At 39.8% G+C, this 498,234-nt stretch overlaps 4 protein-coding genes across 9 annotated transcripts; 2 read left to right on the forward strand and 2 right to left on the reverse strand.

Annotated features, from left to right (window-relative positions):
• Nucleotides 1–14,149: 14,149 nt before the first annotated feature.
• On the forward strand, nucleotides 14,150–217,957 carry LHPP (phospholysine phosphohistidine inorganic pyrophosphate phosphatase). 4 transcript variants are annotated; one of them, XR_016280072.1, is made up of 8 exons: nucleotides 14,150–14,364; nucleotides 39,860–40,047; nucleotides 45,258–45,411; nucleotides 48,318–48,381; nucleotides 50,425–50,517; nucleotides 61,845–61,936; nucleotides 202,204–202,350; nucleotides 205,730–205,773. XR_016280072.1 is itself a non-coding variant. In XM_089510105.1 (7 exons), the coding sequence occupies exons 1-7, from the start codon at nucleotides 14,192–14,194 to the stop codon at nucleotides 217,814–217,816; spliced, it is 834 nt and encodes a 277-aa protein (XP_089366231.1). In that variant the 5' UTR covers nucleotides 14,150–14,191; the 3' UTR covers nucleotides 217,817–217,957. The 4 variants fall into 4 exon arrangements, 3 of the variants coding, with proteins under 3 accessions (XP_089366231.1, XP_089366230.1, XP_089366232.1); XM_089510105.1 differs by lacking the exons at nucleotides 202,204–202,350; nucleotides 205,730–205,773 and adding an exon at nucleotides 217,747–217,957; XM_089510104.1 differs by lacking the exon at nucleotides 202,204–202,350 and having other exon boundaries at nucleotides 205,730–208,206.
• A 2,947-nt stretch (nucleotides 217,958–220,904) lies between these two features.
• Nucleotides 220,905–381,823, reverse strand: FAM53B (family with sequence similarity 53 member B). 2 transcript variants are annotated; one of them, XM_089510108.1, is made up of 6 exons: nucleotides 381,282–381,823; nucleotides 371,316–371,404; nucleotides 330,009–330,215; nucleotides 325,597–325,651; nucleotides 301,167–301,945; nucleotides 220,905–227,527 (listed from the first exon to the last, which is right to left on the reverse strand). In XM_089510108.1, exons 3-6 carry the CDS (start codon nucleotides 330,093–330,095, stop codon nucleotides 227,171–227,173), a joined length of 1,278 nt encoding a protein of 425 aa, XP_089366234.1. In that variant the 5' UTR covers nucleotides 330,096–330,215; nucleotides 371,316–371,404; nucleotides 381,282–381,823; the 3' UTR covers nucleotides 220,905–227,170. The 2 variants fall into 2 exon arrangements, with proteins under 2 accessions (XP_089366234.1, XP_089366235.1); XM_089510109.1 differs by lacking the exon at nucleotides 381,282–381,823 and having other exon boundaries at nucleotides 371,236–371,320.
• Nucleotides 381,824–385,193: 3,370 nt separating this feature from the next.
• EEF1AKMT2 (EEF1A lysine methyltransferase 2) lies at nucleotides 385,194–401,852 on the reverse strand. 2 transcript variants are annotated; one of them, XM_089510111.1, is made up of 7 exons: nucleotides 401,770–401,852; nucleotides 397,339–397,404; nucleotides 396,666–396,780; nucleotides 394,981–395,088; nucleotides 394,406–394,622; nucleotides 392,558–392,656; nucleotides 385,194–387,308 (listed from the first exon to the last, which is right to left on the reverse strand). In XM_089510111.1, the coding sequence occupies exons 1-6, from the start codon at nucleotides 401,832–401,834 to the stop codon at nucleotides 392,559–392,561; spliced, it is 669 nt and encodes a 222-aa protein (XP_089366237.1). In that variant the 5' UTR covers nucleotides 401,835–401,852; the 3' UTR covers nucleotides 385,194–387,308; nucleotide 392,558. The 2 variants fall into 2 exon arrangements, with proteins under 2 accessions (XP_089366237.1, XP_089366236.1); XM_089510110.1 differs by lacking the exon at nucleotides 385,194–387,308 and having other exon boundaries at nucleotides 392,192–392,656.
• A 1,691-nt stretch (nucleotides 401,853–403,543) lies between these two features.
• Nucleotides 403,544–442,793, forward strand: ABRAXAS2 (abraxas 2, BRISC complex subunit). Its single transcript, XM_089510112.1, has 9 exons — nucleotides 403,544–403,842; nucleotides 424,681–424,771; nucleotides 425,486–425,522; nucleotides 426,707–426,773; nucleotides 429,577–429,767; nucleotides 430,628–430,747; nucleotides 432,550–432,634; nucleotides 434,545–434,659; nucleotides 440,366–442,793. Exons 1-9 carry the CDS (start codon nucleotides 403,771–403,773, stop codon nucleotides 440,833–440,835), a joined length of 1,248 nt encoding a protein of 415 aa, XP_089366238.1. The 5' UTR covers nucleotides 403,544–403,770; the 3' UTR covers nucleotides 440,836–442,793.
• The last annotated feature ends 55,441 nt before the right edge of the window (nucleotides 442,794–498,234 follow it).

The following is a 498,234-nucleotide window of genomic DNA, read 5'->3' on the forward strand; positions in this document are numbered from 1 at the left end:
ACTCATATAAATGTAAAGTTATCCTTCCAAATAAATAATAACACTCATATACTGTATATACTTGACTATAAACTGACCTCATGTACAAGTCGAGGACAGATTTTTGGGGCCAAAATTATGGCTTTTGATATGACCCGTGGATAAGTCAAGGGTAAAATTTAGGGGCATATAGCAAAGGATCTAAAGGATGAAACCAAGGAAAACAATGCCAAACAACTTACAAAATTCCAGCAGGTATAACTGTGCTTATCCTAAAGGCTGGATGAATAAGAGAGCAGAGGGGGGATCAGTGCTTCCAGGACAGATTATGCTCTTGCTTTTCACCAGAGCATGGTTCCTTTTTACATAAGAGTTAAATTACAGTACTTACATTGAACTGTGGATAAGTAGACTCTGCTTTTGGGGGTCAATTTTTAGGCTAAAATTTCTAAACTTATACATTAGTATATATAGTAAATATAAAGTTACACTTCCTGGTCCTGCTCAAAATGGAGGAAGTTTTGAAACTCTTCCTGGACAGAAGGTATTATTATTGTTGTTGTTGTTGTTGTTTAACAACAGTTTTTTACGTATTACATAAAAAAGTAAATCCCCATATCAATACTTTAACAACTACCACATATTTCACCTCTATTGACATTAACAGACACACATTACAATATCTAAAACAAGTACAATAAACATAAAGATACTTCCTTATTCCACCTTTCTGGGTTGCTGTTACATTTTTTCTCGATTTGTCCACTTACGTGTTTGTTTTCTCCTTAAATTTTCCCTTTCTAACTATTAGAGGTTGTGTCTATATATTGTCTATGCTACTTGTCTTTATTTTCTTTCCACTTGTCCAGACTGAATTTGTCTAAGGAGTCTAATTACTCCCTTACTTAGGTTTTTTTATTTCCAAAGAAAGCTAACACCTTCCCAATTATCTTCAAAGTATTTGGTTGTTTTGTTACCAAGGTCAGTTGTTAATTTATCTCCAGAAAGTACAGTAATAAGACATTGAGGGGACAAAAAGAGGACACATTTATTGAAATACGGGGGACATTTATTGAGTTCCTCAGATCTGGCTCAGGAAGTGTAGACAATTTTGGAAAAAGATTGTTGGCCACAGCTTGAATTCTGAGGAACGGGCAATTAATGGCATATTTAGACTTTTAAACAATAAAGAAAACACATCATTGTTACTGGTAATTAAAAACATGGATTGTTTTATCAGGTTTAGTGTATTACATTGATCATGCTGTTTATGTGCTTATGGATGTCTGTACTTATTATGTTATAAAGTGTGTGTGTGTGCATGCGTAAAAGTAAGTGGGAGGTGAGTGCCAGGTCAGGCCTAGCACTACTAAGCTTAGTATAGGGACCTCCTCAGGTGGAAGGAGATCAGCAAAGTGGTATTATTCAAATATTATTGTATTTTTACAACCGCTATGGTGAGGTTGCTTGTGAGATTCTCCCCTCAGGTGCCAAAATAGTTTCTTTGGCCTTAGATGATATGACTCAAGGTCTTTAAACAGAGGATGGGTGGCCATCTATCAGGGATGCTTTGATTGTGATTTCCTGCATGGCAGGGGGTTGGACTGGATGGCCCTTGTGGTCTCTTCCAACTCTATGATTCTGTGATTTCTTTCTCTTCCTTGGGCAGCACCATCTTTGGCCAGCCCTGGATAGCTGCTCTTTGTTATTGTTCTCAGAGCAACAATCTCTGGGTTCTGATCCTTTGAAGAATATCCAAGAAGCATAATATATATTTGTTGTTCTTGTTTTCCTTCAAGTTGTTTCCAACTTATGGCGACCCTATCATAGGGTTTTCTTGGCAAGATTTGTTCAGAGGAGGTTTGCCATTGCCTTCTGTTGATGCTGAGAGATTGTGACCCAGGCTCACCCAGTGGGTTTTTCATGGCCAAGTGGGGAATCAAACCCTGGTCTCTAGAATCATAGTCCAAGATTCAAACCACTATGCCACACTGGCGCGCGCACACACACACACACACACATTTATATATGAGGAAAGCAGAAGAGTGCTTTGGCCATATCATGAGAAGACATGACTCACTAGAAAAGACAATAATGCTTGATAAGGGAGAAGGCAGCAGGAAAAGAGGAAGACTGCATTCCAGATTGAGTGAATCATGGAAGCCACAGCCCTGACTCCCAGGGTGACTTGCTGGTCTCTCAGTCAGCTAAGGAGGGGGCAGGGAAGGAGGACAGTGTCCAGAGTCCCACTGAGCATGTGCAAGGGGGCCGATTCGAATCGTTGACCCCTCAAAGTATGCTCTGGTGTGGTAATACAATGTGCACTCACTCCCCTTTGCTTGAATCCGCATCACATGACTTGCCTGGAATTGAACTGACTTCTCTTCTCCCTTACTTCGGAAGTACAACAGCAAGGCAGCCAGGTGTGGTAAAACATCACGTTTTAACCTCAGTCCACATTGCTAGAGAGGAGTGACTCTGGATCTGGTGTGGAAAAACATCACGCTTTGCATTGCTAGAACAGGAGTGACTGCGGATCTGACCTGCCAACCCCCCCCCCCCCCCCCATGTGTGTTAAGGTCCATGGAGTCCCCATATGTTGAAGTCCACTTGATGGCACTTAAAAACAACAAGCATGTATGAGCTCAGATTGTAAGTATTAGGGTGCAATTGCCTAGCTTCCCCCCCCACACACACACACACACAAAATTTTATTAGGGAGTCCAGAGGCTACAATGTTCCATTCTCTCCCCTCTCCCCATGTTTCCCCACTACATCCTTTGTCTTTTAAAAAAATTATTGTTCCTGGAAGGGTTTTTGAAGTATACATGCTTGATATGATAAAATACTACCTCTTTGCAATTTCACAATTCATGATACAAGATATATAATATTTAATAACATGTAAGATTTCACATTTTTAAAAATCCAGTGAGTTTATCTATTGCACATTTATAGCAATATATATATGTGCTATATACTTCACTGCTCCATTCCATGGAATCCTGGGCTTTATAATTTGAAGAGGTACTTAGACTTCTCTGCTAGAGAGAGTGCTGGATTTCTCTAGCAGAGATTTTCAAATATCTTGCCACTCTACAACTGCCAGCATTCATAGGATGGTTCCAATGTGGGATTTGTTTGTAAGAGTCTCTGAATGTGTAATGAAGCATGCATGCGCATATATATATATATATATATATATATATATATATATATAATACATTGGGTGTTTCCAGTTCCCTCTGCTTTTGTTCTGTAGAACAGAGCCATGGCAATTAGGAGTTGTCTGTCTGGAAACACCCTTAGAAATATCTACCCAAGTGTTATAATTTGGGTGGTAAAATAGCTGCTTTTCTGCCTTGTAAATTATTCTACTGTGTTTGGAAACATCTAGAAATAATAAAGTACTGAAAATTAGTCAGCACATAGAAGAGGCGCAGATTGCATAATTTTCACAGGCTTCTGTCACTGCAAAAGTTGAAGATCATGGAGTGACCTGAAAACATTACATGGAGATTGTTTCCTTCGCAAGTGTTTCTCTTGGCTATTAAAGAATTCAGGACTTGCAGATTAATGTGTACGGTACTTCCATGCTTGAGAGAACATGACACAATACAAAAATTCAGTCTTTTTTCCCCTGTAGTGGTTTGAATGGAAGAATCACTACTTAACACTGCTGCGAGCCATGGTAAATATATGCAGGTAAATGTGCTCCATCTAACTTCTTCCAAAGCTGAATCCAGACTTGGACTGTGCTCCTGAGTTCGTTCTGAGGTGCCCAAATTTCCATGTAACATTTCCATGTGAAAATACCCCACAGGAACACTTCTGAAAACTCAGTGTTGAGTAAGAGTTGTAATACTGCAACCCATTCTAAATGTAAAGATAAGAGCTTGTATTTTGTTAGTAGTGGGGAATTGGTGGTTGTCCAGATATGGTTGTGCTCCAGCTCCCACCAGCCCAAGACAACATGAACAAACTTGTAATCCAGTGACATTTAGAGGGCGGCAGATTCTCTATTTCTATAACATGGAATTCTATACCAAGATGGGCAGATACTGGAGGGCAGTAATCTCCCACTCCTTATTCCCCATGTATTTACTTTATCCTTCTCAAAATGGTCCTTTAGACCTCTGGGTGTGTGGGGACAATTTCACCATTTTTTTGTCCCCCATCCCCAGGTTTGCAGTCCTGGAGTGGACTCCCCCCCCCCCCAAAAAAAAAAAAAAAAAAAAAGATAGGGAGTGACAAGAATTGCCCTGCAGACCTTCTGAAGAGCATGCAGGGCAGTTTGGGATTTTCCAAATACTGGGTAGTTGGAGGTGGCACAATTGGGAGATACATTTTCTGAGTCTTGGGTCTGCATGAAGTTCACATTTTCTCCACTCCTGATCTATATAAACAGAAACATACTTCCCAAGGGCATCCTCCATATCTGGGTAAACTGGCCCAGGATTAAATTGTACAATATGAGTTCTAAGCATACAAGTCAATAGCTCTTATTATAACTTGTTACAGTTCATACTCCTTGGTTTAGTGCTACAAATCCTTGGTTTCATCTGGCAAATGTTAGGAGCTAATACACTCCTACATATGCCTACAGAAAGATAATTCCTATTGAGTTCAGTGGGATTTACTCCTGGAGAAATGTGTATGGGACTGCAAGCTAAAAGGTTTATCCTAGTACATCCTACCTCAACACTGTCAATAAGTACAACAACAAATATAAATACAACACAGTCAATAATCCCCTCTAAACTGGAATGAAATGGAAACATTGTAGCATATTTTTCCTTATCTGTATTATCAAGGAAAGACACAATCTATGATTTGCTTTATTCATTTTTGAAAGATAGGTTGCCTTTGTGGTTGCAAACAAGAAAATGAAAAAGAAATAATTTTGTTGTGAAGCAATCAGTTCTGCTTTAGGAGACATAGCTCTATTTCTTCTATATACAATCTGGAGGTTTTGCTACTTATGTGGTACACATATAATAGATAGAAACAATTGTTGTGTTGTTGTTTTTAATCTATATCTTTAGGTTTCAGTCAGAAGTCTCCCTAAAAGTAGGAAATATGAATAAATATAAAACACTTTTAGAATTCATTAAAATTTTATACTTTCAAAGATTCAGAAATATTGACATTTACACACAATATTTTCTTCCCATTTATATAACCTGAAATTATTGTAGTACTTTCACAATTACTTTACAATGTAGGGATGGAGTGCTGTTGGAGCACTATATGAGTAGAAGCAATATTTTCAGGGTTTGTGTGGTGGTGATGAAGGAAGCCTACCCTAGACATGGCCCAAATACAAGCTCCATTCATGTCATCATGATGAGAAAGACCATGGAGTAGACCATGGAAAACATCTGTTAGGCCCTGCTTTTCAAACATGTTAAATGGGAGCATGTTTTATTTATTATTTTAAAGTGTTATAAACTGAGATTTTTACAGTACAGTACTGCCCTGATATAGTCTCTCAATTTTATTTCTATTCTTGAGTATGCTGACTCCCACTAGAATAAACCATTACTGCCTACTCTCTGGACTTATGATTCCTAATGTGGACAGAATCTCCATTTTTAACAAATAATTGTTGAAAGCTAGAGCAAACCCACCCTTTTGTAATTATGTTATCATCCTGACTGCATGCATTTGGGGGCTGGTTAAAGTTTAGTAAGTTGTTGTGTTATACTTGATCCTGAGTCTGCACCAGATGGCATGGAAGCTGAGTACCAGAGACATTTTATTTTTCTGATGTTGGGGGTGAGGATGTAGTGGCAGGGGCAGAATCCCCCTGGGTTTCCTTAACAACAGGCCTGCCTCCTTGTCTAAAAACCAATTTGCAACAGAAAAGAGAACCCATTTCAAAATTGCCATAAAGACTCCCCAGCAGTAAAACAAATTATTGTAAGTGCCCCTTCTAGTTTGAGACAGTAGGTGGGCTGAGACATTCAAATCTTGAAAGAAAGCAAGGAATTTCAAAGCATTCCATTGCTCTGGAGGTGCTGTTTAGGATTGGAAGGACAAACCTCTGTCACCCACCCATCATAATGCAGTTTATCACGTACAATAAGTAGCATATGTCCAGCCATATTTTAAAAGTAAAATTAAAAGGTGTCCATGCCATCCAGAAATAGCACTAGGAAGCTAATGACCCCCCCCCCAATCTTCCCTTCTTGATTTTGCTAAGGAACAATGGAGTAGCTATTAACATTCTTAGCTGTTACAGGATAGACAAGGAGAGAAAGATCCTCCAATTGCAGTTCTAGACCATCTATTCCTTTGATGGTGTTATAGAAAAACTTTAGAAAAGAACATACGTATTGCTGTAGTGTTTCACATTCCAAACCTCTTCTCCTCTTTGTTTTCATAGCATGTACTCAAGCAACCTCCAAGTTATCTTTTGAAATGCTTAGCACTGCAAACCACTTTTACTTAGGAACCTCACCTTCATCATTACTATGGCATTTACATCTTTACTAAGACAGTTTACATATTCAGAGCATATAACCTGTCTCATATGAAAAGAGGCCAAAGACATAGTGCTCTAAGAAGCATCATCAAGCTGTTAAGTTCAATGAACTAGGCTGCTAGAACAAGGACAGGAAATGTGTGACCCTCAGATGTTGTTGAACTACAGCTCCCATCATCTTTCACCATTGGCTGTGTTGGTTAAGACTGACAGGAGTGAAAATCTAACAATATCCAACAGCATGGGGCTGTATGTTCCTTTTTAATCCTCAGCAAGTTAAAAGAGCACAGTTGATAGTAACCAGAAATGATGTTTCAGGTGATTGTAAGTCATTTCAAGTGACTTTTTGATACATTCCCCTCCAATTTTAAAGTGGGAAGCAAAAACGGGGACTCTGCTCCCCCCCCCCCAAAAAAAAAAAAACATGTCCAGTGGAGGCTACTTTCAATGGGAAAAAAATTCTGCAGGTGAATTTCAGTTAATTATTATTTTATTTTATTTTTTGAAGCTCAGTGTCTGCATGTTTCCAGGGGCTTGACTGCACAGGATACTCAAAAGGGCTTCTCTGCCCACAGGACATACATATCCCATCCCTAAACATGTGAAATTCTCTAGAGATGGAAGTAATGTCAAAATATGAGAGAAAATGCACTATCCAGACCTGGCATGTCAGTCTGAAATGAAGGGAAAGAACTGAAGAAAAGAAGCATGGGGAAGAAAATACAGTAGACACACTTAAATGAAGACACAGTTCTGTTTCTCAGCTGGGGTGGACAGCAGACAAAGTACTGTAATGTGATTCACTGGTAAAAGATTTTGGACAGTGACATAAATATGGTCTGTGTGGGAAGAATCTTTACAAATCATTATTTATCTGGCAGTAGGTGATTCCCCAGGGTAGATTCTGCTGCCATTACTCATGTTGAGGAACACCTTACATGGCAATTGATTCATGTGAAATGAATTATTACTACAGATGTATTTAGATATGTTTTTATTGTTTCTAAATGTAAGGAAATACAGGTTGCAATCTTATCTGGGGGATAAGAGCCATTTAATTCAATATGACTTCCATGGCATTCATAAGACTACACTGGGGGGGGGGGGGGGAACCACAACTATTGGAGTATTCATTGGAAGTAAGTAACTAAATCTGACTGGGGGCCTGCAGGGTGAACATTTCAGAAAATGTCTCTGAATTAGTATAATTATTAATCAGAAAAACTAAATAGCAGATATGTTTAAAATATTCTATGAAGTCAGACATTAGTTTTACAATGTATTATAACTTCAGGCATTGAGAGGCAATAGATCACCCTGGATCTGATTTTTAAAAACTGTCTTTATTGCATAGTGTTTCCATACAATCCTTACTAGTTATTTTGTGGATATGTACTATGAAAGTCAGTTCAAAAACCAAGCTTATTCCAGGTTGTTTGGATACTTCTTTCTTTCCAAATAGCCTCCATCTTAATATGCTTGGGCTAATTTTGAAAGGAAGTAAAGAAGGAATAGAAGCTTGTCAGCTGATATATTGTCCATAGCTGAACAAGTTCATGTGAATTTATTGTAATCATTGTTCTAGCTGACTGGGTTATAAGACATGAAACAAATGGAGTTCCTTAAAGTATCAATTTTAGGGCTAAAGGGCTCCTTTAAATAATGTCAAGTCACCCAGAGTAGGAGGGAGAGAGGGAAAGAGAGAAGGAGAAGAATTTACTTGGGTTTGTTTTGTTTCCCAACCCAGGCAGACATTAAAATTCCATCGGAGTGCTGTCTTTAAATTGCTTTGATGCTAGGTGGGTTTCAGCCCTGACCTGTCCTGATGGCAAGTGATGGCTGTTACAAGCAGAGAATCAATATTCATAGCGGGTGTCCTGGACTGATAACACTATCCAAGACAATGTTCCCTATCAGTGTGGACAGCTGAGATATTGTACCATTAGTGGTGTTGTTTTAAATAACCTGATCCATTTCTTGGTCTATATAATGAATTTTACAGTTTAGATATTATCTCTAAGAAGAAGTGACTCGCAGCACTGAGGCAAATCAATGATTCCAAGACTCCCTGGCTTTACTTGAAATAAAGTAGACTATAATTCCAGTCCTGTTTCTTATATATTCTTGAATTGTGGCATGCCCAGTGATTGGGCTCACAATAGAAAGCACCCGAAACTTTATCAAGAAAGTACAAAAACACATTACCACCTAAGTTTAAACGTGTTCGATAAAATCTCTCACATTGCTGTAAAAACGTATGGATCAGACCACAAGCTAATGAGGTTTTGAGTTGGTAGCCTGGCCCTGTATACAGCAAGGATATCCATCCCACTCTGGTCTGTTAAGACCAGAGCTAGCCTTATCAGTAGTAACTGGTGGTTTCCATATCAGGGGTAAGGTGAAGCCACCTGTATCCTCTTCCACACTTTAAAGGAGCTGAATATTAGGGTTGGTGTGCTTTCAAGTCATTTCAAGCTTGCTACCCTGAGGCAAACCTATCACATGGTTTTCCTAACAAGATTTATTAAGAGTTTGCCATTGCCTTTTTCTAAGGCTGAGGAGAAGTGTGACTTACTCAAAATTGCCCAGTGGGTTTCCATGGCTGAACAGGATTCATACTCTGGTCTTCGAGAGTGCTACTCCAGTGTTTAAACCACTATACTAGTGTTTCTCCCTGACCAAACAGTGAGGCAGGACCCCCACAGAGGTGTGGAAATTGCTCAATGGGGACATGGGACTTGAAGTCCTTGATCCCTCCTCCTCTTCCCAAACCTTGTAATGTATAAAAATTTACACATGCAATGAGTTAAATATTGAATTTACTTAAATAATACTGTTCTAACTGGAATGATATTATTTTCTTATACAGTGTTAAAATATGAATATACATGAATGTGCAAAAGAAAATATGCACACTAAAAAAACAAAATATTTTTATTCATATATGACGTTGAGGGGGAGGCACGATGTCTGTATGTAGATGTAAAGGGGGGTCCCAAGGATAAAAAGAGTGAGAACCACTGGTGTAGACCTAAGCCTGGACCTGGAATCACCACCACAATGACATGGAAGTTACCAGTTGCCAGAATGAGGCCACTTCAAGTACCAGAAATTAGAGGCCTGAAAGCAACAGCAAGATGACAGCAAAAAGACTGTGCAGGTGCCCTGAGGCATGCCCTGTTGCCTGCTAAATCCCATAAGCATAAAATAGCAACCATCTTGCCCCTTGTCTCAGGCAGGAAAAAGGCTTAGGCTGATTTTGGGAAGAATCCCCTATGACTATCATGGTGACAACCAAGGCTAAGTCTTTGGCCATGCATCACATGCTTATCATTCATATAACTACAGATGTGGCCAACACCCTCTGTTCCAGTGGAGAGTTGAATCTTCTCTTCATTTTATCTCAGACTTTAATGAAGCTATTCATGGTGTTCATTGCTAGCCTTCAAAAAGTTTCAGCACCTTGGATAACTCTTTTGAAGTTAAAACTAAAAACTGGAATGGGTTCACCAGCCCACCAACTCGAAGCAACCAGGTGCTAGTGCACACCCACATCTGTGGGCCATCCCTTGCCCTAAAAGGCCTACCTAGGAGTCAGACAGACCTTCTGATTATCTGTGTTCTGTTTGGGAGGAAAGAGGGATAGACAGCTATGCTCCCAGCCAGTGTCAGCTGGTGAGTTCCATGCCAAGTTGTGAGGAATCCTTTGGATTTTAATTTGCACTTTACAAGAGCCACTGAAGGTATTCAACCTATCTTGAGGGTGGATCATCACTTTTGATAGTTCCATTAATGGTTAGATTAAACCCCAGAATGGATTCACCATCCCACAGCCATGGGATTTATCAATCACCTCCCAGACAGGGAGCATAGCCAGCTATTGTTACTATATGTTTAAAGGAGAGCTAGATGAACAAATGGCCCAACTCTAGGACTCTACACAAGACAGATTCTTATACTGCATCAATGAAGCTTGATTACATTGGTTAACAGCCAGTGTTAATCTGCTTCCATCAAAAGTCCTCAAAACTATTCATCCAATGTTCTGAAAGTCCAGAGAAGGTGAACAAGAGTTGTTCATAAACCTGAGAATTCCAATTCAAAGGTTTATTGTGAACCCTAAGCATCCTGCAAACTGACTCAAGTGTGGTCAGTCCATGCAAAGCATCCCCAGAAGTGAAGCCAGAAGAACCTCCAAATAATGCTACCTTCCAGTACCTTCCTCTGATAGCCAGAGTGGATTAGCTCATCTGCCATTCAAGGGTGAACAGGTGTGTCTGAACAGGCAAGAAGGCGATGCTAAAATTTCACTGGGGAAAGAGATGGAGCCAAACATAATGAGGAGCTCTTAATCAAACTGAAAAGTCCTTTGAAAAACTACAGTTCTTAGCCAGTCTTTAAAAAACCCCAGAATACGTCAAAGTTTGCGGTAGCCGTTGTAGTATTGGAAACAATTTGAAGGCACATATGTTTCATTTCTGGATGCACGCAGTGAGGTGATAGCAGCTGCCAATTGGTATAGTTTGTTTAGATGGCTATTATATGTTCAAGTTGCACTGGCTGTTGTTGTTGTTGTTGTTGTTGTTGTGTGGGTTCAAATAGTTTCTGACTTCTGGTGACCCTAAGGCAAACCTATCATGGGGCTTTCTTGGCAAGATTTATTCAGAAGAGGGTAAGAGGAAGTGATTTGCCCAGTGTGAAGTCAAAGATTTTCACGGCCTGAATCCATAGTTTTTTGTGGGATTTTCAGGCATGTGGCCATGTTCTGGAAGAGTTTATTCCTGACGTTTCACCAGCATCTGTGGCTGACATCTTCAGAGAATGCTGGCATGGAAATGAGTGAGGTATCTGTGACCCTTGGTTGACAGGAAGTGATTTACATGTTAATCTCTGTGTTGGTCTGTTGTTGAATGGGAAACTGTGAAGAAACACAATCTCCAGACAATCTACAAACCAACCAAGAAAATCCAGCAGATGCTGTCCTCAGCAAAGCACAGGAGAGACCCTCTCATGGCCACAGGAATTTACCGCATACCGTGCAGCTGCAGATAAGTCTACATAGGGACCACCAAATGCAATGTTCAAACATAATCAAGGAGACACTGCAGACTGAGTCAGCTGGAAAAATCAGCCATAGCAGAACACATTATAAACCATCCTGGGTATAAAATACTGTTTGATAACACTGAAATTCTGGACCATGCCAGCAACTATCAGTTCAGAATGCACAAGGAAGCCATTGAAATCTACAAATACCTGGAAAACTTCAACAAGAAAGAAGAAACCCTTAAAGTAAACAAAGTTTGGCTACCAGTCCTGAAAAACACCAAAATCAAGACCTAGAAAATGCAAATGAAAACCACCCAGGGTCAGAGCAGGGATGTAGCCAAGGGGGGGGGGGGGGGTTCTTGGGGTCTGGACCACCCCTTCCATTAGAAAAATGATTGGTGTGTGCTGCTGCACCACCGCACCCAAGCCCCATTATAATGGTTGGACCCCCCCCTTCCTAAAATCCTAGCTACATCCCTGGTCAGAGGGATTTTCCAATGGATCATTAATTAAATAGACACCCTGAGGCCTTGCCCTTCAACAACACAACAATACACAGATTAACATGTAAATCGCTTCCTCTTAACCAACAGTATATATACTCCACTCTCTTCCATGCCAGCATTCTCTGAAGATGCCAGCCACAGCTGCTGGCGAAACGTCAGGAATAAACTCTTCCAGAACATGGTCTCATAGCCCCCAAAACCCACAAAAAACTATGACTTGCCCAAGTGGGTCTCATGGCTGAGAGGGGAATTGAACTTTGGTCTCCGGAATCCCAGGCTAGTTCTCTGAAGACACATAACACACACACAAAGTAGGAAAAACCACTTCTGCGGATTCCTTGCCCAAGGAAAGCCTACAAAATCCATGCACATATAGAGAACTCATCCCATGACCACACCACTGGTCACTTCTCTCCAGGATGAACAGGAGGCATTATTGAACACCCTTTGGGTTCGTCTGGTCAACCAATTACTGTATATACTCATGTATAAGTCTAGAAATTTAGGTCAGAAAATTGACCTAAAAAACCTAAGTCGATTTATCCATGAGTCAATGTTAAATACTGTATCTTAAGTCTTACTTAAAAGAAGGAACCATCCCATGGTGAAAAGCAAGAGTATAATCTGTCCTGGAAGCACAGACCCCCTGTATCCTCTCATCCTTCTAGCCTTAAGCGTGAGCACAAACAGTTATGTCTGCTGGGATTTGGTAAGATTTTTGACTTTGTTTTGCTGTGCTTTGTCCTTTAGATCTTTTACTATATGCCCCTAAGTTTTACCCTTGACTTATCCATGGGTAATAGCAAAATCCATAATTTTGGCCCCAAAACTTGCCCTCAACTTATACATGAGGTCGACTTATTGTCAAGTATATACGGTCCAGGTCTCAGAGGGAGAGAAGAACCACTGGACTTGATCCCCTTCCCCACCGCCATTCCCTTTTGTGTTGTGTCTTTTTAGATTGTAAACTAGAGGGCAGGGAACCGTCTGAATAACTATCTGTAATCCGCTCTGAGAGCCTTTAGGGCTGAAGAACGGGGTATAAATACCACAGATAAATAAATAACAGTTCTTAGTTTTGTTAAGCGCTCAGGTTTTTGTTTTAGTTCTTTTTCTTTTTTTGTAATAAAACCCATTATTTTGGACCAAAACCGTGTGGTCGTTGCCTGTGACTCCAGCTGAGGCTGCACCTTACGGAGACGAAGGGGACAGCGGCATAGAAAACTTAAATAAATTAAAATAAAATGAAGACTGAAATGTAGGACAGGACCTGGAAAAAGGAGGACGTCTCTGGTCACAAGACACACAGCTCCCCATTCAACACCACTATTATTCAACACCACTCATTGTATTCTTATAATTGTTTGTGCAATGTTTAATATAATTTTAATAGTGCTATGTTAATTTATGTAACGTAAGTGATAGGGATATCATTCAGATTTATTGTATTGCCTTGTGAATTTTTATGTATTTCATTTTGTACTTATTGTAGCCCGCCTTGATTCCTTTGGGAAAAGGTGGGATATAAATAAATCATATTATTATTATTATTATTATTATTATTATTATTATTCTCTGCTGTGAGCAGACAGGTCCTCATTTTCCAGGACCTGCCCTCCATTTCAATCTTCCATCCAGCTCCAGAATCCCACAACCGTCCTCCCTTCCCTTCTCATTTTGACTCATGTCTTTTTTAGATTGTAAACCTGAGGTACTGTCTGAACAACTATCTATAAGCCGCTCTGAGAGCCTTTAGGGCTGAAGTAAAGAGATAAAAACAATAAACAAACAAACAAACAAACAAATGACTTTAAAAAGCATGGTTATTTATTTATTTATTTACAGGAGTGTTTTGAGCTTTTATTGGGGAATGTGGTGCATTCATTTTGCATTGCCTTGTCCTCCTTTGTGGTTATTATTTTAGTGTTTTTAATATTGTTGTAAGCCGCCTTGATCTCATTGGAGAGGCGGGGTATAAATATTATTATTATTATTATTATTATTATTATTATTATTATTATTATTATTATTATTATTATTATTATTATTATTATTTAGGACGCAGAGTTCACTAGGGCCAGAGTCTCCTCAGGAAGACTGGAGTTTTTGGTCCCCTGTGAAAGGAGGACTACATTTCCCAGAGGCCATTGCGCGCAGGGAAGCTCTGAGCATGTGTCTCCATAGCCCTGCTCAGCTCTTGCTTCCATTCAGGGCTATGGCTGAGTGGGCAAAGGCCCTGGCGGGCATTAAAGGGCTGCTATTAGACATCAGTGGGGTCCTTTATGACAGTGGAGGCGAAGGAGGCGGAGTCCCCATCCCTGGATCTATAGAGGCTGTCAAAAAGTAAGTGGGGAGGTGCTTTTAGCCCACCTTTTTAGCTCATCACTCCCCCCTCCCCCCCAAGCCCCTGCCATCCTTCTGGGCACCTTGCTTATTCTGCCAGAGATGTTGCAGGAGTGTTTGGTTTTTCCCCTCCAGCAAGCAGGGAGTTTGCATCTACACTGAACAATTAATGCAGTTTGATACCGCTTTAACTGTGCTATATAGCATTCTGAGATTTTGTGGATCTGTGGGCTGCTTAGCCTTCTCTCTCTGGTGCCACCACAAAAACTGCAAATCTCTGGGGCCCCCAGCACTCAGTTTTAAAGTGGTGTCAAACTGCATTGTTCCTACAGTGGAGATCAGTGGTCTTTTAAGAGATTTTTGGACTTTAGCTCCCAGACGCCTCAGCCATGTTGGCCAACAGTCTGGGATTCTGGGAGCTGAAGTCCCAAATCCCTTAAAGGGCACAGTTTGGGGACCACTGGTATAGCTATATCCTATGGCTGCCTCTGCTCTGCAGAAACCATCCAGCCTGACACTACTTTGCCACAGCCCAGTTCTATGGCATTCTGCGATTTTGTAGATTTGTGGGCTGCTTAGCCTTCTCTCTTTCTCTGGTGCCACAAGAAACTACAGACCCCAGGATTCCCTAGCATTCAGCCATGGCAGTTTAAAGTGGTGTCAAACTGCATTGTTTCTACAGTGTAGATTCACCCTATCGGCAGAAATCACCCACTCTGAGACCGCTTTGCAGACAGCAACCCTGTCATGGGGTTTTCTTGGCAGGTTTTTTTCTGAGGGGGTTTGCCATTGCCATCCTCTGTGGCTGAGAGAGTGTGACCTGCCCACGGTCACCCACTGGGCTTACATGGCTGAGCCAGGATTCGAACCCTGACCTCCACAGTCATAGTCCAACACTCAAATCACTACACCACGCTCACAGTTTGATTTCTAAAAATAACTAAATAAGTTGCGAGAGTTTAAAAGATGTGATCTCTGATCTCATCCTTGAGTTAGTTGCTTATGGTGATGGTAGTAAGTGGTACTCAGCACTCACTAGTGTGTAACTGACATACATCGCAGTGACACATTTAGTGTTGCTGCTGATGCTGATCAGATATAAGTATATTTAAAAATAACTTATGAAACCCTATCAGAGGTTTTTCTTGGCAAGATTTATTCAGAGGAAGTTTGTCATTGCCTTTCACGTGGCATGGCAGTTTGAGTGCTGGACTACAACTTTGGAGACCAGGGTTCGAGTCTCAGCTCGGCCATGAAACCCATTGGGTAACCTTGAGCAAGTCACACTCTTAGGTTTGCCATAAATAGGTGCCTTAAGGTCGCCATATGTTGGAAACAACTTGAAGGCACACAGCAAGAACAACAACAACAACAAGACTGAGAAGTATACCTTGCTCATGGTCACATTCTAGCTTTCTGTGGCTAAATGATTATTAAAACCCTGGTCGCCTGGAGCCTATTCAGACTACAGAATTATAGCACTATGATTTCACTTTAATTGCCATGAAATTCTTGGATTTGTGGTTTGGTGAGGCAGTAGAGGTCTCCCGTCTGAGAAGTGTAAATGCGCCTCCCTAAACTGCCAATCCCAGGATTTCATAGCACAGAACCATGACAAGTGGAATACTTTTGCTGTAGTCTGACTTCCATAGTCTGAAAGGGTAGCAAATTCAACCCTCAAATCAGTACATCACTCTGGCTTTCTCTTATGAAATCAGTGGTGTGATACCTAAACTGTTTTAAAGGCATCACAACAAGGCACATTGCTTTTCTTCCATTATTACTGAGATGAGCAATCTCAATATAGAATATATTCATGCTGCATGTTTTTACACTGTCATTTATAGGACCACTTTGGAGACCAGGTTTCAAATCGTGGCTTGGCCACCCCTCTGGGCAACCTTGGGCAAGTCACACTCTCTCAGCTTCAGGGAAAGGGAATGGCAGGCCTCCTCTGAATAAATCCTGCCAAAAAATCCCATGATAAGTTTGCCTCAGGGTCATCATAAGTCAGAAAACCTAAAGGCACACAACAACAATAAACACGATGGCTAAGAACATAAGAGAAGGCATGCTGGATCCTGTGACTCTAAGTGCCTGCATGTGGAAGTAAATGTGATTAATTTCACCAGAATTTACATTTGATTTAAGATGCTGAGGCAAAGGGGCTAAATGTGTCGGGGGGGGTTGTCCCTGAAAACTTTCTAATGTGGAAACTGTTGGGTTCAACCATACCGTTATAGTACCGGGGTGTGTAAAATGCCCTGCAACTCATACCTCTTCCAACATCATAAAAGATGGAGTGTCGATATCTACTGTAAAAGGAAAATGGAGAATATTATCACATCAAGAGAATTTGCTGTGAGGTAGGATCATCCATGTATCAAACCCATGGAAGGAAAAACATCACATGTCTCAAGCAAATAAACTGCATGAAAAAAATGCTGTGAGGTTATTCGTGTAACAAGTAGACCATTTTATGTAAAGAGCGGGTAAGACAGAACAGAAAAAGAAACCCAAGGTTTGCTGACTCTGGAGCATCACTTTTTGATGCCAAATTTGGTAACTGGTCATAGCCCAAGGACTCTATTCTTGTAGGCAATTCCTGTAAATCTCTTCCTAGGCCTCTAAGCATTTTTGCGGTGAGAAGTTCTCCTGAGGAAGCCCCACTGAAAGTAATGAGAGCTTCATAGGATTACCAAACACTCTTGCCTAGTTCTCATTCCTTGCAACAGTTTTGGTGGATTGCACTCTCTGTGGACAAGGCTATTGGCTCCAATGCAGCGAGTATCGGTTCACATTACAGAATTATAATGGTGTTATTACACTTTAAGTGCCATGGTTCCATCCTATGCAATCCCGGAGTTTGTTGTTTGGTGAGGCACCAGAGTGGTCCACCTGAGAATCCTAAATGCCCATCCCTAAACTCCCGGTCCCAGGATTCCATAGGGCAGAACCATGACAGTTAAAGTGGTATCATAAGCAGTGTTGCCAACAAGCTTCGAAGATATTCCATGGAATGTTTTACCAAAATCGAAAATCCCCGGAATTCCCCAATGTTTATTATTATTATTTAGTTAAAATCCCCAGAAAGAAATTAATTAAATTCCCTGGATTCTGGGGAATTCCCAGGAAATTGGCAGCACTGATCATAAGACTATAATTCTGTAGTGTGAATGGGCCCTTTTGGCAGTTAACCCACACTGGGTGCCGAAGGAGCCATCCAAGATGCTGAACACTGGATAGCTTTTTGGAGATACGGTTCAGTACTTTGGAAAACTCCTTTAAAGTTCAAACTAAAACACAGAGCAGATTTACTGCCCTGATGACACTGGAGTCCCTGTCCTCCTCTGACTCTAAATAGGGCATTTCCTAATGTCTGAAATGAAAGAGAAAGGAGTTAAGATTACTGGGAATGTTAGAATCAGTGTTGCCAACAAGCATCGAAGATATTCCCCAGAATATTTTACCAAAATCCAAAATCCCCAGAATTCCTCAATATTTATTATTATTATTATTCAATCAAAATCTCCAGAAGGAAATTAATTAAATCCCCCAGATTCCGGGGAATTTTCCAGAATTTGGCAACACTGAGAATAAAACTCTGACTCAACTAGACCCCAACTGATATATCAGAATAGAAACATATTAGATGTTCTTCATATATTGTGTGTTATAAATCACATTTTCTGCTTCTAGAAATCTTCTAGGTTCTGGTTCTTGAAATGAACCCTTCTAAAAGTTAAAATAACTCTTCTAATCTATAAATTTCTTAGTAATTTATTTTTATATTCACAGCCCTTACACCCATAGCCACCTTTGACCCTAGAATATAATTTGGCGGAGAGCCTAAATATCCTAAAGGCATAAGGTCCTGTTTGATCTTGGAAGCTAAACAGGGTCAGATCTGATTAGTACTTGGATGGGAGACCACCAATAAATACCTGGTTGTGTATGCATATTTCAGAGGATGGAACTGGCAAAACCACCTCTGAGTATTCATTGCCTAAGAAAACTACAAAGCTCATGGAGTTGCTATAAATCAACAAGCTTTCATTTAGCTGAACTATTTATACTATTTTGCCATATTGTGATGTTTATTTTTTTAATATTCTTTATTTATTATAAAACATAAAATCGTAACATATATAGCACAATACAAAACATACCATCTAACAAGACATATTCCTTACATTTAAAACTCTACCTCTTACAATAAAAAACTACACATTTAAAACAGATCTTCCTTACCTTCCAAGTTATACTGATGTATATTATAATATAGGTTATTCTCCCTATAAATTATCAAAATGAGAAACGTTTTTCTACATAATTTTAAACAAACCAAAAATATCATCATATTTGTAATTTGGTGTTTTCCATTCCTGTACATCTATACATTTTGTAACTTTTTATTAGTCCAGATCAAATTTCCAGTTTTGTCCCCATTTGTTTTCTAAGTAGCAAATCAAAGGATTCAAATCCTTTTAAATTTTTTCCATAGATTTCTTTTGCAATATTTGTGTTAATTTATCTATTTCCATAAAGTCAATCAATTTGAACAACCAATCTTTTAAATCTGATGTTTTTTCCTTCTGCTTAGATGCATACAACAATCTAGCAGCTGTTGACATGTAAAACATTAATCTTCCATGTTTTCTCTCTATTTCCTCTTCCTGATTAATGCTGAACAAATATTTTTTAGGATCTTTGCTTAGTTTTATCTTTAGGATTTCTTCTATTGTTTCATGAATTCTACTCCAATAATTCTTTGCATATCTACATTCCCACCATAAATGATAAAATGTGCCCGTTTATTTTTCACATTTCCAACATGAATTTTTCAAATTTTTAGTCATCTTAGCTAATTTATACGGTGTTACGTACCATCTGTACTGCATTTTGACTGCCATATTTTTTATTCTTATTTATTATAAATCACAATAATCTCATACTTTCAACATTAAACAACATACAACATAAAACCTAAAGCATATAACATTGAACATAAAAACAGCTATACACATCACAAGTATTACAAACAATACAAAACATTTGTACTGCGTTTTATAAAAAAATTCTCTTACATTGTAACTTAAAGTGTATTTTACTCTTTTTGTCCATGATTTTCCCAATGTTTCAAATTTATATTTTTTCCAATATTTTGGGCCCATTTTACCATTTGGGGTTTGACCAAATCTTCTTCCATATCCAACTTCAGTGATGCTTTATAGTATTTACTTATTTTATGATTATCCTCTGATTTAACAATTTTCTCAAAATTTGAATTTACTTCTCCAATTTCATTTAATTTTTGGCCCATAATGATTCTTTCTCTAATTTGTCGATAAGTAAACCAGGTATAGTTATATCCCATTGTCAACAGCTGCTCTTGTGGTTTCAGTTTTATTTCATCTTGATTTTTCCCCCAGTAAGTCCTCATTTATCTTGGCATAATTTCATGCTGTCAAAAAAGGCTTCATTAATAGAGGCCCATTTTGGAGGTTTTTTTGGACCATCTTGGTTTTACTTTTAACCAAAATCGCAGAAGAGCATGACAAATAAAATAATTATTAAAATCTCTATTGATTTTAAGTTTCTCATAAAATAGATAACCGTACCACCCGTATCTTATTCCAGAACCTTCCAATTGTAACATTCTTTCCTTTTCTAATTTAATAAAAAAAATATTATGTTTATTAGCAAGTTGTCTAGACAAAACTGCAGCAGATAAACTATAACGGTGCTATTGTAGATTTTTGTGTGTTATATGCATTTATTTGAGAGTAAGCCTTGTTGTGCATTAGAATTTACTTTTGAGTAGATATGCATAGAATTGCACTGTTAAATAGAAAACAGATCTCAAATATAGCTTTGTACTTTGGGTCACTGGCAAAACAGATAGTACACAGATGTTTTGCTAACCATTTTAGTTTGCTCCAGACACCGTTGAGACAATTACAGTTTGCCTTTTTCATTCATGTGCCTGATTTTTTTCTTTTAAAAAGTCTTATAGCTTTCTCTGCACTCTTTAATAACATTAGAGAAATACCATAAATTGTCAAAACTACTGTTACTTAAAGAGGATCATTGAATCTTAATTTGTCTTTATTGGGCTTCTGAGATTCCTCCCCTCTCCCAATAAGTCTGCAAAATATTGCTCTATTGTTCACAACTGTATTTACTGTAGTTTATTTACTATAATCTATGCAAACAATGTAAGCTACGATTGAATTTAGGGTGATGTCAGGCCACCCTGGTTGAAATGGCAGCAACACTGGAGCCTTCAGGCTAAAAGTGACATGCTGTAGTCCTGTTTGAAATGCTGGAAACCTCAGAGTCCCAGTTGTTCATTAGCAATCAGATTGTTTCAACAGTTAATTTGACTTCTCCGCTCATTTGACCCAAGGGAGAGAAGGAGAACATATTGAATCTTCAAAGTGTGCCTTGACATGCTCACTAATGATGGTCCTCAGGATGTTTAGTCCAAACAGTCAAAATACATTTGGACTAGGTCTATAGCAGCAGTAGAGGGGGTGAAATCTGCTGAAAGGACTCTGAGCCCAAAATAACAATTGCATCATCTGTAGCTGGGAGCTTGCTTTGGGTTCGAGAGGATGCCTCATCTTTTCACTTCATTGCACCCAGAGTTTAGTTGTACTCCTGTTCACTAAATCTAAAGATTGGTCCTGAATGCATACTGCAAAGGACTCTCTTCGAGTGCATCTACGCTGTAGAAATAATGTAGTTTGACACCACTTTAAATGCTGAAGCTCCATCCTATGAAATCCTGGAATTTGTAGTTTTTACAAGGTCTTTAGCCTTCTCTGCCAAAGCATGCTAGTTCCTCACAAAATTACAAACCCCAGGAGTCTGTGGGATGGAGTCATGGCAGTTAAAGTGTGTCGAGTTGCGTTATTTCTACAGTGTAGGTGCATTGTTAGAGAGAAAATGGTTAAAGTTGCATGCTTTTGAAATGGGAAAATGAAAAGAAATGCATCAAAATGTTTGTTGTTGTTTTAAATAGAAGGGTGGGTTAATGACACTAATAAACGTCCATGCTGAAATATTCATTCTTATTTTCTGCAAGAGCCTAGGCCTTCAAATTAGTGAGCAGTGGCATCACTAGGGCTGGCATCACCTGGGGTGATAAGACATAGTTTTTCTCCCCTTTGCCAGCAACCATCTTCCATCCTATACAGAATCCTTAGTAATGTTTTTGTACTAATGTTACTCATAAATCTTAAATTTGGTAAAATGTGATTTTAAAAGAAAATTTTAAAGGAATATAACATTTTTTTAAATTACTGGTAAAAATACATTTTAATTTTAATTTATTTTAAAAATCTGGGGCCTCTCCTTTCTCCTCCCACTGAGCCTCACCCCACTCATACCAACCCTTCCATTGAGCTCCAGTGTTTTAAAGGGACACAGGCGAACACCACAGGCCATTTCTGCCCAAAGGCAGATGTTGGGAGGCTGTGGTGTTACCGGCTCTTAGGTGCAAGCCACATCCCCTGCACTCCCTAGTGATGCCCCTGTCAATGTGGGAAACAAGCCTGACATTAGGATTGTTTATGGAGTTGATATCATTGCTTCTCCCCCTCTTTAGGCAATCAGCATTTAAGGTGCAGTGCAGGGCATGGATTTTACCGTTCTCATTTTTTATTGTGTCTTATTATTTGTATGTTTCACATATGCATATTTTCAGGAATTGGATTTTTCTTGTTGTGCTGCTGACATGCTTTGGATAAACATGATTCCGCTGGATCACGGATGGCATACATGACAATTACTCCTTTGCAGCTCCCCACATACCATTAACATTGTGTTCACAGCAGCAGTGGTTTCTTCTAGCTATTTTAGCATTAGTATTTTATCTGTGTCCATCTAGAGAGCCTTCTGGGTGGGGGTGGGGGGGGGAGGAGCCTTCTCAGTTGTACTACCAATTGTTAATTTGTAATTGACCTATTCCTGAATGATAGTTTGTTGTGCTGCCTTACTCCCAACATAAAAAATTTGCATTTTTTTTATCAAGAAAAACAAGATTGTCGCATAAAAAGTACCTGGTCCCTCCTTAATTCTATGAGACTGTAGTCTTTAGACACATTTAGGATTGTGCCCTAAGGAACCTAAATATATTTGGCATGCAAACTTGTACAAGACCTTAGGATTTTACTTTACTGGAAGAAAAATAAAACCAAACATTGAAAAAATAGAGTAAAGAAGACATTCTTCCTTACTCTTGATTGTACTCAATTTATTATCTTTATTGTAGAAGAGTTCTTTATCTGTGAAACTGAATTTCTGTAGTTGTGTTTTTTTTACAGTCTAACAAGTGTTAGGATATGATCGTTGTTAAAATGACCCAATCCTGCGTGTAAGCTTGAACAATCGCATGAAATTACTGGACTATATTTGATATTAATGTTGGGGTTATGTATAGCTTAGAAATACTTTCATAGCTAATACTTTCATAGCAGTCCATCAACTTATTTGGCTAAGTGCATAGTAGATCACCAAGAAACTCCACCATTTCTGAGTAAGTGAACTCATATCCAGAAAAGCTCATACTGGAATATAAATCATAGTCTTAAAGGTGGTTTAGTTTAGTCTTAAAGTTCAATTTTTTTCTTAAAGTTTCTTGTTTACCATCCCATTTCTTCCCCCCTTTTATGTTGTAACACACTAATGCAACTGTTTCTTTGAGTATTGCAAAACAAAAAAAGTAAAGCTGGTGATAGTGGCATTATACTTAGTTGCATTTTACTGAGAGTAGTAAGAGTGAAATAGGATTTCCCTATGAAGAGGATTTTGCTGTCTGTTCTATTATTTCATTAAAACATCTATACATTTGTGCAAGACTTTTTGTATTTTTTTAAAATAACTTAGGATGAAGTGTTATGTATACTTTGCCCTTGCTAGCAATTGCTTGTATAGCTCAGTTTAATGCTGGGATAGGCAAGAATAGTAGCAAGCATCTTGGTTAAAAACCTGTATCAAATTGGCCAGAGCATCTCCTCTATTCTGTGCCATTATTGCCCTGATTGGTCTATACAGCATCAACATGAGGCAAGCTATTTGCTTTTCGTGTTGCAACCAGCAAGGAGCTGACCAGTTACAATACAGGAGGTGGTTACAGAGCAATAAAACAAGTCCTCCTGCCTGAGACCTGTTCTTTGCATTTACAGCTGTATGCTGATAGCATACCTATTAGCATATACATCTGAAAAGCCCACATCAGTTGGACATTTACAACATCCTGTTGTTTGGCCACTATAGGGCATCTGTCAGCACAACTTTCAGCTGGGGACTTTTTAAAAGAGGAACGGAAATCTAGGGTATCATGATGCTTCAGAGCAGCTGGACAGTTGTGTTAGAATAAGCTACCTGCAGAGTCTTACAAGGACAGAGCCGCAAGGGAAGCTAGCTCAACTGGAATTGTAAAACAATTCAAGATGGGGGTGGTGTGAATTGGCTGGTGAGGGGCATGACACTGGGATTTGGTATAGATAATTGTGCAATTTGATCTACAAAAACCTTTCTGGAGGGGAATGTGGCATCTGCTAGGTTCCACGTGTGCCTGGTGATGTTGACACTTTCAAAAATCAGGCTGTAGTAAGTAAATTTATAAGTAGCAAGATTAAGTATCCATGCTTTCCCTTTTTTTGTATGCCATATGCTGGCATACCCTTTATGACTATTTCTCCTTAAAATTAATGCTTTTATTTTTGTATATAAAACACATACATGTATTCTCAAAGAGAACAAGAATTTAAGAGGAAGCCACACAAAGCATATTAGCCACAGTAGGTCCTCAGTTCCATCTTATTTCCCACCCCTTCACCACATCTGTCCAAAGTCAGGAAGATTTTTGGAAAAAAACAATTGCTCAAGCAACAAACATGCACACAACAAAATAAAAGCTAGCAAAAGAAGACTGGGGTTAGGAGAACCTAAATAGGGTATTGTAATTAACTTTATTTATATCCAGTTTCCCCCTCAAAAGTGGAATAAAAGGGGGCCTTAGAGATATTTCAATACCTGAAGATGTGGAGTAGTAGCCTTCAATTTTCTCTCTGAAATGTGAAAAAAGTTATCCCACTTAGTATTGTTCTTGCATATGGATTACAACCTTACTAACATATAGAAATCACAGTGAGAATGAACATAAAAGTAATAATGCTAACAGTTGCTTTAAGCAATTAAAGCTTGTAATGAGACAAAGGCACCTAGTTATGCTTACTTCTGCTTTGTAGTACATGGACCACAGTATGGAATTTCCACCAACTTATTACAGGTTGAATCTTCCATTATTTAAAATATTGTACAAAATGACCTTCAGGCTATGTGTATAAGATGTATATAAAACTTAAATGCATTCTGTGGTTAGACTTGGCTCTCATCTCCAAGATACCTCTTTAGGTACCTATATGTAAAGATAGATATTCTAAAATCCCAAACGCTTCTGGTCCCAAGCATTTCGGATAAGGAGGGCTCAACCTGTAGTACCATTTTGCCTCCTCGGGTTTATACATGTCAGCTTTAAGATCAGTTTTTGTCATTTTTTCATATACATTTTTATTTTCCAACTGAAATATGCAAACAACTGCAAATAAATAAGCAATAAGATATAGGTTGAAATCGTACATGTGCATAGAGGTCCATGGCACAGTTCCACATCAATCTGTCAGACCCTGGGAGGGGTCCTGTTGCCCTTGTTTACCAGTGAGGAGGGGATATAAGGGGAGGCAATTGAGACTATAAAGAACCAGCTGGTCTCAGGTTACTTGGAGAGGAAAGGAATGCAGTCTCAAATGGAGTAAGCCTGTCTTTTCCTTCATCTGTGAGCTCAGAGTAGCCAGATCTTCATGTGTGAATTGTCTCCTGCTCCTTCTTTATGGAAAGAAAGAGCAATAGGACCCCCCTGTTGCAGGCTGAAGGAGACTTTTAGATGGGCACAAAGGCAAGAGAATAGTCCTCTACACCCTATCCAAACAGGCATTTCCACATGCATAAGCTGCATGTTGTTGTTGTACCTTCAAGTAATTTCCAACTTATGACAACCCTAAGACCACCCTACTATGGGATTTTCTGTGGCTAAGAGTGTGTGGCTTGCCAAAGTCACCCAGTGGGGTTTCATAGTCAAGAGCGTAACTGAACTCTGATCTCAAGAATCATAGTCCAACACTTAAACCATTACACCACGCTGGCTCTCTATAAGGTGCACTTACATGTGTGTAAGTCATTAATGGGATACCAGCCTAAGTGTGCCACACCATGTTACAAAAATGTCTGTCCATGTGCAAGTCTACAACTTTGGAGCTTTTTTTTTTACAGTGAAATGTTAAAACAAAATAATGCCTTTTAAAACACCCAAAACGTTTCAGTGGTATCCTATCATTCTTGGTTCAGACTTTTTTTGGTGGTGAGTTTACTTGATATTGTAAGCAAAATTTGTTGTTTAATATTTTCCTGTACTTAATCCTGTTCCAAAAACTAATAAAAAGATTTCACTTTTTCTAGTAAAGAAGTAATGTGTTAAATTTACCTTCTCATGACCATCTGTAATGACTTATGATGCTAAAATCATCCTCTATATTCTTCTACAACTGGAGCATATTCTTGTCCCCCCCCCCCTTTCTTTCCTTCCTTTTGCAGTTGTCGTCTGTGTTGGAATCAATAATTTACCCACCAGCTCTCTCTGTTCAGATTTTATGTTCTATTTCAAAAATCATAATGGTGCTGTTTAGAGGCTCGTGTTGCTACTCTATACCAATCATTTCTTTCTTAGCTTGGCATCTCTCCAATATTTTCTTACATTTGGAAATTGCCACCAGTCATGCAAGAAAATGTGCTACATCCTTATTGCATCTCTATCATAGTTTTTATGCAGTTCATTACCTGTGAGCCATGGAAAGATATTGGTGAAGCGTTTATGAGGAATTGTGCTTGTATTGGTAAACTAGTAAAAAATATGGAACGTGTATTCTGTATGCAATTCAGCATGGACCCAAGTCCTTTGAGAGAATTCATACATTACACGATTGGAACAACAGGAATGGGAAGTGCTTGACTGTATTGTCTTCCATTTGATGGAGATGTAACTTCAGATATGGGGCTTCTGTTCTGCTTATTTAAGATCCTTACTACTGAATTTAACTTGCTCTCAAGATATGAAGAATGATGGATCTAAGCAAAAGAAATGCAGGGGAGGTGAGGGGCCAACTTCTCCTTGGCCTGCCTTATATTCAAATTCTGTGGGGAAAGGATGCAAGAACTGAGCTAGTGTTAGTTGGACTTCGAAATTTTCCTCACTTTTGCTCTTATCCTGAGATTTGTGCACACTGTTCACATTAAAGGTTCAAACGTTTGGCAGGTCTTTTTTACTTATAGTTTTCTACAATATTCAACTTCTAAATCTAACAGGCCCTCTGTCTTTCTCATCAATTAATCAATTAAATAAACTAATTAATGGGGTTTTATTAGATTCTTGATTTGCAATAGCATGTATAAAAACCAAAGAGATTGTATCCAGTTTTGTCGTTTGCCTTTCTGGAAAGCACATTTGTTTATAAAAGTTGGGATACTTGATTTTTGATGGCTCCCCCCTTCCCTTATGGGTTGTATCCTGTTCTTTTCTGGAAGATCCTGCAAGCTTTTCTAGGGTGCATGGGGATTAAATACGGAAAACTGTCAGTGTATGTGTGCATGCGTATACAGAACTCCCAGTCCAGAAATACATGTGGCATTCAGGGCCCAAAGTTTTCTCACCCCTGCAATAAGGTAAGGGTAGCATCCTCACTGCAGAAATAAACCCAGTTTGACACCACTTTAATTACCATGATTCAGTGCTAGTGAATCCTGGGATTTGTAGTTTGTTGTATCATAGCGCTCTGAGAGAGAAAGTTAAATGTCTTACAAAATTCCAATTCCTAGAATTCCATAGCATTGGGACATGGCAGTCAACTGAATTATTTCTGCAGTGTGGATGCAGCCAAATTCATTGTATGATATAAGTTGTGTTTCTAAACATCAAGGAATCTCATAAGGTCATCTGTCTCCATATGTGAAATGAAAAACTGGCCATGCGTAAGTGTTCATGGAAGCAAGCAAACAGATTCAGAGACTGGAGAGTGGGTAGGGGCTAGCCCAACCCTTAATGGTTGCCTTTACATTCTTATATCAGAAAACATATCCAGGAGTAACCATGTTGGTGATATAGCAAAGTACAATAACATCCAAAGCCCACAGAATGGATTTCATTTTTTAACACCTTTGCCTGATGAAAAAGCCAGTGGAGCTTCCAAACTTATGTCATGTATTTTGTGCATTTGGGTTGGTCCAATGAAGGTATTGCTGTTTTGTGAATCTTACATCAGGTTGGTCTTGGACTTAACTTGGTGGGATTTTATCTTCTTTTCACCCTCACAGCTGCATTTCTGTCTTCCATGAAAACTTCTCTGTGGCTGAGAAATAACAATTATGAGAATTAAAAACAGCTGCCTGAGCCTCTAAAACAAGATATAAGTATAGTCCTAGGTCAGGAACTTTGCAAGGTGATTTGGTTCATATTGGCTAACTGATCATTTGGAATGTTGTTCTCAGATGCTGCATCAGTCATCCTGGTAGTGAGCATTAATACTAACAGGCAATATGCTGGGTTCATATAATCTTATATCATTAATGTGAAGAATCATTTGACTTCGTTAGGAATTGGTTGGCAAACCACCACAGAGCCCTGTAAAAGCTGCTTCCAAGGGGTGACTAGCTTTGACATTAGCAGATCTACACATTTAAGACTCTGTTTGCTGTAATGAATGAATTAATGAATGAAACTTTATTTTTATACCGCCGTTCCTGCGATCACAGTGGTTTACAACATATGATAAAATACAAAATACATCGCATAAAATGCCCCATATTAAAAACAATACAAACATTATCCAACATAAAGTGTGGAATGCATGGTTTTAAGGATCACGGGAGCACAGAGGTTATCATCCTGGAGACTGTCCTTCAGTATCATTTTACTTTTAACCAAGGACGAGGGCTGGTTGTGGAAGCAGCCTGGCAAGAATGCAAGTACTTCCAGAATACATAAAGCAGCGGTGGGCAACTTCCCCCCTTCCAAATGCTGCTGTGCTGCCAAAATGTATTGGGACACTACATACGTATTGAGAGTTTGTTCTTGTTGTGTGTCTTCAAGTAATTTCTGACTTATGGCAGCCTTAAAGTGAACCAGCGTGGTGTAGTGGTTTGAGTGTTGAACTACAACTCTGGAGACCAAGGTCTGATTTCCAGCTTGCCTATAAAATCCACTGGGTGACCTTGGGCAAGTCACATACTCTCAGCCTCAGGCAGTGGCAAACCTCCTCTGAACAAATTGTGCCAAGAAGACCCCATGACAGGTTGGCCTTAGGGTCACCATAAGTCAGAAGTAACTTGAAGGAACACAACAACAACAAGGTGAACCTATCACGCGTTTTTCTAGGCAAGATTTGTTCAGCGTTGGTTTGCCTTTGGCTTCCGTGCTGCAAATAGTCTTAAGCTGTAGATTGCTCTGTTACTTGGAATAAACAAATGAAGCTGTCATAGTCCATGTTGCATTTGTGCTCAGTTGGTAACTGACACAATTCACATACAAGGATGGAGTTGCAGAGGCCTTGGAGGTCATTTGTTCCAAGCCACTGCTGCATGCAAGATGGCCACAGGCAAGGCATTCCTCTTTACCCCAACAGAAGTACTGTACAGTACACTTAGTGTAAAGACTTTTTTGCCTAATCCATGTAGCATATGCTAGGATTTCTGTGTGAAAACTGACAGTAGCTCATAATTCCTCTTCCTCCCCCCCCCCCAGTCTAATTGCAAAACAATGTACCTTGGAAGGTAAACCCTATGGTGTCTAATATTCTAGTCCCAAAAGAAATGAACATGGCATACTGTCTCTAGCGAGTTTCCAGGATTGTAGTATTTGGAATTTCTTTGTAGCTTTGAAAATGGAAGACAGCTGGATGAGCTATCCACTTTACTTCCTGTTACAAAGCATTAGCTAAGCAATTATTAAAATGAGGCAAAGAATTGCTTCCTTTCTGTTAGTCTCAAGTTAATTGTTTACCAACAGATGCTCTTTAAATACAAAGTATAATAATGATTTCACAGTGGAAGTGTTGTATTGGATTTGATTGGCTTTTATAGATGATAATTAGTGACTTCAAAGGCAAACAGTTAACTATCCATCAGTATTAAACAAAGGCTAGTGTAATATGATTACCAGGTTATATTGCCCATAAAAATGTTGTGATTAAGGCAGCTCAGTATAGTAGTAATGGAAAATAAATTTATTTCCTGGGCTGTTCCTGCTAATTAAATAATAGTTGAACTACCAAGGTTCATAGGTGTCTTTGGGCTAAACACAGGCAAGGAAGGAATGGCTTTACAGCTGTATACCTATAAAGATAAGCTTTTTCATGCAATTTCAATTTACAATTAAATCCCCTTTCAGAAAGATCAGAGAGCTAGTTGGTGAACTTTTAAGCACTGGGTTGCAGTTAATAGATAATAAACCCTGAGGCTACTGTTTTATGCTTTGGGTGAGAACAATAGAAGTGAGGACCCAGTATTGTTAGACGGAAAGTTTTGCAAGTTAGTCAAAGCTGAATACATTTTCAGATTGCTGCTGGTTGCACGGCTGTTAAGACATGCTGCTTGTAGAATTCCTTTCTAACTTTTGTTGCCTGACTTTTCCTTTCTGTCTCTGTAATGTTGGACTGCCTCCTATGGTATTCGTTAATAGTACAGGTTGGGTCTCCCATATCTGAAGTGTTTGGGTCCAGAGTTGTTTTGGATTTTGGATTTTTTTAAAATATATTTTTGCATATATGCACATAATGAGTTATTTTGGAGACAGAACCCATGTCTAAATATAAAAGGCATTTATGTTTCATATACATCTTTTATGTGTAGCCTGAAGGTAATTTTATATAATATTTTTACTAACTTTGTGCATGAAACAAAGTCTGTGTACACTGAACCATCAGAAAGCAAAGGTCTCACTATCTCAGCCACCCATGAAAAAAGTTTTGGTTTTTGGAATATTTCCGATTTCAGAATTCTAGATAAGAGAGTCTTATTCTGTACCATTTGTACTGGATACAATTCCCAGAGGCCCCCAGCCTGCATGGCTAGTGGCAGTTTCCTCCCTGTTCTAGTGATTGCAGTGTGTAAGCCAGAGATGTGACACGGACTTTTGTCATTTTTTTTCTGTGGAAATTTTCCCACACACATATATTTTTATCCATAGTTTTTTGTTTTGTTTGTTTGTTTGTTTGTTTTGGCCTGTTGTACTGTGATCATTCATGTTAGATGGGCCAAATATACAATGTGAACTTTATTCTTCTAAGGAGGCAAGCATTGATGCAGCTTAGTACTGAGAAGAATAGCCTACCAAATGAATGAACTGGAAAGCTTGTTTCTGTTTTGCACAGTCTCTTGCTTCTCAGTCAGTCACAAGGCCAAGGAATCAAGACAAAATGTGGTAAGTTGCCTGTGCCCACAGACTCAGCTCCATTCTCTAGTGGAACAGAATGATCAACTAGTTGCACTGGATCAGATTATTCTCATCTGGAAATGGGACTAATAAATAGTGCAGAGAATGAGTAAGTAAAGCTGAAGTTATACTGTTGCACTCTAGAAAAAGAATGATCTGGAAGCTGTCTTCACTACAGAAATAATTCAGTTTAACACCACTAACTGCCAGGTGGGCTGCCATGATCCTGCTGCCGCCATACAGCAACCAGACGATGCCACTTCCTGCTTCCAGCATCGCAAAAAAGAAGCCGCTCTAGGCGGCTCATTTTTTGCAGCGTGTCAGTGCTGAAGCACAGACACGGGGCAAAGATCAGCAGCACGGAGCCATCCATCTGTACTGCCCCTGAGATAGCCTTGGGATGGTCCAGCAATCCTCATTCTGTAACTTCTGCCTTTGCTCATCTACTGCTGTCCATTTTGTATGCTTGGTGGACATTTTTTTCAGGCCCCTTAACATACTGCCTTACTCTGGGATGACATAATTTTATCATGTCACAGGGGGTGCATCTATACTGTAGAAATAATGTAGTTTGACAATACTTTAATTGCCATGGTTCCATCCTACAGAATCCTGGGATGTGTAGTTTTGTGAGACACCAGCACTCTTTTTCAGAGACAGCTACAGACCTTTTAAAAATACAGACTCCAGAATTCCTTAGGTTGGAGCTACAGCCCTTAAGGTGGTGTCAAACTGCATTATATCTACAGTGTAGATGCACCCAAGGTGTAGCTGTGATACCACATGGACTGTCATCATGTCTCCATGCTGCAGGATCCTGAGATTTTTAGTTTGGTGAGGTGCTTAGAACTGCAGGAGAGCTTTAGCCCATTTCCCTGAGCTTTAGCACCAGAGTCCACTAAGCAGAGATTCTAAGTACCTTGCAAAACTATAAACTTCAGGATTTTGTAAGATGGATCCTTGGCACTTAAAAAGGTTACCAAACTATTCTAACTGTATTGATATACCCAGTGCTGAAACATCTCCATGTTATCTCTTCAATGTTCTTTTCTTGTTCTTGAAACTGCATGTGACTTTTATTAACTGGAAACCTTTAGTTGTTCAGTGGTACAGGCCATGCTCATTAAAAATTACCCTCTTAGTTGCCCCAGTTTTCTGTCCTATGTAGTAAAATTGACTTCTTGTACTTGTACTACACACATGCTCAACCCAGCTCATCATCTTTGCTCCAAATTTCTGTGTTGGCCTATCTGCTGTTTGCCTTGACCCTTTTCCCTTTCTGCTGCTTTTGGCTTTTCCTTGCTATTAAAAATGGGTAAATAAGAGAGAGGTTAAAGAAGTTGAAGAAAGTTGAGGAGGGCATTGCCACTGAACATAAACAAAGATAACTTAATAGGCTTTGATAAAAGAGCCAAAATAATAATAAAGAGAAAGAAATAGAAGATTAAAGATTAAAGGTAAAGTAAAGGATGGTGGAATGAGGATGCTGAAGTACTATTCAAGAGATATTAAAGACCAATCTAAACAAATTTCTACTGTTACAACTCAGCATCTATTTGCTTGTCTTAATGTAGAAACAAGAGTGTTCAGAATCTAAAGAAACTTTCAAATACCCTGGCCCTATACAGACAGCCAAAATAAAGCTGCTTCGAGTCACTTTGGAGGTATGGTGTTTCAATGATGCATGCATCCTAAGAGTCTGGAAGCTGCACCAAAGCTGCACTCCAGTCCTTAGGACTGGAACATGGCTTTGGTGTGGCTTCTGGACTCTTAGGATGCATGTATCATTTAAACAGCATACCTCCAAAGTGACTCAAAGCAGCTTTATTTTGGCTGTCTGTAACAGGCCCCTGTTTCAGGTATTTCAGTACCCTCCTTTATTTATTTGTATATTTATTTGTTTACAGGGTGCCGCCATTATCACGCCGCAGGTACGTGCTAGGGTTGTGGGGAATCTGTAAAGGCAACCCTAGCACGTATCAAGGCCAGTGCAAAGTGCTGGTCTGGAAAGCGCCTCTGTTACTTTTTTATTGTAATATGTAAGATGTACTTGATATTCCTAAAACTTTGATTTGGGAGTCGTTTCCCCATTTTTTGTATGGTTTCTTGTGAAAAGGAACCAATAAACTGTCTCTGAATATTCCTTGCCTAAGGAAACCTTATGAAATTCATGGGGTTGCATAAGTCCACAGGTGACTTGGAGGTACATACAAACACACACAATTTTGAAAAAGCACTTGAACAGTAGTAGCACAGCACTGATACTTTGCTTTCAAAGCAATGTGTGACAAGCAACAATGAATGTGTTACTTGGTGGGGAAGATAAGTAACAGCAAATATTTCCTGTAAAGTAAAATAACATTCCAAGTTCTAGCAGTTTGTACTTGACAGGTGCTTCTGGTTTAACATTCTGCCCGTTTGCCATGTCAGTCACATTTCTGCCAGCCTGCTATTTATATGAAGTTTGAGGAATGCTGAGCCACACACAGCATTTGCAAAGCATACTGAACCCTTAGCTCCTGTAATGTCTGATCTGGAAGAGTTATTTCTTCAAAGTTCAGACTCTTAAATCCTCATTCACTGCCTGTGAAAAGTGGAGTGCAGCAGAATTTAGGGGTTATTCAGACAGTCAAAATAATCCAGGTAGAATCTGAGTTGAATCTTAGTTGTTCACAAGCATTTTGAATGCATCCAATTAAGTTTGGGGGCGGCTACCAAAAACCCTACTTAACCAGGTATAATAAATGTTGTTCTCCCCCCTTTTTTTCTAAAAGATTTGCATTCTTGACTGTGTAAATAACCAACACAAACAGACCCAGGATAAACCGGGATAAAACTCTGCATGCCTTTAATGTGCTTTGAGTACATTCACATCATTGACTCCATCTTTTATTTGAGTGTTGACATCAGGACTGGGGAATAGGAGTAAGGAATAAGGAGTAAAGGAGTAAGAGGTTTTTACAGGAGTAGGAGTAAGAGTAACATTAAGAAAAAACATCTTACTCCAGAGTAGGACAAGGTCCCCAAAATCACCACTACTCCCCAGCCCTGGTTGACACATGTGAGCAATAGAACTTCCAGAGATGTGGTTCTGTAGCATGAACAACAAACTAGGAGTGTGTGAATGAGATTATTTGCATAGTTGCACTAAAAGCAATGTTGTGTGAATGACCCCTTAGAAAGCCCTGGCCTAAAGACATAATGCTGAAGTCACCTGGCTCAGGCTCAACCACGGCATAGCAGTGGCAACTGTGTCTTCAACTTCTGTCTCCTCTTATATACTTTGATTTTCTTCCTGACTTCCTGATTCATGACAAACCAGTGCTTACTGTGATATTTGAATTAGGAAACTGTAATTTTTTCAAAGCACAACTTGTCTCTAAACTAGGATTAGAAGTGGTAGTTTGAATGGACTTTCCAATTTTAGGTTTAAAAAAAATCAGTCATAGTTTGCTATGAACCAATGAGGGAGAGAATTGGAAACCCTCAAGGGAAGGGGGGGGGGGGGGGAGGCAGTAGCTGCAAATCTAGGGTATAGTCTTGTCCACATCTGAAAAGGGATAACACCCCAAATCCCATAAACTGATGCTGTTATCTCCAAATAGGATAATCAAACCTAATCCAAGGCAAACAAATCCATCACTTCTCAGCCAAACCTTAGTTATTTGACCTCATTATGTGTTTCCCAAAGATGCCTGGATCTTAAATCATGCATTTTCGTTGCATTTCAGGCTGCTAGTGTGTTTGTTGCAATGTCTTAAATGGAAGATAATAGGGCTTAGAAAATGTTCTGAAGGTGCCAGACGTAACTCTGCATGTTAGACTTTGTTCATCTTGGTGAATAAGTGAGACCCCTTGTATCTCACTCTGAACTTCTTAGGGGAATGATAAATAAAACAATAAAAAGTTATTTTTTTTAATCAGGGAAAAATGAATTAATGAAGGAGAACATCTACAGATGTGAATTGATAATGGTTTGTATATCTGCTTGTATATTTGTGTATAAATCACAAATTTCACAGTTTCCCATGTTCTCTGTAAGTCATAATGTAGTACTTGTGTCATTCCTGTGCTTCCTCTTGTTGTGAATTGAAGATATAGGAGATATATGAAAATATTTTTAATTTCAGCAAGGAGCTGTCTCTTGTGCTGTACCAGTTCTTTGAACTGACCTTTACCTCATTCTGACAGAACAGGACAAGAGTCTGAGTGACAATGTCCCACAATGCAATTACTGTGCGTCAGATGAGCTGGTCCCTTACAAATCACCTCGAACTTTACACATCTGCTGGCTGTCAGCATCTGCCAGGTTCATTCACCCGAAAATAATGAAAAAAACCTCTCATTATTGTGCCATAACAGGTAAAGTGTTAGGACAATTATTGGACATCCTGAGTGACCTTGTATAGTCTTAGCCAACTGCCCTTGCCAACGTATTTTTGGGGTCAGCCTATGGGTATGTAAAATGTAACCCCTCCTTCTCCTCTCCCTATTTTTAGATGACACAAAGGTTGTGACATGAGTTGGACATGGGGAGGCAGGAGGCGAAATCAAGGGATCATGTCAAAGCACCATTACTTTCTAAATTGTTGCTGCTGTTCCTTCTGGGGAAAAACAGAATGAAGAAAAGATTCAAACACATGAACTGAGGAGAGTCCACCTGCAAATCTAAAAGCTTCAGTATCTGAAGTTGTATTGCAGCGAAGCATGCCTTAGTGCATTTCCTTGGCTCCCATTTGTTTTCATAGACATATACATGTTTAGGTCTGTTCTTCGTCCTGTTGCTTTTTGCAGATTCGCTGGTATATTTACTTGTGGGTATGTACTGTAGCCTTTTCTTTGAAGTGAAATGCTACAGCATGAGTGCATAACTTTATTGGCTGCCAGGGCCTCATTGGTGTTGGCAAGATCCATATATAAACTTTACAATGTTTGTCTGGATTTATGGATAAGTGATCCAGCTTGCTATTTCATTTTCCACTGGACAGTATAGGAGCTTGGAGGAGCAAACAGATAATGGCTTACTCTAACTGAATGCTGAGTTGTTATTCAGTCTTATTTTTCCAGAAGGCCAATTTTGAAAGGATTATTCTCCCTAAATAGATTTTCTACCTGAACTGGAGCAGGTAGATTTATCCAGTCCTGTGGAAATAGCATGCTAGAATTAATTTGGTAATATAATACATGGGGACAAGGGCACATTTAAGTGTGAAATTACCAATGGGAACATAGGAGGCTTGCTCTAACTCTCAGGATTATTCTTGAATCATTGGGGCTTAATCCTGAAGTCTGATTTACTGCCATGGTTTGGTCCTGAAGCTGGTGGTAAGGTAATAAAGAAAAATGTGTTATTGAAGTAGATTCCTGAAGCCACCCAGTGACTGTAATTAGAAATACAGGAATGCAATGCCCTGTTCCTTTCCATTTTGGTTCTCTGTATATTTCTGTGCTTGTGCTTGCTGAGAGTGATTTTGTTCCTTCAAAGTGAGAGAGAAGGAAAAGCTGGTGATCTTCGGAATGTGTTGATGGCAAAGCTGATGCTCCATGTGTGCTCAATGTCTTTGTTCTAACCATTTCCCCATATCTTAATTCCAAATTATTTTCTGGAAAAATTCTTAGGTTGCATTTGGACGACAGCTTTTTCAGCCATGGAGAGTACCAATCAAACAGGAAATGAACAGCAGAGCACCTCAGGGAATATGTACTCACTAGATTATGAGTTTGGCTCAGTGTTGCCATTTTGTCTGTCAGCTATGTCTTCCTTACCCAGAGATGGGCTAATCCCCATCATATAGGGTTATCATACTGGTATAACACATTCTAGCTAAACCTTCTACCTGGAATTGCTGATTATACCTTTAATCTGAATTAAAGTATTGCTGTATTTAAGGTCAGGTGTACCATTAGAAAAAGGGAAGCATCTTGTTGGTCAGGAAAACACACACACACAAATTAGTTGCTTATTTTTATTGTATTTTTACTTCCAGGGAGAGTCACTTCTGAATGGGTGTCAAAAGAACTTGGCTAGCCTTTGTGGGCAGGGCACTATTTGCTGTTCTATCTCAGATATAAAAAGTTTTTTTGGTTGGCCCTGGCTGCCTCTAAAACAGCCCATGAAGGGGCCTTCATATGTACATACAACTTGATTTGTTTGGTCCAGATTACTATGCACTGACCTTTTAAGTAAGCAAAATAGTGAAAGGTCTGGAACCCATGGCCTGTGAGGAGTGCCTTAGGGAGCTGCGTATGTTTAGTCTGGGGAAGAGAAGGTTAAGAGGTGACATGACAGCCATGTTTAAATATTTGAAGAGATGTCTTGTTGAGGATGGAGCAAGCTTGGTTTCCACTGTTCCGCGACTAGCATGTAGAGCAATGGATTCAAAGTGCAAGAAAAAAGATTCTACCTAAACATTAGGAATGACTCTCTGATGATAAGAGCTGTTCAAGAGTGGAAATGCTGCCTTGGAGTCTGGTGGAGTATTCTTCTTTGGAGGTTTTTAAACAGGTTGGATGGTCAGGAATGCTTTTTTGTATATTCCTGCAAGGCAGGGGGTTGGACTGGATGGCATTTGTGGTCTCTTCCAACTCTGTGATTCTGTGCTTCTATGAATAGCATCCAAATAAATGATCAAATGACTGTTCAATTCAGTAATGCCCTACAATCGTTATTCCCAAGGTATGGCCATTTATGTTTTAAGTAAGATTTTTATACCATATAAGTATTTGTAGAGTCCTTGCTAAATATAGAATGCATTATTTCTATACACTAAACTATATTTGGAATAACAGATGTGAAGTGTTGTCATTTAACTGTCACACCAATTGTTCATTGTTCTGAGAAGGTCACATCATAATTCATTAACAATAATTATTCCCTGGGTACATTCTGCACTTCTTTACTCAATTGCTTCATTAGCTCCTGAATGATTCTCACATTCATTGCTCCAATCAATGAAGATATATTTATAATATACAAGTGGATGCTATTAGTTACAATTTATTAACTGCTTAATTTAAAATAAAAAAGCTCTCTTTATGAAGGGCAATTAACCACTAAGTGTAATTGATAATTCACATACCTGTGATTAGGAAAGACAAATAATAGAAAAAGAATGAATTTGCAGACAACATCTTTGGATATTTTAAATGGTCATAAGCTGTTTCCCCCCATTTTAGAGCACTGCCTTTGATGGATATATTTAGTCTGGCTTGATCTGATATTTCTGTATGCCATACTATAAAAACAAAGCAAACTTTTTTCCCCCCAAACCAGAGTTCTTAGGGTTTTTTAATCTCTGAAATGAGATGGGCAGTACAGAAATGTAACACTGTAAATGACATACAATAAACAAAGATATGCCAAATCTGACATACAACATGGCCCTATTACTCCAAATTAAGCCTCACTGCACTGAGCTGAACATATTTTCAGATAAATATGTGTGACATTGCATCTTCAGTTTCTGTATTGTGACTTGAATTCGCATGTTCTTTTTGAACTTTCACTGGACTTTACTGCTAAAAATTGCAGTTGTATGGTAATAGATCAGGATTAGAAAACCTATGTATCCCCAGCTGTTGTTGGACTTCAGCTTCCACCAGTCCTAGCCAGCAAATTCAGTGGCAAAGCACAATGGGAGTTGGATTCAGCAACATCTGGAAAACCACAGGCTCTTATTTTCTGTCATAGATGGAACTAGAAAGTTACATGTTTCGGATTAGTATAACACATGGCTGGTTGGTTGCAGTGTGCTAGCATCCCACAACACTAAGAATGTTGCTTTATGCCCAGAACTCCCAAGGACACAGTAAATAATGTATATTTAAAAAGAGTGTAAAAGACTGAAAAGTCTCTGAGTCTTCAAGATAGAGAGGGCAAAGTGGGAACATGGGCACGGTACAGGCCGCCCAAAAAGGGTGGCCTGCTGGTGGCCTAATTCCCTCTGAAGGGAACCTGCAGCCGCCAAACTGTGTGGCTTCCCTCCGGAGGAAAAAGAACTCGGAAAAAACGGGTTCTTTTAGTGCCACAGGGCAGATGTAACAAGTGTGCCAATGGTGCACTCATTATGTATGCAATGCACGGCAATGTGCAGACGCCATGCGTTGCTTACATCACAATAGTGGCACCCGTATGGACGGGACACTGACATTATAGCGCTGCCACACCATGTTAGGGTTAGCGACCGTGCGGTTGCTGCGTGGTCCCTAACCCTAAAATAGGCACCAGCATGGCACATTTGGACCGTCTGTTTTGGCCCATGATTTGCATTCAGTGATGTCAGATCTCTGAATATGAATTCTAATTGTTCAGTCTTCAGCTTAGTTTGCAATATATTGTACCAATTCAAATTTTATTGAAAACTAATGATGTTTGAGTAATTGAAAAACATTTAATGCTATTAATAAAAGATACAGAATTTTAAAAAGTTTTGTATTATACCTTGTGATTTGGTATGATATTAAACTTAATAATCATAGTGCATGGATTTGAATGGTGAATTGATTCATTGAATTGTAATATGCTTGTGGCAGTCAGCCTGCATGTATATATATTTCCATGCTGGTTAGCTACTCATTATTCTGCTTCTGTCAGCAGAAGAAAGAAATTCCCTTTCTCTTCTACACTCCCATGGACACTCAAAAACCTATCCTGGAGGGTTGGGAAATCCATCCAGATCAAGTCTGGGTAAAGGAGAGGAGAGGAAAGTCCTACTGCATTTGTAGATATCCTTTAGTGGAATGCTGGATTTAGGTCAGATTTTAAAATTTTATAATAACTAATACATTTTCACAATTGGAATCTTTGCATCTGATGTCTAACAGCGCCCTCTGACCTAGCTCTTCTTTTACATGTGTTAGCAGCCATATGCTTTGACAGAATGGTTCCTTTAAATCATGATTTCTAAAGCTGACTAATTTTAAGGTCTCCTCATTTTGCTCTGACAGGATCAAGGCATCTGGTCTGAAGCTGCGATTCTGCACCAATGAAACTCAAGCTACTCGAGAAAAGTTTGTAGAAAAGTTGCGGCGTTTGGGCTTTGACATTGTAGTGAATGAAGTCACTGCTCCAGCACCAGCAGCCTGCCGAATTCTGAAAGAACGTCGCCTGAGGCCACACCTCCTTGTCCATGATGGTCTGTTAGTTTTTAATGCTACATATACATTTATTATCAAATATGGGATAAAGGGGTAATCTGAACATACTGCATTCTATCATCTTAATGGAGAATGAAGGCATTTCAAAAACCACTGAATATAACAGAAAACAGAAATGTGGGCCAGTTTTATGCCATCCTCCATAAGGACAATGTGGTCAACATGTTTTCAGATCACAGTAGTGCTGTTTTTCCATTCTCATTGCCTTCTCCAGATGGGTGGGACTATGATGCTCATGAGCTCTAGCCAACAGGCAGCAACCTATCTGTACAGCATTAGGTTAGTGAAGTCTGATTTAGGGTATTGAGAAGAAAACAAACTTAATCCAAAAATGTGCTTCTGCAAGAGCTTTCTGCCATTTTTTATGGATAGGTGAGGACTACGGTTCTCAGGTCTCAGAGTCTGGACCCTCCTTTCTTCTCCTTAGTCTAAGGAAGATAAATCTCAGGATGAGCATGTTGTCTTGAAAATACATGGACATCATGAAGAGTTGGTGTTTATTGCACTGCCCTTTTTTCTGAGCCAGGCATGGCTGAAACTTTTTATTGCACTCCTCGGTGCCCAGGCAGGAAGCATCCCATACCCAATCCACAACAGGTACAGAAGCCTCCTGCCTGGGCATGGAGGAATGGGATAAAACCTGTGTTTAAAAGATTTCAGCCCACACATGGCTGGGGAAAAGAGCAACGCGATAAACACCATTGTCCCCAGGTCTCATGGCCATGAAATCTATGGGATAATCCTGACCCAGCAACCTTCGTGGGAACAGGTATAGCAGACTGTCAGATTTCATACTTGTCTTTCATAAGTGTTGGCAAGATTAGCAGTGGTAGCCGCTTTTCTTTCACATATAGAGATCCTTTGTATGAATGGTTTCTTAAACAAGGTATAGCAGTGAAGATGGACCATCAAGGTAAACATTTAAATGAGTCCAATTAGTCCTGAAATAAGAATGCATCCCTTTTGCTTTATGAAATATCACAATAATGTACACTAATATCAAACTTCATCCCCAAATGAATTCACTTGGCAAGATGAGTGTTTTTGGTTGGGATAGAGAACCTATGGCCTTCTGGGTGTTTTAAACGACAATGTCCACAGGCTCTTAACACTGGCCATGCTGAGCAAGCTTATCGGTAGGCTGGGTGCGCAGATACATTGTCTATTCCAATGCCAGAGATTTCTGAGATGCCTGCTATTTCCTTCTGTGTTGTAATTTTTCTGGTTTTTCACTGTAACATTTTAATTCCTCCCAAAATCATTGCATAGAGCAGTGTAACAGTTGTTGCCTTATGGAGAACCTTCTTCCTCCTCAATTTCCCTGCCTGTATTTGAAGCTCAATATAGCCTTATCTTTATACCTGCAGTATGATTTTCTTTTCTTTTTCTTCACACTAGCCCATTGCCTGTCCTGCATTTCAGGTCCTAGACATGTCTGTCTCTTATCTCCTTTGCCCATGATATTTCAAGAACTAGCTTTCCCAAGTCTAAGAGTTTGTTGTGACCTGTCCTCTCTGTGTTGAATTCTTTTGCAAATCCAGTCCAGCCAAGCCTCTTTCTTAGCTATGTGTCCACCCACAGTAAGGGATAGCTGATCACTTTGCTAACATGAAAATCCCTAAAGATTGAGGTCTGAGGGCCTCAGCTGGACTGCTAACAGTCAGGTGCATCTGGTCCATCAAGCTGCAAATGAAAGACTCAATTGATTTAGTTCGAGAGATTTAAACAAAAACACATGGTTGTATTTGGTGCTCATTACATTAATCCTTCACATCACGTAAATTGGTTAGGTTTAACCAGGGTGTGTGTACAATGTTGTTTAAAATAAATCCATCCTTTCAAGTTTAACAATAACAACTCTGATTTCTGAATAGATAGAAATGTTCAAGCCTTTATGGATATGTGTCCCTCAGAGAAACAGAGATTTAATTAGGGTGATGGTAAGAAGATATGTAGGAATATACCCTACAGAATCTGCACATTAAAATAGAAACTTGAAGGAAGAAACATTATCAAATTCAGGCAAAAGAAAATGAGTGGGAAGTCAAATAAAAGAGGCAGTGGCTCAAAATGATGCTAAAAATGTGGTATGAAGGGGAGAAATAAGTTGTGAATATGAATGGCCCAGTTCAGAAAACCACTCAAGTCTGTGAATTGGCATAGTGATAGAGCTCATATTAGTTTCATTATATGTCAGATTTGGTGTGAAGATCCTGGCAGACCCTGGCTTGGTTTCCTGGTCTGCTAACCATTATTAAGCCAGTGTTTCCTATTGTTGACATAATGTGGAGCACAGGCTTTGTGGAAACTGAGATATTTGTGCTGAAGCTGGTGCATGACGGAAGGAATGAGTGGAAAGTCAAGAAGCTAAATACAAACCAAGGTGCTTTGTGTAACACAGAGAGAAGAGGGGTGAGAGGAGAGTGCTGATTCCTGATGCCCACATCCAGCTTTTATAACCCAAGGTTTACAAAACCTTCAGTGATTATTCAAAATGTGTCACCTTTTTATTTACCATGAAGTCAATTCCAATGTATAATGATCCTATAAATGAGAAGTCTTCAAGATCCCTGGTCGTCAAATGTTCTGCCTTGCTCAACCAAGGTCTTTCAAACTCCGGGCTATGACTTCCTTGACCGAATCACTCCACCTGTAGTGTAGTCTTCCTCTTTTCTTAAAATGTGGCACTAGCTTCTTGATATTGCCAAAGTGTAAGAGGAGAATGAAATTAATATTAATACAGTTCATTATTCTGCTCCAAATATGCTCTTGGATAGTAGCTTTAACTTTTATATGTTGCTGTTGTGTGCCTTCTGACTTATGATGATCCTAAGGCACACCTAATATGGGGTTTTCTGGGGATGGGAAAGTGTTACTCGCCCAAGGTCACTCATTGGGTTTCCATAGCTGAGCATGGATTCGAATCCTGATCTCCTAATCCGACACTAAAACCATTAGACCACACTTGCTCTCAACTTCTGTATATCTAAAAAGAGGGCCATGAACATCAAATAGAAGTTTAAATTGTACACCCATCTCATCTATGAGCTCTACAGAGGTTTGCCCTGCCTCTAGCCACAAAGTTACATGAGGCAGACTCCAGTTGGAACTCCAGTTATGAACCTTAAAAATCTAGTGTATACAATTTCAAAAGGGATAATGTTTGTCGTAAGCACATAGCAGAACCTCATACAGAATCTGAATTATAAATTTACCTGTGAACACCTGCACAGTTGATGAGATATATTGCCCAACTTTGAATATATTTTTTAAAGAAAAGCAGTACCTTTGCACATGCTTATTTTGGTGATTGATTCCAAGCACAAGTTTCTCACAATAACTGATCTGGTGTATTTTATGTATTCATGACACCTGAATCCATGGGCATACTGTGTTCTCTAATAAAATGTTTTCTACTTTCAGCATTATTGTTGATCCTCTTCCATCCTGTGTCCTTTTTTCCAAGTACCCACAAGGCCACATTTTCAGATATGTCAATTTATCTTGAAAATCCAAAGCATCACTTTTGGGAAAACAGTGATATATACTTTTGCTCTTAAGTTGTGTCCCTGGACATAACTAAAGTGCTGAACTGCACATTTGTGGTGTCAAGTTGATTTCAAATGTCTGCTTGCCACGTTGCAGGTACATTTGCTTGGTTTCCCAACAATCAAGTGTCTACATTTTGAGATGCCCTGTAGCTTATGACCTGACCTGAAATCGTGGCACACTAGCAAAGAAACACTCGGTGGGGGAAGGTTGCATTGCATGGGCATAAAACATCATTTTACTACAGCTTGAGAATTTTATCATCACACTTAGATTGTCTGAAAAGAGAGCCTTGTGCAAAGTCCCCAAAATGATATGCTGCAACTTGCTGTTGGGATATGAGGTATTGGTTGTCTTGGATTTTTAATTGTCCTTTCTTGTGTTCTTCCATTATATTTTGTGATTTAAAAAAGAGTCAGATCTACAACAATTATTCCTGTGTAAACTGTACACAATGCCAGTTAGCAATACCGATCTTTAGGATATTCACTTGCATGATATCTCTCTTTCTGTTTTCTGCTTCCTTTTCTTGTAGCAGTCATAATTCTGTGCCCACTAAGCACATGGTCCCCCCCCCCAACTTTAATATTTTATTTTTAAGAAACATTTTTCCTTCATCAAAAGTTTGTGTCCCTTACCCCAAGCCGGCTGATAACTAATGTCAATAAGATGCTGCTACTTTGGCTACATAAGATTAACTGGTTGAGAATGGAATTCTCTGTGGATATATGAAATAGAATAATTTGGCCTTTTTTTCTTTTTTCTCTCAAGGCTTTCCCCAAAATACAAGAGAATTTGAATAGCAGTTGGAATGTATAACTCTATGAAGGATAGGATTAATGCAGTCCAATCAGTTTGCATCCATTTATCAAAATGAAGGATCAAATGTATGATTGCTTGAAAGCTTGTAATACAGTTATACGTACTGTAGTTAATGCGGTTGATACCTTCTAGGGCATTACTTCTTTAACAAAAAAATTGGTACCAAGGGCAAAAATAGCATGAAAAGAATACGTATAGGTTCCTACATCACAAAAAAGAAGAGCAGTTACACGTCTTTCTGCAAACACTTTGTTCAGAACTAACAATATGCATGTGTGAAATGAAACAACCAGTTTAGGTAAACCTTGCATAAGTAAACAAAAACATCTTGAACCTTGTGGAGACTATTTGAAGGCTTCTGAATGCCAAAATATATCAAGGGATGACTTTTTTTTAACAACCTCCTTTCTTACGATTTTCATTTTAGTGGCCAAATCTATGGGTTTGTTTGTTTTTAACATATTGGGGGCTAGCTGGTTTATCTGCTGTCCCCTTCCTCTGTATTTTGCTGTTCATGCATACTCAGTAACAGATTTTGGAGGAAGCTACTCTTTAACTGGCATGTTGTAGGGATTCAGATAGAGTAGAATCCCATTGTTTCCCAACACAAGTGTTATTTATTGCATTGTTGTAGACATCTTCTGCAATCCCATGTGAAAATCTGTGTTTCTGCAGCACCCCCTCACCATCATCCTAATCCTGATACTGCTAAGAAAAAACTCAGCTAGATAGAAGATGTGGAAACAAATATGTATAAAAAACCTTTCTAAAAGAAACTTTTTTAATTCAAATGTGCCTATATTTGGGATTTTTTTAGATGTTGTCTCTGAATTTGATGGCATTGATAAGGCAAACCCAAACTGTGTGGTGATCGGTGATGCAGCTGACAACTTTTCTTACAAAAATCTTAATGATGCCTTCAGAGTTCTCATTGGTCTGGAGAATCCAGTTCTGCTGTCTCTAGGAAAAGGGTAAGTTGAACCATTATACAGTTCTCCAAATACTGGAAATACAACCTACATGCCGCTGTAGGTTGACCAGCTTTGCTTGCTTCTCAACTTCCTTTCACTTCTTTTGCTAAATTTTGGTTGTTTCAGTTTTCTGACCTGTGTGTTCTTAAATTCACCCAAATGTTTTCAAGTAACAAATAAGATGCTATTATGTAACATGTTTGCTTTGGGGATAATGTAACTGTATAAGCATGTCTACATTACTGTAGACTCCTTGACAATAGCCTTCTTGTAACAATATATCAGTCCAGTATCCTGGAGTCCAGGAAAACAGTGTAAATGTTCACTTGTTTAGAAGTACAACATTGCACATTATGTGGGAAAGTACAGCTCTGAACTTTAAAATTTTAATTTTTAGATTCTAAATCCTATTGCTAGTCTCAGCTAGAGTAAACTCATTGATTCAGTTACTTCAGGGTAGGTCAGCACTTACATTAATTTCAGTAGTTCAAAGTATCAGATCTAATTGGGGTTAGCTATTGGATTTTGGCCAAGGGCTACAATTTCCAGAATCTTCCAACCTTTATTTTGGGGTGGGATTCCATTTAGCTCAGCATTAAACTATATATATAGCAGAAGATCATCGTTTGCATTCCTAGCACCACCAGTTAAAAGGAGGCAGGGCCTAAATGCCCTGAAGGCACCAGATCCCATGCGATCTTGGAAGCTAAGCAGGGTCAGCTCGGGTTAGTACTTGGATGGGAGACTGCCAATGGATACCATGTACTGTATTTCAGAGGATGGAACTAGTAAAACCATCTCTAAGTATTCTTTCCTTAAGAAAACCCTATGATATTCATAGGGTCACCATAGTCAAGAGGCACATACATGCACAAAGCTGGTGATTTCTAGCTGAGATTCTGGAGTTGTTTCAGTTCATAACAGGCAGTACTGGATGAGATGGGAAAGAGAGGCTTAATGGAGGAACTACAGTTTACTGCTGGCTTTCTGTGCGTAATATCTGATAACTGTGGGTCTATGAAAGCTGATCTGAGTGAAATAAATTTTGCAAAAATACACAAGCTTTGTAATGGATGTTCAACATGATTTTATTGGCACTTATAGGAGAGTCCAAAGGAAAACAATCTGTAATTGTCTTGTGAGAAAAAAGCCAAATGAATTTTTCTTGATTGAAAACAGTGCATGTGTGGTACTAGGTAATAAAGGAAGTGGTAGCATGCTTTTTTTTTCATGTGCTATCAGCAGCATTATATGAAGCATACAAGTGTTCGCCGTGCTCACTTCTTCAACTTCACTTCAAATAAGTGAACCTCTTTCTACTAAAATTTTAGAGTCCTCTCTAGAAACCTGGAGCCTTGGAGTTACTGGAGCAGAATGTTCTCCTTTTGAAAATGGAGTGATTTACATTTAGCATCTGTTTTAGGCAGAGAATGGGAATTGGCTTTGTAATTTCTTCTGTCATGCCACTGTCAGAAAATTAAGCTGTTTACGCTAGACTATAGAAGGTTAATAGCTGTTCTAGCAAAGGTCAAGTGGTCATTTTAAAGAGAGGCTGTGCTGAATAATCGAAAATGGTAGAAGGATAAAGCATAAAATCTTATCTGACTGCTTATCTTACACAGTTTTTTTCTCTACCTGTCTGTCTATAGAGGCTAAAAGAATGCAGTTGCATTAGACTGGGTTTCTCACAATTTCTTTAAAAATGGGAAACCTATTAAATAATATTCTGAACATTCACTGAAGAAAAAGCCATTATTACTTTTTATTGCTAAGCATGGTTACTTGAAAGTAAATCCCATCTTAGCATTTCCAAAGAAAATGGTTAGAATTGTTTTATCAAGCCTAGACAGGACACTCCAGACCACTTAATCTTGCATTCCTGGTTTGATTCAGTCAATGAAATGCTAATAGTAAGGGCCGCTTCACATATAAGGACATACATGTTAAAGATGTGTATATGCAGGAAGGTGCTCTGAACGATTGCCATCTCACTAGTGAATTCACCCATTTTTGATAAAACAAAATATTCCCATCCATAGAGATTTATTGGACATGACAGTGGAGATTAAAGTCTGTACCTCACATCTTGTTTTATTTTTTAAAAAAGCTCAGTTGGGTGCCACAATTCAGAATTCCGGCAGTCTTTACTCACTTACCTACCTATTTGCCCATATGGAAAGCACGTGGACAAAATATATATTTATGATAATCAGACAAATAGTTGCATTATTTTTATCAGAAAATTCACACCCTTCCCCTAGCTGTTGGCCAGTACTTTAGAATAAGTATAGCATTAGCTAGGATTGCAGACTTAAATCTGGGACGGGGGATGTGGTTTTGATAGACTAACAAAAAAAGGCACGGAACACTTGTTTACAGATTGATTTCTATTTATTTCTTTTATAAACAGAAACAGAGATAATCTTCAGCCACCCAGTTCTCATGTGGGTCTTTGGAATGACAGCTTAAATTGAAGGCTACAGATACAAGTCTGATCATATATGTGTGTATTTCATGATTTGCTAAGTCATGCTCTCAGGATGTAAATTTTATTTTGTTCTATTGTGTTTTGTAAAGTTATATTGAATAAAAGTTCATTTTAAAGAAAGATGTCTCTTGCAGATCTCTTCACAACGAACCCACCACTGCCTTTGCCTCATCTTCTCTGCATCTGGTATGGTCATTTTGAAAACCACAGGATGTCAGTACAATGAACCTCTGAGGACTGTGTGTGTGTTCCTTGACTGTTGAAGTTTGCCTGTGACATTTTGTTACATCTAGTTTAATTTTCATTCTGTGATCTGCCTACAGTGCCAATTCTGATGCTTATAAAAGACAAATTGCTATCTTGTATCAGGGAGAAACAAGTTCAATTTCTGCTTACCTTTGAACTTTTTTATTTTCAGACGCTATTATAAAGAAACTGATGGTCTGAAACTCGATGTTGGAGTGTACATGAAGGCATTAGAGGTATAACTCAAAAGTATACAAGGCTTAAGTGCTGTACCATACAACCATGTGTTTAGATACAAATACTTTATATTAGAAAAAGGATTGGCAGTTCTTGAAGCCTGCCTGAGGCCCCAAGTTCCAGACTCCCCCAATACTAATGCAGTAGTTATGACCCCCATCCTAACATACCCACCAAGCAACAATAACAACAACAATCCCTCGAAGTCTGTTGAAATCAAAAACAGAAATAATGTAATTACAGTCCACCCTCATTATACGCAGATTTGGTATACACTGATTTGAGCATACACGGACTGAAAGGAAGGAACTTTTTTTTACCTTCACTTGATGTCAGCGAGGCTGAGAAGCACTCTCCCAGCAGGGGAGAGGCTTTGGGGAAGAGCTCTAGCACCAGGGAAACATTCTCTTTTCCTCCTCCGCAATATGGCTCGGGAGAGGAAGTTGGCGCTGCTCCCAGGAAACAGGAAGAAGGGAGGCTTGGGGCTTGGAGCTTGCCTCTCCTTGAGTCCCTCGGCTTACTGAAATCCCCCACCTCCCTTCCCCATAAGAATCAATCCAAAAACGGAATTTAAAGGAAGCAGAGGAGAGCCCTATGGGTCTGCATCTTGGGGAGGGGCAGGGGTTGCTTGGCTATGGGGATGCCCTGCAATCTCTCTCTCCCCATCCTTCTCCCTTCCCCATAGGAATCAATCCAAAAACGGAGTTTAAAGGAAGCAGAGGAGAGCCCTATGGGTCTGCATCGGGGGGGGGGGGGAGGCAGGGGCTGCTTTGCTATGGGGATGCCCTGCAATCTCTCTCTCTCCATCCTCCTCCCTTCCCCATAGGAATCAATCCAAAAACAGTGTTTAAAGAAAGCAGAGGAGAGCCCTATGGGTCTGCATGTGGGAGGGCAAGGGTTGCTTGGCTATGGGGATGCCCTGCAATCTCTCTCTCTCCATCTTCCTCCCTTCCCCATAGGAATCAATCCAAAAATGTATGGTCATGTGTCAGAGATGCTTTGATTTAGATTTCCTGCATGGCAGGGGGGTTGGACTGGATGGCTCTTGTGGCCTCTTCTGATTCTATGGGAAAGGGATTCCCTTGACTTAGAAGCTATGGTTCTATTAATGTGGGCTAAAATACCACTTGCTTTCTTAGCTGTAGCATCATGAGCCAAAGCTGGCTCATGTTCAACTTATGATCAACACTCATCCCAAGGTCCTTCTTGCATGTAATACTGCTGAGCCAAGTATCCCCTATCTTATACCTTTGCATTTGGTTTTTGTGCCCTAAATGTAGAATTTTGCATTTGTCTCTATTAAATTTCATTTCAACCCAATTTTCTAATTTATCAAGGTGCTAGCAACCCTTCCCAGTTTTGTCTCATCCCAGTTTTGTCACATCCAGAAATTTGATAAAGATTCCCTCCATCCCATCATCTAAATCAGTGAGAAAAATATTGAAGAGCATCATCCCCAGGGCAGAACACTGCAGCACACTTCTTGAGACCTACTTCCAGTTTGAAGCACAGCCACTGATGATGATTCTTTACGCATGGTTTTCCATTCAATTATGGATCCATTTTGTGGATTTATCATGCGCATATCAAATGCTTTGCTGAAATCCAGATAAATGACATCCATAGCATTCCTACTATCTACTAAACTAATGATCTGTTTAAAAAATACAAGATTAGTTTGTTAGGATTGGTTCTTGACAAAGCCATGATGGCTCTTGCTGATTACTGGGTTGTCATCAAAATACTTGCAGACAGACTCATGTAAGATCCATTTTTAATATTTTAGTGTTCATATGTGATGTTAGTGATGTTAGTCCAAAGAATAAGATACAAATGTGGGTCTTGCTATTTTACTGGCAGACATAGGATATTCGTAGAAGGATGTTGCCCCTTAAATACAGAAATATAAGTGTGGCAGAGCAGACCATCATGGGTGTCCCATGAAACAAGGACATTTTCATATTTATGACTAAGTTTTCATTGTGCAAATTATTCAAAAAATTAAGCTGTGTGACTTAATATTCATTTGTCCTGTCTCCTAGTACGCCTGTGATATCCAATCAGAAGTGGTAGGAAAGCCAGCCAAAATGTTCTTCCAGTCAGCCTTGACAGAAATGGGCATTGAACCTCACCAGGTAAGATTTCTTTATAAACATTTTAGGAATCAGTCACCTGATTCTTCAGTGTTGAAGAGACAAATACAGTTGACCCTTCCCATCCATAGAGGTTAAATTCTAGGAGCTTCATGCATAGGGGGAAAAATAAGCCCCATATTATTCAGTGCATCCATGGACACTCACCTCCACTAAATAATATGGGGTGAGGCAAATGGTGGATGCTCCCAGCCACTTTAGCTAGCCCAACAATGTGGCAGGCCCACTCTACCTGCACACAATCTCCTGTTCCAGACAATGTACCATCACAGTTGCAAGACTGCTGCTTCCCTTCTGTGGAAAGAACAATGGAATGAATTTGCACAAGCAGCTAACCCACACAGTCAGGGCCTTTTAAAAGTTGGCCCTGGATTATTGCTAGCATGGATTCATAATGCACTGGGATTCATAATGAACTGGGACTCAGAGCGGTTAAAATTTTCCTTCCCTGCACAATTTTCTAGAATTGGAGCTACTTCAGTTAAACATTTGAAAATACAGATAAAGGAGTTTATCACATGGGATGAATCCCGTGCAGAAACTAAATTTAAACTGCAAACCCACATTTGCGGGTTGTTTTTCAGATGATGTTCGGGGTTAAACTGAATAGAAAGTTGAAAAAAACTCACATTTACAAGTTATTTTTCAGATGACGTTTGTACGAAAGAGAAAAAATGTGAAAATAACCTGAACGCAAAGTCATCAAAACTAGCTCCTTTTTACTTTCGTTAAATTCCAAAAGTACAAAGGAGCTTTCCGTTCTGATTATTTTTGCATTATTTCTCTTTCATGCCAATGCATCTGACAAACAACACCTGGATTTTAAAATCCTTGTCTCTATCCATAGGATTTTACCAATTTGCCCTCCGTGTGCCTTTAAGTAATTTCTGAATTATGACAACTCTTAGACAAACTAGTTTGCCTAAGAGTTGCCATCATTCAGAAATTATTTAAAGGCACACAACAACAGTAACAGTCCAAAGAAAAGGGGCAGGTAAAGTTACCAAAAGGATGCTAACAGAACAAATACAGGAGTTCTGGTGTGAACATTTTTCAGAGTATCATGTTCTGTGATACTAGAAATTTGGGGAGAGAAGGAAAATTTCATTGGGAGGCCAGAATTCTTATTTGGGCTGGGCAGTGCTCCACCTCCAGTTTTGCCACTGCAGGCCTGTTCCTAAACTTGTAAAACTGTAACACATCAGAAATTGCGGAGGGGGCTTATTTCAATAAAATGAATTTTGAAGTCTACCTTCAGGCTGCATCTACACTGAAGAATTAATGCAGTTTGACACCACTTTAACTGCCATGGCTCAATGCTGTGGAATTCTGAGATTTGTAATTTCATGAGATATTTAGCCTTCTCTGTCAGAGAGCTCTGGAGCCAAAACAAATTACAGATCCCAGGATTTCCTAGGATTGTGCCATGACAGTTAAAGTGATGTTAAACTGCATCAATTCTGCAGTGTAGCAGCAGCCCCAGTTACAATGGTGGCTTCAAAGACCAAACCCTGTGTTTTCCACAGGTTTTCATGATTTGTTTATCTTATTTTGATATGACTGGGGGGAAATTGACAAGATCTCTATCTTCCTGAAAATCTATGTATTCTTTGTGCTTATTTGATTGCAAATCTATTTCTCTCCAACAATGGATCATAGCTAGATAGATATTAAAAAATAATAGGGGAAATTCCTCCAATAAAACAAATTTTAAAAAGATGACTTTTTAAAGTATTTCTTGGTAGAAACAATTGCTTTTTTCATATATAAATGTAATCACATCATCTCTGATTTTTTAAGCTAGTATTCCCCAAAATACTGCTTAGTCTTATATAAAGTTCGTCTCGTCAGTTATTTGTAGACAGATTTCTTGATTTTTTTTCCTCCTGGTTATCTTGTAGTTAAGATATATGTTTCACTTTGTGTAATCTGCCTTCACAAATCAATCCCTGAGCATTCTGAGCTGTTTTTGCCACTCTTTTCCAAACTCGTTCCAATCTGTTGTTATCTTTCTGGTAACGAGATAGTCAGAACTGAGCACAGCCATCCATTAATCCATTAATCTCAGTTTGAAGGGCCTGGTGAGCCCCCAAACAACAACAGCCCTCAAATATCCTAAAGACAGAAAATATATTTGATAAGCAGTGAGAAGATTTTGAGGAAAACACTTAGTAGGCACAGGCCCAATTGCTTCAGAGGCAATGAGTATAGGAACTACATAAGAAACAGAAACCCAGCATTTAGGTTAATTTTTTTAGAATACTGTACAAAGAGTGAGAAACCTTTTCTGCTACTATGTTGTTGTTGCTGCTGCTGTTGTTGTTTCTGACTTATGGTGACCCTAAGGCATACCTTTGGTGTTTTCTTGGCAAGATTTGTTGAGGGGAGTTTTGCCATTGCCTTCCCCTGAGGCTGAAAGACAGTGACTTGCCCAAAGTCACCCAGTGGGTTTCATGGCCAAGCTGGGAATCAAACCCTGCCCTCCAGAGTCATAGTCCAAACCATTATGACATGTCAAATTACTACTATAGTGATGAGATTTTCACTGTTTTACCAAGATTCTTTCTTGCAGGCCCCAGAACCGTTCCGTAATGTAGTGCCAGGCAAAGTTTTGTTTCATTGTCTTTCACTCAGTGTTAAGTTTTAAAAATTAAACACTGATTCTTGGTAAAAAAGATATTAATTCAATGATATTTATAATTGGGAAGGCAGATATTTAGGTTGTTGCATTAATCATAAGTTTTAGTTCATTAAGTCATTTGTTAGTGTTAAGAAGAAGCCATGGGATTTTCAGAGAATGTCATGTTTAGGTGTCGCTGGTGTCCCTTAGAAGGCATTTTATTGCTGATTCCTTCAAAAGTAAACCTTTTGCAGTTTTTTTTAAAGTGCCTTCTGCACTGGTCTGCACATCCCCATAATCTATGGCTAGGGATGGTAGTGCAAAACAATTAGAAACAGCTGGGTTTTAGAAGGATATCCTAAAGCATAGAATCTAACAATCTCTTCCATTAAATTTGCAATGACCTTTTCTTCCCTGCCCCTCTTAGTTCTACCAATTAACATGTATGCTGTTCATTCATTCTTCAGATGAAGTGGATTGTTTGTTTGGATTGAAAAATGTTAATTAGGAATGATGTCTTCATTCTAGAGGACACTGATCTAGGGCAGTTTGAAGTGACTACAGAGATCAGTCTATGAATTAAGGGTGGAAAATATCCTGGTTGCTTCTGAGCATATGTGGACTTTATTTTTATCTTTTTTGTAACTACTGAATAAGTGCTTCTTCTCCTTCCCCCTTATCTAGAATTAGATCAATATGAGACAATACATTTTATATGCAAGGTCCAGGGGTCCCAAGTTCAACCCTTGCACCATGAAAAGTGTAAGTGTTACTAGTGAAGCCTTTTTGTCAGAAGGGGAAAAACTAATACATAACTAGATATTTCCAAGGTATGGTAGCATGTGCTGTTAACTAACATATTAACTTGCTAAGCCTTGTAGGCCAAAGGAAGTAACTACTCAAAACATAACTCTTTAACTAGTTATTTCCAAACTCTGTGTTAGTTTTCAGATGCTTTGCATTGAAATCTTTGGTGAAGCCTGCAACAAAATGTTCTCCTGTTAAGAGTTTGAACAGGCCATTCACTTCTTGAAGACATGGCTTAAATCAGTGGCAGACAAGCCCCAGAGATCAGTGGAGCAAAGGCAGCTGAATAAATCTTGCCAAGAAACTCCTGCCTTAGGGTCATCATAAGTTGAAAACTAAGGCACACAACAACAACAATAGCAACAACAACCATTTTGAAATTTATTTTAGGATTGTTTTCAGACTGGTTTTTTAAAAAGTATTTCAGTGTGTGTGTGGTTTTTAAAAATTATTTGTGTTATTTTAATTGCTTTTATTTGTCCATCAGCTCAGGAGTCCTTGCGGCTGGGAGGCAATATAGAAATATATCAAATAAATAATTTTTAAAATTAAAACCCTGTGTGAAATGTTCACTAAAATTCCCCAAATGGGAAAAAATGGGTTATGGGATTAACTGTTTTCCCCACTGGCTATATAACAAGATGTCAAAACATATTTTCTCAGGTCCAAAACACACTACAGAAATAATCCAGTTTGAGGCCACTTTAACTGCCCTGGTTCAAGGCTAGGTAATTCTGGGAACGGTAGTTTTGTGGGACACTTTTCTGTCAGAGAGCTCTGGGGCACAATGAACTATAATTCCTAGGGTTCCCCAGCACTGAACCAGGGCAGTTAAAGTGGTCTCAAACTGCACTGTGTTTTGGACCTCAATCAGGACAAAAAAGTTTGAGAATATTCTTTATATGCCTAACTTGTCACCTATGTTATTCAAGGCTGATGTATAAATTTTGTATAGGTTTTTTTCCCCGTATAAGAGATATGTCTGTCACACAGAGCCCCATGCGATGGCTTAAAGATACAGCCTTAATTGTTCCTGTTTTGAGAAAATACCTGGCAGTTCTTTCTAGTATGTAGGGTTGCCCGTCTGTGTGTGTATGTATGAGATTTGTTGCATATGTTAGTTTGTACTTGGGTAATAACATAAGCTAGCATCATGACTTTCCTCTCATAAAATGTTCAGGTCCATTTATGTATTGCACTTAAATATAAAATTAACTGCATCATTAAATCACTGTAAATCCCCATCTGTGTTTGATAAAGCCCATTAGAGTCTTTTGCTGTCTTCATGCTGCCACTGCAACCTCTGAAATTGTCTGGCTGCAGAATAGCTTCAGAGTGGCCAAAGTTTGAATTTTTTGGAGCTGCTTTAATCAATAAAGTTATCACCAGTCATTTCCCTTGATAACTGCTCTGTAAAGAGAACCTGACTTTGCTTTCTGCAGCTGAGATGTTTTCAGCCTGTTCTTGGAATAGAAGGTACTCCCTAAAGTCCAATTTTCATTCTAACCTTTCCTCAATAGCCTAGGAAAAAACCAGATTGCTAGTATTACTTTAATAGATAAGAAATTTAAACCTCTTAGAGGTAACTAGCCCCTTCTTATGATTCAGTAATATGACAAAGAATAACACATCTTTAAAGGTTACCGAAATAGCCTAATTCATATGTTTTAAGGTTGTTGTAACAGTGGGTGATTTTTACTGCATTACGATAAAACCTAAATAATGTTAAGGTTCCAGTAGTTTAATGCCATCATTTTAAAAAAGGGTCTGTCTGTAGCAAATTGTCCTGTTCTAATGGGAGTTACAGTGGGTCACACAAGAGTGCATAAACTACAATTGTTGCAAATTCCTGATTCTGACAGTGCCAAATATAGGTATGAAATGGTGCATAGGAATATATTTCTCGTGCCAGTGGTTACATGAGGCAACTTTCCCACCTTCTCCCAATGTCATTGTGCTACACTATAAAAGCAAAAATGTAATTTGTTTGGTCAGAGCCAAACAAATTTGTCACAATGCATCTTGGATATTCTTGAAAACAAAAGCAGTCCACAAATGTGCATCCTGTTGAACTCAGTGAGCATGGAGAATGGACTTTCTTTTCTCTGTTGTTGTTGTGTGCATTTAAGTTGTTTCTGACTTATGGGAACCTTAAGGTGGATTTATCATGAGGTTTTTGTGGCAAGATTTGATCAAGAGGAGGTTTGCCATTGCCTTCCTCTGAGGATGAAAGCATGTGACTTCCCAAGCCCACCTGGTGGGTTTCCAGGGCTGAGGAGGAATTCAAACCCTGATCTCCCAGAGTTCTAGTCTAACCACTCAAATGGCTAAATTGCACCGGCTCTCTTCCTTTTCCTTATTGAACACAAAACAACAAGCTCAGCTCCACTATTAGGCAGTATTCGAAGGTAGCAGATGTGGAGTAGTGTGTTTCCCATAGTTTGCTCTACACCTAACTTAGCCCCAAAAGCTAGCTTACTGTTCACAAGTGTGATAGAGAATGCTCTCCTACTGTTGGTATTACAGATTCAATTGTTTGTCTAGGAGGTTTCTTCACATGAGTGGGATGGCAAACATTCTTTGCCTCAGGCAGCAAAACATCTTGGGTTGGCCCCAGCAAGTCGCTAACAAGTGCGCGTTACAGACCGCTGGATTGTGTCGGTCTGCTACTGCCACCGCTTGCACCGTCCGGGAGCCGCAGCCTTTAAACGGCGCGGCTCCCGGACGCTGCCGAAGAGCGTGGAAATCGCGCTCCTTCCAGGCCCCGGAAGAGGCACCGCAAAGCACAAGGGGCGCATTTGCGGCGTCATTTCCAGGGCGATACGTGCGGACGCAATGCGTCCAGCACGTAAAGATGGCGGTGCCCGTGTGTATAGGGCGCCGCCATCTTTACGCCCCTGTCACGTGCTGGGGTGAGGCCGGTATGGATGCTAGGTCCTCGGCCAACCCCTAGCACGTGATGGGGGCGTATTAAAGGCCCGTCTATAACGCGCTATGGAAGTGAATAAACAACTCCCTGGCCTTGGTCCTCAACCTCTTATTCACCATGTTGGCTAGTTTCTGGGTTTACTTCTCAGGAGGACATCTACACTGTAGAAATATTGCAGTTTGTCACCAGTTTGCCATGGCTCCATCCTACAGAATCCTGGGATTTGTAGGGTGGTTTTTTTTTTTTTTTTTTTTTTTTTTTTTTTTTTTTTTGAGACACCAGCACTCTTTGGCAGAGAAGACTAAAGACCTTGTAAAACTGTAAATCCCAGGATTCCATTGGATGGCATTACTGCTCTTAAAGTAGAATCAAACTGCATTATTTCTACAGGGTTGATGCACCTTCAGTTGTTCCCTATTGAAGAAAACAATTAAAGCAACCTGTTAAACTCTGGGAGTCTTTGTGGGTATTAAAAGTCATGCTTTAAAAAGAGAAGATACCAGAAACACTCCATAATGAATGGAAACAGAAAGGAATAGTTGAAAAGATTTTTGGATTCTGTCATGGATTTCATGGATAGGACATAGGAAACTGCCTTATACTGCGTCAGATCCTTGGTCCATCAAACTCAGAGCTGGCTATATGGATGAGTGGTCTTTCACAGCTTTCCCCTGTAGGTACCAGGCATTGAGACTAATACTATTTGTGTGGTAAGAACTTAGGGGTTGTGCAGACTGCCCCTGAAGGAGTGGCCTGCAGCCACCTCTATTTTCCCCAGATTGGGGCCATGGAAGCTACACACCTTATCCCTGATCTGGCCTTTCTTTTTGTGCCCTGGAAAGGGTGCAATAGCCTCAGTGCTGCAGCTTTAAGGTGCTACTTTGGTGACTGCCAGATGTACTCAATGGATAGGTGTATAGATTGCTTTTCAGAACCTCTCATGTTATCCCTTTTACAAGCCATTGGCTATGCACCATTTGGGTGTCAAGAAGTAACTAATCTGTCCTCCTGCTATTGACTTATGATGATGCTATCCTATCTTTTTTTTAAAAAAAATGCATTACATTTGCCTCTAAAGCTTTCTTGGAGGAGCTCAGAGCAGCTTTTTACTGCACATTTGTGTGAGACACCAGCCCCCCCCCCCCCAAAAAAAAAAATCCTCTCTGAAAGTTCACTCATAAACAAGATGAAATGGGGTAGGAGGGACTTTAGAGGAAAGGAGGTTTGCTCTAAATTGGACTTGCACATTTCAGGGAATTCATGGAAATTTCCCACCATTCCCTCTTGCTTGGAGTCCCCTTTCAACAGACACTTTGGGGGTTGCAAAGGGGAAGCAGGGTGGAAGAGGGGAATGGAAAATTCTTTTCATAAACTTATTTAACAAATCTTAGAATCCAATTCTCTCCATATAGACAGGTCTGGTGATCAAAAGGATTGGGGATGTAGCCTGCTGTTGAAGCAAAGCAGACCTAATCTTGTACACTGTCTGGATGGGAGACTGGCTGGGAACCATACCTAAAGTGGTCTGATAGAACAGCAGGATATAAATGAAGCATAAACAGCCACACCTAGACTCCCCGTTTAGAGTTGGAAATTTGTAGATCTTTACTCAAGTGTTTTGCCGTTTTTGTGAGTGTACTCTTTTGAATTTTGTTATGTACATAATGAATGGTGTAATGAATTCATTCATTCAGAACTTTTGGTCCTGTCTCAGACCCATCCTGGTCCATCTTTGTTGGATCTGCTACTTATATCCTGACCTCTTGGTCCTAATTCTCAGGTTAGGAGAGGTAATTGTTCAGAGAACTGTTCCCCCCCCCCCCCCTTCACTCCCAGCTGGATATACGAGGTCCGTCTGTTGCCTAAAAACAAGGTTATGTATGTGGCAATGTTATCACTCCTACGTTCCTGAAGGAACATACCTAATTTTGGCTGCAATCCTACATGCAGGCAAACCTGGGAACAAGCCCCATTGAATTCATTGTATAGGAGTCCTTTTTTGTGACACACTGCTTATTTCTTTATCCTTGTGGTTTTCTTAAAAATGACTGACATTTCTCGCAGTGTGCAGCCCATTCTAAATCTTTCCACAGAAATGTAGTTAATGTAATGTTATTTCCTTTCACTAATTGCACAAGACAACTGTGCTCAGAGAGTAAAACATGAGGACAAACTGGAGATCTTTTAATTCTGGTCTTCAGCAGGTGTGTGACCTTTTAGTTTTATCTTTTTCCTCCCTTCCCTTCCTCCGTTCTCCTTCCCCCCTTCTCACTATATTGCAGTCAGAGAGGAAGTTAAACCTAGGTTTGACAGGTAGAGTTTTTTATTTCCCTTGACAGTGCACCTCTTGACCTCTATCTTCTTGCCAATGATTTTTTAAATCCTAAATGATTTGGGAATAATTGCTCCTCCTTTAGTGATTATTGCCCTTCACCGATAGTAAATCTGTGAAATCCCAGAGGGTTTGAGTACATTTTTGTATGCGTATGCCACAAGCTGGCCTGGATAGGCACTGCTGCTCATGTGCAGCTTCACTTCCAATGAGGATGGTCTCCTTGCATTAAAACTTCTGTACAGACAAAATGAAATACTTTGTTAGTAATCAAGCACCCCAGTTAATTGCAACATTAGGGATTTGATTCTTAAGCTTCCCATTTTTCAGATGATTCCAGTGGAATTCTTATAAACCGTAGGAAAACTGTGTTTCCTTAGATGTTGGATTGGAAATAAAAAGCCATAGAGGCAGAAGTTGGAAATTTACTTTTTAAAAAACAATTTCTCCCATTACATCTTTTAATGTGTTGAGCATTGATTTGTTGTCATAACTCATTCCATTGTGAAACATTACTTGATCTTGGAAAAAAGCAACTTTGGCCTGATACAGAGTGTCCTAAAAGGACACTCTGCCAGCGCTTCTTTTTCCGCCGGCAGGAAGCCACAGCAGATAAACCGCACGGTTTCCCGCTGACATTAAAAGAATCCACAAAAAGCAGGTTATTTTCCTGGTGCACTTGTGACACCCAAGTGCGCCAATGGCATCCCTGACAGATGGCCATCCAGCCTCTGCTTAAAGACCTCCAAAGAAGGAGACTCCACCACACTCCGAGGGAGTGTGTTCCACTGTCGAACAGCCCTTACTGTCAGGAAGTTCCTCCTAATGTTGAGGTGGAATCTCTTTTTCTGCAGCTTGCATCCATTGCTCTGGGTCTGGAGCAGCAGAAAACAAGCTTGCTCCCTCCTCAATATGATATCCCTTCAAATATTTAAACAGGGCTATCATATCACCTTTTAACCTTCTTTTCTCCAGGCTAAACATCTCCAGCTCCCCAAGTCATTCCTCATAGGACATGGGTTCCAGACCCTTCACCATTTTAGTCGCCCTCCTTTGGACACGCTCCAGTTTCTCAATGTCCTTTTTGAATTGTGGTGCCCAAAACTGGACACAGTATTCCAGGTGGGGCCTGACCAAAGCAGAATAGAGTGGCACTATTACTTCTTTTGATCTAGACACTATACTTTTATTGATGCAGCCTAAAATTGCATTGGCCTTTTTAGCTGCCGCATCACACTGTTGACTCATGTTCAGTTTGTGGTCTACTTGGACTCCCAGATCCCTTTCACACATAGTCTCGTTCAGCCAGGTGTCCCCATCATTCTAGTTCTAGGTAATATCCATAAGGCAATGCATGACAGAATTGAGTAGAAGTAGGATCTAGTGAGAGTGGGACTAGAAACCTTATCCATGTAACATGCTGGGAATATTCGGCTCATTACAGAGGCAACAGGAGTTGTGTGTGATAACCAGGTGGACTTGCCTCCTTTGTTTATCACAGATTGCTCCATTCAAGAAGTGGGGTGAAACTTTTCAGTTTTGTTTTTAACATGATCTGGGGATAAAGTTTGCTAAACATGAATTACTTGCTTTCAATACTAAATTTGTTTGGAGAAAAACTTTAGCAGACCTTTTTCACTGGCGTTGCAAAGTCTAGAGCGTCAACAGAAACACATTGTCAAGTCAATACATTTTCTATTATCCCAAATCCCATTGCTCCAATTTTTCCACAGTCCCACTATATGCTGATAATTGATTCTTGCTGTATGATGAACAATAGTTCTCTATTAGGTGATGATGGAAAGTATGTGATTCTGAAAAAGTAGATTGACCTGGAAAGAAAAGGGAATACAAAATACAGTGCAATAAGCAGAACTGGCCCACAGCATTTTTCTGACTGAAGCAAAAAAAGATGTTTCCCCTCCATTTTCATGTACACAACCTAACTAGATTCGTACTTGACCCTTTCTTCAACACTCATGATGGAACAACACTGCTACTGGAACTGAGGACCGCAGTCTCACTTGTGGGGTACAGGCACACTATGTGCCATGCAGCTGTATCCTGCAACACCTTAATGCTGCCTCCTGAGTCCGTCACTTCACATTGCTTCATAGCAGTGGATAACAATGAACCAGTTAGATTTTGAAATATATAATGGAAACTTTTTGAAATATCAACATACCTATTGAATTGTGTCAAAAAATAAGGTCAACTCTTATTGTTGTAATTAAAAAAAAGTTGTCTCTTATATAGGATGAGGATTCCAAGATTAGCTCTGATTCTTATATCTTGAAAATTGATATATGAAACATATTATTTGTTTTGTTTTATCTTTGTGTTTGTTTAAATAAATCACTTTTTAAAAAAGCTGTCTCAGGTGACTTTCCTATTGCCTGCGTGTCTAATGCCTGCCTATAGAGTCCTTGTATGTGGCAGTTGAATTATATTCAGAGTACGGTGACTTTTAATCAATATGATGACAATATTATCTTGTTTAATTTGTATGATGATGGTATTAAACATCAAAACAGGCAGTTTATTATGTCAAAGAAGATGAAATAGGACAGGAATCAAATACACTTGACATCACTTCTGTCTGTATTTCATTGCTGTGACAGGCCGTCATGATTGGAGATGATATTGTAAACGATGTGGGAGGTGCCCAGCAGTGCGGCATGAAAGCTCTCCAAGTACGGACTGGAAAATACAGGTCAGTTAAATATGCCTTGTGTCCCATACAGATATTGAGGGCAAAAAGAGAACTTAAGACAGATTGTGATACTCTATCTGTTTTTCTCCATTCCCTTTTCCTCCATGACTCTACAGAATGGTTATACAGGTAATATATGGGTTTGTAATGTGAGGAAAGAAATTTTACTATTTGGTAAAATGCAGTTTTGGAATGCATTTTGTGTATACTTTATTGCCTGCTTTATATCAGTTGAAAACCTGCTGCACATGATAAGACACAGAGTTACAGTGTCACAATTGAATTAAAATATAATAGTAAAACATAACTTAATTAAAAGCAGTTTTAAACAACAATGGTAAAGACATACACCACCTATCTATTAACAATGCAATTACTCACTTGCCAAAACCATTGACAGTTGATTTTTGTTCTAATTAGTTAGTAGTCTGTTCCTTATTGAGCTGTCAATTATGGGAAAATAGCTTGAATCAACAGATTTTGCTGCTAGTGGAAGAACAATGGGGAGCCCAGGACTCATTTTGGAATCAAGATCAACTTCTTGCAGTGCCCTTCTCTGTCCCATCGTCCTCACAGATACATCTGGTGGGGACACAGGAGAGGGCCTTGTTGGTTGTTCCCAGGCTCTGGAATTCCCTTCCTTATGAGGTGAGATTGGCACCCTCCTTGCTATCCTTCTATAGGCAGGCCTTTGAGGAGGCAGGCCTTTGAGGACTGATTGCTCAGGGGAAAAGGTCTTTCATAATGTGTTGTATTGGTTGTTTGTGGTTTTCTCTTTAATGACCATTTTCAGCTGCTTCTAATTATACTTATTAATACTTGTATTTGTTAATTATACTTTAAACATTTTTATCATGTGATTTTTTCTTTAGCTCTATCTGTTCTCATCTTTGTTACTTGCCCAGAGTCCCACACTGGGAAAAAGGCAGGCTAAAAATGAATATGATGATGGTGGTAGTGTTAGTGATCATAATAATCCAGAATGCAGGTGATTTTCCTCCAACTCTCCTTCTCCTTCTCCTCTTTCGCCACTTCTTCCTTTTTCTTCTTCTAGGAGCCCATGCTGTTCACGACCAGAACTGTTTGTATGGCTGCAAGAGAGAGCCTATATTTGCCCTCTGACCTTTAGGAAGCTTACCTAATATATAGCATCTTTATGTGCTCTAAGGGCTGGGTGTGCATTCAGAGCCTTTCCAAGCCTTTCATAAACTTCTGTGGATGTGTCACAGAGGTTATTAAGGTGAACAAGCACAAATGAGATCCAATAAACCCTTCATATTTCCTTCAGCATTTTATGGACCAGAAAACTGTTTTATAAACCTTTTAATAACTACATAATGATTAATTTATTTATTACCCTTATAATCCGTTCATCCCCCCCAAAGCCAATTCTGGCTAAAATTTCTTCAACATTCTTTCATTCTTATTTAAAACCTTATAATATATCTTATATATTGCGTTTCTGTTGTTGTTGTGTCCCTTCAAGTGGTTTCTGACTTATGGTGACCCTAAGGTGAAACTATCATTGGATTTTCTTGGCAAGATTTGTTCAGAGGGCATTTGCCTTTGCATTCCCCTGAGGCTGAGAGAGTGTGAGTTGCCTAAGACCACCCAGTGGGTTTCCATGGCTGAGCAGGAATTCTGTTGCTAATCTCTAGATTTGTAGTGTAACACTCAAATCACTGATGTATTATAAGAACAACCATAGTGGATAATTCAGGATAAAGCCTGTACACTACAAAGAAACAGAATTATTTTCACATACTAACCCCAGTGGCACAGTTTTGTTCTTCTGCAATTCACCAGCTTTATCTTTTGTTTGACCGTTTTTCTCCAGGATGGTCTCTGAACCATTCTATGAGAGATACGTGAATATAACAGTTTTTACTTTAGTAAATGTTCATTGTTGGTTGTAGATCTGTATGGATGTTTGCAGTTTGCAACCCCTCTAAAAACATAGCACATTATCAGATATATGTTGATTTGCCTGTGTCTAAGCCATATGCAAATGTAACATCTAAGGGGAAGATCTGTGATAAGTATGCATCAAGGTGGCTGTGATTTTGTCCTGCACAGCACATTAGGAGCCTGTGGAGTGGAGTGGTTGGATTAGGACCTGGACAGATACATGTTCTGATCCACCATTGAGGAATGAAGCCTACTGACTGGCCTTAGGCCAGTCCCTCTTAGCCAGACCTACTTCAAAGCTTGTTGTGAGGATAAAGGGAGGAAGAAGAAAGCCATGTACATTACCATGACTTCTATAGCAGAAAAACAGGATATAAATGAAACCACCACCACCATGGCTACTACTAGTACTTCTACTAGATTCTAGAACTAGATTCTACTTAATTGGAGCCTTAGCTGGTTTGCCTCTTTCCCAAAAGAGTATCCAAAGCAATTGGAAATATGTGGCTATTATAAGAAATTTCTTACCATTTAATTGTCTAGGTTACTGATCTCTGATATTATTAAAGGATGCATAAAAGGGACTTGGGTACAAGGGGCCCTGTGGGAAGTTCTGCAATGAGCGGGGGGGGGGGGGCTTATCTTTACCAGTTGATTGAAGCCATATTCTAAAACTCAAGGGGATTTCTCACGAAAAGGTTTATTTGGGACTAACAAAAAGAAACCTCACAGTACAGGTATGTGTGCAGGATGGGTATGAGAGAAGAAGCACACGTAACAAACATTGTTAATTCCTAATCATGTGTAAAAGGAGGTGTGGCACACATAAACAATGATTTTTCAGTTTATAGTACATAAAAATACAGCATAATTATTGAAGAACTTTCTATATAAAATACAGGATAATATTGATGCAGTGCAAAAAATGAAGAATACATTGAAAGCAAAACAGCTATATTTTCTGTTGGATTTTGGATCAATGTTGCATATAGAAAGTGCTTTTGAGAGAAAGAAATGCATTACATTTTAGTGCCCTTAGATGGTGCCATTAGTACATTTACTGCAACTTTGACTGTCATTCTTTCCTAGAAATTTGAACAGCACTGGCCAAATAGCAGGCAAGTGCCAGTGCTTCATCTGATGCTGTCTGCACAAAGATATTTTTCCAGGGTTTGGAAACTCTGCTTTTAAGACTACTATTCCCCTGAATTCTCCATAAGTTGTTGGATATGTAAATTGAGTGCTTCTGGGAATTGTAATCCAAACAATTAAATTTCCCTGGTTGTGGAGTTTTTCCACATATCTGTCTGATTAAAGGCTTCCAGCATTCTAAATGTTCAGGTAAGTTCCTTGCTTGGCATTGCTTGGATTGTCAGGACATTGTTCTTTTTCACTTGAATCAAAAGACTGGTGTGCAAGCAGGGTGAAACGTAGGAACAAGTGGACAAATCATTGTGCCCAGATGGAAGCATACCATTTTTCTTCCAGTTGGAACAATGGCATCTTTGAGTGATTTCTGGGGTGTCTTGAACCATAAAAGTTTGTGATCGTTTTATTAATCATATACACACACAGTATGGCAAGGTGCATTTACACTATAGAAATAGTGCACTTTGACACCACTTTACCAGCCATGACACCATTCTACAGAATGCTGGCATTTGTAGTTTTGTGAGGCCCCAGCACTCTTTCACAGAGGCCCCATTCTCACTGGCGGTTTTGCCCTGGAAGGAACTGGGGAGCTTCGGTTTCCCCCTCCCCGAATCCCTCCAGAAGCAAGTGCTCACTACTAATCAGGGGTATTTTGCCCCGAATGCCCTCTTGAGAAATTGGGGTTTAAAATGAAGGTGCCTGCTGTCAATCAACTTTCAGTTCCGCGATCGTCCTAGGTGATGTTCCCAGCACTCATTGGGGCATCAGCAGTGTGCTTCCCCCCTCCTTTTTGTTTAAAGGACCAGGCACCAAAATGTGCACATTTTGTCAAATTTAAAAACCTCCTGTGTATGGGCATTTGGGTCAGTGCAGGTTATGATCTGCCCTTGGCCCCATTTTCAACCCCAAAATGCAAGCTAATGCCATCTCTGCATCCTGTATCCCCTCTCCTTGCCACCCCAGAATGCCTAATAATAATAATAATAATAATAATAATAATAATAATAATAATAAATTCCTCACCTCGGAAATGCCAGAAAAGGAAGCAATGCCATGCATGCTTTTCCTAGGCTACCCCTTTGAGACAGTAGCAAAAGCATTCTGTGTATCAATTTGTCAATTTGCCAAATTGGAAAGAGAAACATATTGTAACATTCACATTATAGCATTTATTTGCATGCTTCAAAGCCTCTTGCAAAGGGCTCCTTTCAGGAGGAAGCCAGGAAATGAAAGGGAAAATGAACAAGCAGCTAGCCACATTCTATCTAAATATAGATCTACCTAATGCAAAAAACATGCGCATAGACGGAGAAAAATAATTTTAAAAAATGAAAATCAAAGGGAAAAGTTCCCTGCTGGAGAGCAGAGCCTTTGCTTGCTGTGGCCCTCTGACCTGCCCTGAGTTGACCCTTCCTCCTGCTCACGTTCTATCTATATACCTATTGCAAAAACATGCACATAGACAGAGAAAAATAATGTAAAAAAAATTAAAATCAAAGGGAAAAGGTCTCTGCTGAAGAGCAGAGCCTTGGCTTGCTCTGGCCCCCTGCCCTGCCCTGAATTGACCTCGTCAGTCACCCCATTCCCTCTTTCTGCCTCCTTTGCCTCCTGTCAGATTCCCCTTTTTGCATCCTTCCTCTGGCTCCTTCCTCCTCCTCCTTCTCCTCCTCCTTCTCCGATGAGGGGAGGCAATGCCCGCCCTCTGACCTTAATCCCTCCCTTGAACTTGACCCGATCATGATCGGGGGCAAGTTCATATTTCAGAGAACCCAGGTTTTTTAAAAAAAGACGGATTTTGCCCCAAATCTGGATGACCCAGGCTAAAGGGCATTTGCTTGTGCATGCCTCGAAATGGATTGTGACAGAATCGGGGCCAATATGAACTTCACATGTTAGAATTGATTCTTGATCCAGGGTAAAGTGTAGTCTGAATGGGTCCTGAGAAGGCCAAAGATCTTGTAAAACTACAAGCCCCAGGATTCCATAGGATGGAGATATAACACTAAAAGTGGTATCAAACTGCATTATTATAAAGTTATATAACTGCAGTGTAGATTCACCATTCTACACACACACACAGTGTGGATTATGACACTATGGGGCAGTAGAAAGAAAAGAGTGGTGTCATGTGGATGATATTGGTGCAGGCCCACACATTTGAGGCAAGCAGTAAAGTGGAAGAGGAAAGGGATTGTGTAGGATGTGTAAGGAACATGTAGCTTCCCCATTACTGTTGGACTAAAACTCCAGTTGTTCCTATTCATTAGCTGAGATGACTGATGTAAGTTTAAGTTTAACAACTTGTTGAGGCAAATAGGTTCTCCGTCCTTGATGTATAGAATGTACCTTGCTGGGGAAAGATTTGGGTTGCTTTCACACCACACAGTTATAACACTTTGATACCAGTTTAACTACCATGTAGTTAAACTTTGATACCAATTTAACTGTATCTTACAAAATCCTGGGATTTGTAGCCATGTAGTGGTTTGAGTGTTGGACTACAACTTTGGAGAACAGGGTTCAATTCCCTTCTCAAGCATAAAAATCCATTGGGTGACCTTGAGCAAGTCACACTCTCTCAGCCTCAGAGGATGACAGTGACACGCCTGCCCCAGAAGAAACCCTATGATAGATTTGTTTAGTGTCGCCATAAGTAAAAAATGACTTGGAGGCACACAACAACAAATAAGCAAAGAAGGCACTAGAGCTGTTTGGCAGAGAATTCTAAATGACTCACAACACGTCAAATCTCAGAATTCCAGAGGATGGAGCCATTGCAGTTGTCTCTGAATTGATGTTATGCCCTAGAAGCTGATGTTACACCCTAGAAGCTGGGGCCAAAGTAATCTGGCAGCAAAGGATGTATTGCCAATGAGACTGATGAGATGTTGGCCGTAGCCAGTCTACCATATTGGAATAGGGGCAGTTGTGGAGTAATATGTGAATAATTTTAAATGTGAAGCATGAAGGCAAGGAACTCCAAATATGAATTAAGTCCCAATGTTTTTCATAGTATTGAACACTGTAATATATGCAATTATGAAGGTTATGTGTTCAAACATATTCTGACCTTTTGATTCTCATATTGAATTCTTTGTACTCTAATGAAGTTAATGGATGCAGATTCACCACAAGATGCAGACAATACACCTCATTGCTATAATCCCATTGGTTACCATACTACTCCTCTGCCCTCTAGAAAGCATCCTGAGTTCCAGAAGCCGTAGCCAGCTTAGTCAAAAGTCAGGAATTCTTGGGAGCTGAAGTCCAAAACATCTGGAGGACTGAAGTTTGGGAACCACTATTTAATGGACTGGATTACCACGATTCATCAAATATCTCATCACATTATTGGGTACAGATAGAGATCCCTAAATCAATTTTGAAGGGATAATGAGACTCATTATTCAGTTTGGAATCTGAGATGTATTTAGGATATTGATATAGTCGCCCTTTTTAATACTTCGTTGGTTTAAGCAAATATGCTGTTTTAGTAACTATGGCAGGATACACACCGCCATATAGTACGTATTGTATACGTACTAGGGTTAGGAAGGGGCGGTGCTTCCGCACCCCCCTAACCCTAGTACGTATACAATACGTACAAGATGGCGGCGCCCCTTCCACATGGGCGCCGCCATCTTTACGTACTGGACGCATAGCGTCCAGACGTGTCGCAGCGCCTATGATGTCGCGAATGCGCCAGCGGCGCTTCACGACGTCATCAGTGCGCTGCAAGAAGAAGCTCCAAAATGGAGCTTCTTTTTTGCTCCGTGTGGGAGCCGCGCGGTTTGGCTGCTGCAGCTCCCGCATGGAGCAAATGGCGCCGGCGGGGAAGCGCTGCAAAGCGGCGGTTTGTATCTCGCCATTGTTCTTAATATATTGCACATCAGTATTATTCATTTTTCCAGATAGAAGGCACAGTTCTGAATGCTCTGTTTGGTTTGTTATTCTAGTTGATGTAATGAGTCAGTGTGGATATAGTGTAATGGATTGGCTCTTGGAAGACCCAGGTTATAATCTCTACAAAGCCACAAAACCCATTGGGTGAACTTGGCCCAATCAACCTCAGCTTTATTTATCTCATAAGGCTGGTACTGTGAATACAAAGTGGAGAAGAAAATATGCCATCTGGTACTCACTGTAGAAAAAGAGAAGGATATAACCACAAATAAAGAAATAAATATTTAACATTATTTTTCTTAGTTTGTTGATTTAGTTCACTTCATAAATTTTCTGTATACACCCCATAAAGCTTTCATGTTGTGGCATACAAAGGAGCTTGTGTCCATTTTTCCATTCTGTGAGGTGGCACTACTTTGCTCTGATGTAAAGGCCTGTACAGCAAATGTCTCACAATGCTCCTATTCTGCAGTTTGTAGTAGTATTCTGATACTTTGAGAAGGAAAAAATGTTACATCAAGAGTAGTAGTAGTTGTTGTTGTTGTTGTTGTTGTTGTTGTTGTGTGCCTTCAAGTCATTTATAACTTATCTAATCAAGAAATTAAAGGTAGAGGAGAGGTTTTTGGATGCATGTGCTGAGGAAGCATTGCTCCAGGTCAGCTCTGAAGATGTTTGCATACTTTGGTTCCATGTGGGTGCCTATGGAACTGCCACTGACTTGGAGGTACATATTATTTCCAGAAGAGAAGTAGTTGTGAGTAATTACAAAGTGGCAGAGTTTGATGGATATGTCTGCTGTAGTCTCATTCAGGATGATTTGATGACTTGTAGTCATCCTGGTGTAGGATGTTGGTATATAGGGATTCCATATCCATAAAAGCTGGGATGGTGTCCTCTGGGAGGTTGTAGATGGACTCTGTTTTCATCAGGATGGACTGTATTTTCAACTGATTCATATAAATTAGTTGTATCCTTCAAATAGCATGGAATTTTTATGACATGTGGTCTGAGAACTGAGTCCATATAGCCAGATATCCCAGTAGTCAGGGTTCTAAGGTTTCAAACAATAGATCTTCCTGGATTGCCTTGTTTGTATATTTTGGGTAGTAGATAGAAGATGCCCAGTTTGGGTTCCTGGGGTGTCTCTATTTGAATTCAGTTCTGTACATCAGTGGAGAATTCTCTGAGTATATCTGTTTAGCTCATTTCAGATATTCATCAGTGGGATCTGTAAAATGTGGTAGTTGTCTCTCATACTCCTATATGTAGTTTGACTTGTTAATAATGCCTATAGCTCCCCCTTTGTCAATCTGTTGTGTAATGATGTTAGGATTGTTTGTGAAACTGTGGATGGCATCTTGTCCCATATGGCTGAGACTGTGTAGTATATTGTGTCTCTTGCTGATTATCTCATTTTGAGCATGGCAAGCAACAAAATTCCCCTTTCCAGTCTTCTGGTGGGGGGGGGGGGAGGGTGTCCACGTAGACTTCTTCTTTTTGGAAGCATATTCTTGCATGTTGTTGCAGTGACCATTGTCATTTGGTATAGATTGAGGTGATACTTGTGAGCATATTGGCTGGTGTCAGTCTCCCTTAAATATTCCTTGAGTCATAGATAGTGGGGGAAAGCCTCCAGGTCACCACAGAACTGAATCATGCATGTAGGTTTTGAGGGGCATAAGGGTAGACCAACTCCTCTGCCTGGCTTAGTGTGAAGCCTTCATAATACTTGGTCAGATGACCACCATTTTGAGGGGTTTGACCCTTTTAGCAAGGAGGCTTCATATTAATCATGAATTATAAATTTTATGCCAGCAATTTTATGGAGGTTAAATTTGCTATTCCTTTTAAACCATTCCTTTTATTCTCTTCTCATAGTTGTAGATATAGAAGCATTAGAAAGTAATCCCTGAAAGACAAAATGAAATTTCAAGTAACTGGTTATCCACTTAGATGATGATAACAAAGTTCTTGTATAGAAATTATGGGGGAAAGGTTGCTATGGAAGGTCCAAGTAATTCTGCATGCAGAGAAAAATACACAGCAGGATCATGGCAGCTGGCCAAACAGAAATGCACTGTCATTATCTTTGATGAAGATTATAGTCCTTTTTTTTCTTCTTCTCATAGAATTTAAAGAGACTAGTGTGTGGGTGTGATAATGTAAAGACTTTAGGAGAGACTCCCAGTCAGCTGCCTACAGAGTTGCTTGGAGCCTCCTGCAGTACAGAAATGTCTTAGGTCTCAAAAGGAGTTCTTTATGGAGACTGAAATTTTATTACCAACCTTTTACTGTTTTTCTCCTCCATCCCTACATGGCCAAGAAAGAGTAAGACCTCTACTGGAGTCCTCTCACTTTAACATCATCATTTTTTTTCTCCTGTAAGTTTTGCAATATCTTTGCAAACCAGTGGGTTTCAAAAGCTAACATTTTTCAACTTTTGGTTGGTCTAGGAAAGGTATCACTATGATAAATACTTGGGGGTTTATTGTATTTTGCTGCATGGCGAACACGGTTATCCCTGGGTGTGTTCGTGTGTGTGTGTGTGGTGTGTGTGTGTGTGTGTATTCTGTAAAATGTGGTATCTGTCTCTCATACTCCTATGTGTAGTTTAACTTGTTCATAATGCCTACAGCACCCCCTTTGTCAGCCTGTTATTGGACTGTTATATATATTGGACTGAAGTGGCAAACATGCCACGTAACAATGAGCACACAAGCAAGAGCTGGACAAATGTCATGGGATTTATCTGGTACCATTTTTGGGGGCGTAAGGAAGCTGCAGTGTGTACATGCTTGCAAAGTGCTGGAACAATTTGTAGATGAGTTCAGGAAAGCAGCTTGAAACCCTGGGGTGGGAAGACCAAGGCATGCAGTGGAGACCTGTTCTGGTATGGTCATGTCACGGGTACAATATGTACGTACAAGCTGATAAGTCTAAGGCATTGCCTGCATGGGCCAAAAAGCCTGTTTTTCTCCCATTCTGGTGATGTCCCATTTAGATTATGTATGGTGCAAACCCCAGTTCTCGTGTGAACAGGACAGTCAACATCTGGCACATTCAGCACCAGAACTGGGAATATAATACATTTAACATGAATTTTAAAATCTTACCACTTACTCTGGAACTTCCAATCCTGAGGCCTCCATTCCCACGCTGAAGCAGTGGTCTGCATGAATGTGTGTCCCTACTGTCATCAGTCACTTGCTCTGAGATCACATGGCACACAGCCATGTGATCATCACTGGGCACTTTGTTCTGACCTCAGAGGTAAGCAATCTGTAGCAGCAGACATGCCAGGTGGTTCAGTAGGATAGCCATGCAGCAGCCACTCTGGCATGGGAACAGAGGCCCAGATAATGGGAGAAGGTCAGGACAGCTCTGGGCTGCCCCCAAACTATCCTCACCAGTGCAGACAAGGACAAAAAAGTTTCCTTTTCAGAAACTTGCCAACACACTCTTTATAACTGGAAGTGATCGAGGCACAGAGTTTTATTAATAATTTTCAGCATTTTCCAGTCTGTTTTATAAGAGCATGTGAGATGGTTATTGCTGCCTACATTCATATTTTATTGTTTTCTATGTATTTTATTACATTTCTTTGGCACAAGCAAAACAAAACTTTACAAATATCCAAAATAGCATACTTGAAAACAACAAACAATACAAATGCAGCATAGAAACATGCTTCTGATTGAGATGGCATAAAACAGTGAGCAGCTGAGATTAAACCCTGACAAAATGGTGAAAGCCCAAGGCAAGAATGCAAAGAGCTCATCATGAATAAAATGGTCTTCATGTGACACACAAAAAGAGCATAAAAACACCAAATGAGCCTCCATAAGAAAACCTTTCTGCTGCTGGGATGCCAGCATGACCCTCTTGTTAGTAGCCATCTATCTCCCTTCATTTATTTGGGACACATGGAATATGGCCTCTAAGAATTTTCAATTTGGGATCAGAATGATAAATAGCAGGCACCATGTCATTAAGGACAGCTGTGGGGAATCCATGTGTTGATGGGCGTTGCTGTTGTTGTTGTTGTTGTTGTTGTTGTGTGCCTTCAAGCTGTTCCCAACTTATGGCAGTGCTAAAGTGACTCTACCATGGGGGATTCATGGCAAGATTTGTTGACCCTTTAAAATTATGTTTGCTAATCTAATCTTTATGCATAGTTGAGGTAAGTTAATGGATTTAATGAACTCTCATCAAGACCCTGTTCTCCTCTTTAGTTCTGTACAGACTTAGTAGACAAATTTTAAGAGCTTCTTTAGTTTATTCATATTGCCTGTCAAGCCAATTTGTGCCCCCCCCCTTTTTTTTTTTTTTTTTTTTTGCACTGATGCATTATTCATGTAGCAATGTGAGTAACTGGAATGAATGCATGAAAAGAAAGACATTCCATGCAGGCCTTTTTTAAAAAAAATATTATAGACTGTGCTCTCTTGCACAATATAAGCTGCAAGAAGAACCTCCTTCCATTTGGAAGATACAGTACACACACAAGACTGAGCTGGTCCTCTAGTTTGCTTATAACATTCTGCCATTTCTTTCTCTCTGTTGCAAGTTTCAAAACAGGATGGGCTAGATTTTTGAAGGAAGAGAAACACAACCATTTTCTCTGTACTGTGCAATAGAGACCTTATGCTACAGTGTAGCTGAGGTAGTTAACCAAACATTACAGTGTTTTCTTCTACTCTCCGGCTTGTGGTGTGGCCAAACATTTGCTAGCTCATCACTTAGCCCTGTCAAATATCATTACAAACAGTTATACAGATGGCTATCTTCAAGATGTCAGTGGAGTTGCTTGAGCCACATTAGCATTGGAGACAGCTGCACAGTTGTGGTTTCACTAGTGATTTCCTTCCTTATGAGAGTGGTTCCTCCTTTTTCATTCAAATCTTGTCCTTCTAGCTTATGTGGTTTATGTGAACATTCTGTAGGAACTTTCTGTGGGTCTCATGCAGAGCAACACTAACAATTAGACTTACTGCTTCCATGGTGGAAGCAAATCAAAAACATTATACCCTAGAAATAAAATGTTTGAATAAGTATTGCCTGCCAACTCCATGTAAATTAGAAACTTTATACTAGTCGTCATTAACCAAGGCTGAAGAAACTGCATACCACACACTTTGAATGTTTCATGCTTTAGATACTTACAATGGTATAACATGGTCTGGAACTGCAGCTGGTCCAGTGCCCAGTTTTCTGCCCCCTGGGGCCATACGGACAAGCAAAAAAGACTGATCCCTCTCCAGGAGGGAGGAAGTAGCCAGGAATCAGCTCCTGGTTTGGGGGGCAAGGCAATGGGCATTTAAAATGCATATTAGTTTGGAAGGGGGAAGGAGCTTGCATCCTGTTTAAAGGCCGAGTTGCTGCTTTTGCCAGGTGCCAGAAAAAGTCAGTCGAGAGGCTGGTGGACTGCAAAAACTTCAAAGCTGCAGCACTGGTGCTGCACTTGACCCACCTGTGGTCCAAAATACCTGGGATGGTTTCTCTGTAGTTACTTACAGGTGATGAGCCTTTTTATTAACAATGGTATCAACTGATTGCATATGACTTAGGTCTAGGCTATCGGACAGACCATGTCTGCTAATATGATCTTGCATAGCCTCAAGTAACCACAGGAGAGGCCCTTCTCTCAGGCCCACCACCTTTACAGGTATACCTGGTGGGAACACAACAGAGGGCCTTCCTAGTAGGTGCACCAGCACTTTGGAACTCCCTCCCTAGGGAGGCAAGAATGGCCCCTTTCTCTCTATCCTACTGTCAGCAGGCAAAGTTTTTTTTTAATTCGGACAGCTTTTAGAACTCAAGGCTGTAAAGAAAGGGATGTAATGGGTGTATTTTATTAAACTGAATTTTGTAACTTCTACATTTTTTAGGATGTATGTTTTTAATAGCGCAGATAGTTTAATTTGGTTTGAATATAGACTGTAATTGTAATTTTTTAAATATGTAAGCTGTCCTCAGGGAAAAGGTGGGGTATGAATAAAATTTTCTTCTTCTTCCTTCTTTCTTCTTCATCACCACCACTACCATAAATAATCTGGAGTTGCCACTGCAAAAAAAAAAAAAAAAAAAAGCAAGAAGGTGTGTTTTATCTTTACAGAAACCGTTTTCCTTTTAAAACAATGTGCATGCTCCCCATATACCTTGTTTACAAGCATATTGAGGCTTTGAGGAGGTTTCTGGAAGTGCACATCTGTTTGTGAATGAGGCACATGGGGGACCCATGGCTCATTTGAAAGAGAAAATGTGCTTTAAAAATTGCCTTTTGTACTCATTTTTTTCATAGTGGGGAGAGGCTCTTTGGGGCACCACGGATATTGATAGGAAATAGCTTGCATACTGTCACCTCCATTTTTATACCAAGCCACTCCAGTCCAGATGTAGACAGCTTGCCTTCCCATTGTATTCTGCTCATCTGTCAATTGCAGTTGCTAATACTGTATTACAGAACCCTGTTTCTTCTTGCATACTCAGCATACTTTCAGATTGATCATTTAACTTAGAATTCAGTCTTAGACTATGATGCTATGAGTTCAAACTCCAAAATCTTCTTAAGTCTTAACCTTATGCTACGAAGCTAGTATAGGATTGGACATTAGAATAACTAGTTATTTATTTCCTTCTAACTGTATGAATCTGATGAGCTTTTTTGGTAAACCTGAACTGCTGTCCTTTTTGGAATCATCAGGTAGCTTCCAATATCCCAGAAATAAACACTAACGACAAGCATTGCATTAGTAACAATACATTATTTAAAGCTTGTAAACAACAAGTAACAAATCCAAGTTTTGGTTTCTGTTTTGCCTGGTTACAAAAGTAGTATAGTCATATTTTTGTGATGTCACTTTACAAGCTGGAAGGAGCAGACTATATATGCTAGGCTAAATAGGTTGATCTCATGGGCTTTTATTAAGTACGTTTTCATGAACTTCAGTGACAGTAATACAACCATGGTGAAAGTGGAACTGTAGTCTTTTTCAAGGATACTTCAGGATCTGTGATCTGAATTTCTCATGGCTTTGTCAACTATTGTTCCCAGACTAGTCATTCTTAGGGAGTCCAGATGTTGTTGAACTGTAACTCTCAACATTTTTCATGACAGGCTACTGGGAATTGCAGTCAATAACATTTGAAGGACCACATGATTCCAACCCATGGTGTATGCCAAGTATGACTAAGTCTGGTTCCAGCCATAGTTATTATAATTATAAATCCCAATGTCTGACATCCATAACAGGTTTTCTTTTCAACCCTGGCAGCTTTCCTGAATGTTAGCTTATTGAAATTCAGTTGTCAATTCTTCTAACTGTGTGCCTTTTATTGCACACAGCAGTTACTGTCATTCAGGTCCAAAACTGTTGTGACCTATAAAAGTGTAAAATGAGAAACAGAAAAAACATATATGTCAAGTTTCTGTTACAATGCCATTCTCTGACTTGGATTAGAGTACCCATACCATCCAGACCATTTCCATTACATCACTTTTTACAAAACAATCAATGCACAGTTTCCTACTCTGTAATTCTGTTTCAGGATTTTATATAATTTTTAGTAGTCAGAAGCACACTTATTTTGTATTTGGAAATCTCCTATAGCTTTTGTGGGGATTGTGGTTGAGTGAGTGTCATGGGCATATATTGGGTATGATTTGTGATGTCATTTATTGTGGCCACATGTCATCCCCATTAGTTAACTGGTGTGGCATTTTATTAATATGCAGTTGCCCCCTCTTATAGTACAGTGGACCCTTGTTATATGTTGGGGTTTGGTTCCAGGACCTGCCATGGATAAAATCCATGGATGCTGAAGTCTTATTAAATATAATGACATAGCAAAATGGTATCCCTTATAAAAATGGAAAATCAAGGTTTGATATTTGAAGTTTATACTTTTTTAAACATTTTCACACCGTATATGCTTAATCTGTGTATAAAAAAATCCTTGCATAAGAAAGGCTGACTGTATGCAGTCCGTTTATAGCTATGCATTCATCTTAAGCATGGATAGGCTATCCTTTATGTTTAAATTTGAGTTTTTATGTATTTAACCTTAACACTCTAACTTTTGTTAAGTGCAGTATACACAGGCTACCCTGCTGTTGTGACTGTTGTGCAACAGATAAGATTAGGGTTTGGTTAGGGCTAAAAAAATATTAGTGACTTCGCAGAAGGTCCTTCCAATTTCAAAATGTTAAAACTGAGCAAAATGGCATACTTTCACCAGATTTGACTAAAGGGTTAGGGATCTCCAATCCAACCCACATAAATTTTGGTTTCTCTTCCCCATAGCCCTAGCATGTCCAAAGGGAGGCAGGATACAGCAAGAGATTTCTACAGCCAGTAACCTCCATGTCCAGAAAGCTAGTTTCAGTCCTCCTTCACCTTACCCATACAGACAAGTTAAGGGCAAGTGTGACACTGCCCGCCAGCACACTGAGAGCTAGCAGAGCCAAAAGTATTCACTGAGTAGATCCAGATTTCCTTTCCCTCTGCCTTGGGAGGTCAGTAACACCTACTGGAGACTATCTGAGGATCTGGTGATGTCAGGAGACAAGGTCAAGACTTCTGATGTTATCTGACCCATCGGACATTGACGGTGCTAACAGGAATCTGTCCCATGACTCTTGGGCTAGAGAATGCTTTTAAATATATAGATATAACTGGTTCAAACAAACAAAAAACCCAAGGTCACCATGATTATGTGAAGGTAAAAATGCATGATAATTAATAAATTTGTTATTAAAAATGGTGCAGCAATGATCAAGAGACCACAAGAATGGGAAACTAAGGGATACTCAATGTTTGTAGTCCTGCTATGACTTTTTTATTAAAAATAAACAAAAAAATGAATAGTTATTAGTCTAAAGTAATAACTCACCAGCTCAAAAGGTATATAGTGTTTCCTGCAGGATTATTGTTCTCTTCCCTAATTTCCAACAATTGTAAATACATCAATTAAAAATGGCTAGAAAACAGATGGCACTATATTATCCTAGACAATTCACTTCTGAAAAACTTCCATAAACATATTCAGTGGTGTATTCAGGCTCCCATCTGTCTAGACATTGTAAAACATTACATACTTTATTATACATGGTATGTAATGGCAAAAAGTTGGGTCAAGCTATATTTCTCCCCTTTGTGCCTGAACAATAAAAACCCACACTATTCTACTGCTATGGTATTCAAATTTTCATGCTGAGGAGATTGTGATACTACTACTTTTTAAATATGACAGAAGAGGGAGTCACTAATGTGTGTCCATAGTAAAAACATATAATGAACAATTTGGAAACAAATGGGCCTAGTCCACAATAAGCCCACATACTAGAATCAAATCTTCATTGTTTTGTACTCATTGATAAGATCTGTAATTCTAATATGTGCATTATAAATTTTTGACAATTTTCAAAAGAGTAATTAGCTCTTACATTAATTATACCAAGAAAAAAATTGGAGGTGAGTTCTCCTGCTGGTAGAATTTATTGATTACATAATAAGAGTGAATCAAAGGAAAGAGATATTACTGTGAGATAATGAAGTTTCCAAGATTCTGCATGATTAGAAACACTCACACTCAGATCAAAATTGGCAGAAGAAGTTGGCAAATGGTTTGAGTTGAAAGGGTGAATGAGTGAAGTAACAAAAAAGGAATTTTGGAGATATGAACAATGAATGTAATTTTTGCTATTACAAAACAAACAAGCCTTTAAGCTCTTGTGATCCTATCTCCGGTTAGATGTTATGCTAGCTGTGATAATCAATGCAAAAACAACTTCTGTACATTGTCTCCAGTCTTGATCAACATACCCACAATGCTATCTTTCTTTTGGGTTTTCAACTGGTATAGGCTTGTCAAGATCTACTTACAGATCTCTGGGTGATTTGCAGTTCTTTAGCAGTGGTAGCAACAAATCTCTCCTCCCTGCCTCTAGGGACTGAAAGAAAAACAGTAGGAGGTAACCCTCACCCTCCCTTAAATTCTAAGTATGTCTGCTGCACTGAGCAATTATACAAATACTTGGCTCCAGCTGGTAGATCTCAAATGTCTAGGGTGGAAAAGAACAACAAAGAAGATCCCTGAAGCCTAGTGAACTCACTTGTAAAATAGTGACTGTGGACAGAAGAATCTACTGATGTACAAACCAAGCAGCATCATTGCCTCTGATGAAAACCTTATTATCCACTGGGGTTTGGTCCCAGGATTCCCTGTGAATAACAAAATCCGTGGATGCTCAAGTCCCATTAAATATAAAGGCAGAGCAAAATGGTGTCCCTTATATAAAATGGAAAACCAAGGTTTGCTATTTGGAATTTATACTTTTATTTGATTATTTTCAAGCCATGGATGCTTGAATCTGTGGATAAAAAACCTGTGGATAATGGGGGCCGGCTGTATGAACAATATATATGAGGGTGTTGGATGTTGTTTTTCAGCAATTTGTGATGTACCTGTTCTTTTGTTTCTTGACAGTCAGATGCCTACTCAAGTTGTGTTTCAGACTGTTCCTAGCAAGCTTGTCGTGTTACTTAAATGCGAATTCCAATATTAATAATTAGGGTACCCCTTTCTTTTTTTAAAAAAAATCCTATAACTTAATCAAGTAGGATCACATTATACCACCATCTTTCTCTCAATACCACCACCATCACAGGTATGTTTGGCAAGGACACAAGAAAGTGCTTTCACAGTGTTAGCTCTCAGATTGTGGAATTCCCTCCCATGGGAAGCTAGCTTGGGCCACTTTGTGCTCTTTATTAGCTGTGTGCATTCTATTTGTATTTGTATCATTATAATTTAATTGCCTTTTAAAATTTGTATTGTTTTCAATACGATTCAGTAATTTTTCAAATTACTATCCACAATTTTTGAACTATCCACAATTTTAACTGTGTTTTGTTTTAATTCAAATTTATGAGATGCCTTGGGAGAAAAGTGGGATATAAATAAAATCCAATAACACAACAAATATTCAGAATTATACAGATTTTGGTGTTCAATGTCTTCTATACAATCAGTACCCTTTTATTCATTTTTTTAACAAGAAATACACAAGAAAGTGTAGTCCTCTGAGCTACTTCTGGTTGTTTTTTTCTAGAAGTAGAGATGAGCCAGTGGAGGAAAGAAATTGAATGATTTACCCTTTATAGAGAAGGATAGGAACCAGCTTTTCAAGAAACAATCTTGCATGATTGTGTGTTACTTTTTTAGCTGGATACAGTTTATGTTGTCTAGTTCAGTGCTTCTCGGGCTATATGAAGTGGGGACCACCAATTATTGTTTTCCTATATGTCAAAGACCAGCTCTAAATTTGTGCCTGTTGAGTATAATTGTTTCTTTCCTTTGAACTTGCCAGGGACCAGCAGCCAAAGACTCAGGTACCAGCACCCATCCAGGGTCCACCACTTTGAGCATCACTGATCTAATTCATGCACATCTCAGCTAAGTGTCCAGTAATCATCATCCTTGTCCTCATCATTCATTTATTGTCATAAATCAAAATGGTAGTCTCCATTTTCACTGCATAAACAAGACCACATGTTTTCTAATGAGAGAGGACCCTTGACTTCTTTTTGTACATGGAAAATCATGACAATAATAGAGCAGATTGAACAAAATACTGCAATATATTAGATGTAGCACTTCAATCTGTTTCCCATAAAATTCTACTCTACAATAATTTTGTCTCTGTGGCAAGAAACACTTTTGGTGGTGGTACCTGTAGCCTCTTCTGGACAACTGTTTTCATATACTCTCATAACTGCCAGATTAGGCTTCTGTGTTGTGTTGCATGTGAGAAAACCTCTGAAGAGTGATCAAAAATGGCAGTTGAGAAGAGAATAGCTAGACTATTAACTGGGTCAACACCCTTCTTAAAATAGTTGTGCTGACTTCCACTCTCCCAATAAAATTCATAGTGCATTTTTAACACTTTAAAATACTTAAATGGCTTGGGACACAAATACCTCATTGAACACAGTCTCCTATATGAACTTATCCAGAGATTAATGCCTTCAGAGCCCTTCTCTGAGTTGTTCTGCCAGTGGAAGTGGTGACTGGAAAACAGCCCTTTAGGTGGTGACACCCTCATTTTGACACACTCTTCCCCCACAGAGATCTCCCTGGCTTTCAGTTTTCTTTTCAGTGATACAGAATAATTTCTTCCTTTGTTCAAACTGTTTACAATTTAGGGTTTTTGCCATTGTTCCATTTTAAAGAACACCTCTCCTTTTATGGTTTTATTGCTTTATTGTCCTTATTGATTTTAATGGCATTATTGCAAGCCACCTCAGGTTTTTTCCCTCTGTTGTGGTGGTGGTGATGGGGATCTAAAACTAAACAATTACAGTATTTCAGAAGCCCTTAAGATACATAGTTATAATTCTAAAAATGTTTAAGTGATGCACCTCTTTTAAATTCACAGAAAGTCTTCACCCTCCTTGGGACTCTATTTGCATGGCTATATATCTTCAGTTTGGCTAAGTTGACTAGGGGTTAGACAACTGTATTATTGCTCCCAGCATATAAGAAAACACCATAAATATTTAGTCTAGGCTCAGGCAGGCAGACAAGCTTACAATTTGCAGAAAGGTTTTTTTCCTCCTCTGTGAACCCCCCCCCCCTGCCCTTTTCCTCATGCCCTAAGATTTACCACCTAGAGACTAGTGTAAAAGGTGTATATAAAACAGTGAGACCAAATATTATTTTTAAATATTTCATCAACACATGGGGAGGGTTAATATGCCAGTCCTGACTTCTTCCTTCATGTTTTCCACTGCCCTTGAAATGTCTGTGATCTATTAAGACTCTCCACATGATTCGGCATCTGTGTTCTGAGTTGCACTGAGAGCATGGATAGCAGGGACTCTCCTCTTCAGACTGTTGCCCTTTATACCTAAAGGGCAATGGAACTGAGGATGTATCTGGTGCACTCTGTCTACTCAGATAATGAGTAAACATTGTTAAATACATTTGAGTGAGCTTATAAAGAATTATGTACCCAGGAATAATTTATTCCAAGTACCACAATTCATGCTTCTTCCATATGAAAATCCCATTCTGTTTACCCCAATCTCTCTTCTTTTAAGCAGCATCATTTAGTGTATATGTTGGTGGACAGAGCTGTTTTCTTGCTTCTTGGATCAGAAATTATTTCTGACCTTGTGCAGATCAACCTCCTGGCCATCCTGGTTTAGTCTTCTTTAGACTATTCTATCCAGTGGTCCCTTGATATCTGCTGGAGTTTGGTTTCAGGACCAGCTACAGATACCAAAATACGTGGATGTTAAAGTCCCATTATATACAGTGGTTTAATAAAATTGTGTCCCTTATATCAAATTGAAAAATCAACCTTTGCTTTTGGGAATTTATACATATTTGGAATATTTTCAAGCTGTGGATAGTAGAATCCATGGATAGAGGACCAACTGTACTAAATTACATTTGTAAAAAAAATATTCAAATCCCTTTGAATGCAGATATTAATTTAGCCACTGAGTTCTTTGTACCATCGTATGAATGTTTCACCCTTTTGGGAGGTTGACTGTTTCCAGCTGCTACATGATGCAAAGTATTTCTTCTTGTGTGTGACCCTGCAAAACTGTGCTAAGCATAATGCCTTAATTTGAAAACTCTTGCATGTCTTTCTGAATTCAAGCCTCCACTTAGCCTGTGAAATGCAGTTTATGGACAGTGGGATCTTCAGGGGTTTCTCATCATCACGTGAACTGCCTGAGCAGAGAGCTGAGTGAAACAGCTGCACTGAGGCTCTGTAACCTGTTACAAAGTGAACCTTTGTTCACACTATGAAAGACATTTTGCAGTTGAATAACATTAGCTTCTGCTAAACTATTGGCTGGAGGGGACTGAATTCAGACCTAAAAATAAGGGGAATGTTTAAAAGAGTCTGTCCAAGTCCAACGTGAAGAATTTGCACTTGTAACCAAGCTTGACATCTGCCTGAAGATTACATCATCTGGAAGGGAAGCTGGAAAAGCTTTCAAAACTATACTTTTCTAAAAAAAAAAAACCAGTAAGCTGTTGTGTCAGCTAATAATCATGAATGTATTTGTATTGGGCCATAACATTTAATTTAAAGGAAGTGTAGGAAGACAAGTGAAAGGAGCTTTGAAGGATAAAATAAATTGGGATTTTCTCTAAATACAGACCACATACTGCAAGCCTTTTAAAATTGTAAAGTACTGCAAATAGTCAATTAAAGAGTCACATGGTATGCAAGATTCTTGTGCTAAAGGAGGCTGATAAGCTTCCCCTTTCCTACTGGGAGTCAGCACGGCATCGTATTTAGTTTTGGACCAGTATTTGGGAAACAGGTTTAAATCCTCACTTGACTATCTATGTGATCACTATGTAATCAATATCTCTCAGTCTAACTTACCTAACAGAGTTGTTTAGATAATAAAATTGTAGAGGGGAGACATGATGCCTTCAGCTCATTTAAAAAAAGATGATAAAAATACAACAAAATAAGCACATGGCCATGAGGCCCCATTCAGACTCACCTTTTTGCGCTGGATGGAACTGGGCAGATTCGGTCCCCCCCCCCCCCCCGAATCCCTCTGGAAGCAATTGTCCACTACCTCAATCAGGGTATTTTAACCCTGAATGCCCTTGTAGCTCCTGCGGAGAAACCGGTTTAAAATGAAGGGGCCTTTGCTGTCAATGAAATTCAGTTCCGCTTTCGTCATAGGTGACGTTTCCTGCAGCCATTGGACAATCAGAAGTATGCTTCCCCCCCCCCCCTACTTTTTTTAAAAAAAACAGGCGGGAGTGTGCGCTTATTCTGTCAAATTTAAAAACCTCCAGATATGTGTGTGTTGTGTATATTTGGGTCACTATAGATTATGGCAACCCTGAAACGACCCCATCCTGGGGTTTTCTTCGCAAGATTGGTTCCGAGGAGATTTGCTATTGCCTTTCCCCTGAGGCTGAGAGAGTGTGGCTCCCCCAAAGTCATAGGTCTCTGCAGCCTTCCAGCCTCCTGCCTCCCCTTTGCTTCCAGCCTAATGCTACCTCTGAAGCCCTTGCCTCCCCCCATGCATCCTCTTCCCATCACAATAATAATAATAATAATAATAATAATAATAATTCCTCACCCCAGAATGCCATCTCTGCAACCTCTTGCTTTGCCACCCCAGAATGCCTCACATACACATACAATAATAATAATAATAATTCCTCACCCCAGAATGCCATCTGTGAATCCTTTGCTTTCCTCATTGCCACCCCAGAATATACATATGTAGCAAAAGCATTCTGTATCAATTTGCCAAATTGAAAGAGAAACATTTGTAACATTTGCATTGTAGCATTTGCATATAAAAAATAATTTTGAAAAAAAGCCTTTTGCAAAGTGTGTGCTGGGAGCAAGGAAATGAAAGGGAAAATACCACAAGCAGACACACATTCTATCTATATATGTATCTACCTGTAGCAAAAAGCATGTACATAGTCTGTCAAAAAAATAAAATAAATAGAGAAAGCTGCCTGCAAGAGCAGAGACTTGCTCCATTCCCTGCCCTCCCTCTGACCTGCCCTGAATTGACCCTTTCTCCGGCACCTTCCTCCTCCGCCTACTACTCCCCCGTTACCCCGATTCTGCCCTTGGCACCCCTGGCTCCATCCGATTTCCCTTGGCACCCATCCTCCGGCTCCTACCTTCTCCTCCTCCTTCCGATGCTGCCCTCCATGGCCCCCTTCTTTCCTCCGGCTTCATCCTCCTCCTCCTGCATTACCCCACTGAAGGGAGAAAATGTTCCACCCCCTGCTCTCCCTCTGACCTAAATCCCTCCCCTGAACTTGACCCGATCACGATCGGGGACAAGTTCATATTCGCCCGACCTGGGGTTTTTTTAAAAAAAATACAGCTTTTACTCCGCTTCCAAAAGACCCGCGCCAAGGGACATTTGCCCTGGAACAGGTGTCCAAAACTCATATTCACTTTTGGGAGATTCAGGGCAAATATGAACTTAATGTGCATAATTTGGTTCCTGATCCGGGGTAAAAGGTAGTCTGAATGGCCCTGTAGTCTGGAATATCAGTATGCAAAGGGATCTTGTAGCATATTTGAGACTAACTATGCAAAAGAAATTGTAGCATAAGCTTTCATAGACTTGCATCTGAGGAAGTAGACCAAGGCTGCTGTCACACTGCAGAAATAAAGCAGTTTGACACCACTCTAACTGCCACGGTTCCATGCTATGGGAGTCTGGGAATTGTAGTTTTGTTAGAAATTTAGCCTTCCCTGTCAGACCTCTGGCTCTACACAAAACTACAAATCCCAGAATTCCATAGCATTGAGCCATTGCCGTTAAAGTGTTGTCAAACTACTTTATTTTTTTCAGGAAGGCAGCAGCCTACATCTACAAAAGCTTATGCTATAACTTCTCTAAGAAAAGGTCATTGACTTGAGCTTTCCCAATTTTTAGTTATAAACAAGGTCCTCAGGTTCTGGGCCCTGAAAGGGTATAGAAGAGGTGGAAAATCTTGGCTTCTTTTAAACATTGTGTTCTCCCTCCTACTTCATTCTTGCAGGACACTGTAAAACACTTTCCCTATTCAAACTATGTGGTCATGAAGTTTGAATAGAAAATAAGCCAAAATGGGATACAGAAATCGGTTGCCACTCGTAATTAAAGAACAGATAGATGCACAGGCTCAGTTTGGTTCATTTCAGCATCTGTAATCCAACTGTTGTATTCATAAACTCATTGCAAGGCATGTAGACAGTAAGTTTGAATGTGTTTCATTCTGCATATAGATCCATTTGGTGGCAAATCCATGAGCATATTTACATGTAATGGTGTGATGTGCAGACTGTCCCCACCAAATTGTTAGTTCTATTCTGCCTAAATAAAGCTGGCAGCAGTGTGGAACAGCATAAGTAAAGGAAGTTGCCTTATAGGTAAAGGAAGTGACCAAATATAACTATACCATTGGCCAATATAGTTCAGGAATATTGACATTCTCCTAGGTTGGTGGTAAAACTCTTTCCCAACATGACCTGGAGATGTCAGGGATTAAACCTTGAACCTCCTCAGTGCAAACTGTGGCTTCCAATTCTGGGCTTCATCCCTTCTTAAAGAGTTGGAATGCATGGCAAGCTAGTACACTCCAATTGATTTCTTCGTATAGCAGTATCTCTGTCTACCCAATGTCTACTAACCTTCAGCAGACAGCTATATGACGATAAATATGAATTTTGCCAGCCAGCTTGATGTAGGACATTCCTGTAGCCACCAAAGGAAAAAAGAAAATATTTGCATTTTAGAGAAAACACCTTCAACTGCATGATTTCTGTAACAGGGCAGGTTTATCCTCCCACAGTCCCAGGTGTTGTTCACAAGAAAAGGTTTTCCTTGCCAGATGAAAGTAATCAGATAACTATGTGATGACTAAGTTAACCCACAGTGACATGTATAGAAATGCTAAATACGAAATATACTTTTTTTGTTTTAAGAAAGGCCTAGAGCAGCTTTCCCCAAACCTCCAGTTGTGTTCACCCACAACCTATCCACTGACTATGTTGGCTTGGGACAATTAAAGATGTAGCCAAATGTTTGTGGAGGGACCACTTTGGGGAAAGCTGCCTGATTTTTACAAGAGGTTGCAGAAGACTCTTCTTTCACATATTCTTGCATCCCTATTCAGTAAACCTGATGCTGTCTCACAATTTTCAATAATGTGAAATTATTGTGACGGAAATATTGGAGCTAGTTAACTGACTGGTAGCTAAGAAAAGGCTTTTATGAAATTGATTTGTTGTAGTTGTTAACTGCCCTCAAGTTGACCTCGACTCATGGTGACCCCATGTACAAGACATCTCCAAGACTCCCTGTCCTCCTCTGCTCTGGTTCTGCAGGCTCAGGCCCATGGCTTCTCTGATTGATTCCAGCCATATGATGTGTGGTCTCCCCCTCTTTCTACCGTCCTCTGCCTTTCCTAGCACCATTGCCTTTTCCAATGTTTCATGCCTTCTCATGATGTGGCCAATGTACGACCGCCTCAGTTTAGTAATCTTGGCTTCTGGAGGAATTTGGGTTTGATCTGTTCTAGAACCCATTTGTTTATCGTCTTGACTGTCCAAGAACCTTCTTCAGCACCACATCCCAAATGAATCATAGAGTCATAGAATCCTAGAGTTGGAAGATACCACAAGGGCCATCTAGTCCAACCCCCTGCCATGCAGGAACTCTCAATCAAAGCATCCCCGACAGATGGTTTAAAGACCTCCAAGGAGGGAGACTCCACTACACTCCAAGGAAGTATGTTCCACTGTTGAACAAGCCTTGTTCTGGATGCTGTTCTCTGGAGCAGCAGAAAACAAACTTGCTGCCTCCTCAATATGACATCCCTTCAAATATTTAAACAGGGCTATCATATCACCCCTTTTCCAGGCTAAACATCCCCAGCTCCCTAAGGCATTCCTCATAGGGCATGGCTTCCACCATTTTAGTCGCCCTCCTTTGGACGCGCTCCAGTTTCTCAACATCCTTTTGAATTGTGGTGCCCAGAACTGGACACAGTATTCCAGGTGGGGCCTGACCAAAGCAGAATACAGAGGCATTATTACTTACCTTGATCTAGACATTATACTTCTATTGATGCTGCCTAAATCGCATTGGCCTTTTTAGCTGCCACATTGCAAAAAAGTTTATTTATGAGTTTATTTTCATTCAGTCTGCTTTCTTCACTGTCCAAGTCTCACAACCATACATAGTGATGGAGAATACAATAGCTTGGACAATCCTCATGCCAATGTTCAAAGTTATATATCTTTACACTTGAGGGTCTTGTCCAGTTGTTTCATAGCTACCTTTCCCAGTCCTAGCCTTCTTCTAATTTCTTGATTACAGTCTCCATCCTGGTCAAGTGTTTAATCCAAGGTATCCGAACTCCTTGACTATTTCAGTTTTCTTGTTCTCTAGGGTGAATTCTTGAAGATCTTCTGTGGTCATTATTTTTGTTTTCTTCATGTTCAGGAATAGCCTTTTTCATTATGTGATTTCAAACGGCTTTCCGGTTCAATAGTATTTGAAAGTTTTAATTTGCTTAATCATGTTTTAATAGTAAAACGTTTACTACATTTCAGTGTAACTTTTTGGTGAAGAGGGGATGTTGAACCTATTTTCATTTCTTGTGGATTGATTTGAAGTCACAGTTCTGAGAAAAGGTGAGATAATAGTCATATATATATATATATATATATATATATATATATATATATATATGTGGCGACAATATATAAATGAAGCTTTTCACTATTGGAGATGTTTCTTATGGTTTGTTTGATCTGGACTTTCCCCACATTAGAGGGGGGGGGGGAACCATATAAATCTTGTCTTTACAGAAGAAAAAGGTTTCAGTTGTTATTGCCCACTAGCTTTTATTAGGGTATCATAGCATGAGTAATTGTATGGATGAAATTAATCTGTTTTTTAATCCAGCTGCACATGGCAGTTTAGGGATAGGTCAGTGGCAGTACTGCAGGCTTCTGGTTTTGTGGGGCATTAACAGAACTGAGAGAAATGAATAAAGGTTCCACCACAAATGAGGTAGGTTTTATTCCTGTGGACCCAGCTTGTTATTTCTCCTCTTTCTCTTTGCTTTGCTTCTTTTTAAAAAGTATGTTCCAATAGAAAGCCTATTTGCCTGCCTTCTCAATTCACATAATTTAGAAAGCTTGTCAATTACACCTTTTCATGGAACAAGGAATTACCTTTCCTGACCCATCTAACCCACCTCCTGGGATTCTTGGCATGACTAAATAGACCTTTGTTCATCAATCTCCCAGGCTTACATTTCATGGTGAAATTCTTGTTTTTTGTTTTAACAGAAACACTGCACTACACAATATGTTTATTATTTCCAAATTCATCCCCTGCTTTTCAACTCTGCCCCCAGTCATTTGGAATTCATCTTCTTTCTCTCACACCAAAACTAAAGATTTCAGTTCTTATAAAGAGATTACTTTTTCCTTTGCATTTCATTACTTTTTTTGGGAGGGGATGTTCAGACTCTAATTGCTATATTTAACTTTCTTGGTTTTTAGGGTGAGCCAACTTGCTATTTCACTGCCTTAGTGAGATCTTTCATATATAGCCAAGTGAGAGTTGGTGAGTTAGAGGCGATGAACTGATATAATCTTCTAATTTGCTTTTCCACCATGTTTTGGGACGCCACCACCTCAGGCCTATTTATGCCCAAGAAAGGCTTTTCTCAAGCAGGAAGTAAATCTCTGATCACTTCCTGACAATAAAAAGGTGTCCCCCCCCCCCTTCCATGCTATTTAGAGAGTGTTTGGAAGCACTTGGGGTCAAAACATTTTTTAAAATTATTTTTGTGGGAAAGAGACATGGCTTTTTAAGGCCCTAGGGGAAGGGGGGCTAATGTGCCGCCCTGGCCTTCCACAGTTTCTTCCAACTGTTTTAAGCAGTAATGCTATCATAATGTTTATTCTGAGTGCCAGTGAAGGAGCCCTGGTGGCGCAGTGGTTAAATGCCTGTACTGCAGCCACTCACTCACAAACCATAAGGTTGCGAGTTCAATAACAGCAAAGGGCTCAAGCTCGACTCAGGCTCGCGTCCCTCTGAGGTCACTAAAATGAGTACCCAGATTGTTGGGGGCAATTAGCTCACACTTTGTAACCGCTTAGGGAGTCCTTAATTGCACTGATAAGTGGTATAGAAATGTACTTGCTATTGCACTTGTCAGGCTGTATTGGTGGGATTTGGCAAATGCAAGTTCAAGGTTCCAGTGAATACTTAATGGCCCAGGTGACCTAGAGCCCATCGTTCTATCTCAGCCTGACTATCTCACGGGTTAATTGTAATAAACAGCAATAATAAATAAGACAGTGTTTGTCAAATCCGTATTGTGTAGTGAATATTGTGGGTTGTGTTGCTTTGGGATTATATTTACAGTGCCATGGGAACCATTTGGGAAGTGCTAAGATTGTTCCATGGCTCTTTTACCATGGGAAACATGCCATGAGAATCAGGTTTCAGAATATTTTGATTTCCATCTCAGCTATATTGTATGCGTCATGGTGAGACAAGCTGCTGAGAAAGAAGAAAACTTTATTAGTTGCTGTTATGAACTGTCAAACAGACTTGAGTGCATATTAAGTATTCAGCAGCAACAAAAATTAAAATAACTGCAGAGTTGTGCTACTGTTAATATTAATAAAGTGGCAAGAAAGTTACAGATCAAAGTAAAGTTGACACTCCTTATGCACGGATTATAAATCCATGGATTCCACCATCTGTCACTTGAAAATGTCCCCCCCCCCCAAAAAAAAACCCACCAAATTCATAAAACACAAACCTTGATTTTGCCACTTAAGGGACACCATTTTACTCCACCATTGTATATAATGAGACTTAAGCATCCATGCATTTTGGTATCCATGGGGTGTTCTGGAACCAAACCCCAAGTGATACCAAAGGCCCTTAAATGTAGTACACAACAGAAATATTGAACTACAGTCCCACCATTCCTAGCTAGTAAATGGACAGGGTAACTAGAGATAATATCAGAAGGACATATGGGGTGCATCTGCACTGTAGAAATAAGGCAATTTGACACCACTTTAAATATTGTAGCTCCATCCTTTGGAATACTGGGATCTGTAGTTTTACAAGGTCTTGAGCCTTCTCTGGTGCTGGTGCCTTATAAAACTACACATCCCAGAATTTTCTAGAATAGAGCCATGACAGTTAAAGTAGTGTCAAACTGCATTATTTCTACAGTATAGATGCACCCTAGTTTGAGGAAACATAGCAACATTTCTGCTTCCAGTCCTGTATTTCTTTCTGTGATTAAGTTTAGATATCATAGAATGAATATTCCACTTCCACTTCATTCCTTTCCCTTGGATTTATAGCTAATTTACTGTAAATCCTAGATTTGTTTGTATTACTTTGTCTATTGACCAGACAGGTGGGATTTAGCATTCAAAATCCTTCAAATTTATACTCATAAACTGAGGCTTTTCCAGGTATTTTTTTGTCAAGAGTCTGAGGGATCAAGTTAAATAAATGCATTTAATGAAATACATTTCTTACAATGAAGAAAATAAGGTAGTGTGAAACCAACTTGGCTAATGTCATCACCATATTTGAACAACTTTAATAGCAAGCATTTGTAAGTCTAAGCCATACACAAAGACTCAGAAGAAAAATAACCTTGTTAAATTTGCCTTCCCTTCTTACCCTATGAATATGTATGAAATGTATCAGTAGACCGCATCCCTTTATGCTTGAATATGTGCACCCTAATTAATAGCAAACCTACTTAGAATACTAAGCATGTTAAAGATATGGCAGAGGAAGAATCCTGTTTCAATCATGTCCTGGCTTTGGGCTCCCTAGAGGCATCGAATCATCCATTTTCAGAACATAATACTGGAACAGATAAGCTTTCAAACTGATCCAGTATGGCTCTTCTTCTGTTATTGATAATACTATCTTTAACACAAAATAATTATTCAAACACATAGCTGTTTTACTTTGGCTCAGCCTGAAACTAGCCACAGAAAAGGTTCACTTTCAGGTCACCACCATACAGCTACAGAACAGACATCTAAGCACCACACTAAATTCCAAACCCACTGACCACTACACATACCTTCATGCCTCCAGTTTCCACTTTGAACACACTACCAAATCCATAGTTTATAGCCAAGTCCTTCAATACAAGCACATATGCTCAGACCTACATGATAAGCATACCAAACTCATGGAATTACAACAAGTATTCTTCAAGCTACAGTACCTGCCACATGAAGAAAGAAAAGAAAAACTTGTATCCAGGACTAATCTATTCCAGAACAGACTACAGACTTCTCTCTGTTCTCACGGTTTTGGAAAATGTGTCCCTCGCTTATGCATGAGGGACGAACAGAGGGGGAAATAATGGGGCGTGTGCCTGAGATGCACATGTGCACACTCCCACAGCCGCGCACCCATATTCAAGCCAATGACGCTTGAATATATGCAAAACTCCAAGGTTGTTTTTTTTTTTGGGGGGGGGGGGTTCCCAGAATGGATACCCTGTGAAAACAGAGGACCCACTGTAATTACAGGAAATAACAGAATCCCAACAGTGGTCACATATAGCTGCCAAGTGAGACCACTCAGATGTATCATCAGTGAACTACAAACTATTCTGGACAATAATGCTGTCCTCTCATATAGACAACCTCTCAATCACAAACAGTTATCTATAGGAGAACATGCAACATAGGTGGGTAACAGGTAGAACACTTTGCCACAAACCTAGATGCTAATTCTGCCCTCACATCTATTCAGGAAATGTCATTACAGGAACTAATCACATCACTCACAATTTTTGAAGGTACTTTCACTTGCTTATCTTCTAAAGCGATATATGCCATCCTCTGTCAACAATACCCTTTAGCATTCTGCATTGGGCAAACAGGTCAGTGTCTGCACTGGAGGATAAAAGGACATTAATCAGACATTAGAAATGGGAATACCCAAAAACCAGTTGCAGAACACTTCAGTTTTCCAGAATAGCATCTCACACCTCAGAACAGCAGTCCTTGAACCATACAAAACAAACTTCAAAGGAAGATCGGAAAGACAAACAACAGAATTGGAATATAGCCACAAACTTCAATCTATCACCAGTGGGTTGAACAGAGACAATAGTTTCCTGGCACACTACACATGGTATAGTTAACAATCCCAGCCTCATGAACTATTTATCACATCTCCTTCCAAATTAATTAAAATGCCATGTTAGCTATGGCTGCTGTTCTCACTGTGAAGAATAAAGTATGAAAACTGTTCCCTGATGTATCCATGTGAACCTACAAATGTAGTGACAGAGAGTGAGATATTGGGGGAAGTTTGTAGGCTTATGTTTGTGCTTCTAGTTGAATTTGGAAAGATAGACTGAAAACTGATGCCCACTTCCTACCATGAAATATGGTGAATGATGAATGAGAAGGACCAGTCTGTGTGCTTGTACAAAGACTGAGATTGAGTCCCCAACTCAATAGATACTACCATGCTGGGTTACAAATGGGTCTTTATGTATCATCCTTCAGTCTTTAAAAGTTGTGAGCCTTTGAAACAAAATAGCACCCTACCTTCCTCTTTGCTGGCTACATGGGAAGCTTGGGTTTGCCACACAAGTGGATGCCATGAGCAGTTGGTATTTGATTCCAGTTTAAGCAGACAAACCTTGTCTGGCAGTGGTTTCCTGTATTTCTTTGTGAAGAGAAAGACAATTTTAGCAGGCTAAATAATTACTTGCATTTCTTCCAGTATGGGAATATCTGTCTCAACCATGAAAAAACAAACAAAACTCAGAAGCAACTAAGGAAACAGCCGCAGTGCCATTGCAATTTAAGTTAATAAAACAACTCCCCTAGTTATGGAAAATGACTAGGGTTTTGTTTGGAGGGGATTGCTTTGATTTCCATTGCTTTTTAATCCACTTGAATTTTCAAAAGCTATTGCTTGTGCATAGACCATACAAAGTCTGTATTTGCTCTGAGTCCTCCCTATCATTGTTTTCGTTACTGCAATTTGTTCTGCTGCTTGGTATGCAAGTCCAGAGGTTTTCAACAGTGTGTCATAGGGTGCCATAAATACTCAGCTGGAACAGTTTGGAAAGAAAGTACAGTCGGCCCTTCTTATACATGGATTTTTTATACACGGATTCAAGCATCCACAGTTTAAAAATGTTCCAAAAAAGTATAAATTTCAATATCAAACCTTGATTTTCCATTTTTTATAAGGGACACCATTTTGCTATGTCATTATATTTAATGGGACTTGAGCACACATGGATTTTGTTATACACGGGGGATCTTGGAACCAAACCCCAGCGTATAACAAGGGTCCACTGTACAGCTCTGGCTACCCTCAGTGCTTGTTCTGTCCACTTGTGTTCAATTAGTGTAGAACTTCAGTTTTCTTCCTTTTTTGTGATTGATTGATTTTTTGTTTGTTTGAAAAATTCAGTTATCTACACATTCTCTCACATACACACTCATTTCTTCCTTTGTGGCTTTCCTCCCACTGCACACACACGCACACAGAATCAGCATCTTAATACTGGGCAGCTAATTTCATACAATACCCACATAACCTGTATGTCAAAATATATACAGTCTCGACTGAGGCATAATTGATATATACACACACACACACACACACACACACACACACATATATACACACACACACACATACTGCAACTAGGAGTAACACTACTACATGTCATTCAGTGACACATAGAGAAGGACAAATAAGTGTTATTTTCAAGGAAAACTGCCCATGTGTTCAGTGGCTTGTTATGGTAGTATTCTAAAATGTCTCTGAATAAATTCTAAAATCACTTTGCGGTTGCTCTGCAAGTGGAATGTAAGCAAAATCCAGTTTTTGGAAATGCCAAACATTTTGTTTGTGCATGGCTAGCAAAGGACTTGCTTACCGTTGCAGATGATCCCCCCCCCCCCCGTCAGAACAGGCAGTATTGAGCCCAAATATGATCTCTTGGCCCTCTGCTTTTGTGTACTTGTGTACGAATATGGTGATTGTCAAGGGATTTGCTGATGCCAGAGCACAGCTTGTTATATAAAAGGACTATTGAGAGGAAGCAGTAGGATGCTGTGTATGAAATGATTTAAGATCTTACCCATTTTCAGCAACTCAGAGCACACGCTCATCCAGACAGATGCTTCCTGGATTAACGTGAACAACTGGACCTGATGGAAACTCAATTAAGCAGCTTTACTGTTCTGGGTTCTCCAGTTTACAATACCACATGCTGCTATTCCAGTTATAACATTATTCCCTGAATTTCCCCATTCTTAGTTATGGGTGCAGTTTATAGAAATATAGTTTAATACTGCCAGTGTCCTCAAACTGTTTTTACGTAAGGTTTATCAGCTGAGTTTGTATTGGCAGCATCCATAAAAAGTTTTAAAAGCATGTGTCCAAATCATATCTTTGTGCAGCTGTTTCATGACTGATAAGATTATATAACCTGGGTTTAGGTTTCTCATTTGCTATTATGTGTGAAATCTAAAGATATCCGGCAGAAGACAGAGTGTTCAGCTGGTGTCTAGCAAAGATACAGACAAAGATCTAGGCTGGAAGTGAGATGTTAAAGCCTACATAGATGAGTCTGTTTCAGGGATGTGTTGGGAGATCTACTGTTTTGACTACCAGTGTTCAAGATACATGAGTCTATGCTACTTCTGTCAGTTTACCCGGTTCACAGAAACTGGTGAGAAAAGCACAATATTTAAGTTAGTATCATGCTATGACCATACACAGACACCTTAAGAGGAAACAATGTGAGAGAGCTATATTCCTTTGGTGGGACATAGGAAGTTGCACATTGTGGCCTGTAAGCAAACACAACTCAGTGCATTGTTTTGATTTCATTTAAAAAATCTACATCCCACCATATTTACAAGAAGAACTCAAGACAGCTAGTGGATCAGAAAACCTGACATGATATCTAAAAGCATCTACAGCAGGGATGGGACTCACAAGTCCATTGAAATTTTGGACTGCAAGTTCCAGCAACCATAGCAGCCTAGCCAGTGGTGAGGAATGCTGGGACTTACAGTACATAGTGTTCTCCTTTCCTATAGGAACAACAACTTTAAAATCTTAATGTTGATATGATAGGTCTAAATACCCTAAAGGCACCAAATTCCATCTGATCTTGGAAGCTAAGCAGGGTCAGCCCCAGTTAGTACTTGGATGGGAGACCATCAATGAATGTCAGTTGCTGTAGGCTATATTTTAGAGGAAGGAACTGGCAATACCTCATCTGTGATTTGGCACAGACTATTTTTACTGTATTGATGGTTTTAATATGTTGTTTTAATAATTGTATGGATGTCTGCTGTGAACCGCCCTGATGTTTCGAAGGGTGGTCTACAAATAAAGTTTATTTATTATTTATTATTTATTACCACCTCCAAGTATTCCTTGCCAAAGAAAACCCTATGAAATTCATGTGGTTGCCATAAGTTAACAGATAATTTGAAAGCATATACACACACATACAAACCAACAATAATAATTTCTCGGATCAAAAGAAGGGGAAGATGAAAAATAAGTTAGTAAAATATTCAGCTATTTAAACACCTGTGTGCCCCCCCCCCCCAAGGATATACCTAAAACAATAGAAGAATGGGGCCTGGAAAATCTCTGTTGGCAGACTGTTACAGGGAGAAAAGGCTACTGCAGAGAAAGTCCTAAACCTGGAAGCAACCTGCTGCTTTCACAGCATTGAGAACTGGAAGCAGAACATTAGATGAAAACGACAACATGCCAGAAAGGGTACGTGTGTGTAAAAGAAAGTGATCCTTTAAATACATAGGTTCCAAACCTTTAAAAGTAAACATGGTTGTAAGAGTTGATCCAGATGGTTAAATGTTGGCTAGGCAACGGCATCTGAAAAAGGGATTTTTTTTTCAAAAGTAAAAAATACGTCACCATTGATTATAAATGTAATGTAGTTGCCTATAAAGTTATATGCAATGTAGTGCTTACAATATTTACCATATAATAACTTCTTCTGCTAGGCTCCAGTCAAAAATGTGAACATAATTCCTGAACACAATGTCCCACTTAAACTTAATTGGACAACTTCAGCATATTATGCTAGATAGCTCCAACTGAACAAATGAGAACACCGTGGTGGCAGACTGAGAAAGAAGTATGAAACAGGCCATAACTGAGGAGGTTGAGGTTTGGTTTTGTCATGCATCATCCTGTTACCAGGATTTGCAAGTCTAAGAATATGAGAGCAGACAATCCTTACTGGAATTGGTCCCAGTCATTCCATCTCAAAGGTTGAACTGGACGAAGTACAAATTATGCTGCAATATGAAGATCTCAATCAGAAGTCAGTCATTTATTCACATTCACAGTGGGTTGTCTGAGCACTTTCAGATTGGTTATTTTGTGGTATGTGATTAGTTTTATAAAAACAGATGAGAATCCTTTAGCCCATCAGAAATTATGAGTGGAGATACTGTCTTGATGTAAGATCTGTTTCAGGAAGCTATGTGTTGGCCTAGAGGAAAGAAAAGCATCCATAAATTAGGTATCAGAAATAGCAGGATGACGGAGATACTGGATATGAAAGGGGCAAAGGGGAGATGTAATGTACAGACAACATGGAAAGGAGAGAAAGCAGAAAAATCTAGAGCAGGAAGGGATAGATTTCAAAGAGTATCAGAAAGAATACTGAAAGAAAAGTAAAGAAGACATTCAGAAGAGTACCACTGTGAAGTATTATTTGGAATGTTGGATTTGGGAGGCCCTGGTTCCAGTTCCCTGTGAACCATGAAACTCAGTAAGCGAAATTGGGGCATTCTCCCTCAGCCTGACCTGCCTCACAGGATTGTTGTTCAAGATAAACTGAGGAAGAGGAGAGTTGTGACCCCAGTCTTGAGCTCACTGGAAGAAAATCAGGATATAAATGTAAACTAAATAATAACAAATTCCAGCTTCTAGCTGCCTAACAGAAATGAATGGGATGTTAGCTATATCTGGGACAAGGAGCTGACATGTGTAGTCTCAAAATTATGAGGGCATAAGTGATTCATTTAGCCCAGGGGTTCTCAACCCTAGGATTACAAGAGAGTTCACAAAGGCTCCATGAGAGTTCAAGACTGAGGAAAGATGTTTTTGGAGTTGTAGCAATAGTAATTTCTTCCCATGTTACAAGCTGAGCACTGATTTGGGCTATATATAAGACTCAGGCCTGTTACAGACTGCCAAAATAAAGCTGCTTCGGGTCTCTTTGGAGGTATGCTATTTAAATGATGCATGGGTCCTAAGAGTCCGGAGGTCGTGCCAAAGCCACACTCCATTCCTAAGCACTGGAGTGCAGCTTTGGTGCAGCTTCCAGATTCTTAGGATGCATGCATCATTTAAACAGCATACCTCCAAAGAGACCCGAAGCAGCTTTATTTTGGCAGTCTGTAACAGGCCACTGAATCTTAAATAGTGTGTTTGTAAAGCATGAAACCCACTGGGTGACCTTGGACAAGTTGCATGTTCTCAGCCTCAGGGGAAGGCAATGACAACGAGAGCATGTAACTCCTTTGAATAAATCTTGTCGAGAAAATCCTATGATAGGTTCACCTTAGGGTCACCATAAGTTAGAAATGACCTGAAAGCTCACAACCACGGCAAAACATAAAACATAAATCTTTGTGTATTGTGCAGACCTGAAAATTATTTCAAGAGTTCTTCTGGGGTAAAATGTTTGAGAAAGTCTGGTTTGCCCTGCTATTGGACCCATTATGACTGGGTACCACATATCAAAGGGCAGCTACAGGATGGTGACTTGAATTGAAGAAGAATATATGTGTTGTATTTGATGCTGCCTGGAATTGTATAATGTCGAGTCTTGAAAATCTTTTTTGGGAAATAAAGGGGCATCTGTCAGTAGATGAGGAGAGGATAGGTAGTATTATATTCCCTGCATAATGATGACAACTTGAAGATATTCTGTAGACGCTGTCTCTTTTCCCTTCCATTGCTGTTATAAGGCTATGAGAGTACATGAGTGAGTAAAAACACTTTAAGATAAGCTGATACTAATATGTGACAAAGGGGTATAGCCAGCAGTGTCTCTTTGCTAACCAGCCAAGAAATCTGATTTTTCTTCAGTACATATAAAATGAATCTATTAAAATGTAAGTGAGCAACTCTTTTTTTTCCTTTTGGTTGATTACGTTTTCCAGAATCATGTGATTCAAATAACCTGGCAATATTCCTGTTCTCTTCTTTCATGACTATAACAAACTATGAGACAGAACTGGTGTGTGTGTGTGTGTGTGTGTGTGTGTGTGTGTGAAGGGAGAGACATCAAAAGATGAGAACAAGCACCAGCATGATAAAATATTCATTGGCTATGTATCTTAGGGAAAGTTTCAATAAAGCCTAAGTAAAGGGAGGCAGATGATTAAAGTTTTCAGAAACCCACTACTGGATGCATTAAATTACTACCATTGAATCAAGTCTTTCCCAGAAACCATGCCAGTAGAAAGGGATTGTCTTAAATATTGCCTGTCAACAACTGAGTTATGTTGTGTATTTCAGGCAGTGCCACTTTGGTAGGCCTTACAGTGCAATCTTGTTAAAATGACATCTGTCCTCACATCCTTCTTCATATCACTCCATTTCCTTACCTTTGTTGCTTTCCTTCATGGGAGTCTGCAAACAATTCCTGTGCTGTACAGTGTACTGCATTTGCTTTGAGTACAGCAGATCCAAGCTCAAATTCCAATCTGTCCATGATGTCACCAGCTAGTTCTGAGAAAGTCCCTGGCTTTTAGCCATCCATTCCTTACCACTGAAGTTCTTATTCAAGGACATACTGATTCAGTTGTCTTGGGGAAAGTCACTCTGTTTTGGTGTTTGTTTCCTTCCTGTTAAATGGGAATAAAAGCTGTTTCCTTATTATTATTATTATTATTATTATTATTATAAAAAGTATCAACACAGTCTGTGTTATATACGTATGAATGGCATCTCATACTTAATTTCCTAACTGTCATTGTTAAGGTCATATTTTGCAGTAATGATCATGTGTAATTGCTGATCACATCCTAATAGTGTTACACAGCTCCTGCATTGCAACAACATGGCATGGCTATAGGCCCAAATGTCCATTAGGTGGCATATTTCGCCAAGAACTGGGACTTTCCGATGAAGTAGTCTGTATTTCATGAATTTGCTTTTCACAGTAGTGTTAGTGGAGCACAAAGTCATCAGTAAGGAAAAACAGAAGCATAGGTCTTGGTGTTCTAGCCTGATTGTATGCTCTTCTGTAGCCAGTATGCAAAGGGATCTTGCAGCACCTTTGAGATTGAGGTCCAAAACACACTGCAGAAATAATCTAGTTTGAGGCCGCTTTAACTGCCCTGACTCAATGCTAGGGAAATCTGGGAACTAGTCTTTTGAGACATTAAGTCTTCTCTGTCAGAGAGCTCTGGTGCCACAATAATCTACAATTCCCAGGATTCCCTAGCACTGAGCCAGGGCAGTTAAAGCAATCTCAAACTGGTTTATTTCTGCAGTGTGTTTTGGACCTATTTGAAAGATAGAAGTTGGTAGCATGAATTTTTATAGACTTGAGTGTCTTTCTCAGATGTGGTAGACTGAAGTCTACAAAAGCTCATGCAAATTCTGTCTTTCAGTTAGTCTGAAAGGTGTTGCAATATCCCTTTGCATATTGATTTTCCAGGCTAACACATCTTTGAATTCTTCTGTAGCCAGAAGAGCTAGAACCATACTCTCCTGTATCATGTTCTGCTTATATTAATTAACCATTAGAAGATGAAGGAGCGGCTTTTATTGACCAAAGGATATGATACGGAAGGAAACAGTACAACTTTGCCTCATATCCTCCTCTGTCCAATCTTGTTAGGTTGTCCCATACCCAGGCTTTGTGTGGCCTGGAAACAAGGCTTGCCCTGAAAAAGTAGAGACGGTGTCTGCTATTTTAGAAAGAAAAGATACCATAGTGCTTGGTATCTCTGTATTACTCCTGTCCTCTGCTGCTGTGTGACAATTGTCTCTTAGACAGCACTAATCTCTGCAGAAAACAGGGTGAGGTAGGGCATATCCATATAAGGGGACTTCTCTGCACAGTAGCATGGTTCATATTACTGAATTGCAGGTGTTTGAGGTCCACAGAACAACAAGCCACATAAACAGAGAGCATACCCTGGAGCCACCCCTCTGGAATACACATATACTCTGTGCCAGGCAAATTGATATAGAATAAATGGCTCGAGAATAAGAGGATAATTGAAAGCTGGTGCTTGGTGCTCTTGGATGGGTTCTGTCTCAAAGTTTGGGCACTAGTGTGCTTCTGGGCTACTTGGACCACTTTAGGCCTGCCTTCCACAGATGGGGGCCTGTTCATAAAGCATTTCAGTGCTTAAACTATGTCTGCTGTTGACCTACAGGTCAAGTGTAAAAAAGAAAAAAGTGTTTTAGAAAAAAAACAGCCCTAACAACCAGGGGCTGGCTGAGTGCTTTGGCATGGGGGAGGTGCTGGGGAGAAGAATGCCGAAATGACATCCTTTCCCTCCTCCAACAAGGCTGTTTTTCTTCACAGTTGGCTGCTGCTTTAAAGCAGCAGGCCTTCAACCTGCCTCCCAGTCATTGAACTGGGGCAAAATACAGAAGCCCAGACAAGTCTAACTTGTGTTTAAAAACAGCAACAGCACAGTCACAGCCACAACATACTGGGATGGATCCTGTCTGAGTCTTGCTTAGAGTTAAATCTTCATTTGCTTTAGCTTGGGTGAATAAATATTCCTCCCCTTTATTTATATATAAAGTCTTAGTCTTATTCTTATACCTACAAGCCAACTAGCAAAAACAGGGGAGAATATAGTATATGTTTATTAGATACTTTCGGACAGTGGTTCAAATCATCTTCCATTTACAAAATGGAAAAAAAGTCAGTTTCACTCCCACCATCACCCCTTAATTCAGTTCAAATGGGACTTGGTTTCCTGGCATGAATATTCTGCATGATTTCTAAGTGAGATGCAACAGTTCTCCTCAGTGTGAGAAAAGTATTATCATTCTTATTATTTGCACAGTGCTGTACATAGTAAGTATACAAAATAGAATAAAAACATGCCTAAGGTGCACAATCTAAATAGAACAACAATAATAACATTAAAACATATCTTAAAATATGACAAAACACATTTTTATGCAAATGATTCATTTATTTGTGCGCACTCCTCATGCCAGTGCCATGAGGCAAGGAAAAGGTAACAGCATTTCTGGAACTATTTATTTTTTTAAAATGATGTGTTGAGGGGCTATTAATAATGTAAACATTTCCCAAGATCTATAGGAGGCTAGCAGGAGCATGATGGGAAAAGGAACAGAATGGATCTCGAGATTTCTCCCCACACAGAAACATGTTTAGCTAGCAGGGGTTTTCTGTGTCCACACTGCAACTGTAGAGCAGGAAACTATTTCCTTTGCATGTGACATCAGAAAGGAGAATGGGGCATCCGCACTGCAGAAATAATGCAGTTTGGCACCACTTTAACTGGTATGGCTCAGTGTTATGGATCTCTGGGATTTGTAGTTTGTTGTGACACCAGAGCTCTCTGACAGTGAAGGATAAAGAAGACAGAGAGTCAAGCCAGCCATAGTGGACCATATAGAAAGTCTCAAGGCTGCAGGTTGCCAACACCTCCTTTCACATTTCAGTCTCATGTACATTTGTTGGTAATTTTGGTTTTAGTGATAGAAGGTAGCCATTAAAAAAAAAAAAGACAATTAAAATGCCCAAAGACACAATATCATTAAAACAAGTTGTTGTTGTTGTATGTCTTCAAGTCATTTCCAACCAATAGCAACACTAAGACTAGGCTATCATGGGGTTAACTGGGCAGAATTGCTTAGAGAGGATTTGCCCTTTCCTTCCTCTGAGGCTGAGAGAGAGTGACTTGTCCAAGGTCACCCTGTGGGTTTCTGTGGCAGGCATTTGAATCCTGGGCTCCTAGTGTCTACTCCAACACTCAAATCACAGCTGGCAAACATGCAAAACTCTCTTAACCTAACAAAACCAGTAAAATTAAATTGCAGAATGTTTTTTTCCCTTAGTCATAGTCAATTCATTTGTACCTCACATTTTTCATAACCCATTTTGCTGAAAGTGGTATAGAGGACCAAACACAATAGCCGTAATTACAATTACAATGCATCATAACATTTAATCAATTCCAATTTACATAAAACATTTCAAGATGTTTACAAATACATCTTGTGTAGAGAAAACAGATTATTTACAAATAGGAAGTCAGAGAGATCAATAACATACTTTGATTCCATACAATACTGTGACAGTTTTCTGTTCAGCAGAATGCAAACCAAACATCTCCTAATATATTTATCAATCCAGATAGAGTTTGGTGCAACATTAAAATGCCAGCATGAGTGGATGTGGTTTGCAATGACAGGCATAGCACCAGACTTATCATGAGGGCTTGTGCTCAGGTACACACATGTGCACTCTTAGGTAGTGTGAATGGCATGTAGGCTCAGCCATGTGGAAAGGCATGGGGATGGAGGAGCTTGCAAGAAACAACCTGCCCATCTGCATTTTTGACAGAAACTGAAAGCCCAAAGATGAGTTCTGTCAGATCAAACAAGACCAGACTCCCCACTTCATCTCTTGTGCATTCCTAACCACCCCCTTCCAGCTCTCTCTTTCCTGGGGATTCCAGATCTTGTCTAGGTGTTGTAAAGTCCATGAAGTATCATCAACCACAATCAAACCTTCTCATTTCTCCACTCTCCACTTTGGAAATCTTCTCCAGTTCCATCAAGGGGTAATCACACTTTTGGTTTCCATGGAATTTACGTGGATTGGGGTTGGTTTTAAGGGTATAAACATCAACCCAAAATGAATCCATTTGCTGCAGTTATCCCCACCTACCACTTGTATGGTGACTGTCACCCTCAGGCCTCAGTCTGAGTTTCTTTGTTCATTTCCATCTACCTTCCGAAACTTGAGTCTTGAGTCCTCCCATTTTCCTGCTTTCCGTGGACCATTTCTTCAGGATAGGTAAATACCAATCCTTTTTTCCAATCCTCAGTCTGCACTATCTCCATTCATGTTTCTCTATTCAGTTAGCTCTGTATGCTGAGTATTTAAATCATCTCTCTGTGTGTTATCTGTATATTTAAGTAACTTTCCATGGATTATCTCTGTATTTTCTTTAATAAAAGGTTGTGTAACCCTTCATGCCTGGAGTCTTCATATACTACCAATACAGCTGGGGCTAGGATCCTGCATACATTACCCCCCTCTCACAAAGTCAAGCCAAGTATTCCCCAAACTATTTAAAGATAGACTGCTGCTGTCAGTGGAGGCTCTACAAGCCCCACACATTTAGGGTAACATCTCTAATAGAACAGATCAAGGCAGGAAGTACTCAGGGAAGGAGGAAAAGAAAGTTGTGGCTGTATAAAAACAGTTATCCAAGTAGAGACTCATGAGAGTTTCTCTATTGCTAGAAGGGAAAAGAGGGGAAAGATCCATGTACCTGTGGAGCCATAACCAGTTGTTCTAGAGGATCAGTCTAATTTTGCATGTTCTGCTTCCCAGTTCTGCTCCGGAATGGGGCATGCTGGACCCCACATCCCAGCAGAACCGGACCCCCATATCTCAGACAGGGGAAGCAGGGTGTGTAAGGAGAGTAATCTGCCAATGTCTTCTCTCCCGATAAGATTGCTGTGATGGGAAAGAGGCTTTATAACATCATCCCCATCCTATCTATCTGTATACTGTAGCACAGATGGGAATGTATGTGTATATACTTGAGCACAAGCCTTTACTCATCCACCACTGCATGTGACTCTTGACCCCAGGGATGTTTCTCATCCTTGTCTTGAAGTTCCACAAATTAGCATTATTAATCCCACAATACCAAATACTCACCTAGTCTGGTGGGAATTTTTCATATCCTCCTTGACGCACAGCGGGTTGTGTCTGTGTGCTTTGGCATCACAAAGAAAGCATGATTTGAAACTATGTGTCTAATATTAAAAGTATGGTGTAGATAAGTTGCAGAGGGGGGAAGGTAGTACAATGGACACAAAAGAGCAGAATTAAAAAGAATTAATGAGGTCAATGCATTAACAGCCTGGATCAGAAAATAAGGTTACATAATGTCAAAAGTTGACAGAATGAAGAAGTTAGACCCAACAAAGGTTCACATGAAAAACTGCTGTTCATATTTGCTGTTAAGGAAATAAAATGGCAGGCTTGGGATCTGTAGATGCCCTCAAGGGGAGTGCTTGGGAGGCTCTCATCCTGCCAAGACAGATGTGTATGGAAATAATTTAAAAGACTTTGTAGATCCTGTTCTTGCCTGCCAGCTTCCTGCTGATTAAAAGGCAGTTTGGGGGAAATAAGTTACTGAAAAGTCAGTGTAGTTTTTGCTACATCACACGTTGGCTTTTCTGATTAGAACATCCAGAAACAGCCAACCAGCATGATACTGGCCTTGTTGACTGGGGGATTGGGGCATTCTAGTCAAAAATCTAACTTTTGTTGAGAAAAGAGAGTAAGAAAGAACAAATAAATGAATCTTTAAATTCATATCCCCCAAGACAAGATCAAGTCCGAAGTGACGTAGGGTGCATCTACACTGTAGAAATAACACAGTTTGGCACCACTTTAAGTGCTGTCACTCCATCCTATGGAATCCTGGGATTTTCAATTTTACAAGATCTTTAGCCTTACCTGCCATTGTGTCTAACAAAACTACAAATCACAGGATTCTGTAGGATGGAGCGATGGCAGTTAAAGTGATGTCAAACTGCATTATGCCTACAGTGTAGATGCATCCATAATTACAAATCTAGTTACCTTTGCCTTAGTGCAAATACAGTTGGCCCTCCGTATCCACAGATTCTGCATCCATGGATTCAACCATACATAGCTTGGGGAAAAAATCCCAAAAGCAAACCTTGATTTTTGCAATTTTATATAAGAGACGCCATTGTACTATGATGTATATAATGAGATGAGCATCCAGAGATTTTGGTATTCCTGGGAGGTCTTGGAACCAAACCCCAGCGAATGCCAAGGGTCCACTACAAAGTACTTGATCTGAAACTGACAGCAACTTAGAAATAGAAACATAGTCATAATAATGGAGAAAATTAGAAGTGAGACAAGCAGCATAGTCTAATCCGTTTTTGTTCACTCAGGCTTATGACTTAGTAGATGCATTTAGAATTATAGCTTTCGTGTTCAAATTCTGTTGAGCATTATGCCATAAGGCTCTCTTTAATTTGCCTGATGTAAACTGGAATATGAATGCTGCTAACAACAGTAGGGCCCAGCTATTCCTACAAAAGAAAATGTTGGCTTTTGTTCTAACATACAATGGAGGGAAAATGGCAGTTGAAAATTAATAAGTAACCATGAATTCATTCATTGAACGTCTGTTGGAAGGGAAAGGATTTTTTTCTGCCTTGTAGTGGAGCCATGTCATTGAAACTCTGTTTTCCTATTAGGTTTGCCAGGTCCCTTCATTGTAGATGTTTAAGTGGTTTCAAAAGAACCATTTGTTTATTATTGTTTTCTCTTAAAAGGATTCTATCATGTTTTATATATTTAATTAGGTTTTAGTTGCAATCTCTTTGATTTTATTGTTTGATTAGAATTCATGCTTTTGTTTATGTTGTTATTGGTTCTTAACTGGTTATTATAGAAAAAGGACATAGATTTGCACAAACTTTGAATATGCTATTTAATATGTGTATGAACATTTGGAAATTGTTGTTGTTGTTTTTGTTGTTGGGTGCCCTCAAGTCATTTCCAACTTATGGTGACAAACAAGGTTGGGGGTTTTCTGAGGGCTGATAGTATGTCTTGCCCATTGGGCTTTCATATCCAAGTGGGGATTCGAACCCTGGTTTCAAGTCATAGTCCAGCACACCACACCAGCTCTTTTGAAAATGATTATTTTAATATAAATAGATATTAAGTACATCTCACCATTATGAAGACGATTGTAACCAAGTGCTTGGCTACTCAGTCTGCTGTTCTAGTGCTTATTTGCTTATTTAGTTTATATCCCACCATTCTCCCAAGGTAGATTACAATATACAGTGGACCTTTCTGATTTGCAGGAGTTTGGTTCCAGGCCTCCCCATGAATGGCAAAAAAATTAAAATAAAATAAAAGTGGATGGTCATGCCCCATATTATCCTTTGGTGGTGTTGTGCACACAGATGCATCAGTGTGTCTGTGTGCATGTGCCACTGCTGAATAATATGGGGCATGGCAATCTATGTACAGTCAAATCTACAGATTACCAGCCTGCTGATATGAAGGGTCCACTGTACACTAAAATAAAATAAGAATGCAAAACTTCTTTTTAAAAAACGGAACAATCCAATTTAAAAAACTAGTTTTAAGCAGTTTAAAACACTTTCAAACTATAGCTTTAAAAAAAAATACAACCTGCTCCATTAAAAAATCCTTTTGACCCAATTAATAAAAGACAAAGACCTAATTTAATGAAAAGATCTTTGTCTTACTGAGAAAAAAAGAGAAGCAAAGGGGTCAACCAAGCCTCCCTTGGAAAGGAGTTCTATAGGAGCAGTCATGGAGAAGGCTCTCTCTCATGTCCTCACCAGATGAGCGTGTGAAGGTAGAGGGATCATGAGAAAATCATCCACCAAAGATTGAAAGATATGAGCAGGCTCGTATGGGGAGATATGGTCTTTTGGATATCTAAGTCATAGAGGGGTTTGTAGGTCATAACCATAACTTTGGAAATGTACCTATAGTTCTTAGCTGTGATGAGCAGGATGGTTCTTGCTCTCCCTTCTTTGTCTTAATTTGGGCTGAATTTGGCCCAATTTGGCGGCTTGAGATAGAAGACTCTCCTCTGATAGCTTTTAAGAAGGGGGCTCCTAACTGAACTAGGCTATATGGGCATTATATCCACAACAGCTGTAGCAGTGTTGAGAAAAGGAGGCTGGTGGTGTATTTGAGGAATGTATGAGCGAAAGTGGGTACAAATAGTGAAACTGAACCAACAATACAGTCCACTGGTAATGTTAGATTCAGTCCTGCTGGTCAAATTATATCTCATTGTTCCACTATGTATTTTCCAAAAATTTATTCAACATGAATCCTTTTGTTGGATGAAACCTGGTTTGATTTTAATTTATTTTGGGTGTTAGGAATGGATTAGCAGTATCTTCTGGTAAAGATCTCTGTTCCAATTTAGATGCAGTTTTTGAAATATTTATTTGCAGAGTAACACCACACACTCTTGCAGTGCCAGAGGATTCCTTCCCCCTACCCCCACCCCCTGAGTTTTCTGGGACAAAACCTTCTTGCCTTGCTTGTCACAAGCAGTCCTACTATAATAAATGTTCACAAGTAAGACAGGCCGGGTCTGGTTCTTCATGCATTTAAGAATGAATAAATAAATAATCTTTCTTGGCCTGTGCAATTCACCATTTATAGTAATGCAGCAAGCCCTTATAGTTTGATTTTCCTAGAGCGACTGCCATCTGGGAGATTAAAAAAATCTCTTAAATTGACTTGTGATTGCAAGCTTGGTTCCCCGAGCAGCAGCAATTCATATGCTAAAAGGAGCCCATTCTTTTCCTGAAGCTTTATGGACTTACATACACTTTAAGATGCCCTGTCGCATATTTCTATGGTAATCACATCACAGCACACAACAGTATTAGAGAGACGCATTTTCCCCCTATCACTTCTTGTACAAATGCCCAGAAGATATAGCTGTGTGCTTATGGGCTGCTCTGTGCAAGGACTGCATACACTAGTGTAGTTATAGAGGCCTCATTAGGACTACACTGGTGTAAGTTGGCTGAAACCCATTTTGTATATTGTGATTGTCAAGCCACTCTGCTGACATCCGTCTTATTATGCAACGTCTGAGAACAGATCTGCCCTGCTACTATGCTTATCATGAGATGCAGACTTTAAATCTTATAGTTATACTCAGAGATAAGTATTTATTTAAATTTTATATGCATATACATTTTATATGCAAGGATTTAAAATTTATAAAAAGGTTGCAGATAAATGTATGTATTTAAATTTTATATAAAATAAATGTATATAATGTAAAATCCATAACTTATATAAATGTTATATACCATCATTTGGAATACATATCTTAAAATAAACTGAGCAAAGGTAAGTTACTTTGTAACAAAGCTTGATCACAGGAGAAAAACCATCCCATCCAATGAATATTTAAAGGTTTCCCTTCCCCAGTAATAATCTTACAGTCTGTTCTGTTTTTCTGGGAAACATGGGGGCGGGATTGTAAAAGGGGAGTGTTACTACTTTAAAATGTTCTTCTTCACCATTAGGTTTTACTAGGATATAGGGTATATTTAACAAAGAAATTGAGCCAAGCAGAGCTATGTTTGTAGCTCCTTTAGCTTATCTATGGTTTCCGGGGGAAATGATGTGATCTTTATATCCAAAAATATAAATTAGGTAGGAGATTTGGTATGTGGGTTATTGAAGCTGTGGTACCTCTCATCTGATTGCATGAATCCTGTTAGTAATAGGATTAACTGTGCTGAACTGCCCAATGAAAATCTAGATTTCTATAAAATGTATAACTTAACATAATTTTTGCACTAAATCATATTGTGAGCATTCATATGGTAGTGCCCTTTTGGTAGCACATATGTCATATGCCTTTCTATTCTAGATGGCAGTCACCTGGCATTAATAAATTCTTTGATCTTCTGAAACTCTTCCTAGATAGTATGTTCGTGGAATCATAGAACTGGAAGGGGGAACAGAGCAATCTAGTCCAACCTCATGCTGTGCAAGAATACACAGCTCAAGCACTACTGAAAAATGTCTGTTTAAAAACTGTCTCATTTCAGTTTTCTGTGGATTTTCTGGACTATGTGGCCGTGTTCTGGAAGAATTTACTCCTGACATTTTGCATGCATGTGGCTGGCATCTTCAGAGCATGCTAGTATGGAAGTGTGTGTGGGGAGGTATGGAAGTGATTTACATTTCTGGAAGTGTGTGGGTATGGAAGTTTATTTAATTAGCAGTCCATTGTCTGTGGGGAAACCCCCTGACCCTGGGTGGTGTTCATTTACATGAACTGAATCTTGATTTTGGTGTTCTTCAGGACTGGTAGCCAAACTATAGCCTTGTGCAGACCGTCACTTTGGGCCAGCCTGACGCACACCCCGGCTCCACCCCCAGGGTGCCGTGATGCCACACGCCACACCACACAGCATACAGCGTCATGGCGCTCATCCAGCGCTGCATCCGCACAACACAGCGTTGAAGAAGTGTCGTATAGTTGCGCCGCTGTGGCTATCACACCCTTTCCCAGGCACAAAAAGGAGCCATGACGTGTTCTGGTACTGTTGATTTTTCTGGATGGCTTAGGTTGCATTGTCTCTCATGTTATTTTATTCGTGTTTGGATGCTGTATTTAGTGGTCCCTATGTAGACCTGCCCAAAACTACTCGGTAAGCTCCTGCAGCAGTAAGAGAGTCTCTCCTGTACTTCGGTGAGTGCAGCATTTGATGAATTTTCTTAGTCCGTTTGTAGATAATTTGGAGCTTGTGTTTCCTCATCAGTTTCCTTATTCTGTCCATGACTCCTTTGATGTATGGTAAAAATACCTTCCCTTTGGGTGGTTGTTTGTCTTCACTACTTTGTTTTTTTCTTGGTCTGGTAGCTCTTTGATGTCTGAGCTGGAATAACAATTAACCTGTACAGCCCAGTTTAGATGCTTCAGTTCATCTTCCAGGAAGTGAGGTTCACAGATCCTTTTTGCATGGTCTACCAGTGTTTTTATTGTTCTCCTTTTTTGGGGTTGTCCCGGGGGCTGGTGTAGATATCTGTCCGTATGTGTAGGTTTTCTGTATACTATGTGGTCCAATCGTTGGTTTGGTTTGCAGCTGTTTTGGAAGTACTTAGGTGGTATATTTATATTCTGCTGGAAAATTGAAATATCTTCCTTCCCTCCCTCCTTCCTTCCCTCTCCACCTCCCCAGATACACAAAGCTAGTTATCAGATTGGATTGTTGGTGGTGTCAGGTGGGGCTAATGGAGAGTGTGTTTTGTACCATAGACAACAGCTTATACATTCATTTTTTTAAAAAGAGAAAGCTACCGGAAGGTTAAAAGATATTTTTTTAACATTATAACTGTAGTAGTAAATAACTATTGGGGAAGGGCTTTGAAGTGTGATCTAAATCCAGTTGATAAGAGTTATTGAATAAGTTGGAACTTGGTAAGTTAACACTTATGAAAACTTCAATTTATTAAATTCATCTACTCTGTCTGGAGTTAGCAATTGGATTTAGGCCACTACTTGGAGAGTCTGTTTGAGGCTATATATTTTAAATATATATTTCAGTTCTTTATAATATTTTCTGCTGGCAGCATCTGGATTGTTGCTTGTTCTTTAACTGTCATGGAATTAATTCAACATGGAATTGGTTGTATGAAGCAGTCTTTTTCTAGCAATACTTCTACTGAAGCATTCAGTCTGCAGATGGTTAAATCTTTTCCTGTGGCTTCTGAAAAGCTTGGTGAAACTAGGGTGGGATACAGAGCACCCCTTTGGGGCAGACTGCACCCGCCCCTTTCCCTGATGGATCAGGGCCTCAGCTGCCACAGCGGCAGCCCTGGAGGCCCTAATCCGCCGCTTTTCCTGGCCTCGGGGAAGCGGCAAAATTCCACTTCCCCACAGCTTGGAAAGGGGTGTCCTTGGGGCTTCATGCCCCAAGGACACCCTGACAGCGGCGGGGAAAGGGAGAAAGGGGCCACTCGGCCCCTTTCTCTCTGTATCGCTGGCACAGCCGTTTAAAAGCCATGCCAGCAATACACGCGGTGGAAGAAGCTCCCACAAGCGCCCTGCAGTACATCACGTCCGCGCTGTGCTGTTTGGCTGCGGCGTGGCTGTGATGTCGTAATGGCAACGCCCATGTAGACAGGGCGCCGCCATTACAACGCCACGATTATGTGCTAGGGTTGTGGGGTGTCTGGAAAGGATGCCCTGAGGCAACCCTAGCACGTATCCAGGCCGGCGCTTTGCACCGGTCTGGATGCTGCCTAGGTCACTTCCTTTGAGCCCTGGGTAAAGAGTGTTAGTCCTAGTTTGAACCGCAGGCCGTGTATAGGCCCAGCTGTGTTCTGTTCTAGCTGTTTGTCTAATATCCATTAATCCTGACCTGCTATTGCAAGTTTCTTGCCCTTTGATCAGTACTTTATTCTTCTGATCAGGGCCTTTTTATCTAATACATATGTAGTGTAAAATCTTCCCACAGCTTGCTGGGTTGCACATGGTCTTTGTAGGTCAAAATAGTTCAAGATATCCGATGTATTGGTTCTTCTTCTGTACATAATGAGAAGTGATGGTTCATGCAGCAAATGCTTTTAGTGTTGTGAGAAAATGAATGTATATTATTTGTTTATTAGTGATCTTGGATATAAAAACACATTTTTCTCAATGAGCCACTGTCTATCTTGAGGAAACAAAGTTAATATTCAGACATACTGTCTTAAAATAACAAACCCTTCTAGATATTTCTTTAAGTGTGCAAGAAAAGCTTCTCACAGGAGACCTTAGACAGCCCATTAATATGGTTTAACAAAATGACCCTAAAGAGCCATTTGGTCTGCTTTTGACTGTTAATATAAGCTATACAGCTTTTTCTTTTTCTCTCTCTCTTTTGGTTTAATTGGACAGTGATTGTAATCCATACTTCAGTGACCATAATTGCACTTTTGAACCAAAAGCAATCAAAAGATCAATCAGACATTAGTTAATTAAGTCATTGTAATTAACATTTACCCAAAAAAGCCTTTTAATTGCCTCCATATCCTTTCAGCTGGCCTTAGCAATAGATAATGAGAGCACTGGAGCCACAGTACTTGATCTATTGGCTTCTGTTCACAACTTTTATCTGTGCAATGTTGTTTCTACATGTCACTATTTCAGGATCAGTCAAGTTCTCTCATTCTCATCCCCTCAGTTAAGAGAGATCTATGCAGTCTATGTGATTAAAGCATTGTAGCACACAGAAGCATAGCACACACATCCAATTTTATTTTATTTTGTGCAGTGTTGTTGATCTTGAAAATAAGTGTCAGAATGACAGCAGTTCTGTGCTAATTCAGTACTTAACACACTACAACTGACTTCACACACAGGCCTAAGGCTTCATTTTTGGTGGTATATGCATGGGATTCAGGTCTCCTCCCCACAAGAATGAGATTAGAAGGTATTATTTCCTTTTTCACCTAAGTGGGTTTATTACGTCTAAACCTAGACAAATTGGTTAGTTTTAACTACAATTAAGCAATATAAACTAAGATCATTAACCATGATTTGAAAGTGGATTTTTTTCCTCTGAATCACTGTTACCACTACCCCAAATTTGTCTGGTTTTGCAGAAAATTTGTATCTTGAGCTAAATGCAAACCTTTGAACTCTTCCACCAATCTACACTAGAGAAAGAGAAGGAGGAGAACATAAGCCTAAAACTTGATGCTGCTGATAGAAATGTTACTGGAATTATAGTATAAATGCCCATCTGTGAAGAAGGATGTGAAACTGTGGTTTGAAGTGGGGCTTGCATTACAAGTGGTTAAACCTATACACTAAATAAACATTGCTTGTGACAGTCTCCTTCCTGCTCCATCTCACAAAGTAGTGCCATCTTGCCCAGGTCTCAGTTGTGCTGTGTTTCATAAACTTCAGATAGCTGAAATATTCCCCCTTCTACTTCTTCTTTTTTTCCTGTTAGAAGCACTCTTCAATGTTCCAGCCACAAACATTCCTTTTACAGTGTGTACGTTTAAAAATCCTATCTGGGCAGATTTCCTGGCTGGAAGGAATTGTCTTAACTGTGCTGTGGGCATCATTCTGTTGTGAGCCAAGGCCCTTGAGTAAGCTGGTAGTCAGGACTAGAGGTAAAGCAAGACTAGGGAGTAAACTAGAAAACAGGCTTGGGGAGCAAACCAGAAGGCAGAGTCAAGGCACATAGACCTGAAAGACTTTGTTGCTTAAGCAGAGCTTAATTGGAATAAGAAGTCTCTTATACCCCTTTTTTGCCAGGATGATCCAAAAGATCACCTGGGTGGGTGGGGTCACTCCAGAGTCTGAGTGTATAAAATGGGCCAGAATAAAGAAGGGAATCTGTAGCCCTGCAGATGTTGGATTGCAACTCCTATCATTCATATATATCCAGCATAGCCAAATCACTGGTGGGAGATGTAATTTGATAACATCTGGAGAATCATGTATTCTCCATCACTGGCTGACTCAGGAGTAGGGGTTCTGTGAGTGGCCAGATATTGTTGAAGTGCAGGTCCTATCAGTCTGACCCAGCACAGCCACTGGTGGAAAATGCTGGAAGCTGCAGTTATTGCTACTGCTATTGTTGTTGTTGTTTGCCTTCAAGTCATTTCTGATTTATGATGACCCTAAGATGATGCTATCGTGACATTTTCTTGGTAAGATTTGTTCAGAGGGCATTTCCCTGACTGGCCTCAAGTAACCCAGTGGGTTTCCATGGTTCAGCAGGGATTTGAAAACTGGTCTCCAGACTCATAATCCAACACTCAACCCACTGCACCATGCTGGCTTATATTAATTTGCATTCCACCTTTTTCCTAACATGGGTCTCAAAGCATCTTACAAAACATTAAAATCAATACAACTTGAAATACAGTGGGCCATCAGTATCTGGTGGGGTTTGGTTCCAGGACCCCCTATTGATCCCAAAATCTGTGGATGCCTATTATGTATGATTGGGTAGTAAATTGATTTCCCTTATATAAAGTGGCAAAATTGAGTTTTGTTTTTATAGGTTTTTAAAATATATATATTTTCAAGCCATGGATGGCTGAATCTGTAGATGAAGAATCTGTAGATATGGAGGGGCAATAGTACGAGACTGCACACAATTAAAAGTCTCTTGCAGTCAATTCCTAAAACTTTGTTGAAGTAGAAAAGCTTTCACTTTTCAGAGACAGCAAAGAGGAAGAACAGCCTCCCCTGAAAAATATAGTTCAGACAGACTTGTGTGGTTCAGCAACATTGGGAGTGCTGCACAGCCCTGGTTCAGATAAGTGCAGCAACATGTAATTGTAACTCATCATATGGGCCTTTGATGGATCAGTGTATTTCGTATGACACACTTGCAACTCTAGCACAGAGTCTCATTGGGTGCAACAGTGAACTATGATACAAGATTACATGAATATAAATTGAGCTTATGTGTATTCCTTCTCAGGAATAAGCATGAAAAAGAGACCAGAAGCATCTGATTCTACTTTTAAAATAATTAAAGTTTCATCTTAGTTCAAGACATGGGAAAATTTTGCCTGCTTTAAAGAACTGTAAATTCATATTAGGGATGCAAATTCTCATTTGCTTCATCCACTCACATGAGAATGAGGAACCACAAAATTACTCCTTGCCCCACAAGAGGGAAAAATATTTGGTAGCACTCTCAGTAAGAGATTGGAAATGATTTCTCACACAAATGAAGCAAAACTATATAATTTTTTAGATTGTAAGCCTGAGGGCAGGGAACCGTGCAATTAAAAAGATTGTATGTACAGCGCTGTGTAAATTTACAGCACTTTATAAATAAAGGTTAATAATAATAATAGTAATAATAATAATAATAATAATAATAATAATAATTGCACACGATGAAATGGACTGCTGATTTGCTGGGTTTTTATTTAAGAATTAGAAACAGTGGGGGTTTGTACCTTTTTAACAATCCATCATTTGTTTTGTGATTTTTGTGCGTCTTCGGAAAGGGTGATGATGGTTTTGCACAGAAACAAATTGCAAATTACAGACACTCTGAGGAAGAAAGAAAATCTTATTCTCATGTGGGTGATAAGGCATCTTGTGATAACTTGAAAATTCTTTGTTAAAGTGTCTCATCAGTAAGAACAAGGATTTTTATTTTATTTTTGGAGTATTTTTACACCTCTTGTTCAAACAAGACAGGATCAAACTATCGTAGTGACAACTGAAACTCAAGGATTTGAAATATTAGGAGGGGTTTTCCTTTGTTTTGAGAGGTTGCTTGAGGCAACCAAACAGTTGACTATATATATATATATCACTGAATTGAGGGATTTCCTTATAGTATCCCACAAGAGAATGCAAATATTCATTCCCTCAGGCTAGAGTAATGGCCATGTCAGCAGAAGAGAACTAATCGTTACAGTGGTGAGGATAGCCAAGACTCTCAAGGTGGAAAACTACTGGTCAGCAGCAGAAGCAGTGGGATGTGGCACTGGTGCTTTAGCTGATTCTTGTTAAGGCTTCACAGAAGAAGGCACTAGTAAAGCACTCCTGAAGGCTTTTTGTCTTGAAAACAATACAAAAAGACAATCCAAAATAAGGCAAGAGATGCTGGAAGGTGAGACTCCCAGGGCAGAAGGCATTCAACTGGCAACTGGGGAAAAGCAAACAACAAATATAAATACAACTGACAGTTTAGGTACAACTGAAATTAAGTTGGATGAATATTCAGCTTCTCATGTGCTCATATGTGAAAGGAAAGTCCAAAACAGCACAATGGACATAACAGGAACATGGACTGTTAGAAGCCTGAATCAGGAAAAACTACAAATCATAAATCACTAGAAATGAATGCATAAACATAACAGTACTTTGTGTGACTGACTAAATTGGACAGGAATCTGGTATTTTCAATCAGATTACATAGTGTTTTAATCTGGAAATGATGGTGTAAGAAGAAATGGGGTGTCATCAATACAGAGATGAGATGTAGCACAAACAGGCAGGGGATATAATACAAATTCTGGCCAAATAATGGAACTGATAGACCTATCAATATAAACATATACCAAGTTTATGCTCTAACTACAGAGGCAGAAAAGAAAGAGATCAAAACAGGTTTCCAGGAAGAAACGGACAACATACCAAAAGAGGACACGCTGATAATCATTGGCGGCAGGAATGCAAAACAGGAAACAGAGTAGAATCAAACATTAGTTGGAGAATTTGGCTTAGGATCAATAAATTAAACAGGAGAGTGATGTGACAAATTCTGTGAGGCCAACAATTTATTCATTGCAAACATATCAGGCAACCAAACAGACCACATAAAGAAACAGAAACTCATAAAGTTTCTTTATGAATGTTAACTGAATCGTCTGTTTTCCCTTTCAAGATTTTGCTTGGCTAAATCTGGAGCTATTTGAATAGAAAGGCAGGAGCATAAATATGGATATCACTCTATGTAATCCTTTTTGTTTTGGCTAATATAAAAATTAAATAGATTGTACAGCAGAAGATAGAGAAACTCAATTCTCTCTGCAAACACAAAACCAAGAGCGAATTGTGTCACACATTATGAACTGCTAATATCAAATAAAGCTACACGATAACATTAAATCAATCACAGTGGCAAAGTACAATCTACAAAATAATCTCGAGGAATTTAAAGAACACATTTGCACTACTAAATGTTAAAACACACACACACACAAAAAGAAGAACTGTAGACCAGAACCAGAAGAATACAAAAAGATTGTCAGTAGCCAAAAACAAAGAAAAGCTTCATTGGAAAATCAATGAAATTCTTCAGTTGGTTAAGGACAGAAATTAAAAGTGACAGAAATAGGATAAGAATCCTGAATGCAATTGTTCAGTGACTTGTACATAAACATAAAGAGATTAATAATCATAGAAACAGAAGAAGAGAACAAGAGATGTATAAATTCTGCAGTGTAGATGCAGCCTTGGTCATCCATCAAAATGGAGAGTCTAGTCAATAAATCAGAAGACTAGTCTGCATCTACACTGAAAATTAATGCAGTTTTTCATCACTTTAACTGCCATGGCACAATGCTATGGAGTTCTAGGATTTGTAGTTTTATGATATATTTAGCCTTCTTGTCAGATTGCTCTGGTGCCACAACAAGCTACAAATCCCATGATTCCACAGGATGGAACCATGACAGTTAAAGCCATGTCAAACTCTTAATTATGCAGTGTGACAGTAGTCCCAGACTTGGCAGGACAGTTTTGAATGAACTAGGTAAGATCTTCAAATGTAAAAACATATAATTGAATATCAAAGTCAACATCATCAATACCGTCGTATATCCAGTTTTTGTCTATGGATGATAAAATGGGTCAGTGAAGAAAGCTTACATGGAAAAGGTCAATTCATTTGAAATGTCATGCTGGAGGAGGGTTCTAGTAATATATATTGATAAAAAGAGTCATAAATAGGTTTTAGACCAAATTAAGCCTGAACTCTCACTAGAAATCTAAATGGCTAAACTGAAGCTATCGTAATTTGGACATAGCATGAGATAACATAATCTACTGAAAAAGACAAAGTGAAGCTGAAGGCGGTCGAAGAAGAGGAAGACTGCACTATGGTGGATTTACTCAATCAAAAAAGCCACTACTACCCTGAATCTGTAAAACCTGTTCAGGGCTTTTAACAACAGGAGTTGAAGTCCACTTGATGGCACATAAGACCAATTTCCTCAGTAAACACAGTTTACATGAGTGATTCCCAACTTTGAGTCTCCAATTTGTGTTGGACTACAAGTTTTAGGCTGCCATAGATCTTGTGATACAGGGTTCCATACTGTATAAATATTTTAATAAAAAATAAAACTCTCATAATTCACCATTCTGCTGTGAGATATAGGATGTATAGTCCAACAACCCCTGGGCACCCAAAGTTAGGTTGCTTCCAGTAGGAATAAACTAGTAGTACTTCCCTAGACTTGGACATAATGATGGGTACTTCCTGATTTGAAGTCGAAGGCTTTCACAGCTGGCATTGTGGGTTTTTCAGGCTATGTGGCCGTGTTCTGGAAGAGTTAATAATAATAATAATAATAATAATAATTTGTTTTATTTATATACCGCTATTCCAAAGATCATAGCGGTGAACAGCAAGTAAGCTAATTAGCAAGTAAGCTAATTTGCCCCCAACAGTCTGGGTACTCATTTTAGCAACCTCGGAAGGATGCAAGCCTGAGTCGAGCTTGGGCCCTTTTGCTGGTCTTGAACTCGCAACCTTGTGGTTTTGAGTGAATGGCTGCAGTACAGACATTTAACCACTGCGCCACCAGGGCTCCTTATTCCTGATGTTTCGCCAGCATCTGTGGCTGGCATCTCTGAAATGTCAGGAATAAACTCTTCCAGAACATGGCCAAATAGCCCAAACAACCCACAAAGAACTTTCTGATTTACTGTATTTTTAGCTTATTATAATGAGTCATAAAATCATAGAGTTCGAAGAGACCTCAAGGGTCATCCAGTCCAACCTCTTGGCATTCAAGAACACACAGTCAAAGCACCCCCAACAGATGGCCATCCAGCCTTTGTTTAAAACCTCCAGAGAAGGAGACTCTACTACACTCCAAGCTCTTACCATCAGGAAGTTCTTCCTAATGTTTAGGTGGGATATCTTTCCCTGTAGCTTGTATCCGTTTCTCCGTGTCCTAGTTTCTGGAGCAGCAGAAAACAAGTTTGCTTCATTCTCAACATGACATACTTTCAAATACTTAAACAGGGCTATCATATCACCTCTTAATCCTCTATTCTCCAAGCTAAACATACCCAGCTCCCTAAATTGCTCCTCATAGGGCATGGTTTCCAGACATTTCATCATTTTGGTCACCCTCCTCTGGGCATGCTCCTTTTAGGGGAAAAGATGACGTGTAAATTTTTCAACAAATCGGCTCTCATTGGTTTAAAAGTCAAAGCTTCTTATCTCCTCACATCTCTTATAGTAGAGGACTAGGGAATGCTTGAATTTGTGGCTTATTCTGTAATGCTTTTATGTCCAACCCATGTCACTGTTTGGAATTTCTGTATTATTGTCTTCCAATTTGCTCACCTGAAGAGAAGGATTGAAATTAGACAAGATAACATTTTCAACAACAAAAAAGGCTTTCCTAGTTGAATGCAACACTCCATGGTTAACACAGAGTCAAGCGTTATGTTATCTGTTTCAAGCAAGGAATTATTGAATATATAGGAAACGTAATGTGTGATGTGACTCCTGTACTATTAATTATTGGATTTTTTTCACAATCTTTTTGTTTTGAAAAAATGAAAATAGAAATGTATAAAGCATCAATCAAAGCTGTGTTTAATAATCAGATATGAATATAGAAAATTGCAATCAATTGCTTTTTTTTTTTTACTGCGAAAGTGCGTCCAGGATGGATATTTATTTTTAAGGTGTCTGGCTTAATTTCTATTTTGTAAAATAGTTTGCAGTAAATCATGACTGTGCTGTGTGATTTGACATTGTTAAAGTCTTCAAAGATCTGAAAGCCCACAGAACAACTTGAACCTCAATGGGGCAGCATTAATGGACTACTTTGTTTCTTTACTGTCATCTGTTTTCTTGCTAATATTAAAAACAGTTTCTTTATGGATGCTAGCTAAATCATCTGTTTTCCCTTTCAAGATTTTGCTTGGCTAAACCTGGGGCTATTTGAATAAAAAGGCAGGAGCATAAATTATATCAGCATGTTGACACATAAGGGCCTTGTTTTGATCACATCTAGACACAACATGATGGTTACAAGCCAACAATTCCTTTATGCTAAGGCTGTTTGGGATCCCATTTCTGCCAGCACAAGGGGGAATTAAAGCAGAACAGCCATTTGCAAGCAGAATAAGATGTTGAAACAACAGAGGAATAGTATACATAGAATTGTTGAATAATTTCACCAGCAAAACAGGTTAATTTAAACATTTGTTTATGGATTTTCGCTGTTCTCTACATTGTTCATACACTGTTCATTGCTGCAAGGAAAGTTCCCCATACCCTCTTCATGCCTTTACAGGAAGGACAACTGAAACCAAGTTGTTTGCCTTTGATTTTATGCCTGACGTTTCTTTAAAACTTCTTTTCAGTAGTTGCCTTTGGTTTTCCAAGTTGAAGCCTTTTAGTCACTTCGGAGGCACTATTAACTTTGACATAATCTGCACTGCAGAAATAATGTAGTTTCACCACACTACTTTAACTGCCATGGCTCAATGCTGTGGAATTCTAGGATTTGTAATTTTGTGAGATATTAAGCCTTCTCTGCCAGACAGCTCTGGTGCCACAACAAACTCCAAATCCCAGAACTCCACAGCATTGAGACACGGCCACTAAAGCGGTGGCAAACTGCATTATTTTTATAGAGCAGATTAGACCTTTCCCATATATGTAAATCATAATAATAGAAGATGGCATACTGCATTCAGATGGCAGGCCTGTTGCTTTCACTATGCATAGTGCAAAAGTTGGCAGTTGCTGGGTCAGTGACAGTGGCAGCCTCCTAAGCATTGCCCTGACTTTCGGGACAAATTTTTATATGCCATACTTGTGTGATGGAGGGTGCTGTTTATTCATCAGTGTTGAACAGGGTTGTTGTTGTTAATTTCATTTGTATGCCACTATTGTCCCAGGAGGGACCCAAACCAGCTCACAGATAAAACTACCAGGTCATTTCTGTATATGGAATGTGTGTTGCGGAGTGACACCATTTTTGCCTTAGGCAGCAAAATGTCTTGGAGCTGCCCTTAGAAACATAGAATCATAGAGTTGGATGATACCCTAATGAGCATCCAGTCCAACCCACTGCCATGCAGGAATGCACAATCAAAGCACCCCTGACAGATGGCCATTCAGCCTCTGTTTAAAAACCTCGAAAGAAGGAGATTCCACCACACTCCAATGAGAATCTACTTTGTATGTAAAGAAAAATCTTGATCATGATACTTGTGCATTTATGCTGTGTGTTGAGCCTGATACTTTTAGGCTTAAAATAACATTCCAAGGCATGTTTAAAGGCTTCCTTCCCCTTGAGCTGAATAAATGTTAATCTGTCGCTGTATAAGCAGTTTAACTTCACAAGCCCATTCATTAACCACTCTTTGGTAATTAATTCAAAGCTGAGTTTGCCTTTTATGAGCTTGGATTTTTATTGGAATTTGCAGAGGTTTGTTCTGAATGTTAAGAGAGCACAGATGTCTTAAGAAAACAAAAATAGATCAAACCTGAAAATGTTTTTGCCATGCACATTCTCAGGCTGCCTCTGCAGACTTGAGGTTGGCTGCCAAACGTGATTTCAGAAGAAGCCTGGAAGAAATGTCAAATTCTGTTCTGTCTTTTGTTCATTTCTTCCTTCAAGGCAGGTTCTGCTCTTTTTATGCTTGAAGTGAAAATCACAATTAAAAAGAGAGCACTGAGTCCATTTTTACAACTGGACGATTATCCAAATGGGATCTTCTGGTTGGAGCCAAAGTCTGAAGTCCTTTTCATAAATGAATGGATCCTTGAACCTCATATAGCAAGATATATATCATACATACCTTTTTGTACACATAATTGCACAGCTGTATACCTCAGCAGGGAGCAAAAGGTCACTTCTAAAGTCCTTTGGTGTTCTGCTGCCAAGGTATTTATAAGAAAAGTCCTTCCTTTGATGCTGCATTAATATATATAGCTTATTTCAAAGAAGGCAGAGTCCAAAATCGATTAGATAACAGCTCAAGCTGACCATGGCCACTTTTTGTCTGTGGGATTGAGAATGGTGAGATCTTGGTGTGTGTGTGTGAGGGAGTGAGAGACTGTGGGTTTGTCTACATGGACCAAATAAAACTGTCTCACCTCCATTATTGCGAGTTTCTAGACAACCTATGGGATGATTCGGGCCACATCTGGGCCTTTTCACCACCTCAGAGAAAAAAGTGGAGGTTTACTCCAGATTTGATAGAAAATCTGGATATTCGAATATCTGTGCATGGACTGTGCTCCAGAGCGACATTGGTGTGGGGCTGGGGGCAGGAAGGGTTTTTGGTGAGCAGGACTGGTTGAGTCCCACAAGCTTGGTGTGTATTGCCATGTTTTTCTACTGCAATGTATGTCCAGCCATGAGATCAGTGCAGGATACCTCCTGCCTCTTCCCCCATACCTGAGTGTCACATTCATTTGTGTTGTTTCTACTCTTTCCCCCTCCCCCATCATTCATATACTTACTCATGTACTCACTCAGAGATCTCACACTCTCTCTTCCCCCAGTCCCATCATTCACATATTGCAGATCTCCACACGAGTGAGTGAGCAAATGATTGTCGGAGGATCAGCAGGGTGGAGTGGGGAGCAAGAACAAAGATGACACAATGCTGATTGGGTGGGGGGAATAGGATCAGAGCAAGGAGGGTATAAGCAGTATAAAGAATGTGACACTTAAAGGAAGAAGAGGGAGAGAATATCCTGATTTAACCTGTCACCATTGAACTCACAGCTGGACATTTTCATTCAGAAAAGATTAAATACAAATTTAGTTTTTCTTTCTCCATCGTGTGTGTTCATGCATGTGTGTTTACATTTAAAATCCCCTCCCTTGCTCACTGGGATAGCAAAGGTGAAAGGGGATTAGATGAGGAGGACTCCAGTCAGAGTACATCCAATAGACTGACATGCAAACAATAAGGGCCATTGGCTGATAGATTGTTACATACCAGGAAGGGGGGAAGAAGCAAGTTTGTCAGGGGGAAATGTGTGGCTGGTTGTGCCAATGTCACATTGTGTTTGTGAGAGTGTGGCTTTCACTGGGTCGCTGTGGACCAGAAAAATGCAAGACGAAGCCTCCCCCCCCCTTTTTTTCCCGTCAGTGTAGATTCACCCAGGATGTCAATTTGCTCTGATTATCCAGTAAATAAATGTTGAGAGTTGTAAGACATAGTTGAATGAGCAGCACCAACAACAGCAGCAGAAAAAAGATAGTTCCATTGTTGAGAAATATTAGGAAAGGGATTAAAAATGAACAGCCAGTATCAAACTATCTCATATAGCTCTGTGGTGTTGCTGTCTTTCAAGTACTGGATGTCATATCAAGAAGGATATTATATAGCTGAAAAAGGTGTAGAGAGTGTCAGTCCGCATGTTCTGGGGACTGTCACACCTTCCACGAAGATATACTCAGTTTTTTAAAATCTTAGAAGCATGATGATTTAAGAGGGGATGTTCTCTAGGGTTTATATAATTAACACATGATGTAGAGGGAGTATATATTCTTCCATTTGCAAAATATTAGTAGACAGTCTCTCAATTAAATAAATTGGCACTAAATGTGGAACGTACAGAGGGAAGTCATGTTTCAGACAATTTACAGTAAGCTTACAGTTTCTTGCCACAGGGTGTTATAATGGCTTGTATTGGACATACAATGAACTTTCTGTAGACTTCCCAGAGGTTCTGGCTGGCCAGTGTTGCCAAAAGGATGCTGGACTAGATGAACATTCAGTCTGATCAGCAGAATTCTTATATATTGTTTTTAAATTGCTCAACTTGTCAGGCTTATGCAAAATCACTAATATACAACATTCCATTTCTCTTATTCCAGCATCCTACACTAAAGGTCTTACTACCATGTGGTGAATTCTAAACCTTCCTTCACCATCACTACCAGTGCTACTAGTTGCTTTTTAGAAACTATGCTGCTCTCTTTTTTAGCTTTTACAGGAACACTTTTTTGTTTGGTGAAGAATTGCCTTTAGATGCATGGTATTTACACAGCAGCCTCACTCCTGTAGTAATGACACTTCCTCAGAAACTGCCATCCTGAAAATAGGAGTATGACATAGAAAGACAAAACCCATGTTGAGAAGTCACTTTGCACACATCTGTGTTGATGTTAACTGTAGAGAAATGTTATATCTGCACCTGGCCAGGCATAATCCAGTTTAGCCCTGCACGCTGTTAATTGCATGGCATGGAGGCTATATCATATGTGAGCTGACCCCCAGTCTTCAGGGATCTACTGTGGCGCATTAATTCAAGTTGGTTACTTCAGGCTTATAGTACGTACAGTACTCTAAAACACTCCTGTTTTCTGTTTTCAATTTCTTTCAGTCTGATATAATATCAAAATCAAGATTGGAATGGGTTAGGAATTACAATCCTGGACTAAATATGAGCAGTCTGGTTTAGTTTATAGATAAAAGAAACATATTTATTAAGTGGCTGAATGCAGGTAGAAATTAATATGCTTCCATTTAAGTCTGATTAAACTGGCAGCTGTACAGTATTGATTCATGTGCTCCCAATTCAGTGTTCATCACTAATTCACCTATTAAGCAGCTCAAAGCTCAAGGTTCCCATTAACTCTTCATGTACCAAAGGATCAGCAAACCCTGGTGGAGTGAGACACCTCAATTAACAGACTTGTAATAGTTATAAGCCAGTGAAGTCAAAGTAGTTGGATATGCAGTGTATTGGTGTAGTTTATCAGTTCCTGAATTGGTGACATAAATTCAAGTACTCCGGGACAGGGATCATTTGTTTCCATTGTCCAGGAGAACAGGGAAAGCAACTTCATATATCAATCATCAAGCCTTCTAAAGAGGTTAATTACCTAAGTCTTTCATGGATAGTGCTAAAGTCACATTGATAATTTTATGTGCATTTCCAGAAAGAATGTAGTGTAATGGAAATCTGTTTCTGCTGAAGTGAATCTGCAGATCTAAGAAGGAATCCTGCTTCCAGCTGTGTAAGCAACCATTAAGTGTTTGATTTGAAGCAGATTAGGATGGTCTTAAAAATGGGATATTTTAAACAGAAATGTTAACTGTCAGGGGCTATAACATACTCAAAGAACTGCACACACTAAAACATTCCTTGTTCTCCTAAATGTTGAACAGATTGCCACATACAATTCATGCAAGGAATAAATAGGAACCGATTGGAAAAATGATGATTTAAAGTAATTTCCCTAGCTCTAGTGTTTTGTAATGTAAACAAGGCTAGAGAGTGGCCAGTTCTTTGTGGATCATGCAGAAGGTCCCAGATTCATCACTTTGCAACTCCTGTTAAAGGATATCTATTACCATATCCAAGATTGTGGAGATTCTGGCCAAGATCCTGTTCAGCACTTGTGTAGCATAAACTAATGCCAGCATAAGTATTATGGAATTATACTGAATTGCATTGTTGTGCAACCAGTAGGCAGCAATGCCTTATACTCACCTGTTGTGTAACAATGTAGTAACTCCTCAAGCAGCAAGAACTTTATCACACTAGATTTTTTTCCCTCACAACAATCGCATTAGTGAAGCAAACAGGAGCATACTGAAAATGTTTAGTACCATACTTCTCTTCAGTTGTGTGAGTGTTCTGCTTTGCCACTCTGTGGTCCTTTCCATACTGGCTCCATAACCCCAATTTCCGGGTCTTTCAGTGCATGTGTGCCTTTGCTGAGGTTGTTTTTAGTCCATTCCTTTCATTTGACATCTTATTTTCACTGTAATTATGCAATCATAGAAAAAAAAAATGAAAGGCAGGGAGAGGAAGAGAATCAGGTTCCCTCATGCCACGTGATTGCTGGCAGTTGCTCCTGCTATGGAACAGATCTATTGCACTAGGGGAACTAATGAAATAGGAGTGATATTACGAGCCTATTGACAGGTTTTGCCCATCAGTGAAAAGGTGCTCTACAGAAACAAAGGAAATGCAAGGCAGCAACAGAATAGACAGATCATGTGCTAAGTACTGGCCAAATACACTGATATCATGTTTTAGTTCCTATTTACTGCCTCATGTGAGTCTTAAGTGAAAAGGAGCAACCTGACAGCATCCTAGAAAGTGCAGCCAGTTAGCACAACTATTACATCATAACAAACACTGCTTGTGCAACCCTATTTAGGATACCCACATGAATCCTCCCATAAAGCACCACTGCTTGTTTAACAACATTTTTACCAATTTTAACTCACTATCAGGATTTTGACCTCACTACAGAACAGTATAATAGAATAAAAAGCAGCAGAGCTGCTGACTGGTGAACTCTAAAAATTGTAGTCCAAAAAAAGTAATTTTGCTAAGGTATGATTAAAAAGTACTGTAGGTCTCTAGTCTAGTTCAATAAAATTCAGCTTTGTATGTTTGTGTTTATATAGAGAACAGATAAAAGGGCACAGTAGGTCTTTTCTTATTGGGAAGTGATGAAAGTAAAGAACCATTCCTTAAGCCACTGGTAGGTGTCTGATGAACAGATATCTGCATCAGGAAAAATAATCCAGTTTTTCCTGATGCAGACTGGGTTTGTTTTTAGTTTCTCCTCTCTGATTTCCATTCTCCTTTTCTGAGTTTGAAACATCTAAAATGAAATGCTTAGTTACAATAATTGTTTAAATTGTTCAGTGTCAGGGATTTGAACCATTGTAGAATAATGAGGACCTTAGTCAAAGCCAAGAAATTATCATTCTGATTACTGAAAGTTCCATCCATATCTTCCTTCATTTTGCAAGTAATAATCCTTTGCACATTTATTTGGTAGCATATTCTATTGAATACAGGAGATGGTAAAATATTGTAGTGCATGCTCACAACTCTTTCTTCCACTTAACAAAACCTTTTAATGAAACTGCCTAACAAAGAATAAAAGTTATGGTTCTGAGGATTTTCTATAAAGTCCTCTCGGCCAATGGCCAGCCTGGTCTACAGCTCTGATTCCACTCTCTACACTTTTGATTTTGTTCCAAACTTTTCCTTACTCCACATTCTCATTTTTTTCTTGAGGGTACAGTTCTGGAGAAACAATTCAGGATGCTGGATTACTTTGTAGCAAGCTGATACTGCCCTGACTGTTGTGGAGTTTGTTGTTGTTGTTAACTGCCCTTGAGTCGCTTCGACTGATGGCGAATCTGTGAATATTGCATCTCCAAGGGGGCAGCCCTGTTCTTAACTGCATTGCTCAGGTCCTACATTCTCAGGGTTGTGGCCTCCTGAGTCTGTCCATCAGGCATGTGATCTTACTCTCTTTCTACTGCCCTCCATTTTTTCTAACATTATTGCCTTTTCTAACTAGTCATGTATTCTCATTATGTTATAGAAGTATAACAGCCTCAATTTAGTAATCTTGGCTTCTAGGGAGCTTTCGGGCTTGATCTGCTCTAAGACCCATTTTTGGCTGTCCATGATATCCTCACCTGTCTTCTCCAGCAAGGAGAAACAGGTTTCAGTAAGCTTTCTTCACTGTCCATCTCTCACTTCCATACATGATGATGGGAAATACGATAGTTTGGACAATTATAATTTTGGTATTCAGTTTAATATCTTGCATTATAATATCTTGTCTAGTTCTTTCATAGCTTCTCTTCCCAATCCTGGTCTTTTTCTAATTCTTTGACTGCTCTGATCAATGATTGATCTAAGGTATAGGAAATCTTTGCCTATTTCAATTTCTTCTCCATCTATATAAAATCTATAAATCTATATTAGGGCTCTCCAATCCTAAAGAACCAAAACAATGACCAAATGTCAAAAATAATATTAGCATTATTTTTATATGGAAGCAAAGAGCAACCTGATTTTGTGATGTCTGTTGAACTATCTTGTAGATGTCAATGGAGCTTAGATCATGCCAGGCAATCTTACTAAAGTGTAAAACCATTGGTGGTTTTCCATATGCCCCGGCTGTTTCACACCATTCTGCCCTTAATGGTATAAGGCAGATGGCAAATGTGAGCATCTTAATGTGCCAGTCCCACCTGTTTTATCACATTCTAACTCTAAAAGTAATAAGCTTCAGCAAAACAATTTCCAAGCAGCAGAATGGAAAGAGGCTGTACACCATTTCTGCTTTTCTAATTCAGGTGTTTTATCTTTCATACTGAACACATGTTCCACATTAGAGGTCATGTCTTTGCAATGCAAACATGGCTAGAGGATTTCCAAACAAAACATTTGAACTGAATTGGCTCAGTGTTAAATATTCATGCCTTGCCTCTTTATGAGAGCCATATCCCCCTCCCCCATATCTTCTCTGTTTCCCCCTCCTCAAAATTGATTACTTTAGTATCCAGAAATTGTACTACATTTCTTGAGCAATCTTGATAAAGAAGCTGTTATACAGAAATTCTGCTTCCAGTGAGTTCCTATATGCTATACCTATACAAGTACTTACCTTTGAAAGTTTATCTAGATAACACTATGTTTCTGGTCAGTGGCAGATTCACATTCATCAGTAGCATTCAGGTCTTTTTCCCCATCAGTTCATAATCTTTTTTTCAACTTCAGCAAACTTTTCATTATTCTTGAACATATCCCCACCACCACCAAAAAATATGCCCTTTTCTTATTTTACTCTAAAGTATGCAATTGAATGCATTTCATCCTAATACATATGCGTTGTTGTATACATTTGAACCTAAAATGTCAATGCATATAAAACATTTTATATGCCTTGGCCTTTGGGTCTGTCTTTGGAGCCAAGAACCATATATCACAAAATTCAGAGAAGTATGAAAGCCTAAGGAGAGCTAGGCTGTGAGTTGCATATTTGTTCAAGCTGGTTTGCTAAAAAATATGGAGCAAACAAGCACCCTGGTCTTGCCACATGCTTGTTATCGAGCCAGCTGGAGCTAAAAGGCCGACTTGCACTGAGAGGGGTAGGGGAGGTACATGGATAGCATTTTTCTGGCAGTAACTGACATGTTTCCCTCCTTACCATTTCCAGGCGTTAGCCAAAAGCAGTTAGTGGTAGAGAGGCTGAGCATGTGCTTGCTGTAAATGTGAATTATATTATAAGAGGCAGCTACAGAACTTAAGTAAAGGGGCTGAATGTGAGTATTAAGGGGCTCTGTTTTCTGTCTTGCTGTCCATTTGTTGTTGACTGGTACAGTTGAAAATTAATATTAATTAACAAAGTTTAGGGAGTGACCATTAGTCCTGTGGGCTGGATGATTTCAAGATCTGGAGTCCAAAATAGCAAATTTTCCAAGCTGTAGTGCAATATTATATTGTGTGTTTGCTCCTAGTCTGTCCCCCAAAGAAAAAGGTTAGCCCCTTGTCTGTTATGTTTTTGTTTAGAGAGATATTCTATTGGGTGTGCTGTTTTTAATATATATGTATTTTATGTAGGAGCCAGCACGATGTAGTGGTTTGAGTAATGAATTAGGACTCTGGAAACCAGGGTTTGAATCCCGCCCCCTGTTCAGCCATGAAAACCCACACTCTCTTAGCCTCAGAGAAAGGCAGAGACAAACCCCCTCTGAACAAATCTTGCTAAGAAAACTCCATGATAGGCTTGTCTTAGGGTTGCCATGAGTCAGAATGAAGGCCCACAACAACATTATTTAATGTATGTTTAATTTAGTTTACATTAATTTGAGCCCCATACAGACAGGCCAAAATAAAGCTGCTTCGGGTCACTTTGGAGGTATGCTATTTAAATGATGCATGTGTCCGAAGAATCCGGAAGCTACGCCAAAGCCACGCTGTAGTCCTAAGGCACATGCATAATTTAAACAGCATACCTCCAAAGTGACCCAAAGCAGCTTTATTTTGGCCTGTCTGTATGGGCCCTCCATTAATTTAATTTAAGTCGGTGTGACATGGTTTTAATTGGATTTAAAGCTTTTCAACATTCTGCACGCCATACTGTTTTAGCTGTTTTGTTCCCGTCTTCAAAAAGTAAAAAAAGGGGACCCAAACAATTACTGCCCAGTTAGCCTGACACTAATACCAGGAAGGATTTTAGAGCAGATAATTAAACAGAGAGTCTGTAAGCATTTGGAAGGAAAAGCCATAATGGCAAAAAGTCTGCAGGAGTTTCTCAAAAACAAGTCACTAATTTTATCTCTGTTTTTGATAAAATTACCAGCTTGGTAGATGAAGGGAATACTATGTGTGTAACATATCTTGATTTTGGTAAAGCCTTCAGCTAGGTCCCCCACAATATTCTTGCACACAAGCTAGTAAAATGGGGACTAGCCAATGCTACTGTTAGGTGATTTTGTAATTGGTTGAGCAATCAAACCCAAAAGGTGCTCAGCAATGGCTCTTCTTCATACTGACTAGCAGAGTGCCACAGGGTTCTGTCCTGAACCCAATGCTATTCAACACCTTTATCAATTACTTGGATGAAGGAATAGAGGACATGCTTATCAAATTTCAGATGATACCAAATTAACAGGAATAATTAATATTCTAGAGGACAGGAGCAGAATTAAAAATATCCTTAACAGATTACAAAACTGGGCCAAAACTAAGAAAATGAATGTCCACATGGATATAGGATGGGGAACACCTGGCTTAACAAGGCGACACATGAACGGGATCTAAGAGTCCTAGTAGACCACAAGTTGAACATGAGTCAACAGTGTGATGGGCCAGCTAAAAAAAAACAAACCAATGGGTTTCTAGGCTGCATCAACAGAAGTATAGTGTCTAGATCAATGGAAGTAATAGTGCCACTCTATTCCACTTTGGTTAGGCATCACCTATGAGAAGCAACCTAGGGAGCTGGGTATGTTTAGCCTGGAGAAGAGACAGCTAAGGGATGACATGATAGCCATGCTTAAGAATTTGACCCAGAACAATGGGTTCAAACTACAGGAAAAGAGATTCCACCTAAAAATTAGGAGGAGGAATTTCCTGATAGTAAGAGTTGTTTGGCAGTGGAACACACTCCCTTGGAGTCACCTTCTTTGGAGGTTTTCAAACTGGATGGTCATCTGTTGGGAATGCTTTGATTGTGTATGCCTGCATAGAGGAATTGGACTGTTTGACCCTCATAGTCTCTTTCAGCTCTATAATTCTAAGAAATGTGAATTTGGGTGATTTGTACCTGTCAAGGAGCTTGAAATGGTGCTTTTAAGTTTACAGTTAATTATCATTTTTGTGGTTGATCAATACATAAATTGATTTCACTCATTAATAATTCAATATCTTTGAAAATAAACCTTAAATACCTTGCTCTTTAAATATTAAGTATTTATTGGGTAGTAGTAGACAGACCTGTATGTTATGCATACCTCAGTCATTTTGCCCAGGAGGTTTCTCTTGAGCAGAGAGGTATTGAATCACCATGTATGCTTTTTATAAAAGGGCTGTAAACATGGCAAAATCAATGTGGGGAAATGTCCAAATTGGTTCGTTTTGTCCTGATTCACATTTGTTCACATTGATTTTGCCCTGCCTGGGATCTTTTCATACTGTGTTACCATAGCTATACGATTCCACTTTAACTGGCATGGCCACATCCTCTGGAATCTTGTTTGGTGAAGCATTAGAAGAGCTCTCTTTAAAAACCTTCTCTAGACTGCAAATCCGAGGATACCAATACATGGAACTATGGTATTTAAAGTGGAACTATAGTGTTGTAAATGTGTAGGATGAAAGGGCCATTGGTCTGTGTTTATCCATGGCCACATGCCCTTAGCTATTCTCACTGCTGAAAGTGCCCTCCTGGGGCATGTCTACACAGGATATTTACATCTGTTTCCCCACTCCCACCCTCACGTCATCCTGTCAACACAAAGCAGGGCCAAAGGCCTGATGCAAATGCAGACTTTCTTCATGTGGGAAGGCCAGTTCCGCAATGCCTGCATTAATCCATGCCTGCATTAATCCAGTTTTTAAAAAAACAAACCTCACCATTTGCTCCAGATCTTTCAGGAAAATCCACAGCACTCTGGAACGATGCCAAGCAGTTGTCTACATACACATCCTGGTCTCATGTGATCAATCCTGGGCACCTAGTTTTTGACCCCAGAGAGAGTGGCAGTGGTGGTGGGCGGCACAGATTATTCTGGCCAGTGTAGATCTGCCCCTAGTGTGTGTGTGTGTGTGCGCGCGAACGCACACACTTTTAAGCTGCCTGCCAACTTATGGTGAGTCCATGATGTAGGGTTTTCTTAGGCAATGAAGAGAGGTAGTTTGCACACCCTGAACAGAAAAGATTAATTATATTATCTGTGAATATTCTACTTTTCACTATAAGACAGTGCTTTGAAAAAATACCTCCAATAAGGGTTACTATACATTGGCCTTTCCTCACTCAAATATCTGTTGGAAGCATGAAAAAATATAGATTTTTCCCATAAGCAAAACAGCAGTGTTTTGGTATTGATTGGCTGGAGGAGAAGAGTAGAATTCTTTCTGTCTGTTGCTTTCCTCTGAAGCACAACTTCATTAATAGAACACTGTTCTATGATGTATTAAAATGAAGTACCGTAGCTTTCCCTAGAAATATGTGAATATGATCAAAGCTTGCATGTGTTATAACTTCTTGCTTCCTTCCTTTTTGTTTTGTATATAATAAAACTTTAGATACCTGGAAACCTAGTTGAAAGCTCTAGCCTAAAATGCCATAATCCCACAAACCCAAACAAAATTATTTACACAGATGTTCCTTTAGAGCACATAAAGCAGTCTCTTGTGAAGTATGCATTGTATAGTTTCCAAATATTCACTGTCATCACTGTTAGAGGATGTCTGTTCTCTGTCTATTACCTTTGAAGATAGAACTCTAGGATATTTGACAGAAATCCCATATATTGTATCCTCTCTCTTATCTATGTGACAGTTCCTAGAAGGAATGCTTTTTATGCTGCTGATTGCCTGCTTTATTTTCCTAACATATCAATGCACTGACTGAGGAGAATCAATTCGCTTTCTACATGTCTGGGAAAACCTCAAGTTTGCTCTTGGATCAATTTTCTATAGAATATCTCTAAAAATGTTACACTTAATTTCCTCACACAGAAAGTGTGATTTCAGGTACATAACAGATGACATAACCCTTTTGAGGATTATGAATAGTGGGAATGTGAATAGTGAATAGAGAGATATGTGTTGGGAATGCTACCTATTAAATAACTGTGGCTATCTGTTGCAGTACAAACTTAAAACTATTGCAATATATATTATAGGTACATAAATGGTTTCCTTTTTTCTAGTGTTTTTGAGTGTTTGGTCACTGAAGGACCTCAACTCAGAGGTATATTACGTGTTCTGCACGCAAAAGGTCCCAGATTCAGCTTGTAGTATCCTCTTCAGATGAAACCGAGAAAACCTGGAGGGCTGTTGGAGTAGTCAAGGGGTATGCAATTTGATGCCCTCAACCTATAGTCTAAAACATTTGGATTACATCAGTTTGCCCATTGCTGATGTCTATGAGCTGGATTGGTGTTGTTAACTGTCCTTGAGTCAGCCCTGACTCATGTCGACTCTGTGAATGAGACATCTCCAAGACCACCTGTCCTCCACTGCTCTGTTTCGTTCCTGTAACTTCAGACCCATAACCTCCTTGATTGAGGCTATCCATCTTGCATGAGGTCTTCCTCTCTTTCTAGTAACCTCCAACTTTCCAAGCATTATTGTCTTTTCTAGTGAGTTTTGCCATCTCATGATGTGGCCAAAGTATGACAGCTACAATGTAATCTTGGCTTCTAGGGAGATTTCTAGCTTAATCTGCTCAAGATCCCATTTGTTGGGCTTTTTGGCTGTCCACGGTATCTTCAGCACATTTCTAGATGGACCAATATATAAGACAGCTTCCTCTATTCCAGTCAATGCATTTTAAAAAGCTGTAGATTACCAACATCTTTCTGTATTTCAAAATTGTCAGGGAGTCTGTGGACAGAACACTTATGGCAGCAAAATATTTTCCCTTTTTAGGGTACTGCATCAGCATATCCAAAGCTTGCTTTGTTGGAGTGGAACGTTTTTATTTCCAGGGATGCCTCTGGAAGTTCAAGTGTGGAACATGAACACAAGAACAATCTCTGGTCACTTTCCCCATTAAAACCAATTAATCTCCCTTTGAATAAGAAAATTCCCATTCCATAATTCCAGTTGATTTAATGCTTTTTCCTTGAATAGGTAATTAAAAAAAAAACTTCAGTAACTTTCTATGGTCCTAATTACTATTGATTTTTTTCAAAAAAATCTTTCTTCAGACCCAGTATTAATAAGATATATAACTACAGAGGAGAAGCAAGAATCAAAGTTGCAGAATTAGAGGAAAATGTGGGTCAACAAGTGGGCAGGTTCGTCATTATTATTAGATCTAGCCAGCAAGAATGTAACAAAATTATAGCCAATCACAGACAAAGTGTTTTCCCAACAAGAAAGCACAGATGGCATCATTCTCCATAAAACTGGATCTCCTACTAGACTTTTTCTGGAATGCAAAAGTATCTATTTTCAAACCAGGGTTAAAAAGTCCCGGAGATAGTCTTCCCCCCTTCTACAAAAGAAATCCACTGCAGATTTCCCTCACCCTTCCCTTCAGCAGCATCTCTTCACTATCTAGTATGTCTGTCTGTTTGTTTGTTTCTAAGCAGCCTTTGGGTGACAAAATATAAAGAGCTTTCAAATTGCCCATTCAATTTCCAAAGCAAACCTTCTTTGTTTTTAAAATGTAATCAGCCTGTACAAAAGAATGAATTAGACCATAAACTCACTGCTACATTATTTATGTTCAGAGGGTGAGAGGTAGAAGCTGAGATCACATCTTCAGCTGTTTTGAATCTGAGGAGGAGGACAGTGCTACAGGAGGGGAACAAAGAGACAACACAGAGGAATGGCTTGGCATGTGGAGATAAAAAGGAAAACAACTGACCAGCACCAATGAGAAATCAGCCTTCCACTCTCTAGACTGAACTACTGTATGCCCAGAAAGGGAAAGAAGGAGAAAGAAGGAGGAGAGCAGAAAAATATTAACTTGTTTTGGTTTAGTGCCATCTTTAAGGTACTTGGGAGCAAAACTGTTAGGTTTCACTGTGGTTTTGAGGTGCTTTTTGCCTTCTGGGGACAAAAAAACCACCTATGTTTTTTCTTTTAAATGCAGCACCCTTCGCCATGGAGCATCCTTCCCCACTTCAGTTCTAAACCCAATAAAGACAGCATTAGCTATGGCTGTACTTATCATGGAGTCAAAGCTCTAATCAGTTTGTGCCTACATGTCATTTTGCAATGGGAAAGGTTTAGGTCTAAAAATAAAATTCAAAAGTGACTCCAAGCAAAAGGCATTGTGGACCAATCCTTTGCTCTAAGAGAATATTATTAACATCATATCGTCTCCCCCCATCAGTCAATGCACACTGCAAAGAATCACAAGAATAGAGAGAGTATAAAAATGTTCTTATAGACATACAAAGGTACTCAAATAAGGCTGGCCACATGCTGTAAGAAAACAAACAAATGCACCCCAAGGGTACTATCCATTTTTATTAGGGTTGGAATTGAGAGAGATTTCCCAGTGTGAGTTTGAGTGTGAGCAGACCAGTGTGGTATAGTGGTTTGAGTGTTGGACTATGACTCTTGGGACCAGGGTTCAATTCCCAGCTTGGCCATGAAAAGCATTGGATGATCTTGGGCAAGTCACATGCTCTCAGTCTCAGGAGGAGGCCATGGCAAACTTCTTCTGAAAAAATCTTGCCAAGAAAACCCCATGATAGGTTTGCCTTAGGGTCACCATGAGTCTGAAACAACTTGAAGGCAACAACAACAACCCCTCCATCCAGTCTCCATGTTTTCTAAAGAGCTGGAATTGATACACCCCACATTACATTGTCCCACAACATGTCCTTGGTTTCCCTCTAATGCATCAGAGACTGTAAGCCTATAACAGAGTTGGGCAATGCATAGATTATAGGTGCTGTACTGTAGCTTCCATTATCGTGCACCATTGACTATTGGCCTTATTAGGACTGATAGAAATTGTAGCCCTAGAACATCTGTAGGGCCACATATAACCTGTCCCCTAATGCTCTCCCCAGCAAAAATCTAGTCACGAAGGATGAGAGCATCATTCTTCTTGCAGATGTTTTGCATGCAACGAACTAAATTAAACTGAAGTTGTATTAATCCGATACCCTTAATGATGCTTAGTCCTTTTGTTTTCTTTTCTTTTGTTTTTTTAAAAAGCAAAAGTGTTGATGCTTCAGCTAGCTATGAAGCCAACAGTCTGTTTGGCTAGACTATATTGTTCCTACTTCCCTGAACATCCTCCACCCTTCCTTTCCTTTCTTTCTCTGCGCTTCAGATAGACTTGCTTTAAGCATAGTCCAAATTGGCTTCCTGTTTGGTTTAGCCTTTATCTGTGCTGCTAGCCAAGTCTGGAAAGTATTTTTGTGCCAGTGATTTTTATAGTCCTCCTCAGGCATAGGAGCAGAAATCAAAGCACAAAATGATAATTTTGGCAAGATGAGCAAATCTCTCTGAAACCTGTCCTTGTAGCAACTCCAGGCAAAAGATCTTTGGTGGCAGGATGATGTCAATAGTGGTGCTGTACTTTCTCCATCCCTCCTGTAGACATTTTCTTAAATCTCCTTACTAATAGAGGTTTTCCTTCATGCTTAAAGTCTAGCAGGTAAATGCTATGAAGTGAAAACTTGTTCTTGTTGTTGTAGTTGTTGTTGTGTGTCTTCAAGAAGTTTCTAATATATGGCAACTCTAAGGTGAACTTATCATGGGATTTTCTTGGCAGGTTTCTTCAGAGTGGTTTGCCATTGCCATCCCTTGATACTGAGAGAGTGTGATTTGCTCAAGGTGTCCTAGAGGATTTACATGGCCGAGCTGAGTTTCAAATCTTTGTCTACAAAGTCACAGTCCAACACTCAAACCACTACACCATGCTGGCTGGAGTGAAAACATAGTAACCCCCAAATAACAAACATGGACACATATGTTTATCAGGATTGTGAAATGTTAGAACCTGTGAAGTGAAAGATTAAGATATTGGGAGCTTTCATGGCCAGTTCTCCTATATTATATTTTTGACACATATGTAAGTTACTAATTATGTGTAAAGTACCTGACCAGGGTAAAGTGCATGAAATCCAGAATTCTGCATTTTATAGGTGTGTCTGGAGGAATGGTCTGATTTACATTTTGTTACTCCCGTGTTACAAGAAGTGACTTTAGCATATGCCAAAACCTAACAGGAAATTTGCCTGTGGGTTAAAAGTCTGCAGATGAGATCATCAGGTACTTCTGCAATCATACAGAGTTACACAAGCGGAAAGGGCCTCAAGCAGCAAACTTTAACTTTACAGTACCATCACTTTCACAAGTAAGATTATTTTGGCCTGAATACTTGTTGGGTACCCCCAAGAGCTTTCCAGTTATGCAACAGCTATGAATAGGTGTAACAAAGAGGCCATCTCCAAACCAATTTAGATGGATGAGATTACAAGGGAGAAGGGAATAGTACATGTTTCTGGGAGTGATATTACAGCAGTTGAAAAAATGCATCCCTTGCTTTGTACATTTTTTCACGCCCTTCTTCTTTAAGACGTTCTCTGGTGCTAGAAAAATTCCCCCAAAAGGATAATTAAAATTTATCCCAAATGGCATGTGATGCAAAAGATAGGGGATGTGTTAAATAATTTATTGCCACTTAAAGAAACTATAATAACTTGAGGACAACCTGTCTGTACTTAGGTCCTAAAGAATAAAAATTCAGGATAAGTGACAATAGTTTTCTGGTCAGTTTTAAATAGCCAGCACTTTATCATGACAGTTTCCATAGTTACCATCCCAGCCCCATGAGAGTCTGAAAATGGAGGCAGTTGTTTTGATCCAAATCAACATACTGTACCAGTTTTAGCAGTTTTCATCTTCATTTGGAGCAGGTCTTCTCTAAAGCTAATGGGTCTGAACTGCATATTCAACATGAAGCCATCTCAACGTATTTTACGCTGACGGGGTTTGTTCAGAGCAGAATTATATTGTTACTGAAGAAAATAAATGTTCCTTCCTGCTATGGTGTAGATTGCAGCTCAGGACTACAAAACCAATCAGTGCCACTTAGCGTGGCCAAGGATCATGGGAGTAACACTCCCAACTATCTGGACACCCAAAGATTTCCCACACTACTTGTAGAAAAGTCCTTGCCACTTGTTTTTCTTCTGTTAGCCTGAAAACAGGAAAACTCCCAATCATTCCCCCCTCCACGTTGTTTGGTGGCCCAAAAAAACAACAAATGAAGCAGAGCTCATAAATGCAGTTGCGTGGGAGGAGGGTTTAGGGTTATAAATTCTGGCCTCTTGGAAGGAAGCAGAAGGCAAAGCGGAGGGCTGTTGCTTTAAGAATATGATTTATTAGGTTGTTTTTATTTTCCTTTTAATAGAATCCTCAAGACAAGTTTTTTAAAGTTATAATATACAATTACAGGTTTAGAACATTCATATTTTGAGTTACATTTTGTCAACCAGGAGCTGACTTCCATGAAGATTCTGGGTACATCTGCACTGTAAAAATAATGCAGTTTCACATCACTTTTACTGCCTTGTCTCCATTCTACAGCACCCTAGGATTTGCCATTTTGTAAGACACCAGCATTTTTTGGCAGAAAAGGCTGAGGCCTTTGTAAAACTACAAATCTCAGGATTCCATGGCTTGTTACAGACTGCCAAAATAAAGCTGCTTCCGGTCTCTTTGGAGGTAAGCTGTTTAAATGATGCATGCATCCTAAGAATCTGGAAGCTGCACCAAAGCTGCACTCTAGTGCTTAGGAAGGGAGTGTGGCTTTGACGCGACCTCCGGACTCTTAGGACCCATGCATCATTTAAACAGCATACCTCCAAAGAGACCCGAAGCAGCTTTATTTTGGCAGTCTGTAACAGGCCCATAGGATGGACTTAAAGTAGTGTCAAATTGCGTTGCTTCTACAGTGTAGATGCATGCTCTGAGGCTGATGGCCTTCTTTGATCACTATGAAGTTACTGTGGTGCAGGTCCAGCCCCTGCCCCACAGTACCTATAATGTTTTAGAATGTAGGTTCATTTAGGAGTGGGCTCACTGTCCTGTGTTTTGTCCACACCACATTTCAATGTGCTCATGCAAAAATCTGCTCTGTCAAACGTTCAAACTATCCTGCGCTTTTAAAACAAAATGTGTCTTTGCATTTAATTGCATGTTTAAGTATGTTTTTTCCTCTCAGAATACACATTTGTAATGTTCTTTCAACCCACATTTTTCTAAATGTATTCCCCCCTCAAAATAAGATGTAAAATGCATTTTAATATTTCTTTTCAGGCTATGAAATGTATCAGAATATTTGGAATGTGTGAAAACTATGCATACCACGAACTGGTTCTCACATTTGTCCAGGAAGTGTGGATCAGATCACTTTGTATGGGAATCTATACTGTTTGAAAATCTTGAGCATCATTAGCTCTCCCTTTGGCAGCTTCCTCTTTCACTATTAAGCAGAAAAATATGCACTTTTGTGATTATTATCTAAGAGGCTTCTTCCTTCCCTTCCTTTCCCTTCAGTTTGTTTATGCATACACATCCAACCCCCGCTTTCAAATGTATGGGTCCAAAGCCAATGATGGAAGTTTTTCCCAGACGGTTTGAAAAATACATTTTGGTCCACCAAAATAAGAGATAAATTTACTCTCTTGCCTTATATAGGTAAGTGATGCTCCCTTGGGGAAACTGCTAATTTGTAGTAAAGTACAAAAATAGCTCTCAGTGTCCCTATTAAATCTCTTAGTGACCATAATACTATAAAAATATTATTTTGTGCTGAAATACCTCAGCAGGGAGAATTGCTACAGAAATGGAAACTGATACAAGAACTCTTTATACCGAAAAAATGTGTATATGTGGAATGTAGTTGATAATCTGTTAACAATATACTAGGGTTGGTGTCTTTTGTTGGAGAAATGGAGACAATTTTTTATGTTGTTACAGTCATAATTGCATCAAGGTGAAAATATATGTACAGGCATTTTCTTATACATTTTTACATAAATATCATGTTTTACTATGATATTTTCACTGTGATATGCATTTTAATGTGTACTTTTCACCAATGTAAATATTTTCTCACACATATTTTGATTAGAGAATTTGATCACAAAATGTAGAACAATGGAAATGCCAGAATGTAAATTCATAAATTATCGAGAAATACAAACTAGGTAAATTAACTAAACAAAATCTCCCCATCCCAAAGCATAAATGTACAGTGAGCTCTTGCAGGTTTAGAGTAAGAATAACAGACATGGGATTCCTCCCTTCACTGAGAATGATTGTTACAGCCTTTGGTAGGGTAAATGTAGAATATAATTCACTTGCAAGAGGATATAAAATAGTACACATACTGTCTATACTCCACGGTAAGTTAACCTCATGTATAAGTCAAGGGCAGGCTTTGGGGCCAGAATTATGGATTTTGCCATGACCCATGCATAAGTCAAGGGTAGAACCTGGAGGGTCCTTCAGTGTGTCTATGTGTACGTACAGTAAGAGGCACTCTAATTGATGCATTTTGCTTCAGTGTTTGTTTCAACTTTGGTTTCAGCCTTCACCCAAACAGCAATTAATCACTCAGAACTCTTTCTGCTTGGCTCTAGAGAAAAAGAAACTCTCTTCCCACTGTATGGGAAAATCTGCTATCACATTACCATACTGACCCATAAATAAGTTGACCTGGTATTTTGAGGTCAATATTTGGGCATAAATTTTTAGACTTATAGACGAATATATACAGTTCCTTCCCTTGTTTTCAGCACCATACAGGATCACCTGCTCCAGTTTCCAAATTTCACCTTGGCATACGTTAGTAGAAGATTGTGTTGTGTTCCTTTAATGCTGAGCAGGCAAATTTCAGTGTAGCTCACTAAGGTCTCATTCATTACTCATTACTTTTAAACCTGTGTGCGATTCGACTTCACTCTGTGTTGGTAAATCGATTCCAAAAGGTCCGTCATTCCCACCATGAAAATGGATCTTTTCATTATCCCCTTGTAATCGCTTCTTTTTTGGCACAACTGGTAATCTCTCGTTTAGATTTCTGTAATGTGCTCTACATGGGGCTACCTTTGTACCAAGTCCGGAAGCTTCATTTAGCTTAAAATGCAGCAGCTAGATTGGTCACCGGAGCATCAAGGTTTGACCATATAACAGAAATATTAAAATCTCTGCACTGGCTGCCGATTAGCTTCCGGGCGCAATACAAAGTGTTGGTTATTACCTTTAAAGCCCTAAATGGCTTGGGCCCAAGTTACTTGAAGGAATGCCTCTCCCTACACAATCTGCCCTGCACTCTCAGAATATCTGGGAAGAAATCACTAGACTACATATATACCAGGCTAGTTACAACATCACACAGAGCATTTTCTGCTATGGCCCCCAAGTTGTGGAACGATTTGCCGGAAGAGATCCGTCTTATTACCACCATGGATGCTTTCAAGAAAGCACTGAAGACAAATCTCTTCCAGCGAGCCTACCCACCAAACCTGCTGTAAAATATCTCACCTCTGTTAGTATTGTATGCTTTTTATGGAGAGTCGACCAACTGTATTGTATTGATAGTAAAGTATGTTTTTAAGCTATGTATTTGATGTTTTTATTGTTGAAATTTGCTGACTGTTGTAATCCCACCGCGATCCGCAGGGAGAGGTGGGAAATAGAAATAAATTATTATTATTATTATTATTATTATTATTATTATCTCCATTAGTTTGCACTGCTTCAAAATACATGTCAATCATATGAGCATCGTCAGTGATGTAAGCGGCAGCCCGACTTAGGAACTTATCTATCTATCTATCTATCTATCTATCCTAAATTGATAGAAGATCCAATTCATTGATTTTGCAGCTACTTGCAATCAGTGAGGCAAGTGGTTGAAAAACCAATGAATCGAATCTTCTATCAATTTCATTTTAAAAATATTGATAGAAGATTTGATTCATTGGTTTTGCAACGACTTGCCTCACTGATTGCAAGTAGTTGCACAACCAATGCATCAAATCTTCTATCAATTTTTGTCACCCTTTCCTTTCTTTTATATAGTTCTTCTATGTTCTGTTTCCATCATCCTTTTATTTCTTCTTGATCATGTAATGTGTTCCCCTGTTGGTTGTGTAGCACCCCCACTCTTGTTTTAAATTTCCCTTTGATTTCTTGGATCTTGTGGAAGAAGTCTCTTGTTCTTCCTTTTGTTTGTCATCTTCCATTTCTCTATGTTGTAGTCCTGTTTGTCCCTGTGCACAAGTTGCTAAACAGTTGCATTCAGGATTCTGATCCTAGGTCTGTCACCTATTACTTTTGCTTCTCATTCATCCTTAGCTGCTGGAAGAGTTTCATCAGGGTACTAAAATCTTTTTACTGTTCTAATGTAAAGGCTTGGTGCTTCCCCTCCCATCTAACAGAAGAAACATCAGAATTATCTTTATTTTAAATTGAACAACCACGTTTGTTTAAAAATGTTTCTGCTGCAGTTTACTCTAGAATAAAAAGAACTCAGCTTCTAGGTAGGATTAAAATCTCTCTCTCTCTTTGAACTGGATGTTCTCTGAGAAAGGAAATGTCATGTAGATGTTGTTGTTTTTTTAAATCCCAAGAATTTTAGCAACACAAGAGAAACATTTCCCCTCTCAGTCGTCCCACTACGATAACTTCATATACCAAGATGGTGTAAATCCATGTTAATAGATGCTTCAATCAGATAATTTTTATTTTAGAAAGAAACAAGAGGTCAAGAAATTAGCAAAATTTATTAGATGTTCACTTACTCTGTGTAAAGCATTCTGTCAACATTACAAGGATATCATATTTTCTGTTGTTAGAGCACATTAAGCTTGTCAAGGCAATATGGGTTGAATCTCCCTTATCCAAAATGCCAAATACTCCAAAACCCAAAAGTTTAGATTTCTTTATAGGTTCATATAGGTTCACCTTAGGGTTACCATAAGTTAGAAACACCCTGAAGGCATACGACAACAAAGAGGACAAAAATACACATAGGCGGGTTATAGACCGCCATTTCGGATGTCCTCAGGATGTCCCATTTTAAAAAAGGGGCGTCTCTTCTAGACACACCTTTCCCTATCACGGACTCAGTCCGTGACAAATGGCAGTGGCCGTTCCACACGGCCGCTGCCATATTTACATCTTGGACACATAGCGTCCAGATGGGTCGCGGCGGTTATGACGTCTCGGGTGCGCCATGGGCGCCTCGCGACGTCATAACGGCGCCGCAGTAAGAAGCTCCATTTTGGAGCTTCTTTTTTGCTCCGCGAGGGAGTCGTGCGGTTTGTATGCTGCGACTCCCTCGCGGAGCAAAGAGCAGCGCTGGCAGACCGCCACTTTGCGGCGGTTTGTAACGCCTCATACTCTCCAACTCTCCCTGTTGGGCAGGGACAGACCCAATTAATCCTCTCTCATCCCACTTTTCAACTGCTTTTAACATGTCCCAGTTTCTGCCTCCTCCTCCTCCCACTTTACCCCTTTGTTCTTCACTTATTTCAGTTGCTGAAAACTGAATTCAGAGTGCCAAAGTAGTTTGCACTCAATTAACTCACCAGAGGACAGAAGATAGGAGGGTGCAGAATGTTGCCCTTCCCAGTAGACTAAGAATCATAGAATCGTAGAGTTGGATGCGACTACAAGGGCCATCCAGTCCAACCCCCTGCAATGCAGGAACTGTCAATCAAAGCATCCCAGACAGATGGCCATCCATCCTCTGCTTAAAGACCTCTGAGGAAGGAGACTCCACTACACTCTGAGGGAGTGTGTTCCACTGTCGAACAGCCCTTACTGTCAGGAAGTTCCTCCTAATGTTGAGGTGGAATCTCTTTTCCTGTAGCTTGCATCCATTGCTCCGGGTCCTGTTCTCTGGAGCAGCAGAAAACAAGCTTGCTCCCTTCTCAATATGACATCCCTTCAAATATTTAAACAAATATTTAAACTTATTTAAAAGCAAACTGCTGCAGCCTCTCCTAGGTTGCCTGTTCTTCCTCGTGAGCAACTTTTTCATAGAATCATAGAGTTGGAAGAGACCACAAGGGCCATCCAGTCCAATCCCCTGCCATGCAGGAAATCACAATCAAAACATCCCCAACAGATAGCCATCCAGCCTCTGCTTAAAGACCTCCAAGGAAGGAGACTCTGCCACTCTCCAAGGAGTGACTACACTCCGATGTTGCTTGACCATCTATCTCCCAGTCTTCATATGTGAAATATTAGAAGGTATGCCTTGATACTTTCTAGAGACTTAGGCGGGTTATAGACCGCCCATTTGGGGCGGTCTGCACCCGCCCCTTTCCCCGGTGTATCGGGGCCTCAGCGTGCAGAGCGGCAGCCGCTGAGTCCCCGATCCGCCGCTTTTCAGGCTGCGAGGAAGCAGCAAAACGCTGCTTCCCCGCAGCCTGAAAAGGGGTGTCCCTGGGGCTTCAAGCCCCAAGGACACCCCGCGGCGGCAGGGAGAAGGAGAAAGGGGCCACTTGGCCCCTTTCTCCATTGCTTCGCTGGGCGCAGTTGTCTGAAGGCTGCGCCCAGCAAAGCAAAGCTCCGCCGCAAACCTGGAAGGAGCTCCTGGTCCGCGGAAAGGTCGCCCTAGGTGCCCTGGTGCGGACCGACGACGTCACATCCGCGCCGCCCCGTGTAGAGGCCATGTGGAAGGGGGGCCGCCATTTTGTACGGACTCAGTCCGTACTAGGGTTAGGGGGGTGCAGAAGCACTGCACCTTCCCAACCCTAGTACGGACTGAGTCCATACTTTAATGGCGGTTTGTAACCCGCCTTAGGCCCAGAACAGACAGGCCCTTTGGCACGTCCTGATGACGTGCTACAGTTGCCTCAGGGCACTGTTTCCAGACACCACGCAACCCTAGCACTGTGGCACACTCGTTATGCCACCACCACGGTGTAGAAAGAACCCACTTTTTGCATTTTATTTTTCTGCCGGCGGGAAGCCTAGCCGTTTGGCAGCTGAGGCTTCAATCTGGCGGAAAACCAAGCGCCGGCAGGCTGCCCTTTTGGGGTGGCCTGTACTCTGCCACTAATCCAAAACACACTGCAGAAATTATCCACTTTGAGACCACTTTAACTGCCCTGGCTCAATGCTACGGAATCCTTGGAGCTGGAGTATGAGACATTGAGCCTTCTCTGTCAGAGAGAGTTCTCAATAAATGCCACAATAAACTACAATTCCCAGGATTCCCTAGCACTGAGCCAGGGCAGTTAAAGCGGTCTCAAACTGGATTATTACTGCAGTTTGTTTTGGACCATAATTAGCAAGATTGATTTTTTCCCCAGAAAGTCAGTCATATTATGTCTGTTCCAGCATAAGTTCAGGGTGATTGCCTTATAATCCATGAAAAATTATGCTTTTTTTAAAAAAAAAATCTGTTAGTTTGAAAGGTGACACTAGACTTCATATACCCACTTTTTCCCATATTCTTTTTCAAAACTGATCACGAGTCTGGGAATTTTAGATGTGTTTAAAAAACTTTAATGATTAGTCTTCCATTAAAAGGTTTGTGTTTATGTTTCTTTGTCCTACAGTGCACCGTTTAACTCTGTCTTTGGTTTCTGCTTTCTTTTGCAATGTTTCATGCTTCTTTCTTTCTTTCTTTCTTTCTTTCTTTCTTTCTTTGTTGTAAGGACCATCCACCCCCTGTTGACCTCTGTATAAAGTGGCTGGGTCAACAAAAAGAACTGTACAGTAGTTGGCTGCTGACCCATCAGATTTTATTCCTTATATAGACGCAGATAATATTCCACCAAACTGCACAGTTTGCAAGCATATTTTTCTGTACCTGCGTTCAAGTGTTCTCTGTTCCTGAAATACTTTTCTTTCATTTTAGCTCTTTTGTTCATTCAACAATTGCATTCCTGAAAAACCATTTACAGGTTCTTGTTTTTCTAAGAAAATGCTAGGCAGCAAAATAATAGAAGTAACATGCTGAAACGTCTTCCTGCACCATTGAAAATCAGCCACCTCTGTATGACAACAAAACAATATTCATTTAACACAGTGTCCCATGGCCCACATAGTGGTTCAAGCGAGTTTGCCTCTGAGATATGTAATTTAATTGCTGTTCTTTTAAAAATATATATTATTTATTTTACTAATATTTTTACAAATATTGGGAGAAAACACTCCACACGTTTATATGTATACAAAAGCCAGTTCACAGGATTCTGTGACTGTGGAAACAGGAGGAGGTGTGATTCTCAGCAGTTCAGATAATTGAAGTCACAAAGTTGTGACAGTAGGGAGCAAGGCTAATTTGTATTTAGTGGTGCTTCCAAGTGGACTCCACTAGTATTTTTACAATTTCTTCTACACGTACTTTACCTCTCATAATAACTGATATTTAAGTACTTTTCTATATGAAAGCATGTGTATTGTGCTTCAAGTCATTTTGAATTTATGGCAACTCTATCACAGGATTTTCTTAGCCAGTTTCTTCAGAGGGGGTTTGCCATTGCCATCCTCTGAAACTGAGAGAATGTGACTTGCCAAGGTCATTCAGTGGGTTTTCATGGCCGAGACAGGATTTGAACCCTAGTCTCCAGTGCTCCAACCATTACACTGTGCCCAACATTTCACAGATGAAAACTGAGACATGTGTGCCCAAACAACATCAGAGTGCAGTTGAGACATGCAAAATTATTAACAAGGAAGAAGATGCAAGCTAGAAAAGACTGCAGCAGTTTGCTTTTGTCTGTACCTCCAGACTCTGCCCCCTACTCCTTCTCCTGATTGATAAACTCAGTTTGTAGCAGCTGGAATAAACTGGGGATTAATGGGACAATGGGAGGAAGAGAAAGAAACTGGGACATTTTAAAGCATTTTTAAAAGTGGGATAACAGAGGATTAATCAGGACTGTCCCTGCCAAAATGAGACAGTTGGAAGGTATGTAAACATACAATACTAACCTATTGGGAGGGGGGCAGTTATTTGGAAATTAGTGGCAAATAGTCCAAATAAATGTGGTTAGGTTTAGGTTTATGGTGAATTCCTGTTATAATAGCAACAACAATAAATGAGATTCCTTCCTTCTCTTAACTTCCTGTTTCTAAACATGGCATGCATATCTTCCTGCTTTGCAAATATAGGCACAGCTAGGGTTGTGGTTAGCTTGGGTGTGTGTGCCTTCAAGTCTCCTCTTAACTTATGGCAACCCCATGAATTTGATAAGGTTTTCATAGGCAATGGTAGTTTTGCCAGTTCCTTCCTCTGAAGTATAGCCTACAGGACCAGGTATTCATTGGTAGTCTCCCCTCCAAATACTAACCAGGGCTGATCCTGCTTAACTTCCAAGTTCAGACAGGATTTGGTGCCTTTAGGGTATTTAAACTATGTGAAAGACCATACCCATATAAACCTGCCAGAGCTCTAAGATCTACAGGGAAAGGCTTTCTCTCGGTCCCATCACCATCACAGGCTCATTTGGTGAGGACACAAAAGATAGCTTTCTTGGTGGCTGTTCCCACTTTCTGGAACTCTCTTCTACAGGAAGCTAAGCTAGCCTCTATGCTTTCCTTTCACCAGCAGGCAACAATCTTTTTATTTAAGCAGGTTTTTACTGTATAAGCCAGGAAGCTTTTTTAATAGCAATGTTTTAGCTTTCTTTGTATGTCTTTTAAATAATTTTATAATGTTTTATGTGATGATTTTAATTGTTTTAAAATATTTGTTCTGGTTTTATAGTGACTCTCTCTGGGTGCCACCTTGAGTCTCACTTTGGGAAAAGACAGCTTACACATATGATTAATTAATCAATTAGTTTAGGCATTGTTTTCTCCCTCTTGGCTAAATTGTAAGCACACTGCATACCTTGTGCTAGAAGCAATTGTGTGGAGAGAATACTGTACATTTGGCAAATGAAATCAGTTCAGATCAAGTGAAGCCCTGGGCTGGGCATGAATCTTTCTTACTCCTTCATGAAGCAACAGCATTCAGATTGTTTTTCGTTTAGCGATGGTTGTGCTTCAGAGTGATTCCAGCACAAAATATATTTTAAGTATACTTTCCTGGCATACTTTGCAGGAGGTGCTGTGCTAGCAAGAAAAGGAGGCAGTAAGTCAATTTCTGTAAAGGGGGAATACATGAGTATACCAAAAGGATGAAGCCGCCAACCTTGACAAAAACAGGTGCCTTCCTATTCTTGCTAAATGCTTTTTTAAAAATCCCAAAGCTGGGTACCATTGTGTTGTCTTTTTCTGAGAACCAGCTTAATATACATTAAGCTTTGCCATAGTAGCAGAGGAAGGGAGAGTACAAAGGTTACAGAAAACAGAACATTAATTTTCTTCACCAACTGTGTTAGAAGCAAAGTGTAGCTTATTTATAACCTTGGCATATTGTTCATAAATCAGGTCTTTTCTCCAGCAATGCCTTTAATGAGAACTATTAAATGTTTTCATGTTATATTCATCATTGCCATCTGATGTTTTTTTTAAAAAAAAAAAAAAACCAACACCCTACAATTCCTATTTAGGAGCTGTGCTTTTCAATTATGTCTTTTTATACAGCAGGTCAGAGAAGTAGAAACACTTAAATGTACTCAAAGGTTTGCAAGATTTTGGGTAACAGAAAGAGTGGCTTGTAAATCACACTTGCATTCTTTCTTCACATTGCCATAAAACTGGTCCTGGATTGGTCTAGCTTGGAAACTCTTGAGGCTAATTTAAAGTCATGTAATATAACCCCCCTGCAACAAATGTGAGTGTCAAAATGGAAAACAGCTGATCAGCAGGTAGCTGAATTTATTTTGGTAAAACCAGAGCAAGTTCAGCTACCTGCCTATCAACTCAGTGGTACATTTGTCTTTATTTTAAGTGCCGCAACCCGATCTCCTGAGTACCTAGTATATGCAGTCCTTTCAGAGACTTTGTAAAATAATATTCCCAGGAAGTATATAATTATTAAACAGCTTTTATCAAAGCCATATTCATGCAGGTTCGTCAGGAGGGGAAAGTCTTGACTCAGATACCTGCCTGACATTTTTGTGAAGATTTTAATACTGCTTTTCATTTTAAAAGTCCCAAAGTGGTTTACAGTGCAAAACAGCACACAGGATGTTAAACATGCCTTCCCTTTATCTAACAAGCTCTCAAAGTAATTTCAAGGACTTATCATAAATATTTGAAAACACTTTGAACATGTCCACTTTCACCCTCCTAATAGCAAGTATGTGCTCACAGATCAGTCATGTGTCACCTGTATCTAAACTGGCAGTTCTCATTTTGAACATATTTGCACATGTTCATTATGGTTGCTGAGTGTGCTTAGCATAATCCAAGATAGTGCCTGTCATCTGCCAAAGAGTGGGTGGATGGGAGTAGAAAATAATGCAGCAGTGATTGATTGAGAGCCAAGATGGGGCATTTTGCCAGTCCTGAAAGGTGTTTTTTAAATTTAACTTTATTTCAATTTAATCTTGCCTTTTTGCCAAGTGGGACCTAAGGTGGCACACAACATGCTAAAGGCAAGTGCATTGTAAATATATTAGGGCCAATTCTCTTAACCCAGGGACAGGAATCAGATGTTGTTTCACTGCAGCTTCCATTAGTTAGAAACAGCACAGTCAAAAGTGAGGAAAGCTGGGAATTGTAGTCCAATAGTATCTGGAGGGATGTATGATTTTCACTTTACTGCTTTCTTGCACTGATGCAAAATAAACAAAAAATTCCCAAAAAATATTCAGTTGCAAGTGATATTTTTTCCTGTTGCCAAGAGGATGCTTATGCTGTTCATTGGTCTGCATAAATGCCACCCATTAAGGAGCAGATATAAAAATTTGAGCTAATTCCAAATACACCCATAAATGTCCAGTCCAATATTTCCATTCCATCCCCTCTCTTGGCAGGGGGGGCCCTTTGGAGGTATGTTGATAACAGCAAGTTGAAGTGCCCAAGAAATGCCATGTTGTTTTTCCTCAAATGCCCCCAGATATATCATCGGCCACTACAAGGGTTTGCCATTTTTCATAGCAACTGCTGTACTGCATTGGGGGATGTGTAGGGTTGCCATTTCACGGTGGTGGGCGGGACTTTCCCGCCCCGTGGGGGGCGTGCCCGGTCCCGTCCCGCCCCCGACCCCGCCCCGGGGTGGCTGCCCAACTCTGAGCTCCCAGGGCTGCTGCCTGCCTTCTATAGAGTGGTGCCTGTGAAGCATGCCTGGAGCAGCAGCAGGAGGACTGAAACCAGCAGGGGCGGGGTCTGCTGCACTGCCCTGCCTCTATTGGCCAGCCCTCTGCTTCCTTATTTGGGCAACATCCATGCAGGGAGGAATTTACACTCAGGCAAGCTGCTTCCCCCTTTCTCTTTCCCCTCCTTCTCTTCTTCTTGTTACTCCGTTTTTTTCTTCTCCTCCTCTTCCCCTCCTCTTCCTCCTCTCCTTTTTCTTCCTTTCTTCCCCCTCCTCATCTTCTTTTTCTCTTTCTTCCTCTCTCTAAGCCCCCCTCCTCTTCTTCTCAGGGGTCCAGGGCTTCTCAAGGCTTTGCCCCCATTAGAAAAGAAAAAAGGCTTTGGATCTGTCCCATAAATCCCTCCTAAGTTGAGACTTACCTGGGAAAAAGAGGGGGTGAGGGGTTTGGGGGGGTTGGAGGGGGCAAGGAAAAGGAGGAAGGGGGGAATTCCTAAGAAGGCTTGGGAGTGGGAAATGTAGTTTGCAGTGGCACAAGGGACTACCTGTGATCTTGCAAATGCTATGTCTGCTTGGAAGTGGGAAATGTAGTTTGCAATGGCACAAGGGACTGCCTGTGGTCTTTAAATGCTATGCCTGCTTGGAAGTGGGAAATGTAGTTTGCAATGGCACAAGGGACTGCCTGTGATCTTGCAAATGCTATGCCTGCTTGGGAGTGGGAAATGTTCTTGTAGAATGGGGGGGGGGGTGTTTGGCCAGAAAGAGAAGTACATTTCAGCCTTCTGTCTAGGAATAATGCCAAAATGTCCTCCATTTTGAGCATGCCTAAGAAACATGCATTTATATTAACATTTTAAAAAAAATTATCAATTTTTTCATGTGTCCTCCATTTTTTAAAAAACGTGTCCTACATTTGAAAATGTGGCCCTACATTTGTCCCAGTTTGGAGGTCCTGCCTTATGGCAACCCTAGGGATGTGTGACAAACATCTGCTCCCCAAACATCTGCTTTTTGGCAGAAACAGGTTATGATGTTTGCCTGTGTCTCTTAAAATGCTGGATCTCAGCTGAAGAGATGGTGTCAATGAGGAAAGGCTCAGAGGAAGCAGAAAGGAGAGGCCTCATGGTTTTCTAAATACATTTTTAATTTAATTTTTTAAAGTAAATTAAATTTTATTTGATAATTTGAAATTTTCTTTTAAAAAATCACATCTTACCAAATTTGCACTTTAACCACATGAAACTGTGTACTTGTAAATGCATATTGCTAGAATTGAAAGATATAGCCGTGTTAGTCTGTAGAAAAGGGGAAGAGGAGGAAACAATAGCCTCCGTTTGCCTCTGCCACCCTGACAGTCAGTAAAAGCATCTGTAAAAGGAGAATGAGGTCTACGAAAGCTCATGCTGCCAACTTCTTTCTTTCAGTTAGGGCCTGTACAGACAAGCCAAAATAAAGCTACTTTGGCTCACTTTGGAGGTATGTTGTTTAAATGATGCATGCATCCTAAGAAGCCAGAAGCTGTGCCAAAGCTGTGGTCCATTCCTTAGGACTGGAGGGTGGCTTTGGCATGGCTTCTGGCCTCTTAGGACGCGTGCATCATTTAAATAGCATAACTCCAAAGTGACCCAAAGCAGCTTTATTTTGGCCTGTCTGTATGGGCCCATAGTCTCAAAGGTGCTTCAATATTGCTAGTTGTTTATGTCGCAATTATTGTCATTATATTAAGTGATACACAGGAATTACAATTTATGAATAACATTAACACAAAAAAGATGGGAAAATGCTAACCAGTTCAGTATCTGTTGATAACCGACACAGACGTTTTGATAGAAAAACCGATGCTGCAATTGAGAGGTTACTCAAAACTGAAATGGAGAATTTCAGTCAGTTCCTTCTGTTTAATTTTTATTGTAGTAGCTATTTTATTATGTTCTCTGGTACATATAAAGAACCTGCCAAAGGACCCTCTGAAACATATGTAATCATCTTGATTAAGACTGAACACCTCAAACTTAGCAAAATAACAGTATAATAGCATTCTGTTTCTGATTTCAGATGCATTTAGCATGTTTCTCTTCCAATTTTTCCACCCAGTTTGAGTTATGTTTTTGGTTTATAGCTGGACTAGATTGCCCCCACAGTCCCTTCCAACTATGACTCTGTGGTTCTGTATTTTATCCTTACCCTTATCTGCATAGTGGAGTAACATGTATGTGTATATAAAGTAATATGTATATATTGGCTGACTCTGCTTCAAAAATCATGCACAGTTATAGCATTGATGTACTTGAGAATAGTTCACTAACCGCAGGTTTTCATACAAAAACATTAACGCTGGATTAAAAATAGCAACAAAAAGACCAGAGCATTATTTCAAATAAAACATCACTTTGTACCATTAAATAGGCTTTCATTGGTATTAGTACTTCATCCAGCAAGTTCAAAGTCTCTGAAAAGTAGTGTTTATTCAGAGGAACAGAAATCCATACTTCCACCTCATCTTTGCAATGAACTGATCAATTAGTACAGGCAGCCCTATTTATTTATTTATTGGATTTATTGGATTTATAATCCGCCATTATCCCAAAATGGGATTCAAACTGGTTCTGTTAAACAGAGTGAAGCATCCTGGAGCAATGAATTGCTCTACTCCCTTTTTCTTGGGGGGCTTCTGACTCTTCTATTTGGTCTTCCCCCATTTCTCCATTCTTTTAAGAAGCTGTGTATGCCTTCTGCTTTTAAATAATGTGACTTACTTTACATGGTGGTTTGTGATTTACCACATCTACAACACAAGCTTAAATATGTGTACTTAGAAGTAAGTCCCATTGCACTCAATAAGTCTTAATGTCTAGCGAGAATGTTCAAGATTATGTCCATGTTTAGCCTTCTAAAAAAAGTAACCACCTTCTATTTACTAATAACAGAGACTTGGTGGGTGCTTTCTATCTTCACAATAGTACAATTAAAAAATAATCCCTCAGACTGCAGTTGGAAGGAAAAAATGGAGGACAGAAAAAGAGAAAGGGGAAGTAAAGGGGTGAAAATATTTACTTAAAATATTTATATTTAAATGTATGGAAAGGTCTGTAAATGCTGCATTTTTATGCTTTCCATTCAGGTTGATTTTATGTAATATATGTACTGTTGTAGGAAAAAACATCTACTCTTTGTATTTGAATAGGCACTGATCCCACTAATTCCCATACATGCATAAACATCACACAAACACACACACATACCAGTCACTCTGAACACACTCTGGGCTCCAGCCCCTGTAGTTACCAGATCTGCTGTGCCTCCCCCGTAACTGGTCAATTCCCAAGACAATGTAAGCAACCCAACCATACATTCAGACACATTGTTTGCAGGAAGTGCTTGGGCATACTGATGAGACTAAAGACACTGAAACATGCTGTAGTACAGCTGCAACCAAAGCTGCTGTCATCATGTTGTCAAGCTGCTCTGTTTCCATGCTGCTCTAATCTGCAGTTGCTTCCCACAGTCAACCCCAAAAGTTAGAACATGCATCTGGTACACCGGTTGCATGAGTTAAAAACAACTCTTCCTTCTCCTCTCCATGTTTTCCTCTCTCTTTCTTTCTCAGGCCCCTCCACATCAGGAGAATTATCTAATGCCTGTGCAGCTGACTTGCCCCCAGAGCTTCTACTGCCTACTCCCTGCTCAGTTTTGTTACTGCCACTTTGTTGGTTCTATCTCTAGCATATGTATCCTACATCCTTCCCAGCGACTGGCTTTAGCACTTGGGCAACACACATTCTACTCTCTCTTTCTCGCTTCTGGAACCAGTTGGAAGGAGGAGAGGGGTAGGGCATCTGCAATAATCTAGTGTATCATCATTTGACCAGAATAGTTCCTGCACATTTTGCTCCATGTCTTGGTTTCTATAAGGACTAGAGTCTTTGCTTTTAAAATAAATAAATTAATACATGCATACTTACATACATGTATGCGTACATATATAAATGCTTGTAATCTAGGACAGCTAATATTGCAAATTGTTAATTTCCATTGCTCTTCAACTGCAATACATACTCTATATCATCATACACATAACAGAAAGAAACATTCCTTTTTGTAAAAGATGGACTTCTTGGGATGTATCATTCCAGTGCCAGATACTATTTTGCATGCTTGTGAGTATATGGACACATACACTAATGCATAAACACTCCTGTCATGTCTTGGCCGGCCAGGGGTACCTCAACATCATAGATATTCAAAGGGCTGATCATTCCCTCTCAAAACTGATTGCTGAACCAAAATGCATTTGTTTTAACACAATCTGGTTCTGATTCTCAAACAGCCTAAGCAAATTACACATCCAAGACAGGGTTAAGGTCGCCCTTCCTGCTCCTGTTTTTAGCCATGTCCTCCTCAAACTTTGGAAAACATATAACTCCAGGGCTACAACTACTAGAATCCTCAAATCAAAATGGCTACTGGAAATTCTAGTAGTTGTAGTAATCCAAAATAACTTTCCCAAACTCTTCTGTTTCAAAGAGTGAGTGTGATTCCAGGCTGCATCAATAGGTGCATAGTGTCTCGATCGAGGGAAGTGATAGTTCCACCTTACTCTGCTTTGATCAGACTTCATCTGGAATACTGTGTCCAGGTCTGCGCACCATAATTCAAGAAGGATCTTGACAAGCTGGAGCATATCCAGAGGAGAGCGACCAAAATGGTAAAAGTTCTGGAAACCATGCCCTATGAGGGAGCTGGGTATCTTTAGCCTGAAGAAGAGAAGCTGAAGGTTGACATGATAGCCATGTTTAAATATTTGAAGAGATGTCTTACTGAAAATCTGTCAGGAGTGCTTTGACTGTGTATTCCTGCATGGCAAGGAGTTGGACTGGATGGCCTTTGTGACCTTTTCCAGCTCTATGATTCTATGATTCTCTTCTATTTGGACTTTCTCATTGGGATATTGTTGCTGCAACCAGTTCCCTCTCACACACTTGGCATCAACTTTAGCATTCAGATTTCAGTAGAACCACTCCCTAGCAGAATATACACAGAATACACTGTAATGCAGAGTACACACAATTATGTGTACTATCGAGATTGGAAACTGCCTGGTTCATGCTTTACACAAGCTACTTGGAATAGTCTATACATTCATGAGAACAGCCCATTCCCAAATGAAGAATATAATGGTTTGTACAGCAACATCAAATTTTAACAGGCCATAATCATTTAGTAATGGAATTGTTCTAGTAAGTCCACAGTTGCCTGGCTTTCTGCCTGGTTTCAAAATAAGAAAATAAAAAGTTACAGTCAGTTGCAGCATTTGATCCCTTTGTCAAATGCACACTGAGGCACTGAAACTCAGATAATTTATGTGAGACCAATGTATAAGACGGTGATGGTGTGTGTGCATGTGCGTGCAGAGGCCTTATTTGTGTAACTGTTAGTCAGAGAGACTGGATTCAGGATTTGTAGTGAACCAATGTCTTCTCTTTCTGCCAAAATTGTTTAATAACAGAATTGTTTATTCGTCCTGTATCTATAGAAAGCACTACAAACCTGCTGTTTCCAATTATTTACTTTTTACGATAGGGACTGTGCCATTATTTCATTCAGCTCCAGTGACTTCAAGTATTTCAATTCATTCTTAGGCCAAATTCTGTCCTCTGTTTGTGCTGGCTCTATTACTGCACCACCACATTGACCTCCCTGGGGTTGCTACACATTTACACCACTCATATCTGTGCTCAGGATATTGTGTTCCTCGGCTCTCTCAGGTTTGCAAGTCTCCTAGCATGTTCTAACTCTTCTTGACCTATGTGGCTGTTCTGAATCAGTTCATTATTCTCAGACTTTCAGTTCTGTTCTCTGCCAATGGTTACTTTACAATATCAGCAGTTTGTGGTTGTCTGGAAGCCAGCTCAAATTGTTTGATTTTATGTTCCAAGGCCAAGTGTTTTCAATGAAGATTTTATTTTAATCATGGAAAATAAGGGCAAGTAGTCAATGGAAGTTTCATCCTTGAAATAAATAAGAGAATCTGACCCTGCAGAAGCATTTAGCCCTTTGGAGAGAAGCAATTTGATTAGAGCTTTTAGAGAAAGACACTTTAATGAGCACTTAATCTCTTCCTTCACTGAGCATTTTATCTATAAGACTCCTGTTTCCTTTCCTCTCAAAATATTTTCTCTACAAGATTGAGTAGTTTGGCTGACAGTCCTGGTTATATTGAAAAATTCACACCACCGGTCTGAACACTATCCACCAGTCATGCATAAAAACAACATGGTGTTTGAGGGAACTGTTTTTGCTGTCTGCCACAAACAGCAGTGGGTTGCCAGTCACTGGCAGACAAGCTTATGTGGCTATACACAGAATTTATCATGGTGGATGGGTCACACGTTGTCAGTGATATATAATCTCATTTAAGGGTTCAGAGCAGAAGCTATGAAATAAATACAAAATGACATAAGGGTATCTTCATTTATGACTTTCCTACAAAGCAGGCATGGCTAACCTGTGGCATAGAATGCAGACGTTAGTGGCACGTGTGGACAGAAGGAATATATACCCTTGGGTCTTACTGTGACTGAGTCTGTACCCATTATGTAACAATAGCACTATATTCCATTTTAACTGCCATGGCTACATCCTGTGGAAAGCTGAGGCTAATAGTTTTGTGAGGTACCAGAGTTCTGTGGCTGAGGATTTTAAATAACCTTCCTTAAAGTACAAATCCCAGAATTCCATGGGACATTGGCATGGCAGTTAAAGTGGATTGTGTGTTGTATGTCTTCAAGTTGTTTCCAACTTATGGTGACCTTAAGGATGAGACTATGACGGAGTTTTATTGGAAAGTTTCTTCAGAAGGGAGATGCCATTGCCATCCTCTGAGGCTGAGAGAGTATGGCACTATACTGTATTTGTGTAGTGCAAATAGACCCACTGTCAATTTATTCTCCTTTCCTGTTCTGTCCAGCTTCCTTTTCCCAGTTCAGTATACAGGCTGAGTTTCCCATATCTGGAATTTCAAAATCTGAAATATTCCAAAAAGCACAACAGTTTTCATGAGTGGATGAGATAATGACACCTTTTTTTCTGAAGGGCCAGTGCACTAAAAATTTGTTTCATGCACATAATTATTTTATAATATAATATAATATAATATAATATAATATAATATAATATAATATAATATTGTATATCTATAAGGTGTATATGAAACATAAATAAATGTGGTGTTCAGACCTGAGTCCCATCTGCAAGTTATCTCATCATGTATGTATATGCAAATACAGGTATTCCAAAACTTTAAAAAATCCAAAATCCAAAACACTTCTGGTCCCAAGCATTTCAGATAATGGGGACTCATTGTACTCGAAATACAACTACCTTCAATTAACTTATATGAGCATGTGTATTATAGTGCAATGTAACAATGTGCTCTGTGTGTGTGTGTGAATGAAAGAGAGTGGATGTGATGTGTGTATGAGAAATAATATGTTAGAGAGAAGTGAATAGTGGGTGAGAGAAGGGGAGAAAGTATATATGTGTGGATGGTGCATGAGTAAGTGAATGATAGTTGAGAGAGAGAGAAAGAGGAGAGTGAACGGGGTGGGGGGGAAAGCACATTGGGGTCTCATGCCAACTGTGGAATAGCCCTGCCAACTATTGGCATATTATACCCGATGTTCTTGCCTGGAGTCAGTTCAGCCCTTGGGCTGAAAAAAATGTTCCCCACCCTCACTCTGAGGCAAAGTACAGTTGACATCTGCATTGCCCCTCTCATGTTTCAGGCTGGTGTTCAGCACTCTTCTTGCCAGAAGGTTTCCATGTTTGCTTTTGGTGAAAGAAGTTGTGTGAATACTTTCCAATTCAGAAAAAAGAAAAATATCAAATGAAGCAGCCATCAGCCATTACTACCTGATTTGGCAGTGAGTGACTTATTTCTCCTTCCATGTGCTTGTGTAAGGCTACATTCAGATGCTGGCTGGAAGCAGCTTGTGACAAAGCAATGATAGATGTTTTGTTATATTACAGTGACACAACTTGTGTAGTTATCAAGATAAAAGTGCCTGATAGGAGAGAGTTGACTGATAAGAGAATCAAGAAGAGGCTTAAGACTTGGGCAGGTAACATCCTGCACATTAGGCAAGAGGAAGCCATGAAACAGTAAGATGGGGCAAAGCTTTTCTGAGAAAACATGAAGGTGTTGATGGAAAAGCAGAAGCTGGTTTGCTTGTAGAACCATTTGCTGACAAAGGCTACTGTCAGTGTTACCAGCTGTTACTACACACAGCCAAGTATATTGGAGCAGAGGGGAGCCTGTAATTTTATTTTTGTGGCCTTAGTCACACCTAACTTTCATTTTCCTCTAAACCTGACATTAGTTTAGAATGCCCTTGAGGGTTACTTAGCTACTGAAGCTCAGAATCTGTCAGCATTTCTACCCTAACCTCTAATTTTCAGGTTAGTGATTTAACCGAACTATGTGTTCTGGACAGAAATGCAAATGACAGAGGGCCAGCTGCACATTTCACACATGATTTCTCTTTAACAATTAATGCTTTATACTACTTTTCTTCTTTTTATTACTGTTATTCTGATTATTATTTTTTAAAGGGTGCCTTCAGACCTTCTCAGGGGTGTTGAACTGACTGACCTGAAAAAGAGTGATTTTTTCCAAACAGAGTTTACAGATGGGGTCCAAACCTCAAGGCCAGTTAAAATAATTAGGAGTTATATGGGAAAAACTTTTGAAAAGAAGGGGGATAACAATAAAGTTAAGCCAAATTTCAGACAGGTTGAGTCTCTCTTATCTGAAATACTTTGGTCCAGAAGTGTTTTGGATTTTGGAATTTGGGGTTTTTGTTTTTTTAATATTGCATAAATAATGGAGATGGGACCCATGTCTAAACATGCAATTCATTTATATTTCATATATACCTTATAAGCATAATCTGAAAGCAATTTTATACACAATATTTTAAATAATTTTGTTGACAAAACATTTTGTGTACATTGAATCATCAGAAAGAAAAGTTGTTTCTATCTCAGCCTTTCATGTGGACTATTTTGGATTTTGTAATTCTGGATAAGAGAGACTCAGCCTTTACTTTAAAATGTCAGCCACTTAAACTGATAGCTGTATGATAATAGAGACAGAGACTCCACCACTGCTATATGACTAGGTACAGCCAAGATATTGGCTCATTAGTTCAAATCAACATCTGAAATTCACCCCTGCCATCCTTGGTCCTAATAGGCTACCCTTGAAGCGTAAGAGGTCACCATGCTCTGGCCCTATGTTCTTTAACTTCCTCCATTAATCTTAGGCCCATTCCACACAGGCACCCTAGTACGTGCTCAGCACGTACTAGGGTTAGGAAGGGGCGTCCTTTCTGGACGCCCCTAACCCTAGTATGCGCCAAGCGCGTACAAAATGGTAGCACCCATTCTACATGGGCGCCGCCATCTTAACGTAGCGGACACTTAGCGTCCGCACGTCACGCAGCAGAAATGATGCCGCAAGTGCACCATTGGCGCCTTGCGGCGTCATTACCGCACCGCAAAAAGAAGCCGCTTTTTGCGGCTTCTTTTTGCTGCTCGGAGGAGTCACGCGGTTTGGCCGCTGAGTCTCCTCCGTGCAGCAAATGAGGGTGCTTTTCAGACCGCCCTTTTGGGCGGTCTGTAAAGCGCCATATTTTCTTCAGGTCTCCATTTGTTTTCCAGGCCACTGCCTTTACAAGGATGGGCAACAGTTCCCTTACAAATGTATTTGGACTGTGGCTTCCATCAGTCCCAGCCAACATAGCCAGTGGTTCAGAAGTTGCAGTTGAACAACATCTGGAGGGCACAATTGCCCATCCTTGGTGTATAAGGTCCACTTTCTTTAGCCATCATATCTCTTGGCACACCTGCCATGCACTCTCTTTGTTATCTGAAAAAACAGCCCTTCTGTATATTGAGTGTTACGAGGTTTCTTCAGAACAATCTCTCTTATTAGCCCTTTTCTCTTATCAGCCATTTCCTTCAGCTTTTCTCCATCAGTTTTCCTTCCATCATGTTCTTTGTAGTCTGTTTTCTTCAGCCATCCTGCATCAGTTCCCCTTTCCTTTGACATTTCAGTTCCGAGAAAAATTGACCACTGTTTGGCCACAGAGCTACTCTTCTGCCTATGTATTATGTCAGATTTTAACAGAGAACTTTAATTGAAGTTATTGATTCACTTGGTTCTCTAGGGATTTCTACTAACTCATTAGATGTCCTGATTAATGTTGAAGTTTAAAAAATGCTTTGTTAACTTAGATTGTTAGAATTTGTTACGTTGGTGCCTCTTGCTCTGTCACATACAGTAAAACAGGAAGGCCTGCTGTCTCAAAAGTAGTAGTATTAGGACTGGGGGGAATGTATTATATGGCAAGGTTGTTACGTAAACTACAGTGGACCCTTGGAATCTGCTGGGCTTTGGTTCCAGGATCCTGCTCATTTAGTACAATGGTGTAGTAAAATGGTGTCCCTTATTTATTTATTTATTTATTTATTTATTTATTTATTTATTTAATGGTATTTATAACCCCCCTTCAGTCCTAAAGGCTATCAGAGCAGCTTACAATTATTATTTTTAATTAGACGGTTCTCTGCCCTCAGGCTTACAATCTAAAAAATTTAAAATGACAATATCAAGGTTTGCTTTTTGAAATTTATATAGGGGTCTTTTGGTTGTTGTTTTTGTTTCTTTGTTTCTTTGTTGTTTGTTGTTGTTATTGTTGTTGTTTTGCTTTGTTTCTTTTTTAATTCAAGCCATGGATGATTGAATCCGTGGATAAAAAATGCATGGATATGGAAGATCGGCTGTATGTTCCTGTTGGGAAGATAGCATTGGATGGAGAGGAAACTTTCTTGAGAACAGAAATAAACAGCAATCAAAGAATGAAAAGGCGGGGCGGGGAGTAAATCATGGAATGGAGATGGGGTTATTGACGTAGGAAGTGACTTGTTTGTGTAATGGGAGACTAAGGCCCTTTCAGGATGTCAAGCCTTTTAGGCATGAAAGACAAGTGTCACCCTTGCCTCTGGTGGGCCTATTTGAAAAAGAAGAGTTTGGGGGCTTACCTGGAGGGGATGCATGCTGTGATGCTCTTCGATAATTTCTTCTCCTCTGCTGATTATATTCTGGTCTGGTTTCTATTGTGTATTGTGGTGTAATATATAATCATGGTCTGATATTATTATAGGTGGGATGTAATAACTCCCTTTGTAAACTGAATTATGAATTATGTACAGTTGGTCCTTGGTATCCGCGAGGGATCCATTCTGCCACTGATACCAAAAAACGTGGGACCTTAAGTCCCATTATCCCCAATAGTGGTGGAAGATGCACACATCACCATTGGGGACAATGGGACCTGCTGTTCCCGGGTGCTTAAATCCATGGATGGTGAGCCCATGGATAACAAGGCCCTACTGTAGTTGAATAATTAAATGAAAAGTTTTCCTCAAATTTATTTCCCATTTTTTCCTCTCTTGGATTCTCTCCCCTTTCCCATTCTCTTTTTATCTTCAAGTCCTCCTACTCTTACTCCTACTCCTTTTTTACCCACTCTCTTTTAATTATACAATTAAAGTGAGTACAGAGAAGAATTGGCTTGTTGGACAGTAATAATTAAAACTGAAGATGCCACAAAGTGAATGTAGGATTCCTGGCACTTGAATGCAAAACCAGTGCTCTAATACTGATTTTGTAGACCACACTTCTTGTCTGTGAGTAGGGAGGCAGAAAGGATGGAGTGATTCATTTCTCAACACATTTCTAATTAAGAATTCTTCACCCTTCATTCACTGATCAATCCTTGTAGCTATCCACCCACAGCTGTATATGCAGTGTATCAGTAACCTCTAACTTAAATTAATAATTCATTAAATTTAACAAACAGGGCATTTGACACATGAGTGAAATGTACATCATGGCAGCAGGGAAAAGAAAAAAGATACATATGAGTGCAAAATGAATTGTACAGGTTGTAAGATTAGAACCCATACTTTGGGGAGGCGGCCTTTCTGAACCTGACAATTTCCAGGCATGTCACACCCTTACCATTCCCAAGCAACAATCTTATTATGTACTTTGTAGTCCATGGGGGGGGGGGGGTTGTTCCTAGGTTGGAGGAAGACAACTTTAAAATGGAAAAAGAGCCTTTTTAAAGCAGAAAGTAATAAATGTGCTTCCCTAAGGTCAACAGTGGCAACTTCTAAGCCATTCTTTGTAAATCCAATAGTCTACCCCTGCAAAAGCTTCTAAACCAACAAGTTAATTAACAATAACATATGAAATTAATTTTTCCCATTATTAGTTTTTATAGTAGTGAATGAATTTTCTAGTTTGTAATGATTAACATTGTAGATTTAATTTTCAGGCCTAACATTTCAAGCCTTGTTTTAATTCCAGCTAAATTATTAACCTTTCCTTTTCAAACAGAATCTGGATGGCAAACATGAGCATGTTTTCTTTCATTTATGAGCATTCCATTTCATCAGTATAGACCAGACAGACTCTACTGTCACAAATGTAAGATAAAAAATAATAATCTGAATATACCAAGTCTTCCATCACTACTACCAGGAATTCTTCTTTGTGCCCTACAGAGTACAGAGCCATGGATGTAGGGTGGGGACAGATGATTGCACAGTTGATGCTGTCCTCAGGAAATGTCTTCCAGATCAGCCAGTTTGGTCTGCTTAAAGGAAGGCCCTAAGGTGGTAGACATCATGGATCAAACCATGACTTGGGGATACAAGAGGAAGCGCTGCTGGTCCTGATTCATTCTGTTCTTGACTTCTCTACCTGGCCATTGTCTGCTGAGGGGCACAACGTGTATTACGTGGATTCTCTCAGGCTTTGTCACAGCTGTAAGTAATTGCCAGTTGACGGGGCTGAGGAAAATTTTTGTTTCCTTTAGACAACTGGCAACTTTTTGGTTAAGGGTTGCTTCCTTCATGGCAACATTAAGTCTTTTATTTATACTGTTAATTCATGCCATACGTTGATCATAACTTTATTTATATATAGGGGATGTTTGAGCATCAGGCCAGTTCAAATTTTAGAGAATGGGTAGAGTTACCCATCCCAAATGAGAGGATCCTCTACCAGTGGCATCACTAGGGTTGCTGTTACCCAGTGTGGTAATTCATGGTGTCCTCCTCATTGACTTCCTCCCATCCCATCCCATGCAGAATCCATAGTAATGTTTTTGTACTGTTACTTATGAATTGTAGTGCCCGTGTATCGCTGAATGTAATGGCAATAGTTGTGACATAAACAACTAATGAAATTAAAATTATACCTTTAGATTACAATATCATATGCACAGCCTAATTGTATTTACTTGTAAATGGTTTCATGTGTTTAAAGTGAAAAAATGGTAAGATGTGATGTTTTTAAAGATAATTTTAAAAGAATTAAAAATTTTAAATTTTAAAAAATTAATTTTCTCTTGTCAAATTTTGGTCTGTCAGAAGACAGCAGTTAGTTTAGTTATTAGTTACTTTTCTCAAGAGCAGTATTCAGACTGGTTTGCAAAACACACTGAAGGGAGAAAACAGGTAGCAAACCTAAATCAAATTAAGTTTGGGTTATGCTGTTTCCTGTTTATTTTCTAATGGTATTTGTGTTAGGCCAATAAGCTAGAACTGTGTTTGAAAACATACCAGTTAAAAGCATGGATAAACAAAATGCACGAAAGCAGAGAGGCTGCATAAATTTGGGGGGGGGGGGGGGGGGAGCCATGCCTTATCATCCTCACAGACTTTTATCAGGATGTCAGAATTATGTGAATAATAGTGACATCCTTTGCCAAAGTGCCCCATCAAAGATTTTTTAAAAATGAGAAATAGTCCTGGCATCAAAGGAAATGCCCGTTAGTGGATTAACAGCTGGTTAAGAGATTAAGCAACAGATGGTAAGCATAAATGGATGCTTCATACAGTGGAAGGAAGTAAATAGTGGGGTTCTCCAAGGATCTGCACTGGGAACTCTTCCTGCTTAAAAATTCAGTAATGACCTAGAAATGAGAGACAGTAGTGACATATGGGTATTACAATGGGAAGCACATTATTCAATATCGTTTTAAAGCAGGCACTAGAGAAATTCTGAAGAATCTTGGACAATAAAATTTCAAATTAATAAGGGAAAAGTGATTAACAGAAACCACAGATCCTCACTAAGTACCAATGAGAATTGTGGGGCATACATCTTCTAGGATATCATCTTACATCACAGGACAGTTTGAAACATGTTATAAACAATGAGTTTTACCTATATTTAATCCCTCTTTCTAACCCAAAAGTATAAGTGAGCTATATCATACTTGCCATTTAATGAATGATGACTTCACTCCTTTTGCACAATGACTGTACGTTTTAGTTGTTTTTATAGATTTGGGATGCACTCACACTCCTCAAGTGGGGGCAAGAATTAGGCTGCACCCTAAGAGGGGTGACACCACTGCTTTCCAAACATCTGTCATTTGGTTATAATGGGTTATGGGAAGCCTCAGGGGTTTTTTTTAAATTAAATTTTAAATATTATTTTTTAAAAATTTAAAAAATCACATCTTACCAAATTTTCATTTTAACTCCATGTGTATACATGTAAATATATTTAGGTTGTGCACATAGTATTGTAATTTAAAGGCATAATTTTTAATTTTGCTAGTTGTTTATGTCTCAACTATTGTGAATACATTCAATAATATATAGGAATTACAATTTTTGAGTAATGTTAGTACAAAAACATTACTAAGGATGGTGTGGTATGGGAGGATGTCAGTGATGGGGTGATACCATGAGTTACCACACCAGGTGGCACCAACCCTAGTGATGCCACTCCTAGGTATTTAATATACTTGCTATTGCTATTGTTTTCTTCTATGTGCAATAATATGGATAATCATTGAACCAGGAAAATGTGCTTTTAAATGCGTGTATTGTGTTGACTGCCCCCCACCAGCGATTTGTTTATCACTTATTATCTTAGCTATTTGATTAACTTTCCTTCTATGAATGTGGAGGAGGCACAGGAGAATGTGTCTGCAAAGAAGTATTCTTCTTTTGCTATATGGAGTATTATTTTCAGCATTATTATTGATGTGACGTGCAAAGGGGTAGGTTTTGGATTCTCTCAGAACTTGCTGCCCAAGCTTCAGTGACAGTGGCTTCTGTATTGGGAAGAGGCAAATTCATTCCAAGTTTTTAGTCTAAGGAGCTGTCTACAGTACTGAACCAGAGCCTGAAAAATGTGATCAACATCTTGGATGGGTCCTATAACATCTGGGGGAAAACCCAGAACAGATTCTCCACTTCACTCTCATGGGAGCCAGCAGCCCCTACAAGCATATTTACTCGTACCACAGGCAAGCAGACTGTAGCATTCAAATTTGAAAAGAAAACAAAAGCAACTCTTTTTGCTTGTTTTGAAAAATAAGAAAGTGACGCGATACTTTAAACTTTAACTGTAATGGCAGCTAACCACCATTTGTCTCATTTTTCCTTGGAACTATAAATTTAACCAATTGCTTTTTAAAATATCTTTCCAAGCTCTCTATCACTCTTTTGGAGCTGAATCATGAACAAGTTGCAGTACAACTGAGCTAGCCCAAGGCCAAAGCTAAGAAATGAATAAATGGCAGCTGTTACATACAAAACTACCTTCTTCCAAATGACTGCTTTTATACTCAATGGCAAGGACAGATCTTCACGCCTTGATAACAGCCTAAAGGCATAAATTACATGGCAAACCTGTCAGGGAATGGAAATACAAAATAATATTGCCAAAAATAAATAAATAAAAGGGGGATTTTAAACACATCTTAAATGATAGTATAAGATGATCAAAATTGTTGTAGTGCTCAAGTGACAAATGTCATACTGTACTTTCTTTACAAGCCCTCTGTAACCATGCCCTTGGTTTCACACTTTGATCAGGAGAGAATATTGGCAGTTTGGGACATTGAGCTGCTCAGATTTTCCCAAGATTTGCTCCCTGACTCTCATACTAAGAGGTAGCAGGACAGGGCAAGGCAAGGAAATAAGGTTCCATCAGCTCTGAGATTCTGTGGGTGCATCTACACTGTAGAAATAATTCAGTTTTACACCACTTTAAGTGTTCTAGCTCCATCCTATTGTACCTTAGGATTTGTAGTTTTGCATGGTCTTTAGTCTTCTCTTCCAAAGAGTGCTTGTACCTCACAACATTACAAATCCCAGGACTCTATAGGTTGGAGCCATGGCAGTTCAATGGTGCCAGATTGCATTATTTCTACAGTGTAGATGCACCCTAAGTCTTTCAACAAGCTTTGCTGTCATTGCTGGAAAGCATATGATTTTATATCCAAGAGAGGTCAGACAGCCAGATAAAAGGATGAGTTAAAGTGAAATCAGGGTGGTTTGCAAATGAGAGTCAGTGTAGTATAGTGGTTGGAGTGCTAGACAAGAAGAAGATCTGCATTCAAATCCCCCTTTGATCACGACACTCATCTTCAGCCAGTCACTAGCCTACAATCTAAACTACCTCATAGGGCTGCTGTGAAGATAAAAATTGAGAGGAGGGCCACATACATCACCTTGAGCTCCTTGCGAAAAATATGGGAAGAGGGCGGCTTATAGCTCCTTGGAGTTCCTAGATATGTATTGTTGTTGTTAACTGCTCTTGAGTTGACGACGACTCATGGCGACACTGCAGGTGAGATATCTCCAAGCCTTCCTGTCCTCTACTACTCTCTTCAGGTCCTACAAATTCATACTTGTGACTTCCCTCCCCCACTGAATCTATCCATCTAGCATAGGGTCTTCCTCTATTTCTACTGCCCTCCACCTTTCCCAGCGTTATGGTCTTTTCCAGTGAGTCATGCCTTTTCATGATGTTGCCAAAGTATGACAGTCTCAGTTTGATCATCTTGGCTTCCAGGGAAATTTCTGCCCTAATCTGTTCAAGGACCCATTTGTTGGTCTTTTTGGCTGTCCATGGTATCTTCAACACTCTTCTCCAGCACCACATCTCAAACAAATTGATTTTTTTTTTCTTGTCTGCTTTCTTCACTGTCCCACTCTCACATCCCTACATGGTGATGGGAAATATAATGGCTTGTACAATTCTAACGTTTGTGCTCAGGTGGATATCTTTACTCTTCAACACCTTATCTACTGTAATTATTTCATGACTGCCCTTCCCATTCCTAGTCTTCCTCTGATGTCTTTACTGCAGTCTCCAGTCTAATTGATGTTTGGTCTTAGGTATGGGATTTCTTTTATTATTTCAACTTCTTCATTGTCTAGGTAGAATGTATGTAGGTCCTCTGTGGCCATTATTTTTGTTTTATGTTCAGCATTAAGCCTGCCTTTGCACTTTCTTTGTTGACCTTCCTTACCAATTGTTCCAAATCCATATTTTCCACTACTAGTATGGTGTCATCTGTGTATATTAGATTGTTGATGTTTCTTCTTTCTATTTTTGCCTCCTTTTTTTTTAAGTCTAAGCCTGCTCTTTGTGTGATATTTTCTGTATACAAGTTGAATAAATAGGGTGATAGAATGCAGCCTTGCCTGACCCCTTTGTCAAATGGGAATCATTCTGTTCAGTTGCCTGTTTTCCTAGGCAGATTTCTCATCAGGACTGTCAAATGTAGTGGCACTTTGAGGGCGTTGCATGGCTTTTCATGATTTATGCAGTCAAAGGCTTTGCTGTAGTCTATGAAACACATGTTGTTTTTCTTTTGGAATTCCTTAGTGTGCTCCATCAGCCACCGTATGTTTGCAATGTGGTCTGTAGTCCCAGATATAACTGTAATGAATAAATAAACTACATAAAAGACAGTAGTAATGATGAGGGAGATGGTAATACACATGCCAAATAGACTTTGGTATGCAGAAAGGCTGAAGAATATTAGCAGAGCTTGAAAAAATGATTTTTGGTCTACAATACCAAGAATCACCCAGGCACCCTGGGTAGTGGCCAGCAAAGTAACCTTTTCTAGCTATGAATATTAGGGGGGCAAATCTACACTGGTTTAATGTGACTTCATGATCAGATCATGATCTAAAACATATGTGCTTTTAAAAACCCAAATTAATATTATCTTGCTACTGTAGTGATTACTTTGATTCTGTGGCACACCCTACTGCACTGAGTAAAAAGATGAGTTAAAGCTCCCTGCGCAGTCTGGACAGAAAAAAACCACATGTATGTTTCTTGAAAGGCAAACTAATAATGTAAGTAAATTATTCCTTGGTAAAGGAAAAAGCGTGTGTGTGTGTGTGTGTGTTTCAAATCATTTGAAAGAACTTGTCTCACATCCACATACAGTACTGTGGCCACAATAATTTGAGATTGGAAAGGGGGGGGGGGGTAAATCAGAAGTTTTTCATGGAATGAAGAAATGACCACTTATGAAGTGTTTAGAGTACACCTTTTGTACATAGTTTGATATATAACATATCAGTCAAGCATCATGTCCATACACATTTTGTTGTAGTAGATTGTTCCTGTTTTATCATGTTTTCATGCCATTATTATAGGTTTTAATGTTTTATGCTATAAGGCTAGTGTAGGACAGAGCCAGAATGGTGTAATGCAAATAATGTACAGCATAGGCCCTGAAAGAAATCTAATGTAAGTGTTGGGCTGGAACTCTGAGTGTTGGGCTGGAACTCTGGAGACCAGGGTTCAAATTCCTGCTCAGCCATGGAAACTCACTAGGTGACCTTGGGCAAGTCACTCTCAGTCTCAGAGAAGGATGAACAAATGGTGATAAGAAAACCCCATGATAGGGTCATTTTAGGGTCGCCATAAGTCAGAAATGCCTTGATGACACACAGCAGCAACGATGCATATGTATAAAATATTTTTAAAATGAGAAAACAAATTATTTTTAATCCTAATTCCCCATTTGCTCTTGTTCCCTGATTACTGTACAAATAACCAAACAAGAGTAACAAAGCTTTAGAGGGGTAATTGGATTTTTGCTTGTTCATTGTACTGTAGCCAGTTTATATCACACTGGACATCTACCATCTGTCAGCCCAACCCACTAGATCAGCTTTTAGTGGCTATTGTGCATGTCATTGCTCACTCAGCAGTAGCTAAAATAGTATCCTGTGCTAAGCAAGTGGGTCTAGTTCTGCCCTATTTAAACTTGTAAGATTGGCAGCATCACCTTCATTTGTGGCTCCTGATCTAATAAAGAATTCCTAGGATACCTATTAAGGCACCACTTTAAGTTTATCTTGCTCCTTCCTAGCCACTATATAGAAAAGGGGCATCTTTGTGCTGTAGAAGCACTCTTAACTCCAGTTAAGTCCTGTACTGTATTAAATCTCTGATTATATTATTATGGTTGCATAGACCTAAAACTAAACGTGCCATCTATGGTTTATTAACAGGTTTCTGGTGACTTGGGCACACTACCTCACAGCAACATGTTACAGAAAGCACATTTTTAACTCCCTTTGAGATCTGCTTTGACATGTCTCCCTATCCTCTGACTAGCTTGCTATTATCTCTCTCTCAATTCTCTGTTTGCTATGTCCTCCTAATGCCATTGGCTGTCCTGTTCCTGCATCACCATATTGACTCAGACAAGAAGAAGTGACACATCTAGTTCCTGTTCCATTTCTTTTGCTAATTATGCTATGAATTTAAAGACTCTGGAAAATGTACAGACATGCCTCAGTTTTTCTGTTTGTTTCACTAGCCTCCACTTTCTTATGGTTTTCATTTGGGTGGCCAAAACTGGAGATCTATGCTATTATTATTATTTTTATCATGCTGTGGGTAGCTGTTGAGGCAGAGTTATTTTCTTTCTCCTTTTTTCTCTGTTTTCCTGTTCATGGTAAGTGATTCAGGAGGCATCTGCTGTGTATTTTGCCTGCTGTAGGCACACATCATTACAGTATTCTCAACTAGAGTAGAATTTCATTCTTTTCCTGCTCAAGTTTTACTGTATTGTTTGCTGCAAACACACTGTTCCAGGCTGATACCAGGTTTCTCCCGCTCTCCTTCACCATCCTCCACTATATTGCCAAATATTGCTAAAAAACAGTAACCTTCTAGCTAGACAAGTGATGAAGGAGAAAAAAAGGCCAAGTAGGCATAAGAAGACTTTGTGAAAAGGAGCTTCCTTGTCAGAGGTTTTGTTAACTGAGGTATGCCAGTACATTTGTACAGACAGAACCTCATAATATATATGCCTGTTTAAATCTGCCTCCTGATGCCATGTACTTTTTTAAAAAAAATGTTGTGGCGACAACCATGAAATGGGATTGTAAAGTAGCTGGTTCTGAAATAAAATAATAAAAGCAAGGTGGGTGTGGAAGAAGCAAATACTAGACAACAATTGTTGTTGTTTATAAATAAGGACACTGCCTAACAGAATGACTTCCTTGTAGATAATAATCCTAAATCCTCTTCTCCCAGAAAGTTGCCTTCACTGAATTCTGGTTCACAGAGAAGGTTTCAAGACAAGAGGAGCCATTGTTAACACTGTAAATACTTATAAAATGTGTTCTTAGCTTCTGTTTAATTCCTAAACACATTTATGATACTGCTCTTCCCAGTGAGATGATGCATTTTATCCAGTGACTCACAGTTTCTGTTTGCTAGTTGACATCATTCATAGCATTTCTGAACTCTGTGACTTCTGTGACAGCTGTGACAAAGGTAGGCAATTTGTTGCAGGGTTATTTCACCTGAAATTTCCATCCATGAATAGAAAAGGCTGGAATGGGACCTTTTGGCACTTAGAGCAGGAAGGGTTTTCAGTGGCCTTGAATACCAATTTTCTCTCTTCCTCGGGAAAAACATTCTGTAGTTTCATACCCACCCAGCTTTTGAAATCAATTGTTCTTCAGGGACATCTATTGTCCTAGCATACTCCCTTGCCCCTCATGACATCTCCTGTTATCATCTACACCTGTTAATCTCTACTATACTGCCAATGTTCTGATAGACAGGAAAAATGGAATGGCATTCCCTTCCATTTTGTGGTGGTCTTCCATCCAAATACTAACACAGTTAATTTTTTCTTGTGTTCCTTCAAGTTGTTTCCAACTTATGGTGACCCTCTAAGATGACAATATCATGGGCTTTTCTTGGCAAGATTTGTACAGAGTGGGTTTGCCGCTGCCTTCCTCTGAAGCTGAGAGCGTGTGACTTGTCCAATAGGTTTCCATAGCAAAATGGGATTCCAACTCTTGTCTCCTGGAGTTCAGGACTTAAACCACTTCAGCACACTGACTCACAATGCTAATACGAATTATTAATCTGTTTTTCTTGTGCACATTCAAAGCTGTGGGGTTTTCTTGGTTAAAAGTATTTTGAAGAAGGTTTTCAGTGCCTTCCCCTAAGATATGCCTAAGATCTCCATTGGGTTTTCATGGCTGAGTGGGGATTTGAACCCTTGTCTCCCAGAGTCCTAGCCCAACACTCAGGCCACTATACCACTTTGACTTGCTCAAATACTAATACTAAATTCAAATACTATTGAAATACAGGCCAAAATCAGACGACTGGAAGTATATCAGAGGGTTCTGTGGTTGCCATCATGGGCAGCTCTTTTATATTTGATGCATGGATGAGATAGCACACAGATTGGGAGTTAGTGTTGTGTCTTTCCCGTGAAGAGATGAAAGTTTCATTCACCTCACGTGGAATTGGCAAAATACCTTGGTATATGCACAGCAAGGCAAACAGTCTGTGTTCTGCTATAAAATATGCTCTTCATGAACTTTAACCTCTTTGTTCAATTTGCAAATCTTGATATGGGAGCTCCTTCCATTTACTGCTTGTTTACTGTTGTAATTTCTCTGTTGTGAAAACAAAGTACTGGTCTTGGGATTTTTCCACTTTGTGTAGTGGTGAGTCTGCCTTTTCCTCTATGTGAACTGCATTGCTTCAGATCGTAGATGGCGTCCCCATGACTGAATATAGCTCTGTCCAGATTAAAAAATAAAATAAAATAAAAATTACCCTGCACACAGACAGCTAAATGTTAAGTTAAAGTCATTTAGCCTGACCTTCTTTGTGACATACAGATTTCTTTGGGGAGGTATTTTTTAAATATGTATTTATTTCTTTTCTGATGAGGCATATACAGTCATGTGAGCCCTCACCTGGAGGTCTGAAATGCTACATCCCAAGTTTACCACTTCAAAGAAATTGGCCTCTGGATGTGAGGAAAGTAGGACTGGAGCAGGATATGGGACCCATGTTGATCTTGTTTTCAGTGGTGTCTGCCAGACAATTAAGTGAAGTAAAAATGTTAATATCAATATGAAAGCCAGCATGGTGAAATCAGGAGGGAGTGGAAATATGGTTGACAAGAGCCAGGATCAAATGCTTCCTTAGCCAATACATTGTTTCCAAAAGACATAGTATACTGTTCACATTTTTTTAAAAAAAAAATGACTGCTTTGGGGTGGGGAAAAGACCAGTCTGATCCATAATATAATTCTCTCCCACATTGCAGCTGCTGTAAATTACTCCCTCCAGGCCACACTGACTGTGGGATTCTGGGACCACCTGTCCATGACCAGACTCAGGGGCAAGTGGGTAGACTTTAATTATATTTTATTTTCTAGGACTGCAATCAAGGGGATTGTACCAGAACTGTAAAATAATTTTAGAGCAAATGGCAACACAACAGTCTTGGTTTCTCTGTCTGAATGAGTTTTTAGAGATGTGTTTTGGAGGTTTTGCAAGGAGATGCCTCATTCTTTTGATTTGCATGCAGCTTCCAACAGTTATGTTATACCTTCAATACTGTATCTAGATCCTGTATCTCAGACCTGGACAATATCTATTAATCCAAATGACAGAACAATTTACCCTTCCAGCTGGAGAAATGTGTCCAGTTCTGTTTTGAATCAGTACTTTTACAATAAAAGTTTTCAGTCCACAATTAGTGTAAGAAACTCATAGAACAGTCTAGAGGTATGAAGATTTTAATCTGCTGAAAGCTGTAGGGAGTTGGAGAAATTTCAGATGCATTCATACATGCCTGCTTAGGGTTTTGGCTCAGATTTGAAACCCAGTTAATGACCACCAATAGGGCCAAACTATATTACATGCCTAGCTATGTGTTATGCTCTCTCCAGGATTTTTTTTTTAATTGAAGCCAACCACAGAAGTCTCCAGTCAAAGTTAGAAGACGAGAAGATGGGGAAAGAGGTGCTTAATCTTTTACCTACAGTCCATTTCTTGGTTCATAATTGTTCCACACATGTTACTTTCCCTCCCTCTCATGGGGGAAGATACACAGGCCATCAGTTGTTGATTTCTTGAAGTACAACAACAAGTGGACCATCTAATCTTTTCCAGATCAGTGCCTTCCACAGCTGCTTTTCAGTGAAAAACCATTGCATGCAACTATGTGTAACATGTAGAGTACTGTTGTAAATTCATAAGGTTTTCAATAAGCTGAGACATTATAGAAGTCCACAGACTTGGCTTCTGTTCTTCCTACTCCAAGCCGTATGGGTTCAAAGATTTTCATGGTGTGTGGGTTTTAAAGTCTGTATTTTTGGAAGCTGAAACAATATTTTGTTAGGTCTTACAGCACAGCTAGGCTAAGAGATCCTCCCCCCCCCCCCCCACACACACACCCTTTGCACAAAGCTTCTTGTAACTTTATTAGACTTGATGTATTTCTGCTTGCAAGTTACCCGTGATTATGATCTCCACAAAGCTTTTCAAGCTGATTGCATAAAAATAGGGCAGGCCAATCCAAGTTTGTAATTTGCAAAGTACCCGTGTAGTGAATTGCTTCAAAGTTGCTTGCAGTGGGAATGAAAGGTTCTTTGTTAAACGTCCTTGATAGCTGTTTAAAATTTGAAAGCGCGAAGAATATATGTATGGAATATAGTCATGCATCTACTTTATGACTGCTTTGGTCTGGCCAATGTCATCCTTAAATTGTTGTTGTTGTTATCTGCCCATGAGTCAACCATGACTCATGGCAACCTTGTGTATGAGGCACTTTCAGTCTCTACTTATGCTCTAATGCTCTGCTTAGGTCCTGCCAATTCAGGCCCATGACTTCCTTGATTGAGTCTAGCTATCTAGTGTGTGGTCTTTCTCTTTTTCTACTACCTTCTACCTTCCCTAGCATTATGGTCTTTTCAAATGAGTCATGCATTCTCATAATGTGGCCTTGGTTTTGTCATACTGGCTTCCAGGGAGAGTTCTGGCTTGATCTGTTCAAGGACCCATTTGTTTGTCTTTTTTACCATCCACAATATCCTCAGCACTGTTCTCCAGCACCACATCTCAGTTGATCTTACCTGCTTTATTCACTGTCCAAATCTCACATCCATACACAGAATCATAGAGTTGGAAGAGATCACAAGGGCCATCCAGTCCAACCCCATTCTACCATGCAGGAAATCACAATCAAAACATTCCCAACAAATAGTCATCCAGCCTCTGCTTAAAGACCTCCAACGAAGGAGATCCACTACACTTCAAGGAAGAGTTTTTCACTGTCGAACAGCCCTTACTGTCAGGAAGTTCCTCCTAATGTTGAGGTAGAATCTCTTTTCCTGGAGTTTGCATCCATTGTTCCGGATCCTTGTCTCTGGAGCAGCAGAAAACAGTCTGGCTCCCTCCTCAACATGACATCCCTTCAAACATGGTGATGGAGAATATAATAGCTTGAACAATTCTAACTTTATTGCTTCGCTGTATATCTTTAAACTTTAGGATCTTGTTGGTTCGTTCATGGCTGCCCTTCCCATTCCTAGCTGTCTTATTTTTTGACTACAGTCTCCATTCTGATCAATGTTTGATCCAAAGTATAGGAATTCTTTAACTATTTCATTTTCCTCATTGTCTAGGATACATCCCTCATGGTCATTATTTTTGTTTTCTTTATGTTCAGCAGTAAGCCTGACTTTGCACTTACTTCTTCAACTTTACTTAGTAATTGATGCAAGTATGATGTCTTCCACTATCTTAGATCTTCTTCCTCCTATTTTCACTCCTCTTTCTTCTGAGACTAAATCTGCTCTTCAAATGATTTTTATGCATACAAATTGAACAAGCAGAGAAATAAAATTCAGCCTTGTATGACACCTTTGCCACTTGGGAACCATTCTGTTTCTCCATATCCTGTTCTAACAGTATCCTGTTCTTGTCCTAAGTACAGATTTCTCATCAGGACTATTAAATGTAGTGGCACTCCCATGTCTTTAAGGGTGTTGCATAGCTTTTTGTGGTTTATTCAGTCAAATAATTTGCTATAGTCTATGAAGTACATGCTGATTTTCTTCTGGAATTGCTTGGTATGCTCCATTAACCATTGTATTTTTGCAATGTGGTCCCTAGTCTCTCTTCCTTTCCTGAACCCTGCTTGTACCACTGGGATTTCTCTCTTCATATATGACTGGAATCTATGCTGCAGAATTTTCAGCATGATTTTGCTTGCATGGGAAATTAAAGCTATGGTCCTATAATTGCTGCAGACTTTTGTGGTTTCTTTTTTGTGGATGGGGATGTATATTGATCATTTCCAGCCTGTAGGCAGCTGTTTTCTTTTCAATGTCTGTTGGCATATTTTAGTTAACACTAGATTTGATTCTGTATGGATTGTAGCAATTCCATTGGAATGCCATCTGTTCCTGTTGATTTTATTCTTCCCAATTTCTCTTATTGCAGCTTCCACCTCACTTTCCAGAATTTAGGGTTCATCTTTGTATGATACTTCATTCCATGTGTTATTTACACACACACACACACACACACACACACACCGTTCTTTTCTATAGCTCTTCTGTGTATTGCTTCCATTGTTTATTTATTTCTTCTTGATCTTGTAGTTTGATCATAGAGCATCCCTGCCCTTGGTTTGAACTTACTTTTGAGTTTCTTAAATTATTCCTATAAAATGGCAGCCCTCTTCATCAAAGTTCTTTTCAATTTTCACCCTTCTATCATTCCTGGAGCTACAATACACTTGTAATCTCTTTTTTTCTCATTATGAGAATTCTGCCCTTTCAGTCAGGCATGTGCTGTATGACACAGAAATGAATATGGTAACAGGGTGTTTCAGTTTAATCTGCAGTTAGGTTATAGAACTACAATAGCTTGCCCTTCCCTTCCTTCCTTTCTGTCATTTCTAGCTGTTTCCATGACATACAGCACCTTCCTCCAACCTAGTCCCCTGCAGCTGTGTTAGACTTCAACTTTTATCTCCTGCAGCCTGAATGACCTAGGTTGCAAAGGCGGCCGTGTAGTATTCGTATCTGGAGTAGTTTGATGCAGAAGGCAGCTAGAAAGGGTTCAATCTTAAAGTAGGTATGAGAAAATTCTAGCCTTCTAGCAGAGTCTGTTGTGAACTTTATTTTAAAAGGTAATACTACTTTTCAAAAGTAGCAATATACTAGTAGGGTAATATACTAGTGTGTGTGTGTGTGTGTGTTTGAGTGTGACCTCAAGTTGCCTGTCAAATTATAATAACCCCCATGAATTCTATAAGGTTTTCTAAGGCAAGGAATACTCAGAGGTGGTTTGGGCCGTTCCTTCCTCTGAAATACAGCCTACAGCATCTGGAACCTTCATTGGCAGACTCCCATCCAAATATTAACCAGGGCTGACCAGGCTTAGCTTCTAAGAACAAGCAGGATCTACAACCTTTAGAGATATCATGGCATTAATGTATTGCTTTTTTAAAGGTTATATATATATCTCCTAAGAGTACAAAATGGATAAAAATTCCTCCCAACTGAACTCCCCCAGTGTTTTAGAAGTCACCATTAAACATGAGTCATTATACAGAAAAAGTACATTAATTCCCGCCCTTGAATAGAAGTGCCATTCTCTGAGGCTGAGTGAGACTCGTATGTCCAAGGTCACCCAGTGGATATCCATGGCTGAGTGAGGATTCAACCTCTTGTTTCCCAAAGTCGCAGGCCACACTGCAGAAATAATCCAGATTGACACCATTTTAACTGCCATGCCTTGGTGCTATGGAATCCTAGGAACTGTTGGGGCATCCAAGCTCTTGACACAGAAGATTAAATATCTCACAAAATGACAGTTCCTAGAATTCCATTACATTGAGCCATGGCAGTTAAAGTACTGTCAAACTGCATTAATTCTGCAGCACAGATGCAGCCCTAGTGTGACACTCAAACAATTATAGGACTTGAATTACATCCAAAATGCAGCACTGTGGTTTAATGTCAATTTACTAATCAAGATCTTAAACTTGAAGGTTAGTTGACTCATATTCCTCTTAGTAAAGTGATGTCAAATTAGAGTTCGCCATTTTGGATGTAAATATCTAACGGCAGCTTAATTATATCACAGTGTTTATGCTGAGAAGAGGATCTGCTGTGCATATGCTGAGAAGATAATATCTCTGCCTAAAACTCAGCTCTCACATTGTCCACTTCTACAAGGTAGAAATGGAAAGAATATCCAAAAATATTCAAAAATTGGCCCAAAATGATTTCTAGAAACCATGACAAGGAGAATCTTAGACAGATGACAATATTTACAGTTCAGGACCTATTCTGTATATACACACACACACACACACACACACATTCTGCACAAAAAATAGCATTATTATTTTTGTGTGTGCATAAAGCAAGATTTGCAGGTTTCCTGCAAAGAAAATACTATTTTATGGACAAAAAAACAACATTTATATAGAGTAATAAGGTTTTATATACTAAAAAAAATTATGCTGTTTTCTGTGCAGGAAACCTGTTTTCTGCACATAGTGCACTTTTTGTGCATAATAAGACATGAACTGTCATCAAAAACGCTCCATTTTTTACTGCTTTCCCACAGCAATGAGAAAAAAGGGTAAAATTGTTGGTTCTTGCCTTAGGAAGATTTTCTTCACTAGTACAGGAGTTGGGAGCTTCTGGGCTTCCAGATGGGTTGCATGTCATATCCCATCTGCCCTTACCAATGAGCCAATGTTAAGAGAAGATGGGATGTGTAATCCACAGCATCTTCAGGGCAACAGTTTCCCCAATGTTGCTCTGTTTGATTTTGATGATGACTGGCAGCACATGAAACAGTTTCCCCCCAAGGGAGGCTGAGTTCAGGAACCAACTGGTGAAGGAACATCTTTCTTAGAAGGGATCAAAAAGATATAGTAGTAACAGGCAGAACAGAGGGCAAGTGCGGCTCCTAGTTATGTTTGTGCTGAGATTTGGAGAGGGTGCTAGGGAAACAGAACTCTCTGCCTTTGCCATCAATCACTACCCCACGTTCTTCCCATGGAATTGCTTCTACCATGGGTTTGGGTAATATGAAAGGAATTGCTGTGCTTACGTATTTTGCTATGAGGCTATGATTATTATTTTAATTACTCCAAACATGCTTGGAGTTTCTCATCTCTGTAATCTGGTTATATGTCACTCTGTATTTTGGTTTAGTTTGCTTTGCAACATGCTGTGCCCACAGTACAGATTGCAGTTCCAGCCTGTGTGTTACTAATCACCATGGCTAAAGCTGTGAACCAGATTAGTGAAAGGTGGGCACTTAATTGCCTTCCAGAAGCCTAAGATCCAGGGTTGGCTGACACGAGTCTTAGGACTGGCTGGGAAAATAAGATTGGTTTAGAGATTACATGTGACATGTTAATGATGCATTTATCTAGAAATAACATTAAGCTGTTTTGTAAGTGTTTTGGGGGGGGAAATATATTTGGAAATGTGCTGCTTAAACCCCATCACATCAGGGTCTTAGTACAGGCAGGTCAAAGCAGAGAATAAGATGAAATTTCCCAAAGGTTTTGCACATCCCTCAACTCTCATTTGGCTTTTGGTACCCCACCCTCAATTGCAGTTAAATCTCTATTAAAAATACAAATGTGCAAGCATTGTCTATTTCTTCTATAGATTTTAGTGCTGACCACACTGTCCATTTTTCAGTTAGCTCCTGCAAAAATCCTTATGATCAGCAGCACATCCCTGATTTTAATCCATTTCAGGATGAAGCCAAGCAGGGAACCAGAGAACCAATGGCTTAGCTAGTGATGGGCTGCAGTCTCTCCTCAGCTGTGGAGAGTTTAGACACAGCTGAGAGCATCTGTCCCACTCTGTTAAACACTTGAGTTCCTTAAACACAAATGCAAAGTATTAACACTCTATGAACAGATTTAGTTTCTTTATATAGGCACTTCCTGAACAAGAATATGCTCTTCCTTTCTCTGCCTACTTGTTCTCCCCTACCTCCACCATACCAATGCTAAGGGACATTTTTTAGGCTTATCATATTAAACTTGCACTGTCTGTTTTGGGTTTTTCTTCAGAAACTGTTTTTGGAAAAGTCACACAGAAGTTTTATGTTGCTCAGCCATTTCTTTTATTGCACAGCCTGGCAGAACAGGTGGACAGAGGTAACTATCTGTACAGCTAGGATTAGTCCATAAACAATAAGCTTATGCACAATAAAAAGACCAATGCAAGTATTTTTATAGTTATTTCAATGTGAATTTGCTAATATGGGTTTGACTCAGTGCTGCAAAACTTATCTCCTGTCACAGTCTGTCCAGTTGTTGAGAGGGCTTACTATTTCCTCTCCATTACAACCCTACCTATAAAGTTCTTCCATTTGCTTCATCCGATTAGTTGTTCTTATGTTGTTTGCTTAGCAGTTTCACTTCACAGAACAGTGGAGTTTTATCTTATGCCTAAATGCTTTAAAGGCATTGGATCCAGTCTGATCTTGGAAGCTAAGCAGGGTCAGCTGTGGTTAGTACTTGGGTGAAAGACCACCAAAAATATTAGGTGCTGTAGGCTATATTTCAGAGAAAGGAACCGGCAAAACCACTTCTGAGTATTGCTTGCCTAAGAAAACCCTATAAAATTCATGGAGTTACCATAAGTCAGCAGGCAATTTCAAGGCACAAACTCAAACTATAGATAATTTTGAAAGAAGTGGGTATTCTACGGGTTCTTCTTTGTTCTTCAGTTTTTCTCTTATCTTAAGAATGGCTATTGGTGTCTTCTGTCACTAAATATTATTCGTCTCAAATTGTAAACTCTTTTTGGGAAGGAAATTGGCCTTTTTTGGTTACCTTATTCTGTACAGTTGCCCCTAGATATCTGAAGACTTGTCATTTGTGGTTTCGATCATTCGCGGGTGGCAAGCCCATGCTGTCTCCAATGGCAGCGTATACATGCAGCTGCACAATTAGAGTTAATGTCCTCTCTCCCTCCCTCCCTCCTTCTTTCCTCCAGGCTTATCTTTGCCTTTGGGGCCGGGAGTGGGCCTTCCTTTAGTCCAGGGGGGATAGTTCAGACCCCTCATTTTGGGCTCAGCCAGGCAGCAAGGCCCCACCAACCCCTCCTTGGCCCTTTTGGGTCCAGTGACTCGATTTTCCAAGAGGCACCAGGCAAGAGTGAGGCAGTATCCAGGGGCTGCCAGGGCCTGTAATCCACGCTAGCTGCCATGGGGACTTGCCTTCCTGGAAGCACTTGGGGCCCAGCATGAGCATGGCCCACCCCCCTGTGCTGCAGCTGGTGGACATATTCCATGCCCAAGGCAAAGCTAAGCCTGGAGAAAGAAGGAGAGGCGGGAGTGAGGACTTGTCCCATTGTCTCCAGTGACACCATTGGGGACAATGAGACTTAAGTATTCACGGATTTTGGTATCCGTGAGACGGATCCCCCGCAAATACCAAGGAATGACTGTATTATACCAAGGACCATCAGGTAACACAACAGCCTTATTCAGGTTTATTCAGTAAGTGTAAATTAAATGCAAGAGGAGAGGAATGCGTTAGCTTTATTCCTTTTGCTGTTGCTTTGCTCCTGTGGAAACCAGTGACTCCAAAACAAAGAGCCTCCGCTATCCAGATTCTGATTTTCCAGGCTTATGGTAGAGAGAGCCTTTCTCCATATGAGAATTTCTCTGCTTCAGTCTTGTATGTTTTGTGGCAAAGTGACAATGCGGGACAGAGCAAGTATACTGTCTGCCTTCTGTTTTTAATTCTTATTTTGAACACCAGAATGAAGCTAATGGTTTCTAGAGATGATATCTGTTAAACAGGAATTGCACACAATACAGTACTGTTCGAAGCTAGACTGATTGTGTCAACTCATCCTGGAGAGCAGTAGTAGCCGTGTAAAGGAATAACACTCTTTGGGGCTAAACAGACAGGCAAAAAGAGGTGCTTTCAGGCTTTAGATGACACATGTCTTGAAGCCAGCAGGAAAGTGCCCTCTGGGTGCCTTATGCAGATAAAAGCTGTTTCAAAAAGAAGCATTTTTTTCCCGCTTCTTCCTTTGCTTGAAGCCATATCATGTGGTCATGACATGAGCACTCCAGCTGCCTTGGGAGCCGGTGGTGTGGTTGGTGGGGTTTCAATGTGGCTTCAGAAAAGGCAGCTTCAAGCCAATTTTTCCCGCCCATTTGTTTCGCCCCTTTATTTTACTTGTGCCCATCTACTAACCTTTCAGGACTAGACCATTCCTCCATCCCTCTGTATTACCTAACAACCTTTTCCAGAGAATCTCCCAGGCTATCAAGGCAGGTTTTGTGGATACAGTGGGAGACTGCAGGGAAGGACAGTATTTTTTTCTTTCCATTTCTCTTGAGGGAAACTGTTTCATCAGCAAAACAACCCTAATGGATCCTGGACAGAGAGTTTGTACAGTATCTCTGAATTGTGCTCCATTTTTCAGGCAAATATTCTGCCTTTGCTTATGACCCCAGCACTAAAGCTGATATGCATCAGCCTACCTTACAAGGAAAGTGATTGCAGGACAGCTTAGGTATTAATTTAGATGAATACTAGTTTCTCATGTTTATAGCAAACAGTGTCAGACAGTGAATTGTCCATGATTCAGTTCTTCATGTTTTCAATGTTTTCAATGTTTCAGAAGTATGAGTGTTCCCTTGAGCATTAGCCTATACATTAAAGTACAGTGGGCCCTTGATATCTTATGGGTTTTGGTTCCAGGACCCCCCATGAATAGCAAAACCCATGAATGCTCAAGTCCCATTATATTCAGTGGCATAGTAAAATGATGTCCCTTATATAAAATGGCAAAATCAAAATTTGTTTTTTGGATTATATATATATATCTATGGATAAAGAATATGTGTACTTCAACCTATTCAACTTTACTCCTTTCAACTGCTCCCATCATCCTTCACCATTGGCTAGGTGGCTGGGGCTGATGGAACTTATAGCCCAACATACCTGAAGGATATCTGGGGATAGGTGGTCTTTCTGGACTGCTTAGAATGAAATTATGGCGGGATACAAACCGCCATATAGTACGTATTCTATACGTACTAGGGTTAGGAAGGGGCGGTGCTTCCGCACCCTCCTAACCCTAGTACGTATAGAATACGTACAAGATGGCGGCGCCCTTTCCACATGGGCGCCGCCATCTTTACGTACTGGACGCATAGCGTCCAGACGTGTCGCGGCGCTAATGACGTCACGAATGCGCCCTTGGCGCTTCGCGACATCATCAGTGCGCCGCGGAAAGAAGCTCCGAAATGGAGCTTCTTTTTTGCTCCGCGCGGGAGCCGCGCGGTTTGGCTGCTGCAGCTCCCGCGCAGAGCAAATGGTGCCGGCGGGAGACCGTCGCAAAGCGGCGGTCTGTATCCCACCTATATTATATTTCTTTGGTTGTCTCTTAATAATCTATCTGAACTTAAAATTGGGACCTTCTGCTGTGGAATTTGAAACTTGCTTACTTAATCCATAATTTCCCTCAAGGCCATACCGCAGATAGTATTTCTATCCATAAACCACGAATAATATGTGACATTTTGTTGACCCTCACTAGGATAAGTATAGGACACACACACACATACACACTATCTATATCTCAGCAGCAGAAATGTCAATTCCCTTTCTAGACTTCAACCAGGCCAGTACTCTCACTTTACAACACAGGCATTCTGAGTATCCAACACATATGTCAAACTCAAACACATGCAAAGCTTCTCACAGCTGCTACTTCAAGTCTTTAAAATGGAGACGCAACCTATAAAGGCCTGCAAAAACATTGCCTGTTTTATGCCCAGATATTAATTTTGTTAAGATATTTTCACCCTGCCTGGTGTCAGTCAGATTCACTAGCAAAAAAAAATAATATGGAGCCCTGGTGGCGCAGTGGTTAAATGCCTGTACTGCAGCCATTCACTCAAAACCACAAGGTTGCGAGTTCAAGACCAGCAAAAGGGCCCAAGCTCGACTCAGGCTTGCATCCTTCCGAGGTCGCTAAAATGAGTACCCAGACTGTTGGGGGCAAATTAGCTTACTTGCTAATTAGCTTACTTGCTGTTCACCGCTATGATCTTTGGAATAGCGGTATATAAATAAAAGAAATTACAGTGGTACCCCGGGATATGAATGCGCCGCCTTACGAAATTTCCGGGTTATGAAAAAAATCCATTCAATTAAATAGTTCCGGGTTACGAAGGTTATTCCGGGTTACGAAGAAAATTTTTGGTGCTTTTCGGCGCGATTTCGCACGAAATCGCGGCTTTCGCTATTAGCGCCTATGGGCTTTTCGGCTAGCGAAAGTTTCCGGGTTACGAAAGCGGCGGCGGAACGAATTAATTTCGTAACCCGGGGTACCACTGTATTATTATTATTATTATTATTATTATTATTTAGAAAAATCAAAAACAGTGCAATGAACAGCAAAACACAACCAATGAACAAGTAGATACAAGAACAGTTTGAGAATCGGATAAGGACACTTTACACCTGAAAAGGTAATAGCATTTTAGGCAAATGTCTACATCTAAGGGAGGTTAGAATGAATCTAGGAGGACCAATCTGATCCCATGGAACAGGACCTTCCTCACACAAGATGCCAAGAAGGAGAAAGTTTTCTCCTGTCAACTATCAGTGTGCAAAGGGATCTTGTAGCTCCTTTGAAGCTAACCAAAAGAAAGAAGCTGGTAGCATGAGCTCTCGTAGACAATGATGCCTCTGATGGTAGTGGGACATGGAGTAGAGCTTTCCTGAAGACCTAACTGGATAAGCAGGTTCATTTGGAAGGAGACTAGGCCTTTTCATCTTGAGATGCAGCCTCTAAGTGGGCCTAAGGGAATTTCATCTGGACTGCAGAATTAATGCAGTTTAGCATTGCTTTAACTGCCATGGCTCAATGCTATGGAATTCTGGATTTGTAGTTTTGTGGAATATTTAGCTTTCTCTGTCAGCACACTCTGGTGCCCCAAGAAACTAAAAATCCCAGAATTCCATAGCATTGAGCCATAATCGTTCAAGCAGTATCAAACTGCATTAATTCTTCAGTGTGGCAGCAGTCTTGGTGGCTGCTCTAGATTGTAGGACTCCCTTCTTAGGGAGGAAAAACTAGCATCCTTCCTGTTGTTGCTTGTTTTTGTTTTTGTTTTATGGCAGGCAAAGATCCTTTCGTTCAGGTAACTGACTGGCTGCTGAGAAAGGTGTTTTGTTTTGTTTTTTAATGGAGTGATGCTGTCCTGTCACAAGTAAATTTTAAAATCACTTTTTAATGACATGCAATTTAACTATTTATTTTTTATTGTGTTTTTAATACAGTTTTTTGTGTTTTTATGTATTTGAAACTTGCTGTGAGGCACCTTTAGTCCTGATTCTGGGAGAAAGATGGGAGTACCCTTAATAAAATACAAAGAAACAAAAAATACTCTATTTGTTTAGAGTGTTTCTGTGTTGTCCTTCAGCAAAATCTCCAGTCCAGAATACAACAAAATAATAGAAACAATTAATATGCTTTAAAATTAAATAAAATGGTGACTAAACACAGATTATGCCATCTAGCAGAATGGATAAACAAACTAAATGCTGAGAGGTGAAAAGGCTAGGTTAATGAGAAAAGTTCTCCTGGGATTGAAATTATATCAGTGTTGGCATCCAGTGTCACAAGTCCAGGGAGATGATTCCTCACATGGGAATTGGACTTGAAATCAAGCCAGAAACCACAGCAAATGAAAATTGCAAAGGAGTTGTGCACTTCAAATAAATCTGGTTGTAGCATGAACTAGTTAGTCAAATCATCTCTGAGGGTTGAGTTGGAAAAGTGGGGAGCTACAAATCCCAAAACACCAAAATACAACTCCCAGGATGCTAAGGGATGCTATGATCTAGAGTCCAAAAAAGCAATCTTTTCAGTCCCTGTGGGAGAATGGTACATTTCAGCCACCTCCAATAATTTTTGACCAATTTGCATGCAAATTGGGTTGCTGGCATTTCTGTCATAAACTAAAGTTTAATGCTATGACTATGTTGCTGTTGTTCTTAATGGTGTTGCATTTTATTGTTATTTGTTGTCAAATTGGTTTCACCTCCTGGCTACCGTATGCCATATCATCTCATTATATTGTTGTGTTAGTGTTACTTTGGCTGAATCAAAAGAGCACTGAAACCTGTATGCCATAGCATTTGAACTGAAGTGTTACAAACTCAGTAAGGGAGATTTAGAGTGACACTGGGCTCCTATTAATTTGATGGGCAGATGGGTGCCTCGTTCTGTCTTTTGTGCCTTTGATTTCCTCCCCTTTTGACCTTACTCTGGATGAACTACTTTCCTGTCTAGTGGGCAATGACATCATATTTCCTCATCATGAGCACCAGTGAACCATCAATAGGGAAATTTTATTGCAGGTGATAAATGGGTGCTTAGAGACGCATATGCTAAGCCCAGCTCTTGGCGTGGGTATTCTGGGATTCCTCCCTGCAATTAGGAAGACTAAAAGGGGAGTGAGAGAGGTCAGACAGAGAATCAGCGGGAAGTAGGGTCAGGAAAAGATTTCACTGACCTATCATTCCTACTTATTAGCAAGAGATGGTTTCTCTCTGCCTATAAGGGGATGTAATTAACATGCCAAGGCTGTGTGGTTCCACCAGCCATAGAGAGAGAATTGGATTTCAGATTTGCATCTAATGTTTTTAGCCCCTCATTTCAGAAATGTCATAAAGTAATAAAAAGTTGGCCTGCAAAGGTTGGGAAATTGGCTTGCTATAAAAGCTAGACAACAGTCCTATTTGTGAGTCACTACACTGCACCAGCCCATTGGCAGAACATGGGTTGTGGTGAAGAAGTACTCTGAAGTATAGGCTATGTGCCAGTCTCATTTTTTTCCCCGGTGAACAGCTGAGAGTGTCACTATGAACGACTGTTAAATGTTATGTCAGTGGTTGTTCTGAAAAAATAGACCAAGTTGTACTTAGATGCAAACATTTTGTACACTGGGCCTTTGGTATCTGCTCAGGTTTGGTTCAAGGACTGCCTGTGCATTCTAAAATGCTCACATTTAGCATGTAGATGCTCACATCCCATTGTATACAATGGTATAGTACAATGGTATTCCTTATATACAATGGCAAAATCAAGATTCTCTGTTGGATGATTAAAAAAAATATTTTTTCAAACTGTGTATGGTTGAATCTGTGGATATGGAGGGCTGACAGTATTTGTGTTTTTTGCAGTGGAGACTAGCCATTTAGGGCAGATAGGGAAGTGCCTCCCGCAACCTGCCTGGTGGCCACAACAGGTGGCAGAGCCCTCCTCATCCCATACCCTGCAGAGAATCAGGTACAAGAGTGTGGAGGCCTACCGTGAGAGCCTTTAGGGCTGAAAGGCGGGGTATAAATACCATAAATAAATAAATAAATAAATAAATAAATAAATAAATAAATAAATAAAGTTATTGATATCCTACCTTTCTCCCAATAAGAGACCCAAGGTGACCTACAAGACTGTTCTTCAGTTTAGTGCCACTGCAAGGGAAGAGTAAGTGGCAAAACCAGATTTAAAGGGCCCCACTCACCACTGTTGACATTTACTTCTCTTACCCCAGCCACCTGAGTTTTTAGTGAGTCCATGTGTTTGCCATTGTAGCAATGGTATTGTAGCAGAACAAACAAGCTGTTTAGAAGTGAAACTATTTATTTATTTATTTATTTATTTCATATATATATATATGTGTGTGTGCTTCTATGTGGAAAAAGAGTTTGGTTTTTACACTCTCTAACTACTCCAAAATCATTTAGCCCTATGTTGTGTGCAGGTGGCATTGAATAGATTCCACTGAGTTGAACAATCACTTTACAATTTCAGAACAATGAACATGCAACCTGGGTGGAGAGGACAGTATTTGGGCAGGGTTGAGCACTGAGATGACATGTTGTAGAGCATGTCTTGTTGGGAAGGTATTTACATCCCTTGCAGTGAAACATTTGAGAATGCCCTTGTTGTTACATCCTCTCTGTTCATATTTTTATTCCACATGCCCATAATCTTTTTTTAAATCAATTTTATTAATATTAAAATAAACAAACAATATAATACCACTTCACTAAGATACAGCATATAACATATGTCATATATCATATCCTTACAACAAACAGTATCAGTAACATAACACCTACATATTACCTTATATTCAAATACTCAAATGTACACCTATCTCTAACTCTTCTTACATATTCCATACCATATCCACTCCTTCCTACATCTCTCATTCCCATCTTCTTCTCTCCCCTCTCCCTCTGCCTCTCCACATGGCCATAATCTGAATTGACCACAGTTGTTGCAAACCATAGGATGAACCAGGTTCTACAGTACCCTGGGACCCACAACTATACAGTTGTAGTGCACCATGATTCCAATTCAACTGCCATGACTCCATCAGATGCAACCATGGTAGTTAAAGTGGGATCATAGTGCTATAATTGTGTACTAGGAATGTTCCCTTGGGCATTTTGGGCAAGCTCTAAATGTTAAACTTTGAAAATTGGGTGAACTAATAAATACACCATCTGTTAACTGTTAATACTGAAAGTTTATTTAAGGTAGATGCTTATTTGTACTTATTCCTGAAAGCTTTAATGTACATATGTCTAACGTGTTATTCCTGGAGAAGATCCACCATGGTTATCCTGAATTGTTTCCAACTACAGTGAAATACCACATGGGGGGAGGTTAATCCAGAAACTCAGCTTACTTTGTTAGTAATAAAACTAAAACTATCCCAAACAGAGATATTAACCTCAGATTTTAACCAAACAGCAGGGTCCTCTTTCTCTGATTTTCTCAGCAAACTGGAAGAAAGGAGGAAACACATGTGAACATTTGCTGTTTGAGAGGGACAAAGGAGATGCCATTTTATTGAATACAGCTGTGTTTCACACAGAATAGCAATGCTCACTGCATACATATGTAAGATAGGCAAGTACTTTAACTTGGCACGAGAACTCTTTTATTTCCACCAACATCTACACATTCGTGCCCCAAGTCCACAGTCCCCTTGTACATTTCAAAATGAATGATTCTTCCTTTATGTATTTTTGACATTTCTTTCCTTTTTAAAAAATCTCAAAGTGGTTTAATAGCATGAAGAGGACTGAAAAACCAAAGTGAGCCAGCCGATAATGAGTTCAGAAAAAATGAAATCAAAGAATTACATAGAAATGGACCCCTGAGTGCAAGAAAAGCATCTCTTGTGGCTTATGATGAAGTGGCAGGTTTCAGGACTCATCCAAACATTGGGAAAAACATATTCAGTGGTATTGTATAGCTTTCCCTTTTCAACCTGGCTAGGCAGACTTTCTGAAATTTCTATCAGAAATCCACATTCAGACCACTGGCCTTAACAGTTGGCAAGAACTTCTCCTGACAGCATAGATGAGAAAACATCTTTTTTCTGCAATCTGGACACTACCAGGTCTATAAGCAATCTGTATAGCTAAAAATAAGGTTCTGTCTAGCTTTTTCACTTGGGCAGCGATGCATCAAATTTGGAGGTAATGTTTGAGATGATGTATCTTAAAATATAGGCTTTGTGACCTAGAATAGATAGTATGACATATGAGCATGTTAGTAGGAAAAAAACTTTGTTAACAATATCTAGCAAAAACTGTAACAAATAACACTGTTTCTGTTCACAGGATTTCCACTGGCCAAATTATATTTCTTTGGTTTCCAATGGCCAAAGTATATAAGTATTAAACATGTATGTGCTGCTGCTGCTGATGATGATGATGATGATTACAGCAGTGATCATAATGATGATGATGAAAATGACAAGATGACTGTTCAGAATCCCACTGTATTTAGCTGCCAATGCAATGGACCATCATGCAAGTGGTTTGACTTTTTTGCCACATGCAGTGAGTGATCTGGGACATTGCTGCACAAGGAAAATCCCCCTTTCCCAGGATCTTGTCACACTATACATATAGTGCTATGATTCCACTTCAAGTGCCATGGCTGCACCTTGGGGCTTGTGGGAGAGGGATTGAGAACTCACAGACACAGGGCTCTTATGCTTTTCCAGACTTCAAACCCTAGGATTCCATAGGGTGTTGCCACAACAGTTAAAATGGAATCATAGTGCCATAACTGCAGCATGAAAGGGCCCCAGTGGCATTTGTTCTGTGTACATTGACAAGCAGTGGTGATGTAGTGTTATTAAACCTATGCAGCTTTTAATTCTGCCAGCATTCGACTGGATCTTGACCATTGGCTTTTATTTGGTCTATAAAAGAAGTTAGACACACATGTGGACATTTAGAATCAAGCTGTAATTTCCTCCTGCACCCACTGCACACCCCTTCACATAAGGCAACTTATCTGGTTATCCAAGGCAAACACTCACTTTAGATATTGGTTTTCAGAGGTTTAAAAATAAAGAGCAGGTGTGCTGAGGTGGGGGGAGATCTTGGTCAGAGTTTGGAGAGGGGGTTGAATCCTTTTTCCCATGCTGTTTATCTCACCATGTTCCATTAAACTATTGTCAAGCTAGTAATTATATCTCTCCCCTACAGCCACCACCACCCCAACACACGTACACACAGCAGCAGCAGTTGGACGGGTGTTTAGGGCTTGCTGGAACTTTTCATACATGAAGAGAGTTAATACTTTTCTTCTACCCCTGATTGTATCAGTTAATCTCTTCCCTCCCAGTACATTGAGCACATAGCTGTGCATCTTGAAGGGAGGTGTTCCCCACTGGTATCAGTGTTTCCTCTCCCAGAGCATTGTACTCATGGGGAAGTTGGATAGTTAATTATGAAAGCTTACCTTTCTCATGTGTACTGTTTGTGTAGCCTCTCACCATCTGAGGGGGGGGGGGGATAAAGTAAGGGCTTTAACATACTGGTAAACTAAGCACATGCTTTGCACACAGAGGGTTTTGGGTTCTGTCCCTAACATTTCCAGCTAACGCTGAGAAAGATCATGGGAAGCTGTTGCCAGTCCATGAAGAAATGATTCCACTTTAAGTGTCATTAGCTGTTAGCTGTTGGTTATTAGCTGTTGATTATTAACAGATGCTGCTCTGGATGTAGCTAAACAGTACAATTCACTCAGACATTAGGATGACCGGTGGCAAAATTGGTTCCAAATAATGGTAGATGTACATAGAGAGAGCTTATTTATGCTAACCCAGACTTTGGAAGGTTTGTGGCCAGTATTACAATTGCCTTTTCCTGTATCTCATTTTACTCTGATCCACCCCTCGCAACTGTGTAACTTTGTATTTAAATCTGTGGCTTGAATTTTGTACTCCACCAATGCATTTGAGGAAATGGATTGTAGTCCACAAAAGCTCATGCTAAAATAGACTGCCTGCTCTGAAAGATGCCAAAAGACAATTTTTTTTCCTTTTCTCCCCTTCTTTTTCTAGCAAGAACTTTTGATTCAGAGCCTTAAAATTTGTAAGTTTTTTTGTCATCATTGTTAACTGCCCTTGAGTTGACCCCAACTCAGGGCATCCCTGTGGATGAGACATCTCAGAGACACCATGTCCTCCACTGCTCTGCTTAGGTCTTGAAAATTCAGGCTGTTAGCTGTTAACCACGGATCACTTATCATAAATAAGTACTGTACATAAATAAGGATAAAAGGTTTAGAGTATAAAAGAATGTTATACACAGAATGAGTCAAATGATAAGAATAATTCACCTCAATCATATAGATGTCTGAATAAAAATGGAGTGTTAGAATTTAAATATGTAGTGGATAAGTCTCACATTGTGGAAATTTAAGTGCACTTAAATCTACCACGAAATATTTTTCCAAATAACACTTTCAAGATATGGAATAAAAGGAGAGATAGGCTTATAATGACATCATCATCATCATTGATCCGAACTGCATGTCATCCCTTATTTTATCATCAAGATAAATTTAATTTATTTAAAATCCGGAAACAAAAATGACTATATAGGTATATAGATTACTAGACTTTTATACAAAAGCTAAACATATGTCCAGTAAACAAATCCAAGATTAATTAAACCAGCAATTAAACCTGCAATTAAACCAATATGGATTCAAATATTTCCGGTATTCCACTTTATCTCCAGAACAGAAATAAAAATAGAGGTGCAAATCCTTTAAGCAAATGTGAAATATTAATACAAAAGTCTCAAACAAACATTAAAGGTTTAGTGTAAAAAATCTATAGTCAGTTGACTGAATCAACATACCCAGACTGTGAGGACGTCAAGAAAGTATGGGATACTGATCTACATACAAATGCAGCAAATGTTAAATGGAAAACATTGTGGAAACATGAATAAAATCTGTATCTTCCCATAATCTCAAAATGATATGAATGATCCGACAGAAATTTTTAAAGCTTTTTTTCAACATGGTTTCCATTTATTAACTTCATCAATGACAGTGAGGAGTTTCCACCTTCTCTATGATCACATTTGAACCGATGAATTGATGTTTTAGTTGAGTGGTAAATGTATTGTTATGTTCTCATTCTGGGAACCTATGAATGGTTCCATATAAACCTTGAAGCTCTTACTTTTGGGGCAAGTAATATACAATGCCTGGTGAGTTTCCTATTTGTTCAGTTAAAAAATACAGTAGTTACATTATGCTGCTATGTCATATTGTTAATAACTTAAGAAAAATAAAATAAAAAGAAAGAAGCTCAATTCAGCCATTCTGTTTACACAGTTAACAATTTCATGGAGGGTCTTCAGCTCAAACACATACACCATAGGCTAGTCTACACAATTTTATGACATGAATTGCTGCATATTTTCACACATTGACCAACAATTGCACCAATTCCTGTGCAATTGACATTTATTCACCCAAAAATGTAGGGGGGGGGAGGGCACAAAAAGCCCCAATTCCTCCAAATTGCATGTGGCCAGATCACAGTCTGTTCAGTTTGAATGTGGAGTATTTTCCGGGTGTAGACAAGCCCATAATGTAGCCCTCCTTCCGTCCAGGTGTTGGTGGCATATCTATAAAGTTGTATCTGCTCTATGCCCGTAGTATCCCGCTAAACCTAAATGGAGCTGTGCTGTTATATCTGTTTTGTTTCATTGTGCTGCCACTGTGGACTGCCATATGGAGTTGGTACATAGTGGCTGGCCTTATGAATGCTTTGGTCTTGTTAGTTTGGCAATTTATGATCTCCTAAAAAATCTCTGGAAACTGGCAATTGAGGCAGGTTATAACTAGCTGCAGTTACTACTTTGTATTCACATGATTAGTCGCCATCTGCTTCCCCCTTGGCCCACTCAAATAGGAACATGTGGTGGTTACATCCTGTCAAAAAGGTTGTATGGATCAACCCTTCGACATTATCACAATGATATGCCTTCATAATTCTTTCTGCTTTCATAAATCCCCACTTTCTTGTTTTTCTTTTAGTAAATGTTTGTTTGTTTATTTTAAAATTATTATGCAAAGTAAAATTATAAGGCTCTCAGTTACAGATTATGATGTTCTAACATTCCAGCATTAAAGAATAAGGAAATAAAAAAAGATCAATGATTACTCATAAATTTCTGAATATCTGAATTATACATCCATTTGTAAATTGTGCTATTATATCTTTTTTTTTCAAATGTTGCAAACATGGTTAAATCTTCTACCCATTGGATCACAGGTGGGGATGTACAGTGTGTCCACGTCATACACGAGCATGTCTTACACAGCTTCCAGCATATGCTGGAAGCCGCGCCAGAAAAAATCCTGGTGCGCCCTGGAATAAGTAATGGCACAGCCTGCGCCGCGATGCAGGCACGAGTCCCATTACTTATAATGAGGCTTGAGCATATGTGTTTTTTCCCTTACATGGGGGATCCGGAAAGGGTCCCCCACATAAGGGAAGGGCTCACTGTATTCTCTTTACAGCACTTCAGTTTCAGTCTTTGAGTAGGCAAAAGGCCACGAATGATCCATTTCTACTTAACATGTGTTAAGTTCCAGGACATGGATAAATAGGTTATAAGAATATGTACATCCCTAAATATTAGAAAAACTTTCTAGCACCAAATTTATTTGTGTACTTGAGGCAACTTAGAGACATTCCCCATGTATATGGGTTAATGTTAATAGCTTCTATTTTTTGAAGGAGTCAAATTTACTTTCCAGAAAATAAAGCATCCTTATTTTATCAATGATGTTCATTGAATTTATGATTTAGCTGCTTTATTCTCTGAGGATAAAAAAGAAACATTTTTACTCTCCTTGGGGATTTATTTAATTGAACTGCTTTGAAAACAAATAATTGAATGCAAAAACTAAAATGCCTTCAAGTTATTTTCCGACTGATTGTAACCCTAAGAAAATTCTGTCTCAGGTTTTTGAGGCTGAAAGTGTGTGATTCCCTCAGGGTCACCCAGTGAGTTTCCATGGCCAAGTGGGAAACTGAACCCATATCTCCAGAGTCATAGTCCAACGTTCAAACCCCTACAGCACACTGGCTCAGAAAAATATAACAGATCTCTAGGATGGCTTAACATTGTGAGGGCATGAGACTACAGTGCTATATGTATTTACAGTTACCCCTCCGTTTTCACGAACTCGAGATCTGCGGTTTTGATTATTCACTGAGGGGCAACCCCCATTAAAGTTAATGGTGCATGCGCCCATGACACATGCACATGGCTGCATGCAGGAGCCCATGACCATTCAAAGTTACGGAGCTTGAATATACGCGAATTTCCAAATTCACAGGGGGGAGGGGGGTTCTGGAACAGATCCCCCGCAAATTTGGATGGAGGACTGTACATGTGTTTGAATGCCACTAAATACAGTGGGACGTATGTCTGCAGACCAAACTAGATGATACTTTAAAAATGTAGTTAGATGCTATGTCTGTTTTTTCCTTATTACTTTAGAATAAGCACAGAATCTCATAGGGGCTTAGCAAGTTTACCTAGAAGTAAGCCTCACAAAGTTCAGTGGGACTCCTTCCCAAGGAAATAAGCATCAAACTACAACCTTAATAATAAAGACACTAACATTAACTGGAGAATAGAAACCAGATAGTTTTCTGTTTACCTTGCTCTCACCCTATGAAGCCATGTGTATTTACTCTAAAGCACATGGGACAGGTTTGGAATAACTGAGGTTCTCATTTGCTGCAGGAATCTGGCCTTGCTCCCAAACAACAGGATAACTTTATTTTCATCTTTTAAAAAATCATGATACACTTCCATTTTATAGAGGAGAAACTTGTGCAAGAATCCTTCCCCAGTGATCGTTATCTCAACTTTATTAACTTTTTTTATGTTTGTCAGCAATTTGACAGAGCCAGATTCTTAATGATTTAGCCATGTTGTTAACTGTCATCTGTCAATTGGAAGCCACAACAAAGGAGTTGGAAGATAGTTATAAGTTGATATTCTCCTCTAGGCTTTCTGCCAACTCTTTCCCAGCATCCTCATTTTACAAGTACAGTGGCTTGCTGCCCAGCCCATGTTGTTTGAGCATTCTGGTAGGTTTGAGGATGCTTCCTTCTCAGGTATGCTGAAGAAGAAGAAATGGTGAACACTATGTGTTAACAGGTCAAAATATGCTCTCTGAGATCTCCCAAGCTTGGAAAAGTTACTTTGGGAGAGCTATAACTTCTCCCAAAGTAACTTTTCCAAGATCTGTAGGTCTCTAAAGCTTACTGACTTTGGCAAGCATTTCTACATATGGTTACTTGGACTGGAGGAAAAGTGGCAATGGGGGAAGGGAGAGCTCTAGATTGGTATTTTCTGACACTTAAGTTATTTATTTATTTATTTATTTTGAAGAAAACAATTGTTTTGTTTTCTGAATATTTCCACTGGAGGAAGGGGAACAGATAAGCCCATTTGTTAGCTATGTGGTCTACCTGTGGTAAAGCATGACATGTTAATGTATATTATAGGCAATTTAATGTGATAACATTTTGGAATTTATATTTTGTCTCCATGGGGGTTTATTTATTTATTTACTCATCTTTATTTCTGCGCATCACTAAAACTTTGGGATATATGTTTTGGATCCAGATTTGATCATCCTTAGAATATGCCCACCACCAAAACAGCTTTCCTCGATGGGACTTAGAACTTGTCTGCATGGCCCAAAAGGCTGCCCCCTCCCCCCCCCCCCATTCTGGCATCATGCTATTCGAACAACACATGGCCAAAACCCAAGTTCTGATTCAAGCAGTCCAGATGGCATCCAGCACACCCCACATCAGAACTGGGGCAAAATAACATTAAAATGCATTTTAAAAACATACCTTTTGTTCTGAATCTTCCAAGAAGATTTGGAGCTCCCCATTTCCATGGACTGGCAGCTATTTGCATGGACATCCCGCTACGCCATCAGGCCCATCCACAACTACCATGAGTCATTTGTTCTGAGGTCATCATGAGGCGCCCATTGCTGGGTGTCTCGTTCTGACCTCAGAAACAAGTGACCCACTGCAGCAATAGAGGACACCTATGCAGACAGCCACTACAATGTGGGGACAGAGTTCAAGGTAATTGGGGGGGGGGGGGGGGAGAACAGCGCAACTGCAGGTCCAGACAAGGCCCTGGTTATGATTAAGGCCCATTATTTTTCTAAGTCTAATCTAAGGCTGGGTGAATCCAACTCTATGAATGAATTTAGAAAATTGGACAGTGGTTTCTTTTTCTTCTTTTTTTAAAAAAGAGCCCTAGAATGATGAGAATTTTGGAATTGTTGGGACACCACACTAGTGTAAAAGTAGTCACAATGGGCCCATACAGACAGACCAAAATAAAGCTGCTTTGGGTCACTTTGGAGGTATGCTGTTTAAATGATGCATGCATCCTAAGAAGCCACAAGCTACACCAAAGCCATGCTTCAGTCCTTAGGTTTTGGCATGGTTTCCAGCCTCTTAGGATGCGTGCATCATTCAAAAAGCATACCTCCAAAGTGACCCAAAACAGCTTTATTTTGGCCTGTCTGTATGGGTCCAATGTTTTACTTTCTCAGAGGTCACCTATAGTGCATCCAGTCATTCTGGAACCTCCTCCCCTTACAAGCACAACTCAACACGTCTCTAACCAGCTTCAAAGCCAAGTTAAAGACCATATTGTTTAGGGAAGTGTTCCCAGGAAGTCTGTGATTGTGTCCTAGTTGTTCTGATGCTTGACTCAATATTGGATATTTGCTGTTTTAACTTGTTCTTATGATGTTTTTAATTTGTTGTTTTAACTTTTAGATTGTGCGCCATAGGCAGGCTTTTTATATATTCTTGATTTTACTTGGTTTTGTACAGCGCCGTGTAGATTTACGGCACTTTATAAATAAAACAAATAATAATAATAATAATTCTGCAAGCACTCATACCACTCCCTCTCACACTTTTGAGTTGGTGTATGGGGAGCTAGTGGACCATTGTGTAACAGGAAGACTCAAGGCTGCAATGTCTGTGACTGAGGCAGCAGTGCAGTTATGGGATCCAGCAACACTACCTTACATTTATAAAAGTGTGTAAGATTCTGGCTTATGTCATACTTAGAGTACACCTACTATAATCAATGAGACTTAATATCATTCATTATTAATTTAGATCTCATTGGGCTAAATTGTGAAATACTACATCCAACCTGAAAACTGTGTTTAGAAGGTGTTTCCAGACCCAATTCTGGGGAATTACTGCAAACCTGTAATTGGGGGATGGATTGCCTTCCAGTTCTGTCCAATTCCATCACCCATTCCAATATTAGGGGTCTACTATTCAATCCTGCCCATTATTTTCAGTAGGTCTGCCCTAAGACTGGATCCAGGCTATTGAATTTAGGGCTCAATGTATATAGTTAAACACAGAGTATAGAATATAGTTTAAAAGAGTGTTTGAACTGGCCATATAATTTAAATGTGATGGCATGGGCCTGGAACAGATGGGCCTTTGAGGCACCCTCATCACGTGCGAGGGTTGCCTGGTGGGCAAAGCGCCCACATGCCCGGCAGCCCTTGCACGTGACGAGGGCGTCGCAGCTGCCACGTAACAGTGATGTCACAGACGGGGCGGCGCAGCTGCGACGTCATCGTAACGTCTCTCATGCTTTGCGGTGGTGCAGCGATGCCGCAAAGAGGGGCCACTTCCGGCTGCTCCTTTTTTGCTCCGCAGGAGAGCCACACAATTTGGTTGCTGCAGTGCTCCTGCGGAGCAAAGAGAGGCGCCGGGGAGGCGCCTCTTTCTGGTGGTGTATACCCCGCTATTATTAACTAATTAAAAGTGTGCTAAATTATCTTAAAACATGCAGAACTGAATCACTTTCTATCCTGGGTGGCAAACACATGGATACTTAACTGCAGAGTTGTTTGTGAAAAGAGATTTGGCTAATACTCAAGAGGTAGGGACACACCTTTTTGCAATTTAAATTATGCTGCTTGAAGAAAAATGTAGAGCTTGTTAACTGAATTAGCTTACTGATCCTAATGGAGGAATTATGATGGGGCCTGTCTGAAAACATCTGTGATGGAAACAAGGGTGACCTTTACATCAACTAGCCAGCACAAAGAGCACAAATATTTCCATATCAGCTGAAAGTGAATGAGATGAATGGTCCTTAACTACTACTATGCAGTGATCATAAGGCAGATGAATGGAACTTCTTGTATTGCACAGTGTATGAAAAGAAATGTGTTTGAAAGGTCCTTAAAATGCCACAAAGCGATTTGGTTTAGATGCTGATAAGGTGAGGTGGACAAACTTTTGGTGCATTTTCTGACTCTCTAATGGACCAACACTTTATATATTTCCTTTGCAACCATTCTCAATGTTTCAGTCATATGAATGGAAAAATGTTATTGTGAAAAATCCCAAGGAAGTAATTCTTGGCATCATGACTCAGATGATGGACAGCACAGTGATGTTTTCTTCCAGTCTTATGTTTTAACTTGCTGCTGTTACCTCAAAAGGTGTGCTGGGCTTATCTGTAGTATAAACACCCTGCTTCTTTTAAAGGAATGTGGTTTTGAAATTTTACTGAAGAAGTATGACATATTTTCAAAATAAAGCAGTCAAGTCTCAGATTTTTATCTCCTGCTGTGAAGTAAAACAAATGCTTCAGTATGACAACAATCATTTTTTCCCCATTGAATTAAAAAATTAAATGCGATTGGCATGGGAACCATTTATTCTTGTCATTTGCTTGCAGAGTTCTGGCATCTCACTAAACCCTGATGTGTAAAAAGGAAAGAAAACACATTCCTTTGAACATTGGACTTTATTTTTTAGCTCTGCAAAGGAAATTGCAAAACAAACAGCAGATTACCAGATGGGCCTATGTATCAACAATAATAAAAAAAGAAAGAAAATTGAGCTCAAGGTTAAAGGATACTAGGATATGACTGCTACAATGTCCTAACTCTGAACTTGCTCCTTTAAATTGAGGGGGATCAGTGTCAGTCCCACCCCGTGTCTCACTTCAATGCACCCTGTTTGGAATTTTATATATGTGTGATGCACACACCATGAGTTTTTCCTTATTATATATTGAAAACGCATGTGACCGTCTAATCAGACAAGAACGCCCCCACAGCAGCTTAGGAAAATCGGACATAGAAGAATCTATACCCACGGGTTTACAACCTGAAAGGCACAACTGAAAAGGAAAAGAGATTAGGCGTGAAGAAGAAAGGAGCAAACCTAAATCCTAGATTCTTAGTTAGCATGTTCATCAAGCAGTAATTCAGCAGCTCATGGAGCTGGATCTAAGCACAATGGAAATGCTGCTGCTTTCTTTGCCTTTGGTGGCTTCAATTGATGCCCCATCCCTCCTAAAGAGAAGAAGGGTCTTAGCCGAAGCCGTATCCTTGCATGAAGGAGAATGCCAGCCTGATGCGTTCTCTCCCTCTGGTGGCTTCAGCAGACCCCTGGTGGCATAGTGGTTAAATGCCAGTACTGCAGCCACAACGTTGTGAGTTCAATCCTGAGGGCTCCAGGGTAGACTCAGCCTTCCATCCTTTTGCAGGTCAGTAAAATAAGTACCCAGCTTGTTGGGGGCAATTGGCAATTGGCTTACATGTTGTAAACAGCTTAGGGACTGCTTAGTTCTGTATGAAGTGGTATAGAAATGTAAATGCTATTGCTATTGCTATTGCTGGTCACTCAAGGAGCTGCACCCAGTGTCTTTGTATATATTATATATTGTGTGTGTGTGTGTGTGTGTGTGTTCTGTTTAGGAGACAGCATTGCATGCATATTTCTGTGCTCCATATGGATCAAATAAGAAAGACTGTGCAGTAGGAGTTTCACAGGGATGCTGTTATAGGACAAGACTGAATGTCAGATACAGTAAACGCTCAACATTTGCAGTGGTGCAGGACCCCTGTGAAAAAACACAAATAAAAAAAACACTTTTTAAAAAACCCGAGAGCACCTAAAATGCATTCTAGGTTCTCCAGCTCAATTCTGTGACCAACATCCAGCAGAAGTTGACCATAGAATTGTACTGGAAGACCAACAAATGCCCAAAGAAGTGTTTTCTCTAGGAATCTCTAGGGCTTCCAGTGTGACTTTTGGTCAGCTTCTGGTAGAATTGCACTGGAGGGCCAAGAGATTCGTAGAGAGAACATATTAAATCCACAAATAATCAAATTTGCAAAAGTCAAGGCTGCAAATATGGAGGGCCAACTGTCGTTTCAAAACAGTACCATGACTTTCGGGACAGCTTTGCATAGATCTCTAACATGGATGTTATTTAGCATGACCCTCTACTATCAATATAACCATAATTATACTCAGGATTTTTGGCATGTCTGTGTAGCCTTCCTGCCTCCTTGAAAATCAGTGTATAGAGGAAAAAGCAATAGGTGCATTCCATCTTTCACACCACTTCTAGATCCATTTCCAACTCTCTAGCCTAGGAATTCAGTAGCCAAAAAAAGATTACAGATGTTGTGGTTTGGTTTTGATTTTTCTACTACAGTAGTTGGCTCTGTATGTTCTGGGGTTTTGTGAGTGGCCTTAACTTCAAAGTAAACTGAAGCATTGTGCATTTGCTCAGTTTCCTGTTAATTACTTTTGCTTTTGTTAACTTTCTGTAACTAGAGATCTGGGTGACACATCCCTACAGTTCAGCCAGAGCACTCCTGGGCTGAAGGAAGGAGTGGTCTTTGCTGTTACTCCGGGTTTGGTTTGACATGTTTCCCTAGGTTGAGGGGCAGGCAGGTGAGCAAGGTGGGGCTCTGATGTCAGGTGGTGAATGCATTCCATTTTAGTATAAATTTTAAAGCTGATCTTATTTCAGAATTGGGGTTTCTCATATTCTAATCAGTTTTAGTATGAAGAGAAAACAAGGAAATGAAAAACATTGAAAAGAAACATCCAAGTCATCTGAAAATTAAAATCAACCATACAGTTGAATTAAAGAAGAACTCCTTAGATATCTCCTTTAAACCTCAGACTAAAAACTGGAGCAGATTCTCTGCCCCAATGACATTGGAACCCCCACCTCCTCTGGGGACAGGGTCGAGGAAGAAGGAGTTGAATCCTGCCTATCAAAAGCTCCAGCTATTTCACCCAAACTATACCCTTAATAATCCCTGTCTCCCGCACCCCCACTCCATGACAGAGATCAGTAGGGTGGGAGTTGCAGGTCCTAATGTGGTTGCAGGGAGGGGGAAATCCTAGGTCATCTTCCCCTAGTTTGGACCTCTGTCTCTGGCTTTGGAGATGAGCAGTCATCGATTTCCTCGGCCCCCTGCAACATCATCCCAGGCACCTTTGGGTTGCATCTTTAGAAAGAAAAAGGTGGCAGATCATGTGTGGCAACAGTAAGCAAGCTTGGCATCGGCACCTGGACTAGCACTGGTAGTCTTTCTCTCTTCTTATTTGTAGAAATGTTTTATAGGTGAGGAGAAGCTAGCCAAGCTTATACTTGGTTACAGATTTTTTTTACTACAATTTTTTTTTTGTTATTTTCACTGTAATAATATATTAGTCTTTTCTACTATAAAGTGGTGCTTTCTCTCAAATAAATGTGTTTTGTGTCAAGCACTGTAGTCATGCTCATGTCATAATTTAAATGAGTTTAAATTGCAAACCTGTTAATGGTCAGGGTAGCATTGCTTTGTGGGTTTTTTCTGTTAACGCCAGGGCTGGCAGAAATGGTATTTGTTTGCTTCACTGAATCAGGACTGAATAAGAAGTTATAAAGCAATGCATTGAGGGGGAGGGATAAGTTAACATGTGTGTTGTACATAACTGTCCCTATCTTCTTTCCTGACCCTCATAAGACCATTAAGCTCTGTGTCTAAAATTACCTTGCTGCACCACTGACAATCAGCATATTTATTTATTATCTGAAGAGTTCATCTGAGTGACCCAGTTATACAAGCAACCATATAAGGTGGGAACTCAGTATCATAGCGCAACTTCCCTGAGATAGGAATATGTGAAAATTAAAACCTGGGCTCTCAGGATAATTTTTGCTGCAGGAATGTTCTTGCTCCCTCCTCCCATATTGTACTCTTGTGTGAGTAGATCATGCACATAAGCAGTTAAATGCATAGATGTATATGACTGACTTTAACAAGGCAGGGAGAGAGATATGCTAGGAGGTTAATGTTTTTTAAACCCAATGATGAGAAGGTAGATCAGACTCATCTGAAACAACCTAATGTTCTTCTCCCTTAAACCCTGATGTTTGTAGAATCCTAGAAGCATAGAATCATAGATTTGGACAAGCTTGCTCCATCCTCAGTGTGACACCTCTTTTAATACTTAACCATCTCTTTTTCAGGCTAAACATACCCAGATCCCTAAGTCTTTCCTCATAAGGCATGATTTCTAGGCCCTTCACCATTTTGGTGGCCCTTCTTTGAACACACTCCAGTTTGTCAACATCCTTTTTGAATTGTGGTGCACAGAATTGGACACAGTATTCCAGGTGAGGCCTGCCCAAGGCAGAAGAGAGTAGCACTTGTAAAGCTTCACAAAAAGCTAAGAGGGCTTATTGGGACTTAGAATCATTGAGTTGGAAGAGACCACAAGGGCCATCCAGTCCAACCCCGTGCCATGCAGGAAATCCAAATCAAAGCATCCCCGACAGATGGCCATCTAGCGTCTACTTAAAGACCTCCAAGGAAGGAGACTCCACTACACTCCGAGGGAGTGTGTTCCACTGTCAAACAGCCCTTACTGTCAGGAAGTTCTTCCTAATGTTGAGGTGGAATCTCTTTTCCTGCAATTTGCATCCATTGTTCCGGGTCCTGTTCTCTGGAGCAGCAGAAAACAAGCTTGTTCCCTCTTCAATATGACATCCTTTGAAATATTTAAACAGGGCTATCATATCACCTCTTAACCTTCTCTTCTCCAGGCTAAACATCCCCAGCTCCCTAAGGCGTTCCTCATAGGGCATGATTTCCAGACCTTTCACCATTTTAGTCGCCCTCCTTGGGACACGCTCCAGTTTCTCAATATCCTTTTTAAATTGTGGTGCCCAGAACTGAACACAATATTCCAGGTGGGGCCTGACCAAAGCAGAATACGGTGGCACTATTACTTCCCTTGATCTAGACACTATACTTTTATTGATGCAGCCTAAAATTGCATTGGCCTTTTTAGCTGCCGTATCACACTGTACACTCATGTTTAACTTGTGGTCTACTTGGACTCCCAGATCCCTTTCACATGTAGTCTCATTCAGCCAGTTGTCCCCCATCCTATATCTGTGCTTTTTATTTTTCTGCCCTAAGTGCAGTACCTTACATTTCTCTGTGTTGAATTTCATTTTGTTAGCTTTGGCCCAGCTTTGTAGTTTATTCAGGTCATTTTGAATTTTGATCCTGCCCTCTGGGGTATTAGCTATTCCTCCTAATTTGGTGTCATCTGAAAATTTGATAAGTATGCTCCCAATTCTGTCATCCAGGTCATTGATAAAGATGTTGAATAACACTGGGCCCAGGACAGAGGCCTGTGGGACCCACTGGTCACTTCTCTTAGTGATAAGGTTCAGGAATTCTGTGTTTTGGCTGAAATTCCCAACCTTGGCCTGTATCATCACTATCACTTCTTCAGTAATAAAAACATTTTCCTTTTAATTCTATCAGTTCCTTTAGTCTAAGTGCTTCACAAGGGATACACCATACATTCTCATTGCCTCAGTTCATGATGCTATTTCTGCATGCCACAAGCACCCCCCAGGCCTCTGTTTATTGCCTAGGTCCACGCAAAGATGTGAATGCATCAAGTCACTTTCTGGCCTAAATTTCACTTTCTTTTACCAGTTTGTAGCCTTCTATATCTCGATCTTTAAAAATTTTGTGTCTGCATGCCAGTTGGTCTGTTTCTCCATCCATCCTGACATGTATCTTGTTCCAGCAAGTATCCACCTGTCTGGCTACCTGTCTGCCCATGGCAGGGATAGATAAGGTGCAACTCTTAAGCAGTTTTTGCAGTTTTGATCTTTCTAGGCTCCTTTACCCCTCTTTTTTGAAAAAAAAAAAAATGAATTGCCTATGCTGAAAGCTTTCAGGAATGGCACTTCACCTTTTCAATACATCACAGGGCCCCCCTTACAATGAATGTATACTTGTTTTTCCAAACCTAAAGCAACATTTTAACCACTTCTGGTTTGCTGTTTACTTTGTGCTTTTTTACACAATGGTAGTGTCTGTGGCCCCTGAAGGAACCCAAGAACAGAAAACTGGTCTTTCAGCCCTGCCAGAATCACCCACTCTGCATACAACCAAAGATGGATAGTGTTAAGAGGTTTTCTAAGTAATTTAATTCATATGAGAAAGTAAGTGAAGATAGAGTTTGCTTCATGTGACTGTATCATTGCTTGACAAACGTACTCATAAATCAATATCTTCTGGCAACTGATATTTTTATAATTGTCTATGTCTGTGGACAACTGATAAACCCTCAGGGGTTTTGCTAGGAATTTAATGCACACAGGACACTCCTACAGTTAAAGGATTTCAGAAATATGATCAGAAGAGAAGAAACCCTTGGTAGTGTTGCCTCAAGAACTAAAGCACAGACCTTGTTCTGACAAGTTATCTATTGAATCGTGCAAGTGGTAGCTGTAGCCAACATAACATCCCTTGGGAAATGAGTATTCACAGGCTGAGGAAATATTCTACAGTAAATATATTCTTGCTTTTTACACACTTGAAAAGAGGAAATGGAGAGTGGTTGAAGATGCATTACTGTGTTCTCATGCCCATCCCTGAAGTCTTTAAAGTGTTGAACCAAAGTCCTAGGATGCACATCCAGTTCTGATTCCCATCATGGATGAGCCCCAAACCGTTTGCCTACCTTCTGGAACATTTGATCAGAAACTTCTGATCAAAATACAGTCTGAACTTTACATCCAAAGGTAGAGATTGGAGGGGGAGCAGAACAAATGCAGAGAATGAACAAGGGACAAAAAGAGGAAGCTTTAGCCCTGGATCCACAATGCTGCAGTTAAACTGGCGTGACGTTCACAGGGCATACCTAGACAAAGTTTAGTCATATACATGAAAACAATCAATTTATAATGCTCCAATGAAGGGTGTATTTGGGCGCTTCACTATATAAAAGTTATATCCTATACTCTCATTTAGGGCTGTCCTTCCAAATGTTGTTGGGCTACATTTCCCATCATCTCTGAGCCCTGTGCTGGCTAGGGAGTTGCAGTTCTATAACATATAAATAGCCGCGTAGTTCCCCAGCCCTACTATAAGTGCAGGTTATCATCACTGAAAGGGCCCAGAAGATTTCCAAATCTTTTATTCAACTATGTTCAATTACATGGAATTTGTTGTTAAATTACACAGAGTTCTGTTTGGAAAAGTTACTTTCATGGATTATAACTCCTGGCTGGGGAATTGTGGGAGCTGTAGTCAAAAAAATGTAATATACCCAAGCTCTGCATAAATTGCCCAGACATTGACTTATAGTGAATGGAGTTAAGTAGTGGCTGGTGCACACAAGACATACAAGCAGTCCCAACAGTCACCAAGCAGGCATTTGCATGGTCCAGTGTGCCATTTAGCTGGAGAATCACAAGCATGATCACTTTTTCCACTTTTCAGGTGTTAGAAAGGGGGGGGGAGGATTAAATCAATGTGACAATGAGCACAAGGTTTGGCTGCTATTCATTTTTACCATTGTCCTACCCATACATTATCCTTATGCCTGACAAGCGATTGGCATTGTTTGGGTTGGCAGAAACCTGGGAATGTTGTAGGTTCCAAATAGTGAGATTATATTGATCATCATTCTTTATATGCACAATTCCTTACTCCACTTACTCTTTCCTTTTGTCTCCTCTGTAGGCCTTGTGATGAACAACACCCAGAAGTGACTGCAGATGGCTATGTGAACAACCTTGCAGAAGCTGTAGATGTAATTCTAAAGCAACTGCATAAATAAAGGCGCTGCTGATTGTAACAGAAAGCTGAAACATGCCTAATTGAACATGTGGACATTTCTGTACACCTTTAAAAATTTATCTTCTCTCAGCTTTGATGCAGTAGCCACTCACAGTATATATGTGCCTCAAAAGACTAGCTCTTCTAACAAGTAGCTCATACTGAGTAGCTAAAATACTAGTCATTGTCAAGCAAACAACAAGGGAAAAAATTGAAGACTGATGTGTTCTATGCCCTCCCTCCCCAAATCTTTTCAGTCTTAACTGTCTGGTTGGGTACATCTAACCATATTATTTCACTGGGACCTATTTCCTCCCCTGTTTTGTTTTTGGAACACAATTCAGAGGAAGTGGTCATTTTGTCTCTAGGCTAATCTCCTAAAGAAGTTAGTGCCAAATTTGTCTAGACCTTAATTGAAACATGGCAAGATTATATTTTTGACTAACTTCCATTCCTATGGCTTTGCTGACATTTGGAAAGTTCAGAGTTTCATGCACAGGTTCCCACTCAAAACTGGAGAAAAAGCATTGTCCTAAAAATGAAGAGAGATATGTTAGCAAGGCTGTTTTGCCAGCAACCTCATTACATCCAGCCCCACATGATTTTTTCCAGGATGTTCTGGATCATACAAATTTGCAGCAAAAACTGATTCTGCGCTATTCTAATGGTTGCACATTGTAGCAGCAACAAGAGCTCTCCTCCCCACTTCTGGAAGAGTTAAGAATGTGTCTTTTAAAAATCTGTTTTAATAAGCCAGTTGTAGAAACATAATGCAAAACATTTAACCATTTTTTAAAAGTTGCATGCAACCTTTCTGAAGTATAGTAGGAGGGACAACTCAGGTGTCTGAGCCAGCATTTGATTCACTGCTATGGACATCTGTTATTTCAGTTGCAAAACTAGGCTCAAAAACCCACTGTGGGCTTTCTTTTTATAACACATCTGTCTTCTTTAATCTTAAAAATGAGCACTTGTTCTCAGACAACTGAGTGGGTTGTTTCAAAGCTAGTCCATGTGATTATTCAGGCTGTTTTCAAAAAGTCTTAGACATGTAACTGCTATGAACCAGGGTAGATCTGTGCCCAACATTTCTGAGGAATGTTTCCCCCTGTATTTGCATTCTTGACAATGTTGATGTGTTGAGATTGCTTCATCTTCCACCACTACCCTGAGAAACACAGCTATTTTTATGTTTACTCTCATTGTCTTGGAAAGAGCTCAGGCTCCCATGACTACTCTGCTTCTGTCCTCATCACATTGCTTTTGTCCTCTAAGAATAGCTGTGCATGTTGAGAGCTATCTTGTGATGGCTGAATAGCGAGCTGAAAGAACTGGTGTCAGGTTTCTTGGGTTCAGAGCCAAATGATTATACCCTCTGTTGCTGCTGCAGCTTTAAAGTCATCTTGGATTAAGAAAGAGATAATAACATAATTTTGGCTTTCCTTAGCATTGAATCACAAGCGTACTGCACCTCCTCTTTTTTGCCATTTCAGCATGCTCTTGGATGGCATTTGAAATGAAAATCAACAGTTGACTGGAATAGCAACACTCCCTCCATCTTCATTTCTTATGATCTGTAGTGGACAGATTTGGGTGTCTATTTGATCCTCATTTCATATCAAATCCTCTTTTCTTATGTGTTAATAGACCAGAATTCTCTTAGTGATTTAACATTTGTATTTTGGGGAGATATTGAAGAAGGGGAGATACTGTACCTCACCCCACATCTAAGATGTGGAACAGCAGTCAAAGGGCTGAAGGGAACAGCTCTGCCTCTCAGACATCAGTTGGTTCTCCTTCTCCAGCTGCACAAGGACACTCAGGATGCAGTGGGATGAGACCCCACAGATGAATGATGGATGAGGGGACAGAGTTGTGCCTGTAAGACTCCAGGCTGATGTTGTGCAACCAGGAATGAGGTGTGGAAGAGGGAGCAGGCTCCCCACTTAAGCAACAGTGTGAGCATACTGTCAAAGACATCAGATCTTAGCCTGTTGAATCTGATCCTTTAGTCATTTGGAGGTCCATAAATCCTTCTGTGTAAGGATTTATTTTTTGACATGAACTGTTGGGTCATGTGAGTTCTTACATGCAGCCTGAAGTGATACAATGCAGAGAGTTATGACTTATAGTGATGTGTGCAAAATTAGGCCATTGTTCCCTGCCCCCATTTTCCTTCTGTTGTCAAAAATATACCAATGTACATTGTCTACATTCATACCTAAAACATTTCTATTTGCTGCATGCCTATTTCTTTGTTAACTTTTCCCACCCATTTTCTTTCTGTACCTAAACTGTATTTCCAAATGTTTTCAAGTTAACGGACTGGTTACAAAATGAGCAAGCCATAAATAAAGAACAGGCAGGATTCAGAAGTGGAAGTATTTCCAAATGCTTGAGTGAAGTTTTTAAGTTACTGCAATATTGGAAATTTGGGCAACAGAGGAAAAATCTGTTATCCAGAATTCTTATAGGGGGGCAGTGACCTTATTTTGCTCTCCTGCCATCACTGTTGCAGACATAGGTTTATGGCCTCAGTGGTGAATATAATACATCACCAGGGTTTGGGTTCTGGGCCTCTCAACAGATAGGAAAAAACATGGGAACTCAAGCTCATATTAGTTGATGAGTGGCAACATGCACAAACCCGCATCAGCACGCGCATGGGAGTGTGCTGCCATTGGTTAATATAGGGTAGAACAATGCACAGGAGCTACAGTCCATGGATTTCTAACCTGCCAGTATCATGGGCTCACTGTGTGACCATAGTTTTGATGTAATGATTTGTTAATGGCAAGGTAAGTCTTTATTGGGCCCTGGAGCAACTCATTTCCTTACAAGTGCTAAATTTGTTGTGATGAACACAACAATTAGCAATTATATATTTTTTAAAAATAACTAAAGAACAGGTGGTGGTGGTGGTGGTGGTGTGCCTTTAGGTTGTTCCTAATTTACCAGAGGACCTAATCCATGTTAAGACTCTGGGGGGAGGTAGGAGGGCTTTAACCAATGGGTGGAGCACCTTTTCTACTTTGTGGACTAAATTCCAGTTTGGGAAGCATCTGTATGTCCAGCAGTGGGTGGGTCTAAGTGTACAAGGTGGAATCAAAACAATGTGGGCAGGGCCAGGTAGACTCCTTAGCAATATGGATAATTTCAACCTATGTAAGTACACCACAGCCAAATTGTATATCTTCCATTTCAAGAGTGAACCTTAGTACAACAGCTCTCCTGACTGCAAAGCAGAGCTCAGTTCTGTGCTAGGTCATCTTCAGCCACTGATCTGCTGACTCAAGGTAACAGGAGAGGAAGCCTTCACACCAGAGGTGGAACATCCACTGACTGCATCCAGTCAGGTCCCCCATCCCATAATAATAATTTTAATTTGTTTTATTTATATACCGCTATTCCAAAGATCATAGTGGTGAACAGCAAGTAAGCTAATTTGCCCCCAACAGTCTGGGTACTCATTTTAGCGACCTCGGAAGGATGCAAGCCTGAGTCGAGCTTGGGCCCTTTTTCTGGTTTTGAACTCGCAACCTTGTGGTTTTGAGTGAATGGCTGCAGTACAGGCATTTAACCACTGTGCCACCAGGGCTCCCATGCTTTCTCTTTCACTGGATCTAGATCAGAGCCGCAACACCCACTGTTTGCTTTTGGAGGAATAGATGCAAATTCCTGATCCAGATTGGCACAGCATCAAGGACCATAAAATTAAAGCCTTCAGATTTCCCACCATAATCCCAATCTAAAAAGGGCCTCTGGCTTTTGCTATTTACTCTTTTAGAAAGCATTTATGTAGTTACTAACTGCATGGATTATAGTCATACACTGAGTTTTGCCCTAAAGTGAATTACAAAACAATACAGTAGTATGCAAAGTAAGTGCATAATATTGATGTTCTTTTGGATTGATACTTCAGGTGCCTTCAGAGGTGGTTTCAGGTTTCTCATAATAATCCCTAAATGTGTTTGTGTGTTTTCTATTGACAGTTGCCTGAAGTGGCAGTTGGTTTTATCACAACAAAACATAAATTCTGTTACAGATATAGTCATAATAGCATTGATCTGCAGTAACATGTCTGGCTTTACTTTTTGTAGCAGGTTAATTTAACAAATAAAGATATGTGGTTTATCATTCCCTCTAATGAGATCAGATTTCTGTTTTGCTTTCCTTGACTTATTCACAAAAGTTTGCATTGCATGCATAATACTGTGTATGTGTTTTCAATTAATGTGTCTTTTTAGCTCATTTGAGCCTGTCTGAACTAGGGATGTGAAAATCTCTCAATCTTGATTCAGTTCCATTTCTTTGAATCCCTCCTACTTTCTCATCTCATTCTACATTTACATCGTGGCAAAAACCTCTGGGTGTATGTGCCTTCAAGTTGCCTGTCAATTTATGGTGACCCCATGAATTTCACAGGGGTTTGCTAGTACCTCCCTCTGAAATACAGCCTACCCTGATACTTTTTTCCCCGAAATGGAGATATATACAAATTTTCTGTGTGCATTTTGCTTATGTACATATTTTGTATACACATAACATAATATATTCATTCCTCCATTGACAAAAAGAGGAGTGAAAGTCATACAACTCTCTAGAAGTTGTTGAATTATAAATCCCAGCATTCCTTAATATTGGCTATGTTGGCTATGAGAGTTGAAGGCCAAAAATATGTGAAGAACCACATGATTCCCACTAAAGCATGATACATGTGTATTTTTCAGTTATGTTCATTTTCACTCAATCACATATAGTTCTGTGCCGTCTCTTCTCCCCCCCCCCCCCCCCCCGAAATGTACCACAGGTTTCACAGGAGTGTATATTACCCCATGCAAGCCATGCTTTGTCTTGCATTGAGTCTCAGCAGGTACAAAATGGATACTTTCATCAAAAATCTCGATTCCAGCAAGATTTGTTTCCACCTCTTGTCTCAACCCCATAAGGTTCAGTCCTTGTCAGCGATCACACACTTAGCTCTGCAGTTTTCTTTCATTTGCCCTCTGCCATAAAAATACTGACTTGCCATACTGCCGTGCCACCCTCCTGGCTTGGCTTGTGTGACTTCTCTGCCCCTGTTCTTTATCCCCATCCCGCATCTCTAAACAAATGCTGTTTTGCAGAATAGTTTGTCTGTGCTGGCTACTACAGTCAGTCTCAATTATTGACCATCTCTGCAGGCTTGGTGCAGTTGTTTTAGAAAAAGCCTTCATTTTGTACTCTCTTTCAGCATACATTGAACATTAAGAGACTTACTGGCCAGTGGGAAAGGGGCTCTTCATAAAAGTTAAGCAGGGCATGCCAAGGCCCTGAACTATACCAAATTTAAGGAACCATTTAGTGAATGAATTTAATGAGAGCCAGCATGCTGTAGTGGTTTGAGTGTTGGACTAGGACTCTGGGAGACCATGGGGCAGTACAGATGGGCAACTGGAAACCACCCCTTCCTGCCCCAGGTCGGTGCCGAAGCAGCCACACACTGCAGCATCAGCCCGCTTCCTAAAAGAAGCTTCTCTGAACAGCTTCTTGGAAGGGGTGTAACAGGCATGCTTGTGCGCCATGGTGATGCCCTTTCTGGCCAGTGTCTTTTGGGCGATGCGCACCATGGACATCATCATGGCGTGCGTCATGGATGGGGTTTCCTGGTCTGTGTCCAGGCCAGCATAAAGTGCCTGTCTGTCAAGCCCCTTAGTCATGGAAACCCACTGGGTAACCTTGAGCAAATCACATTCATAAATGACTGCATAAATAAACATCTTTCAATAAATTTTGTCAAGAAAATTCTAGGATAGGGTTGCCATAATTCAGTCAATGTGAAGTCATATCACAACAAAAATGAATTTAGCACTAGATTATTGCTTTGTTGTTGTTGTTTTAATGGGCATGCTCTTCTAGACCAATAAGCTATATTTTCAAAGTTGTGAATGGATCATAGCCCAAACTGGGAGACCAATACACATGATCCACAAAACACTGATTAGCCAGAATCTTCTATGGTAATCATGAATGTGTAATCTGAAGTTATGTACTTCTGATTGTAATATACAGTGAACCATTGGTATCTGCTGAGGTTTGGTTCCAGGACCCTCTGTGAATATCAAAATCCATGGATGCTTAAGTCTCATTAAATACAATGGTATATAATATGTAAACTGGTGTCCCTTATATAAAATGGCAAAATCAAGGTTTACTTTTTGTAATTCATGTATTTTTTGAATATTTTCAAGCCATGGATGGTTGAATCCATGGAGGAAGAATCCTTTTATATGGAGGGCCAACTGTTTTCACAATCCTTATATTATGGTGCTTATACATAGTATCTCCTATACAGGGTTCCAGCTGGTATCTTCATATATATTTGCACCACACTGATACAAAATGATTCCAGAACAAGATGATCTTGGAAGCTGGTTTTAGTCACATGTAAATTCTGCATAAAGCAAATAGCTGTGATTAAAGTGAGCCCAGACTTCTCAGATTTGATGGCTACCTCTTCTATTCAGACTTGTTTGGATTATATTTGTATTGTAAAGCATTTCTTGGTTTGAGCAACATACTGTACCAGTTACAATTGAAGAGGATTGTAGCTAGGCTCATGGAAATAGTAAATAAAGCTTTTCAGAGCACAGGATTAAACAGATGCTAATGAAAAGAACACCATCTGATTATTCCACTTGTTATCTGGTCCATTTTTGGCTGTACCCTCTCTCAGTGTAAGAGGTCACTCAAACATCTGTGCATTTTCCTTATATTCCTTATGCTATTTGCACACAGACACTTTTGATGTTTCAAAGCTTCTTAAATGTATTTTCCATCTTCCTCTTTGCCAAGGATATTTTTATTCTGTTCCTTTTTTCAAAGCACTCCTTTTTTTATGGAATGAAGTTGAACCTGTGGCGGAGGGGAGGGTGATTGAGGATTTATTTTTGCACTAGACTTTTATGAGCATGGGTGTGTATGAGAGATTCTTTGCCTTTTAGCCTCGGCTCAGGGACGCAGCCAAGGGGGGGGGGGGTTCTTGAGGTCCGGACCCCCCCTTCCATTAGAAAAATGAATGGTGTGTGCGGCTGCGCCACTGCACTCTAGCCCCATTATAATGGTGGCACTTAGTCTGGACCCCCCCCCCCTTCCTAAAACCCTAGCTACGTCCCTGCTCAGCTAGAGACAGCTAAGAAGGAAGAAGAGAATGGTTAAATTTGACTGCTGCAGTTTCTGAATTCTGCAAGAAGGTGGATGGATTAAGAATAAGCTCAAGTAAGGGCTCATCCAGATAAACTGGAAACACCAGAACATCTCTGGGTTTGTTTCTGTCCTTTCAAAATAATAATAATAATAATAATAAATAATAATAATAGACTTTTTATTCTTACTTTTCAGATTACATCATTCAATCTACCCAAATGATTTACCTCAAACTCCCCCAGGCTTGCTGTTTACATCTTCAAGGGCCAAAATCTCAAATCAGGTCTAGATTGTCTTCATGATATTGAGACCAAATTTGTGGCTTCTTCCCCCAATCCACATTTAAATAATTTACTTTTTGTTGTGGTTTTTCAGCTCTGTTCACAGCAACAAGAGCAACTGTCTTTTTACTTGCAGTGCTTGCAAACCACCATGGCATCACTAGGGGGGTGCAAGGGGTTCAGATTGCTCCAGGTGACACCCTAAGAGGAGGTGACACTATAGCAATAGCCATAGCAAGTACATTTCTATACTGCTTATCAGTGCACTTAAGCACTCCCTAAGCGGTTTACAACATGTAAACTAATGCTCAAATGTCTGCATTTTGACAGAAACAGGTCTTGAAGAGATTGTGTGAGTGGGGTGAGGCTCAGTTGGAGGAGAAAGTAGTGGCCCCTGGTTTTTTGGATTTTTTAAAAGAAATTTCAAATTTCAAATACACACACACACACACTTCACATTTTACTGAATGTAAAAAGCACATGAAACTATACATATGTAAACACATTTAGGCTGAGTGCATGATATTGTAGTTTAAAAGTATAATTTTAATTGTGCTAGCTGTTTATGTCACAACTATTACTATTACTACGATATATGGGAATTATGATTTATAAGTAATATCAGTCCAAAAAACATTACACATCATTCTGTATAATGTATATGGAAGGAGGTCAATGGCAGGTGACACCATGAGTTACTGCACCGAGTGACACCAACCCTAGTGATGCCACTGACAATGCATGCAAGTTACTCTCAAGTTGGGCCAAGGTGCCCAACGTTGCTGGCATGGCTGGGTGCCTCGGTCTAACCTCAGCAGAGTGGCTGGAAAACAAATGGGGGCCACATGGTAAGGCAGCTGCCTGTTGTTGCCGGCAAGAGCAGAAAACCTGCAGCAAAAGAGAACAGGTAAGGGCAAATTTGGGGTGAGAATACTCTGGGGAATCCTGAAATAATCTGGCATGTGTAGACCCACACCAGGTCGGTTTAACCCAGCAATTCCTGAAATGAAATGCACCTCTCCATGGTGGTCTGAGTTATCCTGGAACCATCTTAAGATGGCTGCTGCCATGAAACGTGACTATTCCCTGGATAGCAAAGTCAAAAGAAAACACGCAAGGGCAAGACAGATACTAACAACAAATGAAAATATCCTAATACTTAACTAGTGTAATATTGTCAAAGCACTTTATCACTTTGTAAAGTCAAAGGCTTTCATGGCCGCCATCCATAGTTTTTTGCGGGTTTTTGGGCTATGTGGCCATGTTCTAGAAGAGTTTCTTCCCAACGTTTCTCCAGCATCTGTGGCTGGCATCTTCAGATAATGCTTGCCTGGAAAGGAGTTGGGAATATATATATTGTGTGACCTGGAAAGGCATGAGTGATTTGCATGTGTATTGATCTGTTTAACACGTTAACACTTTAATTGGAACTGCAGAATAATAATTAAACAGAGCTCAGTTGAATTTGGTGAAAGTCTTAGCTCTTGGTGATGTTCTGAAACACAGGCTATTTCAAAGATCATAAAAGCCTTTGATTTATAAATGTTTTGGAAAAGAGAATTATTGAGAGCTTCTATAGCCACAAAATATTAAGAACTTCTATTTCAATAAGTAATTATTCAATTGTAATTGGTTCATTGCTTTGGAAAAGATCTCTCATTCAGTATAATCCTTTTTCAGTCAACAATATTGTTTTATTTAATCCTTTAGCATGAATGTGGGATGTAGTAGAAATGGACATAGAGGAAAAAGAGATAAAACTAAATATTTGGCCCATGATTTCCATACTTTAATTATTTCTTAAGGAAGGGTAGGCCTATATCCATTATTTCACTCGCTAAGTATATCTTTACCATGATGTGGATGAGTCATTATAAACAAGATGAACTAATTGTTTACATTGATAAATAATTGATATGTGGGTTAGGAATTCATAGATCACTTACAGGGCCTCTTATTAAGACATTGTCATATCTGATATTAATAACTGTAGATATATTTTAAATAAATCTTTAAATCTTAGATCTTTTAAGAAGATTTAATAAGAAATCTTAAGAGTTTTGTTCCAGGCAAAAAAAACTTTATAACCTACTTTGCTACACTTTCAGTTCTTATGAACCCTGATACATTGATTAGAATAAAAAATTAGAAAACTGTGATAGTATATGAAATTTCACTGTAGTTATTTTATCCTAGCAAACAGGTATATTATTATTATTATTATTATTATTATTATTATTATTATTATTATTATTATTTAGCCCAGTCATATAGTAATTTGTAGTTCCTGTGAACCAATTGAGAAGGCTCCTTGGTTCCCTGGATGTGAAGGCACCTGCATACTTCGTTAGTAATTTGAGAAGATATTTGAGTCATGCTTCCTCTTTTACTGTAACATTGGACTTTGCTAAGTTTATCTTTAAGCCAGTGTACCACTGGAATGTCTCAAGAATAGATCCCAGTGCACAGCAGCTTTGGGGAGAAAGAATCTATTATAAATAGCATTAAGTCATCTGCATAATCGTTATGTTTATGCTTTGCGCCTGATGTTTTTACCTCATGAAGCTCCTCAGCATCCCAAAGTAATCCAGCTAGTGTTTCTAAGGCTACGTTGAGCAGAAGCAGTCATCATGGAAAACCCTGTCTTGGTCCCTGCTTAGCGTAAATGGATTTGAATCGACAACATTTACATAGACCTTAACACATGAGATTGTACTGTATATAGTTCATTTATAGTAGAGGTAAATCCATCACCCATTGTGTTATGTTCCTTGATCTTCAGACGACATCTGCCAATTTCCTGTTGGACATGAAGCCTATTTGGCCACTTTTGACTGGTTATAAATTTATTCAGCCTGCTAACTAATATGACTATCAGGGATTTTCATGCCCTGATTTAATTGATCAGTCAGGCTTTACTTGTATGCCATCTCTTTCTGGCCTGGGTATTTTTACTATTGTGGTTTGTTTGCAAATATGGAGACAGGTTTCCCAACAAAGGTATAATTAAAGTGTGTCTTAAGTTGGGAGATGAATTCATGGCCAAAGGTTTTATAACATTTGCCCATGAACCCACTGTACTTGGAGACTTTCCTGATTTTAGATTTTTGTTAAGACATTTTTTCTTATTTCCTCACCTTTATATTCTTCAGCCATAGCATTAATTTTAATGATTCAATTAATCTGTCAATATTTGTGTTGCTATCCAACTCCAAACATAGGGATTCACATAATATTTTTTAAATGTGTTGTTTATTTCTTCAAAGGAAAAGACCAGAGACCCAGAGAATTCTTAATTGCTTTAATTCCTATTTTATAAATTGTGATTTGGTTTCTGCATTTCAGAATGGTGTGAAAGAGAAGGATGGCTAATTATCCAACCAGAAGCAAGCGGTCTTTATTTTTACATACTTCATATTTATGTCATTATTGTTTGTTTTCTAGCTCTCTGTATTTCACTAAAATATGCTTGACTTCCAGAACATGTGCCAGATGGTAAGGCTTAATTTCTCAAAAATACGTGCACTTAGCAGGGGCTGAATTTTCTTTGGAAGCCTTTGACAGGGATTTTTCTATCATCTGGAGACCATAGTGGTGTCATCCAGGAAGAAAATTAACAATGCAATGCCCAGAAAATTAAAGATGCCAACCAGAATTCACCAACGCAGTTGTGAATGTGAATTTACATTCATAGCTATGTAGTATCTACCAATTCAGCTCACCCACCCCAATCCCTACTTACCAGGCATACCTACTCCTTCCCTTGAATGACCGCCAGTGTGACATCCAAAAGCAGGTTCCCTGTTGCAATTCCCTCTCATGCCAGAATTTCTTGCATGAAAGTTGGGTGGGATCATCAGTCAGCTGCTTCCTAATTGACAAGGGAAGAGACATCCATCAATTGCAGTGGCTGCTGCCTGGTTAATGGAGATAAGTAGGAAATTTCATGGTACTTATGTACTCCCTAAATTAAACTAAACTTAATTGGGTTGTGAATATGAACCAATATTAGTATCATGGTTCAGACATGGTCCTGCCACACTTAATTGCTGTGCTTTAGCATATGTGTGTTAATGCAGGATGATGGGGTATGTTATCCTACTGGTGATGCTAGGAAAAGATTGTACAGTTAACACTCCACAATTAAGGCTTTGACTTTTGTGGCTTTGACTATTTGCGGTTTGGATAAATATGGTCGCTCTATGCATCTCTAAGTCCTCCAACACAACTCTGCCAGAAGGTGACCATAGAGTTGTGCTTTAGAACCTGGAAGTTTCAATAGAAAACACTTATCTAGGCATTTGTAGGCCCTCCCAACATGATTCTATGATCAACTTCTGGCAGGTGTTGACCACATAGTTGCACTGGAGGACCTGGAGATTCCTATGAAGGTGTTCTCTTACATAAAAAGAATAGTTGGGTTTTTTTTTATTTGTGCTTTTTCCACATTCACAGGGGTCCTTCAGCCCTAACCCCAGCGAATATGGAGGGACCATTGTACATCAGTTGCAGCATGGAACAATGACCAGACGTGTGGACACGAAGTATAAGCTTCAAATTACTACAGCTGTTCTTAAGGAAACTTATAGCTTGGTGTGGGGGAAATGAAGGTGGAATAAGACCTGGAAATACAGTATGTTGTGAGTTAATGACAATAGCGTGAATCCTATGGCTGGTCCCAGCTTGAACAGATCAACTTGCGTGTTGAGTCACCAAACAAAAAACGATGCAGTAGGTCTGCTCTAGAGATGAAGAACCAGCAGGATTCAGCCTGAATTGCTGTGTTAGAAAATACCAGCCATGCCTTGGCCTCCATCTTATCTCTGCTCTAGGTGTTGGTAACAGCTTATTTTAAACTTGGGTTCTAACAACCCGAGACTCAAGAGGTTGTAATGTTTCCTGTGTACCTGAAAGCTGTGGCTGAATGTGCCCAATATATCTTATGAAGGAGGAATTGCTTTGGAAATCAATGGTGCTAAAACATTTTCTGTAAAGTAACACCTTTTGCTTCCCCAGTGCCCTTCAGATGCTGTAATAACTGAATATTAATGCCTTCACCACCTCCTAAATGAATATCGCATTGTGTGATGGGCTGCAATTTAGAGGGAAGGTTTACTAATACAGGGAGACCAAGTCTGGCTTGGGCATTTGTCAGAATAGCCAGGTTCCAAGTTTCTGAATGAAGAGGGTTTTTCAAGATATGAGTTATGAAGAAAAGTCCCCTGTCAGGAGTGTTTGAAGACATATTTGTAGCAGAAAGAATTAACTCATGGCACATAACCAGGTGGGAGCTGCTTAATAAAAAACCTGTGTTTGCTACAGTCACACCTTGTCATGAGGTTTCATCTCCTAATCCTTTGCAGATGGTACCCCTGGAGATCATCTATCTGAGCTGTCACCACCCACTGATTTTAACCCTTTAATCCAGTGATTCCCAAACTTTGGTTTTCCAGATGTTTGCCACATTAGGCACTTCTGATGCACACTGGGCAAGTCCTATTGAACTCCAGCACTTCCTAGCCATTCTTCAGATGCACAAAAGGAGTGCCCCATATGCACTGGTGCCCATTGCACATCAGGGCCATGGTGCATGTCACTCCACTGGCTACCTTTGTGCAACATATGGCCATACATTGTAATGCCATAGTGGCCTGTAGGTGAATACAGATGTTGCAAAACTTCTCAGTTCTGTCCCCTACAAACTTCAGTAGACTTATAGATTCAAGATCCATGCTGCTGTTAGTATAAATTAATTTGCAATTTTGAACATTAAAATGTGATGTAAACATGATTTTAAACAGGTAATAATTAATAAACACTTATCATATTTCATTTCTGAAGAACACGTTTGACCCTGCTGTTTTATCATTTCATCATCCAGTTGTGGAAATCGAATAGATTTCAACATTTGGTTGTTGTGACTCTTATGAGACAGTCGGCTCTGTTGTTCTCTTTCCTCCATGCCCCATGCTCTTAAAGCATTAAAGCAGATATTTGTGGCATTTGACTATTCTATTTCTTACAAATATATCCTCTGTTAGTCTGGCCAGTGCAGAGAACCCACACAGTGCACACAGGCAGACTCTCTAGGGTTCTGTTCTTTGAATCTGAAAGCCTTGTTTTCCTTCAGCTTCCCAGAAGTACTTCCAGATGAACTAGCCTTTGTATGTATGTGTCTTTAAACTCTCAATTTATGGATTTCATAGGGTTTTCTTAGGCAAGGAATATTCAGAGGTGGTTTTAGCAGTTCCTTCCTCTGAAATATAGCCTACAGGTCCTGCTACTCATTGGTGATCTCTCATCCAAGTACTAACCAGGTCTCACCCTGCTTGACTTCCACGTTAGACACGATCTGATGCCTTTAGGGTATTTAGGCTCTCTATAGTGTCATTTTTGCCTATTAAGGCAGTCTGCAAGCAAGGACTGTATGTGACGTGGGGGATGAGAAAGAGACTATAATGCTTAGCATATGAATTAGCACCACATGCAGGGCCAGATTCCAGTCTTTTCCAACCTGCTGCTCTCCACAAGGGCTGCCATCCTGCCATCCCAAGAAAGCTGCCCATGCAGGATGAGAATGATGGTGCTTGTAGTCCATGGGCATAGAATCCTAGAATCGTAGAGTTGGAAAAGACTGCCATCCAGTCCAAACCCCTGCCATGCAGGAGCTCTTAATCAAAGCATACCCAACAGATGGCCATCTAGCCTCTGTTTAAAGACCTCTAAGGAAGGAGACTCCCCTACACTCCAAGGGAGTTTGTTCCACTGTTGAACAGCCCTTACTGTCAGGAGGTTCCTTCTAATGTTGAGGTGGAATCTCTTTTCCTGGAGCTTGCATCCATTGCTCTGGGTCCTGTTCTCTGGAGCAGCAGAAAACAAGCTTGCTCCCTCCTCAATATGACATCCCTTCAAATATTTAAACAGGGCTATCATATCACCTCTTAACCTTCTCTTCTCCAGCCTAAACACCCCCAGCTCCCTAAGTCGTTCCTCATAGGGCATGGTTTCCAGACGCTTCAACATTTTAGTCACCCTCCTTTGGACACGCTCGTTTCTCAATGTCCATTTTGAATTGTGGTGCCCAGAACTGGATGCAGTATTCCAGGTGGGCCCTAACCAAGGCAGAATAGAGTGGCACTATTACTTCCCTTGATCTAGACACTATACTTTTAATGATGCAGCCTAAAATTGCATTGGCCTTTTTAGCTGCCGCATCACACTGACTCATGTTCAACTTGTGGTCTACTTGGACTCCTAGATCCCTTTCACATGTAGTTTCATTCAACCAGGTGTTCCCCATCCTATATCTGTGCATTTTATTTTTCTGCCCTAAGTGCAGTACCTTACATTTCTCTGTGTTGAATTTCATTTTGTTAGCTTTGACCCAGCCTTCTAATTTATTCTGGTCATTTTGAATTTTGATCCTATCCTTTAGTATCTATGTACTAAAGAGTAACTAAAAATGTCCATACATCTCAGTAGTTACAAAGAAAATTCCTGAATCCAGTCCTTTTGAAGAAGCAATGGAAGAAATTTAGCAACAGTGAAGGTGCATTGGCAATCATGAAAACACAGGCAAGCATTTTAAAAAAAGATTTTCACTTGGTAGCAAGTTATGGAATCAGAAAGCTTTATTTACACAGTCAAAGTAACAAGTAAATTCCTGAGACTGAGCTGCTCTATAGTGCAATAAAGTCATTTGAGAGAGTACAAATCAGCAGTCTTTTTCTTAAAAAAAAATCAGGTCAAGGAACAGTTTTCAGTAATAGCAAATTTTGAACAGATTTAACACCAACTACAGAGCTGACTTTGTCAATATGTTTGCATCTGTGCAATTACCAGGGACACAGAGAGAAACACACACACACACTTGTGCACATGCACACATCCACATCCACACACTAAATGTTACCAGAGTTCATGGTTTCCCAAAGGCTTTTTGGCCAATCAGTATCTTTTGATTCATTGGTTCTTTAACATCGAAAACATGAATGCTGGAAAACACAGCTATAAACCTAAAAATATCATCCTGTCCTATTTAATAAGGATCACCTCAAAATGCACTTGAAACACAATGTCATTGGCCAAAGATAGACTATCTTATGAAAAACTACAATCAAACCCAGAAATATATCCTTTCTGATGATATTATCTTAACTCTTCATGAGAACTGTTACAAAGAGCAATTATGACTACAGATGCTTGACAGAATTCCTGTAAGCAAGTTCACCAGTGCTAAGACAAAGAGGGAGTACCCTGCAGATGTCTTGCATTTGAACTTTTTCTTAGAAAGGCCAATTGATTGCTGACATTTAGTGCTGTTGTCATGAAATGTCCACAGTCCAGATTGATCCATGCTCCAAAAAAGCCATGGGTCTTGTCTCCTTGTTGTTTGGATTTTACTGCTTAGCAAATAAAAGTATTTGTCCACAGAGAATGTCAGCAACAGACTTTTTAACTTGGCAGGAATCTGAAAGGAGACCAAGTGATCTGCATCATAATGGATAAATCCAACAGGAATCCAGTGATCCCTATTAGAGGGATCCAGTCACTGTTCAGTTGATGTGGGCTCTCTGTAATCCAGCTGAGCTTCTTGCATTTTCTGAAGAGAGCAATATATCTTCTATGTCATAATCAAGAGGATGTCCCCTGAATACGGGACACACACACACACACACACACATTCATAAATCCACAACATTTTATTTCTATTTTTTTTAAAAAGTAAGGCTTTTAAAAAACTCAGTTCAGTACATAAATTCATAGAAAACCAAAAGCAGTACAATCTACTGAAATACTGCCTTGGCCTAACCTTAGGTGAATCGTAGTATTGTGTCTATGCAGATGTGTCCACTGTAAGGCCATTATTCAGTGAAGCATCTTTACTAAGGCAAAGAGGGTTTGCTGCTGTGTAAATGCTACTCTACTGCTAGAAGAGTTGGGTAGTGGTCCTTTTGGAGCACTTTCCTACTCTGTGAATTTAGCTTGATGTAGGTAGCAGCCCTTTTTGTTTTAAAGCCCTTTTGAATTCAAAGTCCAAGTCAGGGAAAATGCCATCTCTGTAGCACTAAAGGCAAACTGAGCTGCCATAAATCAAGTTCTATGCAAATCAGGCCTGAAAAGACTGATACGAGTTGTGTGAAAGGGTACCTCAGATTAGGAATAGTTACTTCAACTGTAAAGTACTGTATTGTGCTAAAGAAAAGGTCGATTTACTAGAGAGTAGACAACGTTTTGGAGAAATCTAAGCAATCCAAGCTGGGGAAAGTTTTGCCATGCAACAAATGAAAGGTAAACAGACTGTGTTGAATCCTACTAAACTAGCTGAGTTTAATTTCCATTGAACTGAAAACACAACCAGCTTACCCTGTTTATTTCAGTGTGACCTAAAATAAGCTAACATCCAGCATAACCATATACATGCCCCATCTGAATTCAGTAACTGCCATGCTAAGTATACATAAGATTTCAGTCTTAGTCTGAATCCAATCCACTATTTGTAACTATCTTAATAGTATAGTTTATGCACTTCCACATAATGATGGTACAGAGTTACACAGTGTTGCTGTTATTTTTAAGGAATAGTTGGGAAAAGGAAGGGAAAGTGCACTTTATTTCTGTATGAGGATTCAGAAGAGCCTGTAAAGGTATCAAATATATGTTCTTTCACTGTGTATGAAAGGTCAAATAAGATCTGCTACATAACCTGTGTGTAACCTTAAACTGGGGGTTGGAAATGATATACTGAACACAAATCTAGGAGCCAATTTTTGTCCTCCGAGTTCCTTGGGGAGACTTCATGGGTTGCTCTAAATTCTGAGCAAACATGCAACTCCATAAGTCCTCTTTTGTTTTTGGAGAAAAATGGCATTTTGTGATGTTAAAAAAATGCAGGGGGGGGGACTACCTCTTAAAAATGAACAGCTACTCCCAGAAGTTTTCCAAAAGAGACAATTCTCTCCATTTTTGAATTTTAAAAAATGTCACATAATCAACTTCTTACAGGAGGAAACTGTGCCTTGCACATTCCTGGGCATCCAGTCTATGTTCAGGCAATACCTGTAAATCTCATAGACTTTACTGTCCACATTTTGGTACTTTAAGGCTAGTTCACAGGATCCTGCAGTTTAAATTAATAGCCACTGTAATTTTTTTTGCCCATGATATCTGAGCGCTCAAACCAAGAAATTCAGATTGCCATTGTTAACGTGTAACTGGTCAATTTCATCATTGCCACCAGCTGGTAGACTCTGAGTAAAGGGGAAGGGAGAAACCAGAAGGTTCACAAGGGGTATGGAGGTGGGATACTTTCCAAGCCTTATTCCTGATGCTATCAGACTGAGTCTAAAAAGAACCAATTCAGGCACAATTGAACTGAAATTTAGCTCATTTGGGGGAGCCAGCCTCAAATCATGCTTAAGGAGGCTCCCGGCTACCAGCAGTTCATGTTAACCTGACATTCACAGAACAAACACCGAAAGAATACAAAGCTCTATGAAAATATCAAGGTTTACAGGTGTCTTCAGCAAATGTGTTGCTTTGTGGCACCAAAATGCAGAACTCAGGACATTCACAATTAAAGCAATTCCTCCCTAATGTATTATTATTATTTCATTATAATATTTTTGGCTTGTACATTATGTGAGTATGAGCTAAGGAGGAAATAGCAGAAATCAACATGTAAAAGAACAAACAAAAACTGTGCAGTTGAACTAGACATTTGTAAAGCTACAGCTTGGATGGAATCTACTGGGGTGTTAGATGCCACAAGCATATACACCACAGTAGAAAACAAAGTGCAGAAAAACAGGGTGTCGTTTTTAAAAAATCATCTCTATTCTTTTGTTTCCCAACCACCCACTTGTAAGTAAACAAACAAACTTCCATGTAGTAAGTGAACAGCTTATTTAACTGAGTTATGTGTGCTAAAGTGTATATGCTTATTGTTCACCACTATTAATGAGAGAAAGAGAGAGAGAAGGAAGGAAGGAAATGCTGGAGTGCAGATGCCTGAACTTTAGCATCTCAAACTGCATTTTGTATCGGCCTCATCACAGCAAGAAACATATCCCATGTGTTCCATATAACAACAAAACCAAGAAGAATCCTGAGTGGCACTATATATTTATTGCTTGTTTGTCTAACTCAGGGATGGGGAATGTATGGCCATTGGCTATGGTGGCTATGGCTGAGGGGAGGTGAAATCTCATGTAATCTTGAGGGCTGTATGTTGGTTCCCCACTCCAGCTTTAAAGCACTGAGTTGGCCTTCTGAGATGCATCCCTATATCTCCTGGTGCAGAAGAAAACCACATAGGAATATGAGAGATTCCATATGCCACCAATCTAATGAGAAATGTTGTCCAAGATCCTCCATGGGAGACATAGCTATGGAGATACAGCTACAGAAACATAGCTACCTTGTCTCTCAATGCTACCCTGAAAAATCATAATGTTGAAGCTTCACATGTCCCCCACAATACAGCTTTTTTGGAAGCACCAGAAAGCAGGGTGGTGAGATGTAACCAGCCCACTTCCAACTGTGGAACACACTGGGACAGACAGTTATAGAAATCCTTCTAGAGTCCTGTTGGCATCTTGTCCCAGTTGTTTTATCACACCATGTCCAATGACCAGAAAAGAAATGCAAATGCCATTACTCACTGCCCCACTCTCTAGCACCCTGGAAATGGCTACACTAAGATGGCTGTGAGACATCAAAGGTTGTGCAATGACTATGAACATGAACTGGAATAATTATGATGCCATAATTACAACACTGTAATTACTGAACAGGATGCCAGATGTTGTGTTATTTTACAGTTAAGAGTGGCCAGAGTCTTTCCTTGCATTATTTGTAATCATTTACATGTTAAGCTGCTTAAGATAAGTACAGCTTGCAAACTTGCTTAAAGTTACGATCCTGTAATTGTAAATGAAATGCCATAATGGCTCAGTTTATAAATAATATCAAGTCTCAGGCCTTAGAACTCTTTGCTCCCTTCCTCTGCTCCAATTTCATAAAGTCATTTCTGCAGAAAACACAGATTTTCTCTTCCATAAAAACCTGCAAACCAGCCCAATCGTAACGACAAAGTACAGCTTGATTATGGCTTGCAACTCTAGTCTGATCCATATTTTGACACTTGGAAATAAAAGTAAACCAGTTTGACTGCTAAAGAGGAAATGCAAAAGAGGATGGCCGGGGGGGGGGGGGGGGCTGAGTGGAATCTCCAGTAGTTGGGAGGCAAAACTCTAATCTCTGTTCCTTTCTCTTTTGTAGATACCTGCAAAAATAGATTTCATTCACTTACTGAATTTGCAGGTCTCTTTATGGAGAAATACAACTAATTGCTTTTTTTTGTTTTTAGGACATCATGTATTTCTATATTCTGCAAGTGGTGATTATGGAGTATAGGATCAATAATACATCTGAAGGAAGTTCAGCCTATAATTTAGATGTCACTATGTGTGCACATTACCACCGTCTTTCAATGAAGCTGAAAATACTTGAGAAAATAATGCAGTGTAATATATTATTGTTGTTTCTTTGTGGTCCTTGGAACTGTGAATGAGCAAAAACAAGGTGCTACTTCAGGGTTTTTTTCTGCTGACCATCCCTCTTAGATGCCAACTGTGATTGTGGAAACCAGGTATACAAAATGCAGTTAATCACTTTGGTGGGATGGGGATGAGGCAAAAGTATTTGATTTCTTTTTGTTACCAAGCACTGATCTCAAAATCTCCATATATACTCTGCCTCACACTATGTCACCCAAATGCCAGTTTTGCCTAAGTTATTTATGCAATTCATTTAAATTTCTGCATGCACAAATATTTTGGCTGATCCTCTTCACAAGACAATTGTGTCAATCCAGGTTTAGCTGCATGTAAATTACACAGGAGAACTACTGGCAGTGAAACAGGATTATGCATCCTTGTCTGCCACAAAAATATATATCCAGTCTATCCAAACTGGACCAGGTAAGCACTGAGGAAAATATGCATCCAAAAAGCACATTTACATCTGATTCAGCTTCAAGCATGGAATCCTGCATGTAGTCACAGGTCTTTGGCTGGATCAGGGAAAACATATTGTGCTTCTTTTCATGGCATTATTGATGATCACAGAAATAATAATGATTTTATAAATGGAGGTTGCAGACCAGAACAATCTACTCTGCATCTGAGAAGCTTGATTTTGGTAGCAAAGGACTAGAAGTATGATTTGTGAGAAATCAGATAGGCAATCTGAAAGTTATTCCAATGGAATATGAATTCAAAGAAAAACACTAAGCTCCACCTTTCTCCCCCTTTGATAAGGATTGCTGAGGTGCAGTTTAGACTCAAAATCAGCCAACAACAACAACATTAACAACAACAACAACAAAATATAGTCCACTCTTTCCAAAAGTGAGTGGATTAGGATTGCCATCAGACAGAGGATGGACCAGCTGCCTCTCTAGACGGCATGCTACCTACTTTGTGAATGAAGACCAGCAACAGATTTCCTGGTCTTTCCTTTCTTTTTCACTTAAGCCCTATTTCAAGCACATCTTTAAAAAAAAATTGGCATTATTCTAAAGTATGACCATTTCAAGTTTTTGATACATCCACAAAGCTTTTTTTTTAATGTGCTGATGTTAATTTGGAGGTTTTCTCTAAAGCTTCTTTACAAAACCTCATGGGCTACAGTAGTTCTAAAGAGATTCAAGGTTTAACAAGATACCTGATGAAATTTTGGCAAAGCTTCCTTGTTCCCTCCCACCTGCCAAGGAGAAGAAGGATGTGGAATCTCTCCTCCATCTGCATGAAACATCTGTGGGATTTTTACCACTCCTGAAAGCCTTGACGCAGACAGGCATATCCCTTTTGCATTTTCAGTTGTTTTCTATTTGCTCAATATCTAATTCACCATCCAGTTGAAAGACATTATCCCCTCCTGCCCCACTGTTCCTCCATGAGGGGTTTTCTTCTTCCTTCCTGCTACTTTCATCTTCTGTGGCACAAAACTCCGACTCCTCATAGGAGAACTCCTCCTCTTTGCGAGTTTTACATTCTTCTGCATGTGAATGTGGCTCTGGCACAGGGGTGCAGGCTGGTGTCCTGCCTGGCATGATGTCCAAAGTTGTTATCCATCCCTTCGTGCTGCTGAGGCCAGGTGAAAACTGATTTTGCTGAGAGCAGTCATCAGTTGTGGTGCTAAGGCAGCTAAGGCTGTTGAAAGTTTGACAATTCTGTAAAAGAGAAAACAAAAGACATCGCCAAGTCAGAAGCAAAGATATCAAGAGTTTGCCATTGATTACAGTGAAAAGAACACTACATTATATATTATGGTTATTAATTATGTTTTTATGCTGCTTTTGACCAAAGAGTTCTGGGGGGTTTGCCTTAAATTACCTTAAACTATTAGCTAAAAGTGATGAAATGTCACTTCCAGTTCACCAAAATCGTGTCCTGATAGGATACTGTGATCTTCTGGAGGTCCAGAAGAGCCCCAAATGGTAGGATATGCACACCACGATGTGAAACATGCCCACCACTATCCTAATCCCATACTTTAACCACTACCATACACTCACTGAAGCATTACACTTCCTTTTGTCATTTTCAAAGGAAGTATGACATTGTAATTAATGGAAATGATCTTTAAACTACGCCAGGAAAATAAAATTATCCTTGAAAGGAAACCTCTTAGAAACAAAATTAACAGTAAACCTGACTCAATCAAACCCTCTGGGTTGGCCTTTTATCTTTTCCCCAAATACACACTTATACAGGCTGGATATTTTCAGCAAGGTTCATGAGGAAAGCAGCAGGAAATTAAAAGGAGTTGTCTTCCTTTTCACTGTTTGCCTCTTAACATCCTTCATCAGAGACTGTGATAATTTTCTTCTGGCTATGTTATAGGGATATTTTTCTGAATCCAGCAATAGTAGATTGTCTTTATGTAAAGCATGGCTCACTATTTTTTACCATTCATTATTATGAAACTGTGGTTAGCAGTAGCCATACAAGAAACCTCTTTCTTGCCAGAACTACCCTGCCCCATCCCATGGGTGGAGAATTTGTAGCCTATCAGTTCCCACCAACCTCACTACTTGTCATGTGCAATAATCAGGCTATATGCAGAGATTGTACAAGCTTCAAATAGCATACAGCGCTTTATAAATTTACAACGCTTTATAAATAAAGGTTAATAATAATAATAATAACAACAACATACAATAAGCTGCTGTTGGTGGTGGTATTGGAGGGAAGGTATTCCTTAAGGGCAGTGTTAAAATACATATACATGAATGAAGGAATGGGATCTATCACTGAATGCTGAAACATTTCAAACCACATAGCATTCCTTCCTGCATCTCCAGTGATGAGAGGATGAGGACATCCCCCTCCACAAGAACCCTTCTCCCTAATACAATTTTTATTAATTTCCCATATTTTTAGCATTGTAGAGATTGGGCCGCTGAAATTCCTCATTTTGCCTCCCCTTCCCCCTGTAGTTACACCCTGGGTTATGTTGCCACCAGATCTAACTCTTGGTATAAGAAATGTGAATATCAATGACTATTAAAAGGAAAAAAGGAGGGAGAAAAAAGAATCCATCGGCACCTTTAAGACTAATTGAGGGACCCAGTGTGGTGTAGTGGTTTGAGCACTGGACTAGGATTCTATAGACCAGGGTTCAATTCCCAGCTCAGCCATGAAACTCACTGAGGCATGTTGGACAAGTCACATGCTCTCAGCCCAGGGGAAGACAATGGCAAACCTCCTCTGAACAACTCTTGCCAAGAAAACCCATGATAGGTTTGCATTTCTGAGACCAAATCTAGTCACATCCCACTCCACTCTGAGCAGATGATCTGAAGATAGATGGTCACAGAACTCTCTGAATTTAAACCCTTGTTTCTGCTTCAAGGGCAAAAATTTGGTTGATTTGGAATCAACCATAGTTTCATAAACAAAACAGTGTTCATAAATTCTTTTTGCCCTTCTTTCAAATTCCAAAAGCAAGTTTGCACAGACTAAAATGCTTTCTGGAGTTCTGGCACAAGTGGAGGGGGGGGGGGGAGCCATGGCAATTCACCTATCAAGTGGTCATTCAGAATGTTGTTGTTGCAGATGTACACTATAAGAGGGCAAGAAACATTGGCTAATCTTGATGCCACAGAGTTTGGCAGAATTTGCTGGTCTCTAGTTACCTGGTAACCAGTGAGAAGCTTTCAGTTTGCAAACAGTACTGCAAATGAAGTGGCTGAGTTCTCTGAATTCCACCTTTCACTCCTCCCTGCTTGGAGGCAACTGTGTCAATACCACTGTTCTCTGTGCTTAAAGGTGTATACCACATTACATTCAATAGGATCTTTTCAACCTTTCACAGTCGATGAACAAACACTCTGTTAGGCAGTATGCACTGTAGAACAGCTCCAAAGGTTTGCAAGGCAGCATCTTTCTTTGTCTTCTCTTAGGCTGAACAGAATTGCTTTTGTGCATGAACATGCACTTTTCTAAAACATACATCTTTCCCAAGCTAAACCAAACAATGGAGTAAACCAAACGCTCCTCCAAAGTACATTTGTTACATGCAAGCACTGTGGTTAGATATGATTAGAAGTAAAGAGAGAAAGAGTTCATTTCTGCTTCTTTAGATGAAATGGCACAGTGCCAGCTTACCCCCCAACTGGAATTATTATTTATTATTTTGAGATGTGACTGAATAATTTGAAGCTGTGAAAACAGACACTCCTGAGAAAGAATTCTGACTGAAAGGGTAGACACCAACATCAGGTGCAGTGACAAGAGGCTGCAATCTGTCCTTTCAAGAAAATACCAAATACTGACGGAAACTATGTAGAAAGTGGATGTAGTAGCTACCTAGCTTGGAACAAATTTAAATGTCTGCCTGTCTGCCTGTCTAATCTTTCACAAATTACAGTCTAACTCTAGAAAAGTTAGATTTATGTGATTGTTTCCTTTAAAGCTAGCAGCAATCGATGAAGGAGAATAAATCAAGGAAATCCAACTACCAAACTTTAAAACATCAGTCCCCTCCTGAGGATAGTAAGAGCTGTTCGGCAGTGGACCACAGTCCCTCAGAGTGTAGTGGAGTCTTCCTCCTTAGAGGTCTTTAAACAGAGGCTGGATGGCCATCTGTCAGGTATGCTTTGATTGAGAGTTCCTGCATGGCAGAATGGGGTTGGACTGGATGGCCTTTGTGGTCTCTTCCAACTCTACAATTCTATGATTCTATGTAGGCCAACATATAAGCTGGCACCTTTTTTTAAAGCCTTGTTTTTGGTGAGTAAAAAGAAATTCTACAAACTTAGTGAGATTTTGAACATTTTTACTTTGGCCGGATTGTGTATCTGTGTCTGTGTGTATGTAGCTTTCAAAAATCCTTGCAAATGTACAGATGCTAGAACATTTGTAATTTCCCTTAAAGCCCAAGTTTTAGCTTTACAAATCAAGAGCAGGTTTCTGTTTCATAGAATACATGAAAACACATTAAAAGAAAGAAAGAAATATAAAGAGGGGTTTTACCTGATCATGGTGTGGATCTTCTGCATGAAATGGACCTGAATTCTTTATCATGGTCCACTATAGTTGTCATCTAGTGATTTCATTTGGGTATGGCCACTCATGACTTTGGCTAGACCTCTATTAGCAGCATGTAGGGTTTCTGGGTACAGAATCTAGGGGGTTTACTGCTAAAAACTAGACAGCCTGATCTTAGGCAGCCATCTCTCTGCCCCTGCTGTTGATGCTCAAGTATCTTGGAGGATGAAAGATACTAAGGCCTGTTACAGACTGCCAAAATAAAGCTGCTTTGGGTCTCTTTGGAGGTATGCTGTTTAAATGATGCATGCATCCTAAGAATCCGGAAGCTGCACCAAAGCTGCACTCCAGTGCTTAGGAATGGAGTGTGGCTTTGGCGCGACCTCCAGACTCTTAGGACCCATGCATCATTTAAATAGCATGCTTCCAAAGAGAGCCGAAGCAGCTTTATTTTGGCAGTCTGTAACAGGCCTATGATAGCTTGAACCTTTTTGGAATGCTTCTAATAATTATTTCACTGGGCTTGTTCAAATTAATTGGCTTGAGGACTGCAGCTTTTATGCACAATTACTAAAATGTTTCCCTTTATATAACATCACAGAGAGAGGAAAAAAAATTGAGACAGCTGCAACTGAAGCAGGTGGGAGATCAAAGCTGACAACATTTTTAGTGCCAGGGTAGAGACCGGCATGGCACAGATGAAAGAAAGGGAGGGAATCAACTATGAAGACAAGTAGCTTGTGTTTAATGTGCTGTAATGCAAAAAGATTAAGACACATATAAAACTCTAGACCTTTTATCTTTGGATTATGAATGCTCTTCAGTAGATATGTATTTGCATTGGCACTGATCCATAGCAGTAGTCCTCCACTACAATGAACTGAATACCAGTTCTTCTATTTATGTACCAGATGCCACAAAAGAAATCAAGAAAGAGATGTTACACAATCTCATCAGATGGGCTTTTCTCCAATATCTAAAAGCAATGTCACACTGGCCATGTATTTAATGCCTACCTTTCAACATTCTGAGCCAGAACCAGCCTGCCTCTGAGAAGCAGTCTGTTTGTTTTGTTGGTTCACTACTGTGTAATGAATCAGTCCCGGGTTTAATATCATACAAGTGCACCTGTTCACATCACATTTCTAGTGTTGTAGGCATAGCTTTTTGTTTTGTCTAACTGTGTGGGTTCCCACTTCAACCATAATAATAATCCTCTAGGGACTAGAAAATGTGGCTTTCTTTTCTGTTTTGTTTGTTTCTGCAACTTGGATGTTTCCTCATCCCCATATGCCAGTGCTGATGCCATTGTTACGGAAAGCAGTAATGAAGTGTTCTTAATTACACCTGGTTTGCTACTGTGCACAGTTTAACACAAAATGAAAAAAGGGAATCAGAAGGAGGCATGTTGCAGAGTTTGACAGATTACAGGAATTATTTCTAGTGAAGCTTAGAAAAGTAGATGCTCTCACTGAAAGGGAAATGGTGGTCGTTACATCAAAGCTGACAAAACTTTTCTAGTGCTAGATCTTTGAGTGTAGCCACATTGCAGAATGAAAGTAGTTTTTCACCATGTTTCAGTTGCCATGACTCTATCCTACAGAATCCTGGGATTTGCAGTTGGGTGAGAGCTCTCTCATAGACCAAACTACAATTTCCTGGATTCTGTAAAATGGAGTTGTGGCAGTTAAAATGGTGTCCAGCTGCTTTACATCTGCAGTGTGGCTACACCCTTCTTCACCATTTTTACCATTTTCTGCATAGGTCAGAAGACAGTAGTTGGTGAGTAGCATTTTGGGGTGTTTTTTTTTTGGGGGGGGGGTGCATTATATAACTATATCAGGTAACAGGCATCCCTGGGAAGCCACTGACAGTGAGGGAAAGTAGTACAATACAAGACAAGTTACTGGTCTGATTTTATGCAAAATAATTTCATAGGGCCAACAAAATATGGCAGAGATAGGGCAGACTTCAGTATTCTTTATCATAACTGGTTGTTTAACTTGCCCAAGAGTTTGACAACACATTGTGCATTTTGCCACCCTTCCCTCACATTGTTACCACTGCTAGTGGGAGATGCAAAGAAAGTCATAACATGACAGCTTCATATTTTGTGGATCAGAGGAAAGCTACAAGTTCCAGCAGAAGAAGAAAGGATCATATGTGCTGGTCTTACTGTAACTGTGTTGTACCTGCCTACAACAGGCAGAGAAAACAGCAGCTACTTCCAAAATCCCCTATTGAGCAGATGTGGACAGAAAAACAGAGAAAAGGGGAAAGCAGATAAATCTGTCTCACTAGTTATCCTCAGCGTATTAGAAAAACATAGCTGTATAAGTGCAGCCACCAAAATGGTAATCATAAGAAAAGTGGAGACTGGTGAAAGAGAATCATCCTTGCATGTGTTTTGGAAGAAGCTTTCAAATGGTCTCTAAAAGATTCAAAATGGTTTTGTTTTCTTACACAAAGCTTACCTGACCTGGTTGGTGCATTTCACACATGCACATCATTAGTTTTAAATAAAAGGTTCTGCTAAAAATGTTGAAATCCTTTGGTTTGGTATGGTATTGATGAAGGGACCAATCCCCATTCTTTCCAAGTTATTCCTGCCTCTGGTACCAACATTTTTGTTAAACAAGTAATGTCCAGGGAAACACACAGACTTCATTAACTGAGATATAACTGTTATTTGTAACAACCAGCACAAATGATGGCTGCAGCAGGAAGAGGATGCCCACCTGTACAGTGATCATGAAGGAAGTAAGGCATTAAAGAATTAGACAGTTCATAGTTGGCAGATTTTTTTGTCTGTCTTCCCTCACCACCACGGTGACAATCCGAGGGGGGCAGGCATGCAAGAACTAGTGTAATTCCCCAACAGATTTCCAACTATAATGTGTAGGCTGGTCCTTATATTTGAAGGTATGAAGAGAACTTTGGAACAAAAGGAGGGAAATTAAATATTGAAACAACATCTATCACAATTAATCTCTATACATAAACCTGAATTCCTGGGGACTGTTTGCACTGTAAGGCATTCCTTTTATTCCAAAGTTTCTTTCCTCAGCTGACTACTTGTGAATAAGCACAAGCCTTGAGAAAAGTGTTTAGTTTTATCATCACAGGCAGGCCTAACATTCTGTAAACATGCCTGGGCTTGCCAATACTAGCCTTATCTTGGCACCTCCCTGATGTCCTTAGTTCCAAAAGGCTCAGAATGTTATTTTAACAGAACTTTTTGCTGTTTTTTTATTTGTGTACAGTAGCTTTGTTACGGTATCTACATTTTTAAAAGCATCTTGCAATCAAGAATTTGAGTGGCACTTATTTACCAAGAAAACTATCACACCGAAAGACTTGTAATTTTTGACCTGCAGCCAAATTCTCAGTTGCTTGGACACATTAGATGCATTGATGCCAAAGTAAACCACAACCAAAAGGCATGTTTCTATCAAGTTCTGGAGGAATTCATCACATCCTCCCAGCCTTCTTGGTAACACAGAACTTTAGTATAAAAAGAAAATATGGTGCTGTCTATAGTTCTGCTTCCCTTAGACTTTGCTGATACTTTTTTGCAGCATCCCACCCCATTACATAGTTGGCAATCTCACTGTATCTCACCTGATGTAGGTATTAGTGGAACAGACAAGCTGAATTGTGTGTCAGGGGGCATTTCCAAAAGTTCAGACACAAAATTAAGCTAATGAATATCAATTGTTGCACTCTACACTAAATCTTATTTTAATATCTCAAATATGACTAGTTTCTAATGAGCTGGTTTATTTATCATGCATCTACAGTATATGTGGAAGGCAATATAGCAGCAGCTTACATATCAGAGAAAGAACAACCAAAATTATCTCCTTTTTTAAAAAAAAAAGATGCTACAATCCTATGCATATTTCTCCAGAAATAAGCTTCCTTGTGATCTCGAAGCCTTATTTCTAAATAAGCGTATAGAGGATTACAATGTTTGCTGGAAATTTATCTTATGGTACGGGAGAGAGAATGAGACGGCATACTCACCAAAAATATGCTGTAGATTACATCTAACCTATTAGCTTAATGATCCAGGCCTGAAGACAGTATCTAGGGCTTTGTCAAAATTCAGAGAGAGAGAGAAATGGTGGCCTGGATCCCAATTCAAGAAAATCTGAATTCTGGGCCTGTCAGAGACTATAAAGCAAAAAATGCAGTGCTCTCTCGCTCTCTCTCTCTCTCTCTCTCTCTCACACACACACACACACACACACACACACACTTACTTGTCCTTATTTGTTATGAGCTGACAGTCAGAGGAGAGGGTAATAAGGAGCTATACAGAACTCCAAATATTGGGGATCTTGTTTCATCATTCCCTCTGGCTTTTGTCCACACTCAAAATTTTAAAAAAATTACCTTTTTTGGATATTGGCCATGCTATCCTGGGAATTCTGTGAATTTTAATCCAAAAAGGAGGGAGGGAAGAAAGCAGGGAGAGGGCAAAAACTGGTCTTCATTTAAACTTATGTTTCTTTTCTCAGGAAGCTTCATTCACTTCCTATTATCACATCCTGTGGGTCCTTCTGAAATCATATAGAACTGAGGCATTCATACAAGCCAAACTGTATTTCTCTATTCCACTCAATGTAAGAGAGACATAGAGAGTCCAGAAACTCTTTATTCCCTTCAAATGTGTCTCAAACAACATTTGAGAACTCTGTATGTTTATCTATAAATATTTAATTTAGGATATATAACATTTTAGGGCCTTCAATCAAAGTACAGCAACCTTGCTCTGACAGTACAAAACCCTCTCACTAGAAGGTGACTTCCAGGGATCCTTGGCTCTAACGCTATCTACCAAAACTGGAACCAGTTAGTAGTTAGGACAGAAGTCTTTCTTTCCCTTGCTACCTGTTCTTTTAAATGGATGTGCTAAGAATTTAGATTAGTGGGTTCTTCCACTTGGGATAGTGTGTGCTTTCTTAGGCCTCCACTCCATCTCACTCCAATGTACATGCCCAGCCAAGAAATGAAGGCTCAGTGTAGACACTATATTGTCTAGAACTCACAGCATTAAGACAAGGATTTTCCGGTTCCCACTGGCAAATACCAGCAACGTGGAATGTGAGTAAAGAAAGTCACAATGTGGATACCCCATCTCGTGCAATGAGGATTAATATAACATATACAGAAGATAGGTTTTGGTGGGTTTTTCGGGCTATGTGGCCATGTTCTAGCAGAGTTTCTTTCTGACGTTTCGCCAGCATCTGTGGCTGGCATCAGATGCTGGCGAAACATCAGAAAGAAACTCTGCTAGAACATGGCCACATAGCCCGAAAAACCCACAAAAAACTATGGATGCCGGCCATGAAAACCTTCAACTTTACATATACAGAAGAAGTGAGAAATTCACTATGGACACACTGCTTTTTGTGAAGAATATATTGTGAAGATTACGTTTATTATGTCTCATGGAAATAAGGAGACTGATTATCCATAGTAGTAATTTTTCCAGGACAGCCAGTGTGATGTAGTGATTTCAGCACTGGACTACACCCCTGGAGACCAGGGTTCAATTCCACACTCATCCATGGAAATCCACTGGATGAACTTGGGTGAGTCACGCTCTCTCGGCTCCAGAAAACACTGTGATAGGTTCACCTTGGGGTCACCATAAATAAAAAATGATTTGAAATCACACAACAACAACAACAAATTATTCCAAACATAAATTTACCTTTGAATTGCTTGTTTGTGAACTGTGAATTGACTTTGAGTAGCAGAGATACAAAGTAGCCCACCTAAATAAATAGTTCTGACATTGGTTCCCATCTTAAAATATTCATGTAGGAATGTCTACATTTGGCAAGTAGTGTTAACTATAATCTGGGATCTCAAAGTTCTCACTCAAAGCAATCAATAAAAACAATAAGTCCAAGATGGCTCCTTCACTCCTTCTTCCTCTGACTCTTTAGCCCGGAGCTTCTAAAACTTACTTTTTTAAACAGCAACTACTCAAATCCCTCTGACCATGCTGCCTCTGCCATAAAGGAATTCCCAGTTTTGCTGTGCAGATATAATTTTCAATGAAACCATCTACTGATTTAATGCACGACATAAACACTTCTCACATGCCCCCATGTGTTAGTTGAAACTATATTTTCATTAACTGTCTTCAAGCATCACATGATCTCAGCTATTGTGATAGAAGATATGGAATATGCTGCCCTAGATCAGGAAAGTTAAAACAGCCCTTGTCAACATATTGATGGGAGTCTGAAGAACAATATTCCTTTGTTACAATTCATGTATGTATATAATTATTATAGCTACTTTCCACTAAAGACAAATGTAAAACTGGTGTGCTTGTATGTTGATATGCCATTTTCAACTTTTAACTATTCTGATAAAATTATTGGACAGTCATGCATAACAAGCCATGTTTATCATAAGAAGGAATGAGTCTCTTCTCAGCCTTGTGTGTTCTCCCACTCTCCTCCAGCACAACAACAAAGCTAGTAGATGCTTCCACTTCCAATTTTACATTAACCATAGTGATATCCTCAACAGTTGGCCCTCTGTTTTTGTGGGAGTTCCATTCCGGACACACACACCCACGAAAACAGAGGCCCGTGCTTATTCAAGCTTCATAGGCCTGAATGGGGCGACCCCCATGCGCGCACCATTAGAAATAGCGGTGGTCACACCTCTGCGGATAGTTGAGGTCGCGGATCTGAGATCCACAAGTTAGGAGGGGTGACTGTATTATGTAATAGCCAGCACCATATCCCATTGTTTTAAACCGGGTTGTTTCAAGCAAACAAAAAATTCTGAGCTCCTTTGACCTATATCCATCTTGATGCACCCTATAAATCAATGGCTCGATAGTAACTCAAAATTTAGGCCTATCCTAATTCACTGATTCAATTGAGCTAATTTGATTGGGACTAGGCTCTTGTCAAAGAGGAGAATAATAATAATAATATAGTTTATTTATACCTCCCGCCTCTCCCACGGATCAAGGCGGGATTACAACCTTAAAAGACACTTAGTACAATTTACAATCAATACAACAATAAAATACTAACACTGAATTTACCAAGAATTCCTATTAGTTCTCTAAAAATTACAATTCGTCCATTAGCCAACAATCAGAGTCAAGGAAGAGCAGTCGTCATAACCTTTTTATATGGAATTCAGTGGATAAGCCCGCCGGAAGAGATCGTTTTGAGTGCCTCCTTAAAGGCCTCTAAGGTAGTAATGAGACGGATCTCTTCCGGTAGGTCATTCCATAATCTTGGGGCTGTGGCAGAGAATGCCTTATGTGAAGTTGTCATTAACCTAGTATTATAATATTCTAGTAAGAACTTCCCAGATGTTCTGAGAGTGCGGGGCGGATTATGTAGGGAGAAGCGCTCCCACAAGTAACTCGGGCCCAAGCCATGTAGAAGGGGTGCACAAAACCACAAAGCTAGTTGTAATCCATACATGTAGCCAGCATCTTGCTACTGAAACTTTATGGCATTTTATGAAACCAATGCATCAAAATGAAATACACTGGTGCATTGATTCTTTATGCTAAAGTCAATGGAGAAATCTAATAGTTCTAACTGCTGGTTGCCTAGGATTTCTAATTTGCACTGTGACTGTGAGCTTTGGAACCGAGCACCAAAAGATGCTGAAAGATGTGGCTGTCTTATTTCTCCCAACAGTAATTAGCCAGCTTTGCCAGTATATACTAGAGCAGTGAGGGAAAAGCCAAAGACCTCCAAGATCAACAGTTACGCTGGAGGAAAGGACGTAGATATTAGGCTGGCATTTCTTTTCCGTGGCTTCAACTTCCAAGTGATGAATGAAGTGTCAGGGAAATATATGACAGAAATGCTCAGGGAACAAAATACACAAAGAGTAGTTATAAAATACGTGAAGTACAAACAGAATACTATATGTCTGGCATAAAGACTGAATGGGGTTATAGACTAAGGAAAAAATATCCTGCCAATATTATCATGTCAGTGAGTTCTCACCTGGACATTTTTTCCTGGACAATAAAATTTCTAGTTCTTTATTCATTATGTAAACAAGTTACTCTTCTATATATTGAGCATGTATTAGAAGAAATGAGTTTATGTAACTTTTTTGTTTTTGCTGATATATATGACTTTTCATTTCTACTGGTTTGTTCCATACACAGAGATGCACAAAACAAACTACAGAATCATGTCAAGCAGCATTAGGTTCCAAAATGGTAACTGATATACTCTTGTGACCACATTATTTCTTTCCCTCAATTGTAAGCATGGGACACCAAATTTAAGCCCAAGCATTGGAGACACATGAGAACAGGCACTTGATTTTACGTGTAACCTGAGAAACCCTTAAGAGGTGAAAGCAATGTCTGCAACAGTTTAAATATAAAACACAGCACACATAAAAATACTCAATAAAAATAGACACACACACACACACACACAAAATTTTGTCAATTAAATTTTGTTATTTATGTTACAGATCTGAAACTAAGCATTTAGAATTACAGTTCACTTTCCTTTTGCTTTATGGAGTGGAGGAGTAGAAGATTTCATATAATAAATCTGCTTATCTAAAGAAACAAAATATTGATTGGCTATCAGTAAAAATACACAGTAGTTTCACATAGGGGGATGTTCTGAATAAGATCTGCAGAAGAACTGAAATGTAATAAAATCTTTTAAATTTTAAGAAGATGATTTTTTTTTTTGTCTGTGTCACCCTGGACTGAATCATCATATTCTGGGTGAGCTAACTGACTATTTGCAGCATTTATGTCACTGAAAATTACTGCAAGACTGAAATATGTGCGATACCTGAAATAATTATTTATCATACACATTGGCAATTGCATTTATCCTTCTTGACTTTATCGAAATATGTATTCTCAATTTGTTAACATATGTATCTTATAGTAATTTTAGGTTTTTAAAAAATAATTAGCTATATTACGGTATGTGATGTAAAATTTAAATCTTTGTTTTCTGGCACCAAGTGTAAAGCCATGCATTAGTGTCAAAACACTTTATGCAGCTTCTTATATTTGTGTATAGCACTACCAGTAGCTACTACCTATGATAGCTAAAAACACACTAAAGGCATGCATACATAGCTAGTGCAAACGAATCATATACAGTACATACTTAAGTAATCTCCAATATTCAGTTGGACGGTCATTAATAAATATGCATGCGATTGTAGTCAGAATGCTAAACAACTGGGGCAAATAATAGGGATAATCAAGACCTTCATTAATTTCTATAGGTTTGCCACTAGCCACTGCTGGAAACATACCTGTCAACAAGCAATTAAACATTATGAAGGCCGGCTTATGTGGATTAGGGCATGAATCAACAAGGTAGTTCTTGTGTCCTTATTCTATGCTGGCTAATCTTAAGCAAAGGAGGGTCAAATTGGAACTCAGTAATTTAACCTCTTTGTAAAGGAAGCTCAAATATTTCTATTCAGTTTCTTTGTGTAATTCCTTCTCCTTTAACTTTTGGGATTGGTTGTTCCACTGAACAATCACAAGCATTCTTAAGCAAACATTACATTGTTAATCAAAAGTTTGACTAGTAGTAGCCTTCTAGTAAAGAAAGTTGATGTGATTTCTCCAGATTTCATATTGGACAACTTTAATCGCTCCAATACCCACAGTGCACCAGCTAAGAAGACCATACTGGCTCAGTGGTCTCCATGCCTCAGTCCCTAACAACAATCTACCTAATAGTTTTTTTGGGAGGGTCTGTTCCATACCTTCCAATGGTCCCAATTTGGCAGGGACAGTCCCAATTAATCCTCTTTTGTCCCACTTTTTCAGCTCCTTTTTCAGTTTCTCTTTCTTCCTCCAACATTCTCCTTTTGTCCTTTTGCAAACTGAGTTCAAAGTGCAAAAGTAGTTTGTTCTCAATTAAGTCAGAGGGGGCAGAATCATGCCCTTCCCTGTAGATTCTGGTAAAAGCAAATTGTTGCCCACCTCTCCTAACATGTGTGTTGTTCCACATTAACAACTTTTGCCATCTTGACCACACTCTGATGTTGCTTGGAAACACATGCCCTGGTTTTTATCTGTGAAAAGCTGGAGGGTATTCAGTTCTGTACTGTGGGTTTCCTTGTGAGCAACACAAAATTCCAGACAAACATAGCTGGTCTCATTATTAATGCTCTATTAAGTAGGAGCATTGGTCCATATCGTACTTATTTTTATTTTTAAAAGTATTTTAAAAGGTATATAGCAAACCAGTGTCTGAAACTTATATTTTTTCCCATTAAAAATCCTCAGCAAATAACAATACATTAGACCATTGGTATCCACTGGGGTTTGGTTCTAGAACCCACAAGGATACCAAAATTTATAGATGCTCAAGTCCCATTATATACAATGGTATAGTATTGCAAAATGGTATTCATAGAATCAAAGAATCATAAAATCATAGAGTTGGAAGAGACCACAAGGGCCATCCAGTCCAACCCCCTGCCATGCAGGAAATACAAATCAAAGCATCCCCAAAAGATGGCCATCTAGCCTCTGCTTAAAGACCTCCAAGGAAGGAGACTCCACTACACTCTGGGGGAGTTTGTTCCACTGTCGAACAGCCCTTACTGTCAGGAAGTTCTTCCTAATTTTGAGGTGGAATCTCTTTCCTGTAGCTTGCATCCATTGTTCCGGGTCCTGTTCTCTGGAGCAGCAGAAAACAAGCTTGCTCCCTCCTCAATGTGACATCCTTTCAAATATTTAAACAGGGCTATCATATCACCTCTTAACCTTCTCTTCTCCAGGCTAAACATCCCCAGCTCCCTGAGTCATTCCTCATAGGGCAAGGTTTCCAGACTTTTCACCATTTTAGTCGCCCTCCTCTGGACACGCTCCAGTTTCTCAATGTCCTTTTTGAATTGTGGTGCCCAGAACTGGACACAATATTCCAGGTGGGGCCTGACCAGAGCAGAATACAGTGGCACTATTACTTCTCTTGATGTAGACACTATACTTTTATTGATGCAGCCTAGAATTGCATTGGCCTTTTTAGCTGCCACATCACACTGTTGACTCATGTTCAACTTATGGTCTACTTGGACTCCTAGATCTCTTTCACATGTACTTTCATTCAGCAATGTGTCTCCCATCCTCTATCTGTGCATTTCATTTTTCTGCCCTAAGTGCAGTACCTTACATTTCTCTGTGTTGAATTTCATTTTGTTAGCTTTGGCCCAGCTTTCTAGTCTATTCAGATCATTTTGAATGTTGGTCCTGTCCTCTGGAGTATTAACTATTCCTCCTAATTTGGTGTCATCTGCAAATTTGATAAGTGTGCTCCCAATTCTGTCATCCAGGTCATTGATAAAGATGTTGAATAACAGTGGGCCCAGGACAGAGCCCTGTGGGACCCCACTGGTCACTTCCCTCCAGGAGGAAAAAGAGCCATTGTTGAGCACCCTTTGGGTTCGGCCGGTCAACCAATTACAGATCCATTTAACAGTTCCTTTGTCTAGCCCACATTTTACAAGCTTGTTTGCAAGAATATCATGGGAAACCTTGTCAAAGGCCTTACTGAAATCAAGATATACTATATCCACAGCATTCCCTTCATTTACCAAGCTGGTAATTTTATCAAAGAAAGAGATCAGATTTGTCTGGCATGACTTGTTTCTCTGAAACCCATGTTGACTTTTTGTGATTATGGCATTGCTTTTTAGATGTTCACAGACTCTATGTTTAATGATCTGCTCTAGAATCTTTCCTGGTATTGATGTCAGACTGACTGGACGATAATTGTTGGGATCCTCTTTTTTCCCCTTTTTGAAGATGGGGACAACGTTTGCCCTCCTCCAGTCTGCTGGGACTTCTCCTGTTCTCCAGGAGTTCTCAAAGATTATTGCCAATGGCTCTGATATTACACTTGCCAGTTCTTTTAATACTCTTGGATGTAGTTCATCTTGTCCTGGAGACTTATATTCATTTAGATTAACAAGGTATTCCTCTACTACCTCTTTACTTATTCTGTGCTGAAATTCCCCTGTTCTGTCCTCTGCTCCATTATCTTCAGGTTGAGCACCCTTTGCCTTTTCTGAGAAGACTGAGGCAAAGAAGGTGTTGAGTAATTCTGCCTTTTCTCTGTCTTCTGTTAGCATTTTGCCATCTTCTCCATGCAGTGGCCCTATCGTTTCCTTCTATACAATGGCAAAATAAAGGCAAAATATTTTCAAGCCATGGATGGTTGAATCCATGGATGCAGAGGGCCGATTATATGTAACATCCTATGCTGACTCTCCACTGCCATGCAAATGAGTCCAGAACAACAGCAGCATCACATACAGAAATACAATTCGTCTCATGATGACTACCTATTATATATGACTGCAGGGATAGATGTTGTGATAATAGCACCCCTGCCATTTAATTTGATCTTAAGTCTGCTGTTTATTATATACAACAACCCTGCAAAGTGACAGAGTAGTCAAACTGTAATATTGGCTCAGTACTCAGTAAGGAAATGATTAATGCCATCAGCTAGGGAACAGTAGTACACAGGATCGTGTGCGACAGGTTTGCATAATGTGGTTGCAGTCAGAAAAGGTCAGGATGGTCTAGAACTTTCTAAGTCAAACTTTTGAAAGGACAGATAACACAAGGTGCATGAATGCAAACACGGGGGGTGATGAAAGAGATGAGGGATTCTGAGACTTTTATTTCTTTAATCTGGCTCTGGGGAAGCAGCAGTTAAAAGGTATTTATTAAAATATTTATATCCCAGCCTTTATCTAAAGATCTCACTGTGGCATAAAATAAAATCAATTTCATGAATCTAAAGTAATGTCAACAACAAAAAGGCTCCATTTCAAAAGGCTAGAAACAAAATTCAACAAGTTAGCAAATTAAAAGAAGACAGTCTAAAAACAGTGCAAACAGATTAAAATGATTTAAAACTATGCACATATATGGATTTGTATAAAACCAATTAGGCCCCAAAGGTTTCAGTAAGCAACGCCTTTCCTTAGTGCTGGAATGATGGTGGTGTTGGTGCCAACCAAAACACATCACAAAAGGTCCAGACTTCTGGCTTCCTTGCAATGGACAACATGAGATGAGAATGCCAACTTCAATGTGAGCAGAAGGGGGAACATGTTAAGACAGTTATGTCAGTGGTAATTTCTTTTCATTCTGAAGATGGCTAAGCGTTGATTTAAAAGCAATTTTGTGTCTGTCACTATTTAAACTGTACATGGAGAGTTGCTGCTCTGTGTATATTATGCCTTCTAGTCCTGTAACGTTCTTATCTTGAAAGCTTCCTGTCTGCACTGCTCCATATGGCAGCTGCATTTCGGTCGCTTTCAGCTGCTACAAAGAGTTGCAGCCAAAATTTTAACCAGGGTAGATTACAGGAACCACACAGGTCCCTTAACACAACAACTCCTCTGGCTACCATCTCTAGATGGCTGAAGTCTATGTAATATGGCAAACCTTGTCAGGGCCAGGGCTGCCCTGGCCCTGAGATCAGAGAGGCCCTTCTCTCAGTCCCAATACAGACACGGTTACTGGGGATGTGAGATAGGACCTTCTTGGTAGCTACTCCTAGATGCTGAAACTCCCTTCCAAGGCGGGCTAGAATGGCCCCCTTCCTTCTGTCCTTCCACTGGCAAGCAACCCCCTTTTTATTCTGACAGGCTTTTAAAATTGAAAAGTTTTAAAGTACAGGCTAATGGTGCTGTATTGTTTTAAATTAAACTGTTTTTAATTTTTTTAATATTTTAAAGTACATGTTTAAATTATTCTAATACTGCAAATACTTCAGTTTAATTCCATTTTAATGTTGACTTTTTGCATGTTTTTAGCATTTTTGTTCTTTTTTAAATTGTAAGCTGCCTTGAGTCCCAATTTTGGGAGAAAAGCGAGATACAAATATATGATGATGGTGATTATGATGCTCAATTAGAGGAACGGGAAAAGGTCCAGGACCCACAAGCTAATTTATTTCACTCTCCCGTCTCCCAAGCATTGTGGTGGGCAAATAGTGGCACCCTATCCAGAGACATGTGCACATGCATTAAACTGAATGTTGAATAAGAACAACAACAAATAAAAATGTATCATAAATTAAAGAGCATATAAAACCAATACATATTAAAATCCATCAATAAATCCTTTAAAAACAATAATTTAAAAATAATCTGGATAGGCCTGGCAGGAAAGACTGGTCTTTACTGCTGACTGAAACTCACAGTTTGAGTGGGCAAATGTCTTCTGGCAGGTCATTCCACAGTCTGGGGGCAGCTGAAGAAAATGTCTTTTATGTAAAAGTCAGTCTAGTTTTGGCTGACTGAAGTAGATGTCTCACAGAGGACCTGAACTGTTCAGAGTGGATTATATGGGAGAAGGCAGTCCTGTTTGTAACTGGAGCGAAATCATGCAGGACTTGAAAGATAATAACCAACTTTTTGTACATTGGTCAGAAACTAAATGGCAGCCAGTGGAGTGATTTTAAAATTGGTGCAGTATACTCAGAAAATTAATATTCCCTCTCTTACCCAAGATAGGAGAAAATCATCTGCATGTATATTCCTCAGTTAAATACATATTTAAAAATTGCAACTGTGCCTCAAACAATTAAGTTCTGCATCAAGAAAATCTAAGTCCCATGATTGGTATATGTTATGCAAAAATAGGTTAACAAGTTTGTATAATTTATCATGGAACTGAAAACATTTTCCCACTCACTAAGCATTTTATTCAGCTACTTCCTTGGCTTTTGCGATTTCCTTGAAGATGCAGCACATTTTCAAGCATAACTTTACAGTTTGAAGGGTAAGAAGCTGGGGGGGAAGGTCCCCCCCAAAGGAAAAGAAAAAATAATAATAAAGCAAACAGATGATCAGCACAAAGAATGCTAGATTTCCCACTTTTGGTGTGTTCCTACAGAATTACTACTTTCCCGCTCTCACACATAAACAGTCCTATGTACAAATTAAAGTTTTTGAAAGAGTGCACAGGACTTGCAATAAACTGTTGGACCTATCAAGTAACTGACTGCTATTCCCTCGGTGCAAATGGCAAACAAGGAAACAACTATATGTATGACATATGAGTGGGGCCTGGCCTAATGAACTGGCTAGGCCTTGTTTTATTTCAATAGCTGCCAATAAATAATTGCTGTCCTGCCTAAAGTTCACTAGTACATTACACAAAACCAGCTCTATTTGCAAAGCATGGAAAAAGAACAAGCCAGCAGTATGAGATAGAAGTAACCCCTGGAGGTACCATGTTTTCAGCTGTCGTTACTGAAACCACACAAACCAAAGTGTGTTAACTTCAAAGCAAGCTGGTACAAAACATGTACAGTAACTGTAGGGCCTTGCCACTTTATTATAATTCTCTTTAAACTGCAAGCCAGATGCTATCTGTGAAGATGGGGGAGGTTCTGTCAAAGAACAACCGAGAATTATTACTTAAAACTGCTTGCCATATAAAGTACCATTATGGTCTTCATGAGACGGGAAAAGGAGATAACAAGAATTTCAGACTTCTTCCCGGACTGTTTCATGTGACTGGAACTTTGTCTTCAATGAAGAATAAAAGCGAAAGGAGAATGTCACATATAATTAAGAAAACACACATACACACACACTGTGGAAACTGAGCTGCATCAAGCTAGCCTAGCCTGGTGACAGCAGATGCAATTTGCAAGTTACCAATGCACACGAGGTTTTGAGGTCTCAGGCTTCAGTCACAAAAAGCAGCAAAACCAGTTTCAAACTACACGTTTCCCAGCAGCTATGGGCAGGGCTGTGTGTGTTTGTGCTTGGAAACTGAAACCAAGCAGGGAATTCCTGTCACCGAATGCAAATTATTGAGTCTCTTGGTTGTATATATAGATGCAGTAAATATTTTAATCTCCAGATTCTTGTAACCTCGTTTTAAAAAAAAAAAAAAAAAATCAGTCTTTCCCAACGTGGTGCCCCAAGATTTCCCCTAAGGACTACAGCTTTCATTATGGTAGCTGTAATCCAACAAATAAATCTAAAAGGCTCCCAGGTTGGGAAAGGATGGTTTATGGGATTTTAGCATCCGGAGGCCAACAAGGTAGCTAACAGCTTCCATAATATGGTACCCATTTTTCCTACGGTCAAAAACATTCACTCAGTCCTTACCCAGGAGCAGGTCCTATTGAATTCAACTAACTTCTGCAGAGACATTATAGGATAAGACTTCCATTTTATACAAGCTTCTTTCATTTTCCGCTTTAAAGGATGATAAGCTATGTTATACATTATTTGTCTAGCATCACCATTTTCCTTCTATATGGTTTTTCACATCTTTGCCTGATGAAGAAGCCAGTGAAGCTACAAAATGTATTTAATGCTTTATACACACACACACACACACACACACACACACACACACTGATATAAACTGAACTGATTAGATCTGCACCTCCTAGTTGAGAGTATCAATTAATTACTCATTTCCCTACTTTGAAAAGAACAAAGTGCAGTACACAGTGTATCAGTTAAAAACAAGAACATGCCAAAATACATATTTGAGAAGAAAATGCCCTCAGAATAGCATACTTCCAGAGGAAAAGTGTATTGTTCTAAATGAGTAGTTTGACTGTTAAAATGTATTTGAATTAAAAAGGGCATGCTAACTTAATCACAAAAAATTCAACCACAGATTAATGTGGAATTGGGGCAGAGCAGCCTTCTGACTGAACAAGCACATGGGAAATGTAACATGGACCCAGAAATATGAGTCATTAATTCAGTACTAAAATCACCAGTTGTGTCCATTACTGCATGTACTTTTCTTCCCTGGAATTCGCAGAGAGCCCAGCTTGAATGGGTAGACCTGTATTTTATTACTTTGGTTTGATAATAATGAGTTTCTATACATTGTTCCTGTTCAAACTCTTCAGGATGGGGCAAATCTGAATTATACCTATACTGTACAAAACAAGAGGTTAATAGCATTCTGTTATTCCTTCTTCTCCTTATCCTTATGTTCTGGTTGGATTTTGTTTTGTTTTTATTCTGTTTCTGAGCCACTAAGAGTGAAAGTAGATATTACTGGGCTAGATGGATCTCCAGCCTTGTGTCTGATGCATCTCTTTCCAGCCTCAGATCTCTCTCCAACCTTACAAATAAAGTACAGGAACATACTATTACTACTTGTATTTCAAAATCTCCTGCCTCCCACCCACCCCCCAAAATATTTTTTTTCTTTAAAAAAACGTTTAGTTCCAAGCATTTTGGATAAGGGATCGTCAACTTGTATTATTTAAAAATGTTTCTCTGCTTATTTAAAATAGCAAGTACAAAGACTGATATCAGCTTGTGTAGGACCTTAAGTGACATGAGATGATGAAAGTTTTCAATATGGACAGAAGGTTCCACTATATACTATATTAAATCTGCTGCACACAGTTTAAGAGTCTTACTTTTTACTAATACTAATGATGCTGTATTTTACTAATACAGCACAGATAAGCCCAATTCATATCAAGACTCGTGCCAGCGCACAAAAGATTAAACAGGTGGTTTTTAATTTAACCCCTTGGATGAAAAGTGACCCTGGCTGGAGGGGAGAACTGTTCCAACCCCAAGCTCAGAGACCCTGAATTTTGAAATAAAACAATGGAGGTCTAACTCTCTCTTACCCATGGTGCAGACTGGTACTGCACTTCACAGTAAAAAAGAAAGGGATCTTTAACTACTCTATTAATATATATTTTTGTTTCATGCAGTTTTCCCAAGAGCAAACAATGTAAGTTTTTTTCTTGGAAAGCAGCAGTTTCTCAAAGTGCAGAGGCTTTGTTGTGCCAAGAACAACAAGAAAAGGCTCCCGCAAGGTTGCAGAAATTTTTCAGGTGTGATTTTCATCCAACCATTGTTCCCAATGGGTTGGGAATTCCAAATGTTGACCTCAAACTGTCAAATATCCATTCCGTGCCCATCTGTGTAGATTTTAATTGATTTCCTTCTGAGGGCTGCCTTGGATCCCACTTCAGGAGAAAGATATTAAATAAATAAATAAATAAATAAATATCCCTAAACATAATCCACCTTTCATGAAAGCAGATTTCATTAAACTGGCTGTAGTACTATTTTACCTCATTGGAGGTTTTTTTAAGACCCATGAAAGTACTACAAGAACTTGGGTGTTTGTTTATTTTTAATGGTCTGATGGTTCATTTTTTCAAACTTGAGAGCACATTTGGTTTAAATCAATCAGTAACTTACATTCTGTAAAAGCCCATAGACTTTTCTTGGGGTTTGCGCAGTATAATCAGTCCTCTTTATATTTAAGCAATTCCACAAATTTGGAAATTAGTGTCATCCTCATCCCACACTAGGAAAGTTAGTCTAATGTGCATAAAAACCAGTGCCAAGTTTACTGAGCATGGTCCAGAATAAGCAGATGCCACTTGGTCTTCAGTTCAGCACAGTGTGTGTAGCACATACCAAGGTTCAGCAGAACAAGGAAAGCACATTTGCAGTTACTTACAGAAGCAGGGAAAGGAGGGTATTTAAAAGGAGGGTAACTTGGGAAAGTTACTTTTTTGGGAGGATTACAACTCCTAAGAGATGCTGGTCCTAAAAAGTAACCTTTGTTACTGTTTCAGGATATCAGAAAGCATAGTAACGGAGGGCTGCACATTTGCATGCCATTTACTCCATTTACTCCACTCAGGTGTGTTTCCACTTTATGTTTCTGTCACAGAAATATTTTTGGAGCCAGGACCACAGAACATCAACCTAGCAACATGCTTCCACCAGTTCCCACATTATATTTCCCTTTATGATTCCACATCTGACGATGATCAAAACGGAGGTAGAAAAACAGGTTTGGGTTTCATGTGTGAATTGCCCCTTTTGTAATGTGTTTTGTGGGAAGGTGTGAAAATTACACTATGGAAAGATCTTTAAAACACAAAATGACCAAGCTGGCTCAATCAAAGTACCTCAGGAAATCAGAATACAGTAACTATAAAATAAAACAACTATAACATTTGACTGCACAGTGTTGTGCCTGGCAAGGTTTATACTGTCCCACCTGCTATTCTCAGAAAAATTCCCTCATATTTTAGTCTCGGGAGAACAGATTGCCCCATTTATTCTGGAGCTGTTTCCACTGCACAAAACAGTGACTGTAAAATGGTATATAGGGCCATGAGGAAAAGGAAAAGCCATCTGCAGAATAGATTATTCTAGAAATATTTGTTACTAGCTGGTCTTGTTTAAGCTAAGGTCAGGAGAAATCAAGGTCCCTTTTAGCAAATGAAGAACAAAATCATGATTTACACTGAAGCATAAGATTCTTATACTGAGGGTCATGTCACTAGTTCACCGAGCACAGTATTGTCTATATTGTGCTGAATTTAGATTTAAACACATGCTGGTTGGAGGTGGATTTCCCTGCCATCTTCTGCAAACAGCAATCCCTCCAGCTCCATGACAATGTAAGAGAGTGGGTCCTTGCAGGATGGGTGAGTAATGGTGTATCACCTACCTCTCCAAACGAGGTAGGCACCTTCTATGATTGAAGCTTATTGACCACGGAACACACATTCGAGACCCAACCCGCTAACCCATAGCAGCTTTCTTGAATTAAAAGCAAAGAGTCTTCCATAGACTCACTCGGTGATGCTGAAGATGAACCTGGCCTTATAAGCATGCAAAAGGCATTTTTAAATTTTAATTTTTTTCTCTGATAGAAACAATAACTCTGAAATAATTTATTGATAGTTTTTAAGCTCTATGCTTGCACAATGTTACAGCAACTACTACCATTTGTACAAACATATGAAAATGTTATCTCATGTGAATTTGCACAAAAAGCTAATTTACCAAGCTCCACCAAACTTATACTGTATAAATCCTGGTGTGCTGTAGCAAATATTTCACCATAGTAAAAACGGCCAGAATTTATTAAGTCAAGCAATATCAACTACTTTTGCAATTTTAGCTCCGTTTGCATTAATTGAAGTAATCTGAGGGGAAGGAGTAGGAAAGTAGGTGGAGGAGAGTGAAACGGGGACATTTTAAAAGTAACTGAAAAAGTAGGACAACAGAGGATTTATCAGGATATTCCTCCTAAATTAGGACAGTTGGAGAGAATGGAAAGGAGCCCTGGTGGCAGTGATTAAATGCCGGTACTGCAGCCACAAGGCTGTGAGTTTGATCCAAGGGCTCCAAAGTTGACTGCCATCCTTTCGTTAGTCAGTAAAATGGGTACCCAGCTTGTTGACTTACAGATTGTAAACTGCTTAGAGAGTGCTGGGTAGTTCACTGATAAGCAGTATAGAAATGTAAACGCTATTGCTATCCACAACATTCTGTGAACATTCTGTGAGTTTACATGGTGGATATTGGCCAGGACAGGGAAATCACTGATCCACCACTTCCACAAATTGAGGGGGAAAGGAAAGTGGGGAGGTTGCATATGTCCCTTTCTCAATGTTAACACTACCCTACTTTTCTCAGTGCTGCTGCTGACCCCTCTCTTTTATATATGTATCCAAAAGGTGCTTAGTGCCCACATGTGCGTGCATTCCCCCAGCACACACACACATTCCCACTTCATGAGAAACTTGTCCACCCTTTCTCCTCCTTCTCCCCTGATCACATTTCCAGCCCACCACCCACCACAAATCACCAGTAAAGCAGCATTTAGCTTTCGCTTTGCAAATCCTAGCAGAATAGTTGTGGGAAAAGAGGTCATTAATGGATTTTTTTTTCTGTCTGTAAAAAAGTACACTTTTTAAATGGTCTCCCATGCCACAACCATGGAAAACTGATGACATGTGAGAGGCACCAATCAAAGGTATTATTATTCTGGTGATATTGTTTGAATACTTGCTCAGGCCATGGATGCCCACTGGGAGACCTTGGGCAAGTCACACTTTCTCAGCCTAAGAGTAAAATAATGGAAATCCCTTCTGAACAAATCTTGCCAAGAAAACCTCTGATAGATTCACCTTAGAGTTGCCATAAGTCAGAAACGACCTGAAGGGACACAACAACAAATAGTGCTTCTTTGGCCTCATTCGGTAAGCCTCTAGGCCACAGCCCCATACTAAAACTTTCATTTCTTTGTATTGATATACATAAATTAGTTGCATACCTGAGGTCTATTTGCATGGGTAAAGAGGCTGCACTGAGCTAGGCTTAGTATAACAGCAAAGCTACAAAAAGCTATGTTGTTGGACTACTATGGTGGCTGAAGAATTATGGATGTTGTAGTCCAGAAAGTAAACTTTTCAAGCTCTAGGTGGCACTGATTGCTCCAGTGATTAAGTGCTTTTTAAAAATCATCTTTAATGAGCACTTTAGAAATAGTTCCAAACAAGATGTCTCTTGAAGTATTTCTTTTAATCATGGCTAAAATTTTACTGTGGAAAAAAATGTGTACAGAAGTAAATGTGCCCAAGAGTTTAAAGTAACATTTCCTCATGCCCAAAAGAATCATTGGAACAGCTGTGCAGAAATTGGCTGTAAATCTCAAATTGTCTTCTCATGTCTTGCCATGTGTCTTGCCTGGACACTGTCTCTATTTCGGACACTCCCTCTCCCTCGCTTTTTACATTATTCTCTTCAACAACCTCAGAGAGAAAAATAAGACAGAAAAACATGCTAAAGGGAAGTGGAGAATGGGGAGAAGATTACCATCTCTCTAGAGCATGTTTCTTTCACTGGAATCAGAGAAGCAGATGGATATCTCAAGCTTATGAGAACAGCCAAGGATTTCTTGAGAATTTCTTAGGCTGACACAAACAAATGCTTCTGCTGGCCACTTTACAGTATGTCAGTATGCCAGGAATCTGGCAGCATCTATCAAGGAAACGGCCACTCTCCCAGATACCAAGCCAACAAAGAAAACGTAATCTTAAAATAGAAGGCATTTGGCAGACAAAGTCCACTTTCTTTTCTACATTTCAGTTTGTCGGCCACTCTGTACTCTCTTTGGAATTGCAGCCACGGGTAGCCTGGAAAACCCAACTTGATGAGCCAAATCTAGATTTCACCATTCAAAAACCTTTGGGGATTGTAATATTGAATTTTTAAAATTAATTTTTAAATTAACCCAACCTAATTTACACTCAAAATAATATACAATCAAAGATAAAGAAATTGGGGGCGGGGGGGGGGGTAGAAGAGACATAAGAAGAAGAAAAAACAGAGAGAGAGAGAGAGAGAGAGAGAGAGAAAAGGGCAAGCAAAAGAGGGGAAAGGATTTCTAACACAAAGCAAGGCTCTGACCCTCCAATCCTGACTGTAATGAAAAGAAAAACAAAAAAAGAGGGGGAAATATTATTCTACAATTACAGACACAATTATTTAATCCTACTAATATTACTCATAACCATAGCCATGGATTATCATTAGATTTTTTATTGCTGAAAAAGTCCATAAATAGTTTCCAATCTTTCAGAAACTCTTCAATTGGCTTACCCAGATTAATTTGGTCATGTGTACTAACTCAGCAACCTTGGCAATCCATTCTTCCATCATCAGCACTTCAATCCATTTCCAAGTTTGAGCCTACAATAATCTTGCTGCTGTTGTCATATATTAAAGAAGTGATCCATATTTACTATCTAGTTCTTTATTCATAATGCCCAATGAAACCATTTCTGGTAACATTACAAAACCTAACTTTGATTTTATTTTTTATTTTTTTGGATTAACATATAAATCTTAGACCAGTAATATTTTACTTTCTTACAGGGCTACCATATATGAAATGGAGCCCTCCTTATCTTGACATCCCCAGCACTGAAACATTCTGGGACATTTTTGACAGATTACTTGGGATTAGATACCACTTATACTGTATATTGTTTTATACAGGTTTTGATTTAATGTACTATTTGTTATATGGCATTTTGAAAGTTTTGGTCACCACTGACATTAGTGACATTGTCATATGTTATGATTCCATTTCAATGTGTTTGGCATAACTTGACTGAAATATTGTCACACATGGCTCAGAGTTCAGAAAGTTTACTTTGGGATTACATCTCTAAGAATTTCTATAAGCCGAACCGTACTGGTTGGGGATTTCTGGGAACTGAAGCACAAAATCTAACTTTTCCAGTTCTAACATGGGTCCAAGGCAAGGTCATACAAAAAGGCAATATTGACCAAATAGAGGGAAGAAAATGGCAAAAAGGTGAGTTGATCCATGTTCTTCAAACTATAAGAAGCTCTTATGGTGTTTAAGATGTATTATATGACTTGATGGTCAAACAAGATTTATCTAGCTGGTCTGACTGGCTACCCTCAACTTCTTTTTAGCTTTTTTTCCAGATAAATGTTGTGGTTTTGCCAAATGCAACAGTATAGAGATTCTTTGAGAAATTCAGTGCTCACTGCCTAAGGAGCAGATAGCTGTGCACAGGACAGGAACAACTGGACCTCAAGACAAATTACTTTTCCATTGCTAATAAAGTTGAAAATGTATTACACGTCTTTTATTGCTGTTTGTCTCTTGTCCTCACATGGATAATAAGGGAAGTGGACTCTGCCTGCACTGAAACCCCTCAATATCATCTTCTGGCATCTCTGACAGAATATAGTCCTGTGACTCTAACAAAGGATTAATCTGCACTGCAGAAATAATGCACTTTGATACCACTTTAAGGGCCATAGTTCAATGCTATGGAATTCTGGGATGTGTAGTTTTGTGAGATATATAATTTGTTCTGTCAGAGAGCTCTGGTGGCACAACCAACTACAAATCCCAGAATTATATAGCATGGAGTCATGACAGTTAAAGCACTGTCAAACTGTATTAATTCTGCAGTGCAGATTCAGCCATAGTCACATTTTTTTCTCCTGTATGCTTTAAATAACTTTGCCAGATGAAGAAGGCAGTGAAGCTTTGAAATCTTGCATAATGTATTTTATACTTTGGGACTGGTCCCATAAAGGTATCACTGCTTGTGGATTTTGTTGTATTTCTTTTTAGCAAGAGATTGGTAAGGACAGCCTTTTTTAATTCCTGCCTCCCATCCCTCAGCTTCAAGATATATTGTGACAATGTAATAGAATGGCACCACAAACCTCCCACCCTCTCTAATTTTCCTCCCAACTCAACTAAGAGGAAAATATCACTAGATGGACAGTAACAGTGGAATAATATGTTTATATGAATTCTCTGAGACTATCCCTACTTCCTTCCATTGCCTGATCTTTAGCACTTCTACATTTAGGAAATCAATGCAGCCAAACCTGGGGGGGGGGGGGCTTCCTCCATATGCATATATCACTAAAAGACATCCAAGCACCTAATAGCCTAAACATTTAGTTTGGGAAAAGTACTGCTGAAGCCAATAATAATAATTAGTAGGAAAACCCTAAGCTGAATGTTCAGGTTGCCAGCTTTCAAAGTACTCAAAATCATTGACAACAAAATTCTAGCAATTAGACCTAGTTTTCTTAAGACTTTTGGAAAGTACTATTCCGTCTGTTCCAAACAGCAGTATTAGACTTAATGTATCTTGCCATATGAATCTTTCCAAAATCTAAGATCGTTGGGGGAGGACATTCTTGCAGTGTAAGGACCTCATGGATATATTTGTCTGAAACATGGGGGAGAGTCATCTTCAACCCCAAATTCTTCCTAGAAAATAGAAATATTGGAATGGCTCTATTCTTCCTACATTTAAAATATTTCTCTTTTACTTTCAGGCTGGTGAAATTGTTTCACTTCCAATAGACTTTTTGGAACTGACTACATGAGCTTGTTATCCACCGAGTTTTAAAAATAATTTTAATAGATATATTTTAAAGTTTGTTGTTGTGTGCCTTTAAGTCGTTTCCGACTAATGGCAACCCAAAGATGAACCTATCGTGGGATTCTCTTGATGAATTTTTTTCAAAAGGGTTTTTGCCTTTGCCTTTCTCTAAAGTCACCCAGTGGGTTTCCATGGCTATGAGAAGATACTAGAATCTGGTTTCTTGAGCCATAGTGCAGCAATCAAACCACTACACCACACTGATTCTCAATAATAATAATAATAATAATAATAATAATAATAATAATAATAATAATTTATTTAAATACCGCTTTTCCGATGATTCTCTATGTTTTAATGCTGTGGATAGTTTACATTTCAACAAAAACCCTTTGAATGTTTTTATCCCTGTGTTTTTATCTGTACCTGTTTCACTTTTTGTAAGCCACTTTTGAGTTCCAGTTTTCATTACAATGAACAACATTAATGAAGGCAATTAAAGAAACTTTAAAGATTCTGAAGTTCATATTCCTCTAAAATTGATACTGAAGAATTGTTTTAGCTCTGTTATATTATTAATGAAATCCTGGTCTATTTGACTAAGGAAAGCAAAGGAAGACAGGGTGCTAGCCATATTTCTTAATCAAATACCAAATGCAACAGAACCTGGCATGTCTCATTCACCCTCGAATCCTTCATCCACACCTAAATTGTTTTATTTATTTATTTATTTATTTATGCATGCCCCACCTTTTCCCCAATATTAGGACATAAAGCAGCTTACAAATTAAAACAGTACAATTAAAAGCATACAAAAATGCACATTAAAATAGCATTAAACTAGTACACTATTAAAACAACATTCATTACACTGATAATTAGAAGAGCTCTAAAGATCAGTCTCCAGGAAAACCTAGCGCAGATGTTAACTAAGTATTCACACTTGTCTACACGATTAAAATATTCCTCATTTGAATCAAATAAAGTGTGTTCTGGTTACATGTGATTTGGAGAAATTCTGGCTGAGGGGTGGTGGACTCCGCTGAAAAAGGATTCATGTTTTTTTTACCAGCTGGTCTCTTCACATGGATTTGCATGGCTGCACATTTTGAGCAGAGAGAAGGCAAATAGATGTTAATTTACACAGAAAAATGAGGAAAATGAAGACAATGATGCATTTGTGCAAATGTGTAAAAATCTGTAGTAATTTGCATAAAACACTTATGTGCAAACTACCTCCTAGATGCATATGTAAATGCATACTGCAGCATCCAGTGGAAAACATGAATTCTAGAAAGCTGAATTTGGTTGTGTAAAGTGGGGGCCTCTCTGAGATGGAGTCCAAGAATATTTAGCTCAACACAGATCCTTCTGAAACTAAATGAAGACCATGTGTTGAGATTTTAAAAGCTAGACACTCCATAAAATCACCTTGCCTCAAAGTTTGTTTTTGACAATCAGTTTAGTAAGCCCCAGTCTATCAAGGATTGTAACAAGTGACAAGCTCTTTTTTTAAAAAAAAGAAAGCTCATTCTTAAGCTGTCTCACTATCTAAATCATATTTAACAACTTCAGTTATATTTGCTTTCTGGACTAGAGTCAACAGCAGTTCAAATAAGGTTTCATACCTGGTAAAATGTCTTAGCAGTTACAATGACTAATGTCCTACAAAGAAGCTTCAATATGTGAGGCTATTTTTCTGTTTAGAGCCAGAGTAGTGTAGTGGTATGAGAGTTGGACTAGGACACTAGGGACTCATTCCTACTACGAAAATATCGCATCAGAGAGCAAATTATATGACCGTAGTTCCCATTTGAAACTGTTTCTGATCCTGGTGTGATCGACTGCAACAGCGACAATGAGAGGCAAATGAAAAAAACCTATATTATTCTAAGAGGAATTCTTTAGTGGTCTTTCTAAAAAAACACGATTCTGCAGTGGGTTCAACAAGTGGGAACAATGGATCAGAATCGCATTATTTGAGGAGTGGGAGGGACAAATGACAGAGGGGTGGGAGATGTCACACAGCCTCCAGTGCTGCCCTTTTACTTTTTTAAAAAAAAAAGAAATTAATCGATAAATTGATAGAGTGATTTTACAACTATTAAATTGTTAAATTGTGAAACTGCTCTATCAATTTCATGATCAATTAAAAAAAACACCAATGGTTTGCCTTGCCTTCAGTTCCTCCTCCTCCTGCAGGATGTGTTCACCGGAGGAGTCAGCTGCGGTGTCTGGATGGGAAAGGTCCTCATCTTCTTGAGAAGGAGGAGGAGGAAGGGTCGGTGACACTAGAGGAGGAGGGGGCCTCAACAAGCGTGGGAATGTTTTCCCTCTGCCTCCTCTGCCTCTTTTTGGGAGGTGAACTTGGGAGGGTCACACTCTCTTAGCCTCAGGGGAAGAGAAGGGCAAACCTCCTCTGAGGAAATTCCCCTACCAGTAGTCCCCAGGCCGGGCTGCCTGGGCTGCCGCTTGCGTCACTGATAACACAGAGATGATTGGCAGACAATATGAATCTGTGCAGCTCTAGTGGGGACAAAAATAAAAACCAGGATAAAAATAAAAACGATTACAAGGGGCTTATAAAAGATCCGTTTTCACAGTGGGGATTACGCCACAGGCAAATCGATTCCCCAAAGCAAAGCAGAATTGCTTCACTGATCGAATTATAAGGTGAGTGGGAATGGGCCCTAGGAGACCAGGGCTTGAATCTCCACTCGGCCATGGAAACCAGCTGGGTGACTTTGGGCAATTCACACTTTCTCACCTCAGAGGAAGGTAAAGGAAACCTCCTACCATAAAATTCTGACAAGAAAACTTCATAATAGGTTTGCCTTAGCTAGAGATGTAAAATTTATGACAATTTTGAAGCCATGGAAAAATTTCCCCTGAAAAAATGGAAATTTTTGGAAAAATTGAAAAAATGCAACTTTAGCACTTTTTACAGATTGAAAGTCACTCTGTTACTTTAGGAACATAAAATATCACTATATACAATTTGATTTGGCATAAAATTATCACAACTGGTATATTAAAATATACAGTGTATTCAAACAATTATTACAAACAGAATTTACTTTTTTTAATAAAATTATTTGTAGCAAATGGAGTAATAATCTCCTGAACTTTGGTTTTGCTAGTTTATGTGAAGTAGGCAAAACAACAACAACAATAATACACACAGAAGAAATCATCAACATTATTAACAAAAAAATGTATTTCCTCTCCACAGTATCAAACAGACATAAAACACCAATTCCCACAAAAATAATGGAGGGGAGGGGGGGAGAAATGTGTGGAAGGGAGGAGGAGAGACTAAGATTTAATGAATAGGTATGAAATTTAATCAGACTAATTTCCTGTACTATAGTTATCAGTATCAGTTTCATTCTTTGCTTCGGCTTCGTTATGTTTGTCATCATCACAATTATCATTGATTTCTGAAAACTGAAGGTTTGCCCAGATTGAAGTAAGTTTCTCTTTCACTTGTCAGTTTATCTCTTGATTTAGTGTGTTTCCAAGCATAGACCAGATTCTTTCACATGCTGCAGAAGATGCAGGAATCTGAAGGTGGTGAGAAGCAAGAGGAGTCAGAGGCTGCGTTGTGCAAAGACCTTGCCACCATGTTGCAGAAGGGATATATTTGGCAGAATCCCAGATTGCTTTCTTGGACCAAATCCCTGAAGATGCTCTATATTCTGTAATGTTTGTAAGTACCTTCCCAACTTCAAGTCCTAATTGTGATGCTTGTTTTGTAACCCAGTCAAATGCAGTAGCAGTGCTATCATCAATTACATTACCACCTTCGAATCTTGGATCTAACAGATTTGAAGCATGAATTGGATGGCAACAAAATTCTTCTTTCTTTTAAATAAAATTTTCACTTTATTTTTTCTACAGTTGTAAATGGAGATACACTGAGATTCTCAAAAACAGCTGTTTTTATCTTGGCCATTTGATAAGGAATTTCTGACAGAAGTGCACTTCTGATTCAGATGCAGTGATTGCTGCAGAAATTGGCTTTAGAATATCTTCAGGGAATTCTGCAAATGAACCCAGAAGACATCCTCATCAAGATCAGTGTTTCTTATACTCCTGGGTACTTTAAAATCTTCAACTATTATTTTTTCTATAAGATCTTCTTTATTTTTCAATAAACTTTCAAAGGAGATCACAACTCCACCCCACCGAATTTTAATACAGAGCTTCAGTGTCACTAATTTATTATTTACGTATTTTTTTCTATTTCCTTCTTCTTGAAAACTGTAGCTACAATAAGAGTAGCTTTTACATGTTTTATAACTTCATTTGCTTGTCTATAGGATCATTTGAAGGGTGTCCAGATTCATAATATAATTAAGAAGCCAATTTAGCCCATGAGATACACATCCTATTACAGTAATATGTGGATACTTATCCATACGATCTCCCATGCTGCTTTCATATTGCTGGCACTGTCAGTCAGCAAAGTGAATACTTTACCGCTCCCATTTTTTGTAGGACTTCACATATTTTACAGCTGATATACTCTGCAGTATGTCTGTTGTCTCCTGTTTCAATGCTCCTGTAAAAAACTGGTTGAGGTGTTGTTATCACAAAATTTATCCTTCCTTCTCCTCTCCTCTCACATTTGTCCATCTGTCTGTAAGTAGCGCAAGTCATGGTGCTTCATCGATTTTTTCTTGTACAGATTTCATTACACATTCATATTCTGACTCCAAAAGAAGCTTGCTCAAAGAATGTCAGCTAGGTAAATGTATGATGGTCTTAATAATTTCAACATTTCCTGCCAGTATGTATTTTCAGTTATTGAAAATGGTGTTCCAGAACAATATATTGCTCTTGCAAGAGGCTGATCAATTTTCTTCCTGATCTTCAGGTGTCATCTTGTCTACAAAATGCATCTTGCTCTTGCATTGGAGTTCATTTTGTAATCTAGGTTTGTCCTCACTCAGTGCTTCTCTTAACTCTGATATTGTACATAGTTTTTAGAAATGATTTGGAGAATATATGAACACCTTGCCTTAAAGATATTATTCATCATGCTAAAATAAAACATTCCATAATGGATAAAGAAAATCATTTTTTCCAATTTTTCCAATTTTTTTTTTTTGGGGGGGGACAAAAAAAATTGGGGGGAAAACTGATTTTTTCCTAATTTTTCCAGGCCTTCCCATCTCTAGCCTTAGTATCACCATGAATCAGAAATTACTTGAGGGCACACAACAACTTCTTTTTCCTCTTCAGACCAATAATAATAAACTGAAAATATATGCATGAGGCCAATGATAATAAACAGAGGATATATACATAAGATCAGGTCAGAATCTTTGTTCATATCAATGACTATTGAACTTTTCACTTTATTTCTGTGCTAAGTTCAAATCATCTAGACCAGGGTAGGCAACCTTTTTGACCTGGGGGCCGGGTTGCTGTCCCTCAGACAACTGGGAGGCCGAAGCCAAAAAATAAATAATTAAATAACTTTTTAATTTTAAAAAAAATTATATAAATAAATAAACGGGGACAAATGTAGGATAAAATTTTCAAATGGAGGACACTTTTTTTAAATGGAGGACACGCAAAAAATATTGCTGATTTTTTTTAAAAATGTTAATATAAATACATGTTTCTGAGGCTTCCATAGACAATTGCCCCCCTTGCCCCCCTTGCCCGTCCCCGTTTGCTCCCCCTTGCCTGCCTCCTCCTGATAGGCCAAAGGCCCCGGCGGCAATTGGCGGCAGGAACGGGCTAGGGCCGGTCCCAAGGCCTCGCCGGGCCAGATCCGGCCCACGGGCCGTAAGTTGCCTACCCCTGATCTAGACAAATACCTAACACCAGAATAAATGATGTCTTGTTCTACCTGGGAACCCAGTTCTCTGTTAAAATCTGGAGAATCTCACATGCAAAAAAGAAACAGCAGCCTCATGACTAAAAATGTTAGTTCCTGTTGTTTTTCCAGTCTGACAGAGATGCATGCCCTCATTGTAATTAACCAAATAAATATAGAAAATAGAGGTAACCTTTTGACATAGGAACTAACGAAGTCCAGAGAACCTGTGGAGTCTTAGATGTGGTACAATTTTTTGTTAAAAGATGAAAAGGAAATTAGGCTACCATGTGCTCTATTTGGGACATACCACTTTTCTTAAACTCTTTTAAAAATGGACTTTTCCAGGAAATATTTAAACACATTATAAGTAACCTATGTACAGTACGTCAGATGCAAGTTTAAATCTTGCGATTATGTATGGTAGTAGATAGCAACAGATACGTCTCTGGTCAACACAAGAAGATTTGCTGTCTGGGTGGAGAGAGCTAGGAAAACAATTTAGGAAGCTACCTTGAATGAGTTATTTTTCTTTTCTGGAGCTTGTGGTCATTGGTGCCAGCCAACTAGATGGTGGCATCAAAACAGAAAAGAGCAGCAAGAATCCTCTTCCCAGATGGGCTGCTGCACATTCTATTACTACATGCAAGCATCCTTAGATGCTTCAACAATTGAAGAAAGTCATGAGACAAGTCACTCTTTCAGATACAACTGGCATCTGTACTTATTTTGCAAAGAGACACTGCACATCTTTGTTATGTCTTCAATCTGTTCCACTCATGTGAGGAACAGCCATTGCAGAACACTTGACACATTGTTTTCTTTTTAAAGACAAATGCTGGGCAAGATACTTGCTTCACTAAGATGTCATGCACATAAACGTGGTGAAGTCATGAATGCAAATGGATGCAATACAGAGAGCTTTTGCTACTAGTTAAAGCAGAGCTGTGAAAATGGAGATATTGTCTTTTCCAAGGATGCTGACAAAGATTAAGAGTTTGTGGCAAAGTGAAAGTGACAGTGAAAATTACTCACAAATAAGTATACAAACAGTATGTTAGGAAGCAAAAATATTCTCCAAATCAATGTTACTGTATGATTAAGACATCTTACAATACAAAGTGTTGGTTATTACCTTTAAAGCCCTATATGGCTTGGGCCCGAGTTACTTGCCTCTCCCTACATAATCCGCCCTGCATTCTCAGAACAACAGGCAAATACCAACTGGAATATCCCAAAGTGAGACTGTCCGCAACTCACCAACGAGCATTCACATCTATTGCTCCTACACACTGGAATAAACTCCCTGAAGAGATTCGTCTCAGTCCTTTCCTTGATGTTTTCAAGAAAATGTTGAAAACTCATTTGTTCCGTTTAGCATACCCTCCTGATCCATCATAGAGAATGTATCCTCCTATCCCCTATCCTGTAATGTGAAATGTATTAGGATGTTTAAGTGTGATTTCGAGATTTTAACTGCTTTTATATGATGTTTTAACCTAATGTACTTCTGATTGTATTTTATATTGTAAATCCTGTGCTGTATAGTTGCTTTGAATTTGTAAACCGCTTTGATCCCAGGAAAAGCAGTATAGAAATAAAGATTTTTTATTATTATTATTATTATTATTATTATTATTATTATTATTATTATTATCTTAAATTTTAAATGTGAATTAAACCAATTAATATAGCACTATTCAGGCATTATGCCCTCAGTACATCTAACATCTATCCTTTTGGTCATGTACATCTATGTTTTTAACTGTATTGTGTCGTTTTTCATTTGTAAGCCACTTTCTATCCCAATTTTGGGGGAAAATGGGATATAAATATATAAAGACGAAGATAAGGACGAAGAAGTAATAGTTGTTATATTTTGAGTAATAAGGGTAGAACTGAAAAGGGAGAAATATATACCTATCCAGCACCAACATTAACGAAATAACTGAAATTAGAATATATAAAACATATTACTAAATATAAACAAAAATTGTTTTAAGGAAATTAATGAACCACAATTATACAATTTAATACAATCACTAGAAAAATACATAAGCCATACATTTCTATAACAAAGAACCAAAATCCTTAATGGAAGGGGAACATATGTGGTCTGAGAAGATGCAGAAGCTTTTCTTGAAACAGATTAAAGTAAAATCCTTGATAGGATTATTTTTATTTATTTATTTTGAGTAGTTAAGATTGCAGAGGAATCATGTTCACTTGAACTCTTTGACTGGGAGCCTGGATAAAATAAACATGAGACAAAGCTTCATGAAGACCTTCTCACTCAATACAGGGAAGTAATAGTTGCTGGGGGTTAGGCTGGCATACCTGGCCTCACCTCTCTTAAGTGTGTCAGCGTATCCCTATTTGATGCATAAATGCCTTAATAGGACAAGTATGTTCTTATCAGCTCCGCTCTTTTTTTCAAGCATGCATAATGAGTGGATAATGGGTTAACAGCCTGCTCATATTGTGATAATTTTATTATATGAGAGTTCTCATTCTACTAATACTTATTATGACAAGGAAATAAAAAGGAGTAACTTGAAATAAATGGCCATGTGATAACAGCTTCTACGAACTGCAGTTGTCATGATGTGTTTAACATGGTTATGTGAAGCCACCAAACTGTACTAAAATTCCAGAAATCTTTTCAAAACACTGAAATAAATATGACATTTTTTAACAAAACATGAAAATAAAGACATACATTAATGGTTAAATTATGCATGTGGTTTTCAACAAATTAAACATATGGTAAGCTATCCAGGGGAGAGTTTATAATATGTTTACACGGAAAAAGAACAAATCCAAAAAAACTCTAAAACAGTTGGCCAGTGAGACAACAGCAACTACAATGGTGAGAAGGATGATACCTATAAGAACAATATTGTATATCATCCATGTATATAGAGCTCTACAAATGTTGAGCAGAAAGATCCTTGCCCTAAGGTGCTTTGAATCTAGAAACTGAGACATGGGCAATAGAAGCTGGGGAGGAAAACAGAGGTGAGGATGAGTAATAACAGAATGTGTTATTATTTTTGTTATTTTTTCATTATGTGTGTGTTGTGTGTATTGTGTGCCTTCAAGTCATTTCTGACATATGAAGACTCTAAAGCAAACCTATCATGGGGTTGTCTAGCCAATATCTGTTCAGAGGAGGTTTGCCACTGCCTTCCCCTGAGGCTGAGAGAGTGTGAATTGCCTAAGGTCACCCAGTGGGTTGATATGACCGAGCTGGGAATCGAACCCTAGTCTCCAGGGTCATAGTCCAAACCAATATGCCATGTTGGCTCATTATTACATATACTTCATTATAATATACTTTATTATATTATATTATATTATATTATATTATAATCATAAAAATATAATATATTATCAGAACCAGCATGGTATAGTAGTTTGAGTCTGGGAACATGACTTTGGAGATCAGGGTTTGATTCCTTGTTCAGCCATGAAATCCACAGGGTGACCTTGGCAAGTCACACTCTCTTGGCCTTAGAGGAAGGCAATGGCAAAACTCCTCTGAAGAACATCTTGCCAAGAAAATCCCATGATAGGGTTTCCTTAGAGTCCCCATAAATCGCAAATGACTTGATGGCACACAAGAACAACAACAACATAATATTTTATAAATATAATATATAATATATAATTACCATATACTTTCATTAGGATAGGCTGCACAGTACAAGGTTTCCAAAAGGCTTTATGGGGCAAAAGAAAATACTGGATATGAAACAATTGAAAAGTTGTAGCTTTAAAACATTGGATATTGTGCGGAACAGCAAAAGTCAACAAGTGTTGAGAAGGAACTGTAGGTAGAAGGTTACAGCTTACAGCTGTAACAAGGGGCCATAGATGTTAATCAGGGGTGGGCAATTGCACAGGGCCCATTTTTCCTTCCTTTATCCACCCAGAACATACCAGTGAGTTTCAATGTGTCCAAAGATTTCAGGCCGACATTTTGTCATTTCAGGCTGACATTTTGGCTGATTTTTTCCTGATTTTTTGGCTGGTTTTCTTCTTTTTGGTGTTTTAAGGAGGTTTGGGGGGTTTTGCAGGATATGGGGAAGAAAAATGCTTCATTTTTAGGTAGTTGTGACCTGTTTTGAAGCCAAAATTTGCCCACCCCCAAATTAAAAAAATGTTTTTGGTGGGGCTGGAAAGATATTCTGGGGGGAGGGGGGGTCCCAGGTCCTAGGGGGCACATGTGGCCTCCTGGCCACACTTTGCTCTCCCCTGGTCAAAATGGATTTGATCATTATACAAGGAAGAAATCAGAAGGCTACTGTTAACACCAAGTGGTTCATTTGTGTTGAATGAGAAATACTCTTCGTCATTTGGAATACTTTCCACACAAGGGAAATCAATGTTCATAGCCAATTAGAATTCTTCTGTTACAAGTCAGCTAGCATAGTATTAGGTGTTTCAAACCCGAGGTAAAGGGCATCAGAACTTGTAATTGCTGTAATTGCAAACTTTTTGAGCCGGGGTCCGGGTTGCTGTCCCTCAGACAACTGGGGGGCCAAAGCCGGGGGGGAGCTTCCACCCTCCGGGGGCGGGGCTTTCTCTGCTCCCTTTCCCGACCTCCAGCTGTCTGAGAGACAGCTAGTAGGGGGGGATTGGGAGAGGGGGTGACAGGCACGCACCTGCTCCTCCTGCCCTTCCTTGGCTCCCAGCTGCCTCTCAGAGACAGATGGGAACCAGTAAGGGCCCGTGAGGGGCAGGAGCTACAGGCGCGTGACCCCTGCTCCTTTCCTCGGGGCTTTGCCAGGCCTGAGGTGTCCTCCGAAGGACACCTCAGGTTTGCCTAAGCCCCATGGGGAGGGGGAGGAGGAGGAGGAGGAGACCGGCGGCCCCTGCTCCTTTCCTCGGGGGTTTGCCAGGCCTGAAGTGTCCTCTGAAGGACACCTCAGGGCTGCCGAAGCCCCGCGGGGAGGAGGAGGCGTGTGCCCGCCCTCTTCTCCTTGGTCCCTTCCTTCGGCCAAATGGGCTCCAAGGGGCCCTTTTGGCTGAGGGGGAGGGTGGCCGAAGGGAAGGGCTTGGGCACCCGTACCAGGCCCTTCCCTTCGGCCCTTCCCTTCGGCTGAACGGGCTCCAAGGGGCCCTTTTGGCCAAAGGGGAGGGAAGAAGAAGGGAAGGGCTTGGGCACCCGTACCAGGCCCTTCCCTTCGGCTCTTCCCTTCGGCCGAAAGGGCTCCAAGGGGCCCTTTCGGCCGAAGGGGAGGGAGGCCGAAGGGAAGGGCAGCCACCTGAGCCCTGTTGGGGGGGAGCCCTGCTGGAGGAGGACCCCCGCCCCCTTCCTTCACTCCCCGCGGCTGTCTGGCAGCCGCGGGAAGGGAAGGAAGGATGAGGAGGACCCCTGCCCCCTTTCCCTCCCCGTGGCTGTCTGGCAGCCGCGGGAAGGGAGAGAAGGATGAGGAGGACCCCTGCCCCCTTTCCCTCCCTGTGGCTGTCTGGCAGCCGCGGGAAGGGAGAGAAGGACCCCCACCCCCTTTCCCTCCCCGCGGCTGTCTGGCAGCCATGGGAAGGGAGAGAAGGAGGAGGAGGACCCCGCCCCCTTCCTTCCCTCCCCGTGGCTGTCTGGCAGCCACGGGAAGGGAAGGAAGGATGAAGAGGATCCCAGCCCCAGGAGGAGAAACTCCTCCTATTTAGCCCTGCGCGTGGCCCTGCAGGCGCGCGCAGGGCTACAGGAAGCCGCTGGCAGGCGGCGTCGGCTCACTGTGTGTGCTGCTGCCACCGCGTCTGCCTCTGCACATTCCTCCTCCGCCTCCTCGGCCATGGAGGCCGTCTGCGGCCCGCCCTCCTCGGCGCCCTCCCTGCTGCCGCCGCCGTGGTACCACCTGGTGTCGGTAGCAATCTGCGGCAGGACCGGGCTGGGGCCGGTCCTGCCACCTCGCCGGGCCGGATCCGGCCCGTGGGCCGGGGGGTTGCCGACCCCTGCTGTACAGGAAACAGGGACACAATAGGATGAGATAGAAAGAGACACAATTGGTTCACAAATACCTCAAACGTCTCTGAAGAAACCAGCAATCTGCATTAGACGTGACAACATAGGTTTCTGTTTCTGGATTCATGTCTAAAATACATATTATAAAAACATCACAAAGTATAAAAATATGTGTTTCACTTCTTTCTTCTCTGCTGCTGTTGCATCAGGTTTTATGTCATCTGTTTGCTTGGATTTGAGAGGCATAATTCAAAATGTTACACAGAAACACAGAGCCTAGGGCTGAATCATGGGGAAAGGAGGTTTGTGGAAACCATTCTTGGCAAATCTTGAGTGCTAATATCAAAAGGTTTATAAGCACTGGTAAAGAATCGAAGAAACAGTACAAAATATGCAACTTCACATAAAGATGAAGAAGAATCTGTGGTATGATACTACCACATGATGTTTTCTTTTGAGAAATAGTAATTTATACAGTCTGTTAGAATACCAACTAGCCATTGAAAAACTTAACAGATTCCAGTTTGCTTTGCATTGGCAGGGAATAAACAGGAAATAAAACATTATCTATGGATGCTGTTTTGCAAACCATAATCTGATAGTGGCAACACTTAACATGAAAAAGATGGCAACTGGCCCTTAAAATAGGCCTTTACTGCTGCTTGGTTAATCCCCCTGCCATCATATCACTGTAATTCTCATATTCCCTATAATGGAAATAAATGCTGAAGATTTTCTAGCACATTGTATTTCAAGTATCTGCTTTGGGACTTAAATGATGACCACAACCCAGAGAGCTTCTTTAGATGTAACTCTGCTCTAAATTTCATATATGGTGTGGAAAAGTACCTTCTTGGACTGTAAATTCTGGAATCTCATAGCCACTATAGCCAACTGGGAGTTGTAGTCCCAAAAAGTAACTTTTCCAAGGTCTCGCAATGGAGGAGGATAGATCTGGAAAAAGAACTGCAAGCCTAAAAACATACATCCTTTTTCTGAGGTATTAAATGGGCCTCTGGGTCTATTTTCTTTATAAGGTATGACATATGCACTGCCTGAGGTGTTAGAATTTTCAAATAATGAAAAGTTAGAATAAGTTAATTTCTGTTCGCCTGCCCACAGCTGGAAGCACTCTGGTGACATCACAGTGAAACATACACAATCCTTGACAGCTGTTACTGTGTTTATTACGCCAGGCAAAGAAAGGCAAATGTGGGTTTCAACTAGCATTTGGAATTTATGCTATAAGAAATGGGTTACAATCTAGATTTAAAAAGAAAACACTGAGTGTTCAGCCACGAGAAACATTTACAGTTTATGATAATTCTTCTCCTCATAGTCATTTCTATGGGGAAACAGCAGACACAGAGGAAGAGGATGAAGTCCCTGAAGCCATCTTCTTTACCCTCATCACCATTGAGTTGATCTTGAAAGTAAGGAATTTGATGCTCCTTGTGTTGGCTGAGTAATATGAAGATTGGTTTAATCATTTTATTTATAAATTACCTTCCACTGAACATGATTTAAGGATGATCCCTGCAGTTCTCAACCAGGAATGTAGAATAAGTTTCAGAGAACATTAAAATGAAACTAAAGTGTCTGATTCTTACTCAGCCTGAATGTCAAAGACAGATTGGTATTCCTTACACCACAGTTTATTTCATGAAGAATTCCTTTATTTTAACATGTACAGATTACATGCTATAAAGCCAGTATATATAATTATTACGTAGTTTCTACATAATCTGTTATCAGTAACTTAGTATTTCTACAAGTAATATGAATAAGGAAAAACTTTCACTATGCTAAACTGCAGCTACTGCCAGTCAGAAATATAATCTTGACATTAGATTGAGTATCCCTTATTCACAATTCTGAATTCAAAATACTCCAAAATCCAAAGTTGTCCACACGGGTGGCTGAGATAGTAACACCTTTGCTTTCTGATTGTTCAGTGTACCCAAACTTTGTTTCATGCACAAAGGTATTTAAAAATATTGTGAATAAAATTACCTTTAGGCTATATGTATAAAGTATATAGGAAACATAAATGAATGTTGTGTTTAGAGTTGATATCCTATCTCCAAGATATCTCTTATGTATATGCAAATATTACAGAATCTGAAAAAAAAATCTAAATCTAAAACACTTCTGGTCCCAAGCGTAGGGGATAATGGATACTCAATCTGTAGTTTGTTTTCCACAGTTGGAAACAAACTCTAGCACACTATTTACATTTTAGGAATTTCCTAGCTGCATAAATTAACGTGCATTTTTTTTGTACATTAGAATTGTTTGAGACCATGAAAGGTTCACAAAAACAAATATGTCTATGCAGCCAAATCAACTCCATGGGATTGTCTCATGATTACTGAAAAACTATTATCTACCTATACAGAGCCCTGGATTTTACACAATGCCAGTTGTATAAAACTGATGATTATCCATTACTATGGTGTGATCATGAGGTAATATATTAATTATAATGTAAGGTAAATGTCATTAACAGATACATCGAATCCCACCTATTAATGTATTGTTTCTTGGCTCTTCAAACACCAAAGTCGTATTAATTTGCTGAGGAGTTATTTTATATGCAAGGATGCTTAAAGCATAGTTAAGACAAAACATATTGGTTAACATAGGACTTCAACACCAATATCACTTTACCCCCATCCCTGCTGGTAGGGACACGTTCAAAGAACTATGAACAGAGCTAAATTTAGAACTAGGACACATTATTGCAAGAATAGTTTCATGTAATGCAAAGATTTGGATCCAAGACAAAGGACATAATCCCAGATGATTTTCTGTGGATGAACCCAAGGCTCCCAATAACAGATGACTCTAGGTGTGAACTTGAAAATGTTTTGGGAAGTAAAATACAGGATTTTGAAAGGCAGATGATGACTGAGCAAAGGGTTAGACTTACAAAATCAGAGTAATTTGTATCCCACATTTTAATTTATTCTCCCATCCTGTATGCTGTATGTGGGGCAGGTTTTATAAATCTCTAGTTGGGATAAATATTTTAAAATTCCATGTGGATTCTAATATTTTAGAAACAGTACAATAACTGTACCATAATTAAAAGTCATACAATTTTTACCACTTTCAATTTTAAGTTATGGAAATCTCATGATTTAATTTACTCCATTCTTTAACTGATGCAGTGAATGACAAGCAAGGTGAGCAATGAATCTTTGCCATGATTACAATAGCTGGCCTGAGGAACCCATTCTTTCTTTCACCCTTACATATCACTATCTGCATTATGTACATAATAACACTGACCTCCTTTACAAGTTGTGTTTGCAGATCATGCACTTGAAATGCTTTAAAAATTCAGAAGTGCTGCATTTACATAAGCATCATCACTACTAGTAATATTACCATGACTTCCATGTCTTCTTGTAAACAATGCTAAAAAAGCAACTCTGCAACTATACTCCAGATTCAAGTATCCCTAATATGTGCTTTTTTCTGTATAGAGTACTCTTTTATAGAGGTCACGGGTATGAATTTGCAGGAACTGAGCAGAACAGTGGATGACAAGGAGTCTTGGAGATATCTCATCTACAGGATCGCCATGGGTGAAGATCAACTCGAGGGTGAGTAACAACAACAACAAAAAGACGAACCTAACATGGGGTCTTCTTGGGAAGACTTGTTTAGAGGAGGTTTGCCATGGCCTCCCTCTGAGATTCAGAGAGTGCGACTTGCCCAGGATCATCCAGTGGGTTTCATGGCCAAGTTGGGAATCAAACCCTGGTCTTCAGAATTATACTGTAATGTTCGAACACTACACCTCTTCCTCCTGATGAGCCTCCTTACAGACTGCCAAGAACATCCCTCACCATGTACAAAGAAGACGCCCCACATGAAAGTCAACAGGGAAGCCTCCTCCCCATAGGAACCAGCCTGGGACGCTGAACCTTGGACTCCTTTTTCCATCCTTTCCATAGAGCCAGGCAAGAAGCAGCACTGAGAGAGAGAGGGGGGGGGAGTGGCAAGCCATCTTGCCAGAGGGACCAGCCCAGGAGGCACAGCAGCAGCAACAGGGAAGCTGAGTGCAGGCTGAGTCACAGGAAGCTGTAGCCATGTTTGTATACTTATGTGGACATTTGGAACAAGTTTTGTTCTCATTTTTAAAGGCTCACACACACTTCATTTAGGACTAGCTGATATATAGATTGTCTTTCCATCTGGGGCTGGGGGGGTGGGGGGTGGAGAACACATGTACCTATAATCATAGGAACTGCTGTTAACTATATACATAATTGTTCTGTTTAGATTAGATCTCTTTGCACATGTTCAAATTCAACAAAGGTCAGGGTTGAATGGGTTGCGGGGAGGGGGGAAGGTATCATATGAATCAGACGTTTGTGACAGAAGTACAGCAATATAGCAAAATAAATTTCCTTCTGACATACATAGATAATGCAAATATCTTCAAAAGCTTTAAATACGTTCTCTTATGTTTGGAAGACAGGATTTGTTTCTACACTCAGGGGACCAATCATTACATTTCAATATAGGCATACTTTCCTCATTTCCCATTGGCTTATGATCTTGCAGTCTTTTATGTTTCCCCAGTAACCTGTGGACGTCAGCAATCTGGACTGTTGCTGTTTATTAATCTTCTATCCTGGATTCACAAGCCCTGCTTCATCATTCTTGTGTGACCAAGTCACTTGTGAAATGGGCTAACCCAAGACATATATCAGATGACAAAGACTATTGCCTCAATAGATAGTGTTGGATTTGATGACTTTCACAACCTTTTCTAAGCCTTGCAAGGCAATTCTATGAAGGCAATATTTTATTCCTAGAAGATTATGCAATGTCAAGTCTAGTTCTCAGCCCTGCTAGGCTTACTAGATTAACTGCCAAGTACTGTACAACTGCAGTCAAAGCAACAAAAAGCCACTGCTAAACAACTACATTTCATTTTCCCAAAACGTAAGGGTAAAAATGCAGGCACCAAATGGACCATCAGGTTTGGGAATCTGGTTTCAGATTTCCATAATAATCCAATTATGGCACATGCAGTTCTGTAACATTTTCTGAATGACCTATCACCTCAAACTGTCTAGACAGCTCAACAGCTATGAGTCCAGCACTGCACCACACTGACATCTGCACCAGGGTGTTGTTACATGAGATTTAAATAGGTGTCTCAGGTTCAGGCATAAATCAAGCAGGCTGACAGGTTTGCCATTCATTAGAAACAGCACTTCTGCAATAAGGATCATGGTGCAAGCCATTTGTGTTCAGGACATACTCAAAAGAAGCTGGACAAAATAGCTAGCAGCTACTATTTATAACTGCAATGAGGAGAGAGAAATCAACATTTCAAAGAACAAAAATAATGTTTTCTATTCCATTTGTTTTCCTAAAGTTCCCCATTTCCTCTCTAATTATTTCATTAGAGATCCACGAAACCATATTTGTATATAATAATCCTAGTTCTACTTTTGTACTATATGGTTAATGCATCTTTCTCAGATTAAAGTGCATGCACAAAAACAAATCTAAGATAAAAAGTTATAAGCTAATATATTTTTAAAAAAGAACTGTCATAGTCCATTAGGTTCAGCTATTTGGATATTTAAGAATTACTGTATCTTATATTGTCAGAGATTCAGTTATATGATGGTAAATGTCTCTCCATCCAAATTTAACAAAAGCTACAAAGAGCAAGAAATGTAATGTTGCTGTTGCTATTGTTATTTTAAAAAGAAGCATCTAAAGCTCCAAACCTTTTAAAAGTTGCCTGGGAATAAATCCACTGAACTCAACTAGTCTTACTTCTATGTAGACATGTATAAGATTGTGCTATAAAGCAGTGACTTGATTCTGCTTCTGAATGGATGAATAAAGCATTAGCTTTCACAATTTTTCCCAATTCCCAGCATAGTCTTCCCTGCAATTACCATAACTGAAATATCTCATCTAATAATTAATGCCTCATATAAATTGTTCATTTTCTTCTACAGCAGCACCTGAAGGCTTGACAGAAGCCTTTGAATTCTACTGGATTCAACTTTGTGCAAACAAAACGGTACAATATAGAATCCTGATTCTTGCCAAGTAGTTTCTGTTTTCCTGTAGAAGATGGCTGCACAGCTGCAAGAATTACAGCACACTTGTTTCATTTGTGACTGCACACTTGAACAAGCAACCTTTGATTATATTAACTAAATAAAACCACAGGGATTTTTGTCAGTGTAGCCCAGGCGTGGTGACCATCCAAATATTGTTGGTCTCTAATTCCCAATACCCACAGCCAATCTGGTCAACAACAAGGGATGCTGAGACCAGTAGTTTATCAATAACTGAAGGGCTATGGGCTTCCTAACCCTAATGAGAACCAGAATGTACATTTAGGGAATCTCTCTCTCTCTCTCTCTGGCTTATCTTTGCAAACGAAGATTCAGGAAGGACTCATCCCACGCTTTCTACAAGCGCACTGATGACTAAAAAGGCCAATCTGAGATAAACAAGTCCGGTTGCAGAAAGCACAGCAGAAAGTATCCTTGGGTAAGGTTTCCGGGTTGTGGTTCTTTCTGCATTGTCGTTTCTCTTCGAGACTCGTTCGGCGTGAGCTTTCAAAAAAGGCTGCAGCATCATGGATAGTGCATCTCCATGCCTCCTGATGCAAGGCCAGGGAGGACCATTGTTGGTGATCAATTTGGCCGACGAGCCTGAGATGTTGTTTCACGGAGTCCTTGTATCGCTTCTTTGGAGTGTCCCTCTTACGCTGACCTGTGGCAAGTTCACCATAGAGTATTATTTTTGGGAGGCGATGGTCCTCCATCCTAGAAACATGTCCTGCCCAGTGCAGCTGCGTCTTCAATAGCATGGCCTCAATGCTAGTGATCCCTGCTTGCTCAAGGACAGCAACATTTGTCACATAGTCAGTCCAGTGTATATTTAGAATTGTGTGTAAACAGCGCTTATGAAAGCGTTCAAGGAGTCGTAGGTGTTGGTGATAGGTGACCCATGTTTCGGACCCATAAAGGAGAATAGACAATACAATGGCTCTATACACACTGGTTTTTGTGCTTCGCCTCAGATGTTTGTTACTCCAGACTCTTTTATGCACTTTCCAAATGCACTATATGCCTTTGCTAATCTGTGATTGATCTCTTTATCAATCTTGGCGTCTGAGGAGATGATGCTTCCCAGGTTGGTGAACTGCTGGATGGACTTAAGCACAGATTTGCCTACAGTGACGTGGGGTGTGTGTGGGAGCATTGCCAGAGAATATACCATCACTCTGAATAACAAATGCTGTATAGCTTTTGAATATACTGGCTATAAAAATAACAAATGTGCCACATCTCACAACAACCCAACCAATCCAAGTGAGCATCCTGTGCCACTGTTTCCTGCAGCCAGCCTTGTAACACAGTTGTTCTCCTCCCATAAGACACACTTTCTTGCAGCAGAACCAGATGCTTTCATTTAGATATAAAAAAGAAAGGTAGAAAAGACAGGCTGACTTGTTAAAAAATATTTTAATAAGATCCAATTTGAATCTCTTATGGAGTTTTCAATGCGCCTTCTCTTCCTATCTCTCTCCCTCTCTTGTTGTTGGCTCTTCTGCTTCTCATTAAATGCTTAACACCACACAAAGAATGATAGACAGCCACCTGACCTTTCCTCCTCCTCCTGCTATTGTTCATAATACACCCAGTAAAGAGTATCAGGTAGAAACCCTATTATATTACTCTGAAAAGGAGTAAATTACTGTCTTGGATGTTACTGTACCAGCTTGTCACTGCAATAAGCAATGGATTACTGAAGTTACGATCATAACGTTATAAGTACTTCCATGTTCTGATGAAAACAGCATGGAGGCATACACAATGTCCATTTCCTATAATGAAGAGGACTTGCTGACTAAAAGTTGCTCAGAAGGACTTGGTATCAACCCTCAAGGTGAACTGGAATGCAACTGCATGTGGCACAAATTGGAACTCAGATGATCATAGATAAAATCATATACTACAAAATCAAACCTTTAAGAGATGGTGACCTGGGACTGTACCTACTTGTTTAGAACGAATTCATTCCTTGCCAAAGTAATGAGTAGCCCAAGTGTTGAGTGTAACACATATGCAGTTAAAAGATGTGTTGTTTTTTATTATTACAATATCTTAATTTTGTTCTTTATTATTTTAGCCCTAGCTCTAATTACAATGAGGCACATTGGACAACCACTTTGCTAAAACATTGAAGGTTTTTACACAGCTGACACAGAAATGGATCAATCCAATTCCATTTTGCCTCCAGGATTCTGTCTCCTTCCCTGCAGTATCAAAGTTCCCCAATCCTATGAAAATCAGCTCCACCAAAGTCAAGAATGTTGAACCCAACTTGTCTAATCCTGCTATATTTCTCTCTGCCAGTTACTATATTACTCCCACATGGAGGCAATTTCTTTTTATTTTTTTGCATCAGTTTTGGCAAACCTACTTTCCTCAGGAGGAAAAAGGAAAAAAGAAACACACACACATTATAAAAAGAAAATCCATCCCATATTTTTTAAAATATGTATAACTTTCGTCCTACTCCCACTCCTGTTAACAGTAACCCTTCTAATATCCATGAAAAAATAATGCCATTCTATTGTTTTTCATATCTTTAAACACCAATATTACAATATTTTGGTTAGGTAAGTCCAAAAGTCATGGTATGAAGCAAACCCACTGGTAATGTTTGACCAAGGAAACAGTGTCCATCCCATACTAAAGGAAACATTTGGACCTCCATATGTTTTGGACTACACCTCAGACTAACTCCCATAATCGCTTAACATTAGCTTTGTTGGACTGAATTTAGAGAAGTTATAAATCAAAACATCTCATGGGCCAAAGGTCCTCCTGCTCATTCAGTTGTACAGTTGTACTCCCCTAAGTAAACAGCTTTGCAGCTGGGGTTACTCCATTACCCATCCTTATCACTGGAGGTACAAGCTGTCCCCAAGGGATGGACTACATTTTGTCAACTTGACCCTATTGCCCTATCTCAGGATGGGCAGCTACACAGCGGCAGAGCCAATTTTCCAACTCCCTTACGGGCCACATCCTCATCCAAGAGTGCCTAAATACTTTGTTTTTCTTCCATTTCTCCTTAAAAATTGTGATTGGAAGTGATGTCATATAACATCCTGTAGCCATTTTGAAAGAGAAATGGACAGAAAAGAAGGTACTTGAGAAGGGTGGGAGGTTTGGGGGGGACTGGGGATGTTTTGTTTTATTTTTCACATTTGAGTTCAATTTTTGCTCAAAATCACACAGATCTTTTTTTTAAAAAAAAAAATAAGTTAAGAGGGTTTGGGGAACTGGTGGAGGGTTTAATGGACCCCAATAACAGGAGTCATCTTTGCCCTACTTAAACAAAAACAGCCTACTTTCATGCACAGGTAAGCTCCCAACTACTTCTACATGGGACTGCCTGTGAAGAATATTTAGACAGTACAATATATTCAGAATGTGGTAGCAGGACTACTATTGGAGACTGGTTGATCCTTCATTATAGTGCTGGGTGCCAGTTGCACTATCTCCCAATTTGTTTGTACATCCAAACTGCAGGGTTTATTCTTTAAAACCTTTCATATGAAGCTGGAAATGCAATTTGGTTATTGAGAATCTGTTGCATCCTTGGTGGACAAACCTTCAAGTACAAGCTTATTGGGATCTTAGAACTTGGGAAAGCCTCAGGAATGAGGTTAATAGAAAAGACTTGAGAGGAGAAAGCAGATTTGTGATGAATTTGTTAAGAGTGCAATATGGGGAGGAGAGGGAGAGTATATGTTTTCCAATTGAGTAAGAGCTTTTTCTGAATCAAGTGGGGTCTTACTCAAAGGCAGCCAAATAGATCCACATTTAGTTCTCTGGAGGTTTATTTCCATTCTTAGTCAACTATAATGGAAATGTCTTTTTAGCTGAAATGTTCAAAATAATCCTTAGAGGATAAACGTCAAAACTACAAATAGGTAAAACATACTTAATGTTTGCTTTTGCATCCTGTAGTACCAGAAATAGCAGTGTTTCAGGAGAGGCTATTTCCCCTTTTAAAGGGGGACAGAACTTCAGACTAGCTTCCAGGTTTTGTTATCATAAAAACAAAACAATTTCATTTGCCTGCAAATAAAAATCCCCTTGCTTAATAAATTAATGCATTCATTCTTTCCCCTCAGTATATATTTCCTTCTTCTTGGGCTATCTCAAGGAGCAGGAAGCATGAAAATGTGAAGAGACAGAACAAAGACAATTTAACCAAGCAAGATACACTTATTGACTGGTAATTCCAAATAGCTCAAAGTTCTCAAACTCTGAACACTTAGGAGTACTTAAACGTGAACTGAGAGCCAGTGTGGTATAGTGGTTTGAGCACTGAACTACAGCTCTGGAGACCAAGGTCCAAATCCCCCCTCAGCCATGGAAACTAAGAGTGACCTTGGGCAAGTCACACTCTCTCAGCCTCGGAGGAAAGCCTTGGCAAACCCCCTCTGAACGAATCCTTTCCAGAAAAACCCATGGTAGATTTCGCTTATTAGCATAAGTCAGAAACATCTTGAAATCAACACAACAACAAAAATTTAAATTGCTCCAATGTAGACATGGGGATCTGAATGGATTCCAAGGGGAGGCAAAATGGGAGAATGGAAATGGGAGAGCATCCAAACATGTTGAGCTCTGACGGCTCAGGCTTGGATAGTGTTTATTTATTATTTGTGTATTTAATTTATTTATATCCCACTTCTCTTCCAAGTGGCTTACACTTTAAAACAAAATACAACTCGGGACTTTACTACATGAACCCCATTCTTGCTGCCATTGTGTAAGTAAAAGCAAACAGATTTATACCAGTTTGAGAGCTTTCCTTATCATGTATCCCTCCAAAAGAGAAACAGGGGCTGTTTCTGGCATTGATGATCCTTCCGTTCCATTTTGCACTTCTACTTAACCCAACTCCCTATGCAGTATCCAACATGCCTTTAGTTTTATTTTAATTTATAATGTAATTTACCTATTATGGCAATGTAATTTAGTAAAACAAAGATGAGAGAAAAGACAACAAAAGGGAAAAAATGAAAACAGACTGCATGAGAATATCGAGGGAAAGGGGAAAGGGTGAGAGGAGAAGAATTACACAATGTGACTGTTCAATGACGGGATTGACCTGGGAAGAGCTTATCACACAAGAAGATTAATACCACAGCAGCGCAACTGGGGCTTCTTGATGGGCTTCCCATGTCAATTAAAAGGGTCACCCTAACCACACTGGGAAGGCACAGTAGCTATGGGTTGGAGGGGATGTCACATGTTAAATATCACCAAAAGTGCTATTTTACTACTTTAATTGTGGTTTAAAAGCTAAGTGGCTTATACTTTAAGACACCCTACATAATAGGGCAATATACAGTCCGCCCTCCGTATCTGCGGATATGCCATCCGTGGATCTGAGCATCTGCGGATGGCAAGCCCACGGGGGGGGGGGGGGGATGGCATTGGCAGAGGAGGAAGAGGAAGAGGAGGGAGGAGGAAGAAGAAAAGTAGGAGGACAAGCAGCGGCAGGGAAACAGAGGGGGGTTAGAGGAGGAGGAGAAAGTGGAGGATGTGGGGAAGAGGAGGAAGAAGAGCAGGGAAGAGGAGGAGGAAGAAAAGAAGGATGAGTGGCGGAAGCACAACGGAGGGGGAAGAGGAAGAAGGCAGAGAAGGCGAGGTAAGAGGAGGAGGAGGAGGAAGAGCTCAGCAGTGGCAACAGGGAAGAAGTGGAGGAGGAGAAGAAGAGAAGGAAGAGGGAAGGAAGGAGGAGGAGGCGAGAAAGAGAAGGAGGAGGAGAAAGAGCTGCAGCAGCGGCAATAAGGGAAGAAGAGGAGAAGGAGAAGAGGGGGAGGAGGTGGGGAAGAGGAGAAAGAAGAGGTACCCCCTGCTGCCTGCTGCAGTGAGAACATCAAGGCTGCCATCAGGGAGGGAGCGGGGGCAAAGTGCCATTTTCCTCAATGGTGGCTGTGCCACCACTGAGTACTATGGGCGTAAGCATCTGCAGATTTTAGTATCGGGGGGGGGGGGGTCTGGAATGGATCCCTTGGGTGCACTGTATAATACAAAAGTTTTAATAGACAATCCTATTAAAAGTTAATTTAAAAACATATTTAAAATACAATAAAAGTCCAACACACTTCATTTAAGTTTTTTTTAATCACCACCAATTAATAATCAAACGCCTGCCTAAACAGAAAGCTCTTCCTGCCAACAAAAAGAGAACAAAGAGGAAGCCAAGTGAGCCTTCCGTGGGTGGGAATTCCACAGTCTGGGGCAGGGTGACCAGATGTCCTAACCTCAATGGAGGATAAAACACAGCAAAATGTAGAACCTTCCAAAAAAATTTAAGACACTACAAAATAAAAGCTAAAAACACTAATATAAATGTAAATTCATGCTCTCAGTCATGCTCAAAATGGAGGAGATTTTGAATGTTTTCCTGGACAGAAGGTTGAAATGTAGGCCGTGTTCTGGAAAAGAAGGCTGTCTGGTCACCCTGGTCTGGGGCAGTCCTTGAAAAGTTTCTCCCTCATGTACTCACCAAGCACATGTGTGATGGGACTGTGAGAAAGCCGTTGTTCAAAGATCTCAGAACTTGAGTTGGCTCATACAGGGAGATAGTCGTTTAGACAGACTATATCCAAGGGCTTTATAGATCATAACCAGCAGTGTGAATTGTCCCCAAACTCAGACCAGTAATCAGTGCAATTGTTTCTGGAAGGCAGTTATATGTTTCCTAGAACCACCGTCAGTCAGCAGCATAGTTGCAGAATTTTGGATCCTCTGAAGTTTCTGAACGTTTTCCAGAGCCAACTCCACACAGGATGCATTACAGCAATCAAAACAGGATGTAATAAGGCGATGTGTTCCAGAGATCCAATGGGACATCCTGAGGAACAGGCACAGATGGTGCACCAGGTTTAACTGTGCAAACACACCTCTGGTCAATATTGAAACGTAGGCTTAGATGCTCAGGGATGAATTCAGCAGTAGGCCCAAACTACAAACATCAGATTTCAGAGAGTGTACCCCTATCCAGTGCAGGCTGAATTTCTATTCCCTTTCAGCTGACCAACAACACCTCCATTTTGTCTGGGATTTGGCAGGTTCAAACTCCCAATCAGCCAGGAAACCTGAGGCTATCATTTCCCCAGCCAAATCTATCAAATAATATTGTGGTATGGATAAGGGGATAAGGAGAAAAGCCATGTATGTTGTTTTAAGCCACTAAAAGAAAGACAGAATGCAACTGTAACTAATGGATAAATAAATAAATTACAGCTTGGATTTTCTTGCTGTCATCCTACATGTACTCTTTCTACCAAGTAATTCAAAGTGTTTCATATGTAATTCCTGAATGCTATTACTCTGTCTCTCCAACTTCAGGAATTCATATCCTGCCTCTCACGTTCATTTAATACACAGCAACGGCCTTTGCATAGCAAAGATATTACATGTACATCAATGATGGTCCTAAATAATCATTATTAAAAGTACTAATGCAGAGGTTACTGATATTTACCTTGAAATTTCTGGCTTTGTTTTTCGGTTGCTCTACAAGCACCACATGTAGGCCAGCAGCTGGAACATATAATCACTTCTATTTTAATTTGCTCTGAACACCTGTGCCTGTTGATATAGACCAGCTTCAAAAGATTCAAATAGACTGGGTGAACCAAACAGAGAGATCGCTACACTTATTCTCTGTTTCCCATCAGTAGAACCAATGCAAGTACCAAAAATCTAATTCACGTGTTTTGACAGCCTGCAACATCAAAATTATCATCATCATCATCACCACCACCACCACCTATTTATATAGCACTATCAAACTACATGGTGCTTCACAAGTAAAATAGCAAAAAGACAGCCAGCCCTGTCAAAGGTATACAATTGAATATATGCATACATACATACATACATTCAGGAGGAAAAGAGCAATGCAAATACACAGCTAATACATTATAATTGTCAACCAAATTGTGAAGAAAGAGATACACAAACCAATGCAATCAAACACAAAGCAAACTGATAAATGCCTATAATTCCAAAAGCTTTGGGAAACAAGGAAGTTTTAATTTGCGACTAAATATCCTCCTATAGAAGTATCTTCATTAAAATCTGCTTTCTAACTGTGTGAAATCCACCTAACATAATCTCAGAAGGTATTACAAAATGATGACTTTTCAAGATAAGGTTTTGTTTTGTTTTTTGCAGAGGGAACAGCTGACTCAAATGAAATACAGTATCAAATCAATCTAGGGCAAAATGTGAGCAATAAATAGAACCATATCCAGAGTGTATATAATTACAGATGGCAATTCAGACTGTTGAAACCTTGGAAGAAACTGTCAGCACTTCCTTCTCCAGCTGGAGAAGGAGGAGAGAAGGAAGAGAATCTCTTCACTTTATCTTATGTTATTTTAGCAACAAACAACACCCATGCCTTAAGGAGAATCCCATAAGGTTTGAAGGTTTGCAGCACTCGAGTATGCTGTTGGTCACTTAAATAATATTATTTCACCTAGTCAGTGTAGAAAAAAGCCTGACTACTTGATAACATTAAGTACTGTATATACTCATGTATAAGTCTAGAAAGTTAGGTAAAAAAAATTACGCCAAAAAACTGAGTCGACATATCCACGAGTCAATATAAGTACTGTATCTTAACTTATTTAAAAGAAGGAAAAATCCACAGTGAAAGGCAAAAGTATAATCTGCCCTGGAAGCACACACACATACACACCTGCATCCATCCAGACTTTACTGTGAGCACAAAGGTTATGCCTGCTGGAATTTTCTATATTCTTTGGCACTGTTTTCTTTTGCTTCATCCTTTAGATCCTTTGCTACGTGCTGCTAAATTTTACCCTCAACTTATCCACTGGTCATATCAAAATCCATAATTTTGGCCCCAAAACTTGCCCTCGACTTATACATGAGGTTGACTTATAGTTGAGTATATATGGTAACCACATATCACAGAAGAGCCAGCATGATATAGTGGTTAGAGTGTTGGACTAGAGCTTTGCATATTAGTCATAGCTCAACCATGGAAACCTTGGCCAAGTCACTCTCTCAGCATCAGAGGAAGCTATAGCAAACCTTCTCTGAACAAAGCTTGCCAACAACAACAACCTGTAATAGGGTTGCCATTAATCAGGAATGATTTGAAGGCACACAATAACATAACAGTAACATATTACAGCACTTAGTAGGGAAAGCTCTTGATGCAGGAACAGACACAAAAGTGACACTGGGCTGACAGGAAGGACAGAAGGCTGGGGGGGAAACGGAAAGGATTCTAGCAACTATAAGGCACTATGGTTGTTGGATGAAAAGTGATTAGCAAAAGCCATCTGGGCTCAGAGGACGAAGAATCAGAAAAGCAGAGAGAAAAGGAACCTCCTTTGTACCTATGTGAACAATGGGGACAGAGAGAAGATTGACTTTCTTAGAACTTGACAAAATATAAAGAGTAATTGGGATTGGTAAAAGGCGGTATCACTGCCAGGAATAAGATGGATGATGAAGATTGGGGAAGATGTCATTTTAATGTTTTTATTAGGACATGTGCCAGTTGACTCCAATTCTGTGGGTAAATATTAGGAATGAGAGTAAACTTGGAAGGGGGAAAGTGTGAAGTACAAACTCTGCCAGTTCAAAAGGCCATAGCCAAATCTGAGCCATATACAGACTCCCTCTGAATTTGGGTCTGACTTGAAATTAAAATTTGTCTGTACATCCAGTCAATTTCCAAGCCAGTCAAAGACAAACAAATAATTCTTTTTCAGTTGAGAGTTGGGAAGAGACAACCGACTGTGAGATGGACTCATTAAAGAGATATGAAGTTCTGTTGTTCCTGTCTTCATTTTGCACATAACTAGTACATGTGATCATTTTTCAAGTGGCAACTGTGCATGTGTAACCACTTGACATGATGATTATCTTTTACTTTCTTTGATTTCTGGTCAGGTGCAAAAAGGTGACAAATTCTCCTTGCTACTTGACAGTGAGATACAGACAACTGACTCACCAGGTGACTAAAGATATACTGCTGCAAGTAACTACTGGCAAATATTTGCCTTGGTGAGCAAATGGTTAAGTATGTACGTGTGTGTGTGTGCGCACGCGCACGCGCACAAGTAACCACTGGTAAATTGTTGCCTGTGTTTATTCCACTGAGCAGAACCAGCATGGCTCCAGACACCTTGGTATTCTCATTGATCTGCCATTCGGTACTTAGATCCAATCTGGAGCTATTCAGATATCCCATCTTCTATGGCCTTTGGTACACAAAAGATGCTACTGCCAGTAACTTAAACACCTGTGTCTTTGTCACATCCTAATAGATTAGTTATCCACTTACATCTAAGTGGCCTTGAGGAAATCACCCAGAACATGAAGCAAGTAAAACACAACCCCTCAGCTTTTGGAAGAAGCAAAGCAAGTACCCCCATCAACATGGCAGAATACTTCTAAGTTTAACCATACCATGTGAACTGAACTACTCTCTGCTGATGACAATTAACTTCATGACATTTCTGACTACTTCTAGGGTTTCTTGCCAAACAGCTAATGCTACATAATCCACATTGCAGCTGTTGAAATTACGTTACCAAATGCATTTTCTATGTTGACACATGGTTGTTTTTAGCCTTCCTTGTTGTTGCTATGATCACTGTTGGGCTGGCTTCTCCGCTTTAACTTCCTTTCTCTGTTTTGGCTTCTTTCATTGCTTCCTTCATGAAACCTACTTCTAATGCAAGTGTTAAGGAAGTTTTGGTTTTGCATACCATGAGATCTTTCCATAGAACTACCCATTCACTGATTCAGGATAGATATTCCCAATCTGCAGCCATGCTAGCTCTGGGATACTGGGAGCTGTAGTTGAAAAAAAACTTTTACAAGATCTGCCTGTTTATCACTTGTTACATTTGTCATACATTCAAGTTCTCAGTTCTGATAGAACTGTAATATATAGATACCAGGATTCACTTCTGAAACCCAAAAGATAATGTAGTACTGCATTACCTTTCATACTAATGAGAATAAAAGTTCAATGACTGGCAGTCAATTGGATGGTTATTGTTTCTATCACTTCTCTGTGTGATACTTTATTACTCCCTTCACATTGCTTTGGCAACCAGAGATCACAGTTAGTTTGCTTTGAACAAACAGTGGGTCTTGTTTTTTCCAATAACTTGAAGAAAGAAGACTATTCTTCTTGATCAAATATAAAGGCAGCAGTTTCTAAAGATCCATGAAACCTTGGCCAATGTTCTATGAATATTTCCATGTTGTTAAGAAGTAACATTGCAACACTGGGGGCTTCATTCAGAAAATCTTGCAATCTCAAAAATTTCATTTCTCTTCTTTCATTTTAATAACTAAAGTAGTACATTTGCATGTTAGCTCAATTGAGTATTTATATGCATTCATTTAAAAGCAAAACAGCTACATACATACATCCATCCACAAACACAGTCAAGAAACACTTGTGTGTACTCCTCTTCTCTTTCCTCCTTGTAAAATATATTTGAAAGCCAGTTTCTCATAGTAAAGGAAGTAACAATGGTGTACAATTCTGTATTTAAAGTGCTACCCACTTTTCTATTGTTCATCTTCTTCCCCACTGGAAACCCTTACCAACTTGCTATTAAATTCAGGTTTATTTGTTTATCTTGTGGGGAGACAGTAACTGTTCTGAAATCTATACTTGATTTTCTGTAGATGCTGTTTGGGACATCTATTTACCATTTTAAATATAAAGGTTTTTCCTTATAAAATGAAAAACAGAGATAACACACAACCCCCAATTCTAACTTTCAATCTATATTTAATAGGCAGATTCCTTTCCTAACCTTTCCTGCCTCATTTCCTTGGTACTGGGAAACCTGTCCATGTTAGACCACTACCATACCAGACCTGTTTCTTATTAACCATTAAGCCATAGCAAATTTCATGCAAAGAACAGGATAATTTTATTTCCTCTTTCCATATGCTGCTATAAGATGTGAAGAGCAAAACAAAAGCAGGCATATATTTAACTGACAAATTGGTATCTCAATGCAGTTGTCTGCTGTTTGCTGAAACATGTCGAACTGTTCTTCTTTTTTGTGGTGTAGGACCCTAACCCTATTATTTCCATGTTATTTCAGACTCTCATACGATATTTTCTGTTAAAAAAGCAATGCCCAGGAACGAGGGAACTGGGCAGGGGGAGTGTGTCCCTGTTGGTTCTCCTGGATCTCTTGGTGGCTTTCGATACCATTGACCATGGTATCCTTCTGGGCTGCCTCTCTGGGATGGGACTTAGGGGAACTGTTGTGCTGTGGTTCCAGTCTTTCTTGGAGAGACAAACTCAGAAGGTGGTGTTGGGGCACTACTGTTGGACTCCTTGGCCACTGACCTGTGGGGTCCCTCAGTGTTCTGTTCTGTCCCCATGTTATTTAACATCTACATGAAACTGCTGAGAGAGGGCATCCGGAGCTTTGGAGTGTGGTGTGACTCTATTTTTCCTTCCCTTCTGATTCCATGGAAGCTGTCTCTGTACTGAACCAGTGTCTGCAGTCACTAATGGACTGGATGAGGGCAAACAAATTGAAGCTTAATCCAGACAAGACAGATGTGCTCCTGGTCAATCATAAGGCAGATGAGGGAATAGGCACACTGCTTGTGCTGGATGGGGTTACACTCTCCCTGAAACCTCAGGCTCGCAGCTTGGGTGTGCTTCTGGACTCAACTCTGAGCCTGGATGTCCAAACTACTGCTCCAGCTGCGTCCATTCCTTGAGACATTAGATCTGACTATGGTGACACATGCCTTGATTATATCCCGTTTGGACTACAGTAACACACTCTATATGGGGCTGCCTTTGGAAACTGTTCAGAAACTTAAGCACGTGCAAAACACCACAGTGAAAATGCTGAATGGGGCCAGTTAAACAAAAAACGGTCGCCCGCTAGCCGGGCAGACCATTTTGCTGCTAGAGGCGGCAAAAACTACAAGCCCCAGTATGCACTGGGGCTTGCCCCGGCTCCCTATTGGTGTGTGGGGCGGAAGGGGCGGTCCTTCCGCCCCGCGATGCTCTGGGAGTCGGGCTCAGTGGTGCGGAGCTTCCGGTCCCATCACCATCAAAGGCTCGCCTGGTGAGATATGAGAGCCTTCTCAGTGACTGCTCCTGCCCTCTAGAATGCCCTTCCGCAAGAAGCAAGGTTGGCCGCTCCCTCCCTGCTTGCTTTTCATTGACATGCAAAAACAGTTTTATTCAGGCAGGCTTTTAATGTGTAATCATGGAATGGCTTGTACATGGGGTGTTTGTTATATGGTGTGGGTATTGTGGTTTTAATGTTTGTAATTTTATCTTGTTTTTAGCTGATGTTTTTAATTGTTTTATTGTAATATGTTTGTTAGGATTTTTATTTGTGAACCACTTTGGGTCCCTTTCAAGGGAGAAAGGCAGCACATAAAATAAATAAATAAGTCTACTTCATTATGTGAGGTATTATTGTTGCTGTGTGCCCTCAAGTTGTTTCTATTTTGTGGCAACCCTAAAATGAAACATATCACAGTAGGATTAGGTTTTTTGTTTGGTAAGATTTGTTCAGAAGGAATTTGCCTTTGCCTTCCTCTGAGTCTGCGAGTGTGTGACTTTCCAAGCTAATCCAGTGGATTTCCATGGCTGTGTGCGGATTCCAAGCCTGATCTCCAGAGTTGTATTCAAACACTCAAATCACTACACCAAGTTGACCATCAAAATGAAGTATACTTCACAGCTAAGTGAGGTATATCAGTATTTCTTTTCAGTCTAAGCTTTTTTTACAGCTTGACATGATTTTTCACTCCCTAGATTATCTCCTCAGGCTGTAGAAAAAACACTTTGTAGTAGTTAGGCAACAAATATGGGGAAACACAAACTTTGTTTGCATTGGGGGACTTGCCTCAGTTACAATGTGATGGATAAAGCAGGCATAGACAAGCAAAATAACATTTTACAAAGCTTCTTTATTTATTTTGTTTGGAATATGCCTTGCCTCCCCCCCCCCCAGGCCTTATATTCCATCACTAACCTGGCAGATGAGCTCAAGTACATAAGGTGCACATGACAGTGCCGGCATTTACGTAATGACTACCATGGTTCTGCATGCAAAGGTTTATTTATGTTCATCAAGGAACTAAATGCAGACTATTGTTACTGTATGCCTTCAAGTCATTTCTGACTTATGGCAACCCTAAGGCAAATCTACCATAGGCTTTCTTAGCAAGATTTCTTCAGAGGGGTATGCCACTGTTATGCCCAAGATTGTAAGGGCAACCTGTTTATCCTGAGAGCGTGTAATGAAAACCTCTCCCTCCGTGGACCTATTCACAGCAAGGCTGAGAAAGACATTGAGACACCAAATTTGGTTTTAAACACCATGCATGTAACATTTATTGAATCACACAAGTAACACAACCATTGATTATCAAGAGCTCTTTCACTCACACATTCATACAATACTCACACACACTTTCCTTCCGCCGAACATTGATCAGTTGTTCTCGAAGGCTGGGGATGACACCGTTGCCGCGGTAGATGCCAACAAAATGGAGATGAAAGTCCAGGGTCTTTATACTTTTTCTTCTCTCTGGCTCTTGGCTGCTGAAGTCTTGCAATATTGCAGCCCATTACTCAACTTCCTCTTTTGGGAGGACAGACAGGTTGTTCAGATCAGTCCATGTTCAAAGCAACTCGTTCTGTTCAAAGTTCTCCATTGTCCTGTCAGTTCCTCATCATGGCAACTCAGGAGATAAGGTTCTTCCCGGTCATGGTTTGTCACACCTGGACGGCACCCTGCTTCAGCTTCCAAGTTTTCAGACTTTCCTCGCCTCGGTTGCCAAATACCTTCGTCACATCAATGCTTTGCGCGGAACCATCTTGTTTGTTCCTTTAGCTATGTTTAAAGCACAATTCCTTGGTTCTTCGGTTCTTCAGCTCTGGGTTTAAGTCAGAACTCACTCATTCATCTTACACCACTGCCTACCTCTGAAGCTGACACGCTATAACTTGCTCAAGGCTACCCACTGGGTTTCCATGGCTGACCAGGGATTTGAACTCTGGCCTCCCAGACATAAAGTCAACACTCAAACCACTACCCCTCACTGGCTCTTTATGAAAAATCTAGATAGGTTTGCCACTTTTGAAACCATTAAGCTATCAAAAAGTTTAACATTTAGTTCTATACTAGGCTTGCCTCCCTTTTGGTTCTGCCTGTTTTGGACTCAACCAAATGTCATTTTGTAACTGAACAATATTTATTAACTGAAAGAGTCAGAATATTTCACAGATCTCTTATAATGGGGTGGAGGGTTCCGAAATTTCTGGAACAGAAAACAAGGTTTCTTGCTGCTCCTTAACAATCAATGAGAGAGAGCTGAACCCTTTATTGAAAGGAATGGGGAAACAAATACCTGATGCACTGGAATAGGGCAGGGCTCTAGAAAGTTACTTTCTGGATTGCAATTCCCAGAATTTCACAACCAGCATGGTGATTCAATTGACTTTTCCATGGTTTGCATTAACAGGGATATAATCTTCTGAGTACAAAGATCTTCATATTTTGATCTCCAGACCTTAAAAACCAGGATGTTTCTTTATTTTGAAGAAGTTCACTCTAGTCTTTATTTTGGGGTATGATGCTGATTTTCAGGAGTATCCTGACATTTTTAGGATCATTCTGAACGTGAATGAGAATGACAGTCAAATTAGCAGATAGCAATGTATTTAATGACCAACATCACTGGGGGTTGGATAATGACATTTTTATTTCTTAGAGGCAATATGTTATACTAACATTAGAAGTTCTCGCATTGCTTTCTTCCACTTTGATCTCTATGCAATTATACCTTCCAACGAATTACAAAACATTGCTATCATTATGTTGAGCAGCAGTGAGGTTAATATATTCAAGTTGTACTACAACATAATTTTTGCTGGTGCTTTTATTTTACTGTTTTGTAAACCACATTACCTTAGGCTGCTGTGTCTTCCTTTCAAAGGCAGAATTGTTTAACTTTTGGTCAGAGTGAAGCAATTAACACCCACTTTGAATCCAGTCAAATCAAGTATGCATTATGTTAAGATGTTTGTTCTTAGCTTTGATACTTATTTTTAAGCACAACACCACAATAAACACCCCACTCCCAGTACTCACACAGTTTTCCCACATCACAAGAATGGGTTGAGGGAGCCAGGAGATCAGCTTGTACTCTCTATTGGTAAAAGATCTGAAAATTTAAGCATTACGACAAGATAGAAAGACCTTCTTTTTCATGTGTTTCCTGTCAAGCAACATGCAACTTTTGTACTCATCAACTGTTTGATCTTCAAAAATTTCTCTGCTCAGCAGATACTATTGACTGCTGATCCTTTAATTGTCTTACTCTGCATGTTAAGAGTAACAAACCTTTATTTTAGACTGTAAAATAGAACCTGAACATAAAAAACCTGTCACAACTCTGGTTCATCAAGCCCAGAAGTGCATAACTGTACAAGAGGTACAGCTGATCTGACCCAATCTGAAATTTAACCAATTTTCTTATTATTGGAGGGGGGGGTTCCTTAGTTTTAGAGACGGTAGGGGTAAAACAAGCTAAATTGTTGTGTTTTGCAGCAATTTTGACGTCTGGAGACATTTCTCATCTGGAATATTATTTTAAAAAGAAGTGGTCCATGGACACTGGTTCTCCCAAACCCATGAACCACCACCCTTTTAAAATTAAACAAAAGTGGGGTAAGGACTACTCACAGGCCACATATTCCCCACCCTCCCATATCTATCAATTGTGACTGGCAAAAGCTCTCCAGGGTCTCAGGCATAGTTCTTTCCTGATGATATCTGAGATTCCCATGCTCTTTCACGCAAATACTAACCAGGCCCAACCCTGCTTAGTTCCAGAAATCAGACATAATCTTCTGTGTTCAGGGTAGCATGGTGGAACAGATCACCCAGAAAGAACTGAGACCAACGTCCCTGAGTCATGATACTAATGTCTTCACAATCATTAAGGAGAAATAGGGATCTGAATCCCAAGAGTAAACAGCAAAGCTCATGTAACTTTTGACATTTTGGTCACTCCTAATAAAAGTATTGCCCATTGGTGGATTTTGTGTCTCATGGATACATGAACTAGATTTCTGCTTGATATGTCAGGACCATAAAGTGGGGAACAGAAAAATGTATAACCTCAAGTCACAGCAAGTGATGTTTCATATTTGGGTTTTACTGTCTCTGTGTGTCCTTTATTTTTATGTTTTCTCCTAACAACTTAATCTTTCTGACCCAGCTTGCCTGATAAAGTTTTTGCCAAAGCGTGGAAAAATGGCCATGCTGGTTAGGGATTCTGGAATTTACAATCCAAAGTGTGCTTAGTTTATTGTGGGTTTTTCAGGCTTTGTGGCCATGTCCTAGAAGAGTTTCTTCCTGACGTTTCCCCAGCTTCTGTGGCTGCCATCTTCAGAGATTTCACAAAAGTATGCTATTTCTGAGCTCTAGTTTTGGCCTTGCTCTAAAATTTGACAACTCACACAACAACTCTACTAATATCCACATTACATCAAGCTACTGGATATTTTCCTGCTTCAGCAAACTTTGGGCCAGTAGTGACAATGGGGGATGGGTACCCAGAACATACAAATATTTGATGAATTAAAATGCTTCCCATTTCATCTGTGTGAACAGCAAAAACTGCAAATTAAGTCGTTTTAGATACTTAACAGCCCTCTTAAAGGAATTAGCACTCTACCTTCTTTCTTCATTCTGTAACTAGGAGAGGTTAATGTAATTCTCTTACACTGCATTACAACTCTATACTCCTGCATCCACAAGAGGAGAAAAGCATGTCAAGGGCAATACTAGAACAAATTGAGCTTTTGTGCCCTTTTAAGTGTTATGGCTTGATTGATGTCAGGGATTAAAACAGTGGAAAAAAAACCCACAAAATAGGAGAGGAGAAGGAAGCTCTATGAGCAGCTGTTCTGCTGTTGCATGAACAAAAAGAAACAAAATACAAAACCCCACTTACAGTTCCTCAAATGCCAAAGTGGAGTGTTGTATACCGCACTGGAGGTTTTGAATACCTAAACTGGCCTGGGTACAGGGTTTCTCACACACATATTTTGAGGCTGAAAGCTTTTCAGTGTTCAAAGGACATGGCAGCCTTCCTTTCTCTTCCTCCGTAGGGGGCAGCAGGAGAGGACGTCCCTACAGGAGCTATAGATATTTGCACAATTCATCTTCAAGTCCCTTCTAACAAAATGCTTTTCAGAGTAGCAAAGGCATTAAGAGCCAGTTGGATAATGTTTGGGGCTCATGGGATAGGTTTCTGAGAAAGGCCATGTGCACAACCATATCAAAACGCTGGATACATCCCAATTAGTTATCTTCAGAGGAATAAGCCTAGGTGTATGAGGTCAGTTGCACATGGAGGCCTTTTCAGGAGTGTAAGAACTGTAAGTAGCATGTTTTGTGAAGTAGAATCACCAGGCTCTTTCCTCTGGTGCTCAAAGAAACCAACAGCATGTGGATGAATTCCTAAACAAACTTACTGGGCACATCCAAAAGCCAAATTAGTATTCTGAAAGTGAGCAGGCTTGAGTTTTGGAGCCAGACACGAAAAATAACTTGACTGTTGCATGTACAAGTTAAACTGTGGGCAGGATTTTGTGTGTGTGCGCGCGTGCACGCACATGCAGCAAGCAACAGACCACCTCTATTCCTCAATGTGCTACTACCAACTTTAGGTGTACAGATTCAGCATATTTGGCACCCACAAACTATACGGGGATTATGCTCCATTCTGACTTCTGTCAGTCTAAACAAAGAACAACTTCTTAGATGCAGCCACAAATTCCTTGTTGGATGCTGATACTTGCTAGATGATTAATATTGTTATTTACTGGAAATAAATTAGATCGTAAAGATATGGAGATTTGCTGTCAGTCAGAGCAGACAGTCATGGCTTAGGTAGACCAATGGTCTGACTCAGTATAGGGGAGCTTCTTTTGTCCCCCTCCAGTTCAGGGACCAGAATTTTGTTAACATGGGATGATATTCTGACTTCATCAGTACAGGTACACCTCAATTAACACAGCAGATGTGTCTCTGGTCATGACATCTTTAACAGAAAACTTGGTATCAGAGGCAGAAATAACATGGGAAGAATAAAGATAACAATACTGAAAAGAAGAGCAATGCAACAAAAAATTATATTTCGTAAACCATGCTGAGGGGAGGTACTGAGACAGGCTCATCACTTATTCTTGCTGTTGTTGTTGCCTTCAAGTCATTTCCAACTTATGGCAACCCTAAGTCGACCCTACTATGGCATTTTCCAGGACTGAGACTGTGTGACTACTCTGAGATCATCCAGTGGATCTCCATGGTCGAGTGGGGAATCTAACCTGGTCTTCAAAGTCATAGTTCACTACACTATGCTGGACCAACTGCTTCCCCCTTTTCTCTGTTTTGCTGTTCACACATATCCAGTAAGGGTTTCTCAAGGAAGTTTCTGTTTACCTTGCCTGTTGTACACAGTCACATACAGCTGCTATAGGATCAGCTGGAGCAGAATCCCATTTTTTCCCAGCTCACCTTTTATTGCATTGTTTGCTGCAGACATGCTGCTGCAGCCCAGTATCAAATGTATATGTTTCTCCGGCTCTCCTTCACTATCCTCTCATGCCAATGCTACTTTAAAAAATTCTAACAAAACAGAGGACAAGGAGGAAATGACAGCAGTTGGATGGGCATAAAAAGACTTTGTAAAAAGGAATTTCTTTGTCAAAGGCTTTATTACTTGAGGTATGCCTGTAAATTCTTTTACGATTGTTTTCACATCTTTGTCCCATCATAAATTGGTAGAAAAGCATACTGTTCCAATTATATAGTATTCATGTTACTTCTTTTAGGTGAACACATCTACACAGGAGATAAAATTAGAAGGAACTCTGAAGATCAATGCAGGCTCTACATTGCAAGGTGCATCTACAGCATCTCTGAAAGCAGGGCTTGAAACACTGAATACTTCCAGAGAAGGAGAACACACAAACCCCTATGACAATCTAGCCTACTTCTAGCTAGATAGTTCTCGCTGTTTACGAATTCCTCCCAATGTGTGGCTGAAACCCACTTCTTTCCTGTTTTCACCTGTTAGTTCTAGTCCTGCCCTCTGGAACAGCAAATAACAAATCTGCCCCATCTTCTTCATGACAGCCTTTCACTTATTTGGAATCCATTTAACACAGCTACTTAATTTTTCCTTCACCATGATAAACATACTCAGCTCTTTCAATTTTTCCTCATAGTTCTTGGCTTCTGGATCACTTATCAGCCTGGTTGCTCTCCTCTGGACACATCCCATTTTATCTGTATCCATCTTAAAATGTGGTGCCCAGAAATGGACATAGTAGTGTATATGGGACCTCATTAAGGCACAGTAGAGGGGCACTATTACTTCTTCTGACCTTGACTATATCTACATTACATCACCAGTGTGATGGACTATGATTCTGGAGATGAGGGTTTGAATCCATGCTCAGCCATGTAAATCCATTGGGTGACAACGGGAAAGTCATGCTTTCTCAGCCTCAGAGGGAGGCAAAGGCAAACCCCCTCTGAACAAATCTAGCCATGAAAAACCCATTATAGGGTCATCTTAGAGTTGCCATATGTCAGAAATGACATGAAGTCACACAACACATGACCATGCAAGTTTCAGACCACTTTAAACTGACATGGATCTATCCTATGGAAACCTGGAATTTGTATGAAGACCTAGGGATTATGTGCCAGAGAACTCTTGTTCATTCCTCTGAGCAACAGTGTCAAAGTTTGCAAGCTGAGAATTCCAAGTACCTCACCAAACTGCAAATCCCAGGTTTCCTTAGGAATGGACCAGGGCAGGTAAACTGGTATCTAACTCCTATAACTATGTATATACAGTGCTGGACACTATGTTTTCCCTTAATGCAGCCTAAGATTTAAATTAGTTTTTTAGCAACCACATTAGGTCACTGGCTCAAATTTAGCTGGGGCACCTATGTCCTTTTCACATGCACTGTTGCCAGCCCAGGTCACCCCCAATTTATCCTTCCACTATCTGCTGAATCTCATCTTGTTAGTTTGGATTAAGTTGCCACAGTGAAGAATACCGGTTACAGACTAGAGGCACTCTACTTGAGATTTCCTTAAAGAAGAATCCTAACACACTCATTAACACTTGTGTACTGCAGATGTTCAACCTGATGTGAATCTAACTAATTTTATCATCTTGTCAACATAATTGGGTAGCTTACTTTGCTGAAACAAGATACAATGTTTCCATAGTATTCATGTGATCTACCAAACCAATACCACTGTCAAAAAAAGGAAAGATGAGTGGTCTGACGTGACTTGTTTCTGAGAAACCCCTACTGACACCTAGTAATCAACACTTTGTTTTCCAAGATGCTTGAACTTTGCTTTATATTAGCATCAAGATGACTGGGCAACAGAAAATAATACTCTAGTTTTTCTCTCCATCCATTTCCTATCTGCTAGATTCTTTAAAAAGAATGCTGCCTTTTAATACTGTGATTTAATTATTTCATACATCACCAACTTTCTAAGAATTACACTAATACTTAGAAATAACAATAGGCTCAGACTCACAGCAATCCTCTGAGGAGTTGAAAAAGCTGAGCAATTTGCCTCTGGACAGAAAAAGATATTTAAGCAAGAAATGAGAATGAGAGGTCTAGTCTCCTAAATTAGTCTACTGCCTTAGGCACAATTCCTACTTTTCACCACTAACTGTAAATGGCTTCCCTGTGCTGCTTCCAGGGTACTTATAAAAATCCTCATTCACTGATATGTAATCTTTCACTACATAAACATGATTCTATAGTTCTTGCACAATAACACAGCTGTGTATAATAGTTGTCCCGGTTAGTGTCAGGACAGCATGCACACATGTGCAGAAACATAGTATCATAGGGATAAGCCTACCCAATCTTTCAAAAAGGCTTTGCATGTTGGATCACTTCTGGTTCATGCCAATCATGGGCTACACAAAGCCCTAAATATCAGGATTTACAGAAAGAGTGAGCAACACATGACCTGTATATGGGGATCCTCACTCATTTTTGAGACACATGGAGCTCCCTCCAAATCCTACTTTTTGTTGTTGTTAAACAAAGATAATCACATCACAGGAAGCACACCTTGTTCTGATTTTTAAAAGTAAAGTACAAGGTATAAAAATAGATGTAATGTGGTGCAGTGATTTGAGTGCTGATTAGGATTCTGGGGACCTGGGTTCAAATTCCTGCCTGAACATGGAAAGCCAATGGGTGTTTTTGGGCAAGTCACATTCTCTCAGCCTCAGATGAATGCAAAGACAAATAACTTCTGAACAAATTCTGCCAAGAAAATCATATGAAATGTTCATCTTACGATTGCTATAAGTAAAAAATTACTTGAAGGCACACACCAACAATAATAAGGTATAAAAAGTAACATTTATTTATTATTTAAGGTTTTGAAATCAGAAGTGAATTTGTAGCCCTCCAGGCTTTAGTAGGATGGATGGTGCATTCTGAAATGGGCCTGGGGTATGTATGGAATATTGGTCCTGGACCTTTCAAAGGTGGCTTACATGACCAAACTAACAGTCCATCTAGCCAACTATTCTGTCTAATACTGGACTAAACTGCATAATAGTACAAGAGATTTAGCAGTGTATTTATTATTTTTTTTTACAAGTGCCCTGCCAGTCAACTGTATTAGCTATGAGACTATACTAACCTGACAGCCACAATTTGTAGCTGCTAATATTTCTCATTCTCCCATTTCCCTTCATTTTGCAGTGTACTTATGATATACTGCACTGCAAAGCATGTAAACACATTATGGTTTTTATAATGCTTGTTTTTATATTGTTTCCTTAAAACATTCACACATACACATGAATGGCAAGCATCAATCAATCTTTATTATCATTGCCATATTGTGTGACTGGAGTGACAATGAGAAGCTGTGGCTTAATTGAGGTCAACCACTAGTTATGACAGAGGGAACACTCAAATTGGGGGCTTAATGATTTCTCAGGAAACTAGACTAGCTATTCAAATATGAGTTCAGTAATAACATAGTCAAGCACTACTTTCAGTGGGAATGAATCCTCATGAGTGAAGTCAACACCTCTGTGTGCGTGCGTAATATAAGCATGCTATGAATAAAGGAATAAAATATCATTTAATTTTAGCATCTTTGTAAAAAAAAGCAAACAACCGTTTTCTATCCCCTTTCCCCCAAACCAATCACGTGTTAACCATAACTACTCTTAGCTACCCTCTTTTAAATGTTTTTTTAAAGAAATCCTAATTGGTTTTAGCTTATCCTGGAACGAAAAATGTTTTCTGATCCTCCCAAAGGTAGTTTTAAGACAAGACGTTGTAGATGAAGCATTACCAAGATAGCTTTTAGTACAAATTAGAAGAATGTGACCAATTTTTCTGCATTTCATTAAAAACAGCTTCATTTGCTGGAAAAGGCTGATCATAATTACAATTACATGGAAGTCTGCATTGCCTGAATGCTTCCTTGTAGCATTCCATCATGTTAAGATTTATAGGACTCTGATTCACCATTTGGAGCTAATTTATTTAATTCCTCCACAGAGATGTTGAGATTGCACAAGGCTGACACAAAAGAAGTTGGCTCACAAAATGTGATAAGTAAGATTTTGCACCATTTTATACAGCAAGAGCCTATTATGCTGTTCTTTGCCACTGTGAGATATTGCACACTAACCCTTGTTTGAGGATACATTCAAATTCAACAAATATTTAGAGCGTAAAAACAGCACTTATACTGAAGTTGCTATAAGTACTCAGATGTTAGCATGGCACACAAGTGCAATTCCCAAGATAATATGGGAATTGCTGATTTACTTACTTACTTTTGGACTCAGTTGAACAAAGCACTAAAATCACTAGTGAAAGAAGTTGTGAAATATCTAACTGAGGGAGCAACATGCATGCACACATCCTCCCCAACAACCTTTGCACTCCATTCATTGACTGCTGAGGTATAATCTACATTGTATTAAAATCAAATTCATGTTTTCCAGAGCCACTCCCTAGCATCTTTTCTTTTAATTAAAAAAATGTTTTTCAGCTAACTATAAGTTGGATTTTCTCCACTTCCAGTTGTGGTGCATTACTAAATTTTGGCAATACGCGGCAGCAGAGAGAATGTGTTGGATCCATGGATAAAGAATCCTTGGATATGGAAGGCTGACTGTACCATGAAGGCACAAGATCCTATCTGATCTTTGGAAACTAAGCATGGTCAGCTGTGGTTAGTACTTGGATGGGAAATGCCAAGGATTACCAGGTGCTGTCAGCAAAATTTCAGTGAGTGTTGTGAGTATTCTTTGCCTCAGAGAACGCTGTAAAATTCACGGGGTCACCATAAATCAACAGGCGACTTGAAATGACACACATAATCTGAAGGTACTGGGGCATGAAGGAACATGAAAAGTTCCAGTTTCCATGTAAATTCTATTCAAGTTCCATGGATGATTGTGGCAAAGAAGCGTCATGGAAAATGTTCTAACCAGAGCTGGAAGAAAATGACCTCATCATTAAGTGCATCAAACAATTTTTTTAGTAAAGGAGTATCCTCAAATTATATACTGTACCTGATCTTTAACGAGAAGTGCAACCCTATCCAACACAACCAATCTTTAGTCAGTCCCCCACCTTCTATCTTGTTTGGATTAAGCTTCAATACATTTTGGTCTTACTCATGGTCATAGTGGAGAAGATATGAGTGGGCTCTTGGCGCTTTGCTTTTTGAACTGAAATGCACCTCTGGAGGGCTGTACTACAATGAACACATCAGTGTGGGAAAGGGAGGCTGATTAAACTTATCCCCATGGATTGTTTTTCAATCTGAACCACCTCCTTTCCAAACCACCTACAGAGAGGAAATCATCTGAGGAATGAAAAATTTAATCAGGGTGATTGGTTTCAAGGAAACATATATATACCCACACTATTCTGGTCCACTGTACAACTAATAATGGCAGCATTTTGGTTAACACACACAAACACACCAGGGGGGAAAAAACAAATGCACTTCCCACATATTAGTTACTTTGGCCTAATTAAAAGAGGAGTTTGTGACCTAGCCCCTCTATGCTGAACAATGTGCATATAGAAGTTGCTAGAGCAAAAGAGTATAATTAAGTGGCAACACAAGTGAAAATTAATGTGGGTAAATGGTGCCCCTTATATAAAATGGCTACATCAAGGTTTGCTTTTTAGAATTTATATATTTTTCAAATATTTTCAAGCTGTAGATGCTTAAATCCGTGAATACGAAGGCTCAAAAGTATGACTAAGTGTGAATGAGCAGTGATTTGACAAGCTGAACCTCTTGGTTGTGATCTTGACAGATAGCTTTATTTTTCCATTTGAAATCAATGGAATTCAAATAATGACTTTTTAGTAACCACTGGAACAAAAGTTCAACTAATTTAGCTACAATTTCATCCATAATCTTTAATTCCTAGCAGTGCTAATCTCCATGGAGGTAAAGGAGGTAGCAGTTGAAGATTACTCTCCCTCCATCACCTTTAGCAATTTTTCACATCCCATAGCAACTTCAGGAGGCACATGTGGTAGCAAAATCACTGACACTTAATTTTGTTCCAGCATGTCACACACAACCCAGAATAGTTTATAATTCTATAGCAATTCTAAGCCTCCCACACTCTGCTTTAATGTCATGTAATAGGAGCCCTGTTGGTGAAAAGCTAAACCAACCACAGTGGGTTGTTTCATTCAGAGGTCCTTTAAATCTTCAGCTTCTAACTTCTATCATTTCCTTGGATACCAGACTGGAGCAAATGAAAAAACCTAGATATACCTGGCTACAAAAATGCATACATAACTATGTATTTTGAACTGTTTCCACACAGAGAAGAAAATGAAAAGACCTTCAGTGATGCTAGCTGTGTGATTTCAACTTGGGACTCATAAAATATAATAAGGTTGTTTTTACTACCTATCCAGTTTATTAGCTAATAAAAACAGCGTAGCATATTACATTTCATTGACACACATTTTCAAAGGGGAACTGCAGAGCAGTATAATGTACCATTTCCCCCTGAAGTTACCCAAACATGGTATTTCCTTATGCTTTTTATCTATCAAAATTCTCCAGAGAAGGAAAAAAGCACTCCCTCAAACACTAAAGAAAATAAACCTATTCAATCTGCCCCAGAGTCTTAAACTATTACAAAGCATCATGTTCTTATAAAAAAGGAAAATAAATGAGTTTCTACTGTTCAATGTAATTATGTCAGGTAAGGGAAAATAAAGTGAAGCTTTCTAATCAGCTGTACCTGATTCATGTGGCATTGTTTATTAAGAAGGCCCCCAAGTACAAAGTAATTCAAGACACTATGCACAATAGGAAAGGATTGTATCTTCATCAAGATGCAACAGCTGTTTTAAGCACATACTGCCAATGTTAACAGTGTTGAGAGGAACATTATAGCTAGTGGAAACTGAAGAGGAGAGTTGGGGGTTAGAAATGTTTTTGGCAAATAGTCAACAGTAAAGTAAAACCAGGAATTATGCCAGAAAAGCAGGGTTAATATCCCACCGTGGGTAGTGAAGTGAAGTGGGAGAAGCTATAAGATCTTTAAACCATAATTTATCTCTGTCCCACACAAAGGTATCATTATTCTATCAACAAGTATATACTTGTAAAATTGCTGACAAAAGAAATGCTGAATCATAAAACTTTTGATTAGATAAGAAAATGAAGCTGGTTTGGGATACTGTCCTTTGAAGGGGTTATTGCAATATAGTTACATGTTGTGCACTTTTAAAGTTGTGCACTTACCTTGCAAACAGGGTCTGAAAGTTTAGAATTCAATGGCTCAACATGCTTCCTGATAGGCCCTTCAGATCTTTTATTTGCTCACTGTTTGCATTTCCAACTGAAGAAGAAATTTTTACCTTCTCTTTTTGCAATCGAAAATGAAACATGCTAACAGAATGGAAAATTACAGAAACCCAGGCTGCTTGAAACCAGAACTCTGAACTCCTCTGTTTTGAGAATTTGCACAGAAATCAGGTGAACACTACGCATTCTTGAGGTTTCCTTCATTCTTCACAGCATGTGTCTGTAGTTTCATATGATATGAGATTAAAACACACACACCACTATCAGAAGCACATTCTGACTAACTGAAAGAAACATATTTTTTACCAATAGCACTGAATTGTAGAACAGAATTAAGCAATTTAATGTTAAATGACTATGAATTAAATAAGGCTTAAATAAGTAAACATTTAACTTTATGGAAACTTTTTTGTTTCCAGGTCCTGCACACAGAAAGAGTGGTGGCTCAGGGTGCTAAGCATCAAATTTGTTAGAAGGGGGGGGGGGGGGAATCTCCTTACTTACTAAGACTGAACCAACAACGACCTCTTCTCCACATAATTACATCCTAAATATTAAAAGTAAAGCAATCATTCAGCTTCTTGCTTTTAATTGCACAACATACTGCTACATGTGCACTCAATGGTGTTGTGTTAATGAATGGTTGGTGTGTTTTCTAAATGTCTGGCCTAATCAGACATTCTTCAGTGATGTTACCAAATCTTACCTGGGTCATCTTGGCAAGGTCCAGGGAAGGTCTCTGTTCCTTTACCTCTTCAGGTCGCCGTCGTTTAACCCCCACTTTCTTATCATTAAGGACACATGGCTGGGAACGGCTCCTGGAAAGCCCATTGGAACGCCTTGTCAACTCTGGGGTTGAGGCAGGTGTGCTGTTTGCTGAGGGCAGACAATATTCCGAAAAGGAAATCTGATCGTGGGAACAGGAGAGCGATCGCTGGATGTCAGTCCTGCCACTTTCTATGGAACTGTGATCACTGCCCCAGATATCGCTTGCTTGTCCGTAAGTGGCCGACTGTCTCATTCCCTGGCATGGCTGACATCCAAATCTGTTGCTGAATCCCGACTGGTCACAAGATGAGAAAAGAGGGTTTGACCTGGAAGGAAGGCTAAAGCTTGAACTCCTTTGCATGGTTGTGAATCCATTGGAGTAGCGCTGGACACTTCCCCCGCTATAACACCGCCTCTTTTCTACAGGAGTCCAGACCTTTGATCCTATAGGCCTCCATGAAGCCCTGCAACTAGACATCTCATCAGAAAAAGACAGTGACCGACACTGACGTTTGCTGGGAGGTGCAGAGGGGTTTCCACTGTGGTCGCTGAGACTGAGGTCTTTGATCAAGTTGGTCACTGAGCATGTGGTCGCAGTCTCTCTCTGCCATATACAGCTTTCTTTGCTTTTGTCAGGCAAGCAGTCCCAAATGTTGGTGCCTGGCTGCTCGATCTGAAGGGGACATTTCCTGCTGAGGTCTCTCCATCTGTCATTTTCTAGTTTTGAAATGATAGAATAATATACATTCATTACTGCCAATTAGTATTATGCTTCACTTGCCACATCATTAACGCCCCTCCCACAAGACACCAACAAATTTATGGGAGAGTCCACTATAAACCAGTTAATCATTTGAATTTTGCTTGACAAGTAACTGATTTAGGATGGTGGGAGACACAAGTTAGTTGTCTAATCAGTAGATAACATTGAAGAAGAAGCAAGGAAAAAACTAAGCTGCAAGGAGTCCTTTTTTGTGTGTGTTTCCAATGAATCAACTGTTTACATATAAAAACAAAACTAAAACTTTATACACAAGGTTTTACTTTTAGTTCTAGAAATTAGTAGGGATGGAAAGCAGAACTGGCAGAGTGGTGCTGATAAAAAATATGCAACATTAAATCAAGTGGTCAGTACAGTATTATTCAGCTATATAAATCTTGTATAGTGTGCAACAGTAGCTTTAGTCACATGCCTTGCGGCTAGCAGAAGCTTATCCACCTTCTCCTCAGAGTATTGCAGGCCCCTGAAAATGCAACACAAAACCTGATGAAATGAACAGGCTGTGTGGCTGAGGGGAAGGGGAGAGATCTCTAAAAATCTGGTGGGGCAAATGGGTCCTTGAACAGATCAAACCAGAACCCCCCATGGAAGCCAAGATGACAAAACTAAGGTTATCGTACTTTGGCCACATTGTGAGAAGACATGACTCATTAACAAAGACATTAATGCTTGGAAGGGTGCAAGGCAGTAGAAAAAAAGGAAGACCACATACCAGATGGCTAGACTCAAGCCCTCCTTCTGGCAGGGCTTCCTCTCTCTCACCTCCGTCCTTTAATTTCTGTCCAGCATTCAGCTGCACACATTATTACATCCACTCACTGCTTCAACCATATCTCTCCTTTATTATCATCCCTTCACTGGCTCCCCTTCCCCTTCCATATTCAGTATAAGATCCTGTAGCTGACTTTTCAAGCCCTCCATGGGCTGGCCTCTCCTTATTTATCAGACCTACTTTCTCCTCACCTTCCCGCTTGGGCCCTCCATTCTGGTAGTCAAGGTCTGCTGTCTCAGCCCAGGATTTTCTCTGCCCTATCCTGGATTCGTCCCTTTTCACTTGCTGCCCCTCACTCCTGAAACCTCCTTCCCCCCACGAACACAGCTCATCACTTCTTTAACTAGTTTCAAAACTGAGTTGAAGACCATCCTGTTCAGAGAAGCGTTCCCAGGCATTGCGTGACTATTATTTGCTATTTGACATTTTTAATTTGTTGCCTGTTTTACTGAACCCTTTCTTGTATTGTTATGTATTATTTATATGTATTATGCTATTATTTCTTGGATTATACCCCATGGGAAGGTTTACTGTTATCTATTTTATTGTTTGTATGTACAGCGCTGTGCAAATTTACAGCATTATATAAATAAAGCATAATAATAATAATAATTAGGGAGGTCATGGTCCTGAATCTACAGAACTTAAGCAGAGCAATCAAGGATAGGGGGGCTTGGAGATGCCTCACCCACATGGTCACCATGAGTCGGGGCTGTCTCAAGGGCAGTTAATAACAACCATATCAAGTGCCCCCACTGAATTTTGAAGAATCTCCTGTTGCCATTCAGCCTCAAGCACCACAGCCTAACTGATTCAAGATAGTAATCCAATCCTGTGCAGCATTTGGTGGTGGTGTAGTGTTGGTTGCCATATGGAAAATGCACAAGTCCACTTCCATAAAGCCCACTACATGTGCCTAAGTCTGCACCAAATCCAGTGTTCTCTTGAGTATCTGCATTTTCCCCCTATATATCTGTCTTCCTCTCTCATTCACACCATTAGATGTATGCTACAGGTAAGGAAGACTGCAGCAGTTTAAAGGGTCGTGTATGCTGTTCATACTTCTCCTTTTGGGACACAAGAGCAATTCATGGGAACCTGAACAGAAAGATGAACCATTTATGCCGTCTGGAATTCATGTGAATCCCTTGTGGACACCCACGGTGGAAAAATTAGACTTCAAATACAAATCACTGAGTTAATAGATTCATGCTAGTTTATTTGAAGAGGGGAGACTTCTATTTGCACTTGTTCAAGACAGACAGAAAATAATCATCTGCAGCAATTGTTTATCACTTGGTTTTGCAAACAGACACATATGCACTGCAAATAACAGATGTCCATGTGATTGTGTTGAAAAGTAAGCTAACAAATGATAGCTGAACTTGGGGAAACAAGCAGTCGAGGATAGGGGGGCTTGGAGATGTCTCACCCACATGGTCATGATGAGTGGGGGCTGTCTCAAGGGCAGCTAATAACAACCACCTCAAGTGCCCCCACTGAATTTTGAAGGATCTCCTGTTGCCATTCAGCCTCTATTTATCAAAGCAAGACTAGGGAAGAGATACCCTGCTAACAGTGAATGCTTGTTAACTTATTTCCAGTAATGTGACAATATTCAGAAACAGAAAGTTCATATTTATGGGGCAATTAGACATATGTTACCTGCATGCATGTCATCTGTTGCCTTCCTAAACTGACACCTCTAAATAGATTTTCACAGTGCTAAACGATCAAAATGCTGAGATCTGTTTGCAGACGCAAGCTATCCTTTCTATTTTTGTCTGCAACGCAGATTTTTCCTCACTTTAATGAACACAATGCAAAAGCAAGAAACACACATTAAAACAATTGCATCTATGTTTAGATGCTGCTGATTTCCCCTGCTGTATTAAATGCAGCCAACAGAGCATTCTCAGGTCAGGTCACCAGACAAAAGAAACAGAAATAGAAGCTAATTTTATTGGCAAGCTGCCATGGCCCTGGAGGTCCAGACGTCATATTTTACAAAAGACCTAAGTAATCCTGTGCAAAAGGATAAAGGATACCTCTCTTTCAACTTTTTCAGTGGGAGAAAAGCATGGTCTTGAGCAACACTCACTCTTCCACCTAGCTTTGCAGTTTGGAAAGTTTGCTGCTCACTATTTTAAAGGTAAGGCCCCATCTTTGACAAGGTTGTCAAGTCGTGTCCGACTGTAGGGGGTTCATCTCCATTACTAAGCCAAGGGAGCCAGTGTTGTCAAAGATGGTTCCATGGTCATCTGGCCAGCATGACTGCACAGAACACTATTACCTTCCCACCAAGGCAATATCTACTCACCTACTTGCACTTTTACATGCTTTCAAACTGCTTGGTTGGCAGAACCTGGGACTAGTGATGAGAGCTCACTCTGTCACATGGCGCTTGGGTCTCAAACTGCAATTTACTGATCTTGAGATCATCAGAATCAGTGTCTTAACCACTAAGCCACCACGTGCCTCTGTTCACTACTTTACTATATGCATAATTTGCCATTTAGGGAAGGGTACGTAGAACTAAAGAGCCAACATAACATATTAGTTTGAGTGTAGGACTATGACTATGGAGGCTAGGGTTCGATTCTTAGCGTGACCATGAAATCCACTGGGCAAGCCACATGCTCTCAGCCTCAGGAGAAGGCAATAGCAAACTTCCTCAGCTTGTTTTAACTAGCTTCAACAGAACTGTGCCACAGCATGCCCAGGCTTACATAACATGGCAAGTTGTGCTTAATCTAAAAAACCAGTAAAAGCTTCTAACCTTCTCTTCATATCCATGCTGAAGAAAGAAGGGCAAAATTCTAATTTAACATTACATCTTAAATTGCCCACAGTATTAAAGAACAATCCACCCATATCTTCTTTGCATGATGAAACATATATGTTTAAGTCTGTCTTCTTTGGGAATAGACTTAAACATTATAATTTTATTAAAGCTTGTGTTTCCCTCCCCTTCTGAGATGAAAAAGTCTTTAATATAGGTTCATATCATCTTTAGTAACCTGACGTGGATTCAAAGCAACTTGTAAATATAAAATATTCATGCAGCGATACTAGTTCTACAGCTTCAGGCACTTATTTTAAGGCTTCATTCTTTTGTTCTGACAGCTTAGACTTTTTGTGACAGAACAGGAAAGGCTCTGAACAATATGTGATGTGAGCATGTAGTCTCCCCCTCTCCCCAAAGCTTGAGGCTTGTAGGTGCAAAGACACTGAAACTGGAACTACATTCGGCATGGGCTACTTAATTCATTTCTCCATTTCATCTACATCTGCTGTGGTTGACAGCTATTAAGGCTTGCGACTTAAATGCGGCTGACATTAGCTTTGTTAAGTAACTAACCAAAGCTGCAGAGAAAGGCAATGGATTGCACACTATTATTGGGGAGTGCTGTTTTTTTCTCCCTTTTATTTCACACTTTTCTCCTCTCTCTCAAGAGACAAAGGAAATCAGAAGATTGGAACTGAAACTGCTTATGCACGAAATATGGTTTAACCATATTTGAAAGCTCACTTAACATCCTATTCAGCAGGAGGCAAAAAATAAAGACAGAGATTATTTCATTTTGAGAACATTCTCTCTTTAAATCCCAGTCTTAAGATTTAATTGTGCACTGATTCTAGCTCAATGTCATCATCCTAACAATTTGGATCAAGGAAAGGGCTGTCTAAACGAAATGTCATATGGGGAGGGGGAGTTACACATGCTAGACTGAGAATGGAATTATGAAGGTTTTAATAAAGGGAAATTCAACTCTGAGTGTGCATCTACATGTGTTCTTACTATGAATATTTATCAGTTAAGGAGCCTTTGAAGCAATACATGATGACATTGCAAGGGCCAACTGGGACAGGGGGGCATTACTCTTAACAGGAGCGGATGAGAGAGAGAAGTCATCTTCTTTCCCCATTTGTAATCCAGGATCAGCACATACCTCAAACACTATAAAGCATTTGCATGAAATGTTACCATTTCTCCAGAGGTCTCCATTTTATCATTTAAGCATTTGTTACTCACAATCAACTGCTGCAACTGAACCCAACCCCCAAACCCACAATCTTTGTCTGACCCTTTCTGGTAATCCAGAGTTTTCTTGGCAGAGTTTCTATGGACATCATTGGCTAACCATGGTTACATTCCTTCCTGATGTCCAAAATTGTGTGCCTGTTTTCATAAGATTATTACACCACTCCACTGAAAGTGTTGTGGCCATAGAAGGGTTAAATGTTTATACAAAGATCTGTGTCAGCTGGCTGTGGATGTAAATGAGATTAGAGAATGGACATGCTCAGATGTCATAATAACATATAGTTATACATGTACCTTGTCATACTGTAGATAAGTCAGAGTCTTGCAGTGCACTATCAATTACTCCAAATATCAGTGGGAACAGTTAAACAAACCAAGGTCCTTTGGTCTACAGCAGGGGTAGGCAACCTTTTTGAGCCGGAGGCCGGGTTGCTGTCCCTCAGACAACTGGGGGACCGAAGCCGGGGGGTGGAGCTTCCACTCTCCGGGGCGGAGCTGCACATGGGGGGTGGAGCTTCCACCCTCTGAGGCGGAGCCGCATGCCAGGGCGGAGCTTCCATTTCTTTCTCTCCCTTCCTCCCTCCCTCTCACTCCCACCCTTTATGGTCGCGCGAGACTTCGCCGCCATTTTGAAGGGCAAAATGACGGCCAGAGCCACCGAAATCGGTGGCGATTTCGGCGGCAGGAGGGACCGGGGGCCGGCAGAAAGGCGCCTGCGGGCCGCATCTGGCCCACAGGCCGGAGGTTGCTGACCCCTGGTCTACAGCTTATTTATTGCTCATTTTGAAAGAATGGAAGTCTGGCTTTCTAGTTTGCCTCTGCCCCAGCAAGCCAGAAAAATACATTTGTTGTAAGGTTATTTCTCTGGCTTAGTAAGGGGCAGACAAGTCAGAGTATCAGCACCTACCAGTTCAGATGCCTTAATACACACACCATTGGCCAATGTTCTATGTTTTTTTAGTCTTTCACACTACATAATTATAACACTTTGAAATATAAATACTTCAAGAAACTAAAATTCCAAGGACACAACAGGATGGAACCATAGAAGTTAAAGTAGAATCAGAGTTCTATATTTGTATATAGAAAAATGGTGTGAGAAGCCAGCATTATGGTTTGTATAATAGAAGCAAAAATTCTACTGAATCCTAGTTTGGTACAACATGCACATCTGATCAGTGAGATCAGAGGGCCTTTCACCCTACACAATTATAGTTCCTTGATTCTACAGTCAGCTCTCCTTATGCACAGATTTTTTTATCCATGGATTCAAGCATCTACGGTTTGAAAATATTCCCCCAAAAAAGTATGAATTCCTGATAGCAAACCTTGATTTTCCATTTTATATAAGGAACACCACTTTGCTCTGCAACTGTATTTAATGGAACTCGAGCATCCACAAATTTTGTTATTCATGGAGGACCCTGGAACCAAACCCCAGCGGATAACAAGGTCCCAATGTACTTCAACTAGCAAGGTACTAAATCCTGGGAGTAATAGTTTCATTAGGCATTTAGATTTTTTTTAACATGAGAGCTATTGTGCCTCTGCAAACTACACATCCTGGGATTTGGGATCCAAGTGTTACAGTAGTGTAGTGTGAAAGGCCATTGATGTTTTCAATAGACACCAGGCTTAGTTTTGGGTCCTACATATGGTTCAGGTGCTTATGACTGGAAAGAAACAACCACAATCTGACCTGCCACCCTCAGCAGCAGTCAGCAATATTTCTGAAAGTTTTTCATGGGCAAGGGAAGAAGAACAAAATCAGGCTGCCATCATGCTGTGTTCATTATCTTTTACTCAACGATTATTGCATATAGTAAGTAGTCCTGTGGGGAAAAAATCCCTGCGTGTTTAAAGCACAAGATTATGCTGAAATATTTTTAAAAAAGCAAACACCAGAGCTTGGTAACTTGATCACATATGCAAGCTTTTATAATACAATTTTATCATGTGAAAACTGACATCAAAACCACCCTTTCAACCACCCACTATATTGAAAAAATAGTATTGCAGGTTCCTTGGATAGTTAGTAGGAAAATCTAGGGCTAGATAGCCAAGAAATGCAAAACTTTTATTAAAACAAATGACTCAGCAGGGTCAAATGCTGAAAGAATCAATGCTATACACCAGCTTTAAGTCTCCTAAGTAAGGCCTAGATTATAATGGGAGAATACTACTCGGTCTGTGCAAGCAACATTGTCTTGATGTCTCAGCATTACTTATTCATGTTCAGCTAAAACCATTGCATTTGCAGTTTTTCTCTTATATGATTATTGCTGACAACTTGCCTTAAAACAGGAAATGACAACACTTCTCAGTAACAAGAAAACCATAGGAAATCGGAACAGCAGCATTAAAATGGTTCTGCATTTCAAAGCAATGTGAGCATCGATATCCAATCAAATACACGAACACTGAGTTCAAAAAGACCTTGTTGGAAGAAACAAAGCATCTCTTTTTATGTTGCTGGATTTTTAAAATGTTGGTTTTTTATATGTTTTCAAAAACACTCATTTGACACCACTAATTGGCTCACTGACTGACTGACTGAAATATTTATTTATTTAAATCATTCATGCCTTCATTTATCTAACAAAAGATATAGTTGGCATTGGTAGAGAACAGAAAATGTCCAGCTGTGTAGAATTATTGTATATTAAAGTCATATTTCAATTGAATTTTACTTGGGTTTTTTGGGGGGTTTTGGTGAGATTTATTGATTTAGTTGTACATTTTCCAATTTTTCTTTTGTAATATTATTTACATAACAGATCTACATAATATAATACATTGATAAAAGAAAAAAGAAAACAATGTTTTGGTATCGATAGGATCAGTTTTTGCTTCACCTGTGTTTCAACATTACAATAATACCTTTCTTCCCCCTCCCTTCTGTTATGATAATTTCCTAATCTCATTTTCTTTCGAGCTTTGTTTTCTATTCTTCTTTTTCCTCCTTATTCACCTTCCCTTTTAATTTGTTTTGTAAATCCGAATTTATTTTGAGATATTTTTATTTATAGTGTTTATTTCTTCTAATTCTAATTCTATCTTTAGAAGAATGGTTAAGGAAATGTCTCAAAATGATAGATCTCGACAGATTAACAATGCTAATAAAAGGGAAGTGGAAAGAAGGATGGGATAAAGATTGGACACTACTTTTTTTTTGCAAAAATACAAATTAAACAATAAATGAAAATTACTACGTAATATGGATCAATGGATGCTACAATTATCTACTACATACGTAATTTTATTCAATCTGCCTATATATATATATGAGAGAGAGAGAGAGAGTGTCAGATACATTTATTTATCATATGAATTTTACTTGTATAGAATTATTGTATTTTAAAATTCCAGCCACTCCCCTCAAGTCTATCACATTTATTTCATAGAGTATAACTCAGTTTCTTAGGCTGTGAACTCTATGGAGACAAGGAAGCATCTTCTCCGCTTCCTATTTAACATTCTATTTATCTAATGCCAACTTGGGTGGTTGAGTTCCAATTAATTTGGAAACAAATCAGGACCACCAACAAATAAGGTATCAGTTTCTACGTACCTGGGTGACGCCCTGGAATGAACAAAGGAACCTAAGTTTGTTAATGCGTACATGTTTCTTTAGGAGAAGAGAAGAGAAGAAGAGAAGAGAGCTCTGGTTTGTCTCTGCCCAGCAAGCCAGAGAAATAAGCCAGGATTTGTTATAAGGAATGAGCATTAAGATCCTAGAGATTCATGCCAAGTTTTTCATTATTTTAACTAACTTCCTTGCAGTATGTGAGGATTTTTAAGGAGAAGGAAAGGACAAGATCATCCAGAACCATCACTGCCACTTATATAGCACTAAAATATTCAAGTCTGGGATCTACAACAAGCCCCAAACTTGAGCCCTCTGGTGCCATACAGCAAAACAGAAGACAGCTTTAGTGGACTGGGAAAGAAAAGGGGGTTTCCCATCTCTACTCGCCAAGAACGGCATAACAAGGATCCTGTTCTATATGGGCTGGAGTCCTGAACAGGAGCACACATCTTATAGTGTGGGAATATATAACAGCCATTTTGCTGTTGATCCAATTTGTTGAATAGTAGCATCCAATCATTGGTCAAGAAAGAAATAACAGAGTACATTTAAATTAAGAGAAATGTGTTGTAATCAGTTATTTTCACAGTAATACAAAATGAAACCCTCTAGCCAACTCCAAGGAAAGCTCTATTAAACTTTATACTTAAGCTTAATTATGTGATGAAAGGAATATGAGGATTTTTGTAAAGGAGGTTTTTTGCTCCAAGGCTCTAGTGATCTCACTTTCAAAAAGGAAGGGACCCAGAAAAGGGATTCCCCTCTGGTGCCAACAGCTGCGTAAAATTTACAAGAGCAGATACACTTCTAATGATACCCTCTGCAAGCAGATGTGTTTATACTCCACACATTCTATATATGTCTCACAAACTTTCCTCTAATTAAAGTAGGACAGCCTGGATCACAGTTTAGTCAAGCTCCTTGAAACATTTTATCAGCTTTCAAGTTGACTGAGGCCTTTTAAAGTACAAATTTTAAGAAAGCTGTGTAAATTTACAATTGCTGTGACAGAATACCTGATCAAAGAAGAAACACCTGTGCAAATCTATCTAAGACATTTTGACATACTAAAGGAATATCTGATCCAAAATCTGCCCAAGACAGTTTGGTATCTTTAATAATGTCCCAAATCTACTTGAGTATGGCTTCTTCACCTGCCCAACAGTGCAACATGCTCTGACTAAAACCATCCCCAACTTTTGTACAGTTCCTGGAGCTTCTTGACCATGTGGTTCTAGATTGTGTTAGGTTTCTAAAGTCTTTCCTTCCTCAGATACGCTGCTGTGCTCCCAGGCTTAAATTTAATTTATTAATGAATTCTACCGCTCAGCCCTGATGAATCCTTCCTCTCCAACTATATCCCTTATTCTCAGTCTGAAGACCACTGAACTCCCTGGATTGCACCTTTTTGCATGTGTGTGTTTTCTTAAGGAAGGAACACTCAATATGTGATTTTGACAGTTCCTTCCTCTGAAATATAGGCTAGACAGTGTATCTGGTATTCAGTGACAGCCTACCATCCAAGTACTAACCAGAGCCAACCCTGCTTACCTTCCATGATCAGACATGATCTGGTGCCCTTAGAGTATTTAGGTCTTTTTACCACTGCTTAAATCCTTTGCCTGTTTCTTGCCTCCTCATGTCCTTGCTTGAGAACAAGCATTTGCTTGTTTTAAAGGTTTTTTTTAAAAAAAGGATTGCATAGCAGCTAATTTTAAAAACATTATCTGCTTTAAAATGAAAAGGTAAATGAAAAATGTTAAAAGTCTACAGTTACACAACTCCTGATTCATGACAATCTATTAAGCAAATGGAATTAAAGGCAGTTTTCCTATGCAGAAAAGGATTTGGAGGGGAAAACATCTGGCTGAAATGTTGTTGCAACTCCAGAATATATAGCTATACTCTTACATGCTTGCAATATCCATCATGAAAGCAGTTCTCTATTTACTGTAACTTGAAGGCCAGTTGACATGCAGACATAGTGCGTAGAGCAACCACTAAAATGTTTCCACTGCCTCCATCATTCACATTAGTTGCATCACCAGAATTCTACAGGATGTCAGCATTTGACATATGAGGTTAAGCATTATAAATGACACAAGAAGCAAAACATTCTATACATGATTGTGAGATTCAGGCTAAAAGCATGGTGTACAGACATAAAAGTTAGTAGGAAGAGGTTAATGCAATTAGTTGTTAACGAGATTTTTAAAAATCTAATTCAAATATATTTATCTGAGAAAGGAGAAAGCCATTAAATGTATGTTAAATTTCCATTTGTAATTTGTGAGGTGTCTGTAAGCCACCTTGAGTTCCAATTTCAGGAAAAATTCAGATAATAAATAAAATAATTCAGCACAATACAATACATTTAAATTTAAGTTAAAGCACCTTCATTAAAAGGCTTGCCAGAATAAAGCTGAAAAATACCATCAATTATTTTGTCGGGTCCATTGCCCCACTCCCCACACCACTTGTTCCTATTCTGATCTTGGGAGAGTTTGCTGGGAAAGATAAAAAGCCTTAGAGTACATATGGTATAAGCGACAAGACGACTATATGGATGCAAAGAAGGCCAAACCTTTCAAAGCTGCCCTCACCACTTGCTTGGACTAACTAAATTGTCATGAACTAAAGTAAGTGGTTTAGATCTCGTGATCTAACCACTGTAATTCACCAACCTCAGAAGCTAAAAAATGCAAGAAGCAGTTTTGCAGGATAGTTCTGCAAACGAACTAGGCCCTGTGCAAAGAACCAGATGGAAATGTAAAATTTCTTGGCCCTTTGGTTCTATCTCTCATATTAATATTTATTTCTGGAATTAATGCTGAAATTCTGACCAATCAATCAAGTGAAACCACCAAATGTAATTACATTACTCCTTTAAAACAGAAACCTTCCAACTTAAGTGATAATTTCATTGATTTTAATCAAATTTCCAATCTGGGCTAGCATCCCATCATGTTCTAAATACATTTGTATCACTAGGATCCATGGAACCTTTATTGGTGGTCTTGGACTTGAGTTTTTGTTATTCAACAACCTGAGCCCTACAATATGTGAAGCTTTCCAATTATGAGCATAGATGACCCTTCTTGAGAGCCAGCATGGTGTAGTGGTGTTAGACGAGGATTCTGGAGACCAGGATTCAAATCTCCTGTGGCACTATGACAACCCACTGCCACTCCAGAAACCCACTGGATGACCTTTGGCAAGTCACACACTCTCCGCCTCAGAGGAAAGAAAAGGCAAACCCCCTCTGAACAAATCTTGCCATGAAAATTTGCAATAGATTTGCCTTTGCCATAAGTCAGAAACTGCTTGAATGTACATAACAAATTACTCTTTTAATCAGACAGCAAAGACATACAGATTCCATCTTAATGTAAAACACTGTTTTGCCAAGTAACCACAATACTTTGTTTAGAGGACATAAATATTCTTAGTAAGCTTAACTTACATATGCTCAGAAAGATAAACATTCTGTAGTTGATGTGGACACTACCAAAGGTTATGTTCCAGATTTGTAAAGGCTTTCTTCAGTTGCGAACCAATTAAGTTTTAATTGTCAAAGCAACCAGTTATATGGATCCCTGGTACAGATTTCAAAAGGAAAGCTAGCTAGCTTTCTGAGGCTTCCAGCCAGAGCCTACGAATCTTTCTGCTTGGAAATACAATGCATAGAATTCCCCAGTAAGCATGGCCATTTAATCCCAAATATAACATTTTCAACCAGTGCTATCAGAATTGCCAAGGAAGCTCACTGCCAATTCTAAAGATGCAAATTACTCTTCTAACAAAAAGCCGAATCTTTTGCAGGGTTCACTGGATCTAAACCACCTAGCAATTTCAATGTGCTTAGGCATGCCTAACTCTGCAAAGAATCAGGTGAGCTTGCCTCATGTTTTGGGTGTGGGTGTTAATATTTGTGCTTACTCCACTGCCACAAGCCCTGTTGAAGTGAACACTTCTTCTTCTTCTTCTTCTTCTTCTTCTTCTTTTTGCTTGCAGCACAGAAAAGTCTGAGAATTGGAAACAGCCAAACATTGCCACTGTTGATAGATGTGGTGGCTGATGCTTCATAGCAACATCTGAAGGTGGAAGTCATGTTTCTATTTGTCACTACGAATTTAATTTTTCACTTCAACTCCAAAAATCTTGCAAAAGCAAGTTAGAGTTCCACTAATCTTCATTTAATAATTGCACCTTTATTCCCAAATGTATGTTTCATGACTCACATAAATTTGTGTATTGTGACTTGAATCCATATTTAGCTATACTTTGAGGAGACCCAAAATCAATGACTAACAGAGACTAATCAAAATCCCACTGAAGTCCATAATTTTAAGCATGAATTGAACTTGGACTTAAACTGACATTTGTAACAATAAGCAAGACTAAAACTTCCCTGACTGATGATACAAAGTAAATTTTATCAACTGCCATCTGTTTAGAACAGAAAAATGATATAATTTTAAAAAGTAATATGGCTTTAAAGATCATTACAATAATATGCAACCATAATACTTTTTGATACACCATGCATTATTAACCTGCTGCTCAGATCCTTCCATCAGCACTCTTCTGTGACATAATTTAAATAATTTGCCAGAGCTACGCAAAATAATTATGAATTATGGTTTGGGCATAAAAACTGATCAGATGACATCATTCAGATTTTTCTTAGTGAATATTTTATTGTGCATTTCATGAGTGGAGTAGCTGCAATTAATTAATTCCATAATATTTGACTTGGTGTTTTAGCATGCAAAGAATATAAGGAAACCCACCGTTTATATGAAATATATAGCTTCTCACTGTGTAACAGATGTGTAATTAGCTGAAAGCAAAGACTTAGAAACCACAACAGTACTCCTTTTTTTTTGCTCCACTAAAAAAAAGGATAAGGAGTTTTTCAGTAAAAATAAAGAACTAGAGTACAAAACCTTTTACTCCAGAAAAAAGCACAGTACAATGAAGTCTGTGCCCTTCATGCAAATGGGATCTTTTCTTCAAAATGGACAGTTTCATACTTTCTCAAAGGCCAGCTTTGTTCTTTTAATCTTCCATACTAAAACTGCTTCCCCCCAAATTAAAATGTAAGGTTTTTAAGAAGTTGATGATAAATATGGGGTATTTGTCAGACAACAAGCCAACATTGTGTTTAACATTTTAGTTGCATTACTCCTTATAATTCAAAGCTCCTATGCTGACAGAAACTAAATTAAAGTGAGAGGAACAATGACTACACACGAGTGGGACCCCAATGTTCTCAAAAGGAGAACATTATTTTTAAAAATGCACCAAAATTGGGGAATCCGCCCCCCAAAAAAGCCAAAAATGGGAATCTGAGATGCTGACAAAAAAGCATCGGTTTGTTTGAGCTCATAACATTTACAGTAGCCAAAAGAAAGGCATGGCTGGCTTTTAGGCACATTCTTTTTACATGCTGAGTACATACTACAACATTTTGTTGCAGGACCCATTTATACTGTACTTTCTTTTTTAATCTGGGGCTGACAGTTTAGGACAAATTACATCCCTTCTCACTTCTCTACAATTTAGGAAGACAAAAGCCAAACAAAAGGAAGTAATTTTTTTTTTAAGTATATAATTCAGCAGTGGAATTTACTGCTGCTAGATGTAGTGATGGCTTTAAAAGGGAATTGGGTAAATTCACAGCAATCAGGGCCATCCATGGCTACTAATCAAAATGCCTGTTTTACATATCTAGTATTACAGGCACTATGCCTAGGGCTGCCATAAGTCCACTTTTACCAGGGACAAAATGTAGGACAAATTCAAGACCAAACTGTAGGGCAACTGCAGGACAAAACTCAGCTCAAAATGTAGGACATTTAAGGTCCACCATTTTTCTTCAATGTCCTACATTTTGGGCTGAGTTTTGTCCTGCAGTTGTCCTACAGTTTGGTCTTGAATTTGTTCCACATTTTGTCCCTGGTAAAAGTGGACAATTATGGCAACCCTAACTATGCCTCTGCATTCAGGTTGTTGGGAACATGAGACAGAGGCTTCAGCTCCACTGGTGAGCTTCTCACAAGAAACTGGTTGGCCACTATGTGAAATGAGAGTTGGATGTAGAGGACTTTCATCTGGTCCAACATGGCTCTTCTTATATCCTACTAATAAATTCTGAAATAAATATTTGGAACACTGAAATCAGAAGGAACTGGCAATATCACTGTGTCCTTGGAGTCCTCCTTCACAGAGACTACAGAAAGCAGAGATGTTGAAGTATATGTAACAAGCCTTCATTAAAAGAAAAGTTTGCTATTAAATTAGCCTGGGCTCTCCCATTCTGTATCAATACATGAACAGGCTAGGTTGCCAAACTGCTCTCTGTTATTCAAATAGCACCAGCATTGATTTTTCTATATTCACTTTAAAAATTAGCTTTAAAAATAAGGAGTCCAAAATCTTTCTGGGTACGGGCCATATTTCCTCCCATTCTTTTTTATGTGTGTGAAGATCTTTCCCAAACACGGCCAAGAAAGTTTAGCCCAAAGTCCCAGCAAACATTTACTTTTGAGTTGTCACCACACAGAAAACATCCACATTTTTTTAAAGTGAATCACAGGTGAATGATAAAAAAATATCACTTCTGTATCTAAAATGAGAGCATAACCTCTGGACAAAGAATCTGTCAAAAAGCTCTCTTCGCAGGAGGAACAAAAGGCAATAACTCTGAAAAAGATCAAGCCTAGAAGCTGGCAGCTCTTTCTATAAGGAATCCCTTTCTCATCTGAAAATCTGCTCTGATCATCAGACCTCCCCAGTTATTCCCTGAGGAGACTGAATAACCTGTACTTGGCACCACTTGAGCAAATACCAAATAAAAGTACAGGATGAGAAAAGACTAATGAAGGTGGAGCCAAGGTGTGGCTTCTCCATCACATATACATACATGTTTACTTCTGTCTAAAGCCAACAGGTTTCCCCAAGTTCAGTCCTGTCAAGGTTTGGAAAAGTTACTTTTTTGATGAGAGTTCCCATATTGGCCATGCTGACGAGAAAAGCTATAGTCCTAAAATGTAACTTTCCCAATCTGTGGTCATGCTGGATATCCACTAGAAATTCACTGCAAAGCCACTTTTATCAGCCAACAACTTCAATGCCCTGTATTGCGTATATTCTTCAAATAAACAGACACAGAGGTTTTGCTAATGCAAAACCTGGAATTACATACTTTTTAAAAAAAATTCCCATGCCTAAATTAACAAACAAAGCCAACTGCAGCCAACACAGATGGAGTTAAGAGCATTATTCAGTATTATTTCCTGTTATACGCACATAGCAATTAGTCATTTTAGGTGGACAATCTGTTTTGGGTGGATACTCTGTAACAGGAAGAGGTGGAGCATAGATATGGATTAGAAACAGTGTTGACAGATTTAAAAGCTTGAAATCCTCTGTTCCAGGGTTTCAAACTTATTTGTTATTCTCTTAGTACTTTTATATTAATTTTGATGGGGTAGACTCCAACTGTGGACTTCTTCACCTACCACCGCTACAAACTATTTCACGTTAGGAAAACGGTCTCAGTCCATCACAAGTGCCATGCTACCCAAAAGGATTTGGACACTGTACAAGGTTCCAACATGGTTGTTTTACATGGCAGTAGCAGAGGTGGTTGTGGAGACCAGTTGGTGCCACAGTGCAGAGTTAACGCAGTTTGACACCACTTTTAGCTGTCATGGCTCCATCCTATGGAATTCTGGGATTTGTAGTTTGTTGTGACACCAGAGCTCTCTGACAGAGAAGGCTAAAAATTTCACAAAACAACAAATTCCAGAATTCCACAGCATTGAACCATGGCAGTTAAAGCAATGTCAAACTGCATTAATTCTGCAGTGTAGATGCGCTTGTCTTTAGGCTTTTTCCCCTACCACCAGGATCCTCAGAAGAGTGAAGCAGCACAATTCAAAAAACTGAAGGAAGCACTTCTTGCCACAATCTAAGGCTGCATCTACACTGCAGAAATAATGCAGTTTGACACCAGTTTAACTACCATGGCTCAATCCTATGTAATTTTGGGATCTGTAGTCTTGTGAGATATTTAGATTCTCTGTCAGAGAGTGCTAGTGCCACAACGAACTGCAAACCTTAGAATTCCATAGCACTGAGCCATGGCGGTTACAGTGGTGTCTGCAATGCGTTATTTCTGCAGTGGAAATGCAGCCTCTTGTCAGTTCAAGACAAAAGCTTTCATAATGCCATCACCCTGCCTCAATCACTGAATTTTGGGGAGGTTTCAAATGATGATGTCCCCTATTCATAAACCTCCCTTTCTGGTCTGCTGTTTCTTCCATCTATTTCTTTACTGCAGACAATGTGCACAGGAAAGATGAAACAGCTGCATAATATCTTCCAACTGTGAGCACTGAGAAGCCCTCCCAGTGTCTGCTGCTGGGTTTATATATGTTTCTGCAAGGACTGAGGGAGTAGGCAAGGAGAAACAAAACAGAACCAAACATCACCAACTGGAGCAAAAATAGAAATGCAGCAAAATAAGTGTCACTCCTCTCTAGCCTTGTCCTGTTGCTACTGGACTGCACTAAGCAACACAGTTCTCATATATTTGCAAAAGAGAACATAAAGGATCTGATACAGACAAGGCCTTGAAGGAGCCATTGTTTACGATGCCTTCTCAGAAGTAAGTACCACTGAGTTCATATGGTTGGATTTAGGTAAATTATGCATAGGAGCACTGGCTGCTTCTTTCATATATATGAGAATGGATACTTCTGATTAGGAAGTAAAATAGTGTCTTTTGAAGGAACAGCACAGCAAAATGTACATATTTCAACAAGGTATCCATTAAGTTAATGGATATATATTGCTAGTCACTTAGCCCTTGTAAAAATGAGGCTCTTCGTTTCTAACACAATAAAATGAAGATGGTCCGATATGAGATCATCATGTATGCATTTGCATCCACCATCACTTTCTTTCTCTTTTATAAAATTCACAAGAACCATTACTTCATAGAAAGGCATCCTTCTTAAAAGGAAAAAAAAGAAAAGAAAAAAGGCTGGGGAAAGTAATGCCAGGAAAACTATGTGTTATGTCTTAATATAATCTCATTCAATTCAAATAATAAGCACATATTTTATACAAAATCAGATGTTTACACAATCACACCCACAGACCCTGAGGCAAAGTTGTTGAAGTCAAATTCTCAGTGACTAATTCCTAATTAAAAAGGGTTTTAAATTAACAAAAGATAGGGAGCAACTTTTTTTTTAACCTTTGACTCTTCCTTGAGAAAATGTTAAACGGTACTGATTGCTAGCAAGATTATCAGAACCACAGAGCTGGAAGAAGCTTTCTAGGTTATCTTATCCAATCTGCTACTTTGTACAAGAAATTTAGAACCAGTGCATCCCCAGAAGATGCCAGACAGCTAATCGGAACCAGAAATTCTACATCTGTTCTAAACTGGTTGTACTGGGACCAATCCAAAGTGTTGATTTTGACCTAAAAAAATTAGAACACCAAAACTTGACTGAATATCTCTCCTGTCATAAGCATTTCCCTTTCTTTGAAATCAACATCTGAGGACTTTTCTCAAATATTTTCTCTGAGGAATGGTGGCCCTTCATATGCTATTACTGGCCCCAACCAATGGGCACTTCTGGAGGGCAGACCCTGATACATTTCATTCCTCTGCTGTCTGGTGCCCAACCCCTAAATAACACAGACAAAAATGCAGAAGTATTTGTAAAAGAGGTCAGTGCCTAGTTTAAGCAGTAGATCCTCATGCTTAGAAAGTTCAGTAAAGTCTAGTTTTTCTACACCTTTTTTGATGATAATATGAGCCAACATCTTTAAAGTAAGGATGACATCTCTAGATCTTGGGTTCAAACTATCGGAAGATCTGTATTCTCCACTGCAGAAAGAAAGAAGTTAGTTTCAAAAGTGCTACCTTTGCACACTGATTCCCTAGACTAACATGGCTATATCTTTGAGATCTGCCTAGGGTTCCAGAAGGCTCTTCCCTTTGACCCTACCACTCTAATAAGCATCGTCAGGAGTAGGAGAGAAGACCTTCTTGGTGGCAGCTCCCCAGCCTTGGGAAACTAGACTGGTCCCCTCCCTGCTGTCCTTCCACTGGCAAGCAAAGATCTGTTTTGTTCCATAAGACTTTCAGCGATTGGCTGTTGGAAGACATGGCTTCAAACATATTGTTGCTATGTGTTTTTAGAACTGGTATGTTTTAAACTCCCTTTTTTGATAAGGATAGCCTGGGAGATTCAGTTAATATTTCTCTTTACTATCTACTACCTTGCTTTTCATATTTCCTTCACTTCATTCTTCAGATGCAAAACACACCTGAAAAACAAACAAAAAAATACACTGCCTAAACACAATGTTAAACCAGCTATTCTCTTTGATCCTCCTATCACTTCTTTTGTAGTCTTTTTCACTGGAGAAATGTAATATTGGCTGTCTAGGAGGGCAAAGGAAAAATTCTGTTATATTACAGGAACAATTTATTTGTGCACAATTCAAGGTCTACTCATGCAAGGCATATAAAATTGTTATTGCACAAGTCTGAAATTTATAGAAATATGTTTTTTATCTTCTATCCTTTTTGAAGCAAAGCAAATATCACGCTTCTCTTTTATTACTGCCATCATTACAAGAAAACAATGTGTTTTTTTAAATCAGATATTTATACTCCTCCCCAAGACATAAGCTACTGTGCTTACCAAACATTTAATGAAAATTAATGCTTTTTTAATTAGCATTGTTTAAGCCATTTTCAAGTATCAACCTTAAATATCAGCTGATTAAAGCTACAATTTTATGTACACTTACAAGGGAGCAAAAGTCATCTAAATTGCTTGGTCTCTCTTTTACATAAATATACAGAGAGTTGTGTTTTGAAAGATATTGAATCATAGAATCATAGAATCGTAGAGTTGGAAGAGACCACAAGGGCCATCCAGTCCAACCCCCTGCAATGCAGGAAAACACAATCAAAGCATCCCCGACAGATGGCCATCCAACCTCTACTTGAAGACCTCCAAAGAAGGAGACTCCACTACACTCCGAGGGAGTGTGTTCCACTGTCGAACAGCCCTTACTGTCAGGAAGTTCCTCCTAATGTTGAGATATCTTTCCATCCCTAACTTTTAATAACTTTTCTTTTTCTTTAGCAAACTCTATGGATGAAACACACTGTGGTGATGGATGTCCATTGAAATATCCATATACATTTTCTGCATACATTATTGTTATATATATAGTCTTATTTCTGTCATTTGTTTCAAATCAAGAAAATCAGATCCTAAAAGGTGATGTGGAACCTAGTGCTAGACCCCTGTGTGATCCGCAGAAGTTTATTATTTCAAATTGTTATAGAGCAACAAAATTATTCTCCCCACCTAAATAAGTCACCTAAAATAAGGAAGGTTTGGGTGGTCAAGACTGGATTTTCATGCAAAAAGGAGAGAGAGCTTAGTTCAGTTCTGGTACTGGCTCAGTGTGCTCAGAGATACTCGGTTGTTTAATTCTACAGTGGACCCTTGTTATACGCTGGGGTTTGGTTCCAAGATCCCTCGTGTATAACAAATTCCGTGTATGCTAAAGTCCCATTAAATATGAGACAGCAAAACGGTGTCCCTTATAAAAAAATGGAAAATCAAGGTTTGATATTTGAAATTTATACTTTTTTTGAACATTTTCAAACCGTGTATGCTTGAATCCGTGCATAAAAAATCCATGTATAATAAGGGCTGGCTGTATATTCTTGTTCTTTAATTCTAAGTACACTATGTTTGCATCTGGTTCTGGCTGATGGATCTTGTGGTCTGAATAAAAAAGTAGATCAAACAAACTCAAAGACTACCCATCCCATGTTTTAAAGGCACTTGCTCAACAGATAGTGCTAGTATTAAGATGACACAGGAATTTAAATGCCAGCAAACCAAAAGGGGAAACTCCATTTTCTCAGACACACGGAAAGCTGATAACAGTACTCCAGTACTAATTAAAAGTAAATGAACAGTAATAATGTGGCTACAGTTTTAAAACCTAGAAGTAATTAACAATACCTATACACAGAGGAAAAAGCAGAGCGCATTAGTAGATGATTAAATGACAGTTTGTAAGTGTATCTGACTACTTCTCAGTTTGGAAACACTTTTCCATTTTGATTTATACAGTATCTGTTAAATTCACAAGCAAGCATGTGAACTAATACTCATGGTTTCCCACAGAAAATCCACAGTGTGTGAAAAAAAAAACACAGGAATTTCGTTATACGGCCCCAAGCATTTGGCCTGCCTAGCCTCCTTCATGAGGCAACATGGTATGGCTGGCAAGGCCAAGTGAAGTTTTCCAGTGCCTTGTGTACAAGGAGCTTGGCCAGCAACTGCAGCTTAAGAGTGCAGCCTATTTTCCTATGTTCCTAATAGTCTTACACTACATCTTTTTCAAGACCTCAGCTCTTTGCTCTCTGGACAGATGAGCTTTATTAATTCCTACTTGTTCTGCTTCCAGTAAAAACTAAATAGATAATTAATTCTCAAGACACTCTGCCTCTCCCAACTGAAGGTACAAGAAAACAAGCCAAGGTCACACACAAACACTCTCTCTAGTCAAAAGATGCCCCATACCTCTTGGCTTTGCACTGGCCTTACTCCAAACCCAAATCTTGAAAGGATTTGCCTATCTGGGCAAGTTTCAACAACAACATGGCTGGTTAAGCTGCAACAGTTGAAAGCCCCAATAAAAACTGGGGGGGGGGGGGGGGAATGGGAAAGATGCCTAAAATAATTAAGCAAGACAAAAATAATGTCAAAAAGAATTGCTCTTCTTGACTGGACATGATAAAGTAAATTGCACACAAGGTCAGCAAATAAAACTAGTTGAATATCTCTTATCCCGAATTCCAAAATCCAAAAATACTCCAAAATTGTCCACATGGGTGGCTGAGATAGTGACACGTTTGTTTTCTGATGGTTCAGTGTACACAAACTTTGTTTCATGCATCAATAATTACAAATATTATGTATAAAATTACCTTCAAACTATGTGTATAAGATGTTTATGAAACATAAATCAATTTCATGTTCAGAATTCAGTCCCATCTCCAAGATATCTCATTATGTATATGCAAATATTACACACACACACAAAATCCAAAATCCAAAACACTTCTCTCCCAAGCATTTCAGATAAGGGAGACTCAACCTGTATTAGGTTTCCTTGGAAAGGCTCGTTGCAATACCCTCCCCCAAAGGAATTTATTATTATTAGCACATGCAAGTAACTTATTATGCTACTTGCTGCATTGCCAATTGCTTTTTATTACTCTTTGTGTTAATGGTTCTTGAGAAAAATCCACCTAAACAAGAAAACATTACAGTATAGGAAGATCCCATATAATGCCCTACTACAGCATTTTTAGCACTTCCACAAGAAAAACTAATGGGCAAACTTTATTCAGCATGAGAGGGAAATAAAACTGGCACTGGTCTTTCTTTCCTTTTTTTTTTATGATGGAATGAAAGGTGCTATGCCCTTCCTACCTCAAAAAAGTAATGTGTCACAGGTAATGCCATTACTTGCAACACATTACTTTCTAGCTCTGCCTTGCGAACAGGATACTTCAGCAAGTAAAGAGCAGCATTAGTGTAGCACCAATATCTGTACAGCTCTTATGGCAAGCTAGTAATAAACAAGCTTATCGAGTTTGGACCCACTGTATTCTTTCATCATCATAATCAGTATTGTTTGCTTCTTGTTTCGCTCTTTACAGGGACTGTAAATAGCATACATAATTTCTCCCACATCTTGACTCCAAAACCTCAATCTTTCATTTAGGATGCAAACACACTTAAATGTGTGTGTGTGTATGAGAGAGAGAGAGAGAGAGAGAGAGAGAGATTGCACACTTGCACTTTTGCTCTCTCTCACTCTGTGTATGTGAATTACTCCCCCACCCCCACCCCCATGCCAAGAAGACTTCCCTATCTGGAAGCTTGAGAAATATCTCCACCTATACAATTGCTCAGTCCCCATTAATACTAATGAGGGCAAGGTCTATGAATGGTGGGAACAGCATCTTTGTTTGTGAAGTACCAGTTTTGTTATAGAATAGTCTGGCTCAAACCCTACCTAATGTTTTAATTGGGTCTGGAGGTCACTGCCCAGACACATAAGAAACTGGAGAATACAATGCAGTGCTAGATCATTCAAAACTGCCAACCCTTCAGCAACCAGCCACACCTTGAACTCCATCAAGTTCAATAGCGCGCATATATATGTGTGTATATATATATATATATATATATATATATATATATATATATATTCAAAGAGCTGATAGCTTATAGGCCAGCACAATATGTCTTTTTTTTTTTACAGCAGTACAGGAATACAATGAAACCATGCTTGCCCTGATTTTTTTTTCCATTTAAAGAATAGGAAGTAGTATTCTATTTCACCTTAGAGATTACTGTAAAATTACATTCAAAAGCATTTTCATGGGGGGGGGGGGATTGATACTGATGCTAATGATAAGGTCCTGAAATATTCAGCAACACAAAACTTGTAGCAAGACTTGTAGAAGCAAAGAATTACAAAAGGAAGGCAGGCAAAGCTTATCCCACACCTGTGAGCAACTGGAACTAGGCTATCTAATATCACTAAATGTAAAGTTTGGATATACCAGATGTGCCATTTAGCTGATTTTTCAAGATACGGAACTGCTTTGCATGGAATCTGTTCCTTTGTCAATTGCCCCAATTAAGTACATCTGGTTTAGACTGGAACGATTACAGATGATTTACTAGATTCTACAATACTTGAGATGAGACTGAGGTCAGAAGAGTTTGACATATAGGGCAGCCAGTTGGAAATTTACAAAAAAATAGCTCATCAGCTGAATGCCATATTGTTTAACATAAAGCAGATCAACTGCCAACTATAGGGGATTCAAAGAAAAATACATGAGAAAGTAGGAAATGGATTTCTCAGCTTGCAGAGAGGGAGAGAGAGAAGCTGATGAAGAAGAAAAGGTGTGTTCGCAACAAAACTGAGAATTGGCTGTAAAATCCCTCCACCATCTCTCTACCATCATTAATATGCAGTTACAGCTAGACAGTTAAAACAAGTATGAGGAGCACAGGCTTCTTCTACTCACCCATAATTCCACAAGAGAAGAGAGTGGGTCCTTGACTCATCTTCTTTGGTGTGTGCTGAAAACGAACAGGAAAGAATATTCACTGATTTTTTAAGACTTATGCTGAAATCCAGGGATATAATACCTTCATGCCAAATGCCATCTTTGTATAGTTTTTGATACTGTAATTGAGGTTTTAATGCCTCTTCAGAGCTACATAAAACATAATAGTAGTAGTAGTAGTAGTAATAATAATAATAATACTTCCCTTGCTTTTACTCCCCATCTCTAGAGACTCTCACAGTCATCTCTAACTCACCCAGGCCTGTACTGGTATTCAAGTTATGCTGCCACCTATGAAAACTGCCATTCCGTACACTTCTCAGTTCTAAGGGCTTGTAGACTTGTTAAGCACATCACTTCAGAGTATGTTGATTTTAGGCATATAAATAGGTGTGGGATGGAGATAGGCATCACTGACAGCAGTTGATGTCACAAAGACAATAATATGTTCCTCCAGCTGGGTAAATTATGTTATTTCCGTATGGCGTTCCTCAGAGGGAACAATGTTTGAAAACTGTCTCCAAGGTGAAAGGTTCCTCCAAACAAAGCCTGCTGCCTGATCACAGCTATTAAACTATTATTAAAAGACTTCCCCATTCTTTCACCCTTCTGAAACTACTTCTTTCTTTTCAGGTGATATAGACACATAGATATTTACCAAGATCTAGTATAACTACAAATACTTCTATAAATACGACAAACAAAAAAAAAAGTACAAGTATGTTCTCCGAAGTGTTTGAACATTTCTAAAAAAAATACTAAATAGAGAGAAGACTGAAATTTTATTTTATCCAGCTATTAAAACTATTTTGGATCACTTAAATGTAATAGCATTCTTCATATTACTTATTGTTTTCTTATGTTTATGTCTTTTCAATTTGTTCTTGTATACATATATGTATAAAATTGAATGTATGGGGAGGTAATAGTGCTTTAAGTAGAATGTATTTACATCTGAACATTAATCAGCCAATCAAAAGAAAAAGCTTACAGAGAAAAAGAAATGAGGAAGTGAGAAGAACATTCTGAACCTAAATTTGTGCCCATTTTAACTGTAATTAATATTTCATGAGAGTAATAAATAAAATTAAAAATGAAATTAGGAAGTAAAAGAGTATATTAGTCAGTCCCACAATTTTTTTCTTTATTATAAGCAAAGGTTTTAATTTCTGTAAGAACTGGAATGTAGCTTTCACTTGATCTGCACATGCCCTGCTAAATTTCCTGCAGGATTATATGCATTATGAGAAAACCAAAAACTGGAAACATCACATATTAACAATGTGATACAAAAGCATGCAAAATATTTGCCATTCACCAAGTTCTATCCAAAATACCAAAAACAAAACTGGCACATACAGTTCAATTTTACATGCAGAATAAAGGGAGACAACAAGATCATTCATATCTGATTTGTAATAGGGACAACACTTGAAGTGTTAGGTTTCAAAGGTAAATTGAAAATAATCAAGATTAGAAATTGGGAGCTAACCTGTACCCACTAACACTAATAACTTAATTGGCTAAATTATAATTGATTAGTGGTAATTATTTAAAACTTGTTTTTCAAAACAGACCTCGGTAATTGCACAGACTGTCATGGAAGTTGTCATCATTGTCCCCTAGGGACACACCTGGTCATCAGATCCTCCAAAAATGCTCTTTTTGTCATCTTAAAGTTCTAGTTTCATATGGCATTTCATCCACAAACTGGAATTTCATCCCTAGATGGCCCAAGAAGTTTATAATATGATTGTTGTCAGGGTAGGTGGAAATCCAACACATATGGAAACTGTCAGTTTGAGAAAAGGTGTCTCAAGGCATGGGTTTTTATTTTACAATCTGTTTAATTAAGTTTTGTCGTTAAACTGCATCTTTCGTCTTCTTTCTACTCTCTCCTCCCTCACCAACAGCCTTACTTTCCCATCTGATGCCTTGTTAAAGGTTAACAAAATTAATGATGTTAAAAAGTTAGTAAGGAATGATACATTAATTTCAGCTAGGCGACTGACCCACTGCAACAATCATTGCTACCAAGATTAGTCAGTGAAACAATCAATGCAAAATTCTTAATCAGAAATGTTTTGAGTGCCTCTGAGCATATCCAACACATAAGGAAACTGTCTGGAAATTGGAAACTGATCATATGTAGAATATTTTACTGTACCATGGATGGCTTTCTATATATTTTGATTAACCAAACTCCAACCTTAACAAACACATCAAAATGTTTGATTCACTGAAGGAGGTGGTGGATGAAAAACAGAACTGGAGAGCGGGGGACAGAGGAGAAATAAATTTGTGGCAAAGCAAAATAAATACACTAAAGGATTACTAAGGCACTTGTTGCATTCACTCCAAACAATAATGTACAACAGGAACTAGAATGAAAAAAACAGAGGCGAAGAAAGTCACTTTACATCCCTACCCCACCTCCTAAAACACTCTAATTTCCATCCAGGTCAAAAAATATTGGGGTAACCTACTAGTCTTTCTGCATAAATGGTCTGATATTCTGAAATATTATAAAGAAAACATTTCATTCTATTCTAGACCAGGACTAACTTTTCTTTTCCTTACCATCCCTCTTCAAGTGTTTCTTGATCCCAACTCTTCAAATGGTTCCCAGACGTTTCTCTAGCCTTCTCTCCCTCTCCTCCCAAAACCGAAGGATAAAGCAAGGAGATTGGCCTGCCTAGCAGTGGAGCCATGAGATACATTTTGTTCAATCCTAATCTTTCTGCTTGTAAGGTATTTATATTTCAATTTATCTGTCAGAATGAGTCACCCATTCTACCATATATATACTTGTGTATAAGTCAACCTCATGTATAAGTCGAGGGCAGTTTTGGGGGCCAAAATCATGGATTTTGGTATCACCCGTGGATACGTCAAGGGTCAAACACTGGAGCATGTTACAAAGGATCTAAAGGGGGAAACAAAACATCACTCCCCCTACTTCTCCCATTCCCAAGGGTCACAGTCTTGGCATAGAAAATGGGGAAACAAACCTCAACATGCTCACACACATGCTCCCCCTCCCTTCACCCCCAGGATTTGCAAGGCTCATGGCTTGCAAAACGAGGAATAAGGCACACAGAGAGAGACAGGAGAACATGTCAGAACTCAAACAGGGAAGCAAACTCTCTCTCTTTCTCCCTTGTCTCAGGAGCTGCTTGTTAGCTCTGGCGATGAAGGAAAGCTGAGGGATAACACACACACACACACACACAGAGAGAGGGAGGGAGGGAAACTCTCCCTCTGCCATCCCTACCATCTTCCTACCCAGGCTTTCCAAAAAGTTCTGTGGTGCCAGAACTGGCACCACAGCAGAGAGAGTAGAGGGGTTGGTGCTTCTTTTAGGACCTTCCAGGATGGATTAAGTTCTTGCCTTTCACCGCTCTATTCTGAGGAGGTGATGATTCCATTTTTGATAAAAGTTAGGGAGCAGTTTTTACATTGTGCCGTGAATAATTTTTGAGGCCCATTGTCTGACTAAAATTTCTCAACTTATATATGAGTATATACAGTATTGTATGGCACAGAGACAGGTATGCATAGATTGTGGTCTGTTGTTTTGAGAAAATGCTACAGCAAGCCTCCAAATTATACATTTCCCCTCCTTCCTCCTTTGCACATCAGAAAATAACTAATAAATTGCCATTACCCATTTGTAACAAACTGTAGTTTCCCATTTTCACCCAAATATGGGAAACTATCAGGTTTTTTTTTTCCAAACTGCAATTAATTAACTTCAAAAGCACAGCTTGATCCTGGTTTGATACCATGTTTCTTTTTAAGTTAGTTCTAACCACTGTGTCTACCATTTCCCAGATAAAACAAGAAGTGTGGAGGGTTTGTTTTATTTTTACAAATCACTAACAGAAGTCTCACATTTCTACTCCTTAAACATGAAGGAAAGGGATGATGGAAGATGGAGGCATACGATCCAAGGCTCCCCACAGTATTTACTTGTAAAATCAAACCACACTACATCTGAATGTGGCCAAAGTCTAAATGCTACTGGAAAAGGATTGCTCACACATCAACTGTTTCATTTAAAACGACGTCTCAAGAGGTGTTAACATAATGTTGGCACATCAATACATGCCCCATCTGGCCCACACATATGCATGCTCTCAGGCAAAGCAACACTTTTTAAAGCTTAATGCTGCCAGGCATGGGCAATACAGCACAGGTATATTCTTCTTGCTCACCCATTATCTGAGCTATAAGCACAAAGACCCAGGGGGAGGACAATCAGTGATGTTCCACTTCTTTTACCCTAAATGAAAGAGTGTCCCTGCAGATGGTAAGGTACGAATGTCTTGTAGCAAAAGCTAAGCTGCTGGTGTGAAATGAACTCTTACCAGCTCAGTCCTGCACGACAGAGAATCAGCACCTTTGTTTTCCAGAGTTGTAGTTAGGATCATCACCATGGTAACAAAGTCATACATTGGGGTCCATTCCAGTAGAGGTAAAGGTCACAATCAGCCATATTAGGCACAGTCTCTGATTCAGTGCATTTTCCAAGAAGAAAGCAGCACCAACTCCCATCTGGCTCCAAACTCTTCACTCTGAAAGAAAAGGGAGGGGGGGGAAGGTAAGTGCAACTCATGGTATGAAATTCAGGTTTTGCAGGAGGTTTGTCCTTGGTCTCATACCAACTGTGGGAACCTTGCCTCCCCTTCCCTCCACAAGTCCCCAAGAGTGCAATGCAGTGATTAGGTGGTCAAATACGCTGGTGGGAAGAAGAGACAAGGCTATTCTTCCTGCATAAATGGTGTAGGTCCAGGATAGAGAACAGAGGGCATTTCACACTATGCTATGATTCCCTTTTAACTGTCAAGGCAATATCCTATGGAATCCTAAGGTTTGTAGTCTGGAGAAACGCTGGAGTTCTCTGGTTGAGAATTCTTAATGTTCTTGCTGTCATTGTATGCCTTTAAGTAATTTTTAACTTATGGCAATCCTGAGGAGAACCCATCATGGGATTTTCTTGGCAAGTTTCTTCAGAGGGTGGTTGCTAGTGTCATCCTCTGATGCCAAGAGAGTGTGACTTGCCAGTGGGTTTCATGGCTGAGCCCTTCCTCAAACTACAAATCCAAGACTCCACAAGACATTGCCATGGCAGTTAAAGTGGCATCATAGTCCTGTACTTGTGAACAGTCGGCCTTCAGTATCTGTGCACTTGCCATCTGTGAATTCAAGCATCCACAGATGGCAAGCCCACATTGTCCCAAATGGCTGCGTGGCTGCGTGCATGTGCCACCACTGGGAACAACAGAACTTGAGCATCCTTGGATTTTGGTATCTGCGGATCAGGGGTCTGGAACAGATCCCCCATGGATATTGAGGGCTGACTGTATTGTGAAAGGACCCCAGGTGGTGACCACAACAGATTGTTGACAGTCTACCAGCTAGCAAGGAAACAAGGCAGAACTTGTTGCCAGCTATTTGTGGGACCTCTGTATCATCTATTTGTCATTTTACTACAAATTCTCAAGAGAGCGACTAGTTAAGTAGTAGGTATTCTGGTAAGAATGGTTAATTGGTGGGGATACAAATCACTACACCAAGGATGACAATCACATGGCGCTACGCTGCATGCAACTCCTGGAGTCCATCAGAAGCGAAGAAAAGAGGGTTTGACTAAAAAAAGAGATTTTTTTAAAAAAAAAACACAGGATAACTAAACACTGGTGGTGTAATTTTCTTCTAAAACATGTAATGACCCCCTCCCCCACCCCCATTTAGTAGAAAAGTTAAGGGATTGAAAATAATAAAGAAGTGACTTTGTTTAATGTGGAGAGTCATTTTCCAGTTCTTAATTCCTATGTTATATGGAGGGGGTTTTGCTGCCGGATCCTGGGGGCATAAAATGGGCGCTGGAGTTTACCCATGTCTGCTCTGGGTGACCAACCTATAACTCATATGTCACAATTATTTCTAATAGTAGGAATATTTTCTCTCACCTGACACAGCAGCTAGAGAGTGCCCTAGTTAAGCCACAACATATGTACTATAGATGCTTACCATCCTGTCTGCCTCTTCAAGCCTGAGTTGACACTTGCTCTTCAGCTCACCAAACCAAAGGGAAAGGAAGGGGAAGCAGGATTGTATTTTTGTACTGCAGTGCAAACTATGTACCATATATACTCAACTATAAGTCAACCTCATGTATAAGTCGAGGTCAGGTTTTGGGACCAGACTTATGGATTTTGCCATGACCCATGGATGGGTCCTTCAGTGTGTATGTGTGCGTATTTCTTCACCGTTTTAGCTTTCATTTCAGCCAGACTCGCGGGTGGGAGGGGGACTCTTAAACAAATAGCAATATCAATCAGTCACCCAGGACTCTTTCTGCTTGGCTCTTTCTTGATGAACTCCTCTCTGCACCACATGGGGAAATCTAAAAGAGCTGCTATCACATTTCCATAGTGACCTGTGAATAGGTTGACCTGGGATTTGGGGGTCAATTTTGGGGCATAAAGTTTTAGACTTATAAATGAGTATATATAGTAGATATTATGGCCTACTTAGTGGCATCCTTGCCACAGAGGATGGTCTGAAATACTCAATGAATGAAAATGTTGGAGCCTGATATGACAAAGAATAGCTAATCTGCTCATTATGCTGTGAAACCTATTCGTTTACTAATTGTGCGCATCTGTAAACATGTCCATTTCCTCCACTTTGTGTGACAAAGGCACACCTGGCTTCTCCTGAGTTGTATAGAATTTTTAAAAGAAGCTAGCTTTATGGAATAGGCCATGAACGAACATCTCAGTAACAATGAGATTTCTGGTCTGTTGGTTTAGTTAAGGCCCTGCGCTATAACATACTCTTAAAAATAGATAATCTAGACCTGAAACTGTTGGTGGTTTGTCTGGAATCAAATTTCAATAAATAGCTGCACAACTCTTTTATAATTCATATTGTTGTTTGCATATAACTCAACTTTATTCAAACCCATGGACAGCCTGCAAAACATTTCAGAAAAAAAGTTCAAACTCAGAGATATTTAGATGAGCAACAAGGGGGAATCAAAGGAAAGTCAGGCAGCCAAGACACACACACACACACACACACACACACATACATACATACATATATATATATATATATATATATATATATCTGACAGACCCTGAAGCTAAATGCATGTTATACAAAAATATTATACATTGTAGTTAAGCTCTAATGAGAGAAATGATTTTCTGAAATAATGTCTATAATCCTATTTTAATTTTAATTGTTATGTTTTTGTTACTAGTGGGGGGGACATTAATGCAAAAACAAGAGGGTGGAAAACATGAGCTATAAGACACTAAAAGTTTATATCTCAATGTGCAATTAAAATCAAGCAGTTCTATTTGGGGTCAATGGTTTAGAACGGGCTATCTGCTCTTAAATTGCTGATAAGCATCAGAACTCCCTAAGAACCCGTATTGATTCCTTAGTCAGCTTGTAAATCATATTTCTTGTTTACTTGGATGTGAGATTACAAGTGGGTGCCACTGAAAACATTCACTTAAAGGCCAGCTGGCTAGTAAAGAAAAATTATCAACTATTGTTTTGTCAGAACTAAGTTCATCCAGAGTGCAAAACCATGGAAGGAAGAAAATCGATACATTTGCTCAAGATTTACTGTTGGGGGTAAAAAAAGGAAGTGTGTTGAAGTTGGCTATTTCTGTGTCTCATACCAGTTGACCTCAAGTACAGCTTGCTCATAGCTTCCCCATTAATCTTTGAACAACCCAGTGACCTTCTGAGAATTACGAAAACGACAAACCAAGAAGATGAGGCAAGAAACCAAGAAAAGACTAACACCCAAATCCTAAAAACATGCTTAGCTAAAAGTACCCACAAGTTAGTACATCTGATTTAATAACCTCATATCCTGGGTGAAGCAAGCTAGGCAGACTCATTTCTCAGTATAACAATTCCCTCTCTGCTATGCAGAGTACAATATTTCCACCATGGTTGCTCTCCCTGATGCAGGACTAAGGAATTTTAGCAGGTCCAGCAGGGCTGGGGCGTAGTGGTAATTTTGAGGTTAATCTTTGTCCTGTTCTGGAGTAACGTATTTTTTCTTAATGTTACTCCTACTCCTATAAAAACCTCTTACTCCTTTACTCCTACACCCCAGCCCTGGGGGAAAGCACTGGTTGCTTTGCAAGGTGTGTGTGTAAGTGTCTCTCTTTGTCTCCCACTCCCTTCCCCAGTGCAATATAATAAAATTGTTTTGTGTGTTTGCATGTACAATATAATAACAGAAATAAGGAGTAACAAATATATTTTGTTACTCCTTATTCCTACTCCTACTCCTGTAAAAGCCTCTTACTCTTTTACTCCTTACTCCTACTCCCTAGACCTGAGGTCCAGAAGCTGATTTTTCTCCTCCAGAACCCACCACTGTTACTGAAATTTGGCAATCCTTTCAATCAAAGAGAAAACATTTGCTTTAAAAGGGGTGTTCTGTCTAGCAGCTTGGAGGAGGAGGTTGGGGTGCAACACTATTCTTGGGAGCTGATGTAGCCCAAATACCACATGCCCTCATCTGCTCTAAGATGACTAAGTGCTTCTTAGTTCTCATATGGGGGAGTGAGAAGAGCTTCAGATATTGTTGGCCACATTGGCTTGGGATTCTAGTCCAAAAACATCTAGCTGAAAATCTAGTGATTTAAAGCATGGATGATTTCTTGTACTAATGATCTTTCTAGATGCATATATGAGTTCACATAAGTTCTTAGATTTTTCAGATGTGGGGGAATATCTTGAACACACCATAGGCAGATACATACACTATTAGGGAATTAGCATGATGACTATATGAATTGTAATAAGGAATTATTGTCAGCTGGACAATCCAATACACTCTAGGCATATAGGGCACAAAATGAAACAGACACAGTAAAAATCCATACAATTTCAATATGGGGTAGCTTAGCAAAATGTTTGCAATTAAGTGAGGAATGTGAGCTCTGCAAGAATCAGCTGCAATCACCTGAAAAAAACAGATTGCAGAAATGTGGAGAAGTTTTGCCACTGTCTTCCGCTCAGACCAAAAGGGTATGACCTGCCCAAGGTCACCCACTAGGACTACATCTGCACTGCAGAAATAATACAGTCTGACACAGCTTCAACTGTCATGGCTCAATAATATGGAATCTTGAGTTTGCTGTTGCACCACAGCTCTCTGACAGAAAGAAATATTTCACAAAACTATAAATCCCAGAAATCCATATAGCATTGTGCCATGACAGTTAAAGCAATGTCAAACTACATTACTTCTGAAGTGCAGATACAACGTAGGTTTCTAGGTTTAGCAGGGATTTGAACCCAGTCTCAACACTCATCTACTACACTCAAACCACTACACCACACTGGCTCTCAGGGTTCTGAAATAGTTTTAACTGCTTAGGTCCTTTATTTGCCAAATCAGAAAATTTTATTTTTCTGTTTCTAGTGTGTTTTTCCCTGCTGTATTTGCAGAGTGGTCCCTGAAATACATCTGCATCTTCAGGAATGATCTGATGAGTTCCCTAGGAAAAATATATTTGCTTAGGCTTACAACAGATATGGACAACTGTCATGGGGCTGGGGGCCATTTTCAGGTGAGTCAAGTGCTCAAGGACCATTAAAAAAACATATATATAATAATGGAAACTATAAATAAATCAACTAGATTAAAATTAGATGAAAAGATATCAGTCAAACTCTTACAATTACACAGTCTGGCACTCTTAGCCTGCTTCTAATATATTAGCTTAACTTCTGAAATTACACTACAATAAGCAGACTCTTTACACAATACATTTGAAATCTATTTAAGTACAATGGTTTCTAGCCAGAGGAACAGTATGTGTAGAGACAACAGAATTGTGGTATTTCACAATGTAAAATCTGGATTAGACTAGGCATTGAGTTACTGAATTATATATGTCACTAGACACTGGGTTATTGAATTATATATTATTTGAGGTATGGAGGCTTGTCAGAAATCTCTATTCAATGAGACAAAGAGATCTGAGTAATCTGGAAACCTATACAGGCCTAAAAGAAACAGACTACAACAACCAAGTAGAAAATATTCACAACAGTTGAGATATCTTAACAGGTCAGTCTTTGTAGTAGCCTGCAAGATTAAGAATGCAAAAAGGTTCCAACACAAAAGACAGTCTTTATTCTGCTGTACTAAGATCCTGTGACTCACACTTTTGTAGGCTCTTATAAATTTTTGTTATCTGTATAAGAATGCCATGATGTCCCTGTGTCCTTTCAAAATTTGCATACAGCTGCACTAAGATGTTGGTGTTGTTAGTGTTTAAAACTGCCAGGAGCACCTGGAGATCAGTTCCTGCCTTGGTAACCTATGTACCCTGGGGTGCCTTTATATTTATTTACTAAAGCCCTACAGCAGCAGCTTGGCTTGGTTCAGTTCAACAGGTGAAATTCAGCTTTACCACCATCATTCTTGGGTCTGTTTTGATACCTTAATTTTGCCAGGTCCCAGGGTTGCAGTGACCTTAAAGACAACATCTGGCAAAACTGCCCAATCAAAGTGTAGATTCTATGGTCCAAAACACACTGCAGAAATCAAGCTCAAGTAACTGCAGAAATAATCCAGTTTGAGATTGCTTTAATTGCCCTGGCTCAACGCTAGGGAACCTAGTTTTGTGACATTTAGCCTTCTCTATCAGAGAGCTCTGGTGCCACAATACTACAGTTCCCAGGATTCCCTAGCACTGAGCCAGGACAGTTAAAGCAGACTCAAACTGGATTATTTCTGCAGTTTGTTTTGGACCTATGTCTAAGCAGACTTGTAACCCTTTAATTCCTTACCACTGCCTGATCCCTTCTTCTCATTTGCAGTACATAGAAAACCGACTGTCTTTTGGCCCTGTATGTAATTTTGCCCCAGTCTTACTCAGGCCTGAGCTCTGCCTTTCTTCAGTGTGTATCTACTATCCATTGTTTCTTTGGGTTCCTATTTATCAGGTCACTGCATCCTTTGTCTCACTAATTTTAGCTATCTTTTCAACTGAAAGGCTCCTCCTTCTCTCCCTGCAAAGCATACAGGCTTACCCCTTCTTAAGCAGTATGCAGTTTCTTCAGAGATCATTCTTGTTTCAGTTCATTGCCTCCTTTCCTCTTTTCCTCAACCACTATGCTCCACATGTATTTCTTTGAAGTTCTTGGTTCATTTTTTAAAAGTCCTCCATCCTCTTTATTACTGGTATTATCTATTATTTAGGATCCTTAAACTCTTGGGTTATTTTTTTTTTTCATTTGCCAACCATCTTCTGTGTAAGATTTTAATTCCAACCAAATCTATAGCTTTATTCTACAAGAAAAACCAACTGAAAATGGTTCAGTTACTGGAACTGATCATTTTGAGGTGTCACTCCACCTCAGCCAATCGGTGTCAGAGACATTAGTACTACACATTCAGTACAAGGTAGTGTATTTCTAATAGTGATTTCAAAGCACCTGAGAGAGAGAGACCATATATACTCGACTATAAGTCAACCTCATGTAGAAGTTAAGGATAGTTTTGGGGGAGAAAATTATGGATTTTGGTTTTGATATGGACTTAGGCATCTAAGTCTTGTGATGACTAAAAAAAAGGTTAAGTCTGCAAGATCAAGAAATATAGAGTAGTGCTACTCAAAGTAGATAGCTGCTAGTTGGCTGTCGGTCCATGGAGAGTCTTGGAGAGGGAGGGAGAAAAAAATTGTACCTAATGGGCACAATATGTGCTAGTTCCTGGCACGCTGGGGGAAAACCCTGCTGATCTCCCATGTAAAACAGCTTATGCAGCACTGATGTAGAGCATATTCCAAAAGCCATTTCCTGAGAAGCCAGAGAAAGGCACATCCAGCAACCCATCATTATAATATGAGAAGAACCATGCTAGATCAGATCAGACGCCTATGTTTGTTCAGCATTCTATATCCCACATTGGCTAACTAGATGCCTAATGAAAGATCAAAAGATTGAAATGACTGTAGCAGCAGCACTCTGCTTCTGTTTTCCAAATTGCTGGTACTAAAAGTCACCATACTTCCAATACATCTCACAACTAGTAGCCACAGGTAGTGTTATCCACCATGAATTTGCTTAAATCACTTTTAAATGTCTATCCAAGTTGGCAGACATCACTGTATAATTGGAAGCAGATCACATACTTTTACAATGCACTGTGTGAAGATGTAGTTTCTGTTATCTCTCTTGACATCTGCCTACTTTCCATTTCATAAGATGATACTAATCTGTAGTACTATCAGAGAACAATATATAAGAGAATATATTTTCTGCACACTATAGATATTTTTATATACTTCTATCGTGCTTCAGAAGTACAGTGGGCCCTCGCCTTACGCGGGGATCCGTTCTGGATCCCTCCGCGTAAGGCAAATTCCGCCTATGCTCAATCCCCATTGGAAACAATGGGGCTCATGCGCGGCAGCGTGGCGGCACGCGGGGCGCAACGGGCGCGTGCGCCCCACAGCTTGAGCGCGTATGCTCAAGCCGCGTAAAGCGCGCCCGCATATGGCGTGGGTGCACTGTATATAAAATCTATAGTGTACAGAAAATATATAGAAAAAGATAGGATCCCATTAGGGTCATCCTAGGTCAGAAACGACTTGAAGGAACACAAACAACAAATCATGCCTCACCTAAATTAAAAGGTCTCAATCTTTTTTACTTTTCCTCACAGGAGAGTTGCTCCAACTAGTTCATCATTTTGCTGTCACTTTCCTGCACCTTTGCCTATTTTACAATAACCTTTCTGAGCTGCAGTGAACAGACCTATATACAATATTCCAAGACTAATATAGAGCACCAGAATTGGTTAAATGAATCAAATTCACCACTGCTCAACATCTGGGATCTAGGAATACACATGGGCTATCTGCTCTTAAATTGCAAACTGGAGAGGCTGCACAATCTCATTTCAAAGAGACAACAAAAAGCATGAAACTTAGCTGGGGAGTTTTTCTTTCAGACAGAAAGACTGAACACTTCCAAGAAGCAATGTTTAGCTGTATAGTACTATTTCATCATGTATTTAATGTGAAAAGGAGTGGAGAGCACTTCTCTTCCTGTAATCAACTGCTGACTACAAATCAAAATGAGAAAAAACTATGAATAGCACTTAGCACTTACATTTCTATACCACTTTATAGCACTAAGCACTCTCTAAGTGGTTTACAATGTGTTACCCAATTGTCCCCAACAAGCTAGGAACTCATTTTACCAACCTACGAAAGGATGGAAGGCTGAGTCAATCTGGAGCCCTGCAGGATGTAACTCACATTTTGGCTGCAGTACCATCCTTTAACCACTGCACCACCAGAACCAATTAAAAGTAAGCTAAAAGCAGCAGATCCTTCTGAAATACAGTTCATGAATATGAGTTACCTAGAAAGGAGTGATACTATATGCCCAAAACAAGACATAAAGAGCAGTAATCATCTGCATTTCTGAATTTGTGATAAACATTAGTATTTTACTGAACCACTGCTCACAATTCTCTGGAACACTTACCAAAAAGAAATACAACCGCCCCTCCTTTCTCGCTTATACACGGAGGGGTGACCTCTGTTAATCCCAATGGGGCGCGCCCCCACGACACACACACCTGCACACTCGTGGGGGTTCGCTCCATTCAAGCCTATGGGGCTTGAATACATGCAAGTCTCCATGGGGGGGGGGGGGCAGAACAGATACCCCGCAAAAATGGAGGGTTGACTGTATATTAAAATACAATATACCCATAAAAAGCAAATGGCTGCTCCAGACTTATCCATACAATGGCAAATGCAAATGCTTCTTATGACTAACTTAACTTCTGTTTATTTCAGTGGATGTACATTAAGCATAACTAAGTGTGGATGAAACCAAAAGAATATGATGAGTAGAAGTCCAACAAACACATAGTTCAGTAATGGATTGGGATAGTCCAAGATATGTGGTTCCTCAGGCAAAGGACCAGTTCATGTGTCCTACCCACTCACATCCTGGTGCACAGCTCCCAACACCAAGCAAGTTATTTTTGCAAATGAATCAGAAAATTGCATAAGTATATATTCACAGTAAACAAACAGTACCAAAAAATAACACTGACTTCCAAAATTTGTTGCCTAAGGCAGCTACCTAACTCTCCCAGCCAGGTCTAGGAAGGCAACTTCTATCCTACCTATTATTCTGGATTAGGTTTTTATATAACAAAGGTCATCTTCTGATCTCTTCTGTGATGTTTACTGTTGGTTAATAAAATTCCTACATAGACATCACATCCTTGTAAGAAATTGCATGTAATACACTTTTTGACTATCACACCTATCAATCTACAAATTACTTTTTCACACACAGAATAACTTTCTATCTCAGACTTATGCCATATTACTTAAGAACTACTTTTGTAATATTGTTTAAAAAGTTAGGAAAGGAGAATGATCCTTGCACTATTCAAAATAAAATGAAATTAGTCAAACTGATAAAGGAGAATAAGCACAAAAGAGCAAATGAAGTAACTGGGCTTATTTGTTCCAAAACCTGCAATTAAAGCTTTATTAACTACAAATAAAGATGTAGTGGGGATTACAAGTGAATTAAATAGCAAACCAGAAACGGATGTGTAAAGGCCAGTATCCTTAAAGGCCGATCAACATAAACTCAAGAACCCAACAAGATTGGTACTTGGTCAGTTTTATACTAGACTGGCTTTATTATTCTTCTCCAAGGATTTTTATTTTATATATAGAGTACAGTCTCAGTGATCCATAAGGGCAATATTACATCTTCACATATTTTCAAAGTTTCCCCATCTGGACGTATCTGCTCTTAAATGCTTCAAGTGACCAATATCTCCTGTAGCAAGCCTGAGGTGATGAGAAAGTGACCTCTCTGAGGCCTATTTCTTGACCTCATTCCTGCAGGCTAAAGCTGCTAAGCTAGTGACCCCAAAGAGCCCTGAACCTTGACACCAGATCTTACAAGGTTAAGTTTTTGATGGGTGAACTCACAAAAGCAGAAATATGCACAAACTATAGTTCCTAGTCCAGTGACCTTCCAATGCCCTCTCCCATGACATTTTATCAGCAAGTTAAAGGTCCCAAGTCATTCACCTCCAAGAGAGAGAACAGCCACAACATTAATCTAGCCAGCCAGTGGAACTGACTGAGTTATGCCACACAGGTTTCTGGCTTGCCATCAGATGGTCAACTAGCAATGTGGAAATACAGTCCATAAAAGTAGAGTCCACTATACACAACCCATCATTTAATAGCACACCAGAGGAACACCAAGAAACCCACAGACCAATTGCAAGCTACCCGAAAAGTTACTGGGGGCAAATAGAACTGTGGAGGGCAGAGAAAGAAGAGAAAGAAGGGATAAAAACATGGATAATAATACAGAAATGGAACGTTCTCGTCTTCAATTAGATGTAAAAAACTGCCCCATAGCACAGAAACCCATTCTTCTGATTTGCCTTTTGGTCAGTGAGAGCCAGGATAAAAGCTGGAGAAGTTGTTATATGAATAGATCCTCCAAAAAAGGTTACCTGGACCTTTACTGCAATCTGTTTCTTTAATAAAATAAATAACAACAGTAATTAAAATTAGCTAATTCACTAAGTCAGCCACTTTAGCAAAGTGAGTAGTTCTCATTAGTACTTGGTCTGCCCAGTACTCGGCTGGCACTGGGACTTTGAGAAGCAATTAGGTTCAGAAAAGGGGTGGAGAACTGTTTCCTTACACTGGTAAAAACTGCTAAGTACTCTGGGGAATTTTGCTTACATAGTTAATAATTAATGAACTACCCTGAGCAGGAAACTTACTAGAAAGCAACAATACTATAACTGATTAGATTAAAAATCACAAGTGATTCAAGACTTGCATATTCAGATCATATGTGATGAAAAACACAGATCGTATGTGATGAAATACAGAGTAAAGGCTTCAGTTCTTTTGGTTTTCTTTATTTTCAAACATGAGAAGAACCAAGAAATATCCCCTATTATTTCCTCTTCTTTCAGTAATATCTGTTGGCCTTTGTTAAATCTGATCAGTGCCAAACCTACATTTGCTTCAAGTGTGACAACTAGAGGCTTGCTAGCTTCCAATTCTATGATGTCGAATATAAACACAATGAGATACAGTACATGATTATACAAAGTCACCCAATACTGAGTCCACATTGGTTCCTCCATCCCAGTACTGTCTACTCCAGATGGTGAAATCATGTCAAGACCTTGGGGGAGGGGGTCGTGCACAGTTCTACCATTTGAGATTTTTAAAAAAGGATCTCTGCCTCCAAAATAAGTAATTTAAATTTTCCTTCTGCATGCAAATCATATCTTTTCCTCCTGCATGCAAGTCTCCCCTTTTAAAAAGTCATTTAATCCTCTTGTGAAAAAGGTTGTGAAAGTATTCAGTAAAATGGCATATAGGAAAGCACTATGGATGCCAGGAAGTTTCCCTCTGGACTATGAAGCAGCCCTGAAGCTGCTAAGCCAGAGGTATCTAGAATCAGTACATGATTTCCTCACAGATAATTATCCTTTTCCTAAGGTAATGATTAATGTTTTTGCAAGAAGTTCAAGAGATCTTACAACAATGATTTTGCAAGTACAGGCAAAATACTGCTTCTTTGAAAGACATTTTGTTTTATAAGGTACATGCCCTCCAAGTTAAATCTATGCAACCATGTGTAATAAAAGTGGAATAAAAGAAACAAAATTATTTGTTTTTCAGAACTTAAGTTGAAGTTCTATTGAGTATATTCTATTCTTCATTTTACCTATACAAGAAAATGACATTGTAGGCCAGGCTGACAGTTTTGATGAAAGAGAATTTGAACCCATTGCCACTGTGAAAAGGTGAGTTGATATGTCCTTTTAGAAAACAGTCTTTTCTGAGAACATTTTCAGCTTTGTAATGTTACAAAGATCTGATACAACCACAGTCTAAAAATATGCCAGCTTGTACCCTTATGCAACAAAGGCTCTACCCTGGAAACAGATAATATTATTAAAGATTTAAAGTTTACTGTTCCTTTTTGAAGAACATATTCATCCGTTGTTGTTTTGGCTAAATTAATAAATACATGCAAACATGGATTTACAGAACAGTAGTTTCTTTGTTAATGGGATGTGTGGCCTTCCGATGAAAGCTGCAAAGGATGTTTTCAATACCTTCTAAACTCAGAAAAAGAACTCAGACTGAGCCATGACACTCCAAAATATGCAGACAGGTGTTTAATAATACATCCATCATTTATTCTTAGTATGATTGCTGATAAGAAAATATCAGTATTAATACCAATATATGAGCAAGAAACACATTTATCATTTAAAATCTTTCCCCCTTTTCTTTTAAATTAATAATTAAAACAAATAAGAAGCAATAACAATCAACAATTTAAAAACCTATCTTACAAAGGCTTGGTGAAGTTGAAATGTGAAGTGAACTGAGACAAGTAAGGCAGAGAAGGCCATACTCCTGTTGAGACTCTATAGCAGTGTAAAAATTATTGCATAAGCAGTTGTTTCTCAAATGTTAAGAGCACCAAGTGTGTTAATTGTGCTGCCAAAGTGCAGCCAATTGTTTCACAAACATGAACATATGACCCTCTCTCCTTCTGACTTGGTGGGGAGGGAGATAATGGATTGTTCTGTAACAGGTTAGCTTAAAGCCATGATGCCCACTGCAGAATCAGCAATGTAAATATGGGATGTAGCATAACTACAGTGCCTTATGTTTGTACTATACTAAATATCTAAAGAATCTTGGCCAGTTTCTGGGAAACAGCTTACAATGGCTCTGCAGGCCACCAGAGAAAACCTTGCAGTTTGCTGCTCCACTGTCTTCTGTTGGGGGGGGGGGGGAGAGAAGACACTTAAGGGAGAAGAATTTTCTTCCTGAGATGCTCAGATCGAGGTAGTTGAGTGCTTTTTGAATTGATCCTAAAACAAACTGGAAGCCAAAAAATAATCTGGCTCATACCTGTCAAGCAGGTAGCCACCTTCTGAACTAACTGAAATTTCTATAACACGTTCAAGGGTAGCTCCATCTAAAATATATTACAGTAACTAGACTGATAATCTAATGTAGGCCAGATACACAAATAAGTGGTAATGGTGCTACTGCTAATATGGTGCCAAGCTTTATCTTCCTTGAGATACCAATCTTGAGAATTCTAAAGGATACTCTCTTTTGCTAGATTTGCCATACTTATCAATCTGGAACAACCATAAAGGCTGCTAAATACATTTTCTCCTCCCACTCCTCAATTTTGATGGGGAGAGTCAACCATCAGGTCAGTTCTCACTGTATCTACTGCTATTGCTGTGTGTTTCAAGAACTGGAATGTGCCACAAGAGTCACTAACATATGCCTTCCCCAGCCCGGCCCACTCAGTTGTGCTTCTTTGTCATGCAAGTCCTTTCTTTTTCCCCTTTCATTCCAGCTGCAGTCAACTGCAGGGTTTTGCTAGTACTCAACAATTCATACTTCTCCACAGAACAAAAGCATCCATATAATATAAAAGACAAGACAGATGCTTGGGTTTAGAGCAACTAGTTGTTTGATCTATCTACACACAATTTTTAAAAACTTTACACAAATCTAAGCCTTTGGGTGCACATAAGAGCAATGCTTCTATGATCATGTTTAGCTTCTTATTGTTCTCACCACTGTACTATCCATCCCATCTGCCACATCCACATACTTTATCAAAGTTTCACTTGTGGGATATGAGTTGCTATCTGAGACAGAAGTAAGCCTTGGAGTGCAGCATATCCCAAATATTCCCCTTAGGGGATTTTTGTGAATGCAGATTAGTTTTTTCCCCATCAGCTGTGTCTTCTGAAAATATCCCCCTCTTAACAAGTGTCAAAAAAGCATGACATTTTCTAGTCATGCATAGCAACAGTACTGTAGAGATGGTTATCATAAACACTGGAAGGAATAACCATAAACTGCTTTGAATACATGGAAACTGGAAACTTTTAGCAAATAATTGTTTTTCCATATTGCTGAAAAACACACACACACATAAAGTTGTAACAGAAAAGAACCTGGATTATCATAGATCTGCTCCCTTGAACAACATCACAGCAACAAAATGTTACTATGTACTTCCTTTGCTTCTAACGCAAACCAGAGACAATTTCTCGCTGGCCCTTAAGTGTCTCAAAAATCACTGCTCTAGTTTTAAGCACATAACCCTCAACTGTCCAAATACAACAGCAGCTCACTTTATTCAATAACTCATTTAAAACAGATTTTAAGTCAATTTTATGCTAGCAGAGCAACAAATAAGCAGTCTGCCTCTTTATTGGTACATAATAACTTTTCAGTGCAGTAGGTATTATCTCACATCAGTTTAGCTGCAAGGTTTATCAGAAATCAAATAAAATTAAGAAAATATTAATAATTAAAATGAACCTGAAATTAGGCAACTACAGATGCCAGATTAGAGGTGTTGTTACGTGTATTCAAGTAATTTCCAATTTCCAATTTCTTCTGAGGTTGAGAGAGTGTGACTTATCCAACACTACCCAGTGGATTTACATGCCCAAGCAGGAATTTCAGCCCAGATCTCCAAGACTCCTAATCAAACACTCAAACCGCTACACCATGTTGGCTGTCACAATATAATGAACCTGAGCGTATTTTTAAGAAGCAAAACCAGACCAATCCAATGAAATTTGTTGTTTGTGTTGTTAACCACCTTCAAATCGATCTCAACTCCTGTCAACCCTGTGGATGTGACATCTCCAAAATCCCCTGCTCTGTTTTGTTGCTGTAAATTTATGTCTGTGACCTCCTTAATAAAGTCCAACCATTTAGCATGTCGTCTTCCTCTCTTTCTACTGCTCTCCACCTTTCCTTGCATTATTGTCTTTTCCAATCATTTGTGCCTTCTCATGATGTAGCCCAAGTATGACATTCTCATCTCGGCTCCCAGTTTGATCTGTTCAAGGACCCACTTGTTTGTCTTTTTGGCTGTCCACTTTATCCTCAGCACTCTTCTCCAGCACCACATCTCAAATGAATTGATGTTCTTCTTATCTGCTTTCTTTATAGTTCAGCTCTCACATCCATACATGGTAATAGGGAATACAATGGCTTGTACAATTCTAACTTTTACGCTCAGTTGTATAGCTTTACTCTTTAGAATGTTTGCTCATTCTTTCATTGCTGCCCTCCCTATTCCTAGTCGTATTCTGATTTCTTGAGTGCAGTCTCCGTTCTGATCAATGTTTGATCCAAGGTATGAGAACTCTTACTATTTCGATTTCCTCATTGCCATGCTTATGTTAAATTTATGTAGATCCTCCATGGCATGAAACAGTAATGAAATGGTAAAGTATGAAACATTTTATCTTTATGCAGTAACTGTATCCTTTAAAACCGAACAGTCCCCTAAAGCAAACCTCAATCCTTCAGAAAAGGAAAACCTCCAAAGCAGTTTAACTATCTAAGTACTTTCAGGTATCTCATTTACTTTCAATCAGTGTGTTGTCTAACAATACCATCTGTGGATTTTAAGCAAAGGGATCCTTGTCTAGTGCTATTGCTTTGTATTATGCCTACTATTGTAAGATGACCGGATTCCTAGTGTTTGGGTGGGATATAAATAAATCCTATTGTTGTTATTGTTGTTGTCAAGAATAGAATACCAGAATTACTACAGCAGTACAAGTACATGTGGCTGCTTGTCCTATGAAAGCCACAGCAGATCTACAGGATACCATAAATAGAAAAGATCCCATTTGTTTTTTAAATATCTCCTTTCTGTACTTGTGCATTTGCAAACGGTTGTTCAAATCAGAAACATCCTATGGGAGTTGAAGTTCAAAAAAGTAATGATTCTAAGCTGAATGCTTTCTAATGGATGACTAAATGGTTTCTAGCAACCCATTCAGCGTGAGCCTCAGAAATGAGCAAGTTCTTTGCTTTGTAACATGAACAGCTATATCCTCAAAGGAAAGTCTGTAGGCTAAATCAGTGGTTCTCAAATTGTGGGACAGGACTGAGAGAGGGGTTGAGAGTTGATTGGTGGGAGGGTGCAAGACTTGGAAGCCCTGATCCCTCTCCTGTTTCTTCTAATCTTCCTCTTCCCAATCTTTTTCTGTCCTGCAGGGAAAGAGAAATGTGAGGAAGGTGTTTGGAACAGCTACCTCTGCCTGAGGGAAGAGGAGGAAAAGAGCCGAGACGCTCACTGGATCATGGCCTCTGGCAGGGCCCATCCTGAGCCACAGCTTCTTCTTCCCCCACCTGTCCCATCACTGCTCCAGTTCTTGGGATGAGACACTGTTGCATGAATATATTAATGTATATTCATAAATATACATGAATGTACAAATGAAAATATGCACACTAAATAAACAATATTACTTTATTCATATACTATGTTGAATGCTCTGTGTGTGTGTGTGCGCGCGCGCACGTGTGCAATGTCTTCATGTAGATGTAAAGGGCATCACAAGGATAGAAAGGTTGAGAACCACTGGGTTAATCTATGGGCAGCTACCTGCCCACAAACTGCCTCATAAGCAATATTTTCCTTCTACTAGCATACAGAAGCCGTAGATTTCAGTCCTTCAACACTAAAAAAAAAAAAAAAAGATATGAAGAAATAGATGTGAACTATGAAAAAGTCCAGCAACTTTTCAAGTGCTTCTAAACTGTAAAAACAATGCAGTTTGACCACTCTAAGTGGTGTAGCTCCATCCAATGGAATCCTGGGATTCGACAAGGTCTTTAGCCTTCTCTGCCAAAGAGTGCTGGTGCCTCACAAAACTACAAATCCCAGGATTCTGTAGGATGGAGCTATGGCAGTTATTTCTACATTGTAGATGCACCCTAAAAAGAAAGTCCATAACATTAACTAGGCTAAGAAAGGGGAAATGTTGCACACACTGCATTCTGGAATCATAAAATGAAAAAGACTATGTTTCAGGTCCATGAATGTGGTTGAAAACTGTCAACTTTTCTTTCTTTCTTTCTTTATTAATTTTTAGGGGGAAAGACACATGTAAGAACCAATCTTCAAATGTTTAATTTAGTAGAGACTCCAACTGTAACGATTGTTTTAGATAACAATTTTGACATTGGCTTTAGCAACCCATAATGGTCTTAAGTAATGGCTTCTTAGTAAAACGAGTCCTGACTGGCCATTCATAAGATATTTATACTCACAACTGGAGATCAGCTGTTCTGTCTACTGCTCTTAGTCTTGTCTGAAACTCTGGAAATCCCATTACCTCTTCTGGATTTTATTTACATAGCTTGGAATGACTAATTTCATAATTCTGACTTGAGTTTTGCATATTATCAGTTTTTAGCATAACACACATACATTGCACAAATTTCAGCAACTTTCCAAGAGTGTCTGTTTCTGTTGCTTGGTTCAATTAGTATCAGTGACATAACTTCTTTCACCCATGTCTAACTTTGTGTGAATATTTTCTATTCCTTTATTTATATCTTTTGTTTTCAAACTGCCCAAAGGAAACTGGAGATGCATAGTCAAGCCTGTTTCCTCCATTCTTCTCCTCCATATTGACAGGGAAAATCTGTAGCATGAGGGGGCAAAGGGCAGGCCACATGCAGCCCCAAAGAAGGTGCCCAAGGCTACAGAATACAGCAAAATGATCTCTAGGGATATGTGGAGGGCATTTCAATCATGTTTGGAGCCCCCTTAGAGCCCTCAGGTGTCAAAACAGGTTTTTCAAAATGCTTGCCAAAAGAAAATCTTTGTAAGTGAGAACGCTGAATGAATTCTGCTTTTAGGATTTTGGCTTTTTACTCACCTCACCCCCATAATCAGAATCCCCCTAAACTCTTCTGGGTGTTTACAGGGGTCACTAATATTAGCAAAAACCCTCATGAAGATGAAACCCTCATCTTTCTTGTTCTTTTCTTTTTAGCACCAGAATTCACCACTACAACCCCAAACTGAAATTACAGTAAATCCTGTTGAAAACGGATGAAGGGATAGATTTTACACTCACATCCTTTGAAGTCCAGGTGAATGGATATTTAATTCATTCCATCCAGGCAATGTATGCATATTATACTGGATCTTGAAGGACATATTCTGCCCACTAAGATCCATGTTTCAACCTATTTTTTTAATGGTACTAAAAAAATGTTTACTAAAAATGGCCCCATACAATCCGTGGGGAATGGTTTTGCCATGCTTCCCTCCTTCCAGGTCCAGTAGAGGCCTTTTTTAAAAAAGGAAGTGAAATTTGATCTCTCTTTTTTAAAAAAACATAGGCCTCTCCTAGAGCCCAAATAACCAAGGATTGGGTGCTTTTGAGTGGCTCAAAAATAGCCTGGAGAAATTTAAACGTCAGTAATTCATCCCTTCTGTGAAATTTAAACTACAGAAATTCTAAATGTGTACACATATAAATCAACAAAGGCAAATTCAATGCAAATGTGCATCTCCTTTTTTTACTTTTTGGGGGGTGAAAGTAAATCTTTTTGCAATGCATAAAATGACAACCCTAAGGGAACAGGATTTACAGGCCTCAAAACAAATGAGAAAATTGGGCTCTAGTCTTTGGAGTCAATAAGCATTGAAAAGGAAATCTAGTGTATTTGTCAGGCCACTCCTATACAATTACTATAGATGTGTGTTATACCCTGGTGTCTGTACAATAGTAGCATATCAATTGGAATGGGATAAATAATTAATTCTCAGCCTAATATACCTCACAGTGCTGTTATGGAGATATTTATTTCTATTTATTTCAAGGATTTAGAGTCTGCCTTTCTCAATGGGATTCAAGGCAGGTAGTACAAGAAGTAGGAGGGAAGCCATACATACAATCGCAGCTCAGTGAAAGAAGGATGAGATAAAAATATTATGAACAGCCAGTAATGTGGAGAGTTTAAAGTACAGGAATTAAAAAACCTCAAGGATGCCAATCAGTCCTCCAATTTTATTTTATTTTTTTCAGATCAGGCTACTTCTTGTAGAAATAGTGGGACTACTGCCATAATTCCATGCCAGATCCAGACAAGAGCCCTTTTTACATTGCATATTTATAACACTACGCTTCCATTTTAACTGCTGTAACACCATCCTATGGACTCCTGGGCTTAGTAGTTTGGTAAAGTACTAGACTTCTCTGTCTGATAATTCTAAGTACCCTTTCCTAAACTGCAAATCTCAGGTTTCCATAAAGATGTTGTGATGGCAGATATAATGGATTCATGTAAATGTAGCTGTGTAGTGTGAAAGGGCCTAAGGATACCCATACTGCAGCAAGGCTATTCTCCTGCCGCCAAGCTTACTTACCCACCACCAAAGAGCCAAAGATGGCACACTGCAGTACTGAAGAAGGATTAGTCTGGCAAAAGCATCACATTATGGATTTTAAAAAGCAGTGGCACAGCTTTCCAAATTGCATTCTTGTTGTTTTGTGTGCCTTCAAGTTGTTTCCTAAGGCAACACTATCATAGGTTTTCTTGGCAAATTTCTTCAGAGAGGGTTTGCCATTGCCATCATCTGAGGGTGAGAGAGGGTGGCCTGCCCAAGGTTACCCAGTGAGATTTCATGGCTGTGTCAGGATTCAAACCCTGGTGTTCTAGTTCAACATTCACATCACTATACCATGCTGGCCTTCCCAAATCATGTAGAAAAGCCCTAGTGTTATTGCTTACACATTCTTGGCACTGAACTTTTGTGATGCTCCTGCTGTGGACCAAGTTGTACAGATATCTGTGGAGGCTGCGTTCATTTCTGGCCAGCCTCAAAACTCAAAGGAACCAATTTGGAACATTCTCAGCCATGCTGTGTGGTCTGAATCAACTCCAAACTCCTGAGACCCTTACATGTATGCTGCTAGCAGCCTTATGTGCATGCAGCCAGGGAACAGCTGGAACAGGAAATTTGTGAATAACAAGGGAAAACGCCAACAGCAGTTGTGAATAACAAGAGGAGGAATGGTCAAAGCTGCTGTGAGCCAATTTTTTCATCCAGCAGAATGTCCACCATCATAATATATCAAGATACCCTTATGCTATGGACAAGGACTATGCCTGAGCGACATGGAGCATGCAAAACTGCCCCCCCCCCCATCCCAGAAAATCTAACAGTAGTCTCAGTCATTCCCTTACATGGAAATTCTGGTATATCATGAGGGTTGTATCTCCTAGGTTTAATCTGCCCTCCAGAAATGATGCAGTTTGACACTACTTTAACTGCCATGGCTCCATCCTATGGAATTCTGGGATTTATAGTTTGTTGTGATACCAGAGCTTTCTGACACAGAAGGCTAAATATCTTAAAACTACAAATCCCACAATTCACAGCACTGAGCCATGGCAGTTAAAGTGTGTCAAACTGCATTATTTCTGCACTGCAGATTAAACTCTAGCCATACACTTTAAAGTGGGTTCTCTTTAAGTTTGCTTAATCACAGCTGCACACTAGAACTTGGTCCATGTGCTAAAGCACTGAGTCTTCCTCTTCTTATTCTGTATAAAGCATATGTTACAAGAGCATCCCTACATACAGAATTTATTCTATGATTCTACAGCAGAAAACTTTAATGATGACCCCTAGTAAAGTGGGGCCAGGAATCAGCCATCATTATGGAGAAAAGCTGATTAGTAGGAGACAGAAAGTGTACATGCAAGAGGAGATGAAAGTTGGAATGATGGCTATTCACAGCAGTATTTTGCTTTCTCTCAGTAATTTCCCCTACACATTATAGAAAGCACAAAATATCACTGCACCTCTGATAATTTTGCCATTCAAAGAGTTTCTGGAAAAAGCTTACATATAAAGGATTATTGTTAAAATGAACTCTTAATTAGAACAATCCATGTATTTCAAAGCTGTCTTTATAATGACAATTTTACTAATACTATCATAACTAAAAGAATTGAAATTACTTATTCTAGTGCTTTGTTAGTGGCACAGAGGGAGTAAGGACAGCATTTCCCTCCTTTTAAACACTAGCCATAAGAGGATATACATCCTAGAGTACATGGTATGCTACTTGGTATCTTCAAGCATCATGAGGTGCCATAATGTGTTTTTTTAAACATTTTAGTTTATTGTGTGAGAGTAAGTACACTAGTTTATGCTTATCAGTTGCCTCCAATTACCTTCTACATATAGCAGAAGAGAAACAAGATCACAATTCATTTGACATGATTTACAGATATGGAGCTCTGGATTTTTGATCTTCTAATAAAACAAAATCAAAACTCCAAAACAAATCCTGGCTTAAAACTGTGGTTTGTTAGGACAGGATAAACCAGAGTTCCTAATTTGGACATAACACTAAACCAACAACAGATGTAGAGTTCGTGGCCTGTTTCAGCTGTTCCAACGAGCACGGAGAAAAATTTATAGGGACTCAGAAGCATACACTCACCCATTTGTTCATTCATGGTAGGCCTGATTTACCATGACATATGAATCTAGCTATTCTGCCAACAAAAGATGCAGAGGGTTCTTAACTACTGTTGACAGAAAAAAAAGGAAGTATGCACCTGTTATACTGCACCAAGTGCAATCAGGAATGTAGTGTTCCAGGAGTAACCATGACTGTCGCAATAGCTCAGATAATAGGCATAAGGCATTTTGCATTAGAATGTAGGAAGAAACAAAGTAAGGTAAGCTGATAAGCTGAGTTGTTTGGAGACTTGTTTGTGTGTCCTATTGTGAGCTGGGCCATGTGCTCCACTCGAGCATTTAATGAGGCAGGCTTCTGCTAAAAGAAATGAATCAATGACTTGGTTGAGGGTGAGGGTAGAGCTAGCAGGAAAAAGGAATTATAGTATTAAGGGACTATATTTAAGCAGGAAAAAGTAATTATACAATTATAGGATGGGCAATATCTGGCTTGATAACTGGACACGGGAAAAATATAGGGGGTCTCACTAGGCCACAGGTTAAACATGAATCAACAGTTTGGTAACCAAAAAGCCAATGCAATGCTAAGCTATATCAACAGGAGTATAATGTCCAGACTGAGAAAAATCATAATACAGTGGACCCTTGTTATCCATTGAGGTTTGGTTCCAGGACTACCTGTGGATAACAAAATCTGTGGATGCTCAAGTCCCATTAAATACAATGACATAGTGAAATGATGTCCCTTACATAAAATGGAAAAATCAAGGTTTGCTATTTCAAATTTATACTTTTTTGGAATATTTTCAAGCCATGGATGCTTGAATCTGTGGATAAAAAGGGTCAACTATACCACTGTATTCTGCTTTGGAATACAGGTGGAATAAGTTGTATAGTTCTGAGTACACAGGCCAGATGGATATTGACAAGCTGGACTATGTCCAGAGCAGGGTGACCAAGATAGTAAAGTATCAGGAAAGCAAGCCATATGTGGAACAGTTTAGACCAGGGCTGGGGAGTAGGAGTAAGAAGTAAAGAAATAAGTTTTTTTACAGGAGTAGGAATAGAAATAAGGAATAACAAAATATATTTGTTACTCCTTATTCCTATTATTGTACATGCAAACACAAAAAAAAAATTATTACATTGCATTGGGGAAAAGACTAGGAGGCAAAGAGAGACACTTACATACACACACACACACCAGCTTTGCAAAGCAACCGGGGCTTTTGCCCAGGGCTGGGGAGTAGGAGTAAGAAGTTTTTACAGTAGTAGAAAAAGGAGTAACATTAAAAAAAAATCTTACTCTGGAGTAGGACAAGGAGTTACCCCAAATTCATTACCCCCAACCCTGGTTTAGAAAGCTGTGGAGGTTTAGCATGGAGAAAAGAAGATAGAGAGGTGACATGACAGCTACCTTTAAATATGTGAAGGGCTGGAAAAGCCAGCGTTCTGGTATTCCAGAAAATAGGACAGCAACCACAGGATTCAAATTCCAAGAAAAGAGTTTCTGTCTAAATACTAGGAAAAACTTCCTCACGGTAGAAGCTGATCAGCAGGGCACTAGACTGCCTCAAAGTGGACTTTCTTTCTTTGGATATTTTTAAACAGAGGTTGGATGATCATCTCTCAGGACTGTTTTATCTATGGATTGCTGGAGGAGGAGGCAAACAGCTGCAAGTTGTTTAGTGTAAATTTGGCAGACTGAAGAGCAAGTGTATATTGCCCTGCAGCCTTTAAAATTTCTTACTTTCCTCAGATTCAGTAAATGCATTATAATCTGTTCCCTGAAGATAGTCTCTACATGTGCTGGGTGCAAAAGAATTCATGCTGATCTTTCTAGCTGAGGTGCTCATATATAGAAAGAGGGAAAGGCTCCATTCTCATTTTACATGCTTTCTTGGAGCAAAGAGAAAACTATCTGCATCTATTACATCATGTGATGGTTTCTATTCAGTCAAGGCAGGCCTGCACAACATATGTCCCGACAAAGTTTTTGGGGTGGCCCACTGGGATGTGGAATGACTTAAAAGGCTCCTTCGCCACTTGGCCTTCTCTTGAGGAGAGGGTCATACAGGAGGAGGAGGAAAGCTGAACACTCACCCTGCAAGTCTCCTCCACTGCCTGGCTTTCTCCCAAAGAGAAGACCAGCTGGTGGAGAAAGAAGACGGGCAAATGCTTGCCCTGCAAGGCTCCTCCACTGCCTTGCTTTGTCCTGAGGAGAAGGCCAGGTGATAGTGGCCCTGCTAGGCTCCTCCACTGCTCAGCTTTCTCCCAAGGAGAAGCACGGGTGGAGGAGGAGAAAGACAGGAAGAGCTCCCCTGCTTCTTAGCTTTCACCTGAGGGGAGGACCAGGCAGAGGAGGTGGAGGAAGGAATTAATAAGTTTAGCTTATTTTAATTTTGGCCCCTACCTATTGCCCAGTTGTGCTGGCCTGAGTTAAGGAAACTCTGCAGTACAGGTTCTTGAAAGGCTTTTTTTGGCCATTAGGATAATAGAGCCATCTGTATGTACTATCTGCAAGAATATATTCTGCTAATGATGAGAAGGATCAAACCATTTTAAAAACATTCATCCCAGTCATAAAGGCTATGAACTTTTTCCCCCTTTTAATAAAAACCAAGATCCAAATTTTGTGCACACAATAGAAAACTGTGCTTTTTATGTGTACTTCCTTGGACTTGCAGGTTATATGCCAAAGACAGTAATGTCCCATTTCTCATCTAGAAACATGCAAATAATTGGAGGAAATGAGATACAGTATGGGGCAATCTACAAAGTTTTTTGTGTAAGCTTGCACATTATGATTTTTTTGCACAGCGATTAAACAAATTAACAAAATTACAAGGCACCCACAGGGAGGTCTTAGTGTATAAGCAGACACTTTTGCATCTCAATTCCATCCTTTCAAAACCCAATTCTGCCTTAATGGATCACAATTGGATTGTATCTCACAGATATTCAATGAGGTCCTCTGTCCTAGGACAATATTCCTAGCCATTTAATCATTACATCTGGGTTATAAAATATGAAGCCAAGAAAACCCGAGAGGCTAGGAGCCTTATTGCATTACAAAAATGAGACAAGAGGCAGTGCAATAGAACTGGCTTTCTTTTTACTTCTCTGCATGCCCTCCAAACACTTCCATTCTATTCCAGAGAAAGACAATTGTAAAAGCATGCCTTCTGTTGCACTGGAAAAATCCGTTTGGCAAAAGGCATGCTTGTATGACCATCTCCTCTTTAAGAAAAAGGGAAGTCCTAACATCATGTGAGGAGATAAGCAGAAAATTACTTCTATCATTGCCTCTTGTCTTACTTTTATAATGCATTAAGTCTCTAGGGTACACCACAGAAGAAATATCCAAAAAATGATGCAAATGCTATAGGGTGAAATCTAAGTATCTATTCTAAACTAATAAGCTCACACATTAAAAGAGTACATATGGGGGCAGTCCTTGTGAAATGTTTTTCTTGATCACTGAACTGGTAATCAGTTTATCCTTTTGATCACAATACCGATCATCACAGCAGATCAATTTTGTTATGTTTATCATCTCTGATATTTCACAGGAAAAAATGGGAAGTGCCAGAGGTTAAGGTTCCCATTCCATCATATGCAGAGTGTCTATGGGATATGGTAGCATATTTTTCCCTCTCCTTTCCATTATTTCCTCCTTCTCAAAACAAAGAACCTTATTTATCATACAAAATGGAGCTGCCCCACCTAGTGAATTGCTGCCAAGCTTTAACAACATAAATATCCCCCTGTGGCTTGTGATACCTACAGCTGTATTTTTTTAAAAATCGATTGCTTTGTAGACTCCTCTCCCCTGGAGACTTTCTAAATCACTTTACAGAATTGGATATACCTCTCCTACTCACTTAGGGAGTAATGTATTATCAAAAAGCATGTAACCATTATTGTCTGCCACCCCTCCCTTCTCTCCACCACTTCCCATCTTGTGACTTCTCTGGCTATTTAACTGCTGTTTGTCTGTCTGCCCAACATCTGCTTATCTCCTTGCAAATGACTTTTGCTTGCAGTAACTTCTGCTGTCAGCTATTGCCTTTCCCCACTCCTTCCCCCTTTTCTTGGAAAAAACAAAGTTCACCTCTTCTACTTTTCCCCTCTTAGCTAGTCTTCTTTCACAACAACATCTCAGCACTTCATATTTATTCACAAAAAGTGGACATGAATTAGAGATGCTAGGTAGTGCAGTGAAGGTGACAGCAGGACACATTATTTGTATATTGTGGAATTGTTTGGCAAAAGGCATGCTGGCCAGGTCAGATAGGAAAATAACTCATCCTTATGTGAATCCACAGAAAATAAATTAAAAGGATAAGGAACCAAACTCTTGTGCTTTAGAATCACTTTTCTATGAACTTTCTCTGTCCTCCTGTCATTAACATCAGGATAGACTTTTCTCAGAAACTGTGTTCTTAGAAGAATATCTTCAAGTCAAATTCCAGGACTGTGAAAGTTGATACAAAATCAAGCACTGTTTGAATAGCTCAAAGTTATGAGCTATGTTCACTCTGAATTTTTGTTTAAAGTGATCCAACTTGATGTTCAACAAGCCAAAATAAAACTATAATTCCATATATTTTTGAAAATAATATTTTCTACAGCCAAAGAGAGAGAGAGAGAGAGAGAGAGAGAGAGAGACTGGGAGAGAACTGCATTCCAAATAATGATGTATGATTGCCACGATGCATGGGCATATACAGAAATCCATAATTTTCTTGGGTGTCCAATGCAAACATATTTTTTCTGTATGTATGGTCTAATCTTCGCAGCAGAAATAATGCAATTTGATACCGTTTTAACTGCCATGGCTCCATCTTATGGAATCTTGGGCTCTGTAGTTTGTTGTGACACCAGAGCTCTCTGACAGAGAAGGCTAGCTCACAAAACTACAAATCCCAGAATTTCATAGCATTGAGCCTTGGCAGTTAAAGCAGTGCCAAACTGCATTATTTCTGCACTGCAGATTAGACCTATGTGCCTTCAAGCTGCCTGTCCACTTATGACAACCTCATGAATTTCATAGGGTTTTCTCTGGCATTGGATACACAGAGTTGCTTTTGCCAGTTCCATCCTCTGAAATATAAACTATAGCACCTGGTATTCATTGGCAGTCTCCCATCCCTGACTAACCAGTGCTTACCCTGCTTAGCTTCTAGATATATTTAACTTAGCTTGCTATGGCTAGCCCAACCTATGATATCATTCTTTCTTGCAGCACCTGGAAGTTCTTTGGGCAGGCATGTGCTCATTAAAATAACCCAGTCTAAAACATTAACCTGGAGAAAATAATGTTTTGTAACATTAAATGTGCTACTAGAGATGCTGAGTCTGATGGAGTCTTCAAAAGGCAAACAGCCTATGGGAATTTCAATAAAACAAAATGAATACTCAGACAAGAGCAATTGAGTGAGATTGCTAAAAGGGAATTCTTACTGTATGGAAACCAACCAAGATTTCAAAAATTCTCAGGCAAACGCTTAAAACGTTGTACTAATATAAAGCCCTCAACACTTTTCACCTGCTAGCTCTTCAAAGGTAAATGTGTCAGAAGTGAGGAGGAGGATGTCAGTGGAAGTTGCCAAGTATTTTCAGGAATATATCTAATGCTCGGGAAATTTAGACGTAGTTCACAGTGTCATGCATGTACATCTTGATATATAATTCATCCAATTTTTTATTCAAAAGTTAGCACATTAATTGTGTAGCAGGAAAGGAGGAGGAGTGCTGTTATATGTCCATGATGTTTACCTTGTAAAGAGATCCATGACTCAAATCCTAGAGGCCAGGTTGAGAGCATATAAATAAAAATTAAACGAAAGAAAAACAGGTTATTGCGGGGGTCTACTATAGACCTCCAAGCCAGACTGGGGACATGGATGATATCTTCCCAGAACAGATGACCACACATTCAGAAAGGAAAGATGTAGTTGTATAGTGTGCCCACTATACAGGGAGAAAGTCAGAAAAGTTAAAGCACAGAACGAGCTCAGGCTTGTTGAAGTGGTTAAAAACAACTTCTAAAAGTTTTGTTTGCTTATGTCCATAGAAGAAGGAAGAACAAGGAAGTGGCAGAGCCACAGCATGGAATAGATGGCCAAATGCTAATGGGGAACAGTAAAAAGGCAGAACTACTCAATACCTTCTTTGCCTCAGTCTTCTCCCAAAAAGAAAACAGTGTTCAACCAGGGGAAAATGGAGCAAATGATGCAGCTGATGAAATGGAATAAAGAGGTAGTACCTGGATACTCTACATGAATTCAAAATCTCCAGAGTCAGATTAATTACAAACAAGAATATTAAAAGAACTGGGAGAAGAAACATCAGGACCACTGGCAATAATCTTTGAGAATTCATGGAGAACAAGAGAAGTCTCCGCAGACTGGAGGAGAACAAATGTTGTCCCCATCTTCAAAAGCAGGGGTGAGAGAGGACCCAAACAATCTGGTCAGCTTGATATCAAAACAGAATATCAAAACAGGATATCAAAACAGGATATCAAAACAGGAAATATTCTAGAACAGATTATTAAAGAGCTGGTAAGTACTTAGAAATGAATGCCATGATCACTAAAAGTCAGCAGGGGTTTCTCAAAACCAAGTTATTCCAGACTAATCTCATCTCTTTCTCTCTTTTGATAGAGTTACAAGTTTTGTAGATGTAGCATTCCTTGATTTCAGCAAGGCATCTGACAAGGTCTCCCATGATAACCTTACAAACAAGATAGTACAATGTGGGCTACACAATGCCACTTTTAGATGGATTTAAAATTGGTTGACTAGCTGAATCCAAAGGGTTGACTAGCTGAATCCATCAATAACTCTTCATGCTGGAGAGACGTGACTCACTGGGTGCCATGGGGTTCTGTTCTGGGCCCAGTGCTATTCAACCTCTTTATCAATGACTTGGATGATGGAAGAGAGAGTGAGCTTATCAAATTTGCAGATGACACCAAATTAGATGGGGTAATTAATACCCCAGAACACAGGATCAGAATTCAAAATGACTTTAGCAGATTAGAGAACTGGGCCAAAACTAACAAAATGAATTTTGACAGGGAGAATACATTTATATACTGTCATATGGGTGACACCTGGCTTGACAGCAGTACATGTGAAAAGGATCTCAGAGTATTAGTAGACTACAAGTTGAACATGAGCCAACAGTGTGATGAACCAGCATAAAAAACCAATGCAATTCTAGGTTGCATTAATAGGAGTGTAGTGTCTAGATCAAGGGCAATAATAGTACCATGCTGTATCCAGTTCTGGGTACCACAATTCAAGGAGGATATTGACAAGCAGCAAACTACATTCAGTGAGGAGTGGCTTAGGGAGCTGGGTATATGTTTACTGTGGGGAAGAGAGGTTGATATGATGGCCATGTTTAAATATTTGAAAGCATGTCTCATTGAGGATCAAGCAAGCTTGTTTTCTGCTGGGCCAGAGGACACAGAACAATAGATTCAAACTACTGGAAAAGAGATTCCACCTAAATATTAGGGAGAACCTTCTGACATTAAAAGCTGTTCAACAGTGGAACATGCTGCCTCCAAGTGTGGTGGAGCCTCCTTCTTTGGGATTTTTTTAATGAAGGCTAGATGGCCATCTATTGTGAGCGCTTCAATTGTGTATTCCTGCATGACAAGTAGTTGCGTTGGATGCCCTTGTGGCCTCTTCAAACTCTATGCTTCTGTGATTCTATCCTATGTATACATGTATTCAATCATACACAGCGTTCTATATAGGGGGAACTAGACATATACAAATCCAAGATTGTTTCCTGCAGGTATACATGGGTTTTGCAGCAGGTACACATGAGCCATTGTGTTGTAAGCTAGCAGCTGCAGAAATCCACCATTACTCTGGGCCCGATGCCCTACAGGCAAGCAACTGTGCTGATTTCAGTCTATGCAAATCCCTATCAGCTTGTGAACCAGCAAGAGGGGAAAACAGAGAGAGCTGAAGAGCAAGTCTGGCATTGTATGATAGCAGAAAAAGTGGAAACCTCAAACCCTCCTGGGCAAATGAGCACCAAGATTACAAGTCATCATGGCATAAATGTAAAAATGTTATATCTCTTTACCAGCTACAGCCTACAAACAATTTTTACTTTCCAGTGTGTCTAAAGTACCCACTTACAGATCAACAACAACAACAAAAAGGGGGGGACAAAAGAAAGATGCAATTTTTATTGAGAAATGCAAATTCTGAAATGAATTACTATAATTTAAACAGAAATACAATGACCAGAATCCTGTTGCACGCCTATGCCAAAGTAACTGTGTTACAAAGTAACAGCAGCAGGATGAAAAATGTAATGAAATGAAAAATGTAGTGCACAGCAAATGTAAGGGAGCAAAGCAAAATTATTTCCCTTGGGAAAAGAATAAAACTGTCCAAGGCAGCCTTCCCAGGCACCTGGCACTCTGAACCTCTCATCCCCAAGAATCCAGGTTGTAGAGAAATAGGCTACTTGGAACCAGCAGCTGTCTACTCCCAACAACAAAGATCATGACTTTGCCTTACTTCCTTCACAATCTCTGCATGACCCAGGTAGAAGTGCAACCATAATCATAACAGACCATGACAGACCATAGTTCAGCAGTCTAAAAACTATCCTAGAATCCAGTTTTGAAACAGTTAAAACAGCAATTTCAAACACTGAATGCCACAGGGAACAGCACTGTTCTGGCTGCCCACCGGATCCAGCTGACCCTTCATATCTATTTTTAATTATTCTAGTTTTTTTGTTTTTTTTAAACACCTCTTGGTACTACTGTTGTGTTATCATGAGTTACATTATGATCATATTTTCATTACATCCTGATGATTTCTAAGAATATATGTTTATGATCACAGTTTGCTACAGGGTAGGAACTATCTCATTCATTTCTTGCATGAGACATGGCTGTAGCCTGGGGACAGCAAGTGTATTTCAAAATGATGGCTCACTCTACCTTGCTTCCATTTAAAGAACAGGAATATTTCTGGACTATGAGTTATTTCTAGATAATATAAATCTGTGGTGCTTGGTCTATGGTTGCCAGGTGAAATAAGAACTCCTTTCTGTTTAGTATCTGTATAGAAGAGGAAATTTCAGCAGGTATTGCTTGCATGGCAATCAAGACATACTGAAATTCCCTCTTCTACATAACTACTAAAGGACCAGAAGCCCTGTTCCTTATTTCATCTGGCAACTCTGTTGGTGACTTGCCCAGTTCTATGTACCCAAGATCTCTCATGGCTCAGAGTGAATTTTTCAATATGAGCTTTATAATATTCATGTCATGGGGGAAGAATTTGCTTTAGCTGGTATGTTTATAGTCGGAGCAAGTGCTTAAGAGAGGTAAAGACCTACTGTTAATTATTCAAGTAACTTTAATCTACCCTATATTGTCAAATCTTAAGGTGGGGTGCAATCAATAAAATCCCTTTAAAAGACTTTAAAATTACTTAAAGCATGGATTATTTTCCAAATTACTTCACTTTAAATTATCCCTAATCTCTTAAATACCTTGCCAAGTTTATACTGAGTAAATGAATAAAATATATTTCCTCTCAAAGCTCAAGTACTGAAATAGTAATAAAAGTTATAATGACCTTCTTCCCATTTCCCTCAAGTGATGATATTACTTATAAAAATCAACCTAATAGCTACACTGTAGCTATACACATCACATACCTTAATCCATTAAGGTGCCTTCCTATATACACAACTGTAGCAAGTGAAAAGAATGCTTTTTAGGGGCACTTAACAATGATAAAACATTAAAAAATGCACACAATAGCATGGGAACAGCAAACATACACATATTTAACAGCCACAAACATACACGAATACGCTAACTTCCTACATGTGTATACTCATGTATAAATCTAGAAATTTGAGTTAAAAATTTAACCGTAAAAACCTGAGTCAACTTATCCATGGGTCAATGTAAGTACCATACTCTAAATCTTACCCCCCAAAAAGGAACCAGCCCCTGATGAAAGGCAAGAGCTTAATCTGTCTTGGAAGCACTGATTCCCCTCTACTCTCTCATCCATCCAGCCTTTAGTGTGAGCTCAAAAATGATGTCTGCTTGAATTTTGTAAGTTGTTTGGCACTGTTTCACTCTGTTCCATTCTTTACATCCTTTGTTACATCCCCTTAAGTTTTATCCTCAACTTATCTATGGGTCATATCAAAAGCCATAATTTTGGACCCAAAAATCTGTCCTCAACTTATATATGAGTATATACGGTATACACACTAAAAAAAATAGACAGATCATATTGTAATGTATGCATATATACCAGACATTAGAAGTTTCTTTTCATCTCTTCCAAAGGCTGGGAAAGTGTGCTGCTGCTTTTCACCCACTTAATTGTGGGAAAGGAAGGAGGAGCTCCAAAGAGAAGAATAGGGAGAGTATGCATATGCCAAGCAGAGGCACTGAACATCCTGGCTGACGACTGCGATCACCCAAGACATAACCCAGCTGTCTAATTACCCTGTAGAACATTTACACAGCAACATGAGACTTCTTCTGGGCTGCTGGGCACAAGAATTCCCCGCAAACTGCTGAGAATAAGACTAATTGGTTTCACTGAGAAAATTAAGTATATTCACTGTAGCAGAACTTTCCAATTGAATAAAAGTGATACAGAGAACAGTTCAATTTTTCTGTCTGTCTCTTTACTTGGATTCTTAACCAGTTGTTGTACAATCCACTGCTTTGTTTATTTTACAGCTTTTGTTACCTTGTGGTTTTTCGGTTGATTCAGGCATGTCTTACTCTGCAGAGGATTAGACTGTTATTCATTTCTGATACTAACAATTCAAAGTCACTAAAATACACACAGCCCGTTGGCTTAGGCAACAAAGCTATAGTTGTCCACATTTGGTAAGGAAGAAATCTCTGTTACTCCATTAATTTCTTTGAAGCCCAGCCCAGAATGTACCAGATCAACCCAGCAAGGAAGGTCAACAAAAGGTAAATGTAATTACCAGAGAACACAAGGGGATTTATTTGTGAGTAAGCCGGCATAGATTTGCACCATCCATCCCTGCTTTAAGAATTTCTTTGCTGCTCAATAACTTGCCCGTTTATTAATATTTACCATTAGCTTGGTGGCTGGCCTGTGTCTATCACTTAGATCAATGTTACTCTGCACTGTACTTTCCAGGGCCTGCATATTTTCATCTTAGTTCCATCTATTTTATGGTAATGTCACCCTTTGATTCAGAAATGATCCTTAATCCCACATTTTCCCCACTTCATACATAGTACATCTATTGTTCTGTACTCTGTATAATTAAATGTGTCTAATTTTGCATTTTGTAGCTACTTCTCATTTTCAAGTCACTTTTGGTAAGAAATCTGATTTCCAAACTCAAGATTTTTTTAAAAAAAAATTGAATTACATGTAGCACATAACATATGTGCTTATTTTTTTATACAAACATGTATTTTGGGTCTCCTCTCCATTCTAAACAGTTAGAGTATTTAATACAATACACAAAGGCAACATCTTATTTTAAAAAATACAATTAAAATGACACAAATTCTGCTATCCAGGATTATACATTATATGCTTCCAAATAACATGAGAAGGGAGTTCAAGACGGATGGGAGCTTTTTAAAAGGAAGATACTGAAGGCACAATTTCAAACAGTTCCAATGATAAAGAAAAATGGGAGATGTCTCAAGAAACCAGGATTGATGACTAAGGAACTTTCAACTGAGCTAAGTTTTAAACAGAACATGTATAAGAAATGGAAAAATGGGGAAATCACCAAACAGAAATTCAAACAAATAGCTAGCATGTGTAGCAGTTAAGTCAGAAAAGCTAAAGAGCAGAATGAACTCAGGCTTGCTAGAGAGGTTAAGAACAACAAAAAGGGCTTTTTTGGATATGTCCGCAGCAAAAGGAAGAAAGAAACAGTAGGGCCACTGCATGGAGAAGACCGCAAAATGCTAACAGAGGACAGAGAAAAGGCAAAATTACTCAACACCTTTGCTTCAGTCTTCTCAGAAAAGGAAAAGGGTGCTCAAACTGAGGAAAATGGAGCAGAGGACAGAATAGGGGAATTTCAGCACAGAATAAGTAAGGAGATAGTACAGGAATACATGTTGATCTAAATGAATATAAGTCTCCAGGACCAGACGAACTACATCCAATAATATTAAAAGAACTGGCTAATATAATATCGGAGCCATTGGCAATAATTTTAGAACTGGAAAACAGGAGAAATCCCAGCAGACTGGAGGACAGCAAACGTTGTCCCCTTCTTCAAAAGGGGGAAAAAAGAGGATCCCAACAATTATCGTCTAGTTAGTCTGACATCTATACCAGGAAAGATTCCAGAACAGATCATTAAACAGAGAGTCTGTGAACATCTAGAAAGCAATGTCATAATCACAAAAAGTCAACACGGGTTTCAGAGAAAGAAGTCATGCCAGACAAACCTAATCTCTTTTTTTGATAAAATTACCAGCTTGGTAGATGAAGGGAATGTTGTGGATATAGTATATCTAGATTTCAGTAAGGCCTTTTACAGGGTTCCCCATGACATTCTTGCAAACAAGCTTGTAAAATGTGGGCTAGACAAAGTAACTGTTACATGGATTTGTAATTGGTTGACTGGCTGAAGCCAAAGAGTGCTCAACAACGGCTCCTTTTCATCTTGGAGAGAAGTGACCAGTGGGGTCCCACAGGGCTCTGTCCTGGGCCCAGTGCTATTCAACATCTTTATCAATGACTTGGAGGACAAAATTGGGGGCATACTTATCAAATTTGCAGATGACACCAAACTACGGGGAGCAGCTAATACCCCAGAGGACAGGATCAAGATTCAAAATGACCTGAATAGACTAGAAAGCTGGGCCAAAGCTAACAAAATGAAATTCAACACAGAGGAATGTAAGGTACTGCACTTAGGGCGGAAAAATGAAATGAACAGATATAGGATGGGGGACACCTGGCTGAACAAGACTACATGTGAAAGGGATAGACCACAAATTGAACATGAGTCAACAGTACGATGCGGCAGCTAACAAGGCCAATGTGATTTTAGGCTACATCAATAGAAGTATAGGGAAGTAATAGTGCCACTATATTCTGCTCTGGTCACACCCCACCTGGAATATTGTGTCCAGTTCTGGGCACCACAATTCAAAAAGGATATTGAGAAACTGGAGCATGTCCAAAGGAGGGCGACTAAAATGTTGAAAGGTCTGGAAACCATGCCCTATGAGGAACGACTTACGGAGCTGGGGATGTTTAGCCTGGAGAAGAGAAGGTTAAGAGGTGATATGTTAGCCCTGTTTAAATATTTGAAGGGATGTCACACTGAGGAGGGAGCTAGCTTGTTTTCTGCAGCTCCAGAGACTAGGACCTGGAGCAATGGATGCAAGCTCCAGGAAAAGAGATTCCACCTCAACATTAGGAGGAACTTCCTGACAGTAAGGGCTGTTCGATTGTGGAACACACTCCCTCGGAGTATAGTAGAACCTCCCTCCTTGGAGGTCTTTAAAGAGAGGCTGGATGGCCATCTGTCAGGGATGCTTTGACTGAGATTTCCTGTATGGCAGGGGGTTGGACTGGATGGCCTTTGCGGTCTCTTCCAACTCTATGATTCTATGATTAGAGCCCAATGCTATGCATGTACATTTCACACAACAGTGTTTTGTGGGGGTTGAGTGTTACAGGATTGTAGCCTCATTAGACATTAGTGGAAATTACTCTCCGAAATACAGTGGATCCTTAGTATCTGCAGAGGTTTGTTTCCACCCCCCTCCCCCCATGAATACTAAAATCTATGGATGTTCAAGTCCCATTAAATACAATGAATAGTAAAATGGTGCCCCTTTTTGAATATTTGCATGCCATGTATGTTTGAATCTGTGGATAAAGAATCCATGGGTACGGAGGGCTGACTGTATATCAGTGTAAGAGAACAATTTCTTTCTCTCGTTTTAATGTTGCAATGTTGATGAATTCATATATCTGCACAACATAGATGAGGAGAGGTTTTTCTAACAAAAAATAAATTCATTACAAGTTTATAGGTAATGCCTGCTAAAGCTAAACATGTTTCATTCATAACTGCTTGGTTTCATAGGCAGCAAATTGATTGACACAATGATATTATCCTTTTAGATGAGAGTTCTATTCTAGGAAGTCAATAATTCCCAAAGCATTCTGAAAAATATCTATTTAATGCTAGGCAATGAGAAAAGCCATGAATTAGCAGATCTCTCTCAGACTTCACAAGTTCACACTACACAATATAACTAAGATTCGTGGATCATTCTGGGCCTAATCCAATTCTAACACTACACTGATCTTTATTCAAATTGAAAGTTAATATTTTAAAAGTTGGTACAAAATATGTGGACTGAATTCCAAAAGAGAAGAGAATTCCAAAAGAGAAGAGAGAGCATCCAGAAGAATCTTCATTGTGTTTTCCCCCTTTTGGTCTGTTAGCTTAGAAAAATTATTGAGCTTCTGTCAGAAGCCACAGTTTTGGTTCTGCCATGCTGATGTTCTATTGGGAAGGATGTTTGTATTGATCCTATGTTGCATAAATACTGGAAATTGGGAATGGTATGATGGAACTGGAAGTATGTTGTGATGGGGGGCTAGGCAGAGGTATGTATTGTGTAGGACGTATGGGGCTGGAAATGGTGCCTATTCTTCTATGAAAGGCTAAGAATGCAGAAGAAGGTTTTTGCTGAAGTAGAAGGCAAGAGCTAAGGAACGCTATGCAGGAGGCCAGATGGGTGATAAGGGAACCATTAGTGCTTTGCTTTGGGAATAAAGTTTGTGCGCCAAATAACAGGGGGGTAGAGGTGGGTAGTTTGAGGTTTAATATTATGCTGGGGTGGTGATACTCTTTAGTTCTAACCTAAACACTTTCCTGGCAACTTCTGTTCAACGTCCGCAATAAAAGTATTTTGTTTGTTCATTATACCAAGACTCTTTGTCTGAACACTGAGATCAGAGTTTGCTGGTTCTGACAGCTTCTATCTGGCAATTTGCTTTGTTGTTGTTAGCTGCCACCAAATCAACTTCAACTTATGGTGACCCTATAAATTACAGACCTCCAGGTCACCCTGTCATCAACAACCCTCCTCAGAGGTCTTGCAGATTTAGGACGGTAGCTTCCTTGACTGAATCTATCCATCTGTAATAGGTCTTCCTGTTTTCCTACTGCCTTGTAATTTTAACCTTGCTGTGATCCCGCTTCGATCCATTGGGAGAGGCGGGAAGATAGAAATAAAAATTATTATTGTTGTTGTTGTTGTTGTATATTACCAAGCATTATTGTCTTTTCTAGTGAGTCATGTCTTCTCATGACTATAGCCAAAGTGTAACAGTCTCAAGCTAGTCATTTTGGCTTCTAGGGAGGGTTCTAGGGAGGGTTCTGTAGTTGATTAGTCAGTCTTTAGTTGATTAGTTGGGCTTTCCTTACCCCTTAAGTTATATAATTTTTTAAATTGAATTTTGTCACAGAATTTATGGTTGGAAAATTTTATTAGGATAATGTATTATTTTTAAGTGATGAAAAAGACCTCTACTTGGAGCTTGGCCTGTGTAATTTTTAACTCAATCATAGGTTTATAAAATATAACATTAATGAAAAATAAACTATCAATTTCATAAGCCATACTGGAGCTAAATGTTTTCTGACATAGCAAGGATATGCAGAAGGCTTGCATACCAAAACACAAACTTTTTGGCTGTGTAAAGAAACAAGTTAAGGAGCCATGTTTACAAGCTTCTTGTTACACTTGAATATTGAAATTACAGTTGGCCCTCCACATCCATGGATAAAAAATCCATGGCTTGAAAATATTTTAAAAATACATAAATTCCAAAAGGCAAACCTTGATTTTGCCATTTTATATAAGGGACATCATATTTCATACTATCTCATTGTATTTAATGGGATGTGAGTATCCACAGATTTTGACATCCACAGAGAGTCCTAGAATCAAACACCAGCAGATCAAGGGCCCACTACATGTTTAAGTAGTTTAACTACAGTTAAATGTTCTCATAAGAGCTGTCCTGAGTTCCTATAAGGAAGGGTGGGCTACAAATAAAGTTCAAAAGAAGCCAGTGGGCTCCAAAAGCTAGTATAACAAATTTTGCATCTTCTGGCTAGCCTAATAAAGGTATCACCATAATGTATCCTTGGGCTTTTGTCTTTTGTTTTATAATCGACATGGCTATTCCTGATACTTTTTTAAATTTGTAGATACTGATGTATCTACAAATCCCATTCTGGAGAGAGTGGATTGTCATTTTGCATTGGGACTACATTTTGAAGCATAAGGCAAAATGATCTAATTTGGCATGCCACTATGCTTTGTCTGCTGAAACACCAATATTTATCTTCAGACCTGATAGCACAGGGCTTCACTGCACTCTGCCAATATAGAGGCCTTTGGCCCCAAACAGAACCAGATCTTGGAGAGAGGCACTATGTGCCTACAAACAGAAGTACTGCCTTCTTTTATTGGTTTTGTTCCCAGTTACTTCACAGTCAGGGTGGGGTGGGGTGGGGTGTGGAGCTTATGCTTTCTGTCTGCTTTCTCTACAACATCTCAAGTAAGCAAACTGCAACATTAGTTTTCTTCTCCTGTATGATTTTTTTACATCATTGTTGCTTGATTAATGAGCCACTGTACATCAAAAGCTAGCATAATTAATTTTGTGCTTTTTCATTAGCCTACGAAAGATATCTCCAAAATCCAATGTACATCAGATTTCATATTCTGGTGAACATAACTAACACTGCATGAAAAAAAACAGTTTCCAAAAAAAGCTAGGCTTCAGAAGCCAACCATAAACTATGCCTTATCGCGTGTCTTACATGGAAACCAGTGACCATAGTTTCCCAGTTTGGATGCAATAATAAGTTATGAGTAACTGCACCTTCATGGCTTTCCTGCTTATATGCCCAAAAGAATGAATAAAGTGGGAACAAACGAGACTGTTCTGTGAGTTCACAACACAGATTGTCCTTAAAAGGGTGGCGATCTGCACCCAGTCAAAGTCCAGCCCCATTATCAAGACAGTTTACATCAATGTTAATAAAGTCACCAATAGTCCTGTACTAAATAAAATGCCAGAAAATGTCTTGCACCCACATGAAGAATGTTTTTACAATATTACCCACAGAATAGTAATCTAAATACACACAGATTCAGTGATGGTTTCCTGGACATCTGTACATTTGATGGATTACGTGAAAACAACATCAGTACATTATGGCTTAGATCCAGAGTTGTATGAGTGGAACTCAACTGGCACAATAGTCCCTTTCCACTTCATTTTCCCAACTGCAAACTCTTTAGAGTGGTTTGGGAGGCTGCAATATGGAAGAGTAAAGAGCAGCTGTGGACCCAAATCTGTCTTTCTAAAACAGACAGTTTTATGGACCGTTCCAACAACCTATTCCAAGAATTTCCACTGTAGAACCTACTCCATTAACAGGAAGTATGTTGTTGTTGTTGTTGTTTAAACAATTATTTCATTTAGGAGTGGCTAATTCCTAAAATGAATATGTAGGCAGCTCCCCCAGCAGGAGCTGTCAATGGACTCAACCCATAATAGCTCTGTCTGCTTGCTTCATACATGCCCAACTCTGGAATTAATTTTAAAAATCATCTGGCCATTAATGATTGACAAGTATTCTGTTGATATCTAGCTTTAGCTACATGTATCTAACATTCCCAACCAGATATTGGCAAACGTTTCCAGAGCCCTACCAATACAATTATAGGAAGAGATATGTTTATACGAACTCATCTCTCAAATCTAACATTTGTGAGTCAAATTCAACTCTCCTAACTTCCAGTGAAACCATGGGTGAGAATCATGTGGCCCTCCAGATGCTGTTTGATTGCAAATCCCAGCATGTCTACCCAGCACAGACAGTGACCAAGACACTAGGAGCTGTTGTCCAAAAGTTTCTAGAGGATTACATGATGCCCTCCCTGATTTGAACCAGGTGAACAAACTGGGATTCAGTCCTAGGGCCTGAGATTCCTCATCCCAGCATAGCAAACTCTAGTTTGCAACCATGCCCCAGAATAACGCTATTTCACAAGTTATCTGGGAAATTAAAAGTCTAGTTATTTTTAACTGCCTAGAATGCCTGGCCGAAAACCAAAATGGGGGTATCAGGTGAAACCTCAAAAGTGAGTCTTGCCAATATGCTGAGAACATGGCATCTGTTAACAGATTCCACATATTGATCCTAGATTTGATCTCTCTAAAGGTATATAAACACAAATCTTCCTTCCATGTGAAAGCTTTTTGAACAAAGTTTGCAGATACTGTGTTGTGTATGCAATTAGTTATTTTATAGTTCATGTTATACCTTTACAAACCACACATTAATGTCCAAGCAAAATTTCCAAACACTAGTGAAAGACAAGCTCTGATCTTTTGTATTCCATATCTAGGTATGTGGGGATGATTGGTGTTAACTTTCTATTTTACTTCCTATGGTAATTATCTTACACATTACTGTTTGATTGTTGTAACATTTTTACTCTTACCTGTTTATTTGTATATTGTCCAGTACATATTGTATATTTTATTTAGATTTTTATAGTCTGTTTATAAGCTGTGCATTTTTAGGTTATTCATACGTATCTATATGGTACTGCGGTATATTGTACTTAGTGCACTATATATGTGTATGTATGTCATTGCTTGTGTCACTATGTTTTGAGGTATTTTGATACAGCCCCCGGGCTATTCAATAAACATATTGATTGGTATTTCATATGCATTTCAAACAAGCTTGTACAGAAATAGAGCACGTTTGCTGATTGAAACATATTATACTCTCACAATTCATCCTGTGAGTTATGCCTTTGCTAGCTTTCACAGAAAAGATAAGAAAATTAAATAGGAGAAGAGTTTCACAGAGGCCACCCAGCAAGTCAATAGCTAAACTCTAATTTAAAGTCACTTCTCAAGGCCAAACTGAACATACTTTACCCAAAAGACCATGCTAGATTAATAAAACATGGCTTCAATGACTAATCCTAATCACTATGTTATAAACATTAACTTATGAAATACACATGTATTAAAAGCAATATTGGAATTTCTATTACAGCTCACTGAGATTTTCAAGGAGAGAACTAACCTCAAGCATTTTCAAAGTGAAATCCAATCACAGAGTGTATATAAGATATTTCCTCTAGCCTTCTGTAAAAACTCTAGTACCTTTGAAATGCACAGATCTTCAAGATTCTTCAGTGGGCTCTTCACTTCCTTAGACAGAAGAGATGGCTTCTGCCATAGCCATCTTCTACCTGGTGAGGAAAGTGAAATTAAAATTTAGCAAAACTATGTCACAGTAGCAAAGATGCTCATTAAAATGAGTAAATGTTATATTGCTTTATTAATTTTAGTCAGCTTGACAGAAACAAGAAGATTTTTAAAAATACCTATTTCATAAATAAAATTTAACATCTATTGCATATGTACATTTTAACATATGGGTTGGCTTTTTTGAGTTACAGTGATGTGTACTCATCATACAAAACTGGCTGAGAAAATGCAATTGTGGGTGCAGTGGCCAGCAAGGCTCCACTTGACCACCCCATAAAACACATATGTTGGCAAGAAATGATCAATACTTTATTAGTTACAGTCGAAGAAGCCTGTCTCAAGCATGGGTCTATATCTGTTATCAGCAAGTACCAACCAATGTTGACTACTCAGCCCAACCTGACTGCTGGGCTACCCTAGAATGATAGTTATGAGAATCCACATCAATGAAAGCCTCTTTATGGCTCCTGTTCTACCTGGAAATGCCCTGGAGTCAATTGCCCCTGAGCAGGGCATGATCCAGTTTCCTATTCCCTTAAACCGTCTCTTAAAGGGACTTCCCAACCATATCTGACAGGTGTTCAGACCCCACATCCACCAAACAAGTCCTACATGCTACTGCCCAAAGTTGTGATGCAAGGTATATCTGATAAGCTTAATTTTACACATCTATGGAGATGAAGTGCCTGAGCAAACTGAAGAGAAGAGCCAGGAAGTGTGGCTAAAAGCAACCAGTGTGCAGAGATCAGAGTATGGTGAAACCTATGCTTGGCATACCTAAGATCTGCTGACCAGCCAACATGGAGCCACCAGCTTCGTCAGTTTCTTGCATTTCCCCAGACCAAAGCCTGCAAAACCATGGACTTGTGCGGAAAGGAAGTATCAACAGTGGGTGCCCAACATGTTCCCTCTTGTCATCACAAGTTGCAAACACTTCTCCTGATTAAGTCAGGAACACTATTCCTGCCTCTATGCTTTGAAACACTAGGCCAAATTCATATGTAACATGTAGGCAAGAAAAGGCCTTCATGGGCCTATCTGAATATGTTTACTTACCCATGTGGTATTAGAGCCATGGCTCCAAAATGTTGGCCAAGAATGCATAGCCTCAAGCTGTATTTTTGTAAAAGCAGCTCTAGAAACAAAATATTTACTCTCTCCCAAGAATTAGCCTAAAACGTTGGCATTATCTGTGGAGAAAAATGATGCCCCAATAGCAGTAAAGAACAAATAATAATTAAGTTATCTATTTTTTTTCCCTTACTCTTTGGTAGTATGCCAAAATCTATGCTTAAGGTGACCTGAATCACCCTGCTACATAGGCTGCATTCACACTACAGAAATAATCCAGTTTGACACCCCCCTAATTGCCATGGCTCAATGCTATGGAGTGCTGGGATCTGTAGATTTGTGAGACTTTTACCCTTCTATGTCAGAAAGCCACGACAAACTACAGTTTCCAGAATTCCACATCATGGAGCCACAGCAGTTAATGTGGTGTCAAATTGGATTATTTCTACAGTGCGGATGCAGCCATAGTAAGATAAGCCCTGGTTTCTCAGCCCCTTACAAGGTAAATCCCAGGGCTAACACCAAGAGACTTTGACAGCAAACAGGTGGCTTGTTTTTTAAAAAAAAAAAAAAATCCCAGCTACAATTCAGAAGGTTTGCTGAGCATGGATAGTTATTTTTTGCCACAGCAGCAAAAGACAGCAACACAGCAGATAATAAAACAAGCCAAGAAATCACATTTTTTTTTAAAAAAAGGCTTCTCTAACAAAAGCAAACACCCTAAGTTTACACATAGGCCTTGTAACAACTCAGTTTACACCCACTTCTTTGACAAAATACCACCAAACATCCAGAAAAAAGGGGCAAATTAAATGATCCTGCAGAGGTGAACCATGAGTGCCCAAAGTGATCAATTTTGAGGGGTCTCTAAATGCATTTGCTCCTTGATAAAAACAGGTGTACCCACCTGATTTACCTTGGGCAGTTTTTATAAACCAGATGTTGCAGGACTGCAACTCCCATCATACTTCACCGCTAGATAGGGCTGCAGTTCACAACATCTAGAGAGCATGATTTCTACCATTTCTATAACAAAAAGATTACCAGAGATATAGGTGGGTTACAGACCGCCATTTAGTACGTAATGAATATGTACTAGGGTTAGGAAGGGGCGGTGCTTCCGCACCCCCCTAACCCTAGTACGTATTCTGTACGTACAATATGTCGGCGGCTGTTCCACACGGCCGCCGCCATATTTACGTATCGGACGCTGTGCGTCCACACGTGTCGCGGCATCTATGACGTTGCGAGTCCGCCCCTGGCGCCTCGCGACGTCATAGAGGCGCCGCTTAAAGAAGCTCCATTTTGGAGCTTCTTTTTTCCTCCGTAACGGAGCCACGCGGTTTGGCTGCAGCGGCTCCCTTACAGAGCAAACAGTGGTGGCAGCAGATCGCCGCAAAGCGGCGGTTTATAACCCGCCATAGTCTGTTGCAGCAAACATAACCAAAAATCTTGTGGCACCTTCAAGGCTACTATAGAAACAGACGGTAGCACCTTACAGCCTAATTTAAAGGCTAATTTATTGTAGCACTGGTCCACAAAAAAATTCTGCCATAACAGTTTTGCACATCGTTTAAGAATCCTTTCTTTTATCACTTTTATTACTCTGTAAGACATATGTTCCTGGTGGCTCAACAAATAGCAAGATGAAAGAGAGGCAAAAGGATATATAGCAATCTTAAAACAATACTAAAAGACAGAATACAACACCTAGCTTCAGCACCATTCACATATTTATCTGTTAAGTCCTGCCTCATTCCAAAGTAACTTTTAATGAGCCTTAGCAATTTTCTGAAGAAACAGCATAATCTTCTACAGTACATTTTAAGAAACAAAAATATAAATATGAAATTAATTCCATTTACATTTTACTGATCAATAGTCTGACTTTAATGCTAACCCATTTTTATATTATTACTCACACAACACAGCAAGTCACTGAAGGGCTTGTATTTGTTGAAAACAGTATAGAAGCTTTTTTATTTTCACACATAACAAGTAACCAAAAAATGTGATGCTAAAAGCATCTGGGAGAATCAAGAAGTCAGGCCACACTGACACCATGTACATCATTACTGTAAAGCAAATAATTATTTTTAAGGCAGAGACAGGAAAAGAAGGGCAGGAGGGGTATCTAAAGCTGCAACAGGAATTGAGCAGTCTTCATATCTGAATTATTGCAAGCCAATCACATTTTGCAGCTTGAAAGTCACTTTTAACCTAGTGAGATATACTCTGTTTTGTTTAAGCATTTAGAAAAAAAACATTGACATCTGGGTTGAATCTAAAGCTGGAACTCCTTTTATCAACACATTACACAATAAATTGTGGTATATTTTTAAAATAACATGTCTGGAGAGATATCTGCAAGGATAGGCCCACTTCCAAACTAAAATGGCCAAAGACTTCTAGGGATGCACAAGGGGGAAAACTGCTATCAGAACCATAAACCTTAATTATTTCATGTTGTGTTGACCAGGGAGAAATAATGATGCCAGTGGTGTACTTCTGTTGGTTTCCACTTCCATCGGGAGAATTTGGACCCACCTTGCACTCCTCTGTTGCACTGGAAGCCTGCTAAATGAATTTCCCAGTCCTCCACTAAGCTCAAGGAAACCCTTGGATCCTGGTCTATAGAGATACATACACTTGGCACTTTATATCCACTGGGGTTTGGTTCCATGAACCCTTTAGATACCAAATTCCATGGATGCTCAAGTCCCGTTATATACAATAGCATAGTAAAATGGAGTCTCTCATATAAAATGGCAAAATCAAGATTTGCTTTTTGGAATGATATATTTTTAAAATATCTTCAAGCCATGAATGCTTGAATCCATGGATAAAAATTCATGGATACAGGACTGACTGCATATTCTGAGCTCTCCAACCAAAATCTGGCCTAAGATAAAGTATACCACAGAACAAGACTGATAATTTTGTAGTTTTCTAAATCAAATGCTGTAAAATATCTAGCTGCTTCTGGAAATGGGATTCTGCCTGCTCCCTTTCGTTTTAATCCAATTCTCCAGACACCTTTCACCCCCCAAAATTAGCCTCAGTCAGCATCCCTTTACTCTTATATGCTGCTGCTGCTGCGCTGTTATCTTTCTCTAAGGTGGGACTATCAAGAGTAGTGAGAGCTTTCACTGAGTATTGTGGAAATAACCAGTTATATATACAGTCGGCCCTCGCCTTACGCGGGGGATCCGTTCCGGACCCCCCACGTAAGACGAATTCCGCCTATGCTCAAGCCCCACTGGAAACAATGGGGCTCGTGCACGGCTGCGCGGCGGGGTGCCACGGGCGCGCACACCCATTCAATTGAATGGGACGCGCCACCCCGTCCGCTCCCCGCGGCTTGATCACATACGCTCAAGACCGCGTAAAGCGCGCCCGCGTATTATTACAATAAATCTAAAATAATGTTTTTTTCTAAGAATCGCTCCATATTCAGCTGGAAGATCGCTGGCCATGAAATAGAGCAAGTTAGACAATTTAGGTACTTAGGAATTACAATCAATGCATCAGGTACCTGGGCAGCACACTGGGCAATTTCCATTCAGAATGCTACTCAGCAACTGCCGCATGCTCTACCTGCTCTCCAATTGGTCTGGGATTGTGCTTCAAACCAAAGGGGGCTCAATATTTGGAAAATTTAACAATCTCCAAATATCGGTTGGCATTCAGCAAAGGTCGGTTCAATGTAATTCCTTCAGCTATGCTAGGGGGATGTTTCCACTGAACTGAATACAAGGATAGAATTTGTCCATGTGGAGAGTTCCAACCAGAATCCATATCTCACATTCTTCTTTATTGTATATTTTACAAGGATGATAGACTACAATTAATTACCCCTTTATTAAATAGACATCCAAGCAAAACTTCTGAATGGTACCTGAAGTTTTTATTGGCAAATGAGGGCAAAAGGATCACAGAGGAAGTCACAAAGTTTATTTTCTCTGCTATAAAAGTTCGTAAAGTCATGTGCTATAAAGGCGAGTAGTGATGTCCTCTCCCGGCTCAAACACTTATGGAAAATTGGGGTGGGTTGGACTATGAAGTGGTGAATCTGTTAACAAAACCCCCGTTATAATGTATTTTATATGTTAGTTTATATGCTGTGTATATACTACTCTTGCTGTTATTTAATTTGTTGCTGTTGTTGTTCTTTTGCTTTTATACTGCCTATGGTTTGTTAACTGAAATAAAGCCATTCATTCATACATTCATTCATTCATCTATTTCTGTAATATTCTAATACATAAATTTAAAATTCCTTAAAATATAGCATCAGCATGAAAACACAATATGCCAGCTGGACTAAGATCAACTGCTAGTCCCAATCTGGGGGATAGGACCACTAAATTATAAATCAACAATTGTGTAAATCCCAGTGATATAATGGGTCTACTCTAGCTAGGACTAGCAATTGGATTTGGACCTTTTTTTATTACATTATTGTATTTTTACTTTCATGGGGAGAGGATCTTAATCAATTTTCTGGCAATATAATTTTTGATCTGTTATACACCTTGACCACTTCTGGAGTTCTTTTGCTTTCCATCTACAGCAGCAAATATTTGTGGCTGCACCAACTGATAATAGATTTGCATAATTTCAAGATACGTTGAGCACTTTCCTCCTTAGGAAAAGTGCATGGCAACCAGGCAGTCAGAAACTTGCATTGAACCTTGAATGCAGTATATGCCAGACAAGAATGAGGCTTCCACAAGATTCAGCATATCAGGAGGATCTGTAACTAATGTGTATTCACTGCTTTAACTTTATGCCTCCAACTTCATTTACATCGTCAGGTAGTTGACTCCACCCAGACATGCAGGCTTTTTATGTGATCTTTTTTACATATACTTTCCATTCTAGAACAAGCTTAACAATCACTTTGTAAAGTAGGTTCAGTGGTGACAGAGCTTAGAATGGCCAAGCTGGCTAGATCACCCCATGTCATCAGTCACAATTTTCTGCTGTGGGTAATTCAGTTCCTCTTCAAAGTCACATCTGACAATGTAAGAATACCTGGCCAGAGTCCTCAGGTATTCGTAGCTCGCCTTGGTGCAGAGAGCCCCAGTGCAGAGAGTAAGTCGGTAACTACTTGAAGGCACACAACAACAACAACATTTTGAGAATATCAGTTGTTCTGAATTAAAGGTATTATTTTATTGTGCCACAATATAATATTTATTCATAAGGCAGTCCCACTGAATTCAAGGGGGCTTATCTCACTTAAATTCGGTTTTTCTTAGAAAGAGAAGAAAGTTATCTCTAGATGGAGAATATCTACTCCTCTATTCTCCTAAGTCAAATACAAGAAAGGACCTGTATACAGTCCAATCATAACTAAAAGTCTTAAGGTGCATCTACACTGTAAAATTAATGTAGTCTGATAGTATTTGAAGTGCTATAGATCCATTCTATGGAATCCTAGGATTTGTAGTTTTACAAGGTCTTTAGTCTTCTCTGCAAAGAGTGCTGGTGCCTCATAAAACTAAAAATCCTGGGATTGTGAAGGATGGAATCAAGGCAGATAAAATGGTGTCAAACTGCTTTACTGTATTTCTACAGTGTAGATGCAGCCTTGGTCTATTTCAGTGATGTGTAAATTGTGGCTATGTGCAGCTAGCTCTAAAGCGCTTTTTTTGTAGTCTTCCAGTGCCCTCCCTAAGAATTTTCATTGTTAAAAATAAATATTGTGGTTTCCTTTTAAAATTCAGCAGCAAGCTACTAAATGCACTTTAGATAGAGAATGGAACCAAATGCACTAGAGTCAATGGGACAATCAGTAGCATAATAAATTGATTTCCTTTTAGTTCAATACCAATAGTCAATATTATATTAGGGTCAATTTAACTACACTGAAGATTCCTCTCTATATAAATATAATCATAACAGATCGAGCATAAGTGGAGGGATTTTGTTTGTTAATAATGAATGGGTAGGGTTTTAATGAATTTAATAATATTTAATGAAGCATTAATGTTTATTTAACAGCAGGTATTCTTTAATCTATTTTAGATTAACATAGCTAATTTTAGTTATTTTAACTTTAAAAAACTTTAAAACAAAAGCAGTTGTCCACCTTGAGACTATTTGACAGTAAGCATATTCAACTCCATCAGAAATGTGAGTTAGTGGTATTCAATGCAGTCCAATACAAAATTACCTTCATTTTGAGAAAGAGGGGGGCTATGGCCTAACCTTGCAAAAAGTATGTCACCAAACAAATCATCCATATCATTCTCCAACTGTGTGTCACTTCTCCCACTGTATTTTTGCTTAGTTGGCTTTGTATTCTTCCCTGTAGTCAAACTATGTACTACTGTGGTCTCCGGGTCATGGGACAGAGTTGGTAGTTGAGCAGTTTATATTCCCAAGAATACAGATGAGAGCATATCTCCTACGCAAAATACTTCTATTGATCCAAAGAGGAGGCTGTGAAACAGATAAAAGAATCAGCTCCAGATTTTACAGCTTCCTCACCTTTATTTCACAGAGCTGAGTCTGCAAACTGTTAACCCAAATAATATCAAATATCCTGCCTATGCTGCAGTGCTCCAGACCTTATGCCCAAATGACAGCTTAACCACAGCCACAGAGAAGCAAAATCAAAAACAAGTATAGTCTTAGAAGATGAGCTGTTACTTTCAGAATGATTAAAAACATGACTTTACTTATGCACTACATTCCATTAACTCACACTACTACACATACCTAGTTAATCTAACTAGAAGTGGCTTCCTAAAAACCCGTATCTGTGAACCCACACTATCTTGAGTGTTTTAACATGTTTAACCTAGGCTTAGCTGACACTGACGAATGTCTCTGCTCGTCTATCTATAAATATCGGTCATACTACACCCTTCCACAAAAAAATGAATTAGGTCCTAGTTCAGAGTGAGCTGGTTTCTTATGGGAGTACAGTAGAAACGCTTTGAATACATGCAAATGTGTCACTCCCATTTGGTAGAGCTATCGAGGGAAACAATGGCCTGGATCCAAATGTAGCCCTGCTTAGACTACTAGATACACTGAAATTATGACTAATTTGAGGGTGGTTATTTCAATTGGTCTACTGCTAGAATGAGAATCCGTAGTGGTTTGAGTGTTGGATTATGACTCTGGAGTCCAGGGTTCGATTCCTGGCTCAGCCATGAAACCAACTGGGTTACCTTGGGCATGTCACACTCTCTCAGCCTCAGGGGAAGGCAATGGCAAACCTCCTCTGAGCAAATCTTGCCAAGAAAACTCCATGATAGGATTGCCTTAGGGTCACTGTAAGTCGGAAACAACTTGAAGGCACACGAAAGAACAACAACAACAACTCCCACTACCCCTAACTAACATGGAGAAAGCTGGTATACACCTTGTAACATGTACTTCTATGCAAATAATTTATTTGTTAATGGATTTATTTATCTGCAAAGTGTATGTCCCGTCTTTCTGAGTCAAAATGGCAATAGTAAGTCTAAGTGGTTTCACTTCTGGTAAGAACTGAAGATCAGATAAAAAGATATATCAAGAGGCACTGCAAAGAAATGTAGTGCCTTGCATTCAACAACTGCTAGTACAACTAAATCCAGTTCCAACCTATTAAGAGGTGTGTATAAGTGCTGTATAACATACTTCCATTGATCATCCCTGAAATACACCATGCGCAATGCCACCGGCTGAGACATTCCCAAAATATTATCCCAGAGAAAAAAGGCAAGAAAACTAGTTAAATCAAGATGTAGGTAATGCAGGCTGCAAAAACAAATGGGGCAGACAGACATAATAAACAACATACCAAGCTCTAGGGCTGCTATGAAGAGACCTCTGAAATACTCATAAACCACAGTAAGGCTGTTTTTAAGTTCAAGCCTGGCTTCAGTATTTTCATGGAGTGCATTTTTAAATTTTTTAAATACATTTTAATAAACAATTTAAAATTTAGAATAATACACTCGTCCATTCCAACACATAACAAATGAGTTTTGTACATCAAATCATAACATCACAATATCACAATAATAAAACAATTCAAAAATGAAGAAGAGTATCTTATATTATATTTTCAACTGCAATTAACATTATTAAAAATTATTATCGCTCTTTCTTTCCAGCCCTGTTTCCATTCCATTCTTATCCTCTTTCTTTCTTATTTCTTTCCTATCTACAATCTTTCCTACAATTTCTCCATCTTCTCTTCTCTGAATCCATCTTTCATGGGAGTGAAAATTTCAGAAGTGAAATCTCAAACAGGAGTTGATGACAAAAATCTATGAACATTCAAAGGGAGCAGGGGAAAAAGTGATTTTACAAGAGCTTTTCCAAGGGGCAGAATGGGAAGCAACATGCAATAATGCACCAGGGTTAATAATATAACTGGAAAAGGGTTTTAAAATGAAAAAGTAAGAGAGGTTATTAAGGAGAGGGATCCACAGAATGCATGGGTTCATTTGCATTCAATGCAACCAAGAGGCACAAAGTTGGAAGAAACAAAAGGGAATGCTTTCCCAAACTTTTGCAAAAACTGCACCCCTTTCAGTGCATGCCACCAAAGGAATGATGAATTTGCATCCACACTAAACCGGTATCAAACTGGAATAATTCCACAGTGTGGATGCAACCTCAGTTTAAAAGACCAACCATACCAACAAATGTCCCTTTTTCAGAAAGGAAAAATGAAACATCACCCCCCAAGAAGGATAAACAACAACAATAATAGTAAATAATAATGATAATAACAATAACAATATAGGGATTTGAGAGATAAGACCCATCCTCCACCTCAAGCCATGCAGCAAGGCTCCACTCTGCTCTGTGTCCCAAGGAGACTGAGAGCCTCTGCTCCTCCAGGCAGCTACACATTGGGGCTGGACGAGACCATTGGCCCCGGAGGGGGAGCAAGGACAAAAAGAACTCCCAGGGAGGGAAAGCCACGCAAGCAGCAGCCTCAAGAAAAGCTCTGCCCCCCTCTGACGGTGACAATAAGCCCCCTTCCAGCCCTCGGTCGGTCCCCGGTTGGAGTGAATGTGGACCCTTTGTGAGGGATTGTACAGAGACACCCCCCCTGAGGGAGATGGAGTGGTCCGGCCCGCCTCCCTGGGAAAGGAAATGCAGTGGACTCTCCTTCCTGGTTTCTTTCTGCAGCAAGGCTCTGGGCAGCAGGGCAGGGACTCAGGCTGCATGAGTGGACATGCCTTTGTGGGCGCCTGAGATGCCTGTGTCTGCACAGGGACGTGGATGTGGGTGCATGGATAGAGGATATGTGGAGCCACCTTGCAGCTGCTAGCCCTCTCTCACAGGGGCTCTCTCTATATATGTATGTACACACGCTCATGTACATGCATACTGACATTGCCAGTTCACACACACACACACACACATATATATACATTACATTGCCATATATACATACACAAATATATATATATACGCATACCCAGATGTGTGTGTATATATTCCTATACAGACACACATTGCTATATATATATATACACACACGTGCATATACACATTGCCATATATATATATATATACACACACACACACACATTTACATTGCCATATATATATATAAACATACATATACATACATCACCATATATATATTCCCAGACACACATTGCTACATACACACATATACATATATATATTGCCATATATATATATATATGCGCACACACATTGCCACACACATATATATATATGCACACACAGACATATAAAGGCACACATTGCTACACACACATATACATATATTGCCATATATATATTTACACACATACAGCCATACATACAGCAACACATTGCTATAAACACACACATATATTTCCATATATATATATATATATATATATGCATGCACACACACAGGCATATATACACACACGCAGTGCTATACACACACACACACATATATATATATCAATGTTTATATGTATGTCATATATATATGACATTATAAATGTGTGTATACTATATATATATATATATATATATGGTAATGTGTGTATATATGACAATGTGTGTGTAGCAATCCGTGTCTTTATATATGGTTCTATATATGTATGTGTGTGTATACACACACACACACACACACACTTGCATCACCACATAAAAACACATACATAGCATACACACACACACACACCCATAGACATTAATATATATATATATATATATATATATATATCGCACAATTGCCATAAAGTTTTTCACATGACGTCACAGTCAAAAGTGATTAAAGCACCATTAACCTGGGAATAACCAGGCAATAAAATCGCATGTTGCAGTTTATTGCTTGGTTATTGCCTGTTTATTCCCGGGATAATGACCGCTGTGTGAAAATCTTAATTGCGATTGAATAGGACAGTGGATCCTTTATACGCTGGGGTTTGCTTCCAAGATCCCCCGTGGATAACAAAATCCGTGCATGCTCAAGTCCCATTAAATATAATGACATAGCAAAATGGTGTCCCTTATAAAAAATAGAAAATCAAGGTTTGAAATTTGAAATTTATACTTTTTTTGAACATTTTCAAACCATGGATGCTTGAATCCTTGTATAAAAAATCTGTATATAAGAAGGGCCGACTGTAACTGTGCAATTTTCACGGGATAAACCTAGTTTAAACTTCCAATTTTCCTCTGTATGATAAACTCCAAAGCTTTCTTTGTCAGAGGGCTCTGGTGCCACAACAAACTACAAATCCCATGGCAGTTAAAGCAGTATCAAACTGCATTATTTTTGCAGTGCAGACTTACCCCTTGATGCAGAAGGCCAATTGCCTTTCCAAATCCCTCCCTCATGTTCACAGTGTCTCAGATAAATAGGCATCAAGCTCTGGAATCCATTACAATGACCCTGAGGCTGGTGGAGAGAATTCTCAAGGTCCATTTTGGTCTATTTCTGTCCTATTTATATGCATGTAAACTGTCCCATATATGTGCATGTGACTGTTGTTTATGTAATCAAGCAGATCTTTGTACTTTTAAAATGAGGAATCATTCTTTTTTTATTTTTCTATTTTATTCCCAGTAGAATGCATATCTCAAATCATATTGCTGGGTTTAGTTTGACAGCACGGGGTGGCTTTAAATGGAAAAGGAAAATTGAGTCCCTTGGCTCGGTGGTAAACATAAATGCACACATATACATATAGTAATGCCTCCAAAGTCACCCAATGTAGTTTACAACATAACCATAAAATAATCAAACAAAATGAAAATAAAAAAGAGACATACTGACAAAGGCATGGGTCCTCCAAAGTTCTCTGAAGACAAGAAGTTACTATCAAAGAGAGACCAACCAAATCTCTCTTGGGACAGCTAACTAACCAAATGGCTTGGCTTTGGGTTGGAAGCAGACATTTTTCAACTTGTATTGGAGGACACATGAACCACCTTATTGCATGGCTGTGTAGGGTTGTTTTTCTCACCTAAAACACTCTGTCAAACACAATGCCCTGGTATCTACTGTTCTGTGTATGACAGATAACTGCCTGGCTGAACTATATGACAATTTGCTAGTATTAGTTTGCACGTAACAGCTTACTCGGAGTACCTGCAAGTTGTTTAATTGTGGCTTTAATTGTTCAAGCATAAGACATTGCTTAAAGAATATAGTTTTCTACCTTGTAGATCTGCATGTGTTGTGCAATTAAAACTAGAACTGGCACAAATTTTACATTTTGCAAAATTCTGATTAAGTCCCAAAGGACAATAATTAAGACATCCTCTATGGTGATATTTATTTTTGCTCATGAAGCTTACGTGAGCTGGTGTTCTTCACTGTCTCTTCATGTGATCTTCCTCACAGGCTTCTTGTAACAGTGACAGCCTCTTTCTACACACATTTAATCAGCAATAAATCCCACCAGAGAGGATAGTATTAGCACTTAAACACTACCCTGAGCACTTTAGAGGAGGACTGAAATATAAGTAATAAATAAATAAAAGGAGTGAAAAGATGCATGAATAAAATACTGAAGATGGGCACTTAAAACCTGCATTGAAATCTTTCATCAGCTGTGCATTCTAGATAAACAGACTTTTCCCCAACTTTAAATTGTTAATAATAACTTGGCCCAAGGTTATTTTGAGGACAAGTAAGATAAATAATTCTGCTAAATTAAAATGTGAAGTAACTGATATATGCAACAAGAATAATTTATATTCGCCCCAAATTACAATCCTCAAATTAGTGACTATGAACTTTTAAAATGTCTATGGAGCATAAACATGAAACTCAAGAAAAAGGGATGGCAATTAAGCACGAAATGCTACATACAGTATATACACACACAAAACACAATTAATTCTCAGATCCCTAACGCAAAACCATAATAAGATTTTCAAGAGTATGCTGAAAGACAGTAGTTACATTAAGAGTGAACAATTAGATAATTAGCATACCAGTATGATTAGTGTCATCCACTTCTTATAAGACCTGGTATTAGCTATGTATGCGACAATTATATTCAAATTATGTCAGTCGCATATCTGTACAATATAATTTAACTGTAGTTTCCTGGCTTACACTATAATACCAGTTTTGCCTAACAAATTTATTTTATAATCTATAGCTAACAGCTTCAGATAGCTGTCCTTTCAAAATTGAGACTCATCACATTTGAATTATCCTTTAAAACCAGGAAGAATAGATTAACAGAAATCAAAAGATAAGCTCAAACAATATTTTTTGTATTTTATTTTATTTTATTGTATTAGCCAGAGCTCAGTACAGTAATTATGTAAATGGGGTTTTTACCTACAATTAAGTATTGCATTGCAAGGGTACCCTTTGTTAATTTCTTGAACATTTTTGTTAAGAAGCCTAGAGTGACTCCTACTGGCATATGCTTCTCCCCTGGCAAACTTTTGGCAGGAAAGAAAAAACTCAAACACTTGTGTTTCTTCCATTACTACAGAATTTGTTTCTTTTATCCATCTCCCTTTCTTCTATAAAATTCTGTGTATCTGAAGGTAGCAGCTAGCTTAGATTTTTCATACATTTTCTTAACTTTGTTCCTAAGTGACCTAAGGAGTATGGCTATAGCCTGTGCACCTTCACCCAGAAGTAAATACCACTATGTTCAATTAAACTAACTCATAGATCAACACTATTAGATTGTAACCCTCATAATCTAAGCACAGATTTTAATTTGAGCAGAAATATTAGGCAAAATTGCACTCTTACAGCAAACATAATGCTGTACTTTAATAAAATTCAGGTCAATTTTTCATTTGTTAAACTTGCACTGAGATCCTTGTTTGTAGGCTATGTGTGTGATCACCTCTACAGATAGACAGTACATTCCTTTTGGGTTAACAAAGAACTATATCGTGTATTGTGGAACAATCTCCTTCCACAATCCAGATCTATTACACCGCTCAGTACTGAACCTACAGTTCTGTTTTATTTCATGCCCAAATAATAATCATTAAAATAAAATGGACATTTACATCTCAGTCTTATATTGCACAAGAATACACGATATGGAATAAGACTGACAGAAAACAGGAAAAGGCATGTTTAAAAGTACAAAAGCCACAGTGTTCTAGATCTGAAGAGTTTCTAATTCAGTCTTCTACAGTAAGGGTAGCCACTCTCCAGGGTCTACATCTTATGATCTTCCAGATGTTGCTGGACTGTAATTCCCAGCAGCCTTCACCACTATATATGCTGATTACTGCAGCTGAAAGTTGAAGCTTAGTAACTCCCGAAGGACCAGAAGTGTCTCACTTCTGTTCTAAACTTTAATGATTTGTCTTCTTGATGGTACAATCTACTGCATGAAAACATAGGTTAATCATGTTGGATTGCAAAGCCATCTGTGGTTCAAATAATACTATTCAGTTTAAGAATTTTAGGACATTCTAGGTGGCCCAAAGAAGTCAGCTCTGCATTTGAAAACAAAGCAAGTACTGAAATAAGGAATATTTCAGAAAAAATTAAACAGGAATGGGATTTGGTGTTTGAATATATGAGGAAACAATTTGAAAACTTTTGATATCTAACTTGAAAGTATATTATATCTGATTTAAGAGTATTATTAAGTAAATAAGGATAGTAGTTGTAGTGGAGAAGATAATTATGTATAGTAACGAAAGCTAGATAAGATAATGTATGAAAAATATAGGATGTATAGAAGAGATACTTAATGCGATACACCAAACAAAGAGGATGGAAGTCATTGGTTTTAGGGTAAATGTTGGGGTGGTGGTGGGATGGTTGGAAGGGTGTGTGTTATACTGTAAGTTTCATTTTGTTATTTTTTTTAATTTACTATTGTTTGTTTGTATATGTTTGTATGTATTTGGTTTGAAAATAAGATGTAAAAATATTTTTAAAAAAAGAAAACAAAGCAAGTACTGATTTAGATGTTGTATCTTTTCTGTCAAAACAAGATGTTTCCTAGAGCTTACAATATAATAAAAATAAAATGCAATCCATAAACACACACTAGCAAATAAATGAAAAGCAACATATAAGTAAAGCATGAAACCAATATAAAAAAAAGATTAAAGGAGCCAGTGTGGCATAGTGACTGGAAAGTTGGACTAGGACTGCAATAAGGAGCCCTGATAGCACAGTAGTTAAATGCTGGTACTCCAGCCACAACATTGTACGTTTGATCCTAGATGAGGGCTCCAAGGTCCACACAGCCTTCCAGCCTTTCGTAAGTCAGTAAAATTAGTATCCAGCTTTAGTTTTTTGTGGGTTTTTCAGGCTATGTGGCCATGTTCTAGAAGAGTTTATTCCTGACATTTTGCCAGCATCTGTGGCTTGCATCTTCAGAGGATGCTAACCTGGAAAAGAGAGAGAGAGAGTATATGCCGGCCATGAAAGCCTTTGATTTCACAGTATCCAGCTTGTTGGTGGCAACTGGCTTACAGATTGTAAACTGCTTAACGAGTGCTAGTTCATTGATAAGCGGTATAGAAATGTACCAGTACTTACTATTGCCATCTGCACAGCAAGAATAATCCTGTTTGACATCACTTTAACTATCATGGCTTAATGGTATGGAATTCTAAAAATTATAGTTTGTTGTGGGAGCAAAGCTTGTGATGAATAACACAGGACTCTGCTCTGGTGCCACAACAAACTACAATTTCCAGAATTCCACAGCCTTGAGCCATGGCAGTTAAAGTGATATCAAACCAGATTATTTCTGCCATGTGGATGGAGCCTTGGACTCCAGGAGACCAAGATTCAAATCCCCTCTCAGCCTTGGAAACCCATTCAGTGACCTTAGGCAATTCATATGCTCTCAGCAGGGAGGAAGGCAGTGGTAAACCTCTGAATAAATCTTGCCAAGAAAAGCCTGATAGGGATGCCATAGGTTGGAATCAACTTGAGAGGACATAATAGCAACAAATGAAAAACACTATTTTAAAGCCTGGGGAAAAACCCCAAAGAATTTCAGATGGTACCTGCAAAATAAAGTGGATTCCAAATGAATTAGCTGGGAAGAGCATAGAACAGTTGGTACACTATTGCTAGGAAGGCACTCTCACATTAACACCTGCCTTACTTCAGATTTCCAACCAACCAATCATTATTGCCACCATCCTACTTCAGAGAGAGATATAGAGCTATTTAGCAAGAAATCCCATTCAGTTTTTCTTTCTCCCATAAGAAGGTATTAACTACCTCCCTAACCCAGCTGGTCAGCTTTTCCCTTCTAGTTCTTATGAGTCAAGAGGGGAAAGGTTCTTACAGATTTTACAGCACACTCCTCCAAGAATTCTGCCCACACCCTTCAATCTTCCAGTAAAATAGACCTATGTTGACCTCCTCAGGATACACGCAGCAGACTGAACTGTCCTGAACATAAAATTCAGTTCATAATGAACATGAATATTTTTTTTTTCAAAATGCTTTACAAGCTCTGAGGGCTTTTTGATATCTCTTACTGGGCCAAATTGGACAAGGACCTCAACCTCTTGGAAAGGCTTAGCTAGACTATACTGTGCTAACCCATGAGGTTACAAATGGAAAATTACATCATCTGAATCCACCGCAAAATGTAATGAATGAGGCAGTTCTGCTTCCCAATAAAAGTCTCATCTGGAGCCAACTCAAATGAGTGGAGGTTCGACTGCTCCTTCTTCCTCATTTAAACCTTTGATGATATCTTTTAACAACTGGCAACTTGTGAAATCTAATGAGAGCAGATATTAAAATGTGCATTTTCTTCATGTGTCTAAAATGCTTGTTTTAAGAAACCTATAACTAGTTTGACCATATTCTATAGAAAAATCCATCCTCATCCAATGATTTGGATTATTATTATTATTATTATTATTATTATCATTATTATTATTATTATCATCCCTCAGAATCTGGTGAGGACTGCAAAAAACATACCATACTTTGCAAAACTGTCCTTTTTCAAAAGTGTTATTAAAAGGCAAGCTTGTGATAGGCTTTTAGGAATAGCTGAAGGCAAGATAGCATGAACTATTGCTTCAGTTAGAGACTGATTTATTGACCAATAACCAAATTAATTCTAATGTTAATGTTTTGCCAATAAGAGGACTACACACTTATTCAGACTTCAGGTGCCAGAAGATTTAGAAATCCTCATTGAGGTGGTTTTACAATACTTTAAAAGAAAGCTTAACTGATGCAACACATTTTTGTTGTAGGCTAGAAAGTAAGAGAAACCACTTACTAGAAAGTAAGAGAAACCACTTACCAGTATTTCCAAAAACAAAATTAAAAAGTGAGATTATAGCTCGTTGCCAGACCTCTCACCTGCATTATCTGCCTGTAACATGAACAGGGTACAGCTGTACAAAATTGGTAGTAGCTCCTTATAAGATTGGCTAAATGGAAATAATCTGTTAATGAAAGGGCACTTTCCTTTAAAGTAATGATGTATGAGCCTTTCAGTCCTAAGGTTGTGCATGATGCTGATTTTGGAGCCATAAACATACACACAATCCAATTCCCTTACTGGGTGATAGCTGGAAACTACTTGATCAATCCCACCAGCATGGAAAGTGCAATTTGTGTGAGGACCCTTATGGCAGTAGGGGCAGTGAAGAGAATGTTCTCCATTCCATCCCCAAGAGATCATCACTGGAAAGAGGAATGTTTATGAAGATTTCTGGGGACAGGAATAAAGAACCTTTTCCCAGCCTCTCCCCCAGACTTTCTGATACACATTGTTCTTTCCTCACTGCTCACAGCATCAGGGAATGCTCAAGCAGCAAGAAGAGAGGGGCAGTATTTAAGGGTGTAAAAGCCCACATGCTGCTGATCGATACAAGGTTGTGTGCTCCTGTTTTATGGAACCGTGGCATTCTCTATATACATTTCTGTGGCTGAAGATCAAGAGAAGACTAGATCATACAATGCAAAGCAGAACAACTGTACCAAACGTGTTGTTTATAGAAGCACGTATAAGATAATGGTTATGTATAAATTAAACTTGACAGCTCCATGAGGGAGATCATCCTCAGCTTCCCACAGCTGAAAAAAGCATATGCTCCCCTCTGATGTTCAGTTCACAAGACGTAAAATAAAACAGATGCATTGATAAATCTCTGTCTTTGTCATACAGGCCATTTGTAACCATATATGCATTTCCTGACTGTAAAATATATATCAGTTTCTTAACAATTGATACAAGCAAGGAGTGATTATTGCTTTTTAACAACCAATGCTAAGTAAGCACCTTGAGTTAAATAATATTTAAACTATTATTTAAGGGGGAAAATATATTGTCCCACACAAGGTCTCAAAATGGTACTGTATTTTCAAAATGGTGGTCATCTGCATGAAAAGGGTTTTTCAGAGATGTATGAGGGCCAGAACCACTTCATCCTCCCTCAGGTAGTCAGGCTCCATAATAAAGTTGGCATCACCTAAAATCAAAGGATTTACTGGTATGGAGTTCACATTTTTTTCAGATGATGCAAGGCTGTAATTTGGTTAAAAGGAAAGGAATAAATGTGTTTTTCTGAAAGATCTCTTCAAGAGATTAATTGGAAATAGATATGCATTTGTTGTTGTTGTTGTTGTGTGCCTTTAAGTAATTTCCAACTTATGGCAATCCTAAGGCAACCCTATCATGGGGTTTTCTTGGCAAGATTTCGTCAGAGATTTTCAACTGCCTTCCCCTGAGGCCAGGAGCATATGACTTGCCCAAAGTCACCCAGTGGGTTTCGCAGCTGATCTGGGAATTGAACCCTGATCATGGAAAACAATTAAATGTATAGCTGGCCCTCCATATCCACAAATTCTTTATCACAGATTCAACCATCCATAACTTGAAAATATTCAAAAAAGATATAAATTCCAAATAAAATAAAATAAAATAAACCTTGATTTTGCTATTTTATATAAGGGATACCATTTCACTACCCCATTGTTTTTAATGGGACTTGAGAATCCACGGATTTTGGAAGGTCTTGGAACCAAACCCTAGCAGATACCAAGAACACACTATATATAAAACACTCATCATTTACTTTCTTTACAACTGGAAGATAGGGAGAACATAGACCAGATAAAAGTGCTTGGGGAACTAAGCGCATATTGAGAATTATTTAAGCAGGTTTCCATTGGATTACATAGGACCCCTATATTAGACTTTATGAATTAAGCCACGAGTAGTGGAAGGCTAAGAGTGCAAAAGTAGAGTAGAAGAAGATGGAAGAAGGTCTTATTCAGTTCACTGAATGACTCACAAGATTCATCTAATCCAGCAAGTTTAAATTTCTGTTAAAATACCACTTATAGACACAACTGAAACTGCTGTTCTGTACAAATGTGACAGATTGCCTACTAGAAATTATTGGATGACTAAAGTATCATATTTATTGTTATTTGAAAATCTGTGTATGCATTTAGACCTATGGGAGGAGGAAACGGCTACATTGCCTTAAGGCAAATTGTATTACCATATTCTCAGAAACAAGAAGTAAAGAGCTGGTAGGAAATTATTAATATAATATAATTAATAACCCTTCCAGGATTATCATGATTGGATAGATGTACTCATTTATTTTCTGTCATTGAAATCTATATCAGGCTGTTTCCTGGAGAAGCAGATTCCCTGCAAAGTTTCCTACTCTGTTAATTGATATAAGAGGTAAAGTAGTTAGAAATATTTCTCTAGAATTGACTGTTGTGCATAATGAATGTTTTCAAGCAAGATGCTAAACTGTACAAACTAAAGACAATGTACTGAAGTAATTGGAAGCACTTGAAACAAAACTGTTCCACAAAGTGTAGAAGTGAAATTTTCATGTTGTTCCAACAGATGGGATGGGTAGCTACCCAAGGTCTGAGGACTACAGATACTCCCACCAGATCTTGGTGTGCTACACCACAACCCCTACTCTCCCCAGGACTGAATTGTTTTAGAGCCAGGAAAGGTGAACTGGAAATCACTTCTCATTGAAGTGGGGAGCCCACACTGGACTTGGAACAGTTTCCTCACCTCATTATAAGCCTTTAAGTATGGACCACCCACCCTGTTTTGTAAAAAAACCACATTGAAACTCAGAGGGAACAGATCATTTCCTCTCCTTTAGATTTCAAGATACAGATTATCAAAAAGTAATAAATATGATATTTAATTCACCCAAGAAGTCATATCAAACGATCTGCCACATCTCCAAAGAGCATTTTAATTCCACCTCTCTTAATAAATACTTCTGCCACTGCCACCAAATGTAACAAGTTTCCTCCTTTACTAGATTCACATACATACTAGATTCACATACATGAACTGTCTACTACTTATCATAACAGAATAGTTACACAAAATATATATTTTTATTGTTTTAAAAAAATCAGGTACATCCATTCAATAATCCTGAAAGGGGGATTGCTTCAGAAAAAATAAACATGTCAATCCTTTCAATTTCAGTTGGTAAATGTCTATAATAATTTATTTTCAAGGCAGGGACCAAGGCATAAGTATCCGTAAACTTTATAACACCTCTCTTTCAGCTTACAGTCTTGTGCTATTTCATTTCTCTAGGAAATTCAGAATTCAGGATCTTCTGTACAAAATTCATGTCCCAAATATAAAAACCTTATGTTTTATGTTGGAAAACCAAAGCAGTTACGCTGCTTCCGGTTCTTCCTCCAAAGCAGAATGTGGGTGTTGGCAGCTCTTCCAGAAGAAGAAACCCTGTCAAATATAAGTAAAATACATTTGTTACAAAAAAAAGTTATACTCTTGAATAACCTTATAAATTATGAATCCAAATAGAGAACACACAGGCCAGTAAATTCTGCAGGTTTTTATGACTACTAACAGTATACATAGATAACAGTAGTGCCAATCATTCCAATTTCAGTTGGTAAATGTCTATAATAATTTCTTCTCAAGGCAGGGACCAAGGCATCAGTTTTGAAACAAATCTCTTTTGACAATATTAAACCCAAATTCTGTTTTAGCTTCCCAAAAAGTATACTTGCTTTCACAGGCATATGAAGTGATTTCCATTTTATTTTATTTTATTTTATTTATTTTTATTTCTCTTTGGGAAATGGGAAAGGGAATTATGGAGGGAAGAAATTTATTATTTATTATTATTTTATTTATTTTATTTATATTCCACCTTTCTCCGAGCATGGGAGCCAAGGTGGGATGCAACGTTTTAAAATCACAACATGACAAAACACTTAATACAAAAGTTAAAAGACAAACTGAATTTCTATTTTGAAATCCAGCTTAAAAACAAGGTAAAAACAGCATTAAAGCGTTAAAATATGCTTAAAACATAATACAAAACACTACACCCCCTCCACACTAAAAGCTTTATCTGCCACAACACATTGAAAACTAAATACCTCCTTACATAAAAAGGTGCTTACCACTCAATGGAAAGACAGCAAGAAGGGAGTCAACCTGACGTTCTAGAGAAGGGCATCCCATAACTTGGGAGCAGCCACCAAGAAAGCTGTCTCTCACCTCACTAGACGTGCCTGGGATGGTGGTGGGATTGAGAGAAAGCTTTCCCATGCTTATCTTAGAGCATGCACAAGCTCCTAGGGAGATATGTTTTTTCAAATAGTCTTGACCCAAGTCATGTAGGGCTTTAAAGGTTGTAGCCAACATTTTGAATTATGCCCAGAATCAGATAAGCTGCTAGTGAAGTTGTTTCTCCAACAACTTAAGATCCCTATAACCTGCCAGGCTGCAGAATTTTGGACCCACTCAATTTTCTGAACAGTGTCCAAAAGCAGCCCGATGTAGCATGCATTACAGTAATTCAAACAGGATGTAATCTAGGCATGTGTCACCATAGCCAAATCTAATGTCTCAAGGAATGGGTGTAGCTATTGCACCAGTTTTTGCTGAGCTAAATGGAGGGAATATTTGCCATAAAAAAATGTGAAACAACGGTAATAGTCTGCTTCACATCAGCAAATAAACATGAATTTCAATTTCTAATACAGTACGCATTTTAATTTTTGGTATCAATGGCAATCAGAAATCAGAATGGGGAAACAAACTTGAAATGTCTGAACTGTCAAAAAGCTTTAGATGGGACTAGTTAAGAAGCTTAAAATTAATGAATTGCTTACAGATATCTCTGTATTTGGGATCATCAATGTGCCTTTTCACCAGTCTGAATTCACCACGCTGTCTTCACAGAATTCACATACTACTGTGTATCACCACAAGAATAATTTTGCAACAATAAATTTTACCATGTAATTAGTGTAGATTCTTATCTCAGACAGAATGTTTGTTAAGCCAAGACACATTGAACTCTCATTAGTGCCTTAATATCTCCAGTTCAGAGGTACAGTTCAAACACAAACAGGCACCTTTACCACTGCAGTGCCAAGCACTTCTGGAATGTGGAAGAAACTAAAATCAAGGTAAGATTTTGAAACAGATATATGCAATTGTAAGCTAAGTATGTACCTTCTTTGAATTCACTACTTAGTTCCTCTCTGGTCCAATTGCAAGATGTTATAAGGAAAAAGCCTCCAGGTCTCAATATCTTGTGTAGGGATTTCACATACTGCTTCCTTTTTTCTGCTGCATTGTCTGGGTTCAGACTGATGGCATCAAAAGTCCCTTTATCGATACAAACCTGAAAACCTGATAATTCATCTGAGGGATTTAAGATGTCTTCAACCTGTACAAGAAAGCTGTAGCTGTTAAACATGATATTTTACTAAAATGATTATTTTTTTAAAAAAAAATCTTGGACTACTGAGACCCAAGTACAACGGAATTACTATAAATCTACTCTATAAATGTTGTTTTACTATCAGCTCCACTGGTTGTAACATCTCTGTGCTATCCTATCTTTCAGAACATCATGCCTAATCTTTAAAGCTTCTATCATGTTCTTATTCATTTAGTTTGTAACCTAGATATCCCCAAGTGCTTTAGCCTCTTCTGGGGGAGGGGGGAGCCTCCAACATACGTGATCAAATGCTTGAGTAGCTCCTTCTGACACCTTCACATCCATTCATTGCACAATGTCTTACCTGCAACTTAATATGTGGCAGTCCTTCCTTCCCAATTATGTTTTTTGAAAGCTCCACCGCAGAAATACAGTAGTCAACTCCTGTAAGACTGGTATAACCAGATTTGGCCTAAAAAGTAGAAAAGAAAGCCCTTAAGTTCTAAACACCTTCCTTTGGTTTACCATTCAGTTTCTGTGGTATTTACTTCAGTACAACTCTTTAGGGCCAAAACTTAGCAATGACACCAAACTATACTAAGGTGTAAAAGAAAACAGAGCAGGAGATGATCAACTAAACCATGTATTTTGCAAGAAGAACTGCAAGGAGCATTTCATGACAGCAAACACTTTCCAAATTACAGATTCTACTAACTGAAGAAAAGATTTCTGATTACTATTATCAGGGTATGAAAGTGAACAATGTACAGTATATACTCATGTATAAGTCTAGAAATTTTAGTAAAAAAATTGACCCCCAAAGACCTGAGTCGACTTATCCATGACTCAATGTAAGTACTGTACTTTAATTGTTATAAAAAAATGAACCATCCCCTGGTGAAAGGCAAGAGCATAATCTGTCCTGGAAGCACTGCCCCCCCCCCCCCATACTCTCATCTATCCAGCTTTTAGTGTGAGCACAAACAGTTATGCCTGGTGGAATTCAGTAAGTTTTTTGGCACTGTTTTCCTTTGCTTCATTATTTAAATTCTTTGTTATGTGCCCCTAAGTTTTACCCTCGACTTATCCACGGGTCATATCAAAATTCATAATTCTGGCCCCAAAACCTGTCCCTGATTTATGCATGAGGTCGACTTATGGTCGGGTATATACAGTAATTATGCATTTCAAGACTGTGGTAGTTTCAGAGGCTTCGCTGACAATAAAAGTGGTTGCACAAATTAATCAGTTTTTCCTATTTCTTGTGCAATATTTCTTGGATCATTTTTTTTTCCAACAAAAAGATGCATGGATACTAAGTACAGAGGGAGATCACACTTCAAACTATGGGGTGAGACTTAACACATTCCTTCATATATTACAAGAGGAATATAACTTAAAGCACCCTTCAGTGTTCAACACACTAAGCCACACTTAACTACTTTCTAATTAAAGAACACCTCTGGGCTGATTTTTATGATGCTTTTTTAATATAAAAACAGAATAATTAATTATTTTTTTAAAAATCCTACAAGATTGACCTGTTTCTCTGAAAAACTAATATGTTCACTTTCATCTTACAGAAATATATTACTTCACTAATATCTGTGTTAAGAAAGCTATACTAGAAATAGCTGGCAGGTATTAGAACAAGCCTTTAAATGTTATAAATGAGGCTATACGGCAGTATTAGAATCCAGATGGGGGCCAACTAGAGGTATAGCCAGCATTTCAAGGTGGCAACATTTTGAAAATTTCACAGGTTATCTTTCACCTAAATAGTATTTTGGTGTTTGAAGGTCCTTCTTGTGGCTGAAGCAAACATTTTGACCAGGATTTTAATGTAATTCTAGTATGACAACATCAATACCAATGCTCTCCTGCTCCCAATGAAGATCCAAAATAAGTTGAAATGATACAGTCATGCCAATGAATATGGACCACTGCCATGTAAGAGGTTGCTTTGTATCATAATTAACAGTTCAGATATTCAGCTTGCTTGCTTTAAGTCTATGTTTAGATTTTGCATCAAAAAGCACAAATACCAACCAATTCCACGAGCAAAACACCGTTTCCTGTTCCAATGTCAAGCACAGAGCTGTCCAGAGGAATCTTTTGTTTCTCTAGCCATCTAATTAAACGAGTCATACTCTCTTCACCAAACCTAATCAGAAACAGAGGTTCAGGTAACTAGCTCTATTAGTTATGCAAAAAAGACAAACAAACTTTGTCAGTCTCATGCAATGCATCCAGGTCAAGGCATCAGTCTCCAGAGATCCCATTACAAGTTTGTTTAGTTCAATTTTTTAAGTGAATGGATGGTTCTGAAACCTGCTAGGTTAACATTACACAGGATTAGAGGTGCCTGTTGTTTTATAAAAACATTTTCTATAGAAACATGAGGCACCAGTGCATCTTTGCCTATCCCTCTTATTTAAATTTTGACAAACTTCAGGGACAGAAACACTTGGCTTCTGCAAAGCAGCCCATAGCCAGCAATTTATTTCCCCCATAAAAAAACAGATGTCAGATGATAATTAGTTATTTTAATTTGCAACAGGTTTAGTCCAGACAAGAGCTGGCATTTTTCATGAAAACCGCTGTATCACATTACCAGTACTATAATCAAAACAGATGTACAATTTTATTTTATTGCATGTACTTTTAGGCAAAAAAATAATGCACAAACATTTGCTGAAGCATGTTATGTTCTGATACTTGCCAGATCTCACCAGCATCACCACTTTCTTTAAAATTTTGCAATTCACGTTCATAGGCTGCATCCCAGCTATAAATGGAGAAAAGAACATGAAAATTAACAGAACAAAGACTTGTATCTGTTTTTTTTACCCTAACTCCAGCAATGAAATAGCCAAGAAAACATGATTTGCCTCTTCCCAGAGCAAAAACAACTTTATCTTATACCATACCTCCACCTACAACCAACCTAAACTTGATAATTTCCAATCAGTTGGTGTTTGTGCATATTGACCTGGATATTTAAACTCACTCAGCATAGTAATACTTATAGGCAATCATGCACAAGTTCACTTTGTGCATTTTTTTAAGGGTACAGCATGGTGTAGTGGTTTGAACATTGGACTACGACTATGGAGACCACTTGGCCACGTAAACCCACTGGATGGCCTTAGGCAAGTCACATTCTCTCAGTGTTAGAAAAAGGCAATGGAAAATCTCATCTGAATAAATCTTACCAAGAAAATCCTGTAATAGGTTCACCTCAGGTTTGCCACAAGTCAGATACATTTTGTTGTTTAGAGAAATTCAAATACAACTGTGTTAAGTCCCATTTTGGAACAAAAGGTGGCATATAAATCCAATAAATAAATAAATAAACACTTTTACATTTTTAAATGTAGATAAAATTGAAATGCAACCCATAAACACCTAAAAAGTGATACACAAAAATAACCAAGAACTGGAACATCAAATTTAATGATTATTTACCAATATAAAACTCCTAATTTGGCATCTTCAATTCCGCAGGCTGGTTGCCAGGCTAGCAATCCTGCTCATGATGTATCTATTCCAAAACTGAGGTGGAAAATTTTCCAGTGCTTAATTTTTTTCATGAACATGCTTCAATTAAAAACACTCCATGTTTCACCAGATCAATTCATAACAATGAGTGGAATTCAACACAATATTTGTTTAGTAAATATAAGTCATATAAACATACTAAGTCCTTACATTTGTTGTGCCTCCCAGACATTTTTTACTTATTGGCAACACTTAGGATGCTGGAAATTTTTACAGAAAAAATTCTAGTTTCAGATTTTTGGAAAATTCCAGGTATTAGGTGCAATTGTGGGAACATCCTTTTCCCAGTTGCCACCCAACAGACTGAGCTACCACATCCCATTGTTTCAAAAAGTGCTAGAGAAGTCCTAATCAGGTATGGGATGCCATGAACAGGTGCAGGATGCCTCCTGCCTGAGTACGGAGGAGTGCAACAAAATCCACATAATAAAGTTTACATCCTGCGCCTATCTTGGGAGGAAAGGATGGGAAAGGGCAGTGCAATAATCTCCTTAGTCCAACTAGTCTACTTATAAGTAACCTCTATTGGATTCAAAAGGATTTACTTTAGACAAGTGCATATATAATTGCAGTTTACTATATATATATATATATATATATATATATAGAAATTTTAGTCAAAAAATTGACACAAAAAACTGAGTCAACATATCCACGGGTCAATGACAGTACTGTACTTTAACTCTTATCTTTAAAAGCCATCCATTGGTGTAATCTGTCCTGGAAGCACTGATCCCCCTCTACTCTCTCATCCATCCAGCCTTTAGCATGAGCAAAAACCGTTATGCCTTTTGGGATTTTGTTAGTTCTTTGGCATTGTTTTCCTTTGCTTTATTCTTTAGATCCTTTGTCACATGCCCCCAAGTTTTGCCCTCGACTTATCCTTGGATTATATCAAAATCCAACATTTTGGCCCCACCACCTGCCATCAATTTATCCATGAGGTCAACTTATAGTTGAGTATATACGGTAGGTGTACTAATTTGTGGAATAAATGGCCTGGAAAAAGACAATTATTTTTTTCCTACTGGATTCTTCTTGCATAAGGGAGGGAATCAAATGTGCAGGTTAGCCTTAATTCTCTTGACAATAATATAGATTGGCCACAGCACAGAATCTCAGGGTTCAAGAATTGATGTAAAAGCTATTTACAAGCAACTGTGAGGTTAACAGATTGGTGTTATTGGCTTAAAAGAGATAGCTTGCAAAACAAGTTTCAAAGCAGAGTGAATGAAAGAGATAACAGTTGGCACTTTGGCCTTTAGAAGTGACCTGACCTGAAAAATATTTTTAACCAACTGGCTGGTTTCTATTTTTGTTCAAGTTTAAGTGTTATGTAGTTCTAAATGGGGATATGGTAAGACAATTGACTTCTGTAAATAAAGAGTCCAATTCTCTTTTATACAAAACCATACATTTGTAAAATGAAAGATAAAGGAGTTTTCCTAGAAAGGACACTGTCATGTTTGGAATGCTCTCTCATAATCCCTGATCTGTGCGTTTTCCTGTTTACTCAGTTCTGAAAGAAAGAAGTCTATATTATTTCACTTTTCCCAAAGATTAATTCAGGAGGACCAAGCAGTGCTACGTATATTTTTTATTAATTTATTAAACATATGAGGTTGATATTAAAAAGTACTCTCTTATACAGACAGCCACCGTGATTCTACATTGAACCATATTTAAATTATAACCTATCCTCCCCCGGATTTAATTTATTTAGTACTCAAAGCTAGGAGACATTTTGCATTTCAGAATGCAACTGTTATTTCTCCTCTGATTATACAAAGGGCCATATAAAATGTGAGTTTGAAATGCCAGTTCTGTTAAGTTCTTTCAGTTTCTTGTTTGTCTGCTAAACTATGCATAGACTACTGTCATAGGGATAATGCTATACTCCTCATTCCTAAACATTAAAAACTGAGTGTTGGAGTTGCTTCCAACCCCCACCACCACACACACACACAAAACACAGTAACTTGTTTCTAAGACTTGTGTACCACCTGTGTTTGCTTTAGGTTAATTTGCTCTTTGACAGGGGTGAGTTGTATGGCTTGATGAGGATGAAAACCTTAGTCTTCTAAGCTGTAGTCCAGAATCCCTACATGACACTTGAAGGCACACAATGACGACAACAACAGTTGTGTCTCTGTGTGTGTGCCTTCAAGTCACCTGTTGACTTGGTGAACCCTCAGAGGCTTTTATTGAGCAAGGAATATGGAGATGGTTTTGCCAATTTCTTCCCCTGAAATATAGCCTACAGCACCTGGAATTGGTTGGCAGTCTCCCATTCAAGTACTAACCATTGCTAATCCTGGTTAGCATCCAAGATCAGACAGGACCTGCTGGCTAAGCAGCCACCATCCAAGTACTAATCTCCCATCCGAGTACTAATCAGAGCTGAACCTGCTTGGCCACAAGGTCCTGTCTGATCTTGGAAGCTAACCAGGATTAACAATGGTTAGTACTTGCCAACCAATACCAGGTGTTGTAGGTTATATTTCAGAGCAGGCCTGAATAACATCTGGCCCAGGGGCTGCATCCGGCCCGTCAGAGGATTTCAGGAGGCCTGCAAGGATGTGGAACAACTTCAAGGGTCCTCTGCTGCCCAGATTTCCCCCAAGGAGAAGGCTGGGCAAAGGAATAGGAGGACAAGCAAACGGTTGCCCTGCAAGGCTCTCTGCCGCCCCACTTTCTCTTGAGGAGGAGGATGGGTGAACACTGCCCTATTCCACTGCTTAGCTTTCTAAACCAAAACCTCACTCATATAAATATAAATGAATGCTTCTAAGTATCCACACTGCAAAAATAAAGCAGTTTGACCCCATTTTAAGTGTCATGACTGTATCCTACAGAATCCTGGGATTTTTAGTCTGGCGAGGCGCCAGACCTCTCTCTTAGACTTGTCTGAATGCCTCACCAAACTACAAATCCCTGGATTTCACACGGTGGAGCTGTGATCGTTAAAGTGATATCAAACTGCTTTATTTCTGCAGTGTGGATTCACTCTTAGTCCTGCTCCAAAGGAAGAACACTGGACAGTAGGCTGAAATGTAGTGTGCATCTGGTCACCCTGAAGGAGCCACAAAATGGAGGACCTTTGAGAATAATGTAGGACCTGACCAGATAAAAGCTCGAAACTGATATAAACATAGAGAGAGATCTTGCAGTGCCTTTGTTCAATGCTAGGGAATTCTGGGAAATGCAGTTTGGGAGTCATTTAGCCTTCTTCTCTAGAGTCCCCAGGATTCCCCAGCACTGAGCCAGGGCAGTTAAAGCGGCCTTGAAGTGGATTATTTCTCCAGTGTGTTTTGGACCTTAGTCTCAAAGGCGCTACAAGACTTCTCTCTCTATATATTTATCTCAGTGTTTTGAGCTTTAAGTGAAAGAAAGAACTTGGCAGCATGAGCCACTTTCCTAGGCTCCAGTCTACTTCCTCATCAGATGTACTGATAATAAATACATTTAGTCATGCTTCTCAAGCCATGCTCAAAATGGAGGACGTCCTGCAATGCCTGCTCCTCCTCCTCCTGGACAGAAGGCTGGAATGTAGGACGCGTCCTGGCAAAGGAGGACACATCTGGTCACTCACTGTGCTTTGGTCCCCAGGGCAGAGGGGCCGAACCCCTGCTCTTCCTCTTCCTCTTGCCCACCCATGGCCCTGACAGCCACGGAACAGGAAGTACCCTGATTAGAGGCCAGGAGAAGGAGCGGAAGTGGCGCTAAGGCATCGCTCTAGGCTTCCCTTCCTGCCTCCTTAGTCTTCTTGCTGTGGAGGCACAGAGTTGAAACTCCCAGAGCGGCCACAGATACCATCATAGAGTTGGAAGAGACCATTCTGCCATGCAGAAACTCCCTAACAGATGGCCATCCAGCCTTTGCTTAAAGACCTCAAAAGATATAGACTCCACCATCCTGCTTCCACTGTGGAACAGCCCTTACTGTCAGGAAGTTCCTCCTTATGTTGAAGTGGAATCTCTTTTCCTGCAGCTTTCATCCATTGTTCCAGGTCCTGTTCTCTGGAGCAGCAGAAAACAAGCTTGCTCCCTCCTCAGTATGACATCCCTTCAAATATTTAAACAGGGCTATCATATTACCTCTTAACCTTCTTTTCTCCAGGCTAAACATCCCCAGCTCCCTAAGTCGTTCCTCATAGGGCATGGTTTCCAGACCCTTCACCATTCTAGTTGCCCTCCTTTGGACACGCTCCAGTTTCTCAATGTCCTTTTTGAATTGTGGTGCCCAGAACTGGAGACAGTATTCCAGGTGGGGCCTGACCAGAGCAGAATACAGTGGCACTATGACTTCCCTTGATCTAGACATTATACAGTTGTCCCTCCATATTCGCTCGGGTTAGGGGAACAAGACCCCCGTGAATATGGAAAAACCACAAATAACAAAATCACTGTTTTTACCTGAGAGGACACCTCTCTAGGAATCTCTAGGTCCTCCAGTGCAACTCTGTGGTCAATGTCCAACATACACTGACCATAGAATGGCACTGGAGTAGGTACAAATGGTCTTTCAGTGCAAATATTAAAGCTGCAAATATGGGGGGTTGACTACTTCTGTTGATGCAGCCTAAAATTCCATTGGCCTTTTTAGCTGCCGCATCTCACTGTTGACTCATGTTCAACTTGCAGTTTACTTGGACTCCTAGATCCCTTTCACACGTCCTCTCCTTAAGCCTGATGTCCCCCATCCTATATCTATGCATATGTCCCCATAACCACAAGGCTCTGATATATGGAAGGCATTCAAGAAGAATGGAGGGCTTTACCAAACTGTTTTCAAATTGTATTGTTTTAAATCTGCTTGTTCGCCTCTTTGAGTCCCTATGTTGGAGGAAAGGCAGGATATAAGAAAAAAAACAACAATACACTCCTTGTTCCTCCACATTTTGCAGGCTTTGACTTTTGCAGATTTGATTATTCACGGGTTTTATTGATATGTTCTCTCTGAAGAAATAACCCGGTTTGACACAAATGCAGCTGCCAAGGCTGGGGGCTATGTAATTCTGGGGATGGAAGTTCATTGGGGGCAAACAGACCTCCCTTTGGCAGATAAAGTCTCACAAAACCACAATCCCCAGAGTGGCATGGCCTTCTGGGAAACGTAGGCCCAAAACACACTGCAGAAATGATCCAGTTTGAGAGCGCTTTAACTGCCTTGGATCAGTGCTGGGGAATCCTGTGGGTTGTAGTTTGTTGTGGCACCAGAGCTCTCTCTCTGACAGAGAAGAAGGCTCAGTGTCTCACAAAACTACAGTTCCCAGGATTCCCTAGCATTGAGCCAAGGCAGCTAAAGTGGCTTCAAACTGGAGTGTTTCTCTAGTGTATTTTGGACCTCTGTCAGGGATCCCAACGAACAACCCCACACCCTCGAGCCACGGCAGTCAAAGTGGTCATTTTCACAATTTTTATTTCTCCCTCAAGGCCAAACGGACTACATTTCCCAGGAGCCCTGGGCTGCCTTGACCGGAAGTGACGTTGCGAGGCGCCGCCGCGCCGCCTTTTGGCCGCCGCGGTGGCTTCTGGGAGCGCCGTGGGGAGGAGGAGGAGGAGGAGGAGGAGGTGTCTGCGGGGGTTCCATCATGGCGGCTTCCATTTCGGGCTACACGTTCAGCTCTGTCTGCTACTACAGCGCCAACAGCAGCGCCGACCACGTAAGGACCAGGGCCCTCTCTGAGGGCCTTTCCCTCCCCTGAGGAGAGGCTCTTTCTCAGGGAGAGGGCCAGGCAGGGCTGGGAGGCAGCCCTGGGGAAGAGGAAATGGGTGTGAACTGCAGATGGAAGAGGAGGAAGAGCCTTCATCTTTATTAGGTCTGCAGAAATAATCCACTCTGAGGCCGTTTTGACTGCCCTGGCTCAGTGCTGGGGAATCCTGGGAAATGTAGTTCATTGTGGCCCCATTGCTGGCTGTCTCTGACAGAGAAGGAGGAGGCTCAGTCTCTCACGAAACTGTAGTTACCACCATTCCCTCCATTAAAATTCAGAATTTTTAAATTATTACAGAGCAAAAAGGGGTTGTTATTGTAGGTCATGTCAGATCCTCTGTGTAGGAAGGTAAATAAATAAATAATAATAATAATAATAATAAATAATAATTAAACTTTTATTTATATCCCGCTTTTCTGTTACAGGAGCAATCAGAGCAGCTTACAAGATTAAAAGATGGTCAATAATAATAATAGATTTATTTATAGCCCGCACAATCACAACGAATCCAGGCAGGTTACAACAGTAAAAAATGCAATTATACACTGCATACAGTTTGTACAATACTGTAGCTAACCCCTTTAAAAAGAAAGGATTAGACACATTACAGTTTAAAATCGATTGTTAAAACACGGATGATAACAACCATCTACTGGGAAATAGTAGAATGATACTTAAGGTGGGGTTGTTCTGTTCTGGGAAGGCCTGCCGAAGAGATCCATCTTAAAGCTGTCTAGGTTGGAAATTTGACGGATCTTCTCCTGAATGGCTCCAGATTTGAGTCGCTAACCCAAACGAAAGGAAACACTCCCAAGAGACTATTTTGGGAACATACAAATAATAGTTTGATGGATGGATAGGATAGTGACATAGGTTAGATGTAATATGTGAATATCCATTGAAAATATGGGGGGGGGGGGGGGGTTTGTAAAGGTTTGATTCAATGTAAGCAGTCAAATGTGGTTTCTAGTTTTCTTTGTTCAAAATACTACTATAAAAACCTGGCTCGTTTTAGAATCGGAGGTCCCAGTGATTTGGATGAATTTCCTACTGGGAACAACAGCCGCAGCTAAAAATAAAAATGTCTCCTTTGCAACCGACTCCTTGGACTCCCTGCTGATTTCTGGGTAAAATTATGGGTTTAGAATAATCAATAATCAATAACACTGTTGCCCAGATCCCAAAGTGAACCAATCTTTTATAGCAGCACTTTTATATAACAAAGAAAACTACAAATAACATTTTGTCACGTATAAATTAAACGTATACACCCCTTTACATTCATTTGATACTCAGACATTGCGTGTAACGTACCTCTCTATCCCTTGTAGGTATCCATCAATCAAACTGTTATCTATATGTTTTCTTTTTATTGTCTCCCTAGTACTTCTATTTATTTGGATTAGCAACTGGAAGCAGGAGCCATTTCAGGGTTGATTACATTCCAGAGCAGAGGATTTGACATGACCTGAATCCATCATCCTGGCAACCTTTGCGCTCAGTACATTTCAGTACTATAATTTTCAACTCCTGAACGTAGTAAAATTTCAATTCAAATCTATCCTCTTCAGGGCCAGGACAGTTAAAGCGGTCTCAAACTGGATTATTTCTGCACTGTGTTTAGGACCTTAGTCTGGAAAAACCAGACTCTTGCTGCACCTTTGAGACTCAGGTCCAAAACACACTGCAGAAACAATCCAGTTTGAGACCACTTTAACAGCCTTCGTTCAATGCTAGCAAATCCTGGGAACTAGTGTTCGTGAGACATTGGGCCTTCTTCTCAGTCAGAGAGAGCTCTGGTGCCACAATAAACTATAGTTCCCAGGATTACTTAGCACTGAGCCAGGGCAGTTAAATAATCAGACTGGATTATTCTTGTAGCATGTTATTTGGACCTGAGTCTCAAAGGTGCTGCAAGAGCCTGGTTTTCCAGACTGGCAGGGCTCTGTCTCCAGGCTCTTGGGTCTCTTCTTTCCTCTTCCCCTCCCAAGCAGCAGTGTGTTTTGGAACTCACTGATTCTGTGTCCGCACTGCAGAAATAACCTGGTTTGACACCACTTTAACTGCCCAAGGCTGTGTAATCCTGGTAATGGTATTTTGTTGTGGCATCAGACCTCTCTGACAGAGAAGGTATAAACATCTCATGAAACTACAGCAGAGTTTGGGTGCCAGAACAAACTATCTTTCCCAGAATTCCACAGTCTTCAGTCACAGCAGTTAAAGTGGCGTCAGAATGGATTATTTCTGCAATGTGGATGCAGCCACACTGTCAAAGGTTCAGCAGGATCCGTTTGCATGTCAATAGGGCAGTGATCCCCAAACTGTGCCCTTTAAGAGATTTTGGACTTCAGCTCCCAGAATCCCAGACTATTGAGCAACGTGGCTGAGACTTCTGGGAGCTGAAGTCCAAAATCTCTTAAAGGGCACAGTTTGGGGATCACTACAATAGGGAATTGGTGAAGAACTGCCCACCCATTTCTCCTCCTCCTCATTTCTTGTATTATTATTATTATTATTATTATTAGATTTATTTATATCCTGCTCCCCTCTCCCCCCCAAAAAAAACCAATTGGGATTCAAGGCGACTTACAGTTTAAAATCACAGTAGAGTTAAAAACATACAGGAAAAAAAATCATTAAGTTATAATTTAACTATTACAGTATTAAAACAGACTACATGTTAAAAAAATAGAATGCAGTTTAAAAAGATAAAAGCACTTAAAACCCAGGACTTTTAGGACTTTCCTTCACACACACAAAAATCAGAAGCCAATATGTTGTTGTTGGGGGGGGGGGCGGTTTGCACAAAAAACATGCACCTATCTTTAAAGAGTGTTTTCTGCACCAAAAAAAATAATTCAGTGATTTCCATGCCAACAACCCTTGTGCATATTTTTGGGCAGAATTCAAAGATATAGCTGTGTTAGTCTGGAAAAATCGGTATACAAAGGGATCTTTCAGCACCTTTGAGACAAACTGAAAGAAAAAAGCTGGTAACATGAGCTTTCATAGACTTGAGTGTATTTCCTCAGATGCATTTGGTGGAGTAGAAAACCCAGGTAGTTCAGAGACATACCTGTGAGATTAGTGTGAGAAGAACGTGGATAGAGAAAGTATGAAGGAAGGTGAAGGAAAGGAATGGAAATAGGGAGAAAGGATAAGGAAGGAAAAGAAGGGAAGAAGAAAGGTGGAGAAGGGAAAGAAGAAGTGGGAAGGACTTGGATGGGAGGGTTTATATGTTGTTTATAATATAATCATATGAATGTAAGTTTGATGTGTTAAGGTGAACTTTTTTATAGTTTGATTTTGGATATGTCTTGATATATGTTACGTTATGGTTTTATGTGTTTAATAAAAAAATTATATTAAAAATGAGACATACCTTTAATAGTCTGGAAAATCAGTACGCAAAGGCCAGATGCAGTGCTTTCCCCTTTGAAATGCTCTGAGGCAGATTTGCCAGTGTTCCTTATACAGTAAGGTTATGTCCCTGTAGTAATCAGGAAGGAGAATCCATGAAGCATATGTACTCTTTTGTCTTGTGGTTTCTACATAATGGCCTGACAAGAAATGACTAATCACTTATTGGTGAATCTGCCAGGAAAATCAGCCCAATTCTATGTCAGATTCTTATTAGAAGATAAGTGTCCCAGTATGACCTTGGTGGTGGCCAAGTTTTTATCAGAGGCGGTTAGGCTCAGAGAACAGCTACCGTGCAAGCGAAAAATATTTGAAATTATCTCTCTCTGTACGAATTAACCAATGGTTAATTGTGCTTTTAGTTTCTGTTATACAGTATCTTGTAAATTGATTTTAATGGGTTTCTGGACTATAATAAAGACCTGTACTGTAGGTAAAGGGATCACACTGTCATCAATTGCCCTGCTCAGGTCTTGCAGACTCGGCTGTGTCTTCCTTGAGTTAGGTCCCAAACACACTGTAGCAATCCACTTTGAGACCCTTTAACTGCCCTGGCTCAGTGCTAGGGAATCCTGGGAATTGTAGTTTATTATGGCACCATAGCTCTCTGACAGAGAAGACTAAATATCTCCCAAAACTACAGTTGTGATGTGATATTGTCCTTGGATTTTATGGAAGGCAGTCTTCCTCTTTTCCTACTGCCTTCTACTTTACCAAGCATTATTGCCTTTTCTTTTGAGTTATGCCTTCTCATAATGCGTCCAAAGTACGACAGTCTCAGAATAGTTATTTTGATTTCTAGGGAGAGCTACAGGTCATGAATCCTGAAAGGGGAGTTGCTTATTCAACAGGATTAGATATGAGGGAGTAACTCTTTTTCTTCCATAATAGCTGGCAGTGCTGTTTCAGCTTAGAAAATAGCACATTCTAAGGCTAGTAACTTAGAGCCAACATATGGATGTATCTGTCTTCAAGTGGCCTTTGGATAATGGCAACCGCCTGAATTTCATAGGATTTCCTTGGGCAAGGAAAAGTCAGTGGTGGTTTTGCTATTTCCTTCCTCTGAAATATAGTCTACAGCACTTGGTATTATCAGTTTTATTAATTCTTAAGCCAAAGGCCATTCGCATGATTAAAATGTAAAACCGATCTAAAAAATGTAAAAGGATTTGTTATTGTTTGGATGTATTTTTATAAAAACCTGAGAAAAATTAGCCTTGTTGTGCACGTAATTGTAGCTCTGTATGTCTTAAGACTGAGTGCATGTGAATGACCTTAGTATGGATAATTCTGCAATAAAACATAGCAGCATGCTGTTGTCTCCCATTAGGCTTTTGCTAGTCTTGTAGAATCTTATAAGCTTGTGGAGAAGTCAAATAGGTATTGCTTTCCCCATTTCTTTTCCAGTTGACGTCAGATTGCTTGGCTGTTGAGCATATTTAAGCAACTTCAGTCTGTCTGGGGGAGAGCAGGTTGCCTCCTTAATTTTTTTTTAATTAATTGTGTGTTTTATCTTTTATAACATTTTGTGCTTCTGCAGAGCTTAACTGTTTCCTAAATACAGTGGTACCCCGGGTTACGAAAATAATTCGTTCCGCCGCCGCTTTCGTAACCCAAAAGGCTTTCGCAAGCCGAAAAGCCATAGGCGCTAATGGGGAAAAGCCGCGATTTGGTGCGAAATAGCGCCGAAAAGCACCAAAAGTTTTTTCGTAACCCGAAAAAACATTCGTAACGCGGAACAGTTTTTTTAAGTAGATTTTTTTCGTAACCCGGAAATTTCGTAAGGCGGCGCATTCGTATCCCGGGGTACCACTGTATGCTAAATATAGTCCCAAATACCTCCCTCATGCTTCTCCATGGCTTCTATTTGCCACCTGTTAGCTTTCAGAGAAAGTGGTATAAGCACATATGTTGACAAATGTGCAAGTTAATATGTTTCAGTAGATGAGTCTACAGTAGCATCAGAATGTTATGCATATACTTCTGTAAGTGTACACTTAATGACCCCAACCTAGCATTAAACACTATCAAGCCTTCCCTGAAAAGAAGAAGAGCCCTCCTTCTATCCACCATCTTGAAGGAGAGAAAGGCAAGCCAGCTCCAACAGGCCTCTGAGGGAGAGCAGATCTGCTGGACTATTCCCCTTCCCTACAGTGCCATTCCCTTCTCCTTTTGTGTCTTGTCTTTTTTAGATTGTAAGCCTGAGGGCAGGGAAATGTCTAATTAACAAATTGTAAGCCACTTTGATAGCCTTGGCTGAAGCACAGGGTTGTTGTTGTTGTTGTTGTTGTTGTTGTTGTTGTTGTTATATGGATATTCCTTTTGCTCTATGCTGTAGTCTACCTGTGGGAACAGTAAGGAGATGGGAAGGCCTGTGTTTGCCATTAATTGATGCTTCTTTACAGTGCAGCAAAGTGGCTTCTATGTAGCTTTCTTTTCATTTTCCTACTATCTCAAATTGGGACCATAATCTAGAAAGGGACAAATAGGTGTATGGTTTCTAGTCTCTGCACAAACATCCTCTGTTCCTTCTGTATAGAAAGATGTTTTGCCTGGTAGATATGTCATAGACACTGTGAGTTAGGTTAGCAAATTGATAACCTGTGAACCTTTGACAGAATAGGCAAGCTGTTAGAAGAAAGTGTTGGATTGAAGCTGCACAGACGACTGGTAATTTCTAGGATAAGAAGCAGAACAGGTGTCAGAGTACCATTCAAAAATGTTTTTTATGGCTAGTTTTTGTGAGAGTGGATAATAATTGGGGCCGTATAAACTTTTAAAGTGGCTGTGTGTCCTTGGATGATGAATAGAGAATCTATTTTATTTATTTTTAGGTATTACAAAATGCAAGATTGGTTTAAATGTAGGGCAAGCAATAAAGTAAAACAGGAACCAAAGCTACATTCAGTTACAGGATTTGCACTGACTGTGTTTGGATGTAACACCAAATCACAATTTGGTTATGTTTGGATGTTCCAACATCATATGGTTAAATATCAAACAGAAGCAGCAGCTTCTGCCCTGCCCCTTGTGCCATCTCTTATCTTTTCCAAAATAACCTCTTATTTTTATAAACCATCTATCCTTCCAGATTGTAACACAGAAGTGCACAGATAATGTTTTCAAACAATAAATTCCAGAGACACAATACCACCTGTAACTTTTCAGTGGGATGTCTTAATTTCTTAGTATAGTCAACTTTTTTCAGAAAGGGAGTCATTTTTCAGAAGAGGAGCTATTCACCAACTGGTGGGTAGTTTTACCCTTTCGATGGAACATCCATACCCCAAATCTCACCAGGAATTTTATTTCACCTATAATACAAATAGGTTATATACTAACCCAATATATGTAATTTCAATACCAAAATAAATGTGTACTGTGGCTCTGCTTGCTTAATGTTGTACCTTGGGACATGCAGCAGATACTCCTTTCAAAGAACATTAAAACAAAATTTGTTTCTATTGTAATCAGATGAGTTTATCCTTTATGTGCCTTGAGAAATAGTAGCCAAAGAGTGGTGTCAGGTAGTGAAACACTGGAGACATAAAACCCAAACTATGATTTGCCATGCTGCTTTGGCCAACACAATCCAGAACTCATGGTTTGTGAGTGGTCAACAATCCAGGTTCTGAAACCACTGTTTTAATCTAGGATAAAGCCATTGCTGCAAAATAAGAATCATTGGTGTTCCAGGGGTGCAGTATGTATTTTACACCAAAAAATACATCTCTTATGTTGCTGTGGTACACCCCCCACAAGAACATGGAAGGAACTTCCTTGGAAGCTGTTTCTGTCACATGTATCATGTATGTGTGTATACATCCATAGCTTGAGACAAGATCAAATATGTGATTACAAGCAGGGGGTTGTAGGATCACCTACACTAGAATCCATTTCTTTCCCCATTCGAGCTTTTATTGCATTGTTTACTGCAGGGATAAGCAACCCCTGGCCCACGGGCTGGATCCAGCCCCGCGAGGCCTTGGGACCGGCCCGAGCCCGGTCCTGCTGCCGATTGCCGCCAGCGTGGGGCCAAAGGCCACTCGCGCAAGAAGCCAAAGGCCCCGCGCCGGCGGCAATCAGCAGCAGGACTGGGCCTCTCACACGGGGCCTTTGGCTTCTCACGCGAGCGGCCCTCAGCCGGCGGACAGGCAGAGCCAAGGAGCCTCGCTTCAGCAAGGCTCCTTCGCCGTGCGTGGCCCCCTCCGGGCAGGGCAGGAAGGAGGCGGGGGTCCTCCTCCTCCATCCCTGCCTTCCCATGGCTGCCAGACAGCCGCGGGCAGGGAAGGAAGGGGGCAGGAGTCGCCCTCCTTCTTCCCATCCTTTCCTACCCGCGGCTGCCAGACAGCCGCGAGCAGGGAAGGAAGGGGGCGGGGGAAGAGGAGGAGGAGGGAGGAAGGAAGGGAGGAGGAAGAAGAAGAAGGCTCTTTCTGAAGGTGAGACAGTGTGACTTTCCAAAGTGCATTTCTGTGTATTTTCGGTGCTTTTAATGCTAAAAGGTCTGCTTTAACAATGATAGTGATGATGGTGATGGTGATATTGATATCAGCCAGCTTCTGAGGCCCAAATGTCCTCCATTTTGACCATGCCTAAGAAACATGCATTTATATTTACATTTTTTAAAAAGCAGCAATTTTTTTCGCATGTCCTCCATTTTTTAAAAATGTGTCCTACATTTGAAAATGTTGTTCTATATTACTTATTCATTTATTTATTGACTTTGGCCCCCCCATTGTCTGAGGGACAGCAACCCAGCCCCTGGCTCAAAAAGGTTGCCTACCCCTGGTTTACTGCAGAGGCACTGCTGCAACCCAGCATTGAAAGTTTGTCTTTCTCCAGCCCTCCATCACCATCCTCTTAATGTCAGTGCTGCAAAAAAAGCCTCCAGCTAGATAGAAAAGAAAAGGGGCTGGGCTCCCATAAAAAGGGCTTTGTAAAAAGGATATTCTTTATTAGAAGTTTTGTAAACGGAAATATGCCTGTAGTTTTTAATTTTAGGTAATATAAAAAAAACCATAGTGTTGTTGTTTTTTTAAAGAATTTAATGGTCCTATATGCCCTCACCTTTTAATCTAGCTATGAGAAACAATGAAGGAGGGATTTTGCTATAAGCACTTAGCTTCTTCATTCTCAGAGATTCACAAAAAAGGAGTCGTAGACCTTGAGAGCCAATGTGGTGCAGAAGTTTGAATGTTGGACTAGAACACTGGGAGTTGTTGCTGTTAGCTGCCCTCGAGTTGACCTCGACTCATGGTGACCCTGTGGACACTTGGAGACCAGGGTTCAAATTCCGCTACACCATGAAAACCCACAGGACAACCTTAGGCAAGTCACCCTCTCTCAATCTCAGAGTACGGCAAAGACAAACCCCTTCCGAATAAATTCTGCCAAGAAAACCCCACGATAGGTTAGCCTGGGGGCAGGGGCAATGTCCAGGTGTAGATCTAAAGGAGGGCATTCACAAAGGTAAGAAGTTTGAGACCCACTGCTGTTATAGGTCTCCTTTAGGGTCACCCTGAGTTTGTAATGACTTGAAGGTACACAACAATAACAACAGAGTAAATGTATTAAATAATTTTAAAAAGAGCTTGAAATTTATACACTGCCACATCAGGGATTTTTTGCCATTAATTATGAACTAAACAGGTTATTGCTTTCTTAGTTTTGTCATTCCTTGGTCATTCCATGTGAACCATGATTTACCAATAGGGAGGTAAAGAGTAGCAAAACAACAGGGACAGAAAGGGTGGATTGTGTGACACAGAAGCTCATTCGTACGGTTTCACAATATGTCTGGTATACTTGATTGAATCCATGGTGTCAATCGTATGACTTTTACTAGATAGTAAAACTTGTATGAGTGAACCATTTATTCATATTTCTGTTGCTGTCGGGCTCACACCAACAGAATGTTTTTTCTACAAAATTATGTTTGAATGATTCTCATGAATTACATGTGGGAATTTCAGTAATGGCATCATTTCTAACTGTACCTCTTTTGGTTCTAGAACTTGCAGTTATTAAATGAAGCTGATTGGTAGGAGATTTCTGACATATGAAAGGAACTACTGCTTTATGCAGCACATAATTAAATCATGGAAGCGACTTTCACAGGATACAGCAGCAGCTGACAACTTGCATGGCTTTATTATTATTATCATTATTATTATTATTTGTATAGCGCTGTAAATTTGCACAGAGCTGTACATAAAAACAATAAATATATAAGAGTAAACCTGTCTATGGCGTACAATCTAAAGGGGAATTAGACAAACTGATTGAGGATAAGGTGATCGTTGGCTGGTAGTCATGATGACTATATACAATTGCTAGTGTCAGAAGCAAACCTCTCAGTACCAGTGTGTGCAGGCAGAGAGTAGGAGTGTGCTGTTACCGTCATGGTCGTCCTGTAAATTTCCCATGGATGCTTGGTTGGTCATTGTGGAAGCAGAATGCTGGAGTTGATAGGTCTTGATCTGATATAGCTCAGCTCCTTGTTTTTAATAGGCATTCCTGTGAAAATACACATGTAAAGAAAAGAAGACGTTCTTATCAAAGTTGTTGTTGTTGTTGTTGTCTGCTTCCAAGTCATTTCTGACTTATGACAACCCTAAGGCGAATCTGTAATGGTTTGCTTGGCAATATTTGTTCAAAGGAGGTTTGCCATTGTCTTTCCCTGAGGCTGAGAGCATTGACTTGCCCATTGAGTTTTATGGCTGAACTGAGAATTGAACCCTGGTCTCCAGAGTCCTATTCCAACACTCAAACCACTATGCCACTATAGCTTCCACAAAGTAGCCTTCTTCAATCTGGTCTCTTCCACATATGTTAGACATACCAACTTTTTGATGAGAATGCTGGCTTGGGATGATGGGTAATACGGTCAGACACATCTGTGAGTCAGTAAATTGGCAAAATCTGTTAGAAATAATTAAAGTCTTAAAATCCCAGTGATAATATTTCATAATGTTATGCTTTCCTATTAATAAACATTCCATCCTTCCTTCAAACACAAAACTGCATTGTAGTTGAATTTTAACAGTGGCTTAGATTACAATTCATTGTGTTGGAACAACCCAAAAGGTGGTGCTAGGGGATTCCTGCTTGACATCTTGGCAGTTGGCCTGTGGAGTCCCTCAGGCTTTGGGTTTCCTTCCCATACTATTTAACATATTCATGAAACCACTAGGAAATTCCCAGCTCAGCCATGAAGCCCACTGGGTGTCCTTGCACAAGTCCTGAATTTGGGTGTCTGATGCCATAAAGGGTGCTGGTGACACCCAGCCTGTTAAATCTTTTCCACCTTGATCCAAAGAAACTGTATTGTTGTAAATCAGTGCCTGTCACTATGAATGGACTATATGAGGGTAACAAAATTGAAACTTGATCCAGACAAGACAGAGGTGCCCCTAATCAGTCAAAAGGCAGGTCAGGGAATAGGGATACATCCTATACTAAATGGAGTTGCACTTTCTCTGAAGATGCAGGCTTGCAGTTTTGATGTGCTCCTAGATTCAGCCCTGAGCCTGGAATGTCAGCTTTCTGTGGTGGCCAGGAGTGCTTTTGTGTAGTTTAGGCTTGTGCACTAGCTGCACCTGTTTCTAGAGATTTTAGATTTGATCACAGTGACACATGGCCTAATTGACATCTCATTTACGTTACTATAATGTACTCTGCATGGGGTAGCTTTTGAAGAGTGTTTGAAAATTTATTTAGTCCAAAGAGCTGCAGCAGGCTTGTTAATTGAGGCTGGCTACAGGGAGCACATGAGAGCCAGCTTGGCATAGTGGTTTGAGTGCTGGACTGCAACTCTGAAGAGCAGAGTTCAATTCCAGTTTAGCCATGAGACGTACTGGGTGTCCTTGGACAAGTCATGTGTTCTCAGCCTCGGGGGTAGGCAATTGCAAACTTCCTCTGAACAAATCTTGCCAAGAAAACCTCATGATAGCCTTAGGGTTGCCATTAGTCAGAAGTGACTTGAAGGCACATAACAACAACAAGGAACATGCAAGGTCATTGTTTCAACAGCTCCCTTGGCTCCTTTTTTCCCCCAGGCATAATTTAAAGTGCTGGTTGTAACTTACAAACCCTGTGTGGCTCAGGTCCTCTTTATCTGAATGACTGTGTTCTCCTATACCCATGTTGGCAAACCTGTTGCATGCGTACAGGCGGTGACACGCAAGGCCATCTGAGTGGGCACATGGCCATGCAGGCCCAGGTCAGAGAGCTGGAGGGGTGGGGAGGTGCACGCGGCCAACCCAGCTCTTTGACGCATCCTGGAGGATTGTTGTGGGTTGCATCGAGAAGCCCCGCCCCTTCCTCCCAGAAGCCCTGCACTTCTGCAGAGAACCTCGCCCTCTGGCCAAACAGTTCTACAGCTCCCAGGACAGGAGCTTTCCCCAGTTCCCAGCTGCAGAGTTTCTCCTGGAGCCTCTTGAGCAGGAGTAGGCAACCTGCGGCCCACGGGCCGGATGTGGCCCGGCAAGGCCTTGGGACCGGCCCCAGCCTGGTCCTGCCGCCGATTGCCGCTGGGGCCTTTGGCCTCTCACGCGCAGGGGCAAGGGGGGCAATTGTCTATACAGTGGACCCTTGTTATACGCTGGGGTTTGGTTCCAAGATCCCCCGTGTATAAGAAAATCCGTGTATGCTCAAGTCCCATTAAATATAATGACATAGCAAAATGGTGTCCCTAATAAAAAATGGAACATCAAGGTAAATTTATACTTTTTTGGAACATTTTCAAACCGTGTATGCTTGAATCCGTGTATAAAAAATCCGTGTATAAGAAGGACCGACTGTAGAAGCCTCAGAAACATGCATTTATATTAACATTTTTTTAAAAAATCAGCAAATTTTTTCGTGTGTCCTCCACTTTTTTAAAAAAAGTGTCCGCCATTTGAAAATGTTGTCCTACATTTGTCCCAGTTTATTTATTTATTTAATTTTTTAAAAAAATATTTATTTTTTGGCTTCGGCCCCCCAGTTGTCTGAGGGACAGCAATCCGGCCCCCGACTCAAAAAGGTTGCCTACCCCTGCTCTTGAGTGTGCGGTGCCTTGAGGTTGTTGTGTAACTTCAAGCCCTTTCTGACTTAGGGGGACACTATCCTGGGGTTTCCTTGGAAGGTTTGTTCAGGGGAGCTTTTGCCATTGCCTTTCCCCCTGAGGCTGAGAGTGTGTGTCCTTCCCAACGTTTCCCTGCAGTGAGTTTCAAAGCCCAGCGAGGCTACATTTCTGCAGTGGGTATGAATTTAGAGAACCAGCCCTGTTACTCTGGAATATCAGTATGCATAGGGTGTTCTATAGAGGACATTCGAGGAAAATGTAGGGTATGGTCAAATAAATGCTTTAAAAACACCCCTATACATGTATGCTTCTTAGTCATGCTAAAAATGGACGATATTCAAGGAAAATGGAAGACCTGACCAAATAAAAGTTGAAAACACTCCTAGAAATGTCAATTCATGCTTCTTAGCCATGCACAAAATGGATGATATTACAAAATAAACATTACAAAATGAACACTAAAAATACTTCTATAAATATATATCCATGCTTAGCCATGCTCAAAATGGGGAACGTTCAGGAAAAATGGAGGATATGACAACATAGAATCAAAAAACAGTCAGAAATATAAATTCAGTTCATCAGGTTTATTTACATCTATATTATATACTGTTGTTGTGCCTTCAGGTTTTCAGGATTTGTTCAGAGGGGATTTTTGCCATTGCCGTCATTTTAGGTTGAGAGGCAGTGACTTGCCCAAAGTCACTCAGTGGGTTTCCATGGCCAAGCTGGGATACGACCTCTCATCTCCAGAGTTGCCTGCTCAAATCACTGCGCCATCCTGGCACTCTATATGGAGGAGTGGGGTGCTAGGAGGTCTTCCCACCTCTATCTGTCCTGGAAAGAGTTGAAAATTCTTCCATTTTGAGCAGGATTGGGATTGTTTTTGATCCAGCCCTACCTCTTGGGCAGATTCCAGATAGTGAGGCTGAGGGAAAGCTGCTCTTCAAAAAGAGAGCTGACATCTGGTGTCCCTCAAGGCGCCATTCTGCCCCCATGCTATTCAACATTTACATGAAACCGCTGGGAAGATCATCCAGAGACATGGGGCACGTTGTTATCAGTACGCTGATGACACCCAAATATGTTTCTCTATGTCGCTGACTGCTGCAGTGACTAAGGATGGCATCTCTCCTCTGGATGCCTGCCTGGAGTCGGCAATCGGCTGGATGAAGGTAAACAAACTCAGGTTGAATCCAGAGAAAACGGAGGTACTTGCAATAGGCACCTCAGGTCCTGGATGGGGTCACAGTTCCCCTAAAGGACGAAGTTTGCAGTTTGGGAGTATTTCTGGATCCATCTCTACAGTTGCCATCTCAAGTAGATGCGGCAGCCAGAAGTGCTTGGTACCAACTTCAGTTGATACGCCAACTGCGCCCCTGCCTGGACCGAAAGGACCTTGAAGCTGTACTACATGCTTTGGTAATCTCTCGTCTTGATTTCTATAACGCGCTCTACATGGGGCTACCCTTGTACCAAGTTCGGAAGCTTCAGTTAGTGCAAAATATGGCAGCCAGACTGGCCACCAGTTCTTCTCTAAGTTTGACAACATAACACCAATTTTAAAAGATCTCCACTGGCTCCCAATCTGCTTCTGGGCGCAATACAACATGTTAGTTATTACCTTTAAAGCCCTGCATGGCTTGGGCCAGAGTTACTTACGGGAATGCATCTCCCTATACACCCCACAGTCTTAGAACAACAGGGAAGAATCTATTGGAATCAACAACAACTAAATTTGTTTCAACTTCCCAAAGAGCTTTTACTATAGCTGCTCCAAGATTGTGGAATAGTCTCCCGGAAGAGATCCGTCTTACTACCTCCCTGGAAACTTTCAGGAGAGCAGTTAAGACAGAGTTCTTCTGGCAAGCATATCCACTTGACCTCATGTAAGATACAGATCCACCTCCTTGAATAGGATAAGTACACCTTTGCTTCACTGTCACTTGTAATATTTTGTTCTTAATTGTTAAAAAATTTTATGCATTTATTGAGTGCTTGTATTTTATTCTGTATTGTATTTTATATTATGCTGTGATCCCGCCTCAATCCATCTGGGAGAGGCGGGAAAATATAAATTATTATTATTATTATTATTATTATTATTATTACTATTATTTACCATGACCCTCTCACAGTGTTTTCTTGACAAGGTTTCTTCAGAGGAGTTTTTTTTTGCCATTGGCTGCCCTCTGAGGCTGAGAGTGTGAATTGCCCCATCTGTTGTTGTTTTTGTGTGGTTTCAAGTCTTTCCTGAAACTAAGGCGAGTTACAGACCGCCCAAAACGGGCGTTCTGCCGCCGGTTGCTGCGTCTGGGAACCGCAGAGGCCAAACCGCGCGGTTCCCAGGCGCAGCCAGAAAGAAGCACTGAAATGGCACTTCTTTCTGGGCCCCCGAAGTGGCGTGATGTCCGGACACTACGCGTCCGCAACGTCAAAATGGCAGCCCCTGTGTGGACGGGCGCCACCATTTTGTACATACTCGGTCCGTACTAGGGTTGAGGGGCGTCAGGAAGTGACGCCCCTTCTCAATCCTAACACGCCCCTTCCTAACCCTAGCACGCCCCTTTGGCATGTCTGTAACGCGCCTAAGTTTCTTCAGAAGAGATTTGCCCTTGCCTTTCTCTGAGGCTGTGACTTGCCCAAGGTCTCCCAGTGGGTTTCATAGCTGAGCTGGGATTCAAGCCTTGGTCTCCAGAGGCGCACACTCAAACCGCTGGCTCTCTTTGTTCTTGTTATTGTGCTGTGCCGTCTGTGCTTTAGTATGTTTGTTGTTGTGTGCCTACAAGTCATTTCCAACTTATGGGCCCAGAGCACCCTCCCTCCCTTCCAAGCATTGGTTCCTGGCAATCCTAAGGTGAAACTGTCATGGGGTAAGCTTTGTCAGAGGGAGATTTCAATTGCCATCCTCTGAGGCTGAGAGAGTGTGACTTGTGTGTGTGGTGCCTTCAAGTCGTTTCCAACTTATGGTGACTGTAAGGTGAAACTATCATGGAGTTTTCTTGGCAAGTTTTATCGGGGGGGTGTTATTGTTAGCCTGAGGCTGAGAGAGTGTGCCTTGGGTTTTCCCCTGGAAACCCTGCCCCCCAAAAAGCAGAGGTCTAACCTTCTGAAAGTCTCACCCCCTGAAAGTCCCGTCCCCCAAAAGTCCCACACTTGGTGACACCCTGTGCAGGAATGCAACTGAGTTTGGGCACTCAGACTCTAAAAGGTTTGCCATCACTATCCTATAAAAACCTGTCCATGTTTTGAGATGTTCTAGGAAGGCCCGTCTCTCCCATGACCCTCACCAATATATCTAGTAGTAACATACAAGAGGACCCTTTCTCAGTTGCTGCTCTCAGGATTAGGAAGTTCCTTCCTAGAAAGGTTAGATAGCACCCTACTTGCTAACCTTCCATAAAAATGAAGACCTTTTTGTTTTCACTTGGAAGAGCGATTGCTCAGGGAGAAAAAGCCTTCAAAATGTACTGTACTTTTTATATTTGTTTTTCTTTTTAAGGTTCATTCTTTTAATAGTTTTAGAACCCATTGGTAACTTTTTTGTATGGTGTGAATTTTTAGCTATATATGTTTTTATTTTGGTAAATTGCATAAAGTCCCTGGGGTTGAGTCCTTGAGACTGGGGGAAAGGCAGTAATGATAGTTATAATAATATTATAATAAATATACATTGTGTTCTTTGTTTCTTACAAGTATAAAGTTTATTATTTGCTTGCTTTTTTATCTTGCTTTTTCCATAAAAATAGCACTTAAGATAACTAACATATTTTTAAAAAATTAAAATGATATAACCATAAAAGTCAGAATAATGAATAAAATAGTGTAGTGGCTAAATTGAAAAGATACCTATTCAGACCCTTCCTGAAGGTGGCCAAAAAAAAAAAAAGGATAAATCTGTGAAGCTAAACTTGTGTCTCTAATGCAAGAACTGGCAACACATAGCCCTCCATATGTGATTGGTTTATAAGTTGTAACAGCCCTATCCAGAACACCAATGGTAAGGAGTGCTGTGAATTAAGTTCTAACAACATTTGGGTGGTCATACCTTGCATATCCCTAATTTTGTCTGAGCATTCTTGGAGCAAGGTTTTTATCTTTTTCTTAAGCAATGTTAACTTTTGATCAAGTGAAACCAGCTTATCTGCTCTGGCAGATAAGGTTCAAGAAGAACAAGTTGTTCCAAAGCCCAAAATAGGAATTGTGGTGATCTGGGGGGTGATCCCTGGAGCAACCAGCCTTGTGCGTGGCTCTTACTCCCAGGAAGTCACTTTCACACTTTCCCCTCTAGGATCCCCTAGGTCTCCATTCCCACTCCCTGCCGAGCTGAATGAGACCCCTTGAGGTCCTGTAGTCTCGCTGCCACCACCCAGTGAATCTCAATGAACTACGTTTTCCCTAAGCACACACTGGGTCTTGCTAGAGATCTCTCTAGTTTAAGCAATCAGTAATCAGCAACCGAGCTAAAAGGCACGTGTCCAGGAGCAGAGAGAGCCAGCAGATACTTTTAAAGAAAGATATTTATTTTAAAGAAGTAGAACAGAATAGGAGGATATCATTCATGCAAGGCCTCCTTGCCTTGCAGGTCAGAAAACACAGTTACAAAGATGTTCATTTCAGGCAAGCTATTAGATAAACATAACAAAAACCTAGACGTACTAACTAACACAGTTCCTAGCTACTCACACAGGGATAGGATTTGCAGTCCTTGTTGAGTTCTCGGATGCAAGGAGCTGGCCCTCATGGCCTAGCTCTACTTGCATCACTTTTGCCTGCCTCTGTGCAAGCACACAGCTGGTTTCCCCAAACAGACACAAAGATGGAGAACAAAGGAAGCATGGTCCTACAGGGTATTTAAAGTCCTCTCCTGGAACCTTCTTGAAAAGGCCGCTCTGGCACTGCTGATTGGCCAGGTGAGCCTTACGTCAGCTATGATGTAGCTGCTCATTAGCATGTGATGTCAGCTCTCATTAGCATGTACCTCCCCCCAGATTAACCCTTTGTGGTTCAGGAGAAGTCCCCAAATGACTGGAGGGCCCAGTCATTACAGGAATGTTCTTGCTATACCTTGCCATTCATAGTTGCTGTATTGTGGCTTTTGTACACATGCATTAATTTATGGTGCTGTTTATCTTTTAGTTTTACATTATGAAGGGAGCTCTTGCTCTGCACTGCATTTTTAGAGCCAGGCAGTTTGCTGTTACTTTTGCATATGAAAAGCCTGACTTTGTTTTATTCTTTGTTTAGAAAGAAAACAAGGCCATCTAAATCTGATTCTGTTCCAAGTGCTTTACCCTTGTCTTTTATTTCTGCATTCTATCAACTGTCTGGCCCTTTCTTGGTCAGGTCTGACTCACTATTGATCTGAAAATCACATTACATGTTGCTTTATTTGAGACTTCAAAGAAGAAAATATCCTTAGTGTAATTTTTGTTTTAAGGATCAAAAGGTTATTCTGCTCACAGAACAAAACAGATATTTTATTAATTTGTTTAATACAATATTTACAACAAGAGGTCCATCTGTCTTTATGGTACTAATGATGGAGGTTCTTATGAAGAACATTAAATAAAAAATAATTACCTTAAATAAAAATAAAAATACACTGCACTAAATAAGCCACAATTTCAAAATTATGTTTTGCAATAAATACACTTCATTTCCTGTGAGCTTAGAACTAAACCATGCCACTGTTTTAGCTCTTGAACAAGTTATTCTACCATACACAGTCACATAACGATTTATATTTAATAATCTGTTGACCATTTTGTCATCTGACAAATAGGGTTGCACTAAGAACTGCAAACATAAGTCTCTGTGGCTTAGATCCACATTACACATTTAATCTAAGGAACTTTCAGTTTATCTGTTTAAACTGAGTTCAATAGAAGTGCAGAGATTACTCTGGGCAGTTTATAATTTTAAAAATTCATGGGCCACAATGTTAATGCTAATGTTGCCAACTGAAGGTTGAATGTGATGAATATTACACAACAGCTAATTTACATGTGATGCACAAATACAGCTAAGATTGTCCTCTAAAGAAAGCTGCTTCCAGGGGAGGCAAGTGCTTGACTTTCTTTCTGGGTTACAGCTCTGTTCCTGTCCTGCTGTGATAGCAAAAACATACTTTGTATGAGAGTAGGTATGGAAAAGGATTTGGAGGGGAGAAGGTAAATCCAAGAAAATTCTAATTTGAAATTTGAAATTTCACCAATTAGAAATAGCCTAAGTCCACAGAAGTATTTGTGGTTGCAGAATGCCCCACATTGGAAGACACACATTCCCACATGGGGAACCACATTTATTTTGAGTAGCTAGCAGGCCTCCGTTTCTTAGGGAGGGGGATTAAAAACAACCAACTTAATTGCTGTGTCCTGAAAGTGCTGCCACTGTTCTTTCCAACTGAAAACATGCTGTGAACTCAAAAACAAGGAAACGGATGTAAACCCTGAAGGAAAAAAATGCTATTTATTTGTAGGAAGACCTAGCATTAAATGAATTGTGGGGTAATTTTCTACTCCACTAATAAAATAGTTTCTGCTGAGGAAAATGGCCCGTTTTTAGTTAAGGGACATTCTTTGTGCAAACCATTTTGTTTTGATGCTGCAGTGGTTCTTGTGAGCAAATTTTCCATATTTTTTGTGTGGGAGCATGTCTACTTCCCTACTTCAGAAGTATGGAGCAGGTGTGGCGCATTTTATTTTATTATTTTGTTAAATGGTGTCTACATACTTTTAGGTTGTTGGTTAGCAGATCCTCTGGCAATTCTTAACTGTTGTGGGGGAAAGTATAACCTGGAAAGTCTGGTACTTGTAAATACTTATTTAACAGTAATGTAAAAATTGGTAAATTCGTATATTGCATGTGTTTACTACAATAATATAATAATAAAATTTATACATCCAGTGGAATAATAAAACCAAAAAGACAATCTAAAAAATAATCATATAATAAAAATATTTTAAAGTAACCATAATGTAAGGTATTCCATTCCTAAAACTTAAAACATCATCAAGGGGACAACCAGATATGGATATGGTAATATCCAATGATTCAAAATTAAAGGTTTCCCATGACCTTTTGTCATCTGTGGAAATATGGCTCAGATAATCTTGTCACCACACTGTAACCGAGCTTGATGTATCAGGATGCCTTCACACATAAATGTCTCCCTTCACAAATGCCTTTTGACTAAGTATTCCTGCGTTACTTGGCAGTATATTTCTGAACTCAGCCAACTGTTCACGATGTTCAAAGCTCCGTTCCACCACTGTTTCATGTACATCGGGTGAGGGCTTGTAAAAAGACCTTCTCAATGGCTGCTCCTAGGCTGTGGAATTCTCCCAGAGGAGGCTAGGCTCCTCTCCTCCTTCCACTCACAAGCAAAGATCTTTTTGTTTAGACATGCTTTTTGATTTCTGTTGTAGTAACAGCTTTTCATGGACCCTTTTATTCTTTTATCCTGACTGTTATGCTTTGAAACATTTGGAAAAAAAGCAATAACAAAAGCATTTACATTTCTACACCACTTATCAGTGGACTCAGCACCCCTCTAAGCAGTTTACAATCTGTAAGCCAATTGCCTCCAACAAGCTGGGTGCTCATTTTACCGATTTACAAAAGTATGGAAGGCTGAATCAACCTTGGAGCCCTGGGCTTGAACTCACAACCTTGTGGCTGCAGTACTGGAATTTAACCACTGCACTACCAGGGCTCCCCTTGTCCTTTAAATGTCCTTTAAAACATTAATATTTTGCCTTTCTTTCTCTTTTTCTTTATATATTACATGTTATATATTCTATGTTACATGTTATATATTACATTTTAAACCTAGGTAGGTTTTAAAAAAATATTCTATGGCCTGTTACAGACTGCCAAAATAAAGCTGCTTCGGGTCTCTTTGGAGGTATGCTGTTTAAATGATGCATGCATCCTAAGAATCTGGAAGCTGCACCAAAGCTGCACTCCAGTGCTTAGGAATGGAGTGTGGCTTTGGCACAACTGCCGGACTCTTAGGACCCATGCATCATTTAAATAGCATACCTCCAAAGAGACCCGAAGCAGCTTTATTTTGGCAGTCTGTAACAGGCCTATGTTTTGAGCAGCCTTGGGTCCCATGGTAGAAGAAAATAGGATATAAATTAAATAAAATGATACTAAAATATCCCACCTTCTGGAAAGAGGGTTGAAGTCTTCTTATAGTTAAACTTTCTGAGTGGTACCTTTTATTTATTTTATGTACATGTACATGAATATTTTTGTCATTAATTATAATCTTTCCTCCTTGCCCTTTGTAGGAAGGATTCTTGTTGGGAGAGGTAAGACAAGAGGAAACATTTAGCATTAGTGACTTACAAATCAGCAACACTGAATTTTTGCAAGTAATTGGTAAGTAGCACGAAGTTTGTTTCTGTTAGTCCAATTTAATAGTGTTTGTTTTTTGGCTTACACCCCACAGTTTAATGCATAATAATTTATGGATTATTTGACTTATCAAAAAGTCAAGTCAGTTTACTTCACTCAGTAAGTTCTGCAACAGATACATGTGGAATGAAGTTCACTTAATATGGCTTGATTTAATTTAGACAGAAGAAGTGGGGGCAGAGAAATACGCTAGCAAGTTCCAGATGTACATTCAAGATGCACATTTAGTTGTTTCTGTAAAAGAAACTTAGGAGGACTGGATTGTGGATTTCTTTATACATCCCAGCTGAACAACAAGATTTCATCTTGAGCTTAGGTTGTTAGCGTATTGTTGTCAAACATAGTAATGTATATGAGTTCAAATGATGATGGAGCAGAATCTAGAACAGCATCATTCATATTTCAGCTTTAATCAGTTTATGACTGTAATAATTATGTGAGTTCATTTAATATTGCATGCCTACAAAAATAATGAATTCATTTTTAGAATATTAAACATCCTGTAGGAAGATGCTTCTGTATTCATTAGAAATTTTTCATATGTTTTGAGGCCATGTATTTTCTAGGAAACAAAAATTTGTTCCTACTTTGAAAAGCTGGGAAAGCATACATTTGATACATCTCTGCAGCTGCCTCCTTGGTCTTGTATTATTGAAATATGCATTGTTTTTGTTACAGAAATTCATAATCATGAGCCTTGTTCCAAACTATTTAGGTAAGTTACTTTCCCCACTCTTCTTCTTATTGTGAACTATTTGGGTGGACTAAATCTAGCATTAACATAAATCCTGAAACTTTATCAGAAATACAGTCTGCCCATGGTATCTGTGGGAGATCCGTTCTGGACCCTACCACGGATACTAAAATCCGTGGATACTCAATTTCCCCACCTGCCATCCCCACTGCCACCACTGGCTCCTCCCAGTACCCAGCAGGGGTCTTGCCATGGCCCTGACTGCCAACTCCATAGCAAGAGAGCCAGGGGTTCTTCCCGCTGCCGGCACTGCCACATGGCTGGCTCTCCTTCTCCTCTACAGATTGGAGGGCAGCACTCTTTTCTGTGGGCACCAACATGACTGGCAAGATGAAGCCTTCCCACCTTCCATGGCCAGGAGGTTGAGGTCCCCTTTAACCACTGGAGAGCCTAAGGGCAAGAGTCAGGGAGGGTACTTCCACTGCCACCCCCCCCCCCCCCATGTTACCCTTCCCTCCCACCCCGGCTTGGACAGGTGGGCGGGAGGCTCCACCAACGCCCCCCACCTGCCAGCCCCAGCACCACTGCCAGCTCTTCCCAGCACCCAGCCAGGGTCTCTCCATGGCTCCGGCCGCACCAAGGCTCTGGCTGTACTCCCTGCCACTGCCATGGACAGAGACTTGCTATCTGTGGAGAGGGAGGAGGAGGGCCTGACACATGGCAACACTGCCGAGGAATCCCTTTGGCCCCCTTGGTGCTCCACATTGGTCCTCCACATTGGATAGACGCATAGGAACTCTGTCCATGAGCTACAGTGTAGCATCTGGTTTTCACAAAATTATCCTTATATCAAGTAGCTATGAATACAACTCCTGCTTTTTAATTATCCTGTAAGAATAGGCATTTGGGCAAAACCTCAGGCCAGATTTCCACAATAACTACTTGAGAAAGGTTCATTTTAAAAATAGTTTTAGATGTTAACTCTGAAACTCTTTGACGCCTAATTACTAGTTTTCCAAAATTAGCTGTCAATGAACCCTATAACTTTCCTGTATGATTTCATAAAAGAATTATAGTGAATGAACACTATTAATCTCACATACCATTATAATCCATGTAATACACTTTGTTCCAGTACACAGCACAGGGACAGAAATTTTGATTTCATTTATAAGCCAAACCTTTTTTTTTTTCTTTTTTTAAAGCTTTTACGATTATGCAGGTAAAGTCAATGAAGAAAATTTGGACAGAATTCTTAAAGAGCGTAAAAAAGTAAGTATTTCTATCTTTATAGGAGGGAGTGATCTTATATAACTATAGGGCTAAAAAAAAAATTGGGGGTAGTGACCGCAAATACTTAATATAAAACGTTTCAAAGATTGCCTTACTTGACTTGCATTGCCTATAGTTATTGTTGGCTGTGAGAAAGGGTGTAGGTGTGTTATTCAGAGTTGAGTACGTATAACAATACAGTGGGACCTCGGTATCTGCAGACTTGCCATCCGTGGATTTGAGCATCCACAGATGGCAAGCCCACGTTGTCCCCAGTGGTGGTGCATGCACGCAGGTGCGCTGCCATTGGGGACTACTGCACTAAAGTCTTCCCCCTTCCTTCCTTCCTTCCTTCCTGCCTCACTACCCCCTCCAATGCCTCTTCCCCAGGCTTGGCTTCGGGGACAGTTTGTTGGAGGCTGGAGCCCTGTCGACTGGATGGGATAGCTCCGAGACCCAAGCCCCAATGTCAGTGCCAGCTCACTCCAGCCGATGGGGCTTCAGCCTCTGCCTTTGAACCACCCCCAAAGCCAAGCCTGGGGAAGAAGCCTCAGAGGGGGAGGAAAAGACTTCAGTGCATTTGTCTCTTATGGCCACATAGCCCGCTGCCATTAGGGACAAGGGGACTTGAGCATCGGTGAATTTTGGTATCTGCAGGGGTGTCCAAAATGGATTCTCCGCCAATACCGAGGGCCGACTGTGTGTGACAATGGAACATTTGTAAGAGAAAGTGAAAGAGCCAGTTGCCATTCACAATGTTACTTTGTTCCAACAAGATCAATTTACCTGGAATAGTTATTTTTAGTGTAAACAATTCTCCAAATGAAAGACAAATATTGGCCCGGAACAGATGGGCCTTTGAGGTGCCCTCATCACGTGTGAGGGTCGCCTGGTGGGCGGAGCATCCACACGCCCAGCAGCCCTCGCACGTGACGAGGGTGCCACAGCTGTGGTGTGCCCACCAGACGCGGCACGTAACAGTGACATTGCAGCTGTGCCGCTTCCAGACAGGGCAGCGCAGCTGCGACATCATCACGACATCTCTTGCACTTTGCAACATCACAGCGATGCCGCAAAGAGGAGCTACTTGTAGGCGCTCCTTTTTTGCTCCACAGGAGCGCTACGCAATTTGCAGCAATTTGGGTACACACCACCAGAAAGAGGTGGGTAGGCGTGTGTACCCCGCCATAAATGTCATTTTTTCCAGTTGGCAACAAAACTAGATCAAAACCAATAACAAAGCCATTTATCTCAGTCAGCAAGAAAAAACTAGTAAAACATACAACACCTGATTGCAGCACGCTTCATGATTAAAGGTTTCATGAGAAGAAGTCATAAGTAATTGAAGTCCCGAACTGGTAGATGTGGAAAATAAGAAATTCCATAAATGCCAAGTCATTGTCTTAAAGGCTCTATTATCTGCTGAGGCTTATTTCAGTATTCGGCATTGCTTTATTAATGATCAAAGTGAACAGATCTGAGTGAATATAGGAGGAGGCTGCCCCTTGTGAATTTGGCATTGATTGCGTTTACTCTCATCTGTGGTATGGGAACTTGAAGCTTATAGGGCTTTAAATGTATGATCCAGCACTGTAGAGTCAGCTTGGAAACAAAATGATTGCCATTGGCGCTATTGCAGTTCAGTGCCACATTCCTTTGGTGTTTAACTGTAAGTGTTCATTTGAGTTTGGTATTTTGGATTATCTGAAGTTTAAGTTGCCCTGCATATAGCTCATTACAGCAGTAATTTCTGGAATTACTTGGTCATTCAAAAAGGGCAAGGTCTTTTTTTTTTTTCCTTTTCAGATAGAGATGCTGCCAGCACATAACAACCAAACTTTGTAGATTATGCTCTCAGCCATAGCCCCTTGTTGCAAATGCAGGAGAGCCCACCATTTATCTTATTCTAGGACCTAGATCATACGCAATTCTATCTAATTTTTTAATTTATTTAATGCATTTTTGTATCATCTGTCATCCCATCGGTTTCCCTGTTTTTCTCCTGGAAAGTAGTTCACAGAAAAAATGCTTAAAAACTTTAGAATAAAAATTTTAAAACAATTAAAATGATGGTCTGCAAATCTTATATGGGATATACAAATACTTTGTTTGCACCAGAAGTATTTTATTGCATTTTTGTAATCAGAGTAAACAGTCATATGTGGACCTGTAGGTAGAATTAAATATAAAGAGAATTAAACATACACCTGTAGCAGACAAATCCTACTTTGCCTATGCTGTGTCTCAGTGGCAAAGTACATGCATTAAAATCACAAGACCCTGTATTCAGTCCTAAACATATCACATTAAATAGTGAGGTAGTGTAGTTGCAATGGTAAGACCCCTACTACAGTTACTGACTGGCAGCATCTGCTCAAATTAGACTGCATGAGGCTTGATGGACCATCAGACTGCCTCTGTATAAGGCAGCATTAGATATTGATATTTAAGAACACACAGATAGATGGTAGTCCTGAGAAAGGATGTCATGGAAGTAGTGAGTGATCTGCTGAGTTTTCAGAAATGAATGATAACACATCTGAAATGAGAGCATGGGATTATGGCTAGCATGAAAGGATGCCATATTCTGTAGATTGAAGCCATGTTACCTTTTACAATGAGAATTAGCATTTGGTAATTACTATATAGTTTCATAATCAGAATAATTATGTTCAAGAATTCTTGTGTCATGTTGAAATTTTACTTGTTCCATATATTTTAGTTGTATTTCTGAAGTATCAACAAATAAAGCCATTCATTCTTAGATTTCATTAATACTTTTTTCTTTCATATTTTATTGTAGAATGTTATTGGATGGTACAGGTTTAGGAGAAACACTCAACAGCAAATGTCATATAGAGAGCACATCATCCATAAACAGCTGACACAGATTCTTGGAGTGCCTGACCTTGTCTTCCTTCTCTTCAGTTTCATCTCCACTGCTAATAACTCAACGCATGCGTTAGAATATGTTCTCTTTAGACCAAACAGAAGGTAAAACACAGACTAGACACAGAACTGTATGTAGTGATATGGGTTTTTTCTTGGTGTTCCCCAAATTAAATGTCAAATGCTATAAATCCAGAGAGGACAGCGATGGAAGATACTGGTAACATACAGGATTTGTTATTGTAGGACACGTTATTATGATAATTTGTTGAAGTATTTTAGGGAGAATTTACTTTTTGAAATTTGATAGTCTCATAAACCCCACTACATTTCATAATGATATAGTAAGCACCTGTATTATCAGTGTATTTGATAGTAAATCCTCCTTTCTGTCCTTTGCTATTTTTTTATTACTCTGTTTGTTTGTTTGTTTCCAAGATTTATATCCTCTAGTGACTCTATTCACTAGATAACTTTGCAGTGCAGTGGGCTGTGAGTTCCACAAGAGGGACTAAAGGCTAAGATGCTACTTGGGACTTGTGATTAACAAGCCATAATTTATTGGCATATAGAGATTCACATAATATAATAAGCCAGATTTTAACAAAGCACACTGTGACTTGTTGTGACATGCAAACAGGGCTTAATAACATATCATTTAGTTAAGAAAAGTTATCCTGCATTCTACCAGTGTTTTAAAAAATTACTTTTATTGATATGTTATTAAACATACATTTGATCAATTAGGTAGTTGGAGACAGTCCAAGTTACAAGTTATATAAAAGTTATGATTTTGTTTCATTTTTAATAGTAGGTTTTAAAAACCAATCGTGAGTTAGGGGCTGGAATTAAGATATTTGCTTAATTTGACTTGTTAGTATGAATGAAATATCTTAAAGAGATTGCATAGCTGAAAGTAATCTCTGTGAAGGGTAACAAGTGTTTTCTAATTCCTTTTTCTGCAGGTATAATCAAAGAGTTTCACTCACTATTCCTAATCTAGGCAACACAAGTCAGCAGGAATACAAGGTTTCTTCAGTGCCAAATACTTCCCAAAATTATACCAAAGTTATTAAAGAACATGGGTAAGCATTTTTTTAATAAGCAATTCTGGCATATCAAGATATTATACTGAGAATATGTATGAAACACATGTTGTTATGACTGCTGTCTTTTCATTGTGTTAAATATGAGAAATAATATAAGCCTCTTCCTGATATACTGCAGGTTCACAATAAAAGCAAAGTCAACATGTATACTCATGTATGAGTTGAAGTATTTTTGGCAAAAAATGACCCCAAAAAGCCTGGGTCAATTTATACATTAATCAGTGCTCGAACAGGGACCCAGCACAAAGGTGAGAAGCCCCTCTTTGCATGGTGGGGCATGGAAGCAGCACCACTCAACCCATTACCTCTCCCTTTCCCAAACCACAGGAAAAAAGGCAGCCATTTACAGTCTCCCAGTTGTAATCCCTTAAATAAACAGATCCTCTCCTTCTCTTTAGCTCTTCCTAAAGATGTTCCCTCTATGCATTTTTAAAAAGAGAGGAAAGCATTTGTCTGTTACATGCCCCTAAGTTTTACCCTCAAGCTATCCACAAGTGATAGCTAGGTAGTTAGTTAGTTTAAAAGTTTTATTAATTAGTCTACCACAGACCTGCACCACATATGGCCCGGGGGCCGCATGCGGCTTACCAAAGGATTTTGGACAGACCACAAGGATGTGCAGTGACTCCACTGCTTGGCCTCCTCCTGAGAGGGCTGGGTGGAGGAGGAGGAAGAGGAGGACAGTAAATGTTCACTCTTCAAGGCTCCTCCTCTGCCCAGCTTTTTCCTGAGATGGCCAGGCAGTGGAGGAGGAAGAAGGGTAAACACTCATCCCTCAAGGCTCTTCTGTCACTTGGGCTTCTCCTGAGGAGAAGGACAGGCAAGGCTCTTCTACTGCTCAGCTTTCTCCTGAGGAAGGGGACCAGGCAAAGGAGGGGGAGGACGGAATTAATATTAATGATATTAATTAAAACTTATTTACCCTACCCCAAGACATTCAGATTATTTTAATTTTGGCCCTACCTCCTGCCAAGTTATACAGGTCTGGTCTACCATATCAAAAGTTAATATCAAACATGATAAAATATGAGCAAATACAGTGTATGAAATATAATGGGAAAAGAGAAATTAGATTAAAATTAAATAACATATAAATTAATTTTAAAAAATAGTAGTAAATTGTTGTCTTATAATAAACTTAAAAAGATAAACCAAAAGCCAGGTCATGGCAAAAATCCTTAATTTTGACTGCCAAATTTGCTCTCGGCTTATACATGAGTATATACAATACTATGATCCAACTTAGCTATAAGAGAGCTTCATGTGTAGACTTTTTGGGGAGTCCAGTGAAACACTCTTTTTGGACATTGATGTATGATGATTATAGTTTTTGTTGCCATGGCTGTATCTGTACTACAGAAATAATCCAGTTTGACACCATTTTAACTTCAGTGGCTCAGTGCTATGGAATTTTGTGAACTGTAGTTGTTGAGGCATCAGAGCATTCTGGCAGAGAAAGCTAAATGTCTCACAAAACTAAAATTCCCAAGATTCCATAGCACTGAGTCAAGGCAATTAAAGTGGTGTCAAATTGGATTATTTCTGCAATGCAGATGCCCATAAAACATAGACAGGGAATAGAACTAAGTAGTTCTGCCGAGCAAATATTTTCCCTGCATTACTCATTCTAATCTCAGGCTAAGCAAAAATAACTTGTTTTGCAAACTGCTTCATTAGTTAATGTTTTGTTGTCTAGAAATTAGCTCAAAGAAATGTGAACTGCCTTGATATATAAAAAGGTGATTCTTTCTAATTTGCTGTTTCTGATACCTTTTTAGTACTGATTTTTTTGATAAAGATGGTGTGATGAAGGATATCAGGGCTATATATCAGGTTTATAATGCACTTCAGGAAAAAGTACAGGTAAATCCCTTTATTATAATATTATTTTTTTTGTTTTAAGATTAATATATTTAATATTGGTCAGCATTTATTGTGGCAGATGTGATATTTCATTAATTAATGCAAACCTGCAAGAATTCCAATTTCATTTTTTTCAGTTCAAAATGTTTCTAAGATAACAGTGTAGAACTACATGAATTTCCAAGGGGAAAAAAAGTTTCCAGGAGTCAAGCCTGCTTGGTAGTATGCTGTTTGGCTTAAGAGCTTTGCCTTATCAGATGGGCAAAGCCTTTCTATAGCTATATAGCAGTGAATAAAGGGCTGCTTGGCAAAAAAGCACTAATCTACATTTAGGCCCACATGCTCTTTTTTAAATTAACTGCATTCCTATCACTTTTTAACTATAGTGGGATGGATAGGCTGATATGGAAAGGTAATCCAGTTCTGTTCTTTACACTCCTCACTGGGATCTCTACCAGCATGAATGGAAATCATGCAACCCTCCAGTTGTTGGACTGCAACCCCCAGCAGCTCTATCCAGCATAGTCGATGGAAGAGTCATTGTTCATTAAATATGTGCAATGATATATGACAGTTAACTGTCCATTGTAGAGGATCTTTTCATTTTGGGGATCTGCTGTATTTTTTAAAATCATTATCAATATATTTTAACTGCCTTTTAAAACTGTTTTAAATTAATATTTTAAGAATGGTTGTTTATTTGGTTCTTTTAAAAAAACTTTAGTATTATCTGTTGTTTAAACTATTTTGCTTTAACTTACTTTGTGAGCTGCCTTGGGTCCCATATTGGGAGAAAGATGGAATATAAATATAAATAAAATAGATAAGTAAATGCATTTTTATTAAGCTGTGTCTTTATCAGCTCCCAGTTTTGGTTTCCTCAGTACACCTAATCTATGCTACAGCAACAAAAGTGGTACTATTCCCATATTTGTTCCTAATAGCCCCTTAAATTCCTGCAATTTTGGTTTGCCAGAGCAGGCTATTTGATATCATTAGTGACTTGGGACTATCTCGGGGTTTTATAGCACTGTGTCCCAAGATAGATAAATTTAGCTCTTTATACATTAAGTCCACCCTCATATATATTTATTGTAAATGATAGAATTGGGCTCTGAATTCTCTAACATTCAATGGTCTACAGACTGATATGTAAGAGTGATACCAAATATTATCACTTATTCTTAATAAGGGTGTCTGTGTTTCCATTTCTTTTAACAGCACCTATGTGTAAAACCACAACTTAGCGAAGTAATTTCTCAAGCTTACTGTCAGTTATAAGTCATTTATTTTACTTTTGTGAAAAAATTACAATAGAGGGAGCCTCGCTTAACTGACAAGTTAGGGACTCAAGCAGTGTCAGAGTGTGGAATTGGTTGAAAAGTGGAACTCAGTTATTTTTAGCTTGCAAATATATCTTGCCTGTGAAAAAATGTAAATAATACACTATATATAATTTTTGTATGTGTGCAAAGGCTAAATAGCACACTGTGTATATAGAGAAGTAAAATACAGTGGGCCCACCATATTGGCAGGCTTGCAATCCACAAATTTGACCTCCCGCTGATTGTCACACCCCATATTATTCAATAGTGGCATTCGGGTGCTCCCACATCACAGTCCATTGAATAATATAGGGTATGACCAGCCACTTTTTTCCTGTTTATGCAGATGGAAAGGACCCACTGTAAAATGAGCAAAAGCTTACCTTTAATGTCCTGTTCTCACCCTGTAGTAAAAATTAAGCAAATTTCTCACTATTGATGTTATTGAGAATTGGTCACAAGTGACATATAGAGCCTTTGTTACAAACATCTTACTATGGATCTGTTCTTGACCTTGACTTAGCATTGTATTTCTGATACGGCTGCTGAATGTCATTTGAACTAACCTTGTTGTGTTTCTCCCAGGCAGTATGCATAGATTTAGAGAAAAGTGAACGAGCTGTTGAATCTTTCCAAGCAGAGGTGAATAAGCTAAAAAGACAAATCTCACAAAGGAAAAATGAAAAGGAGCAGAAAATAAGTAAGCCTTTTTGATAAATGTTCTCTAACACTCTTAAAAATTTAACGTATCATGCAACTCTACTGTGCTCTGTTACATGTTACAAGTCTGAAATATATCTGATCAAATTTTAGTATTTTAGAGGATTTAGGATACAGTGGAAATTAAAAAAAACTTTGGAAAAAAGTATCAATTATTTAATGATTATGCCATACATCTGCTTCAGAAATCAAACTAAGTGGTCTAAGTGACTTAATTCACATATCAGCTATAGTATATATACTTCATAATTCTGTAATACCAAGGTCAAATTAAGAAAGCTTATTGGAAGTGGCAGTCATGGGGTAAGCACACATATTTTTAAAGGAATATAGTCACTTTTATATTCACATACAACTTACAATTAGATGTTACCGTTTAATCACTTCAATGTTGGAACCGTGTATTTCATAGACCTTCTCTTCTGTCAACTGTCTTCATAATTTGACAGAGGTGAGAAAAAGATAGATGCTTTAGTCAGACATTAACTGGTTGGTTTTCTCTATACCTTCTAGTACAGGAGGTGCTGAGTAAGCACTAATACATTTCCCACTCAACATGTGACTCCTGGCTCAAGTAGCAGCAGCATAAGTATCTAAAAAATTAATTAATCTGAGGGGTAAGCGGAAAGGGTACACACTTCGGAATACAGAAGAGATAGCTTGCATAATGGAAAAAATAATGTGATGGGAACTCCCTTTCTCCAGTAGTAGGACATGGGTAGATTGGGGTGTTCATTGAAAACAGCAAAACTAAGATTCAAATTCATCTTTATTACAGTCATAGACCAGCATAGGTTAAAAAAAAGGGGGGATACAGAGTAAAAGAAGGCAAAAGCAAGTTAAAAACATGGTAAAAACAGAAAACTAAGAAACTTTGGTTGAAATAGCCAAACATAATCTTTCAAGAAGTCAGTTATGATCTCTTGAAATAAAGGTAAAAGTGGGTTCCTGAAATATATTTGCCTATATATGAAACATAGTGGTTATAGCTTGATATTAATTTGGCAACCACACATTATGTTTGAAACTAGTTATGAATAGCTGACTGAGAAGCCATACAATTTCTATTTTGGAGGAAGGTAAGTCTCCTCCAGTCAGCTATAATTTAGGTTATTGAACAATTTGAGTAGAAAGCCAGTACATTTTAGCTTAAAGCACTTTGTTTTTCTTGTGTTACTTAGGAACATGGATGTGTATTTTCTAATGATGAAACTTGTTAGATAGATGAAAGTAACAGTTCAACTACATGGTTAGTAGAGAGACTAAAATAGAGACAGAAGGGAAAATAGGAATTTCAGGAATGGCAAATTGACAAATAGGTAGGCTGTATATTAGGATAGTTAGGAAAAGATTTGGAAATGGTTGGATGCTGATAAATATAGTGAAACTGCAGCTATAAAAATTCTTCTTTGGGACTGAAGTATCGTATTCAGCTCCTTGTCCTTAAGTGCTAGTCCTAACCAGTTTTCCAGGGAACATACCTAATTGTATCAGTAGCATATTAAATAAGAGCTCTGAGAAACATAAGAATATGTTCCTTCTAGTCATGTGTCAGTATTGAACAGCATTAGTTGGTTTAATACTTATTAGATTTATACTTAAATGAAAAATTGGGTTAACAGCAAACACAAAACAACAATTTCTGTTATAGATACTCTAAACTTGAAAGAAATAATCTATATACTCAACTCTAAGTCGACCTCATGTATAAGTCTAGGACAGTTTTGTGGACCAAAATTATGAATTTGGTCTGACCCATGGATAAGTTGACGGTCAAACCTAGAAGCATGTAACAAAGAATATAAAGGATGAAGCTAAGGAAAATGATACCAAAGAACTTACAAAATTCTGGCAGGCATAACATTTTCCAATCCAGGCATTCAGAAAGGTCAGACGTGGAGACATGGTGGACAGAGCAGAAGGAGTTGGTGATTCTTTTAGGTGCTCCTAGAATGGACTAAGCTCTCACCTTTCACCACTCTACTCAGAGAAAGAGAGTGATTCTTTTTTTGATCCATGGATAAGTGGACTCAATTTTTTGGGGTCAATTTTTCGACAAAAATTTCTAGACTTTTACATGAGTAACCTTCTGCTTTCAAAGCAGCTTTCCCTTTACATTTTAATTTGCTGTACATTATGATTTTAGTGATATGTGATCCAAGTTGAAAAATCTGCATTTTTCCCTAGCATTTTTCACCATATTTTGACAGAATACATATCCACACCGTATGTTTAAGACCTTAAAATGAAGAGAGCAATATGGTAACTTATGCTGCAGTCACTTTCTGCTATCCTATAGTTTTCTGGTGCATTCCATCATATTCTTTTGACACACTAAGTGGTTGGCATGCTGTACCTTCCTCTCCCTTAGCTAAGTGCCTTCTGAAGAGATTTTATTTTGATGAAAACACATTAAACAGATATGCCTTGGAAGATACAAGATAAGAAGCAGGATGTTTAGGATAAGACACCATATGTATAATATGTGGTGGTGTAAATTTTCACACAAATCGCAGTGTCACTATAAAGCTATCACACATTTGCTTTGTTTATTTTCCTCTGTTCTTCCCATTGCTTTTATTTTGCCTGATAGACCAAAGGTGTGGTCCTAATCCACTAACTTTCAAGAAAGCAAAAATGGACTAGGATGAGAAACTAGAACATATATTCAATATGCCAAGGAGATCCCACCAAAAATTCTATTCCAGTCATCGTCATCCCCCCACCCAAGTTGGAATAGTGGTGGGAAAAGTGTGGCCTCTGGCTATGTGTTTCCATAGGGCTGTTTTTGTGACTCCAAGGGTCAAAATATAACTTGAAACTTGCAAAAGGTTAAGTACAAAACATCCACCAGTGTAGAACTCAAAATCGACTGATGTTGGCCCTGAAATTGCCGGATTTGGGGTCCTTTCATTTGCCCCAAGGTCCTGGGACCAAATGAGGGCCAACACTTGGCAGCAAGGCTTCAGAAGTTTCACACAACTTTCCATTTCACCTCATTCTGGCCTATTTAGTATTGTTCTGCTGCAGCAGAGTACCACCTTTTCTATTAGTTTGGACAACATTTGGAAATATTTGATAATATTTTAATAAAAGAGGGGAAAGGGTCATTGAAGACTAGAAGCTGTTATAATGCATATGGAGAGGTAAATGTGTAATGATCCTTTGCCTGTATGTGTATACATATAACAGTTTCAGCTGCCTTAGCTATTGCATGGAATTATTTCAACAATGTTTTAGAAAGAACATTGTCCTGTGATGCAGTCCTTAATCAGAAGTGCTTGTAAAATTACTGTATAGATTTTAATTTGGCAGAAGCTTAGCAGGAGCTGATGGCCTCCTAAGAATTAAGGCTAAAAGGTTCACAAAATGGCAGGGCAGTAGCAAGAGAAGATAATACAGCTGCACTTAGCCATATCTGTGGTTGTTATTTTAAAGTGCCTTTGAGTAAAGGTAGCATCTATTGCATGGCTTTTTTTTCTTACAGAACATTGCATATTAAAATTAAGATGCTAGAGATGTTCAATTCTGTTTGGAAGTTAATGATAGCATTTGGAGAAGATAATGCATTTTCTCAGTTAGAAAACAATAAACCTTGGTCCAGACTATTGATTTCCCCTTCCATAGAGCTTGCCCATAGAGTTACAGACCTTCAAAGAGAATGACAGAGTAGCCAGCAAGCATGGGCTTCTTCCAATGAGAACCATACTCTGGATGTTAGTGTGTGTCTTGAATGAAAAGGCAAATTTAGATCCAGTCTGATTTTTCTTTGAGTTCTCAGAAAAAGCAATGCCCCCTACAATTTCAAGGGAAGTTGTTAGGGAAGACTGCAGCAGAGATTATTGAGAATTTATTATTATATTTTTCTGATTTTACAGAAAACTCCTAAATACTTAATTTTTCCAAATTATGCTTCTAAGACAACTCTTCTTAATCAAAAGGCAGTGTGTGTGTGGGAGGGGGGGTTCCTGTTCTTTTTCATTGCGTAGCTGTTCTTAAAAGTAACCAGCTTTTGTCTCACTGTGGCTAATTGATAGTGGTGAAGAAACATCTTTATATATCTTCAGTCAAGCGTATGATTTATCTTGTTGTTGTTTCTGACTTATGGAAAGCCTATCATAGGTTTTCTTGGCAAGATCTGTTCAGGGGGGTTGCTTTTGGCTTCCTCTGAAGCTGAGAGGGTGTGGCTTGCCCAGTGTCATCTAGTAGGTCAGGCAGGGATTCAAACGCTGGTCTCCAGGGTCATCGTCAGTGCTCAAATCACTACATAATAATGGCTCCCAATTTCTCCTTTTTAAGAAAATAGAAATGGACTAGGATGAGAAACTGGAATCTACGTTCAATATGCCAAGGGGATCCCACCCAAAAATGTATTCCAGTTCCTCCCCTGCCCCTTAGTTGGAATAGTGGTGGACAAAGTGTGGCCTCTGAGCTACATCTTTCCACAGGGCTGTTTTTGTGGCTCCAAGGGTCAAAATACTTTTCTTTGCCCCAAATGCTCTCTTGGGGGAATAGGTTGCCACCAGTCCTTTTTAAAAAAACAAAGCAAACAGGACGTTATTTCCAATCACTTTCTGTTGTTGTTGTTGTTGTTGTTGTTGTTGTTTTAAAAAAAAGCCTGTCCTGGGCCTAAAATGCATCAGAAGTCCTAAAAACATTGCTAAAAGGTTCTCCAACCCCTAAGGAGGATTGAGGAGGAGGCGCAGGTTTTTTGTGTGTTTCCGTGCTAGAGGTATGACCGTTCAAGGTCTTCTGGGGGCTAATTTAGACCCTTAGGCATCACAACTGCCTGCCTCTGAGTTAGAAAAGCATGACATATGGGTGCTTCTGGTACATGTACATGCCTTCATCAGCATTTATCAGGTAAATGGTAATAGCAGTACCCATTAATCTGGTCTCTAAACATTGCACACAAAATAGTGATAGAATTTTGTAACATGATATCTTTCTTGGTGGCATCCTCCTGGCAAGGTGGACTGTGCTTCACTCTCTTAAGTTCAGTACCAGGCCTCTGCAGTTTTTCATAATGTTTCGTTCTAATAGTCTCAATAATATTTCACTATGGTGAAAAAAAGAGAAGTCTGTGTTTTAGCGATGGAGCTTTTCTTGGTCTCTACAATAGTATACCTTGAAGTAACTGAAATATAGAAGCCATTTGAAATTAAGCCATGTAATTTTTAAAAATCAAATGCAGTTGTTCATTCTGAGATAGAACAGAAAGTAGCTGTGTGCTATATGTATGTTACTGTATTGTTCCATTTTGCCTGTGTGGAATTCTCTTGGAGGTTGCTTATAGTAGCCCATTATGAAGTTTGTGCTACTGCCTGTTCCTTAATGTAGGAAATCCTGTCAGTTAAAGTGATTAACTGCTTCATTTTGACCAAGTATTTCAGTTCTTGGAAGTGAGTGATCTGATATAAGGAGAGTTATATCAGTTTTACTGGAAAAACAAAGAGATTTCTAGGGAAGCTGAGTTGAATTTACACTTTGTTTAGCTTTGATCGTTTTCCCCTCAAGTGACTTGTTTAAGTATGTTTAGTGTGTAACATTCATTTTAAGATCCTTTCACATGTTCATGGTAATATATTTTCCACAAGCACAGTTGTATATAGCTAAACCTTGCTTGCTCTGACAGTCTTGCTTGCTCTGACAGGTAATTACAACATTTGTTTTTGCACTGTTGTAGGACTGCAACAGACCATCTTAAGCAGACAAATATCAACTGATAACGTGGAACCTATATTCATCCCACGGATGTCTCATGCTGGATTTGCTGTGGAAGGTAGTAATCTTGAAGAATCAGATACCTCTGATCCTCCTCCTCCTTATGCTGACTTCAGTGTGATCAATCATGACAGTGCCATGCGCCCTAATGTTCTAGAAAATAATGTTTTTATGCCGCGACCTCAAGCAGTGGGCTCTTCTAGTTACGTTTCCACAAATACAGGATTGAAGCATTCAGGCAATGGAACATCCATGTTGTCTTCTTCCCAAACAGCCTCCGGTGACAATGTTAATGAATCAGAAGACAGTGACTGTGAGAATTTGCTTGAACCTACAGAGTCATCTGACAATGAATACGCACAGATGAGAGATTCTCGACCTTTGACACATGCAGATGGTGATTCGAGGAATACTCAAATCTCCCAGATTTAATAGAACATGAGCTTAATATAGCACTATATTTCCTAATTGTTAAAGAAATATTGTTACAAAAATATTTTGGGATTTAACTCGGAGGAAATGAGCTACAAAAGTGGATTATTGTGCACAGCAGATGTAGAAGACTTGAACGTAGATGGCTTATTCACTTGGTAATACATTTTTGCAAGTTTTGTAATGGGATCTTTAGTATAATCAAACTGTACTAATTAATGAGATTCATGGATGTACTGGTAAATAAGCAAAGTGAAATTGAAAAACATGTAGCTTTCGTTGCCAAATTCTTCATAAGAAAAATGGGATTTTGCAACTAAGCACAGTCTAATTATCTCAAATCAAAGCTTACCTCGTGCACTATCATGCCTTGAATTTTAGGGGGATTATTTCTAAGAACTATGATTATCTGGCTTTTTAATTGTAAAGCCAAATAGATCATCGCCAGGAAAAAAAAACTTTGATAATTCCAAGAAGCCTGATTGGAACAAATATGAACTATCTTCTCTGCATGGTCTTTTAATAGAGATGAGATTTGTTTCAATCTTTTTCTACTAGCCTAACGTGCATCACTTAAAATGATGGTTGCCTTTTTATGTAGGAAAAATAATTACCAGTAAATCATCAGTGAATGTCTCAAGCATAACTACTCTGATCTTTGTGGATTTAAAGTGACTTTGCCACACTATCTTCATTGTCTCATTTTTGTTCAGAAATATGAAGAGCACATAGCAGAAGGTGATGTGGTCAGTTCTGTCAATGTTTTGTGTTAGGACTCCACAAATGCTGAAAATTCACGCAACTTGCAAAAAAATCCAGTTTCTATAGAGAGATTAAGTCATGAGAAATGGAAGAGGCTGTTTAGTAAAATACCCTATGGTTTCCTTTAAAATTTAAGTATCTTGGGGTGGGGGGAACCTTGTGATTTTGGAGGCATGAAGTAGATTCTGTTCAAAGAATGTTTGAATGCACTTATGTTTTATTTTATGCTTGCAACAACATTTGCCCAAAAGATATGAACCTGTGCCATTAAGTATCCAATTAGGCTTTCCCCTCAGTTTACAGCAAACTCTTCAGTCTGTGACAATGCATCTTTGTCATACATAATCCCACTCTTCATTAAACTACCTTTAGATATCTGGTTGCCGAAGGCAAAAACCTCTGTTGCTAAACAATCTCACACCTATTTGTTAGCCTCTCTGTTGTGTGTATTAAATAAAACTCAAGTGGCTTTGAAATATGGTAAAAATGTCTATCTTCTTGGACATTTGGGACTCTGTAAACATTTCTGTTTTCAGTATTTAACATACTCTTTGGCCTTAACATAATGCATTTTGTTTTTCATTGCTGTGGTCTGTTTTAATAAAAATGTGTTTTGGTTTTATTAATTTTGGGTATCTGCAAGCAACTGTAGTGCTGGTTTGTTAATAAGTGCTGTTGCCATCTCATTGGTTAATTCAAGAAATTTTATTTTTTATCTTGCTCAGAAACCTTTAATGTACATCTCTGACAAAGCAGTTAAATGTGACAATAAAATCTTATTTAATCCTTTATCTTTTAATATCTGTCAGCAAGGTTCCATTGTAGTGAGATCATGCATCTGCAAATGAAAGCACTGTTAAGATTTATTTTTCAAATGGAACAAATGAGAAACAAAACTGCATATTGATTCCAACATTTGTTGAGGGTCAAGGGAAGCATCCATGGGATTATATTATGTATACAGCAGTAGTCACTTTATAAAATGTCCATTATTCCCATTAATTCATGCATGCCAAATATCTATAATCCCTACAACAGAATACCAGCTGCAGCAAGTTAATAAATATTTCCATTGTTTGCAAAGTGCATCACCACAATGTCTGGGGAAACAACTCTGTACACATAAATGCAATAATTTAAAAGTAGTTATGCAGTTCCCTATACTCTACAACTTTAAATTCAGTGTGATTAACCTATTGGACAAATTGTTGATGTATTGCTTTTCCTATAAAAATGAATCTTGATAAAACGAACAGAAATCGAAGCCAATTGGTGCTTTTTTTTCTTTTGAACTACTGAGGGGAACATTACAGTAATTAATATTGATGATAACCCCCCTCTTATTATTGTAAAATGGTGGTCTGTATATTTTATGTGGACCCTGATGGATATATGCTCTCTGTGAAATCCTAAACACCTTTTCACTGAAAATTAAATATCCAGTCCTGCTAAGTCAAAGAAATACTTAGAAATATACAATGATACCCAGTCTAGGAGTATCAGTGCTTCCTTGCTCAATGTAGACTGTTTTGTTAAAATTGAAATCAGATTATATGGAATCTCCAGTCAAAGATCCTGACTGTTGACATAATTGGTACCAAGGAAAATATATCAACTCTCAACACAATAACATTGAACAGAACAACATCTTACAGAAAAGTTGGCATTTACACAAGAAACATTCATATAGCAAAGTAGGAATACAAAAAAATACTGGTATGATACAGCAGAGTGTGAAATTTTTACAGCACAAAAATGCAGGAAGAAAATGGAATATTCAAGGGCAGGAGTTAGTAAAGGAATTTCTATGATTAATTTTATTTTCATTAAGTGAAATAGAATAAGCATTGGATGCCATTTTGAGCATGGCATAAGAAATACGTTTTAAGGAACATTTTCTTTCTGGTAAGACCTAAGTACCCTAAACCTAGGTGCCAGATCCTGTCTACCTTGGAAGCTAAACAGGGTCAATCCTGGTTTGTATTTGGATGGAAGACTGACAAGGAATACAATGTGCTGTAGGCTATATTTTAGAGGAAGGAACTAGCAAAAGCACGACTTGAGTATTTCTTGCCTAAGGAAACACCATGAAATTCACGGGGTCACCATACATCCACAGGCAACATGAACGCACATACATACACAGTGACTGTTAACCAGGATAAAAAAGAATACAGCAGCCAATGTTGGTAAGATTATCTAAAGCCCAAGATATTAATATCCATTTAAAATCCAGTACCCACCTTTGTAGAAATATTTAAATCAGAAAAAGACCTGGAAAAATGAATTCTAGAATGTTTTCTTTAAAATGAGTGAAATGTTTAAGAGAATTGTTTCTCTGAATGTTACTCTGAAGATGCCATCCACAGATGCAGGCAAAATGTCAGGAATACTTCTAGAACATGGCTACATAGCCCGAAAAACACACAAAAAATATGTAAGATGTTTGCTTTATTTACTGCCCCAAAACGTATTTCTAAAAACTAGTAAAAGACAGCTTTCCTGATTACTCTGCATGTAAGAGAAACATGGGGAGAACATTTTTATCTTTGTTTTTCCTGTGAGTTCCCCACTGTTTTTGCAGACTGTAAATTGTACTCTCTCCATCCCAACCCAAAGTTCCAATGAAAGAGACTGTCCAAGAAGTGTGGCATATTAAAAGAATTAAATGGGGATTATGGGGACATTTCAGTGACATTAATTTCTTTGTAATTCTAAAAGTATTTTCACAAATACAGTATGAATGTATTGTATGTACCGTAGCACGTAACTTAGTGAATGTAGCTTAGCATATTTGTCCTTTATTATGTAACCAACTAGAATGCCTATTACACTAATGGAATTTTTTTCCCTTATTGATAGTATCTAGTGTTAACTATGGGCTTGTACAGACGGGGGAAAGGGGCAGACAGAGACCGCCCCTTTCTTCCTCAGATAGTGGCTACGCCAACCAAATAGTGTGGTAATGATGTGCCATGAAAAAGGAGCTGCAAAATGCAGCTCCTTTCTCTGCCAAGGCACCATTAGCACCCTGGAGTGGCTTGGTGACATCCCTTGTGCGCCATGCCATTTGGATGTGGTGCACGAGGCACATCATAATTGCATGTGCTGTCTGAAGGCGCTCATGCCAAGATGGTGCCTGGACAGCACGGTAGAGTTCGGGAGTGTGCCAATGCTCCACTCTCCCCAGCCCTAATTTGTACAGTAGCTTTGTACAGTAGCATGTTTAACCGCCTCTTCTTGCATTCTTTATTTGAATTGGAGTTACTCAACCTTCCCAGTGTACTTGCTTCTCCCACAATCCATCCAATTACTTTGCCTTTGCATTTAGATCGTGTAAGGAATATATAATCAGGGGGGAATGTAGAAATGTTCCCAAATCACCAGGGAAAAATCTTCAAAAGATCTGAGGCACACGTTCTAGTGTACCTTGTTACTATGGTGGCAGATAGTTTTTGTCTGCCTGGATGCTTAATGTTCTAAATGAGACATACCTGAGAACACAGAAATTGCTTTCCAGTCAGATGAAAAGCATGTCTCACTGTATTTTTAATGGGGAGTTGTTATTGCTATTGTGAGATGCAGCCTTTTGAAAAGAGGATTAACTATTCAAACCATACTTGTTTTGTTTTTCCTTCTACCTTTCTTCCACAGTGGAATTGAAAGCAGCATACATGAAGAGTGTGCCATGGTCTCCTATCCACTCCTATCTACTTTGTTTCTGTGAGATGGCTGTGTCATGTAGTGCTCAGGTTTTAAGCTCTACAGGTTTAAAATCTGAAAATGATCTGGAGCAATGCTAGAGTCTTAGATGAGAGATTTGTGGAAATCTCATCAAATTCTAAGACAAATGAGACAAAGGTTACCATGGGAAAGCATGCTACATGTTACATGGCAATCTCTGAGACTGCAAAATAAAATTATTGACCACCAGCAGCTTGTGTTCTGCTGTTCCACACTAGGACACAAAACAATGGATGCAAACTACAGGAAAAAAGATTCTCCCTCAACATTAGGAAGAACTTCCTGATAGTAAGAGCTGTATAATGCTGCCTCGGAGTGTAATAGAGTCTTCTTTGGAGGTTTTTAAACAGAGGCTAGATGGCCATCTGTAGGGAATGCTTTGATTGTATATTCCTGCATTGCAGGGGGTTGGACTGGGTGGCCTTTGTGGTCTCTTCCAACTCTATGATTCTATGATATTAATGGCTGAGCAGAAAGTTGAAACACCCAGAGTCCTAGTACGACAGTGAAACCACTACACCAAGCTGGCTCTCTATAATAATAATAATAATAATAATAATAATAATAATAAATTTTATTTATATACCGCCCTGTGGCGAACCAATCCGGGCGGTTTACAACATTACAATAACATACAGCATAAGAACAATATATTTCCCTCCCCCCTTAAAAAGTTATTAAACAACATATCTAATTTAAAACCACAATAACTAGTTAAAATAACAATAAATTAAACAAAATAATACCAACCAATAAACCACTGCAACTTCAATTCTAAAGAAAAGGGGGCTTTGGAGACATTACTGAGGAGGGGGGAATCCTGAGATCCTGAGGCCGGGATATTTCAGTCTGGGAAGGCCTGCCTGAAGAGATCCGTCTTGACAGCCTTTTTGAAGCTGTCCAAAGATGTTAATTGATGGATCTCATCCGGCAGGCCGTTCCAGAGCCTAGGGGCGACAACAGAGAAAGCCCTCCGGGAGGTCGCCACAAGCCTCGATTTTTGAGGCTGCAACAAGTTCCTCCCAGAGGACCGGAGAGCGCGGGGAGGATTGTATGGGAAGAGGCGGTCTCTGAGATAGCTTGGACCCAAGCCATTTAGGGCTTTAAAGGTAATAACCAACACCTTGTACTGGGCCCGGAAACCAATAGGCAGCCAGTGGAGGGACCTCAGAACCGGAGTGATATGGTCCCTTCTGGATGTTCCTGACACAAGCCTGGCTGCCATGTTTTGAACCAGCTGTAATTTCCGAACCAGGCACAAGGGTAGCCCCATGTAGAGTGCATTACAGAAGTCAAGGCGTGAGGTTACCAGCGCGTGCACAACTGTCTCGTGATCCCTTACTTCCAGAAAAGGGTGCAGCTGGCGTATCAGCCGAAGCTGATAACAGGCGCTCCTGACCGTCGCATTAACCTGATCTATCATCAGGAGCGACGAGTCAAGGAGCACCCCCAGACTGCGAACGCAGTCACTAGAGGAGAGTGTGACCCCGTCCAGGACTGGTGGTTGCAACCCAATTCTTGGTTTCGGGGCCGCTACCGTGAGCACCTCCGTCTTGTTCGGATTCAGCTTCAATCTGTTTTTCCTCATCCAGCCCATTACCGCCCGAAGACATTCATTGAGAGAAGAGATGCCATTAGAATTCGAGGCCAACGAACGAGACATGGAGAAATAGATTTGGGTGTCATCAGCGTACTGATGACATTTTGTGATCCATAAGTATTGGCAACTGATACCAGACTTTAAAATGCAGCTTGTGAATGCAGGGCCTGCGTAAATACTTTCAAATTTTGTGTATGTGAGAGAGAAAAACGCACACTCATTCCACTTTATGAATGAATGACAATTTATAGATTGAGTGCTTTCTTGGTGCAACGCAAAAGCGATGGGGCACTAGTGAAGCTCAAGTGAGCATCAGGAAGTCAGCCCTCATACTGTTGTTGGTCATGACACACATTTGTGTAGAAACACTGGCTAATTGTGTAAAAAGTAATTCATCTGTGATACAGCTACAACAAGCAAATGGCTTTCCACTTGTTAAATCTTTCCTAGAAGTGTGGCTACAAAATTAAGACATAATACCTCTGCCTCTTTATGCTTCTCTTTGCAAACAAACTAATATTGACATATTGCTAGGTAAATATACTTGAAGGTGTTAATAGAGGTATCTATGTTCACTGTTACCGTTATGAAACGGTACTGTTGTTGTCTGCTTACAAGACTGGATCTAGTATTACAAGCAGTTCCTTCATCCATAGCTTGTGCTGCTATTGATCTCTTCTACCACAGAATGACTATTTTCTACAGAGGTGAAATTCTCTATTTTCATACGCAATAACAACCCATTATATCAGTTCCAGGTGGCATTTCTTGGCTCTTTAAGTAGAACAATTTGATTCCGTCCATTTTCTTAGAACTGATTACCTGCCCTTGTACTTTAAAACATACTACAATTTTAATATAGTTGGAGTGAAATATCTAAGTTAGTAAAACACCCTGCTGTATTTTTGAAGAATCAATTTAGCACTAGTGGAAAGTCATAGCATTCAGAAAAAAATAGTTATTTTCCTTATGCATGATCCTTTTAAAAGCTGAAGTTGAGGCCATTTCAGTTTGGCCTCCCTTTAATAAGAAAATTTGGCAGAAAAGGAGGCAATGTACTAAAGGAGAGAGGAGAGAGAATCATCCCTTGTTCCCTGACTTTGAATTGTGTTGCATTATAAATACGTCATTGATGTTCACTTAGCTATGGGTGGTGGGTGGGACATGTTTTTGGTTCCTCACCTTCCTCCAATAAAATGAAATATGTATTTATTGGGTTATACTGTATACCTTCAAGTTGTTTCCTGCAGAGACTTCTGTAACTATGAAATTATTCTTGCCAAGGTTGCCAGTGAAGGAATACAGAATTTGGAGAGATAAATCTGCCACTGAGTTAGCAAACCAGAACATTCCTAGTTCACTCTGTCTGATTCCTTTACAAGATTTTGAATCTCATCTTTCTCTTGACTGCTTTACCCTTACACTGACTACTTCCCTGGAAACCAAACTCATTTTTCACTGCCTGAGGAAGAGCAGCAAAGATGTTTAGCCCACCCGGCAAGTTAATATACATAGAACCCATGATAGGGCAAATTATTTGTTTTCACTTGAGGTGGAATACCCAGCCTTGCATTGCAGTAAAAGGAAAGCATAATACATTAACTAACCATTTGTGAGAACTTGGAAGAGATCTTTTTGGATTACAAGTCTCCGTGCTTGCAAATGGAGGGTTATGAGAATTGTGGTCCAAAATGTAACATTCCCCAGGCTGTGCCATTTGTCCTTTTCATGACCTTCAGAAGCAGCTGCCTGAGGACCTTGCCTCATGGTACTCCTAGCCCTTATAGCAAAACTGCATGTTTACCACAGCTTTGTTCTATGTGTATTAATGAGTAAAACCTCAGTGTACCACAAGTATGTTACAAATATGGAGCTGGTAGGACTTAACTCACCAAACCTGAACATCCAGCCAATGTAGGTCTTTTGCATCATAATCCTGCACAAGGAGTGAAGCCAATCAGCTCAGGATCTGACTCAATGATGAGCGTTCACAGCAGAGTTAGCTAGCCCATAGTTTTCACAGGACGTTAACACTGAATACTATAGTCAGCCCTTCATATACAAAAGATTCTGCTTCTTCTTCGTGGTCTCTGCGAATCACACAAATGGGTTTACTCTGCGCCTGCGCAGCAATCCTTGGAAACTTCTAGAATCTCCAGGCAGAAAGCGATGTATCTTTCTGCAACTTTTTGGCGGTAGCCCCGCCCACCCATATATAAGGCCCCTGGTGGCCCACTCCTCTTCAGTTCCTTCATTCCGCTGCGCTAAGCAGCTCGAGGAACTTCGCTAGCATTTCGCTTGCTCTTGTGTATTGGAATCTCTGGCTTTGACCTTCGGACTTTCACTTGACCATTCTTTCGGACTTTCCCTAATCGGCTTGACCATTCTTCTGACCTTTGGCTTGACGTACGGACTGGTAACGGATCTCTCTTACCATGGCCTCCTTCAAGCAGTGCACTAAGTTCGGGGTGAAATTCCCCAAGGCCGACGGCCACAACAGATGTGTCCTTTGCCTGGGGGAGTCCCACGTTCCGGGCAACTGCCCCCACTGCAGGGCGATGTCCGCCCAGGCCCTCAAGAATAGGGACTGGACACTTAAGGCTGCGCTCTATGAAAAGGTCTTGAGCCAGCCTGGCGGTTCTGGAGCCTCTGGGGATGTGGATGCCCCCAAAGCCCCCAAGAGAAAAGGGGACAAGTGCTCCGACCGCTATAAGAAGCGGTCTCGCTCGTCATCGCCGCCCGCCAAGAGCCGTCGGAAGGGCCCTCCAAGTACAGTCTCAGTGCCTCGGCCTGAGTCGAGGCCAGTACCGTCTACATCCCCGGTCACCGAGCCGGTGAAGACCCCGACTCCTGTACCAGCTGCCTCCCGGATGGTGCCTCTTGAGCCCAGAGTCCTTCTCACCATTCCCGGACCTGGTACACAACCACCGCACAGGACAGTACCTTATCCCTGTGGACCCGCCCCGTCTACGGCGTAACATCCGAGCCTACTCATGGGACCGTCGCCAGGTTGGCACCTCCTACAGGCTGGACGATTTGGGCACGACTGATCTTTCGCCCAGAAGGCGCAGTAGATCTCCTTCGAGGTCCAGATCGAGGTCCCCTCGTTCTGCACCCCCCCTCTCCGACGACGACGAGGCTCCGTTTGTCCCAGAGGGCCCAGCAGTCCCGTCGCCCACGGACGATGTCAGGTCCTTCGCCGACAGGGTTATCCGGATGGCTGATGCCCTGAAATTGGAAGTGGCCCATCCAGAGGACGATGCCCTTGACCCGGTGGAGAGGAGGATCCACGGCTCCACCCCAGCTCCACCAGCCTTAGCGTATCTACCATCTCTAGAGAAGATCGCTAAGCGCTCATGGGACGCACCGGCCACCATCCCGTCGACGTCCTGTAGGATCGAGAACCTCTATCGGGTCACTCCATCCGCTCCGTCTTGGCTCTCCAACCACCCAAAGCCAAACTTGGCTATTGTGGAAGGAGCCCAGTCCACCTTCGCTCCAAAGTCCTCGTCTTCCCCGGTCGACAAGGATTGGCCAAGAAGTTCTACGCTTCAGCAGCCCTGGACTTGAAGGTGGCCAACTACGCGGCCTGCATGGGAGCCTACATGCAGTACCTCGTAGAAAAGATGGACCCCACCATTGCGGACCTGCCAGACGACAGGAGACGCATGATGTCTGCGCTCAGGAACGAAATTCACCTGATAGGCGGACAGCAGATCATCTCCGCCAGGCATTCGACGGACTGTGCATCGAAGGTCCTCTGCGGATCCATAGCTCTCCGCCGCTACGTGTGGCTTCGGTCCTCGGATCTTACCCCGCAAGCGAAGGCAGCTATAGAGGACATGCCCTTTGACAACTCGGGCTTGTTCCACCGGGACACGGACGAGAAGCTCAGCTTCCGCTATAGGATGAAGACCGCAGCCAGAAAGCACGGTATGTCATCCACCGCGTCCAAGTCCCCCCGTCAGAGGTACCCTAGTCAGCGCCCTTGGCATCCAGGTGGCCAGTACCGCTTCCAGCCCCAGGATCGTCCTTACCATCAGGACAGTCATCCTCAAGGCCGATCCTCTCGGTCGCCTGCTCCCCCAGCTGACAGGCGTCAATCTTCCCAACCCAGATACCAACAGGGGTATAGGAAGAAGGATGGCTGGGGCAAGAAGAGGTTCTGATGTGTTCCTGCGCACCTCGTCACCTCCAACAGGCTGAGCCCTTTCTTCAACACCTGGGCCGCCATCACTACGGACTCTTGGGCACTTAACATCGTCTGTAGGGGCTATGCCCTAGAGTTCTCGGAGCTCCCACCAACTGGAGCTTTCATTTCAACCGTCCCCTCGGACACCCTTCTCGACGAAGTGCGCACTCTTCTAGTCAAAGGCGCCATTGAACCCGTCTCCCCCTCTGGGTTTAAACGGTGCTTCTTCTCCAGGTACTTCACTGTACCGAAGAAAGACTCTGGCCTCAGACCCATAATGGATCTTCAGGCCCTCAATGACTTTATTGTTTACAAGAAATTCAGGATGGTAACCCTTGCTTCTATTTTACCACTCCTGCAGGAAGGCTCCTGGTTCGTGACACTGGACTTAAAGGATGCCTATTTTCACACCGCGATCCTGGAGGACCACCGGAGGTTCCTCGCTTTCGCTGTCGGCCACCAGGCCTGCCAGTACAAGGTCCTTCCCTTCGGCCTTTCCACAGCTCCAAGGGTCTTCACCAAGTGCATGGCTCCTGTGGTGGCATACCTGCGTCAAAGAGGAATCACAGTCTTCCCATACCTAGACGACTGGCTCTTCGCAGCGTCCTCCAAGGACATTTTGCTAAAGCAACTCGGATTTGCCCTGTCTCTGCTTCAAGCATTGGGACTGTAGGTCAACTTCGACAAGTCCAACCTGACTCCTACCAAGCGAATCGACTTCATAGGAACCACGCTGGACTCTGTAACGATGAGGGCGTACCTTCCAGAGACAAGGTTTCAAACCCTCTGCACATCCCTACAGCCCTGCCTTCGCCAAAGGTGTCTACAGGCCCGTGTGGTGCAAGTCGCCATGGGTCACCTGGCCTCCACCACCTTCGTTACACTGTGGGCCAGATTGCGCCTCAGGCCCCTTCAATCTTGGTTCCTCTCCGTGTTCGACCCTGCCCGAGACACGCCTACCAAGCTGCTCACCATCTCGAGGACCGTGCAGAAGTCCCTACAATGGTGGCTCCAGCCAGACAATGTCTGCGTGGGGATGCCATTCTTGCCCCCGCAGCCAGACCTCTCTCTGACCACGGACGCCTCCCTGCAAGGATGGGGCGCCCACACTCTGGACCTTACAATAAAGGACAAGTGGTCACCGGCAGAAGCTACTCTCCACATCAACGTCTTGGAGATGCTAGCCGTGGAAAAGGCACTCAGAGCCTTTCAGTCGGTCCTCACGGACAAGGTGGTGCTTCTTCTCACCGACAACACCACCGTCATGTACTACCTGAACAAGCAGGGAGGTACAAAGTCGAGGACTCTGTTGGCAGTCACCATCCACATCTGGGAATGGTGTATACAGCACAAGATCTTACTGCAGTGCATCCATCTGCCCGGCGATCAGAACGCCCTTGCAGACCAGCTCAGCAGGTCATCCTCCACTTGCCACGAGTGGAGGCTGCATCCAGACGTGGTGACCCAACTTTTCAATCGATGGGGGACCCCTCTACTGGACTTATTCGCCTCTCAACTGAACGCTCACACCCCAGGATTCTGCTCCCGGTACAGAGAACCAGGATCGGAAAGGGAACGCATTCCAGCTCAAATGGACTCAAAGCCTCCTGTATGCCTTTCCCCCATTTCCTCTGATCACACGGGTGTTCTCAAAGATGTTGGCCAACCACACGGACGCAATCCTGATAACTCCGTGGTGGCCCAGGCAGCCTTGGTTCGCCCCGCTCCTACAATGAGCACAGGAGCATCTCTGCTTAGAACACCGGCCCGACCTGCTGTCGCTTCACGGCGGGCAAGTCCACCATCCCGAGATGCAGTCTCTCCCATTGGTGGCATGGAGGATTCGATCCTGAGCACGCTTCCATCTGGTGTACAGGATATCATCAAGGCAGCGCAGAGACCATCTACACAGAGGTCCTATGCCTACAAGTGGGATAGGTTCCTTGCCTTTCTGCAGACAAAGGACATTCCACCATCCCGTGTCTCCATCCCTGTGGTCCTGGACTTCCTTATGACGTTGACAGAAGCAGGTCTCTCCTTAAGTTCTATCAAGTGCTACCTGTCTGCCATCTCGTCGCACTACTTGTTTCAAAACAAACTTTCTCTGTTTGGGGACCCTCTCATAAAGAGGTTCCTTAAGGGATTTAACAACCTGCATCCACCTGTCACAGACCCTTCACCGCAGTGGAGTCTAGACACCGTCCTCGCACAGCTGGTGTCTAAGCCATTTGAGCCCTTAGCTACCACGGACCTGAGACTCCTGACCTGGAAAACGGCTTTCCTGGTAGCTATCATGTCAGCCCGCCGGGCTGGTGAACTGTGTGCCCTGAGGGTGGACCAACCCTTCCTTTGTTTTCACAAGGACAAGGTGGTGCTCCGTACAGACATTACTTTTTTGCCCAAGGTAGTGTCTGCTTTCCACATCAACCAGGACATTGTTTTGCCGACTTTGGCTCCTAATCCGACCACGGACTCTGAGTGCCAGATTCATGCCCTGGATGTCTGGAGGGCACTGGCGTTCTATTTGGACAGAACTGCTGCTTCCAGGCGAGCGGAGAGACTTTTTGTGTGCTACTCCGAAGCCAAAAAAGGGCTGCCGGTTTCACCGCAGAGGTTCTCTAAATGGGTGGCCAATACCATCCGCCTTTGCTACGAACTGGCCAAAAAGCCCCTGCCAGGTCGGGTTAGAGCCCATGCAGCTAGGGCGGTAGCCGCATCCTCAGCTTTCTTGACAGGGATTCCCCTTGAGGATGTGTGTGAAGCTGCTGTCTGGTCCCAGCCATTGACATTCATAAGACATTACAGGCTGGACGCCAGGGCCAGACAGGACGCAGCCTTTGGGAGGGCAGTGTTACTTTCTGCCATGCATTAACCTGTTGCACTGTCAATAAATAACTCAGTTGTTTGGTGTACATACTTTATTGGTTGTTTGATTTATCGGTTATTGACACTCCCTCCTCCACAGACTACAGCTTGCTAGTCTAAACCCATTTGTGTGATTCGCAGAGACCACGAAGAAGAAGAACAGGTTGCTCACCTGTAACTGTGTTTCTTCGAGTGGTCATCTGCGAATTCACACAAACCTGCCCATCCATCCCCTCAGTGTCTGCTCATTTGACAACGCTTGTTGCCGCGCTGTTAGCGGCTCATTCGGAACTGAAGAGGAGCGGGCCACCAGGGGCCTTGTATATGGGTGGGCGGGGCTACCTCCAAAAAGGTTGCAGAAAGATACATCTCTTTCTGCCTGGAGATTCTAGAAGTTTCCGAGGATTGCTGCGCAGGCGCAGAATAAACCCATTTGTGTGAATTCGCAGATGACCACTCGAAGAAACACAGTTACAGGTGAGCAACCTGTTCATCCACGGATTCAACTGATCAGTTTGAAAATATTAACCAACATTAATATTCCAAAAAGCAAACTTTGATTTTGCCATTTTATATAATGGGTGTCATTTTGCTACACCCGTTATATATAATGGGACTTGAACCTCTCCGGATTTTGGTATCCACAGATAGTCCTGGAACCAAACTTCAGCGGATGCCAAGGGCCCACTGTAGTACAGTCAGCCCTCCTTATACATGGATTTTTTTTATCCATGGATTCAAGCATCCACGGTTTGAAAATATTTTTAAAAAGTATAAATTCCTGATAGCAAACCTTGATTTTTCATTTTATATAAGGGACACCATTTTGCTATGTCATTATATTTAATGGGACTTGAGCATCCACAAATTTTATTATCCACGGGGGATCCTGGAACCAAACCCCAGCAGAAAACAAGGGCCCAGTGTACTATTCTATTTCTTCCTTCCTTTGATCTTCAAAATAAGGTGCTTTATCTTGCTTTACCCTCCAATTATGAATTCCAACTAGTTCTTTGCCTGCATAAAGGGAGCTGTTATGTGTCTCATTCTACCACTCTTGTCTTAGTATTTGTGGCACCGGAAAGAAAAGTGTTGAACTACAAGCACAGATCAATTAAGAGAGGGGAAGGAAACAAAGAAGGAACAGAGAGAGAGATTGGAAACATCCAATACAACCTGAGGTGACTTGAGAGACTGAATAGCAATATTTTGTTCCAGAAATTAGCCCTAGTAAAATGACTAGTTGCCATTTGGTAAATTTGGAGACACATCTTTGTAAAATCCCTGCAGGTTAATTTCTAAACAGCTTTCCCCTGAAGAAGGCCATAAAACTTTTTTTCTCAGCCAAATATGATGAGTTAATTTGTGGAATAGCTGACCTCCAAGTCAACAGTTAAGAGGGTGAACATATTCATTTGTGCCAAGAAGGAAAGGTTTTAAGACTAGTGCTTTTTAGAGTAGGAGCATGATAGCAGTTTATAAAATTACATGCAGAGTAATTCAATAACCCAACCCTATTAAATCTCGACATCAATGAGATTAGTTCCCACACAGTTCAAGTTTTTTAAAAATCTTTGTATAATAATACAGTGGGCCCTCAGTATCTGCTGGGATTTGGTTCCAGGACTCTGTGGATACCAAAATTTGTGGATGCTCCAGTCCCATTAAATACAGCGGTGTAGCAAAATGATGTCCCTTATATAAAACAGCAAAATTAAGGTTTGCTCTTTGGAATGTATATCTTTTTGGAATATTTTCAGGTCATGAATAGTTGAATTCATGGATGAATCCGAAAGATGACAGTTATGGAGGGAGGGCACTCAGTCTTCAGGCTAGCCCCTGATGACGTTGGGCCAGCCTGTTCTCTCCCTCAACGGCCGAAAGATGACAGTTATGGAGGGAGGGCACTCAGTCTTCAGGCTAGCCCCTGATGACGTTGGGCCAGCCTGTTCTCTCCCTCAACGGAAGATGACAGTTATGGAGGGAGGGCACTCAGTCTTGTTCTGATTGCCTCTAAACTTCAATGGAGAAAAGGGCTACAACCACATAAACATTCACCCAAGAATAACACACACCTACAAACACCCACACATGCTGGCTTTTACCTCTGAATTAAAGGGTATGTGTGGGGGTGGGGTGGGGTAATTTAGTGCAGAGATGAGCAGCTTTGGGCCCGAACAGACAGGCCAAAATAAAGCTGCTTCAGAGGTATGCTGTTTAAATGACACACACATCTTAAGAGGCCAGAAGCTGTGCCAGAACTGAGCTCCAGTCCTTAGGCTTCTGGTCTCTTAGGATGCACGCATCATTTAAATAGCATACCTCCAAAGTGACCCAAAGCAGCTTTATTTTGGCCTGTCTGTTCGGGTCCTATAACAGGCCTGGGGCCATTTTTTCCTATTCTGGAACTTTCTGGGGTAACATGGACCAGTGGTGGCCTTGGGGTTGGTACCACCTGGTGTGAGGGGGCAGCCGGGGGGGGGGTGTTGCCATGCCCTCTGGAAAGACATTGGGCTCTGGGATGGCTGTAGCCATGCTAGACTTCAAACAGAAGGTACTTCCCCCAGCAGTTTCCGCTATGGCCTCCTGAGGGCCATTTGGAGTCCGTCATGGCTGCTGGTCAATGCCCTTTCTTGCGTGCCCAATAGCTACACCAGGTGTACCACTCCACTGGATTTACACCCACCTCTGAGGTGTCACCCAGTGTGGACTGCACCCACCCAACCACACACACACCCCTAAGTGGCACCACTGTTATGGACTGCCAAAAATGCTCCCCTTGAAAAACAAAGGGGCCAGAAATATAATTTTGAAAGTGTCTTTAAAAATATTTGAATTCTCTAGGTTTCTTTGTGGAGTCTGGTCAAGAGCTGTGAAATCCACCTCAGGGGCTGCCGATTTGTGATTTAATGCCATATTATCACACCCTGACTTCCAGGCTTTCAGACCAAAGTCTCTTTGTTTTGAGAGCAGTACCTGTCCCCTGGCAACTGTTCCAGCCTACTGAACACAATGTTCCTTATCCCCATAGGCACCCCACCCTTCTGCTGTTCCCTCCAGAAAATAATGCTTTTCAGAATTACAGTCGATTCCATGTAATTGTCTCTCCTAATGACATAATGTTGTGTGCTTTACTGGGATACGTGCCAAAGAGCAGATCCAGTACTTGGTAATTGAATTCATTCATTTAAACAAAGGCTTGGAGACACACCCAGTCTCAGGTGAATATATGTACATTGTCATGTCCTCCTGAGAACAAGCCAACTACCGACTCTACAAGATCTATTTTTGACAAAAGATTACAGGTAGTAATAAGAATACTCAAGACAAATTCTAGTTCAATAGTGCATAGCTCAAGACACTGATTAAAAAGAATATATATAACCAGAAAGAGATTTAACTCCATCTCTGCTTTTCTAAGAAATACTGTTTTGAAAAGGAAACTAGGGGAGAGGGGGTTATATGGTGGTAATCATGTTTTTCATCTGAATGTCAGTGGTTGGACTACAACAGGAGGTTTCGGTCCTCTATCTTTTTAAATGGTTCCCTTAGGCTCCAATAGGCAACAAATTGATTAAAATTGGGGGTCGGAGAAGCAATTTGTGTGTACAAAGGAAGGCCCCTAGATTCGCCCTCTCTAGCCATTCAGGTACTGCTCAGTTTGATCTAATGTGGCTACTGGTACAATCATGTTTTTCTCTTTGTGAATTATTTTACTGTATCACTTTTTTTTACCACTTAGTATAGAGAAAGACAGGTTGTACATGCTTGTAAGACGATGAAATTTTTCTTGTATGTATGATCTAATCAGTGCCTCATACCTCCTATTTCATATTTTAATGGCATATGATTGTAACTGTTCATCCAATTGGTATGCATATTAGAGGGCCATGAAAATTACTTCTTTCACAGCTTCTGGAAAGGCTTGAGTGTTTAATTCTAGCAGTAATGGCTACAAACTACATTTCAAAAACAGACAGCAAGCATCTCCAGTCATCAGGTCTGTAACAAGAGGCCATGGGCTGGATAGAAATGGAGGTGTGTTTATTAAATATAGATGACACGTCGTATAATTCCCAAGCCTGATATAAGAGTTAATTTGAAAATAACATCTGCTAATGATGTAGGAAGAGATGCAATTGCACATTGCCAGAACATGAAATTTCTAATTGACAAATAGATACATGAGCACTCTGGGATTGGAGAACCTGGCAGGAGAAACTAAATTCTTTATATCACTATTCTGTTGGTGAAAAGAAAGCCATTTTCTAGCACACAAGTGGAGAACCTTTAGCTGATGTTCATGAGCTCTAGTCCTACCTAGCATTTGGGAATAACACATTTAAAGTAAATTCATTTAGTCTTTTTTAAGTATAGAGGACCAAAATAATTACTTTAAAGCATTTTAAAAAGAAATGGGGTTCTTTTGCATAATGAATGATGTTTACTCATGACTTCAAACTGTGATCATGAAGGCGGTGTCATTTTTTATTTTTAAGTGATTTTTCTTTGTAAGACAATTAGGAAGTAATGCATTATTTCTGAGCAATATTATATATTACTTGCAAGTAATGACCAACTAATTACTTTTTTAGAAGAAATAGCATTGAAGTGTTAGCATTTCCTAATAACATTTCCAAGTTCTACCCTCATCATGGCTTACTTAGGGGAGCCCTGGTGGTGCAGTGGTTAAATGCCTGTACTGCAGCCATTCACTCAAAACCACAAGGTTGCGAGTTCAAGACCAGCAAAAGGGCCCAAGCTCGACTCAGGCTTGCATCCTTCCGAGGTCGCTAAAATGAGTACCCAGACTGTTGGGGGCAAATTAGCTTACTTGCTAATTAGCTTACTTGCTGTTCACCGCTATGATCTTTGGAATAGCGGTATATAAATAAAACAAATTATTATTATTAATTACTTTTGGTCAGATTGGTTTGGTGTGATGGGAACTGGGTCAGCAGTATCTTTATAGCAGGTTCTCCAGCCCTATTCTACATGGCCACAGTTCTTAAACTGGTCTGGCCACTTGTAAGAAGAAGAAGAAGGGTCTGACACTGTTTCATTTTGACTTTTTTGCAATTATTGGTACCTTTAGACTTTCAGGCATGTTTCAAGGCTGCAGTAAAACCTTGAAGAGGAGCAGAATGCATATTCTACAGAGGACATCTTTAATATTATAGTTCAGACACTCTAGAAATCTCATAGGTTTCATCAGGTCTATCAAGAAACAGTTTTTCAAATTTATAAGCTTGTCTCACAAAAGGGGACAAAAACAGACATCATTTGTGGCTGGTTTTTCCACGCTTACTCATCTCCTTTCCTCTGAAGAGACCAAAATACAAATCAAAGCATCTCTCAGATATTTGAACACCATGCTGCTTTGTAAGAATAGTTCATCTGTGCAATGAGTCACACAAGCAGAGATGCTGCAGAATCTGTTCCTTGGAGATTGTCAAGAAAAATCTGAACAGGTACAGCATGGGGATGAATCTGTTCAGAGCTCAAACTGGGAGGGAAAAAAGATTTATTAAGTTAAAATCAGACTAAATTGCTTTATATCCATTGAAAAGTGACCACAAATGCAGGTGATTATCACAACAGCCCCTCGAGACAGTGCCTCCAGGGAAAATCTAAAAATCCACATCAACAAACCAATTTTAGCTGTTTCCATCTACACCAAGATCAAGCTGTTCGTAACCTCAATAAAACCATTGAATACAAATATTTTTGGCAATAGTTTGCATTGCCGGGGAAATTGGTGGTGGGCTCTGGGCAGATGACCTCTGTTAACCACAAAGTCCTGCAGTGTTGACCCTATAAGTCCTTGCTCGCTGCACTACTGGCTGCATAGTTTTAGGTGTACATGCAAGCAATATACCCAAATAATGTCAAGGTTTTTTTTTAAAAAAAACGTGCTATAAACATTACTCAGTTCACAATGCAAGGATGTCTGTATTTATTGTTTTGTGAATGGCTTTTAAGATATTTTTTGCTTTCTGCACTTTCTGCATTGCAGCTCCTTCTGACCTCACTATTTACAATCCCCATCACACCATATGTACTTATACCTCCAAACACTTTATGCCTCTGGTGAAAAGGAAATTTCACTAACAAGAAATAGCTACCTGTCCACTATATGTTTATGCTGTGTGAAAACCCCTATCATGGGGTTTTCTAGGCATGTTTCTTCAGAAGGGCAGTGGCATCCCTAGGGTTGGTGTCACCCAGTGCAGTAACTCAAAGTGTCACCCCCCCATTGACCTCCTCCCATTTCACACCATACAGAATCCCTAGTAATGCTTTTTTGCACTAATGTTAGTCGTAAATCATAATTCCCATATACCACTGAATATAATGCTAATAGTGACATAAACAACCAGCAAAATTAAAATTGTACCTTCAAATTACAATACCGTATGCACAGTTGTTTAAAATGTAGTTTTAAAGAAAATTTTAAAAGAATTTTAAACATTCAAATTTAAATTTTCTTTTAAAAATTAAAATTTTGAAATTTAATTTTAAAAAATCTGGGGCCTGTCCTTTCTCCTCCCACTGAGTTTCACCCCACTCCCACCATCTCATAAAGCATTTTAAAGGGAAGCAGATGAATGCCCTACCCCATTTCTGCCAAAGGGTAGGTGTTTGAGGAGCAGTGAAGCCACCCCTCCCCCTTTAGGGTATCAGCTGGTGTGGTCCACACACCCTGAACCCCCCAGTGACACCACTGCAGAAGGGGTCTTAAAGGTCAACAAGCTTTTGTGGATTCCAGTCCTTCATCACATGCAAATCCCATACCACTCAAAAAAGTTTGGAGTACTGCTCACAGAATGCCTCAGACAGCAGACCTGCTGGGGGATTTTAAGAATTGTAGTCCAAAAGGTTCTTCTGTTATTCAGATTTGCACTCCCATGCTGCAGCCAAGAGGGCCAAAGCTGTTTCTTTCCCCACACCAATCCTGAGCATAGACTCAAATGCATACAAATAACCAGTTTTCATCAATGGAAATCTGGAGTTGTGAAACACAACTTATTCTATGTCTGGAGAACATGTGGCCCTCCAGATGTTGCTTTGCAACAACTCCTGTCATACCTCACTATTAGTTATGTTGTAATCCTGTGATAGCATGTTCTCCAGCCCTTCTCCAAGACCTTATTTTAACATTTTGATACTGAGCGATAGTTATCTTTGGTGGTAGCACACAGTGAAAGTTTCTTCATCATAGATTTTGTAACTGTTTCTTTAGAGGAACTGTAGAACAGCCCCTTTTCAGAGAAGCATTCACAACCCCCATAACCAATTGGCAAGCCCTCCTCTGGTAGCCCTTAGCATTAAGAATAGACATCGGTCTAATGAACTAGTGCCTAGCTTTATTTCTTCAATATCTACATCACCAGATGTAGGCTGATATACATCATGACTGTTGTTTGTTTGTAGATAAGTCTCCATATAGACCTATGGAGACTTATCTACATTACCAGATAGAACAGAATGCAACTCACCCATATTACCAGATAGAACAGAATGCAACTCACCCATCAAAACTGGACAAGTGTGCCTCAGTTATATCCCTGGAATCTACCCTCCATGTGGAATCCAAGCCAGAACAAATATTAACATTAATTTTATTTTTGCAAAATGTTTTGCAAATTGATTACAGCAGGTATCTGAGAGGTCCTTTTCAATACTCTCAGATTTAGTGTGTAACCATACCTTGAGTACCCTAAACAACTGTGCTAGACAAAATTGTGATAATGCAATGGAGATAGCAAAGAACTTTGCTGCCTTCATTGTAGTAATTACAGACTGACCCTCCAAGATAACAGATAGCATTTATGTGCATGCTTTGTTCCAAGGAGCTCAATAATCTGTACTCCTTTACATTTCTATCCCCACAGTTTTGTGTTGTCAGGATGCAAGATAGAGATTGGCCCACAGTTATCCTTTGAGTTTTATGGCTGAGGAAGATTTAAACCTATGTCTCTACCCATTCTCCCTCATACCATATATGGTTCATCCCTGTGAATTCCATTCTTGATCTTAGAGAAAACGTTGGGTCAGATAATAAGCCACTGGAATCCTCTTTACCTTATATGATTACTGATTATTTCCTGACTTAGAAAAGAGTCTCAGTTTACTTGTACAAAATGTAGTTTAGAACCTGAAAGAAGTGTTACTGTGCGGAGGCAGCTCTGTCTGACCAGTGGATGTGAGAAAGCACTTATCCTTCTTCTTCGCTTTTCCCAGCCAATCCCAGTCGGGTTGATATGGTACAAATAGCCCTACTCTTTCTCTTGATAGTTTCTTCTATCTACATATGGCTTGCTTCATAAAACCTGTTTTATTTATCTGTGTGTGAAGAAACTATCACATGCTAGTTTGCACGTGTGTACCAGACCTTAGTTCACAGGGCATCATATCAATTTTAATCCCACATTAACTTGATGAATTGCTTCAACTGAGCATTGTGGCATAATCAATGGTAGCTTTCAATCCCATTTTAAATAGACTTAACAACATCATGGTAATGTGAACCATATGGGGAAACTGTGACTGATCTGCATGAATATATATTTAGATGTTATTGTTATTTACTGAGTTGCTGAAATTAGCCAGAGCAAGTTGTCAGTGTTTATCGGCTTGTAGCAAGAGAGTGTGTTAACCTTCCTTGCCCTCTCCAGCATTATTTTCCTGATACAAAATTTCCCAAAATAGCAGCTCAAGAGACAATTTGGATGGAGGGAAAAAGAGAATAGTGGGAAAGGGTTAACTCGCTCCCACTACTGTTCTTACATTCTCTCCAAGTTCTTTTCAGGGATGTGTTTTTATTTTACTCTGCCCTATTTTTAGTCAGTCACAAAGAACCTGCCTCCAGTCTATTCCAGCTGCCACTTTGAAAAGTGCATATAGAAGAGAATTAATGGCAAGAGAAGGAACCAAACAGGCCTGTTGCTTAACTCAATAAAAGGAAAGCATCTGTGTTCTGTTGAAGCAACAATGTACTGACTGCCCTGAATAGATCAGCAGACTCTTTCTCTTGCGTTCTGGCTTTTGTCCAGTTCTGTGTAATACACAGGGCCCTCCAAAGCAATTTGGAACAATACATTTGCCCACTGTAGTTCAAAGGGGATCTGTTTTCTCTCAAAGTGATGTCCTCATCTGATGGTATACTGTTGTACTATTTGGGCATTATTTTCACATGTAGGTTTTTTGCATGAGGAGGGTGTAAGAAGGGCCACTTCCAGATACAGTCTTGCATGCAGAGGAAGGGATTGGAGCTTGTACGCTGGTGTCCATCTCTTCCTTGTATGTAGAGTTTACACAGGATGATAACATTTGCAGAGAGCTTAAGAGCTGCACTGTATGTGATGTTTAAATGTTCTTTGTATCTAATGTGCAGAGTGGTAGTTTTTTGTTGGGTTTTTTTTTAAAATTACTGATTGCCCTTAACTGATTGACTTTGTTCTGGGAGAATATCCAAGATTCAAAGATCCATTCATTTCTTTGGACAAACCAATCTGTCTTATCTTGTTTCACACTGCTTACCTGCTTGGGAAAAATGTTGGGCTTCAGAGCACATGCAGAGTGATAGCATGAAAGACTGGATCTGTGCCTCCAGCTAGATGTTGTTATGAAGACTCAAAAGTGAGTAAGAGCAAAACCTGACTCCTATGGAAGTCAGTAAAAATCTAGCATCTAAAAAAAACACCCCAGAATATTTCATCTAATAATACTGTAGAGGCCATCTCTGGTACCAGTGGTCTAGAGAGCAAATGGGGAAAATTACTAAATGGCTGATCAGCAACTTCTTTTTAGACCACAAATTTGTATCTCAAAAGAGCTGGTCAATTGAAAACAGAAACGTTATTCTAATAAAAGAGCATACATCTCGGCTTCATATTCAAAGCACAGGACTTTCACGTTTTTGGGCAACTGTGTTTTGCAACCTTTTGTCCTCAGATATTTTCCAACCATACCCCTCCAGCTCCTGTTAGTACAGGCTGCTAAAAGCTGTAATCCAACAACATCTGTGGACTAAATGCTGGGAACTCCTCCTCCAGGAATCTTGAGAATGTAGAAGAGCATAGAATTTGCCATACTGGGCAAATTGATTCTTCGATTCTAACAAGCATTTAAGAATTTATTTGCAATAACCGGTCACTGTTCTTTTGTTTAATCAGGTAGTCAGTGAGGGACAAAAGGTCTTACTGTCCATAATGAAATCTCTCTCCACCTTTGGAACATGATGCCCTTCGGGTAGTGGTAATGACAGAGAAATATGAATTTAGGTGGTGGTGGTGGTGGGAAGAGAGATGTACTACAACTGGGTTGCTGCAGTCAGAGCTAGGTAGCATTTGGGCCTTTTCTGCTTTGGGAGGCTGTCATTCTGCACAATTTAGACGTCTGCTAACTCCCCAAGCAATCTTCTTGTGTCTTTATGATTGAATATGATTTAAAAACCACTATGGGTGGTGTGAAAGGAGTAGTACAGATGGCTTGCCTCCATATCTTCACTGAAAGAAAAGCTATTTTTAAGCTTACCTCCTCCTTAGTCCTAGAAGTCCTTTGTTTCTTCTGTACTCTTCTTTCTGTTGGTGCTGTCTCTCCATCTTCTCATATTATAAGCAATTTGACCTTGTAATGAAGTCATCCCCGGAACTTTCTTTCAGTTTGGACACTAGGATGAACTCTCTATTCTATGAGCCAGTGTGGTGCAGTGGTTGGAGTACTAGACCAAGATTTGAGAGATCCAGTTTCAAGTCCTCAATGAGCCATGAAATCCATTGGGTGATCTCCCATCACCTTATGAATTTTCTGAAACCCCATTCAACCCTCTTTGATTATTTTAATGTAAAGTTTTTAACTGTTATTGTGTTTGACATTTTAAGGGGAGAGAGGGAATAATTGGTTAACCATGTATGTATTGTATGGATTTTTAACTGTAAGCTGCTTCGATTGTCTTTGGATAGGGTAGCGGGGTATAAATAAAGCATTTATTTATTTATTTATTTATTTAATATCTCAGACCCATCACCCTTCTCACCCTGATGATATGGTTTCCGTGAAGAGAAAATGGAAAGGAAGCAGCTGTGTATGTTACCTTGAACAAATTAGAGGAAAGATAAAATATAGATTTTGTTACAGATGTAATGATTATGATAAAATAATAATAAATTTGCACTGTATAGTTTGATCTTTTATCTTTATGTTAACCTGTGTGGAGAGACACTGGCAAAGGGGAATATTCAGAACAGCCAATCTGAGTCAGGCGGGCAAAAAGATGGGGGCCTTCCTGATGAGTGGCTATAAAAAGAAGGAGCAGCCCTTAAGAGAGAAGAGTGTGCCATGGACTGCCACAAGTGCAGTTAGAAGGGAAGAGATAAGCCTTAATGGGATTTAGACTCCTATGTAAGGAGGAAAGCTTTGAAAGGACAGAAGAAGCCCAGTGACATTAGTTGGGAGTTTTTGGGGAAGTGACAAACCAGTTCAGGGGGGCTCATAACTGTCTTGTTCTGAAGGATTGTGACTTATGAACAGAGCTAGACTTTCATAGGATTTTTACTCCTAATGAAGGGGCTTTCGTGGAACTTTTAGGTAAAGAAAGAGAACACAGTTTGAAGTGTAACTAAAGCCAGTGGGGTACTGGAACAAAGGCAATTTGTAACAAGAGAAATAATGTAGGCATTGTAACAACAAGCCTTGAGTACCAACTGCCAAAAAAATGCTGACTTAACTTCTCTATGTAAACAAAAGTTATTTTTCTTTTTGTTTACAAAGGAGTAACTTGAAGTAATTTATAAATAACAACATCAGAAGCATGCTACACCAAGAATATTAAAACACTTATTAGGAAAAGAGCTGAAGTCAGCAGGAGGACCAAGGATCGAAGGGAAGAAAAGCATCAAACTATTTATTATAACACCGGAGAATAATCCTGTGTAACTTGGTGGTCACAACCTGTAACATAGTACTGCTGCTGCCAACCGATTTACTAGCCTATGACAGCCAGCATTCAGAAATATAGCAGGCAAATGATTGCATTCTTCAGATGCCACCCATATGTATCTAATGTGAAAAGGATAGTGAAACTTCTGTCCTACCTATTCATGTATGTGTGATCCTGATCCCATTGTCCATGCATGATATGAAGTGCTGAAACAAGTTGCTTACTTGCTTACAGGTGTACTACCATTTCTACGCATGGGCAAAGTCAGGGGCTGTGATCTTGCTTTTTCCTTTACATATGAAGCGTGGAGACCTGTCAAGCCTATTTGTGTTCAGGGGTTTGGTAACCAAAGTTTAGGAAAGATATGTCTTGGACTACAGATCCCTGAAACCCCACTGGCTAGGAGAGTGCTCAGAATTGTAGTACCCCAAAAAGTGGTTGGGTTCATTGTTCTGAAGGAAATATGATCTTATAGACACTGTCTTTGGAAATAGATGGGAAGTGCAGTCACTCAGTGCATTGAGCTACTGACATTTTCCCTCTCCTCAGAAATGAAAGTCTAATCAGATGTGGTTGTCACACACTCCAGTATCTGCTGCTTAATTCTGTTAGCTGAAATTCAATCTGCTGTTTACCACACATCAAGAACTGAATGATCTTGTCCCAGTTATATGACTCTCTTTTTGCCACCTCTGTCAGTCTAGTCACTTTGCTTATTTTTACTTCAGGAAAATACTTTTCTATACTCCCCCCCCCCCCATATATATACACTTTTTTTTCAACTGTACTTTTCCCCCAGTATATATTTCTAATTTCAAAAATATCCATCACAATGCTTCTTTTTCTAGAAACATACCACTCTCAGTCTAATCTATGGGTTGTGGAATGAGAAACATGTTTCACTTTCCTTATCCTCTATGAAATCCAGACTTAAAATATATTTACAATATCTATTTTTATATTTGCCCCACTGAGATATATAATTACTAGCTTTGAAGTTTTTTCTAATGAAAAATATGTTCAAGCCTGAACCCATCAACACCATCACAACAAACTATTCATGGCATCTCTATATCCCTTCCTGATAAATGAGCTAGAATTACATATCACATGCCCAGTTGGCAGTCTCCTCATCTCAAAGGTTAGCTAGGGACATACAGATGACCTAAACAATTCGGACTATACTGGGGCTATATCTCTCAGCATCCATGTCCCATTTTCTCCCCCCACCTTTCTTGTTTTTTTTTTTGTGTTTTTTTTTTTGTGTTTTTTTTTTTTTTTTTTTTGCTTTACAGTACTATTCAGCCAAGTACCTTTTAAAAGAGAACAAAATCCATTTTCTTGCTGAGTGCATGGATTTCTGATAGCTACTAAATATGTATCTGATACACAGGCACATTACTTCCAAGCTGTTCTCCAACTACTAAACTTCGTGTCAAGATAGCAGTGACATTTTCAAGAAACAAAGATAGCTAAATCATGCAAGGGAAAAATAAGCTCAAAATGTACACCATCATATTCTCTAAAAATCAGATTCGTTGTTTGATTGGTGTAATGTGTAGTGGTTTGAGTGCTGGACTCTGGAGACCAGGTTCGATTCCCAGCTCAGCCATGAAACCCACTGGGTGATGTTGGGTAAATCACATGCATCAAGAGAAGGCAATGGCAAACCTCCTCTAAACAAAATCTTGCCAAGAAAAGGTTTGACTTAGGGATGCCATAAGTCAGAAACAACATGAATGCACACAACAAGAACAACAACAACACTGCAACGTCGTAATGGCGTCGCAAGAAGAACCTACTTTTTGCAGGTTCTTTTTGGTCCATGGGGAAGTCCCACGGTCTGGAGGCTGCGGCTTCCCCGCGGACCAAAACTAGGCACTTGGAGACCATCCTTTTTGGATGGTCTGTCCGCACCATAGTTCCTAGGGAATGTATCTCATTTAGCACACTGTGAGTTGCTTTCAGGTAACAACATGTAAGATTGTGCTGAGTCTGGTAAACCCTTCCTTTCTGAGGCAATTAAAATCAGATTCATTGCATAGCTAGAAAGAAGGACTAGTATCACTAGGAGAATGAAGAGGGAATATAATTTGACAATATTTCTTTTGGATAGCATAGTAACATGTGGATCCTTTTCTTTGATGTTAAAAAAACGGCTTAAAGCACACCCATTCCTTGCATATACATATTTGCTGCCTAGCTGAACTGTGCCCTCCTTGGTATTTATACAAGAGACTCTCCACATGGTAATGTGAAAGCTACCAGTTTTGTAAGCATAGAAACAATTACAGCCTTCTACACACACACACACACACACACACACACACGCAAATGGCCTGTTGATTTAAGCAGGGCTTATTTCTAAGTACATACACTGAAGTCCAAAGTATATTTTACATCTTTCAGATGTAAAATGCATTCCCCAGGGGCCCATTTTGCCATCTTTGACAGGTGATGTGACTAATAGCTGCATAATCTTCTCTGCCTACACAAATTCAGTCGCAGTCAAGTCTGTGACATTAAATGTAGAGATACTTAGTAGCATAACAAGGAATGGGAGTATGTCCAGGTGTAGAAAGCAAAGGCATTTACATCTTCATGTTAAACTGATTATGATCTACTCCACCAAATGCATCTGAGGAAGTAAACTTTAGTCTACAATAGCTCATGCTGCCAACTTGTTTCTTTCAGTTAATCTCCAAGGTGCTATAAAATTTCTCCACATACTAATTCTTATCAAGTTATGTGAAAATAAGCAGTTGTATTTTCCTTACGGCTGGAGATTGGTGACAATATCTAAAAGATCCTGCATAGAGGTCCCCCCCCATTAAATATGCTTACCATATCCATCAAGTTTGTTTTTATGAGTGAGATAGCAGTGACAAGAACCCACTCCCTCAGCTAGCATGAACATTGTGTTGCCAAAACTGGTCCTAACATTAGGCAGAACAGAAGCAACCTCTCCAACCACCTGACCTAAGAATGTGGCCCCAGTGCCTCTATTATTGCAATACTAGCCATGTTTATATTTATCAACTATTCAGCAAAAAATATCTTCTTTCATCTTACTGAAATCATGAGGTTCATTGGTTTGAAGAAGGGGCAGACAGTCTTTGGTTCTTCAGATATTGTTTGACTGCAGCTCACTTGCCATGGGATAGGATCCCTGGGGGTAATGGACATATTCTAGAGAGCCACAGATTAGCAACCCCTGATTCAAAGGAATGACTCACTATCTTTTCTTTTATTAATTTGCAATGTTGGGATTTTCACAGGCAAAAATATCTGGGTGGAGGAACTCTGATTCTCATATCCTACAATATACTCTGTATACTTTCCCCATAATGGACTGTTTGGTCATGTAGTATTCCCATATAATTTTCTGTCATCAATCACAAGGATAAACATGCTTAAGCATATAATAATAATAATAATAATAATAATAATAATAATCTTTATTTATACTCTGCTTTTCTGTTGCCAAACAAAGCGGCTTACATCTAAAAAATCAGTCCAATATACAATACACTGTACATATAATATACCCATCCTCCCAAAAAGGAATTAAACACATTACAGTTTAAAAAATTGTCAATTAAAATAAGCTGTTAATAATAAAATAATCGAATGGGCTGAGTGATACACAATACATGATGGGGAGGGGGGTTCATTTTTGGCTGAGTGGTTCTATTCAGAGACTCAAGTGTACACAAGTAGACATAACTCTTTGCTAGATTTTTTTTTTTTTAGATCCTTCCTTTCTTTTTCTTTCTGCCGGGAGCTCTTCACTTATTCACATTTTCTTTTACAGGATCTGGGGGATATTGCACTGCTGCTCAGTCTTTTCATTAGAGTTTGAATTGTTTATTTATAGGCATGACCTTGGAGACATGTTGACATTTGTATCTTAGAATACTTGTGGCGAGAAGCTCACCATCCCTTGTAATTCCACTTGACATTTTCAAATCACTTTTTTTAAAGTACTAAAGACGTTAAAATTTAAAATGGAAAAGGGATTAATAAACTGGTATCTCTCGCAATATATACTTAGTGGACTAAATGCAATAGTGATCCCAGTTAGAATAGACCCATAAAAATTGTGACTTTTAGTCACCAGAAGCATATTTTTTTATTTATTTCAGGGTGCAACCACATAGGCCAGAATACTTTGGGAGCAGCCAGAGTATTCTGTCCCTGAGGTTGCCCCAAATTCCCTGTTACCTGAGCACTCTGGAGCGACACTGGGCGGCTGTTCATACATATGTCCAACTGTGCCACCTGCTGCCACTGGTCCAAGTTGCCCCCTCTGAGATCAGAAATGAGGTACCCAGCATCTGTTACATGGCTGAGCACCTTGTTCTGATCGTAGAGGGAGCAAGTCACAGAGGTACTGTAGTGGCAGAGGGAAGGACATAGAAAGCGTGTGTGAAGAGCTACCCAGTGTCACTCCAGAAGATTCTAGATTTTCTGGGAAGATCCAGGGCAAAGGATGAGTAAAATACTGCTTTTACTCAGGCAAACCTTTGGCAACTGACTAGCTGCTGAGGATCTAGTTTGCACTGTGCTTACAGTGGCTAAACAGATGTCTGCAGGAACTCTGGTGAGCAGGACATGAGTATAATGGCACCTTTCCAGTTGTGCTCCCCAGCAACTGATATATAAAGGCATCTCAGATCATGATGGTGATATAAAGCCATCCCAACAAGCAGCCATTAATGGCTTTAGCCCTCATTTATCAAAATCCCCCTTTAAAGTTGTCAGAGTTGAGAGCCATCATGGGTTCATATGGCACAAAATGTATTCATCTTGTGGCAGTGAATTTTGTTGTTTAACTATACACTGTACAATGAGGTGCTTTCTTTTATCTACTCTCAATCTCTCACCATTCAGCTTCATTAGATGTGGTTCTGATATTATGAAAGAAGAATAAACATTTGTGATTTGATTGTACATTACTTTGGAGATTCTGGTTAAGCAGAAAATCATTTTAAAATACTTATTAAAAAATAAAGAATTAACGCCCTCACTGGCTGCTATTTGCTTTTGCTGTGCTTGTTCCTTGAGATGTCAGATCCTGCCACAGGGACACATGCCTTAGTTACATCCTGTTTGGATTACTCTAATGTTTTCTATGCAGGGCTGTCCTTGAAGTATGTTCAGAAACTTCAACTGGTCCAGAACTGCAGCCAGATTGTTAACTGGGTCCAGCTACAGGGAGCATATAACTCCCTTGTTGCAACAGCTACACTGGCTTTAGGTTTGTTTCTAGCCACAATTCAAAGTGCTGGTGATGACCTACGAAGTCCCATATAGTTAGGGTTGCCATAAGTTAGGACCTCCCAACCGAGACAAATGTAGGACAAATGTAGGACAACATTTTCAAATGTAGGACGTGTTTTTTAAAAAAATGGAGGACATGCAAAAAATTGATGATTTTTAAAAAATGTTAATATAAACGCATGTTTCTTAGGCATGATCAAAATGGAGCACATTTTGGCATTTTTCCTAGACAGATGGAAGAAATGTACTTCCCTTTCTGGCCAAATAATAATAATAAAAATAGCAAAGAATAAAATAAAAAACAAGGGAAACTTGGATATTAATAACAATAAAAATTAACCAAAAATAATTAAAAAATACATTCAAACTACTGCACCACACTGACTCTCTTAAACAGGCTTGCCCTGAATAAATAAATAAAAAAAGGGAGACCTGAAATGGCCACTCACCTCCCCTTCTCCTGCTGCTCCTGCTCCTTTTTCTCTTTGTATTTGGCGCCAGAGCCCTTTCCCCTCCCTCTGGCCCAGAGTCTGCTCCGCCTCCTCCTCCTCCTCTGCTGAGCCTCCACCTCCTTAAGGGGACCAGCTCCCTTTGGAGGCTGGCGCGCGGCCAGGGCCCAGCCATGCAAGCAGGCCAATTGCGCGCTTCCACTGGCCAGGCGCGGAGGAGGAGGAGGAGGAGGCAGAGGAGGAGGTGGGTGGCCAGCCGGGCCCCATGAGCAGCCACGCGCAGCCATGTAAAAGGAGCGCGTGGGCGCGGGGGCAGCAGTGGAGGAGGAGGAGGCAGAGGGCCCGCTGGCTGCATGAGTGGCCGTGCACGGCCATTCTGAGGCAGCGCGCGAGGGCGGAGGAGGAGGAGAAGACAGAGGAGGAGGAGGAGGGGGAAGTGGGTGGCCGCCGGCTGCATGAGCAGCCGCGGCCATTAGGAGGGCACGCGGGGGAGCGGAGGAGGAGGAGGAGGGTGGCCGCGGGCGGGGCAAACCCCGCTTTTGGAACAAAACCGGACCGGGACCGGGCCAGGACCCCCAAAACCGGGACTGCCCCGCCTGTAGGCGGGATATGGCATCCCTACATATGGTTCAGCTCCAAGTTGTAAATAAATATGTTGTCTGAAGAGCTGTGTCTCCTTATATGAATAAACCCATGTTTTCAGATCTTCTGGGGAGGCCTTTCTCTTGCACCCTCAAAGGTGTATCTCATGAGAACATGGAAGAGGGCCTCCTCCATGGCTGCCCCCTGTAACGGACCCCCTCTTAAAGATAGCAGGCGCTTGGGCGTTACTTATCCCACCACTGCCACCTAATTACGCTGCCACCATTTATGTACCGGATGTCCAAACGACAAGCCTTCTTTTTTTATGGCAAGCACCTGGGACTTCTGTTATCCCACCGCTGCCACCCAATTATGTAATATGAACCCCCTTCCCTCTGGCAGGTTCACCTTATTTAATATAGTAGAGTGGAGCTGATATGTATGACTGACAAGCTTTTATGTAAACCAAAATATAAACTTTATTAAACAGAATGGTTGAACATCTCTTTCTTGAACTGAATGATATTATATAATTGCTAGTTCAGGCCCAGGTTACTTAGTTACACTTGTATTATTTGACTCGGCTACTGTCACTTTACTTTTCCCTAGATATCCCTCTATCACCTAGAGACTTTCCTGCCTCTCTTTAGACAGTTCGTTCTCTTAACTCAGCCACCAAGGCTAACCATATCCCACAGGATATTACACTCCAGTCCCTCCCTCTCCTAGAGGTCTGGCAGTGCAACGGTAGGGAGCCCTTACTACACAGACTCTACCCCTAACCGTCCTTCTCGAGCCCTGGGACCCTCCCTCTCAGGATCCCAGCCCCTAACTAACACATTCCCGCAGGAACTCCTGGACCCCAGTCCTCTCTCCCCAAGATTCTAAACCCTAACTGCCGTTCTAAACTGTCCCGGTTCCAACTGACTCCCCAACTGTCCGTTCGGAATCTTCAAAAGTTCCAGCCTACAGGCTATTGGCTGGCCCTCGGCTGCCTTCTGATTGGACAGCTGGGAGTGCTCTCCGTTACATCCCCTGGCTCTGGAACTCCCTTAACAGAGATATTAGACTGGTGCCCTCCTTACTGTCTTTCCACAGGCAGGTTAAGGCCTTCCTATTCCTGCAAGCCTTTGAGAATTGATTTCTTTAAAATAGGGAAATGGGCCTTCTATAACATGCTACACTTTTTAAAACTTGTGGTTGTAATAGTTTATGTTTTTAATTGGTTCGAACCTTTTGAAAATGTAACTAAGCTTTTGAATACTCAGAATTTTTATCTATGTTTGTTTTTAACTGTTGTGAGCATCCTTGAGTCTCGAAATGAGGAAAGGTTTGGATATAAATAAACAGGAGGCTTATACAAAAGGCTGAAAAGCTCCTAACCCCAATACTCCTTTCTTAATTACTCACAGTCCCCGCTGTTGCATTTAATTGAAAAGGCATTGGCCATAATGTTGGGAAATTAATTGCAGGGCTTCAGTTTCAATGAATTGTGCAAATCTACAGTGCTATATAAATAAAGCATAATAATAATAATAATTGTTTATCCCCTGAAATAAGGCGTAACCAATAAACATATAAAACATTGAAACTAGGTGTGGTCTCAAAGACATTTGGTTGCCTGCGCCCATATTACCTGTACTTATATTTGATGAATGCCAACTCCTGTAACTATTGTAGACACAGTATTCAAAGGTATTGTAGCACCTTGGAGACTAATGATGTAGAAGTTGTAGTATAAATATAAGCTTTCATAGACTTGGTGTACTTCCCCAAATGCCTATGCAATCCTATGCTACAACTTCTTCATTGTTAGTCTCAAAGGTGCTACAAAATCCCCTAGCATATTGATATTCTAGACTAACACAGCTACATTTCTGAATGATAGACTCTTGTTTAACTAGACAGGTTTGTATAGTAAAGTGAATGCCCTTTTATAGTGAAAGCATCCAGCAATTGAGGTCAATCTCATACCATGACACAATTTAAGAAGGAGTGCTTGAGACAGGATTACATTAACTAATGTAAACATGAAACGTCTGTTGCTTTCTCTGGAAAATGGCCATTTCTTTCCCCATCTCTTCTGTATTAGATATGCATCACAACCACTCAGCAAATGGTTACACTGTCTTTTCAAAAAAGGGAAACCCACTAGAAAATTGCTCAGAAGAGGGATGGTCAAAGTAAAATTATAGAAGGAATGGAATGCTGGGGAGGGGGGCGCTAAATGAAAAGCAAGTGTTTACTAACATGTTATTGGCCATCTAATGTTGTGTATGCATAGGGTTTACACTTAAACAGTCTAGGAAAAAGGGGAACGACAAGTGATCTATGTTACTGCTTGGACATGTCTTATTCACAAGATATATATATATATCTATATTCATAATAACAAGTCTCAAAAGTCATCAACAATCAACAATATACATATGAAAAATCAGGGTGATCAAAGTCCATGCAAACAATGTCTCCAGTGTTGGCAGTGAATGTAATTCTACTGCTCCAACACCATAATTCAATTCAAAGTCTAGAAAGCAATCATTGATGGTACTTGAAGCAAATAGCATGAAGTTGGAACCTGTGGTTTTCTCTGGTAGCAAGGTCCTTCATAGGTTGTATTCAGACGGCTACCTCCGGAGTACTCTGTGGCCGTTTCGACTCACCAGAAGTCTTCATCAGCATTAATGAGTTTTTTTGCAAGATTAATATTGCAAATTATGTGTTCCATTCTTCTAAATATACAAGGTTAGCAATAATTAATACATTATTAATTAATGTACCTCCGGAGGTACTGTAACTTTAACTGTAGGGCTGTCCCCTTCCCCTGCTTTTTAGAAAGTGTTTTCAAAGGAGAAGGAAGCAACCAAGGCTAGGTTACGGCTCTGCCTGTTGCTGAGAGCTTTTGGCCAGAGACACCCAGCAGGGTATCTCTCCCTAGTGTATTTTTAATATCTTTCTTTTATCAGGTTGTGTATGTGTCCTGTTACCTAAGCAGGCTGTCTTCATTATACCTGCCCTCTCTTATATGTGGAATTTTAACTGAAAATTATTTACCCTGAATTATTTATATAGTTGCAATTTATCTGACTAGGCTATGCTTTTTCTCAGTTTAGACTGCATTCTCAACCTCTCGTCTTGATTTCTGCAACGTGTTCTACCTGGGGCTACCGTTGTGCTAGGTTCGGAGGCTTCAACTCATCCAAAATATGGCAGCCATATTGGTTGCCAGTAAATCCAGGTTTGACCACATTACACCTCTCCTAAAAGATCTTCACTGGCTGCCAGTTAGCTTCCAGACACAGTATTATTATAAACTGAGTCCCATCAAACATGAGATTTATTTCTGAGTAGGATCCTGCGTAGGACTACATAGGATTTCACTATTAAGGCCATTCACAGTAAGACTATTTATGAGCCTAACTCAAAATGTATGTTTTATCTTCTCTTCCACCTTATTCTTCAACAAAACTCTCTTTTTAAAAAAATCATTTCTGCCATGTCAGTTATCAGTGTGATAGCTAAAGCATATTTTTTGGTCTAATATCTATAGTCTTTTTGGACATGCATAAAATAAAGCTCAGCAAGGTCCTCTTAATGCTATCCAAGTGAAGAAAACTCAGCAATCTATTAAAGAAAAGCTGGACTGAATTCCTAAATGATGCATCAGTGGATTATGCCCATCATGAACACAGTCTCACTTTCCCTTGCTTATCCGATAATCTGATTAGGTGGCAGTGATTCAATTTGCTATGAAAATACTGTACTCAGTAAATAGGACACAGTTTTTTGGGGCATTATTTGTGAATATGATCCTCTGTGTCAATATAGATTGCCATTTTCTGACCAGCTGATACATTAATCTGCACTACACTGTGTGCCGCTGTGAGAATTTGTAATCAGTGGTGCATTGCACAGAATCTGGAGAGACTTATGTGAATCACACAGTTGCAAATGGCTTTAATTCTCTGTTAGCCACCCCAAGAGCAGTTGTTGCCATAGAAAATATAGGTAAAATGAATGTTGTAGGACAAAGTGTTACATTCTTTGAGTTATCATCTTATTCATTAAATACCAAGGTATATGTCACTCCTAACACTGTCATCTCCCTCCCTCTTTGACTAAGCAGCAACCGCAGAACACAGTATTTTAACTCTTCAACCAATTACAGCCAGCACTAGATAAACTCCTAGTAAGGGATGACAGGTTGATGTTGCTGCTATATAAAGTCTCCTGCTAGGGAGCACATATCTCAGATGATAAGCACATCCAGCAGCAAAATTAAGAGCAAAACAACATCACTTCCACCAGCATAGCACCTTTTATCCCAATATCCACGGCAACAGAAACTCCCACTGCTCATGGAACAACAGGCTGCCATATTAGCCATGCATGATTTGAGCCAACTATGCAGGAGCTGTTGATATCAAGCTATGCCACCACGCACATATACTGCAATGCACAACTTCCCAGACACAATGACAACATCACCTACTGCAGCATCAGCTACTGTGATGCAGACAGAAACTGTTCAGAAACCAAGAGGGAGCTTTGAATCTCCCTATACCTCTCCCCCTGACACACAGGCACTTTCAACTGACCCAGCATATAGGGAGGAAAGGACAGACATATGCCAGGATATCCGTACCCAGCCAGACATTTTGTCTGGTAATAAGTTTAGGTTGTATTGCAGGGAGGAATATCCATTGAAAGACACAGAATGTTTTGCCAGGGAGGGAATAAGTGAAAGCAGATATACAACAAAGAAAGCTACAACTTCAGCCTTATCCGTGCAATGCAAGATAACCCGCTAAACAGAGAAGTAGGATGAGGAATCGTACATGGCTGAACACTGCCAGAGGAGGTGGTTTACAGCCAAAAATTATATTTTTTGTATGCCTGTTCAATAATACATGTGTCTAAGGTGTCCCAGTGTAAAAGAATATGAGTCCTGGAACTGCGTTTCAGCAGGAATACTATGTCATTTCAGGCATAGGCGACTTGTCCTTTGCCTCCCCCAACCCATTAATACAGCGGCAAAGGAGGAAACAAGTTGGGCCTGGGTCCACACCTCACAGAGCAGCTCAGCTATGGTAACAGAAAAGAAAAGGTGACATCGTACAGCATTTAGCAGTCCAGAGATTCAGCCATCTACATTAGGATCCGGTAGGTACCATAAGTAGGAAGACAATTTTGGATAGTTGTCTGAGTGTTGGACTATAACTCTGGAGACCAGGGTTGGAATCCTGGCTCAGCCATTTAAACCCACTGGGTGACCTTGGGCAAGACAGTCTCTCTCAGCTTCAGAGGGCAGCAATGGCAAACTCCCTCTGAAGAAATGTGCTGATAAAACACCATGTAGGGTTGCCATAAGTCTGAACAATCTGAAGGCCCACAACATCAACAACAGCAGGTAGCATAAAGAACCTTGGGCCTGTGGGTATGGAAGAAAAGGCCCACCCAAGCTGACAAACCTGGATATGGTTTCCATCAGAAGAAACTGGCAGAGGTCCACATAGGGCACCCATGAAAGAGGACAGGGCAAGAGCCAATTTTTAATATTGTGAAGCCACTCTGAGTCCCAGTTCTGGGAAAAGAGTCAGATACTACTACTACTACTACTACTAATGATAATAATAATAATAGTTTATTTATATTTCTCACCTCTCCCATGGATCGAGGCGGGATTACATCAGTGAAATAATACAATACAATACAAAATACGATCAATAAAACGCTAATACTGTATACCAACATTCCTATTAGTTCTATAAAATAGCAAAGTCAAAATCATCATCATCATCATCATCATCATCATGTGGCTCATATGAACCAGAGCAACTTTTGTGTCAGTCACAATGGCGGGATACAAACCGCCGCTTTGCGGCGCTTCCCCGCCGCCACCGTTTGCTCCGCGCGGGAGCTGCAGCAGCCAAACTGCGCGGCTCCCGCGCGGAGCAAAAAAGAAGCTCCCTTTCGGAGCTTCTTTTTGCGGCGCCTTTATGACGTCGCGAGGCGCCTGGCGCGGACTCGCGACGTCATAGGCGCCGCGACACGTCTGGACGCTATGCGTCCAGTATGTAAAGATGGCGGCGCCCATGTAGAAGGGGCGCCGCCATCTTGTACGTATAGGATACGTACTAGGGTTAGGGGGGTGCGGAAGCACCGCCCCTTCCTAACCCTAGTACGTATCCTATACGTACTATATGGCGGTTTGTATCCCGCCAATAAGAAGTTTGAAACAGAATACTAAGCAATGACATTACTTGTAGAGCTTTAATGTTGGAGGGAACAAGAGAGGGATTGCAGCCCCCATTTTTTCAGTGGTAACTAGTAACATCATTACTCCCCCAGTTTCTGGGTCAGCAATTTTTTTCTTACTATCTTTTGGGGGCTAAAATGCTTTCATAGGGCATATTGAAGCTTCCTCCTGTCCTTTCCAAAAACTAGAGCCATTTTCTCATCTTTTGGGTTTTTATTACAAAAAATTGAAACTCTAAAGCAGGGAAGGAGAATCATGCAGCACTCTGGATGTTGCTGGACTGCAAATCCCAGCGGCCCTGGACTGCATAGCCAATGGTGAATCCATAAACCTCTGGAGAACTTGCAGTCCACAAACCTCTGGAGGATTTAATGATTTCTACCCTGTTCCTAAAGTAATGAATAACTCAGTGAGTTAATTTAAGGACTGATTTTTTTTCTAAGTCAGTGGTTACAGATTACTTTTGGGTGTTTTGTAACAAGTCATATAAGAAGTTACTTTTTAAAGTAACTTTCTAAGTTTTGGCTGCACTTGGCATCCCCTCTAGCCACTTTCCCCATGTACATTTGTTACACATCTGCCAGACACTTTTTTTGCAATGTAGATTCTTGCTTATTGAAATGACAAACACCACATCTCTTAACATTATGTGTGCTAGTCTGCATGTGTAACTTGATTGAGAAGCAAGTTCATAATTTTGTAAATGACATATTCATCTACAACTGGAGGTTTCAATCAACCACTACTGCATTATACAGTTACTTTACTGAGATTGTAGGAAAACAAATTCTTAATAGAAGACTCAGAGGGGTACTAAGAGAGCACAGGCTGGCAATAAATACCTGAAACACATGACAGAGACATGATAAGACATAAAACACCATGGCATTTTTAATTCAGAATTATTGTTACATTTATTATTAGGCAATTTGTTTTATACGTCTTTGCTTTTGTGGATTTGAGTTTCAGAACATGATGCTCAACAAGGCATCAACATACGCACTCAGAGCAGCAGAGATTAGCTTTCTAGATTCAGGAGAGACCAACTTTCTGTCTTTCTCATTTCTCATTTGTGCTTCCAGCAGTTATTCCAAGAAAAACATATTCAGTGGCCCTAAGGCCTGAACAGAAAAATGTATCGGGTATCAAAATAGAGCATTTCTTATGCTATTTTAAAAAACTGATTACATCTATTGTGCAATTGATTGTAATGCTATGCCTTCTTCTTCCACTCCAAGCCTTTGACTAGAGTCAACATTTTAATATAACTATTCCATTTATAATATTGAAAATCAGATAAGTATTCAATTATGAGACTGAAGATTTACTATTTATTAATTTACTATTAAGTTGGACCTCATCATCTGTGAAAATGATAATTTTGTACCCTGACCCTAAGCCCTCTACACACCCATAAGTAAATACCAATATTTGAGTTGATAGGTGGTCCTGAAGGTGTAATTTTAGTCTTGAGTATATAAGAGACTTTGCAATTTACTCTGTCATGTGTTTCAGGTATGCACCTCTCTATGGGCTGATTTTCCTCCCGTGCAAAAAGCAGTTTATGGCTTTTCATTTCTTCTTGACATAGATACATTTCTGCAATCTCCCCGAGTAATATTTCAGTTACATCTGCTGTTGTGAAAAATAATATGCCTTCTACACTAGAGGCATTTCTCTATTTCTTTACTCTATCTAACGTCTTGTTTTCCAGATATCCTTTTATCCGCATTTTCAGAGTACCTTTATCTTTTACTTTCTCCCTCTCAGATTTTTAGCAATAACAATATATATATATATATATATATATATATATATATATATCAGCATATTTCACAAGTACCATGCCAAGCTGTAAATCAGGGTGAGCTAAGTTCATGTGTGGTATTTGGTTCCCAGGCTTTCTAGTCCATGCCCCCACTCCTACTCTTTCATTGCCAGCCTTGACTGAGCAATGTGAGACTTTTTTTGTGTGTGTGGACATGAATTTTAGTTAAATATTGGCTACCGATGGTTCTCCTGGCTTTTCATAGCTTGCCTTGCAAGCAGTTTGATAAATACATATATTGCTATGCTCAGTTACTAAAACAAATAATTAAAATCAAGTTTTATAGAACTTTCTCCATTCAAAGATTGGTGTTTTTTTTTTAAAAATAACAATATTGCATTTAGTACATCTCTTCAGGTAAAAAAATATAAACATTTATGCCTCTGTTTTAGATGTGGGCAACTAACAGAGGTCAGAGGGCACCCTGGAAGTCCCCCCCCCCCCGGTGACTCCCCTAAAAGTCACAAATGTATGCCATAGAAATTAGAGAACAAAAAAATATTGTGAAAGAAATTAGTACGGTATTGGCAGTCACTGTCACAAGCTCATTGTCTACTGATTACAATGTTGCTCACCTACAGTACTTTAACAGGGAAATCACCAGTCAACGGATGGTGATGGCACGAATGCCATGCTTCATCATGATATCCAGTTGACATGTCCTTGTTCCCACACAGATATAATGTCTCCATAGGGTACTGGTTAAGACCCTGCATATGGAACCTGTAAGTGATACATTTTCTAGAAAAAGGATCCAAATTGTGTTGTGTCCCTAAAGTTTCCACACAGACAGTGATGAGACTATTCTTCTGGGTGTGTTTGTGTTGTTGCCTGGAGGACATAAGCAAGCATCTGTCCCCATCACAACCTGCTGCCCTATCCATTAGGGACCCCATCATAAAGGCATATGAGATTAACTGGGTGGATCTTAGACATTTTGTTGCTTGAAATGAAAGACAAAATGGTACATGCACATGCACACCCCAACTGAATCTACAGAAGCCAACTGTTGGGAGTAACATGCCTGTACTTTGTAGGTGCTAATTAACATGTCTCGCTAATAGTTTAGGCACAGCAAGTATTCATGTCATTGCCTATTGATCTTAGGCACATCATCTCTTTTCCTGCATCATTCAGTCTGTAGTTAGTCTGGATTTGTTCATCCTCCATTTTATAGTCTGCCCTTACCTGTCTTTCTTTCATGTTACAGAGCCTGTAACAATGAGATATCATGAAACCTTGAGTATTTGTAAGTAAAACTACAAATACAATTTTTGTTTACAAAGAAGGCTCAAACCTGCTGTCTGAAGCTGTGTTTGAGTGGTGGTAGTGTGTGACTGCTTGTTACTCATTTTCTAATTATGAATGTTATTTACTCTGCTTGTGAAATACAATACAGTCCCTCACATTTCCCAGCACCAACTGGGCTGGGACTTGAAAATTATTTTAACACTCAGTGGGATAACATCCTTTACTTCAACTGAGGTTAGCAGACTGCCTTTGGTATTTCAGGGAAGATAGTTCCTGCAACAGGAGGATTTTAGTGCCATACTAAAATATGTAGAAATCTTCCTATAATTACAACTTGGATCACTCACATAGTGACTGTATAAATTTGTTTTGGACAGGGTAGTGGAGGAAGAATTATCAGTATGTGCGTTGACAGGAAATATTGACTAGAATAATGGAAAACTCTGCTGTGATGCTTTTACTAGGACATGCACAGCATCTCTTTATTCTGGCATATTGAGTTTCATAAAATATTTTACACTACAATATAAAGGGGGCAGTTTTGCCCTGAAGAGCTTCATCATGCAGTAAAGATATTTTGGGAAACAAGGGAATCACTTACATAACGATTTGAAAGGTTTAGTACTCTGAAGGGAAGTATATCTTAATGGAGATTCCTATATGGGATAGAAAGAAAGGAATGGAAAGATGTGAATGCAAGATAAAAGCAGCAGTGGAGCTTAATAGCCTCTATAACAAACAGTACAAGAACCAGGAAACAGTCAGAAAGCACACCTGAGGGGACAGTGCTGAGATGAATCATGATGGTGGCCAGAAAAGTAAAGGGACAAATTGTACTGGACATAAAACTAGAAAGAGTACTTTACAAAGATTCTTAGTTCCAGTTTAATTGGCTGCTACTGGCTTAAAATATCTGATGTTGCTTCTAGATTGGGAATTTTTAGTGTTAGTGTCAAAAGGAATTTAAAAACACAACTGCCACCACAATAATGTACACATTGGTTGTCAGCAAGTAGCTACATCTTCGATTTCTGGATTCCTGAAGAGGATTATTCTTAACTAGGTTGGCCAGATGCAAAACAGGCCATTTAGCAGTTATGTATTAATAATACCTTTAAGGTTATTACTAAAAATATAAAAAATATAAACAGATGTAAGGAAATCCTGTAAAACGTTTGAGACTGACTACGGGCCGAAACAGACAGCCCTGAAGGGGCGGCTTCAAGCCACCCGAAAGAAAGCTGGATCGGGGCCACGGTAACCGCATGCCACAGCCCTGATTCAGCTTTTTGCCAGCTCAAAAAGAAGCGGCAAAATGCTGCTCCTTTTTTAGTGGGTGAAAAGTCTGCTTTTCCGGTGCCACTGTGCTTTGTAGAGCTGAGGCACTGTGCGGCATCTAAACACCACGCCGCTGGAGTGCCATGAAGCCACCCCATGTGTGGGTAGGTGGGTGGCTTCCAACATCGTTGGGGTGTCATCGGGGTGTGTGACATGTGTAAGCCATGCCCCATGCTGCCCGCAAGGCAGTTTTTAGTGCCGGTCTGCACCGGCCCTACGAAAAATAAATTTCTAGCATAACCTTTGCAGACTCAAGTCCACTTCATTAGATGCAGTCCACTGGAGTCCACAAACCCTATGCTAGAAATTTATTTTTCTCAGTCTCAAAAGTGCTACAGAATTCTTTTACGTCTTTTTATGCTGAAACAGACTGACACAGCATATCTTTCAACAGGACCTTTACTAGCTGTGTTGAAGATGGAACTGCATGATAGACTCCTTGATCTACAATAGTTGTTAAAGGTGCACACCTGTCTTTTTAAATATCTGGCCACTATAATCTTACACTTAGTCCAGTTTTAAGTCACTTTTTTCATAGCATTGTTCAGACATGCTCTTAACTATGCATTGTCACAAGTTTTAAATAAAAGAATCAGAGAATTATTTACTTATCACAGGGACTATACAGACCACTCCAAAGGGGTGGTCTGCAGCCGCCCCTTTACTGACTGGATCAGGGCCATGGCAACCTCATGCCATGGCCCTGATCTGGCCTCTGTAGGGTGCCAAAAAGAGCCGCAAAAAGCAGCTCCTTTTTGTGACCTCTAAGGGGCACCATATGGATGCAGCGTTCGAGTCACACCATGATGGCACGCACTGTTTGGACTGGCACATGCCAAAATGGCACCCTGGGGGCAGAGTTAGGGCATACAGTGTCAGGACACTGCACCCTGACTTTGCCCACAGGCCATCACAAAGTGCCAGTCTGTATAGGCCCTAAATTCTTAAGAATAATAGAATTTAACCAATTATAATTTGAGTTGTGTGCATGCAATTGCAGAACTTTTTCATTCTTCAAAGTTTTAGTACAGTTGTCCCTTCATATCTGCAGAGGATCTATTCCAAATCGCTCCATAGATAACAAAAGACATGGGACCTCAATTCCCATTGTTTACTATGGTGGCATGATGTGCATGAGACTGCTAGGATGGCTGCGTGCATGCACCTCTATTAAAAACAATGGGGTTTGCCATCTGCAGAAGTTCAAATCTACAGATGGCAAACCCATGGATAACAAGAGTCCACTGGATGTGACTCCTGTCAATAACAATAAGAAGCTATGTCGTTTACATGAACGTTGAAGCAGTTATTACTTGTAAAAACATGAAAGAGCAACTGAAACGTCAGTGATGATACACACTGAAGACCTATTGATAATATACCATATGAAATGTGTGAATTTAGCAGACTCATTAATTATTACTTTAGTGGGAGTCCCAATTCTTCGATGATATTTCCTTTCTGTCACCTAACTCAACAGGGAGAATGGACCTAAGCTATTATTTAGCTGGATATCACTCTTTTAAATAGCCTAGTCACATAGTGAGGGCCAATAAGATCGCTGCCAAAATGAGATCTACTGAGAAAGGATGGAGACATATATAAAATGTATACAAAAATATATAGAATGGTATACAAAAATATTTTATAATCCAAAATACTGGAGTGGCACTTCTCAAAAGCCCAGTAAGAACTAGATATACTCACTAACTATATGGTTGCTGTTGTTGTTGCTGTAGTGTGCCCTCAAATTGTTTCTGACTTATGGTGATCTTAAGGGGTGTTCTGGGGCCAAGAGTGTGTGACTCAGCCAAGGTCATGCAGTGGGTTTTCATGGCCAAACAGGGAATCAAACCCTAGTCTCCAGTCACAGTCCAGCGCTCAAACCATTGCACCATGCTGCCTCTCTACTAATTATGTAGAGTGATCAAAATAATTAAACATGGAAAATAGTATGCATATGTGTTGGGGGGAATGTGGAATGCCTTTTTTAAAGGGAAGAGCTAGCTGGAACTGTATAGAGTTTTTAAAGTTTCCATTTGAAGATGCCATTCCTATCCACAATGTAGTTGCAGAGGCAAGAAAAGTATATTCCTCCTCATCGTTTATTTATATAATGCTATCACTACTTTACAAATGTAAGAACAACAAAACATTTCCCAATACGATCAAAACCAGAAAAAGATGGGAACACTCAAATGAACTAATTTGTTTGAAGTCACTAGCCAGAAGATGAAAGAGCGTAAACAAAGGTAAAATGCATTTTTAGACTGTCTAAAATACTGTGCTGCAATAGAAGCTTCATTTATTTTCTGCAACTGTTGAGGCTATTATTTATTTATTTTTTGTTATTGTTGTTTCATATATGATGCCTACAGCTACATATGTGATGGTAATATAGTGCGTCTGAGATAATAAGTACAAAGAAGATGAGTGTATCAGGCTATTTAAATGTCTCTCTGTCATGGGATTTTTATTATATTTTCCATTGCTCATGCCCCTGGAGCGCTTCCTTTCCTTTGAAGGGAATCTGTCAGGCATTTTTGCTCCTTGTCAGCCATTTGATGGCTGTACTTCAAGCTTTTACCATAATAATGTTAGTTTCGGTTATTACTGGTTTGAAGTTTGCCTTGCATGCTGACTCTATGTTGACAACAGAGCATTGACTCCCAGAGCTGGGAAAATGCCAGGTTAAAAATAAATATAATAGTGGTAGTAGTAGCAGTAGTAGTAGTGGTAGTGGTAATAGCAGTAATGACAATACAAACACAAATACTAATAGGTTCAGTATGACGGCGATACATTTTCCTTCATCTAACAGTGGCCTGGGACAGACCGCCTCAAAAGGGCGGCCTGCCAGAGGCCAACTTCCCTCTGCAGGGATGCCGCAACCACCAAATCGCGTGGTGTCCTTCTGGAGTAAAACGAACCCGGAAAAAACAGGTTCTTTTTACTGTGCTGGGCAGATGTCATGTGCCATGACATAAGCAATTTGCAGCAACATGTATATGCTGCATGTCGCTTATGTCAAGATGGTAGCCCCCGTATGAACAGGACACCGCCATCAGGACTTCGCCATGTCGTGCTACGGTTAGGGACCATGCGGTCGGTGCACGGTCCCTAACCCTAGTATCGCTGCCATCATGCCCCTTTCGGCCTGTCTGTCTCAGACCACTAACAAACATAGTTCCTAATCCAGAGAGAGGACACACATTATATTACTCAGTATCAATCTGAACTTGCAGCCAGAAACTTCCACCCTACTGCTGCCCCATACTAGGAGCAGGCCTGCTCCAAGAACTTTTGCTGCAAAAGACAAGATTTGTTTCTCTCTACTGTCTACAGTACAGAAGCTTACTGGACTGGTAGCTAAATCTTATTTCATCATTAAGAATATTCTCCATCACCACACCTGGGGCAGCAGGCTTGTTTAGGGGGGCTGGAATGGTTGTGTTGTATACACAGCTCTGTCCTAGAGCAGAGGCAAACAGCTGGGAGCATTCCATTACTGCTCACCAGAACCTGCTTCACCTCATTCTACCTAATGCTAGAGCTGGCCATGATCAGTAGTACCTCCCCTTGGGAAGAAAAAAAAGTCTCCTGTGATAGATCTCCAAACTTCTTTTTAACTTACGGAAGCTTTAAAAGCAATAGGGGAATTCTGAAAATATGTTATTGGTTCAAAACTGGGTTTTTCTTCTGACACCGAACGGACGTTACGAGTGCGCCATTGGCACACTCATGATGTAAGTGACGCACAGCAATGCCTGTACGCTGCACGTCACTTACATCACGATGGCAGCCCCCGTGTGGATGGGAGGCCGCCGCCGCTGTGACATCCTAGGGTTAGCGACTGTGTGATTGGTGCGCGGTCCCTAACCCTAGAATCGCCGCCCGAACTCTGCTTCTTGGTGGTATGTATCAGGCCATAGTTTAGTAAATTTAGCTTCCTATAATAACTACTGCCTTATGCAGTTGGGAATCTCCTTCCTTGGAAGTTTTTTTTAAAGAAAAGGAAAAAAGTAGGCAATGGCCAAGATGTAGGATGGTTTGTCTAAGGGCTGTTTGAAGGGTCCTGTGGAGACATTTGAACTCAACAGTTATGTGTAATGGATGCCTGTGTTTAGTTTGAAGAATAAAATCTTACTATTAGTCCTTCTCTGCACCCACGGGATTATGAGAGTGCAACATCTACTCTCTCTCTCTCTCTCTCTCTCTCTCTCTCTCTCTTTTAGCTTTGGAAGGTAAATAAGGCCTCAATGTCCAGAATTTTCATTCTGTGCTAACAACAGCTTGCCATATCCCGCCTGGGGGCGGGACTTTCCCGGTTTGGGGCGGGTCCACATGGTCCCGCCCTGGTTTGGCCCCACCCCCGGGACACCCCCCTCCCAGCGAGGGCCTGGAGGCTGGGGCTTGGGAGAAGCTCTCCCCAGGCCCCTTTGGAGGCCTTGGAAGAGGCTCCGCGATCGCGGAGCAGTCCTCCAAGGCCTCTGGGGCTTGGGAGGAGCTCTCCCCAGGCCCCTTTGGAGGCCTTGGAAGAGGCTCCACGATCGCAGAGCAGTCCTCCAAGGCCTCTGGGGCTTGGGAGGAGCTCTCCCCAGGCCCCTTTGGAGGCCTTGGAAGAGGCTCCGCGATCGCGGAGCAGTCCTCCAAGGCCTCTGGGGCTTGGGAGGAGCTCTCCCCAGGCCCCTTTGGAGGCCTTGGAAGAGGCTCCGCGATCGCGGAGCAGTCCTCCAAGGCCTCTGGGGCTTGGGAGAAGCTCTCCCCAGGCCCCTTTGGAGGCCCGGGAAGCGGCTCCGTGGTCGGAGCTCCCGCTGTGGGGTCCTCCAAGGCCTCTGTGAGGCCGAGGAGGCCGCTTGCCACCGCGGCGATGGCCGTGATGACAGGCAGCCCCCACGCTCCTTCCCGGCCTGGGAGCAGCCCGAGGCTTCCTCCCAAGCCGGGAAGGAGAAGGAGGACAAGGTTAAAAAATGTAGGACCTTTTTTTTTTTAATTTCCTGGCCAGGAAATTAAAAAAAAAAACTCCTACATTTTTTAACCTTGTCCTACATTTGTCCCAGTTTGGAGGTCCTCAGCTATGGCAACCCTACATATAGTACATTATAGTATATAGTAGTAGCTTTCTTATACTCCATAACATGGAAGGAATGGAGCTTCAAAGCAAGCATTGTCATAGTTGTGGCTTAGTTTGTTCTGCCCAGCTAACTGTGGTCAGTTGTGGCCCTGTGGATGAGACATCTCCAAGATCTCCTCTCCTCTACTGCTCTGCTTAGTTCTTGCAAATTCATTCCCGTGACCTGCCTGACTGAGTCCATCTGTCTGGTATGCGGTTTCCCTCTCTTTCTACTACCTTTAACCTTCCCTAGCATTATATATTTTTTCTAGTGAGCCATGCCTTCTGATGATGTGGCCAAAGTATGACAGCCTCAGTTTGATCACCTTGGCTTCCAAGGAGATTTCAGGCTTGATCTGTTCAAGGGCCCATTTGTTTGTCTTTTTGGCTGCCCACAATATCTTCAGCACTCTTCTTCAGAACCACATCTCAAATGAGTTGGGTTTTTTTTCTTACCTATTATTTTTTACTGTCCAGCTCTCGCATCTGTACATGATAATTGGGAATATTATGGCTTGGATTATTCTGACTTTAGTGCTTAGTTGTATGTCTTTACTCTTTAGGATCCTATCTAGTTCTTTCATAGCTGCCCATCTCTTTCCTAGCCTTGACTGAAGTCTCCAAATCTGATCAATGTTTGATCCTAAGTATGGGAACTGTAACTATTTCAATGTCCTCATTGTCTAGGTTGGATTTATGTATTTCTTCTGTGGTCATTATTTATGTTTTCTTTATGTTCAGCATTAATCTTGCCTTTGCACTTTCATGCTCAGCAATGGATCTTCTTCATCTTGGAGAGAAGTGACCAGTGGAGTGCCCAGTGCTATTTAACATCTTTATCAATGACCTAGATGAAAGAATTTGCAGATGACACCAAATTAGGAGGAATAATTAATACGATGCATGCACCTGTGTCATATGCAGGAGTGCTATATAAGGCTTTCAGCTTATGCTGAAAGCAGCACAACAAAGAGGAAATGGTGTGTGCACCCATGGCATATGCGCCACACCGTACCACATGCACAAACCCCATTATTTTCAGTGGGGCTCGAGCATACGCGGAACTTGCCTTAAGTGGGGGGGGGGGGGGTCCGGAACAGATCCCTTGTGTAAAGTAAAGGCACACTGTACCCCAGAGGATAGAATCAACATTCAAAATTATCTGAATAGATTAGAAACCTGGACCAAAGCTAACAAAATGAATTTCAATACAGAGTAATGTAAGGTACTGCACTTAGGGCAAAAAAATGAAATGCTTAGATATAGGATGGGGGACACCTGGCTGAATGAGATTACGTGTAAAAGGGATCTAGGAGTCCTAGTAGACCACAAGTTGAACATGGATCAACAGTGTGATGTGGTATCTAAAAAGGCCAATGCGATTTTAGGCTGCATCAATAGAAGTATAGTGTCTAGATCAGGGAAGTAATAGTGCCACTGTAGTCTGCTTTGGTCAGGCCTCATCTGGAATACTGTGTCCAGTTCTGGGCACCACAATTCAAAAAGGATGTTGACAAATTGGAGCATATCCAGAGGAGGTTGACCAAAATGGTGAACAGCCTGGAAACTATGCCTTATGAGGAGAGACTTAAGGAGCTGGGGATATTTAGCTTGGAGAAGAGATAGTTAAGGGGTGATATGATAGCCTCTTTAAGTATTTGAAGGGGTGTCACATTAAGGATGGAGCAAGCTTGTTTTCTGCTGCTCCAAAAATTGGAACACAGAACAATGGATGCAAGCTCCGGGAACAGAGATTCCACCTCATCATTAGGAGGAACTTCTTGACAGTAAGAGGTATTTGACAATGGAACACACTGTCCTTCCTTGGAGGTCTTTAAACAGAGGCTGGATGGCCATCTGTCAGGGATGCTTTCCTACATGGCAGGGGGTTGGGCTGGATGGCCTTTGTGGTGTCTTCCAGCTCTATGATTTTATGATCTTTGACCTTCCTTTGTTCCAAGTCTGTGATGTTTTCTGCTAATATTATGGTGTCGTCTGCATATCTTGTTGATGCTCCTTCCTCTATCTTCACTCCTCCTCCTTCTGAGTCTAAGTCTGATTTTCTTATTATATTTTCTGCATACAAGTTGATCAAATTGGGTGATAGTATGCAGCCTTGTCTTACCCTTTTCCCATCTGTAACTAATTAGGTCCTAATAGAGATGTAGGACTTACAATGTTTCAGTATTTTTAATGGGATGTTTTAGAAGTGTTTTAATTGATGCGTTTTAAATTAGTATGTACACCTGTGCTTCACTGAGATATTTTAATATGTTGTAAACCTCTTTCTGTTCCACCCTTGGGAGAAAGGCACAATATAAGCAAATAAATAAAATCTGTGCAGCAACTACAGTATTCACAACATTAATATATCATGATTAAATGAACATCCTAATATTGATAAATTTATTGTTGGGAAGCTATTAATATGATTCAGTCCAGAGAAGATACAACTGAACTTACTGGTAAGTTTTCATTCAGTAGTTTCATGTTGGAGCTTTTAATTTTATGTTCCTTTGCACAGGAATGGCCACTTTCAGGTCATCACAAATCATCATAGGAGTTTACAGTATTCTCTCAGTAATTTCTGAATACTGTCATTCCTAGTGTCAGATTTCTATCCATTTAATCTTTTATATGGAGATTAGACTGCAAGCTGCAGAAGAGCACTGTTGGCAGATATTTGCTAGCATATGTCATGTTGGAAGATGAGCAGGTGAGTGAACCCTAGGATGTTCATTCTCTAATTATGTTGCTTGTGTAAGGCCTATAATTGTGAAGCCTGAGAAAACATGGGGGCAGATAGATCCAGGTTTGTTGAAGCTTCTTGTCTCTGTGTCCATGGCTCTGTTAGGTGACCTGCCATTGCTAGTGAGGAGTTGTGTCAGGGGTCTGCCAAGCCTGTCAAGCAATGTCTGTGACAGTCAAGTATAATATTGTCTAGGATGGGTTTCTTTGGTGATACATTACAGTCATTTTAGCTATAAGTGATTTCCTGTCACTTTCTTTTCTGACTCTGCCTAAAGTAGATTATTTTCATATAACAGGCTGTCCTTGTTGATCTTTCCTTACTTTTTTTTTTGACCTTGTCAGTTCAAAGGGCAATATAGTCTAAGAAATATCTGATGTAAATCTGTAAACTGTAGATTTGACAAGGCTCTTCAGAATTGTATCTGACAAGCTGCAAAAGATACAGTTGTATAATAAGGCTTGACTGTACACAACAGATCTAATGGTAAGATCTGGCTTGAAGCTTAAAATGTTGAAGACTGTAGTGATTATTAGGTTTCTAATGCAAACTGATACTTATGTAAGTTCATCATGTAGTATGTGAAGGCTGCCTTCACATACCACCAGCCACAGTTGTGTCCTCCATGACAGCATGGAAATGAGAAGTCAGAGGCACACATTTGAGCTCCATCACTGAAATGGGGTAAAAATTATACTTTGTATGACTTGTATGGGGGGGGGGGGGGGGGAGAAGTGCAGTCAAGTCAACAGATACAGGAAATAGGTCCTAAACTGATGCCACCAGCAGCTTAACCAGAGCACCATGTGACAGGAACCATGTCACCCATCATAGTGTACACATCTTCCGTGGTCCCTGCCCCTGTTTATCAAAGATGCCACCAGCTAGAGCACCATGAAGCCAGGCGCCAGGTAGGCAGCTGGGTGGTGTTGGGGTATGTGATGTCTAAACGCCACACTCCCAAACTGTTGGGAAGCCATATTTACCAGGCTCTGTTTTGGTCCTTACTTAGGATACTGGCCTAATCTAACTTCATTCTAGGGAAGAGATGAGAGAAAGCTGGTAGGAAAGAGAAAAAGGTGAAAAACAACCTTAAGAGTATTGGTTTACATCACAGACAGGTCAGGATAATAATAATAATAATAATAATAATAATAATATGTTTTATTTATAGACCGCTATTCCGCGATGATCATAGCGGTGTACAGTAAAATCGTAATACAATACAAAATACAGTTAAAGGAGGGAGAAGTCTCGTCCTTCAGGCAGTCCCTGATGTTGCTGGTCTGCCTGATGGCTCCCTCTGAAGCCGAGATGACAGTAGAGGAGGGAGGGGCCTCTTCCTTCAGGCAGTCCAAGATGTTGTTTATCCAAGATAAGTAGACATGGAAGGAGGACACTTGTCATGCAACCTATCTAACCTTATTACTACTGTCCACTCTGAGGCATTCGTGACTCTTCAGTGTTATGCGCTGTTCCAATTCCAACATCTTCCACAGGGGCCTGACAAAGATCACATCCAATTCTCCTCATGGAACAACCACAAAATTAGGAACATCATCACCTGCTGCATAATTGTCTGTCATGAACATGCAAGGGCACAGGAGCTTGCTTGAGCAAATAATTCAACAGTCCAGCACAAGAAATGCCAGAAACATCCTGGTCACTTCTGATGATCTGCATGGGTTGGGAGGTGGTCTGGATCCTATTCCTATAGGACTGGAAAAGAAAGATGCTGAACTTTCTTTGCTGAAGTTACATTTTGGCGTACACATCCCCAAACAGCCAGGGGTTTCTGGCAACTGTAATCCAAAATATAACTTTTCCTTGATCTGGGAGAAACCGGAGAAGAGGCCAAGAAGCAATAATCAGTAGATGGAGGTGGACATGATCTCTGATTCAGAATTCACAGTGATATTTGTAAAGGTGTATGGGTGTGTGTTTGTGTTAGTATTTATGCCTCAGGAGATCATCATTATGATAATTTATTTATTGAATGGCCATTGCAAGAAGGTCAATAATAACAATTCTTTCTAGGGCAGATTAATCCAGCTGCTTCACAATGTGTGTATGAAACACACTCCTCACAACTGGCTGCCTTGTAGATGATGAAGCATTGTTGTTTTCTGCTGCTCTAGAGGGTAGAAACCAAAGTAATGGATTCAAATTGTAATAAAAGAAACTCTGATTAAACATTTAGGAGGAACTTCTTAATAGCATTGGCTATTTGACAGTGGAACACACTGCCTCAGATGGTAGTAGACTCTTCTTCATTGGAAGTTTAAAAAAAGAAATTAGTCATCTCTTAGGGATGCTTTAGCAGTGGATTCCTGTATGGCAGGAGTAAATTTTCCTTATGGTCCCTTTGAAATCTATGATTCTAATTCTGGCACTGGTTCTCTTGTAATGTGGCTTTTACGAAAGTTATCTATAAAATAGAAAATTATGTAAGATGCTTTTGTAAGAGACTAGTGACAGGACAGGACTGAATTAGATTCATTCAAAGAAAAGCCATTTGAAGATGAACCTACAAGTTTAGAAAGTGAAATGGAAACTGCACTTAGAGCATTTGGTAGAAATAAATTGCCAGGAAGAGATGGCATACCAATAGAGCTGCTACAAGGCATTAGACAGAATCTGCTTTAGTTCTAGCTAAAATCTGTCAACAAATATGGAAAACAAAACAATGGCCCAATGACTGGAAATACTCAATATACATTCTAATATCCAAGAAAGGAAACACCAGAGATTAATCTCCCATGCAAGCAAAATTGTACAATAGACATTTGCCATATATGGAGTAAGAAATGCCAGATGTCCAAGCTGGGTTCAGGAAAAGAAGAGGCATGAGGGATCATATTGCAAACATATACAGTACAGTGGTGCCTCGGGTTACGAAATTAATTCGTTCCGCGGCCGCTTTCGTAACCCGAAAAGCCTTCGTAAGCCGAATTGCCATAGGCGCTAATGGGGAAAAGCCGCGATTCCGTGCGAAAAAGCCGAAAAAAGCACCAAAAGTTTTTTCGTAACCCGAAAAAACATTCGTAACCCGGAACAATAATTCCCTATGGGATTTTTTCGTATCCCGAAAATTTCGTAACCTGGGTATTTCGTATCCCGAGGTACCACTGTACTGGCTAACGGAGTGCACTAAAGAATTTCAGAAGAAAATCACCCTGTGGTATATAGGATATAGCAAAGCGTTTGACTGTGTAGATTGTGAATAACTATGGATTGCTCTTAAATAAATGGGTGTGCCACAACTTTTGATTGCTCGGAGGCTATAATCAGAACAGATTACAGAGAAACAGAATGGTTTCCAGTTGGCAAGAGGGTCAGCTGACTGCATTTTATCACCCTATCTGTTTAACTTGTATGCTGAACATATCTTTTATAAAGTCTGAGGAAGAAGACATGAAAATTGTAGAATGAATATGAACAATTTAAGATGTACAGATGACACCATACTACTAGCAGAATATAGCAAAGACTTCAAACGATTATTGAAAAAAGTCAAGGAAGAAATTGAAAAGGCAGATTTAAAGTTCAACATTAAGAAGATAAAAATAATGACCACAGGTGATTTACGTAACTTTAAAGTAGATGATGAAGACATTGAAATAGTTCAAGATTTTCCATACTTTGGCTCAGCCATTAATCAGAATGGAGACTGTGGTCAAGAAATCAGAAGAAGGTTTGTACAATACTTGGAAGGGCAGCTATGAAGGAACTAGGCAAGATCCTGAGATGTCAAGATATATAACTAAATACTAATGTTAGGATGGTTCTCCTGATGTATTTTCAATTTCTATGTATAGTTGTGAAAGCTGGACAGCGAAGAAAGCTGATAAGAAGAAAATCAACTCATTTGAAATGTGGAAGTGGAGAAGTTTCTACAGATAGTGTGGACTGCTGAAAAGAAAAATAAATGGGTCATAGAGCAAATCAAGCCTGAACCCTCCCGAGAAGCCAAGATAACTAAACTGAGACGGTTGTACTTTGGCCAATTCATGACTCACTAAAAAGATAATAATGCTTGGTAAGGTAGAGGGCACTATGAAAAAAGAATGCATTCCAGATGGATAGACTCAGATCAAGGAAGCTGAGACTCCAGGTCTGTAAGATCTGAGCAGGGGGACTTGGAGGTCACTCATTCATTGGGCTGCCATAAGTCAAAGTTAACTTGACAAAAGTTAAGAGCAAGTGACAAGAACACAAGAAGGAAGAGAATTCAGTCCACCCTTTCCCTCTGCCTAACTGTACAGACAGAAGAAGGTGGTAACTGGATGGCCGGCAGTAATAGCAGTAAAGAAGAGAGAAGGCATTGGGCAGCATCTTGCTGAAGGTCCCGGTTCTAGGTTTTAGGTGGCGCAAGCTCTGTAATATAATATATTCAGGGACAAAATAAGGAATAAGCGAAGATGAAGGCTTTAACAGCTGGTATCTGTAGGTTTTTGTGGGTTTTTCAGGCTATGAGGCCATGTTCTAGAAGAGTTCATTCCTGACATTTTGCCAGCAGCATCTTCAGAGAATGCTGGAATGGAAGAGGAAAACCCAGTAGGCCTTGCCATTCAACAACAGAACAATACACAGATTACATGTAATTCACTTTCTCTCAACCAACAGCATATATATCCTACTCTCTTCCATGCCAGCATTCTCTGAAGATGCCAGCCACAGCTGCTGGCGAAACTATTCTAGAACATGACCTCATAGCATAAAAAAACTGACAAAAATTATGCATCTTATTGGCTTGTATTGCTATACCCTATGCTGCCAATAGTGTTTTGCATATCAGAGTTGATTTAACTTTTAAGAATGCATACAATGACATATTGAAGCCATTTATACCTGAACAGTGACAGAATGATACTCTGGGTCCCAGGGCATCATCTCACAACTGCTCAGTTATGGGTGGTTTAAATGAAGGGATACAGTCATTCTTTTTCAGGATAAACCTCCAAGCTCTGCTATGGCCAATAGGCCTGGTACAGACCGGTGCCATAGCATGTCATGAAGACGTGCTACAGCGGGTTCTTTTTGCTCCCCGAGGAAGCTGTGCGGTTTGTCCGCTGTGGCTTCCTTGCGGAGCAAACCAGGGCGCCAGCAGATTGCCCTTTTTGGGCAGTCTGTACCAGACCATAGTTATCTTATTAGCTATGTAAAACAGGGTATGTATTCTTGAACTGAAGCCTACACTCTTGCAACCCTCCTCATTGTGTAAAGAACGCAGATGTTAGAAGACTTAAGTTGTTGTAAGCATGCTTACAGCCTGATCCCTAAAAATCAGTTTCACTGAGTTCAGTGGGGTTTAATGCTAGATAAATGCATGAAAGACTGCAGGAGTGTTTAGATGTAAGTTCTATTGCAGTGAATAGGACTGATGAGTTCATTTGTTAAAAGAAAGAAATTATTCTTGTGAGTACACAGCACCTGTTAACATAAGTGTAATGAACATTTTAGGCAGCAAGGAGTGGACAGAACCCATAATAGTATTTGGTATATAGAGAATGAGACCTACACTCAGACAACAAGAGGCAAAATTATCCCAAGCTATGTACTGAATAATGCATTATAGTGGTATTATCCAGTACTTTATATTTGACTCATGGTATACTTGCTAAAAAGACAAGTCCATTACTAGGACACTCTCTCTACAGTGATAACGAGAATGTGTTACATGAAGAAAGCCTAGGATCCAATGAAAATTATCCATCCCTAGTAGCTGGAATGAAATTCTTTGCCTTTAGAACAGGGTGAGGTAATGTATGGCCAGGGCGACCAAATGTCATAAGTGCAAAAGAAGATAAAGCACCATGAAAGGTAAGACATTCAAGAAAAATGTTGGACATTAGAATCATAGAATCATAGAGTTGGAAGAGATTGCAAGGGCCATCCAGTCACAAAGATAAAAACTAGAAATACTACTATAAATATAAATTCATGCTTCTTAGACATGCTCAGAATGGAGGGCTGTTGAAAATCCTCCTGGATAGAAGGTTGAAATGTAGAACATGCCCTGGAAAAGGAGCACACCTGCTTACCCTGTGTATGGCCCACTCAGGTATTGCTGGAATGTACTGGTAGTTCTCATCACTACCATCAGCAAAACCAATTGTGAAGGATGATGGGAGTTGAAGGACACAACAGCTGCAGGGCCACAAAATGCTCTTCTCTGTTTTTAGAGCCGCAGGTTGGGGTGCCCAGAAAGGAAGTGGTGCTATTTCCTGGGAATCCCGTAAAACCAGTTCCCTTCAGTTCTTGCCTTGCCACATGCTTTGTCACAGTCCTCTCTTCCTTGTGGAGGCCAAGAACCAGCAAGTGCTCCAACAAAGTTCCTGCCCCAGGTCCATAAAACCCGTAGGCAGCACTGTCCAGTTTAGTACACTAGGTTTGGCATTAACCAGTGTGGAAACTCATGGTGTCACTCCGCCCATTGATCTCATACCATACCATATCATACAGAATCCTTAGGAATGTTTTTTTTGTACTCATAAAAATCCATCAGTGATACCTTTATTGGCCAACCGAAATGCACAATATACTTGTTGCAAGCTTTCGAAGCTCCATGGGCTTCTTCATCAGGCAAGATGTTACAAACCAAACAGGAGGGGGAAAAACAATTGGAAATATTAGTTAGATGCCTTTTTTTGTACTAGTATTACTCATAAATTATAATTCCTGTATATTACTGAATGTAATGGTAATAGTTGTGACATAAACAACTAGCAAAATTAAAATTATATATTTAAATCACAATATCATACGTGCAGCCTAAATGCATCGACATATACATAGTTTCATGTGGTTGAAGTGAAAATTTAAATTTAAAACCTGGGGGCTCTCCTTTCACTTTCCACTGAGCCTCGCCCCACTCACCCCATCTCTTCAGTATCTTAAAGGGACACAGGGGAATGCTTCAGCTGTTTCTGCCCAAAGGTAGATGTTTGAGGAGCAGTGGTGTCACCCCCAATTAGGGTGTCACCTGGTGCGTGCCGCAACCCCTCCACTCCCTAAGTGATGCCACTGGTCCTGTCCACTATCCAGATGGAAAAGGGAACCCTGCATTATTAGGCAGCTCAGTGGTCCTGATCTGTGTAGTACAAGGTGACCAGATGTCCTAATAACCACAAAGGAAGACAAGGCACCACAAAATGTAGGACACTCAAGAAAAATGTAGGTCGTGACCAAATAAAAGCTAAAAACATTAATAGTCTTGCAAAGAAGCCAGTGAAATGTGGGCTAGACAATGCAACTGTTAAATGGATTTGTAATTGGTTGAACAGCAGAACCCAAAAGGTGGTCAGCAAGGCTCATCTTCATCCTGGAGAGAAGTGACCAGTGGGGTGCCGCAGCGTTTTGTCCTGGGCCCAGTGCTATTCAGCATCTTTATCAATGACTTGGATGAAAGAATAGAGGGCATGCTTTGCAGAGGACACC

Source organism: Sceloporus occidentalis, unplaced genomic scaffold, assembly GCF_023333645.1.
Source record: "Sceloporus occidentalis isolate IW3139 unplaced genomic scaffold, rSceOcc1.0.p SCAF_2, whole genome shotgun sequence".
Taxonomy (NCBI): domain Eukaryota; kingdom Metazoa; phylum Chordata; class Lepidosauria; order Squamata; family Phrynosomatidae; genus Sceloporus; species Sceloporus occidentalis.

What these genes read in the sequence shown, in the direction of transcription:
- LHPP (XM_089510104.1), top strand. Translation starts at nt 14,192, where the DNA reads ATGTGTCTCCATAGCCCTGCTCAGCTCTTGCTTCCATTCAGGGCTATG. An exon ending in TGTACATGAAGGCATTAGAG is followed by an intron (nt 48,382 to 50,424) that starts GTATAACTCAAA and finishes CCTGTCTCCTAG; the next exon opens with TACGCCTGTGATATCCAATC. An exon ending in TGGGCATTGAACCTCACCAG is followed by an intron (nt 50,518 to 61,844) that starts GTAAGATTTCTT and finishes TTGCTGTGACAG; the next exon opens with GCCGTCATGATTGGAGATGA.
- ABRAXAS2 (XM_089510112.1), top strand. Translation starts at nt 403,771, where the DNA reads ATGGCGGCTTCCATTTCGGGCTACACGTTCAGCTCTGTCTGCTACTAC. An exon ending in CCTTGTTCCAAACTATTTAG is followed by an intron (nt 425,523 to 426,706) that starts GTAAGTTACTTT and finishes CTTTTTTTAAAG; the next exon opens with CTTTTACGATTATGCAGGTA. An exon ending in TGAAAAGGAGCAGAAAATAA is followed by an intron (nt 434,660 to 440,365) that starts GTAAGCCTTTTT and finishes GCACTGTTGTAG; the next exon opens with GACTGCAACAGACCATCTTA.
- FAM53B (XM_089510108.1), bottom strand. Translation starts at nt 330,095, where the DNA reads ATGTATGACTTTGTTACCATGGTGATGATCCTAACTACAACTCTGGAA. An exon ending in CTTCTCTTGTGGAATTATGG is followed by an intron (nt 301,946 to 325,596) that starts GTGAGTAGAAGA and finishes TTTCAAAACTAG; the next exon opens with AAAATGACAGATGGAGAGAC. An exon ending in ACCTTGCCAAGATGACCCAG is followed by an intron (nt 227,528 to 301,166) that starts GTAAGATTTGGT and finishes TCTCTTTTACAG; the next exon opens with AATTGTCAAACTTTCAACAG.
- EEF1AKMT2 (XM_089510111.1), bottom strand. Translation starts at nt 401,834, where the DNA reads ATGGGTGGGCAAGAGGAAGAGGAAGAGCAGGGGTTCGGCCCCTCTGCC. An exon ending in GCCCTGGGGACCAAAGCACA is followed by an intron (nt 397,405 to 401,769) that starts GTGAGTGACCAG and finishes CTCCATTTATAG; the next exon opens with CTGGGATGCAGCCTATGAAC. An exon ending in AAGTAGTGAATTCAAAGAAG is followed by an intron (nt 392,657 to 394,405) that starts GTACATACTTAG and finishes TATATTTGACAG; the next exon opens with GGTTTCTTCTTCTGGAAGAG.